Source organism: Cervus elaphus, chromosome 29, assembly GCF_910594005.1.
Source record: "Cervus elaphus chromosome 29, mCerEla1.1, whole genome shotgun sequence".
Lineage (NCBI taxonomy): Eukaryota > Metazoa > Chordata > Mammalia > Artiodactyla > Cervidae > Cervus > Cervus elaphus.
The window spans coordinates 60,441,873-61,015,662 of record NC_057843.1 but is presented as its reverse complement, the minus strand read 5'-3'; the positions used below and the strand labels follow the sequence as shown (position 1 = coordinate 61,015,662).

Here is a 573,790-nt window from a genome sequence, read left to right as displayed (position 1 = left end):
TCGGGCAGTTTATATGTTGAAGTTCTAAGCCCCAGTACCTTGGAACGTGACTGTATTTGGAGATAAGGTCTTTAGCAGATAGTTAATGTTGACTGAGTTCATGGGGGTGGGTCCTAATCCAATATAACTGGTGTCTTTATAAAAAGAGACGAGGACAACATTCTATCGTGTATATATATATGCCATACTTTCTTTATCCATTCAGCTGTCCATGGACACTTGACATTGTTTCTATGTCTTGGCTGTTGTAAATAATGATGCAATGAACATGATGGTAGAATTCTCTCTCCAAGATAGCGAATTAATTCCCTTTGGATAAATACCCAGAAGCAGAATTCTGGGAACATATGATAATTTTATCATTAAATTTCTGAGGAACTTCCATATTGCTTTTCATAATAGCTGCACCAATGGACATTCCCATCGTGTATAAGGATTCTTGTTGTTCACATCCTCATCAGCTTATATGTAAAATATCTCTCCATAAAATTGGGGGAAAAAGAGAGATGAGGCTGAGAAGCACAGAGAGAAGATCATATGAAACAGAAGACGACCACTTACAAGACAAGGAGAGAGGCATCGGAAGAAATCAACCCTACTGACAGATGGATCTCAGACTTTCAGCCTCCAGACCTGTGAGACCATTTCTGCTGTTTAAGCCACTCCGATTGGGATACTTTATACGGCAGCCCTAGAAACTAATAGACTCTGATTTTTCCAAGGTGATTTTTTAAAAAATTTCTGGAGGATAATTGCTTTATGATGTTGTGTTGGTTTCTGCCAAACGGCAACATGAATCAGCCACAGGTGTACACGTGTCCCCTCCCCCGCCGCCCACCCCCACCCCTCCCCCACCCCACCCCCTAGGTTGTCACAGAGCACCCTGTGTTACATAGCAACCTCCCACCAGCTGTCTGTTTTACATATGCTAATGTATATGTTTTATCCTACTCTCTGCTCCCCCTGCGGTGTCAACAAGTCTGTTCTCTGCGGCTGCTTCTCTATTCCCGCCCTGCGAATAGGTTCATCAGTACTGTCTTTCTATATTCTACATATATGCATTAGCATACGATGTTTGTTTTTCTCTTTCTGACTTACTTCACTCTGTGTAACAGGCTCTGGCTTCATCTGCCTCACTCAGAGCTCTGTCCTCCAAGTTTAATTCCAACAGAAACAAAGAGCTTGTGTCCTAGCATTTGCACGAATGTCCTGAGACTCGTAAGCTTAGGTCACAGGCTCACCTCCGAACCAGTTACGATTATGATCATTGACTTGGACCTGATCCGTGAGTTTTGCTGGAGTCATACAGACTGCAGAGAACTAAGAGGGGAAGGGGTGGATCCTGAAGACACACTGGGGCTCCTGCCAGAGCAGAGGGAAGTGGAGGTCAGGGAGATAAACCACATCTTTCCAGCTCTGTGAACGGCAAGGGCGGAGGAATAGCAGGTTAGGGAAAGAAAAGATGATGAGACCAGGCTGGAATGTGTTGGGTTTGCAGGGTGGATGGGACAGCCAGAGAAAGCAGGCAGCAGGTTGGGCGAGACCCAGGCTCGGGGGAGATCCGCGAGTCGCTGCTGTGTATGTGACGAGAGAGAAGCTTAGGAGGGCAAGTGACGCCTCGGGCTTTGGAAGCCATGTGGGGCTACCTGCCTCAGGAACCGCACATGAAGGCTAATCACCAGGGTCTCTGCCAGACAGAGTGGTCCCTCACTTCATTGGTTTTACCTGGTAGTTCCTGGATTGCAGCTACTGAAAGAAGTCCTGCCGAAGTGTGCCTACTGGATTTCTGCTCTTCCCTACTTCCTCATCATCGAAACCTCGAGTTTGTTGAAGATGGCGAAACACCAGCCAGAAAGACCACACTTGTCAGCCTCCTGTTCGGAGGAGGGATGCCGGGACACAAGACTGGGTGGAGACTGTCCGCACGTGGTGTTACTCCACAGACACGCCCTCTCCTCTCCCCTTGTGCATGGAGGTGGAGTGCTCACCCGCTGTTGATGGCGTTAGTTCCATGGCTTCCTCTGAAACATTAGCAGAAGGAATAAGCAGAGATCTTAACTCTACTTGCACGGTTTGGCTTGCTTTTTGTTCTGGTTACTCTCCATGAGAAGAGTTTGCCCTGGGTCATCTCTGCTTGTTCAGCCTAGGATCCAGAGCTAGTGCACTAGGGGCTAACCTAGATCAAGACTGGCTGGTGCAAGTCTGGAGTGCTCCCCAGCTGAGCCTGGCCAGAATCAACTTGTTCCACTGAGTTTGGGAGCGGTTGTTACAATTGTGGCCATAACTGACTAGTATAGAAATGGGAAAAGTCTTCTGGGAAAACTCTTTAATGGATAACAGACTTAGCAGGCTTTTTGCTCTTTACCCTTCTCCTTGAATGAAGACAAACTAGATGTTTGGCGAGAGCGGGGTCAGGGGCAGGCATGTTACAACCACAGGGGGATAGACACAAGCTAAGCATGGCTGAATGGGAAGACAATGAGCACCATCTCTAGCAGCACCATAAGCCAGCAGATCAGCCCTGAAATGTCTAACTCTGGACATCCTCTCATGTAAGGAAAAGGAAGCCTCGAAGTTAATTGTTTTTGTTGCTGAGTTGCCAAGTCATGTCTGACTCTTTGCAACCCCATGGACTGTAGGCTGCCAGACTCCTCTGTCTGTGGAATTCTCCAGGCAAGAATACTGGAATGGGTTGCCATTTCCTTCCCCAGGGGCTCTTTCCGGCCCAGGGATCAAACAGGCGTCTCCTGAATTGGTAGGCAGATACTTGATCACTGAGTCACTTAGGAATCCCCTTGAAGTTGATTTTGCCACTGCTTTTCAGGTTTCTGCTACTTGCAGCTGAATACAGTTCCTAACTGATGGTAATCATCGGCATTGAAGCCACACTTGTGTTAGAGATCTTGGGCAGAGAGAGAACATAGAGGGTCCCTTGGAATCCTGGGGAATGTGGCTCAAGGATGTTGTAGAGAAGCCCACAAAAGTCTGGGGTGAGTGGAGAACTGAACTGGCACCAGAGGAGAGAAGGCCAGGAGACAGGCGTGGGCCAGGCCAGACGCGGCAGTGAGATGCAGGAACACGAGGACGAAAACTCATCAGTGGGTTTAGCAAGCGAGAGGTCCTGGGCCTTGGCCGGGGAGGGTCATGCCGGGTTGTGGGGAGAAGCCAAACCACAGAGGGTGATAGAACCTGCAGCTCTTGGGAGGGACGCTCTCCACATCCAGGCAGCACCACCGCCCGCCATTCCTGGCTTGGCTGCCTTCCCCCTTGGACCATCAGCCCCCTGCCTAGCCCCTGCCTGCAGCCTTTCAAGATGGCCCAGCTGCCAGTGCTCTCAAAAGAAGACCAGGCCAGCTCTATCCCCGGGCTCTTCCCATCTCCCTGTGTCTACCTTGCATCATACTGCCTGGGTCCAGGTGGGGACTGGGTCTGTGCAGCCTGGCACTTGCAGGGGGCCACTCGCCTTAGTGAATGCCGTCAGGGGCGGGTGACAGGCGGTCTGCCCTCCATGAAGTCCCCAGGTCAGAGAGACCACTCCTGTCCCTTCTACTCCCCCAGAGGGGGCTTTCAAGAGCTCGGGAAGGAAGCTGAACAATCAGCAGGAGCGTGAGGACTTTCTTCCCTTCTCCTCTTTGGAGCATTTCCAGAGGGCAGCTGCTTCCTTTCTCTCTATTTAGAACAAGACGACATGATTGTGACCAAATTTAGAAAACAACCAAAAATTAAAATACAACCCATATTTTAAAATCCATTTTGACAGCTCCACCCCTCTGAAAGGAATGTCTCTGCAGAGGGACCAGAAGGAGGAGTAGCAGCAAGGCAGGCTGCCGTGTCTGGATGAGGGGGCTGGTGGCAGGGAGGGGGTCTTCCCACCAAGGATAGACCTACCGCACCAGCTGACGGGTGGGATGCTGAGACTCCAGGCGAAGGGTGGGGTCAGGTGTGGGGTGGAGGGGCCCACATTCAAGGGAGCATCTTCTGGGCTTCTTGTTTCTGCCAACAGCTGGAAAGGAAGGATGCTTCTGAAGCCTCCTCAGAGACAACCTTGGTGGATGGGCCCCTCCTTAGCACGATGCTACTTTTAGTACATTGTTCTGTGTTTTGTGGGCAAGAGAGAAACCCAGGGAACCGAACAAACAGTGTCCCCATCCTGTGTAATAATAATAGCAACAGGTACTGGGTGAATGCTCTGTGCTAGGCGGGCTTTCTTTTCTTTTGTTTTTTAAATTATTGCTAGGAATTTTACATGAGTCATGTTGCATCAGAGAAACTGTCACGAGGGGGGTAAAAAAAACGGTCTTTGCGGGCCAGAATGAAGGAGCTAAATTTATCAGAAACAAATGTAAAGGCTTGCTTTGCAGGTCTGGCATTCAAGATGGGCAGTTTTAGTAAGGTCATATTAATAAAGATAAAAAGACCAGATTAAAGGAGGTGGTAATCTCTCTGAACTTGATTCCCCTTAGTTCAGAGCGGACCCATTCTCTCTGAGTCTCAGTTTCTTCCCCTGTAAATTTGAGCTAGAAAATACCTCTTTTGTAATGTTGTTGTGAAGATTAAACAATGTATGAAAATCAGTCACTATAGTGCCTTTTAAGTAGTGCACTCTTAATAAATGGCAAGGATCATACTGTTAAAAACCTTGGCATTTAAAATGGAGTTGTAACAGACTTTTGGACTCTGTGGGAGAAGGCGAGGGTGGGATGTTTCGAGAGAACAGCATGTATATTATCTATGGTGAAACAGACCACCGGCCCAGGTGGGATGCATGAGACAGGTGCTCGGGCCAAGTGCACTGGGAAGACCCAGAGGAATCGGGTCGGGGGGGGGCGGGGGGAGGTGGGAGGGGGGATCGGGATGGGGAATACATGTAACTCCATGGCTGATTCATGTCAATGTATGACAAAACCCACTGCAATGCTGCGAAGTAATTAGCCTCCAACTAATAAAAATAATTGAAAAAATAAAAAATAAAATAAAATAAAATGGAGTTGTGGTTTTCTCCTAGAGGAGGGAAGAATCTGGGGATGTGTATTGTCATCACCTAGCTTACTCCTTGGAAGGAAAGTTATGACCAACCTAGACAGCATATTAAAAAGCAGAGACATTACTTTGCCAACAAAGGTCTGTCTAGTCAAGGCTATGGTTGTTCCAGTGGTCATGTATGGATGTGAGAGTTGGACTGTGAAGAAAGCTGAGCGCCGAAGAATTGATGCTTTTGAACTGTGGTGTTGGAGGAGACTCTTGAGAGTCGCTTGGACTGCAAGGAGATCCAACCAGTCCATCCTAAAGGAGATCAGTCCTGGGTGTTCATTGGAAGGACTGATGCTGAAGCTGAAACTCCAGTACTTTGGCCACCTCACGTGAAGAGTTGACTCATTGGAAAAGACCCTGATGCTGGGAGGGATTGGGGGCAGGAGGAGAAGGGGACGACAGAGGATGAGATGGCTGGATGGCATCACTGACTCGATGGACATGAGTTTGGGTAAACTCCGGGAGTTAGTGACAGACAGGGAGGCCTGGCGTGCTGCAATTCATGGGGTTGCAAAGAGTCGGACACGACTAAGCAGTTGAACTGAACTGACTGATCTGCCCTCTTGTTATAGGCAGAGGAAGGAGACTAGTTCTACATTTCCCCAAAGTACAGAACTGCATTCATCTGGCAAAAGCTGATACCAAGCCAATTTCAGCCAAATCAAAGGAATTGCAATAATGAAAAAGGGCTAGAAGGAAAAACTTCCAAATGGTGCTATCTTCAGGTTGTGAGGACTTAAATGATTTTATATTCTTGTGCAGTTTCCAAATTTTCAGCTGAGCATATATATTTTGATAAATAGGAAAAGGAGTACGTCAAAGCTGTATATTGTCACCCTGCTTATTTAACTTATATGCAGAGAACATCATGAGAAACGCTGGGCTGGAAGAAGCACAAGCTGGAATCAAGATTGCCAGGAGAAATATCAATAATCTCAGATATGCAGATGACACCACCCTTATGGCAGAAAGTGAAGAACTAAAGAGCCTCTTGATAAAAGTGAAAGAAAAGAGTGAAAAAGTTGGCTTAAAACAACATTCAGAAAACTAAGATCATGGCATCTGGTCCCATCACTTCACGGCAAATAGATGGGGAAACAATGGAAACAGTGGCTGACTTTATTTTTCTGGGCTCCAAAATCACTGCAGATGGTGATTGCAGCCATGAAATTAAAAGACACTTACTCCTTGGAAGAAAGCTATGACCACCCTAGACAGCACATTAAGAAGCAGAGACATTACTTTGACAACAAAAGTCCATCTAGTCAAGGCTATGGTTTTTCCAGTGGTCATGTATGGATATGAGAGTTGGACTGTGAAGAAAGTTGAGCGCCAAAGAATTGATACTTTTGAACTGTGTGTTGGAGAAGGCTCTTGAGAGTCCATTGGACTGCAAGGAGATCCAACCAGTCCATCCTAAAGATCAGTCCTGGGTGTTCACTGGAAGGACTGATGTTGAAGCTGAAACTCCAATACTTTAGCCACCTGATGTGGAGAGCTGACTCATTGGAAAAGACCCTGATGCTGGGAGGGATTGAGGGCAGGAGGAGAAGGGGACGTCAGAGGATGAGATGGTTGGATGGCATCACTGACTCAATGGACATGGGTTTGGGTGGGCTCCCGGAGTTGGTGATGGACAGGGAGGCCTGGAGTGCAACAGTTCATGGGGTCGCAAAGAGTCGGACACGACTGAGTGACTGAACTGAACTGAACTGATTCTGGAAAAAATAAAGTGTTTCATAAAAAAGAAGAGATATGTCAGGAATGCTGTAGGACAACAGGAGATCAGACTGACCTGAGATTCTGCAAATGTGAATCTCATTTCCAAGTTTCAAAAAACTGAAATCCATTCCCAATACAGACAATGCAGCAGGAAGGTGTCCCATCCTCACCCTGAGGGACCTGACATCTGACAGCGGAATGGGCACCTGACTACGCACCGCTGAGGCCCGCTCCAGGAGCGCAGGGACCAATTGCTCCAGCAGAAGGTGTTGCCGGGGTCTCAGCAGCCAGTGAGGTGGGGAGGGAGCTTCCTCCCCGCCAGCGTTAGTGTCAGCCTGGTCTCCTCTCGGGGCAACTCACCATCAGAGTGTGGCAGAACTAAGCTTTCCCTCAACTTTTGACTAAGAAAGCAACCTTGGGCTGGATTCTAAAAGGAAGGGGCGGGTGATGAGACGGATGTTGGAACCGGCAGCAGCAGATGTGGGGTCTGGTCCCAGCCTTGTCTCTCCTCACTGTGTGATGCTGGGTGAGCCCCTTCCCTCTCTGGGCCCCGGGGTCCCCATCTGTAGTTTCAAGAGGTTGGACAGAACGAGTTGTAAGCTGTTTTTCAGCTTGAAATCAGCAGCTGGAAGCCACAGGCCTTTGGCCATGCTTTCTTGAAGTCTCCATGGCCCAGTGGACCTCAGAAATCTTTCAACCCCATTGTTCCACCCTTGCCCTTAATGAAGCCACATCTGGAGTGTATCTCCTCCGATCCCTGTTTTGTTCAACTCCTCACAGCTGGATCCCCATAAATCAATTTGTTCTGCAGACCAGTTCCCAGAACAGTCCAGAATCCGACCCAGAAAAACCAGTTTTATTTCGCTTCAGTTTCTGGTTCCAAAAGGAGTGAGCTGAGCCCAGTCCATCTCGGGACAAGCTCTCGAGTCTTCTGAAGCCCGTGGCCTGCTAGGGTTTTGCAGAGCAGCCAAGGCTCATGCTTCTGTCCCCTACTCGCAGGCACAGAGGATGAACTGGCCTGGGGGCCCATTCCTGGCCCCTCCCTGACCCCTCTTGAGGACCACTGCCCCCACTCTATGGCAAAGAGATTGGACTAAAGTAATCCCCAACCCCCTGCTGCTTTGGATTCAATGTTATCCTGGAGATAAACTTGTTACAACAGAAGGGTTAAAAAGTTAAAATCCTTGAGGATGGAGAGGGAAGGAGGTCTGGGGACCACTAAGGGCTCCTGCTTATTCTGCCACAAGGCACTGAATCCAGGACTTTCATGAAGAACAAACATTCTGCCAGTGGGAGCTGAGATATGTGCTTTTCTGACAGCTTCTCTGGTCCTAGGGATATCTCTGGGCTTGAGCAACAAAAAATCTTTGGCCAGGAAATGGTCCCTGAGCCGCTGTTCTTCAGAGTGTCCTCAGCCTGCCTCATCTCACTTAATCCTCATGCCCCCCTGGAGTCAGGTCCTAGCCCTGCTTCTACTTATAGACGAGGAACTGTGGTTCAGAGAGGTTAAGTAACTTGTCACAAAGCTGGCAAGTTCACCAGACTGAATTTATATCCAGGTCTATGTTTCTACATATCCTGACCTCTTTTGTGGATAAGTGTCTACCGCTGAACACACACACACACACACACACACACACACACACACGCACACAAATGCTGCTAAATAAAGACAAACCTAGGTCCCTAATTGTTTCCCTACTAACAAAGACTTTGGGGTCAGACTCCATTTGGGAGAATTTTTAAAGATCATTTTCAATAAATGTACTTAGCTTAAGTACATGTACTTAGCTTAAAAAGCCTAATTGTACTCAAGGTTTATAATAAAATCAGCAGTCCCCAGTTCTGCTCCTCCCCAACCCCACCCAGATCTGGTTCTCAAGACAGTCCCTCCTCTCAACATTTCCAGCAATTTCTTCCAGTATTTGCCTCTGAATTTCAAATAACACGTTAGCTCTGCTTTCTCATGGTTTTCAGACCGTTATTACTGACTTCCTGTCATGGAAAATGGAGCTTCTCTTACTCCATTTCTCTCCCTCTTGCTGTCCCACTGATTTCATTTTCCTGTCCTCAAAGGGTCTGGGGGAGCCTGAGCTAGACTAGACCTCTCTGAAGGGATGGGGGATGGAGTCCTTTATTTTTTTTTGAATTTTTAGTAATTTATTTACTTGGCTATTCCAGGTCTGAGTTGCAGCATATCGGATCTTCACTGTGTCGTGTGGGACCTCTCACTGCGGGGCCCAGGCTCTCTGGTTGTATGTGGGCTTGGTTTCTCTGGACCACGTGGGATCTTAGTTACGCGACCGGGGTGGGACCCACGTCCCCTGCACCGCGAGGCAGATGCTTAACCACTGGACCACCAGGGAAGTCCAGGGAATGGAGCCTCGACCTCCAGTCAAATGCAGCAGGTTTAATGCAAACGTCTATCTTTACTCCCTCCCAGAACTCCAGTATAAACCACATCCCATAATGATGGTTTGGGGAAGGGAGGGCAGACAGCCTGGAGCAGAGAAGACTTAGACACATAACCTCTCTCCTTGAATCTCTGAGGGACAGGGAGAGCACACACTGGGTGGCCTCCGAGGGGGGTCCAGAGTCAGAAGGAAGCTACAGAGACAGATTCAGCTTCCTAAGGAGTCATCCAAGAACACAACGGATGGCCTGTGAAGGCGGGCACATGCCCCCACTGGCCGTGGACAAGCTAGGGCTGTCTGGGGAAGAAAAGGAAATCCTGCTTGGGAGGGAGTTGAATACATGACTTATAACGTCCCTGCAAGTTCTATAACCCAGTAACTTGCTTCCTTTTCTAACAGCTTGCGATCTGAGGCCAGTGGTGCTCTGCAATCACCCTTGAGTTAATAACCAGAGCTGCCCAATAGTCACGCCCATCTGCAATTTCCTTTTAGGACACTGAAATAACCATCCTGACAGTCTGATGAGCAATCAGTTCCACTGACTTTTGCCTTGTAAGAGAAGGTTCGAGCTGATTCACAGGGCAATCGTGACGTGGCAGATGGGACCCAACTCTCAGTCCGACGGGCGTTAAACCCTCCAAGACGGCGAAGTGCTGGAGGGGGCAGCCTGTGGATCTGGCCATGTACTTCGGGCCTCCTGGCTCTGCAGCAAGAATCTCAAAGGGGAAACTTGAAGAAATGCTCCCCCCCACCTCCACAAGTCCCGCCTTCCCATTCTTGCCTTGTTTTAAAGAGAAAGAGGGCAGAGTGTGAGTGTGGGCCAAACGGAGCTCCCCCTGGACAACGGCCCCTGGAGGAACTGGCCTGGGCCTGGGGCTCTGTCCCTGGTTCTGTGCCCGACTTGGTGCTTGCCCAGAGACATGGCTCTTCCGTGACCTCTGTACTTTCCAAGCAGGACAGACTTTCATTCATTCTCGGGCCATGACCGGCAGTAACAGGACTAAGAGTGAGGGGAGCGCTGTGGCCAGGGCCTACGAGCCGCCTGGCTTGGGCAAGTCGCCTCCCCTCCCTTTCAGGAGGCAGCAGGTCACAGCAGTTACAACTGAACTTTTGGAGTAAGACTCTCTGGGTTCAATTCTAGCACTGCCACTGATTAGCCGTGTGACCTTAGACAAGTTTCCCACACTCTCTGAGCCTGTGTCCTCACTTTTAAATTGGGGGCGAGGGTGGTGCTGGGAAGAGTGAAGGGGAGGACCAACACCTACCTCATTGGGTGTTTACAGCATTAAATTAGCTCATTTCATGAAGTGCTTAGAACACTGCCCAACTCATGGTATTATTATTTTCAGCAGCAGCTACTGATGATGAAAAGGAGACAGCAATGCTCATTCAGTTGACTTTACAGGATTGAACAAAATAAAACTCTTGAAAACGAAACTCTGAAGTTATATATAAGTGAGAAATTTGATGTGCAGTGCATTGACTCTCACAAACATTAGGAGACTGTAAGAGGCTTGGCATTTCCAACTCTACTTGCTAAACAAACATTGTGGCTATGATACAACAAACCACGCAGAAACGTCTTTAGAACTTTTTATCGAGATAGGAAACTAACTTTCCTTTATAATTTAATATAGCAAAGCCAATATTTGAAGATACGATCTTTAAGAGTATCAATTTAACACTTTAAGAAAACACACCCAGCCCAAATTTAGAACACTGATTGCTATATAGAATGAAAAGTACTGACAGAGAAAATGCTGTCCCTAACTTGCTGTGTGATCTCAGGCAAAGCCCTCCCCCTCATGGGCCTCGGTCCCCACTCCGTCAGCTACACGGGCGCAGAATGATCTCTGGGTGCCATCCAGGTCTGCACCCCAGGGACCCAAGATAGGAGGATTTTTTTAGACCAACAGACATGGCCACAGCTAAGGCACGGTAGTATCTCCTGAGCTGACACCCCCACCTAGTGTGAGCCCGACAGACACCAGTGACCAGCCAGCCAGGACCTTCCTATTCTCTCTTGAATAACCTGCTACTCAAAATGGGACCCATAGACCAACAGCGCTGACACCATCTGGGCGCTTGTGAGAAATGCAGACTCTCAAGGTCCATCCCAGACCTGCTGAATCTGAATCTACCTTTTGACAAGATGCCAAGTGATTCTCAGAAACATTAAATTTTGAAAAGCACTGCTTTAATAGGAGGAGAAAAGGGAAGCTAGTCAGGACAGAAAATTTAACTTTAATATACATTCAGAATTGACCCATATAAATAAAACAAATCCTTCCCAACTGACACTTAAGAAGACTATCATGCAATGAAGGGTTAGGTTCTTGGGAATTTTTACACGTTTTCAAAAACGAAGCTCCTGGAATGGTAAGTAGGCATCTGATACGGGCATCCCTGAACCAGAGTTTCAAATGCACTTGCACTGTCTACATCGTTACTAGTGGAATAATCATACTGATGAGTCTCTGCTTCCAGAATTCAAATTCAAAATGAACTTAACCATTCTGAGCTCCCAGAGGCCGTCTCAGGTCCTAACCACATGGCCCATCATGACATGACAGCTGATTTCTTCAAAGCCAGCAGGACAGTCTCTCAGCAGGTGACCTCTAGAGACTGAGGTTCTCAGTCCTAACCTCGAGGGCTTGAATTCTGCCAACAAACAGTGGGTTTGGAAGAAGAGCCCAAGTCCCAGCTGAGACAGCAGCCCTGGTCAACATCTTTATTTCACCCAGTGAGACCCAGAGCAGAGAACTCAGCTAAGCCATGCCCAGACTATAACCTACGGGAACCGGGAGACAATAGATAGTGCTGTTTTAAGCCACTCTGCTTGGGGCAGTCCATTACACAGCAATAGAAAACTAACACAGATTTTGGTACCTGTGAGTGAGATGTGCTATAACAAACACCTAAAATGTAGGAGCAGCTTTAGAACTGGGCAGGAAGAGGAAGCTGGAGGAATTCTGCAGGCCAGGATACAGAAAGCTTAAATTTCCTTGATCAGACTGTTAGTAGAAATATAAATGTTGAGGACATTGCTGCTGAAGGTTACGAAGGAAGTGAGAAGCATGTTATTAGAAAGCGGGGAAAGAGCCATATTATATAGTGGCAGAAAGTTTGGCAGATTGTCTCTGGCAGTTATGAAGAATGTTTAAGAGATGAACCTAATTAGATAGCTAAGGGAACCTAGTTCTACAGCGAAGGAGATCTCCAAGAAGTGCTGAAGATGCTGTCTGGTTTCTTCCTGCTGCTTATGGTAAAGTGCAAGAGAAGAGAGATTGACAGGAAGTCATAACACAAAAATTAAGCAGGACTTAATTTATTTAGGAAAATTTTCAGCCTCTCCAGTTGGCAAAAGATGCTAAAAGTCAGAATGACCGCTGAAAATGTGTCACAGAGAAAAGGCTGAGTATGTGACTGTTCAATCTTTCGTTAAGACCTCAGAAAGATCAAAAGGTCACAGTCACACAAAGGACCTTTCTAAGAGATTAAGAGCGTGTGCACGTCATGGATCTTCTCGACTAAACCGGGGGCACCCAGGAAGCCTAAGGTCATTATCGCCCAGCCATCTACATAGGAGGCCAAGAGAAAAAGGGGATTTATTTGAAACAATCTGTGGGTGTGGCTTCTGTCGAGTGGAGTGAAAAGCAGTGAATCCATGCAAGACTCACCAAGTTCTTGAGGATTATCTCAGCAGAAATACTGCCAGCTTGGACTAAATGGAGCAGAGAAAAAGAAGAATATAGGAAGAGATGGCTGGACACCCAAAATTCTACTGGCAAGAAACAGGCTCAGAAAACTACTCCACGGCAGATGTGTTACTTGTCATAAAATAGGAAGGATGACAAGAAGGTGGAACCACATCCCCAGAAGAGCGAGCCAAGAGCCCCTGAGGATTATTCCCAGGTCTTGAAACTGAATCAAGAAGTCAAACACTTACCTGATTTCAAAACCATTATGGACCTGTGTTTCCTTTTGACTTTCCTCTATTTTGAGCCAGGATATAAACATTACCCTATTCCTTCCCACCGCTGTATGTCGGGAGTGTTGGGTTGGATAAACGGCCTCTTCAGTGTAACGAGTCTCCAGAGCAATTGCGTCCCAGCAGCTGCGCCCGCTGAGATGATGCCCAGGAGCCACAGCAGGACCCGAACCTGATTTAGACTTTAGCCTTTTTCTGATGAGATTTAGATTTAGATGATAGAAATATGGACTTTGAACTCACACTGAAATAAGATGAGACTCCTGGAAACCCTGGGAGGGAATGAATGTACTTTGCATGTAGAAGGGATGTGAATTATTGGGGACAACATGAATTGCTAAAACTGTATGGTAACACATTTAATGTTTTAAGTTGCTAAGTGACAAAGGTATCAAAGCAACTATTAAAAGCATGTTCAAATAATTAAAAAAACTAAAATCAAAGAACTAAAGGAAAACATGCTAACAATAAGTCAATATTTAGGAAATCTCAACGCAGTAACAGACACTACCAAAAAGAACCACATGGATATTCAGATTTGAAAAATAATTGAAATAAAATAACTACATAAGCTCAAGAGCAGTTTCGAGTTGGGAGAAGAAATCAATGAATTTAAAGACAGAAATTACCCAATGTGAAGAATAGACAGGCAGAAAAAATGTTTGAAGAAATAATGGCTAAAAACTTCCCAAATTTATTTTTTAAAATGTTAAATTACATTCCAAGCTCAATGAACTCTAAGTACAATAAATACAAACCACATTTAGACATATCTTAAACTGTTGAAAGACAAACAGAAAATCTTAAAAGCAGCAAGAGAAAAACGACTCATCACATACAGATAGCAAAATGATTAATGGATGCGCTCTCATCCAAAACAATGGTGACATTAGAGTGGTGTAACCCCAAATTCATAGCGCTGAAAGAAAAAAACCTGTCGGCTAGCATTCTGTGTCCAGGTAAACTATCTTTCAAAATTGGAAATCAGAATAAAATCATTCCCAAATAAACAACAGAGAATTTATTGCTAACATACCTATCCTAGATGAAATTCCAAAGAGAGGCCTTATACTGAAAGAAAATCATCCCAGAAGGTTACTCAGATTTATAGGAAGAAATGAAGAGCATGGAGTACGGCACATCACGTGGGTAAACATAAAAGACTGTATTTTGTACATACATAGTTTTTCTTTTTTTGTCTTACTAAAACAATAGGCAAACCACTCTGTTACTGAGTTTATCACATATATGTCCATAATAGCACAAGGGAGGAGATAGGGGCTATACTGCTACAAATTTGCTAAATTTTATGGGAATTAACACAATATTAAGAGTGAAGAAGACTGCAATAAATCCAGGAAGCATAATGTAATCCCTTAGGGCAACCACTAAAAATGTAACTTAAAAATATAACTAAGAACATAACAGAGGACATGGTTATCCCTATTGTGCAAATGAGGAAACCAGTGCTGGCAGGTGAAACAACCGACCCCCCCTGGGGCTGGACCCAGGACCCGACTCCACACACCAGGACTGGAGGCCGGCCCACACTTGCAGCGGGGCGGGTGCAGACCCACCCAGGCCGAGACTCCTCATCCGCCAGACAAGGCAACCGCCCTAAAAATATTGAAAACTGTCTTCCGGTCTGTGAAAATAGTTTCCTTGACACCCTGAATATTTTTATTAGTTCTTCCACCCTAAAAATTACCAAGTAGAAGCCACTGGCAAGAGTAAGAGGGATGACTTTTCAAGCAAAGCTAATTACCATCAGTGCCCAGTGAACACACACAAAAATACTTGTGTAGCCTCCCAGCACTCACGATGCGTTTGACTGGCATTCATTTTCTGGCTGCCTGAACTGTCTTCCTATACCTTGGGAGGGGCCGGCTCCCCTTCAGTGGAGCTGGGACGGACACTGCAGGAAGCGGGGGAGAAGGTGCAAGCCAAGACATCTCACCTCCACTGCAGGCTGGGAGGGCATCTCCCATTTCATAAGTTACCCCAATGGAGGAGGGATGCTTTGGCCCCACAGCATATTACATTCACAGGAGAAGTAAGCTGTGTTGGAAGGAGTTCATACTGCATTCCTGCCTGCGGAGGAGCTACTTAATCCTGTAAAGATAAGACAACTAAATTATTTAATATTTTTGAATAAACTCCTATTGATATTTATTGTGCTTCACATTTTATAAAGTGCATTTATGAAAATGGAAATTTAATAAGCTCGTACTGCATGCCAGGGACTAAGCTAAGTCCCAGCCTGCTCTATGTTACTTAGTCCTTGCAACTACCCCACAAGCTTGCTTTCATTATTCTCATTTCACAGATGAAGTGAAGTTCAGAGTGGTTAAGATGCACCAGGTTGATCCAAGCCAGGTCAGCTGGATTTGTTCCTGGGTAACTGTTAAACTGGATCTCTCAGAGGGAAACATGTAAAAAAGAGCCTGAGACAAAAGTTGAAAGTTGATGCTTTTTCATCAGTTGAAGACATGTGTCTTCATCTCTCACATCTGACTGATTGCAAAAACAAAGTTTAGCAATGCTCTTGCTTTTTTTTTTTAATCACTCCTCTTGACTTCATCAAGATGACAAGATCTCAGAATATCAATAGATCTGGAATTGTTCACAAATCGTAATTATGAAGAGAAACTGTGGCAGTTGCTGCAGCACAAAGTCCAATATGGATTTCAGTGACCAATTATTATTAATGAACAAATTTGAAAACTGAATTTCACAAAGAGCATTAAATTTCTCCCTGACACTAACGTGTAATGAAAATTGAAAATGATATGAACATGTTTTAAAGTCATCCTGGTGGCTGCTAAAGTCGCCATCCATACCACGGTTAGGCACTGTCAGAAGCCCACTCTGTGTGGTGGAAGTTTATATTACCCCACTATGTCAAACTGTTCCCTTGAAATTTCAGCTTTGGTTAGTCCTCTTTGGCTAACATAAACTTTGACAGCAGTTTTGACCACGGCAGCAACACATAACCAAGGAGCATTCTTAATTAAGTAAATCTAGATTATCTCAAGGACCTGAAGGAATCAGTATCTTCCCAGTGTCCACACACCTATACTGAGAAAAATCTAACCCAATGTTTAAGGTATTGTCAGTTTATGCAAAGTACATTACATGAGTCGATTCTCCAAGCAGACGTCTTCATATCTGGGGATCCTTTCAAATACCAAAATAAAACATTTACCTTTTTGCTAAGGGGAATAAAAAGACATGACAGTAGAAAATACATCTTGATAGAAAAATAGGTAAAGTTTTTAATTCTCTAAGTACCAAGAGTTAACATTTTATGACTACCCTTTGAAAACAGGGTATTTGGGAACAATTTTAGTTTTCAAAATCAATACGAGTTGTTATTCACATTTTTACTAAAGCCAACATTCGTTTCATGAATCACAAAACGATTTCCTTATAAAACGAAGAGCAGCCAAGCGTGTGGTGGGTCTGTCTCTGTGCTTCTAAGTGTCTGTTAAACACAGTCCAGCGGCTTCCCCGTCTACCCTGATGGGCTCGGTCGTACGGTGACACTTCACACCATGTGTTCCTGGAAGAACCATCTCTGATGATCCGAGTTGGTGCAGTCTCGTAAGAGTGGTACAAAACTGTCACTCACGTCCTTCCTCTCGGCCTGAACACACTTCTTGGACTGTACATGAAATAAAGAACCATCCTACAAAAGATGATAGACATTGTGTGTTCAAGAGCATTACAAGCAATTCCTGAGAAAGTACCTTTTCCTTAAAATGTGTTAAGTGCTCAGGGTGATTTTTATCACTTCAGAAATACTTATTGAGCAGTAAGTGTCTGCCGGTACGAAGGCAGCCCACGACCGTCTGCGCACACAGAGGCGGCGCGCGGAGAGTGAGTCACGCCTGCCTGTCCCGGGCGCGCCTCGGGGGTCCTGGGCTCCGCCGTCAGGGCCGATGGTGCCACCTGCTGGCTCTCTGGGGTCGCTCAGACCCTGCACCTCCTCCCTCGTGTGTGTGCAGGCAGGGCAGATTCTTGGCAACCCTGTGGGCTGTAGCCCACCAGGCTTCTCTGCCTACGGGATTTCCCAGGCCAGAATACTGGAGCGGGTTGCCATCTCCCACTCCAGGGGATCTTCTCAGCCCAGAGACTGAGTCTGTGTCCCCTGCATCTCCTGCATTGACAGGTGATTCTTCATCGCGGCGCCACCTGATCAGGACCCTATCTCACCCCTACTGATGTTCTTTCCCTTCAGAGTAATCAGGTCCAAAGGTCCTTTATTAATCTCTTCCACGTCTCTTAGGTCTCTGGAGCCCTCTTTCTCCCGTATTTAAGTGGAGAACGAGGGGACTTGGCTTTAGTCCCAGCTCAGCCACAGACCAGCTGGGTGAGGAGACGGCACCAGAGAGGAAGCAGGGCCTGCAAACGATGCCAACCTCCAAACCCCAAAGGACAGGGGCCCGCTCTAGTCCTCTCCATCTCCTCTATCCCCAACTGTTGCTGAGCTAACTTACCAAGTCTCTCCCCAGTTTCTGGAGTTTATTTTTCCCTCCATCTCTCTCTGTTGTAAGCTCAATAATATTAATCTGGAAGCCCTTAAAAGTGTTCACAAGTTGCCTTCAGAATAATGTGAAAGTAAACAAATAAAGCATCCTTCCTCACACCCCTCTAAAGAAACTTGCTTAAACGTTCACTGAAATTTAAGATTTTTAAGATAAAATTTTAATGGCATTTCAAACCCATTTCGTGATTTCTACCTTGCATTACTCTTCTTTGAGGTCTTACAATGGCTTCCTGTTGGAAGAAAGAAGGGAAGGGCAAAACTTCTGGGGTTAACAGAAATATTTTCCCTATTACTTTTTGTATCACATAGCACTACAGTGCCTGGCTTTTCCAGGAAACCTGAGAATTTCATTGCTGATCATAACATTTTCTACAATAAAACATATTCTAATGTCTAATTAGAATTAATTCATTTATAAGTAGTACAGATGGATCTTTCCATCCCTGGGGCCAGGCTGGGAATGAAAGCTCTTCATGGAGATAAAAGTGAACTAACTCTTTCTTTTGAATTATTTTCTTCGGATTTACGTCCTCAAGTGCGTTTTAGTGAGTCACTAGATATGACTGATGTATGAGTCCCACCGTGAGCCTCTTACAAACGTGGAGGAGGTGGTGCCTCTCAGACCTGAAATAACTCCCAGCTCCAAACCAGCAGTGACTGATTTGGAGCAGTGACTGATGGAGCACCAACTCCATCAGAGAGGCCATCTTCATTACTGCATGGCAAGTTAACAGTGGAGAGCTTTACAGCTTCCAAAGACTCTTTCTGGCCGCACATCTACTCTTCACTAGAGGTAGATAAGGCTTCGATTACTATCCCCACTTTAGAGCTGGGAAAGATGAGCCTTAGACAACGGGAGTGGTAATCTTGGGTCTAATATCATGTCCTTACACTTGGAGGTTTGTTTCATTCATCTGAACCCCTGAACCCCAAGCGATCTCCAAATACACCGGGGACAGCGCCTCTTCCTATTCCAGGCAGCGACAGCTCAAGGCGTAAGGGGGACAGGAGAACTGAGAGGGGCGGACAGGGAGGAAAGAAGGGCAGGGCTTCTGGCGCCGGAGGCCACAGGACCCTCGGGCTCACTGTGAAGCGCCTGGTCTCCTCAGGGGCCGCATCCCTGAGACGCACTAGGGACTCACTCTACCTCTAGCACCCCTCTGCAGTCCTCGGGATGGGGAGCCACAGAAGGAAGGCGTGAGCAGGGCCACCTACCTCCCGAAGGATGAACTTCTGGTCCTCTGGGGTGGTGTTCTCACACAGATGCATGATGAGGACGTCTGTTCCTGCCTCCACCGCCACGCAGCCTTCTGGCTGGTGGGTGTTGTACCGTATTTCATTCTGGGATGTGTATTCGAAAAACTAGAAATGGAGTAGCCAACATGCACCAATTAGCCTCTGATGTGCAAAGAGGGCAATCTTTAGAAAGAGGAAGGAGAACCTGGGGTTACCAGGGCATGGGTGCTGGGGTCCTAACACCAGCCTGTGTCCCCGGAGCTGCCTGTACACCTCTGGAGGAGTGTGGAGCCAACGTGAACAGAGGAGCCCTTCTCGTTTCCAAGGGCATGAGGGTGGGGATGGCCTGGGTCACCCCGCACCTGCTGTGCCTAACCCCGGGCTGGTGCAGAACGGCAGGAAAGAGACTGGTCCCAGACCTTGAGGGGTATCTGGGGCCTTGACCAGCCACTTCCCCTCCTTTTCTGCAGTCCTTTCCTCCTCCTTCCCACGAAATAAAGGGGATGCAACCATGCCTTGGAGACCACAAAGCGCTGGACACAGCAGACAGAGGACGGCTAACGGGAGGACCTGCTCTTCGGAGCAACGGTTTCCTTACCCTCAGTGCCTCGGGAAAATGCTGACTCAGGGCCCTGGTCCCAGAGAGGAAATGAGGATTCCCTCCGTCTGAGATGGGGCCGAAGAAGCTGCACTTTCATACTTCTAACAAGACACGCAGCTGCCCATCTACCCCGCTCCACCCCTGCTTCCAGGAGGGTCTGACACAGGTGACAGGTTCCTGAGGCACGTGGAGCACTGCTTCTCAGACGAGTCTCCCCCGAAAACCAGTCAAGACTAGATGGGGTGGGTCTGGGAATTCAGGTGATGCTGATGGTACCAGCTTTGAGGAGAGCTATTCTAAAAGGGGTAGAAGAACCTGAAAAATTTAAGGCTGTAGAGGTCTGAATGATGAAAGTTTACTGTTGACCATAATGGGGCCTAATATTTAAACGAATTGGAGTGACTCCAGGGGAGAGGAGAATCTGAAGGCCCACCCTTCATCTCCAGTATCTGACACTTTACTCAGGACAGCAGGCTTTGAATGCCTAAAACCAACGCTTTGCTCTCTCCTGCATCCTCCCCGGCCCCCCCCGGCAGTGTGCCTGCTCCTCCGGCCAGGGTCCTGCTCCGGTTCTCAGACCTTCCAGGTCTTGCTCCCCTGCCCAGCTTGCAGTTGAGCACTTAACCCAGACATATCCACCTGGGCCCTGACTGAGGAAACCGCCCTAAAAACTGCTTTGCAGTGTGGCGCTACATATCAAATCCTATAATTCCATGTAAGATTTAATTCTGAATAAGTCATCTGAAATGCAAATCTGTTTGCTTTCCTTCATTTTTTCTTTCTGTTCAAAGATGTTAGCAGCAGGGTTATTTATAATCACAAAAACAGGGAGGAAGGAATTGGTTTCCTCAACAGTAATTAATACAGTCAAACAAAGGAATACCAAGAGGCTGTTATGGATGATGTTCTCAAAGGATGTCTAACAAGGCACGAAAAGTATGATTAAGTAATGGACATGATAGACTATAAACATGTAGATATTACAACAACTATTTAAAATACATAATCCCAAGGTCATGCATTAAAAAAGATGGGAAGTAAATATATCTTAATTATAATGGTGGTCATTCTGGGTCTTGTCACTTACTACTTGCTTCTACTTTTTATATTTCCTAAATGTTCTATGATGAGCATATATTACCTTTATAACAAGAAATCACATATTAACTGTTTCATTTTTTTAAAATTTTTCCCCCCAGAGCGGGGTACACCGTTCCTGGAAGTACTGCAATACCAGGTCGATGCGTGGAGTGGACAGAGCAAGCTCCTATTCCAACTCCTAATCCCAAAAATCCATTTAATATATTGTCCTCAGATAGAGGACGTATCAGATATTAAACTGATAAGAACAGATACTACACTTGATCTTAGCCAAAAGGCCGAGAAGCGATATAGTAACTGTTTTAAAAGCACACAGATTTCCCCTCATCTGCCTCTTTAAAGGCCCACACCGATGATCCCTTGAGCACAGGGCCTCCCGCCGTCCACTGCCCTTCAGCCTGAGAAGGTCAAGCTGTTAACGCAGCAGCCCCTACCTGGTTCTGACCCATCCCATGACAGCCGTACAGAATGACCTGGTGTCCTGTGATCTCGTGCTCGTTGGGAGGGTTATAGTCAAAGCAGTAACCTTTCAGTCCTTTGTTCCGGAGCTAAGCAAAACATAAAGGCGGCATTTGGTCCAGTTTACACACAGCAGATTCCACCCAGGGCCGTGACGACAGGTAAACAGAGGGACAGGAGCGGCGGCCTGAAGAACCAGGCTGAGCTGAGAGCCCCTCCCATTTCTAGTTTTAAACGTGCTTCCCGTTCTATACCGTAGGCAGGAATCACAACCCCCATTTCTTAAAGTTAATTTTTACTGGAGTGAAGTTAACGCACACCATTGTGTGAGTTTCTGCCGCACGGCCAAGTGAATCAGTTACACACACACGTCTATTCAGTCTTTCTCAGTTTCTGTTCCCGTCTAGGTCACTACAGAGCGCTGAGCAGAGTTCCCTGTGCTCTATGGCGGGTTCCTACTAGTTATCTGTTCTATACATACAATAGTAACTGCGCGACGATCCCAATCTCCCGGTTCATCCTTTCCCCTGCTCTCCCTACCTGTAACCCTAAGTTTGTTTTCTACATCTGTGACTCTATTTCTGTTTGGTAAATAGGTTCATTTATATCATTTTTTAAAGATTCCATATCTAAGTGATATCATATGATTCATAAACATTTCAGGAAGATAAATTTGAGGAGCAGAGAGATGAAATCTTTATGGTCTGAGAGCTCACACTGCTTCATGTCTCATTGCTGCTGCTGCTGCTAAGTCGCATCAGTCGTGTCCGACTCTGTGTGACCCCATAGACGGCAGCCCACCAGGCTCCCCCGTCCCTGGGATTCTCCAGGCAGAGCACTGGAGTGGGTTGCCATTTCCTTCTCCAATGCATGAAAGTGAGAAGTGAAAGTGAAGTCGCTCAGTCCTGTCCGACTCTTAGCAACCCCACAGACGGCAGCCCAACAGGCTCCCCCGTCCCTGGGATTCTCCAGGCAAGAACACTGGAGTGGGTTGCCATTTCCTTCTCCAATGCATGAAAGTGAAAAGAGAGTGAAGTCGCTCAGTCATGTCTGACTCTTAGTGAACCCATGGACCGCAGCCCACCAGGCTCCTCTGTCCATGGGATTCTCCAGGCAGAGCACTGGAGTGGGCTGCCACTGCCTTCTCCCATGTCTCGTCAGTGCAGCCTTATTTCTTTACTAGTCCAGCATAGCTGAGTTGTCCCCTCACATCTGTACCAAGTGTGTGCTCGGTCCTGTCCGACTCTTGTGACCCTAAGGACTGGGCCCACCAGTCTCCTCTGCCCATGGAATTTCACAGGCAAGAATACTCGCGTGGGTTGCCATTTCCCACTTCCTGACCCAGGGATCAGACTGCATTTCTTGCATCTCTTGCACTGGCAGGTGGGTTCCTCACCACTAAAACCACCTCGGAAAAAAATAAATAAAAAAAATAAATAAATAAAACCACCTCGGAAGCCCTGGGTACCAAAGAGCTCCTGATATTACGTTATCTTCAGAGGATACCCCAGTTAGGAGACCTGGCACTTCTCAGATCAGAAGTCCACCAGTGTGGAGCACAAGGACAGTATAATACAGAGCCAGTGGTTGCACACAGGTCAGACAACATGTAAGTGGAGACACCTGAGTCCTGAATCCAGGACCTCAGACTCCAAGTCCAGCGCTCTCTCCATCACGCAATATTCTCTCATCTAAGGTCATCTCTAAGGTACTTTTGGATCTAAATCCCTTTAATCATTCTAAGAGCAAAAAGACCCGAAAGGTTCCATGCTCCAACCTCCCTTCCAGGAGCCTCCAGAGAGAAACTCAGTTCAGCTCAGTTGCTCAGTCGTATCCGACTCTGCGACCCCATGGACTGCAGCATGTCAGGCCTCCCTGTCCATCACCAACTCCTGGAGTTTACTCAGACTCATGTCCATTGAGTCAGTGATACCATCCAACCATCTCATCCTCTGTCGTCCCCTTCTCCTCCCACCTTCGAGTTTTCCTAGCATCAAGTACCTTCCAAATCCCTTTCTGGAGAGTTTAAGGAACCTTCCCTGGTGGCTCAGTTGGTAAAGAATCTGCCTGCAATGCAGGAGACCCAGGTTCCATCCCGGGTCAGGAAGATCCTAAGGAGAAGGGAATGGCTACCCACTCCAGTATTCTTGCCTGGAGAATCCCATGGACAGAGGAGCCTAGCAGGCTACAGTCCATGGGGTCGCAAAGAATGGACATGATTGACTGACTAACACTTTCACTTTCAAAGAACCTTCACTGGCTTCTTCTGAACCCCACTCTGGCCCTGGCCCTTGTCCACCTTTGTCTAGCCTGGTTCTGGGAATAAGACTCAGCCACATAGAAAGAAGGAATCCATAATCCACTGGCTCATAAAACACAGACCTCCATGATCCTGAGGTCCCTCAACTTTGTGAAGGAGCCTGGGAACAGGAGAGGTGAATAATCAGGGCATCTTAGGTTTAAAAGAGCTCAAATGTTATGAAGCCAAGTTGGCACTCTTGACCACCAAAGGATCTCAACCTCAGATGAGGTCCCTGTGTTCAAAAGATTTGGTCTACTACAGAATCTGGAAAGAAAGAAAAAACAAAAAAACTAAAGAAGAAGAAAAGGGAGAAACCCCTAAAGATTAAAACTTTATTAGACTAATTAATTAATTAGTAGATTAATTAAGCTAAATCTATCAAGTTGGTGATAGACTTAAAGAATGATTTTAGAGCATAGTGTGTTTGACTATACCTCCTTAGTGAAATATATTCTATAAATAAATAGAGCTTCAAAGGAATCTTTAACTTTATTTAGGGTCACAATGTCAATGGGAGGGTGGAGCAGAGGAAAGGGAATGCAAAAGAGGCAACATCTTCTTGGTAATTGCAGAATCTCAGGGACAGAGTTCATTATACCACTCTCTGCATTTCTGCATGTTTGAACATTTTTATAATGAAAACTAAAAATACCCTGCTTTGCATTTATCAAAACTTGCAGAATGGAACACCAGCTCTTCTGATGAATACCACAGAGCCGAGGAGGCCTCCCTGAGTTGGTGGAGTTCCAAGCAAGAGCCAAAGGTGCTGGACACGTTAGTTGACCTCATCCCACCAATATTTCTTCTAGGTTTTTTGAAGTAACAGAAGTGACTCCTCTTCCTTACTATGGCTTTTGTGGATCCCTGAGTTGGGAATTAGTAACTGGTCCAGTTATTGAAGTTTGAAGTCATGTGATAAGGAGTTAGTTTAAAAAAAGACTTGGAAACACTAATTGATCCTCAGTTTCCATGTGTAAAACAGGAGGCTGTACTCACCAACACTTAGATGCTTCCAGTGCTGACATTCTGGACCTGAGGCCCAGACACTCAAGGGGAGAAAGAAGGACACCGGATGAGAAGGGGGAGGCATATGAGAGAGGTCAGCTGTCCCCACAAAGGGGCCTTTCTTTTGCAGGATTGGTCACTCAGGAGGCCCGGTCACTCCTGGAGGCCGGGAGCACACAGCCCAGCATAGGCCCAGCTCGCTCACCATCCCAAAGAAGCCAGGCCTGTCCTCGGGCACGTGCAGCTCTGGATACACGGTATTCAGGAACCACTTGAAGTCCTTACACCCAAGCTTCGCACGGAGCTGTCTCCTCTCTGTCACGTCTCCAAAGGGCTCCTGAGAAAAGGACAAAACGGTGAGCCCCTGCAAGGCACAGCACTTCCTATTAAAGACTTTCATTCACCCAGGAAGCCTTCATTGAGCACCGACTGTGTGCGGAGCCTGCATAGCACAGAGAGGACAAGAAACGGTCTCAGACAGCGTGGCAGCACCCCAGTGGGAGATCCTGCTGCCCGAACAATGACGTCCCCAGCTGCTCTCGCTGCAGGGCTGTGGCGAGGTGCCGGAGGAAGGACGCAAAGCCCCTGCTGATGGGTCAGGAGCTGAATCCAGGGGCTGCACGGGCATCCCCGGTCCTTGTGGTCACAGGTCAGCGGCAGGTCAGGCGCACACGTAGGTCACAGTGTTCTCATAGTTTAACCACTGATACCTGGGCACTCACTTCTAAACACAGGTAAGTATTTTAGAGGTAATTATGAATGAAAACTTTCTCATGTGCTCAATCTATTCAAGTCTAAATATATTCTTCCGATAGTAAGAGCAAAATGCTACAATGATAAATACTTGTTTTATGGACAAAACCAAGGATTACGAATTTTTGAATAATCAAATAAAGCAAGCATCTATTTAGCACAGCAAATGGACAACCATGAGAGCAATGCTGAGGCAGCGATAGGACGGTCCCTGTGTTATGATGTTAAATGATTAAAATTTGACAAGTTAAAATATTCAACAAAATGATAACAATAAGGAAAAAGTCTGAGTAAAATTTCGTTTCTGCTTGCTTTCCAGAAGTTCATTTTTCAATGAGAGTCACTGTGTCCTCATCTTCAACCAAATATCCATTTCAACACTCTGCCACGGGGCATTCAGACAAAAGGTGCATGAGTGCCCCTCTTCCTAACATATTACTCTTTGGGAACCCTCGGGAAGAGGGATCGATCTGCGGGTTTTAGACTGGGTGACAGGGAAGAGCAGATATTTCTACCCTGCAGCCTTGGGCGAGACAGAGGAAGTAGTGACCCTGTAGCCCAGAGGCAGAGAAAGGCCACAGTGGAGGTCAAGGTGGGTGTCCACGGGCTCCGCAGAGCAGAGAGCGTGCCGCTGGAGTGGACCCAGTTCTCCCACATCTGCAACGAGCCCTTGGGCAAGTTCCTCAAATCACTCTCTCTCTGAACTTCAGTTTTCTCATCCACAAAGTGAAAATCTCCAAGTTACTCTGAAGGACCGCTGTAAAGATTCACAAGAAGAGACTTACATCAAGTGGCCAGGAAAGAGGCCTTGGAGCCAACTTTCCTGTCTTGCCACATGGCCCCTTAGTTACATGGACACAGGTCAGTGGGAGCCCCGTCCTGGCGTGTGCGGAGGGTGGCCTGTGAGTGGCAGTGGGGCTCTCTGTTAAAATGTTATTTTTAACACTCAAATCAATACTTGCGGCGTCTTCACACTTTCACGGTCATTCTCAGACATGAGAGTCCCCCAGGGTGCACATTCCCAGCTGAGGTTATATCTCAGCTCTCGTCCTGAAAGCAAGTGTCCTGTTTACTATTCAGCACCATGGTTTTCAGACTGTTCTGTACTGTGTTGGTGACGCCACTGTTTAAAATGGCCCCCAAGAGTAGTTAGGGCTGTCTAGTGTTCCGAGGGCAAGGCCGTGATGTGTTGGAGGGAGAAAAGAGGTGTGTCAGATGAGATTCACCTGGGTGTGAGCTCAATGCAACCAATCAACAGTATACGTTAAATAGATTATTTAAGCAGAAGCACACAAAAAACCAAGTTATGTATAGATCCATTGATAAAAATGTCTATCTGCAAGAGGCCTGCAGGAACCTAATCCTGTATTTCCCCCATGATCAATGGCTAAGTAGTCAGTCCCAAATTCAGTGACTGTGGTTCGGTGACCGTATGGAGCATAATTATGGTGAGGAGTGAGAATCAACTGTCTGTTGTTTATTATAAGTGAAGGAATACAGTTTTCCTCTTGGGTTGTGAGCACCTGATTTCCTCTCTATTTCTCGAACCAGATCTACTGCAGGAGGAGGCCAGAATCAGCTGCTTTTGTTTGGATGCAGCCAGAAGGAGTGTGGGTGTGCAGGGGGACTCACCAGGCGGGCCTGGGGATTGCGATGGTAGTAGAGCTCTTTAAATTCATCCATCCACACTTCAGCTGCGCGGACACTGTTGGCCAGGGCCTTGTTGCGGGAGTAGGGAGCTTGCCTGGGGAAAACGTGGCCAACGTGCGAACACGGGTGTATCTCCAGGGTCCCCCCGCACTGCCAGATCTGCGCACAGAGCGGGGAGGAGGCGGGGTGACGGGGCTGAGCGGGGCGCGAGCTGCTGGCCCGCAATGCCTACAGCAAGGAGGCTCGGCACACAGAGGTCATGGCGAACACTGCCAAGACCTCACCCTCCATGAGGCAGGGGGCCACGTCCCCGGGATATTCAGGACACAGGATGCAGTCAAAGAGCAAGAAAACAGCCCCAAAGACAAATAAGCCATCGGAACCCAGACCCCAAAGTCCATGCACGAAAGCTAGGAGCACCCACAGTGGACTTCACTGGGAGCTCACTTACTTACTAGGTAAAGCACAGGCCGATTACCTGGTCTCCTAGCCACAGAAGATAGGAAAGCAGCAAGTAAGAAGAGAGGTTTGGAAGGGGGAAAGGAAGAGCTTCTAGAGGCAGGCAGAGCAGCCTGACACCTAGGGAAGAGGCAGAAAGAGTGTTAAAAGCACACCCTAAAACTCAGCACACAGTCATCTGGAGCCTTTTCATGGACATATGACCAAAGGTAGCTACTGCTGCTGCTAAGTCACGTCAGTCGTGTCCGACTCTGTGCAACCCCATAGACGGCAGCCCACCAGGCTCCCCCGTCCCTGGGATTCTCCAGGCAAGAACACTGGAGTGGGTTGCCATTTCCTTCTCCAGTGCATGAAAGTGAAAAGTGAAAGTGAAGTCGCTCAGTCGTGTCCGACTCTTAGCGACCCCATGGACCGCAGCCCACCAGGCTCCTCCGTCCATGGGATTTTCCAGGCAAGAGTTCTGGAGTGGGTTTGCCATCTGGTGCTTATAATGGGGAGGAGGCGTGAGTCCTCAGTGGAGGGCCAAAGTTTTATTTATTAATTCTTTTAAAGCAGCAAACCACATAAGATATTCCTCAATTTGAAAATTTTCCATTTAAAAGCACGAACATCGACTTAAGGCTTTGATACTTAAAAATGCAAGATTCAGTTAACTAGGAAATCCCCCAGAATGCTAACGCGTTCCCAAAGGGGCATCTGTGTGTCACACACAGCAGAAGCAATGTATGGGCTTGTTACAAAATGCAGACACCCACTCCCCACTGTAAGTGTATCAAATCTGACTTTCCAGAGACCATGCATAGGAATCTGCCTTTTTAACAAGTTTCCCTAACAAATCTCATATGTGTCAAAGTTTGAAAGTCACTGTGCCAAATAAATGGACAAGGAAATGGCAACCCACTCCAGTATTCTTGCTGGGAGAATCCCATGGGCAGAGGAGCCTGGTGGGCTATAGTTCATGGGGTCGCAAAGAGTCGGACACAACTGAAGTGACTTAGCACGCAAGTGCCAAATAAATAGGTGACTTTATCAAGCAGTCAAGCCCATCAAGGCTCCAAAGCATGGGATCAGGAGGCAGGCGCCTGTGCTTAAGTGCTGGATCTGTCACGCACTCTTTGAGTGACCTTGAGCCAGTCACTTCCCCCTCCACCCGCCATCCCTCCCTCAGTAGAGTAAGAGAACTAGGTAACTCCCAAGACCTTTAGCAGCCCCAAATCTACGAAATGTGTATTTTAAGAGTATTTACAGGATGCCTGTGCCATTGTATTCTTTCGGGATTGTTGGACAGACTGCCAATATAGAGGGACAGTCCACCAGGCTCTCCTACCAAAGCCACCGTTCCCAGAGAGAGACAAAAACAGGTTAAGAACAAGTGGGAACAGAAGACTATACTTACCCTAAAGGAGAATTCGAGGTTTTCTCCACCCCAAACTTCCATTCCTATATCATAAGACCCCAGGTATTCAAAGTATTTCTTACTCACAGCAAACAGCCCACCAGCCATCGTTGGAGATCTAGAAGCATGTGAATCATAATTCGAGGTAAGCAGCAGGAAATCATCACAGTTGGTTTCTACTAGAAACCTTGAGTCCATTCACTCACATAAGCACACCCCAAGTTCACGCTCTCTTAGCCTGGAGCTAAGCTGGGCCAGCAGCTGGATGTTCCCCACAGCCCCTACCCCATAGCCCCTGCCCTGGGGAAGCTCGTGGACACCTCACAAGGCAACACAGAACTCTGTGGGTGACTAAGGTCAACCTGGGACCCTGAGGAAATACAGAAGAAGCCACGAGATGGGGACGGAGGCAGGCAGGGCTGAGCCTCTCGGAGGAGGCACGGCCTGCAGCACAAAGGGGATTTAGCCCAGAAGAGGAATGAATGGTTCTCCGAGAAGACAGGAGCATGACCAAAGGCCTAAGGGTGAGTGAAACCCCTGAACTTCTAGGAGCACAGACAACAGACAGAGATGAGAGGCGAGAGCCCGAATTCTGAGAGGATGGCAGGAGCCAGGCTGGGCGGCACTGCTCAGAAAGATTCTTCTTAAGGAAAAGAAATAAGACATAAGAGGATAAATATTGTGTGATTCTACTTATATGAGGTACATAAAAGAGGGAAACCCATAGATGGGAAGTTAGGGGTTGGAGGAGGGGAGGAAGGTGAGGTATTGTTTCATGGGTACAGAGTTTCTATACAGGACTTCCCAGGTGATGCAGTGGTAGAGAATCCACCTGCCAAGCAGGAGACCCAGGTTCAATCCCTGGGTTGGGAAGATTCCCCTAGAGAAGGAAATGGTAATCCACTCCAGTATTCGTTCCTGGGAAATCCCATGGACAGAGGAGCCTGGCAGGCTACAGTCTATGGGTCACAAAGCGTCAGACATGACTTAGCGACTAAACAACAACAACCCAGGGTGATGGCAAAGTTATGGAAATATATAGAAGTGATGCTTGTACAATACTGTGAATGTGTATGACGCTAGTGAACTGTGCATTTAAAAACAGTTAAGAGGGTAAATTTTGTTATACATACTTACCAAAATTATTAAAATATATATAACAATATAAAATCCACATGTATAGCAAAGATTTTTATCAAAGATAAACAAATACTCTGGAAAATGAAAGGAGAGGCAACAGCTAACCACCCCTCCCGAGGGCCTTCACTGGCAAGCTGGCCAGACGCAGTGAGGCACCCAAAGAAGCAGCCCCCGACCTGATGACATCGATGGGGGACCGCATGCGGAGCCTCTCCTTTTCAGGGACCGTGTGCCACGTGAACACCAGCCTCCAGTCAAAACCGCCGATCTGGGGCTCCCCAGCATTGCCCAGGTACTCGAAAGTGTTCCAGTCAATCACATCAATCACAGGGCACACCACTGCAGATTCCTTCTCATGGATCCTGAAAAGAACCAGAACACCCTAATGTTCTGCCAGGTCTGGGCAGCAGGAGGACCGCCAGGGGACCTGAGGATTGAAGCTCCTCAGCCTTCCGCTAAGAGGGGGGACGCCTGTGTGAGAAAGGCCTGCTTCTCTTGCTCCAGGCGTCTATAGCCAGGTCAGCCCCGGCAGGTGAACACCATGGGGGTGCTGGGCGGAGGTGGGGCGGGCACAAGGATTCTAGCCCTGATGTGTAAAGTCCCATAGCTTTAATACTCTGATTCCGTCTAGAGATATTCTGGTTAAACTTGAGTCCTTCTGTGAGAGTCACAATGTCAAAATCCAAGCTAACTTTTAAAACAGAAAGCAGACTTTCAGTTTCTCAAGACTGTAAGAGATTTCTTCATGTAATCACAATGAAACATCTTCAAGTCAAGAAATAATTATCTTCTTATGAACAGAGATGCACCCAGACCAAAGGGTCTCCTTTGGAACTAGCAAATAAATTTTAATCCTGCCCCTTCTTTGCTGTGTGACATTAGTGTTGCCATTTAACCATGCAAGAGCCTGTTGCCTCTGAAACAATAATACACACTTGGAGGGCTAATGTCGACTCCCTAACAGAATGTTTGTAAGAGGCTGGCAGAGACCCTGGAACTATAGCTATACTTTTCATTTAATCTTCTTCATGATTAAACGTTACAAACAGTGGAAAATGTGACAGTTTCTCGTTGCAGCCATCAGCCTGTGCACAGGCTTCAGGGATTCTCTCCACAATGATTCTTACAAGCCCAGCCATCTTTCAGCAGGCTTCCAGACTGTGTTTCTTTGCCTCTGACAGCACAGCAGGAAGCGTGAACTGAGACTGGACCATATGTGAACATTAGATTTCTCTGGATTGTATTTTGGGGGCAGTTCTCTAGAATCTGAGACCTCTAAACCATAAACTTGTGACTTGCATCCAGCTGGTTGGAACCAGGGGTCATCTAATTTCTACAAGAAAGGGAAAACGGGTGGTAGCCAGTACTGGAGTAAAGGATTCTAAATCAGGGTTAGAGAATGTGCAGGCCCAGTTGCAGCGGTTACTGGCTAGAGCTTCCTGACATCTTGTGAGCCAGGGACCAGGGATACTAAACATCCCACAGTCCAGTCCTACACAGCAAAGAATGGTTCTGCCCCAGATATCAACAGCAGCTCATAAGATGCCAGGGGCACAACCTCGTTAATATGACAATTAAGAATACTTTCAAAAGCCCCTAAAGGGAAGGGATTACTGTGCCTGGCTGAGACCATACCTGAGCCACAGTCTACAGTCCAGTGTCTCAACTCTGAGGCATACCCAACTCCCTGGGGAGCTTTTGAAACATCCAGAAGGCCAGGAACCACCCCAGAAATTCCAATCCAAATAGTCTGCTAAGGACCAGGACTTTTTAAAATTCCCCAGCTATTTCTAATGGGTAACCAGGGGAGAATCCCTCTGACTCCAGGTATGGAACAAGGATGTGACTATGAGGAATGCCACCTCACTCTCTCCAAAGGGTGGCATGGAGTGAAATGGAATCCCAGATGGCATTCACGCATCGGCTGAAGGGAACAGTGCGCTGCCCTCCCATGATGTTAGACAGGACTGGAGGGGGCCCTCTGTAGGCACAGAGCAGGCAGGAGGCAGGGTGAGCCCACCAGGCCAGATTCCAGAGGGAGCACCCGGCTGTCACTACGTTTTAAGTGATCTCAGACTCTTGCACTAGCCCGAGGAACCGTGAGTCCCTGCCGCTGCTGAAGCCCATTAGAGCTGAGCGGGGAGAACGAGGCATCGAAGGACCAGGACGGGAGACGTGTCAGGGCAGAGTCTGGTCTCATGCAGGAAGGGAGGCGGGGGGGAGGGGGGTCCCCAGCTCTTCCAGACAGACCTTGGCAACCAAGCACTGGGGGCCAGCGGAAAGTAGTTCTCCAAATGCACAAACTCAGATCTTCCAGCCCTCTACCCACTCCATACAGTGGGGACCAAGCAGAGAACCTGCTCCTCCCTAGACTTCCTCTCGCACCTGGAGGAGCTCAGGGCTTGCCAGCCCAGCTCCTGATGCAGAATCAGTAGGACAGGGAGGGAAACAGGGAAAGGAAGAGAACAAAAGTCAGCCGAGGGTGAGCCCTGAGAGGCTGCGGGGCAGCAGGAGAAAAACGGCGTTGAAGACGTGGCTGTATTTATGCTTTCATGACTCCATAAAAATAGATATTAAAAATAATATTTTATGACTATGGTGGTGGTGGTTTAGTCGCTAAGTCGTGTCCGACTCTTGCGACCCCATGGACTGTAGCCTGCCAGGCCCCTCTGTCCGTGGGATTCTCCAGGCAAGAATACTGGAGTGAGTTGCCATTTCCTTCTCCAGGGGATCTTCCTGACCCAGGAATTGAATCCACGTCTCCTGCACTGCAGGTAGATTCTTTACCAACTGAGTTATAAGGGAAGCCCATATTTTATGACTATATTATAGGTATAAAGACAACCCAGGCTATATTCATTATTGTAATATTCATTTTCCATTCTGAGTTTAAAAGAAATTATCATAATTTGGGGGGAGGGTCCCTTAAAGTTTTACAGGTGGGCCCTAGGCATTGTTGGTATAACGGATAAGACAGCTGGCTTGAAGGAAATACATCAAAACATATTCTCTAGGAGTACAATTCTATGTGACTGACAATATTTTTTTCTTGGTTGATCATACTAAGTTTTCTACAATAAATGTGTAAAATAAGCGGTAATAAAATGAAACACTCATCTGGGGCCTCCTGTCTACGGGCATGTTCTAAGTGCTGGCTATATACTAACTAACTTAACAGCCTCCAGAGCCCCAGGACATCCCCTCCAGCCAGGGGACCCGAGGCTGTGGCCAAGGAGCGTCTGAGCCCAGCCCCCTCCCTCCCACGCGTTTGCCGGGGCCCCGCCCCCTGCCCCGCCCCACAGACGCATATGCCCCGCCCCTGCCCCGCCCCACAGACGCATATGCCCCGCCCCTGCCCCGCCCCCCGCCCCGCCCCCACAGACGCACCTCTGCAGCAGCGGCTCCAGCCAGCCCTCGTGGCACTCGCAGTGGCAGTCCAGGAAGGTCAGCACGTCGCCCTGGGCCACGGAGGCCCCGAGCAGCCGAGCTCGCACCAGGCCCTCCCTCTTGCTGGCGCGGACCAGGCGGACCTTGGGCAGCCCCGCCAGCTCCGTGGCCAGGCGCTCCTTCAGGTGCTCTGCAGAGGCAAGCAGGACAACGAGGGTCACCGCCCCACACCCCCAGCCGCGTCCTTCCCGGGCCTCCCTGTCCCACAAAGAAGCCTAAATAGACACGAGCCTCCTCTGTTCTGCACCAGGGATATCCTCACTGTGCCGGGAATCAAGCCTGGAAGCCCCCGGAAGGCGGGGAGGCAGGGGTGGAGGATTCTAGAACCACTGAAGGGCTCCCCCTCAACACACAGGTAGGTGGATCTCTACTCCTGCAAGGGGTGAATGTGGCATGTGGATCTATCTCAATAAAGCTATCCCCCCCACCAAAAGTACCTTGACTTGTGAACATTTAAATAAAAGCACAAGAACCACCCATCCACAATTTTTCCAGAAAATTCTTATATAAATGTTAATTTATGTTGATATGTAATACATCATAAAATTTTAATTTACATGGAACTATGTTAACACAGGTTTTATTTATAATTACATTAATGGAAATTTTCTCAGAAGCATGATTCAGTTGACACAGTAATTATAATAATGGCAGCCAACATTAGAAGGCTTAGTGCGCTGACTACTACTGTCCAAGTGATTCACATAACTCACCCTATGAAGTGAGTGCTACTGAATGTGTGTGTTCAGCCATGCAGTCGTGTCCCGCACTTTGCGACCCTAAGGACTGTAGCCCGCCAGGCTCCTCGGTCCATGGGATTTTCCAGGCAAGAAAGCTGGAGTGGGTTGCCATTTCCTCCTCCAGGGGATCTTCCTGACCCAGGGATCGAACCGGAGTCTTCTGTGTCTCCTGCATTGCAGGCAGATTCTTTACCACTCAGCCACCTGGGAAGCCCCCACTACTACAATACTACTACTGTACCCATTTTATGGATGAGAACATTGAGGCCAGAGAGGCTGAGTGACAAGCTGAGTTCCCAGACAAGAGAGCGGAGTGGCTGTGATTTGAACCCAAGGACTTAGGCTCGAGTCCACAGCCTTAACACTGCCTCCAGAGCTTTCTCCTACAGTTTCTCATCCTTATTAAACAAATCCAAAACTTGTCAGGGGGACATGCTTACCCCATTTTGCAGAAGAGGAAACGAGTCCTTATGAGCTGAAAGGACGGACACAGCTAGAACTGGCCCCTGGACTCCTGACTCCACACACAGGCCCTGGAACTAGAGGCCCCAGTTCACACCCCTCAGTGGGTCAGGCGGGAACCACTCAGGAAAATTAAAAGGACAGCATCTCCCCACATTTATTAATACATGGGCTTTGTCTCAAAGCCATCCTCAGCCATCAGTGAAGGGGAGAACTTTGTAAAATGCCCAGAGTTGCTTTGTTGGTGGTGAAATGTTTCTCTAAATATTCTTGATACTCAAACAAAAAAACAAAAACAAACATTCATTGACTGATTTTTTTCCAACCCTAAATATAATTGCGTACAAGTGGATAGCAGGAATAAGGGAGGTGACTTCCCAAGCAAAGCTAATTAGCAGCAGGGCCCAGTGAACACACAGGAAAATGCTGCTGCAGCTCTCCAGTCCTCATTATGGGTTTGGTCGGCATCAATCTTCTGTCTGCCTGAGCTGTCTTACCCCATCCTGGAAAGTGCTGACACCCTCGTCGGCTCAGGCTGACACTGCAGGAAGGGTGTGAGGACAGTGCAGGGCAGGGCTTCTTCCCCCCATACAGGCTGAGGGCAGAATCCTGCTGGTTCACGCATCACCACCACGGGGACCGAGAGCCTTGGCCCCACCGAACCTTGTATTTACAGGACTGAATTGCGCTGAAGGGGTCATACCATACTCTTGCCTGCTGAGCAGCGGCTTCGTCCCATAAAAAGAAAATCATCTGATGTCTACTTCTGAATGAATACATTTCCGAACGTTTCGGGCACTTTACAGTTTTTAAAATATTTCCTAAAAACTGAAGTTATCATTGAACAGGTGCCAGCAATGGGCCAGGTCCTAACAAGCTACCACCTCCTCATTTAATCCTCACCAATGACCCTGAAAGGTAAGAACTACTATTATACCATTTTACAGGACTGGAAGCCAAGGTTGAAACTGGTTAAGCTCCGTGCTCAAGGCTATATGGCTGCAAAGTGTTGGAGCTGGGATTCTAGGCTATGCGGTGTGATGCAGAACCAGAGTGCACACAGGCATATTTAAAACAACCCTGGGAGGAGAGAAAATGGAGACACACGCCTACTACATGCTGGCTGCTACATGAGGTTCCGTGCCACACGTGACCTCATTCATTCCTCACCACAAATCTCTGCTTTAAAGGTGCTGTTCTAAGTCACTGCAGTCGTGTCCAACTCTGTGCCTCTGTGGACTGTAGCCCACCAGGCTCCTCTGTCCATGGGATTCTCCAGGCAAGAGTACTGGAGTGGGTTGCCATGCCCTCCTCCAGGGCATCTTCCGGACTCAGGAATCAAACCTAAGTCTCTTATGTCTCCTGTACTGGCGGGCGGGTTTTTGACCACTAGTGCCATCTGGGAAGCCCTGATTTAAGTGTAGATAAACCCATTCACAGAGGAGAAACCAAGAATCAGAAGACAAGTGACGTGCCTGGGGTGCCGCGACAGGTTATGGTAGAGCTTCACGGGAAAGCTCAGTCCAGCCGCAGACCCCGTCCCTCCGCGCCTTAGACTACCGCAGGCCCCAGCCTCCAGCCTCGCTTGTGTGCTGCCAGGGGGATGCCAGCTGTCCCGACTCCCGCTCCCCATGCCTCTCAGCTGAGCACACGGCCACCCACCACAGAGATGTGCCCAGTCTCCCTCACAAGTAGGTGTTGCCAAGTGACCCTGTTCTACTCAAGGGGATGTAAGGGTGACTTCCGAGCGGACTGCCAGGAGTAAACAGGAGGGGAAGAGCCAGCCCGGGCCATGCCGTCCTCGAGAAAGGGGAAACTCAGGGCAGGAGGAGCCAGGCCCTGACACCAGGGAGCTGCCACACCTGTCCAAGCCTGTTACCCCAGATTGGCAATAGAGAGAGAAATCAGCTTTGATCTCCCGTAAATCACTGTTATTTTGTGTTTCTGTGAGAACAGCACACCTACCAGTCAGGACAGACACACGGGCTCTGAGGTCAGACAGACCAGCCTCAGGGCCTGAAGCGGCAGACGGGCAGCGGCTCTGCCCTGAAGGGGGGCCCAGCGGCCGGGGACTGGGTGGGAAGCAGGCTCAGCGCCACATCCAGAGCTCTCCCCGTGGGAAGGCCCGACACTTCCCCTCACTTAGGCTTATCTGACTACTGCCTCACTGACACCACTAACCGCAGCCAGGCAAGGCCACAGCAGCCCCTACACCTGTCCTCCTTCCATCCTCACCCCCCAAGCCCCAACATCAGTCAGCCTGTCTCAGCAGGGCAGCACGGAGTCCCCAAGACCTAGCAGCCCTACAACTCTCCCAACAGCCCTCAGACGGCTCCCGACAGGCTCCTATTTAAGCTAAATTCCTTCTATTGTCCTCCAAGGCCCCACCTGATCTGGCCCCATCCACCCCGCAATCCCACCCCCCAGGTCACCCCCCACTGGCTGGTGGTCTGACGCCGAGAATGGCTGCTTGTTTTAGCTTCTTCACCTGCTGCCCCCAGCCCGGCCCCCTGCCCAGACCTTCACCGGGCTGCCTCCTTCTTCTTACTGTTGTTTCCAGTCGTGTTCACTCTTTGCAACCCCATGAACTGCAGCACACCAGGCTTCCGGGTCCTTCACCGTCCCAGAGTTTGCAGCTTTTGGCTTTAAAGAGGCCTCCGTGATCTCCATCAGCCAGAGAGTCCTGGTCCCCAAGCTCTAGGCGTTCTCCTATTCCCATTATTCTTTCAGGGCACTTTCTACCCATGCTGTAGTATAGTATCATGTTCTATTATGGCATGCTGTGTACTGTATTATGTGATGTATGTGTGAGATATATATATATATAGAGAGAGAGAGAGAGAGCGTGTTGTATTATGTGATGCATGTGTTATGTTCTTCGTGTGTTTATTGACCATCTCAACCCACAGCTCTGGAATGTGAGTTTTTTGAGGGCAGGGACTTATCTTGTTTCCCATGGAATCCCCAGCACCCAGCACACACTCAAAAAAAGCTTCCTGAAAAATAAAGGGCCAGCCTCAGACTGCATGTGAATTGCTGGATCCCAGGTCACTGGTCAGGCCTGTAGGAACACCGACCATCCTTTCAATGGATGTCCTGCCCTGGCTTCAGTTCTTCTTCTGTCTGGACGGCCCCTTTTCTATTTCATCTCAAAGTCAGTATCTTCAAGGCCAAAGCCCTGTGGTTTTTCCAGTTCAAAGAGGGCGCCACCACTTCCCCGGAGACCCAGCCGGAAGCCCGAGGGTCCTCCTCACAGCTTAGCCAGTCTCCAGGCCTGCAGATGCTGCCTCCTGCGTATCCCTCCTCCCACCTGCCTGCCCTCCCCACCCCTCCAACCTGGGTCACCTCCACAGCCCCCTGGTCTCCCTGCAGAGCTTCCCAGTACCCCATTCTCCAGACTCCAGTCCAGAGGGATTCCCCAAAGAGCAGACGGGTCTCTTGCTTGAAATGCTGCCTTGGTTTCTCCCTCAGGACAAAGCCCCAGCTCCTCAGCCTTGAGTCTAAGTCCTGCGCCCTCCTCCCGCTCCTCCCCTGCTCCTCCCAAGACAGCCGGCTCCCCATCCTCCCTGAACCACTTGCAGATCCGGCACAGTCCACACAGCACTTCTACTCTAAGCCCTTCCATATCCTGTGCCCTCCATTGGAAACGCCCTCCCTCCTCATTTGCAGTCCACAAACGACCCAGCCTTCAAGACTGTGGGCAACCACCCGCTCCTGAGCACCCCGGCAGGTGAGTACCTCCCCTCTGCCTCCTATGGCGCTGAGCGGTAGAGTACTCTGCCATGGCGTCGGCATCCCCCTACCCAGCTCCAAGCTCCCCGAGGGCAGGGGCCAGGCGCAGGGAGATGCAGGAAGCCCATCCTTCCCTGCCGGTTCTATGCACCCGCGTCACACCCGCCTCGCAGGCACAGTCCAAAGAGTAGGCTCCTCCAAGAGCCCAAGTCAGGGGCTCACCTCGATCACTGTAGTCATCTACAAGGATGACTTCTTCCAGCAGGGTGTCTGGGGAGGTCTCGAGGACACTGTACACTGTCCGAAGGAGAGTGGACCAGGCTTCATTATAAAATGCTATGACGACAGACGTCGTGGGCAATTGATCATAATTGTACTTCTTCTCTTTGCACCTGCAAATACAACACAGTTTCAGGAATTAAGACCCCACTGGTGACTTGTATACTAGGCCCAGGCTGGTGCTGGGGATGGAGTGAATGGAACACAGGTCATGGTCTCAGGGCCTCCCTCTGGAGAATGGCAAATAACCTGCTGGGATCTTCCAGGGTCCCCCATGATCCAGTAGAATCCCAGCAGATTCTTTAAAAGGTTCTAAAATGATACCTAATGAGCTTGACCTGCAGGATGCTGGTTCTAAACTTTAAAGTGATTTTCAGATTTCTGCAACATTCAAACTCAGCAGACTCAGAAAGGAGGGGGTACTATCACTTCTCCCCGCCTGACACCTCTCCCATCTCTCCACGCCTTTCCAACCCCACTACTGGGCCTTCGCCAAGACTGCATCCTTTATTTCTTTTTTTAAAGACTTTTTTTTGATGTGGACCATTTTTAAAGTCTTTGTTGAATATGTTCACCCTTTCTTTAAATTGAATAAATTTCATTTTGAAAACCTCACTGTCATTATTTCCACCATTTCTCTTTGGATATGTGCACATGTGGAACTAAATGTTCGCTTTCCTTTGTTTTTTTGTTTTTTGTTTTTTTAGCTTTTCTTTGTTTTAAAGATTAAAAAAATCTTTAACTTTAGGTTTCAGAAAAATACATTTCTTTCATGTAGTACAAGCAATTAGTTCTTTCTGATGCTTCTAGTGGGCTATGGCAGCTTTTCTATGCAACCTGTCTAGTACTCAGAGGTATGCTAAATCCAGACATAATTAAGCACTGCTGCTGCTGCTAAGTCGCATCAGTCGTGTCCGACTCTGTGTGACCCCACAGACGTCAGCCTACCAGGCTCCTCCATCCCTGGGTTTCTCCAGGCAAGAATGCTGGAGTGGGTTGCCATTTCCTTCTCCCATGCATGAAAGTGAAATGTGAAAGTAAAGCTGCTCAGTCGTGTCCGACTCTTAGTGACCCCATGGACTGCAGTCTACCACGCTCCTCCGTCCATGGGAGTTTCCAGGCGAGAGTACTGGAATGGGATGCCATTGCCTTCTCTGAATTAAGCACTCCGTTCAGTTCAGTTCAGTCGCTCAGTCGTGTCCGACTCTTTTCGACCCCATGAATCGCAGCACGCCAGGCCTCCCTGTCCATCACCAACTCCCGGAGTTTACTCAAACCCATGTCTATCGAGTCGGTGATGCCATCCAGCCATCTCATCCTCTGTCGTCCCCTTCTCCTCCTGCCCCCAATCCCTCCCAGCATCAGGGTCTTTTCCAACGAGTCAACTCTTCACGTGAGGTGGCCAAAGTACTGGAGTTTCAGCTTCAGCATCAGTCCTTCCAATGAACACCCAGGACTGATCTCCCCTAGGATGAGATTAAGCACTAGCTGTGTATTAAGTCATCTAATGGCCTCCACAGTCTCAGGAGGTAGGTACTATTAGCAGAGAAACACAAATATCACTTATATGTGGAATCTAAAATATGACACAAATGAACTTATTTACAAAACAGAAGCAGACTCACGGACACAGAAAACCAACTTATGGCTACCAAAGGGGAATGCAGGAGACGGAGGAAGGAATTAGGAGCTTGGGATTGGCAGATACACACGACTATAAGTAAAGCAGGTAAATGACAAGGTCCTACTATATAGCACAGGGAACTGTATTCAATATCCTATAATAAACCAAAATGGAAAAGAATACACACACACATATACATATATAACTCCGCCTCCACCGGCCCATGGGCCCCCCAGGTCATGTTATGGATGTGAGAGTTGGACCATAAAGAAGGCTGAGCGCCAAAGAATTGATGCTTTCGAATTGTGGTGCTGAAGGGAGGCTCTTGAGAGTCCCTTGGACAGCAGGGAGATCAAACCAGTCAATCCTAAAGGAAATCAACCCTGAATATTCATTGGAAGGACTGATGCTGAAGCTCCAATACTTTGACCACTTGATACAAAGAGCCGACTCATTGAGAAAGACCCTGATGTGGGAAAGATTGAAGGCAAAAGGAGAAGGGGGCGGCAGAGGATGAGATGGTTAGATAGCATCAGAGACTCAATGAACATGAATTTGAGCAAACTCTGGGAGATGGTGGAGGACAGAGGAGCCTGGCATGCTACAATCCATGGGGTGGCAGAGTTGGACATGCTTAGTGACAGAACAACAAGGGTAACAGAAACTGCACCCCTCAGCTGTCCTTATTATATCTCCTTATTCTCCCCAGGACTTCCCTGGGGCTCAGGTGGTAAAGCGTCTGCCTACAGTACGGGAGACCTGGATTTGATCCCTGGGTCGGGAAGATCCCCTGGAGAAGGAAATGGCAACCCACTCCAGTACTCTTGCCTGGAAAATCCCATGGACGGAGGAGCCTGGTAGGCTACAGTCCAGGGGGTCACAAAGCGTCGGACATGACTGAGTGATTTTCACTTTCATTCTTTCTCTTTCTTAGGACTTCCACTCATGGCAGTATGAAAGATTAGGCTTTCTGGTGGCTCAGATGGTGGCTCTGCCCAGATTTGATCCCTGGGCCAAGAAAATCCCCTGGAGAAGGAAATGGCAACCCACTCCAGTATTCCTGCCTGGAGGATCCCATGGACAGAGGAGCCTGGGGGGCTACAGTCCATGGGGTCGAAAAACAGACATGACTAAGCGACTAACACTTTCACACTTTCACATGTGGTAAAGGACACTCAAAAAATTCTTGATAAAATACTTTAAAAAAACTTTTAAATGTATGGATCAAACCAAAAAAAAATGTATGGATCAGCTTAGAAAAAACAAAAGTCCGCAGAGTCCAGGAACAACAAGAAAATATATATACCTGGATATTAGAAGTAGCAGACATAGAGCATGAATAAGTGCTTATTACGATTAAATAAGAGAACCTCAAATGAAGGACAAAAAAACAAAAATAACAGGAAAATTTAACTCAGTGTAAACATCTCACAGTGATGGAGCAAGCCAGGGGACAGTGGAATACTATCTTCAAATGCAAAACTATCAACCTGGAATTAAATACCCAACCTAACTCTTTTTCAAGAACAAGAACAAAAAAAAGAAAACATTTTCATATAAGTCAAACTGAGTGTTTACAACAATAACTTTGTCTACAGCAAGAAATACATGATATATTTCAGAAAGAAGAAAAGAATTCCAGAAAGATCTCCAAGCTACAAAGACCACCATTCAGGAAAGAATGATGGGAAGAAAAGACAAATTTATGGATAAATGTAAACAAATATTGCATTTTAAAAAATGTTCAATGTGTTGATTTAAAAAGCAAGACAGAATTAAAATACTGGAATAAAATGACATACAAACTGGGAAAGTAAGTGATCAATGTTAAGGCATTCCAAGATTCACTGATTAATTTATACCTTTTTGAGTTGAATATATAAATATATACTTTCAAATTTACCACTAAAGATTGGAAATAGATAACTGCCAAATCAGTAGAGTGAGAAAAATGGAACCAGAAGGGCGGGGGGGTGGGGGGGTGGGGACCTCTATCAATTAAAAAAAGCAGTATTAAAAAAAAGAAAAAGAAACATAGAAAAAGCATAATAAACAGAAAGCATAAATAAGAGGGCATAATCAAACACTAAAGTTTCAGTAAGCACAGTAAATATAAATGGACATAAATATTTCGTTAAAGATTGTCAGTCTGGATTTTTCTTTTCAGTGACAACACAAAATCCAGCAATATGTTGATTAGAGACATGCCTAAAATCCAAGGTCACAGAAGAAGTGAAAGGATAGGAGAAAGCATCATGAAAATTTTAACTAAAAAGAGCCTGTTCTATAGGCTTAAAGTACTGATTCAAAGAATGGATGCCATACTGACAACCACAAGATGGGTCTAACAAGAACCAGTAAACCTCAGTTTACAACTTTATTGGGAAAGCAGAGAAACAACAGTTTAATAAACTCCACCCCGTGTGTGATGTTTTTCCAAAGGTAATGTTAAGAGAACAGACAAGCAGGCTACCTCTCTGCAAAAAGAGAAATCCCAACCAACTCCCTGCAAGACACAAACATTACTTTTTGCTGAATTATCTGCTTGGAGCTATGCTGAAACTCTTTGCCATCCTACCACCCAAGTCCTGGTCCTTAAACTCAGACACACACCTGCAACTATAGCACTAATGAGGCTAAAAACAGAGCAAAGCATTCAAGAAATGCAAAAACCTGTGTGTTTTATTTACACGCTTTTCTAACCAGTGGTTCACAACTCGTCAGCGATGGCACAGACAGCTGACATGCACATGCGTGGCATCCCCACATATGTGCGGTAGAAACACACAGCCCCAAGGGCGCCGTCACCCCGACTTTCTATCCTGCTGAAGTAACAGGTAAGGATGCAAATGGGAATGAAGAAGACGATTACCTCAAGAACTGATCCATGAAAACTTCCCCCAAGTGTTGGTACATTATTGGCCACCATCTACTTTGTAAATTGGATGTGATTTCACCACTAGTTTCAACTGCATTTAACTTGTTATCAAGCCCCATTTTATCTAATCCTGGCATTCTCCCACACCCTCAAAAACACCCATCCTTCCTCTTCGGAGTGAAAAATTCACAGGCTCTAGGCTTTCAACCCTAGTTGCACATCAGCCCCAGCCTCGGCCCGACCCAAAACTCTTCCTAATTGTTCTGCGGAAGGTCCCTTACAAAACTGTTCAAAGTTCCCCAAGGCCACAAGCCTAGCTACCTGACTCCCCACTTTGGCCTGCCACCATCTCAGAGTGAAAATCCCCTGTCTTTGCTAGGCTCACATAAGACAGTATTTGTGAAAGAGTTTTTCAAACCCGACACTTTCTAAACTACTACGCAAGGATGTGCTGTTATCCTCCTCCTCCTGGACTCAGTGCCGTAACTAAAAGAGAAATAAATAAAAGCTGTGAGCTAATCCACTGGCGTGCGAATAATGAGCCTTGCAGAAGGGCGGGGGTCCACGTCAAATCTCGAGGAATTAGAGTCAATACTTCAAAATGTCTCTAGCAGCTATTAAGGCTTGCAGACACCAGGAGAACCAAGCCAAATAGTCCCATGGTAGCTCCTAACTCCTTGCCTATGATAACAGGTTTATCCCCTGTTGGTTACAAATCTGTGCGGGCCTTGTATATACTCGTGTCTGAATATGTTCTCACTCACACACCCATGTGTATCTTTTTCAAAATCTATTTTGTATACCTGAAAGTCTAGAAGGATACACAGCAAAATGTTAACAGTGGTTCTCCCCAGGGTGGTATGTTTAATGAATAATTTTTTCATTTTTGCTTCCCTGTATATGAAAAATTTTCTAGAGTGAGCATGTATTGTTTTGGTAATTAAAATTAATAGATAAGTAATTGCTTCCATCTTGAAAGGGAGGAGGGAATAAAAGATCTTGGTTCTAGATTGACTCTGCTCCAGATCCGTGTGTTACTTTGGAGGCACAGATTATCCTCTCTAGCAAGACTGGATGCTCCCTCAGGGCCATTTCTGCTGTGACATTCAAGGATCCTAACCACACCTCTGCTTGTTACTGATTATAGTTCCAACCCTCTCCCTATCAAGATCCCGACTGAACTCCTAAGCTGCTACTGCAGTTTCTCAGGCTAAAATCTCAAGACCTTATCAGGTCCTCCCTTCCTGTATGGAGTAAACAAGTGAGTCTTCATGAAAGGCCCTGACTGGCTACACCTCAGTTATATCGGAAGGCCTGGCTGGGCTGAGACTAACACAGGTGGAGCTCACCTTTCTCTCCAGCTCAGCAAGAATGATCCAACAGGCCTTGCTGCAGGAATGAAAAGGCAAGAGGCCTTCACATTCCTTATCACGCTGGGTTTGGATTAACTTCCCAGGGTCAAAGCAACAGCAGGCTCTATAAGCAAATCCTGACAGGACACAGGGCGGCTGTGTCACCATGGAGACGGGATACCATAAACCCCACAATGTTTCAAAGAGATTTCACAACCTTGAATGATAAAGGAAGCCGGAACCCGGAAAAGAAAAACTTTATGACCGATCCCTGGATGACTCTTAAAAGCAACCTCCTGAGGGTACTGTTGGCAACTGGGAAGTAGTAAAAATAAGAACTGAGTACACAGTATGCTCCCAGGTATCAGGTGTTTCATCAACTCCTAGGTTGTGTTATTTCTACTCATCCCTTATTTTGTAGATTGGGAAGCAGAGGCTCAGAGAGGCCAGGTAACTTGCCCAACATCGCAGAGCTGATGAGCAAAAGAGCCAGGGTTTTATCTCCTAGGAACTGGGTCTGAGCCCTGAGTCTGACCTGAAAACTTCCCCTAGACTTTGCCTCAGTGAGCGCCTGTGGAGTTTCAAGGAGATAAACGTGTTCAACCATTTGGTTGAAGGGGAGGAACTACTACCAATCCTAACAAAGAAAGCTCTGCTCAAAAAGATAAACACTGAAAATGCCTAAGGTAAAAGCATAGGCTAGACACGAGCAGATCCTGAAAAGCAGCAGAGACAGTGAGGTGCCAATCCATCCGCACTTTGCCGATGGCTGCAGAGCTGGGTCTCTCCCTGCAGACATCCATGCTCTCTCTGGCCAAGAATCCACAGGGCAGTTCCCTAAAATCCTGAAATCAGCACAGTGCCCAAGGGGCCAGGAGGGCCATGTCCCCCAAGGCCAGTTAGTCACTTTCCAGCTCTGGGCCCTGAGTGAGTCAGCTGACCTAGGCCTGCTTCCACACCTGTGAGCAGGAAGGGCAAGCAGCAGGGAAGGGCGGTGTCGGTGTCGGGGCACAGGAAGCCGTCCCGCTGGCTTCTCCCAGGGTCTCCTCTCTGCGCCCTCTTTCCCGCCAAGTCTTTAAGGAGGGGACTCCAGCAGGGACCTGGAAGACCCCTGCCAAAAGAGGACAGGCGATAGGCCAGGCTCCACCCGCCAGCCTGTTCCCTTCCTAACTAAGCAGTGGGCACAACCCCTCCAGCCAACAGCTCCACCAGGAATGAGGCCTCTGACCACACAGGTCGCAGGGCTGTGTCACCCACAGGAGCAGGCTAGGCTGAACCGCTGCCAGAAGGAGCCCTTCCCACCAGCTGCTCCTCCCTGTCTTCCTTATAGTAAAGCTGAGGAATCCAGCTCCCAGAGAGGGGGAAGGAGGCTTGCTGGTTCTGACCTGCCCTTCTAGGCACCTCTCACCTCACCTGCTGGAGGCTCCCTTCACTCCTGGTTCACTGATGGGCCTGGTGCCGATGGGCCTGGTGCCCACGGGCACACACAGATGAGTGAATGAAGCCTGTCTGAAACCCATGGGTCCTTAGCGTAGCCAGCGCAGAAGCTTTCAGGAGGAATTAGACTAGGGGTCGGGGGTCCCTTACAACCCAAGAAGGGCGCCCTAACAGTCTCATATTAAACCTGTCTGCAGATTTGTAGTTTTTCGAGATTTTTTTTTTAATTGTCACTTTTTAAAACTTTCCTGGTAGCTCAGTCGGTAAAGAATCTGTCTGCAGTACGTAAGACCCAGGTTCGATCCCTGGGTCGGGAAGATCCCCTGGAAAAGGAAATGGCAGACCACTCCAGTATCCTTGCCTGGAAAATCCCATAGACAGAGGAGCCTGGTGGGCTGCGGTCCATGGGGTCGAAAAGAGTCGGGCACGACTGAGCGACTAACACTTTAAAAACTTTCTTCACTCCCACCCCCTATGAACACTTTCACTGCCCACTTGCGAGTGACTCAACAAGACGCGAGTTCCTCAGGTCTTTGGAGAGCGGGTCCCACCCCGCCGCGGAAACTGAGACGCGGAGGCTCCGCGGGCGCTGCGCCTCCCGCCACCTGCGGACTCACAGAGGGTTCCAGCGCTCGGGCAGGCGGCGGTGCAGCGAGATGCGGTCGCTGAGGTAGATGTTGATCTGGTGTAGCCGCACGCTCTCCTCCTGCAGCCGCAGCTCCTCGCCCTGCAACTGCAGCCGCACTGCCTCGCCGTGGGCGCCCAGAGCGTCCTCGGGCACCGGCGGCCGCGGCAGGACCGGGTCGCGCCGCCCGGAGCGCTGCAGTCTGGGCTCGGCCGCCCCGGCCCCGCGCCGCGCCCGCAGCACCGAGCCCAGCCCGGCCAGTGCTAGCAACGCCAACAGCGCCAGCAGCATCTCCCGGCCGCGCCGCAGCCCTCGCGGGCAGCGTCTCCGCGCCGCACGCCCCAACATGCGCCCGCCAGCTGCGGCCAGCGCCCGGCGCGCCCCAGGCGGCGGCGCAGCCCGCGACCCGGATCCCGGAACCGCCGCGCCGCGCCGCCCCCGCCCCGCCCCCTGCGCCCCCCCCCCTTCCCGCCCCGCCCGCCTGCAGAGGCGACGAGCGTTTGCAGGGTCCCCACGCCGGCTGGCTGAGACGCGGACTTTTCTCGCCGAACTGTGGGCTGTATTAAAAAGGGATAGGCTCAGTTCAGCTCCTGGCACGGCCTAAGGACTCCGTAAGTGTTGGCCGAATGCGCTGTGCAGGGCGCTACAGACTTCACTGCCATTATCTCCTCTGACCCTTGTGCTGTTGCGCGCTTAGCCGCCCATCGTGTCCGACTCTTTGCGACCCCATGGACTGTAGCCCACCAGGCCCCTCCATCCTTGGGGATTCTCCACGTAAGAATACTGGAATGGGTTGTCACGCCCTCCTCCAGCGGATCTTCCCAACCCAGAGATCGAATGCAGGTCCAGTAAGAGAGGATTGGACTACTCCATTTTACAGATGAGGAGACCCAGGCACAGTGAGGCTAATTGACTCCAGGCTATTTCATTGAGGCCTGCAGGTATACCGACCTAGGACATATTGCTTTGATATCTTGCATAACAAACCCTCCACTGGCTCCCTGTTAGTCAATACCTAGTCTGTTTCTTATTCCTCACTTTATAGATGCCTCCAAGAAATTGATCAAAGGAATGAACTATTCCTTGAGAAAAACATGCATAGGCACCCATCCCATGATTGCACACACCCCCAGGCCATCCCTTCATGTTAAGTACCCTGGGCTTTGGCTCCAGGGTTTCCCTAGGGAGGCTTGCTGGAAATATTTAATAGGGTCTAAAAGGTCCATCTAGTCAAGGCTATGGTTTTCCCAGTGGTCACGTATGGATGTGAGAGCTGGACTGTGAAGAAAGCTGAGCGCCAAAGAATTGATGCTTTTGAACTGTGGTGTTGGAGAAGACTCTTGAGAGTCGCTTGGACTGCAAGGAGATCCAACCAGTCCATCCTAAAGGAGATCAGTCCTGGGTGTTCATTGGAAGGACTGATGCTGAAGCTGAAACTCCAATACTTTGGCCACCTCATGTGAAGAGTTGACTCATTGGAAAAGACCCTGATGCTGGGAGGGGTTGGGGGCAGGAGGAGAAGGGGACGACAGAGGATGAGATGGCTGAATGGCATTACTGACTCGATGGACATGAGTTTGGGTAAGCTCCGGGAGTTGGTGATGGACATGGAGGCCTGTCGTGCTACGATTCATGGGGTCGCCAAGAGTCGGACACGACTGAGTGACTGAACTGACTGACTGAAACTATAGTGAGGCATGGGGCTCTCTCCAAGGTGGAAAATTCGAATGTGGGCCAAATAAACCTAAGTAATCAAAATAAACAATAGTTTTCAAAATCAAAACGAATGCCAAAAGTCCATGATGAACAAAATATCAAAATCTTAAAAGCAGAATCTGACCCTGGGCTTACACAGGTCACCTCACTCACCTCATCCTAATCCCAACCCAGATTCTATATCTTGATTGTAGTGGGGATTACATGGATATATACATATCTAAAAATTCACCAAGTTCTTCTTTAAAACCTATGCACTGGACCCATGAAAATTATATCTCGGTGTTTAAAAAGTAAAAAATAAAAGAGATACATAAAAAGAACAAAAAATAAAGGAGACTCCCTAGCCTCCAGGACAAGTGCTGACGTCCTCAGCTTGACTGGAGAGGCCCCCAGAATGTGACTCCAAATTCTGTAAGCCTATCACTGAGGGTAGAGGAGGCATGTTTTCCAGGCCTTTCCACAGGCTGTTCCCTCTGTTGGAAAAGCTTTTCCCCATCTAACAAACTCCTACCCATCCTTCAAGGCCCTGCCAAAAGCCACCTCCTCCATGAAGCCTTCAGCAATTCCATAGCTTTTGAGGTAAACGTATTTGAAGTTCACATCATCCTTTTGTATATTAGTCAGAGTTCCACACAAGAAACAAAGCAGTAAGAGATATACTGAGATTTATTGCAAGAAACTGGCTTATGCAGTTGTGGAGACTGGTCAAGCAAGTTCAAAATCTAGAGGGCAGGCCACCAGGAAGGACGGGCTGAAACTCTGTGACAGCCCACAGGCAGAATTTATTTTCTAGGGCAATCTCAGTTCTGCTCATCAGGGCTTGAACTGATGAAATCATGCTCACCTAAACAACCTCCTTCCTTAAAGTCAACTGACCATAAATGTTAATCACATCTACAAAATGCCTTCAAGACAACATCTAGGTTACTGTTTGATTGAATGACTGAGGATTAAAGCCTAGTCAACCAGGACACTCAAACCGGCCATGTCTATTAGTTTCCAAGAACTGCCGTATCAGAGCACCACAAACTAGGTGGCTAAAAACAACACAGACTTATTCCCTCAGTTCTGGAGGCTAGAGGTCTGTAATCAGTCTTATTAGCAGGGTCACACTCTCCCCGAAGACTCCAGGAGAGAGTCTCTTCCACTCTTGTCAGCCATCCTTGGCATTCCTTGACTGCCTTACTCCCATCTCTGCCTCCATACTCATATGACACTCTTCTGATTTTGCCTGTTTGTCCCTTCTACTTATCTTCTAAGGTCATTCGATGTGGGCCACTCTAATAAAGGCAGAATCTGACCTTGTGCTTACACAGCTCACCTCATTCATCTCACCCTAATCCAGCCCTGATTCTAGAGCTTGACTGTAGTGTAATCTTAACTTGATTACATCTGTAAAGATCTCTGGGTGGGGAGAGACACAATCCAACGCTCTTGCCACACTGTGTGCTAAGTCACTTCAGTCGTGTCTGACTTTTTACGACCCTGTGGATCTTTACGGCCCTACAGACTGTAGCCCGCCAGGACCCTCTGTCCATGTCATTCTCCAGGCAAGAATACTGGAATGGGTTGCCATGCCCTTCTCCAGGGGATCTTCCCAACCTGGGGATCGAATCTACATTTCTTCTGTCTCCTGCATTGGCAGGTGCGCTCTTTACCACTAGCGCTACCTGGGAATGAATTGTGTTTAATTCACAACCTGGCCTTGTAGCAAAAAGAACGTAAAGGACTCAGGCTGAGCCCTTCCTGGTGGCTCAGATGGTGAAGCGTCTGCCTACAACGCAGGAGACCCAGGTTTGATCCCTGGGTCGGGAAGATCCTTTGGAGAAGGCAGTGGTACCCCACTCCAGTGCTCTTGGCTGGAAAATCTCATGGAGGGAGGAGCGTGGTCGGCTACAGTCCATGGGGTCCCAAAGAGTCAGATACGACTGAGCGACTTCACTTTCAGTTTTCACTAAGGCTGAGGTAACTTTATGATCCCAGAACTTGGTTCAGGGTCAGACACAGAATAAGTGCCCAATTCATGGCTGACTTTGTGTCACACACTCACTTCTGCAGGCGCCTATTTGAGTTCAGTGGGAGAGTATTAATACTTGATGGAGGGCTTAGCCTGGTTAAGTGCAGAGAGAAGTTACTCCCAAAATGTAACAGACATGAATTCTTTAGGTCTTCTTGCTAGAAAGAACTTAGCAAATCTGTTTGGGAGTTTTCAAAATCTGCTCCCAGAAATCCCAGGGGAAAACCACCCAGAAAAGTAGAAAGGAGGCTGATTGGGTGGTGCTCCCAGTTCTCCTCCCTGAAATCAGAGCCTTGACACTTTATTTGCTTAATCATTTCAACTTCTTCATTAGATTGCAGCATCCTCATCCCTAATTACCAGAGAACTTGGTAACCAGGCCAGAGGAAGCATCTTGTTCAGGCCCACTGCTGATCAGTAGCAGAACAGAAAATAGAACAGGATAAAAAGGTGTGGCAGAGACTGCTAGATATCTGCCAACATCCAATCTTCTCATTTTCCTTAACAGTAGAATCCTTTAAAAAAAAAAAAATTGCTTGTTTTTCTGGACCCATGATCTTCCAAAATAAAGACTAGATTTCCCAGCCTTCCTTGCAGCTAGGCATGGCCAAGTGACTTAATTGTACCACTGATGGGCCATAAGTGGTGGTGTCAGATGGGGCTTCTGAGTCATGTCCTCAAAGGAAACTTCCTTACCTTTCTTCCTTGCTGGCTGGATTGTGGCTATGAAGACTGCAGCTCAACCAACCTCCTTGGGTCATGCACTGAAAATGGTGAAACACCAGGGCAGGAGTCCAGTTCCTTAACACTGTGGATACTGAACCAGTCCAAATGGTCTCCTTCCAGGCTTTGCTTATGTGAGAGAGAAATAAACTTCTATAGTATTGAGGCCACTGTTTCTATGGGTTTTCTGTTCTAGGCATTCAAGTCTAATCCTCACTGAGGATTAGTTGCAAGAGAATTCTTCCCAAATCTGACTCTGATACTACGGTGATTTTAAAACCAGGTTGCAGAACTTCCCTGGTGCTCCAGTGGTGGAGAATCCGCCTGTCATTGCAGGAGGCATGGGTTCGATCCCTAGTCTGGGAGGATTCCACATGCTGCAGGGCAACTAAGCCTGTGTGCCACAAGCCACTGAATCTGCACTCTGGAGCCCTTAAGCCACAGCCAAAGAAGTCCACGTGCTCTAGAGCCCATGCTCTGCAACAAGAGAAGCCACCACGATAAGAAGATCGCGTGCCACAACACAAGAGTAGCCCCCGGCCACCACACCTAGAGAAAAGTCCATATGCAGAAACAAGACCCAGTACAGCCAATCAATAAATACAAATAAATAAAGCAAGGCTGCAAATTATTTGAAACTCCCTCCCCTTGAATCAAGGCAGACTTATAAGTGCTTCAACCAATAGAATATGGTAGCAAAGAAGTTAGGTTTACACTAGAAAAGAAGTTAGCAAAGAAGTTAGGTTTAACTTCTTAGGTTAGGTATAAAAGGCCATGAAGTTTCCACCTTTGGAAACTTCATGGGCCCACTGTTCTTGGAGTCTTGAGCTGTCAGGAAAGAAATATGACTATCCTGATGCCATCATGCTAGAGAGGCCATAGGCAGACACCCAGTCAACAGTGTCGGCTGAACCCAACCTTCAGCCACCCCAGAGAGCCCAGGCATCAGACAGGTGAGTGAAGAAGCCATCTTGGAAGTGAAGAAGCCATCCTCCTCAGTCATTTCACATCATCTCAGCTGTGTCCCCAGACATCATAGACCAGAGAAGTGTGGTCTTCAAACCCCTGACCCACAGAATCCATGAACAGAATAAGATTGTCTTACACCATGAAGTTTTGGGATGGTTTGTAACACAACGATAGATAACTGGAACAAATGGGTGATGTTAATCAACATATTTCAGCAGGAAATATTATTGAGCATCTGGGATGTGCCAGGTACCATGCTAGGGGATAGGCACGCTATATAATGAGCGCATATCAGTGATAAACACAGCTGGACTTTAACAACTAGTTAAAGTGGGAAGAACAGATTTGAATCAGTAACACACTATTGCACTAGGAGAGAGGGTCCAGTATGGATTCATTCAACTTTGATTTGCACAGAGCTAACTGGGAGTTTTAAGTAGAGTCGAAGAAGTGAAAAATTACAAAGGATTGGTCAGTGTAAATGATTAGCCCAGACATGTCTGTTGGCTGGCAGTCATCAAAGTCAGATTCAATGCTCCTGCTGTGGCTGGGAAACAGAGGCCCTGTCTTTTCTGACAATTGCATTTTAAAAGAATGGCTTCCAGGTCTTTAAGACAGATACTCCTGAATTTTAGGAGATATATACACATCTTAAGGGACAGAGAAAGATTTACAACTCTAAGCCCCTTTTAGTAAATGCTGTAAGGAAAGGTGGTCAGGGGCCTCCGGTTAGGTGTTGGACAGAACAAACAGCAAATTCTTTGGATAGCCTTGAGCTTTCTCAGGCAGGCACTTAAGAGATCATAGTTTTTTTTTTGTTTTTTTTTTTTGCCTGATCTGCATGGCGTGCAGGATCTCAGTTTCCCTCTTAGGGATCAAACCTGCTCCCCCTGCAGTGGGAACCTGGAGTCTTAACCATTGGACTGCCAGGGAAGTCCCAGGGTCATAGTCTTTGAAACTATGTTAGTGTTTAAGTATTTTTAATGTGAGGGGAAGTGGGTGGATAAAATCATTTGTGTTGAGTCTATAGCTTTTACAGCCCATGGTTGAGCCCTAGTCAAGAAGAAGGTTTGGAGGAACCCGTCTAGAGTTTGGTCATGGAGAGAATCTTTGTTATAAGACAGACACTTTTGACATCATGGTGTTGACAGTGTGATGGAATGGATAGATAATAAAAAGACAACTTATTAGGGTTGTGATAAGTATTTTGAAGAAAAATTACAGGGTGCTAAAAGGACTTATACTAGTAGAGTCTGGTTTAGGGGTTTAGGAAGGCTTCTGTGAAGAAGTTATGTTTCTATGGATACCTGAATGTTAAAGTGATTTCAGAGATTTGAAATCCTATATTGGTTAATCCGGAACTCCTTCTGCTGGTGCCCAACTCAGGGAAATTGATAGTCTTGTATCTCCTATTGAAAGTTAGAGTGTGTAAACTAGTCCAAAGCTTTTCATCAGATATTCCCTATTTTCAAAGGGATCCAAAGTTAAAAAGTTAAGCCAAAAGTTAAGAGGCAGAAGCCTGGTCTGATTCTCTCATTTTACACACGGGGGGCCTGAGACACAGAGAGGGGAGATGGTCTCCAACAAGTCGATGGCTCAGGCCGAGTAGGATCTAACTTGCCATCTGCTTTGATTTACAGTCTCCAGGAACTGGGCTCCCTGGAGGATATGGGTCTTCCATGAGCATCTGCCCCAGGGCTCCAGGACAGGAATGGGGTTTGGAGTGAACCAGGAAACGCAGCTCCAACCCAGAAGTGCTGCTGCCATCGGACTGGTGGGAGGTGACTCCATCCACAACAGTCTGCTGGTTGGAAGCAGGTGTGAGGAAAGGCTTGGAGCTGTGTCTTTTGGCCTCTGTCCAAACACTCAACACATTTAAGATCTGTGGTCAGATTAGAAAACAGACAAGGATTACAACTTGGATTAGTTTACCAGATTGGAATACTTCCCAATAGAGGTTCAGTTGCAGAGAAGAGAGTGATGGAATTAGGCCTTATAAGACCGAGGTTCAAGTCCCAGCTAATGCATACAAGCTGTCACTTATTGAGGATTTATATATATATAATATTGAGCACCCATATAGATTATATATATATGTATGTATATATACATACATATATATATATATTCCCAGGTTGCGCTAGTGGTAAAGAACCTGTCTGCCGATGTAGGAGACATAAGAGATATGGGTTTGATCCATGGGTTGGGAAGATGCCCTGAAGGAGGGAATGCAACCCACTCCAGTATTCTTGCCTAGAGAATCCCATGGTAGACAAGCCTGGCGGACTACAGTCTACAGGGTCGAAAAGTGTTGGCCATGACAGAAGGTACTTAGGCAGGCATGTTTATATATATAAAGTCTAGCATTTTATCTATATATACATATATATGCATAGACTTTATAATATGCATATATATAAATAAACTGCTGCTTTTTATTTACATATATGCATATTATAAAGTCTATGCATATATATGTATATATAAATTGCTAGACTTTATATAAACTGCTAAACCTTAACTATATCTGCATATATATATATATATATATGTATATAAATGGACTGCTAGACTTTATTTTTCATGTATAATCTCACTTTACCCCCTGACAACCTTGCAAGGTAGTCAGATGAGAAAACTCGGGTTCAGAGAAGTGAGGCAGTTTGTCCATGGTCACACAACACACAAGTGGCGGAACGAGGATCTGAGTCCAGGTGTCAAGGACCTAGTTCAGGATTTCCCGCCCACACCTCAGCGGCAGGCTGCTGTGAGACCACCGGCAGCTTAGCCTCGTGGGCAGGACCAGCTCCTTGGAGCCCGCTTGCCTGAGCTCAAGCCCCAGCCCTATCACAGACTGCTGTGAGGCCTTAGGAAAGTTACTTAACCTCTTTCAACTCCAAGTGCTGATCTTTAAAGTGCTGGTGATAATAACAGTACCCGAGTAAGGTTTTTGGAAAGGGTGGAAAGAGCTTTTGCAAGAGCAAATGGAAAATGCCTGGTGCTTTGCTACTCGAAGTGTGGTCCTTAGATCAGCAGACTGGTACCACCTGGGAACTATTAGAACTAAAATAGTGTGTTAATAGAGGTAAAGTAACAAGCTACTCTGCTTACCCAGAGTATTATGTAAATATTACTAATGATGATAAGTTGGCATCCATAGAGGGCAATTTCAGTGGGGACCTTAATTCTTCTCATACCTCTTCCCAAATTGAGTAGCTTACCCTCTCCTTGGGTTTCTTGTTAGTTTGAGGAGCTTATTTGTTCTTTGACTGCACCATCTTTATTTGCTGCTCAACCAACAGATAGATTTCTGTAGAAGGCACTTTTGATTTGTCATATTAGTTCCCTTCAGAGAGGGTCATTACATTTCTTTTAGAGTCTAGTAAGACATATGGTAATGGTACTTGAAACATTAGTGGGGAAAAGACAGCTGATACAATCAGTGATCATGGCAACTTGATAAACATTTGGAAAAATAAAGTTAAATGCCAGCCTCACACCTTGCATGCAAGCTAAGTCTCTTTAGTCATGTCCAACTCTGTGTGACCCCATGGACTGTAGCCTGCCAGGCTTCTGTCCATGGGGATTCTCCAGGCAAGAATACTGGAGTGGACTGCTCTGCCCTCCTCCAGGGGATCTTCCTGACCCAGGGATCGAACCTGCGTCTCTTTTGTCTCCTGCATTGGTAGGTGGGTTTTTTAACACTAGCGCCACCTGGGAAGCCCCAACCTCACACTTTACACCAAAGCAAATTTCAGATGATTTAAGAATGTCAAAGTAAACAAAAAAATAAAATAAAATCCAATGATGAAAGGAGTGGATGAAAAATGCAGAGATTCATTATGGAAAAGATTTACAAATTTGACTACATAAAATTTTTAAATTTTGTAAGGTCCAAAATAATATAAGCTCAAAACAAAAGACAAGTCAGAAAGACATATTTGCAGATGACATTTACTCAATATATAAATTAACAGAGAAATAAAAAGAAAAAATAGAAATAAAAATGACCAAAGGATTTGAATAGACAGCTCCCACAAAAAAGAGATATAAAAAGGTCTATAAATGTATCAGAATATCTTCAACTTCTCTACTTAAAAAGCATGCAAACTAAACTTACTCCAAAATAGTTTTTCACCTATCAGATTGGAAAAGATAAAACAGGTTATTAATTCCAGTGTTGTCAAGGATGTGAATAAACAGACACTCTTATCCAGTTGGTTGGAATGCAAACTGGTATAACCTTTTGGAAAGCGATTAGGCAAGATTTATTTGCAATGTTAGTGTTTATATCTTGTTGATTCTGCAATTTCACATCTACCAGTTTATTCAACAGAAACAGATTTGCAAGTGCTCAAGAGATAAGCTTACATGAAGCTTATTGCAGTATCGTATGTAAAATCAAAAAGTTGGAAACAACCCAGATATCCACTAATAGGAGACTATAAAATAAAGTACTGCACATCCATACAGTGTCATTAATAAGAGTGACATTAATTCTAGGTTTTTAACATACAAATGAGCTTAAGATGCATTGTTAAGTAAAAAAAAGCAAGTTGTAGAGCCGAATGAATAATATGATCCTATTTGGGTAAAGTATGTTGATACGAACAAAGGAAAAACTCTAACGAAATATTCACCAAACCATTAATCATGTCATACTTATTTCTGATCAGTGAGATTCTTTGGCCGTTTCATTTTCATTCCATTTACTATTTTTTCAACAAATATTTATTGATCACCTACTACGACAGTCAATGTACTAGATTCAAGGGATATGATGGTAAATACCCAAAGTCATGGAGCTAAAGAAGCCAACATTCTATATTTCTACAACACTGGAATTCTTGCAACAAATATTATCATCTTATCAGGAAAAAAAAGATATTTTAAGGTAAATCAATATTCTTTAGAGGTTACTTACACTCTTCTTACCTCCCTTCTAATCCATCACGCCAATCTCTGGATCCCTGTTCTCTCTTTCCAGCATTGTTTCCTCTCTTTTTGCACAACTACCCAGATCACGTCCAGTCTTTCTGCCCAACTTGTGGTCAAGCTCTGCCATGAAGCTGTCAGTGACACTCTCAAACTCTGACCCTTTCCTCTGAATTGACGACAAAAGCTTACAGTCTGCCCTGTTCCACAATCGTGTGGGATTCCCTGGGGACCATCTCAACACACATAATGTCCGGCACACAGGAGGCAGTCAACGTTGGTTGAACAGGGATTGTGTCTGTGATGGAGGTGCACCACTCAGCTGGCCCTTCAAGAGAATCTGCTTCAGGGAGAACAGCGGACGGAGAACCTCTAGCTATGATGTTCTTCCTGAGGCTACGCTTCCTCTGGTTTCTCCCATGGTGGCGACACCAGAAGCCAGCCATTTCTGTCCGATGCAGGAAGCCTTAGCAGACTCCCTTGGCCTGGGTACTCCCCATCAGCCTGGCTGAGTCATCCCCCAAATCGCAGGGCAATCTGAAGCTCTTTCTACCCAAGCCTCCTTCCCTCCCACTCCCTTTTCCCACTTACACCTGCATCTTGGTCTGAGGGCGCTCCTTCTCTTTCCCAATTCCTTTCCACCTTTATCCTATACAAGCATTTCTCCCAGGCAAAAACCATTATGGCATTTGATTCTCAGAGGACCCAGATCAAAATAGGGATCAGTGAAAAAATCCTAGAAGAGAGTTCATAAAGAAGACTGTAGATACACTTGCAGAAGAGATTTATGTACCAAGATGTGCTGGATCCATTCTTCAAAATCTTTGTGCACACAAATCACCTGGGAATGGTGTTGAAATGGATTCTGGTCCAATAGGTGTCTGGTGGACCCAAGATTCTGTATTTCTAAGGAGCTCCTAGGAGGTACTGATGCTGTTGGTCCAGGGACCAGTTTGAGCAGCAAGTGACTGGATTCTTTTTTTGTCCCCTCAGTCTCTCCTCCCTGGGAGCGGTTGATGTCAGTAGGCTCTGAACCTCTGGCTAACAGGTTTGACCAATGAGAAGCACTGGCAAGAGATCAGGGGGCAGGAGGAGGATGAGGCCAGAGGTTTTTATTCTGGGGATTGTTTCTGCTGGGTTGCCATAGGCTGGCTGCACCCCTCTATTAGAGACCACGACTCCCATCAGGTACATTTCTCCAGTTTTCTCTCTTGCAGAACTCTGGTAACTGCTCTCTCCCTTCCCCCTTTAGGCCTGGATTGGTAATGGCTCCCTACTGCCATCAGCCTCTGAGTACTGCATCATCCCTTGTGGCTCTTAGTATCTGCCCACATATCTGTAATTAGTCCGTTAGTAAATGGTCGTCATTTCCCCAGCCAAATATACCATCTGTCACCTGCTGGGACCCTGACTGCTACAAGTGCCATTCAACGCAGATATTTTTTTAATAACAGCAGAAAACTGGAAACAACCTAATTGTGCATCATTAAAAAATGATTAAATAAATTATGGTACATCTGCTTAATGGTGTTATATGCAACCACTGAAAAGGATGCAATAGATCTACATTCACCTACATGGAAAGATGCCTAAGCCACTTGTTCAATGAAAAAAAGGGTGGGGGGGAGGTTCAAAATAGCATGCATAGTAGCAACCCATTGCTTTCAAAACTTTTTAAAAAATGCATTTGTTAAGGCCTGGATTGCACGTAACAACCACCCTGCTCAAGACAAACCTAACTGGAAAGCACTGGGAGATGGGCGGCGGCTCTGACTCCATCTTTCTCCACCACTTGTGTCTGCTTTCTGTAGAGTGGCTTCAGTCTCAGGCAGGCCATCTTTAAGTGGGGACAGAGCAAGCCCCAGCCTACTTATGACAGCTGAGGACCTCAGCAGAGAGGGTCTTCTTCCCATCTGCTTTAACAAGAAATCCTGGGCTGAAGAAACTGGAATGGGCTTGGACATACACTAATCACTGAACCACTCAGCCTGAGAGTGGGGGAAGGAGGCTCCCCCAGAAAACAGAGTGTCTCTTTCCCGAGTAGGAGAGGCAAGACAGGTATAAGCAACAGAGATCCACCCTAGAGGGAATATTTGTAGTAGACCTTTGTTATCCTTTGGCTGCCCAGCATCAAAACCCTTTCCTATCCAGGTACCCTACCTTCTGGGGCACCACAGTGGAGCCTACCTCCCATTATACATGCTGAAAATGCTAAAAATGCATTTTCCCAGCTCCCTTTCTGCAAGGCAAAACACACTAGCTGGCCAGGCCACTCAGATGCTCCCATCTCTGGCTCGGACTTTGAAACCAGTGACACCAAAAAGGGCCTGTGCAGACTCCATCCCGGTGTGAGGTGCAGCTTGGCATGATTCGGGGCATTGTTCTTGGTTGTGGAATCTTCGGGGCTGGTTCTCTGGCCCTGTGGGATCTGTGAGCTATGAACAAACCTCATATTAAATCCCCTTTCTTCTTAAATTATCCAGAGAGTTAATTTCTGCTACTTGCAATCAAGAAGCTTGATTAATGCCTATAAGTAGGTGTGCATGTTTGAATACATATGAAATATTTTTGTAAAGATAAAATAAATGTGAATATTGGTTACCTGTGGGAAGTAGGACTGGGAAAGTGGAAAAGGGAAAGGAGCTTTTGCTTGGAGAAAGAGGAGAGTGAAAAAGTTGGCTTAAAGCTTAACATTCAGAAAACTAAGATCATGGCATCTGGTCCCATCACCTCATGGGAAATAGACAGGGAGACAGTGGAAACAGTGTCAGACTTTATTTTTTGGGGCTCCAAAATCACTGCGGATGGTGACTGCAGCCATGAAATTAAAAGACGCTTACTCCTTGGAAGGAAAGTTATGACCAACCTAGATAGCATATTAAAAAGCAGAGACATTACTTTGCCAACAAAGGTCCGTCTGGTCAAGGCTATGGTTTTTCCAGTGGTCATGTATGGATGTGAGAGTTGGACTGTGAAGAAAGCTGAGCGCCGAAGAATTGATGCTTTTGAACTGTGGTGTTGGAGAAGACTCTTGAGAGTCCCTTGGACTGCAAGGAAATCCAGCCAGTCCATCCTAAAGGAGATCAGCCCTGGGTGTTCATTAGAAGGACTGATGCTGAAACTGAAACTCCAATACTTTGGCCACCTGATGCGAAGAGTTGACTCATTGGACAAGACCCTGGTGCTGGGAAGGATTGAGGGCAGGAGGAGAAAGGGATGACAGAGGATGAGATGGCTGGATGGCATCACTGATTTGATGGGCATGAGTTTGAGTAAACTCCGGGAGTTGGTGATGGACAGGGAGGCCTGGTGTGTTGCGATTCATGGGGTCGCCAAGAGTCGGACATGACTGAGCGACTGAACTGAACTGAACTGATCTTACTTTTACGATGAAATAAGTAGTTAGTAAAGTATAAGAAAAGACACCTTAATAAATAGAATAATACAAGGAAGCAGTTGCTCAGGATTTTCAAGGAACCAAGTTAGACATTGATAGGAAGTTGTTCTCATCTCTGTTGGTGAATGAGGCCAAATCTGGAAATGAGTGACTGTGTACACTCACGCCGTGTTTTATTGTGCTTTCCTTTATCATGCTTCCCAGATGTGGCATCTTTTATAGAGTGAAGGTTTGTGGCAACCCGGCATGGAACAAGTCTATGAGCACCGTTTTTCCACCAGCATTTGCCTACTTTGTATCGCTATCACATTTTGGTAATTCTGGCAGTATTTCCAACTTTTTCATTATGATTTCATCCGTTTTGGTGATCTGTGATCAGTGATTTTTGATGTTAACTATTGCAAAAAGATTACAACTCACAGGGCTTAGATGATGCTTAGCACTTCTGGCAAAAAAGTATTTTTAAATTAAGGTGTTTACAATGTGTTGTCAGACTATGGTGCACTCACTACAGTACAGTGTAAACATAACTTTGATATGAACTGGGAAACCAAAAGTCACTTGACCCGCCTTTTTGCAATGGCTTGGCACCGAACCCACGTTATCGCTGAGATATCACTGTACCACCTCCAGCACTGCCAGTGATTGGCTCTGTCCCCATTAACTCACCTGCTCAAACACGTTCCATGATTATCCATTACGCACAGAATAAATCCCTGGTACTGAAGCATTTTGCAATCTGAGCCCTGTGTACTTTCAAGACTTCCCGCATTTTACTCTTCACCTAAAAGACTTTCTCTTCCAGCCTGCCGGCCCAGACCCCAAGGGCATTACCACCTTCTTTTGATCTGCCAAAGCCATGACCCTTATTCCTTCCTCACACCCTCATCCAGTTTTGTTCTGTGTTATAATTCTACATACACGACATAGTCCTTTAAACAATAATGTACTAAACACCTACTCAACATCCAGCTTTTTGCTAGACTTTGGGGCCACAGCTCACAGTCTTCGGAAACCAATTACCCCAGATCAGAATGTTAACCTCTGTTATCGCGATGAATAGGAAGGCAGCAGTAAAGCAATTTGCTGGCCGGGCTGTTCTTATTAGAATCTTTGTCTTTCCCTCTGCCTGGATTGCACTCTCTCCAAATGTCAGTGTTACTTGATTGCTCAGTTCCTTCAGGTCTCTGTGAAAATGTCACCTTCTTAGTGATTCTTCTTTACCCAGCCTATTATAAAACGACATCCCATCCTTTAGCCCATTTGCTTCGATTTTGTTATGTTCTGTTTCTTGTTTAAAAACACATCACAACCTGACATACAAGTTACTTACTTGCTTCTGCCTGTCTTTTTCCACTGTCAGGCCCAGGATGGCAGGGGATTTTATTTTCCTTTCCCTGCAGTCTCTCCAGCGCCTAAAACAGTGCCTGGCACACATAGTGGGCACTCAATAAATACTTGTTGAGATAGAAAGAGAACTGGACTAGATGTCAGAAGACCTGGGTCCTAGTCACAGCTCTCCGCACGACAGTTGTGTGGTCTTTGGTAAGACATAACGTCTTCGAGCCTTAGTTGTACAGTTGCTAAGTCGTGTCCAACTCTTTGCAACCCCCAAGGACTGTACCAGGCCAGTCCTCCCTGTCCCTCACTATCTCCCGGAGTTTACCCAAGTTCATGTCCATGGAGTCCTTGACGCCTTCCAACCATCTCATCCTCTGTCGCCCTCTTCTCCTTCTGCCTTCAATCTTTCCCAGCATCAGGGTCTTTTCCAATGAGTGGGCTGTTCGTATCAGCCTTAGTTACTGCTGTAAATTGGACGTGGGCCCTTCCCAGTGACTGACAGTGGGCCTCAAACTTTAACCTGCTTCAGAATCGCCTAGAGGGCTTAAGATACAAGTGACTGGACTCCACGTTCGGTTTCCGATTCAGTAGGTCTGGGTAAGATGAGAAAAGTTGCATTTGTAAAATGTCGCAGATGGTGGTGCTTCAGGGACCACTGATGAGGAGGCATGGAGCTGTGGGAGGTGCTTGTAGCCCTGACGCCCGTCCCAGACAAGAACGGCACTGATGGCCGGGCAGGCCATTGCGGGAAGACAGAGTGGGCCCAATCGCACCTCAACTCAGCCAACGACCGTTGAGGAGGCGCCGGGTTAGTGCCGGGTGCTGGGGTCAGCGGCGCGCGCCACAGGTCTATGAGGCTGTGGGCTCAGACCCCGGGCCAGTGGTCGGGAGCTCGCGGCGTGAGGAGCGCTGGAGAGGTCGCTGCAACCTTCTCTGGCAGGAAGTCTCTGGAGCGGCGAGGAGGACCCCAAGCGGGCGCCGAAAACTCAAACTCGCCCTCGCGAGCTCGGCGGCGGACGCTGCCTGGAGCTTCCCGGAACCCGCGGCCCACCCCCGCCCGGTTCCCCGCCCCCGGTGCGGGCGACTGAGGCGCGCTCCCGCCCCGGGCGCGCGCCGGGCACCCAGTAGGCGCGCGCCCCGGCCCCCGCACACGGCCGGCACACAGTAGGCGCGCGGGCCGGCGGAAGTGGGCGCCGGCGTGCGGTATCCGGGGGCGGAGCCGGCGCGGCGGGCCCAGCTCACAGACCCGGGCTGCGGGCCGCGATGGGCGAGGGCGGGCTGCCCCCGGCCTTCCAGCTGCTGCTGCGCGCCTGCGATCAGGGCGACACGGAGACTGCGCGGCGGCTGCTGGAGCCGGGGGCTGCGGAACCCGCGGAGCGCGGCGCGGAGCCCGAGGCGGGCGCGGAGCCGGCGGGGCCCGAGGCGGCCGGGCCCGGGGCGGCGGCCGGAGCGCCAGTGCCCGTGGACTGTTCGGATGAGGCGGGCAACACGGCGCTGCAGTTCGCGGCGGCCGGGGGCCACGAGCCGCTGGTGCGCTTCCTGCTGCGACGCGGCGCCTCGGTCAACAGCCGCAACCACTACGGCTGGAGCGCGCTCATGCAGGCGGCCAGGTGAGGGGGTCGGGGGTGCCGGGGAGCCTGGGTGGTGTCTAGTGACCCCCTGGGCGCGGGTGGGCTAAGGCGGTCGAACCTGCCCGGCGGCCCGCCGCAGACGCTCCGGAAGGTTAAGAGTGAAGTACTGGTTCCAGAGAGTTGAAATCGTAAACTTTGAGCACCTAGGCATGCGAACTAGAAGTGGACGCGCTTTTTAATAACGTAAAATCAGAATCCTAAAGGCATCGGCCTTTCAAACACAGAATCTGGAGACAGCAAATAGAATCTTAGAGACTTAGAACCTTAGTGATGTTCATTGCAGCAAGGGTTTCCCACAGAACCTATCTATCCACCCCGGCTTGGTGTTGGGGATGCTGCGGTACCCAGATAAAGTCCCCGCGGAAGCAGAGCATATGCCAGTGGGCGGGCCAGGCAAAGGAACAGACTTAAGGGGACGATCTAAGGCTGGGTGATGAGGCTAGGATGAACTAGGCTGGGATGAACTAGGGAGCTCTTGGAGAGCCGACTCAGTTTCAGGAAGTGAGGGAAGGTTTCTGGTAAGGATGAGGTATATATTGTCGAGACCTAAGGATACCTAAGAGTTGACCTGGATAGAGAGAGTGAAAGATGGGTGATAGGTGCAAAAAGGTTTGGAAGCCAAAGTGAAATATGCATTCGTAGGACTGCTAGAACGATGTTGTGGCTGGAAGCGGTTGGGAGTAGTGGGAGATGAGTCCCCTCTGGAGAGAGAGAGGCGGATGCCGGCTGGTCAGGGTCCTGGCGAGTAACAGGAGTGTTCTAGGCAGAGCAAGTGACAGAATGAGATTTATGTTTGGAAAGGTCACTTTTACTGCAGTTTGAGGATGGATTGGAGGAGTGAGCTAGAATCAGAAAGTCTGGTTAGGAAGGGATTGCGGCAACCCAGAAAGAGGTGATGGTAGCCTGGACCAGAGCAGAGATGGCTGTGGGAGAGCAAAGAAATGAGTTGGAGATGTATTCAGGAAATAGGATGAACCAGACTTGAAATTCTGGTATAAAGAAACTCTGGGGGGACTTCCCTGGTGGTCCAGTGACTGAGACTTCACGCTCCCGATGCAGGAGGCCCGGGTTCAATCCCTGGTCAGGGAGCCAGTTCCCACATGCCACAACTAAAGATCCTGTGTGCGGCAACTAAGACCCCATGCGGCCAAATAAAAAAAATTTTTTTTAAAGAAGAAACTCGGGTATACTGTGAGGTCTCACTCCTGTCAGCCATCTACTTAGATCCCACTTAGTTTCTTGGAGAAATTTCCCAAGGAAGGAACAGAGGTCATTTGTAATTTTGGTGAAAGTGAATGTCAGTCCTGTCCGACTCTTCACGACCCCATGGACTATACAGTCTGTGGAATTCTCCAGACCAGAATACTGGAGTGGGTAGCCAGCCGTTCCTTTCTCCAGGGGATCCTCCCAACCTAGGGATCGAACCAGGTCTCCCTCATTGCAGGCAGATTCTTTACCAGCTGAGCCACCAGGAAAGCCCAGGAATACTGGAGTGGGGAGCCCATCCCTTCTCCAGAGGATCTTCCTGACCCAAGAATCGAACCGGGGTCCTCCTGCATTGTAGGTGGATTCTTTACCCGCTGAGCTACTAGGTAATTTTGATGGATATTGCCAAATTGCTCTCCATGCAGATGTATTACTTTCCAATGTGTGCTGTAACAACTTATTACAAAGCTAGCAGCAACCACATCACTCTGACCCCTGCTTTGTCATCACCTTTTCTGACTCCTCTACCTCCCTCTCCTACTTTTAAAGGTCCCTTGTGATTCCATTGAGCTCATCTGGATAATCTCCCCATCCCAAGGTCAGCTGATTAATTTCCCCTTTCCCACAGAACTTAACAGGTTCTGGGAATTAGGGTCTGGACATCTTTGGGGAGCCCCTTACTCTGCTGACACAGTAGTGGTGCAGTTTACCCTCCCCGAAACAGTGTCTATGAGTGCCTGTTTTTCTACAACCTCTCCAACAGAGTATATTATTAAACTTCTGGATTTTTGCGTCTGATGAATGAGAAATATTTCAGTGTTGCTGTGATTTGCACTTGTTAAACTGAGTGAAGTAAAACATCTTTGCATATGTATGAGCCATTTGATTTTCTCAAAGGCATTGAAATCACAACATTCTTAATCTTCATTCATAATCTTCTCATTATGACCCAGTTATATTTTATTTCTGAGTTCATTTCCAAGTGTCACACGGTTGTTCTAATCTAATTTGTATTGCAGGAAAATTTTTATTCTGCATTATTTTCAAATATGTCATTTTCAACTGCTTTGTGATGTATCATCCACGGGCAGCACTGTGCTTTGCTTAACCATACCTTAGCCCTCGGGCATTTATTTCCGTCTATAAACACACTTAGGGAGTGCATACCAGCTGTAACACTCGGCTGCCCATTCACGTGGGTAACGCAGTGTGTTATGCATCTATCCGTGTGTCAGGGACCCTTTGTCTTAAGACACCTGATTTCTTGCCCGCACTCTCTAGGGGTGCCCATAATGTCTTCTGGGCTATGGACCTCACTTCTGAGGTTCCCTGTCTCTTCATGGCCCCATCCACTCTCCAGGCTTTAAAACTCCAGGTGAGTGCTCATTCCAGGACCTGTCCGTGCTATCCTGTCTCTCCTTCCCCCTGTCTTAGTCCAGGGCACACATTTATAAGTGGCTTCCTACTGCTCTCTCTTCTTCCAAGTGTGCCTTCTGCATTCCCTCCTCTGTAGAGCTTCCAGATCTTTCTGAAATGACTGTTTGGTTGTGTGTGTCCCACAGTGGCTCGCTTAGATCAGGACGGCCAAGCGCAAGGCTGTGTGCTGACACGTTCCAGTGTCGTGCTTTTCCCCCGTGAAAGTAGACGTGCCTCAGAGATGGTGCTCCCGGCAGCCACCACTTTCAACGAAGTGAGCATCTTTTTATCGTCACAGCTCTCTGTGTTCCAGAGCTCATCACTGGATCAGGACCACCAGAGACGGTGTGCCTGGACTGCAGTTGGGTCTCTTGTGAATGTTTCGGCATCAGAGATGGTGTCATTAATGTTTGGTTTTTTTCCTATTCTTAAAATAACCTTTAGAGCGCTTATTTTGTGTTAAGCTCTGTGCTAAGTGCTGCAAATGAGTTAATTCATTCAGTCTATGCAAAATCTGAGGAAGCGCTACTGCTGTCTTCCCCATTTTACAGATAAAGAACTGAGGCTCAGAGACGTTAGTTCACTTGTCCAAGGCCACACAGCCACGAAGGCACAGAGTCAGACTCACACCTAGGCAGGTGCGCCAGAGCCTGTGCCCCTAGCTGTGAGTCCCGTAACTCACTGTTTTCCTCTTGGTATTGGCCACAAGGAAGCCACTCGCCAAGTTTGCTTAACACTAAAGGGACAGGCCGTGTGGTGTTTATTTTGGCTCCAGTTTTACCTTTGACTTCCTTACTTCCCTTCTCTTGCCCTTCACTTCTCTGCCTGCCAGCGTGGCGGGGCTGGCCTCTCTGCCCAGGGCTCTCTGAGAGTGGGGGTGTATGCCAGGTCTTTCAACACAGGTGTTAATTGCTGAGATTAATTGGTAATCGTAACAGCCGCTCAGAAAGCCCGGAGCTTCCCTGTCTTCAGTAATTACCAGTTAGAGAGTTAGCATCCCCCAAATTATCTCAGCCTTCGTTGAATCATTTTTTATATTTTCAGCCTAATTTTCAGGGGCCTCTTGGGCCACTCCTGAATTCAGAAAGCATTCCGAGTGTCAGCATCCCTGCTCAGATTTAGGCCTTTCCTTCCTCTGTGAGTTTGTTTTACCAGGAGAACTGGAGTTTCAGATCTTAGGGTCTAGGTTCAAGTTTTGACTCTATCACTTCCAAATTGAGAGATTCTGGATTATTGCTTTCCAGTGTAATCTTCGGATTCCTCATCTGTGAAATACATTCTTAGCAGTTTATCTCGGGGCTTACTGAGATCCAATTGATAAAAACAGGACAGTATCTTGTTATCTGCTGCTAGATTTTTATCTCATGCTTGATGACTAAATACTGTAATCTTTTATAGTTATCTAACCAGTTCTTCAGCGCTTTCTGTGGCCTGTTTTGACCATCCTCTTTGGTTATGCCAAGTGTTCATTCACTCATTCATTTGACAGAGTTGCCTGAGCTCTGCTGGAGTGCAGTCTAACAGGAAGACATAATTATAGGAGGAGGGCCCAGGCACATCAGTGAAGGTGAAGACAGGGGCTTGTGGGTTTTCAGGTGAGGTGCGCCTGAGCTGATGTGGGGGCATCATGTGGAAGCCGCTCAGAGGAGGCGGGATCTGAACTGAGTCCTGCAGCCGGATAAAGGATGTGCTCAGTCAGTAAGGACAGGAGGGTCAGAAAGGCAGGATGGCAGAGGCGTGGACAGAGAATAATTGCCGAGGGCAGGTGAGCACGGCCAGGAGGACAGCGTGGGAGTTGGGAAGAAATGAGGTTGACAAAGTCGGCAGTCCTTTCCGGGCAGTGGGACATGGGGCAGTAGCCATGAGATTTAGGTTTGGAGAATATCATTGTGAAGGACGGGCAGGGAGACAGGCTGGGGTTACAGCCCTCTGCCTCTTTGCGCAATTCTGTCCACTCTTGGAGAAGGGGCGGGACAGGCCTGGCCCCCCTGCCGCTGGGGAAGCCAGTCCACCGAGCACTCCCTCCGCACCCTGCAGGTGGGGTGACCCGGTGCTGTTAAGGTTCACGGCCCAGAAGGTATTTGTAAGTTCAGAACATTGTTCAGCCTTGGCTCTGCCTCCACCGGAGGAGGGAGGCCCTGGGTTTAGATGAGAGAGAAAACCGCTTCCGGAAAGGAGGGAGCGCCACAGGGGATTCGTTCGAAAGCCGCCTCACAGATGCAGGCCTCCCGCCGACGCTACGGTCTTCTAAAACCTGGCCCGGGGCTCCTCTCCTTGTTCTTTGCCTGTAGTCCAAGCCTCCTTCCAGCTCGGAGCCCAGGAGTGCACTAGCCTCAAATGCTGCAAAACAGCACTCTTCTGCCCTCTGGTGGCAGAAGGAGGAAGAGTTTCCTGGGAAGAGTCTGTTTCCCCCTTCCTGGTATCAGAGTTGGTGGGTACTTGTCTGTCTCCCCGGCAGGGGACGTCGCTCAGGTTTCCCTGGAGAGGGTCTGGCCCAGACCAGATTCTCAGCCGCCAGCAGGGGACATTCCAGCCAGCAGGGGGCAGCAGGCCTCTGGGGCGAGGAGCCCCGGCCCGCCTCTGCTGACCGCAGCTCTGCCCCGCTTCTTGGCGTGGGGTCTGTGGACTTGCTGTGTTTGGGGCTGCGGAGGGGAGATGTGAGTCAGACGTGGGCCCAGCCCCTGGGGAGTGAGGGCACAGGCGGAGAGGCAGCTTACCCAGCTCTGAAGCAGAATCGCGTGAACTCTGCCGCGCAGGCAGCAGCGAGGTGTGGGGCAGGAGGATTCAGGCAGACTGGGGTTGTGACCCTGTGGATGTCGCTCACCAGCGGGGTCACCTTGGCACGTTGTGTGATGTAAAAATGTTTAAACGACTACCATTCTAATAGCTGACATTTATTAGTGTTTCCTTTGGACAAGCACTGTTCTAGGTGCTTTATGTATATTATATATTTATATATATTAACTCATTTAATCCTCCACAGCTCTTTTAGTAGGTACAATCATATCCCCACTTTAGAGGTGAGGACGTGAAGGCACAGAGAAGCCGAAATTCTTTCTCCAGGAGATGCAGCGGATGGCAGAGCTGGGTTCAAAACTGACCAGGGCGGTGCCTTGCGGGGCCAGCACAGTGCCTGGCACCAGAGGAATGCCTTTTATTATAAGCAGCTATTACAACGTTAAAAATTAATGATTCAGTGATTAATAATTTAACAATTGATGTGCTTAGTCACTCAGTCATGTCCAGCCCTTTGCGACCCCATGTGCTGCATCCTGCCAGGCTCCTCTGTCCATGGGGATTCTCCAGGCAAGAATACTAGAGTGGGTTGCCATGCCCTCCTCCAGGGGATCTTTCCAATGCAGGGATAGAACCCAGGTCCCCTGCATTGCAGGAATATTCTTTATCGACTGAGCTACCAGGGAAGCCCTAACAATTTATAATTAGGTGATTACATCTTTCTCCTCATCAGGTGTCTTGTGTCACTAATTGTCCATCTCCCTGGCAGATTTGGGCAGGTGAGCGTGGCACATCTTCTTTTGGATCACGGGGCTGATGTCAATGCCCAGAACCGCCTGGGGGCCAGTGTGCTCACCGTGGCCTCTCGGGGTGGACACCTGGGCGTGGTGAAGCTGCTCCTGGAAGCTGGTGCCTTTGTGGACCATCACAAACCCTCAGGCGAGGGGGACGGCGGGGACGAGCTGCTGGGTATCACGGCCCTGATGGCCGCCATCCAGCATGGCCACGAGGCTGTGGTGCGTCTGCTGATGGAGTGGGGCGCCGACCCCAACCACGAGGCCCGGACTGTGGGCTGGAGCCCGTTGATGCTGTCAGCACTCGTCGGGAGGCTTGGCCTGGCCCAGCAGCTAGTGGAGAAGGGGGCCAACCCCGACCATCTCAGCGTGCTGGAGAAGACTGCCTTCGAGGTGGCACTTGACCGCAAGCACAGGGACCTCGCAGACTACCTGGACCCGCTGACCACCGTCAGGCCCAAGACAGGTCAGGCTGCGCCGCCACTAACCCACCCGCGGGCCCCGCCGCGGCTTCCCAGAGGACCCCGGCTTGTGTCTAAACAGCAAAAGCCAAGGGTTGCCCAGACACAAGGGCCTGCAGAAATCATAGTCCAGCCTGCAGGGCAGGGGAACTTAAGTCGTGGCCTGCAGGCGCCCGGCCCACCCTCCAGGGGGCGATCTGTAGCTCTCAGAAGGGCCTGGACTCCTGCACGGCCAGGCCTGTCCCTCCTAACCGGAAGATTCTGGTGTAGGAGGTTCTGGGACCCTTCTAGAAGGCGGTCAGCAAACTTCTGAGAAGGACCAGATAGCAAACATTTTAGGCTTTGTGGGTCATGCAGTCTGTTGTAACTCCTCAGCTTTGCTGGAGTAGCAGCAGCCTACGTGATATGTCAGGGGTGGGTGGGGCTGTGTGCCAGGAAACTCTAATTCTGAAAACAGGCGTCGGGCAGGTTTGGCAACCTCCGCTCTCGGGGCACTGTGCCTAACCTCAGCTGCCGATGACCAGTCCCCAAAGACTAATTCACAGAAAATTCAGCCTACTTTTGAGTTGTGTTTTTTCAACATCTATTAGTGTATCCTGTTTCTTTTTTCTTTTTGCCATCTTTCTGGCATATAAAGAGCTGTCTAAGCAGTCCTTAGCAAATCTGCCACAGAACATGCCATGTTTCAAGACCCCTAGTTCATCACGTGTAACAGAATCACGTAATGTAGAGTTCCACAGCCGCAGTGCCCTCAGCAATGGGTCTGACTTCTGCGTCATTCCTGAGATAGCCCAGGCTGTAAGGCCAGGCTGCAGCATGTGAGCATTTAAAGCTGAAAGGTAAAAATTGGAAGAAAAGGTCTTCAGACAAACTGGCTGAAAATACGTGAAAGTACTGCAAAGTTTGATACCATCCAGAGAATACACAAATAGTCCCGTCAATGAAATTGTAAATCAACTACACTTCAACTTAGAAAAAATTCAAGTGACCCATTAAAAAAAAAAAAAAGACCCATCAATCAAAAGATGTTGCAAATTTGAGAAATCCTTATTAGAAATACACTGTCTGGTCAGAAAGCTATGAAATAAACATGTTGTAAAACCATGTAACAACAGAGAGATGGCAGAAATGAAGAGAACACCAGAACAGAAGGGAAAAAGAAGGAAAGTCTAAGAAAACCTGCCTGAAGCCAGGAGACCTCTTTCCTTTGTGCGGATGGGGACAGTGAGGGCCAGAGAGGAGTAGAGGCTGGTCGCAGGTCCCACACCTGTTAGAAGCTGTGTGACCCTTGGAAGGTGGGGGTTCCGTGGGAAGGGCACGGGGATGTGACCCCCCCAGCTCTAGCCTTTGTGGGGCCTCTGGGATCTCTCTCAGCCTCCCTGTGTCTCTTGTGTAGAATGGATCAGTGACAGCTCCCAGGAGGCCATGAGCAGGAAGCACGCTGGCCTCTGGTGTGGGAGCCTCGGGCAGTTTAGCACGCGGCAGCAGCGTCAGGTCCCGGGCAGAGCTGCAGTTAGAAGTCAGGGCTCCGGTCTCACCCATGCTGTTCTTGACTCAAGGCCACTGCCCGCCCTTAAAGGCTTGGGTGGTGTGACTGTGGCCGAGATGGGAAAGGGAGCCGCCTCCCCCCGTCCCTGCTGAGCCTCCACGCCTGACGGACAGGCTCTCACCTCCCCCGTGGGGCCGTTCGTCCATGCTGCAGGTGGGGGAGGTCAGGCTCGGGGCGGGGGTCAAGCAACTTGCTCGAGGCCGCTGCCCTGGAAGTGGATGGTCGGGGACGTGTGCCCCACCTGTGGGTGCTGAGCTGGGCCTCTTGTGCAGCCGACTCCTCCTTCCTCAGATGCCTCCAGCCGGGTTTCTGGGGCCTTAGCTCCGCACAGGCCTCCTTACGGACTGCCCTGGCACTCTGGGAAAGCAGTGCCCGCCTCTCCTCAAAACGTGGAGCTGCAGACGCAGAGGTGGGCGTAGCCGAGGTCACCCTCTCCTGGCTCCGCCTGGCCTTGCCCGTGCTGGCTGAGGGGCCTTGGGCCAGCTGCCTTCATTCTCCAAGCTTGCGTTCTGTCTCCCGTAAGTGAGCGGCAGAAGTGCCCCTGCCTCACAGAACCACGGTGAGGATCAAGTGAGGGCCCCCAGCCCAGAGGGAGCACGTGAGAGATGCTGGCAGCTGCCCTCAGCCGCCACCGTCGCTGTTGTGATTGACAGGACCGGTCACGGTCACGAGCAGACACGGGTTGGAGGCTCAGCTCTCACTCTGGGGCTGGGAGGCCTCGCATGTTCATTGTCTCTCTGGGACCCCAATGTCCTCTTTCACGAAACAGCCGTAACGAATGCACTTGGCTTGTGAGGTCCTGTGAGCAGTAGGACGATAATGCCGGTTGTGCTCCGGAGTACCCCGGAGCCTGGCACGTAGGGAGCCGTGAGCGGAAGCTACCAGAATGGGTTTGTATTCCCCGTTCGCTCATCCCAGTATTCTGCACGTACTTGTTGACTGCCAGTGTACCAGGTGCCATTCTAGGCACCAGTCAGCAAGCCCGATCCAACCTCTGCCCCTGAGGACCTTGGCTTCTGGAGGAGAGGCAGGCAAGAAACAGGAAGTAAGCGTGTTAAATGAGTCACATAGGACGGTGGGTGGTGAGGAAGAAAACGGGCGGGGTGGGGGGTCTGGGAGCGGCAGAGAGCTGGGTGGGCCGGCCTCCATATGAGCCAGGGCCCTTGGGTGGCCCCCGAGGGGCTGAGAGTTCACCCGAGTTGCAGGAGCTGAGAAGGGGCGCCATTCAGGCCCTCAGAGCAGAGCCTTCAAAGGCCGTGGTGCCAGTGGGGACAGATTATTAAACAGATAGTAGTGGCCCCAGCCCTTTTTGTGAGGTGCCAGGGAACCCACCCCCGCCCCCGTCAGGGCCCTGGAGACTCCCAGCTCTCTCCCTCACACTAGCTGCAGGACAGGCTACCCTTGAGGCTATAATCGTCACTGTGACACCCTCCTCACCCCCACTGTGGTCATTGCCTGGGCTGTGGAGGGGTCCCTGGAGTTGCTCTGATGTTGATGCAGTAATTGGAGCCCAGAGTGAGGAAGGGACCAGCCCAGGGCCAGTGGGCATCAAGCAGAGCTGCTCCAGCCTCCTGAGGTCAGGCTAGACTGTCAGTGATTCGTTTGTGGCAGATGGCTGCTTAGCAACCAACGCTAGGCCCAGTTGACACATTCTTTTCCATCAGAGAGTCTTGGCATGAAGGAGGCTGTGGCCTATAGCAAATTAGACTCTTAAACACTTAAAGGAATGAGACATATTTTGTAAAGTGAAGTTTCGTAATCATTTCTTTATATAGTATCTCAAAGGCAGAATTAGGCGCTTGGTTCCATGGCCCTGTCTATACTTTCCTATAAGTGCCCTGGAGTTAACTAGTACCCTTTCTGGGCTGGGTGCTGGTCACTAGAAAAGATAACAAAAATTGCTGTTTGTGTGGTGGTGGTTTGGTCGCTCAGTCGTGTCTGACTCTTGCAGTCCGATGGACTGTAGCCTGTCAGGCTCCTCTGTCCATGGGATTCTCCAGGCAAGAATATTGGAGTGGGTTGCCATTTCCTTCTCCAGGGGATCTTCCCAATCCGGGAATTGAACCTGGGTCTCCTGCATTGGCTTCCCTGGTGGCTCAGAGGTTAAAGCGTCTGCCTCCAATGCGGGAGACCCGGGTTCGATCCCTGGGTCAGGAAGATCTCCTGGAGAAGGAAATGGCAACCCACTTCAGTATTCTTGCCTGGAGAATCCCATGGACGGAGGAGCCTAGTGGGCTACAGTCCACGGGGTCGCAAAGAATTGGATACAACCAAGTGACTTCACTTTCACTTTCTCTCCTGCATTGCAGGCAGATGATTTACCAACTGAGCTATGAGGGAAGCTGTTTGTGTAGGGCTTAAAAATTTCTGGAGCGTTTTCCCATCTGTATTATCCAGCCCTGCAACCACCACCTGGCCTCCATGTTAGCATGTTGTCTGCATTATCAGTGATGAGGAGACACATCTCTCTGGAAATACGTGGATCCGGATACCCTGGTCCAGACTCCTTGTGCCACTCTGCACCTTCTTCCGGCTGCTGGTGGAGGCTGATCGAGACCAGGGATGTGGCCCAGAGTCACAGGTTTTCTCCTGCGGCTGCTCTATCCTCTAGTATTAGTCAGAGGAAGTCCTGCATTCGCTCTCACCAGCGAGAAGACTAGTTGTGAGGATGGCTACTTTCTGATAGGAGGGAGCAGGTTACCCACTAGCTCTAGCTTCAAGGAAGGTGATGGCAGATGAGGAAGGGGCTAGCATTGGGTGGATGCAGTGAGGCCCAGCATGAAGACATCAGATGGGAGCATCTGCAGGTCTGGGTTGTGGGTGACCTTCAGAATCACTCAGATGGCTGCTTATTTGGGAAAGAAAGCAAATATTAGCATTGGCAACCATGACCTCCTCTGGGCTTAGCTGCTCAATGTCTTAGGTATTAGAATGAAAACCTGCTCTGGAATTACTTCATGGTTGTACATTTACTTTTTAGAATAAAAGAATCATTGTTTCATCTTAAAATCTTCATAGGAATACAGGTTTTTCCAAGACTATACTTTTCCGTTATATCTGAGAAAGGACATTCCAAAATTTGGAATGCCTAAAAAAAGACTGCTCTATGAGTCGTGGGATCCGGAAATGGTCTGCTCATTCATGTTTTCCTGGCCAGATGACCTCCCACGGTCTGTCTCTGAAGCGTTTTCAGACAGTCTGACGACAACCCTTCCAGAAGGGCTGCTGGAGTTAGTCCATTCCCTAGGTTTCTGATTAGATTGCTTATGAAAAGTAAATCATTTTTAAAGGTAGGCTGGGTCGTTACACCCTTGTGACTTTTCTGTTATTTTACACCTTTCCGTGGTTAACTTTTAAAAATCTTTGTTTACCCAGATGAGGAGAAAAGGCGACCTGATATTTTCCACGCATTAAAAATGGGTAAGCACTTAAGAAAACCTTCTGGGATATTTAAGAATACAGTACTGTTTCTCCCAAACTCACATTGATAGTCCTTTTCAAGGCCGCCCAGAGTATTTGAGAAAGAAGCAAGTGTTCTGTTGTTTCCTGACTCTGGTTTCACCCAGGGAGGTTCAGCCCCTGGAGGCTGGTAGTTACGGTGCTCTGCGCACAGCCCCCCTCTGCCTCTCCTGCTAGATCCTGTGGCTATGTCCTAACTTTTACTTCCCTCTGAAAGGCCTGGCTGCCCACCTACCTACTCCAGTCTCTGTAATGAAGAGCTATTTAGTCTAGTATTGCCTCTCCTGAAACAAACCTCCACTTCCAGGAAGCCCACCCTGATCCTTGCCTCTGAGGGAGACCTGGGCTGTCTTTCTGCATGTGCATTGCCCCTCATCATCACTGTTCTTTTAAGATATCAATAACACCTCTCCCTCTCAGTAAACCTATTTGCGTGCTTGCCTCCATCCCTCGTAGACTGAAGGATTAAAGAGTGGGGGCTACCTCTGGCTCATCTGTGTGGCCCCCGCGAGGCCCCGCCACCCGTACAGAGGCGGGCTCAGCACATTTGTTACGGGAAACCATTGGGTAAATCATCCTGCGTGGATCACCAGGACTTCTGATTCTGTTGGCAGGAAACTTCCAGCTGGTCAAAGAGATTGCTGATGAAGACCCCAACCACGTGAACCTGGTTAACGGGGATGGGGCCACCCCGCTGATGCTGGCGGCGGTCATGGGACAGCTGCCTCTGGTGCAGCTGCTGGTGGAGAGGCATGCCGACGTGGACAAGCAGGACAGTGCACACGGCTGGACGGCCCTCATGCAGGCCACCTACCACGGGTCAGCGCCAGCCCCAGCCCCAGCCCCAGCAGGGAGCCCGAGAGGGTGCCCTGGGCTGAAATAGGGTGCCTGATGGGGTGCTGGTCCTGAGATGCTACGGAGAAGCGCCCCGCCCATTGTGAAGATGCTGAGACACTCAAAACCATGCAGGCTTGGTCCGTCCTGCGTTCCTCCCCTTTGTGTCCAGATTTCCTGTTGCCTCGGCGGTGGTACCTGGTGCTTCCGCATCCCTTCTTATCCAGTCACCCCTCTACCTTCCTGGATCCCTCCTCCTTGGGGCAGGCTGACCAAGGGGCAGGGGTCTGCATATAGCCTTGCACCTGCTTGGTGGTGTTCTGATTCCAAATTAGGGGCTCCGTCCTTGCCCTACTTCAGGTGATCAGAGCACTCTCCTGTGTCCTCTGAAAGTGGTTTTCTTCCTCATTTGATCCTCAGACTTCCACATCAAAGACTCTGGCCTGCCAGAGGATTTCAGTCAGGTCCCAGTGAGGGGCAGGAGGGGTGGGGCCTGTGTGTGGTCCTGGGAGCCAGTGGCTTTGGGGCAGAGACTTGTGTTTTCGTTTTGTTCATGGAAGGAGCGCTCAGGCTTTGACTTCTGTCGTGCCTGCCCGCAGGGTAGGGAGCAGAGGCTGGGAGACAGCTTTCTGAGCCCTCTGTCAACAGACACAGATGCTGCTGGGGTTACAGCCACCGCTCTTGTGGCCCAGGAGCAAAGCCACACGTTCCCTTTCAGCGGGTCTCACTCTGGCTTTTTCTTTCTTCCACAGGAACAAAGAGATTGTCAAATATCTGCTAAACCAAGGAGCTGATGTTACTCTTCGTGCAAAAAATGGGTACACGGCCTTTGACCTAGTGATGCTGCTGAGTGATCCTGGTGGGTCGTTTTAGGAAAAGCGTTTTAAAGGTGCTGGGTTTTCTGGCTGGGAATCCAGATCATCCCCTGTGTGTAAGCACGTGCTTATTCAAGGCGGAAGCCGCTCTGAAGCCCCCAGAGCACCCCACACAGCCTCAGGCAAGTCTTCACTGCTCCCAAGTGAAGGCCGTGGGGGAGAATGGGCGCAGTTGGGACCAGCTAGTCCCTGAGGCCACTTCTGGCTCCAGCCTTCAGGAGTCTCCAGGCAGGAAGGCCTTGGCCGTCCACGCAGATCCTGGAATGGTGTCTGTGCCTCTCAGCTAGACCCTGCGTAACTCAGGAAGAAACAGGCCCCCGTGGACAGGGAGACGGAGCAGTGACCGCCTTGGCTTCTGGTGTCGGTGGAAGCTCCGGGTCAAGGGTCTTGGCAACACTGCTGACCCCCAGCTAGCACCTGCTAGGGCCTCGGACCCTCTGCCACTTTGACAGACCTTCCTCTGGAGCCTGTGGCTTCCCATTAGCTAACTCAAGGGATAAGGGGTCTCTCTACCTGTCATCTCTCTTGGGACCCTCAAGTTTTAGCCCAGAGAGGGAGAAGCTGGGAGGCTTCGCTGACCCACAGGCTCTGAGTCCTAAGCTGGCTCCTCCCCTGCTGACTCGGGCAAGGGGGGATTCTGCCTCCATGAGTGGAGGGGCTCCCGCTGCCTCTCTCAGTGTGGGGGCCTCAGGTCAAGTGCCCTTCCTCACCTCCAGCACCGCCACTCACCCCCACTCCTGTGAGACCCCCTTGTCACAGATCCATGCTGGTTCCATCTTACCCTCGCAGAGAGGATGTGCCCAGCAGTGACTGACCCTGGCTGGAGAGGTGGGGCTCTCCGCCCAGGTCCGATGGTCTCAGTCCTTGCGTGCAGTCTGCCGGGGACCCTGGGCTGCATCGCACACAGGCTTTTCTCCGCCAGCCTCATCTCTTCCACTGTGTCTCTTCCTTCCCCGCATTCTCCCTCACTGCCTTTCCCAATAAAACAACCTACCTCTGGATTTTTTTCCTAGTGGGTTTTCAAATGAAGTTTTTGCCCGAAATTTTCAGAGAGACACATGCTGGAGGAAAAACAAAAAAAAAGCAACAGTCAAGAGAAAAGCATATTCATAGTTTGTAGTATTTTCTTCTCAATCTTGCTTGTTGCTTTTTTAATAGCCTAGTTGAGTTAATAATAACTAATACCACTTAATCTTCTTAAGCACTTACCATATGTTAGGAACTCCCTCAGCTCCTTCAGACACCTTTATGTGGTAGGTACGGTCACCCCTTAATTGACCTGCAGTTACACAGCCTGGGAAGAACAGAGAATTCCAACTTCAGTCATCTGGCTGTAGAGCCTCTACTTTTTACACACTCCACCCGCTGCCCTCCCGGTAGGACAGGGCATCTGGTTTTTATTTCTGTTTAAGTGGATTAAACCCTGCTGTCACGTTTGCCCCTCCTGAAGAGCCGGTGGAGGGGCAGGGGCAGCTTGATCCTGGAGTAACACAGGCTCTGGCCCTGCGGGACTGAGTTCTCAGGCTGCTGGGGGTCGTCTTGAGACCCTCCCCCCCCCCCCACCACCATGGCCCAACAGACATATTTGCAGGTAAAAGGCTGCCTTTTGTGTCCATAGACACGGAACTTGTTCGACTGCTGGCATCTGTCTGCATGCAGGTGAATAAAGACAAAGGCCGGCCCAGCCACCCGCCGCCTCTGCCCCACTCGAAGGTCCGACAGCCCTGGAGTGTCCCGGTGCTGCCCGATGACAAAGGCGGACTCAAGGTTTGCCCTCTGCTGTCTTAAAAGGTGCCAGAGAGCCGTGCCCGAATAGTGAAGCACGAAGGTGCTGGCCACTTCCTCATTACCCAGAGCTGCTTTAGGACAGGGTAACAAGCGGGGTTAACAGCAGGGGCAGGAGGTAAACTGGAGGCGAGCAGTGGGGAATGGAGGTGACCAGGGAGAACGGAGGTGATGGTAGCCAGTTCGTGGCTGCTTGCAAGTGTGTAGGTCCATGTTGCTACCTCTTCCCGTCGTTTTCAGGAGAAACTAAAAACCCAAATGTTGATGCAGAGACGCAATTTCTAAATGTAGAGAATGGTTAACATTTTTTGCATGATGTACTGCTGAGCTGGCTAGCCTCGAACCTCTCCTCCCTGGCCATCTGTCTGGCCTGTGCTTCGTGTGGACAGTATTTGCTGACTGCACATTCTAGGGCCTCGCTGCGGTCCACAGGCCCCCATCAGCTGCTGCTGGAAGCACCAGAACCGAGCTCCAGCTGCTGATTTCTAAACTGCAAGTTGAATGTATCTCTTTGAATGTCTTATCCTCCCAGCCCTGCTCTGCTTGTTGAAAATCAGAATTATTTTTTCCCTTTTCCTGGCTGGGGTTCCAGCACTTTCTCAGATCTGCAGACTTGGCATTCTGCTCATGTCTGTTGCTCACCCGAGGCCCTGGATCCTTCCTCCAGCGCTGCTCGCATAGATCTCGTCATCCTTGCCTCACTGCCGTCTCTAGGCCAGGCCTTGCAGCCTCCCTTTGGTGCCGTGCCAGTCGCCTCTGAGCTCTCGTGGGCTTGTGTAGATGCCCTGGGGGTGGCACCTGTCCTCTCTCTAGGTGAAGAGGCGTCAGCTGCAGAAGCAGATGGCCCAGGCCTTGGACTGGACAGCCTGATAGCTCTCACGTTGTTACTGGAATGGGGGAAAGGGGGTTACGCAGTCTGAGATGTTAAGGTGTTTGGTGTTGCCTCTGTGTCCATCTGTCCGTCCCTGTTTGACTCGAAGACGTCCAGCAAGTTGACATCACTGGGTCTCGGTCTCAGACTGTGCAATGAGGAGATTGCTGCAGAGCCTTAGCACATTGGGTTCCCTGCCGCCTCCAGGCTATTGGGAAGGCCCCCTGCGGGCTGGGTCAGGAAGGGTTTAGAGAGAACTAAGGGTCCTGTGGTCGATGGTAACGCCCGCAGTGGGCCCAGGAGAGGGGAGGGGGCTCGTGCGGAGTGTGGTTGCTCTCCCTGGGCTCCGTACTGTGGGGCTCGACCGCTGCTCTGCATTCCCTTGGCAGTCCTGGTGGAACCGCATGTCCAATCGGTTCCGGAAGCTGAAACTGATGCAGACACTGCCGCGTGGGCTGTCCGGCAACCAGCCGTTGCCTTTCCGTGATGAGCCAGAGCCAGCGCTGGACTCCACAATGAGGGCGGCACCCCTGGACAAGACCAGCCGCTCTGGGCTCCCCGATGTGGCCCCCATGACCAAAGACAATGGTGAGAAAAAGTTGCACGTGCGGTAGAATTTCCAGAGTGGTCAAAGCCTGAACCTCTCTGCCCTCTTCCTCTGCCCTTCATCCTCCCTCCGGGGCTGATGGGATGTGACGCTGGTGCAGAGTGGCTAGTTTGGTGAGGACTTAAGGGACAGAAGTCCATCTGAGGGACCGGCTGCTGAGGGTAGAAAGGGGCGGCTGGCAGCAAGCCCCAGCTTCCTGCCCCGTGTGCCCTGCTGGGAAACCTTTGGCCAGTCCCTGTCTCTCCCTTGCCTATGACAGGCGATTTTCCCACTTGCCACATGTGATTGGTCTGCACCCACCAGCAGTGTTTTGAAGTAGAGTGAGTTTCTGGGGTTGGCGTGGGGGTGGTGAGCTCCCCACCACTGCAAGTATTCGACAGCTTGGATGAGTTTGCCAGGGCACTGAAGAAGATTCCCACACTGGAAAACTGATTAGGCCAGATCCGTTCTAACAATCTGACTGTCCACACCCAGACTAGTTCCTTGGGTACCACTGTTTGAGACAGACTATTGAGCTCAACATACCACTGTCTGACCCAGCATGACAATGGTGTATGGAAAAACACACTCTAAGATACCTTTTAAATGCTTCCCTTCTCTTCAAATATTGAATACCAATTATTATTAAATATTTAATCACTCAAGAGAGTCGATTTTCCAGGATGAAGGCTGACCTGGTCACTTGTCCTCATGTTGTGGATTCGTTATGGTTGGGGGAGGGGGTCATTTCAGGAAACTTCCATTTGTTTCTCAGGTACTGGGAGCACAAGAGGAGAAAAGGAAGATGTGTTATTGACAACCATGGTGAGTCTGGGGCTTTTCTAAAAGCATTTCAGGTCTCTTCCAATCGTTAGCGGATTGATTTATGAGGAGGGATGTGGGCACATTTGTCTTTCTTTGTGGTGGTTACAGATGGGGTCGATGTCAAAATGTGTAGCAATGGGTGTATCTCTGGCACCAAGGAATCAGAATGGATGCCAGCCCTAAATTCTGGGTAAGGCTGTGCTGGTGCTTAGCAGCCAGGGCTAAGCCCTGATCGCGTCATCAGGGACGTAGCGCTGAGTACAGGGGCCGTGTCGGGGTAGGAACTGATGGTGACCTTGGACTTACCGTTTTGGTTGTGGAGAGCCAAGGAGAGAGGAGTCAAAGAAGAAAGTCTGTTTCCAGCTTGAGAGAGGCCTCAGTGTCCTCATCCATAAATTAGAGATGTATTAATTTTAGGTTCGGCTATGAGTAACAAAATCCCCAAATGATTGGCATAAATTTGACAGGATCATATTTCTCTCAAGTAAGTGAAGTTCAAGACTGGTTCGTTGATCTGTAGAATTAGGGACCTAGGTTCCTTTTACTTGTTGGTCTCCCTGGCATGGCCTCTACTCCCAAGGTTACTTCTTGGTCTAAGGTGGCTGCCAGAGCTCCATCCGTTACTGCTTCATTCCAGCTGACCCCAAAGATGGCTGGAGAAGAGGTGGCCATGGGCACAGGCCAGGTGTCTGTAAAGAAGTTTCCTGGAAATTCATGCATCACTTTTTGCTTACATTAAATGGGCCAGAATTTAGTCACATGGCTCATTCACACTGCAGAGAAGTCTTTGTTCCAAGTTGGTCATGTGCTCATCTATCAGGCGTGTCTGCGAGGGATATACGGAGGATGGATATTAGGCGATAGCTAGCCTTCTCTTACGTAGGAGATGCTATCCCTCATGGTTGTAGTTTTCAAGTACCATCCCCAGGAATATCTTAACATAACCTCTGACCCAGAGTGAACTCTTACTTATCTGCTGTGTGACCTTGGATGTGTCACATCACTTCTCTGGGCTTCATTTCTCCGAAATGAGTCTCCTGGTTGGAGTTGGGCTCAAGTCCCTTTAACTCTGAGGCCCTAATCTGCAGGCTGGCCAGGAGAGGGCAGTGTTGGAGAGAAGACGGGAGCAGAGGTGCCCCCACAGAACTAAGCTGCCCCAGGGTGTTTGGGGCCCTGCTGGGGTCTGTCTGCTCTGCCCTGCTGTGAGATAGGTATAAACTGGTGTCTGCACACTGACCGTGGGACTTACAACGTTTGATAATGTTAATAAATAGCAATAATTGCTTTCAGTATGTAGACAGAAATGCTCTTACTGAATTTTTGGAAGATGCAGTAAGGTATAAAGAAAAAATTGCCCTTGGTCATACATCCAGATATAATCATAATTGACATTTTGTGGCATATATCTTTTGAGCATTTTTCCTAATCATTTTTTATATCTGTGAATATGATATCATGCTATATATATAATAAATACTTAGAAGCACTAAATATGTACCAGCCCAATGCTTATTAAGTGTTTGCTGTAGTTTACATATATTCACTCACTTTTATCCCAAAAAACCATGCCAGGCCAGGCACTGTTGTCGAGTCGCCAAGTCATGTCCGACTCTGTGACCCCATGGACTGCGACATGCCAGCCCTCCCTGTTCTCCACTATCTCGGAGTTTGCCCAAGTTCACGTCCACTGAGTCGGTGATGCACTGGGATCTTCCCCCATCGTGCTGAACCTGCCGTATTAACGGTTTGGCATGACCATCTTTTCTGTGTCAGAAACACCCTTTGGCCCCATCGTGTCCAATGACTGAGTGATGTAACATTCCATCATCTCTTTATCCAAGACTGACCTGCCGGACTTTGGGGTTCCTGGTTTTTGTTTTCACAGCTCTGAGGGATTATCCTTATGCAGATGAGGTTGTTGAGGTCCAGGGGGGTCGACCCTTGTTCACAGACTCTCAGAAAAGCAGGACAGTGCCTGGGTGGGAACCCGGGAGGCGCCACTTCCCGTCTTGTTCTCTCCTGTCCCGCCTCCCTATGCCCTGTAGGGGGCGGCGGTGTGCCCACCTGCCCCGCAGCAGATGGAGGATGGCCAGGGCGCTCTGCTGAGGAGGCGTTTGCAGCCATCCTCGCGGAGATGCCCGCCTGCCCGGCTCCCGAGGCAGGTTTAGCTGTGGGATGCCCTTCCCTGCAAAGCACCATCTGGCGCCAAGTTCACTGTCTTTTCTTAATTAAAGTTACTGTGGACCGTGTGAAAGCTTTTCCTTGACGATCCACCAGTCATCATGGTGTGGATTTTATACTGACCCCAAATCGCATTTTCAAAACTTAAAATTGCAGTTAAAAATGTCAGCAGTGGGAGGTGTGGCTCGAGCAGGAAGGAGGTGGTGGGTGGGGGATGGGAGTGTCTGCTGGGCTCGCAGAGCCAGCCTGGGCCTGCCGGTGCCCTCACCCCGTCCTCCTGGAGCCCCGGCCCTGGCCACACCCGCTCCTTGCAGTTCTGCACGCTGGTCTTGCCCCGCTTGTCTCCAGTCCTTCCTGCATTCCCTTCGCTTGGTCTGCAGGCCCTTTCCCGGCCCAGCACACCCAGCGCTTCTGGGCTCCCCGTGGCTCTCCGCAGTCCCTCCCCCGTGCCAGTCTCGCTGCTGTGCACAGACCCAGGAGAACCTGGGGGCGTGGAGCGGAGCAGACGTGGGTATCCCTCGGCTGCTGGGAGGAGAGCTGAGGACATCACGTGGGTTTCTGGCTTGGCTGTGGTGGGGGGTGGGGCTCGGGGGCGCTGCCGTTCTCTGAGAAGCAGGAGAGACCTGGAGTCTTCCTCCCAGAGCCAGGAGCCCTCCTGGGGCTGGCCTAACCCACAGCCTGTCTTTTTCAGCTTCGAAATGGAGCCCCCTTCACCAGACTCCCGAGCGACAAGCTGAAGGCAGTCATCCCCCCTTTCTTGCCCCCTTCCAGCTTTGAGCTGTGGAGCTCGGATCGGTCCCGGACGTGTCACAGCGGGAGGGCAGACCCCATGAAGACTGTGCTGCCTCCGAGAGCCGGCAGAGGCCCCCCCGCGGCTGGGGGGGGCACGGACAGCGTAAGTTGTCCAGTTCACACACTTCGACGCTTCATCTTCCACTCTGATGTCGTGATGGATTGCAGGCAGAGGGACCTCGGATCCCTTCTGATATAGGGGGGCTGTAGCTTTTTGTTTTCTTTTAAGTGAGTGATACTCCTTTGTCTAATGAAACCCTACAGAGGAATTTAATGTGTAAGTAGAGTAGCGTGAACGAAAGTGGAAGCCCCTCTCGCTGGAATCCTGGAGCTCTGAGGAACACAGGTTGAAGACCTGATCCAATCCCCCCTTCCCTTTAATAGATGAAGCAACAGCCCAGAGAACAGAGGCAGTTGCTGAGGGTCCCCGAGCCGAGTGGGGTTGAGGATGCTGGGGCCAAACATCAGGTTCTTGGCTCTAATCAGGCTCCACACGACATTATTGCACAGGTTCAGGACCAGACTCAAACACTGGAGCCCACTGTGTGTGCTCCTAGAGTTTTCCTGCAGCCAGAGTGTGACTTCTGCCCTTCTGGCCCCAGTGGTTTCTGATCTGGTGGCCCTCAGTGTGTTTCTGTGATACACCGAGGCAGTCCCTCTCAATGTGGGGGCTGAGACCCTCGCGAGTAGGCTGCAGACAATGGAGATTCAGGGACTTAGGCCCTGACCCTGCTGCTTGGAGACACTCAGAGCCCCCGTCTCTGTCTGACCCCCTTGCTGCTGCCTTCCTGGACTGTTGTAGCGCCAAATCACTAGCCGGAGACCAAAGCCCTGGTGCCTAGGAGTGTTTAAAACGGACGGAGTGGGTTTGTGTTAGTCCACACTCGGGAGGAGGCGGGTGAGCCGTGGGAAGTGTTGTCACAGGGACTGAGCCTGAGCTAGTGGCCGGTCGAGTTGTCAGCAGGTAGCGGTGAACTCCCATCCCTTGGGGGCCGCCTAGCAGGCGGAGCCAGGATCAGCCGGGATGGGCCAGCTGAACTCCAGGGCCCTCCCCGTCGTGACCTGTGTGTCGGAAGCAACGAACAGCACACCCTAACTGCCATATCCGCCTTATTCTTGCAGACTCTCGTCAGGCCGGTTAAATTTCCATCTCTCTCCAGAAGCCCAGCCTCCCCCGCCAATTCTGGAAACTTCAACCACTCACCTCATTCCTCTGGCGGCTCCAGTGGGGGAGGCGGCGTGAGCAGGCATGCCGGGGAGCTGCATAACCGCTCAGGTGTGCACCCGGGCCGCCCCCTCCAGCAAGGCAGGAGGAGCGCTAGGGGTCGAGGGTGTGAGCTGCAGGCCGTCCTTGAGACCACCGCATGCACGCCGTCTTTCTCACGGATGTGCCCGAAGGATTTTTCAGTGAATTCACAACTCTGCGTTTGTTTGATGCAGTTTCTTAGGGCGAGGGAGTGGGGAGTGGTAAGGGAAGAGATAGTCTGTAATGGTCTATTTTGTTAGAAAGTTTTGCAAGAAACTAATAGAAATGAATAGTGTTTTTGTAGTGTTTAAAATCCTTGAAGGTTAAACCTTAGGTATCCTCTCATCCTGATTCTTCAGTGAACAAATGAAGGAACTGAAGCTCAGAGTGGTTGATGGATTTGCCCAGGAGTACACAGCTAGGAGGTGACAATTAAAACTCAAAGCCGTTTGCCCTCCCGTTATTTTGGGCTTGTGGCATACTTTCCTTCTCTTTAAGTTTACTTGTTTTCAGTCATTACATTTATTTACCATATTCTTTCAGAAAATATAACTGGCCACTTATTAGATATAAGCCAAAGTCTAGGTGATAGAGCACGTAGCAATAAAAGGTTCAAAGTCAGTTTTGTAGGAAGTTGTATTCTGGTGCAAACAGATAATTAAAAAAAAAACAACAACTAAGAATAGGTTTTTAAGTGGGGACTTTGCAGGTGACGGTAGTGGTAAAGAACCCACCTGCCAATGCAGAGGATGCAAGAGACGTGGGTTCAATCCCTGATCTGGGAGGATCCCCTGAGAAAGGAAATGGCATCCTGCTCCGGTATTCTTGCCTGGCAACTTTTTTTTTTAAAAAATCCGAGAATAGTAAATACTGTAAAAAAAACAAACAGAACAGAGTATGGGAAAAGGTGATGAGGCTGGTTACAGGAAACTCCCTAGTCTTCTCCTAGGGCATCCAGGATTAACGAAAGCGAGCTTTGCAGGAAGGCACATGCTTTATGCCATTACGTAGGAATGTAATGCATGCTTCTTGTGGGAAAGCTTGAAAACCAGCTAAAGCAAAAGGCAAAAAAAAGTATAGTCTCACCCACTAGGAATCATTGTTAACATTTTGATGTATATCTTGCAAGGTGCATCTCGCTTATTTATGAAAGAAGAATAATTTTTTGAGCACTTAGTGTGTGCCAGGCACAGTGCCCTTTAAGTGGGTTATCTCCTTCAGTCCTCCAACAACCAGTGAGGTATCCTCCCCAGTTTCAGGCTCAGGGGAGTTCAATGAACTCAGCCAGAGTCCCACAGCGGGGAAACGGCGGAGCCAGACCCGCGTGCAGGCAGGCTGACTTCTGAGTGTACCCTGCTTTGCAGCCTTTTCCCTCTTTGTGCCTGTTCCCACGTCGTAACCACCTTTTTATGCCAATGCACGTGTATCTACAGCATCTTTCATTTTTTAAACTTTTTATTTTATATTGAAGTAGCACTGAAGGAGGGCATGACAACCCACTCCAGTAATCTTGCCTGGAGAATCCCGTGGACAGAAGAGCCTGGTGGGCTACAGTCCATAGGGTTGCAAAGGGTTGGACACGGCTGAAGTGACTTAGCACGTAGCCAGTTAACAATGTTGTGATATGTTCAGGTGGACAGCCTGAAAGAGACTCGGCCGTACGTATGTATGTATCCACTCCCACCCAGACTCCGTTCCCATCCAGGCTGCCGCATAACATTGAACAGGGTTCCCTGTGGATAGCATCTTTTAAATAACCAAGCAGCCTTCCACTCCTGTGAGGTGTCACAATTTTAATTAACCAGTTCCCTCTTGTTGAACACTGAGGCTGTTGCAGATTTTTGCTCCTGTATATCCCACTCTAAGTAATGGCTTCAAAGTGCTGGGCTTACACACTTGCTTAGTGATTTGCTTAATGTAAGTGCCTCTGAGTCAGGGTGGCGGGGTCAATGGGTTTGTCTGTTTTTGAAGCTTTCCATTTTGCCCTCCGGAACGGCCCTGTTTACACGTAAAATATTTACAGCAGTGCTGACACCCGGCCAGTGCCCTGTAAGTCGTAGCTATCGGCGTCCCCCTCTGATGCCCTCCCTAGCCCTGGATATTATCATTTATTGGCGTTCCCCCTCTGATGCCCTCCCTAGCCCTGGATATTATCACTTATCGGCGTTGTCCCTCTGATGCCCTCCCTAGCCCTGGATATTATCATCTTCCCCTTTCCCTTCATCACAAGTCAGGGTCGCTGTTTGGAGAAACAGGGAGAGGGACCATGGCCATCAGGATTCGATCAAGGAAGCCGAGCCCCTGAGTGTTACGGAGTCAGAAAGCTATTGACCCAACTGTGGGAGTGGCTGGGGGTGTGAAGGCTCAGAGTGGGGAGATGGGGATGGGGTGGACAGTGCCGGAGGAGCCCTGGCAGGGCAGCGCGTGCAGCTGTCTGTCAGACGGCGCTGGGTGGGGCTGCTCTGGTCACCCGGGGCCGGCCTGGTGTCTGGCCTGCTGAAGGCCGGCTGAGTTGGCCGTGGCACGGTGGAAAGCGGGGACACACTGGGGCCTTGGGGGCCTGTCCGCCTGCCAGTTGTCATCGCAGTCCTGTGGCCAGCCCTGACCCAGAGCCAGGGGCTGGTCTGGGCAGTGCGGTTTCAGCTCAGCTGGGTCAGCGCCTGACGTCCCCTGCCCACGCTGCCGTGCCCCGGACCTTGGCAGTCATTCCTATTCCTCTCTCTTCAGGTGGCAGCATAGACAGTGTCCTCTCCCAGATCGCTGCCCAGAGGAAAAAAGCAGCCGGATTATCTGAGCAGAAGCCCAGCCACCGGTCAAGTCCTGTTGGGCCAGCGCCCAGCTCCAGCCCGTCTGAACCCCCGGTCTCCCCAGCAGGCGGCAGTGTTCCTGGTGGCAAGGTGCTTGTTCTGTTTCCGCCTCCTCCTCTGATGCTCATCGGTCCTGTCCTAGCACCGCTGACCCCCTGGGGAGCGTGGACAGTGCCGCTGTCATGGGACGACTAAACCTTCCATGGGCTGCCCCTGGGCTTTCCGAGAAGGGTGGTTTCCGAGGTCACAGCCCATGGCCTGGTGTTGTGTGCACGTGTGTTCACCTCCCCCTGATCTCCAAGACACCTCCAGGTGGGACGGGTGCAGAGGCGCGGGGTGCTGCTGGGGTGAGCGCCAGGTTCTGCCGTCCTGCGCTGGTCGTCCAGTCTCACACAACACATGTTTTTGTTCGTTGATTTAGAGCAGAAGGGTTCCTAGTGGTTTCAGGAGCAACTGCCTGGGTTCTGATCTCAGCCTCACATTTTAGCATTTAGAGTGGGGCCGGTACCTGGTACACCTGTGTAAGTGTCCAGTGTTACTGTTGGCAGTCCTGACGGTAATATTCGCCCTCCGACCCTGTCCTCCCACCGTCCACGTCTTTGGGGCATCTGCTCTGTGCTCACTTCCAGCAGCGAGGCTCCAGCAGTGAGTGAAGGGCTTGGGGGCCGTTCTCTTGGTGTCACTACAGACAGCATTGTGTCTCCTGGAGAAGGGAGGATGCTATGGGGCATGCGTCCTTGCTGATTCTTGAGGGCATCAGTGACATCTCAGTGGAGATCTGAAGGGCGAGGTGAAAGGGGCAAGGGTGGGATGGAATGAGACTGTCCCAGGGTGAGGTGATGGCACGTGCAGGGCTCCAGAGGGAAGGAGCTATAGGAAGGGTGCTGAGCAGGACAGAGCGGAGGCCTCGTCTGCCTCCATGAATGAGCCCCAGAGCAGTTACCGGGCTTCTTAGGTGGCCCTAGGGGTAAAGAACCTGCCTGCCAGTGCAGAAGACATAAGAGACATAGGTTTGATCCCTGGGTTGGGAGGATCCCCTGGAGGAGGGCATGACAACCCACTCCAGTGTTCTTGAGAATCCCATGGACAGAGGAGCCTGGTGGGCTGCAGTCCATGGGGTCGCAGAGACTCGGACACGGTTGAAGCAGCTTAGTATGCAGGCACAGAGCAGTTACCACATTAGCACCTGTGGGGTCTGCAATGCGTGAGACCCCCCACACGCCTCAGGGAGTGGAGGTCTTCCAGTGTCTGCAGAATCCACCCCTCCACCCCCTTAGTCCCTCCACCTGGGTTGATGAATGGGGTAAGCCCCAGAGTGTGGGTCCTAGGCATGAACATGAACTGGCTCCTTTAACAGGTGGTTCCCTGGATTCTCCATAGGGGTGTCGTAGCCCATTCCCTCTTCTGAGAGGACCCCAAGTCCAGGCACAACCCCACTTTTCATTTCATTTTCTAGATGGCTTAAGCTTTCTCCCTGGGAAAAGTTAGATCATCTGAAGGCCTCAGCCCTGGACCTTTGCCCAGAAGTGCTTTCAGAGATTAATATCGTAATGGATGTACAAGAAATAGTCTTTGTTTTCTGTCCAACCACTGTTAGTTACACAGTTTTCTTCATTATTCAAAGTCCCGTATGCAACTGGTCCTATATAATTAGTTTCTTTACAGTGTAACTCCAGAAAAAAAAGTCTCTGTATATGTAAGCATATTTTCTATTATGTTCAAAATTACTTGTGTACTAGGATTTATGAAATTAAGTTCCTTTTAGAATTCAACTCTAGGTACAAAATGTCTACTGATAATTCAATATATTTTATTTCATCCAATAGTAAAAATTCTATAATTAGCATATTTCTCTTTTTGCCTTTGCTGCTAGGAAACTCGGCTTCTCATTACAGTAAATCTGCTACTCTAGAATTTTGATACAGTTTTCCTCTTCTCTGTTGTCTAAAATTTTCTGTTTCTATTTTGATGGTCTTATTAGATGTGTTATATATTGTTAGCTTCCTTTCATTGGTGTTGGGAATAGGGAGGCATCTAAGTTATAAATTATATTAACCATTGCATCACCTGGATGCACCTGTCATATTTAAGGTATGTACAGGCTGTGTTCTGATGAAAGAAAATTGTGTCAGAAGATGCATTCAGGAAACAGAAAACTGGAGAAACAATCCAGTTCAATGATCACCTGATATTCCTAGCATAAGAATATGCTGTAAACTTGGGGAGCTACTTAAAAACTCAGATTCTGGGTTCCACACAGCTTAACTACATGAGATTCTCAGGGTAGGGTCTGAGGAATCTGTTTTTCTCTTCCGGGAGTGTTGCAGCCAGCCCAGCCCAAGTTCTTAGAAATCACTGCCCTAAATCAAAGGACACAGGAGTGGGCCTTCTGTCAAAGGCTCTAGCAGCAAAATGGAGACATGAAGTGCTTTTCAAAGACTCCCTTAGGAAGAATTAGAAATTAGTATTCAAAATATGAGCCTGATGATTCTGGGTTTTGCACTTTGCTTAAACCAAGCACTCTGCAGGGGTAGAATATTTGTAAGGCATGACTTCTGATGTGAAGTGTGCCTTAGCAGATACAGAATGGAGATGGGGTGGGGCCGGAGTGTGCTTTACTTCCCAGATTTCAGAAAGCCCAAAGGCCCCCTGGGAATATCAGCTTTCTGTTCCCACCCAAAAGGACAATGGTTGAAAACAACGCATTTCTTAAGCTTGCACATCTGTGGCCGGGCGGCCTGGCTGGACTTAGCCAGGCAGTGCTTCTGGACTGAGGGGTCTCTTACATGTTTGACTGTTGGCTAGGGTGATCAGAACAATGGGTCCATGTCTGTCCACAACAAGTTTGGACATGTTCTCATGGCAACAGTCAAAGGCATTAGTTGAAAACCAGTGAAGTTTAAGCAAGTCATCACACCCACTGCAGGAGACCACAGTTATGTAGCAAAGAGTATGGGTACAGGAAGGGTGGAGATGATGCCGTGACATGATCAGCCTGCCACACTGGAGAGGAAAGGAATAGTTCAAATATTTCAGAGCATCCCAAATCTTATATTTACCTGCCTCCTCCCCAATAATGTTGCCTACAGGCCTAGAGTATTGTGTTTCTTTGCCCTTGACTGAAATAGAATCTGTTTTGTAGGGATATCCCAGTTGTCTCCTGCTTAATCAGAAGCTTTATTATGGACTGGCTGTCTTTACAGAAAAGCAGAAGGAAGAATCCATTAATAATATAGACAGCTTATTGACAAAGTTTTTTAAAGTCTAAGAAAGGGACTTCTGTTTCCACTCTGGGATGTAGTTAGCAAGAAGAAACATTAAAGGCTTAGCAGAAGGAAAGGTGTACCCATTTCTAGGCATGAAAACTATTTATCTTGGTCTTTACTATCCTATATGAGATGTTCAATTTTTAACATAAACTATAAGACATGTAAAAAGGCAAGAAACACCAGACTCCCAACAAACAAGGCAGTCATCAGAATCTGATGTAGATGTGAAACAGGTGTTGGGATTATGTAACAGAAAGTTTAAAAGAACTACAGTTAATATGCTGAAGGCTCTAGTGGACAATCTGAACAGCATGCAGACTCCTATGAGGAGCAATTTTAGCAGAGAAATGGAAACTATAAGAACCAAATGGAAATGCTAGAAATAAAAAACAGAGATGAGGAATGCCTCTGATGGGCTCCTCAGTAGAAAGATTCTTTCCTTGACACAGCCAAGGAAGGAATCAATGAACCTGAAGATAGGGCAATAGAAATTACCCAAACTGAAACATGAAGTCAAAGCAAAAACAAAAGCCGAGCACCCCAAAGTTGTGAGATGGTAACAAATGCTCTTACACAGGTAATTGGAACCCCTGAAGAGAGAGAGAATGGTGGGGCATAAGGAATATATATATTTTTAATGGCCAAGAATTTCTCCCCCAGTTAAATCCGGATGCCAGACCACAGGTCCAGGAAGCTCAGGGAACACGGCATAGGATAAATACTGAAAAAGAGCCCCTCATTAGCGCAATTCACCAGGTTAACAGACCGAAGAATAAAATGCAGAAGAAGCACCTGGCAAAACTCAAACTCCGTTCATGATCAGAACTTTTGGCAAACCAAGAATTGAAAAGAACTTCCTGGACCTCATATAAAACACCTGTGCTTAGAATTGTCCTTGATGATAATAGACTGAGTGCTTTTCACCAAAGATCAGGAACAAGGATGTTGCCTCTCTCAACTTTGTAGCAAAACCTGTCCTATAGCTAGTTGTGATAAGGTAAGGGACAGGTTAAAGGTACACAGATAGGAAAGGAAGAAATAAAACTATCTCTAGTTTTAGATGATACGTTTGTTTACTCAGAAAGTGCAAAAAAGTTACACAAACCCTCCTAGGACTAAAAGGTGAGTTCAGCAGGGTCTCAGGATGTGAAGTCAATATACAAAAGTCAATTGTATTTTTATGCAGTGGCAATGAACAATTAGAATAATCAGACTTTTTAAATTTGAAACTGAAAGTATCATTTACAGTACATTAGAAATGTATTATATAAAAAGGAAATTATATGAAAATGTATTATGAGAATGAAATCCTTAGGTATAAATCTAATAAAGTATCTGCAGAATCTATAGGTTTAAAACCACAAGACATTGATAAATAAGCTTAAATAAATGGAGAGATAGAAGGCTCAATATTGTTAAGGTATCGGTTTTTTTGCAGTTTGATCTATAGATTCAATATAATCCAAATTAAAATCCCAGCTAGCTCTTTTTGTAGAGATCTGGAAAGTGATTCTGAAATTTATTTTAAGATGCAAAGAAAGTATAAGCAAAAGAATTATAAAAAAGAATCATACTATCAATACCTAGTTTTAAGACTTACTGTAAAACAGTATGGTATTAGGGAAGGACAGGCACATAGGTCATTGAAACAGAATAGAGAGACTAAAAATAGACCTAACAAGAAGAGTCAACTAAATTTTTTTTCACAATGGTCCAAAGCCAGTTCAACAAAGAACAGGTAGTCTTTTCAACGAATAGTGCTGGAACTATTGAATATGCAAGAAAATGAACCTCCACATATATCTCACAGTGAATTCAGAGATTAACTCAAAATAGATCATAGACTGAAATATAAAATGAAACACTATAAAATTCCTAGGGGAAAATCTGTGTAACTTTGAATTTGGCATGGAGTTTCAGATATAGTACCAAAAGCATGATCCATAAAAGAAAAAATGTTAAATTGGACTTCATAAAAATTCAGATCTTTTGCCGTACAAGAGACGGCATTAAGAGAATGAAAAGACAAGCCACGCCCTAGGCAAAATATTTGCAAATCATGTATCTGATAATGGTTTTGTATCCAGAATAAAGAACTCTCAAAACTCAACAATACGTAAACAACCAACAAATTTAAAAATGGGCAAAATATCTGAACAGATTGTTCATCAGAGAAGATATATAGATGGCATGTAAACATCTGATAAAATGTTCAGCATCATTATTTAGGAAATGTTACTTATAGCCACAATGAAATAGCACTCTACACCTGTTATTAGACTGCCTAAAATTAAAAAAAAAAATTAAGTTACAAGAGCAGTGAGAATGTGGGACTACTGGAATTCTCATTCATTGCTGATGGGAATGCAGAAATGATACAGCCACCTTGAAAAAGTTTGACAGTTTCTTATAAAGCTAAACGTACATTGAGCATGTGACCTGACTGTCTGTCTCCTAGATACTTACCCAAATAGATTTTTTTAAAAATTATATTTATACAAAAGTCAGTTTGTGAATGTTTACAGCAGTTTTTCACAAATACCCTAAACAGGAAACATCTCGTAACAGGTCAATATGTACACTGACTGTGGTAATACCCACGCAGTGGGATATGTGCACTCACGCTAAGTTGGTTCAGTCATGTCCAACTCTGTGCGACGCCATAGACTGTAGCCTACCAGGCTCCTTTGTCCATGGGATTCTCCAGACAAGAATGCTGGAGTGGTCTGCCATACCTGCCTCCATGGAATCTTCCCCACCCAGGAACTGAACCCATGTCTCTTACGTCTCCTGCATTGGCAGGCAAGTTCTTTACCACTAGCACCACCTGGGAAGCCCATACAATGGAATACTACCCAGCAATGGAAAAGAATACAGTACGGACACGTTCAGTGACTTAAATGAATCTTAGAAGTGTTATGCTGAGCCAGACAAAAAAGTGTACATATGTGATTCCATGTGTATGACAGTTTCTTCAAAATGCAAAATTACAGGGATGGAAAACAGATTAGTTATTTCTGTGGATTGGAGTGGGGGGAAGAGTTAACTAGAAACGGACAGCACAAGGGAATTTGGGGGATGATGGAACTGTTCCATGTGGTTCTCTGTTGGCGGATACACAACTCTACTTATTTATCAATACCTGAAGAGTTGTACACAGAAGTGATTTTTACTGCATGTGGATTTTAAGTCAACCAGGAACTAAGGATGTGTGCAGACTGTGACAACAGGTCTAGCTGCGTTACAAGTTACTGACATACCTGCTCTGTAGGAGGTGGGCCAAGCATGTCAGTGGAGATCGTAAGAGGAGAGACAGAAAGAGCTGCACATAAGCATTGCATTCTGTTTGAGTTGTTTTTTTCCTTGTAGGTGTTATAGGCTAGCAGTTCTGAAGCTGCTTTACATGTGTGTGTATATATATATGTATGTATATATACACTTAACACATACTAAGGTTGAAAAAATAATGAGCTCAGTTTTTGGCTGTCAGAGATTGACTCATAGAGAAAATGGTGGAACTAACCCTGTGGATATTGGATTGGAGTCAGAGCTATCAGTATGAATCAGTATGAATGCATGCTTGTAAGTACACAGGTATGCACAGGTTTTTAGAGGACTAAGTATGGCTACATGTGTGTGCGTCGATGAGTAGACTTCATGTATTTCCTCGCTCTGTTCACTGAGAGGACCTAGGAGTGAGATCCCAGGAGCTGTGAACAGCCTACCGTCCAGATTTTATCATCTGAATACCACCCTCCAATAAAAGGGACCAGGGCTTAACAATAGTGTTGGTTTACAGCCCAGAGCATATATATCCACAAGCCCATACTGGTCTGAATAAATAAATGGGGGAGAAGGAACAACTGGACAGATTTCCAAGTAATAAATGTGGAAGGAATAAGGGAAATAACAAATCACCATTAGAACCTCACAGTAGTAATTGCTCCAGAGAAGATGCACCAGAGAATGTTAAAGTTAACAGACAAACAGGAAAAAAAAATATTTAGCTCAAAATTTCTCCCCAGATATTTACTGATTATAAAGGGAAAAATAGTAACTTCATAATGGAGCGACCTGACAGCCCCCACCTTAACTAAATCATCATCAGGGATGAGGTATTGGTGCTTTGTAGCTCCTGGTGTGATGCTCTGAGAAAGGCCCATCACCTCTGTGGTTGTCAACCTAAAGATGCATAAGGAAATCTAATTATGAGAAAACAGGACAAACTCACTACAAATACCTGACAAATGCCTGGCCAGGACTTTGTGAAAGTAACAAGGTCATAACAGACAAGGCAAGACCAGGGAGTTATCACAGGTTGGAGCAGTTATAGGAAGACAAAACGGGTCAGTGCAGCATGAATCCTGGACCAAAGGAAGAATCTGTGAAACAACTACAGATATTTGAATACCACCAGCAGTTTAGCTGATGGTGCCATCCCAGTGTTACTTTCTTAGTTCCCATAATTGTAAGTCTAAAAGTACTCACAAACACAGAAAACAAACTTGAGGTTACCAGAGGGGGTGGGCAGGGACAAATTAGTATGGGATAAACAGATATAAACTATTGCATATGAAATAGGTAAGTAACAAGGATTTACTGTAGAAGCAGTAAATCCCTGTGTATAAACACAGGGGATGATACCCAATATCTTGTAATAACCTATGATGGAATATAAGCTGCAAGAAAAACCCCACCTGAATCACTAACTCTGTACACCCAAAACTGGTGCAACATTGTGGATCAACTGTGCTTCTATAAAATAAACAAAAGTACTTCAAAATAAAAAGATTTTTTTGTGTGCAACACATACAGAGGAAAAATAGTAAGTGTTCTGTGGTGAGTGGTTGAAAGTGACTGGTTTAGATGAGAACGTCCAGAGCAGAATGGGCCTACGTGTGTTAATAAGCCACACTTTCATTTTCGAGCTGGTCAGTGAGCAGTCACCAGGCTTCCCAGGTGCCGCTAGTGGTAAAGAACCCGCCTGCCAGTGCAGGAGATGCCGGAGAGATGTGGGTTCAAGGACTTGCCCTGGTGGCTCAGACGGTAGAGAATCTGCCTGCAATGTGGGAGACCTGGGTTCGACCCCTGGGTCGTGTAGATCCCTTGGAGAAGGGAATGGCACCCACTCCAGTATTCTTGCCTGGAGAATCCCATGGATGGAGGAGCCTGGCGGGCTGCAGTTCCTCGGGTCGCACAGAGTCGGACACGACCTCATCAACTTAGCGTGGCACGGCAGTGAGGTCAGGGGACTCGGCCAAGGACGTGATGCTGGCCGCTCTCTGGACAGGGCCGGGACCGGGCTTTCCTGGTTCCTCTTGTGCCGCTTTTTCCATCCCCTTCCCCGTCTCTTCTCAGGGGAGGATTTTCCTGAACCTGGTTTGATATTGTGGTTTCTGCTTTGCATGTTTTCTATGAGGTGGATTTCATAGTCCTGGTTGGACATCTCATTGCGTCATATATCCCCCGTGCTCCCTGTTGTGGGTGTCTGTCTGAATCATGTCTGCCCTCCGGGTGATGGCTTGCATATTTGTCTTACTCTTTTCAGCAGAAACTGGAGACGAGCAAGAGGCCTCCGTCTGGAACCTCCACGACCTCCAAAAGCACCTCCCCGACCCTCACTCCTTCCCCTTCTCCCAAAGGGCACGCGGCCGAGTCCTCCGTGTCCTCCTCCTCGTCCCACCGGCAGTCCAGGAGCAGCGGGGGCTCCAGCAGCGGCACCATCACTGATGAGGGTGAGCCCCCGAAAGGCCCTGGAACCCCACCCTGCCCCCTTCACCACGGTGGCCGGGCAGGCGCCCTGCATTGCCAGAGCTGTCCTGGCTCAGGTGTTTTTTGTTTTTTTCAGTTGAAAACATCTTTCCCTTCCCTGATTGTACCTTGCACCTTCGTTTTCACTGAGCTTAGGTACCTCAGAGGTACACAGTAGTCCCCGAATGGAGGTTGGCTTTGTTTGTGCACATGGGTGTGCGCCTGTAAAACCGTTTTTCCGCCGCCCATTGTATACCTTTCCCTGACCCTCGTACAAATCAGAAGCCTGTCAGTTGCAAGGGATGAAATCTCCATTCAAACTGATTTAAGCAAAAACCAAAGCAAAACACTGATCATCCATGGGCTCATAATGGAAGTATCTAGGGTGTGCTTCAAGCACGTCTAAATCCATGTGCCTTGGAATGTTTCACTCCATCTTGCAGGTAGGCTCTCTTCAAGCGGTGGCAGGGACACCCCCTGCAGCTTCATGCTTCTTCCTAGTAACCTAGACACCCCAGTAGAAAGTGTGTTCCTTTCTTAGCAGCTCCGGCAAAACCCCACGGGTAAAGATCATTGTTCTGTCTTGGCTGTATTTGTAATGACTTGGGTTGTTTGCCCATCCTTGACGATCTCTGTGTCCCCAAGGGCAGAGTGTGTCTACCTTTGGAGCCAGAGCCGGTTAGGGTCAGATTGTGTGGATTGGCAGCAGGAGGGAAGTAGCTCCTTAAAGGAAAATGGAAGTGGATGGAGGGCAAGTAAAAGCAGGAGGTGTAACCAGGAGAACATTGGAACCTGCGTGAGTGGGGGCGATGAGGAAAGGGAGATGGATCAGACGGCAGGGAGGGAGTTGGAGGCCCTGTAGTGAGGTCCCAGATGTGAAGACGGAAATGATAAGGAGAGAAGAAGCTCATCCTTTTAACTGCCCTCTGGTGGCTCCTGGGAGCAGGGGTGGGAGAGGAGGGAGCAGAGCTTTGATGAGAGCTAGGGACCAGGCAGGTGCAATCAGAGTATGAGTCAGGCAGGTGAGGAGATTCTCACTGTGTGTGGTTTGCAGGCGTCTCACTGCAGCTGCTGGGAGGGAGTGAAGAGCAGGTTCTGCCCGGCAAGTGATAAGTTGAAATCAACTGCACAGGCTATGGTCTGTGCTGCATTGATAAATGTACACGACCACGGGCATCCTCTTTATTTGGGACTGCTTTTATTGTTTTGTGCTATCTAGTGTGATCATTTATGAGAGCTTCAGAGGTTGGCTAGCAACCCCATTCCTCTCTGTGTTTTCTTTATGTATATACATATAATGATCTTCTTTTTTTGCCACACCACGTGGCTTGTGGGATCTTAATTCCCCCACCAAGGATTGAATCCGGGTCCTCTGCAGTGAGAGCCTGGGGTCCTAACCACGAGACCACCAGAGAACTTCTGTGTGGCATCTGAAGTTCCCCGCCCATGAACTCTCCTGCCTCAGAAGGCCTCAGGAATCTAAACTCCTAGTGGCTCAGCTTGGGGTTTGTGCCCCACATTTTCCCCCCAAAAAGTTGAGACAGTGGATATCTGATTGCCCTGTCTGTGCCCACTCTTCTCCCCTTTCATTCATTATTGAAAAAAACGTTTGCAAAGCCTCATTGGGATAAAAAACAGGAGGACTTGAGAGCAGATTTTTTTAAGGTTACCTTCTCTGGCTTAGAAAGCCTGTTTTTGCTTCCTGGAGTTTCTGGGTCCCGAGGCAGCAAGACCCTTGTCCTGCAGGCATTAGATTATCACAGACCAGAGCCTGAAGTCCATCACTGAAGAGCCATTCTTGATGATATTTTTGTGGAAAACCTGTAGCCTCGGTGAAGGGTCACGTGCAAGCCTTTGCCCTGCTCACGCCGTGTCCCTGTGTTCACTCCTGCTGAAGGAAATGGTGAGGTGGTGACAACGTCGTGTAAGCTTCACATTCGTTCCATGAAGGTGACTGAGGCAGCCCAGGAGCTATAACTTGTGCTGGTGTCCTGATTGTTCATCGGGCTGGGCATTCAGATACATTCTGCATAACAACATTAAGTGATTATAACCCAAGGTGGGATTTAACCTGTGTTACTAGCAAGGCTTCCCTGAAGAGTGGCCCTTGGGCCGGGCTGCAGGGACTGAGCAGATAGTGTGCAGCTGGGCCAGAGCCGATTGTTATGTTTCCTATAAATTTATGCTGCTGCTGCTGCTAAGTCACTTCCGTTGTGTCCGACTCTATGTGACCCCGTAGACGGCAGCCCACCAGGCTCTTCCGACCCTGGGATTCTCCAGGCAAGAACACTGGAGTGGGTTGCCATTTCCTTCTCCAAGGAAACATATGAGCTGGCAATTAAACACAGCTGTTAAAAGTCAAGTTATAACAACAACAAAAATATGTGTTAAAAAAATAGATAAGTCAAATTACATGAACTTATATTTAAGCTGATTATGCCACATGTTAAGGTATGTGGCATTTAAATAAAAATATATTGTTTTCTAGTCTTTTACTGCATTCTAATATCTGTGCTCTTGAGGTTCTTTATGTCTCTTTTTTCTTCATGGTGGGAATACTGTGTACTGATGTATTACTTCTGTGCATCTTTCCCAGTTCCATTTCCAGGAACATGACATTGGCAGGTTGAAATCAGCCTTGATGTGTTTCCACCATGGAAATCAGCAGATACCCACCAGGACTTGAGTTAATGTTGTATTGATCATGTGGATGTCATCTAGACAAAGTTGATTTTGCAGGTTAAACTTTAAAGTGTCGTGTCTACAGCTGTTCTGGCACTGAAAATTGAGAAAATAGTCTAAATAGTTTTTCAGGATTTGAAAACCTTTATCTGATTGAGCAAAGTTGCTCACATGAAGTTCTAACATTTGTCTTCGTTGTTTCATTTCATCTCACGTTTTCACCTAAACAGAAGCATCAGCAAGCCTTCATGTAGGAACTATACTCATTGGCTCTGGCTACAAGAATGATGAAAAAATCAGTGAAGACATTCAGTGAAATGCCTGATATCCAATAAAGGCATTGGCTATATGGAGTTTATAATATAGAGTATCATGTAATTTATTATCATATATAAATTGTGCACATACATCCTTCCATCAGTAAAATCTGCCGTAAAGTTTTGTATCTACATACATGCATATATTCCCCCTCCCAGAAAGCCAGCACACAGATGTGACGAGAGACTTATGGAGGGAACAGCATTATAGGCATCCTGAATCTATAATGGATTATGTGTGGGCTGGGACTCATTTCATCTCATAACATCATAGCTCATTAGCAGCTCTTCCGTGAAGCTTCTCTGGTCCCTCGGGCAGGTCAGCTGTCCTCTCTGTCCCCTTAGTCATGCCCTTCACCATGGGCTCACCACCTGTGGCAGAGCGGTTTGTGGCAGAGGCCTGGTAGCTAAACCACCGGGTCTGCATCCCCACTGCTGTGGACTAGTGGTGTGGTCTCACCTGAGATACGGTACCAGCTTTCTGTCCTTCCCTGTCTGTAATGGGGGCAGTGATAGGGTCTGCCTCGTGGGGTTGTTAGGAGCAGATGGGTATCCTGTCCAGGGTGGCTGATGGTGAGCACGGGGCATCACCCGTCACCCTCTTCAGCATCTCCTCCCAGTCACGTCGAGTTCCTTTGCCACAGGGACCTGCCGGTACTTGCATCCCCAGCGTGCAGCGGGCACGGTAGCCTTTGCTGCGTGATGAGTGAGTGGGCCTCTGGCCACCTAACCTCCGGTCCACTGCTCTGTAAGCGGCACCTGCTGCCCCAGGACCTTTGCACTTGCTGTTCCCTCCACCTGGATCCTGCCGGTGCTCTTCGCCGTGGTGTCTGCACAGCTTGCTCCTTCGTTTACCGCTGAAACGTCGCCTCCTGGGAGACCGTCCCCGACCACCCTCTGTAAAACAGCATCCTCACGTCCCCCATCAGCCTCCCCGACACTGCTCTGTTTTTCCTCGCTGACCCGTCAGCTTGCTTGTGGTCTGTTTTGGCTCCTGTTGAGTCCCCAGTGCCTAGTCTGGTAAACCCCTTTTGAATGTGTGAGTCGATGATTCTCTAAGCCCCCCAGATGCTGGTCTGGTCTCCTTCCCTCTCCCTCCCTGTCTGATAACTTGATAGCCCAGATCTGTTTTCCCCTGGTCTGTGTCCATCTGGCTCTCCCGTTCCCCTCAGACCCGCCTTTTCTCCAGGAAGCCCACAGTCGCCAGATGCTCAAACCACACCTTGACCCTGAAGCCCAGCTGCCTGTTCTCCCCAGGTCTTTCTCCGTCTCGCTGAGGGGTGCTAGGCTGAGTGTTTATTCCAAGTGTAGCTAACCACAGTCGAGAAATCATAACTTAAAATTGTTCTTGGATAGAGCACAGGGCTAGAACTCTGAGAACTTGGTGGCTGCAGCCATCGCAGAGTCAGCCTGGCCATGCAGCTCCCCGTCTTCTGTCTTCACAGCCCGACCTGGGGTTTGGGGGATGCTGGGAGCCTGCCCTGGGGGAGGAGTATGACCAGCACGCAGCTCAAGACCCACCGGCAGCGCACCCCAGGGTGCAGTGCAGTCCTGTCTTTTGTGTCAGGGCTTCTTGTAGAATTTCATTTGAAAAAAGATTACCACGACCTTATGAAAGTTTGAAGACCACTCTTGAGGCAATTCTACCAAATTCTAAAATACCTTATTTTACATTCTTTCCCTCTTGAAGATGAACTGACTGGAATCCTTAAGAAATTATCACTTGAGAAATATCAGCCCATTTTTGAGGAGCAAGAGGTAAGCATATTCTTTTTGAGTGTCCACTTGAATCTTAGCGTAAAACAGTTGTCTAAATATGTAGATTGTCATTCTTTAAGCCTGGATTGATCTTTTTCATTGAGATGGCTGAAGAAATAGAATTTGTGTTCAGCACATTTGGTTCATTCATAACAGTGAAGTCCTAGGGACCTTATGGCTTGTTTTGTTGTAATAAAATTTTGTAATTTTGAGCTCTGCTCTCTGTAGTAAAGTTTGTGTCTGTTCTGTTCTCCTTTAGTTGAAGGGGATTGCCTAGCCAGTTTTTAGGTTTAAAGTAGATTAAAAGCAAACTGTAATGAATCTGTGTTAAGTATCTGGACATAAAGTGTCTATTAATCTAAGAGAATTCCTGTTTGCTCACACTCAGAATCCTAAAAGCACTCACAATCACGTTCTTAAAAATTACTGTTCTGCAGTTTGGCAGTTTCTCAAAATGTTGAAGAGAATTACCACATGACCCAGTAATCCCGCTCGTAGGTGGGTATATACCCACAGTAATTGAAAGCATGCATTCAAACAGTGTTCACAGCAGCGCTATTCATAATAGCCAAAAGGCAGAGATAGTCCAAATGCCCATCAATTGATGAATAAATAAATAAAATGTGTTATCACTCTACCCTGGAATGTAGCTTGGCCATTAAAAAGAAAGAAGTACTGATACACTCTGCAAAACAGATGAGCCTTGAAGACACTGTGCTAAGTGGAAGTAGTCACAAAAGGCCACATATGGTATGACTCCATTTATATGCGATGTCCAGAATAGGCAAATCTGCAGAGACAGAAAGTAGATTAGTGGTTGCCAGGGAATGTGGGGAGGAGAGAATGGGAGTGATTGCTAATGAGTATGGGTTTTCTTTTTTGGGGTGATGAAAATGCTCTAAAATTAAGTGTGGTGACGATTGCGCAACTCTGTACTAAAAAATCGTTGAGTTGTACACTTTAAATGGGTGAATTGTATGGTAAGTGAATTACATCTCAATAAGATGTTAAAATTTTTACTGTCAGTGAAATAAAACTCCTCAGTGGGCCTATTAGCTACCAGGGTACAGTCACGGGCTTAGAACATTCCAGTGCCCAGTTTAGTACACGACAACGGTCACAGTTAATGTGGCGTGAGAATCCCACCTTGTCTCTGGCAAGCTTGAGGCCCAGTTAAGGAGTTTGTGTTTCGGTTCAAGAAGAAGTCAGGGGTGCCACGACTTTCTTCCTTGTTTTGCTTTTCTGCACTATCCAGTCTGTCCTTCCTGCCTTCTCGATGCCGTAAGCTTCAGTGGCAGTTTTTCTCATTGTCAAAAAAAATCTTTCCTGTTTGCAGATGGCTGCCTGCTTTTATTTCATGTGTTCCATGCTTTCTGAGGAGCTGGCCACGGGGACCCACACGCGGGCTGGGTGTGGGGTCTCTGCCTCAGGTCTGGGATGGTGGGGGGAGGGGAGTGTCCAGCAGGGTCAGGGGGCAGGTGTTTTCCATCAAAACCACGTCACCTGTTCCTTCAGCCTGTCAGTGCCTGGTGGTCTGTAAAGCCCCAGAGAGATGCAGGGAGCTTATCGTTATCAGAGGGGCCCTCTCTGCATCTCAGAGAGAGCATGGTGTTTGGTATGGCAGCAGGCCCTTCCCCACTGACTCAAACTTGGTTCAAGATTTTTTTTTTTTAATCCAGGAAAGTAAAATGAAAACTGAAAGGAAGGGAAGAAATTTCTCCTGGAGCTGAGGCCCCAGCAGGGATGCCAGAAATGTTAGAATTTCTCTGGTAAAAACCAGGGATGGAACAGCTTTGAGATGCCCATTTTCTGAGCCCTTCTCTGCCTCGGTTCTCCACGGTCTTTCTTGCCCTTATTGCTTCTGCTTGTTCGTTTTCTCACTCTGTCTTCCCACAGTCGGCATCTCTCTTGGCCTTGGGGGGTGACCGCGGTGAGCACCGCCGTATACTCGCATTTTCTGTCGGCCTCCGGTGCTGTTCAAAGTGCAGCAATGTTGCGATGAACTTTCTATCAGCAGGACTTGGCTTTCTACCACCCTGGTCACCCAGATTACCGTCTCAGAGACTTCCCTTACTTATTTTGTTTTCAGAGTCTTTCCAGAATGCACTTCTAAACATTCCAGGGTGAGAGCTGGGGAGAGCTTATTTTTAATGATATTTTCAAATAAACATTCAGCATAAAGCCGGGAATTGAAATTAGTGAATCATCATTAATTCACTACTAGTAACCACTGATAGCTCATAATCACGATAGTCCAGTTGTGGTTGGGAGAAAAGAGGGGTGGCACCGAGCAGATGGCAGCAAATCCCCCTCTCTCTGCCCAGGTGGATATGGAAGCCTTCCTCACGCTCACGGACGGGGACCTGAAGGAGCTGGGTATTAAGACAGACGGCTCCAGGCAGCAGATCTTGGCAGCAATTTCTGAACTGAACGCAGGCAAGGTATTGTTCCCAATCTCTTTTTCTTTCTGCTTCAAACAGCCGAGAGCTTCACTCGGCTCCTTGGCCCTGGTGTTCCAGGGACCTTCATGGTCTGATTTTGTCTCCCCCGCATACCTGGTGGAGGCTGGCCCCGCTCACACACTTCTCATGGCCAGCGGGTCACTGCCTTCCAGTATGTCCGTTCCTTTCCCAGGCCTCTCTTCTCATAGGATGGTTTCTCTTTGGATCCGGCTTAAATATTCCCTCCAGTCATCTCAACCCACAGGGCTGGGTTTTGCCCTCTGGAGCACAGTGGAAGTTGATAAAGACAGGCCCCCAAGTCAGGCTGACCCAGCTCCTCCACTTACAGTGACCCTGGGCAAGTTGCACCCCTCTCTGAGCCTAGCTTTCTGGTCTGGAGGGTGGGGGTGGTGGGCAGACTGCCAGGACCGAGATGCTCGGAGATCTGCCAGTCGCTGTTGTTACTGTTGGCGCCCTGCACTTCAGTCATCAGCTTTAAAGCTCAAGATTGCAACGCCCCCACCCACCCAAAGGCACGTGTGCAAAAAGCAGACAAAACGCAGAAGCGAGGCGCCGGTCACTGCGGCCGTGCAGTTGCTCTTGGGCTGCTCACATTCCTCTGCCTTCTTCCTTTTCTTCTACTGGGGGCTGGAGTTTTTTGTCCGTATTCCATAGCAGCGTACTGAAAAACCCGAACAAAGTTTTTGGCCAAGCCAATATACTTGCTTACGTGATGCTCCTTCACACTTTGCCTACAGCTCCTCACTCGCTAGGCAGTAATGGGATGTTACCATTGTAAACAGTATCAGGATGGACCTCCCTGCCTTTATGCTTTTTCTCCTGCTGTTGTGTTCCTCAGGCTGTGTTCCACAACACGAGGTTATGTCAGAGACTGTGACCGTTTTATGGTTCTGTCTATATGTTGCTGGGTAGGCACAGAAATATTGATCGGACCTGTAGTGACGATGGCAAGTGAACATCCATGTAGCATCTTGTCATTCGCAAATCACTCCACGTACATGTCCTTGGTTAATTTGGGGGACCGGTACCCTCACAGTTCCCTTGTTCAGCCCAGGAGCAGAGCTGGGGATGGGGAGGGCGGATCTGTATGGAGGCAGCTCCCCCAGCCAACCCCACCGCTCTTCCCCAGCCCGCCCCTCGCCCGCTCAGGCTGGGGGCTGGTTTTACTGCCGTTGTTGTCATCGCTGTTTTGCTTGTCTGTAGGCTCTGGGGTGGGCTTCCCTGCCTGCTCAGTGGTAAAGAATCTGCCTACCAATGCAGGAGATGCAGAGTCAGTCCTTGGGTCAGGAAGATTCTCCTGGAGAAAGAAATGACCACCCACCAGTATTCTTGCCTGGGAAATCCCGTGGACAGAGCAGCCTGGCTGGTTACAGTCCATGGGGTCACAAAAGAGTCAGACACGCCTTAGAGACTAACCAACAACATCTAGGCTGCGAAGTGGGCCTTCCAAATGTTGTGGCTGGCATTGCTACCCACGTATGTGAGCCTGAGTATTTTCCCGCAGGTCTTTTCTGCTCTGTAAGTAGAGTCTTTTCCTTGATTCTGCTTACCTGTCCAAGACACTCACTGCCTCACTTTACAGAGAGGCTCCGAGACGGACTGTGAGCCCTGACCCCCAGACCCGCACCATTTCTGCTCTTGCCTTAGACATGAAGGGCAGGAGGTGGGCAGGTCTTGGCTGCTAGGAAGGGTTCATCCAGGGAACAGAAAGCTTAGGGTGGCTTACTGTGTGTGGATCACCCGAAGCCAGCACTGAAGTCTTTGGACCATTGATTTATTCATGAAAAACTTGTCCTTTGACTCTCTGCCGTGTCCCGGGTACTGTGTGAGTGCTGAGCACAGAGAATCACTCAGCCCAGCACTGCTCTGAGCACATCACGTCTCGTCACTCACGTCACCCTCGCGGAAGGCCTCTGCGGCTGGTTCCAGTCTACAGATGTGGGAACTGAGGCCCAGAGAAGTCAGGGAACTTGCCCGTAGTCACCCAGTCAGTGAGTGGCAGAGCCAGGGTTAGAATCCAGAGTCTGTGTCCTGCCTCGGTGCAGCCCACAAGCACAGGAGAGGCAAGCTGCCGTGAGAGCTGCCAGTGAGGGGGGGGCGCCTGGAAGACCTCCCCGGGGAAGGGCCGGAGGGCCGCATCTGAAGGAAGATGAGAACCCCCTGGCAAAGGGGTAGGAGAGGGGTACGGGCAGAGGGAAGCACGTGTGTGCACAGGCGCCGCATTGACATGTGTGGTGTGTTTAAAGAACTAAAGGGGACTTCCCCGGTGGTCCAGTGGTAAGACTCCAGGCTTTCACTGCAGGAGGCACGGGTTCAATCCCTAGTCAGGGAACTAAGATCCCACATGCTGTGCAGTGTGGCCAAATGTTTTTAAAAATTAATTAATGAAAAGAGCTAAAGAAGTGGCTGAATCATGGAGAGCAAGGAGCCTGGTGTGAGAGGAGGCCGGACGGGACAGATGAGGCTCCCAGCGTGGTCGCAGGGTAACCCAGTCAAGTACACAGAGGCTTGTGTGAGAGGACAAGGTGAGTGATGGTCAGGAGGCTCTAGCTCAGGAGTTAGGATCCTTCCTTCTTCAGGCCTGCAAGGGCCAGACGTGTGAGCCAAGGAGAGGATGGAGGTGAGGAAAGCCAAGCCTAGACCAGTCGAAAAGGAAGGACAAAAGAGGTTCTAGATGGAGGGCCGGTAAGGACCTTAGAGGGCGTGGGAAGACTGGAGCTGGGTGTCCAGGGTCTGAGTCTTGGTAGATGATAACTGCCAGCATTTCTGGAACCTCCCCTCTGCCATCTGTGGCCGTGGCCTCCTTGGTCCAGAACCACAAAAAGAATACACACTGGGTTGGTTTGCACATCTTAGGCAACTTAATAGTCATCGTCAGAGTGGATTGACGTCTTGAGCCCCACTCCACAGGAGGATATTTTTCTTAAAGTCTGTACAGACTAGGACTTTTTTTTTTAGTTTTCTCTCAAATCCATAGGCCTCCCCCTTCTTGTTCACTAAACAGGGCCCCGTCAAGAGAAGCAGAGTAACAGCTGTTGGTGATTGTCATAGTTCAGGCTGCAAAACAAAGCACCTCAGCTGGGGTGGCTTATCATTGGAGTTTAATTCCCACAGTGTGGAGACTGGGAGTCCAAGACCAGGCTGCCAGAGTGGTTGAGTTTGGTGAGGCTCCTCTTCCAAGTTGCACGTTGCCACCTTCTCATGTCCTCATGTGGCCCAAAGTAGACAGAAGCTAAATCTCTCTTTATCTCTTCTCAGAGGGACATGGATGGCATCACGGGAGCCCCCACCCTTACGACCTCAGCTAATCCTAATCACCTCCCAAAGGCCCCACCTCCTGACACCACCATCACTTGAGGGGTTAGGGTTTCAACACAGGACACAAACATTTAACCCATAACAGTGATCTTTCTTGGGGCCCTCCGCTGACCACCTCCCAGCTGAAAGATCCCAGGTGCTTCCAACATGCCAGGATGTCCATGTCCTCCCCACAGGCAGTATCCACCCTGCAAAGTCAAGCGATCCCCCATGAGATCGGTGCAAGGGGAAGGGGCTGATCTGAACAGATTGCCGTATAATAACCCTATTATTGGAGGGTCAGCAGTGCCAGAGTCCTGTGGAAATGAAGACCATGTGTATCAACCGTATCTGAGAGCAAAGATGCGATTGGGAGAAGCTGAATGTCACAAAAGCAAGTGTATCTTCCCTACTCTAGCTCACCATTGCAAGTCTGTGCTGCTTCTTAGAAAGAGCAAAGTATTTCCCAGACTGAGTGTGGCTTCTAAGAGCTCTTTGGATACCTGGGGCCGCTTCTCTTCTGGGCTGGACCCGCCTGACCCCGACTCCTGTCTTTTTGATTGCTCCAGGGCATGAGCTTCTCCTGACGTTCATCCTTTTACTTCTGAAACCCAACCTTGGCCAAGAGAGTACCCACTGTGGTTCAAATGCTCTGTACGTATCTGAGAACTCAGGACACGTGGGAGAGGATAAGCCCAGCTCTCCTTGCCCCCTCACCCCCATGTCTTTCTAGCTGCAGTCCACAGCACACTGGGGGCTTGTGGAATCAATTTTTTAGTAGTTCATGAGCAGCATTTTAACAAGGGAAGTAGAATAGAGTAGAAAGTATCAACATTCTCTGCAGGTGAGAAGACTAAAGCTTGTTTCAGTTGCATCAATTTACATGAGTTGTGATGTAAAATGTATTTCTTACATAATCAAAAACTTTTGAATATTTTAGCCAAAACAAATTTGTTTTAATGAATATTCACCCAAAACCTGGCTCAGCCATGTGAATGTTAGCAAAGCTGTGTGGCCCCTCCGCCTGCAAGCCATTTGACTTCCTGATGAACCCACCTCAGTATTCGAGTTACGAATAAGCAGAGTCTGCTTATTAGTTTGTTAGTTTCAAACAAGTGGTATATTGGAGAAGGTTAACCAGAAATGATAGCCTGAATTTCACCTTTAGTTGGTCCTAAGCCATTGCTTCTTTCCATTCCCATTTTTTGGTGATTATCAAAGCTGTGTATATTCATTGTACTACATTTATGCAGTAACAGAAAGGGAAAAAGAACTTACAAAGGAATCACAGTCTGGCCACCCAGAGGCCAGTGCTGTGGGTATTTGGGAAGATCACTCTGCAGTGTTTTGTGCTGAGTATTTTTCTTTATGTGGCTGAGATAAATTTAAATCTATAATTTTATATTCTACTTACTGTGTTTAATGTTAAATATATGCAGTTACCCGTGTCATTAAGAACTCTTTTTTAATATAATAAAATTTGCTAGGATGTACTAAAATTATTTTTCTTTAATCCCTACTTGTTGAATATGTAGATATTCAAACTTTATATAGATAGTGCTGCAGTGGGCAACTTCATGTATGAGCCTTTCTAATTATCTCCTCAGAATAGAGATCTAAAAAAAAAAAGTGGAATTATGGAGCCAAATAGTCTAAATCGTGGTATATGGTACTTCATCCTGAAATACCTTCCAGAAAGAGCTAGTAAACATCTGCACCAGCTGTGGATAGAAGTTCCAGGGGCACCCTTGTCAGCACTGGGTACTATCCATTTGCTTTTTAATTTTTATTAATTTGATAGGCCAAGAAGTATGCCTTGTGTTAATTTGCATTTCTTTAACTACTAGACAGACTGAACATTTTTTTTTTTCTACTTTTAATGGCCATTTGCTTTTTTTCTTTTGAGAATTATCTGGACGGTCCTTTGAAGCCTGGGGTTTTTAAAGGGCAGTTACCATTATCATCTTCAGTCAGCTGTGGATGCGGGGAGCGATTATGGTTTTCATCACCTACGGCTCACTCCTGAGGTTGGGCGCGCGCTGGAACCTATCTCACCCTGACCTCATTTCTCAGGCAATTAAGGCTAAGGTGGCCTAATAATGACGTGGCTGTCATCCCCTCTATTTATTTTTTAGCCCTCTGCAGTTTGCACAGTTTCACCCCGTTCATTATCTCAGGTTGAGCCGCATCACAGCACCAGCATGCAATGCCTTCCCCCATTACAGACACAGAAACGCAGCAGCGTGGGGTCACGCCTGACACAGAGTGAGTGGTGGAGCAGGGGTTCGGGGCCCTCTGGCCCCACCTCTGATGTTCTGACCTTTGCCCCATAGCCCTTAGTTGTGTGTTGATGGAGTCCTGAAGGCACTTTTCCAGGTGTCTGGGATGGATTCTGTGAAGGGAGACTCTTCCTGCCCTTCCGGGTATCCAGGAGCCTCATCAGCAGTAGAGGTCCCTGCTTGGGGGTCTGGAAAGGGCAGTCCATGAAATGAAAGAAGAGGAAGGTTAAAGTCTAGTCATGTTTGGTAGAGGTTTGTTTTTTTTTTTTTTCTCCCTACTCTTGGCAGGGAATAGTTTTCCAGAGATTATTCACTTTTAATTTGCTTTATTTTTTAAAAAATTTATTGAAGGATACTTGCTTTCCAACATTGTGCTGGCTTCTGCCACACATCATCATGAACCAGCCACAGGCATACACGTGTCCCCCCCGTCTCGGACCTCCCTCCCATCTCCCACCCCATCCCACCCCTCCAGGTCGTCACAGAACACTGGGCTGGGCTCCTGTGTCACACAGCCAACTCCCGCTGGCTGGCTGTTTCACTTTAGATTTTGACCACACTTATTTGTGGGTTTAAAAATATTTTTGTAATTTACACTACTGCCCTCTGAGGTCAGGACATGCCAGCCTCCTGCTACCCACCCACACAGCCCAATGTCAGCAGCATCCCTTGAGTTACAATTATCATCTTCATTTTATAGAAATTAAGTCACAGAGAGATGAAGTACCTAGCTCAAGGTAACCCAGCTTGTAAATGGGAGGGGTTGGAATTTGAACCCAGGCTGTTTGATTCCAGTGTCTGTTATTAATCTCTGTGTATCACTGCCTCTCAGTGATGTATTCAGTGAAGATGTTCTTTGGACTTAAAGAAATGTCCACATCCCCCCTCTTTTCCCATCTTAAAATGTGTGAGTAAAGGGTGGCAACTAGGAGGGGAGTTTGCAGGGATGGGGTGAGAAGTGAATCACTGTGGAGATGGACCTGTCATCTTTTGGACAAGGGGGAGTCAAGGCAGTTCAGACTCTGAGTCTGTATCAGGAAGTTCGGCTCCTGGAAAACTCCCTGGAAATATGCACAGCGCAGGGCCGGGTAGGAGGTGTCCGTTCTGGGCCAGATGACCCGAGATAAGTCATGTCTGCTCTCTGGGTTCTGCTGCCCATCCTCCTCTGGGAGGTTGGACCTCTGCATCTTGGGGGCTCTCCAGCCCCGGCATGCTGTGTTTGTGGGTGCTGACTCAGAATGTTTTTATTAAACCCAGTGCTCTTTCAATTAGGTAATTTGTTTTCCCCAAGACGCCCATGGGTTTTTCAAGTATGAGTTAAATGTTAACAGCACTGTGTCAACTGAATTAATGGTTAAAAGATTTAACAAGACTTTCTGTGTCTGTTTTCAATTTCCCCCACAGGGACGCGAGAGACAGATTTTACAGGAAACCATTCACAGTTTCCACTCTTCCTTCGAGAGCAGTGCCAGCAACACCAGGGCCCCTGGAAACAATCCTTGTACGTGACCCTCCTCCTCGTGGTCAGCAGCGTGAGCTTTCTGAACCTCAGTATCCTCTTCCCATGGCCGATGCTCCCGCCGTCATCAGACCTTCCCCATTCCTGAAACACACTACACCTTGACACACCACTGTGCCTTAGTCCCCGTGCCTGAAACACCCATATTCCCCGCCTGCTGCAGCAGCTGGTGATGCTTGTTGCCGTAACAAAAGGCCGACGCGGTGGAGACTTATTCTCCCATGAAGTCCAGTGTGGCTGCTTCTGCTTGGCAGAGGCACATGGTGATTCAGGGACCCTGCTCTTCTCATCTCTGGCTCTGCCGTTCATGGGAGCTTCCGAGTCTTTGTTTCTGGCTGGCAGAGGGGAAAGGGATGGTGAAGAAGGCATAAGCATTTCTTAGCTGTCTTGCTGTTAACTGCTCACATTCCATTGGTTCCTCCATCTTATGTCCCATCAGCCACTCCTAGTCACGCGGCCCCACCTGGATGCAGAGGAGACTGGGAAGTGTAGTCATGTTCAGGTGGTGGCCTCACAATACAGAACTCTGTACTTTGATGGGGGAACACGTATTTGGGGCAAGATTAGCCACTCTTCCATAGCTTCCCTTAGGCCTTCTAACTTATCCCTGATGGTCCCTAATGTCACCGATCAGATGAAGCCTTTCCCAGCTGCGTTATGCAGATCTCACTCCCCCAGCCGCCGGGGCCCTGACTGTTCTGTGTGGTGCCTCCGCTTTAGCGTGTCTCTGCACCTGCTGCAGACGGCATACAGCAGCTGTTGAGGATGTGTGTGCTGAATGCATTTTTCTTTCTCGCAGAGGCAGCCTTTTGTAGAGGGAAAAGGGGGAGGCCCAAGGTGTCACCTTGAGGAATCTCTTTTCCTTCCTGACCTTCAGTCTCCTTGTCTGTGGTCAGGCAAGACAATGCTCTGATATTCCACGCTGCTCACCCCATAACACTGTAGGGCTTTTCCACTTTGAGTGGGAGCAGAAAACTCATATATTACATTGTAGAAGGACTTAGGTGCTCACATTTTCTAGGCGAATTTGGAATTTTTCCTCAGGCCACATTCCTCAGGAGGGAATCAGCGTGTGTAGTGTTATACTGTGTCATATTCTGGGAAAGGGACTTTGACTTTTAGGTCCAACAGGTTTCTGAAATGTTTTCAAGCATGTAATTCATTCGACCATCACTTGCCGCATTTCTGCCATGTGCTGGGGATGCAGAGATGAGTCAGATCCAGTCCCCACCCTTGAGGACCTGGACAGCAAGAGAAGATGTGAATGGATGGTCCTGTCCTGAGGGGGTGCACGGACAAGTGGAGAGAGCATGTGCTCTGGACTCAGGCTCAGGGTTCTGGTCCAGCCCCGTGGCTGGCCAGCTGTGTGGCCAGGGTCAGGTAACTTGGCTTCTCTGTTGGTGCTTAGAGCCAGCGTGCATCAAGTGCCTGATCTGTGGGACATGCACAGTGGTTGGGAGCCTTTGCAGCGTCGTCACCTTTGCTGTGATCTCCACTTGGCTGCATACTGGTCTCCTTAGGAGGTACAGCTTCTCATCTCCCCCTCTCCTGGCCATGAGCGCCCCTTCCTCCTCTGCTGGCTGCTAGAGGCAGTCATGACCATGCTTCCCGGAGTCTCATCATGTTCTCCCTCCCATCAGTGGATCCAGCAGGTGCTATTCCTCCTTCGTCCTCTCATCCTCCCCCCTGTAGAAGCCAACTTCCTGCATGACTGGAGAAAGAGGTTTTATTTTAGACATCACTGACAGACGCCTTGACACATGTTCCTCGCATCCCAGCCTTCTCTAAGGAGACACACTCACTGAGCACCTATTTTGTGCGGCCGCTGACCCCAGCGTCATCTGTCCTCACCCCCAGCCTGGGGGCTGCCATGGTTTAACCTCATCCTGCATGCTGGGGACACAGACACAGAAGAGCGGAGCTGTAGGCCAGTTCCCCAGCCGGGAAGGAGCGGAGCTGGCTGAGACCTGGGTCTAGTGGGCTTCTGAGTCCATGCTTTTTCGGACTCTTACAGACTCCTGCGGCTCGAGGCACCAGCATTTCTCATGGTTTTAATGTATTCATATCTTCAGAGCCCATCAGTGTGTGTACGGTTGTTTGTCCCTAAAACACACACGGACCCCTGAGTTGGGTGCTGTGAGGTTTGGTGTCCGTTCTCTGCTCTTCTCCTGCCCTTTTCATCCTGTATCTGCAGATGTCACTTGGGTAAGTTTGATGGAATCTGTGTCACATGCAGGAGCTGTGCTGGGGGTCAGCTTTCCACAAACGTGCACCTCCGAGATCTCATCTAGTGACCTCAGATGGATAGTCTGCTCATTCTCATTTGGCAGATGGGAAAACAGGCTCACAGCAGCTGCTTCCTTCATCTTTTTCACTGGACCCAGTGGTTCTGAGTCTTTTTCTCCCAAGAAGTTTGTGGGCTGGTTGGTGAGAGATCCTTGGCACCCTTTCTGGACCGTGGTCACCCACTTCGTGGTGGCCCTATGAGGTGATCCATCAGCATTTCTCAGAGTATGTTCCTTGAAACCCTACTTCCATAGAATGTTAACAGGTTTTTTTATAAAAAATAAAGGAGGAGGGAATTTATATGTGACAGTGGGAGTGAGGCTCTGTGTTTAACAGGTTTGGCAGATACCAAAACCCGGTCATGTAATGTTTGCTGCATACACCTCAGAATCCTTAAAGCTCCACACGTGGGGGAATCTCTTCAAGGGGGCCATACTATCATTGTTGTTCAGTAGCTCAGTCATGTCCAACTCTTTGCCACCCAGGCTGCAGCACACCAGGCTTCCCTGTCCTTCACTATCTGCTGGAGTTTGCTCAAAGTCATGTCCATTGAGTTGATATGACTGGTAGCATTTCCCACATGTTTGATCACAGAATGCTGCTTCATAGCACTCTTGCAAGACGGGTTCCTTGAACACTGTCAGGGAAACCCTGCTGTGACCGGGCAGCTGCAGTCATGAGGCCTCACAGCAGCTGGGGGTGGGCCCAGGGGGCACTCAAGGCCTTTAGCTGGGTCAGGGTCTTTGGTAAACTGCCTCTTCCCAGCAGCTCTCTGCTTGGCAGTGGGACATCACGGTGAGGGCATCCTCTGATGGAGAGGATCTGAGCAGGATCCTGCCCAGAGGGCTCTGCATCCAGGGTGTCTCCTGCAGGGTCAGAGCATCATTTCCCAGTGCTGGTACGGTGTCCTGTCTGGCAAGTGCTGCGTGTCTGAGCCCTGTCCCCAGTGGCCAGGAGAAGGCTCCCACCTCCTTGCTTCAGCACTAGACCATTACATGGAGGCCACAAGTTTTGCAAGAAGACATTTGCTTTTTCATTCACCGTACATTTGCTGAGCATTTACCCTGTGCCCATCCTCTGCTTGTGCTTTGGATTCAGAGATGAAAAACACTCACCTCTGCTCTCAAAGAATCCACAGTATCTTAGAGGAGGCAAGCACGTACGTGCCGGTGAGGAACAATAAAGGTGTGTGTTCGACTGAGGACATCGTGGGTGACACCTCAGGTTGGCTTGGATGCGCCCTGTTGGAAAGACTGGGTCCAAAAGGGGGAGTCAGCACAGCTGGTATGTGGGGAAGAGAGAGTGCTCCCCAGTTGGGACAGTGTGTGTGAAGGCAGGCAGTGTATGACATTTGTGGGTTAAACATTGGGGGTATGTTAGATATCTGTTACTCCAATTTTTGGTTCTTTTCTTTGAAACGCATAGCACTGTATCTATAGCCAGTCCTAGCACTGGGTTCTGGCTCAGCTGCATCTTAATGGGTGCTGTGTTTCTTCCCTTCCTTGAGTCTCGGTTTCCCTTTTGGTTCCCAGGGGGGCAGTGTTCTGAGGGTCAGATGAAGGGGAAGACCCTTTTCACACTATATGGAGCTCGACAGATGTGAGAAATCTCCACGGTGGTTGCCGATTTGAAATCTTCTCTCTGCCTGTTTCTCCCTCTGCCTACTCCTGCTTGCCCTGATGCAGTCGGGCCAGGTGGGCGAGGCCAGAAGCAGCAGCCTCCAGCCCGAGATGGCTGCAGCTTGGGTGGCTCTGCTGGCGTTGGAGCCCTGAGGCAGTGAGGGTTGGTGGCGGATCCCACCCTCCAGCTGTGGCTGACTCTGGTGTTTATGTCACTGGGATTCTCACCAAGGTGGACAGAAAGCAGCAGGAAGGCCTTCCAGCCTGATCACAGCAGCTGATCCAGGGCAAAAAGGAAGCAGGAAACTCCTCCAGTTTGTTCTTGCCTCAGAGCTGCCTATGGACACTGCTGAGCAGGCCAGGCCTGGGCTAGACAGTTGTGGACATCTACACTGACCTTCCAAGAAAGCACGTCTTGAGGGCTTGGGACCCTTCCTAGGAAGATTCTGCGGCCCAGATTGAAGGTGTTGTAAAGCACCACCTGTACTTTTTTCAGGCAAGATAATCGTATCTCAACCGACAGATACTAGTCAGCATATAAAGAGACCTGATTCTTTCCCTGTTGAAGTTGATACCAAATTCTGCAGGACCAGCCAGGGACTGAATCTCCTCCCTAGGGGAGGTGGGTGGTGAGTCCCCTTTATGGCTTCCTTCCTAAGGCAGGGACCACCCAGGGCCCCTCCTCAGGGTCCTTCCTGCCCAGTGGGTTGAGCCAACTCCCTTCCGTGTAAGGTCCCTCCCAGGTCCCATTGGAACTGCCTCCCGGGGGCTCACAGACCCATGGCCATCCTCTTCTGGGAGACCTTGTTCCCACTGTCCAGGTGTCTGGGACAGGGCTTGACCTCAGCAGAGCCACTGGATCCTATGATAAGAGACCCAAGTGCTATTTTGTCTCGGCCCTTCTGTGTGTCCCCGTGTTCCTCACCGTCAAACACTTCTTTCTATCATTGTTTTTCCATACAGGGACTTGATTCTTTGAAGGATTTTTGTTTGCCGAATGTATGTTAAATAATGTCTTCTCACTTTGATTGTGCTCATAGAAGGTATAAAATGCTGCTCAGATTTCTTCCAGTGAGAATTGTTATGGAGCAAGTGCCTATGGTGTGCTGGGCACTTCTGTAGCCTCACCTTCATGATAATCTCATGAGTCTGCCTTAAAATCCCTTTTCCACCAATTTGGTGAGTGTGGCACACATATTAACCTCACCAGGGTCACCGTGTAATGGGGGAAGATTGATTTGAGTGCAGGCCTCAGCTCTGAATTCTCCGCATGCTATCTTGCTGACTTGCCACACAGAAATGTTGAACTGGGATAAGCCAAGCCAACCACAAAACAAAGCTTTGTTAGTCTTTATAGCTTGTTCACAACTTTGTGTGTGTGTGTGGGAGGAGAAGTGTTTATGAAATACTATATTATACACACACACACACCCACACACACACCCATATAGCTTGGAGATTCTCTTTGTTTCTGCTAAGAATCTTTACAAATTGGGGGACTCCCTCATCTCCACCTCTTCTGCTGTCAGTGTCTCATGCTGGCTGTGTTCAGCCATATAGAGCATTTGGGAAACAGAAAGTCACATAGGTCCCAGTCCCAAAACAAATGAAATGAGGCCAATGTCTGAGACCCCCAGTTCAGTTCTGTTCAGTCGCTCAGTCGTGTCCGACTCTTTGCGACCCTATGAACCACAGCACGCCAGGCCTCCCTGTCCATCACCAACTCCCAGAGTCCACCCAAACCCACATCCATTGAGTCGGTGATGCCATCCAACCATCTCATCCTCTGTTGTCCCCTTCTCTTCCTGCCCTCAGTCTTTCCCAGCATCAGGGTCTTTTCAGATGAGTCAGCTCTTCGCATCAGGTGGCCAAAGTATTGGAGTTTCAGCCTTAACATCAGTCCTTCCAATGAACACCCAGGACTGATCTCCTTTAGGATGGACTGGTTGGATCTCCTTGCAGTCCAAGAGTGGGGAGCAAAAACTGGGGAGACCTTGGGAGTAGGACAAACTGTCCATGAGAAAGAACATTCCAGGGACCAGAGCTACCTAGAAGGGAGAGCATCCCCCAGATGGGCCCCCAGAGGCTGCTCAAGCCCAGGGCAGCTGGAGAGGGAAACTCAGACTTTGGATGCAGATTGGACCAGGCAAATGTCTGCCAAATGACCCAATGGTGGAGGTAATAGGGAAAAAAGTACAAGGCAAAGAGTTTACCTGATTTGAAATATACTCCTTTTATGAGGTTGGCCTTATTCCTGACACAAGTCTGTATTACTTTGAAGGGTGGGGGTGGTGGTAATGGTAGTTTTAGTTTTACAGGTGTGTGAAATCCAAAATCTGAGAAACATTGTTCTAGATCACTTTTGAGTCCTTTCCAGCGTCCTGAGTCTGTGAAAATCTATAAAAAGAAGGGGAAGTGGTTCCTCAATAAATATCAACTTCCATATGACCCAGCAACTCGACTCCTACTCCAAAGAATTGAAAATAGATATTCAAGCAAAAACTGGTATGTAAATATTCATAGCAGCACAATTCACAACAGCTACAAGGTAGAAATAACCCAAATGGCCATCAATAGATGAATGGATAAACAAAAGTGGGATTAGCCATGCAATGTTCAGCCATAGAAGTAATGATCTACACTACAGTATGGATGAAATTTGAAAAAAGCCAAGAAAAGAAGAAGCCAGACACAAAAGACCACAGAGGATGTGATTTCCATTTATATGAAATGTATAGACTTGGTCAATCCATAGAAATGGAAAGCTGAGATTTGGGGGCTGAGGAAATGGGGAGCCACTGCTTCACGTGTAGGCAATTTCCTTTTGGGGTCAGGATAAAGCCCTGGAACTAGGTAATGGTGATGGGTATATCAATGTGCCACTGAACTGTACACTTTAAAAAATGGTTAGAATAGTAAAACTTTACGTAATTTTTGCTGTAATTTTTAAAAAAGGAAGCAAAGGGAGCTCATGACCTGGCTGGTCTTCCACCCCTCTGTTAGGGTTCATCTTCTCGTCCTTGCTCTTCAGTGTGAAGGACAGGTATCCACGGAGGGTCTTGCTCCCTCCCCTCCCCTCGTGTGTACACCCACATTTCTGTCCCCTTCATCAGAGGTGTCCAGACGGACTGACGGTCTCAAGCAGAGCCCGGCACGGAAAAACAGGCAGGAAGGAGCTGGGGCCAACTCGCCCGGGCTCCGGGGGCAGCGACCCCCTGGGAAGGCGGGACTGCTCCGTGCGGCACTTCATGCTCCCTTGCCCTCCAGCCTCTTCTCTTGGTCCCATTTCCTATCTGCACGCGCCTCGGGGCTTCTCTGCTTCACTTGTCCGTAGTTCCTTCCACAGAACAATTGTCTCCACTTTGCTCACAATAAGAAACACTCCCTTTGAGTCACAGCGCCGGCCTGGACACTCACGCAGCTGACAGGCCCCAGGTGCCCCGAGGCCCGCTTCCACCACCAGCCTCCGCGCGTCCAGTGACGAGGCCCGCGCCGCCGGCAGCCGTGTTCCGCGTTCCCCGCCCTGCCGCAGGGGTCCACCGCCAGACGGTTGCCTGAGCGAGGCGCCGCAGGCCAGCGTGCCCTCAGGGTCTGCGCCTGCGGAGGCGGGCCTGGGAGCTGGGCACGATGAGTGTGAGGCGGTGCGTGTGTGGAGAGACGCAACGCTGTAACGAAGAACCTGGAACCGGAGACGGTACTCCAGAGTTCCTGAAGCTCCTGGAGTTTCGCTTCACTGGTGAGGTGGTGTCAGGGGAAGAGGACTTTACTAACTCTTCAGAAGGGACAGTGGCCGAGAGTCTGAGTCACAGGGAGTCCTCTGCGGGAGTGTCTGTCAGGCCACCTGAGGCGGCAGACGTGCCGCCTGTCGTGTACATGATGGCGGCTTCCTCAGGTAAGCGACATCTGTGGGATTTTGTTGTTGTTGTTGTTTGCCGCACGATGCGGCAAGCGGGATCTTAGATTCCTCACCCCCCCCCAAACCCCACCCCCCCCCCCCACCCCCCACTCCCCCGCACCCCCACCCCCCACTCCCCCGCACCCCCACCCCCGCCCCTGCCCCCGCCCCTACCCCCCCACTCCCCCGCCCCTACCCACCCCACCCCACCCCACCCCACCCCACTCCCCCGCACCCCCACCCCATCCCCCCCCCCCCCCACCGCGGGGAAAGCTGGGAATCTTAACCCCTGGACACTCAGGCAAGTCCGCTGATGGGGCGCTGTCCTAGGCCCTGGGGATGTCCAGAGGGCAAATCACAGTTTCTGCCTCGGAGCTTATGATCCACTGGGGGGTGGCCGTCCTGGCTCGCAGGGCGGGGCAAGGTTAACTCCGAGTCCAGTGCTCAGTACTGTGCTGGGCACTGGATAAGTGCCTGTGGGCCACCAGCTCTTGTAATCGCTCCTTTCCTGTCCCTGTTCCTGGAGGGTCCGGACCACGCGAGCTCTCCTCACTAGCCGCAGCGCAGGGAATGTTTCTGCTCTGCTGGACCCGCCACTCAGCACAGCCACGTTCAGGGACCCTGAGCTGGTCGCAGTCAGAGGAACTAGATTATGGAGCTGCAGCAGGGCCACGGATGCACAGTCCAAATGAATGGAAAGAATGATTGGGAAACATTTGTTAATCGCGTAGCAAGGGGCTTCCCTGGTGGCTCAGTGGTAAAGAATCCCCCTGCAATGCAGGAGACATGGGATCAATCCCTGGGTCAGGGAGATTCCCTAGAGAAAACGGAAACCTACTCCAGTATTCTTAGCGCTTCCCAGGTGGGTTAGTGGTAAAGAATCCACTGGCCAATGCAGGAGACACAAGAGATGTGTGGGGAAGATCCCCTGGAGTAGGAAATGGCACCCCACTCCAATATTCTTGCCTGGAAAATTCCATGGGCAGAGGAGCCTGGCAGACCCTAGTCCATGGGGTTGCAAGAGTCAGACACAGCTTAGTAACTAAACCACCACCACCATTATTGAATAGCAGTGAATTTAACCCACATAATTCAGTTTGCAACCTACAATCGTAAAGAAAGAATTCGGAGCAAAGAAATAATTGGAGGAAAAAAGCACACGATACAGACTGTATTCTTTATTTTTTTAATAATTTTATTCATTCATATATATTGACTGTGCTTGGTCTTTGTTGCTGCATGGGCTTTTCGCTAGTTGCACAAAGCAGGGGCTACTCAATGTGGTGGCTTCTGCTGTCGCAGAGCACCGGGTCTACACCCCAGGTTCAATAGTTGGGGCGCACAGGTTTAGTTGCTCAATGGCAGGTGGGATCTTCCCAGACCATGGATCAAGCTCATGTCTCCTATATTCTTTAGATTCATGGAATATCTCTTTCCACTTTGATCCACTTCACTTAGCATTCTTGGATCACATTGATTTTTTTTAATTTATTTTTTAATTGAGGGTTAATTGCTTTACAGAATTTTGTTTTCTGTCAAACCACAACATGAATCATCCATAGGTGATTTTTTTTTTTACTTAAAAGTTTTAGTTTCATTTTTAAACAATTGCACAAGTCGTTAGCAGTGAGTATATTTTGAGGTACTTGATATAACACACTGACTTTTTACATCCTCTGTTGAGCCTCAAGATTAGATATATCTTTCACAAGAGCCCTGTGGGGGTTCTAGGATGCACAAAGCCTGGGGCTGTGACCCATAAGGAGCCCTTCTCTTGATAGAAACTTCCCACCTGGAAAAACCCTCCAAATGGGCTCCTGCTGACACTTCCAGTGGGCTTTCCAAATTTCTTGAATTTTCAACTAAGTTTATAACTGGAGGCCTATGGGCATGGCACTCTGCTTTATTTGTTTGTTTATTTGAAGTATAGTTGGTTTACAATGTTGTGTTAGTTTCTGGTATACAGCCAAATGATTCAGTTATTCTTTTTCATATTCTTTTATTGGATATAGTTCCCTGGGATATATAGTAGGACTTTGTTGTTTGTCTATTTTATGTATAATAGCTTATATCTGCTAATCCCAAACTCCTAATGTATCCCTCCTTCCCCCTTTCCTCTTTGATAACCATCAGTTTCTATGTCTGTGAGTCTGTTTCTGTTTTGTAGATAAATTCATTTGTTTCATATTTTAGATTCCACATGTCAGGGATATTGCATGGTGTTTGTCTGATTTACTTCACTGACTGTGATCATCTCTAGGCCCATCCATGTTGCTGCAAATGGCATGTTTCGTTCTTTTTTAATGACTGAGTAACATTCTACTGTATATGTATACACCACGTCTTCTTTAGCTATTCATCTGTTGGTGGACAGTCAGATTGCTTCCATGTCTTAGCTATTATAAATAGTGCTGCCATGAACATAGGGGTGCATGTATCATTTTGAATTTGAGTTTTCATCTTTTCTGGATATGTGCCCAGAATTGGGATTGCTCGATCATATAGTAGCTCTATTTTTAATTTTTAAAGGAACTTCCATGCTGTTTTCCATAGTGGCTGTACCAACTTACATTCCCACCAACAGTGTAGGAGGGTTCCCTTTTTTCCAAGCCTTCTCCATCATTTATTATTTGTAGGCTTTTAATGATGGCCATTCTCATCCGTGTGCAGTAATATGTCATTGTAGTTTTGATTTGCATAATTCTCAATGTTGAGCATCTTTTCATGTGCCTATTGCCTATCTGTATGTCTTCTTTGGAGAAATGTCTATTTATGTCTTCTGCTCATTTTTTGATTGGGTTGTTTTTTTGTTTATCAGTTGTATAAGCTATTTATGTATTTTGGAAATTGAGTCTTTGTTGATCACATCATTTTCAAATATTTTCTCCCAGTCTGTAAATTGTCTTTTCATTTTGTTTATGGTTTCCTTTGCTGTGCAAAAGCTTATAATTTGATTAGGTCCAGTCTGTTTAGTTTTGCTTTTATTTCTGTTGCCTTGGGTGACAAACCTAAGAAAACATTGCTATGATTTATGTCAAAGAATGTTTTGCCTATATTCTCTACTAGGAGTTTTATGGTGTCATACCTTATATTCAAGTCTTTAAGCCATTTTGAGTTTATTTTTATCTATGGTATGAGGGAGTATTCTGACTTCACTGGTTTATATGTGGCTGTCCAGCTTTCCCCCACCACTTGCTAAAGAGACTGTCTTTTTTCCATTGTATATTCTTACCTTCTTTGTCAAAGATTAATTGACTGTAGGTGTGTGGGTCTATTTTTGGGCTCTCTGTTCTGTTCCATTTATCCTTTTGTTTGCTTTCCTGCCAGTACCACACTGTTTTGATTACTGTAGCTCTGTAGTATTGTCTGAAATTTGGGAGTGTTGTATCTCCAACTGTGTTCTTTTTCCTCAAGATTGCTTTGGCAATTCTGGGTCTTTTATGGTTCCATATAAGTTTTAGGATTATCTGTTCCAGTTCTGTAAAAAATGTCATGGGTAGTTTGATAGAGATCACATTAAATCTGTAGATTGCTTTGGATAGTAACATAATAATGGAAATGACAAGAAAGCATGAGGTAGCAATACTCACATAACAAAGTAGACTTTAAAACAAAGGTCATAAAGAAAGAGAAATAAGGACTCTATATAATGATAAAAGGATCTCTACAAGAAGAGGATATTACAGTCATTAGCATATGTATACCCAATATAGGAGTTCCTAAATATACAAATACTAACAGACCTAAAGGGAGAAACTGATGGGAATACAATAATAGTGAGAGACTTAAACACATCACTGACATCAAAGGACAAATCTTCCCGACAGAAAATCAATAAGGCAACAGATTCTAAGTGATGCAATAGAATAGTTAGACGTAATTGATATTTTCAGGACATTGCATCCGTAAAAACCAGAGCACAGATTCTTTTCAAGGGCATATGGAACATTCTGTAGGATAAGCCACAATATAGGATACAAAGCAAGCTTCAGCAAATTTAGGGGGATAGGAATTATTTCAGGGATCTTTTCTGACCACAACAGCATGAAACTAGAAAGCAACCACAGAAAGAGAAAAAAAATAAATGGTTACATGGAAACTAAACAACATGCTACTAAAAATATCAGTGAAGTCAGAGTAGAAATTTAAAAATACCTTGAGACAAATAACAATGAAAACTTAGTCCTGCAAAATCTGTAGGATGCAACAAAAACAGTGCTAAGAGGGAAGTTCACAGTGATACAGGCCTTCCTCAAAAAACAAGAAAAATCTCAAATAAACAACCTAACCTACCACCTGAAAGAATTGGAAAAAGAAGAACAAAAGAAACCTAAAGTCAGTAGAAGGAAGGAAATAATAAAGATCAGAGAGGAAATAAATAAAATAGAGATTAAAAAAATTAATAAAACCAAGAGTTGTTTTTTTTTTAAACGGTAAACAAAATCAACAAACCTTTGGCCAGGCTCGCCAAGAAACTGAGAGAAGACCCAAATAAACAAAATAAGAAATGATAGAGGGGAAATCACAACCAATACTGCAGAAATAAAAAAATCCCTAAGAGAATACTATAAATAATTATATGCCAACAAATTGGGCAACCTAGAAGGAATGGACAAGTTTCTGAAAACATACAGCCCACCAAAACTTGATCAAGAAGGAATGGATAATTTGAACAGACCGATCACTAAAAGTAAAATTGAATCTGTAAACAAAAGTTCAGGACCAGACAGCTTCACTGAGCGCTATGCATTACTGATCGTTAATAATACTTGCATGGTGGTTTCCTCACTATGGCTTTGGTTCTCAAAGCGTGGTCCATGGACCAGGAGCTTTGGCATCCCCTGAGCGCTTGTGAGAAGTGCCTTCCTGAGCCAACATCTGCATCTTCACAAGGTCCCCAGAGGATCCATATACATGCTGCAGTTTGAGAGGGTGGTCCCCCAGGGCACCTTCTGTGCACTAATCTCATCACAGGTGATTTCCATATGAGCACTGTGATGCTGTCACCTCTTACAGAGGGGGAAGCAGGAACCAGCAAACAAAATGACCCACCCAAGGTCACAACATGGTTCAGATAGAACTGAGACTCACCCAGGTTTCTCAGCAAACATTTACTGTGGTTTTGTTGTTGCTGAATTCTGTCTGACTCTTTGCAACCCCAGCCAGACTTCTCTGTCCGTGAGACTTCCCAAGCAAGAATACTGGAGTGGGTTGCCATTTCCTTCTCCAGGGGATCTTCCTGACTCAGGGATCAAACCAGTGTCTCCTGCATTGATAGGCGGGTTCTTTACCACTGAGCCACCTGGGAAGCCCTACTGTGGTTTTGCTAATGCAATCCTCCCGTCCATCTAGAAGGACCACTATTACTACCCATTTTACAGATGAGGAAAGCGAGGTACAGAGAAGTTAAATAACTTTCCTAAGGATGTCACACCTTGATCTAGATCCCTATATATATGGAATTGACCACAGGAATCCTAAGTGAGTAGGTGGTCTGACGGGTACATGTGGTACATAGCCATAAAAGCTGGGTTTGAGTCCTGCTGACACCACTGCCGGCTGAGAGGGCAGATCGCCTCATCTCTGAGTCTTTGGTTTTCCCATCTGTGAAATGGAGGAAATAGCAAGTGTTATCTGGCAAGGCTGTGGTGAGGAGTAAATCAAGTAATAAATTCTGGGGTGCGTTGTAAGCTGTAAAGTCCCAAGCACAAGCTGCTAGTTAGTGGCTTTATTCTCCGGGGACCCTGGCACAATGGTGGAAGAGGAAGAAGCTCAGAGAATGGAGAAGTTGCAGTAGGTGGAACTTGGAGGTTGTCATGGGAACCAAAGCTCTGAGGCTGATCAAGGCAGGAAATACCATCTGGCTTTAAACACACCAAAAAGCCTCAACTCACACTGGACTTATTTCTATAAACAGCAGAATTAACATCATCTTATAGCAGCAGCGTCAGCCAGAGCAATCTGGAGATTGTCTTTTCCTTGATTTCCCTGGTTAGATCTGGACAAAGCACCTCAGGAACTCCTTGTGCATCGGCTGTCACTTCCTGAGAAAAGTCACTGAATAAATCCGATTTTAAATGGAGATACAACATAGCTGGGAGACACCCTCTCACCTCCGCCCAGGCTTTGCAAGTACAGAGGGAAGGCTGGAGGTGGTGTCCAGGGATAACGGGAAGAGACTTGGGACTCCAGTCAGAGCTCGTGCTGGAAGGGTGTTTAGAGAGCCTCCTGTTTTCATTCCTCCAAATTATTGGTAATGAATCAGGCCTGGAATGGGACGGTGTTTGCCCAAGGTCGCAAAGAACATCAATGACAAAACTGAAACTTGCACCTAAATCTCTCAATTCTTAAATCACTGTTTTTCCACTTTGCCAGTTGCATCTTCCTTTGATATTTGTTCCAGCATCATAGTGCTACTCCCTGGGAAACATTAGGCTTGGGATTTCTCTGGTTCCCCACAGACTCTCTGAGATGAGGAGCAGAATGTTTCTTGTGTCCTACACCTCCCAGAGATTTGACACAGGGAGCCATCATTTCTTTGTTATTTTTCTTGTAAGAAACAAGGTTTCTGTAAACCACATGACCCCAAATGAATCAAGATGAAATTTTAAAAACAAGAGGGCTATATGCCTTTGAGTTTTCAAAATCTATAGGAATATCTTGGTTTCATTGCAGCCCCCATCCAGCCAAAAAACAAAAGAAAAGAAAATCTCCTGTGGTTGAGGACTTCTTCGTGGGGGCTGCTGGGAATCATTTGAGCAGAGAACACTCCTGGGAATGCAGGCCCAGCATGGTTGCTGCCAGCTGGCTTGCCCTCTCTGAGCCTGTTTCCCCCATGTGTACCATAAGGCAGGTTTGATGTGACTTTTTATCTCTGACATTCTGTGACTTGATAGCTATTTTCTAAGAAAGGAAAGGAGATCCCATATTCCTAAAGCTCTTTCACCCTGATGCCTTGTTTATCAGCTGCCCGGCATCTGAGTTGAGAGACATCAGCCCTGGCACTTCAGCTCCTTTCTGGCTGGGTCCTGGGGATTTTCTGTGAATAAGCTTTGGAGGGAGACACTCTGTAGAGTCTAAAGGGAAAGAGGCTGCTGCTCTCGACCAAGGCTCTGGGACCTGTAGCCGCAGCTTGCAGCTAGCACCAAGGGTACCAGTGCCAGAGCAGATGCCCGTGCTTACGTTTACCGCCAACTCACCCCACCGCACCCTCAGCCACCCAGACTCTGCCCTCAGAGTTTCTGATCCTGTGTCCCACCATGGGGTTGTGGGCAGCTTCATCTCCTAGGAGTGGAGTTTGGGAAGCCTGGCTCCTGGGGGATGCTTCTGGCCATTTCTGGGTTCTGTTGTGTTCACTGGAAACTGCATCTCCTGGGGTTCATACTCGCTTTCTGCCCCTTGGGGTAGGTGAGTCCTCCCATCTTTTTTCCACTTAATTGGAGCCATAGGAACCACTTTATAACTACCTCAAGGGAGCCCCCAAGCCTTGGCAGCTGGGTTTGGGGATCCCTGGGGCTGCCAGGGCTGCTAGAGTGCCCAAGCTGCAGAGGATAGGTCTGGACAGCACCATCTGCAATTTGTTTCCATCCTGGTTCCCAAGACAGGAGAATGGGAACTATAGCTCCTTCACATTTCCCAGGAGTTAGTGGTTCAGTCTGAAAGAACTGGAGAAATATCTAATAGAAGAGCTAGTCTTCACACCAAATAGCTCAATGTTTCCAGTCCACCCAAGGACAGGAGCAGAAAAATCCTAGCTGCTTGATCCTTGAGAACTGAATCTTTCGGAAACTCTGAATCTCTCAATGTTTCCAGCTGTAAAATGGAAATAGTAAATTTCCTGTGGTGATTGTGAGAATTAAAGAGGAAAGAGTAACTCCAGTGTCTGGGTGCTTTTAAAAAACTATAAAAGTTGCAAAGCATTTCCACTTCTATTCTCTGATTGATGCGTCTTAGAAAGAGATACACAGCACATCTCGTTTTCCAGGTCAGGTAAAACCGCAGCTCAAAGAAGTATGGTACTTGTGAAAAATCACAAACTAGCTGCTTGTTAGACTGGGGTCTGTGGAACATCTAAGTCCAAAGCCCTTTTTGTCTTGCCACAACTGTGAAATATATCACTTTCTAAACCCTTTGAAGGAATTATGGAAATGAAAACATGGGACAGGTATATTTCATTGAGACATGACACCTGAGGAAAGTGAGAACTGAGAAATGCAAACTTACAACTTTTATTTACTCCCTTTTCTTTCCATTTCCTGAGAGGGACCTGATTTGGAAACCAGTTCTGTTCCATGCATCTTTCTTCATATTCTGCCTTGCTATTTCCGACTTTGGCATTGTTCATGAAGATGATGTCTATCTAGTATGTTCTCTGGAAAGTTAACACCCCAGAAAACAAAGCCTTCTTTACTGGGGAACACTCAGCCTGGGGAACAGAGTAGAGACTCTCCCTGAGGCAATAGCTCAAAATGGGGCCATGCAGGTAATCTGGAGAAAAGAGCAATTTTCTTCCTCTCTCTCTCTGCAGTTGTAGGTTTATAGAATTGCAGTATAGGAAACCAAGTGGACATCACCTGCCCAGGGTCAAAGACCTGGTGTGTGGGGAGAAATTTTTAATAAGATGCAAAAAGCAAAGAGCCCTAATTCAAAAAAATACATGTGCCCCAATGTTCATAGCATCATTATTTACAATAGCTAAGGCATGGAAGCAACATTAAAAAATGCTCATCAACAGATGAATTGATAAAGAAGATGTGGTACGTATATATAATGGAATACTACCCAGTCCTAGAAAGAATGAAATTTTGCCATTTGCAACAACATGGATGGACATGGAAGGTATTATGATAAGTGAAATAAGTCACACAGAGAAAGATAACACTGTATGATATCAATTATATATATCACTTATATGTGGAATCTAAAAAGTGAAAAACAAAAAGCTAGTGGATATAACAAAAATGAAACAGACTCACAGATGTAGAAAAGAAAGTAGTGGTTACCTGGGGAGAAGGAAGGGGAGGCAAGCTAGGGATAGAGGATTAAGATGTACAAACTTCTTTGCATAAAATAAATAAACTACAAGGACATGTTGTACAACACAGGTAATATAGCCAATGTTTATACTAACTATGAATGGAATATGACCTTTAAAATTGTGAATCACTATGTTCTACACCCGAAACGTACATATGATTGTGCATCAGCTATACCTCAATAAAAAGGGAGAATCAAAAAATAATAGATTTGACTACATGAAAAATTTCTTTTTAAATGAAGGTCGCAAAGTTAAGAGGGAGAAGATATTTGTCATATTTAAATCTGACGGGATTTACGAGAAATATTTGTAAACCAAGAAAAAGCAGTTTCAGAGAGGTAGAATCTTGAATGGTTGACAAATATATGAAGAGATGCTCTGCCTCACCAGAGACAGAGAGAAATGCAAATTACAGTAGCAAGATTCCATTTTATTCTCAGCAATTTAAAAAATTAGAAAGGTGAGTAGTGCTTAGTGTTGGCAAGCATGTGGGCTGTGTGAGACCGACACAGCCATCAAGAGAGTGTTCTGACAGGTTTTAGAGATGCTGGGTCTGTAGCTTATTTAACTTATACACAGATTACATCATGCGAAATGCCAGGCTGGAGGAAGCACAAGCTGGAATCAAGATTGTTCAGAGAAATATCAATAACCTCAGATACGCAGATGATACCACCGTCATGGCAGAAAGCAAAGAAGAACTAAAGAGCCTCTTGATGAAAGTGAAAGACGAGAGTGAAAAAGTTGGCCTAAAACTCAACATTCAGAAAACGAAGGTCATGGCATCCAATCCCATCCCTTCATGGCAAATAGATGGGGAAACAGTGGCAGACTTTATTTTGGGGGGCTCCAAAATCACTGCAGATGGTGATTGCAGCCATGAAATTAAAAGACGCTTGCTCCTTATAAAGCAGAGACATTACTTTACCAACAAAGGTCCATCTAGTCAAAGCTATGGTTTTTCCAGTGGTCATGTATGGATGTGAGAGTTGGACTATAAAAAAAGCTGAGCACCGAAGAATTGATGCTTTTGGACTGTGGTGCTGGAGAAAACTCTTGAGAGTCCCTTGGACTGCAAGGAGATCCAACCAGTCCAACCTAAAGGAGATCAGTCCTGAATATTCATTGGAAGGACAGATGCTGAAGCTGAAACTCCAATACTTTGGCCACCTGATGTGAAGAACCGAATCATTGGAAAAGACCCTGATGCTGGGAAAGATTGAAGGCAGGAGGAGAAGGGGACGACAGAGGATGAGATGGTTGGATGGCATCACTGATGTGATGGACATGAGTTTGAGTAGGCTCTGGGAGCTGGTGATGGACAGGGAGGCCTGGCGTGCTATAGTCCATGGGGTCACAAAGAGTCGGACAAGACTGAGTGACTGAACTGAACTGAACTGAAGGTGCCAGCCCCAGGTTTGTGTGCCCTGAGATCTGTTCCTGTCCTTCTGCTCGACTCTGTATCATGGGGGTCTGGTTCCTGCAGGTTGTGTTTCTGAGGCTCCTCATCAGCTGACTTCCACTGAGAGGCACTGGGAGGAAGCTGAGGGTGGGAAGAAGGGAGAAGACAGGGTATCTCTCTTCCCCTGTCTCTGCCTCAGGTCTCCTGGGGTCAGAACAGGTCAGGATGATTCCAGCTTTACCAGCTAACCCCTCCTCTCTCTGGCCCTCCAGCCGGGGAAGGCAGAAGTTTCCCGCTGTTGCTCATCCCTGACTGCCTCATTGTCCCCATGTAGCGTCTCAGCTCTTTCGTTCTCTCAGTAACCGATTCCCTGCATTGAGTACTTTTAAGTACTCAAGCAGTTCCTGTTTCTCTGGACAGACAGTTCACACCCCTGTGATCCAGTAGTCCCCGCCCCAGGTATATACTTTAGAGTGACTCTCCAGCAGGTGTCTAAGGAGGGACGTGCAGGGACATTTGCAGGGTGGCGTTTGGGAAAATGGAGAGGCGGAAGTAGCACGGACACCGGTTGCCAGAGGAGTAGTTCTGTGAGGATAGATAACATGTGATTATTGCTGGAGTGGCCACGTTGGTGTCGGGGGAGGAAGGGGGACTGGGGATAAAGGGAAAACAAAACGGGAGAAGAATATTGCATGGAATCCACAATGAGTGTCTCAAGGTGAGGAGACAGTCAACTCACCCTCTGCAAATGAAATTTTTAAAATGTACATTATGTCTTGAAAGAATGAGTGAGATAAGAATGTGATAGTCCAGGTGGCGAGAATAGCATATGAAACAGGGGAGAGGCCTAAAAATGACCCATCTGGGGAACAGCCAGAAGTAGGGGTGTGGCTGAGACCCGGGTCTGTAATCAGTACTGTGCTGGTGAAATCATGGAATGCCAGTTACACCCAAATGATGTTAGAGATCTGTCCAAACTCTCACAGTATAGATGGGGAAACTGAGGTCCAGAGAGGGGCAGGGACTGGCCCAAAGTCACACTGTAGTAAAACTGGCCCAGAGCCCAGGTTTCCGGACTCCTGTTTGGGGAACTCCCCCTTCTGTCTTCTCCACCAAGTCCTCTGCTCCGTGGAGGGCACTGTGCTGGTCTCGGGGAAACAGTCTCCGCCCACTTGTGGGAGGGGACAGACACAGAGCCACATATAATCCTCACGTGCGGTGTGCTGGTCTGTGACCTGTAGCCACAGTGAACCACGTCTCCTGGTACCCATGCTGTTTTATGGCACACCCGCCACCCGCCTCGAATCTGGGCTGGGTTTGTGACTTCCTTTCCAACAGAGTGTAATGGAAGAATGACATCGTGCCAGTTCTGGACCTAAGACTTAAGAAGTTTGGGGATTTTGCCCCCTGAGAATCCTGAGCTGCCATATAAAAAGTATAGCTACCCCGATGAAGACACCATATGCAGAGGCCTCATGGAAAGGGAGCAGCTCCAAGACTAACTGGAGGCTGCTGCTGCTGCTAAGTCGCTTCAGTCGTGTCCGACTCTGTGCGACCGCATAGACAGCAGCCCACCAGGCTCCCCCGTCCCTGGGATTCTCCAGGCAAGAACACTGGAGTGGGTTGCCATTTCCTTCTCCAATTCGTGAAAGTGAAAAGTGAAAGTGAAGTTGCTTAGTCCTGTCTGACTCTTAGGGATCCCATGGACCACAGCCTACCAGGCTCCTCCAGCAGACATTCCCAAATGCCTACCCTCCCTAGCTGACCTGCCAACTGCACATAGCCACATGAGTTACCACTGGCAGGACCAGAAGAACTGCCCAGCTGAGCCCAACCCAGAGGACAGTCATAAGCAAACAAACTGGCTGCTATTTTAAGCTGTAGAATTGTGGAGGAGTTTGTCATGCCAGAGACAGATTACCAGAACATGTGGCATCAAGTGTGAAATAAAATTGAGAAGGTTATCATAGGTTGAGGGTCAGAGAGAGTGAGAATCCGTCTGATCCAGAAGAGTCAGAGAGCTGAACAGGGGAATAGGAGAAATGATAGAAAATGAAGATGATGAGTTTGGGGTATCACCAGTGTGTCTCAGCAGATGTCTTGCTGAGGACCACTGTGTGCCAGGCCCTGGGTAGGGATTGAAGAGGAGTCAGAGAGGGACGGACACAGCCTTGTGAAGAGGTGCCTTGAGCACCAGCAGTGATGGTGCAAGGTCAGACAAGCTTACTGCCTGCAGGAGGTTAAGGGTCAAGGGCAAGTTCAGAAGATGGAGGGGTCGCCTCCTTGGAGGGAAAAACCAGGGATGGCTTCAACGGAGAAGATGGGATTTAATTTGGATCCTAAATTTGGATTTAATTTGGATGCCGTTTAGAGTTGGAGGGAAAAACTTTCCAGGTGGAGGGTTTTGTGTGCACAAGGCACAAAATTGGGCTGTTTGGGCTCTGAGGGCGATGGAATCGGCCGATTTGAAAGCAGGTCGGATCATCACAGTGAAGAGGTAGTCCTACCTTCTGTCTTGGGTAAATTTCTCAAATTTATGTGTATGCAGAAATATTTTAAAATTAAAGCAAACCCTAGTAACACTCTGGTTGTGTGAGTTAGGGAGAAAATGAAACCCAATGGGTGGAATTTCTCCCACATTAGTTCACATTATCATCATGGATTGGGAGACAAATAAATGCCTAAGAAAAGCCACAGACTGTTTAATTGATTATACTGTTATTTTCATGAGCACTTAAAGTGCAGACCTGTAGCAAGAAATGCTTTTCACAAAAAGAGAGGGAAGAGATATTTGGAAGAGTGTGGCATCTCTTTTACCGTCTAAGCCACCAGGGCCGAGTGTGAGTGTGGCATCTCTTTTCATGTCCCTTTGATCTTCTGCCCATCAGTTAGGAGCTGTGGTCCTGTTGGGGTATCATAGTACAGTGGGTAAGGTATAGTGTAGAAAGCCCTAGAGCAGCGGTCCCCAACCTTTTTGGCACCAGGGACAGATTTTTCAGAAGGCAGTTTTTCCACAAACCATGGGTGAGGGGAGTGCTTTCAGGATGACTCAAGCACATTACATTTATTGTGCACTTTATTTCTAATCCAGTGTCTGTGCTGATCTGACAGGAGGTACCAGCCCATAACCCAGAGGTTAGGGACCCCTGCCCTAGAGGCTGTCAGACCAAGATTAGATTCCCAGCTTTGCTCATTTCTAAAGTGCTGAGCACAGGGTGAGGCATGTGGTAAATGCCCAGGATGTTTCTTGTTAAAATTGCTCACAATCATCGTTTCCGCTGCTGTAAAAAGAGAAAGTTGAAGCCAAGGAGCTTCCCAAGTGCCAGCATACGGGGAACAGAATGCATGCCCCACGTCTCTGGCTCTCTCTTGTGACCCCCACTCCCCTCCCCTGCCTTCCCTGCTGCTATACGCCCGGGGTGCTGAAGCGAGAAAGGTCGAACTCTGTGACTTCTTCTGGGTTGTTCCTTGAGAACCTCCAGAGTGATACAAAGTCCAGTGACCACCCTAGAGACTCATATGCAGCAGAAAATGATGTCCAGAGAAGAACATTCAAGTCACAGGGGAACTTGCCAAAAGAAATGGCAAGGAAAGCAATATGAGAAGCTAGGAATTCAACAGTCCACTTGGGCTTGAAGCTGTGGTATGAGGGAGAAGACCAGTCTGGTCTTAAGTCCAGAATGGCAGCCCATAGTTTGTCACTTTCCCTGTGCTTGGGCAAATTACTCAACCTCGCTAAAATTCCAGTTTTTGCTTCTGTAAAATGGGCCAAAAAGTGCCTTATAAGAATTGTTAATGAGATAACTAAATGAGGTAATATATGCACCCTCTGTTACATTGAATAGATATTCAGGGGTGCACCCCAAAGCTGAATGTCTATTCCTTCCCTTGCAGAGTGGGTCTGTAGTTCCCCCAGATTTCCTAAAGGGTCACTTGTTATTGTTGTTAGTCATGTCCGACTCTTTGTGACCCCATGGACTGTAGCCTGGCAGGTTCCTCTGTCCATGGGATTCTCCAGGCAAGAATACTGGAGTGGTTGCCATTTCCTTCTCCAAAAGGGTCACTAACTCTCCCCAAATAAGTTTATTTTTGAGACATAAGGGTTTTATTTTGTTTCCATAATAAGATAAAATCTAATATTGGGTAAAAAATCAGAGCATAAATAAAAAGGAAATTGAAAAGGGAAGGCAATAGTAAGCAATAGAATCCAAATGTAGTTTTTTAAAAATCATTTTGTTGTTTGGGTGTATTTTTTTTAATGAAATGAGTCATCTGCAGGCTGCATTTCTCAAAATTAAAGTATAAGAGAAAAAAAAGTATAAGAGAAAAACAGAACTAAAAGTAATAAAACAGAGAGCAAAGTGATACAAGAAACTTTTTTTTTTTAATAAAAGGAATACATGCTCATGGTGAAAAAAAAAAATCAAACAGTACAGAGGATGTAAGGTGAGAAATAGGTTTCTTTTCACCTCTCCATTATTTCCCACTCCTGGTCCTATTTGGAGATGAAAATGGCAACCCACTCCAGTATTCTTGTCTGGAAAATCCTATAGACAGAAGAGCCTGGTGGGCTGAAGTCCATGGTGTTGTAAAGAGTGGGACATGACTGAGCAACTAAACAATTGGTCTTATTAGCCAGAGGTTGCCACTCTTGACTATAAGAAACTTTTTATTTGTTGTTTTCATATTACAAGTGATATGTCCATCTTTTGAAGGAGAAGATGAAATTTAGAAAATTCCCAGAGGCATCTAATTTGCCAAAAGAGAATGAACTTTGTGTAAAAGGATTAAGTGCTTTCCAAGATCCTGACAAAATAAAGATATCAATCAAACTCCCCAAAGGAAGTCCAGATGGCCATGCAATTGAACTTTATCATGCTCATCAGCCTGGCTGTGTCCATGCCCTTGAAATATCCATGAAAACCATCCAACGGAAAGCAGCGTCTCGTACATGTAGTGACTTCTTTATCATACTGACCTAAAACTGGAAAAAAATCCTATAAAACTGTTACCTGATGAACAAGGAAACAGACTATTCCAAACCCATCCTTTAAACATAGACACGGATCCATTTGAAGTCAAGGACTCTTTAGGCTTACACAGTTGTGCAAGGTGGTATAATATCAGAAATAGACAGTATCATTAATCACATAAAGTGGATCATCCCAAAGCATTTGACAATGTATGATGCATTTCCAAATTTTAGAAGCACTTGAAAAAGTATATGCTGGATTTTACTAAAATCATCTGTGAAGTTTGAGTGGCTGGAATATTAAGAAATAGGCGGAGAGTAACTAGAATATCATTTAAATTAGATGCCATCTTTTCTCTGTCCTTTTTTATTTGATATATTATAGAGGTGGGTTGGCGGAGCAGAGGGAATAACAGATTTCATTAGGAAAAAGCAAATTAAAAGACTCACTGTTGTTCTTCACAGGAGAGGCTTGGAACAAGGTGGCGGGGTAGGATGTGCTGCTTCTGGTTGTAGTGTGCTCCTGAAAACCAGGCTGTAAATCAGATCCTTGAAAAGCAAGGCACATTTACCCATTAGGAAGGGTGTTATTCTTTGCTCATCAAGGATTTGGCACTAAATGAGTCCTTTGTGACTTTTCCACTCCCAAGCTATGCCAACCACAGGAAACAAGACCTCTGTGGCTGACTCCAGCCCCCCCTGACCATCACCTGGCCCTCAGCACCCCTACAGAAAAGGATAATTCTCTCCTCTTTGTGAGGAAACTCAGGAAAAGACACAGAGAAAGGGCTTCCCCATGCCCCCTCCTCTCCTCAGTATAAAAATACATGCAGAAGTCATCCAGGTAGTAGTGAATAATGCACATGTTCTTTCAACAAAGACAGATGTGTGCTTATGGTCTCATCCAAGGAGAGGGATGCAGAGATGTAGAAAACCAACTGTACAATGTACAGTGATATCACGGAGTCTTTCTAGAATATGCTGAGATAAAAAGTGAAATACTGTATTTATCAAATCCAAGACAGCATCATTTTGGGTACCACCAAGAAAGAAAGAAAGAAAAAAATACTGCCGGTTATAAAATGCCATCAGTGGAAAGGTACATCCTTATTCCAGAGATGAATAAACATGTGTGTCTTGGAATGAGTGAAGTGTGGTAATTAACTTTTAAAGAAGTGATAAGTGATATCTCTCAGCATGAGCCAAACCTTGCTACAGAAACTGAGAGAAGGTGGCAGTGGTTTCTGCTGGGATGATTGGAGGAGGTGTGACAGGGAGGTGACGTCTGATCTGGGTCTTGAAGGACTTTGCCAGGGGGAGAAAGAGGGGGAAAACTTTCTGGGTTGAAAGAATAACATGGGCAAAGGTATCCAGGCAGAAAAGTGCAGGCGTTTTTACAGACCAACTAATTTATCCTGAGCAACAGAACACAGACGCTGTGGGGAGGGAGAGCTGGTTGCTGAAGCGGGAAACGCTGAAGCCAGATTGTAAATAGCCCGCGTCCCAGCTCTGGGGTCTGCACTCACAGATGACAGAGAACCATAGCTTATTGTGAGCTGGGATAGACGTGATTAGAGCCAAGCTCTGGAAAGATTAGTCTGGCAGGGTGGATGAAGGTTAGGTTGGAGAAGAGTAAGAATCAGGCAAGGCTACAAGAGAGACTATCGCAACCCACCAGGTTGGGTGGAGAGAAAACTGAGGTGCTGCATACAGGTCCATGAAGGAAATCAGACTGTAAAAGACTGAGGCAGCCAGACAGTGGTAAAAATAAAAAATCCACAGCCGCACACAACATTGTGGGAAAATGTCACAAACACGACAGTGAGTGAAAGAAGCCAGACACAAAGGAGGACAGTGATTCCATTTATATCAGGACAAAAAAGGGCAAATCCAGATATCAGTAACCTCAGATTTGCAGACGACACCACCCTTATGGCAGAGAGCAAAGAAGAACTAGAGAGCCTCTTGATGAAAGTGAAAGAGGAGAGTGAAAAAGTTGGCTTAAAGCTCAACATTCAGAAAACTAAGATCATGGCATCCGGTCCCATCATGTCATGGCAAATAGATGGGGAAACAGTGGAAACAGTGGCAGACTTCATTTTAGGGGGCTCCAAAATCACTGCAGATGGTGACTGCAGCCATGAAATAAAAAGATGCTTGCTCCTTGGAAGGAAAGTTATGACCAACCTAGACAGCATATTAAAAAGCAGAGACATTACTTTGCAAACAAAGGTCCATCTAGTCAAAGCTATGGTTTTTCCAGCAGTCGTGTATGGATGTGAACGTTGGACTATTAAGAAAGCTGAGTGCTGAAGAATTGATGCTTTTGAGCTGTGGTGTTGGAGAAGACTCTTGAGAGTCCCTTGAACTGCAAGGAGATCCAACCAGTCCATCCTAAAGGAGATCAGCCCTGGGTGTTCATTGGAAGGACTGATGCTGAAGCTGAAGCTCCAATACTTTGGCCACCTGATGCGAAGAGCTGACTCATTAGAAAAGACCCTGATTTTGGGAAAGATTGAAGGCAGGAGGAGAAGGGGACAACAGGATGAGATGGCTGGATGGCATCACCGACTTGGTGGACATGAGCTTGAGCAAGCCCTGAGAGATGGTGAAGGACAGGGAAGCCTGGTGTGCTGCAGTCCATGGGATCTCAAACAGTCAGATGTGACTGAGCGACTGAATAACAACAACAGGATCTATGAGTTAGGGGTCAGGACTGGCTGCCCCGAGGGAGGGCAGTAACCAGCAGGGGACCTAATGGGGCTTCTAAATGCTGGTAATGTTCTGGTTCTTGCTGCTGTTTATATGGGTGTGTTCACTTTATGAAAATTAATTGAGTTGTGCCATTAAGATTCATGCATTTTTCTATATGTGTGTTGTTCACTTCAGTCACTCAGTCGTGTCCAACTCTTTGTGACACCATGGACTGCAACACGCCAGGCCTGCCTGTCCATCACCAACTCCCGGAGTTTACTCAAACTCAAGTCCATTGAGTCTGTGATGACATCCAACCATCTCATCCTTTGTTGTCCCCTCCTCCTCCTGCCCTCAATCTTTCCCAGCATCAGGGTCTTTTCAGATGAGTCAGCTCTTCACATCAGGTGGCCAAAGTATTGGAGTTTCAGCTTCAACATCAGTCCTTCCAGTGAATATTCAGGACTGATTTCCTTTAGGATGGACTGGTTGGATGTCCTTGCAGTCCAAGAGACTCTCAAGAGTCTTCTCCAACACCACAGTTCAAAAGCATCAATTCTTCAGCGCTCAGCTTTCTTAATAGTCCAACGTTCACATCCACACATGACTGCTGGAAAAACCATAGCTTTGACTAGACGGATCTTTGTTGGTAAAGTGATGTCTCTGCTTTTTAATATGCTGTCTAGGTTGGTCATAACTTTCCTTCCAAAGAGCAAGCATCTTTTTATTTCATGGCTGCAGTCACCATCTGCAGTGATTTTGGAGCCCCCAAAAATAAAGTCTGCCACTGTTTCCCCATCTATCTGCCATGAAGTGATGGGACTGGATGCCATGATCTTAGTTTTCTGAATGTTAAGCTTTAAGCCAACTTTTTCACTCTCCTCTTTCACTTTCATCTAGAGGGTCTTTAGTTCTTCTTCACTTTCTGCCATAAGGGGGGTGTCACCAGCATATCTGAGGTTATTGATATTTCTCCCAGCAATCTTGATTCCAGCTTATGCTTCATCCAGCCCTGCATTTCTCATGATGTACTCTGCATATAAGTTAAATAAGCAGGGTGACAATATACAGCCTTGACGTACTCCTTTTCCTATTTGGAACCAGTCTGCTGTTCCATGTCTAGTTCTAGCTGTTGCTTCTTGACCTGCATACAGGTTTCTCAAGAGGCAGCTCAGGTGGTCTGGTATTCCCATCTCTTTCAGAATTTTCCACAGTTTATTGTGATCCACACAATTAAAGGCTTTGGCATAGTCAATAAAGCAGAAATAGATGCTTTTCTGGAACTCTCTTGCTTTTTCGATGATCCAGTGGATGTTGGCAATTTGATCTCTGGTTCCTCTGCCTTTTCTAAAACGAGCTTGAACATCTGGAAGTTCACGGTTCATGTGTTGCTGAAGCCTGGCTTGGAAAATTTTGAGCATTACTTTACTAGCATGTGAGATGAGTGCCATTGTGAGGTAGTTTGAGCATTCTTTGGCATTGCCTTCTTTTGGGATTGAAATGAAAACTGACTTTTTCCAGTCCTGTGGCCACTGCTGAGTTTTCCAAATTTGCTGGCATATTGAGTGCAGCACTTTCACAGCATCATCTTTCAGGATTTGAAATAGCTCAACTGGAATTCCATCCTCTCTACTAGCTTTGTTCGTAGTGATGCTTTCTAAGGCCCATTTGACTTCACATTCCAGGATGTCTGGCTCTAGGTGAGTGATCACACCATCATGATTATCTGGGTCGTGAAGATCTTTTTTGTACAGTTCTTCTGTGTGTTCTTGACACCTCTTCTTTACATCTTCTGCTTCTGTTAGGTCCATACCATTTCTGTCCTTTATTGCACCCATCTTTGCATGAAATGTTCCCTTGGTATCTCTAATTTTCTTGAAGAGATCTCTAGTCTTTCCCATTCTGTTGTTTTCCTCTATTTCTTTGCATTGATCACTGAGGGAGGCTTTCTTATCTCTCCTGGCTATTCTTTGGAACTCTGCATTCAAATGGGAATATCTTTCCTTTTCTCCTTTGCTTTTTGCTTCTTTTCACAGCTATTTGCAAGGCCTCCTCAGACAGCAGTTTTGCTTGTTTGCATTTCTTTTTCTTGGGGATGGTCTTGCTCCCTGTCTCCTGTACAATGTCATGAACCTCCATCCCTAGTTCATCAGGCACTCTATCAGATCTAGTCCCCTAAATCTATTTCTTACTTCCACTGTATAATTGTAAGGGATTCATTTTAGGTCATACCTGAATGGTCTAGTGGTTTTTCCCTACTTTCTTCAATTTAAGTCTGAATTTGGCAATAAGGAGTTCATGATCTGAGCCACAGTCAGCTCCCAGTCTTGTTTTTGCTGACTGTGTATGTAGGTTGTAGTTCAATACAATTAACTCTGCCTCCCCCGCCCCCCCCACCCCCGCCCCCTGCACACACACACAAATTAGGGCCATGGAGAAAAACTTGGAAGTAGAGATCCAGACAGGAAGAACCTGCTGGAACTCACAGGCACTCAATCTCAGAATGAGCTGAGGCTTTGGAAGAACATCACAGACCACGCTAGGGGCTTTGCAGGGTGCACTTGGAGCAAGCAAGGGAGAATGATGAAGGGAACACAGAATTTTCTCACTGCCAGGCTTCTGACAGAGGAACACTGGACGTTTTGGTGGAGAATGACCAGCAAACAGAAATATCAGAACAAGCATGGTTAAGAGCGGATAGATGACAAGACTCTTGGATGGCACCTAGATGCTTTCAATGAGCTCCGGTCCAGATGAGGACCTGAGGGCCAGGCATGAAACTGTAGATAGGAATCGGAGAGAGCATCTAAGGATCTTTGGGGGATGAAAGGAAGTTAGGGGTTAGGCAGTGGGGGACACAGCAGAGTTTTGATATTCTGAGAGACTAAAAGGGTGATCTCAGCAAAAGGGATTTGGCTGTTGACCTTCAGAAGTGTTTGAGATGGACTGATTATACAAATGGTGTGTGATCATGCAGAGGAGAGGGTGTGGTCCCTAGGAATGGACGTGGGCTCACCAAAAACAAGCCCATGAAGCCTAAATACATAATCACTTGTATTTGAAAAGTCACTAATCTGGCAAGTCAGAGAAATAAGGAGACCATATGCATCAGGATTTCAGCAAAAACTTTAACAAAGTTCTCACAATATTTTGGAGTGCAAGACGGTGAGACATGGGCTGCGGAATTTGGAAATTGGGGGAGTTTTCAGTGGGTTTGGTCACAAGGCTAGGTAGGGCAGATGGCCCCCAGTGTGGGTAGTCACAAAGCTCTATCCTTATCATTCTCCTTTTTACCATTTTGACCAATGTTTCAGGTTAAGGAAGAAAATCAGATTGTCCAACAGTAATGGCACTAACTGGGAAAGATGATGACTGTGAAAGAGAACAGTTCTTTTTTTTTTTTAACCTATGTTTTTGGCTGATCCTACATGCATGTGGGATCTTAGTGTCCCCCACCAGGGATTGAACTTGCAGTGGAAGTGAGGCATCTTAACCACAGGACCACCAGGGAAGTCCTGAAAGAGAACAGTTCTAAGATGCAGAATACCCTCAACAGGCTGGAACAGTGGGACATAATCATGCATGGAATGTTTCAAACCTGTTCATAAGTCCCTGAGTTAAACTGCTGATAAACAGGATCAGAGAGATCCAGTTCTCCATTCATTTGAAATAACATAACAACTCCACAGAAAACCAACCCAGGGCTCTTGCGAAGCCACAAGCTTCCTGGGATCCAAAGGGGTGATATGGCCTTAGCCAAGTGGAAGTCACTCTGGACTGTGAAGGCAGCAGGACAGCGGTCCAGAGTCCTGAGCACAGAGGGATGGCCCTGAAATATTTTTTTAAAAAATAATTTATTTGGCTTGGTTGTGGCATGTGTGATCTATTCCCTGACTAGCGATTGAACCTGGGCCTCCTGCATTGGGAGCCCAGGGTCTTAGACACTGGGCCACCAGGGAAGTCCCTCTGGATATCATTTTTGAAGACAGCCATGGACAGATTGCTGGCCAGGGAAGATTGAGGGATCTGGGGATATTTCTCTTGGAAGACTTAATTTGGAAGGGAATGAGGAGGTACCAAAGTGAGCTGTCTTTGGTCAGGGGCCACCATGGGTGAGGGGAAGCATCATGGACTTCAGCAGCAAGTTGGGACCCATAATGAATGCTGTGGGAAGGCTATAGGTGGAGTCTAAGAAATAATGTACAAAAATCCCATCAATGAAATAATGGAGTGGGAGCCTCAGGAGGCATTGCTCTTGCCATCTTTGATGGTATTATTATTACTATTAATATCATTATTAGTTGTTTGCCTAATAAGTGACTAGTACTGTGCATCATCTTACTTAATGAGGGAGGTAATTATATGTGAAGTTCCTGGAAGAGTCCCCTGCATATGTGAGTACTCAATACATATTAGCTGTTTTTATTATTTAATCCTTACAACAACCTTGATGTGAAAGATGAATAATTTATTCCCACTTTAGAGGTGAGGAAACTAAAGCTCAGGAAGGTGGGTGACTTTCCAGAATTGTACCACTAATAATTGGTCAGCCTGACTCCAAAACTCGCCATTACCACTAAGGTTTGGTGAGTGGTTGGACCAGACACTTGATAGGATGCTTCTCCATCTAAGGCTCTTCCTAAACTGTGCCTCTTGTCCATCTCTGATCCTCTTTGTAAAGGATCTTAATGTTTTTGAAACCTCTAAATGGGAGGAGGTGTCCTTCTGGAGACCTCTCAGTTATGAGCTAAATTTCCTGCCTGTCCACGCTTAGGACCTGTCCGGCCGACATGGAGCATGGTGACAGCCCCATCCTCCTCCTGTCCTCGGACTGTACGAAGAGCAGGCCCCCTGGTCCCCCCGCCCCAGTCCCTCCCCAGCCCCCACCCCAGGCTTGGCACTGACTCCTGAAAGGTTTAGCCAGACTGTCTCCAGGCCAGACGTTCTCCCCTGATAAAGGAGAACCACCTTCATCTCTCCAGTGGGGGATCCTGGCCAAATCATCTTACCTCTTTCTCATGTTGACCATCAGTAGCATTCTTTACTTTTGAAAGACTCTTTCCTCCTCTAAGTCCTATAAGGGCATCTCCAAGGAGAGGCATGTGGAGGAGAGGCAAACGTGGAGGAGAGTCTGGGGTCAGACAGATTGGGTCTGGGCCCTGTTGCTGCCTCTGCTGAGTATCATTGAAAGTGAAGTCGCTCAGTCGTGTCCGACTCTTTGCGACCCCATGGACTATAGCCAACCAGGCTCCTCTGTCCATGGGATTCTCCAGGCAAAAATACTGGAGGGGGTTGCCGTTTCCTTCTCCAGGGGATCTCCTGACCCAGGGATCAAACCTGGTCTCTTGCAGGCACGTCAGTTAATCCATCTGGACCACCGTCTCATGATTTGCAAAACTCGGATCCTAACACCTATTTTTCAGGCAGTCATGAAGGTTAAGATGATGCATACCAAGGTGTCTGGCACAGAATAGGTAGGCGTTTAATAAATGGTAGCTATTATTATTACTTGAACTGTGTCACCAGACCACATCTGATGCCTGAAACCCAATTTTATGGTTTAAAAAACATGCCTTGTGAAAAAAGAAAAGCAACTTAGATTCATTCAGCTAATATTTTTTTGGATCCTTCATTCATAACTTATCCATTAAAAAATGGAAATGAAAACAAACGATGTACTTAAAAACAGCTGAGCTACTTGATTGAAAGAAACATTTCAATGTAAAGTAAACATGAGTAAGAAATATACATGGGAGATATTTACAAAGATTTTTTTTTTTTTAAAGAAAGCTTAAAAGAAGACCTCCCTGTTGTTGGGAGTTAGGACAGAGGCAGGCGTGGCTGACAGGACGGGCTGAGAACAGGGTGTTGGAAACTAGACCCACTTCCCAGGAGAAGGCGGCCGTGGGAATGGAGATGTGAGCAACGGGCACCAGAGCTGTCCAGCCCAGTGTGGAAGGAGGACAGACAGCGGGGGAGGCCTGGTGAGCCTCCCGTTGTCAGGGTCCTGCTCAGAGGGATGCGGCGTCCTGCCGCCAGGCAGCCAGTGGACTAGGCATGGTCCCCTCACATCCCCAGAAAGGGGACAGGTATCCTCTTTCAACCCAGCCCCAACCTCGAAGCTCGAGTTTGGAGACTAGCTTCTGGTTCCTGCGTATAGGCAGAGGGCGTGGGAGAAAGGATTGCTTAAGGAGGCAGGTTTTGGGGAGGAAGATGGGTATTTAGCCACACAGACCTGGGCTGACATTCATGCTTCATCGCTTTCTAAGGGTGTGACCCTGAGCACGTTGCTCTCTAAAGTCTCTGCTGTGTTCCTTGTCAGTTCCTCACCACAGTCCTGGGACTTGGCATCTGACAATGCATTTTATTCCCATTAACCATATGAACGATTATTAACCTGCCACTTCTCACCAGCTCCTCCGCTTGTAGCCTGGTTCTTGCTACCATATGTGGCTTATCGCAGTAGACTCCTCACTGGTCTCCTGCCTCCTCTCGTGCCCCTGCCAGCGACTCTTCACTTGACAGATCAGATCACACTGCAGATCACCAGTTCCTCCGGGTTGTTCCCCACGTCATCGTGTGCAGACCAGAGTTCTCACAGTGCCCAGGTGCTACCCTATCTCGCTTGCCTTCGACCTTGGGAGCCACTGCTTTTCCCCTTGCTTACTCCACTCCAGCTCCACTGGCTTCCTGACAGTTCCTTGAACATGCCAGGCACACTTCTGTCTCAGAGCCTCTGCCCTTGCTGTTCCTCCACCTGGAACACTGTTGGCACGTCTGTCTTATTCACCTCCTCTACGTCTCTGCTGAAAAGTCACCTCAGCGTGCCCTTCCGTGACCTCCCTATTTTTCCCATCCAAGTACTAACCAGGCCCGACCCTGCTTAGCTTCCGAGATCAGACGTGATCGGGCGCTTTCAGGGTGGGATGGCTGTAGACGACCTCCCTATTTCTAATTGCAGCCCCACCCTGTCAGTTTCAATCCTCTTTCTCGATTTATTGTTCTCCATAGAACTTTTCATAAACTGACATACTAAAATACCTTCTTCTTTCTGTTTATTGTCTCTCTTTCTCCACTAGAGTGTCAATTTTATGAAGGCAGGGATTTTATTTTATTTTTACTGGAGAATAATTGCTTTACAGTGTTGTTAGCTTCTGCTCTACAATAGTGTGAATCAACTATAAACATACATATACCCACTCCCTCCTGAGCCTCCCTCCCACCCCCATCCCCTCGAGAACATCACAGAGCACCCAGCTGAGCCCCCGGTGTTATATAGCAGCTTCCCGCTAACTGTCTGTTTATGCATGGTGGGGTACATGTGCCCATTCTCCAGAGGCTCAGCAGTAAAGAACCTGACTACCAATGCAGAAGATGCAGGAGATGCAAATGCAGTCCCCGGGTTGGGAATATCCCCTGGAGGAGGACATGGTAATGAAATGCAATAATGTTGCCTAGAAAACCCTATGGACAGAGAAGCCTGGTGGGCTACAGTCCATGGGGTTGCAAAGAGTCAGACAGGACTTAGTGAGTAAACAACAAACGCAACAACAGTGTATATATGTCGGCGCTGCTCTGTCAGTTCATTCCACTTTCTTCCCCCGCTGTGTCCACAAGTCCATTCTCTATGTCTGTGAATCTATTCAAGTGCAGAGATTTTAGTCTGCTTGTTTATTTCTGTATCCTCAGCTTCTAGGACACTGTCCAGCACATAGTAGACACTACAAAACATTGATCGAAGGAATGAATGATTATTATAAAGCAAGAGGGCTGAACTCCAGCTCTAGAAGAACATGGAGTTGAAACTGGTGACCAAGGTTGGAACTCAGACCCAAGGAAGCATGCCCGTGATCCAGTTACCCATACTGGAACACAGACCAGGGTAGGATCTGGGAACCAGAGAGATGCCCTGACCTCAGAAGTGGGGTATGAGATCACAGTTTGGCCTGGAGCCAGACTGATGGAGAGTAAGACTGGAGTTCCTTGGGTCAGAGCTGATCCCTGGTGTCTAGAGGTCAGGTCACCTCATAAATGGAGACTGAGAGGCGGAAAGGTAGTTGCCAGGCAGGGCCTTCAATCACTTAGTAAATGTCAAGCAAAGTTGTTCCAGCTTTCAGCTTATTCCCAGATGTAGGTGTCAGCAGATACTCCATATTGGCATGGCTTACAAGGAAAACATAAATGACTAAGGGAAAAAAATGAAAATGCTCATTCAGAAACCTGAGCTTAGAAGTTGAGGAATGGTAGCTGCTGGAAGCCTATGACTAGGGGATATCTGTGATGTCAAGATCACATCACAGATATCTTGAGGATTACACTGTCCTCTGGACCACCTTTTTTGGTGGAGATGCCCAAGTGAGCTCTGCCCCTTTCAAGCCCTCCAGCTTGGAAAGGCTAAGTGGAGCTTGGGAGGTGGTGTCTGCAGAAGCCTAGAAAGAGGAGTTGGATAGGAAGAATTTGGCCCGGTTTCCCCAGAGCTGTCCAAGTTACTCTCCAGGAGTTGGGCTCAGCCTCTCCTCTCCATCTTCATGATTCCTGGTAATAACCTAGCCTGTGATTCAGGGCTGCCCCTGCCTCACTCCAGATCAAGTCTGTGGACAGCACGTGGTCCAGCTCCTTCACCACATGCCCAAGGGAAGCAAGGTCCAAAACAGTCCAGTCGGGGCAGTTCCCTTCCCACAGGGGACATGCTTCTGGTCCTGACCTCCCCCGCACTGTGTCCAGAGCTCCTGCTGGCTCTGGGTTCCAGTGCTCTGTCAATAGTTCTTTGTACTTCAACACGCTATGAAACCTCTCGATGTACTGGTCTGTAAAGTGAGGATGATATACAAGTTCTTGGTTTCCAGGGCTATTGTGAGGGTTTCATACATGTAGCAAGTGTTCAGTGAAGGTTAAATTCTCAACCTTGTTACAAGGTCGTCCTATTGCCCATAAATGGTTGGTCCAAGGTTTTCTGAAATGATGGCCTACTGTGTCCCCCTTATTGATCACCTCTTGGGATTTTCTATGTTAATGACCATGATTCCTATTGTTCAGGCTTAGAGAGGTACACGGCCTAGGGCCCAGGTCAGATTACAGGACTGCTAATTAAGGTGAGACATGCAGCTGGCCCGACCTGTCAGACAGAGGGCCAAGTCAAGGGGAGCCTGGATCTACTGCGGCCTGAGGACAGTACTCCGACCTGGAGAGGCAAGGGTGGGCGAATTCTAGGGCGGAGCCCCCTTTGGGAACGGGGACACGGGGGAGGTCAAACGCCTGGAGGGGGCGATAGCACACGCAAGGTGAAGACTCCAGGCTCCTGAGGTTGGCAACGGAAAACTCAGACTAGGGGGAAGAAGGGGGCTTTCAGCCACACCTTAAAGGCCAGAAACCTCAGCACCAAAGGGCGTTCAACCGCCGCTTCGGGCTCAGTCATGGCCCCCCAGATACCACAGTAGAGCAGGGGAGTGTAGGCTGCAGGTGCCTCTAGGACGCCTCCGTGGCGCGCTCGCAGACCAGACCTTCCCAGCCAGACCTCCGAGAGGCAGTCCCACATCATCGTGCAGGTGCTACAGGAAGCGCTCGGCGAGGCGACCGTGGCCGCTGCCTGTGCCAGCACGCCGTCCTCGTTCCTTCAGCCGCTGTCCCCCGGAGCTCAGGTCCAGGCGGTCGCGGGGCAGCCCGCGCGGCGGAGGGCCGGGGGCGCGGGTGTGCGTGTGCTGGGAAGGCGGCCTTCCCCGCGGCCGCCGCAGCGCCAGCGCCTCCCCTCCCCCGGCGCGCACGGCCCGTCCCTGTCCCCGGAGGCGGCCCGAGCCGCCGCGGAGCAGCCTCGCCTTCGCCTCCCGCGTTTCCTGCCGCTCGCCCTCCCCCGGCCGGGCTCCAGGGGCTGCTGCCGAACGGCTCGCGGCGGGAGAGCAGCTCAGAGCGCGCACGGGGGCGGGCGGAGGCGGCCGGGTTCGGGGCGGCCGCGCCGGAGAGGCGCGCGCGGAGACGCCGGCCCCCCTCTTCGCGTTTGCTCGCTGGCTCCCCGCCTCCCGCACTCTGCTCGCTCCCACCCCTTCCCGGCGTGATTGATCCGTCACGGGCGCCGCCGCTGCCGCTGTCGCTGCCGCCGCGGCCGCTCTGTGCCTAGCCCGAGCCTGAGCCCGAGCCGGAGCGGGGATCGGCGCCATTGCGCGGGCGCCGCGGGGAGATCTTGGCGCGGGGCGGCGGGCCGGGCCAGGCCATGCGGGCCGAGTGAGCCGGCGCCCGCAGCCCGCGGCGCGGCATGGCTTCCCCGCCTAGCTCCGGGCAGCCCGGGCCGCCGCCGCCGCCGCCGCCGCCCGCGCGCCTGCTGCTGCTCCTGCTGCTGCCGCTGCTGCCGCCGCTCGCGCCCGGGGCCTGGGGCTGGGCGCGCGGTGCCCCCCGGCCGCCGCCCAGCAGCCCGCCGCTCTCCATCATGGGCCTCATGCCGCTCACCAAGGAGGTGGCCAAGGGCAGCATCGGGCGCGGCGTGCTCCCCGCGGTGGAGCTGGCCATCGAGCAGATCCGCAACGAGTCGCTCCTGCGCCCCTACTTCCTCGACCTGCGACTCTACGACACCGAGGTGAGCGTCCGGCCGCCCGCGCCGTCGGGGCTGCGGGGGCAGTGGGCCAGGGCGTGTTGGGCAGACGCAAGCTTCGGCCCTTGGGCAGAGCCCTCGCTGAGCCTGCCGAGGGCACCTCGGGCTGGGGCTCAGGGCTTACCCTCCGGGTCCCGCCGGGCTCGGCTCGCAAAGCTGGTGCCCAGATTTGCTGAGCATCTTTCCCCTCTGGGATTGTGTATGTGTGCATGCTTGTGGGATGTGGGGTAGAAAACTAGGGTCTCCTTTGCCCAGAGGAAGAGTGGAGAAGGTGGTAACTGAACCTCCTGAAAGGCCTGCAGTGGTCACCCCTGCCCAAGTCCCGCTGGTGGGGCTGTGGAGTGCTAGGTGGGAAGAACAGGCGCATTGACTATAAACTGGGCCATCAGGGGCTGGAGAAGCCACGGGCCTGCTCGCGGGCCTCAGAAAAGCCTAATTGAGCTTTTGAGGTCCGGAGGACTCGGGGACCCAGGGGCTGGAGCGCGCATCAGGGCTGGGCGCCTGGTGCGCGCCAGCAGCTCGGAACCCGCACCGGTCCGGCCGGTGTGGGGCCGCCGGCTCTGCAGCGCTGCTTGCTGCCTGCAGGTGCCTGGCGCTGCCTGTGGCCGAGCGGCTTCCTGAGACCCCTTCCGGTTAGTTGCTCAGAGTGGCCCGAGCAGGTCTCGCCCCGGACGCGCGAGGGTGTGCGGCCGCGCCGCTGCTGGTGGCCGGGCGGCTGCCGGCGCAGTTTCCCGGGGAGCGGACTTGGAGCGCAAGCAGTCGGCTTGCCTTCCCGGCCTCTTTCTCTGAGGGGAGCAGAAGAGCCCAGAGATTTCCGTCCTAAGCGCCCTCCTTACACCCTCAGCTTGCGTTCCAGCTGTGGCAACAGCGCACATCTCCGCCGCCCGAGAACTAGGGTGCGCCGAGGGGGCTCAGAGGAGCAGTCGCTGGCCGCGTGAGGTCGGGTTTGCGAGTTTTTCCAGACTGAGGGAGCCCCTCCGCTCCGGCCACAGCGGCTGAGACGCGGCCTGAAGGGGGCAGTGGTTTCCTGTGCAGAACGCTCGGTTGGCGCCTCTTGCACCGCGCCAAGCCGGGCCAAGGCAACGGGCTTAATTGACCCGGCTTCCTGGGGCTCCCTGGGCACTTCTGCTCGAGCCCTGGTGCAGAAGCGGAGGGGAGGGTCGCCGTGCCACGCTGATCGGGCACCCTAGGCTCCACTTCCTTCTCTGTGTGACCCCCCCCACCCCCCCCCCCGCTTTTGGGTCCCCGGAAAAAGCAGAAATCTGGATTGCGTCTTATTTCCCGCCTCCCCCCTTCACTGATGAACCGGTCTTCTCTGCGATGCAAATAAAAGGTGAAGGAACGGGTGGCAGTGGGTGGCGGGCACGGAGGCGCAAGCGGAGAGGCCTCCTTTGCCCTGGGAGGGTGTAAGCTGGGGAGCTGTGCAGAGCCAGCCCCTGTGGAATCATCTCCGAATGACATTCCTGTCTTCCCCAGAACATTTCAAGTTCTCTGGGGGTACTTGTCCGACACACATAAGCAGAGAGGGCAGTGCAATTACACCGAGCCCGTCTTCTGGGTACTGTTTCTCTGTTGCTCCATCTTTTTTTTTTTGAAAAGGACACAGGAGAGCAGGTTCTTTGGAGACAAAACCATTTGTGGACAGGGCAGCCCTGTTTGCATCATCACCAAATATTGTCAGCTGCATAATGTTTTCACCAATTTATTCCATTCAGAAAGCTTCCCTGAAAGAGATTTCATATTAGCTTGTTAGTGGCAGCAAAGGGAAGGATGCTCAATTTCAGGATGTGGGTTGATGCTTTTATATTTTATTTTTCAAGTGTGTCTTGATGCCTTTCTGAGTGAGAGGGGGCCTAAAGTCAAGAGGATGAGGCAGTCAGAAGGCACTTGAGCTCAAGGGAAGGAGGGCAGAGGGCAATCTTAGCCTCACGCGAGCAGAGGCGTTTCTAGACGTTTGAAGGGGTACAGGGCACCGGCTTTGGGTGGCTCTGACCTGAGTCTGGTCAGAAACCTCGTATCTTCCCCGTGGGTGACCTTGAGCAAGGGATTTAATCTCTCTAAGCCTAGATTTCCATTTCTGAAAAACTGGGACTATTATATGTACTCCGCAGGGTGGTATTGTGACGCTTAAGGGAGATAACTGGCTGGAAGGAAAGATGCCTTGAGTGGACAGCACGGCAGCCAGTCCTCTGTCTGGCATGCTGGAAGCACTAAATAAGTGTTTGCTGCCTTCCTTTCCTTTCCTGCTTCCCCTTTCCTCTGCTGTAGATTCACAAGTAAGACATTGCAACTTTAGATGTGGTAAAATGGTCACAACTAAAATGTTGAGTTTGCTTATTTGTTTTTCCTCATCTCATGAAGAGTCAGTGAAGTTATCACCAGAAAAAAAGAATCTTGGCTTAGGATCAGATAAGTATGTTATCTCCTGCCATGAGGTGCCACAGTTGGGAGAACACCCAGGTGATAGAATACTTAAGTTTTTCAAGTGGCCCATCTTTATCGAGTAGAGGGGCTTTCTTTCTAAAGCCAAAGTAAAGGATCGGGCTGGGTAATTGCAATAAAACCTGAAGGGTGTTTGGGGCTCGTCTTAGAGCGCGCGGACCCTGTTTGATTCAGACAGGATGTCTTTAGGGATTGGGTGTACTGTCTAGGCACTCTTGGCAGCGTCACTTGATGTCTGTGGATGTGAACGCAGGATGGACGTGGTGGGCATGTTGTGGCAGCTTCGCTATCGTTTGCTCTCAGTCAATGGCCAGAAACTGTGGGCAGCCGGGATGGACCGCTGTCCACACAGCCTTCGGAGACGGAGATTAGCAAGACATGACTTAATCTGATCACTGGGACCAGCCTGTCTCCATCCAGGAGCCTCCCACACACTCTTACTCAGTTGCCCCTCTGCTGTAATTAGAATGGCAATAAAGGATTCAGAGCCCCACTCAGTGCCATGTGTTTGTGAAAATGAAACATCCCGGCAGAATGTCTGCTAGGCAGGACCTCTCTTCTTGGGTGCACCTCCAATCACTTCAGCAAGTACTTCTTCATGTATTCCAAGGAACATGTGAATATATGAAAAGACAAGCAAGACAACGGAAAATACAGATAAGAGGAAGCAGCAGAAACCACGTAGATAAATGGGCGTTACTGAACCCAGAACCTGGGCTAAGATGACTATTGCATTTTTGTGAATTAAATTTTAGCTCTGAGCTTCTTGGCAGTCAAGATTAAAAAGGAAACATGGTGGGTTAGATTACCTATATGTTTGTTTAAAAGACTCCGAGGGACAGTGTCTTTTTTAAATAAAAGTTTTACAGGCTCAGAAATATTCTTCCTGTGGTTGTTTCTCATTCTTTGGTAGTCATATTAATAAAATTAAATAATAACCAAGGGCTGAGTTACAGATATTATTGGCTTTCCTGATTTATTTAAAGTAATATTCATTTTGAAAAAAAATTGTAGAGAAACATGAGAAAACTGCATATAATCCACCTACGCAAAGATAATTGCATCTAATAATTAGCATTATTCCCTTCCAGTTGCTGGTGTTTACTATTTGGTGTGCTTGAGATCTTTATGCATCCTTTTATATTTTGTTTCATTCACTTAATGTTATAGCATGGTTATGTCTCCATGCCCTCAAATCCTCTTTGCAAAGATGAATTTTAGTGGCTGTTTACTATTCTATTCTATCCTATCCTATGGGTGTCCCATAAGTTTTAAGTCATTCCCCTATTGTTGGATTTGTATGTCTTCCACTTGTTACTATTTTCAATTATTCTGTAATAAACTTGGGAAAAGTCCAGGAAGCCAAAGGAGCACGCTCCAGGTGTGCACCTCTCAGAAAGTCTACCCCATCGCAGGGATCCAGCTTAGGAAACCTAGTGATTGGTGAGTATGTCCTTTCCTTGAGGGGGTTGCCAAATATCTGTTGTCTCATTCTTTGTGCTTTAGAGTGGACCCAAACACCTGTGGGATGGAGGCCAAGCTTTTCAAGGAGGTCTGAGTACAGCTTAGTAGGCATTAACTGAGCACCTGCTGCGTTTACTGGTATTGCAGAAAGCAGGGGCAAACCCAGTCCTGGGTTCAGGAGAGGAGCTGGTGGATAGGGCAGAACACAACAAGCGCACGTTCGTCGTTTTCAGCTCAAGATAGAAAGTAATCCGTCCTGATGTCCGCACATTTATGTGACTATACTGAAACCCATGGATCTACACACTTTAAAAGAATGAATGTTACGGCATATGAATTATATCTCAATATAGCTGTTTTTAGAAATAAAGAGAAAATGAGGTCTTCTAGGATCAGGCTCACATGTCTGTGGTTAAACCCCACTGCCTGGTGACAGAAACCCAACTTTAACTGGCTCATGTGGCTGAAAAATCCTGGAGTGAGCTGTATTCAGGTATGGCTGAATCCAAGAACTGAAATATCTTAAAAGTTGTCTCCCTCTTCGTCTCTTGGCTCTGACTTCCTTTGTGTTTGGCTTCACCCTCAGCCAGGCTCTCCCCATTTGGCTGTACAGATGGCCCCTAGCAGCTGCGAGTTTACACCCTCCCAGTTTAGAAACTCCAGTAAGAAGAGCGTTTCTTTCCTGACTATTCCAGCAAAAATCCTAAGCTCAGTTCTCATTGGCTTGAGTTGGGTCAAATGTCCGTCCTCGAACCAATAACATGATATTGGTGGGTCTGGGACATCCGTCAGCCTTTCATGGAGGAACAGGGTGGTGAGGTCAGCCCCATCCAACCACACTGAATACAGAGTGGAGAAGAGGTGATTCCTCAGAGTACATCAGAGGCTGTTAAAGTGGGGTGGATGCCAGGTGGATCTGATCACAGATATGTACTTGGGAAATGCTAAGTTCAAGAAAGAAGCAATAGATGCCAGGAACATTATGAGAAAAGGAAGACCACATCTAGATTTCCTGGGAGAGAGGAGGTCAAGATGAGTCTGGAAGGGTGAATATAATGTTGACCCAAAGAGGTGTGGGCTCAGGCAGATGGAGGTTGGATCCCAGAAACAATCACCAAGATCAAAGGATGGAGGACGCAGAGTGTGAGGTGTGTTTGGGGAGTGCTGACCTCCTCTGTTTCCACCTGAGTGCAGGGTTTGTAGAAGGAAAGGCAGTCTGGTGGTGGGTGTGGAGGGCCTTGAATGCCGTGTCAAGAAGGTTGGCCTTCATTTTGGAACGGTGAGGAGCCGTGGGAGATTTTTGAACATGAATGTGACAAGATAACGGACAATAGGGATGTAGAGGCAGGAAGGTGGAGAGAAGGAGGAGACAGAGAAGCCAGGAAGCTGTTGTAGCAACTGAAGGGGGAGATGCTGGGCCCTGAGCAGAGATGGAGAGGCAGTGGGAGGGGATGGAGGTGCTCTGAGGCCTGACTGCATGGGAGAGGCTGCAGAGGGGAGCTTAAGAGTGGGGGTGTCTGGCAGACCAAACAGTAACTGAAGTCAGTTGCACTGCAGGGGAAGGAGGAGAGAGAGTCCCCGAGGGGATGAGGCTGGGCGCACAGTCAGACCCTTCAGCTCCCATAGCTCCAAGCACCTGTTGGATGAGCATCTCATCATGTCAGGAGACCTGGGTCTATATCCCCATTGGGTACCATGTAGCTGCCTGGTGACCTTAGACAAGCCACTTTGCCTCTGTTTCTTCATCTGTAAAATGGGGCTAATACACTAACTGCTTGATAGGATATGGGGATCAAAGAAGACTCTCTCGGTAAAGTAATTCAATGCTTGATGTCCTATGAGTGCTCAGTAACTATTCATGCCAGTTTTGTCACCAGTCTTATTATTCCTGCACCCAGTGGATATGATGATGTTGACTCCGCAGAGCTGAATTAGGAATAAACGTAATGGATATGGAATCTCAAAACATGATGTAAAGCCATGTTTCTCTGTAATCACTTTCCGGTGCCATGTTGCTGAAAAGGGTGTTGGAGAAAGAGGATGTGAGCGCAAGATCTTTATTCATGTGTATCTCCCAGCATGTCTTCCATATTTGTCTCTCTCTCCCCTGCTGGACTGTAGCTCTGTGAGGGCAGAGCCAGTCTGACGCCCCCGGGTTTTACATGCAGTGGGCATCAGTGAATGTTTGCCGAACTGAACTATAAGTGAATAAATTAGAATCTGCCTTCTGAGTTAGCTTCCCATGGTATGAATGATTTCTCTGGATCACTTCCTCAGAGAAGCTCCACCTCCCCATCACCAACGGACTTAGAAGACCCCATGTATCAGGATTAAGATGAGCTGCCTCCTGCATGTTCCCACGAGCACCGACCCCCGAGCTTTCCTGGCGTGAGGGAAATGCCCTTGGTCATGCCATGCCTACTCCCAACCAATTTCTCAGACCTGGCTAGGCACCCAGGAGAAGGTGCGTGGAATAATATACCTTTAGAACTAGATATTGCGCTAAGACTTTTAGCTCGCTACCTGTATTTTTAAAGGACTCTTCTTCATGTGTTTGGCCTCCCCTCTAAGGAAGATCATCAACTTCTTTATGCAGAGATGTGAAATCTCAACAGGGAAATGAACAAGCTGAAAGTGTAAGACAGGGGTGAAAATAGAAGTGTTAAATAAATTCACTGAGTTTCCCAGGTGGCGCTAGTGGTAAAGAACCCGCCTGCCAATGCAGGAGACATAAGAGATGCAGGTTCAATCCCTGTGTCAGGAAGATCCCTTGGAGAAGGGCGTGGCAACCCACTCCAGTATTCTCGCCTGGAGAATCCCATGGACGGAGGAGCCTGGTGGGCTGGTCATAGGGTTGCAAAGAGTCGGACATGACTGAAGCGACTTATCACACACACACACAGAGGATGTATAACTTTTGTTAGTCGGGGTGGACTTGGCAGTGCTGCATCAACAAATCCTTAATCTGTTTTGCTTGACACAGTCAAATTTATATACTGCTCAGCCAAATCCAGTGTGGGTCCGAACCTCCTGGGAGGCCCTCCGCCAAGTGAGAACACAGGACTCCAGGCTGCTCTTGTGTTGTCACTCTCCCATCTTTTGGCCTCAAGAAGACAGGGGCAGGAAGAAATCCTCAGGGGAAGGCACACGAGATTTTCTTTACTTGGAAGTGGCATGTATTATTTCTACTCATATTTCATTGATCAGAAATAGTTGTTGACCAACCTAACTTAAAAGGAGGCTGGGTTATGTAAAGGAGTGTGTGGATGTCACGGATGCTCATCGTTTGGGGTCCATCAAGAGTTACAGGCCAAGATGGAAATACAAGTTCCAGAGATCTTAGGGGTAATACCCTTGAAAGGTAAAGAGGAGGTAGTGAAGCCCTCAGATCACAGTGCTGTTCTGACCCCTGTGAAAGTAAAGGGGAAGGAAGGTGGGCTGGGAGAAGAGTCTCAGAAAGTCTTGGCCAGCCCATTGGGGTGCTCCAGAGCAACGGCTGCCAGTTAGAGGGATCAGTGAAAGTAATGCTCAGTTATGTCTGACTCTTTGTGACCCCGTGGACTGTAGCCTGCCAGGCTCCTCTGTCCATGGGATTCTCCAGGCAAGAATACTGGAGTGACCAGTCTCTTCTCCTGGGGATCTTCCTGACCCAGGGATCAAAGCTAGGCCTCCTGCATTGCACCCAGATTCTTCAGGGAAGCCTGAGGGATCACATATCGGAGACCGAAAGAACTCAGGCTCTAGAATCCCTGCCCAGCTTGGTCACTGGCTGCAGGCTCCCTGGGAAGAATGTGTCCTTGTCTTAATTAAACACTGCAACAGATCTTGAAGCTACAGCTGGAGGCTTAGCTGAGGGCACTTGTCCTGTAGATTCTCTCTTTGAAGGGGATCTGAGAGGCCCACCTAGATGGCTGCCTCAGCTCCGCCTGTTTCTGCTCCATCATACTAATGCTACGTGTTGTGATGGAGAGAACTTTCTGCCAGGCCCTTTTCTAGGCTCTGGGGTACAGAGGTGGATGTGACATGGATCCCGCCCTTGAGGGTCTCACAGCCCAACTGGCGGTCACACAGTGTGACCTGACCATGGTCAGGAGGGGTCGGGGAGGAGGATGGGGAAGGCATACCCTTCCTGAGGCACCTGTTTGGTCATTCCCCATGTTGTTTGGGGATGAAATGTCAGTGGCTTCTTCTTGCTTACTTTTTTGGTTATTTATTTTGGTTCTAGGAAGGTGAGAAAATTAAATGGCATAATTTGCCCAGGGAGCGTCACATTCATCTGCTCCTTTTGCTCATTCTTATCCTCTCTGCTTATGTAACAGTTTGCAGTGAGGCCGGTGAGATGCCTTTGTCTCTGTACCTTCCCAGGAGCCAGCAGGTGTGCCTGGCTGACCACAGGAGCGTGAGCTTCAGCTGGGGTCAGTGGTCCGGGCTCTGGTGCTCGGTTGGTTGCTAAGACCGCGATGGCCTCGATGCTGGTGCTCGGTTAGTTAGTAAGTCTTTGCTCTTCTCTCTGAATTGCAGCACTGAGGATCTCTGCTCCACTGTGAGCACTGTAAGGGCGGGCACTGGGTGTGTCTGGCTCCCTTGTGCACACCCCACCCCTCTAGGCAGTATCTCAGGGCCAGGCACAGGGCAGGAGCTCAATAAATATTTATTGAACAAGCAAATAGACCTAAAAGCTTGGAACTCAGCTCTCTGATTCGAAGAGGATTAATGGGTATAGTTTTAACAAATTGAGGAAGTGCTTTTTATGCCAGGCCGTGTGGGGTGAGCTTTCTGCTTGCTCTTTATTCCTTCTTTGGTGCTTTGAGGGACCCAGTTGTTGTGCAGAGGGAAAAGGGTACTTGTTGGATGTTCCAACAGAAGATATTGTGCAGAGTCAGTGTCAGTCTCCCCTCCCCTGACAAACTCACACACCATCCTCCAAGGTCCTCCAACATCAAGCCTGGGGAAGAAATCCTTTCCAGCATCTGAGAAGTATTATGGTTTTAGGAGATTAGTTTGTTGGAGCAATACTCTAACTGGCAGTTGGTGGCTGGAGGAATAAGGTTCTGATACCCCATTCCCACCTCCGGGGAGTTATCAGGTCACAGAGACTGGGCTGAGTTCTGGTCCCAGTAGATGCTGTGGGAATGAAGCCAAGTTATCAGGCTTGGTGAGCCAGGTAGTCTAGTGCAAGTCTGAATATAATGAATAAAGGGGTGTTCTGGGGTCCCCTGAACAGCAAGACATGTCCCAGGTGCCTAGCTCCTGGGCTGGAAGTCTCTGCTCTTTATCCTTCTGTGGTCAGGGCTGATCCAGGAACTGGGTAAGCTCCATCTGGAGGTGACTATTTCTCTGATCTGGTTTTGCTCTGAACCCCAAATCAAATAGCCAAGTTTACAAGAATCATGTGCAAAGTACAAGTAAATTGGTTATGAGCTGATGTCTGAATATTTGAGAATTTTTCCTTGACTCCAGGGCATGAATGTTATGACATCTTTGGGGGCTGATTGGGGCGTTCTTTTCACCCAACTTTCTACTTTTTCCGTCTTTTTTGAACAGTCTACGTTGCTGGAAGGATAAAGTGTCATTGTCATCTAGAAAATTAGTGGTAGATCCAAAGTGCTGAGTAAATGGACTCATCTGTCTTCATCAGTGCCCATGTTCCACAGCTGCTGGCTGAAGCAGACCCCTTCTCCTGCCATTTGGCAAGGACATCATCAGTCCCCATTCGGATAAAATCTAGCCAAAGAAGGACTTTGTGGAGTGATGCATTATTGTTGTTCTCATGGTGCAGGGTTGGGAGGTGGCAGAGAGAAAATGATATTTTCACACTCTGCCCATGATCCACTTGACTTTGTTCAGAGGGAACTGATTTTGAAAGCAACAGCCATTCTAATAATAATCACTATATCCAAATCGATTATCCAAATCACTTTGTTTCTGAAACTACCCGTTCACTGAAGCTTGTCTGAGAATGCCCAGAATTGTTTCAGGGATTTAACTGGCAGCCGGGGGCCTGGAAGCCCACCCCAGGGCGTATGATCAGAGTCCATGCAAATGATTCCACCCAGTGTGTTGACGTTGATAGACTTTTGGCTCACCCATCACTCCACAGAGTGTCCTCTCAGGGCCCGACTGACCCTTCTGACCCTCCTTGCTGGACTCTGAATTCTAGAAACATTGGGAAGTCTTTAGAGAACTTCTAATCTATTGTCATTTAAAAAAGAAAAAGGAAAAGAAAACATGATTTGCAAGTAGGTGAGGAAAGAGACTACAACAACAGTGACTCACCTTCATCCCGCGCTCAGCGCGTGTCCGCCCTGTGTCAAGTACTTATTTAGTTCTCACGCCAATTTGATGCGGTAGGTGCTATTACTGTCTGCGTTTTACAGATGAGGCTTAGAGAGGTTAAGTGACTTATTTAACATCACAACCAACCACGTGGTGAGCTGGGGATTTCAGTCCGGATGGTCTGACTTTGATCTCTGCTGCTTAAACTCTAAAGTGAAACAGCATCTTCACATGGGAGCTCTCTGCCTCCCATGAAAGCAAGTGGCACGTTTTGTCAGCAGCTGCTGCTTCTCTCTTTTTTTTTTTGATGAATTTCACCCGGCCGCTTGCCTCTCCCTTTAACTCAGCCTCATCCTCACCCATTTCCCTGTCCGCCCACTCGTCACACACAGCCAGCGCTGTGCTCTCCACTCAGTTTACGCGCGTCTGTCTGCACAGCTGGCTCGCAGGTACCCGCTCTCTGCAGAGCCTCTCACCTCCGCGTGTTTCTCTGGGGCATCGGTGTTTGTGTCTCTGTGCGGGTCTCCTTTTAGACTTAGATCGTGTCGCGAGCCGCCGTGATGCTTCCTTTATGTGTAGCTCATACCTGCTAAGCACCTCCTTGGTGCCAGGCGCAGTGCTGGTTCCAGGGCATGTGGAGGTGAGTCTAAAACAGTGATGCTCTCAAAGGGAGGCCACCGGGGGTTTCCATGCAGCCTGGGGGCAGGTGCAGGGGCTGTCCTCAGATACAGAGGACCGCTGGGACCATGACCCAGCGCACTGGTCAGGTGGCCTCCCTGTCTAATACCCTGCAGGGACTCATCGTTGTTCTGGGAATGGGAGCAGAACTGCTCCCTGTGCCCTTGCAAGCCCTGCGGCCTGCCCTGTGCACCCCAGCTCCATTCCTGAGCCCTCTTCCCGCGCTCTCTGGGCCCAGACGTGGGCCCCTTGCAAGTCTCTCTGGTCATCGTGCTCAGAGAGTGTGTGCGGGCCCTTTTCACAGGCTGTCCCCACCGTCTGGAACGGGCTTTTGCCATCTTCCTTCATCTTTTAAATACCAGCTCAAGTGTGCTTCCTCTATCCTCCCTCCCTGGGAGAAACCTCTACTACAGTTTCTCCAAGAATCTCGAACCTTTGTAGTGCTTGTCACAGAGGCGGTTTTAAATTGCTGGAATATTCGATCCGTGTTGGTCTTCCCGCATTCTGGCAGGGGACTGGGAACGTGGTCTGCTTGGCTCACCGTCGTGCCCCACGCGGCTTCTAGCGCTTGACTGTACTTGTGTTGGTCGCTCAGTTGTCTCCGACTCTGTGCGACCCCGTGGACTGTAGCCCACCAGGCTCCCCTGTCCGGAATTCTCCAGGCAAGAGTACTGGAGTGGGTTGCCATTTCTTTCTCCAGGGAATCTTCCCCACCCAGGGATCGAACCTGGGTCTCCTGCGTTGCAGGCAGACTCTTTACTGCCTGGGCCACCAGGGAAGCCCTCTGGTGCGAACATTTATTGAGCACGTGGTAGATGCTCATTAAGCATTTGCGGAATGAATGGGTGAGCGCAGAAGGATTTATGAGGCCCCATCCGGTTGTCTATAATGGCATCCGTGTGTTTTCCACATCAGTGTGAATGTGGGGAGGACAGCTGGGCGCTGTGGAGAGACCCTCACACATGGCATCAGAAACCTGGGTGTGTGTGCTGGCGCTGCTCACTCCTTGAGCCTCGGTGACCTCATCTGTGAAATGAGGATGGGTTACTTTGAAGGCTGTCGTGGAACGTTCATATAAAGCATTAAGCACAGGGGGCCACGTTGATAGGCAGCCGCTGAATTTTATTATTGTCATTTTGTTATAACACATATGAAAATGTAAAATGCTGTATAGTCACATAAAAACCAGCTCTCGTTTCAGTGGAGGGCTGTGTTTGAGGCTAGCAAAGTAGTGTGTGAGATCTGTGTCCGAGCTTCGCTGAATGAGGTTCTAAGTGTGAAGTGGTTGTTCCCGAATCCCTGTCCACTTCCAGAAGGAGCTGAGGTGCCCTGAGAGCTCAGGGCTGAATCTCCTTGGGCCCAGGGTGAGCTCTTGACCCCTGGAGTCCTTAGAGCTGTGTGTTGTCGCTGCTGGCTGTTGTCCACGACCAAGCCTGGCCGTGAGCCGGGCCAGCATGTGAGGATAGGTGTGTCATCTGCATCGTATCTGCTGTGCCCCCACACCCAGGACGCAGCCTGCAGGCCCGCGGCCATGTCTGGGAGTGAACGACTGCCCATGCCGCTGAGCACCTGGCGCGGCCACTGGCTCGTTGTAAGCGCTTAGCAGGTGCTTTTTGCACGAGCGGCGTAAACGCAGTGTACAGCATGACCATTTTGGATGAAGTCACAGCCGAGCCTCCAAAGGGAGCAGAGGCAGGAGACGCGATCAGGCATCTGTGAGGAGTGGGCGGCTCCACCCGCATACTGGGGCTGCAGGCAAGGGAGCAGGATTCTGGGGTCACCGTGTCAGCAGAACGTGTTTCCCTCCAGATGCCAGAGAGAGATCTTTTAGCTCAAGGGACAGGTGATTCAGTGGAAAGGGCTCTGTGCTTGCCATGTGTGACCCATCTCTGGTTCTCACTAGGGTGACCTTGAAATAGTAGTTTAACTTCTCTACACCTTAGTTTTATCATCTGTTAAAATGGGGATAATAGCAATGCCCGCCCTGCTTGTCCGTGGAGTTATTGCAGAGATCATTGAGGAGGGAGGAGGGGAAAGAGAGAGAAATAGATTAATGTGAAAAGGCTTTACAAAGTCATAAAGAGTTACAGATATCAACTGTGTCTGAAACTAAGCACAAAGAGTAATTAATTCTGGGTTGTTCTCCCAGGGCTGTTGGCTATTTCCAATAACATCTTTATCAAAGACACAGAGATGTTGTTCACATAGGTGATTCATTCAACTTTCTATTAAGTGAGGAGAGCACAGTGTGAGATAACAATACTGTGGAAGCAGTTAGCCAGGGAGCTGAGGTTTCCTGACCTCTGCAGGCTGTCTTACAGAAAGAAGTGTCTAGAACAAGAAGTGATTAACATGTCTTCCTGTCATCTGTCAGGCGTCTTCAGAATTCAGCCATTCGGTGGCAGGTGTCAGATCTGACGCCATCTGCAAGCGAACTGTGGAACAGGGTCCCAGGCAGGAATTTGGTGGTGTGGGGGTTAGGGCTGTCTGCTGTAAGCAGCGACTTGCGATCCAGCCAGGAAGGCATGGGGGGCTGCTAGGTTTGGGGACTGGGACAAAGCCTGGCATATCTGATCGAAATGTGAAATGCCTAGACTGGGCCAGTTCACGCAGCCCAGGAATGGGAGGCTGGGATGAAAGTGAAAGTGTTAGTCGTTCAGTTCTCTCCAACTCTTTGTGATCCCATGGACTGAGGCCTGTGGGGATCCTATGTCCATGGAATTCTCCGGGCAAGAATACTGGAGTGGGTAGCCAATACTATTTGTTTTCTCCAAAAAGAGCTTTGATTCTTGCCAACAAATGTGCAAGCATTTTGTTGAGACCTCAAGATTTCTGGGCCAGGCAGTGTGGAGATGATGAGTTTGGTTTGAGAGATTTGGGGACCCCAGAAGCTCCCCAGCTATGACATCTGCAGCTAAGCCCATCCTACCTGCTGGACTCCTGTGGACGGTGGGTCTTGAGATGGTCTGATTGACTTTGTTTTGACCACTCTAGATCCTCAGCAGGCTGTGGCCCTGGTTCCAGCCTGGTGGCTCCACCGTGGACAAAACAAAGCGACAGGTCCTTCCCGAGCCCCTCCAATGCCCCAGACCTTTTGCCAGGGGTCTCATGCGCTCCCCAGAGAAGGCAAGTGCAGTACAGAGCTTGGACTTCCGAGCCCTAGAGGCCCCGGTCTGGCTCACAGCCCTGCTGGGCGGCCTTGGGGGTCACTTCGCTTGGGGCCTCCCTTCCGTGTTGTATAACATGGAAGTTTGATAACATGATCAGTGTTGTTTTGAAGACTAAATAAAAGCATAGGATCTGGTGCCCAGGGGGTTCGGCAGACGCCACAGGGTGGGGTATGCACTGGGGATATGACATACTTCTCTTTTGGTGTGAGGAGCAGGCAGGAAGTTGCAGAACTGGCCTCTGAGAATTGCCTTGGATTCCAGCTCCTGAGGATAGGGACTTCTGTGGGTTTTAGTTTGGTTCCCCTGGGCGACTTGCTCCTGCACACGCATAAAGCCAGGTGCTTCTAGTTTGGGAAACCAGGGAGGTGGATGTAACTGGAAGAAGGTCCTGTTCTGGTCTGGCTCTGTATTCAGGTGATTTAGAAGCCCCTCCCTTACGTCCGGAAGCTTCAGGGTTGCTGGAGTCGGTGGTTTCACTGTCTAAAGAACAATGTGGCCCCTGGGAGAGACAGGAATGAGACTCTGACCCCTCTCTCTGGGGCTGGAAATTGTTAGGACAGGTCTGAGCGCTGACACAACATTGAGAAGGGCATGCTGCCCGAAAGGGCAAGAAGAGCTCTGAGGTGAGCGTTACTTAGTGGGGGGGCCCAGGGCACAGGGCTGTCGAGGGCAGGCGACCTGGAGATGGGAACTGATGCTGAAATATCCCTCCTCCTCTAAGATACCCGGGGGAGGCCCTGGGGATGGGACCTGCGTATACAACATAAATTGAAGGTGCTCAGTGTTGAGGACTGCAACCCTCAGTTTTCATCTTGGCTCCGGCCAGCCTGGCCCAGGCTTGGCCCCCTCAGGGCCCTGGTTTGAGTGCAGATCACAAGCCTCGGTGGCCAGCGTGGCAGCTGAATGAAGGTGAGGCTGGCAGCTGGGCCTGGCCCCAGGTTTGGGGTCCGGGTGACCTCGAGGGGTGCAGATGAGGAAGACGCATCAACCTGTCAGCACGAACCACCTGTAGGGCCGGGGTGCGCTGAGCAAGGTGCTCCCAGGGCGCCTGAGCTGCCCCATCCCTCTCATCTTTGAACATTCAGAGAAATGTTACCTTATTTCTGCCCCAGTCTGGTATAGTGTGAAGTGCAGTTTGGTTTCTTATTTTGTTATGATAATGACCTTATTTAGTTGATATTTTTAACAATTAAATAAGAACTATGGATTGTGTGTAGTGCTAGAGTCTATTATTTCTCCCAAATGCATCATCTAATAACAACCTGGTAAGAGGAGTTCTTCCATTAGCCCCATTTATCGATGGGGAAACTGAGGCTCAGAGTGGTGAGCCCAGGGTGAGATGGTAAGCAGAGACTCACGAAGTCTGCCAGGCTCTAAGCCCACTGCCAAATGCTTGCTCACAGCTGCCGGGCACACGTTGGCCTGGGCAGATGGGCTATGTAGCTCTGTCCTATCCTCTGGGTTTACGGGGATCAAGTCAGATGCCAGGGAGCCATCCATCATGGGCGTTCCTGAAGTCCCTTTAAGAGAATTGTGTCTACAGATGCTGTTGGCTTCATGGATGATAAAGTGCTTCCGACTTCATCCTCCTAAGCGCCTCGGGAAGGACTGCCAGAGGTGGCCATCCACAGCAGGGAGGCAGACGCTCAGGGAGGCTGGAGGTTTGGACCAGAATCCACACGCAGGCCAGTGTCAGCTGATCACGGGGGAGAGGTGACCTTGCGTTGGACGTTGAGCTCCATTCAGGAGCAAGAATGACGCACCCGTGGCTGTGGGCATCTGAACACGCCTCGAATATAAGTGGCAGTGTGGGCGGCTCGCATGTGAGCAGGTTACGTTACTGGAGCGTGTGACTCGGGCGGACTCGTTCGCCGTCACTTACCAACCGCCTGAATTTTGGTCGGGCCACTCCCCCTCCTGTGCCCCAGCGTTCTCATCTGTACAATGGGTGATGATAACAGCGCCTATTTCAGAGAACAGCGGTAAAAACTAAATCGGCTGAAGACTTCAACCGCTGCACAATGCATCGTAAGGGCCATGAGCTTGTTGTCAAGTGAAACAAAAGATATGAGGCTGATTTGAATACACTCTTGCGGAGGCACAAGCAGAGGCTATAGGAGCGCGAAGGGAAGCGTGAATTCCCACTGGGTTTGGCCTGGGAGGGCTTCTCAGAGCGGGTGACTTTGGAGCTGGGCTTGCAGAGGTGGAGATGTGAGGAGAAACCTGTGGGAGGAGGGAACTGCCCCGGCCAGGGTAGAGAGGTGGGGCTCTGAGGGGTTAATGCTGAGGCTGTCTGTGGCTGACCCTGGAGGACACACCCCCACGTCACCGGGGAGCTGGACAAGGTCATCTCCAGGGACATTGCAAAGATTAGGGTGCAGGGGAAAGAAGGTTGATCAGGCAGATTTGGTTAATCTTGGCTTCATTACTTGCTGAGACGCATCTTTGGGCAAGCCCCTATCCCACTGAACCTGTTCTTCCTTCTGTACAGTTGGGATGTGTGTTCCTGCCTGATGGACTGGCTGGAAGTCAGGGATGAGAGGAAGTACCCTCTGGGAACGTTGAATGGGAGTAGGACCCAGCCATGTTTGACACCGATTAGATTCAGGAGCAAGTCTGCTATGAGCCCATTCTAATTTTAACAACCAAAAAAATGACTCAGGGTCTGAAGAGGGCCCCAGAGTGATTTCAGAGCTTACTCCAAGTTGGGTCTGTAGGTGGACATAATAGATGCAATCAGCTTTACGTTTCTCTTAATGGCTTTCTCGATGAAGGGAAGCAGAGAGTAGCAGGGATCCATGCTGAAATAGCTGTGGGAACTTCGGCAGCCAGAAGCCAGGTTGGCAGGCCCGGGCCTGTGGTATGAGGGCAGAAGGCTGGTGCTGTCATCCCCAAGGCTGTCTGTCAGCCTGATGGGTAGCCGGTCTGGCTGCAGAGGTTTCCCTTTTTGACATGGTCCTGGAGACCTGTCTTTGTTTGGATATTGGATGCAGGGCAAGGATTAGCACCCTGCCCCCCGCCCCTCACAGGACAGGCTCTGGGTTTGGAGACAGAAAGTCTCCTTGGTGGCGGGGGGGGGTGGCTGTCGTTTTGAGTCTAGTGATTGAGCAGATTGCCTTGAGAGGATGGAGTTCTTGGGTTGCTCAGTCACTCAGTCGTGTCTGACTCTCTGTGAACCCACAGACTGTCGCCCACCAGGCTCCTCTGCCCGTGGAATGTTCCGGGCAAGAATACTGGAGTGGGCTGTTGTTCCCTGCTGCCCGGGATCTTCCCAACCCAAGGGTCGAATCCACGTCGCCTACGTTTCCAGCATTGGCAGGCGGCTTCCTTACCACCAGGGCCACCTGGGGAACGGGATGGCTTGATCTGTAGGTTCCAGCCTTTTTCCCGCCTGCCACAGAACATGCTTCGCTGAGCAGCGACAGGCCATTCCTGAAACCCATGTGGATAGAAGAGGCTCTGAACAGAGCAATAGAGTGGTTTTCTCAAAACCATTGATAAAGAAGTTGATGTATAAAGACTCAACTGGATTTTTACCCAAATGACTCCCTTTGGATGTTTGGAGAAAGAGAGTTGTAATGCCTTAGGGGGAACTGAAGGGAGGAGGAGGGTCGTGTTCAGAATATAAGGATGGCCCTTGCAAGTCTTGACCTCGTGGTCTTTCATGAGAGCTGGGCTCTCTGAGCTTTGGTTTCTTTATCTGTAAAGTAGGTAGTGTACCCTTTTCAATTACCCTCCCAGGGTGATTTTTTTTTTTCCTTGCTTAAATCAGATTATGGCAGTGGAGAGCTCTTGAGAAAAGTGAAGATGGGACTATCTGGGATTGTTAAGCATTTCTGTGAGAGAGCCCTATAGTGGCATTTGCCTGGATGCACGAAGAAGGAAATCATGAAAGCTACAGAGAAAGGAGTATTGCGAAAATAATAGGAACTAAAGTAGGTCTCATTTAGGTTTAAGGAAGAAATAGGGCAGTGGATGTAAAGACTGAGCTATCTATTCTTGTTTTTAAGTCAGAATTTACTTTTTAGGGCAGAAAATGGGCAGTTGGAGTCTTTCATCCTGTATGAGTTAGACGTCAGAATGTCAGAGATGTAGGGCTCCCAGAACAAACAAAGAAATATATCCTGAAAAGCTTTTCTTATGTGGCTCGGATGTGTATAAGAATCTGGCTTAAAAGCTTTCAGATCTTCGTGTGATATAAATCATGATAATTGACCTAATAGTGTTAGGATCCTAGAGCATGACATTGCCACAACCCCCTCCCATTCTGACTCCTTTGGAGAAAAGTCAGGCTAGGAGACGTCTGCAATAGCACATTTTGGAGGATGACCCCAGCCTCTCTGCTCGCTGAAGCTGTTTGCTTTCTCCAGTCCAGCTCTTCTTGTCTAGAGCGCAACAAGATCCTCCAGACGCTGGAAATGTAGGAATTCTGGTTATTGTCTGGGTCCCCCGGGAGCAGGCATGAGCTTACCCAGATGAAACCCATCAGGACCACAGCATCGTCGGAGTAAACGCGTTCCATGGGCTTAGCCTCTGTTCTTTATGGGAGTAAATTGTCTACTTTTCATCAAGGTCCTTGCAGATAAGCATTCTTATTGCTCCTATTTTTCAGATGAGAAAACTGAGGCACAGAGAAATTTACTTATCTGCCTAAACTGGCATGGATAGTAACTGACTAATTTAAACCCAGGCACTGTGGTTCTGGGGCTTCCCAGGTAGCTCAGTGGTAAAGAATCTTCCTGCCAATGCAGGAGCCATGGATTCGATTTCTGGGCTGGGAAGATCCCCTGGAAGAGGACATGTCAACCCGCTCCAGTATTCTTGCCTGGAGAATCCCCTGGACAGAGGAGTCTGGTGGGCTACAGTCCATGGGGTCACAAAGAATCAGACCTGGCCGAGCGACTGAACATGCACACTGTGGTTCTAGGCCCACGTGTATAAACATTAAGCACTGGTCTTTGTTTCTGGCTTTCAAAAGCACTTCAAAAGATCAAGTGGTCGAATTGTCTGCCTTCCTGTCATTATCCCCATCTTAGAGATGAGAAAGCTGAGGCCCAGTGCTATGGCCTAAATGTCTGTATCCCCTACCCTCCCTACCTGCTGCTCTTGCAGTTAATATGTGAAATCTTGACTCCAAGTGTGGTAGTATTTGGAGCTGAAACCTTTGGGAAGTGATTAGGTGATTAGGATTTGTGTCTTTTTTAAAAGGAGACCCAGGAGAACTCATTTGCCTTTTCCACCATGTAATGTTATAGCAAAAGACGGTCGTCTGTGAAACCGGAATTGGACTCTCACAAGACACCGAATCTGCTGGTGCCTTGACCTTAGACTTCCCAGCCTCTAGAACTGTGAAGGATAAGTTTCTGTGGTGTATAAGCCACACAGCCCATGGTGTCTGTTCCAGAAGCTCCAACGGGCTAGACACCAAGAGAAGAAGCGGCCTGACTTGCTGAAGCCGCACAGTGAGATGGCAGGTGAACTGGACCTGGAACGTGCTCTTCTTTACGGAGAGGATCTTCCCCAGCAGTGTCTGCCTTTGGGGCATCTTTCCTCCTTCGGAGAGAGAGAGAGCCACATCAGCATGTGGCCCGGATGAGGCTCTTCGTCCTCATCCCTGGCAGGCTTTCCACTCTCGAACCCGCAGGTCCTCCTTCTGCTGCGGGGCTCACTCTGGCTGCCAGGACCGCTCCCTGCAGTGGCCCTCGTCTCTGCCCACAGAGGCTGCTTGAGGGGTACAGGTAGGCTGGCAGGAACCTTCACCAGCTGTGATTCCAAGGTGGGTGCTCAGCGCAAGCTCAGAGGGTAGCCTGAACAATTAGAAAAGGATGAGGAGACCCCTCTGAGTTCTTAAAAAACATGATGGATTGCATTGACCTTACTTACTTTGGTGAGGAAGTTACAAGCTGACGAGGTTAGGGAAACTGGGAAACTAGCAAATGTGAACTCCATGAAGGTATCTGACAGAATCTCTTGTGAATTTTCAACCAGGTAGAGAAGATGGTCCATTTAGAGGCATCTGTTAATTGTTTGCATCTCAAACCCAGGAGGTGTTAATCTAGGAGTAGTCTGGGGTGGGTGTCTACAGCAGGAGTCCCCAACCTTTGGGATCTAAAGCCTGATGATCTCATGTGATGATAATAGAAATAAAGTACACAGTAAATGTAATGCACTTGAATCATCCCCAAACCATTCCACCGCCCCCAGTCTGTGGAAAGCTTGTCTTCCCCCGAAGCAGCCCGTGGTACCAAAAAGACTGAGGACTGCTGATCTGCAGGACTCTGTTCTTTGCCTGGGCGTTTAAAAAAGTTATATATGGCCTACAGCTTATGGTGGTTTGTGCAAAAGTGGTATGCATCCTGAGAAAGCATGCTTCAGACTTTGAATTTTTATCTTCCATGGTCTAGCGCAGTGCAGCGCTCCGTCGTGAGGCTGGGCAGCGGCAGTGAGCAGCAGGCCTCCTGCTCAGCCCCACGATCACAGCGGTGAGAACCGACACCCTTAAAACTGGCCTCTGCCCAGACAACCATTGTGTTTGACACTTTCAGTGCGCTGTTCAATAAATTTCATGAGATATGCAACACTTTCTTAAGAAATAGGCTTTGTGTTAGATGATTTTGTCCAAATCTGTAGGATAAGTATTCTGAACATTCTTAAGGTAAGTTAGCCTATCATGTTCTTAGATTACATGTATTAAATGCATTTCTTACTTAACAGTATTTTTGGTTGGTGATGGGTTTATCAGGACTTAACCCATTGTAAATTGAGGAAGATCTATCATTGTCTATGTATCTACCTTTAAGAGAAGATATATATTCTTTCTTTAATCAATTACTTGAATAAAATCATAGAAGTCTTACAGGTCAAATTTTGCTAATGATGTCAAGCTAAGAGGATTAGTAAATATTTCAGATGACAGAGCCAGAAAACAAATTTCTTCTTGTTACATTCACGCCATTGCTGCAGGATTCCAAGAGTTCTTTTTCAGGGTTCACTACATCAACTGGCTCTTGGGTCCTGACAACCAGCTGCTTAAGGACAGGACAAAGTTGATGAGGCTTAAAGGGAGTAGGTGTGAAGAGAGACCGAGGCCCTAGCTGACCATGACTCATTATGCTCTCTGAAGGGAGGGAGCAGCTGGGAGCTCCGCGCCTGTGCCGATGCAAATGCAGGCCGCTTTCGTCCTGAGTCTGCTGAGAATGAGACCTCTTTCAGGGCGTGTGCTGGGAAAGGCTGTGCCCGTAGGACCGTGGAAGACATCTGAAGTAGAGAGGAGCTCCTGTTGGTGACCTTGGCTTCGACCTGGCTTTGTCTCAGGTCACCCTCCTCACACTCTCCCCCCCTTCTCCCGATGGTTGTCATGTGAGACCTCGGGGTGCCGGGCACTGCAGTGGGCACTGGTGGACGGCACCAAACAGGGCCCCTGTCCTCATGAGCTGATGACCCATGTCCTTCTGCAGCGTGTGAGTAGGGGGTGCCAGGGTCTCTGGGGAAAGTCCAGGCATCCTGAGGCAGGCAGAGGTGCGGTCAGGAGCTGAGGTACACACAGGTGAGCCCAGGGGGGCAGCCTGGGGTGGAATGCCTTCTGTCCTGCAGAATAGTTCATTCTGCCTCTGAGTCGGCTGGTGAAGAGTGGTGTGAGGCAGCAAGGCCTTGAGGAAAGGAGAGAATTGCATCCTTAGGGCAGGAGATTCAGGCAGAGGCCATCACATGGGCAAAATACAGATCTCTAAGGATGGAAGCTTTGGGCTGGGATGAGGTTTTATCTCTTATCACAGATATTGGTTTTACTCTGTGTTTTTGAAAAATGTTATTGTAGTGTATAGCAGAATGGATTTGGCTTTGATCTTTGGGGATAGGTACATTATCTTGGAATCATAGCCCCTATTCCCAGGATGAGGACAAAGGTACCGAGGGATAAACATATCTCTGAGAAGCTGAGCAATTTCTGTTTGAGCACTTCCGTCAGTATCGTGCGAGAGGAGTCCATCTCCACTGCTGGACCTACTCCAGCTGGGAAGAGAAAGGCCTGCTTTTAAGATCCTCTGCATCTTTTGAAAAGCCATCCTAATGACCCACTTTTGTACTTGGAGAGTTTACATTAAGATTAAAAAAACAAACTTGTAGTATCTTATTATAAAAGTGATTTATGTTTATTGAAGACAATTCAGAAAATGCAAGTTAAAAGAAGAAAATTAAAATCACTCATAACCTCACTATCTAATATAATCACTGTAGATATCTTGGCATGTATTCTCATATTTTTTTTTAAAACAAAATCAGATTATTTGCTCCTTGTTACCTGCTCTTATTTTCTCTAACTTTATATCATGAAGAGCTTTCTGGGCCATTTCAGAACCTCTACTCCTTATTTCTAAGTGGCTTACCGGTATTCTACCAGGCCATACATGGATAATCTTCTCTTGTTGAAATGTCGATTGGGTGCAGTTTCTTGGTTTGTGTGTGTGTGTGAATGTTGTGTGAGTCTTAACAACATTGCGGCATACAACCTTGAAACGTAATGTGGGTGCTTCTCTATGATTAGTTCTTTAGACTAGCACTGCCTGAGCCAAAGGGTATGCAAAATTTAAATATTTTTAAAACTTAGTTATCTATGCCATTTCTGGAAAGCTTACTGTGGACCAGAGTCAAGTGCTTTTATATGCATCATCTCATTTAGTTTTCATAACATGCCTAGGAACTATTATTATTCCTCTTTTAAGATGAGGCATCTGAGTCTTAGAGCGTTTCAGTAACTTACCCAAGACCTCGGAGCCAGGACGTGGAGGGAATCAAGCCCGCTCACTTGGCTGCAGGGCTCACAGTGGAACCCCGCGCTGCTTATTGCTAAGCTGTCTGTCCTCAGACGGCAGCGGGTGGGGGGTGCGGGAGGGAGGCCTTCCCTTGAGCATGTAGCTGGGAGATGTTACTAAATAAAAAGCAAAAACAAAACCTCTGCCAGTTGGGCAGTTGATAACTGATAAACTTCTTTGTTTATCAGAAAGGTTGAATGTATTTCAGTGTTTAATGAGCTCCGGTTTAGTGAATTGACTTGTCATACCTGTTGAGTATTTTTATTAATATACATAGCTCTTTCCTACTGAATTGTGAAACTGCTTTTTATATATTACAGTTCTTTACCCACCCCCAACGCTAATGTGTGTACTAAACATTTTTCCAGTTTTTTCTCTTGTCTTTTAACATTAAAAATCTCATGTAACTAGATTGATACCTTTATAATTTTTGCTTTTGATGTATACTTAGAACATCCTGCAAATAATCCATGGCTTTATAAATAACCCATTTAGATTTTCTTTTGGTTATACTAATGATTTAATTTTTTAAATATTTAACTCTTTAATACATTTAACATTTATTTTTTAATAAAGTGAACCTCTAATGATATATTTATTTTCCAAATGGTTAATCCAGTGTTCCAATACCATTTGTTGAAAAAATTATTTCCCTACTTACTTGAAATGACACCTTATATATAGTTGGTCTGTTCCTGAATTTCTAGGTTTCTAGGTTTTATAAGGTGTGTCTAGGTCAGTGCCCCACTATTTAAATCACCTTAGCTTTTTATTAGTCTTTAATATCTGATAAGGTAAGTCCTCTCCATAATGTTAATAGTACTTCTCTTTCCAAGGACTTTCCTAGCTATCCTCATCCATTTATCCTCATGCTAGAACTAAAAATTATTTTGTTGAATATTAAAAATAATAATCATTAATTGATATTTTGGTTGGAACTTGGCAAACTTAGAGATTGAAATGTTTGCAGATTCATTTTGCAGTTTCATCTCATTTAAGAAACAAGGTGCATCTTTTCTTTCATTCTTACCTTTTATATATCCCTCTCAAAGAATTGGTAGTTATTAATTCATCCCACAAATATTTCTTGAGTAGTTCCAGACGTTGTAGCCCTTTTCATAGGAATCTTACTCGTTTCACTCACTTCATTTCTCAGTGTTTTATATCTTTGTTACTATTGTGAGCGATATCCTTTTATTTTATAGTGGCTCCCCTTCATCATCATATTTTCTAATTATTGCTGGTATGTAGAAAGCTTTCATTTGTGAATATTGCATAACCAGCCACCTACTTGAGCATTCTCATCGGTCCAAATAGTTCCCCATGGATTTTCCAAGTAGACAGTCATCCTTTTTTGCAAGTGACAATACTTATACCTCTTCCTTTTTCAATATTTTTGTGTGGCTTCTTTGTCCACAGATTGAATTGTCATAAACTGTGAGAGCAGAACCAGGTAGATGTTGTGAGCACAAGCATTCCTGTTTGATGGTGCGTTTCTCTGTTGCTGGGCATGCTGGCTGTGGTTTGTGACAGGCTTTGGTGTGTCCTGGAGGTAGCTTCTTTCTCATTTACTAGGATGGTTGGGTTTTATTGTTTTAAATCAGAAATTTAAGTGAATTTTATTAAATGTGTTTTCAACATCTTCTGTATGAACTGTTTGCATTTCAAGGAGTTATTTCAGCAGGCCCAGTGGGCGACTGCATATCTGCAGCTAGACTGTAGACACTTTGTGAGTGGGCTTTGTCCTCAAAATCGTCTAAAATCATCCATCCCCAGCTGTTCTGAGACCCCGTGGAGAAACAGCAAGCTAAAACCATTCAATCCTCCACTCGCCCCCTTGCAGTCAATATTCAGTCAATGGTGTGAGAGTCAATGGACATACATTCTGTCCCTGTCATGAATTCTAGAAGGCTGTTGTCGGGAAGCACCCTCAGAACTCAGATGATCTGGCGCCATCAGTGGGAGGAGGCGTTTCATCCAGTTCTCCAGATGAGGTTGCTGTCATGTTTGCCTCATCAAGGAGCTGAATTACAATGGCATAGATGTTTAAATTGAGGGCCATAAAGTGCTTGTCAGGTACTAATTGTAGTCTTCCTGAGCCCTGGTATTACCGACCTCATGATTATGCCAGCTGCCGGGCTGGCAGGCAGCCTTCCCAGCAAGCAGCTGGCGATAAAGGTGTGGCTGTGATGGGCAAAGTTTGTCTAGGGAATTAGATGTGCTTTCTAAATAAATGAGGGATTCAGGAGTCAGGTGAGGAGCTGTATAACGGTTGGAAGTGCCCCCAGGACTGTGCCAGTCCATTTGGCCGAAAACAAGGTGTTCTAAAACTATTTGGTTGAAAACAGTATGATCAAGGTGAAAATCAGGTCCAAAATTATGAGTTGGCAAAAAATGCATCATTCCCTCTTTGCTGGATTTTCACATGTGGGTAGTTTGGGTGCTTTATTCATTTATTCAACAAATAGTAACTGTCTGCTGTGTGTCAGGTACTGTTGTCAGCAATGGGGGTACAGCAGTGGACACCACAAAGACTGTCCCAGAGAGCTTGGATCTGATGATGGAGATGGAGAAATGTTGCCTAAATGAACATACATCTTAGCTAGTGGACCATAAACCATGGCAGATGGTGATAGAGCTAGAAAAGACAAATAAAGCCCAATAAGGGGGTGAGTGGCGATGATTTAGTGGCTGGATGAGCTCTATTTGAAGTTGGTGTCCAGAGAAGGCCTCTGTGAGATAACGTTTCAACAGAGGTTGGATGGAGGGAGACAGGGAGCCTGTGGTGTCCTGTGATGTCCAGGCCAGTGCCAAAGCAGATGCAGCGGTCCTGACGCAGTTTCCCTGGGGAATTCATGACCAGCAAAGAGACTGTTGGGGCTGGAGCCAGGTGATGAAGTGCTTCAGGACCAAGCTGGTGAGGGGGACAGGCTCGACCTCATCGTGTTTGATGGCCATGGGACGTTCAAGGATTTTGCACAGAGGAATGACGTGATTTGACTTGTGTTTTAGGGCCGTTTTCCAAACTCCATCTTTAGGCATTTTGGGTTCATTTCTGAAATTTTTTTTGGCAGCACAGACATAGTTGGCTGAAAATGAAAGATATGCAGAAACAGTAGTCAACCACCACCACAGAAAGCAGAAAAAAATTCTGAAAAATTGACAACAATGCCCGAATACCTATAAGATACTGTGAACTTGTCTCAGATGCCCTCAGGCTATTAATATGGGAAAAGTCCATAAGTAGGACTCTTCCTTTTTTGACCAGATTGTTATCTGGATCAGGCCTTTATCTGTCTGGGACTGGTCAGTGTAGAGTTTGCCAGATCCCGCCTTTTGGTCAGGAGGCATACAGGTAGCTCAGAATCTTTGTCTTGAGCTGAAAATAACTGCCACAGATGGCAGGGCTCAGGCAACGGTCGTGCACTTAGGCTTTACGTGATACAGAGAGCCCTCTTGGTCTTGTTTCATCTTTAATACTATCCTTACTGTGTTTTATAAGGCCCATAAGTCAGGAAAGGTTGGACTGAGGGCTTATGTTGAGTGAATGACCATCTGAGATCCTGGATCCACCATAGAGGCCTCCTGTATGCCTGGACCTTGGCCGCCTCTATAATATAGCATCTTCTTACAACGGTGTAAAGATCTACTTCTGTGTTTGTTTGTCTGAGTAAATTGGGACCTTCTTTCAGCAGTGTACTAGGGTGATAGGTGAGCTGCCATGTAACAGAGGGACCCCAAAATATAGCATCTTAAATCAGTTAAAAATTTATTTTCCCATCAACCTGTAGTCCGGCTGGTCCAGGCTTAGGACATCTCTGCTCTACCAGATAATTCAGGGATTCAAGTTCCTTAACTTTTGCTGTCCCACCATGCCTATAGGATTTGCCCTTGTTGCTGTGACTGAACAGGGTCCCAGCCACATCTGTGTTACAGTGGGCGTAGCGGGGAGAGAAAGTGCAGTAATCTAGAGCAAGCATCCTGTCTTAAAGCTGAAGACAGTCCAGAAGCTGTAAATATCACTTCTGTTCTGTCTGTTAGAAATTAGTCACATAGTCATGCCCAGCTACAAGGGAGGATGGTTACATTTGATCTCTAGCTTGATGGTAAATGTCGAGCTTAAATTTAATGATGTGGTATATTAGTTTCCTATCGCTGCTATAAAACATTACCACAAACTTAGTGGTTTGAAACAACACAAATTTATTCTCTTACAGTTCTGAAGGTAAGGAACACAAGATGAGTCTTGTGAAAGTCAAGGTGCTGACAGGGCTGGTTCCTTTGGAGGCTCTGACAGGAGAATTCATTTCCTTTTTCAGGTCCTAAAGGTTGCCTGCGTTCCTTGGCTCACGGCCATTTCCTTCCTTGCATCACTCAAACTTCTTGAGTCTGTTGTCACATCTCCTATTACTCATTCTGGTCGCCTACGTTCTCTTTAAGGGCTTTTGTGATGACATCAGGATGATGTGCTTGGACATTGAGTGCCGCTGCTCACTACCCTGAAATTCACTGGTTTAACCAGTATCTCTTTATAGAAAAGCAAAGGGTGTCAGGTGTCCTGTGCTGGTCCTTAAGGATATATGCTCTAAGTTTGGACAAGAGAACTTAGAAGGAAGCCCATGGTCAGATCAGTTGCCCACCTCTGTTGTTGCCAAGTTCTAGGCCCTTGATGGACTCCATCACTTGCCCCCACCGTCAGAATGATGGACATTTTGGGGCCGGACGCCTCCTTCCACGGACACGTGGCTCTGCAGAGCTAACCCTGAGCCTCCCGCCCAGGGCCCCCAGTGTGGCTCCTTCTCCTGGTTTGCCTGTACTGTCCTCCTCCTGACCACACAGGCTGAAGGCCTTGGCTTCCTCTCTGGCCACTCCCTTCCCTTGATCAGCCCCTCTCCCCACTAGCCGCCACATTTCCAGATCTCAAGGTGTTCACTCCTACCCTTTCTTGGTAGCCTCGTTGCTCACAGAACTGGCCCCTGTCCTCTTCCCTGCGGTTGGCACACTCTCCACACTTCTCCTGGACCCTCACCCGTCTCTTCCTTCCTCCTTCAGGCCTCTACTGTCCGCAGGGGCTCCTGCTTTGGTCTCACTGCCTGGAGAACCCTTGCCCTCCCCCACCGTGCTCAGAAATCTCCACTGGGCTCCCTGTTTCCATCAGCTGAGAACTCATTTGCTCTCAGTCTTCATGTGTTTGACCAAGGCGAGAAGAGGAAAAGGGTCCTGGGGTCAGAGCCTCCAGCTCGGGGTCTTATCCTCAGCCGTAGACCTGTTGTGAGGCTGGGGTGAGACATGTCTCTCTTCTGAACCTCAGTTTCCTTCTTCACAAGATGGGTGGGTCTGGCCCGCTGAGCTCTCCTCCTAAGAAGTGGTGATTCCTTTCCAACCTGGTTACCTGGCCGGACTCCTGTCAGCCAGAGCTTGGGGAGCCGGAAAGACAAGAGGGTCTGGAGGGAGCCGAGGCTGGCTCCCTGCATAGTATGCCCACGAGTGCCTCCTTGTCTTCCTGGCAGGTGGACCCTCTGGCTCAGGGGCTCCTCAGGCGCCTGCGTGCACTCCTGAAGGCAGGCTGGACCGCTGGCTCAGTCTCCGAGAGCACGCTCAGGGAGGGCATCCCAGGGCCCCGTCAGCTGTGAGGGGCCGGCCGGCTGCACCGCTGCCCCTTGCCTCTCTTCCTGTCTCGTCTGTCATTGACTGTCCAGTGGAGCCGTCTCATCCCCTTCATCCGGCCTGAGCAGTGAATCTGTACCTGGGCGAGTAACGTGCCAGGGGCTGTTCCCCCAGTAGGCTGGTTTCCTTGGTGCAGGATCTTCTCTTGTTCATTTCTGCTTCCTGCCAAGCCCCCAATCCCACCCTACCCCACCAGCCCTCAGGGCCCCCGAATCAGGAGCGAACAGGAGAGTGAAGGATCCTAGGGTCCCCGGACATTCATGTGGCTTTCCCAGGCGAGGGTGCTCTTTCCTCTCAGGATCCCTGTAACTTCTGGGCTGTGTTGATGGTTTCACCATCTTGTCAGGCCTGATGAGGTCACTGAGTCTGGACCTGGGAATCTGGGGGAGGATTGGCTCTACCTTCCATTCAGCAGCAAATTCTTAGGCTCTTTTTATTTTTATTCCAGGCACCATCCTGGACACTGGAGGGAACTGCTAAGCAGGGTTCATAAAGCCTTTCTGTCCCCTCTCTAGACGATGACAGAGACCAAAATGATCAGCTGTCACGAACCTCACAAGGCCGCAGGGCGGACCCATGGTGCCCAAAGGATGGAGGGTCCGGCCGTTAAGCAAAGTTTATAAACCTTTGTTCCTTCCCGAGAGGATTGATGTGGGGTGTGTGGGTGGCATTTGCAGTGGCTTGTGGGCTCCACGCAGGCTTCCTTGCTGCAGAAGCCATTGCCATTTGTCTCCTCCACAGGCCTCTTGGTGACCTTCAGCGAGAGCAGCTGAAGAATTAGTGCTGGGGTCAGGCAGGGGCTTGTTGGCTGAGCACCGCTTTATAGCGAACCCGAGGTGGTGCTGGTGATTACACAAGGTCCCCTGTTCAGTTACGCCTCATTTGTTCAGGATCTTCAGGACATGAATTGAACTGAGGCACTTATTTTCGGGGAACTAAGGTTTCCATATTTAAACACCAGAAACTGTTTTCTTAGAAAGTATTGGACATTTTGTATTTCTTTCTAAAATACATATTTAAAGTTTGTTATTAACATATAGTTGATTTACAATATTTAATTTTTAAAAAAAAACATACAGTTTTTTCATGTACATGTTTATTGTAGCAAAAAACCAAGAAAATACTTATAAGGAATATAAACTTTACCTTACTCTTCTCAGAGGGAAGTACTATTAACATCCCACCTTCTAAGAAATGGCACTTTTCATTTAATCTTTTCTGGATGGTTCAGTATCTTCGTTTCAGTCTCCAGTTGTCTTCTGCTTTTTCTCTGGGAAGCTACACGAGGGATGTAGGGCTTTTTGTTGCTCCTACACGATGATTCTTGAGTATAGAGAGTGCTATGTGTGGCTGCCATCTATTTTGTGGTTTTCTCCCTCTCTCTGCGCCTGCTGGCACTATCCGCTGCTGTGTTAAACCTTCTTTGTATTCTGTTGCTTCTCCCCATGCACCACACCTTCCTGATTCTAAGATGCACAGTGTTCCCTTAGCATTTTTATATTGTTGAAACTGGGATGTGTCCTGCCAGCAGGCCAAGGAGTGAGTTCTGATGAAGATTCTTATCGTCTGTGTTTAGATGGAATTTCATCTATTTCCACCTTAGTTGCAACGGTCACTTATTTTGTTGGCGATCTTACCACTTACTTGAATTTCAACGTGCATTTGACTTCCTAAATGATTTCTCATTATGTGTTCCGAAAGATTATGCTATAATGAAGTAATAAAATTATTGTGAATGCAGAAGATTGCCTGTCACATGCCGGGTAAGATGATTAAGGGCAGCAGAAATTGCTGAATCTCTCAGAATAGATCTTAGAATTTTCAGAGTTAAGAGAGGTGCATGTGGCCAAATTTGTGTTATGGAGGGATGTCAAGTCCTCCAAATTATTAAAAGCTTGGGACTGTTTTCAAAAGAAACTATCTAGTTTCTTTTATCAGTAGATTGAATTTAATTAAGAAAAAAATGGACCTGCAAATAACCAAATAGGGAAATCAGATCAAAGCTTCCTATCCATCAGATTGCCTGAGGATTATTCTTTGAATTGAAAGATGCCGGTGGGTTCATGAAGAGGGGTTCATGAACAGCAGGGCGTCAGCACCATGCTATGCATATCTGGCCGAGTCAAGCACTGATTTGGAAGAACCTTGAAAATGAATCTGAAGAAGACTTAGATTAAAACTTAGTATATGTTGAATAAGAAAGTAGTTTTCGGTGGGAGGGGCAGGGAGGGGAGGGAAAAAAAAAGTAGTTTTGAAGAAACTGCTTTTTTTGGTCAATAAAGAACTGTTTCTGTGTTTTCACTTAAAAAAGGAAGGCAGCCTGACACATACTCCAATGTGGATCTTGAGGACATTGTGTTATGTGAAATAAGCCAGTCACAAAAAGATGAATACCGTATCATTTCACTTATATGAGGCATCTAGAGTATCAAATTCAGAGACGGAAAGTAGAATGGTGGTTGCCAGGGAATGGAGAGTTATTGTTTAATGGATATAGAGTTTCAGTTTTGCAATATGAAAAAGTTTTGGAGACTGATTGCATGACAGTGTGAATATACTTAACAGTACTGAACTATACGCGTAAAAATGGTTAAGACAGTAAATTTTATGTTATGTATATTTTATCACAAGTTATAAAATATTTCTGTGTTCTCTCAGTGGGAGTACCACCATCTACCCAGTTCTACGAACCGGAAACCTTTGCCCTCCTTCTGCGTGCTTCATCCAGTGATCTCTAGACCTTGTAGATTTTATCTCCTATTTCTCCAACTATCACCCCCTATTTACTGTCTCTTCCATCACAGTCTAAGCTACCATCATCTTTCCCAGACCGCTGCAGTGGCCTCTTTACATCATCTCATGGCCTTTTGTCTGTCCTCAAATCATTTCTCCAGAGTGAACTCTTCAAAAGTCTTGATTGTATCAGGCTCTGTTAAAAGCCTTTAGTGATTAGAGAAATACTAATGAAAACCACAGTGAGATGCCACTTTATGTCCACTAGGATGGCTAGAGTAATAAAGTCAGATAATAACAAATGTTAGTGAGGATGTGCAGAAATTGGAACTCTCATGCTTTGCTGATGGTAATGTAAAATGGTGCAGCTGCTTTGGAAAATGGTCTGGCAATGTCTTAAGTTATTAAAAGTAGAGTTACCATATGAGCCGGCAGTTACACTCCTAAATATGTACCCAAGAGAAATGAAAACGTACGTCTTCATTAAAACTTGTGCATGAATGTTCAGAGCAGCACTATTTATAATAGCCAGTAAGGTGGAAACCATCCATCAACTGATAAATGGATAAGCAAAATATGGTATATCCACAAAATAGAATATTATTTGGCCATCAAAAGAAGTGATAAACACAATAGCTCCTAGCCACAGGTAGTTATTTAATTTGAATTTAATTAAAGTAAAAAATGTAGCACTTCAGTAGCACTACCACATTTCAAGTATCCTAGCTATAAGCTATTTGTGGTCAGTAGTTGCCTGTTAGACTACACAGATATAGAACATTTCCATCGTGCAAAAAGCTCTGTAGACGGTACTATACTAAGACCTTGTCGTGACAGTGACTCAGTTTCAAGCGTTATGCTTCCAGGATATATAACCATCTTATCTAATTATAGCTCATTTCCTGAAAAAAAAGGGGAAAAAAGGATAAAAGTGATGTAGTGATACATGCTACAACATGAGTGAACCTTGTAAATATTATAAGTGAAATAAGGAACTAGTCATAAAAGACCACATAACATGTGATTCCATTTACAGGAAAAGTCCAGGATAGGCAGATCTATAGAAACTAGATTAGTGGTTGTTTAAAGCTGAACTTGGGTTCCCTGATAGATAGCTCAATTGGTAAAGAATCCGCCTGCAATGCAGGAGACCCTGATTTGATTCCTGGGTTGGGAGGATCCGCTGGAAAAGGGATAGGCTATCCACTCCAGTATTCTTGGGCTTTCCTTGTGACCCAGCTGGTAAAGGATCCGCCTGCAATGTGGGAGACCTGGGTTTGATCCCTGGGTTGGAAAGATCCCCTGGAGAAGGGAAAAGCTGCCCACTCTAGTATTCTGGCCTGGAGAATTCCATGGACTGTATAGTCCATGAGGTCGCATAGAGTTGCACACAACTGAGCGACTTTCACTTCACAAAGCTGAAGTTGGGAGTAGTGGTTTCTAAAGGGTTCAGAGTTTCTTTTTGAGTGTTTTAAAATTGACTATGAAAATGCTTGCACATATGTATGAGTGTAGTAAAAACCATTGAATTGTACACTTTGAGTAGGTGACCTGTATGGTATATGAGTTATGTCTCAATAAGGCTTGTTTTTTTTTTTTTTTTTTTCCCAAAGCCTTAAATGATGTCCTACTCCTTATAGGAAAAAAGTCCAAATCCTTCCGTTGGCCCTTGGGATCTTGCCCGTGGCCCTCCTTCCTGAGTCCTGTCTTAGCTAGAGAGATTGCATACATGGCATGCTGCCCTTTGCCCGAAGTACCTCCCCTCCCACCTCCACCCCATCACCTGCTTAGTTCTCCTGGACAAGTTCTCCTAATTCTACCTAGTTCGGATTCTGGCTCAAGCATCACCTCCTTGAGGAGGCCTTTCCTGACTCCTTGTAAAAGATTCCCCACAACAGGCACTTACTGTTTCCCGCACGTCTGTGGTTAACCGTGCGTGCCGGCCCCCTGGCCTCTCCCCACAGCCCCCGACAACTCCGTATGTCTTGGGTTCTCAGGTCCTAGCAATGATGCTTCATAAGTGTTTGTGACGTTATGGATCATTTACATTGTTGGTATAGGGGACTTCCTTGGTGGTCCAGTGGCTAAGACTTCGTGCTCTCAATGCAGGAGGCGTGGGTTTGATCCCCAGTCAGGGAACTAGATCCTGCATACTGCAGCTAAAAGATCATGTATGCCACCATGAAGGTCAAAGACCTTGCATGCCACAACTAAGACCTGGCATAGCCAAATAAAATAGTTAAAAAATTAGTTCCCTATTTCTAAAATGATTCAATGCAGCTTAAAACAAAATATCAGTTAATAGGTATGACTTACAAAGCTATACTGATTAAAAGGTATATTCCATAGAAAGAGCTGGACTGATCAGAGGAACAGGGTAGGACTCCCACGAGCATGTCTAAATAAGTACAATTATTTCATATATACAAAAGGTAGAATAATTGATAAAAGCTGAATTATTCTACAAAGTGTGTTGAGGATGACTGTTTAATCACAATTTAAAGTTAAAATATTAAGACAACCTAATTTAAAAATGGGCAGCCGTTTTTCGGAAAGACTGATAAGTTTGGATATAAAAATTTTAAATGTCTGAAAATCAAAACCACTCTATATTGAGTCAGCTCCCAGGAGACTCTGAGATGTGCATGCAAAAGGCTTACTTGGGAGAGTCTAGAGTTAAGAGCAAGGATGGCAGGAGGGGACCATTGTGGTTCAAGGCATGCCTCAGCTGACTTCATGGGGAGCCCTGGAGCTGGGAGGGCCCTTTAGGGATGTCCCGGACCGAGGCGTTGGGCCTGGGTCTTTGTTTCCCTGCATCAGACAGTCACTGGCTGTGGGATGAGGCGGTTCCTGAGGCTGAGGGCAGGTTCCAGTAAGGGACTCAGTTATAAGCCATTTCCAGAAGTCGGGGGATGGGCTTTGAAGACAACAAAGGGGACCTGGGTGGAGCCCCGCAGGATCCTAAAGAGTCAGGGTAAATATTTACCCAGCATGCAGAGGTCTGCACACGGGAGGTTTATACCACCGAGGGATGCTCTGGAGCAGCACCTGTCCGGGAGGGAGGGAGGCAGGATGGGGCTGGTGGAGAAGTTGAGCTTCCAGGCAGCTGCAGCAGAGACCTCAGCTGACCCTCCAGGGAGCTCTGAAGGTTGTCCCGAATCAGGGCAAGGGTTCCAGGCCTGTATAGCCCTGAATGGAACAGTTACTGGGTCAGGGTTGTCTCCGGGAAGGGGACGTAAACTTGGGTGAGGCACCTCACTTCGGCTGCTCTGCAGCGGGTTCCCTTGTGAGGTCAGCAGCCAGCACTCCCCACAGCTGGGGGACACGTGCCTGGGTCCTGAAGGGGAGGGCCGGGAGGTGCATCTCAGCGCCCACCTTTCCCAGAGCTTCTGCCACCTGCATTCCATTTGTTTGACTGTAAGTTCAACCATCTCGAGTGTCTTCTCCACAGTTCTGTGATCTCTTTCCTCAGAGACTTCTAAGAGGAAGTTAGTGGCACAGGCTGCAGCCCTCGCCACTACAGCTGGTCTTGGGGACACTGATACTTATCACCTCTCTCCTTTTCTGGATCCGCAGCATCTCTGCTCATCTCGGTGGCTTCCTGGATGGGGGTGACCCTGTGGGCTCTAGACCCCTGGCCACCGTGTTCTTTTGAAGCCGTGAGTGCTACACTGTCCACTGTCCATTTATTGTCAAAACTGAGCAAAGAACCACTGAGAGATACCTTGGTGAATCATCTGGGGACGTGACCACTGAGGAGGTCTATGGATCTGGTGGACTCATTATGATCTGGACCTGGGCCAGAACTCCTTTTATTGGCTATGTGTGTGTGTGTGTGTGTGCCTGTGGGTGCTCAGTTGTGTCCCGACCCTTTGTGACCCCACAGACTGTAGCCCGCCAGGCTCCTCTATGTGTGGAATTTTCCAGGCAAGAATACTGGAGTGAATTGTCATTTCCTACTCCAGGGAATCTTCCCGATTCAGGGATAGAACTCTCATCTCTTGCATCTCCTGCGTTGGCAAGCAGATTCTTAACCACTGCGTCACCTGAGATTTGGCTGTCCCCCATCAATTTCATTCTAACAGGGCACCGTGATAATCCATTGGTACCTCAGATACTCATATCAACTCAGATCCTGTGTTTAACTATCTTCGAAATGCCTGATTCTTTCTCTTCCCTAAGTTTGTGATTACAGGAAATGTAGGTTCCTCTAGGGAAAGACTGGGGAGGATCATTATTATATATCCTTGCTGTGGTGTTTTAGGATCCTTCCTCATGAGAATCCCTAGCTGCTCCTTCAGACAGAGGTTTTCAGGTCTGAAAAATGTCTCAGGTGCATTAACTGGGCAAGACATTGTGACTTGTTTAGTTGGATAGCTGCCTTCCGTCTCCTGACCGTCCATTCATTCGTTTATTTTTGGTTGTATAAATTAAGCAGTTTTCTCATTGGCTGCCCGTCTGTCTCTCCCGTTAGGTACACTGTGTTCTGTTAACCATCTTCCTAGATCTCGGCAGAGTAGGCCCCTCTGACTGCCACTCTGACCCCGCTGCTCGTTTTGATAATTGCACCCACCTTGCTTCTAACGGTTAAGTGCTGCCGTCTGACCTCTTGTTATCTGGGGCCCTGTTGCTCCCATTGCCATCAGGCAGTCCAGGCTGTAGCAGCGTTTCCTGCCATCAGCTCTGGCCCACAGGGAAGATCTGAGGGCCAGAGCATCTCCACCATGCTGATCCTCTCCACCAGGGTTCATCCCCTCAGCAGAACACGGTCTCCTGGTGGGTTTCTCAGCCTTGGTAGTATATTCACTCTAGTATTGCTTCCTTCTCTAGCTTTTTGATCCCTTCCTCCACTGTCTTCATAAGAGTTATGGCATTTCTGCTTCATTTAGTGTAGAGCAGGCTTCTAAAAGCCATTGTGTTAATACCTCTTAGGATACTTGCCAGGGTCTTATATCCTGTTTCATGGGAGGGTGCTCCCATATTGATAACACTTGCCTTTAACCAGCTTCATGTTCTATCCCCCTTGATGTGCCACCCTCAGAATCCAGGTCCATACATAATCTTCTTGTTCCTGCATCAGCTGGTCCTGTAACTCAAGCCTTCTCAGACTCGGGACATCCCTGATTGGGCTGTATTGTGATTTGACTCTAGTTTTTGGCCTGATGGTCAGGGAAGGAGATGGGGGATGAATCTCGAGGAATGAGCATATGTCATATTGTTTCTGCATTATCTTCAAGCAAGGGGACAGCTCTAGCCCATCACAGGGAGCAGTGGGTCATGATTGCAGGCCCAGAGGGCTTAGGAAAGGCTGAGGACTTAACTTTTTGAGTGCACTGACCAGATGTCTCCCAAGTCTGATGGTCTCATTCCCCAGTCAGAGTCTTGGGTCTGAACCTCAGCCTTTTCTGTGCTTTGCTTACAGGAGATATGTCTCTCTCTGTGATGCCAAGGAAGGTGTCTGATTTTCACAGTTCACTTAAATTGGTGATTAATCATTCTCAGCCTCTCTTCCTCAAGCCCATTGATTGTACCCAGAAACAGCCATCTGATTCCAAGTTCCTTGTAGTTACTGCTTCCCTCGTATCTCTCAAATGCCCATGATGTTGCTCCCACCAGTGTCCCGTTCCCATCCACCATGGAGGAAGGTTAGCAGTTTCACAGCTCCAGCGTGCCCTGGACTGTGAGTGCTTCACCTGCCACCAGTAACGGGGTTCTCTCCGCATCTCCAAAATCTCACAGTGGCTCTGCTTCCTAGAATGACTTCTGAAGCCAGCTCCTTAGATTGGGTTCCTTGGGAAATTAGGACTTTGAGATTTGCATCCAGGAACTTTTTTGGCAAGTGCTGTCAGGAACACTGCCTGCGAAGGAGTGAACGAAGCAGGACTGGGCAGAGGAGAAAGTGGAACTGCAATGCAGTTGCAAAGAAGCCTCCCTCAGTTCCCCAGGAAGCTCTGGAGATGTCCTAACATGTGGCAAGGGCCAGCCTTTGGTACTGCCATGCTGGATGCAGGCTGCTCCTGGGAGTCTAGGGCAGAATAGTAATTTCCAGCCCAGGGCAATTTGTAGAGAGAGACATCTGTGTGTCACCAGGAGCCAGCCTCCTAGCAGCTGGGCAAATGAGTGTTTTGGTCCTGAAGGGGAGATCTGGGCAGTGCACCGTAGCATCCATCATGATAATCAAAGTATCCTAATGTATAAAGGGAAAAATAGGAAAGAGATGAACACTCCAAGGAATGATGGTCAAAAGACCGTGTAGGCTTATTAATGGCCCCTGAAAGATGCCAGCATTCTAGTTCCTGCGACCTGTGAATGTTACCATATATGGCAAAGGGAACTTTGAAGATGTAGCTAGTTAAGAATCTTGATATGGGGAGATTACCCTGGATTATGCGGGTGGGCCTGTTGTAATCACAAAATTCCTTACAAGAAAAAGGCAGGGGACCAGAGTGAGTAATAGGAGATGTGACAGTGGGATCAAGAAGTCTTTAAGTGCTACAAGGAAGGGGCAGTGAGCCAGGGGATGCAGGCAGGCTCTCGAAGCTGAAAAAGACAAGGAAACTGATCCTCTCCTGGAGCCTCCAGAAGGGAACAGCCCTACTGACGTCTTATCTTTAGTCCCATAAGATTTTGCACGTCTGTCTCCGGAACTATAGAGAATAAATTGATGTTGCTTTGGCCACTGAGTTTGTGGTGATTTTTTATGGCTACAATAAGAAACTAATTCAGGCCTGTACAGGAAATTCACCAAAGAACAAATATAATACAAATGCAGTTAAAAATATATTCCCTAGTTACGTTTGTCTGTACTAGCTATCAATGAAATTTAAATTAAAGCCATAAGATACCACTTTTTATCATACTGGCAGAAATAAAACTTGTTCTTATTGAAGAGGATTAAAGAAATATTCTCAAATAGTGCTGATGGGAATGTTGTGTAAATAGGTACAACTTTTCTGGAGGGTTATATGAGAATATTTATCCAATGACTTTAATAAAATTTGTTATCTTCCTTGATCTAGAAATTCCATTTCTAAGACTTTATCCTAAGGTAATGGTTGGAGTAAAAATGAAAAACTAATTTAAAATAATCTAAAAGTGAAAAATGGGAACTTCCTAAATATTCAAGGAGAGGGGACTGTTTGAATAAATGTTGACATATCTGTTCAATACCTCTATATCCAGTTTTGACATTGAAAAATGTTGACTTATTGTCAAATGAAAGAGGTGGGTCACAAAATAGTATCTATCATATAATCCAGATTTTATTAAAACATGTATATGAAAATGTCTTAAAAGATATGTACCATATGCAATTTATACGGTGGTTATTTCTGGTAAGTTGTAGTTTAACACAGTAAGCTGTTGTGAAGGTCGTGGTCAGAGTCGTCGTTATCATTGAATTGGCTGAGTTGGCCTTTATCCTGAAGAAGCCTGTTTCTAAGAACTGGATGGTAGTCATTTCTGTGACCATGTCTTTCTCATAACCCTTTCCCCTTAAACAGGAACCCTTCCTTGTATCTGAATCCCAGGCTTGGGGCCTTAGTGCCTTGAGAAGTTGCAAATGCAAGAGCGCACACGGGTCGGCAGGTAATATAAACGAGTGAAGATTACGGGGGCAAGAGGAATTGATGCAGGCACACTTCACGCATTACATTTGTCAGACTAGTTTTTTAACTCTGTTAAGAAATACACTTTCTCCATTTTTCTTGGAAACATACTGTCTCTGTGGTTTGTTTTGTTTTCCCACTTTTAATCAAAACATAGGTACAGAAAAATATTTCTTCACCATAGGAAAGACAACATTGCAAGTGCAATGATAAATGTCAGCTGACGCTATTGGATAAAGATGGGAAGTCGTGGAGACACGGTGGAGAGGAAGGCCCTGCCCATCTGAACGGGCTGTGGCTACTCAGCGCCAGCTGATCACTACCAAATGGGGATGTGGCCAAATTGAACAAATCTACTGGTTTGTTTTTTTTTCAAGAGAAGCAAGAAATTTGGATTTTTTTAAAAAACGTATTGGCTCAGTTTTTAAAAATAGCACTATGGGAGCAAGTAAAACATTTTAAAGTTGAATATGGCCCAGGAACTACCAGTTTGCAACCTCTGATCCAGGATCAAAGACCTGGTTACTCTTGCCCATACTCCTTGCCCACCCATCCATTAACAGACCTCCGAACTGTTGACTGATTCTTGTCTGGATCTCCCCCTATTTCATGTTTCCATAATCATTTTCATAATCAGTGCTCTGCCCTCTTGTCAGGACACCCTCATTCCTAAGTATTCTTGGAAAATGTGTCTCTCCTCTGATAAGGTTTTCTTAAGAATAGATGAAATGAATTAAGGCATAACTGGTAATTGGCTCACTGTTCTGTGGCAATGGAAAAGTATTGCTTGCCAATAATTTCTCTCAACACATTTTCAGACAAAGCAACATATGGGGTAATTATTTTTAGATCAGAAATAATTTGGGTGTTATAATGTCAGTGTACGTAAACCTGGTAAGATTATAGGAAGGTTTTTAAATGAGTTTTGAAACTAGTGACATATAAATTAAATGTTGAAGTGCTTGCCCACTTATTACTCAAAATATCAGCTCTACTGTTTTTTTTTCTCCCTTCATAATAAGACAGCAATGCAAGCTGGGCTTAGCCCAGTGATGGAGCCTGTCGGATGTGAATGTAGCATCTTGGCCTCTGCGCCCTGGTCCTGCAGTTCACTTAGAGTTCCCCATCGTAGTATATGGCCCCACCATCCATCCGTTTCTGCAAGCTGGAGGCTAGGGGACGCGCTGTACACGCCTTCTGCCTCTCCGCCATATCCACCCTAAATATCCCCCCTCACCCCTGCTGCTGTCCTCCTCCCGGCCACCACCCTCCTGCTCTTTGGCAGATGCCCTGGCCTTCTAACTACCTCCCTGTGTCCACTGTCATCCCCTCTTAGTTCATTCCTGACGCTGCAGCCAGATAGGATTTTCAGAACTGATATTTTGTATATTACCACTTTGCTTGGGACCCACCCAGTGGGTTGCATTGCTCTTTGCATAAAGAGTAAAATCCTTAACATCATTTTAAGATTATGTATGGGACCACCTTCCATCTGTATTACTACTGTTATCTCTTGCTTTGGTCCCCTTGCTTTCTGGCTCCAGCATCTGCACCTATTTCGTATCTTCAAATGTGCCTGTAGTTCTCTTCTTATGGACCACTCCCTACATCCTACTTTACCCTATCTAGTGAACCCCACCACGTCTTCGGAGCTCAGCTCTGACCCCACTTCCTCAGGGAATCTCCCTTGAGCCGTCCTTCCTTGAGATCAGGTCCTCCTCTTGTTGCTGCGTATTCCCTAACCTCCTGTTTTTCTGTAGCACTTGTCAGCTTGTCATTATACACATATTTCTATAACTCTTAGACTAAATAACACCTGTTTTCACCGCTGGCATATGAGGTCCACGTCAGCTCCCTGCTGAGTCCCCACTGTCTGGCACACAGAAGGCACTCGATAAATATTTGTTGAGTGAATGAATGGTGTGGTGAGGAGAATACTTCTGCCCCATCATGGGCCCTCAGAGGAGCCTGCGCGTGAGACAGGTATTTAAATAGACGGTTATACTGGGGGGGAGATGGGCTGTGATGGAGCTGTGTGCCCCCTGCAGAGGGACCCAGAACGAGCCTCAGCTGCGTTTCTGTGGTGCCCACGTGAAGAGTGGGCACCAGGAATTGCTTGTCACGGCCATGAGCGTCCCTGCCAGGGCTTCACGGGTGACTGTAGTTCTGTGTCTGTGCACACTTTTTGTGGGCGTGTGGGAAGGATGGTTGTGGCGGTAAGGTGCAAAGACCACTGAAGCTGTCACTGAATCTCTCCAAGCCCAGTTTCCTCAGGAGTGAGGTGGGGCACCGGGGCGCATGTGAAGTGCTGAGTACCTGGCACACCGCATGCCTCTTGTAATGATAGAACTAGTTTCTCCATGAACTAAAGGACCCACCGTGTGCGGATCCCCGTCCCTCTGAAAGATTCTTTTAACTGCTTGTGATGCCAAAGACCAAGGTTTTGCATGGTCTTAGCCCAGAGGTTGAGACTAAAGGAGACTTGAGTGTGTGCGTGTGTGTGTGTGTGTGTTTGCACGCACACATGCCGCTACACAGAAAACCTCTGGGGAGGCCCTTTAGGCATGAAAGGGAGTAACCGCCACCGGGTGCAGAGGGATGATATCATATCCTGGTGGCTTTTGAATTCATATCCAGAAGAACTTAGATGTTTCTCCTTTCCAAGTACAAAGAGGAGACAGTTGAAGATCCCTGATTCTTCCTAGGAAACTCAGAGATTGCATTTCTTTAAATCTTATTCTAATTTAGTTCATCTTTTCAATCAGTGTTTACTGTACGTTCTATTTATATTCCAATGTTTATTCCAATATCAGTGTTTTTCAGCCATTAAAAAAAAAGAGAGTCCTGTTTTGTAGGTCAAGAAGGCTAACTAGTTAAAGAAAGGGATGCTGTTGTCTCTGAGCCTATATCAGAAACCCTGGCTGCAGTTTGGAACAGCTGAAGAGTTTAGAGAAACGCAATGCCTGGGGCCACCGACACCAATTAGGTCAGTATCTCTGGAAGTGGGCCCCTGGCGTTCATTGGTGTTTTTGAAATCTCCCCTGGTGATCTGAATGTGCAACCAGAGTTGAGAGCCACCGCTCCTGGGAGCCGGTACTGGGAAGCCTGGTTGTTCAGACCACAGAGCCTCCCGGTGAGGCCTCCTGGCGGCAGCTCTTCTGATTTGCAGGCCTGAGCGAGGACCAGGTCTCAGGGTGCATACTGGACAAGCAGATCGAGAATTCCCACTCACCTGGGAAGCCCTGGGAAGAGGCCCTAGTGTGACTGAGGAAAGTGGATAGGAATGGGTCCCAGACTGTCTCTGAAGGAGAGCAGAGAAGACATGGGTGTATGGAAAGGCAGGAGGAAGGTGGCTGCTCGGGCAGGGTAGAAGAGGCCAGGTTTACATCCTGACTCCGCAGCTTGTGGGCAAGAGTGAGTCACCAAACTCTTGGGTACTCACGTCCTCATCTCTCAAATGAGGTTAATTCTACTGAAAAGAGCTCTACAAGGCAAGTCTGAGGCTGTTCACTCCTTCAACATTTTAGGTGGATGAGCAGTGGTAGGAAGAGCCTGTCTTGCAACTGAGAGTGAGGTGCGAGGTCAGAGGGAAGGTCGATGGCTTTCCGTAGCCCTTAGTCTGGGGACTGAAATGACCTGGAATTAACCAGGCGAGTGATAGAGCAGCCGTGGTGCGCCAGGAGCCATTAGCCCGCTGAGAACGGGGATAACGCACGTGATATTACAGAGGTAATAACGTGACGGCCTTTGCCCTGCGCCCAGTCGCTCAGTCGTGCCCTGCTCCGTGTGACCCCAGGGACCGTAGCCCACCCGGCGCCCCTGTCCGTGCGGATTCTCCAGGCAAGAATACTGCAGTGAGTTGTGGGTCTTCCCAACTCAGGGATCAAATCCAGGTCTCCCACATTGCAGGTGGGTTCTTTCCCATCTGAACCCCCAGGGGGAGCCCAAGAATACTGGCGTGGGTAGCCTATCCCTTCTCCAGGAGATCTTCCTGATCCATGAATTGAACCGGGGTCTCCTGCATTGCAGGTGGATTTACCAGCTGAGCTACCAGGGAAGCCCATGATAATAAACTATTTGACCTTATTTGATGATAGAAACTCACATACCTCCAGTAGACAGAATAGTTTAAGGAATCCCCATGTGCTCATCACCCGGCTTCAACAGTTATCACCTCAGGGCCAGTCTTGTTTTATGATTATCCCCATTCACCTCTTCTCCTCCCTTATTATTTTGAAGCTAATCTCACATATCATATCATTTCATTAATAAATATCTTCATTTGTATCTCTAAAAGATAAGGATTCTCAATAATTATGATCACACATTTTAAAAAATCAACATTAATTCTTTTGTATCCTCAAATATCCAGTATGGTGCTCAAATTTCCAATTGCCTCATAAATGCCATACTTTTTTTGTTTAATTTGAATCAAGTCCACACATTGAGATTTGTTGGTATATCTCTTAAGCATCTTTTAAAAAAAAGATGTAGTAAAATATAAGAGTTCCCTGATGGCTCAGAGGGTAAAGTGTTTGCCTGCAATGCAGGAGACCTGGGTTTGATCCCTGGGCCAGGAAGATCCCCTGGAGAAGGAAATGGCAACCCACTCCAGTATTCTTGCCTGGAGAATTCCATGGATGGAGGAGCCTGGTAGGCTACAGTCCACTGGGTCACAAAGAGTCGGACACGACTGAGCGACTTCACTTAGTACTTAGTAAAATATACATAATGTGAGATTTACCATTTTAACCATTTTTAAATGTATGGTTCAGAGGCATTAAGTACATTCACATTGTTCTGCTACCATCACAGCCATCCATCTCTAGATGTTTATCATCTTCCCAAACTGAAGCCTTACACGCGTTAAACAGTAACTCCTCATTCGTCCCTTCCTCCAGCCTCTGGGAACCACATTCTGCTTTCTGTATTTATTAATTTGACTACTGCAGGTACCTCATATAAATGGAATCATACAGTATTGGTCTTTTTGTAGAATCATGCAGTATTTATCTGTTTGTGACTGGCTTATTTAACTTAGCATAATGTCTTTAAGGTTTATCCATGTTGCAGCGTGTGTGAGAATTTAATTTCTTTGTAAGGCTGAGTAATATTCTCTATTGTATTTATATGCCACATTTTGTTTATTCATTCACCTATTGATGGACGCTTGGGTTGCCCACATCTTTTGGCTATTTTGGCTATCGTGGAGAATCCTGCTATGAACAGGGGTGTGTAAATATCTCAAGTGGCTTTCAATCTGTGGGTACCCCCTTCAGCTCTCTCCTTCCTTTCTTTCCCTCGCTCTCCTTTTCTCTCCCTTTTTTCTCCTTGCAATTTACTTGTTGGTGAAACTGGGTCACTTGTCCTGTCGTGCTTCCCACTATCTGGGATCTTGTTGATGACCTCATTAACTCCTGGGCTGGTGAAGGTGTTTTACATTTTGTCATTTATACTGTACTCATTCTGTACCAGGCACAATTCTCAGCACTTAAAAATGTATGCGCTGAATTAACCCTATGCAGGAAGTACTGTTCTTTGAACCTCCGTTTTAAAGAGAGGGAAGCAGGTGAAGTAGAGATTAAACGACTCACCCTCGATCACCCAGTTAGCATGTGCAGAGCAGGATTCTGTGCCAGGCCATCAAGTTGAATTGTGCTATATACTGCTATTCAAGCTGAGGGGTTAATCACTCAAAAAGAGATCATGATTTAGATTCCTGGGGAGACAGGACTTAAACATGTGAAAAAAAAAACTAAAAACACACATGATAAAAAAAAAAGAGGTGGAAATTCAAGTTAACAGGAAATGTTACCAGACCACACCTAAATTACCTTCCAAATGAGTAAGGTATAGTGTGAGTATCAGTGGCTAGTAATGGAGGAGAAATCTCTTCATAGCTCTCAGAAGTCAATGTAAACACATGAACCATCTCAAGGTATTTTTTAAATATTTACTTTTATTTATTTATTTGGCTGTGCCAGGTCTTAGTTGCAGCACACAGGATCTTCAGCTGTAGCATGCAAACGCTTAGTTGCGGCACGTGGGACCTAGTTTCTTGACCAGGGATGGAAGGCGGGCCCCCCTGCATTGGAAGCGCTGAGTCTTAGTCACTGGACCACCAGGAAGTCCCCAACAGGGTGTTTTGTTAACAGAGTTGTGAATACTTGTTGCTAGAGAGCATATCCAGAATAGAGAGGCTTGCCACTCAGCAGAATAAAGCCAGGAGAGTGGCTGCCTGTCTTACCGAGAGCCCCATGCCCCATTTCCAAGAGCTGCATGTTTTTATGGTTGGAAAGTTTATAAGTACGTTTGCAACAACGCCACACCTTTTTGGAAAGTGGAGAAAATCATTAATCCCACCACTCCATCAGGTCAGTTTTTCTCAGTCTGTTCTGGTAGGCGTAAATGTGTACATATTTTTTGGTTGCTGCAGTGCTTTAGAAGTGTCTGAAACCTTAGTATCTGGGCTTGTGAACTGAAAGGAGAACATTTTCTTTCTTTTGCTGCTGTTTGTATCCCACTGCTCCAATTAGCTTTGGGTAAAAGTAAAACCCATGTGTTGTTGAGGGTTCTTTTGTGGCCTTGGGATTCCCGGAAGACTGGGAAGCGAGTTGGAGGCAGGGGGCTGTGATGGAAAAGGCTCCGGGTGCCCAAAGGTCCAGCGCGCTGTCCGCCTCCTTCGGCCCTGCCACAAACGCTCTGTGGGGCCTCACTGGGTCAAGCTGGGGTACCGCTGGGCCTTCACAGCTTTGACGCTTAAGGATGCTTGGATGCTAAGAAATCACAATTTTTTAAAACAAAAATGAAAGCTGCATTTGTCTCTGAGCTGTAAAGGAGGCTTTAAGGTTATATTTCTGAAAAAAAGAACACATCTTTTGTAGGAGAAAAATTGGTCAAATTGAGTCCTCCTGACTGGAGAGTTAAATCAGTTAGATTTAAATCAAATCTACCCAGCCTTGCCCTGTTGTCACTGAGAGATGAATCAGGAGAAATCTACCTTTGAAACTGACCTGGATTTTGAGACATCCATCACTTTTTAATGGATCTTTTTAATGGATGTGGACATTCTTTTGGGCTCTGTGATTTCTGGGGATGCCTGCGAATGAGGAAAAATGATGGCCAGCATGACCCATTTACAAAGAGTCATATTTAGGAAAATGGAAAGTAACTCAGACACCTAAAATGATGACCTAGAAACTGAGGAATGGTTAAGATTACCACCAGGTATTAGTTCTGTGGGGTCATCCAAAAGGTAGGGTATTGGCCTTGGTAGGACGTCGTCTAGTCCAGTGGGTCTGTGGCGGGATGCCAGACTGGCTGCATCTGAGTGCTCTGGGAGGTGGGTGGTGGGAAATCTTGTGGAAAATTCAGGTTCTTAGGCCCCACTCTCAACAAGTTCATTCTGTGGATCCAGGTGAGGTCTGGCAATCTGGGTATTTAAAGGCTCCTCCCTTGATTATGATGCTAACCCAGCTGGGTTTGGTGACCGCTGGTCTAGTCCAAGCTCATCCTTTCACAGGTAAGGAGATGGAGACACGGAGAAGGGGCGGGGTGGGGGTGTTACCTGGTGGGAGAGCTGGGTCTGAGAGGTGCTCTCAGACGCTTACCGTTCTACACCCTGAGAAAAGTGCACCTACGACGGTGCCGTCCAAACTTGGGAGTGCTTTTAAAAAATGCTCTTAAATGATAGTAGTGCCTCCTGGATTACTGCTGTTTAGTCGCTCAGTTGAGCTCAACTCTTTGTAACCCCATGGACTGCAGCACATGAGGCTCCTCTGTCCACAGGATTTCCCAGGCAAGAATACTGAAGCGGGTTGCCATTTCCTACTCCACATATAAATAAGGATAGAATGGAGGAAGGAGATTTAGAGAAATAGTTCTCTATTGGGTATATGACTGGTGGATACCTTCTTTCCTTTTGTTGTGAACTTGTTTGGAGGGAAAAAAATCTAAAAGATAAATAGCATTTCAAATAAATACCATTCTTATATATGGAAGTTGTACGTGAACAGTTGGAATCTTCTTCCCAATGACTAGCCCCCATACCATGGCCAGAATTCACGGTAATGAGGTCAAATATTTTACCATCATTTGGGTAAGAACGTTTACATTTATTTAACTTATGAGCAAAAGATGGGATTAGAGATCTTATTACCCTCTTGTATTTCTTCTCAGTGTAATTAACCTAATTCTTCCTCCTGTTGGTGGAGTGAAGAAGGGAAAGTAGGTGGCCTATTCATAAAACTGGCACGTCCAGCACTCCGGGCATCAAGGGGGGTAGGGCACAATTTTATTACGCTCCTGCTGGGAAACAGGCATGGAGCCAGGTACGGATTTCATGCAGCCTCCAGGGCCTCTGCTATGCACAGTTGAGGAAGCAGAGTCAGAGGGCTTACAGCTCTTGCCAGAATCCCAGAATTAGTGTGGGATAGATGGAGCCGAGACCAAATTTGGGGCCCTCTGTCTCCAGAGCCCACTACGTCTTCTGAGCTGGCGGCCCGCACGCTTCCTGGCCTGGGGAGAATGATGGAGCAGTGAGGAAGAGCTGGAGAAAGAGTATAGCAGGCCTCAGAGCTGCTCCTCTGGCATCATTGGGCAAAGTAACATAAAAATTACTCAATAACGTGGATTGCCAAATCCCAGTACCAGGTGCTAGAAGGCAGGGATTCCCAACAGGCAACCCCCAGCCTCTATTTGAGCATCCCTAGCAATGGGGAGCCCAGTCCCTTAAACAAAGCCTTCCCTGGATGTGAGCTCTGTAGGACAGGGACTGTGTCTTCTTGCCTCCCTAGCACATTTCCTGTGTTCAATGCATTGAGAGCATCCCCTGTTATAGGAGGGGTATTGTTCCTTATACTGCAACCAAATATTCTCCCTGCCCCATCTAATCATTGTGCCTGGGATGGATCATGAGTGATCCCTGGATGGAAAGTCAAGGGACAGAGGTTCTGGTCTTCAAGAACACTACACAATCATTCAGATTAAACAACATTGCTGGTATTACTGCTGGCTGAAGGCTTATCTCTGGTGCCCTATGAGGCCAGGATGGGTATGGGGGGCCCCTCTTAGAGATAGTACTCTGAGATCCCTGCCAGCCTTGGGACCTTGTGCCAGCCCAGTGCTGGACAACCCGCTTTAAGGCACCTTGTTATACCAGAGAGATAGTCTTATGTAATATGTAAGTAGACACCTGAGAAGAATATCATCCAAGAGCAACTGAGTCAGGACTTTCTACGATGTTCTCACAGGTGCTTAAATAGCTTTAAGGATTTTGAGGATGTGTCAGTTATCCAAAACTACCTCCAAGTTCGGTGATTCACTCGGGGACTCTCAAGACTCATCACACACACAGATATGACTTATTACAGTGAAGGAATGTAAAACGGAATCAGCAAAGGGAAAAGGCTCAGAGGCGAAGACCAGGGAGACCAGGTGTGAGCTTCCCAGAGCCTCTCCTAGTGGAGTCACACGGGATGCACTTAATTCCCCAGCAGTGGCCACGTGCGGGACACGCCGTCTACCGGCGAAGCTCCCCGGACACTTGTGCCCAGGGTCTTTACTGGGAGCCAGTTGCCTCGGCACCCTCTGCTGAGCACATCCCCCAAAGTCTCTAGACTCCCTGAAGATAAGTAGGTGTGGAGCGTAAACCATACCTGCACGAACAATTTTGGGATAGGAAGTTGCTCTTACCAGGAAATGGGGGAAACCCTCCTCAAATTCCAAGTTCCCAGGTACCAGCCAAGGACCGCCCTCATGAGCAGACCTTTCTGAGGATACAATCTCTGGCCTGTTCCACTAGCCTTTTGGCCACAGAGGCACTATTGCACGGTGGTCCTCCCTAGGGAACCTGGAGCCGGGCTGCCTGGGTTCCCATCCTGGCCCGCTGTCTGCTGTGGAGGTAATCTTGGGCCAGTTATTTAACGGTTCTGTGCCTCTCTTTCCTCATCTGTACAATGAGAATAATAGTACCCACCTCACAGAGTTGGATGAGGACTCAGTGAGTTAGTCTGTGTGAAGCACGCCAACAAGGCCTGGCATATAGAAAACACTAAATAATACAAGCTTAGCTGCTACCATTATTACTATTTTGGATATAATTTAAGGTTCTGAGGCACCAAATATACACGCTTGGTTGCAGTCAAGAAGCTTTCTGAGGAACCATACTAGAAATGGCCTCCCTAGGCCATGTCTGATTTGAGGCAGGGCTGGATCTGGGCATTTATACGCCCGGGGACCGTTAGAGCCTGAGGGGATTGGAGACTCGGTTACTGTTGGCCTCCTGAGCATAGAGGAATCTGCACTGGAGAAAATTCTCCGGAGGAGGTCGATGGCGACGGGAAAGGCTGAAGGCACAGGCCAGCCATCCAGCGGTCTGACGGCAGTGATGTGATGAGCTTGACCCCTTCGTCCACCTTCCTCCGTGTGTGGTGGAAAGAGCTTCCAGTTCCAGCCATGCCACCAGCTTGCCCAGAGACCTCGGGCTGGCCCCTGCCACTCCTTGGGGCTGGACAGGATGTTCCAGAGTCCCCCAGCTCTGACAAACTGTGCTTCTAGGGGCCTCGCTGGAGCTGAATCTGGGTTAATATGCCGGCAAGTTCTGAGGTCTCCGTGTTAGAACCCAGGAGTCCTTTTAGGCTGACCCAGGCAACCCAGACACACTTCAGCCCCCGGCCTCCTTTTCCTCATTCACAATATTGTCCCTTCTGCTGTTTGCTGCCTACGTCTGTGTCTGTAGCTGTCCAGTACGTCTGTGTTTGGAGGTCATGGGTTACGACTGGGCCAGTGACCGTGTGTCTATGGCCGCCAGCGGCCGGGAGCTGCGGTGCAGAGGAAAGCGTGTTCGGGCAGCACTTGCACGCTTGCTGTCTCTCCTGACCGAGTGCCGCGGGTCATGTGCTCTCTTCTCAAGGTGACGGTGCAGCGAGGGGTGGAAGGCAGGCTGCATCAGGTGGGATTTGGGGTCACAGGTGACAGGAACTCAGATCAAGCTGACTTCAGGGGAGAGACGGAAGCAGTTGGGTGGGAACGGAATCGTTCCAGGAACGGAATCACTCCCGGACTTGGTTCTTCTCTCCCGTCCCTTTCTGATTCTGTGTTGGCTGCGTTGTCTTGTAGCTTTTCTCCTCTTGGTGGGAAGACAGCAGCCAGCTGCTCTCAGCAACACCAGGAAAAAAAAAAAACAGATTCATTTTGCTAACAGAGGAGACAGAGGCCCCCAGATTGAGCCTCAGTGGACCTGTTGGGGTCAGCGCCCATCTCTGCCCCTGGCACTATGGCTGTGGGGATACGGTTGGCTCACGTGAGCTGAGAGCAGAGGAAGGGTGGAAAGCCCATGGAAAATACAGGCTGTGTTTCCAGGAAGAGGAAGGCATGGGCATTGAGCTCATTCTTTCCCTCTCCCTAAGGAGCTCACAGTCTTATTGGGGGAAGCAGACACAGAAACATCAAGAGGGGTCCCAACTAAAATAAAGGCAGAATGACATTTTTGCTCTATTAAAATCTTTATATCAGCAAATTTCAGGAACAGAGACAGAGGGAGGAAAGTCTGCTACACACGTGGAACTGTGATGCCTGTGTGTGTGTGTGTGTGTGTGTGTGTGTGTCTATGTGTGTGTGTCTATGTGTGTGTGATGGGCAGAGCCTAAGCGGGGATTTCCTGTTGGAAATGACCTTTCTCTGTCACTGTCGCTGCCCCACTGCTAGCCTCTGGGCACTCACCATGCCCCACCGCCATGCCGCCCTGACCGCCTGCCGGGATCTTGCACTAGTAGGTGGATGTTTATCCCAGCTCCCTTGACCCCAAAGTCCCCAGTGGACTGAGTCCAGTCACCCGCGGCAGGAACCTGCTCGACAGAGCGCTCTGGATTCCAACTCCCCTTCTGTTTCACTTCTGCTTTTCCTTACTGGTGTTTTTTTGGGTCATCTCTCAAATAAACATCCTCATTCCAGAGTCTGCTTCTGGAGAAAGCAGCTAAGACAGCCTGGAAGAATAAGTAAGACTTGGATGTTTATGCATGCTCAGTTGCCTCAGTCGTGTCTGACTCTTTGTGACCCCATGGACTGTAACCTGCCCGCTCCTCTGTCCATGGGATTCTCCAGGCAAGAATACTGGAGTGGGCTGCCATTTCCTTCTCCCAGGGGATCTTCCCAACCCAGGGGTCAAACCCGCCTCTCCTGTGTCTTCTTCATTGGCAGGTGGATTCTTTACCCACTGAGCCACCCGAGGGAGGGAGGTGATTAGGGTGGAGGGAAGGTAGAAACAACGCAGGAATCACGCGAGGGGAAGTTGGAGATGGAACAGAGTGCACAGAACATAGAAGAGAGACAGTGGATTCAGTTTGGCCCAAACAGCACTTCTCAAATCTTTTTGACTGTGATCCATAGTAAGATGTGCATTTTATAGCGTGATACAGTACACCTACACCTACACACGCACACACACTCATAGACATATCTAAAACAGAATTTTCATGAAACGAAAGCTTCCTGTGTGCGATGCAGTCTGGCATTTCTTATTCTGTTCTACTTTAAGAAAAATTCCTGGTCAGGACCTGCTAGATCAATTTGGTGTCTCACTTATAAAGTGGGATATGCAGTTTAAAAAACACTGGACTAGAGGCAGTGGGGTAAGAAGCAGAGTACGGGTGATAGGGGAGAACGTTAGGTTAGATGAGCCCTCAGAGGCGCTTGAATGTCAGGCTGAAACATCTGCGCTTGGTTGAGAGTGGTGGGAGCCACTGCGGGTTCTCAGTAAAGGTGAGCTTCAGCAAGCTTATGATGACGGTGTAGGGGAGGGGCTGAAGAAGCCAGGAGACCTGTGAGGAGCCTGCCTTGTGGTCCAGCTGAGATGCCCCAGGGTCTGCTTAGAGCTGGGGAGGGGGTGGAGAGGCGGGAGCCATTCCCTGGTGAAGGCACCTGGCCTTAGTGCCTAGTTGGGCCTGAAGACCAAGGAAAGGAAGAAAGAGACGCTGGGGGCTCCAGGAGGCTCAGTGGAGGAGGGCGGGGCCAGCGCCTGCCTTGGTTCCCGATGAACTATTTATCAGGGCATGAAAGTTTCATTAATGTTATTCCGGTCTGCGAGTCTGGAAACGTCATAAAGAACTTGTTGACTGGTCAAGCAGCTTGTGCTTAATGCATCCAGGGAGCAGAACTGTTCCCAGGGCTGTCGTAAGTGGGAAGGAATCGTGCTGCAGCCGCCTTGCTTCCTGATGAATTTCACTCTACGACTCTACACAGCACCCCTCTCTCCCCTTGGGTGAGGCCCTCTGGCTCCCCCCAGCCCCTCAACCTACTTACTGCAGGATTCAGATGGAGCAGCTTGGAGGGCGGGGGGCTGGTACTGCGTTCTAGCCGTTCATTCACAACGCTTACCTGGCCAGGGGCCCACTGGATGCTGAGGATGCTAATTTGGTCCCTCCCTCCTCATAGTCTTACTGGGGAACCAGACAGAGAAACGCAAAGATACTACGTATAAAAGTAGCTCAACTAAAGTGAAGGCAGAATGGAATGTCTGCCTTATTAAAACTGGTGCAAAAATCTTCAGGAACAAAGATAGAGGCAGGAAGGAGAAATAACTTTTTGAACACCAGTGATGTGGCAATTGCATGCTTGTGGCTTTATTTACACTGGACGGTTTGTCCTGCAGTAACTCGGTTGGTGTTGTATGAATCTGTAAGCAGTCCTCCAGTCAGAATTACCTGTGTGTGTAGGGGTATGGTGTGTGTGCGTGACATGTGGTGTGTGGGAGTGGGGGGCATGGCATGTGTGTGTGTGCACGCGTGCATGGTGTGTGGGGGTAGTAGGCATGGTGTTTGTGTGTGTGTTATGTGTATTGTATATGGTATGTGTATATGTCAGTTACAACACAGATCCTTGGGTCCCATCCCAGACCTACTGATTCAGATTCTCTGTCTGTGCAGAGGTGGAGGGGTGTGGAGGGAGCCCAGGAGCCTGCATTTTACAAGGCCGCCAGGCGATTCCTATGTGTGCTAAGGTATGAGACTCTCAGAGGGAGCAGCTGGCAGGGAGAGGCTGGCACTGAGTGGGCAGCTAAATCTCAGGAAGGGGCTCCTGGGTCCAGGGAGAGGGTGAGTGGGAATGTGGGAAACCAGGATTTTCTTGGCCCATCATAAGTGGGTCTTGTCTTTGAAACTTTTTCTTCTGCATATGCATGTGTGAGAGAGATGATGATTCGATATGAGGCTGAAATTTATGCCAGGTTAATTAAGTTGTGTTTGTAGGAAAAGTGTGTCACTACAAGGCATGCAGTTTCTCTTTTCCTGGAGGGGGGGCGGGACCCAGTGGTCCTGTCCATCCCAAGGCAATGCCAGGCTCCTGGCAGCTGTCACGTCCATGGGTGTGGCGGTCCAGGTTACCCCAGCCACGCAAGGCAGTGAGTGACAGGCATCCGCATGCTCAGTGGACACTTTGGGCAAATAGGACCTGTTTCTGTGGTGGTTGCTGGATGTCTCGGAGCAAGAGGCCCTGCTGGAGAGGACGCTCTCTTGAGATGTCTTAGGCACGGGGCTCCCAGCGTTCTCCATCACTGTGCTCCGGGCAGAGCCACACACTCACCTTCACTGCCTGTGGGTCAGCACACAGTCTTTTGGGAGGAAGAAAGGAAGTACAGGGCAAGGGGAGAGGAAGAACCAGCCCTGCGTGGAAATGGGGCCCTGGTTCCTGCCTATCCCCACCAGGCTCTCTGCTCCCCTGGACAAGTCGCTTCCTTCTCCAGGTCTTCTCCAGCTTTAACCTGGAGGATTTGAACTCGATTATCTCTAAGTGCACGCGACCTCAGGCATTTTGAGTCAGTGATTAGAATTTGACAGCAAACATTTCTCATTAATCTAGAACACTCCTTGGATAACTGTAGAGTTATGTATTTTGTTCTAGGTCTCTTTCCAGGTCTTTTCATCTCTTTGTTCCCATTTTGTACTCCTATTTTTACCTCCTCTTTTTTTCCTCACTTTCTTCAAAGGGATTTGGGAAGACAGACCTGGGTTTGAATCCAGACTGTACCACTTCTGTCTGTGTGACCCCTGGCAGATTATTTATAGGTTATATAAGCCTCGGTTTACTCATATGTCAAACAGGAATAGTAATAATATCTATCCTCTGATTGTTTTGTTATTAAATGAGATATTCAGGTATACGACCTAGTTCAGTTCTGTTCAGTCGCTCAGTCATGTCCAACTCTTTGTGACCCCCATGGACTGCAGCATGCCAGGTTTCCCTGTCCATCACCAACTCCCGGAGCTTGCTCAAAATCATGTCCATTGAGTCAGTGATGCCATCCAACCATTTCATCCTCTGTCATCCCCTTTTCCTCCTGCCTTCAATCTTTCCCAGCATCAGGGTCTTTTCTAGTGAGTCAGTTCTTCGCATCAGGTGGCCAAAGTATTGGAGTTTCAGCTTCAGCATCAGTACTTCCAGTGAACACCCAGGACTGATCTCCTTTAGGATGGACTGGTTGGATCTCCTTGCAGTCCAAGGGACTCTCAAGCGTCTTCTCCAACACCACAGTTCAAAAGCATCAATTCTTCAATGCTCAGATTTTTTTATAGTCCAACTCTCACATCTATACACGACTACTGGAGAAACCATAGCTTTGACTAGATGGGCCTTTGTCAGCAAAGTAATGTCTTTGCTTTTTAATATGCTGTCTGGGTTGGTCATAGCTTTTCTTCCAAGGAGCAAGTGTCTTTTAATTTCATGGCTGCAGTCACCGTCTGCAGTGATTTTGGAGCCCCCAAAAATAAAGTCTGCCACTGTTTCCATTGTTTCCCCATCTATTTGCCATGAAGTGATAGGACCGGATGCCATGATCTTAGTTTTCTGAATGTTGAGTTTTAAGCCAACTTTTTCACTTTCCTCTTTAACTTTCATCAAGAGGCTCTTTAGTTCTTTACTTTCTGCCAAAAGGGTGGTGTCATCTTCATATCTGAGGTTATTGATATTTCTCCTGGCAATCTTGATTCCAGCTTGTGCTTCATCCAGCCCAGAATTTCTCATGATGTGCTCTGCATAGAAGTTGAATAAGCAGAGTGATGATATACAGCCTTGACGTATTCCTTTCCCAATTTGGAACCAGTCTGTTGTTTCATGTCCAGTTCTAGCTGTTGCTTCTTGACCTGCATACAGTTTTGAAGGAGGCAGGTCAGGTGGTTTGGTATTCCCATCTCTTGAAGAATTTTCCACAGTTTGCTGTGATCCTCACAGTCAAAGGCTTTGGCACAGTCAATAAAGTAGAAATAGATGTTTTTCTGGAACTCTCTTGCTTTTTCGATGATCCAGTGGATGTTGGCAATTAGATCTCTGGTTCCTCTGCCTTTTCTAAAACCACTTTGAACATCTGGAATTTCACGGTTCACATATTGCTGAAGTCTGACTTGGAGAATTTTGAGCATTACTATACTAGTGTGTGAGATGAGTGCAATTGTGTGGTAGTTTGAACATTCTTTGGCATTGCCTTTCTTTGGGATTGGAATGAAAACTGACCTTTTCCAGTCCTGTGGCCACTGCTGAGTTTTCCAAATTTGCTGGCATATTGAGTGCAGCACTTTCACAGCATCATCTTTTAGGATTTGAAATAGCTCAACTGGAATTCCATCACCTCCACTAGCTTTGTTTGTAGTGATGCTTCCTATCTAGCATATAATAAGTGTATTGGATTTCTGTTATGTCTATTACAAGTCACCACTAATTTGGCTTTTAACAACACAGACTTATTATCTCACAGTTCTGGAGGTAGGAGATCCGACAGGGTCTTGGTGGGATAAAGTCCAGATGTTGTCAGCAGTGTTGCATTCGGGAAGATAAGAGGGGGAATCTCATGGAGACTGCAGGCTCTTGCTTGGCTCCTGGTCTGTCCTAAGGTCGTGACAGGCACTCACGTCTCAGGCTGCGTGGCTCTGATGTTCACTTCTCTGCCTTCCTCTCCCACAAAGTGTGAGTCGCCCAGTTGTGTCTGACTCTGTCCACTCCATCCTCTGTCCATGGGACTCTCCAGCACGAATCCTGGAGTGGGTTGCCATGCTTGCCTCCAGGGGATCTTCGTGACCCAGGGATCAAATCCAGGTCTTCTGCATTTGCAGGTGGATTCTTTACCATGTGAGTACCAGGGATGCCAGAATGCCCACTTTTAAGGACCCTTGTAATTACAGTGGGTCCACCCAGGTGACCCAGGATACTCTGCCTATTTCAGGGTCAGCTGATTGGCAACCTGAATGTCGTCTCTTGCTTGATTCTCCTTTGTCATGCAGCACCGTCACAGATTCCGGATATTAGGATGCATGCGTTCTTGGGGGACCGTTATTTCTGCTGACCACAAGCCTACAATTATTAGTCAAGTTCATGAAAGCCATTACTCCCACCTTTCCCTTTGGAAATAGGAGTGAGGGGGGGATGCGGAAAAATGGGGGAGGGGAAGGCTCTCCAAGCCGCTAGATGCACCTTCCTTTCCCACAGTTGGTGAGTGCAGAGCCGCTGGGTTAGGCCTTGTGTGTGGAGCTCATCTTTGTACCAGGCTGCCTGTGGCAGGGAGATTGAACTTACTCAGAGTCAGTGCAGAGACCCAAGCTTAGGGGACTTGGCGCTGGAGGAAAGTTTCAGCTCAGTAATGTCTGTTGGACGTTTTTAATGGTCACAGCTCTTCAAAATTGGGATGGGTCTCCCTCGAAGGGAAGGGACTCCCTGTCCTTGGAGGTGTGTAAGCGGAGGCCCAGCAAGCTAGATCAATGTTTCCACACGTCTCTCACCAGCAGCTTCCCGGAGCCTCACCCCAGACCCACTGTAACAGAGTCTCCAGTAGAGGGCCTGGGACTCTGACTTACAGGAGACACTGACCCAAAGGATATTTCACCCCTGAGATGCTTTGCTCCTGAAATTCTTTTTTGCTTTTCAAAAACCAAATGAATCTGTGTGCTTAAATCCCCATCGCTCCTCTGTGAGGGACTGACTGCTCTCCAAGAGTGTGCTTCAATTTCCTGAAAGCTCTTGGGGTTGAACCCTCTGCTCAGCGTGAAACAACCTGAGGGCCTGCCTTTGCAAGTTACAGGCGACCCTCAGAGTCCGGAGAAGGGTTGGGCAGCCCCACGATTCATTTCTCTGGCCACGGAGGTAATTTCTGATAAAGTCTTGGCCTTTTGTTTTCGCCAAGTACCTTGATGGAGAATTGAAATTGGTTTTCTCTCCCCAGTGCGTCTTTTCACATGAACTTAAATTGCCGGAATTTCTGGCGTAACCTAATATGTTGTCATGCCACCCACATCATTTGTCACGATGAAGAAAGGTGGGGAGCACAGGCCTGCTTCCTTGGTGAGGTTTGCCGCCTCCTTCTTGCAGTCATTGCTGGAGCATATCTATGATGCAGAAATGCAGGGTCTATAACACACAGAATCAAAATGAGGGGTATGGTGGGATGTGCAAGGGAGCTGGGGAGCTAGTGGTGGTGTGCTGGGCATGTGGTGGAGGCTGCAGTCTGCACGTTAAGCACACGCGTGATTTCTCATGCACGCTGGAGGCTAAGAACCACCATTAAATACTCAGCTTCATGGGCAAAAGGAGCTAAAGAGAGGCAACCTTTCCCCGGTCTAGAGAGACCATCTTTTACTTCCTGTTCTGCTTTCTTGTCTTCCTCCTGCAAACACTCCTGTACCTGCTCTGGCCACACTAAGGCGGTCTGCATTCCCCCAGCATGGCGTGAAGGTCCACATTGCCTTGCCTTTCCTTGGGCAGTTCCTTCTGCCTGGTCTGTTGCTTTAAATAAGAAATTATTTATTTTTGGCTGTGCTGGGACTTTGTTGCTCTCTGAGGGCTTTCTCTAGTTGCGGTGCACAGCTTCTCATTGCATCGGCTTCTCTCAGCTCACAGGCTCCGGGGCAGGCTCAGTAATGTGGTACCCCGGGCTCACTTGCCCCATGGCATGTGGAATCATCCCAGACCAGGGGTCGAACCCACGTCCCCTGCATTGGCAGGCGGATTCTTAACCCCTGGACCATCAGAGATGTCTCGTCACATTTGACTTAAAGGCTCAACCTACAGATGCCTCCTTCTGGAAGCCTTCCCTGATTCCACCTCGGGAGGCAGTCACACCTCCCGCCTTTTGCTTTGTCTGAGCTAGAGTAGGACAGTTCACTGAGTTGTGTCATGAGTCCCAGATAGTATTCCTGGCTCTGTCTCCCACACTGTTGTTCTGGGAATTAACTGGGTGGCGGTCTCTCTCATTCTCTCCCTCGGCGGGGTCACTCTCTAGACATGTGTGGAATGCAGGGACCACCCCGCCACTTCTTACCTCCGATACTTTCCCTGGTGTGGCCTCCCAGCCTCAGTGGCTGTCCCAAAATGCCCCGTGGTTGCTCTAAGCTCTGAACGTGCCATTTCTGTGAATCTTTGATGAAAATAGAGACAGAGCAGTATGCTAATCAGGGAAAGATTGTCTTTATAGAGTACAGCTGATAAGATAATTTGCATATTCCGGTTCATTGTTGTATTTCGAGTAAGTTACGTTATTCCTTAAAGGAGCTGGGGCCCAGTGGCTTCCAGGAAGATTTAGCAGGAGATGTACTCTCAGAAACAGGCTGGGTGTCATAGACCAAGGTTAGATCGAAAGTTAGGGGATCACAGGGAGGCAGATATTTTAGGTCAGTAATAGGAAGGGCTTTGACGGTCAAAGTTGCCAGCAACCAAGAGGCTTCCCATCACTTGAGGGGGATGTTCGAGCAGAATTTGACTGAACTCTGCTCAGAGGTTTGATAGAGGCTGAGAGGCTTGGCTGTCATACATTCCAGTGTCAGGAATCACCGGATGTCTACACTTTTGATGGGCATAAATTATTAGTTTATTATCATTTTATATTTACTAACAATACTTTGTTAGTCTCTTAGTATTCCAAGGTTGCCATAACAAAGGCCACCGCCTGGGTGGCCTGAAACAACACAAATTTGCTTTTTTCACGTTTCTGGGGGCCGGAAGTCCAGAGTTAAGGCGGCAGCAGCGCCTTGCTCTCCCCGAAGGCTCTCAGGCAGAATCCTTCCTCGCCTTCTCTGATGGCTCCTCACGTTCTTGGGCTTGCGGCAGCACCCCTCCCATTTCTGCCTTCACCTTCACATGGCCTTCTTCCTTGTGTATCTCTCCCTGTCTTCTCTCAGACATAGAGAAGGACACCAGACCCTGGACTTAGGGCCCGCTCCAAACCCAGGGTGGTCTCACCTCAAGATCCTTCACTGATTACATCTGCAGAGACCCTATTTCCCAATAAGGCCAGATGCTGAGTGTCCAGGTAGATGTGAATTTGGGGGAACACTACTTCACCCACAAAAAATGTGTGTAAAACATTCCACCAGGAATGTGCTCACCTTCTAATGCCCTGCCCCAGGAAGAACCATATTCTTGTTGGTTAGGCCTTCACATGGATAGACTGGAATAATGGGAATGATGTTTCTATCAAGGGGCCATATCAGGGGAACCCAGATGGGAGGTACGCTGAGGCTCTTTGCCCATCTCCCGATCACCCCTGAGGTCATCTGTGTCTCCTGCATGCTGATGGGGTCCCCCCTAAAGGCCCCACTGACCTTCTCTGGGTCCCTGTCTCTAGGCCACTCGGCCACATATGGCAGCTCTGAAAAGGCACCTCAGCCATACCCATGGGTGGCAGACAGATTCACCACAACTTCAGCTGCTGCCTTCTGAAATCTGTCACCACTTGTGTGTGGGGACTAGGCTTCCCAGGGACTGCTCTCAGCCAGCACTGAGCTGAGCAGGGACTCTAGATCAGACCCAGTCACGGGAGACACAGGTCTCCTCTGATGACACCGTGGGTTCAAAGGCTCCCCATCGGCCTTGCTGGGCACCCCTCGGACTGCATTGCCACTGTCCGCCCTTCCCGAGTGTTCTCTGTCCTGCTCCTGGGGTCAGACAGACACTGTGGCCTCCTGCTCTCCCAGCCCCATTCTCTCTCTGAATCCTTCCCCCTGTGACAATCTTTCTCATCTAATCCTGCCCTGGCGTCTGCTTCTCCGAGGAATTAGACCAACACAGGCTGGATGCCTTGGCCTCCTCCTCCTGAGGGCTGGTTTGGAGAGGCATTCCTGCCAGTCCCTCAGTTACCCACAGCAATGACTGGCTCAACAGCTTGCCCTGCATCCACGTTTTCTTCTTGTCTGTCTTGCCTCTTGGCTCCCTTGCAGGATGGCTGGCTTCTCTACTGTCAGGCAAGCTCTGCTCTTGGGGAAACTAACACAAATGCAGATTGGGAGGAAGCCTCGATTTCCTATAAGGATATTTAAGACATGGACTCATACACGTTTAGATTGGGACCCAGCTTCCTTTTACAGATGCGACAGTGTTGGCCCTGGGAAGACTCAGTCACCATCTCTGACGTCTTTTTTCTTTTGAGGAAGAGGCGAGGGGGGGATTGCACGTTCTTTGATTTTCTTTGCCTTGCCAGGTTCTAGACTCTCCCCTTGTTTCTGTTCCTCTTTGTTGAGACTTCCATGGCACCTCTGTTTTCCTTGATCCTCTTCTCCCCCTCCCCGAGGCATCACCTGGGAAAGACCATCTCCTTACCTCTCCTCCTTACAGAGCCATTCCCTGTAGTTGGTGATTAGACCCACTGATGTTTATTTCCAGGGTCTTTCTTGTTCTAGGATGGTTTTAGATGAGCTTTAAAACCATCTGCCTGCTACCGGCTCCTCTCCCCTCTACAGTTTTCCCCAAACTGCAGTTCTCGGCACTTGCTCTCACTGAGATTTTGACTTTGCTTTTCCACTTCTAGGTAATTTGAGGTTTGGGGAATCTGCATCTTCTATCTTGTTAAAGGTGTGCTTATTATGTGTTCTTCTTGTTCCTTACTGTTCCTTGGAGACTGTATTGGGAGTTCGGGACTTAGATGGCTTGCATCACCTCATCCCCAAAATCTCTCCTTTGCCCCTGGCATTTTTGCTGCCCTTTTGTGGTGAGGAGGAGGACCCCACACTGAGGTCTTCTTCTTCTTTTTTTTTTTTTTTTAATATTTTGTTGTTTTCTTTTTCTTTTTTCTCCCATTTATTTTTATTAGTTGGAGGCTAATTACAATATTGTAGTGGTTTTTGCCATACATTGACATTAATCAGCCATGGATTTACATGTGTTCCCCATCCCGATTCCCCCTCCCACCTCCCTCCCCATCCCATCCCTCTGGGTCTTCCCAGGGCACCAGCCCTGAGCACTTGTCTCATGCATCCAACCTGGGCTGGTGATCTGTTTCACCCTTGATAGTATACTTGTTTCGGTGCTGTTCTCTCAGAACATTCCACCCTCACCTTCTCCCACGGAGTCCAAAGTCTGTTCTGTACATCTGTGTCTCTTTTTCTGTTTTGCATATTCGGTTATCGTTACCATCTTTTTAAATTCCATATATATGCGTTAGTATACTGTATTGGTGTTTATCCTTCTGGCTTACTTCACTCTGCATAATGGGCTCCAGTTTCATCCATCTCATTAGAACTGATTCAAATGAATTCTTTTTAATGGCTGAGTAATATTCCATGGTGTATATGTACCACAGCTTCCTTATCCATTCGTCTGCTGATGGGCATCTAGGTTGCTTCCATGTCCTGGCAATTATAAACAGTGCTGCGATGAACACTGGGGTGCATGTGTCTCTTTCAGATCTAGTTTCCCACACTGAGGTCTTCTGACAAGTGGCATCTGGAACTGACTTGCACTGGCTCAAAAGAGCTCAAGGTAACTTGTTGGGAATGTTTGAAGCTGGCTGACTCCAAGTTGGTAGCTTGATATGGGCAATGATGGAAGTATTCACAAGGCGGAAACCGTCCACTGCCTCTAACCAGGCTGTCCCCTACACTCAGGTGTTTATGAGACCTTGACCAGCACACCCCCAGCTGCGTACAGTTGTGTTTCTCCACTAGCACGTGCACTTTCTGAGACTGCGGAGTGCGCCGCGTTGCTTCACACACAGAGGCCACGGGGGGTGCTGAGTGAGTGAGCGACACCGACTGGGTGTTCCAATTGCTTACCAGTCAGCGCAGAACGTCCCGAACCTGGGGGTGGGACAGCCGTCCTTCCATCACTTTATGATGCTCAGGGGCCTCGTGGGGCAGGAAGTCGCAGGGATGGCTTGTCCTGCCCTGTGGTTTGGGAAGACTTGACGTCTGAGCTTAGCTGAGACTGTCAGAGGCCCAGCACACGGTGTCTCCGTGTGGTTTGGTTTCTCCCAGCAAGTGGCCGGGCTTTGAGATGGAGCCTCCCGAGAGCCCAGGAAGAAACCCTGAGTGCATGTCTCAGGAGCAGCAGATCACAGCTGCATGGCCTTTATGACCCCATCTTACAGGTCATGTAGCCTCACTCTTACCATACTTTGTGACCAGAACACTCACAAGTCTTCTCAAATTTGAGAGGCGGGGACGGAGACACACAGTCTTCCTCTAAAGGGAGATATGTCTACGAGTTTTGGTGCCGTGTTTTCAAATGGCCACAAAGTTACACAGCAGTAAATTTATCACTATGACCCTTCTACTAAGACTTACTTATTAATTCATTAATATGAATTAATTCGTTCATACTTATTAATTAATTCATTAATTCATGGAGTGTGTGGTGACTTTTGTCAGGCTGGGGCGACAAGGATAAATAAGACCCAGCCTTGCTTCTGAGAGCACAGACACAAGGTCCGTGTGGCACGTGCACATCCAGCTGACGGTGGTTGGATGTGAGCAGTCACTTCATTCTGCCTAAAAGTCAGTCAAGGCCACGTGCACAGAAAGTGCTGAGTAATTGCTCTTGTCCAGGCTAATTCAGCTTTGTAACCTCAAGTCTGAAGTCAGTAGTGTGGAGTACTTTAAATTAGCTGTAAAATTTCAATCCAATTGCTAAACTGCTTAAATTATCAAGTTTGCTCATTGCTAGTTGAATGCATGCATAATTAATTTTTTTCTAAAGTCTGGACTAAAAGCTGCTGAAGTCAGGTTTTTTTTCTTGAATTGGATTCAGATGTCACAGGGAAGTCTTTGGTTTTATGATGTAACCCATGGCAGCGCACAAGTTTAAAGGATTTTTAGTTGAGCTCTGTGTTGGGGAGCAAGATAAGTTAGAGGGCCCAATATTTTAAAATTGAAATTACATTCTTACTGCTTGAGAGATGAGTCTCCGTCAGTGATGATGACACTGACAATAACAATGACAATATGAATCAGAGTTCTGCTGTGTGATTATCAGGATTGACAGCTCGCATTTGCTGAAATCTAATGTTAGAATGTCAGCTTCCTGGGGGCAGGGATGTCTGTCTGTTCCATTACCTGTTTATCTCCAGTGTGTAGGATAGTTATTGGCACATAGCAGACACAATAAATATTCGTTGAATTCATGTATTAGCTATTGTGATCAGAGCAGTGCCCCTACAAGATAGAAACTATTGCTTTTCTCATTTCACACACGAGGAAGCTGAGGCTTAGAAAGGTAAGGTGTCTCTTCCGGGGTCGCACAGCCCGGAAGTGGGAGTCAAGCCTTGAACCCAGATTCCTGGACTCCTTGCCCGGTGTTTCTTTTTCCTTACGTGTGTAAGCACCAGGGAAGTTCATGAGGTATTTGTGAATCCCCTCAACTATCACCGATAGTTTTTATATTATTTATTTATTAAAAATTAAGTGTGCTCAGTCGTGCGGCTCTTTGTGGCCGCATGGACTGTAACCCGCTGGTCTCCTCTCCCCGTGGGATTTTCCAGGCAAGAGTGCTGGAGTGCGTTGTCATTTCCTTCCCCAAGGGAATCCTCCTGACCCAGGGATTGAACCCGTGTCTCTCGTGTCTCCTGCATTAACAGGCCGGTTCTTTACCAGTACTGCCACCTGGGAAGCCCAGTTTTTATATTAACATAGTATCTAACAATGGTTTATGTACTTTACGGCAGTGCTGTACGAAGGAAATTTTTGTGATGATGCAATTGTTGTATATCTGCAGTTTCTAGAATGGTAGCCACTAACCAAATAGGGCTAGTGAGCACTTGAGAAAGGCGTTCTTCTCTTTTTCTTTTCTTTAACAAAGGGAGACTTGAGGCCCAGGAGACAAAAGGACTTCCCAGGGGCTTGCTGTGAGTTAACAGTAGACATGGGCCAGGACCCCAAGGTCCTACTTCCTTCACTGACTCTTTGCCTTTATTGTGTGGTTCTTGCTGACTTTAGTTTCTCAATTTAGTTTCCCAATTCCCAATAGTCTCTTGACTTCCCAAATAAATTCCCTTTGTTTCTCTTTCCTCCTTTTGCTGTTTTTCTTTGGATCATTTCTCTGAACCTGTTGCTACTGAGTTAAAGAAACAAAACACAAGAGGAAGTGGAAATTGAGTCTTTCCTACACCAGCCAGTCACTGAGGCGCTACTCAAACTCCTGAAGCACCTGATAATTCTGCCTGTTCAGTTCAGTTCAGTCGCTCCATCGTGTCCGACTCTTTGTGACCCTGTGAACCGCAGCACGCCAGGCCTCCCTGTCCATCACCAACTCCCAGAGTCTACCCAAACCCATGTCCATTGAGTTGGTGATGCCATCCAGCCATCTCATCCTCTGTCGTCCCCTTCTCCTCCTGCCCCCAGTCCCTCCCAGCATCATGGTCTTTTCCAGTGAGCCAGCTCTTCGCATCAGGTGGCCAAAGTATTGGAGTTTCCGCTTCAACGTCGGTCCTTCCAATGAACACCCAGGACTGATCTCCTTTAGGATGGACTGGTTGGATTTCCTTGCAGTCCAAGGGACTCTCAAGCGTCTTCTCCAACACCACAGTTCAAAAGCATCAATTCTTCGGCACTCAGCTTTCTTTATAGTCCAACTCTCACATTCATACATGACTACTGAAAAAACCATAGCCTTGACTAGATGGAAAATAATGTCTCTGCTTTTTAATATGTTATCTAGGTTGGTCATAACTTTCCTTCCAAGGAGTAAGCATCTTTTAATTTCATGACTGCAGTCACCATCTGCAGTGATTTTGGAGCCCAAAAAATAAAGTCTGCCACTGTTTCCACTGTTTCCCCATCTATTTGCCATGAAGTGATGGGACTGGATGCCATGATCTTAGTTTTCTGAATGTTGAGTTTTAAGCCAGTTTTTTCACTTTACTCTTTCACTTTCATCAAGAGACTCTTTAGTTCTTCTTCACTTTCTGCCATAAGGGTGGTGTCATCTGCATATCTGAGGTTATTGATATTTCTCCCCAGCAATCTTGATTCCAGCTTGTGCTTCTGCCAGCCCAGCGTTTTTCATGATGTACTCTGCATATAAGTTAAATAAGCAGGGTGACAATATACAGTCTTGACGTACTCCTTTTCCTATTTGGACCTAGTCTGTTGTTCCATGTCCAGTTCTAACTGTTGCTTCTTGACCTGCATACAGGTTTCTCAAGAGGCAGCTCAGGTGGTCTGGTATTCCCATCTCGAAGAATTTTCCACAGTTTATTGTGATCCACACAGTCAAAGGCTTTGGCATAGTCAATAAAGCAGAAATAGATGTTTTTTTGGAACTCTCTTGCTTTTTCGATGATCCAGCGAATGTTGGCAATTTGATCTCTGGTTCCTCTGCCTTTTCTAAAACCAGCTTGAACATCTGGAAGTTCACGGTTCACGTGTTGCTGAAGACTGACTTGGAGAATTTTAAGCATTACTTTACTAGCATGTGAGATGAGTGCAATTGTGCGGTAGTTTGAGCATTCCTTGGCATTGCCTTTCTTAGGGATTGGAATGAAAACGGACCTTTTCCAGTCCTGTGGCCACTGCTGAGTTTTCCAAATTTGCTGGCATATTGAGTGCAGCACTTTCACAGCATCATCTTTTAGGATTTGAAATAGCTCAACTGGGATTCCATCACCTCCACTAGCTTTGTTTGGAGTGATGCTTTCTAAGGCCCACTTGACTTCACATTCCAGGATGTCTGGCTCTAGGTGAGTGATCACACCACTGTGATTATCTGGGTCGTGAAGATCTTTTTTGTACAGTTCTTCTGTGTATTCTTGCCACCTCTTCTTAATATCTTCTGCTTCTGTTAGGTCCATACCATTTCTGTCCTTTATTGAGTCCATCTTTGCATGAAATATCCCCTTCGTATCTCTGATTTTCTTGAAGACATCTCTAGTCTTTCCCATTCTATTGTTTTCCTCTATTTCTTTGCATTGATCACTGAGGAAGGCTTTCTTATCTCTCCTTGCTATTCTTTGGAACTCTGCATTCAAATGGGAATATCTTTCCTTTTCTCCTTTGCTTTTTGCTTCTCTTCTTTTCACAGCTATTTGTAAGGCCTCCTCAGACAACCATTTTGCTTTTTTGCATTTCTTTTTCTTGGGGATGGTCTTGATTCCTGTCTCCTGTACAATGTCACAAATCTCTGTCCATAGTTCATCAGTTCATAGTTCATAGTTCATCATTGTGCCCATTACCTGTTGCCCAATTTCTGCAGGTCTGCCTGACATAATGTCATAATTTTACAGATGCAAAAATTGAGACCCAGAAAGATTAGTGTTATGGGGATTTAAGCCAACGTCTGATTTCCGACTTGGGCTCATCTACCACCTTTCAATGCTTCTCATCTGGCCATCCTTCATGTATTTTGTTCCAGGATGTCTGGATGCTCTCATCTGTCAGTAACAGAAAAGCCAGTCAGAGTGGCATAAACCATAAGGAGGTCCATAGGCTCACAATGAGAAGTCCAGAGTAAGGGGGATATTTGGGGTCAACTTAGCCTGTAACAGAGTCATCTTATCTGTAAGATACAGTAGGCACAACATCTAGGGCCCATGGTACTTTCAAAAGGCCACAAAAATGCTTTTTTCTTTTTTTTTTTAATAAGAAGAAAGAACTTTGAAGTTAGAGAAAATGCACTGATATGTGATATTAGTAATTCATCTTTATACTAGTACACAGGCTTCCCTGCTGTCTCAGTGGTAAAGAATCTGCCTGCCAATACAGGAGATAGACACGCGTTCGGTCCCTGAGTCGGGAAGATCCCCTGGTGAAGGAAATGGCAACCTACTCCAGTATTCTTGCCTGGGAAATCCCGTGGACAGAGGAGCCTGGTGGGCTACAATCTATGGAGTCGCAAAAGAGTCCGACACAACTTAGTGACTAAACAACAAATACCAGTACAGTCATAAAATGTAATTTTTAGTACACACACATTCACATTTGTTTGTTTATTGAAGAAGGGGCCTAGGAAAGCAAAAATACCTAGGCCCACCCTAGTCATAATGGAGTCTAGTTCTGTAACTACAGGAAACTTTTCTTCATAGTCCACTGGCCCAAATTTTCCAACCACATTCCTTCAGGCATTGTGTGTTCTAACTGGCTACAGTTGCACCAATCATGATCAAGGAAAAGGGGCTAAGCCACAATTTGTTTCCACTCATGGCCCAGGATCTCACAGGCACAGAGCAGGCTGTTGCATGTCGGGGAGGAGGGAGCCCAAATGAAGATCAGGGTCTATCAGGGGAGAGAAAGATGGATACTTAGATAGGAAACCACCATTGTCTACTGCTGCTGCTGCTGCTAAGTCACTTCAGTTGTGTCTGACTCTGTGCGACCCCATAGACGGCAGCCCATCAGGCTCTGCCATCTCTGGGACTCTCCAGGCAAGAACACTGGAGTGGGCTGCCATTTCCTTCTCCAATGCATGAAAGTGAAAAGTGAAAGTGAAGTCGCTCAGTCGTGTCCGACTCTTCTCGACCCCATGGACTGCAGCCCACCAGGCTCCTCCGTCCATGGGATTTTCCAGGCAAGAGTACATTGTCTACTATATCCACTTAAAAAGTTGGAATACAGAGGATGTTAAAGCCGTTAGGGGTATAAGGAAAATAATGGCCATTGCTTTCAGGTTTGGTTTATATGATCTAGTCTTGAGGAAAAGAAAATTGCCTGTGATTTACAGAGCTTCTCTCAGTAAATGTGCTTGCTCAGCTTAATGATTAGAATCAGCTTGGGTGTGAATAAGAGCAAGCAGAAATCCTAGGCTCATCATCTGATCACTTCTAGACTTTCCTGTGAAAATTATGATTCTTTATTAAAATAATAGCATAAACTTGAATACTCTCTGTTTTCTCTAAGTTAAAGTGCAGATAATTTTGGAACACATTTGGAAAAGTGTAAATATCAAGCACAGATGAATTGCCTCACTCATCAACCTCAACTTCGTCTTTGCTTAGAGGAACTCTTGGTGTTTAGGACCAGGTGTATATAGCAATGATCTCTTTCTTTACCCAGAATTTGGGATTAACTCTTGATTTTGTCTTAGGCTTAGTTTCAGATTTGGCAAACAAGTCCTCTCCCCATGCTCGAGGGGAGAGGAGCTCAGCCCTGTTCTTACAAGGTGTGTGTTATCTTAAGCTGCATGGAGAAGGCTGGGAGAGCTGCAGGGAAGAGAAGTTGGCTGGTGGGGGACCCACACTCTGTCATGCAGCAAATCCTTGCCCTTTTGTCTCAGGGAAAATATCTTGAGTAGTGGTTGGCAGGAAGCGTTGGAGGCAGGGCTGTGTGTGCAAAGGCAACTTCCATTTTCAGGGCAGTTTGGGTCACATAGAGCAGAGAGTGAGGTGTGATTGCTCAGAGGAAAAGTCAAGTACAGTGGTGTAGCTAATAGAAACACTTTGAAATAGCATTACATGCACTTCTTATATAAAAGAGAAAGAAAGAGAGGTGTTACTACCGAAAGTGGGCAATTTCACAGCAAGCTCAAGTGTTCTGCAGCCCAGAGGTGCCCTGGAGCTGGCCAAACTCCAGCAAATGCTCAGAGAAGGCTCTGGCCTCAGCAAGTGCGATTCAGGGGGAGATTATAGCCAGCAGGCAGCCCAGATAATTAGCTCCCCTTCCTTTGAAAATTTGTGTATCTCTTTATAACATGTCACTTTAGGACACCTGGGTGGTAGCAAAAGTCCTAAGTTTGAAGTCAGCTTATGCTTCTAGTTCTTTCTTCTCTCAAGCTTTCCTGGTCTTCAACCTCCTCATCTGTAAAATCGGGCTAAAATTAAAAGTTTATTCTTGGATTCAAGTGGGATCATTTTAAACACATGTAAGCCATTATTCTTGTATCTCACATCTTACAACTTTTCAAAGCATTTATTCTGATTGCTGTTTGTTAATGGTACTGAGGGAAAGCTACATTTTTCGAAAATTCTCTGTGTTTGAGAAGCATCCTCATCTGATGAAAAGCTATTTGGCTATGATTCATGGAAACAAAAAGTCTTGAAACAGTTTTTTAGCAGAAAAGTTGGGCTGCCAATGCCCAACTTCAGGCCCAATTGAAGAGGCCAATTTTAAGACTTCAGGCTCTGCCCAAAGAGCTTGAGTGACCTTGGGCAAGTTAACTTCTCAGCTGCAAAGTCAATTTTTTCCTTGGTGAAATAGAGGGACTGAACCAGATGGTCTCTGAGGTCCCTTCCAGCTCATTCTGTTTGTGATTTTCGTAGCTGGCTGAGCCTCGGTTTGCAGTACTGCTGAGAGTCTCAGAAACCAAGGAGGATGGGCATTGGAATTCACAGATGGTCAGCCAGCATCTGCATCCCCTTCAAAACATCCTTGATGGGTGTTTACCTGTCATCTGTGCCATGTGGATGTCATCTCCCTGTGACAGGGAAGACTCTACTTCATGAAACAGCTTTCCCCTCCTGCTGCTCCAGTTCTTAGTAAGGCATTCACAATGAGACTAACAGACCCATGGTCAGGCACGACTTAGGGAGGCCTCTGAATGCAATATTCCATGTGATCATTCTAGATGCTTGCAGCAGTAGCCAGAACAGAGGATAAGAGATTGGGGAATAATTTATTCCAACTCTGTCTCATTCATAGCACCTAAACCCTTGACATGGCCGCCTGTTTCTTGGGTGCCTTGTGACTATTCTTCCCAGCACCTCTGTCTGGGTCCCAGAAGCTGGCTTCATTCCTGTGGTCCAGGTACCCTTCCCAGGGAGGAGTGAGGTTGCCAAGGAAGATGCTGAGGCCAGTTTCAGCTTGTTGGCTGCTTGACCTCCGGTGTCCAACAGCTTATTCAAAGAGGAAGCCTGCAGTCAGCGTGGGCCCGAAGCATCGCGGGCACATCTGAAATCGGGGCCCCTCTGACAAACTGGCCAAAGAGGGCCTGAGCTAACCCGCCTGAAGCCAGACCCCACATCTGTCTCATCTCATTTGAGAAAGGGGATTTCAGACTGGGGCGTGTTCACGTTTCAAGTCCTCCTTGTTCCCAAGGCAAGATGATCTCAGTTGTAGCTTACAACTCGCTTCCTTGTAACTTCTCTGCTGGCTCAGCTCTCCAGGGGAAACCAGAAAAGTTCCAGTCCGAAGCAAAAGTGAATGTTTGTTGACTGAATGCTTGTTTCTCTTCCTTCAGAGAGAAAGCATTTTAAGTCACTTCAGGATAGCTAGAACAGAGTAGACAGCTTTGTACAAACAATATGCAAATTGGACTAAAGGCCCTCATGCTTGGTATTTCTTCAGGTAATAAAAATAGCAACAAGTAATTGTCTAGAAATTATAATGAGTGAGGCCTTTCTAAGAACAGGTATTTACATTATTTAACTTAAATCTCATAATCCTCAGAGGTATTATTGCCTCGGTTGTATGCCTAGGGAAATGCAGATGCAGAAAGCTTAAGTAACTGGTTCAAGATTACTCAGGTAGCAAGTAGAGCAGGATTTGAAGCCAGGCTCTTAACTGCCTCACGAAGACTTCACCAGAGGCGAAGCTAAACCAGAGGTCAGACCCATTTCCATATCCTTTTTAAAAATAATAACTTTATTGAGAGAGAATTCACACACTATATAATTCACCCATTTAAAGCATATAATTCAGTGATTATTAGCACATTCACATTGTTGAACAGCCGTTCTCATAATCAATTTAAGAATATTTTCATCATCCTAAAAAGAAACCCTGTACTCATTGGCAGTCACTCCCTATTTCCCTCCCCCACACCCCAGTTCCCTGAGCCCCTGTCAGTTACTAGTCTGCTTGCCTTCTGCATGGATTTTCCTATTCTGGATGGTCCCTGTAAATGGAATTACCTTGTATGTGGTCTGTTGTAAGTGGGCTCTTTTTCTTTAGCATCATTTTCCAGGTTCATTTCCAGGGCTTGGCTGGGCTGCTCCCACCGCCTGCAGTGGCCCTGCCCTGGTTGGCGGGGATGTTCCCTCCACTGTCCTCTCTCAGCCCTGGCTTCCCTGGGTATGGCACGTCCCTGCTCAGGCATGGGAGGAAGGTGGACTCGGTGTGAATGCCAAGCATCACGTATCGTGTACTCTTTGGCAAGCCGCTGAAACCTCTCTGAGCCGTGGTTTCTTCATCTATGAAATGGGTGTAAACCAGTCTTTGCTGTGAGGATTGAAGGAGATGGTTGCATATATGCATTCCTCCAGACTGATGGGCCGTGGGGCCAGTGGAGTATGGACTTGATTGGTCTTGGGCCTGTCTGAGACATTCAGAGGCTCTGAGCCCGTAACTGCGTGAGTCGTTGACGAGGAATGATCCTCACCATCTCTGCCTCTGTGTGGAGCCTTCCAATGCACGGGACAGTCGTTCTGCCTTCTCTTTTGACTTTCTTGGCAGCCTGGTGAAGGGGGCATCATGGTTCCCTGAAGAGAAAGCCCAGGATCTTCCCCAGGACCCCAGGAGGAAGTGGCAGAGGTGGTTCCTTACTGAGCCTGCCTTCTCTCTGCCTCATGGTCTCTCAGCACGGCGCCTCGGGGCCTGGGCCACTTGGGGTCTGAGGACACATGGGGTCTGAGGACAGGGAGCCATTGGCAGGAGGCAGAGGAACCACAGGAGGTGGTGTAGGCATCGGTGGGGTGGTATCTCCCAGACAATCTGGAGTCCTGAGCTGGTGTTGACCGTCTGGGGTTTCTCTCCTGAGTTAGGTGAGTGGAGTGGAATGCCAGGAGAGGTAGTGCGTGCAGAGCACACGGGTGTACTTTTGGAAGTGGGCATGCACCATGGCAACTAGGATGCAGGCTAGGCTTCAGCGCCTTCTGCAGGGACCTCAGCTGAGGCCTTTGCAGGTTACCCGGCAGTGCGTGCTCGCCCAGGTTCAGGCTCCCAACAGCGTCCTGGTTCCAGCAAGGGTATTCTTCCTGGGTGGGGAGGCAACCAGCACAGCCTCAGGAGGCTGGAGGAGGGCTTCTGGGGGCTCTGCCAGCTGGACAGCAGGAGAAAGTTTGGGTGTTGCAGAAAACCCCGGAAAACATCAGGCTGACCCCGTGTCTCTCATAGCCGCTGATACACATTAGCAAACGGAGGCCCGGAGGGAGAGCGGTTCTTGTCCAGGCCCTGCAGTAAGTCAGCTCAAGCTGCCAGCCTGTCTGCCCTTGACTCGGGCTCCTGGTCTGGTGGGCTCTTCACTATCTGAGCATTTGCTCAGGCCCACCCGCCCCCAGCCCGGGCACTCCTGCCACCTGCCCAGCAGCTCCTCTCCCTCCCGTCCCTCCCCCACCAGAGACTCTCTTTCCACACTCTCTGCCTCCCGCCCTAATTCTCGTCTTTGTTGCAGCCACCCACCCACTTTTTGTTTAACATTTCATTTCTTTTCTCCTAGAAGACAGTGTTTGAACAATTAGGATAATTGAAGTTTTTCTCTTTCACAATTCTGACCACAACATATCTACCTTTCATGGAACGGGGGCAGGACACCCATGTCCCAGTGGGGATAAAGTTTGAGTTCCCTCTGGACCATCGCAGGCTGAGACAATCAAGGTGAAGGTATCTTTTACTTCCTCTGCTCTGCCTGCACCCTTGTGGTGAGTGCATTTCTGCTGAGACCTGTAGGCACCTGCCTTGCTGCTGCCAGCCTGTCCTTCACACACACCCATGCTGTTTGCAAGTGAGGCCACACCCTGCTGGGGCTCCCCACTTCCTGAGGGAGGAAGTCCAGCTCCTTCTTAGTTCACAGGTCTGCCATCTCACCTGCCCTGCTGTGACCGCGTTAGCTCTTGCTGTTCCTCCGTCATCCCTAGCTCTCCAGCCATGGGGAGTTACTTGTAGATCTGTGTGCCAGCTGAGCTGTCTCATGGAGTCCGGAGGTGGGCATGGCCTCTGCAAGTCAGACTATGCTTTGAATCCTGGCTCAGCCACCACCTTCCCCAAGAAGCCTGGGAAGTTATAGAACCACTCAGAGCCTTAGGGTCCCCATCTGAAAACTGCATGAGGACTGTGGTAGGCAGAGTCGTGGCCCCGTAATATGTCTCTGTTCTAATCTCAGACCTGTGAATATGTTACCTTATAAGGCAGAAGAGACTTGGCAGATGTGAGTAAATTGAGGATCTGGAGATGGAGATATTCAGTTCAGTTCAGTTGCTCAGTCGTGTCTGACTCTTTGCGACCCCATAATTGCAGCACACGAGGCCCCCCTGTCCATCACCAACTCCCGGAGTTTACTCAAGCACATGTCCATTGAGTCGGTGATGCCATCCAGCCATCTCATCCTCTGTTGTCCCCTTCTCCTCCTGCCCCCAATCCCTCCCAGCATCAGGGTCTTTTCCAATGAATCAACTCTTTGCATGAGGTGGCCAAAGTATTGGAGTTTCAGCTTCAGCATCGGTCATTCCAAGGAGTAAGCGTCTTTTAATTTCATGGCTGCAATCACCATCTGCAGTGATTTTGGAGCCCAGAAAAAAACAGTCTGACACTGTTTCCACTGTCTCCCCATCTATATTCCATGAAGTGATGGGACCAGATGCCATGGTCTTAGTTTTCTGAATGTTGAGCTTTAAGCCAACTTTTTCACTCTCCTCTTTTACTTTCATCAAGAGGCTTTTTAGTTCCTCTTCACTTTCTGCCATAAGGGTAGTGTCATCTGCATATCTGAGGTTATTGATATTTCTCCTGGCAATCTTGATTCCAGCTTGTGCTTCCTCCAGCCCAGCATTTCTCATGATGTACTCTGTATATAAGTTGAATAAGCAGGGTGACAATATACAGCCTTGACGTACTCCTTTTCCTATTTGGAACCAGTCTGTTGTTCCATGTCCAGTTATAACCGTTGCTTCCTGACCTGCATACAGGTTTCTCAAGAGGCAGGTCAGCTGGTCTGGTATTCCCATCTCCTTCAGAATTTTCCACAGTTTATTGTGATCCACACAGTCAAAGGCTTTGGCATAGTCAATAAAGCAGAAATAGATGTTTTTCTGGAACTTGATGGAGAGATTATCTTGAATTATTTGGGTGGGTTGAGTGTCATCACAAGGGTTCTTATAAGGGAGACTAGAAAGTTCAAATAGAGAAGGAGAGGTGACAAGGAGAGTGGAAGCCAGAGAGAGATGCAAAGATGCCGCGCCGCTAGCTTTGAAGGTGGAGGAAGGGGCCGTGAACAAAGGAGAGCAGGCAGCCTCTAGGAGCAGAGAGGCGAGGGACGGATTCTCTCCTTGGAGCCTCCAGAAGGGAAGTAGCCCTGCCAATGCCTTGCTTTTAGCCCAGGGAGACTTATTTTGGATTTCTGACCTCCAGAACAGTGAGAGAATTCTTGTGTTATTTTGAGTTACTGAATTTGTGGTAATTTGTTACACCAGCAATAGGAAACCAGTAGAAGTACCTACCTCCTAGGTTATTAAGGTTTGGGGAGTTAAGACAGATGCTTAGAAGAATGTCTGGCCCATCAGTGCCCAGGAGACATCAGTAGTTGTTGCCGCTGTTGTTGTCATTGTTCCAGTCTCTGTTAGGATACTGCTGATCCACCTGGCGTAGCCCCGTCTGCTCTCCCCATCTCACCCAGCCTTAGCTCTTGATTATTTCATTCGCTCTTCCTGACTCTGCTCAGATAACACCTCCTCCAGGAAGCCACCCCTGACGCTTCTCTCAGCAGCTCGGAGCCCGACCACAGCCTCCTGTGCTATGCGCTACAGACCCCGTCACCTTGCGTTATGATTTTAAGTTCTCGCTACGGGGGAAACATTTCACAAAATGCATGAAAAATCTCTGTCCACCTTGAGTTTACATTCTGCTCTAGAAAGGAGAGAGAGAGAAGCGAATCAGTAAATTGTACAGTCAGAAGGTAAGTAAGACGGAAGAAAAGAAGGCAGAGAGTGTTGTGATGGGGGTCGCAGTTTTACACAGTGTAACCAGGAAAAGTCTCACTGAGAAGGCTGTATTTCAGCCAAGACTTGGAGTAGATGAAGGACTGAACCCTGTTGCTACCTGGGGTAAGAGCTTTCAACATGGAGAGAATAGCAAGTGCAAAGGCCCTGGGGCTTGGCATGCGTTGTGGGTTGAATTATGTCCCCTCAAAAGATAAGTTGACGTCCTCGTCCCCAGGATCTGTGAATGTGACCTTGTTTGGAAGTGTGGTTGTTGCAGATATAATTAGTTAAGATGGCACCGCACAAGACTGTGCTCGTGATCCAATGTGACTGGTGTCCTTGTAAGAAGAGGAAAGAAGACCCAGAGAGCAGAGGCATACGGAGAGAGAGGGGCGCCATGTGACGGCAGAGGCAGAAATTGAAATGAAATGTCTATAAGCCAAGGCGTGCCAAGAATCGCCAGCTGTCACCAGCAGCTAAGAGAGTGGCATAGAACAGATTCTCCCCAGAGCCTTGGAAGAACACGGCCCTGATAATGGTTTGATTTTGGACTTCTGTCTTCTAGTCCTGTGAGGGAATATGTTTATCTTGTCTTAACCCCCTCAACTGTGGCAGTTTGTTAGAGCAACCCTGGGAAGCACACAGGAGCAGTGAAGAGGCCAGCCTGGCTGAATAGTAAAGCAGGTGTCACGAGTGTGGACGTCGCTACAAGCAGGTCACGTGAGGTGGGGGGCACCATAGGGGCCTTGACTCCGAGTGAAATGGGGTGCCACGAGAAGATTTGGGGCTCGAGAGGGCTACGGTCTGATGCATGATCCAGCTTGAGCATCCCTGTTTCTCCAGCAGCTTGCACAGACCATGGCATGTAGCCAGCACCTAACAAGCATTTGTTCCTTCCTTCCTGTCATAGCCATAGGATCTGGTTTTAGTGGTTATAAAATATATGTGCTGTGGGTGGGGTGAAGGTGGAGTGACTAGGTTCTTGGAATATGGAGGATACTTGGATAATGATAATATTTAGGTTGATAGAAGAATACATTAAAAGAAAAAAAACTTGGGATGCTTGCAGGCATTTTTTTCAATGGCAAGACATAGTTTTTGTCTTAAAACCTTATAGTCTGTTGTTTTGTATTTTGATTAAAAGTTGTGCATTTTTAACGTAAGTCCATAAGGTATTGATCTTCAGATTCTTGTTGTGGCTGACGTGTCCTATAGATAAGCCTCCAGCCCATCTCTGTGCGGCTTTCTGCCCCGGATCTCTTGTAAGCACGTTATTATGGGGAAGCATTGATTTTTGCCTAGTACAGTGTGCCTTCTCTTGGAGGAAATGAAAAAATCATGACAAATGAAAAGCCATTTTTCAAATTGACTTTGTTTCCTGTAGTTTATGATTCAAAACCTGGGCTACTTATTTGGCTCCACATGTAAAGGAGTGCATTTCTAGGGAAGGAGCCCTTAGTAGGCCCACAGAGTCTGATGAGAACAGTGGTCTCTTTCGTTCTCTAAAATGCTCAGCAGTTCACAGCATGATTCTCTGCTTTGCATTTCAGACCCCTCGCAGCTTGTGGGGCAACGGGTTCGTATTCTGCCCCACAGACGGGAGGACTGAGGCTCAGAGAAGCAGCGCCTCTTTCCTGTGGTCACACAGTCGGATGCAAGTGGTGTCCACATCTGACTGGACGGTGAAAGGACTGAAATTAAATAAGATGAGTGCTCTCAAGGCAGAAAGGGCTGGAGAAACACATGATGCTGATGCCATGGTAACAGAATAAGAGCTCAGAAGTAGAGGCAGGATGAGGGTGGGGCCCCTCTGAGTCCTGGTTCCCTCTGTAACCAGCTGGGTAACCTCAGCCAGCCCACTCAGCCTCTCTGAGCCTCCAGGTTTCCTCTCTGAAGTGGGGAAAATTGTCCCCATGCTGCCCTCTCTCCAGACTGCATTCCAGGAGATAATAGGGAAAGTGCTTTATAAATGGTGAAGGGCTCTTCATAAGCTAGAGGTAATTGCTGTGCAGATAAGCACTTTGATTGAAGTGTCCGTAATATCCGAATATTAATAACAATAATAGCTTTCTTTCCTTTTACTGCCATTACTTTGTGCCCACCACGGTGCTAAGTGCTTCACATGAATTGTGATATTTAATTCTAATTACAGTCCTATAAAGTGGGCAGTAATATTAGCACACCTATTCTGCAGGTCAGGAGACTGAGGCTCAGAGCCATAAGATAATTTGGAGCTAATGCTGAGAGTCACACTGCTAGTGAAGTAGAATTTAAGCTGGGCTCTGGAGGACTTCAAAAGCTTGTGAACCTCAGCTCCCTCTTTTTGAGGGAAAATGGGTCCTGAGAGGAAGTGGTGCAAACCGTCAATTACAGATGATGAAAGCATCTGTAAGAAGGAAGCCTTCGGCCCAAGGTCACCCAGAGCCAGTGGCTCAGACAGGATTTGAACTCAATTCTTGCCTCTTCTGCTATTAAGTTAACATCTGCACTTTTGCCCCTGCTTGCCCAGGAGAATATCTCTTTTCTCATATCATTTAAAAATTAAGGGCAGAGTGGTAAAGAGAAATCGACAACCAAGTATATAATGTATGATTTTTTTTTTTTTATTAACCACATGACTTGCAGGATCCTAGTTTCCTGACCAGGGATAGAACCTGTGTCCCTGCAGTGGAAGTGCATAGTCAACCACTAGACCACCAGGGAAGTCCCATGTGTGATTTAAAAAATTTTTAAATTTCATTTAATTTTATATTGGAGTATAGTTGATTGTCAGTGTTGGGTTAGTTTCAGGTATATAGCAAAGTGATTCAGTTATACATATACTTATATCTATTCTTTTTCAAATTCATTTCCCATTTAGGTTATTACAGAATGTAGAGCAGAATTTGGAATTAAAGAAAATCACAAAAATGCAAATTTTATTTTAAACAATATTATTTTACGAATATTACTTTTTAAGGTGTACAGTAGGAATGCTGTTATTTGGGAGAGGGTCTTCATTTTTCTGAGATACATCACAAAGTGTTAGAGGTAAAGTGGTCTTTTGTTTGTGTCTACACTCAAATAATTCAGGGAGGGAAAAGCAGAAAAAGAGAGAAGCAAATGTGCAAGGATGTTAACAGTTGGTGAATAGATGAAAGGCGTATTAGTGTGTTAGTTGTATTATTCTTACAGGTTTTCTGTAATTTGAAAGTTTTTCAATAAAATATAGCAGTGGACGGAAAATAATTCAAGGGGTGGAGGGAGCATCATCATTTGCTGAATGCCTTTTGTGGGCCTGGCACTGGCGTGAGCTATCTCACCTCTTTCTCACAGCCTGTCTGTGAAATAGATATTCTTATCCCCATTTTGCAAACAACCCAACAAAGCTCAGAGAAGTTGAATGACCTTCCCAAGGTCAAGCAGGTGAATGGTGAGCCACAGGTCTGCATGGGCCTTTGAAGCATTTAGCTAGACCTGAAATGAGCCCTCCACCTTCTCTGGCTTTTACATGATGGGCATTCACAGGGAAGTTACCTTTCATATCCCAACAGGAACCTAGGGCTCAGTAAAACACCCTACACTAGTCAGCAGGGTCCTCAATCAGGAGCAAGAAAAATAGGAACTCCAAGTATCGAAAGCTTCATTCACTGACCAAAGTCCCCACAGGATGGAGAGTTCTGGAAAAATAAATGTTGACATTTGACACCACAGAGCACCAATTTAAAAAGGCACTTTAAACCAAAATTGACTTCAGAAAAATCAATATTGAAAAATCAGACTTGGATTCCGATGAAATATCAGTCTCTTGATGTTTATTGACTTGGGTAAATGTTGGCGTTCTATAGCTCAGAATTAAAATAATGGAATTTTAGAGCTAGACAAGAGTTCAGGGATCATCCTGTTATCTGCTAATATCTCTTTCTAGACTCTGCTTAGCTGGACAATATTTTTATTATGTTTAATTACCCCATTTTAAACTGTATTTACTGTTATAAATCTTCCCCAAATCTTGGTTTCACAGACACACGTTCTAATAAATATTTTATTTTCCAAAAGAAGAGCCAGGATAGGCTTAAACTGAAGACGTCACTTCACAGAGGAGGAGTCTGGCCTGGGAGTGAGTGGCATGAGGTCAGAACTGGGACTGGAGCTGGGCTTGGAAGGCCGGGCACTCACCTCTGCACCACACTTCCTGCCCGGTCCCTTTGTCTTCTGAATCCCATCAGGCAGGCCACACATATGCACGTGAAGAACGGTTAGCAATGGTTTATTCACCAGAACATCGTGGGCAGGTGGGAACCATGTTAGCTGGATTTCAGCTGGGGGAAGAAAGAGAGGGAGGGAGGAGAAGGAGGGAGAGAGAGAGGGAGAGAGGAGTTCTTTTCTTTGAATGGAAGCGTCTTTTGTCATGGTTCTAGGATAAGATGCAAAACAGGCCATTAAATTAGAGACACTATTGTTTCATTCTAACATGCTTTCATCTGCTTAATTAAATACTGCACACAAACCCCAACTATTGTGATCAAACAATCCCCACAAAGTCAAGATTACAAAGAGGGCACAAGAGCAGTAATTATGTTGAGTCTGGCTCCCCTTCTGAGGGCCCCTATTATTAAGCCACTTAGAGGGATCTTGTGGCGCAAAGGTGGTTGCCTTTCTACAGGATCAGTTCGCCCCAAGGCCTGACTGCAGTGGGGACAAGGTCTCTGACATGAGTAAAAAACACATTTCTGAATGATGGCAAGAACTTTTCAGGAACACTTTGTATATCCCAGGCATGGGGCTGATTAAGACTTTTATGTACCTTTTTTTCCTTTTAGCCCTCATAGACAACCCACTGGGACGGATATCATCCCATTTTATAGGTGAGGAAACCAAGGCTCAAACCGCCCAAGGTCGTAGAGTCTGTAGCTAGTGGAGCCAAACTGGACCCACATCTCTCTGGCTGTAAGTGCAGGTCTCACCGGGAGATCAAGACCTCACGGAGGCAGTCCAACACCTCTGAGCCTCTCCGCTTCCATCGCGGCGCTTGGCCTGCAGGCTCACGGTCTGCTAAGTGTGTTCAGCCCTTAAATGCCTTCTCTCCCTTGTGAGGCTGGCCCCTCAGCCTGGTCTCCCAACCAAGCCCTCAACCAGGAGCCTCCACAGGGACCCCCATGAATGGCGCTGCTTCCCCGCCAAGCCTACCCCATTATGATGTGGGTGCCCACTTTCCTGAAACTTCTCTGGATAGCAGATGATCTGGGTCTTCCATATGCACCAGAAGTAGGGATATCAAAGCGATCTGATCAGAGAATGAAGGCCAAAGAAATCCATTTGGGAACCCGGGTTATCTGATGGTGCATGTAAGCCAAAGAATCGGTCTCCCTTGTCTCTCCTCCCGCCGAATCTTGGTATTTCGCGTAAACCACAGCAGTGTGTGATGAACATGCTTTCAGCAAACACGGGGATGTAACTACGAAATCAGAGAACTCAGTGGGCCTTGGGGCCGCAAAGCAAGCCGTGTCCCCAGCTCTCCCCAAGCTTTATTTGCACCCCCTCCTCCAGGCATCCCTAGCCTCTCAATAGAACTCACACCGCCTTTTACTTCCCTGTGACCCGCCCCACCTCACCCTCTGGACTCTCACCTTCTTCAGGGTGCGACCTGGGTCTTGCTTACCTTGGTTCCCCTGTTAACACGCACACACGCGCACATGCGTGACAGAAATGTGTGGCCAATCATCATAAAGAGAGTCACGGTGCTGACCTGGGAAGATGTTTAAATGCCACACAGCACCGCCTAATGCGTCTAGGTTTTGGTGGTACCTGGGGGAGCCTGAAATGCTTGTGTGTGAAGTGAAATGCCCTGTCAGAGTGACTGTGATTCGTACTCCGCCTTGTGAGAGCAGAGAAATTGAAAAATGCCTAACACAGAAACTATTTTTTTTTAATATGTGAATATGCTTGATCATTTGTTTATTCTTTCAGCCACTATGTCAAGGATCAATTTTTAAAATTTTAGTTGTGTGGTAAAGGTCAACATACACATTATCATGTAGTAATTTTTCGTAAAATTTTAGAAAGTACACTTTTTTCACAATTTTCAGTGATTTCTCAGGATTATTGTCTAACAATATTGTTACTTCCTGAATAAAAGGCTTGGAAGAATTAGAATTGTTCTATAAAAGACTAAGTGACCAAATACTTAAGCAGCATCTTCCATAAATGTAATCTGTAGCTAAGTTGGCTAAGAAGACATCTATAATGTGACCCTTGGTATTTATCACTTCCTTTCCAAAACTTAAAATCATATAGAGTAGCAGAAAAAAACAGAAGAGACAAATCAGAAACTTTAGTTTTAAAATATGGGAACATGAGATGGTTAGATAGCATCACTGACTCAATGGACATGAATTTGAGCAAACTCTGGGAGATAGTGGAGGACAGAAGAGCCTGGCGCGCTGCAGTCGATGGGGTCGCAGAGTCGGACGTAACATAGCAACTGAACCACACCATTCATGTGTCAGTAACTCACTCATCCATAGGACATGAGCCTAGCACCTCAGTTCTCCAGAACCCAGCCTGGAATCTATTAATATCTGCAGGACTCTTAAAAGCTAGGAAATAAGACTTTTGTTAGACTCACTCAGTTTATGAGCAGGAACTCTGCTTAGGGCTTTGCTCCATGCCTGCGTATATTTGCTTCATGCACTGTTCTCTCCAGCAAGTTATATTTGGTTTCCAGTCTACAGCAAATCAACCTGTTGAGAGTGGATGATAGGTTGATGGAGGTGGGGAACTGGCAGCAAAAAGTGACAGCTTCCCTCCTGACTCAGAGGGTGAGAGAGGGAAGCGTGTCAGAGAAGGACGAATGGGCTAAAAAAACATCGGGGGAGATGAAGTTGTAGGGCAGAATTACACTCGCCTCCTGTGTCTTCCGGGAGGAGGGCAGCTTCCTGCTCTCCTGGAAGGTTCATGTGTGATTTCACAGTCACATGTTGGACTTGGTAAGTGACATAGCCTTTCTGAGCCTCCGTTACCTTAGCTGTAAAGTGGAAATCGTCACTTACTGGGTTCCTGTGTGTTCTTCGCTCTTTACCTGTGTCCGTTTATTCAGTTCTCACAGCTGATCATGAAGTGCGCACTGTATTAACGCTGAGAAATGAAAGCACAGATGTAAAGCCCAAGCCCACAGAGCCTGTAAATGGCAGAACCAGATTCCAAGCCTGGCAGCCAGGCTCCGTGTCACATCTGGGCCCAGGCTGGTTTCCTTGGAGCAATAATCATGCGTCCCTCACAGAGCTGTTTACAGGGTTAGCTTAAACCTGCGTGATGGTGCCTAGTTTTCACACACATGCCGAGTGGTCTGAATAAGGGATTCAGGCTGTGTACCACACCAGTTGTTTAGGAGAGCAGGGGGTAAACAGTGATCACACCTGGAGGGTGAGGCTGGAGGCAAGGGGAGAGGGTCAGTTCAGTCGCTCAGTCGTGTCTGACTCTGTGACCCCATGAACCGCAGCATGCTAGGCTTCCCTGTCCATCACAAACTCCCGAAGCTTGCTCAAACTCATGCCCACAGAGTCGGTGATGCCATCCAACCATCTCATCCTCTGTCGTCCCCTTCTCCTCCTGCCTTCAGTCTTTCTCAGCATCAGGATCTTTTCTAGTGAGTCAGTTCTTCTCATCAGGTGGCCAAAGTATTGGAGTTTCAGCTTTAGCATCAGTCCTTCCAATGAATATTCAGGATTGATTTCCTTTAGGATTGACTGGTTGGATCTCCTTGCAGTCCAAGGGACTCTCAAGAGTCTTCTCCAACACCACAGCTTAAAAGCATCACTTCTGCAGTGCTCAGCTTTCTTTGTGGTCCAACTCTCACATCCATACATGACTACTGGAAAAACCATAGCTTTGTCTAGACGGACCTTTTAACAAAGGTTAAAACAAAGGTTTTAACAAAGGTAAAGTAGTGTCTTTGCTTTTTAATATGCTGTCTAGGGGAGAGGGTAGGAGCTCGTATCAAGTAATTTCTACTTGATACATTACTATATTGCTGGAATTGTCTACACGCATGTGTTACCTTAGCAATTTAAGACATGCTTATGGGGGGAAAGAGGATGAGTTGTAAGTAATAAGAACATGTTTAAAACCTGCAGGTGAGTCTAATAGTGTGTACATTTTAAAAATCAATCCATCAAAAAGTACCTTGGAAGTTTGGACATGTAAAGATACACACTCCCGGAAAGAGTCAGTGCGGCCTCACAGCCCCACTGGGATGCTGCCTGCTGCTGGGCTGAGGGCTTGCAGGCTCCTGGTTTCTCAGACGCTCACTCCCCGGGCAGCCCCGCATGCCTCCGAGGGCTGCCACTGCCTCCGGTTCATCTGCAGGACAGGTGGGGTGCGCGCCGCTCTGCCCATGCGTGCTGGGGGCTGGCGACCCAGAGGGGACTGGAGCAGCATCTCAGCCTCAGGAGCCCGTCAGCGGAGGGTGACAGGGCTGGGCCAGCCGGGCTTGGGCTGAAGTGAAGGACGAGCCTGGGGGCAAAGTTCCTTCTGTGGAGAGATTGGGAAGGAATCCACCGAGCCCAGAAGGAGAAGGTTTTGACAGAAGAGGCTGCAGGGCAGAGAAGCTCCTCAGGGCTGAGACGACCACAGCGACAGAGAAGCAGTTTTATTTACCCTGAAAGCCTATTTCTGGGCCATAAAATAACTGAGAACTGGGTTAAAAAGGGCCAGTCCCTGGATGAACTGAGTTTACAGTTCTCAATTTCTGGTCAAGTGCTAGGACTGATCTTTCCTCTCTCCCACCCATCTTTTTTTTTTTCCTTTTCCTGTTTTTAGGGTACTGGGGATTTGTTTTAACCAGGTATAGTGGGACATGCCAACGTGGAAATGACTGTCGTGAAGTTAATGCTTGCGGCCCCCTAGAAACAGGAAGCACAGCGCTTCCCACATAGGGAAGCACCGTGGTTGGTGAGGAGGCAAAGGAGTGAGGGGAAGACACAGGCCGGAGCCTTTCTTGTGGTTTGCGCTGGAAGGAATAGGCCAGGCAGGATAAGCGGTTTGGGACTGAATAACTGCAGGGGCTCTGGGGCCCAGGGCTGTCCCTAACCGTCTAGTACCTGTCCCGGGGGTGCTGAAGGCAGGGGCACAGTGCCCAGAGCCCAGGAAAGTGGTTGGGGGTATGGGCTCTGAACTTCTTGTGCGTTAAAGGTTCCCAGTCTAGTTACTGACTATCTCTAGGAATTTGCACGTGTTGGGAGGGGCAGGCCCTCCAGGGTCATCAAGGCCCCAGATGTCAAAGTATCAGAGAACAGAACATAAAAGAGATGGTTAATCCTCCTTCCTGTTTCCTTCCTTAGTTCTTTCCTCCTCCCTTCCAACTTTAAAACATATCACAAAATATCTCAAACATACAGAAAAAAATATAGCTACTGTATAGCTTACTCCTATAATTCAGATTTGAAAATGTGAATATTTTCCCTCCAGATCTCACTTTCAAAGAACTAAAGCATTGCAAGCATAGCCCGAGTCACCTCTTTTACCCTCCCCCATTCCCACTTCCCTCCCTTCTTCCTTCCACAGAAAAAACAACTGTCTGGAAGTTGGTTGTATTTTTTCCATCTCTATTTTTATATTTTACTACAGATTTACATGTCCATAAACAATATATAGTATTTTTAAATCTTTATATAAACACCATACTGTAAATAACATTTTGTTATCTCATTTTGTTATACTCATTTTAGTCTGTCTTTTAATAGGTGATCTTAATTGGTTTATATTTATTGTGATTGCTGCCTTATTTCTACTGTCTTATTTTGGGTGTTCCTTCTGCCATCCCTTTTTCCCTCTGCTGATTATGGTTATACCCTTAACATTTTCGCATACATTCTGAATTGTATATCTTCTTTCTCCTGAAATGTAAAGCTGCTCAGTATCTTTCTCTTCTACTGAATCAGACAAGAATTGTAACAGTGTCAAACAAACCCACTAATACCTGCTCTATATTTCTTATCGTTTCAAAGAATGTTGGGTCAACTAATTAAAAAACTTTAGTTATTATTTTTGTTTTTTAGTTAATAATTTAACTTGCCAACACATTTTGCCAACATCCTTGCTTACCATTGTTTTTTATGTTTTGCATCCCATTCCTTTTTCTGGGTCTATTTTTCTTCTTGCCAAGTTCATTCTTAAAAGTTGTAGTCAAGTACGTATGTTGGGTGTCAAGGGTGGTCAACTCTCTTAACATTTGGATGTCTTAAAATGTTTGTTTTCTTTTCACTCTTGAGTCGTAGTTTAGCAGAGCACAGAATCCTTGGTAAACCATTATTTACCTTCAGAACTTTGTCTTTTAGGTCTATTGTTGTTGGTGAGAAGTCTGCTGTCTATCTGGTTATTGATTATAAACTCTCATTGAGTTTAGTAGCTGGTAGCTCTTGAGGCCTATGCCTAGAAGCAGCTTCCTGTCACTTACATTGTATTCTACTAGCCAAATCAAATCACAAGCCCAGCCCAAATTCAAGAGGTGGGAAGGTAATTTCCATCTTTTGATGGGAGGAACTGCAGAGTCGTTTTCCAGAGGCCACAGGTATGGGAAAGACTGAATAATTATGGCCGTTTCTGCATTCAGCCCATCACTTGTTTCTGCTTCTTTGTCCCACCACCCCGAGCACCCAGATCCATGCTGCGTGTGGGGCCAGGCAGCAGCAGAGCTGTGCTTCTGTTTTTCTCGTGAGGAGAGGAGGCCATCCTCTGCCTGCTTTGCTTCAAATAGTGAGCTTGACTCTGGCCCCGCTTCACACTGAATGTGGCTCTGCCCCTGCCTTTCCTGGGGACGCTATGAGCCTCTGTTGTCCTGGGGAATTCACACTGCCACGTTCGTTTGGCTGTTTCACATTCAGAGACCATCAAGCTTGCATCTTCATCTCCACCTACCGCACTGTGGTCTTCTTTTTTTCTAGTTGAGAAATTTATCTTATTTTTGAGTAATGTTACATTTCTAAATTTTCTGTTTTTGCATTTCAGTGATCACTGCTCTGTGCTTGGTGTGGTGGGGAGGAGGGAACCTCAGGATACGAATTTAATTTGTGATACACCTTGGCTGGGATTCCTATGTTTACTTTCTTCATAAAATTGTGCTTGTCACTTTCTGCAGGAAACAGATGAGGATGTGACAGCCACATTAGAATGTACACAGTTGTGATAGTAAGAACAAAATCTCAGACTCTCAAGGTTAGAAGGAACATTCTTTGCTTTAACCCCTCTGATACCTGTGCCAGAGGTGGGCCTCTAGTGCCTGGATGACTGGTCTGTCACCTCTTCACCCTGTCTCTGAATAGCTTTGGTTTTTTAAACAGCTGTTCTTTTTTAGCTGATATTTGCCTCGTATAACTTCTCTGCCCAAGCCCCCTCCTCTAACTGTGGTTCTGTTTTCTCCTCTGGAGTCAAACCACATCTGTGTGCTCTCTGTTTGAGAACGCGGCAGAATGTGGAGGCCGTAACTGGGCCTCTTCTTGTCCAGGCTGAGCAGCCCCAGGACTTGCAGCCTGAACTCGTAGGGTGTGATGGCCCATCCTCTCCCCACGCGGCTGTCTCCACAGACACTCCACCCATTTCCCCCGTCTCTCATAGGCAGGGTCTGGATTGAGCCTCAAAGGTGGGTTTAGATGGGTCAATCAGAAACCGAGAAATTCTGTTCCTCCGTCTCCATGATCTGGGACCTTTTCTCTTCACATGCATCCGTGAGCTACCTCATGAGGTGGACTCCCACGAACCCTTGGTCAGCCGTCACTCATCCATTCCCTGGGTGCAGCAGGGGTGCAGCGGTGATCCAGACTGCCGTGACACTTGGAGTCTGGTACGGGAGACAGATGTTGTGTGATCAGGCTGCAGGGGCTAGGTACATGGTGTGCAGGACCCAACCAGGCTTGAAGAGACTTCCCTTAAGGAAGTGATGTCTTTGTTTTCTCAACATTTCCAAATCTAGATTCTCACGGGAGGAAATCTCTGCCTGGCCAGCTCATTGCTCCGTCACCTCCCAGATTATAGGTCAGTGGGAGCTTATAGGTTGGGATTGTATACCTTGTCCAATCAGCTATGCCTGGGTTGTTGAGAATCTTTGTAGACCATTCATTCATTCATTCATTCATCTATCCCTCCGTCCATTGATCCATTCCTTGAGTGCAGTCAGGATGTAGTCTGCACAGTCTTAAATACAGATTACATTGGTCAGGGATGAGATAGGGTTGACAGTAGATGAGGTGGCCTTGTGGCTGGAGGGAACATGGCACGTAGGAGGGACTGTGACCGGGTCCTTGGGCAGGAAGGATGGGGCAGGGTGGCAGAGGCGGTGGCAGTGGCCAGCGCGTACAGGATCTTGCAGGCTGTGGGCGGGATTTTGATCTTGGCTGCAATATTTAACCTGGATTGGTATGGGAGGGGCATGAGAAAGATCCCTGCGGCTGCTGAGTAGAGAGTAGATGGGAGGAATTCACTGGCAACCCAGGGGTTAGGACTCCTTTCTCTCACTGCTGAGGGCCCAGGTTCAGTCCCTGGTTGGAGAACTAAGATTCTGCAAGCCTCTCGGTGCAGCAAAAAATAAAAATGAAAGAAAATAGATGGGGCTGGGAATAACCTCACAGGGAGCAGCGGGGACTGTGTTGATACTGGAGAAGGTGGAATGACTCATTTCAGGGAGACTTGAGAACAGCGGGAAGGTGTGAGAGAGGCTGATGTCAAGGATGTGCCTGCATTAGCTTCCTGGGGCTGCTGTACCGGTCAGTGGCTTGCGACCACAGAATGTATTCTGTCACAGTTTCAGACGACCGACATCAAGGGCCATGGGAAAGTTCTAGGGAAAGAGTCATTTCTTTCTTGCCTTCCTTGCTCTTCTGGCTCTGGGGACTGTTTGCATTCCTTGACCCCACATCTGCATTGCTCTACTCTCTGCCTATGCAGTCACATCGCTGCCTCCTCTTCTGTGTCATCTCCCTCTGCCTCATTCATGAGACGTAGGGCCCACCCAGATACTCCAGGATAAGCATCTCCTTGCAAATCCATAACTTTTCACACCTCTTGCCACATGAGGTCATATTCGCTCCTTTACCTTGTAAGGTAAAGGTCACAGGTTCTGTGACTTAGGACATCTTTTTGCGGCCACCATGCCGCTCATCATATGGTCCTGAGAGGTAATGACTAAGCGGGCGCTTCGGTGGTGCTGACTGTGGACCAGGCACGGTGGCCTCATTACTTCGGATGTGCCGGCTCCTTTAGGCCACGCCGCAGCCCTGTAATAAATACTGTTGTCGTCCCCTCTTTCTGGATGAAGACGCTGAGGCTCAGAGGTTTTGCAGGAAGTGATTCTGTCTCAGTCACAGAGATTCTCTGCTGGTGCCTGTGCCGCTTACCCCGGGCCCTGGGCTCCCGCTTTCTGGACTGTGCCCCGTTTGTGCCGAGAGCGCTGCTTTCCCTGGCCTTCCTGTTCTGGGGCTCACAGCAGTGCGGTTAGATGTGACTTAGGAACTGGTCCATCCCCAGCACCAGTGTGAGGAATGGCATGTTGCCCGTACTCAATGTTATCTATTGGATCAGGAAAGAATGGTTGACTCTTGAGAGTCAGGAGGTCCGGATTGAGCACCATTCCTGTAACCAACTAGCTGTAGGTCCTCGGGAAAGTCACTCACGCTTTCTCAGCCTTGGTTTCCCATTTGTAAAGTGGGTGTGGTCATGTTTGTCCCGGCAGTGTTGAGGTGACTGAGAGTCAGAGGGAAAGTGTGACCTGTCTCTGGTGAGGTGGAAAGGACTTCGTATCAGGAATATCACTAGCATCTTTATTACTGTTGTTGTTGTCAGTACTAATATTTAGTTCAATAATGCGTGCATATTCGAGGAATGGCCTTCCACTGAGGGGTTCCAGTCCATGGAGGAGGTGTTTCCAACTGATGGGCAGTCGACAGGCAATTTCTCAGGACCTATCCCATGCCCAGCCTTCTGCACATTGCCATTGGAGGAATGAAGCTGTGAAAACACAGTCTTCTGTGACAAAAGTAAACAGTAGGAGCTTAAAGTGGACTGGTGACCATCGCAGAAAGGGTAAGGAGAATGTTCGACTACAGACCAAAGCCCTGAGAACTTTGGAGTCTGCGGTCTCTGAATCTCGTAGAGCCCCAGCCCCAGATGTCCTGTCCTACGGAAATAGTTGCTCAGTAAAATACGAAGAATAAATGTATACGGGGTGGGGAGGAGCTGAGGTGGGGGCGAAAGGTGGGGGGAGCAGAAAAATTAGTTGGCATTTCAGGCTTTAGTGTACATCTCCATTATCAGGGATGTTAATTAAAAACAGACCAGCCCTAGTGGTCTGGAATAGGTGGTCCGGAATAGAACTTGACCAGTGGCGTTTTAACGAGCCCCTTGCCTGGTTCTGACACAGTCGTCCTGAAGTGGACCTCTGTGCCCCAGCTTCCAGTTGTCAAAACCCAGCCAAACAGAACTCCTTAGAAATGCACAGAACACAATGGGACAGCACACATCTGAACATGAGGTGGTATTTTCAAACAGAACAGGATGTTATTTTTGTGCCTGTCGGTAGGAAGCTTCTTGGGGTTTAGTGAATTCAAGTTGAGTCTGTTGCTCCATACTGCTCTGATTATGGTCCCGGCAGCTCTCAGTGGGAAGTAAAAACCAGAATATTTTTTTCTGAAGATCTTGCATGCTATCCTGGAAGGTCTGTTTTGCAAAATTAATCATCTCTGGGCCAGTTTCTTAACCTGAACCATTTGGGATTTCTGAGCTGCAGCTAGAGAAAACATGGGTAGGGGAAATAATTTCTTCTTCTGGTCTTTGTTCCCAGTGCATTGGCTTGTTTAGCTCCTTTGTGTGCTGAGGGCAGGGCTGGAATCCACAACCTGCAGACGTGATCTTTGCCCTTCAGGGAGGACCAAAAAAGCAAAGACACAGCTAGAATATGAAGAGGAAAAGAAGTGCAGTCGGGAGGCTTAGTAAGGGTCATGAGAGAATAATACCAACCAAGGGGAAACCGGATGAAAAATCAATTACAAAATTTCCAGTAATAAACTACTCCCTACAAAGTAATTAGAAATATTAAATTCCTTCTCTCTCCTGCATGAATGAATGCTGACTATTGAGGAAACACAGTGGAAAAGTTGTTCCAGACCAAATTCTTTGCTTGAGAAGGTCCACTTGGGTCTTGGTTGCAGCAGGCAAGGAGGAAGTTGCTGCAAGAATTATTTATAGCCTTCAGGGATCTTGGTTATCTCCCCGAAGCAGGGAATGCCTTGGCCAATGAAATGAGGTGCGCCGTCCGAGACAGGCCAGAGAGAGCAGGCTATTTGTGTACACACGACCCATTTCTTTCTTAGCCTACACTTGTTAGCAGTCTTATTAGCAACAACAATAACGATAATTCTGGCAGCAGTCCCGTGCACTTGCTCAGTCCTGGAGTCTCCTGTGTTTCGGCTTAGTCCCTCCCTACAGCTTCAGGAGGCAAGTCGAAAAGGAGTCACTACACTACATCAGTGAGGATGCTCGGTCCCAGAGAGGCCACCCACCTGTACCCAGGACCGGGGGGATTCAATGGCTCTTTGTGGTGTTTAAGAAAAGTAGAGATGGCAGCAGGTACAAGGTAGTTTGCTAAAAAAGAAAAGAAAGCGTGCCTTTCTATGAAAGATTCAGTTCCCTTCCTCCATGTTCTCCCTCGCCCATTGAATTAATTAACAGTTGAGAATTGTTCCCAAGTGCCTGGACAGGTTTGTTTGTATTTTATTATTACTGCAAGAAGTGTTTCCTAAATGATATTAGCAAGAGCAGCTGATCAGTAAAATCTTTCTAAAACCAACTCGGCAGCCCAGCTGGTGGATGGATGAGCTTGTGGTTGGATAGGCTTGTGAAGTGTGTTATGGGAAAACACTTTGCAGGTAGTGGGGGAGGGGGAGAGCCTGACACTCACTGCCCTGGGCAGCCGTGCCTGGGTGTTTGTCCATCCATGAACACACTGGGCATCTCCCAGCTCAGCCTTGGGCCTTGGGGCTCACAGTCCCCCAGGGAGAAGTGGACCATCCAGGAAATGCTCACAATGACCAGCCCTTGACCCATCCTGGCCTTGACAGAGCTTTCACTGACGTATCATCATGAGAAAAGTAAAGATGAGCTCATGCTGTTATTTTAAAGCCATCCTTTACTTTGAGATGGTGCTCTTCTTTTTCTCCTCCTCCTTCCTTGTTATCACATCCTTTAAAAAATTAAACCATGGTGGTAGATGTTAGGATTTGCTTGCTCATTTTGTTTTGTTCTTTTATTCCTCACTTGAGAAAATAAAATTTGACAAGCTTCATTGGCACTCTGATTTGGGGGATGGTGAACAGAGGAATTGTGTGTTTTATGATAACCAGGAGTCTGGGCACCGCCAGTGTGTGAGGTTGGTGGGACACAAGGAGGAAGTGGTGTGTCTGGTTGCTGGGATCGGGAATGTGTGGGGGCAGAAAGGGACATCTGAGCTGCACCTTGGAAAGCAAGGTGAGAAGGTGCGCATCAGGGAAGGGGCGTTGCAGGAGGATGGGGGAGGCAGGTGAAGAGCGTGGACTAAGTGCTCTTGGCCGTTGAGGGCCGTGAAATCCTTTGAGCAGAGAGTGAAACGAGCAGCGTGTCATATAGGGAGATCACTCCAGAGGGAAGGTGAGCAGCAGAGGGGAGGGAGCAGGCCTGAAAGCAGAGGGGCGTGCCTGCGGTCAGGGGATGATGATGAGGCTGGACCGGAGCACATGGTGTGGGGGGCAGGGAGGCTGGTGCGTTGCTGCAGCCAGTAAACCCTTCAGGACTCGCCGCTGGCTGGGTGCAAGGGGTCATGAGAAGCTGGTGGGCAGGGGACCTGCAGAGGGGAGAATTCATGTTAATTCTGACGCAGATCTCAACAGTAATAGTTACTGAGCTCTTCTGTGGTCTGGGCACCTGCGGAGCGCTTTACCTGTAAGGAAGGCTTCCAGGGAGAAAGCAGTTTTCTCAGGGTCTGAGTCTCTAGCCTGTCTCTTACCTGTCACATCTGCATTCTGCCTCCTGGGATATTGGCCGGGTTTGAGGGGAAGGTGGTGAATGCAGGTTTGGACCTGTGGGTCACGCATGTGAAGACAGGGTCAGTCTGGGGCTGAGGGCAGGCAGCAAGGGTGGGGGTCGGGGTTTAGGGTCATCAGTTTCAGGAGATGGTTGACGCAGTGGGACGGTGGGGGAGATCACCTGGCAGATAGAGGTGGGGCCTATCCTGCCACCCAGCCCTCCATGCTTCTCTTCTGAGCTGACTTGGGCATTTGATTATTTCCGTAGGAGTTCCTGGAATCACTGAAATGAGGAAAGGGACGATTTTGGGGTCTGCATGGCGCTGTCTTTTTCTTTTGTTTTTTTCTTGAACTTTTTATCATGGATGATTTCAGGAAAATAGTGGTAGAAAGAATAGGGCGAACAGCCTCTGTGATGCCATCATCCAGTTTCAGCAGCTAGCAAGCACGTGCCTGCTCCCTTCCCGGTCCCTCTCCTAGCGTCCAGGCGCCCGCGTTCACGTCCATCTCCCTTGTGGTCTGCATGAGCCACATTGCATTGTCAGATGTTCACCATGCCTCTGCCCACTCCCGTCTCTGCCTATTATTGTCCTGCCTCATCTTCTACTCCAGAACACGCTCCTGTTCCCCTTTTTCCTCCCTTCAGAAAATCTTCCTGGTGCCGACCTGGGGTGGAGTCGCCCAGATTGGTTTGTACCCTGCATTTACATCTGAGCCTCCCTGGGCTGGTCATAGCATGTCTGTGTAGCCTGCACGGATCCCATCAGCCCCCGGGATGTACTGTGTGTTAGGGGTCTGGGCCCACAGGCTCCACAGGACAGAGGTGTGCCCATCAGCCTGGCATTCAAGGTGCGACGACTGAATATTTGTGTACCCCCCCAGCCCCGACCAAGATCTGTATGCGAAACCTAATCCCTGATGTGATGGTGTTTGGGGGTGGACCTTCAGGAGCTGATTACGTCATGAGGATGGAGCCCTCACGATGGGACTAGTGCCCTTATAAACGAGACTCCATAGCTCCCTCGCCTCTTTGGCCATAGGAAGACACAGTGAGAAGCCTGCAGTCTATAAGCCAGGAAGCAGGTTCTCACCAGATACTGAAACTGCTGGTGCCTTGATCTTGGACATTCCAGCCTCCAGAACTGTGAGAGATAAATAGAAATAAATATGTGTTTTCTAAGCCACTCAGTCAGTGGTATTTGTTATCGTACCGTGGATGGACTATGATACAGGTCATTTGTAATTCAACCCCAGTCAGGTCAAGAGAAAGCCCTGGCAATAGGCGGAAGGGAACTTTCCTGGTTAAATGGCAAAGGTGGGAACCCAGAGCCTTCCCAGTGGGGTCCCATCAGGTTAGTGCTTTGAGGGGGCTCCTGAGGAACTGCGTGTGGAATCCCTAGGTGGGAGTCCTCACCCTCAAGGCCACCAAAGACCCCGGGCAGGAGCAGCAGCCCCCAGATCTCTCGCCACTGGTCTGACAGCGGAGGTGCCCGTCTTGTCTCATGCCCAGCCTGGCAGGGCAGCACAGAGCTCCAGTTCAGTGCCAGCCTCAGGAGACGTGGCCTGGACACGGTGCTAGCCTTCAGGTACGCCCAGTTCCAGGGGCGGCAGAGCCTGCTATGGCAACAGCAGACTTTTAATAAAAGAGCGAAACCCGCGGAGGACACGGCGGGTGTGCTGTGACCCAACAGAAAACCCTGCGCATCCCCCATGGCCTGGGGCGGGCGCTGAGGCTGAGGAGGTGTGTGTGCATCCGTGAGCGCGGGATGAGGTTTAGGTCCGTGCCTCCCCCAGCCACGTGGAAAAACGCTCAGGGCGCCTGGTGAACATCTGCTGTGCCACGCCCCCGGCTGGCCCTGCCGACCGCTGAAAGCCACAGTCCGCCCCACCTACCCCAAGATAGATTCATTCCACAGAGACCAGTGGTGCTCAGGTCTTGGGGACCTTTTTTCCTTCTTGCACATGTGAAGTCTTAGTTTTTCAGCAAACACTGATTAAAACTAACGTACACAAAGGGGGCAACAATACCCTGTTTTAATGTATTTATTTCAGCTGACTGCATCAGCCAGCCTCCTAGTGAAATTCCGCTGCTGCCTTCTGTTATGCGCTGTGTTAACAATACATCTCCCCGTGGAATTTTACATTCATTCTGTTTCTAGAGACTGTAGAGAGTCGAGTGTAGGTGTGGTGTTAAGATGGAATACTTGGTACCGCAAAGCAGGTGATGCGTTTCCTGAGCTGTGGAGAATTCAGACAGGCCTGTCTTCCTTCCAGGTTGAAGGCCTCCTCCTCCAAGAAGCCTCTCCCGGGCTCTTTACTCCTGGTCAACTGACCTTCCCCCATCCCCACCTAAGAAACCATTAAGCAAGGTGGACAGATGGTATAATCAAAAGTACTAGTTCAGTGCCTGGTTCTTGGAGCTGTTTACAAATGAACATTCCTCTCCACTCTCCCCCAGTCATTCTTCATTTCTCTGAGCACTTTTCTGGAGGTCTCCTTGCCTGTGCCCTCACCCGAGGTGGCTCAAGGTTACTTGCTGCCCTTCTTCCTGAGAACTCCCTTCCCTCTCCCCCGACCCCTGGCCTCGTGGGGTCATGGGAAACTGCATAGACCAGCTCCTCTTATGCCTTATGTCCTTGAATTGTTGTTTAAACTCTGAGCTTCTGTTCCCAAACCTGTAAAATGGGCTTGCTACGAACACTTGGTTTCTTGAGACGTTTGTGAAGACGTTAGGATTTTACCTGGCGTGTAGTGAGCCTCAGGGGTGGAGAGTTGTTATTATTATTTCTTTTGCTGTTATTGCCACCCTGTGGGGCGCTCAGCCTGTGTGTCCTGTCCTTCGTGTATTATGGTCTCAAGGTTCCCCATTTAGAATTAACATTTACTATGCTCTGTAGTTAAGCAGAAGAATCCTGCACGTTCTTTTGTCTATTTTAGAGCAGCGTGAATAGACTCTCGACGGGGAACAGGGAATCCGGGGCCAGCAGGGTGGGGGGCGCTTTGTGATCTCAGACAAGCCATGCTCCTTGGGTTCCCCAACAGTAGAAGGCGGAGCTCGACTCGGAGGACCTCCTGACGTTCTTCCTGACCTGCCGTTCCCTAGCGTGTGAGCACCTGCAGGGCGAGGCATGGGGCGGCTCCCTCTCCGCTCCTGGTTGAGGATTTCCTGGAAAGCTTGAGCGGGGGGCGCTTCTCCCTCTGTGCCTCCTTCAGCCCTCTTTGGGACTCTGGGGAGCAGAGCGGCCAGTTTCATTTCCATTATGAGAGGGGGTGCCTGGTATGGTGTCCCAAACCTGCTGCTTTGTGGGGAAAAGGTCTTGATGGAATCTGTGAAAACCTCGCTCCAACGGACAGGGCAGCCAGTGAAGGATGTTTTTGGCAGAACCCAAGGATGGAGACTGGGCATCAGGGTCAGGAAGCCTGGTTGTCATGTCAACAGATTGGCTCAGAGTAGAGAGGGGCGGGTCCCCATATGGTGCCTGTCGTGACCATAGCACCCGCTCCTTCCATGGCAGGACTGGGGCTAGATCAGGCTGGGAGAGGAATTAGATGGTGGGTTGAGGGGCTTGTGAGGGACCGGAAGGGGTGGGCACTTCTGGGGTCTCCGTTGCTATTTAATGTGAAGCTTGAGAAGGAGACTCACCAGCCAGGGCCCACCTCCAAGGCTGCATGAGTCCTTTCATTGCCCAGCGTGGCTCAGCAAATGTTCCCAGAACTCCTGTGTGTGCCATGCATGCCAGGGCTGGCCGACTCCTGAGGAGAGTACAGAGAACAGCTAACACCTATCAGGCAGTCAGTCGGTAGCGGGCACCCTTCCAAGGGCTTTGAATTAACCAGTTTAACCCTCACAGCATCTGTATGCAGTAGACATGCTATCCTCTGTTACGGAGGAGGAAATGGATGCCCAGAAAGACTAAAGAATTGGTTCAAGGTCAGTAGGCTATTAAATGGGAGATTTGAACCTGGGTACCTCGTTCCAGGGCTGGATGCTTGACCATTATGCTGCAGAGGTGTGGGAGTAGCCCCACCCTTAGAAAGCCACACTTCAGGGGCTGCCCTGGGCTGTTCCACCCCAGAGGATGCCAGGTCAACCCATGGGAAGGGTGTCTCGCCCAGTGAGGGATTCTGGGAGGAGGCAAGATGGCTGGGCTTGGCCAGGCACCTGCCACACAGCAGTCTGAGGAGGTGGGGCCAGCTGCTGGCCGAGGAGAGCGTGGGGTCTGGAAGGAGGATCTGGCCCATTGCGCTAGGCGGCTCGCTGTGAGCCCGGGGCAACTTCCTTACCCCGCTCTGCTTCTCTCTCGGAGAGAAGGCAGAGGGGAGCCGGGCGTGGAGGCCTCCAGGCTCCGAGAGCTTGTGAGTCTGCCCTCTAGGCACGAGGCCGTTTGGTGCTTCTTGGTGGTCATTATTTAGGCGCCTTTTGGCTTCTCTTTAGGTTCTCTGTGGGGGGTGGTGGCTTCTCTCTACCCTGAGGCTCAGAGAGTAGGGAGGAGTGGATTTCTCTTCCGTTTTACAGATGAGGAAATTGAGGCCCAGGGAGGCCATGAGACCTGTCCTAGAGAAGATATCACCTTCCTGCTTATTATTTTTTTTAATCGTGGTAAAATACACATAACATCAAATTTACCGTTTTCACTGTTTTCCAGCTGTTCTGTTTAGTAGCATTAAGCACATTCCCTTGTGCAGCCATCGCCACCATCATCTTCAGAACTTCTCCATCTTGCCAAACGGAAACTCCGTATACATTTAACAATAATTCCATGTTCCCCCCTCCCCGAGCCCCAGGAAACCACTATTCTACTTCCCCTTGCTGTGAGGCTGACTGCTCTGTACTGCTGGTCGGGCGCTTCAGTTGTGTCCGACTCGTTGTGACCCCATGGACCGCAGCCCACCAGGCTCCTTGTCCATGGGATTCTCCAGGCAAGAAAGCTGGAGTGGGTGCCTCGCCCTTCTCCAGAGGATCTTCCCGACCCAGGGCTTGAACCTGGGTCTCTTATGTCTCCTCTAGTGTCAAGCGGGTTTTTTTTTTACCACTAGCGCCACTGCTATGCTGACGGCTCTAGGTACCTCCTCTAAGTGAATCACGTAATGTTTGTCCTTTTTTTGTCTGGTTTATTTCTCATCCTGCTTGTTTTTTAAAAATTTTTGAGGAAACCCATTCAAATCATTTTTTCAAGGCTCAGGAAGGATCTGTTACAGAAAACAAAGTAAGAATTTCACAGCAAAGCTGCTACTCTGGGAAAAAATAATCGTAATTTTTTTCTGCATGAGGATGAATAAGCCCTGAGAAGTCCTCCTATTCTGTTTGCAGGATTTATGAAAGTAATTTTTCTCTGCCTTCAACCTGGGAAGGGGCCCGGGAGGCTGTGACAGGCGTGCGTGGAGCAGTCCTGAGGAGGGGGTGGCGTGCAGGCCACAGGCAGCTTGGCCTTACTCTGTACCTGGGTGGGAGTCCCACCCAGATAGAACTTGGTTAGAACTTGGCCCAGTTTTGGGGGTGGTTCTGGCAGGACTCACTCTAAAGATAACAAACTACTGTATGTAAGACACCTCACAGAACCTTGGAGCTCAGAGAGGCTGGAGGCTGTCCTGGGACAAGGATCTTGAAGCCAAGAGACGGGGGGGACCCAACCCAAGGTCACCCCGCAAATGGCAGAAAAACAAGAGCTCAGTCTCCAGTCTGGGGCAGGCTCTGCCCCCGGGTCTGGGTATGAGTAGCCACAAGGGCCCTTCAACGTGCGTCTGCTTCCCGGGCCCACAGGTGCTGTCCAGCCTGACCGGGCCTCTGCCGTGTGAAGGCGGGAGGCTCACTAGACCTGTTTTATAAGAAGCCTAGGAGGGTTGAGACTTGCTGCAGTGGTCCCCACCTACAAGTTGGACTGGAGGGTAGGGGCTGGGCCGTGACTGCTGGTCCCACCAGAGGCATTGCTCCCAGGGCCCTGCGTCCTGCAGCTCAGCGCGTCTCCCCCCGTGTTCCCGTCGTCTCCCCCCTGTGTCCCTGTCGTCTCCCCCCGTGTTCCCATCGTCTCCCCCCCGTGTTCCCGTCGCCTCTGTGCTGCTCTCTACCTGGCAGGTCACGCCAGGTTGGGGTGTGGCCATGTAGGGAATTCTCAGCCCCTCCGATTCTGAGATTCTGAGTAGTTGTGTTCATTGGCAAAGATTCTTCTGGAGTTTGGAGGGGCTTTTTCCCCAAATCATTACAGTTCTTAGTTGCTTTGGACCTTCAGATACACGTTAGGGAATACTAGCCAATGGCTGTGGTTTGATGAGAATCAGGATTTCTCTTGCTGAGTCCCCGTGGCGCTCTCCGGGGCCAGCGCTCTGCGGTCTCCTCCCCGGCGTCCCTCCCCGGCGACCCCCGCGCCCCTTCATGGCCTCTCCACTCTCTGCCTCCCCGCGCCCTGTTCTGGGTGTCAGTCACTGCCGACAGCTCCTAGTGCACCCCCTTCCCACCACCACCCCGGACAGTCTTCTCCCCGCTGTGTTTTTCCTTTTAACACTCGTGGTAGACAACGCATTTTGCTTATCACTTTACTCTATAACTTTCATCAGCATTTTACTTACCCTACTCATTACTCCCTCCTTCCCACACTGGAATGGAAGCTCTCCATGGGTGGGGCTTCTGCTGCCTGCTGTGTCTTTGCCACCTATCACAGGGCCTGACACATAGTGAGTGCTCAAATAATTAGGATCCTCTATGACCCCCCTCCCAGAGTAATGGAAATAAAAGCAAAAATAAATGGGACCTAATTAAAGTTAAAAGCTTTTGCACAATGAAGGAAACTATAAACAAGGTGAAAAGACAGCCTTTGGAATGGGAGAAAATAATAGCAAATGAAGCAACTGGCAAAGAATTAATCTTAAAAATATACAAACAGCTCATGCAACTCAATACCAGAAATATAAACGACCCAATCAAAAAATGGGCCAAAGAACTAAATAGACATTTCTCCAAAGAAGACATACAGTTGGCTAACAAACACATGAAAAGATGCTCAATGTCACTCATTATCAGAGAAATGCAAATCAAAACCACAATGCGGTACCATCTCACACCAGTCAGAATGGCTGCTATCCAAAAGTCTACAAGCAATAAATGCTGGAGAGGGTGTGGAGAAAAGGGAACCCTCTTACACTGTTGGTGGGAATGCAAACTAGTACAGCCACTATGGAGAACAGTGTGAAGATTCCTTAAAAAACTGGAAACAGAACTGCCATATGACCCAGCAATCCCACTCCTGGGCATACACACCGAGGAAACCAGATCTGAAAGAGACACGTGCATCCCAATGTTCATCGCAGCACTGTTTATAATAGCCAGGACATGGAAGCAACCTAGATGCCCATCAGCAGACGAATGGATAAGGAAGCTATGGTACATATACACCATGGAATATTACTCAGCCATTAAAAAGAATTCATTTGAATCAGTTCTAATGAGATGGATAAAACTGGAGCCCACTATACAGAGTGAAGTAAGCCAGAAGGATAAACACCAATACAGTATACTAACGCATATATATGGAATTTAGAAAGATGGTAACGATGACCCTATATGTAAGACAGAAAAAGAGACATAGATGTAAAGAACAGACTTTTGGACTCTGTGGGAGAAGGCGAGGGTGGGATGATTTGAGAGAATAGCAATGAAACATGTGTATTACCGTATATGAAATAGATCACCAGTCCAGGTTCGATGCATGAAACAGGGCACTCAGAGCCGGTGCACTGGGACAACCCTGAGGGATGGGATGGGGAGGGAGGTGGGAGGGGGGTTCGGGATGGGGGACACATGTACACCTGGGCTGATCATATCAGTGTGTGGCAAAAACCACTACAATGTTGTAAAGTAATTAGGCTCCAATTAAAATAAATAAAAAATTTTTTTAAAAAAGGTAAAAAAAATTCTTGTAGAACGAGTGAATGAATGTTCCTGTCACTGTAGGCCACTCTCTTCTACCCTCTCTGTCTAGCTAATTTCTTCTTAGGTACAGAGGCTCAGCATACGTGCCTCCTCCTGCGGGAAGCCTACCTTGATTGCTGGTGCAGGATCAGTGGCCTCCGGGCCCCACACTGTCCGCTGTCCCTTCCATGGTGTGCGCTTCCAGCCCGCACCCCCTGGCGCCTCTCTCGTCTCCCCTAACTGGTGAACTCACTGAGGATGCGCTCTAACTGGCTTCCTCTGTTCGCCCAGCGCCTGGCACAGAGCTTGGTTCCTGGAAGGTGCTCAGCAAATGCCTCCTGCGTCAGACTGTGTCAGCGCAGCGCTGACGGCCATGCAAGGGCTCTCAGGCTTTTGCCCTGCTTAGCCCTGGAAGGGCCCTAGGGTTAGGCCTTCCCAGCATCGCTTCCCTGTTTTACAAAGAAGAGAGGTGCAGGGAGGTGAGGATTGGGCCAGGTTGCCCTCTGAGAGTCTGCACCTCCGCTTGGCCTTCCCAAGGTTGCTGCTCTTGGAGCTTTGCCAGCCCCCCAGGCAAGGGGTCCTGTGAAGGGGCTCCCTCAGCGTGGGTCGTCCTCTGACGTGCACTGCACTCGGCTGCCCCCCGAGCCGCAGGAGCCCCCGGCCCTCGCCAGGCGGCCTCCTCCTGGACCCCCCCTGCTGCCCTCCCAGCACTCAGAGGCATCCGTTTTGGGGTCTGTCTCTCTAACTAGACTTCAAGTGACGCCACTCTGCCGCTCTCTAAGCAGGTGGCGCTTCCTGTCCCTCGGAGTCCGGGGCAGCCCCGGGCAGCGCCGCCTGGGTGGGCAGTGCTGTGATGGGCTTGGGGACCATTTAGCAGAAGCCCAGCCCTGGGGGCGGGGAGCAGCACTGCGTTCTGGGGATGGAGACCTGGACAGGTGCTTCAGGACTTTAGGCTTGGAGGAGGTGGGGCCTGAGAACAGGGTGTTGGGATGGCCGAGGGCCATGGTTGCTCGGCGGCACGGCCCCCCGGAGTCAGCTTCCAAGTGAGGGCAGCCTGTGCCAGCGGTCAGGCGGAGGTGGGGCTGGGGGTTGGGGGAGCAGGCCCGAGTGGTGGGCTGTCGGGAAAGTTGCTTCTCAGAAAGGTTTCTGAAGTCAGGTGCTCACAGGAGCCCACGAGGCAGAGAGGGGGAAGAATTTGTGGCCGGGCTGAGGGATTGGAAGCTCCCTTGAGTAGGGTCCCCGGGCTGTGACGATATGTGACAGAAACCATCCCTCATCCATCAGGCGGGGGAGTGACCTCCGTGTCCCCAGCTGGAGGACGAGAGAGGCAGGTAATTAACTCCAGCTGAGCTGCTGCTGACATGGGTGGGCTGCTTTGAGGAATGAGTGCGGCCACCCGCGACGGGGGGCCAACATGCCCACCCTTCCTGCCGTCACCCTTCATTTCCTTTCAGGCACCTGGTGAGTGTCTGAGTGTAATCAGGGTCCGTGTCAGGCTGCAGACCTCTGCGGAGCCCCAGGGACAGCGCTGGCTCTTGTCCCAGGAAGGACTGTCCAGTCTGGGGATGTGCCTCCCCTGGGAAAGATGGTGGAGCCCGCAGCCAGCCATTGGTTCCCCTGGGTCCAGTCCAGTGCAAGACTCAGTGCTGACCCCTTCCTCGCTCCTCTACCCCAGTGTTTGGTGGCCTAGGACTCTCAGGGTCCCTGGGGGAAACTAGGACTCCCCTCTTCCTCTGCGGTTTCCCTTCCGGTAATTCCAAATCTGACCACCTGCCTCTCTGCCCCTCTGGCTGCATTGTCTTTGGTTCCTGCCTTTTCCACCTGGACCCCTGTGCTGGCTTCATCACCACCCCCTTGTCCAGCCTCTCTTCCCTCCAATAATGGCCTTCAAATGGCAGCCAGGGTTGTCCTGTCCCCCTGAGGGTGTCATCACCATCTCAGCTCTGAAGATGTCATTATCAAGTTTTAGGCCCTTTTAAGAATTCCCTGGGGTTTCATAAGTGCAGTTTTTCTGTTTGGGAGGATGAAGAAGTTCTGGAGATAGATAGTGGTTCTGGTTATACAACAGAGAGAGTGCACTTAATGCCACTGAGTTGTCACTTGAAAAACGTTAAAATCATTAAACAACCAAACCAAAACAAAAACTCCCCAGAATCTGGCTCAAGGCCCATCATGGCTACCCCAACCTCCCTCTCCAATTCCATCTCTCCGTTTTTTCTTCATCTACAGAGTGCTCCGACTCTGAATGCCACTTGTTGTTCCCAAGACTTATCCCCACTTTTCCTGTGTCCTCGCCTCTCCTCTTAAAAATTCAGGACTGGATCTATTCCTTTACTCAGTGAAATTAGCTTTTCTTCAATGTCCTTCTGCAGGCCTCTGTCAGCACGTCCACAGTGACAGGCAGCCCAGTTGCTTCATGAGACATTTTACCCCATCTCTGGACAGCTCAGGTTGTAAGAGATGAGAGTTAGGGTTTGGAGTGTGATTCTCTGGATTTGAGTTTTGGCTTCATGATTTACTAGTAGTTGTTATGCCCGATGTCCGAATCCCCGAGCGGGAAAAGAGAAGGCCTCCAAGACAACGCAACTCGCAAAAAGGGAAGTTTATTGCTGACTTGAGTCAGGGCTCCTGCCGCATCCAACGCAGTGGTGCGGGTCAGAGAGCCCCGAGCCCAAGCTGTTACACAAATTTATAGGGTGAGCACACGCCGTTGGTAGTTGGTTTAAGCGGATTGGTTACAAGTTTGCAAAGCAATTTCATTGGTCAAAACTTTTGCGCGCGCGGGACTTTCCCGGGGGTTTCCGCCCCGTTCCTAATTTCCTTATTGGCAAACAGCGGTCAGTGTTAAGCGAAAGCTGATTGGTTGTATCCAGGTGGCCTGATAATCTTACCACCCAGAAGTAGGAAGGCCTACTCCTAATCTAAGCTGCCTGCCATGGCGTTACTTCTGCTCACCTCACATAGTGTGACCTTGAGCTTGTCAGTTAAGCTCCCAGAACCTCTTTTTTCACCTCTGTTAACTGGGGACAATACAGGCAAACCTCGGAGATATTGTATATTTGGTTTGAGGACACCACAATAAAGCAAATGTCACAATAAAGCAAATCACACAAATTTTTTTGTTTCCCAGTGTGTATAAAAGTCATCTTTACACTATACCAGAGTCTATTAAGTGTGTAGTAGCCTTGTGTCTAAAAAATCAGGTACATATCTTAATTTAAATATACTTTGTTGCTAAAAAATGCTAACCCTCATCTGAGCTTTCAGTGGGTCAAATCTTTTTGCTGGTAGAGGGTTTGAAATATCATTAGAATTATCAGAATGTGGTGCAGAAAAATGATGTGAGCAAATGTTGTTGGAAAAATGGCACTGATAGACTTTCTCAACACAGAGTTGCCACAAACTTTCAATTTGTTTAAAAAAAAAAAACACAACATCTGCAAAGCACAATAAATCAAAACTCAATAAAGCAGGGTATGTCTGAAATGGTATCCAGCTCACAGAGGCATTGCAAATATTCAACGAGATATGTTATAAAAAGAAAAGGAGATAATGGATGTGCAGAATCTAGCATAGTGCCCAACACGTAGGTCAGTGCTAAAGAAATGTTAGCTTGATATATATACATTGAATGAAGATCTGTTGCATAAACCAAAGCACAGACAGTTAGGGCAGGGAGGAATCTGCGAGATCGCCTGTGGCGGCCGCTTGTAGTTCCCTAACAGCTAGTTCCCCTCCTCTGCTGGCCAAGCTGTGCCTCATGTTCCTTGTACTTGGATGGGGCCAAGTCTGGCCAGTGAGTTCCATTTAATTATTGATTGACTCTCTCCAAAGTTTTCTTTTTCCTTCTCTCTTGGCAGCAAGCAGCACTGACGATGGCCGTTGTTCCATAAACTTGGGCCCCTGAGTGACTAGGGTGTGTCAAGCTCCCCCTTGCTAAGAGAGAAACCAACTTTTTCCTGGGATGCTCCATTGAGATTTGTGGGTATTTGTTGCTACAGCAGAGCCTAGCCTCTCCTGACTGGTAAACCTGTTCACTCAACCTTCTTGTTTTATAAGTGATGCCCAGGTGAAGAGGTGGTCACAGGGGCCCTCATCAAGCCCACATCCTGTGCCTGACATAGCTGGCTGTATTCTCTCTTTGGTGTCTTTCCTCATTGGTCTTCCCCGTTACTGACCTCCCATTAAGGAGGCGATTGAGGTGGCCCATTTGACCGAGTCCCATTGACATCGTGTACTGGTCAAACCCAAACCTCCAATCCCCTTAGTTAACGGGCCTCTGGGAGGTGAACCCCACTGTGGACCCATGTCCTGTCCAGAGCTTGGGGCCAGGTTGCTCATCAAGGCTCACACCTGGACCATTGCTCCCACCCGCCAGCTGGTCACCTTCTTCCCCGCCAGTCCTCCTCCTCTACCCCAGCTGCCAGAGTCATCTGCCGGCAGCAGAGCCTCCATCCTGGCATTCCCCTGTTTAAAGCTCCACAGTGACTCCGCTGCCTGGAGAAGAGAGCGCTCCCTGCCGGATGTTCACGGTTCCCCAGGGACCAGCCGGACGACCCCCGCCCCCCACCATGCGTCTGACCCACATGCCCCCGGCCACCTCCCCTCTCCACCCTGCGCTCCCGCCCCAGAAGGGAGCACTCACTTCTGTGCGCATTCCCGACTCTGAGACTTCGCTCACGCTGGCATCTAGGCCCCGGGTGCCCTTCCACCACCTCACTCTCTTCCTCATCGTCCAAGGCTCAGCTCAAATGCCACCTCCTCCACGAAGTCCGGGTGGCTATCTCAGTGTGATTCGACCATCCCCACCTTTTTGCATGACTTGTGTCTCTACCGTAGTTTCCGCTCCCATCCTGCCTTGTGGTGGCCTTTTGTCTCAGCCTTCTCTCCCCACGGAAGTGAGAGCTCCGTCACGGCCAAGACTGCATGTAACGTTTCCTTGTGTCCCCATCACCTGTCACAGGGGCCGGCTCTAAATCATCATCCCGTGAGTGTGGATGGAACGAGTGAGGGTTCTGAACCTCCACTGCACCTCCTCCCACGTTCTGTGAAGTTGTTCCGGTACCTCCTCTAGGTGATCAGTCCCCTGAGGACAGGGGCCATGTCTTACCTGTACCTAGCCCAGGCCCTCAGCAAATACCGGAGCAGTTGGCAGGCTGCAGAGGCGCACGTGGGCTGGAAAGGAGTGGAGAAGGCTTGGCGGCACAGAGCTGGAGTGTGGGCCCTCCTCAGCAGGTGGCCAGGTCCCCACCCCCAGGGCACAGGCTGACAACGCGTGATGTTTGTGCACGCCTGCATCGGGAGCACCCCAACCCTCCCGACAAGCAGCCCGTGTGCGCCTTGTGTTCTTGACCCTGACTTTTTAAAATGTCACACCTGCGTTTGCGGGTGTGTGTGGGGGTACTTATTGACAGCTAATTAGAAAACAGAACTGGTATCTACCAGTCTTTGAAAAATGTTTTGTAAATTGGGTAATTGGCTTTCCCAGTGCAGAGGAGAGATGTGTGCTGCGACTCCATCATTCTCAAATAACACAGTCTGCAGCCAGCCAGGAATTTTGAGTGACAGCTTCAGGGAGAATACAGAAATGCCAGTTTTTCTCAGTATCCAAGATGGACAGTCTGGCTCTCTGGAGACTTATAGAAGCAGATGGTCTGTCCATCACCCTGGGGAAGGAGTGTGAAAAACTCAAGATGGCTGGAGTTAATAAGCTCTCTGGGACAGAGCTACAGCTATGGTTACTTATATTTCAGGCTGTATCCACCAGCAGGTCTTGTATCCGCCATGCAACAGTAATTTTGTCCAGCCAAGTACATACTAAACACCTGTCTGCAGCCAGGCCCTTTGTGGGCACAGGAGGGGCAGAGGGGATGAAGACCGCCCAGCACAGCAAATCTGAGTCATATCTGGTCACGTCCCTGGAATTTTGGTTTGACGTCAGTGTCCTGAATGATAGTGCACAGATTTTAACTGCACAGCGTAATTTCTTTCTACCTTTTCCCCTAATCTTTTTCTGGTCTCCAAATTCTTTTCACCTTGCTGTAATAATTTCCCAGGTGTGTTGATTTCCTTGCATTTCATCCTTCTTCTAGCAGGTGGTTAAGAATGTTACTGGTCAATGCAGTCTAGCTGCAGTAACAAACACCCCTGGATTCCATCGGTTAATGTAGTAAGGTGATTTCTTGCCCATGTCATAGTCAAGTGCAGGTCAGAGGGCGTGTTGGTTGGGTCCTCTGGGAAGCAGATGCCCAGAGTTAGAGGTGCTTTGGGAGAAACGCTTGTGAAAGAAAGAGGGGGAGAGCAGGGGCAGGCCAAGCAAGCCTTCAGAGCGTGGGCAGGTCTGCGCCTCTGAAAGGAGAAGGGGAAGGAAGGAGAGGTGGGTAGAAGGAGACTCGGGCAGCGGTGCAGCTCTGAGGAAGTCTCAGCCAGACCAGAGGGGCTCACGGTTGCCCAGAGCTGAGTCTTGTGCCGACCAGAAACGATGGTGAGCGTCTGTTGGGCTGCTGGGGGCTGGGGTCGCCGGCGAAGAGTGAGTCGCGTGCTGCAGCGCTGCCCCCGGAGCCCGTCCCCTTGGGAGGCTGCCCGCCCTGTGACCGCTCTTGGCAGCTGAGGTGGCCCTCCACGGCGGGCGTGAGGGTTTGGGGTTCGGGAGGTCTGGGTCCTTGGTGGCTTCCCCACTCACGCTGTGGGTGGGAGGAGAGCACAGTGCACCCGTGGGAAGGCGCTCTAGGCCGATCCCGGGCACAGTACCCATCACCCTTGCTCGCCTCCCACTGCCCAGAACTCAGCGGTCACGCCCAGTTGCAAGGGGGACTGGGGAGTGCACTGTGGCTGAGCGTCCGGGCGGGCCAGAATCCCAGCTCTGCTTCCTGCTCAGTGTCAAGCTTTGGACAAATTACTCACCCCTCTGCCCCTCCGTTTCTCCACCTATTAAAATACGGATATTAACAGGACATGCTTCACAGTGTTGCTGGGGAGGATTGAGTTAATAAATATTAAAAAATGGTAGTCGTGTCTGGAACAAAAATGCTTTATAGAGATTGCTGTTCTATTATTGCCATTCTTATTTCCAGATTTAATGCGTCAGTAAATGCTTCTTGAGTAACTACTCTATTCAAGGAACTAAGTGTCGCGGGGACTTACTTGCTTCTCTTGGCACTCAGTGGGTGCTCAGGAAATGTTTGAATGAATTAATTTCAATGAAAAAAATAATACAGGGTTTTGGATTCCAGTTGGCCATGGTGCTGGACTAATTTTTAAACATGGTTTAACAATGATAAATGTTAAGACCTGTGCTTTGCCTCAGAAAGTCAATCACAGAAGAACAGGAAGAGATGAACTCAAATGATTGAGAAAGCATCTTGGAGTGTGAAAAGCCTACCAATTTAAAAATGAGTTTCTGTCTATAAAAATAATATGTGCTTTAAAAATTCAAAACAAGTGAGTACAAAGAGGAAAATTTTTAAAGTCACTCAAAATCTCACCATCTTTAACTTGAGATGACTTCTAGTCCAGACATCTCTCTAGGCAGATGTTATGAGCAGAAAGATGGGCAGGAACACTTTTATAAAAAGATCGTTATTACATGTTATGTGAAGTTACTGTTAAATTTTATTCATATGAATGTAACAGAAGAAAATAAGGAAGCGTAAAGCAGAAGGAATTACTCAACATTAAACAATTTTTCTTCACTATAGAAATTATTTGTTTTTAAAATATATGAGGGTAATAAAAAAGATGATGAGGAGCAGTGAGGTCAGAGTCCTGGCTTTTAAACGGGAGTTTTCCGCCTTAGGTGGTACCCGTAAAGTCCTTACATGGAAGGAGAGGAGCTTCGCAGTCTCAGCACTCTGTTTCCCTCCTCCACATTCTGAATTTGATGTTACATTATTATCTTCACATCGTTTCATGTTAAACCGTCCATCTCTCACAGTCACGCCTTTTTATCACAAGCCCTCCTTTCCTGAGATCTATACTTTGATTCTTTTTGTGGGTGGCTGGATTTTTAACATCAAGTAGTTCCTTCCTTCCTTCCTTCCTTTTTTTTTTTCTTTCTAAGAACAGTTCATAGGTGTTTTCTTACCAAGATTACGCATGCTGATTTAGTGATTTTCACTGATAGGAAACGCTGTGTGAAATAGGGACTGTGGCCTGAGGCTGCATTAATAGAAATCTGTGCCCAGAATGTGGGAGGTCACCATTTCATTTGTTTTAGCAGTTGTGGCTAGGTATCCTCTAATCAAATCAGTCAGGAAAAGACAAACATCCAACGGAAACGCAGGCAAAGCCACCGGTCCGAAAGAGGAAGTAGAAACACAAACGTACGAAAAAGTGACTTATCCTCTTCAATGATCAGGAGCATACACATTGAAATGACATGTCAAATACCCGCAGGACTGGCAAAAACTAAAGTCAGTGAGGATGTGGAGTAATGAGATATCTCAAATACTGCCGGTGGAAGTGTAAATGGATAAAATCACATTGACAAAATGTGGGAAATACTGTGAACAAGTGGGCTCAAACAAGTCCATTTCTGGGTTTATACCCGAGAGAAGCTCTACATATGTGTGGCAGGAGACACATACAGAAATGTTTAGCTGTCTTGTTTACAACAGCAACTAAATAAAGCACTGGAAACCACCCAAGTATCCATCAACAAGGGAATTAACAAATAAACCATGGCACGTTCACACAACGGAATACCTGTCAAAATGAATGAACTGCAGCTTCATTCAACAGTAGAAATCTCACAAACGTGATGTGAAGCTATAAAAGCATGTTTCAGGCATGATTCCATTTACATATAGACTTAAAACAAAGTGAAATTAAATAATACAGTGTCTGGGAAACATGCATGTGGTAACAAAGAAAAGCACGGAAGGATAAACACAAAATTCAGCTACGGGTTCTTCTTGTGAGGACGAACACAGGCGGGGTAGGCGCCAGGGGCCTCAGCATAAGCTGGGTGTTGGGCATACTGTGTGTTCACGTCGCTATTTTCCATCCTATGTATAAGTTATATGTGTATATATGTTCTTTCCTATGAGTGAAATATTTCATAATAAATTATTATTTAAAATAAAACGGTGCTCTGAAATGACACTGCCTAGAGATGGAATTCTTACCATTTAGGACCTGGGGCAAATTTTTAAATCCTCTGAACCTCCATTTCCTTCTCCGTGAGATGGAAATAATAACAGTACCTACCTTACATAATACTGTGAGGAACAAGTAGGATGATTTATGTGACGTTCTTATCACCATGCTTGACACAGAGCGAGTACACGATACACATTAGCTCATGTTGCTTTCCTCTGCAGGGCAGATGGAGGTCTTTTGGGTGCTTCCCTAGAAATATCTGTCCTCTGAAGGCATTCCTGAGGGTGTCCATAGATGACAAGGATGTGAAACCATATCATTCAGAGATGTTTAGAAGAGCTAAGGGGTCTACAGCCATACTGCCCTGAACATACCTGATCTCGTCTGATCTTGGAAGCCAAGCAGGGTCAGACCTGGCTATTACTTGGATGGGAGAAGAGCTTACAGTCATTTGGCCTGAAAGCATCTCCTGGAGGCAAGCTGGCTGAGTTTACATATCTGTAGGGCTCTCGTGGGGGTGGAGGACTGCACATGTTCTGTGAGATTCTAGAGCAGGGGTAGGCAAACTGCAGTCAGTGGTCCAAATCCACCTGCTCCCTGTTTTGTAAATAAAAATTTATGGGATTGCACCTGTGTTCATTCATTTATATTATTGTCTGCGGCTGCTTTCCTGCTCCAAAGGGTTGAGAAGTTGCAACGGAGGCCGTGTAGCCAAGAGAGCCTAAAAATTACCTGGCCACTTACAGGAAAATTTGCGGACCTTTGCTCTAGAATGGGGGATGCAAAAGCAGGGTGATCTCAAGACTAGCATAGGAACTTCTAAGAAGAGGAGCTGCCCTAAGGCAAAGTAGCTCCCTGGTGAGGCAGTGAGCCCCTGGTCCTGGGGGGATGTAAGCAGATGCTGACCACTCCAGGAGCAGGATGCCCAGAGGACGACTTTGTACCAGGGGCACGAGCTGGACACATTAGCTTTTACATTCTCCTTCAACTCTGAAATTCTGTGCAGAGTAATCCCCCGTCTCAAATTGGTCGTTATTAACTCTGACATTTTCTTGGCATTTCTACATTTTAACTCTCAGCTACATTTTCTTTGAAATTTTTCAGTCAAAAAAGTATTTTTAATTCTCTAAAAATGAGATTTAAATGAAAATGGATTTTATTCTAGAGTTCTACTTTTTCATTAAAAAAAAATTGATTTTTATGGCTTTTGGATCTATTCCCATTTATAGGTGCTGAATTTTAAGAGCTTGTATGTGTCCATTATGATTTTTCTGTGACAAGTCCATCTTGGCAGGGGAGGAGAACCCTTTGAAAGTGAAACGGGAAGGGAGTTTGGAGGGAGTGACCATGAGCTACTGGAGATGTGAAGTCAATGGAAGGCAAGGGGGTGGAAATACTGATGAAGAGAAGGGAGGGAGGGAGCGGGGTGAGCGTGAGGACCTCCCGTGTGCCGGAGCCCACGTCCAGGTGGCAGGACTGCAGATCAGAGGCTGTAGCTGGCCATTTAGCCTTAAACTCTTGCAGGAGAACGTGAAGTCTGGTGGATTTAGCTCCCTGCCTACGGGTCAGGTGTGGCTGTGCTGACTGTCAGAATACCCTGCAAAGGGGAGTGATGGGGAAGGGGGGGGAGGGAAGGGCGAGGGGAGAGCTTCCTAGTGGGGGAGGAGGGGAAAGTAAGAGAACATGATAAAGTCTGTAGCTTTCTTAGAGGACACAAGAACCCCCTTACAGGGGCTCTGAGAGCAATTCTTCAAAAGCCAGATCGCTCAAAGACAACATGTCATAAATAATTTCTCAGAATGATGGTTTTGCCCAGTGACCAGCTCACTAAAAGCCATCTGACAGACACCTTAAGTGGGGAATAGAAAAGCTTCAGCGTCTTCCTAGCTCTCGGAGGGGGAGGTCTGGACCCCACAAGAAGAGGATAGTAATAAACAGGCATTAGGGGAACGTCTCCAAATACAGCATTTAGGAAGAACTGAAATGTGAAATACAGTTGAAACTGACTTTCACTTGCGCCTCAAGGACAATCCTTGTGAAATAGCCATGTGAAGTATCTGCAAGGAATCCCTTGAGAAACTCAAGTTTAGAGAAATCCCCCCGTGGTTTGGCGAATTGATCGTCGGGCAAACTGATGTGCAGTGGGTGAACTTTCAGTGAGAGGTTTGTCGTGTGTGCTCAAGTACAGGCTCATCCAGGCTCGCCTGCAGGGCGCCCGCCGCGCTTCCCTGAGCCAGAGACAAAAGTCATACGCGGGCAGGGACATCTGGGGGCATCTCCTTTGGGGTTTTCAACCCTCTTTTTGCAGCCCTCCATGAAATCCTCTTTTCCATTGTAAGTATTATGTAGCCCCTTGATGCTGTATATAGAACAGATAACGGAGAACTGCTGGTTGAAGTGAGAGCGAGGCGCCCAGAGCCCCTCTCACTGGCCCCCAAACATCTCAGCTGGGTCATAGGCCCCTGATGGACTGAATGTGAAAACCTCCAAGCTGGTCCAGCCACAGAGACTCAGCTTTGGTCAACTGGAGAGCCCATCTACTGGGGACACTGACCATGTCAGCTCGGAAGAGACAATATTAGAAGTGAGGGGGAGGGACGTTAGCATCTCAAATGGGACAGGTAGACGCATGTGACTTTTACGTTGTTCCTCACTGTGGACGTGCTCTCTCGGGGAGCCGGAGAAGCACCTTTCTTCCTTCCTTCCCATCTTTCTCTCCTTTTCTTTCTTCCTTGGTGCCCGGTAGATTATTTCTCCTGCCTCAGGTCAAGTGTGCTGATCTGGAAGAGGCCTGGGCTCCCGGCACTGCCCTGAGGGGAATGGTCCTTTCCAGAACGCTGCTGACTCCCCTTCCCTTTACCCCTTGAGCTGAGTTCTCTAGTCGATTGAGAAAGCTCTGAACTGGGGGTCCCGAAATAGCTCCCCTAATCCTGAAAGGACAGTGGACAAGTCTCTTCACCTCTCTAGTCCTCATTGTCTGTATCTGAAAATGAGGGTGCTGGGTTCGCAATGCCCCCATATTTGGATCTTACACTCCAGGAAAGGCTAAAGAGACTGGGTCCCAGGGGAGCATGGAACAGAAGTGTACATAGGTTAGAAAGTGTGTTATTTTGCCACGTTAGGAAATTAAAAACAAAAGCCTGCTACTATCTGCAATTTTATAACAGAAAAACGTTTCAACACCATACAAACCACAAAGGATCTTTAAACTAAGGATAGCTGTCTAAATGGAGTACATTTAACATTAAGGGAAATCTTGCTATATTATTCTTATTTTTCTCATTTTACCTCACTACGTTAGTTTTCTATTGATGTTGCAACAAATGTCCACAAATTAAAACACCACAACCACACATTGTCTCACAGTCCATGGTCATAAATCCAGGCCTGCATGACTCTGCTGAACCCTCTGCTCAGAGCTTCCCAAGGCCAAAATCAAGGTGTTAGCTGGGCTGGGTTCTGGAGGCCCGACTATTCAGGTTATTGGCAGAATTCAACTTCAAGCCAACAATGGCACGTCAAGTACATCTCATGCTTTGAATCTCTGATTACCCCTCTGCTGTCAGCCAAAAAACATCTCTGCTTTTCAGGGCTTGTGTGAATACACTGGGCCGCCTGGGTAACACTTTAGGGTCAGCTGATCAGCAACCTTAATCACATCTTCAAAGTCCCGTTGGCCACAAAACATAACATATTCCTGAGAGTAAGACCATGGATGTCATGGGAGCCAGAATTCTGCCCTCCACACAGTCTGGTGAAAACTGACTCAGGTAAACTTCTGCAGCTCGAATACCCGTGTCCAAATATGCTCAGATTTTTTAGTTGACATATTCAGAAGATATCTGTTTGTGAGAAGCCAGGAAATCATTATTAATGAAGAGTCTTGCAGGGACTGGTACTGGGGAAATGTTCGCTGAACAAACAGGTATTAATAAGTTCATTGTTGCTAATATTATTTTAATGCAGCTTTGATTATAAATCTTATGGTACTGTATCATCATGGTCATTAGTACAGATTAGAAAGCAAGCTAAAGTCATTACAGGGATGTATTAAAATGGAAAATGATTCAGTAAATCATGTTAGAAACAATTAAAACATGAACTGCTCTGTTATATCTGCTTGCTCCACCCACGAAGGAAGTTTTGCTTTCAATCAAGGAACAGGAACAATTAATAGAGGGCCCCAAGAAACAACAAGAATTTCATCTGTCTTCCTTCTGACCTCCCTCCTTCCTTCCCATCTTTCTCTCCTTCTCTCTTTCTTGGCAAAAAGAAAAATTAGCTTGGCTAATTTTTATGCCTGCTAAGTCACTTCAGTCGTGGCCAACTCTTTGCGACCCTATGGCCTGTAGCCCGTCAGGCTCCTATGTCCACGGGACTCTCCAGGCAAGAATACTGGAGTGGGTTGTTATGCCCTCCTCCAGGGGATCTTCCTGCCCAGGGATCGAACCCGCATCTCTTAAGTCTTCTGCATTGGCAGGCAGGTTCTTTCCCCCTAGTGCCACCTAGGAAGCCAGGTAGCTACAAAATTTTAAGTTAAATTAAAATTTTCAAATTTAATCATTTCCTGAACCTTTGCAGAGTACCGACCACACTCTCTAGGCCGTCGTTCAGAGCGCCCTTTAGCCTTAGCCCAGGCACTGTGTCCTCATCCTAGGTCTTAAGCACCCGCCCCCGGAGCCCGCCCTGGCCCTCCCCCGCGGCGCCTCTGCCCCGCCCTGAGCCCTGACCCCCTCCTGGGGCCACCTGTACCCTTGCCTCACTGGCCAGTGCGATCTCTGGGGCCAGGAACCACGTTAGACTCATGTTTCCATCGCTGTTGACGCCCGCCGTGGCTTTCAGCCCGGAGTCTCTCAAACAGACGAGGAGAGAGGGGCAGATACCACCCCGCGCTGGTCCCCCTTGGCGCCACCTGAGGGGAAGGGAGGAGGCAGCGAAGGGAAGGAGGAAGACAGAGTGGAGAGGAAGACGACACTCGGGCGGGATATGAGGAAGTAGGAAGCGGGGGAACAGACGCAGGGAGGAAGTCACTGCGCCCCTCGGGCATCCCGCAGACCCTTCCTGGGTCCTTGGGGAGGCCCCTGTGTAGATCCTGGGGAGCCGGCAGCAGAGACGGTGACCGAAAGCCTTGTCCTCGAGGCGGCTTCTTTTTAATTAAAGGACAGCGAATACACAGAAAAACAAGAGCAGAAAAGATGACTTCAGATGATTTTAGGAACTCCAGCATAGCATTAAATAGGGTGGCGTGTTAGAGAGTGACGGGGGTGGGGACCATCTCGGGGAAGGCAGCGGCGGAGACTTCCTTGAGGAGGTGAGGCTCAGCTGAGACTTGAATGACAGGAGTGAGCCGTGCTGAGAAGCAAGCAAACAGTATTCTCGTCACAGTAAAAAGCAAGTGCCAAGGCCCGGAGGCAGGAGGGAAATTGCTTTTCCTTTCCAGGATCAAGAAGGAGGCTGGTGAGGCTGTACTTGGTGAGCAAGGGAGAGGGTGAAGGGAAATCAGGTCAGAGTGGGAGGCAGGGCTAGATCTTGTGGCTTCTTGCATCCATTATGATAAGGAGGGTGAAGCATATCATACCAAACTATAGTCAGTAATACAAAACAGTTATTATATAACCCAGGTAGAGCATTTTCTAACAGCCCTGCTTTAGGGTTATCTGATGGGGAAGAGGGTGAAATTTAAGGCCCAGACATCTTACAGTTCTCTAAAACTGGTAAGATGTGCTGGTTTTCAATAATTTCTTTTTCTGTCCCTAAAGGTGGTCGCTTTATTGCCCCATGGGACATTAACCAGTTTTGTACCTAATTTAGCAGCCTTATTTCTTGTTTTTCCATTCCCTATAAAAAAAAATCCCTATCTCAAATTTTCTTTTGAATCCACCTTGTTGTCCAGCAAATTCCCTTTATTAATGAGTTAAATAAAAGGTTGATGTGTACCCACTATTGATTTTCACGAGAATTATGTTTTTAACCTTTTGAAAATTATATTCTGATAGAAGTTTGGGTTTTAGGTGCACAGAAAGCAGCAGAGTAAAAAGGACTAATTTATGTTTTACAAAGAAACCTCAGACTGTGATGTGATGAACAGGCTTAACTGGGCCTCAGGGGAGCAAGACACCCCGTTCACAGCCAATCCCTCTGTCCAGGGAGAGAAGGCCCCTCGACTGGATGAGGGAGGAGGAGGTGGACAGGAGGGAGGTGAGCTGTGGCTGACTCCCAACATCCGAGGACATTTGTCCTTGTTCATCTCCATAGCGGGTCACCAGGATCTGCTTTCCTCTCTTGCATGCGAGCTCCTTGGCAGGGTCTGCGTCCAAGTTTCTCTGTTCAGCCTCCAGCCCTGGGCTGAACACGGAGTGATGCTTGCCAAGTGTCTACTGAGTGAATTCTTCCACTTAGATTCACCTCACGCTCCTCCTCCTTTTTTGTTGTGATAAAATATATATAACATTAAAAAATGCCACTTTATGTTTAGGTGTACAGTTCAGTGACATCAAGTATATTCACCCTGTTGTGCAACTATCACCGCCCCCCCCATCCATTTCTAGAATGTTTCCATCATCCCAAACTGAAACAAAACTCATTAAACACTAATCTCCCCATTACCCCTCCTCCAGCCCCTGGTAACTTTCTATCTTTGTGAATTTGACTATTATAGCTTCCTCATCTAAGAGAAATTTTATATTTGTCCATTTGTGTCTGGCTTATTTCACTTAGCATAATGCCTTCAAGTTTCATCCACGTTTTAGCATGTGTCAGAATTCCCTTCCTTTTTTAAGGCGGAAAAATACTCCATTGTTTGTGTAAATCACCATTTGTTCATCCATTCATCTCTTGATGAATATTTGGGTTGTTTACACTTTTCGGCTGCTGTGAACGTGCGTATACAAACATCTTTCTGAGTCCCTGCTTTCAGTTCTTTGGGGTATAAACCCAGAAGCAGAATGCTGGATCCTGTAATAATTCTGTTGAATTCTGTTATGGAGAACTGCAGTATTGTTTTCTGTAGGAGCTGCACTGTTTTATATCCCTACTAGCAATGCACCAAGATTTCAATTTCTCCACATCCTTGCCAATACTTCGTTTTTTGCTTTTTTGATCATAGCCATCCTAATGGGTGTGGATTTAATCTTTTTTAAAATACAGATGACCGTGATGGGAGAGGCCCAGGTTGAGGAGTTTGGGGGCCTCTTCCTCAGTGTGGTCTGAAGGAAGATAGCTAGGAGCCTAAGGTCCTAGATTCGGAGGGCGCTCAGAGGGAGGAGAAGCGGGAAGAGGGGTCCTGAGACCACACCTGATTGTGCTCACAGTATGGGCTCAAGACTGGCTTGAAGCAAGGCCTCGGGATAGGAGACCGATGCCCAGGTTCCCTTGAGGGAGCTCTGTTTGTGTGAGTGTCCCTGGGCAAAGCTCTTTCTCATTCTGGCTTCTCTTTCTGTATTGTTCCCCAGTGTGATAATGCAAAAGGCTTGAAAGCCTTCTACGATGCAATAAAATACGGGCCGAACCACTTGATGGTGTTTGGAGGAGTCTGTCCGTCTGTTACGTCCATCATCGCAGAGTCCCTCCAAGGCTGGAATCTGGTACAGGTAAGGTCTGGGCCCCCTTTGGTGGGGGAGCTGTCTTTGATTGGCCACTAGTCTTTTTCAGGGATGGTTCCTTGCCCAACATGGTTCCTAAATTGCCAGGTTCAGGCCTCCCCTGCTCTTTTCTGGATGGTTGCACAGCCTCCCACTGTCCTCACCTCCTGACCTGATTCTCTGTCCTGTCCTGGCCAACACAGTGGGTCTCTAAAGGGTGGCCCTGACACCATCCCTGTGTGTCTGAGACATATCAGTGACTCCCTAGCACGACTTTCAGGGCCATTGACATCAAACTAGTCCTTCTGTCCAGTCTCATCTTCTATCCCTGCCACTCACTCCATGCACAACCCGCCTTTCCTTAAGTACACCCAAGACCTTCAGCCTTAGAGTCCTCCTCTAGCCATTTCCTTAACCTGGTGATCCAGACCTCCTCCCTCACTGAAATTATTTGGTCTGCTAAGACTGCCTGTCTCCTTGGTTAAGCCTTTCCTGGCGCTTTTGGCTGTTACTCACTCTTTACACTGGCAAATGTTACACACTGTCAAATGTTCCACCAATGAGTATATGGTCTGTTGCGGGTGAAAATCACCAGTGCTAACTCTTATTTGGAATGTGAGAGAGAAATATAAAAAATGAGAACCTAGGATGAGTGGTGGCCCAGGCACATGTTTTATTTCTTTGCTTCATCCATCCATCCACCATCCATTCATCCATGCAACAAATATAATACAACTTACTGTGTGCCTGGAATTTGGGTAGACACTGGGGATATAGTGTTGGACAGGATAGGCATAGTTCCTACCCTTTCAGAGCTTACATTCTAGGAGGGAGGCAGGCAGGAAGCAAATAAACAAGTAAGTTGTAATAATACTGAAAGCGATACTTGTGTAGTATGTATGTCGGGCTTGCAACATATCAGACACCGTTCGGAGCCTGTATTTCCATTAACCCATTTACTCACTGTAGCTGCTCTATGCTGTGGGTGCTATTAGTAACCCATTTTATGATAAGAAGACCAAGGCACACAGAAGCTAAATAACTTGCCCAAGGACCCACAACTGATAGGTAATACAGCCAAGATCTAAACTCAGGCAGTTTCACCCTTGAAATAAGATTGGGGTGAGGGAACGGCTGGTACAGAGGTAAACAGGCTGAGGGGTAAATAGTGGCTGTCCCCTCGGCAGGAGAGCCCCTCGGAGGAGCTCAGACCTGAAGGGCGAGACGGGCTTGGTCGGATGAGGAGTATTCTACGTCAGGATGTAATAGCACAATAGCCTGTGATGGGAACGAACCTGGCTTGCTGGGGGAACAGCAGAGATGACCCTGGGGCTGCAGTGTGGGAGTGGAGGGCGGGGCGTCAGGGTGGGGAGGGTGAGGATGAAGGGGTCGGCAGGAGCCAGTCCCCAGCGCTGGCTAAGTGGGTGGCTCTCCCCGGGGACCCCGCCCTTCCCTTCTGTTCACGGTGACTGAAGTCCCCTCTGAGTCCAGCCCTGGGTATATGGGGTGCTGAGGGTGGAACCCCAAGCTGGGGGCCCAGAGGGGAGGGAGGCCTCAGTGGCAGAGCTGTGGCAAGGGAAGGGCAGGGTCCCCGGGGAGAGCCACCCACTCAGCCAGTGCTGGGTTCAGGAGGGCTTCTCAGGGGAGGTGACGTGGAGCTGGCTGCGAGGGAGGAGAGGGCGTTGGACAGCTGGAGACGTGGAGGAGCACGCTGCTGGCAGAGGAAACTGGGCGGGCAAAAGCAGGAGGTGGGAAGGAACGTGGGCTCGGGGAGCAGTGAGTCACTCACTGTGGCCGGAGCAGGCCACGCGGAGTGTGGGTGGATGCAACCGCGGCTGAGGCCGGGAAAGCAGCTCAGCGTGCTTTGGTGCAAACCTAGCCACGTGATGGGACCCAGCGCAGCTCAAGTGTGCCGAGGGCCCCTGGCTTCCCAGGGGCACCTGTCTGGGGTGCCGCCGACAGCCTTGAGACCTTAGTGGAGTCAGGAACCTTCTCTGTCCTTGAGCAGCCTCTCCCCAGCTCCCGGGAGCACGCCAGCCTCCTGCTGGTCTCGCCAGGCGCTGCCTCTCTGAACCTCAGCCTTCCCTGTGGGCCGCAGGGCAGTAAGGGGGTGGACCTCAAAGGACCGCTGTGTGGGCTAAGCTAGTCAACAGGGGTTAGAACTGTGCCCTGGTGCGTCCTCAGCAGTAAGGGTTTCTTGTTTCATTGCTGTTGACACCCCGCCCCGCCTTCTGCCGCTCCCAGAGTTGGTTACCCACTTGCATACCCACACTACTTCCTTGTCTTTCCTGAAGCACCGTTCCCACCACCTGAAATATCCCCTTCTCCCCGTGACCTGTATGCCAAGGCCAATCCCATCTCAGAGATACAGATTAAATGCTGCCTCTTCTAGGAAGCCTTTACCTATTGCACTATCTAGAGTAGCCGTTCTGGAAATTCTTTCCCCTGTTTATTTCTAGCAGAGCGTGTACACAGGCCACCCCACCCCAAGCCCCTCAGCCTTTACCCCTCTTGGGACTTTGCAGCTCTGGGATCATATTTAGTTGGGCTGTGAATTCCTTGAGGACAGAAAACGGGCCTGCGTTATTCCTGTGTTTTTCTGGTGCCTCTCACTTCACAGACCTTATTAGGTGTCTGTTGAATAGTCAGAGGGAGGGAGACTGGGAGGGATGGAAGGATCTGCAGGTGGATGTTTTGCCCTGACGTGAGTTCCCTGGAAAATCCCCATCCAGAGAGGAATCCAGGAGCTTCCAGGCCTTCTCACAGCCTCTCTGGGAACCGCCTGCCCCTCAGAGTCCTCTAGGAGCTGCAGGAGCAAGCACAGCGCTGCACACGCCTGGCTCGGCAGCTAGTGGGTCTGCAGCCTTGGTATATGCACACAAGGGCCTCTGGCCTAGAGAAGCTGACAGGACAAGAAATGGGTGACGAGGTGGGGGCTGTATTATTTATTGCTTCCCTGATGGCTCAGTGGGTCAAGAATCTGCCTGCAATGCAGGAGACACGGGAAACACAGGTTCGATCCCTGGGTCAGGAAGATTCTCTAGAGGAGGAAATGGCAGCCCACTCCAGTGTTCTCGCCTGAAAAATCCCGTGGACAGAGGAGCCTGGCGGGTCTGTGGTGTTGCAAAGAGTCGGACAAGACTGAAACGACTTAGCACTCACACATACAGTGCAGAAACAGTATATCTGTGGTATTACAGTTTCATGAGTGTGGTGGGATTAGGAAAAATACAGGCTTCTTAGGAGAATGATAATGAAAAAGAGATTGAAGAACGTGGTTCTACATCACTTCCATATCACTTACCGTGTTCCATTAATGGATTACACTGTGTGGAGAATAGTCTATCCTGTATCCAGATGTTTCCTGCTAGACTGTAAGCTTCTTGGGGGCAGAGGACTCTCGTTTTCTTCATCTCCTAGTTACCAGTGCCCAGCACAAGGCCTGCTGGGTACCAAGGAGGTCCTCACAGAGCGCTACACTGAACTAGCTGCAGGGAATCAGCGTGGGGTCTGAAACCCTCCATGGCAGGGTTTCTCACGACGTGGACCAGACCATGAGCAGGCCAAGGACTGGGGAGAACAATGCAGACCCTCGGCCTGCAGCTCAGCAGGGTCCCTCTGCATTGTCGACAGGGTGATTCTCCATCCCCCGCTGCCCTAGGCATCTGCTACCAGATGCTGGGGCGGATCCAGGGCTCCAGCTGTGCATGGGTGAGGGACACCGAGGGGCTCGAACTGGGCGGTGCCCAGCAATTTGGAGAGTTCCGGGGGCCTGAGTCACAGCGGGAGCTCGGCCTGAGAAGCCAGGCAAGGAGGAGGTAGGAACAGAGATGTGGGTCCCGATGGAGAGTAGCTCTGGAGAGTTTCTGGCCTCCCTGCTCTTGGAGATCACAGCCCCATTTGCTGTGGATTGGATTCTGGGGGCCCCCCACCCCCGAGACTGAGTTTGAAGAGACGGTGGAGGACTGGGTGGGTGAGTCTGCCGTAGCTCAAGGGATTTGATCAGTCCCTTAACTTATTCAAAACTGGGCTCTGAAACCGAGTTTCACAAATGGGAAAATGCATGTAATTTGTGTAATTGAAAAGGAGCTCTGACTGCCCTTTGGGGGAACAATGCTTGCTGGACAGAGGCAGCCTGGAATGTGCAATCAGTTGTTTCTGTTTCCTGCTGCTACAAAAATAGAGATTTGCGCCACAAAGGGGTGAAAATTCACCCTGGTGCTAAAATCAGTTAAATTTAACTTTTGCCTTTTGCCGGGCTTCTTGATTCATGGTTGCTGCATCGAGAGGCTAATATTGTTTAAGTCGTGATGTGAGTCACTGGGAGCGTCAGCTCCTCCAACTAGAGCGGAGGATCTTCATGGAGTCCAGGGCGGCGTTGAGGGCTCTGTCCCTGTCCTCCTGGTCAGGTCCCACTCAGGGTGCGGGCTCAGATCTGGGCCTCACCCCGCGGGAGCCCCACCAGGGCATAGCCTTGGGGGGCATTTGGGGAGGGGAGGGTTCTGGCTGTTGGAGGGCTGAGCGTGTTTAGACTGGAGAGCCTGCGGGGCCGCTGGGGAGGACAGAGGAGTCCTAGCCGCCCGAGCTGCATGGCTCTTTGAGAGACCTGGCCGGGTTTCTGAGATGTGGGTGGGGAGATGCAGGAGCAAGGTGGAAGTGAGAGGGAAGCAGGGCTTCCCTGCCGTCATGCTCTTGCTGCTGAAGGCATCGGGCATGGAGCAGGCTTCCTGGCTGCAAAGTAGTGAGTTCCCTGCTGCCCAGTTTCCCCTAACATTCTGGTCTCACCGGTCCTACTGTTAGGGAGATTTAATACCCAGAGTAGGCATACACCAGGTTGCTGGCTGTCACACTATATGGTGAGCGTCATTTATGAGGGCCAAGGACATGCTCCTGTTAACACAAACGTCCGGCTCCACCCTGAGCAGGTCCAGGTCAAGGGACTCATCACATCCTTCAGGGACTGTGGACCCCGCTCCTCATGCCTGCGGTCGTTTCAGGTGACACAGAGGCCGCCGGTTTCTGGGAACTTGCTCGGCCAAGTGATCTCTAAGTCCTGCTCAGTTCCCAGACCTCAGGACGCTGACGAGTGCTCCTGGTTCACACAGGTTTAATTTCCGCGGCCCCTGTTGGAAAGAGGACATGGAGGAGGCAGCGGGGGCTGCTGCTGGGGCCAGCAGCCCAGGACCGAGGCCGCAGCCCACGCGTGGCAGGAAGTTCTCCTTCATCTCGCCCCGTCTCTGTCACCCACCGGCTCCTTCTTCCCTCGGCCACTTACAGGCTGTTTGCTCGGTCTGTGGCCCCTCCCCCTGGCGGAGCTTGCTCCTTCTTCCAGATGTGGTTTGGCCGCTTCTTCCTCTGTGCAGCTCCCGTTCCTCCCCTCAGTTCCCTTCCCCGCGTAGTCTTCCCACGCCTCCCTCCACCCCCGCCCTCAAGTGGCCGGAGGGCAGGGCCTGGTGTGGTCCCAGCTCAGATCTTGAGTGGTCCCTGGAGCTGGACGCCTGACTTCTGCATCTTAGGCTCGTCCCTAATGATGATGGCAGACTCAGACTCAGACTCAGGGGTACCCGAGGGCTTCTCAGCTGCAGCCCCTTGGTAAAAGAACGTGGAGTGGCGTCTGAAATGATCTCTGGCTTGGCTTTGGCCCACATCTCCCACCTCTGGCCCTGATGCTCTGTAACTGACATGCTTCCTTTGAAAATGTTTTCAGACCTGCTCAGCATCCTTTCCTTGGAGATCTGAAGGTGGCTAGCTTCTGACTCTGCCTTGCACAGTTTTGGAGACGTTCCATAAACCTACCCCCAATGTAGTCTGTCCCCCTGAAAGCACGGAGCCTGGGGGTGAGTGGGAGGATTTGGAGCTGGGTGGGGAAGATGGAGGCAGGGTAGCTTGAACAAGAGTTGGAAGCAAAGCCAGCAAAAATGCAAGAGATGTGGCCAGAGAGGGTTCAAACCCTGAGACCAGGACAAAATTCTTCCTAGGGAGTGAGATGATAGTTGCCTCAGCTTGCAGACAGAAATAGTCTCGCTGATGAAAATAAAGTCAGGTTCCTAAAGGGATAAAGGGCTGCTCGCTGGAAAACGCAAACACTCTTTCATCAAGAACCGTATCCCGCAGAGCCTGTCCTTTAAGAGGCAGCTGGAGCAGATTATTAAATTGTAGATGCGTTTCTCCTGGCACCGTCCCAAGCCTCCCCTCAGCGGGCAGCCCACCCTGCCTCCTGGACGGCCCCGACACTCCCTCGAGGACCTTCCTGGGCAGGACCATTTCAGTTTGTGTGATGGGGCGGTCTCCTTGGCAGAGCTCTCGTGAGGGAGTGGAGGTGAGGAGGGCATGTGGACGGGAGAACCCTGACTGTGTAAATGTTGGCACATTTAGAACTTGATTTCTGAAAAATCTGAATCATGCTTGGTTTTGACATTAAAAAAACCAAATCTGTGAAAAACCTTAAATCAGGCCTTTTGCTATTTACTGAATTCCAGCATAGCCCTAAACTGTTGGTCAATGCCATTTCCATTATAGGAACAGAAAATTTGTCATCTGACTTGATTTGTTCATGTGGTTATCTTATGAAAGCTGTTGGTTGCCTGAGAAATCAAAAGACTGTTTCTTACTTAGCTGCAGTTTGTGGACTTTGACAAGTATTCATAGAAAGACATCAGGTCTTAGCAATCACTGGGTCCAGCGTCCCCACTGTATAGACTGGGAGCAGAGGCCCAAAGTGGGTAGGATCTTAACCAAGTTCTCAAGCAAAGCTGGATCCCGTGGCTCACTCCCAGAGCTTTGTAATTACCCCCTGGCCTTATTTTCTCTTTCTCAGCCTCCCTTTTTTCTCTCATGTAAAATGGAAATAGCAAAGTAGCCTCATATGTTCTGTACAGCTGTGAGAATTGATGAAGGTGTTTCCTTTTTTAGCTGAAAGCACCTTTAGAGACTGCTGTTATGATGCCGTGATATGACAATGTCACAGTGACAGGGACTCCTCCCAGAAGCAGACCTCTGATGATTGCCCCCATTTTGCGTCAATAGCAAAGGTTACTTACTCTGGCCCTGCAGACCAGAACAAAGACACAGCGGGCAGGCTGGGAGTTCTTCAGCAAGACACTCAAAGTGCACATGACCTCTGCTTCTCAGCCCCCTGGGGTCAAAGTCCAACAGGCCGGAACCCTGCCACCGCCCAGCCCACAGGACTGCCACGCCCTTGCCATGGGGTGGGCGATGGGGACGGTGGGCCTGGTTGGAAACCACGCAGGAGCCGCGGCGGGCTCAGGCCTGGCTAGGAACTCTGCTGCCACCGCGCAGCTCTCTAAGAAAGAGAACGGAGGCCAATGATCCAGGGCGGGCTGGAGCCATTTCTCGGTGCTGGTCTCCAGAGGGGCCACTTAGCACATTAATAATCTATGAGATGCTTCCACCTTCTGGAGTCATTAGAAAAAGAAAGAAAAAGAAAGAAAGCAAGGTGGGGGAGGAGAAAGAGAAGAAATGTGAAAAGCGTGCACGATGGGCTGTGTGGAGAGGGGCGGGAGAAGCCCTGAGGACTGGAGATTACAGAGGGCCCTTCATGGCGGTGACGTTGGAGGCCGGGCGCAGCAAGGAAGGTTCTGAGAGCACGTGGAGGGCGTTCACGAGGGGAGCGAAGGTTTCCAGCCGTTGGTTTGCACGCAGATGCGGGGGAGGAAGTATGAGCCCTCAGCCAGGATGCTGGCAGAACCCAGCGAGAGTCTGTGGGGAAAGGGAAGCACCCTGTCCCCGCTCATTCATGCTCATGTTTACGTGTTCATTCCTTTTTTAACAAAGGAGTGCCTGTGTGCACTCTCCCAGACCGGCGCAAATCCCACTGCTCAGAGCTGCTACCCCAGGACGGGTGGGTGTTGGCAGAAGAGCAGTTAGGCCTAGTAGCCGGAACAGAGACTGGGAATCTAGAAGCTCTGGGTCTTTGTCGCTCCTAGGTCTCTCACTGACAGTAGGCTTGGGCAAATCGGCCAGCTCCTGGAGCCTCACGGAACTCATCTGTGAAATGGGCTAACTAAACCTGCCCTCCTGGGGCCGCTGAGAGCATCAGGTAGGCCAGGGAAGGTGGAGCAGGTGCGGGCCCTTTTCAGACTGCAGCCCCAATAGATTAAGGTTCATATTACCATTACTGACGCTTTTGGCATCTGAAATGCCAGCCAGGCCCCAGGCAGGGGGAAACTCCTTGAAAAACTGTCTTCATTTGTCTCTAGATTAAAAGTTTTGTGGGTGAAATGAACTATCACAAACCGGGAAGGTGATTCAGAACAGTGATATTAAAACAGAGACCCTGCAGGAGAGGCCAAACAAGCCCAAGGCATCTGTAAGCAATGTGCACGCCCTGTTTCCTGGTTGAGTTTTCAGAGAAGCAGAAGCAAAGAAGGGCATGATGCTATCAAGTGCATGGCGGTTTCCAGTCTATTCCTGCCAACGACCCAACCCATATCTTTCTTGTCCATCTGGTAAAAGATTCAATTCAAGGTTCTGACCCCCATTTTTAATTCAAGACCACGGTATCTAAAGTAATATCAGTTCCCAGCATGTAACTCCAATGGCCTCATTGTTGATGCGTCTCTCACCGCCTGGAAATATGCTGGGTGTAAATAATTCATTCTAAATAAATAAATTACTCGCACTGCTTACGGTACGGCTGATGCTGCTAGGAAGCAGCTCAACTGCACATTATGTTGAGTCGAGTCTGGAATTACAAGTTGAATCTGGAAAGAACTGGAAAGGGAATCAGAAAAGGAAGTTCCTCCAGGAGGGACAGTGTGTAAAACAGGGTGACAGGACAAAGTACGTGTGTGCTCGGTCGTGTCCGACTGTTTGTGACCCCATGGGCTGTAGCCCACAGGTTCCTCTGTCCCTGGGATTCTCCAGGCAAGAACGCTGGAGTGGGCTGCCATTTCCTTCTCCAGTGCATGAAAGTGAAAAGTGAAAGTGAAGTCACTCAGTTGTGTCCGACTCTTCACGACCGCACGGACTGCAGCCCACCAGGCTCCTCCGTCCCTGGGATTGTCCAGGCAGGGGTCCTGGGGTGGGGTGCCATCGCCTTCTCCGGATTCAGGCTGAGGATCCGCTTTTGGAATGTCAGGGCGGAGTTGCGGTTCAGTAGTGTTCTCAGCTCCTCTCAGCATCAGGGGCCACAGGGCTCTTGTCAAACTGTGCCGCGCGAGCCTCAGTGTGACGGCTGACCCGGGAGGCGCTTTCAGCCGTGGTGGCCAGGAGCACAGAGGGGCCTGGAGCTCCTCACGGGGAGCAGGAGAGGGCACTGGGTCAGCACGGCCACCCCCGGCCGGCCATCCTGGGCCTGCCGTCTTCAGCTGCGTGGCATTACGCAGAGCACCTCCTCTTGCTGGAGCCTGAGTGTCCTGTCTGTGATTGCCTGCTTCCCCCTGGACCGTGGTGACGCTCGCCTGGGGCACAGCCTGGGCTGCTTGGTTGCTCTGGGGCAAAAATAACAGGCTTTGTGCTACAGTGAGGCGCCGCCGGCCCCGTCCTTGTCCTGTTGGATAAGGTGGGCTTTGCCCATTTGTACAGAGGAGGAGATGGAGGCCCAGAGGGGCTAATGTGTCCGGTCAACTCCTAATACTAATAATAGCAATGTTTTCCTTGGGCTTCGGTCACACGGGCTGGGATTCCCATCCAGGCTCTGGCACTTGTTAGCAGGTGGTCATGGACAGAGAACCCTGCGTGCTGCAGCCCATGGGGTTGTAAAGAGTCAGACACGACCGAGCGACTGAACGGAACTGTTGGGAGATTACTTAGCCTTTCCCATGCTCAGCTCAGCTCCTCGTTCGTGACCTCGGCGGCACTGTACTGACCTGGCTGATTGTAAGATGATCTGACATGATCCATGCTTACACTCCTTCAAGGACCAGGGCACCCACACGGCCTCCTGCTCTGCCTCCCAGGTACGAGCAGGCTCGTGCGGTCTGGGCCGGCTCCCTGAGGCTGGCTGTGTAGCCTCGGTGCATCCCTTTCTGGGCCTCCTGGGACGGCCGATGGGCCAGATGACCTTGATAATGTCGTGTCCTGATTCCCAGTATCTCCTGTGGCTCAGAGCCGTCAGCACCTGCCTTCACCCTGGTAGCTTCCCTGGGGCCTGCATGCGATTCCCTGCCCTCGGGGCTCACAGCCCAGGGCCTGGTTCCCCTTGCATTTCTAAGCTGCTTACCACTTAGGCACGGCAGTCTGCCCCAGGGCTCTCCAGGCAGAGAACCCTGCCTTCCAAGGGGAAGGAAGTGACCCCAGAGGGGTGAGACGGCCTGCAGGAGGTCACACCACAAACGGTGACAGATCTGCGGGGCCAGCGTTCCGCTGGGTGCCCCCCTCTTCCTTCCCCACGTGCTGAGGGATAGACCTGCTCTCTGCAGCTCCCAGGCCCTTGCCTGTGCTGTCCACGCTCACGCCCTCTCCATCCGCTCTGCACCTGGCAGAGTCCTCTGCGTTTTCTGATATTTGGTCCAAGCGCCGCATCCTTGCAGGTCTCCGATCTTCCCCAGCCCGCTCCAGCGGCAGGAGCTCCCTGCCAGCTCCCTTTGCCTTTTCTTCCCTCATTTCATCTGTGCCGCTTCTTCGGTGGACGGCAGTTCTCGCATGAGGCTTGTGAGTTGCCCACCACACCATGAACTCCTTCTGTGGGCTCCTTGAGCCCCGGCTGTACCCAGAGGACCTTGCGTAGGACCTGCCGCTTAGTCAGCACTCAGAAAGCGTGAGTGAGCCCATCTGTTTGCAGGACCACTGGCCTTGGCCGTGGGGCAGGCACAGTTCTCAACACTGTGCATAAATGAGCTCGTTTTCGCCACCCACCAACCCCGTGAGCTGGACACTCTCCTCATTTCACAGATGAAGAGACAGAGGCACGGGGAGGCTGAGTGTCTTGCCAAGGGATCGCCGGGATGAAGCAGCTCTGGAGCCTGCGCTGGCATCCCTCGGCGCACTGCCTCTCACGACTTCATCCGGTCCTCAGGGCAGCACCGCGGGGAGGGAAGAGCGGGTGTCATCCTAGAGAGGCGGAGAGAGGAAAGGGAGATGCCGAGAGCAAGACTCTCCCTGCTTCCCGCTGCGAGCAGGCCTCAGGGTGTAGCCTGTCGCTGGGGTTCCTCCCCAGCCCAACTTGCCTGTCAGCAGATGACGACCCAGGCTGGTGTGAGTCTGTCTCTGCAGACAGAGTTCTCGCTGTAAATCATTCATGATGTGCACGCGCACACACACACTTTTAGACTTATTACTCATCCAGTAACTTGTTGTATATAAAAAATGAATGGTTCCTTTGAACTCAGAAAATAGATGGACTGGTTGTCATAAAAATCAATAACATGCTAAGTATTTCAAGCATATAGTACTTAGAGTTCTACTCTAGGTGGTTTTGTAATGAATGGCTTGATTTTTTTAAAAAAATAGAGCATAGCCTACTTTCGTTTTGAATTATATAGAAGGCTTTTGCCTTGAATCTGTTTACTAAGAAGATTAAATAATTGATTATTTCCCTGATGCCGAGATTGAGCCTTATTCAGTAGGAAGCACTCAACTTGAGAAAAATAATCCGAGGTCAGATGACTATTGAGACCTTATGCCCAAATGCAGATGTAGGCATCATTTTCTCACGCTTCCCCAGCTTCCCACACAAACTGTTACATGGCTTTGCAGGACCAGGAAACGGCTCCCTTCTTGTCCTGGGTTTCTTCAAAAACCCCAGGCCCCTTGCTAAAGTAATGGATGCCTAGACCCTCAGCCCAGCAGAGCAGTCCCAGACCAACCCAGCGCCCACACTAGCAAGAAGGGGTCTTTGCTCAGTTCTCGGTTTCAACGCCACTTCTCTGGAAAGCCTTTCTAGCCAGATCACAGCCCCCAGTAGACATGTGCATGGCCCCCACCTCTCCCAGCCCTGCAGCATCATCGCAGGTTCAATCCTGGTTCAGTGTTGAGCCTGCCTGAGTGCTGTCAGCTCCCTTCATGAGGGTGAGACCACACATCTCCTTTGCCGGCACTGCTGGAATCCCAGAGCCAGCATGTGGCCTGGAATACAGGAGAACCTCCAAGGACTCCTTGTTTTGTTTTTGTTTGGGAGCTCCTTCTTTCTTAATCTCTCACTTTTAGGAAAGTAACATTGTGAATTCGTGGATTTTTAAAAATATATTAAATGGACTGTATTCCGCTGCAGGCATTTTTTTTAATATAGACATTAAAGCCGTTTTTCTGCTCTACTTATATTTCTGACTTTCCTCCAAATTTTCTTTCCAGCTTTTTATTTTGAAAAATCTCAAAACCATCAAAAAAGTTAAAAGACAGTACAGTGAACCTCATGCACCCTTTAGGTAGATTCTCCAGTTGTTTGCATTTTGCCCTATGAGTTTCCCTATCCCTCTGTCTCCCTCTGCCTGACCCTGCCACTACACTCTTATCTTTTATTAAAGCACTTGATGATACTTTGAAGAGGCAATATTTCATCCCTAAATATGTCAGTGTGAATTTCCTAACAGCAGTTATATTCTCTTATTTAATAATAGTATAATTATCACATCTAAAAAACTAACGGTGATACAATAATGCTACCTAATATATGGTCCATATTCAAATTTTCCCACTTGTCCCCAAAATGTCCCTTTTGCCATTTATTTGCAAAGGTAGGTGGGAAGGGATCAAGGGTCCAGCTGGGAGGATGTGTTATGTTTGTTATCATGTGCTCAGTCTCTTTAACCTAGAACATTCCTCCTACTTCGGTGGGAGTTGGGGTGGGGTACTTTTGGGATATTGTCCTTCTTGAAAATCCCAAGCTAGTTGTTTTATAAAATGTCCCACAAGACCAGAATCTGAATTTGTTTCTTCACAATTAGATTCAGGTTAAACAGTTTGGGCAAGGTGGAGCTACGTTTTTTATATCAGTGCAGCGTGTCAGGAGGCCCACGTGTGAGCTCTTATCAGCAATGCTAGGTTTGATCACTAGGTTACAGTGGTATCTGCTAGATTTATTGTGACAATTCCTTTTCCCCTCAGTAATTCTGATGTAATCTGTGGGGTGAAACTCTGAGACCCTGTGAATATCCTGTCCCCCATGATCTTTGGTTTTAGCATCTGTTGATGGTCCTTATCTGAATCATTGTTAATTATATTGGGGTTGCAAAAATGGTCATTTTCTAGTTCTATTTTTCCTTCCACATTTAAGCTGATATTCTTATCTACAGAAAAGTGTTCCCTTTTGACCATTCCTTTCCTTCCTCCTGCCTGCTTCTTTCCCTCCCTCCTTTCTCTGCCTTAGACTTGGAGTCAGCTACTTCTCCCAAGAGTCCTGATTCTTCCTGATGGGGAATCATGTTTAGAAATCACGACCTGCTTGCTAGGCATGCTCATTGCTACTGGGGTTCACTGCTTCTAGGTTTTTTTCAGTGAACTCTGGATGAAACTATAATTTTTAATGTTTTAAACAAACAAAAAAAAGGTTTAATTTGAATCTGACCATCAGGAGATAATCATGCAAATATAAAACATCCTACAATTCACCTGGCCTGGATTCTTCCAAAAAGTTAATGTTGCAGAAAACAAGAACAGTGGCAGAAGGGCAGAGCACTAGTTTAGATGAAAAGAGATTGAAAAAGAAATATAACAATCAAAGGCAAGGCTCATGTGTCGATGGGATCCTGAATGTTTAAAATGTAAAGGGCATATTTGGGAAATTGAAGAAATCCGAATGTGGACTATACATTAGGCAATACTGAATTACTGTTCATTTAGTGTGATACTAACACTGTAAGGATACAGGAGAATGTCATTATGAGGAGATGCATTCTGAGCTAGTTAGGAGTAAACTGTCAAAATGTCTATAAGTTAACTTCAAATGTATTGAAAACAGAAATGCATCTGTATGTATATGTGTGTCTGTGTGCATATATATTCATATATATATGTATGTATTTATAGGGAAAGAAAGCAGACATGGAAATGGTGAATGGTGAAGGACATATATGGTATTCATTGTACTGTTTCTTCAACTTTTTTGTAGGTTTGCATATTCTCACAATAAAAAGCTATGAATCTGTGTGGGGTTTGGGGTGGGGAGAGACTATAGCCTTCCTTATTTGGTCAATAAAGATGTGTCCAAAAGTCCCTTTACAGATTTTTCTCCATGTGATTACATTAGCAGCTTTATATACTTAAAAAAAAATTTATATACTTTAAAGTGCCTTTGTTTTCAGTTTTCAGGGTTTGATGTTTTTCCTACTGTTATATTTTTTAAATATAAACAAATTTTTAAATTAAAATTTTTAAGTTAATTTACATTTAATTAAATTAATTTAACTTTCTTGTGATTGATGTTTCCTATTAGGTACATTTCAAACTAACCTATCTAGAGTTACTGTTTCTCAGATCCTCTCTTAGGCTAAGTGATTGCAAAATGTGGTTTAAGGCATTTTAAAATATTTATTTCTCCCCTTCATCTGAATAATTGTACCATTTCAGCTTATCCTGCAGTGTTTTCTTGGAGAATTCCAGCTAACTCACAATCTTTGTACATATCCAGTCAGATGAGTTCAGTGTCGTTAATTTCAGTTGAATTCGATTACAATTTATTGAATTGCTTCAGAACAAATAGATCTGTGTTTAAGTGCCTTATTTTTGGTGTTGTGTTTTAAATTGATTGTATGACCTCTGGGAAAGCATGTAAAATGTTTACAACTTTTATATGACTCTATAGTCAAGACTATTCAACAAGCAGAGAATTCTTGGCTCCAATCTAACATCCCTCTTATTCCATGCCACCTCTGTAGATAACAATTTTTATTAGTTTCAGACTTATTCTTCTCGTGTTTCTTGTTGCAGATAAGCACAAACGTGTGCGTGTGTGTGTTTATTTTTCTTTCTCCTTATGTAAAAGTGAACATACTATATATATGCTATTGGCAAGTTGCTTTTTCACTTAATTTTCCTGGAGCTTACTGTTTTATCACTACTTAAAGACATTGCTGATTCTTTTTACAGCTGCGTAGCACTTCTTTGTGTGAATATACTGTAATCTGTGGGCTTCTCCAGTGGCTCAGCGGTAAAGATTCAGCCAACAGTGCAGGAGCCGCAGGAGACTTGGATTCAACCCCTGGGTCAGGAAGATCCCCTGGAGGAGGGCATAGCAACCCACTCTAGTATTCTCACCTGGAGAATTCCATGGACAGAGGAGCCTGATGGGCTACAGTCCATCGGGCTACAAAGAGTTGGACACGACTGAAGCGACTTAGCACGCGTGCCCTGTAATTTGTATGGCAGGTCCCCGATTGATGGACGTTTAGGTTGTGTTCAACCTGTTGGAATAACCTTGGTCACATGTTGTATTTCTGTGAGTGTAAGCTGGGGATGAATTCCTAGAAGTGGAATTTCTAGGTCAAAGTGAAAGTGCATCTCTAATTTTTCTAGAAAATACAGCTTTATTGAATGAATGAGAATACTAATGAACGAACTTGATTAAGAAGAGCAGAAAGTAAAAGGCTGGTATCTAAATGGAGACATAAAGCAATTAGACTAAATAATTCTCTTTGTGAAAGAGGCTGGCTTAAAACCCTTCTGGCGACGTCTCTAGTCCAGTGATTTTTATTTTCTCGCCTAAAGAGAGAATTTTGCCTTGGTTTGTAAATTAAGCATAGAATTACAAAATCATGAAATTTTAGAGCTGAACTAAAAATCCACCTGGTGCAGTCTCCTTATTTTAGCAGTAAGGAACCTCAGGCCCAGAAATATAAGAGAACAGAAAGATAAAGAAGACACAAATTTAGTTTGATTCCATCCAATTCAATGAACAGTAGGTGAAATATCTGCTTTGTAATAAGGCAGACTGTCAAATGTAAAACTGTACTGCCGGGTGCCCCCAAGATCGCATGTGAAAGGCATGGTTGTTCAGACCCCCGAGTGCTTTCTGTCTCAACCACCTCTCGTTAAACAGAGCTCTCTAAGTTTAAATGGATTTTGTTTCGCATCTTTTATGTTATTCTGGGGCATTCAAATGTGGTCATGACGGTAAGCTGGATCAGGTGGAGGGATTGGCTGGCTGTGCGCATTCTGGCTGATGATGTGGGTGGGCATGGTTACTGAGTGTAGTCGGAAATTACATAATCATGGCGTTGGTAGCATTCTGTTTTGATTCCAAGCAGGCAGCATGGAGCAGCAAATGAGTTTAGCTCAGCCCAGCTGTGGACTTGCTCTGTGAGCCTGGTCAAGTCCCTTGTCTTCCCTGGTCCTCACTGTGTAAAAGGAGGAGTTGGACAAGTCCAGGATGGCAGATAAATGAATGAATTGGTGCCATTATTTCCCCCATCCTGTGCTAATTGCAGACGTAACGAACTGATTGCCACACGCTCTTCACTGGTTTAACCCATCTCTCTCCCCAGCCACTGTCAGCCTGTCAATGATGTCACATAGGCTCAAGCCTATTTATTTATCATCTCTGGCTTAGATGGTTACTTAGGATTACCAGATAGATTACAGGACACTCAGTTAAATTTGAATTTCAGGTAAATAAAGAATAAGTTTTTAGTACATGTGTGTTGTCCCCGATATTTCTAAATATGGCAACACTCTTAGGTCACTTCTACTTCTACAGATATTTCTCTTCTTTTCTATGTAATTAATTTCATCTGAGAGATCCACCCTCTTTTTGGTACTTCTGATAGTGCCCATTCTCCAGTCTCAAGGTAAGAATCTAACTCATTCTATATTGTTTAAATTCATATTATGGTTTAATGTAGTGGAAAGTGATGAAGATTTGAAGTTTTTATTTCCAAGGGCCATATATTCTTGTACACCTGCAACACCGTATTTCCCAGACACCATTTGGCTGCGACTTTCTTGATTTTGCCAAATCTCCATACCACTTGTGTTATTAATTTATTTAGTATTTTCCTTTAAATTAACTCAAACTTTTATTTAAATACCATGGATGGAAAATCAGGATCACTTACTAAGAAGAAGAAGTATAAAAGTAAATAAAGAGAAAAACATACCTATTAAGATATAAAATATTAGATTGGGGCTCACCTAAAACCATTGGATGTGCCACCAGTTCACATAAAACATAGCACCGTCGCATGCAGACTCCTTGCTGGTTTGGGAGTCCCATCCTTGACCCTGGTGGACGATCCTCAAGATTTCCTTGAATACCTGCAGTGATGGTGAACTCATTACTTGGCAAGATTTTGATTCATTCTTGAATACCTTATTACTAAGTATTTCTTCTTTATTGGTTCATATTAGCCTCCCTGAAACAGTCGCATTTTGATCAGAGCTTTCTTATTTTTTAACAAATATTAATATTTGTGTGCTTCTTACGTAACAACTTGAGTGCTTGTTATCTTACTGTCTTGGAGGGAAGCAGGGATGCAGTCACAGTTCAGTGTGACAGATGTGATGGGGGCGGGGAGGTGCGCTTGGCTCAGACTGGAGGTGTAGGGAGGTGTTTAGGAAGGCTTCTTCGTGGGGGAATGAGAGACAGCCTGGTATGCCTTGGGAAGTGAAAGGCTGGAGAGTGAGGGTGAGAAAGGAGGCTAGAGTGGCAGAGAAAGGTGACGGACGCGCCGACGCGGCGGTGATGGACGCGCTGACCAGGCGGTGACGGACGCGCCGACGCGGCGGTGATGGACGCGCTGACGCGGCGGTGACGGACGCGCTGACCAGGCGGTGACGGACGCGCCGACGCGGCGGTGACGGAACCCTCGTGTTCCGTTAGCACAAGGACCTACTTCCTGTGGGACATTTTCACACTTAAGTTCTCCTTTCACAAAAAAGAGCCCCGGAGAGTTGACAGGACTTACGCTCTGCATTTCATAGGTAGGGAGGCTGAGGTTTAATGGACTGCTGGTGGGCATGCAGCTTACCCTGGAAGACCTGGGTCTTGATTGTTCCACAGTCACGCTCCTTTCCTTGTGGCCCTAGCCCCAGCCTCACTGGTCCAGGATGACCTTCTCTGTCCCCCTGAAGAAGACTTCACATTCTTGGAAAGCACCTTTGAATCTTTTATCTTGATTTAACTTACTCAGTTTCCCCAGGACTGATCATGAAGCAAATCTGAGAGGTCTGGAGTCCAACATTCTGCTTCTCCTTCTTCAGTTCTGGGAGGTGTTGGCTCACAGTTGTAAATAGAACCTACAGTGACCCCTTCTTTTAGAGCCCAATTGCCTGGCCTTTGAGATGCCGGTGACCTCCGCCCTCTGACCTCTGTGTGGGCTCTCTGTCTTTGCGTTGGAGGGGCAGGCGTTGCAGGGTCCCCTCAGGAGTCCTGGCCTGTCCTGGTCAAGTGATTCCTGAGTCGAGTCCTACAGCCCAGAGCTTTGCCTGGACTCCCTTTAGATACGCCAAGGTCACAGGCCCTGCTAAAACCATGATTTCCTCAGCCACAGAAACCATTTCCTCCTCAGCCCCATTCTGTGTGAAAACCATGGTGAGTTCTTGTCTGGAAGGCAGGCATGGAGGCCTCTTGTGATCCTATTGCCTCCTCTGTCCACTTCTTTTTTCTTTTCTCTCATAGCTACAGAGAGGATTGGCGGCAGCCCACAAAATGCCCCCAGACCAGTCAGTGAAACGGGCCTAGCCATCAATCACTTCTCAGCACTCCACAGGAAGGGAAGGAGACAGTGCTGGAAGAACTGAGGGATGGCAGGGAAGCCTGCTTGGAGGAGGTGGCTGTGAGCGGTCCTGGACAGATGAGTAGGAGCTGGTTCTAAAGAGACGGGAGGACTCAGCAGATGGGAATGCTGTATCTTCTCCCACTGCAAGCATCGAGCTGGGCCCCAGCATGCCTTTCCCCCTCCATAGATGTGATGTCAACTTATCGACTAATTAGAGGCGCTAAATTGACATGAGGAGACATGATTTTTTCAGTGTGGTAATTAAAAGGCAGTTGGCTTCACAGCTGTGATCACACACAAGGGCTTCTTACCCTTAAAGACATCAGCTGAAGGCAAAGTGCAAAGGAGTTGAGGAAACCGGAGTCTTCTGTTGTAATTTGTTAATTTCCTGCATTTGTCACCTACGAAGCTGTAAGGGAGAAGTGAATGAGGCATCTAACCAGAAGTTTAATAAAAATTAAAGACATATGTTATAATTGTGCACAGTTAGACAAGCAAAACAATCGTTACTTTTTTAAAATTAATGAGACATTTTTAAAGTGATTTTATTTATTTATTTATTGGCCATGCTGCCCAGCATGTGGGAGCTTAGTTCCCTGTCCAAGGATGGAGGCTGTGCCCCTTTCGTTGGAAGCATGGAGTCTTAACCACTGGATCACCAAGGAAATCCTCCAATTAACAAGACATTTTTAAGTTGCTAGGTTAGGATTTAGAATTAGATCCTAATTATGAGTTAGAATTATGTCTCAGCCTGGTGGTAGCCACGTCACTGTGAGCAGACCCTTCCATTCTCTGAGGTTTCTCCTGTTCAAATGGGTAAACTCTCCTCCATTCTGCCCTCACGGGGTTGAGGTATTATTGAAGGAAAGTATTTTGTCAGTAAAAAAGGCTTTTCTTAATTGTAAGAAATACCATCCAGTTCTCATAACTTCTCAGTCTAGAAACTGTGATCTAACATTAACAATCATTAACTGGATGCCTGTGCATTCAGATCCTCAGAATAGCCCTAAGATTGGGGAGGGGGCTTGTCACCCTGGTTTGGAGGGGACCGATCCCCAAAGGTGAAGTGATTTTCCGGGAACGTATTGGGAGCAGTGTAGCCCGCACTCAGCCCCAGCCTGTCCAAGCTGGAACCGTACCGCTTTCTCAGCACTGGCGTGGTTGTGGTTTCTCTACTTAACTCCAGCTTTTCACTCTAAAGGAGGAAAAAAAGGATTTGAGGAAGCAATATTTGTTTTGCAAACTTCTTTACGTAAAACAATGATAGAAATTCTGTAGAGGGGAGTAAAGAAAGAAATAAAAGTCACAGGATGCCACATGGGAAAAAAAAGTATCTTAAAGACCAAAAAATTAAGTTACTTTACAATTTAATATTTACACATAAATAAAAGCTTTTCTCTTAAACTGGGTGATCGACAGTTGAATATTGATTTTATTATTACTCCTTGAACTGAACATATATATTTTATATACTTATACATGTAGTGTATAATCCTAATAAAAGTTTAAGAAGAAAAATGTGAAGAATTTGGTCTTCAATAAAATGTCAAATATACATATGAGTTTTGCTTCATATAATTGAATTGTAGCATCTCAGGCAATTGAAGCATAATAAGCCATGGATTTAGTATTGTTTTTTTCTTCTTTTAAGCAAATCTTTTTTTTTCTTCTGCTTTCTCTTAAATGGTTCCACTTGCTTTCCCGTATTGTACCTGGATGCCTTCCTAAGAAACAGCCTTTTTGATGGAGAGATGAACCAGATTTCAAGAACAAAAGTCCCAAGTTTGAGCCCTAACCTTGCCACTTGCTCACATGTGACTCTGAGCAAGTCACTTATCTCTCTGAGCTTCAGTTTCCTCATCTATAAAATTAGGGCAATAAAGTCTACTCTGTATCGTGGGGTTTTGTGAAGATCAAAGTTAGGCTAAAGCAGGAAATGAATTTTGGAAGTTGTTCATCACACAGGAGAAGCGTAAAGGTCTGTGGAGTGGAAGCTGGTGACATTAGTCTCCCTGCTTGCCAGTCACTTGGCGTGTGATCACGTGCAAGTGGCTTAACCTCTCTGAGCCTCCGTTGCTTCATCAGAAAATGCAGATCAAAATAATGTCTGTCCCATAGGTGGTTTTGCACATTCAGTGACAAAGTGAGCCCTTCACGTCAAGCCCTGCACACAGTGCTGGCCCCTAGGTAGGTGCTCACTAGGCAATACCTTGAAGGAGGCAAAATTTCTGAGTTCAAATCCCAGCTTTGCCCCTTGCTGCTCATGGGGCCTTGGGCACGGCGCTGTGGCTTTCTGAGCTCCAGTCTCTCCATGAGGAGCAAACACTACTATGCCCTCCCTGCCTCCATCAGCAGTCGTTGCGAGTCCCCAGTTTTCAAGGACACGACAATGGACATGGGTGGTAACAACTCAACTGCTGTGCATCTCTGAGTGATTAGCACTAAATTTCATCAATAGGAAGGAGGTTGATTGTCCCCACGGGGTTCCAGAAGAAGTTTCAAGCCCCAGAGCCAGTCTGCATGTGCTGCTCAGCAAGCCTTATTGGAGTGGGGCCGCAGAAACTCGCCCCAATGCCAGGCTTTCATTTTCCCTCCTTAACTTGGGAGATGTTTTGTGGCCACCCCACGTCACATTAGTCTCACAGGCATCTGTGTTGAGGCACTTTGTGTCCAAACAGTTTTTCTCCAGGGCTTGAGCGCAGCAGTGACCTGGCGTAGATCTGAAGTGGACCCCAGTTCCCAACACACACAGCCTGGCGCCTTTGTATACGTCCTGGCACTGGCCACAAACAGGGTTTTGTCAGAAGCTTCCTGAGAAAGTTGCATTCCATTCATCTTGGCTGAAAGGAACCCTAGATGACAAATACCTCCCTCATTTAATTACAGAAACAGTCAGCAAGCCCATGGAAGGAGATTAAACCAAGTGGAGAAAAGAGCAAGCCTCAATCATCTTCTCCCCCCCGGCATCTGGCCTGCACTTCTCACCTAGGATTTAGCAACCCGGGCTGCTCTTGGTTAGATTTTCCACTTGAAAAATGGTTTATTTCTGCAGACAAGTTAAACCTAGAGGCCCCAAACCAGGTAAAGAAGGAATTACATTTAGAGAAGAATTCATCAGTGGCTGAGAGTTTAATAAAGACCCTGAAATTGGGAGGTGTATTTACATTTTTCACCTAGGCTTGAATCTACAAAGAGAAGTGAAACACAATGGCAATTATCAGAATAAATCAGATCAAATGACACACATACCCACACAAAACTAACCAATTCTTTAATCATTCTCCTCAGTTGTGGGAGAGAGAAGTATAGAGTTGTGTGGTATACAGATGAAGGAAGCTTTCAAGTCTTTGGTTCAACCCATCATTTTTAGAGATGAGAAAAACAGACAGCACAGAGGGGAAATGCTCTGCTTTGCTGTCAAAGCCATAGAGACAAGGGTAACTTTTCCAAGTTTTCCAGCTCCCTGAGTGCCTGTATAGTTGTCTTCACTCTCCTGTTCTCTCTACCTGTGGGCCCTTAGTGTGAATGAGACTCACAGTTCCATACGCTCACCCTAAACTTTTACAGAATATTCCACGGCAAGCCAGAACTCAGAGAGAGACGCTGATGGCTGCCTCCTCTTCTACTTTTCTGGTTAAGGGTGTGTCCCCCAGAATTTCCCAGGACCAACCATGCCCACCATAGACACCAGCTATGTTTGAGACACCCTGAAAGCCTTGAAATGAGCAGTTTCTTCTCTTGCTAGTGGGTCTCAGAAGAGAGAGCAAGCCTTGGATCATTGCCCCACTTCATCTTGGACTGATGGGTCAGAGCTGGTTGAAGAAAGAGAACCAGGACTTGTCTGGTTAAGTGGTTAAGAATCTTCATGCCAGCGCAGAGGACACAGGTTTGATCCCCGGTCTGAAAAGACCCCACGCGGAGCAGCTGAGCCCATGTACACAACTGCTGAGCCTGTGCTCTAGAAGCTGTGGGCCCAGCTGCTGAATGCCGAGCACCTGGAGCCTGTGCGCTGCAACAGGGGAGTCACCGGGATGAGAAGCCCGCGCCCGGTGACACAGGGGAGCCCCCTCGCACACAGCAGATGTGAGAGCTGGGCCGTAAGGAAGGCCGAGCACCAAAGAGTCGATGTTTTCTATTTGTGGCGCTGGAGAAGACTCTTGAGAGTCCCTTGAACAGCAAGGAGATCAAACCAGTCCATCCTAAAGGAAATTAACCCTGGATATTCATTGGAAGGACTGATGCTGAAGCTTCAATACTTGAGCCACCTGATGCAAAGATCCGACTCATTAGAAAAGACCCCGATGCTGAGAAAGATTGAGGCCAGGAGGAGAAGGGGGTGACAGAGGACGAGATGATTGGATGGTATCACTGACTCAGTGGACATGAGTTTGAGCAAACTTCTGGAGACAGTGAAGGACAGGGAAGACTGGTGTGCTGGAGTCCATGGGGTCGCAGCGATGTAACAACTACAACTAAAAAAGGCCCATGTGCTGCAATGAAGAGCCAGTACAGTTATAAATAAATAAATTAATTAAAATTTATTTTAAAAAAAAGACAACCAGATATGAAGTCAAAAGACCAATTACATTTTCCTGCTCTGAACTTGCACGGATTGTGTCACTTTTCTGGGCCATGGTTTATTTAGCTGTGAAATGGGTAGGAAATCCCACCTCAAAAGCACTAAGGGACTCAGACTCACTGACGGTCTAGATGTTTGGAAGCTTCACTGATTATAAAGTAGCTGGGACATGATTGAGAAAATCCTACCAGATGTTGTCTCTTGGCACTCGGAACCTTGCCACATGAAATTACAGCTGCCCTGTAAAATAAAAGACTTTTCTCTCCCCCCACCCCACCCCCAGAATCTATTAGGGACCCAGGTCCTTCCTTCCTTGGGTAACACTTAGTCATGTCCAACTTTTTGTGACCCCATGAACCCTAGCCCACCAGGCTCCTCTGTCCATAGGATTTCCCAGTCAAGAATACTGGAGTGGGTTGCCATTTCCTTCTTCAGGGAATCTTCCTGACCCAGGGATCGAACCTGGGTCTCCTGCATTGCAGGTAGATTCATTACCACCCAATCAGAAAATTGGACAACTATGCCTCTAGTCACAGTTGCTGATCTTTGAGGCAATCAAGATGCTTTTTTTCTCTTCATTTTCATTTATCTTTCTAAATTCAAACAGAGCCAAAAATTCCTAGAAAAAGCTAGATAGAGGGTAGACAGGAGAGCACAAGAAGTTTTAAACAGAAATCTCCAAAGTAAAGTTTTATAGGCGGAAAAGAAAATTCCTGGCAGTAATGCATGACAGAAATTTAGTGTACTGTGTTGATCCAGAGAATCAGAAAATAAGGCACTCATTAATAGAGAACTATGTAAGGTGGGAGTGTACTAGACACCAAAATCTGTGCTCAAATACTTGTTCCTCAGTTTTCTGAGAAAAAATACTCAATTATAATGTAAACAGAAAATAGGTCCATGGGCAATCCATGTATCGTCTCTTAATAGGCCACCTCTCAAAACACCTGCCTTGCTTTTGAGGATGAGTACATTGAAAATACCTAACATTCAACCTTTGAAAAAATACTGCAAAAATAACCAAAGACTCTCAATACCCAGAAGTAGAGGAAGAATTCAGCTCTGAAGATGAGCTATTGTAGGATAAAGAAAAAACTTTGGACTTCCGGCAGCTTCAATCATATGCAGAGAAGACATGGTCTCCATGAAACATGAGATAGGATGGAGCAAAAAGGGTTCTGATCATTACAAAATTACTAGAAAATGGAAGAAGTCAATAGCAATAAAAAATATGGCAAGGACAGTAACACTAAGAGTGACTTGAAAAGCAAGCCCACTGAATAGAGAACGTGAACGGCACGTCTGTAAAGCTTCTCGACCACACTATGTTCAGCGGGCTGCAGAAGCAACTATTAATAAAGAGCTGCCTTATCCTTGAGAGATGAGCAAAAAGGGAGAAAGCCAGGTAATGCGGAATGTTGGTTAGTATGTGAAGAAATGAGAACCGTGGTGCTCTGTCGCTGGGACTGTGGATGATACGGCCCTTTTACCAGAAATTAGTGAGACTGAATTTTCAGGTACCCTCTAATAAGAGATAAAATGAGATGGTCTTTCAGAATGTAGAGGAGAAGGACCAAGATGTTAAATCTTAGAAAAAATATGACAGATATGGATTTGGGGAATGAAAGACAACACGTAGATAGTCAAGTAGTCTAGAGGCAAGAATATATATGAATATTAATGTAATATAAATATAATGAATATATAGCATTATATATTATATATAAATGCCACATTTATATAATGTATTTATACTTATGTATATATATGTGTATGTACATACACACACACATATATATGTTTTTTAGTTAAAAGACTTGAGCATATAGATTGAAGGCTTCCCTGTGTTCCAGATAAAATCAAGAGTGCCGCATCCACATCTATTTAGGCAAATTTTTTTAATTCTAAGAATAAAGGAAAAAACTCTTCAGGTGTCCAAACAAAGGAAATCAGTTACCTGGAAATGAATAACAGTCAAACTATCCTCGGGTTTCTCCTCTGCACCACTTTGTAGTTTCAAAGCAGAAAAATGGTAGCCCAAGAATTTTATATCCAGATAGAAAATATGTATAGATATAGATAGATCCATACAGATATAGATCCATATCTGCCATGTGTCAGAGCAACATAGGGTCATCCTCAGAAAATTTTCAACCCCTCACCCTTCTTCAGAATATGAAAAGATAGTCTAACAGGTTAAGACAAAAAGCAAGATTAATATATCCAGAATGGAGAAGTCTAATACCGAAGGGAACAAAAGGAAACATTTTTTAAAAAAACGACTGCCAGCAAGATGATGAATGCAACGTCAAGTATTTATTGCAACAATAAGCATGTATTTTAAGATCCATTCATGTCCTCATTTCAAGAAATATTCTTAAAAACAATCTTAATGGAATACAAATAAAAGGAGAATCAGAGCTATGACAGGTAAATGCAAGAAAAAAATAAAGGGTTTCAACATTAATATCAAGATATTAATTCAGTATTAATATTGAGCAAGATATTATATGAAACAAACAGCAATAAACGACAAACAGGGTTATTTTATCTTGATAAATATTTTAATTCTCAAATCATTCAGTGATTCTCTGGTAAGCACCTGCAGTTTGCACCAGAGAAGGGTATATATACATTGCTGAAAAATAACGATGTAATGAGCACTTATCTTCAAAACAACATAAAATCAAAATGTAAAAAGCAAAAAATTTGAGTAACATGGAGAAATTGTCAGAGACAATAGAAAAAAGCTCAACATACCTCTCGGTCTTTGATTGTCAAGTAGACAAAAATACAAAGCACGTGTTAGTAATATAATTGGTTAGTTGGGTTATACCTCTTATGCATCAAAAGTTTGATAAAGAATTTTATAGCTTACAACTAGAGACTGCATCTGTTTTACTGGCTACCATGGAACTTTCACAAAAATTGATTGTATAATAAGCCACCCCCCAAAAAAAAACTCAATAAATTCCAAAAGCAGACACTGTATACACCAAATTCTCAAAACAATACAATAAAACTAGAAATGATAACAAAACTGTAAAATAAATTTAAAAGTACTCTCTCCTTGGTAGGGATTAACTTGAAACCTCAACCATAGTCTGTCTAGAAATGGACTTGGTTATGTGAAACGAGGCAAGAGATTGGATCTTTGAATGGGGTTCCTGATGCTGACAGGCCACGTGTTGCAAATACTGGGTGACTGTTCTGGAGGGGGAAAGCCTGGCCCACAGGCCGCAGAGGATGGCCATCAGAGGAAGAAAGGGCACAGATGTTAGAGTGCTTTAGCTCTGGGTTCGAATTCTGTTTCTACCTCTTACTCACTTTGGTGGGTATCTCGATGTCTTTCCATTTCAGGACCTTAGTCTTCTTATTCAAAACTAGGGCTGTTGAGCTATATCAATGATTCTCAACCTTCACTGGGCTCCATAATCACCTTGGGAAGTTTTTAAATAATACTGATACCTGGGCTCTATGCCCAGAGATTCTGATTCACTTGGTTTGGAATGGGACGAAGTCATCAGTATTTTAAACAGTCTCCTCATGTGACTCCAGTGTGTAGCCAGAGTGGAGAGAGAACCCCAGAACTAGATGACTTCTCAGGTTCCTTCGGTTCTCAAGTCCAGCAGTGCTCCCCAGCGCCTGCAGCCTTTGCCGGTAGAAGAAAGTTTTAGGAGGCTAAAGCTAGAAGAACAGTGATGCAAAGCAATCTAATCAAAGTGTGCATTATCTCAAATGGTGCAGAAAATGTCAGTGCCAGTTAATATTTTGCACCCAACATGATTTAGACCCGGGGCATATATTGTACTCCAAGCCCATTGTAAACACAATGGGCCATTTATTCACTGAACAGTAACCACTGTAATTACCTACAGGGCAAACATATGAGGTTGTTCAAGCAACAATTAATTGTGGACCTGGAACTAATGGGACAATAACAGCAAAGTATCAACCAGAGTGTGATTCAGAAATCACATCAGAAAACCAATATTTTCCAAATTGTATTAGATAAGCATTTTTGGGGATGCAATTGCACATATACCATCCCAGGTCCTGAAATAGTGTCTCCCTGACTTTTTAATAGCTCCTTCTTACACTGACCATAGGAAACTGGAAGTGTTGTTTTAATCTTGAGAGAAGAGTCACAGATACTGGGTCTGAGCAGACTGTAGAGAGCTTCTGTTTTCTTACATCACTATGGGACCTAAGTATCACCTTCAGGCAGGTGTGCTCACTTTGTTTGGTTGTAAGATCCTTGTTATAAATCTGATGGCAGCCGTGGATCCCCTTTTCAGAAAAACGTGTGTGTCTGAATGCATATGCATGCCCACAGGTGTTTTCATAGAGCTTTTCCAGAGCTCTCAGACACTTTGAGGCCCCTCTGTGTGCTTTCTGGGCCACGGGCTAGCCTCCGTTTGCACGGCTCCAGACACGGGGATCTTACTACTTCCGTCAGCAGGCCTTCCCTTGCTGGACCGCTCTGGATATGAGTGTCCTCATTGTGTCCAACTGGGATTTCCTCTCTCTGGGTACTCCCTATTGGGGCTTACTCTACCCCCCAGTTTTTTTAACAGCTGATCTATCCTTGACCTCTGCCAAACTTGGGATGGTGTCCTATGTCTGTGGGGATCTTAGAAATTGCTTTCTATAGGTGCTCTCTAGCTCTGGTGACAGCTGATGGGTTGTTGTATGTTCAGCTCCAACAAATGGGACCTGTTGAGGCTGCCAAGTGAACCAAGGAGATCCGGGGATGCTAGGAAGTGGCAACCTACTGCCCGAGCCAGGTCACCAAAGGGACAAGATTGCCATTGCCCTGCTCTGCTGAAGTCTTGGGGGGGAAGGAGTACTTCCTCAGGTCACAGGAAGAGCAGCAAAGCAACTTCAGCTGGGGGCTGGGGGTGCCAGGATGTTTCTTCCCAAGATGCTGAAGCTGGACTCTGAGCTATACTGAATCTCGAGCTGCCGGAGTAGCAAACGTTGGGGGAGAAAGCTGGTAGCAGCAAAGGGAGATCTTGCTTCAGCCTTGCCCTCTCCGGATCAAAGATTTAAACGAAACAAAAGAAGGAAGGAAATACTACTTTTTAAAAATAGTATTGGGAATTCCCTGGTGGTCCAGTGGTTAGGACTCCCCACTTTCACTTCTGAGGGCATGAGTTCAACCCTGGTCAGGGAACTAAGATCCTGAAAGTTGCGCAGCATGGCCAAAAATAAAACAACACTTAGGCATTCTGAGCACGAAGTTTGGTTAATGAAGCATACTGAAGGTTAGCCTAAACCAAGTAGCGTTAACAAGTGATGCACAGACATAACCATGGCAGTGGTCACAAAATTCTGGAGCTACCAGTTCTCATCAACAACAAAAAACTATACAAGAGTTTATTAAATACTTGATGCCGCTGCTGCTGCTGCTAAGTCACCTCAGTCGTGTCCGACTCTGTGCGACCCCATAGACGGCAGCCCACCAGGCTCCCCCGTCCCTGGGATTCTCCAGGCAAGAACACTGGAGTGGGCTGCCATTTCCTTCTCCAATGTGTGAAAGTGAAAGTGAAGTCGCTCAGTCGTGTCCAACTCTTAGCGACCCCATGGACCGCAGCCTACCAGGCTCCTCCATCCATGGGATTTTCCAGGCAAGAATACTGGAGTGGGGTGCCATTGCCTTCTCCAAAATACTTGCTAGACACATGAAAAACAAAATAATCTGTCAGGGGCCACAGGATCACGTTAAGCCTAACCGTCAGTTGGGTCAGCGCTCGTCACATGTGGGTACAGAATCTTCCTCCTCCCTCACCAGGCGCCACCTTGGAGAATAGATGGGAGGACGACAGACAGGCTAGACGGCACCATGGAGGGGTTCTTTTACACTCTCAGGCTGGGGAAGGTTTTTCTAAATATGACATAAAGCCTGAAAACAGAAAGGAAAGAAATTAATAAATTCAGCCACACACACACACACACGCAAACACCTCTGTATGGCAAAGGGCATCATGAGAAACATCAAAAGCAAAGGTACAGACTGAAGGTGAATTAGCGACTTACATCACAAAGGGCGAGTCTCCTCGCTTCTGCTCACCAGTAAGGGAAAGACTCAAAGTCCAATTGGAAAGCAAGCAAAGGATGTGAATACTTTCCAGAAAGATACTGCAAATTGTTCTTCAACATCAGAGAGATCCTCAACCTCACTCTTAATAGGGTAAATGCAAATCAGAACTACAAGAAGGTGCCATTTTTCCACCATCACACTGCAAAGATCAAAAAATTTGATAACCACCTTCTGTGGATGAGGCTGAGGGGAAGAGAAAGCAGAGATCAGAAGAAATGTTATAGAAGAGGTGACATTTATGCTGGGCCCTGTAGGACAGATAATTAAAATCCAATTTAGCAACTCATAGGCACTTAAAAGAAAAAGAAAGACTAATAAAGGGAAAGATGGACAGATTTGACTACTGACTGTAAATTAGAATATACACACATGAAATGTAAAAGCAAAGAAGCTGGGGTGTTTGCAGCACCTGTAATAGCTTGAGTTTGAATGCTGTACGTATAACAGTCTTCATTAAATTTGATAAGAAAAGCATTAGAATACCACTCAAAAAATAAACAAGAGACATGAAAAAGCAATTCCTAAAATAGGACCTATGACTAGTAATCAGCCACATAGAAAAAGGTTCAACATAATGTATAACCAATAAATGTAATATGATTCCAGTTTTTCAGTGATAAATCATTAATAAATTAGATAGAAAGATGTTTTATTTCTGTCTGTTGACAAGAATGTGGTAAGATTGATCCTCTATAGTTATACCTGGCTAGTGGGTGTGCAGATTGATGAAGTCTTTTTTGGAAGTAAGTGTGAAGTCTTTATTTTTTTAATTAATTTCTTTATTTTAATTGAAGGATAATTGCTTTACAATATTGTGCTGGTTTTTGCCTTACATCGACTTGAATCAGCCACAGGTGTACATGTGTCCCCCGCATCCTGAAACCCCCTCCCACTTCCCTCCCTACCCTATCCCTCTGGTTGTCCCAGAGCACTGGCTTTGGGTGGCCTGCTTCATGTATCGAACTTGGACTGGTTGTATATTTTACATATGTTAATGTACATGTTTCAGTGCTATTCTCTCAAATCATCCCATGTCTTTAAAAGCTCACATTCTTTCTCTGGGAAATTTCACATCTTAGACTATCCTATGGAAAAAACCTGAAATATAGGGGGGAAATGCTAAGCACAAAGGTGCTTGTAGAATAATATGATAATAATGACAAATTAGAAATAGTCTAAATGTCCCCAAATTAAACACAATTTAGTAAATTGCAGTATGTTCAGATGCTAGAATGTTATGGAACTATTAAAAGGTTTACATGCTAAAATGTTTGCAAGAAGTTTTAACAGAATGGTTAAATGCTTTTAAGACAGTGTTTAATGAGGGAATAAACAAACAGTTCAAATGTGTATATAGAATGATCTCAAGAATCTTTTTTTAGTTGGTCGTCATGCACAGAGAAAGGATCTGAAGGAGGCAGACGACAACATTAACGAAGGTTCTTTCTCCTTATTTTGCATTTTTAAAAGCCTCTTCAGTTGTAACCTGTTACTTTTGCAGTAAGAAGGTTAAAAGTATTTTGCCGGTGTGCTTGTACCTGAAGTGAGAACTAAAGACCTCTGCTCCCTTAGGAAAGATCCTGGGCCCACAGCTATGAGGTCCCCGCAGTAAAATGCTGTCTCTTTTGTGTTTTCCAGCTCTCCTTTGCCGCCACCACCCCTGTGCTAGCAGATAAGAAGAAATACCCTTACTTCTTCCGGACGGTCCCATCGGATAACGCGGTGAATCCAGCCATCCTGAAGTTGCTGAAGCACTACCAGTGGAGACGGGTGGGCACGCTGACCCAGGATGTGCAGCGCTTCTCAGAGGTACAGGCTTCTGGGAGGCGCCCCTCACCACCTCCAGGCCAGGGGCGAGACCGTCCGTCAGGGTGGGCGCTGTTCCGGGCCTTGGAGCTGCTGAGGCATTGGGCTGTGCGTGGGGCCGGTGGAGACCTCCAACTCGCATAGCTCAGGAGCGGAACCTTCCCTTCCACTGTGCCTTTTGGCTAAATCATGTGGTTTATTCCCTCACCACCCCTGTAGATGTGTTGTTCTTGCTGCCGAACCTAGTGATGATCTAAAATCATGAGGTGCCACCAAGAGTGTTTCTCCTGTGAGGAGAATTTGGGGAGAAGCCGGCTTGGAATGAAGATTCCAAAGTCACTGTGGACTGGGTGGGTTTTTTTTTAGTTTTTGTTTGTTTGCATGATTTACAAATATACATCAATACTTGGTGTTCTGAGGCTTGCTGTTGTTGTTGCAAGGAAAAGAAGAGTTAAATTACATATAGTTAAAAAAAAAAAAAAGAAAGAAAGACAAGGGCTGCTTTACCCAATCCACTCTCTCTTCCAAGTCAAGGCCGGCTTTCTGTGAATTGTTCATCTGCCCAGACCTTTTTCAGTACTTTTAAACCTAATGTCCTCATACTAGGTAGATATTTTGCATTTTTCACTTTGCAACAGGTCTTCGAGATCTTGATTGACTTCGTTCTTATTAATGGGCTATGATGTTCTTTTCGGGTGAATAGATGGTAAATTACTGAATGTTTACAGCTTTTTGATATCACAGCCAGCACCTTTCCACCTAGGCGTGCGTCTTCACAGTACATTTCTAGAAGTAGAATTACTGGGACATTTAAAACGTTCAGACAAACTGACCTCCAGAAAGCCTGTTCTAATTTCTAGTTCCTCCAACCGCTTTGAAAATTTCCACACATTTTTACAAACAGCGGATATTAGCAAATCTTAAAAAGCTTTCTCCATTCAGCGGAGTGCAGAATGGTTTCTTTTTTTTTTTTTTCTTCCTCATCTCTTTAGAGTCCCTACTTTCCTGTCTTCTTCTAGTGTGCTCTTGGTCCTTGGAGCTTCCCCACAAGATGATTCAGTCCAGGTTTGCTTAGGAGCCCAAGAGAAAAAAAGAGAAACCACTGTGAGCAGATCCTCAGGGAAATGTGTGAGGTGGGTGTGTAGGCAGACCTCTGTCAGAGGAGCTGGGGAGGACTCACCCCTTCTGTCAGTGGGGGGATGAGTTGGGGGAGGTGGAGCAGAGCAGGGCCGGGGACCCCCAGACCCGGTTTCCACGCCAGCTCTGCACTTACCTCTCCGAGGCTCTGCCGCATCCTTCCCTGGGAAGGAGAGGCCACTCCATGTGTTAGCTGTGAGACCTTGGCGAAGTCACCTCACTTCTCTGAGCTGCAGTTTCCGCCCCTATAAAATGGGGACAATAACCCTTCCCAAGCCCATCCTGCAGACCTCCTGCCAAAATCAGATGAGTCATGAATTTCAAAGAGTTTTGCAAGCTATACAGTTTATGCACCGAGAGGGATATTTTCAGAGGCGCTTGAAAAGCAGAAGTGGTCTGCAGTCATCCAAACCAGGCCAGCTTTTCCCTGACAAGAATGGCCCTCCGCTTCCCACCTCTGTTTCCCAGTCCCCAGGCAGAGGTGCAGAGAGAACTTGACCTCCAGTGGGAGCGACTCACTGCCAAACCCTGAAGAGGCTGTTGCTGGAAGCCTGCCCTTTATACGGCAGCCTCGAAAGTTCTGGAATGAGTGTGAAGCAGATTAATGATGAGGGTGGGTGGGGCCAGTCCTGTGGCCCCATCCACGTGAGACTCTGCCGAGACTTGGAGGGACCTGCTTTTTTGCAATGGAGTCTGTGGCTGACCCAGCCTGAAGGGCTCTTAGAGACATCTCCCCCAACCTCCTCATTGTACAGAAGGGGAGACTGAGGCCCAGAGAGAGGAAGGAACAAAGTTCAGGGCTTCCAAGCACCTCTGAAGTCATGAAAGATTGTTGACAGAGAAGTCAAGACTGAATCCAAGAATCTAGACTCCAGATCCAGACAGCCCATTGACTCCTTCTTTCCATCCCTAACTGACTACCTGATGTCACATGAGAACTACCTTTGTGTAGAGAGGTTTGAAAAACCCCAATCTTTGGTTTAAAGAGGATATGTGATCAGCCCCAAGCTTTGTAGATTTGCAAACAGCTAGCTGCCCTTTAGGGAGAGGTTATGGTTCCCATTTTACAGATGAGGAAACTGAGACTCACAGGGGACAGGTGCCTTCTTGCCCCGGGGCACTTGCTGGTAAAGAGCCTAGCTGAGGCTGGAAGCCTGCCAGACTGTTGGTCAGTGTTTTCTCCTTTCCTCTGACCTCACGGGGGTCAGGAGATGCCAGTTTGGTGCCACCTGTCTGTCCCCGCACGGCTGTGTGAGAGCCTTCAGCCAGGTTTCAGGACATCTCAGTGGGAAGCCTCTTTTCTAAGGACAGGATGTTGCTTGGTGGTATTGCTGGCAAGGACCCCTCTCGATTTTAATCTCTCAGCCCAGCTGACTCCTCTCTGTGCCCAAGGGCTTTGGCATCCCTCTCCCGATGTCTGGCTGCATCACTGGAGTGCAGACCCTGGAAACTCGCCAGGGGCTAACAGCTTTTCATGAGTGCAGAGGAAACTGGATTCCTTTTATGAAACTGGTCGATCAGCAGCATCAAGCACTTCTGTTCCGGAATTCTGGAAGGAATGTCAAATGAAAGCAATCCTCAAGTTAGAGGGGAATGGGGGGAAGCCTTAATTAAAACCTTAACCTACTGAAAGGGGTAGAGGGCTGAGGGTTATCCCACCTTGGAACCAGCTGCTCCTTGGAGCCCCCGTCCATGAGATTCAAAGCTAGTGTGCAGTGACCCAGAGCTGCTTCGGCCTTGGATCAGATAAGCCGATCTCTGAGCCCCACTTTGCCAAGCGGTGGCTTGGACCCCAGGCAGTTCACTTCACCTTGTTGGCTTGGGTGTACCAGATCTAAAGCTGCTGCCAGGACAGTCAGGGGTCCATGGGGAACTAGTGACCAGAAAGATGGCACTTGCTTCAGCTCTACCCTCTCTGGGTCAAAGACTTATATCAGAGGAGAGAAAGAAAGACTTGGTACCAGAAGATCTCTAAGCCCAGATCTGCCAAGCAAGAGCTTTGTGGCTCCAGGCAATTCACTACACCTCAGTGAGATCCAGTTTCCCTTGTATAAAGTAGAGATATTTATCCCCACCTCACAGGCACTGGGAGATGAGAGGGTTAGATGAAAAAACATAAATGAAAAACTTGTGCATAGTTGGAGTTCATTAAATGGACATTCTCACCTCCCCTGGTACTTGGGACAAGCCCTAGGAATGCATATCCTTTCACTCAAAAAATACGGATATGGCCTACGATGTGCCAACATCTGTGAAGGCACAGAGCCTGCGGCATGGAAGGCCAGGGAGGAGTGGACCTGGCTTCAAGGTCAGTAAGTGTCAGGCCTCCTCCTTTGAGTTCTCAACTCTGGTTGCTCATCAAAATCACCAGGTGGAAGAAAAGGTAAAAGTGGTTTTAAAGAGAGTGCTGCTGAGTGGGTGGTCCATGGGACCCGGGGTGGGGAGCAGTGGACAGGCGGTGGCCTGTGGGCTTGAGGAAAGTGTAGCTCTGGAAGTCTCTGAAAAGCTTGAGAGTGTAGGGATGAAGGAGCTTGAAGAATGGGAAGCTGTGGCTGAGCTGGGGACGGATGTAGGGACTGGGGGGCAAGCCCTGGTGATGAATGAATAGCCAGAGCTGAGTGGAGGCAGAGGTCACTAGGATTAGGGTTAGGGCTGCTGAGTGGTGTCTGTGTGTGCACCGAAGGCATAGGATAAGGCGGGGATGCGGTGGAGATGAAGTTAGTGAGCCGGGGTGGCTGAGGACCAGCAGACAGCCAGAGGCTTATTTGAGCCTATTCTCCCAGCCCCTGGTTCTGTGGTCTACCAAACCATCTGCACTAAGTTATTCTTTGGATTCCTGATCCCAGGATGCTAAACTAACCAGCTTAGTACCATTGAACAGACCTCTCAGTCTCTCTTGGCCTCAGTTTCCCCTCTGTAAGATAAGAGAGTTGGGTCGATTGACCTCTGAGAGCCTCCTAGCTCAAGGAATTTGTGGTGAAGGTTCCGGGTCATTGCCCCTGATCCTGCCGCTCCCAGGGGTGTGACCGTGAGAATTACTGAGTTTCTTCCTCTTAAAAATGGGGATAATAACGATAACTAACCCTTAGGGTGCGTGTGAGGATTGCATGTGTTCTGAAAGTGCTAAGAGGAGTGCCTGACTCATAGTAAGCACCGTGCAAGGGGTGGCAGTTATTTTTATTGTCATCTAGAATCTGGTTCCTTAACCCATGGCTGGCCGCCGTTCGGCAACCCAGGCATACGGTGGGGTTTAGTGCCTGCCCCCAGCACCAGTCCTGTCTCCTCTGCTCCCTGCAGGTGGGCTCGGAGACGCCTTGCCCAGTCGCTGGTCCTTAGTGATCTCTGCGCTGCTGGGGCTGAGCTTTCCGTAACAGAGCCTCCCTCAAGAGCTGGGACCCACTGAAGCCCTTGATCTGTCTAAGACCAAAAGGGCACCATCTGCAGAGCTTCCTCTTCAAAGCACCTGCCCTTTCAGCCCTCCATGGCCCTTGGAGCCCTTCCTTGCTTGCCAGGTCACCATCTGCCCCAACCAAAGTCTGGTCGCCTCTGGTCACCTTCTCTAAAGTTGCCACTGATATGGCTTGGAGGACATGCCCACAGCGGAGGGTGGGGGGACCCTGTGGACGAGAGCCTTTCTGTCCCCTAACCCTGTGTGCTGCCTGGCGCATATTGTTCAGTAAGGATTTCAGTAGATCAATCTCTGTCTCCTAGGCCAGATTCTTAGAGGCCAAGGCAGTGGTTTCTTTTTTTGGGGTCACTAGGATGGTGAGATGGGGGTGAGGGGGCTGCAGGAAAGTGTCAGCCCCTGTTGTGAGTCACAGGGGCCGTCGGGGAGGGGGGGGCACCCACAAAGTTGGGAAGTCACGTTCCCACAGAGCGCAGCTCGGGTCATTCTGACATCTGTTAACTGAGTTTTGTTTGGATGTGGCATTGTTTGTTGGTGGAGGATTCTACTAGAGATCTCAGTGGAAGGTTCTGGGCCAGCCACTGGAAGCAGCAGTGACCTGGGACCTGCTCGGTGGTTCTTCTGGGTGGTGTCAGGGTTGGGCACTGGGAATGAGCTCACTGTAGTTTGTGTCTGAGCTGTGTTTTTGGCTCTCTGGGATGTTCATTCTGAGTTGTCATCATTTCAGTATCCGCTTGTACCAGGATCAGGTCATCGCGTCCCCTAAAGCAGTTCTTGCGGTGCGGCCCTTGACCAGCAGCACTGGCAGTGGGAACTTGTTCCCAGCAAATCTGAGCACTCCACCCCAGGCCCCCTGAATCAGACCCTTGAGGGTGGGGCTCAGCACGCTGGCGTTGGAGAATCCCGGTGTTAGAGGAATGGGAAGCCTTCAACTGAGGCCCCTGTGCTTGCTTATCAGAAAGGAGGGCCAGAGCCAGCTCTGGTCCTTGTCCTTGGCGTTCCTCTAGGCTGCAGGGTCACCCATAGACCTGCAGATCTTTTCTTATTAGGAGGCCAGAGGGGACTCCTGACAGATCAGATTCTGACCCTGATGGTTCTACTCTACAGCCCAACTTCTATTTGAAGACCTTGCTCATGCTTTTAGGATATTTTCCTAAAATATTTTCCTATCCAGAGGTGGCTGCAGAGGCTGAGCCTAAAAGGCAGGCCTCTGAGGGGAATGCCCTGTTTGGGCTTGGAGCTCCACCCTTTGGAAGGATGGCCCACACCCTCCCTTCTCCTCTTCAGACTGGGGAGGAGATGGCAGATGCTTCCTCCTGACACTCCCCAGCAGGTCTTCAAAGCCAAGCACCCTCCCACCTCACACACACCCAGGAGCTGCCCTGGACCCTGCTCCGAGAGGATGGGGTGCTTGCCGGGGGGCCAGGGTGAGAGCCACACTCACTGCTCACCAGGGCTGTGATATTAGATAACTGTATCTCCACCCAGGCAGCGTGGACCCTGGAACACACGAGTGAGTGAGGGCCCAGAGGAGTTCCTGGAGGTCTCCAGAGGGGCAGGGAGGACGAGTCCCGGCCGTCCACCTCACAGCCCTGAACAGGGGTACTTCCCGGGGGACCCTGCACAGTCCCTGGGCCAGGTTCCCGGAGCGTGGCTGCAGCCCCATGAAGCATCCGCTGCTCCAGAACCTGGGTAGGAAAATGTATTTAATAGTTATGACATCATCTCCTGCCATTTGCGGGGTACCTACCATACGCAGGTGATGACGTTTAGTCGCCCAGCATGGTCTGTCTCCATTTGGTAGAACAGACTCAGGAGGGTGAAGTCACTTTGCCAAGGCTTCACCAAGCAGGGGCAGGTGTAGGTGTGAACCCAGGTTTTTGCCTCTCCTTGTGAAGAGAGTGGGGCATGGGCCTGGGCCTGTATCTCCCATCCATCCCACCCAACACCCACCTCGGGAGCAAGGACGTAGGTATCCAGAACAAGCAATCCAGGTCTCAAGCAGGGCTCCTCACAGTCCCTGAGATTCTGCATTCATGTCTTACGACCTTCCCAGATCCCAAATCTCAGGGCCGTCCCCCCGCATCTGCTCCTGCGAAGTGTCCCAGGGGACCCTGTCGCAGCCTTGGCTGAGCTAGGCTAACAAGGCGCTGCGTCTTGTCACGTGTGGGTCCCCAGAGCTCTTCTGGTAATTCTGGCTGTGGTTCCCCCACCCCCAGGGCCCCTCTGCCTGGCTTTGGTCGTGCCAAGGTATGTGAGCAAAGGAGTGGAGTTGGAAGGTGTAGGGAACCTTCGGGAAATGGAAGGTAGCTAGGGCAAGAAGGGAAGAATGGACCGGCGAAAGGATAGTGAAGCCCCACGTGATGGTGATGCCTCCACGTTTGGACTCCACCTGTCAGCAGGAGGAGCAGGGAGCCGTGGAAGGTTTCAGATCAGGGGTGAGAGATGGTTAGCAATCTTGAGGAATGACTGAGACGAGCAGACTAGAGTCTGGGAAACCAGCCAGAAGGTTATTGCAGGGATTCAAAAGAAAAATAATAAGACTGTAGTCACTTTCTTACATAAAAACTTCAAGTTCTGTTTATTAGTTTTTGCTTGTTTTAAAATACTCATATGATGTTTTCTAACCATGATATTGATATGGACTCAATGCAGAAAACTTGGAAAACACAGAACAAAAAAAAGAAAAGTAAAAATTGGCCATAACTACCCACTGAAAGGTCAGTGTTAACATCTATAGGCATATGTCTTTACCATTTTTTTCCCTACACATGAGTGAACTTGCCTTAACAAATACATGCTCTGACTATAGCAACGGCTTCCATAATCTTGGAACCCAGTGGGAACATTTTCCCCAGCTGGCAGATATTCTCCACCACAGTGACTTGTAATGTCCTGGCAGCTCTGGGCCTGGCGACCCCATGAAATGTCCCCACCTTTGCCACAGCCTGATATGTTTGGGTTTGCTCTTCTCCAGTCTTCTTTATCCTTTGATCTGTTCCCTTCGTGTCTTCCAATATAGTTCTGCAAATAGTCTATCCATCGGTGGTCTTCTTAATCATTTTCCAGAACGTTTAGAGATTTTTAAAAAATCTTTGACATTTTGAGGAATCTGGGATGGTACAGGAAGTGTTCTCTGTTGCTGATTATTTTTTTTTCCTAATAGCTGGTGAAAAAAAATTCTACCTTATGGATATACCATAATTACTCAAGGAAGCTCCCATTACTAAACGTGGAGATAGATACTTGCCAATTTTTCCTGATTACAAACAGCAATGCAGTAAATCCATGCTTGTATTTTTGTGTGAACATCTCTGATTACTTTTCAAGGATAAATTCCTAGAAATAACGTGTGCACATTTTACAACCTTTGTACATGTTGCCAAATTGTCCTCCAGAAAGATCACACCAATTTAGTTTCAGAGCAGTATATGAGACTACTCATTGCCAACACTGTATATTATTCTTTTTTGATCCTTGGCAATTGCTATTTTAATTTGCATTTCTTTGATTACTACTAAGACTGAATTTCTTTTTTACTAGGAATCGTTCTCATTTCTGTTTCTCCTTTTGTAAATTGGCTGTTAATGTTATTGGCACATATTCCTGTTGGAGTCTTTCTTACTGATTTATAAGTGTTCTTTATAAAGTAAGGATATCAACTCTTTGTCACAGTTGTTACAAGTATCCCCTCATGTTTCAAGTGACATTCAATTTTGTTTTTTTATGTTATTTGATAATATTAAAAATTTTAATATTTAATATAGTCAAGTTTAAGAAGACTGTTTTTCCTCACTTTTAAGTTTAGTTTGCCTTATTCTTCCCACCCCCCAAATTTCCATAAATTCACCTTCATTTTCTTCTTTACTTCTAATTGGCCCAGAATTTCAGCATGTGGCCTGAGATCAAACCTTTCTTTTTTCTGCCCCCATAGTCATTCAGTAATTCTCCAGCATTTAATGAAGCTATCTTTTTCTGACCCATTTAAAATGCCTATGCTAAATATTATCTTTAGAAAATAACATACTGCTTTTTGCATTTAATTTCCAGTTCTATATAATATAAATATAATATAAGACATGTATGTGATTTTAAATTTTCTAGTTGTTGTTCATGTTGTAAGTCATGTCCGACTCTTTGCGACCCCATGGACTACAGCACACCAGGCTCCTTTGTCCTCCACTGTCTCCTGGAGCTTGCTCAAATTCACGTCCATTGAGCCGGTGATGCTATTAATATCCAACCATCTCATCCTCTGTCGCCCCCTTCTCCTTTTGCCTTCGGTCTTTCCTAGCATCAGGATCTTTTCCAGTGAGTCAGCTCTTCACATCGGGTGGCTGAAGTATTGGAGCTTCAGCTTCAGCATCAGTCCTTCGAGTGGATACTCAGGGTTGACTTACTGTGGGTTTGACTGGTTTGATCTCCTTGCAGTCCAAGGGACTCTCAAGAGTCTTCTCCAACACCACAATTTAAAAGCATCATTTCTTTGGTGCTCAACCTTCTTTAAGGACCAACTCTCACATTCTTACATGATTACTGGAAGAACCATAGCTTTGACTATACACGGCATTTTTGGCAAAATAATGTGTCAGCTTTTTAATATGCTGTCTTGGTTTGCATTGTTTTCCTTCCGGGAAGCATGTGTCTTAATTTCATGGCTTCAGTCACTGTCTACAATGATTTTGGAGCCCAAGAAAATAAAATTTTCTAGTAGCCACATTTTAAAAAGAAAAAAGAAATCAGAAAAACTAATTCTAATAATACATTTTATTTAATGCTGTGGACCCCAAACATTATCATTTGAACATGTGGCACTAGCCATTTCAAATGCAGAGGAACCACATGTGGCTAATGGCCACCTATTAAACAGTGCACCTTTAGACTGTTTATGCATTTTTAAAATTTTGTTCCCTTGATCTAACTATTGTGGAATTGGCATCCCAGTGTTTTGAATATTCTTTCTTTGATATACTTTTATATGCAGTCTTGCTTTCTTTTTCACAGTTGTCTCTATTTTTACCCGTTATCTCCTCCTCCTTCGTAAGATTCTAAAAATGCCATTGGTGTGTTTATTTGAATTTCAGTAAATCCAGAATTAATTTAGGAGACATTTGACATCTTTATAGTACTGAGTCTATCTATTCATGAATAACTATCTCTCCGTTCAAAGCGTTTTAGGTCCTCAATACAGCTTTGGCATTTTCTTCATATAGATGTTTTTCATTTTATGTTAGGTTTATTTTCAAGTATTCTATATTTATTATTGCTTTTGGGAATGAGATCTAATTTTCTTGACGTTTTAAAAAATGGTTCTTGCTAGAATATAGGAAAGCTGTTGATCATGTTTTTACGGCTTTGACTGCCTATATCGAATTCTTATTACTTCTGGTAGTTTTTCCTCTCTTAATTTGTGTGAGTTTTTTAGATAGACAACAATGCTATCTGGAGTGAGAGAAAATTTGCTTTCTGTTTTCCACAGTTACGCTATTTTTATCTTCATAATTTTTCGTTGAGGAGGTAGTGTATAATGGTTAGAACGGAGAAACTTCCTGGATTCCAATTCTGACTCAGCCACTTACTAACTTTGTGACCTGGGGCAAATCATGTAACTTTTCCATGTTCCTGATAATGGGAATGTACTCATATTACCTCAGATATTGTGAATATTAAAATAAATGAATGCATATAGAGCACTTAGTTCTTAGAACAGTGCTCAAAAGAGTGCCCAATATATTATGGCTATTATTATTGTTACTATCTTTGCTTTATTCACTAAATATTCTAGTATTACATTTAAAATGATGATAATAGTGAATATTCTTGTCTTGTTCTTGACTTCAGTGAGAATGCTGTTTGTAAGGTATGATGTCTGTTAGAAGAACAGATATTCATCATCATTTTAAGGGATGCTTTATTTTATTTATTCAGTGTTTAAGCCAAGATAAGCACGCTGAAAAAATCCGATGTCTTTTTAGAATCTATATAAAAACTTGCACGGCTTTTTTCTTTGCTCTATTAGTGTGGCAGATTACAGGCGTAAGTTTCCTTGTGTTCATTCTGTAATGTGTCATTCATTTAACACCTGTTTATTGAGTACCTACCGCACATCAAGCACTGTTTTAGGCCCTGTGGACACATCTGTGGATGAAGCTATATCCCTGCCCTCAAGGAGCTTGCATTCTAGTTGGGGAGACACATGATTTTTAAAAAAACAGTTAAGCAAATAGACATATGGTATATCAGATAATGGTAAATATCAGGTAGAAAACTGATCTAGGGTAAGAGGAATAGAATTTGCCATGGGAGGTGGGGTGAGGTCAAGGACAGCTTCAAAGATGAGGTGGCATTTGAGTAAATGCATGCAGGCAGTAAGGGGCAAGTCGTAGGATGTCTGGGAGAACTGGTTTCCAGACTGAGAGAGCAGCGTGTGCAAAGGTCCTGATACGGGAGTGAATCTGACGGTGCTGGAACCGCGTCATGGAGGCCATTATGGCTGGAACAGAATGAGTGAGGGGAAGGTGGAGCAGTGTTTAGAGGGAAGGGGAGCTGGGGGCTTCTGGCCCTTAGAAGACATTGATGAGGACTCTGGCTTTTATCTTGAGTCAGTTGAGAAGCTACTAGAGAGTATTTGGGGTTTTATTTTTATTGAGAAGCAGTTCACATTAACATGCTGCTGCTAAGTTGCTTCAGTGATGTCCAACATGTAGCCCTACGGACTACAGCCCACCAGGCCCCTCTGTCTGTGGAATCCTTCAGGCAAGAATGCTGGAGTGGGTTGCCATTTCCTTCCCCAGGGGAGCTTCCTGACCGAGGGATCGAACCCAGATCTCTTATGTCTTACCTGCATTGTCAGGCGGGTTCTTTACCACTGGTGCTGCCTGGGGAGCCCCTCACAGAACAGGTGAGGAGGAGACGGAGCAGTTTTTAGGGGGAGGAGAGTTGGGGGGGTCTCTGGCCCTCCCAAGACGTTAGTGAGGATATATCATGTAAGATAAAATCCACCATTTTAACCATTTTATATTATACCAGCAAATAGTTTTGGTATATACACAGGACATTTTCCTCCCTTCAAAAAGGAATTTTATTTCCATTAGCAGTAACTCATTTACTGTAGCAGTAACTCCCTCCCTCTAGCCCCTGACAACCACAAATCTACTTTCTGTATCCATGAAAAGTGAAAGTGAAAATGTTAGTCACTCAGTCGTGTCCGACTCTTCGTGACCTCATGGACTGTAGCCCACCAAGCTCCTCTGTCCATGGAATTCTTCAGGCAAGAATACTGGAGTGGGTTGCTATTTCGCTATTTCCTTCTCCAAGGAATCTTCCTGACCAAGGGATTGAACCCAGGTCTCATTGCAGGCACTCTTAACCGAGTGAACCATCAGGGAAGCCAGAATACTGGTCTGTTTTTATGGATTTGCCTATAATAGATTTTTCATAGAAATGGAACCATGGAGATGTGAGGCAGGGGAAATACGTGAAAGTGACAAAAGGTATAAACTTCCAATTATAAGATAAATGAGTTCTGAGGATGTAATATACAGGATGGTAGTTGTAGTTAATAATAATGTTTTGTATATTTGAAAGTTACTAAAGAGAATAGGGCTTCCCTGGTGGCTCAGTGGTAAAAAAAAAAAACTGTCCGCCAATGCAGGAGACATGGGTTCAATTCCTGGGTTGGGAAGATCCACTGGAGAAGGAAATGGCAACCCACTCCAGTATTCTTGCCTGGGAAATCCCAAGGACAGAGGAGCCTGGTGGGCTACAGTCCCTGGGGTCACAGAAGAGTCAGACATGACTTAGTGATTCAACAACAACAAAGAAAATTCAGTTCAGTTCAGTCACTCAGTCGTGTCCAACTCTTTGCTACCCTATGAACCGCAGCACGCCAGGCCTCCCTGTCCATCACCAACTCCCGGAGTCCACCCAAACCCATGTCCATTGAGTCAGTGATGCCATCCAACCATCTCATCCTCTGGTGTCCCATTCTCCTCCCACCTTCAATCTTTCCCAGCATCAGGGTTTTTTCCAATGAGTCAGCTCTTCACATCAGGTGGCCAAAATATTGGAGTTTCAGCTTCAACATCAGTCCTTCCAATGAACACCCAAGACTGACCTCCTTTAGGATGGACTGGTTGGATCTCCTTGCAGTCGAAGGGACTCTCAAGAGTCTTCTCCAACACCACAGTTCAAAAGCATCAATTCTTTGGTGCTCAGCTTTCTTTATAGTCCAACTCTCAACAAAGAGAATAGACCTTAAAAATTCTCATCACAAGAAAAAAAAAATTAACTTTGTGACATGCTGGATATTAAGAAGAGTGGCAAGAATAAACAAAAGAACTATACAAAAAAGATCTTCATGACCCAGATAACCACGATGGTGTGATCACTCACCTAGAGCCAGACATCTTGGAGTGAGAAGTTAAGTGGGCCTTAGGAAGCATCACTACGGACAAAGCTAGTGGAGGTGATGGAATTCCAGCTGAGCTATTTCAAATCCTAAAAGATGATGCTGTGAAAGTGCTGCACTCAATATGCCAGCAAATTTGGAAAACTCAGCAGTGGCCACAGGACTGGAAAAGGTCAATTTTCATTCCAGTCCCATAGAAGGACAATGCCAAAGAATGTTCAAACTACCACACAATTGCACTCATCTCACACACTAGTAAAGTAATGCTCAAAATTCTCTGAGCCAGGCTTCAGCAATACATGAACTGTGAACTTCCAAATGTTCAAGCTGGTTTTAGAAAAGGCAGAGGTCCAGAGATCTAATTGCCAACATCCGTTGGATCATTGAAAAAGCAAGAGAGTTCCAGAAAAACATCTATTTCTGCTTTATTGACTATGCCAAAGCCTTTGATTGTGTGGATCACAATAAACTGTGGAAAATTCTGAAAGATGGGCATACCAGACCACCTGACCTGCCTCTTGAGAAACGTATATTCAGGTCAGGAAGCAACAGTTAGAACTGGACAAGGAACAACAGACTGGTTCCAAATAGGAAAAGGAGTACACTAAGGCTGTATATTGTCACCCTGCTTATTTAACTTATATGCAGACTACATCATGAGAAACGCTGGGCTGGAGGAAGCACAAGCTGGAATCAAGGTTTCGGGAAGAAATATCAATAACCTCAGATATGAGGATGACACCACCCTTATGGCAGAACGCAAAGAGGAACTGAACTACCTTCTCTTGATGAAGGTAAAAGAGGAATGAAAAAGCTGGCTTAAAACTCAGCATTAAAAAAAAAATGAAGCTCATGGCATCCAGTCCCATCACTTCATGGCAAATAGATGGAGATACAATGGAAACAGTGACAAACTTTAGTTTCTTGGGCTCTAAAATCACTGCAGATGGTGACTGCAGCCATGAAATTAAAAGACGCTTGCTCCTTGGAAGAAAAGCTATGACCAAACTAGACAGCATATTAAAAAAGCAGAGACATTAAGTGCCCACAAAGGTCCATCTAGTCAAAGCTATGGTTTTTCCAGTAGTCATGTATGGATGTGAGAGTTGGATCATAAAGAAAGCTGAGCACTGAAGAATTGTTGCTTTTAAACTGTGGTGTTGGAGAAGACTCTTGAGAGTCCCTTGAACTGCAAGGAGATCCAACCAGTCCATCCTAAAGGAAATCAACCCTGAATATTCATTGGCAGAACTGATGCTAAAGTTGAAGCTCCAATACTTTGGCTACCTGATGCCAAGAGCCAACTCATTCGAAAAGACCCTGATGCTGGGAAAGATTGAAGGCAGTAGGTGAAGGGGACGACAGAGGATGAGATGGTTGGATGACATCACCGACTCGATGAACATGAGTTTGAGCAAGCTCCAGGAGAACAGGTGAGGAGCAGGGAAGCCTGGCATGCTGCAGTCCATGGGGTTGCAAAGATTTGGACATGACAGAGCAACAGAACAACAACAGCAATGAAGGATACTAGCTTACTTTGGTATTCAGGCTTCCCAGGTTGTGGAGTGTTAAAGAATCCACCTGCCAATATAGGTGATCCAAGAGTTGAGGGTTTGATCCCTGGATTGGGAAGACCCCCTAGATTAGGAAATGGCAAGCCACTTCAGTATTCTGGCCTGAGAAGTTCCATGGACATAGGAGCCTAGTGGGCTACAGTCTATGTATGGGTTGCAAAGAGTTGGACATAACTGAGCACACACAGTGTGATAGTCATCATGCAATATATACATATATGAAGTTATTATATTATATGCCTCAAATTTATATGATATGATATGTCAAGTATGTCCCAATAAAACTAAGAAAAAAGGGGGCCATAAAATACATGGCATTTTGTGTCTGGCTTGTTTGTATATCTTCTTTGAAGAAATGCCTATTCAAATCCTTTGTCTAGTTTTTAACTGGGTTATTGTCTTTTTGCTATTGAGTTTTAGTTCTTTATATATTCTGGATACCAGACCTTTATCAGATGTTTAGTTTGCAAATATTTTCTCCTATTCTGTGGGTTGTCATTGTACTTTCTTAATGGCGTCCTTTGCACAAAAACCTTTAATTTGGTGAAGTCTAGTTTATCTGTTTGGTTTTTTTGGTTGCTATTATTTGTGCTTTTGGTGTCGTATTTAAGAAGCCATTCTTTAATCCAAGGTCGTGAAGACTTAAATCTATGCTTCCTGTTAAGAGTTTTATAGTTTTAGCTCTTACATTTAGATCTTTTTACATTTTGAGTTCATGTTTATATACGGTGTGAGGTAAGGGTCTTCTGTATGAAGCTGTCTAGTTGTCCAAGCACCATCTGTTGAAAAGACTTATTTCTCCATTAAATGGTCTTGGCATCCTTGTTGAAAATTAGTTGACCATAGAGGTATGGTTTTATATCTGGACCACTTGAAAACTTTTTAAACAAAAGAAGGGGATGATCTGATTTACATTTTAAAAGGATCACCCTGGCTGCTGAGTAGAAGGTGGTCACTTGGAACTAGATAATGAAAACCAACTGGATCCTGAATATTTCTTTTACAGTAGAGCTGGCAAAGTAGATTTCTTGATGGAATGTATGCGCAATGTGAAAAAGAATGAGTCATTAAGGACAGCACCCAAATTTTTTATCTGAGCAACTGGAAGGAATTAGTTACTACTTATTAATTTGAAGAAGGATGCAGTGGAGAAAATTTTAGAGAAGGAAATCAACAGGTAGTTTAGATATGCTTATTGGATATTCAGATGGAGATGTTGACTAAGCAGCAACATAAATGGATCTGGAATTCACATTTACATTAAACCCTATTGATATTCCTAAAATAGACTTTTCTTTGTTATGCTGAATTATTCTTTAATCAATTTAATTATCTCATTTTTTTCTGTAAACACATGATAATAGTTATATTTTACTCCGATTATGTCATCTTCAATCAGGTTTAGTTGTCGGAGTTATTCTGGTGTTACAGCATGAATCAGAAAGCTTTCCATCTTTTTTTAGGTGCTGTGGAACAGTTTAGAGAATATACAGATTAGCTGCTCTTTGAAAATCAAACAGTGAGTCTGTGAAACCATTCAGGATTTTTTTTGTCCCCCATCCCACCCTTGTTGCAAGTTATCTTTTTGGTTTAAATGCACCCCACTCCAGCATTCCTGCCTGGAGAACCCCATGGACAGAGGAGCCTGGCGGGCTGCAGTCCACGGGGCCGCAAGAGTCGGACACGACTGGGCGACTTCACTACTGCTGCTACTACCTGCTTCTTGGTCACTTTAGATTTACGATTCTTGTGTGGATTTTGGAACTTACATTTTCCAGAGAATAGTAAATTTGCTTGAGACTTTCTAACTTATTAGTATGTATTTCAGTGCAGTTTAATATTTTTTTTCTTTCGTCATATGCTTTCTCATTGCAGATGTTTCCCCACTTTTATCTTGATTAAGCCAGCTGGTTTGCTTCTTTACTGATGCAACTGGTATTAACATCTTAAATTCAGGGTGCAAAAAATGGTCCCATTTGTAGTTTTTCCAAATTAAATGAAACCTGCACCAGGCAGCCCACCAGCCGGGTTTACTGGGGTCGGCCTCTCTCTCTCGTTGTCACACCCTCCTCCAAAGTAGCCTGTTGGCCCAGCTGGGAGAGGCTGTCCTTTGCAGCCACGTAGTGGTGCTGTTGATACTGGTTGAACTGGCCACCTCCACTGCCGGAGGTCCCTGGACACACTTCCGGGCATCTGCAGGCCCCGCTCTAGGCTCCTTTTGGAGCCGCTCCCAGGAGGCAGGATCACTTTGTCAGAGGTGACTTGGTCATTTTCCTCCTGTGGGTCCAGAACCTTTGTTGGAGTCTTCTACTGTGATACCATACTCCTCAAGAATCAGAAAGATTTCTTTTACAGCCTTACCCCTAAACAGTCCTGTTCCATTTTGCTCATCCTCTTTAAAACAGACACTTTGGCTTCTGCTGGGGGCCCACTTGCTTCCCCTTTAAAGATTTATCCCCCTCCCCAGAGATAAACAAGTTTTCCAGACATTTCCTTTGCTAAAGAACATAAAGCAAAAGCACAAGGAAAATTTTCAGTTTAAAAACATCCTGTTATCTTGGTTTTTTTTTTTAGCCCAAAGATCCAGCACTTGGGTTTTTATTGGCTTAAAGATCCAGCACTTGGGTTTTTATTGGCTTTGATTCTATTTGCCTGCTTTCTAATTTATTTTCTTCTGTTTTTATCTTTATTAACACCATCCTTCTTCATTTATGTTTGTTTTGCCATTCTTTTTCTAACTATTTGATTTGCATATTTATTTTTTACTCTTTTTTAGTTGCTGTCAAATGTATTTAAGCCAACACATTTGCCTTTGATTACAACTTTAGCCAAATCCTATATTTTTAGCTAAATAATATGGCATCCTCATTGTAATAAGACTATTCTATAAGTGCATTTTCAGTTTAAAACGTTAGGCATCTACTCCTGTAAGTACTAATATGAAAATACAATATCTATCGTTAGCTACAGAAATCAGCATGTTTATTTACTGTGCATCCCTCACCATCTCTAATTTTGAATTGCTATACTTTGAGTTTTTATTTGACTTTATTTTTTTATTAAAGTATAGTTGATTTACAGTGTTGTGTTAGTTCCTGGTATACGGCAAAGTGATTCAGTTATATATTTTTTCTCTTTTTCATACATTATGGTGTATTACAGGATGTTAATATAGGTCCCTGTGCTATACAGTAGAACCTTGCTGTTTATCCATTCTGTGTGTAACAGTTGGCATCTGCTGATCCCCACATCCCAGTCTACCCTCCCCCTCCGCCCTCCCCTCCCCCTTGTCAGCCACAAGTCTTGTTGTCTGTTTTGACGTTATTCTTTTTGTTGTTGTTCAATTGCTAAGTTGTGTCCAGCCCTTTGTGACCCCATGGACTATAACACGCCAGGCTCTCTGTCCTCCACTATCCCCAGAGTTTGCTCAAATTCATGTCCATTGAGTCAGTGACGCCACCTATCTCATCCCCTGACGCCCCTTTCTCCTTTCACCTTCAAACACTCCCAGTAGCAGGGTCTTTTCCAATGAGTCAAGTCTTCACATCGGGTGGGCAAAGTATTGGAGCTTATGGATATTCCTTTGCAATAATTATTTAGAATACTGATTTTATTTGAAAACTGTGTTACAATAACTATAATTTTAAGATTTAGATCCGTGTTTATATGGCTTCAATTTTTATTGACATATCTTTCATGAGTTGTATCTTGATTTATCTCTCTGTGGCATGAATACATCTTTGAATAATATTTTTCAGGAAGCATATGGTTTTTCTATCTGCTGTGCCATTGCATAGACCACAGTCTGTCTCTGTTGCTTCTCCTATGAAGTGTAGATTTTTATGATTGTAATACTTTTCCTCAAACCTCTGTAGACTTACATCAATGTTGTAATGAAGTCTGATGTAATCTGATTTGATCTCTTTGTCAATAAGTTTTTTTTTCCCCCTGTGCTAGATGTTTATTGGGCTCTTTCTTAATCTTTGGAATTAAAAAAGAAAGTAAGGCTCATGTCAGATGTTTGTCTATTTTGTTTAAAATATGATTACCATTTTTTGATTTGAAGAATGAGTGTTCAGATTGCAGAAGTTTTCTTCTAGTATATCTTTCATTATATCAGACTCTTTTGTTCTGGTATCTTTTTTAGAAATAGCAATAATTTATGAGTGTGTCTCTGTTGTTTATTCTCCATGTTATTATTTTCTCTCTGGCCATTTTTGTCTCAGTCCTTGTTCTGTGTACTCTGAGAAAATATCTCATTATCGTACTCCACAACATTGATTGGTTTCCTGCAGCTAAATTCTGTTCTTTACTGCTTCTAATGCCTCTCAAAATTCTCGTAAAGTTATTCATTTCCTGTCATTATCGTCTTAGTTCTACCAGCTTTCTTTTAGTTTCAATCTCTTCTATTGCATATGCTATTTCTTACACTTCAGAGGCCAGGTTTTCTTTACTTCCTTGAAGTACAAAACAGACCATACAGTTTACTTCTGGCTCCTGTGGCGAATCTTTTTAGGGGTGATGCTCCTCCTCCGTGTGCATTCCTTGCTTGTCTCCTTTATGTTCTAGAAGATCTCATAGGTTCCATGTGCACTTTAGGTCACCCCTGACCCGGTATTTGTTCACATCTCCTGGGACCCCCTCATTACTCTGTCTGGATGCTTTCCCTCCGACATTAATCTGGAAGAGCGGGTGATGAATGTTCACATGACCAACTAGGGACACGCAGCCTCAGGGGTCGGGGGTCACTTCGTGCTGTGCACATTTCTTCTCTGCTTTTCTGGCAGAGCTGTGTCCAGCATGTCCTATCTCATCCCTCTGGTCTCTTCCTTGTCCTTCCATTCTCTGTGCCTGGGAGAACCGGGCTTGAGAAGGCTTTGTTTGTCCTGGATCAGATGGCCCAGCCACTCCTAGAGACTGTTGGCTGTGAGAGGCGGGCCCCCTGCGTGGCCTCTGCACCGCTCCCGCGGCCCGGCCTCCTCCCCAGCACTCAGTCACTGGCCACCGAGGGCTGTGAGATGGGCGCCGTGGGCACGTCCGCCCTCCTTGCAGCCCCGTCCTGCTTTCTCAGGAGGGAGAGCTGTGAGTCAGCCTTCAATCTGTCTCCACTGGCACTCTCCCCAGCAGAAATTCCTCAAAGTTGGTGGCATACCGATGGCATGCTTTCCTATTTTCCAATGCCGAAGCAGATCTCCCCTATTTTTACACTCCCTTGGTCCTTTCTGTCACTTGCAGAAGGAGGTAGCTTAGGTGGGAGTTGGACATCTGTGCTCAGCTTTACCATCTTTCTCAAAAGTTTCACAGTTAACAGTTACCCATACTTTGTACTTTGGAATACAGATATATGACAGATCCTGGGCATTTCCTTTTCTGTGGCCCCCTTTGAAAATTCCTTATGTATGCTGGCCCGCATCATATCTGGTTTTATATTTTTTCTGAACACTTTTCCTCTCCCTCTCAAATTTCAATTTAGCATCCTCTTGATCAGATGGATAAATGCTCCCAGCAAACATGGTGTTCCAGCCTTATGGTGGTGAGTGCCAGCCCTTGCCAGGGGCTCATCTTCTGGCTTCACAGGCCATAGCCAGGGTTCCAGCAGTATTGATGGCGTTTCCCACATCCTCCTTTCTGTGCCGGAGCTATGACCTTCAGATGGAAACAGAGAAGGAACCCTCCTCCTGCCCCCAAGCCCTTAGTCTCCTTTCTAAGCCTTTTGTTGCACTAGAGCCATTTCGGGTTCCTTCTGGCACGCAGGCCCTCCCGCGTGAATCAGCAGACGTGGGCAGCAGGTGGTGGGGGAGAGGGTGGCAGAGGCCCCCCTCGCTGCTTGGCCAGCAGCCCCAGGAAGACAGCACATCACATCATTTGCCATCTCAAGTCTGGGAACAGCTGCCTGCGTACCCTTGTCAGGGAGCCACCGCGCACCACACATCTGCTCCTTCCGGGGACAGCGCAGAGATTCCTGCCACCATGGGTGCCTGTGAATTCCCCTGGGGGCTTTGTGGGGTGTGGAATAACACCCTCCTGAAGAAAGCCCAAAGTGCCCACCCTTCATGAGAAGATGCTCCCAGCAGGCTTTGGTTCCAGCGGCACCAGTAGCTCTTTCCTCCCTTCTCCTGGCCCAGTATCACGGCTGATACTAAACACCGCCATTGCCTGGACCTCAGCCGTGGTGGATGCAGCATGCCATCAGTGTATTTTAGTCTGTGTAACAATCTCAAGGTCAGCTGTGCTTATGGCCCTTTCACAGGTGAGGAAAGTGCTTTAAGAATTCCCGAGGTGGCCCAGTACGAGGCATAGCCAAGGACTTCCAGCCTGCAGCCAGCCAACTCCAGTGTGTACTCTTTCCTCTCTCCCGCTGCCTTCCCCGAGGGGAAAGTAGACCCACAGGCCCTTGTCATGGGTTCAGAGCCGGGGACTCCTGCCGTGGGCCAGTGGCCCACATCCAGCCCCTGCCTTGTCAATAAAGTTTTATTGGAGCATAGCCATGAGCATTCATCTTGTTGTCTGTGGTTGCTTGCGCAGTGTAAAGGCAGAGTTGAGTCCTTGTGACAGAGACCGTATGGCCTTTAAAACCTAAAATATGTATTATCTGGCCCTTTCTAGAAAACATTTGCTGACCATGGTTTACATCAGGTCTGTGGAAAGAGAGAGACTGGAAGTTAAATCAGATGCTCATTACTTCCCTTGTGTGACCTTGGGCAACTGACTTCACATCTCTGAACCTCATTTTACTTACCCATAAACTAGTCACAACAATACCTTCGGGCTTATTCCAACGGTCAAGAGAGGTGAGATGACATGTGTGAGGGACTCTGCGTGTGACAGGCACTCAGGAGACATGAGCTGTCATCATTACCTCTCTCACCTAGCACAGATGTGCGGCCTTCTCCACTTTCTCTGCAGCTTCCTTTCAGGAGCATTCTGACATTGCTGCTTGAGAACCCTTCATCTTCTCTAAAATCCCACAGCACAGACGAAGCACAGATGCTTCCCGAGCCTTCTCCTTAGACTCCTGGGCAGCAGGCATAAGTGATGCTCACCTCAGGCGGATGAATGGGGTGTTCTGTTGGTCTCATTCATTCAGTCAGTCAGTGGTGACTGAGCCGGACCCACATGCTGAAGTCTGACGGGGGCCTCAGCAGGGCTGCACGTCCTATGGGAGCTCTCAGCCCGGGGGCAGTGTGTGTTAGTGGTCACTCAGTCATGTCTGACTCTTTGTGACCCCATGGACTATAGACCACTGGGCTCCTCTGTCCATGGGGGTCTCCAGGCAAGAATACTGGAGTGGATTGCCATTTCCCACTCCAGGGGATCTTCCTGACCCAATATTCGAACCCAGGTTTTCTGCACGGGTTAATAGCCACAATAATAGCCATAACCATGGTACATCCAGACTCTGGTCCCCTTTGGAAAATTCCCCTTGCAGTCTGCAGAGTAGATACCTGTTCCCCAGCATCTGCATGCTGCTCCCAGGAAGATACATTATAGAAACTGCTTAGCTTAGCACACCTTCAAGCCCCACTCTAGGCTCTTGGCATGCTCAGCTCTTTGATGCAGGGTCCACCCCAGGACGTGGTTGGCTCACCTGACCCGCCACCTCCCTCCCAGGACACATACTCAGCACCTCTCTGGGCTGGGGCTGTCTCCTTGGGCTCTGGGCCAGGGCAAGGGCAAGGGCAGACCATCTTTCCCGACCTTGGAGGAGCTGTTGACAGCCTTAGCTCCTCTCCATCAGTCCATGAGGCCTTGGCATTCTCCCCTAGCCACCTCACTAAAGCCAAGGACATATTGTGATATGTGCTGTTATGGGGGTGTGGGTGACCTGAGGAGCTTCCCAGTTCCTCCAGAACTGGGCCAAGAAAATGTAGGCCTCGGAGGAAGGGGCTGAGAATGTAGGCATTCAGGAGGGTGAGCACAGCTCATTGGAAAATCCAGAAGGACTTCACGGGGGAGAGGCTATGCCTGCTGCCCAGGATTCTAAGGAGAAGGCTAGGGAAGCATCTGTGCTTCGTCTGTGCTGTGGGTTAGAGAAGATGAAGGGTTCTCAAGCAGCAGTGTCAGAATACTCCTGAAAGGAAAATGCAGAGCAAAAGTGGAGAAGGCCGCACATCTGTGCTAGGTGAGAGAGGTAATGATGACAGCTCATGTCTCCTGAGTGCCTGTCACACGCAGAGTCCCTCACACATGTCATCTCCCTTCTCTTGACCATTGGAATAAGCCCAACGGGGCAGTGGGCTCAAATAGTGAAGAAGTACTTTGAACAGGACCAGGGAGTCAACCACGGACTAGCAACAGTGGGAGGCAGACCACCCATGTGCCCTGGAGAATGAGGGGAAGGAGCAGCTTACTGGGGCTGGGAGGAGGAGCTGCTTGACAAGGGCTGGAACTGAGCCAGGGAGCAGGTGGGGAGAGAGGCTGTGAGCTCTTTCTCCTCCCACCCTCTGACCCCTGCCACGGCCTCCCATTGGCACTTTGACCCCTGCCACGACCTCCCATTAGCCCTCTGACTCCTGCCAGAGCCTCCTATTGACCAAGCCTACCTAGAAGTCACAGGACGAGGAAGCCCAAGTCCTGCCATACGTAAAAGTCCAATTCCAGAAATACAGTAGCAGAGAGCCGGCAGGAAAGTGTGGGTGAGGGCAACGAACACAAAATATTATACTAGTTGGCTTATTGTATTGGAAATATGGATAATTGTATCACTGTTCCCCTTTTCTCAGACTTTCAGTGAAGTTTAGAAATTACTTGGACAAGCTTAAAGTCTTTGAGTCAAAAGGTTGCAACTTGTCTGAGCTGGTAGGAGGCCTTTTTTTGCACAGAAGTACCCTGAAGCAAGCAGCTGTCCCTGAGTTCTCAGCATAAGAGTTATCATTGTTTAAAAACAGAGAACAAACCACTGGCTTAAGCTGAGCCAAGGTGAACATGGGTGAACCTGCCTCAGTCAGGTTCCCTTAGGAACCTGAGACTTGTGGAAGGTTTATTGGGGAATGCTCAGAGGAGGAAATGAGGTGGAAGAAAAAGTTGACACAAAATAAAGTTGTCATAGAGTCCTGAGCCAAGCCCGTGGGGAGGGAGCGCTCTGGAGCTGGGCTGGCCCTTCAGACTGTCCCAAATCGAGGCAAGAGGCTGGACTGCCCATTTTGTACACGCTGCCCTGGGGAAAGGGGTGTGGCCTTAGACAAGGCTACCCCCTTTACTCAAGGGCAAATCCCAGGGAGACACACAGATGTGAATTGTCAGTAGCCAACAATATGTGAGTTGTCAGAAGCTGGGAAAATGGAAGTTTCCAGGAGTGCACTGTAGTATCCATCACAGGGCCCTGGGAAAAGGGGAGTTTAGGTTCAGTTCAGTTCAGTTCAGTCTCTAAGCCGTGTCTGACTCTTTGTGACCCCATGGACTGCAGCACACTAGGCCTCCCTGTCCATCACCAACTCCCAGAGTTTACCCAAACTCATGTCCATTGAGTCGGTGATGCCATCCAGCCATCTCATCCTCTGTCGTCCCCTTCTCCTCCTGCCCCCAATCCCTCCCAGCATCAGGGTCTTTTCCAATGAGTCAACTCTTCGCATGAGGTGGCCAAAGTACTGGAGTTTCAGCTCCAGCATCAGTCCTTCCAATGAACACCCAGGACTGATCTCCTTTAGGATGGACTGGTTGGATCTCCTTGCAGTCCAAGGGACTCTCAAGAGTCTTCTCCAACACCACAGTTCAAAAGCATCAATTCTTCAGTGCTCAGCTTTCTTCACAGTCCAACTCTCACAGCCATACATGACCACTGGAAAAATCATAGCCTTGACTAGACGGACCTTTGTTGACAAAGTAATGTCTCTGCTTTTTAATGTGCTGTCTAGATTGGTCATAACTTTCCTGCCAAGGAGTAAGCGTCTTTTAATTTCATGGCTGCAGTCACCATCTGCAGTGATTTTGGAGCCCCCCAAAAATAAACTCCACCACTGTTTCCACTGTTTCCCCATCTATTTGCCGTGAAGTGATGGGACCAGATGCCATGATCTTAGTTTTCTGAATGTTGAGCTTTAAGCCAACTTTTTTACTTTCCTCTTTCACTTTCATCAAGAGGCTCTTTAGTTCTTCTTCGCTTTCTGCCAAAAGGGTGGTGTCATCTGCATATCTGAGGTTATCGATATTCCTCCTGGCAATCTTGATTCCAGCTTGTGCTTCCTCCAGCCCAGCGTTTCTCATGATGTACTCTGCATATAAGTTAAATAAGCAGGGTGACAATATACAGCCTTGATGTACTCCTTTCCCTACTTGGAACCAGTCTGTTGTTCTGTGTCCAGTTCTAACTGTCACTTCCTGACCTGCATACAGGTTTCTCAAGAGGCAAGTCAGGTGGTCTGGTATGCCCATCTCTTTCAGAATTTTCCACAGTTTATTGTGATCCACACAGTCCAAGGCTTTGGCATAGTCAATAAAGCAGAAATAGATGTTCTTTTGGAACTCTCTTGCTTTTTTGATGATCCAGTGGATGTTGGCAATTTGATCTCTGGTTCCTCTGCCTTTTCTAAAACCAGCTTGAACATCTGGAAGTTCACGGTTCACATATTCCTGAAGCCTGGCTTGGAGAATTTTGAGCATTACTTTGCTAGCGTGTGAGATGAGTGCGGTTGTGTGGTAGTTTGAACATTCTTTGGCATTGCCTTTCTTAGGCATTGGAATGAAAACTGACCTTTTCCAGTCCTGTGGCCACTGCTGAGTTTTCCAAATTTGCTGGCATATTGAGTGCAGCACTTCACGCATCATCTTTTAGGATTTGAAATAGCTCAAGTTGAATTCTATCACCTCTACTAGCTTTGTTCGTAGTGATGCTTCCTAAGGCCCACTTGGCTCCATATTCCAGGATGTCTGGCTGTAGGTGAGTGATCACACCATCGTGATTATCTGGATCGTGAAGATCTTTTTTGTACAGTTCTTCTGTGTATTCTTGCCACCTCTTCTTAATATCTTCTGCTTCTCTTTAGGCTAACGGACCAGTCAACCCAGGGCAGCTGAAATGGCATAATTCAGCCAGTGGCCCCCAATCTGGCTGTGTAACCAAGACCCCAGGGCACTCTATACAAATAGGATCCCGGCCTCCCTCTTTCCCCTCTCATACCGCTCTCTTGGGTGGGCCCCAGGAGTCTGTATTTCTGCAGAGCTCCCAGGGAACATGATACACTGCAGGCTTGGGAGCCACTGCTCATGAATCTCTGAACCCAAGGGCAGTTGATGTCAGGGAGATTTCCGGTTTTGTGCCGTCTCTTCGCAGGGCCCTGTGTTGGGTGCTGGACACCAAGGAACAGGGCCCAGCAGTGCCCTCGAGCAACTTTTGTATTACAGGGGTTTGGGAAAGAGTCCTGAAGGCCACGGCTGGGGGCTTTTTGCAGAGTTACCGATGTTGCTGCTGTCAGCAACAGGGCTACAGGCAGCATTTGGGAGGCAGGAAGCTGTTTGAGTCCATTTCTGCCCCAGGAGAGCTGTGTGACTTGGGGCGTGTCCCAGCCCCTCTCGGAACCTGTTTCTTCCCCTGTCCAGTGAGGGCTGGTGGATTGGTGGGACAGCCAGGCCCATTCTGAGCTCGGCCCCTCCCTCAGGGGGGTGGGCAGTGGCCTGAGGGTGGCAGCACCGCCCGAAGGCCTCCTTTGCGGTGACCTTGGGGCCAGGAGCGACAGTGCTCCTGGGGCATCTGCCCATCTCCTCATCATTTTCACCTTCTGGTCAAAATGATCGCTCCCTGGACGTGCCCAGCTCTGCCGTCTCCTCTCTCCCGAATGTTCTGGTCATGATGTGTGTCCCACATGGGCACGTGAAGAGGTTCCAACACAGTCCCAGCCCTCCAGGCCTCCCAGTCTTGGGGAAGACACTCAAGTGACCAAGCCCTACGTGGGTGCTGTCCCTGGGGACCACAGCACCGTGGTCAGTGGTGCCTCCTAGGCTGCTCTCTCCTCCCTCCACCCAGCCCTCCTGGAAACACGAGTGTGAGCCTCAGCCCTCTGGCTCACTCATCGTAAGGCCTTGGGTGAGTCATGCAACCTTTCGGGTCCATCATCTGTGAAATGAGCACAGTGATGACCTCTGCTTCCTAAGGTTGCTGAGAGGATGAAATTCACTCCAGGAGTATCCTGCTGTGCCCTCTGCAGCCTGCTTGCTCCCTGGGGGCTTACAGTGAGGGGTGGGAGAAGGGGGCTGAGAAAGCGTCGGGGGAAGAGAGGCAGGCTCTGGGGAGCCATTGGCCCCTGTACCGTCACTTCCTTCCCCGACCTGCCCCCTAGATCTGAAGTCCTGGAGGAAGAAGAGAGTCCAGGTAGGCTGAGGAGGGCTTCAAATATTAGGCTGTAGGATGTCCTGGCAGAACACTGGAGTGGAGGTCAAAGAACCCACCTTGGAATATAGAGCTGGAGAGAAAGCTGTGCATTAAAAGGGCAGTGAGGCCCCAGGGCCTGAGAGGAGTCCTTTAAGCTCCAGCATGAAGTGAGCGGCTGGGCCTCGGATCCGGCTGCTTCTCCAGCTTGTGGAGCTGCATTAGGTGGTCTTGTTCCTGCAGGGGTGAACATGTGCCTCCCGGGCTGCCCTCGGCAAGGGTCCCGCTCAACTAGGGCACAGACTCGAGAATCCCAGACATTCCTTGGGGATCCAGCCGTCTTTTCTGCCTCTCCATCTGATGCCTGAATCCCTTCTCTAGCAACCCCACCTCTGCCTGCACCACTGCAGTGGTGGGGAGCTCACTCCGGTGTCGGGGAGGCCCTTCCATCCCTAGCTTGCTCTTTTGTTAGAAAATCCCGCCTCTGCGGGAGCTGAAATCTGTTTCCTGGCGGCTCCCCCGCTGATGCTGACCCTTCCCCTGGCTCCCAGATGCCCTGCTGCCCCCCGAGTGTTGGAGACAGCTCCTTGGGACGGGCAGGGGGGTCTCACGGGCCCGGGCTTCCTGTCCACCTGGCTCCCTCCTGTCCCTTCAGCTGCTCCTCCAGTGACAGGGAGCCGGCCTGGGGCTCAAGAAACCAGAGGAGGACTCTGTGCTCTGCGTTCCTTAGTGCTCACAGGTGTGAGTTCTCTAATATTGCTGCTCTGTTTTGGCGTCAGAGGTGCACTTTGCATCTTGTTGATTTCCTATAGAGGTTTGCGCTCATCATCTTGACTGGATAATATTCCTGTTTTATTAATATCCAAATGTTTCTGTAAATATTGGTTTGGTCCCAGGAGACCGCTGCAATTGAAGCCATAGGCACTTTGTCACAGGAAAGCAACGCGGTTCCGAAGGCTAATTTCATTCCCAACAACTCGGTGTGGCCTGACTTCAGGGACCGCCAGCAGAGTGGTGAGTTCCTTGGGGCTGCTGGCAGGGAAGGCTGCTGGCTGGGGAGTCCAGAATAGGAGGTTATGCCTTATCCGAGAAGCGGGCCTGGGCCTGGTCCCCCTTCCTCAGGCAGCCCTGGTCTGGGCCCTGGGGATCTCAAGATGGAGGGTGTGTAGACTTTCAGAACAGCCTCTGTTTAGCCAGGGAGAGTGGCCTTAATTAAGCACAGGACCCTGGAGTTTAGTGGGGGTGGCAGCAGGGGGTGTGGTCACCGCTATCTGAGAAATGAGGGAAAGTCTCCTGTACTCAGGGGCGATTGAGGATGTGTAGGATTTCAGATTTCCTATTCAAATCATCACAAACTTTGTGGCTTAAAATAGCACATATACTATCTTACGGTACTAGAGCTCAGAAGTTTAAAATCTCTCTCTCAGCCAAAATCAAGGTGTCAGCAGCACTGGTTCCTCCTGGCAACTCCAGGACAATCTGTTTCCTTGCCTTTTCCAGCTTCTAGACACCGCCTTTCTTTGGCTCTCGGCCCCATCCTTCACCTTCAAAGCCAGCAGGTGCACTCGTTGGACAAACCCCAGCGGGTGGGCGCTGTCAGAAGGGCTGATGTGTCTGGGCAGAGCTCAGGTCACAGGTCTCCTCAGCTCTGTGCCTAACTAATGGGAGGACAGGAGCTGTCCCAGGGGACACTCTTTGCCCTCAGATCCCATGCATCCCCACAGGGGTGCCCACAGAGACCCCAGTCCCATCCCCAGGCCTGGTCCTCACATCAGCAGGCTGTGTCTTCAGGCAGAGGCATGCAGCCCAGCCCCTGGGCATTTGTCTCGGCCCTGCATGACCATCTCAAGATGTAGCATAAACCCTCCTGGGCTCAGAATATCTACACAATAGACTAGATGGACAGTGTTCATTCATTCATCTCACAGCTTTGAGCACCAACTGCATGCAAAGCGTGATGCTGGACCCTGGAAATGAAACAAAGCGCCCCCCTCCCCAGTTTGCAGCACTGCCGGGTTAGTTGGGGAAGGGATGTGACAGCCTTGGCGCTTGTGGTCAGCTCTGCAAACCAGCACAAAGCCAGTGACCCGAACTCCTGAGCCCTCCAGGGAGGCCCATGAGGCCGGTGGCCCCCCACAGAGACCCCCACGTCTCAACACAGCCGCTCATGGTCTGCTGCCTGCTTTCCGGCTCTTGGTAACTCTGGGCAAGTGAGAAAAACCATATTTGGGGGGAACAGATCAGTGGCCATTGAATAGAGGGAAACTGGGGTTCCTTCAGGAAAAACTTCAGCCTGTGATGGGAGGGTGTAAGCAGGATGAGAAACCTGGGCTTAATCATGGCAGCGTGGTTTGAACCAGCGAGTCACGAGGTCTCAGGAGGCCCCAGGTGTGTTAGTTTCCTGGGGCTTCCGTCATGAGTTACCACAAACGGAAGGCTGAAAGCAAGAGACATTCGTTCTCTTACAGTCCTGGAGGCCAGAGTTCTGAAATCAAGGGATCAGTGAGGCCACGCTCTCCCTGAAGGCTCTTGGAGAGAACCCCTGCTTACCTCTGCCAGCTTCTGGTGGGCCCAGGCGCTCCTCGGCTTGTCCTTGCATCGCTCCTGTCCCTCCCTTTTTCTTTGCGTCACCTTCTCCCTTAGGCCTCTGCCCAAGTCTCCCTCTGCCTTTCTCATATAAGGACACTTATCATTGGAGTTGGGGCCCACTCCAGGTAATCCAAGATGATCCTTGAATTCATTATATCTACAGAGACCCTTTTTCTAAGTAAGGTCACTTGCATAGGTTCTGAGGATTAGGATGGGACACACCTTTTTGGCCGTCCAACCCACTGGCTCTGCAGTGTGAACACGCAGATGTCATGGGGCATGTGCAAGTATCACATATGTGCAGTAGATCCCGTTCGTGTTCACTTATGTACTGACTCTTTTTAACAAGTTTCAGTTATACTTAACCCCAGCTATAGGTTATTAAGAGCTAATAGAAATCTGAAAATTAGATGGCTCCACTTTTCAAAAGGAACAGCTTCTTCAGTAAGTAAGTGCTCATCAGCATTAGAAAGGTAGAAATACAGTCACATGGATAACTTCTCTGGGACTGTAAGTCCATGCCTCAAATCTTTGAAAAACTTCAGAGCTGCAGAGGGCTGCTTTAGCAACTGTAAAATTCAGAAAGTCAAAGAGTGGGGGGATGGCGCAGGTAAGGTTTTGAAACTTACTCTTCTAGAATCACAAACATTGGTGGTGAAAGAAAAATCCCCTCTTCAGCATCCTGATGAGCTTCTCCTTGCACACCTCTGATGACAGGGTGCTCACTATATACCAAGGTTGCCTACTCCACCGTTCGAAACTTCATTTGGCTTTAAAACAAAATCTGCTTTCCTGACTCATCCATCTCTTGGTCCCATCTCCAACACAGGGGTGCCCTCCGTCCCAGGAGACAGTCCTTCAGTGTTTGAAGTCGTCCAGCACTTCCTGCCTTGGTTTACTCTTCTCCAGGCTAATCTTTTAATTAGCTTAAATTAATGGTGGTTCTTGGGGAGCTCCAGCCTCAGTAAAAGTGACCTGAATATTCAAAGATCTGAGTGTTTCAAATGCCTGTTTATCCTAATTAGCATCTTAACTACAGCAGTGCCCTCTGCCTCTAACGAACCACATTTTCACATGTTCCATATTTTAATGGATTTTACTTGAATGAACTGTTTAATCAAGTGAAGACACATTTCATGAATGAATAGAAGTAAATCTATAATTATACACTTTAGTCAGGTAAGAGGAGTGACATTTCGGCACAATCTAGGGCTATATATAGCGAGTGTATTTGAATGACAAAGTAGGTTACCTCAGCTTCCATAGGAGATCTGGGAATTCGCTTTGCTCTCAAGTTCATTTCGTAACCTAATTAGAATTTTCAAAGAGTTGTAAGGTGCAAGTGGTGCAGGCCTGGCTCTCCCCATCTTCACCTGGATCTCTGCCTTTCTAGATGGTTCCACAGCTGGCGCAGTGGCCTCCTCAGGGAAGGTGTCTGGGGGCACTGCTGACCCCCAGTGTCCTGGGGTCTTGATAGACCTCCACTTGGTGCTTCCCCGTTTCCGTCAGAGCCCTGCTGGCCTGTTACGCGTGGCCCGAGGGTGAGAGCCTGCAGCTCTGACAGGCCTTTGCTTCTCTCTTCCTGTCTCCCTCTCTCATCCCCTCTTCCCCCCTTCTCACCATTCTGCCTTCTGACATGGCCAGATCTGCTTGTGCTGCTGGGGGCCAGGAGTGGAAAGATCTAGGGATTAAAGAAGAGACATAATATTGATGGGGGCAGGAGAGAAGGCCCAGGTATAAAGGAAGATGGTGCCTCGGTGCTCGGTAGCAGTCCAGAAAAGGATGAAGCCCAGAGGCTAGGGAGTGATGGAATTCCAGCCCCAGAAATGAAGCAGGAGCCCTGACTGAAAAGCTGAGGTGTAAGAAGGCCCCTCGCCACGCTGGCTCCCTGGCCTCAGGCTCCTAACATTCCCGTGCTGGAGGAAGAGGGTTCCAGGGCTGCAGCGGGGCCTCTCTAGGGGAAGGGAGCTCGCGGGCAGAAGGTTGCAGGTGGACAGGAACCTGGCGGGACATGCAGATGTGGTCCCAGGACCCGAAGCAGGGACAACAGCCTGACCCACAGGGCTGTTGTTTAGGGTGGAGCACATGACGCCATTATTTCACAAGCCCAATCTCTAGGTGATTTCCAGAGAGGGAGAATCATCTGGGCATCTGGGGTGTGTTAGTGGAGAGGTGCTGCCTCGGAGCAGGGAGGAGGCCTGCAGGTGGCCCAGCACTGTGGTCTGCTCAGAGGCAGTGACGAGCCTCCCTCCTCGAAAAGGTGGACCCATTTACGCTTAAAATGGGTCACATGAACGCAGCCACGCTAAGCCAAGAAATTCTCCCCAAGAGTCTGTTCACCTCTAACTCTTCTCCTGATTCTGTTAGCTTTTCCCCTTCTCCTCTGATCCCCTCTTCCCCCTCCAGCCTGCCCTCGCAGGACCAGCTGTGTGTCCCCGGTCCCAAGCCTGTGGATAGAGACTGTGTGAGCAGTTGAGGAGTGAGGCCATTTTAGATGGCTTCATCGAAGTGACAAGTCCCTGTCACCCCTTCTCCCACAGTCCGTGAACCAAGCTGGGAGGGAAGTTGTGGATCAGCCCCCGGGACTCGAGGTTCAGACAGCTGATCTGACCTGATGGCATCTTCTCCTGCTGGCCTGAGCAGAACGGCGCTTCGAGCTCTGAGCTTTCCCCTAAAGCCACTGACTCTGCCTGGCTCTTGACTTCTTTCAAGATGTTGGATTTCCCTAGGCTTGAAATATGAGTTTAAGTGTTACAATTCTTGGATTTGGATCTGTGATTCCCAAGGCTGTACTGGAATCCCTGAGGAGTCATTGATATCACCCATTGTGACCTTTATCCTCCCAACCCCTCTGCCCCCATGTCCACGGTCTTTCTTAGAAGATTCTTGGTCCCTATTGCAGCCACACCTCCCTCCTCTGGGCCTGAGCCACGCTGTCATGGTCCCTGATAAATGCAACTAGAATTGAGCCCAGCACGCCAGGTGCAGTCTGCGGCGGGCAGACTGGAGGGTGACTGTCCCCTCCATCGTCCTAGACGTGATGTCTTTTTAAATGTGGGTCCCAGTCCTACTCACCCTTTTGGCAACTGCCTCACTCACAGCAACACATCCTGGTCTCCTAATCAAGGGGACAATATCCAAGCCATAGGAAGCACTTTTTTCATATCATTTAATGGGTCACTTAAAAGTTATCCTGCCTCATTTAGGACAGTGGTCCTCACACTTGAACATATGTCAGAATCACCTGGAGGGCCGATTAAAACACACATTGCTAGACCCCACCCCGGAGGGTCTGACCCAGTGGGTCTCAGGTGGGCCCAGGAATTTGCCTTTCTAGCAGGTTCTCCCAGGTGATGCTGGTGTTACTAGTCCAGGGCTGCACTTTAAGAACCACTGCTTTAGGGACAGGCTTTCTGGTGTGACTTTGCATCCACAGTCCATACCAGTTCTTAAAGGGAAAAAAATCAACAGCTGTTGCCTCTAAGCCTATTTTCTATCATGTATTCCTAGAGTTCTGGCCCCTGGTTCTCCCTGATGCCACGTGAGTTGGGTTCCTTCCAGATCTGCTCCAGTGGCCCGGGCCGGGACTCATGGCTCCAGAAGCAGGGGGAGCTCTTCCCTCAGGCAGCCTCAGCCCTATGAGCTGGCCCTGAGGACCCAGGCTTCGAGGACTCCCAGCCCTTCCTCGTCCCCCTTGTAGCAGCGCTCGGGGCCTGACTCACTGTCTTCGTCATTCCATTGGCAGCCTGACCCTCCCTTCCAAGCGACCAGCAGCCTTCTCCATCCCCTCCCGGCCCATCAGCACCCATCTCTCTCCCTTCCTCCCAGGATGGCCGGGGCCTTTAGCAAATCAGACTCCTGATGGCTGCCTCCCGAGGCCCAGTATGCAGATGAGGGCCCAGTTGGACTCTGGCTGTACTTGAGCATGTGTGTATGTGTGAATGTATTTTATTTTCTTGAAAATTAAGTGTTACTCCTTTCCAGGAAGAACATATTTCTGCTTTTATAGTGGAGATGAATAAAAAATAGGATTCACTTCGCTGAAATGCAATTTATAGCAAGCTGATAAAAGACATTGGCCCTGTAAAACAAGAGATATTTGCAGTACCAGAATGGAAAAAAAAAGGAAGGTGTTTTTTCTGACTTAGTAATCTTTGACCAGTGCATTGAATGATCTTTCCTTCTACATGTGAGAGTATGAATTTATTTCCTTGTGAGGTAGATCAATTGCATTAGTTCTTTATCATGCTTTGGTTATTTTAAAATACCATTTATTACTAGTTTTTTGCATTTGTTTTCCCTAAAAATGTCCATTAGAGTAAATACTCCAGCTGAGTAGACTTCTTGGTGCTGAAATTATGGTCAGTGAGTGGCTGACGGCCCCAGCCGTCTGTTCTGACCTGTTCTGGCGCATAAGCCTCAGGAGCTGTCCACATCTGGCAGGATCCGAAAGAGCCAGCTTGGGACCATTCAGAGAGCACTGGCCTGGGAGTCATCAGCTTCCTTATTTGTGAAATTAGGAGAAAAATGAGATGACCTCTAGGGTGTTTGGGGTTGGTTTGTTTCGAGTTCTGAGCGCCTATATTTGCCATAATTATATACAGCTCTCATGCCCATACTTATTTACAGATAGATGCTCCAAGCCACTGACAGCCTTGATGCTGGGTCTTATACCTGGAAATGACCATTCCAGCTTTTAGGCAGCGTAAAGAACTTTAGAATTTACAAAGCCATTTCCCATCCTCAGTGTTTTTGCTGGGCCCTGTAAGTTACATGCTGTTTAACTCCCATTTTATAGGTGAAAAGACTGAGATTCAAGAGAGTTCAAGAAGTTTCCTTCACTTTGGGTGGCGAGGACACGGAGAGCCAGGGCTTGCCTGTGCATGCCTTAGTAGTATGTGCATTGGCTGCTTTGCCTTCTGGCAGGGCCAAGCTTGCACATTTTAATATTTCACATCAATAATTGTTGGTCCACAGCACCCCCATGACACACAAACCTAATAATGGAACCCACGTGCATCCAAAAAGGATTTGACATAGCAGAAATAAGCCATAATGGCAAAGTCAACTTTTTTTCAGCCAACTAGTTCCCAATCTTCCATCAAAATACAGGTAAAAACTAAAGATGGACAAGGTTCACCCTGACTGAGACAGTTTCATTCTTCTTACAAACGTGCATATCACGAAGTATTTCAAGTGTTCAGCAGAGCATAGAACACTCAATACCCATGGTCTTGCTGCCCAGAGTTAATGTGTTCATGGTTTCCTCTATTGGCATCACATTTCTTTTTAAAAAATGAAATATGGCAGTTCCCACCACAACCCTTTTTGTTCCCCTTCTGTAGTGGGGGCTTCCCAGTGACCATCCTGCAACATTCAGGGCCAAATTATTCAAAACATTTCGATATATACATTGGGAGGATCTATCAGTTGTTGAAACAAGAAGTACTTTTTTATCATGGTAAAATGTACGTAGCATCAAATTTACCATTTTACCACTGTAAAGCTTACAGTTTACGTGCAGGGATGCTAAGTACCTTCGTATTGTTGTGCAGGAAGCAGCACCCGTTAGCCCCAGAACTTTTCATTATCCCAGACAGAAACTCTGTACCCACAACTCCACCGGCCCACCCCCCGACTCTAGAAACCACTGTTCTCCTTTGTGTTTCTATGCACTCGACTACTCTAAGTACCTCACCTAAGTGGAATCATGCTTTCGTCCTTTTGCATCTGGCTTATTTCACTTAGCATAATGTCTTCATTCATATTGTAGCACGTGTCAAAATTTCATTCCTTTTTAGGCTGGATAATATTCCACTGTATGTATAAACCCCAGTTTGTTTATCCGCTCATCTGTTGATGGACATTGCTTCCTAAAGATGGTTGCTTCCACCTTTTCGCATAATGCTGCTATGCACACGAGTGTGCAAATACCTCTTTGAGTCCCCGTTTTCACTTCTTTTGGGTATATACCCAGAAGTAGAGTTGCTGGATCATATTACCATATTGTGGGAAATTTTTAGAGTGCTCAAGGTTCCAGTTTCCAGTTTATCCACATCCTCACCAACACTTGCAGGGTTTTGGTTTTTGATAATAACTATCTTAATAGGTATAGACAAGAAGTGCTTTCAGAGCTCATCTTCAGTTAAAGAGGAAGAGACTGAAATGCTAAGAGGGAAAGCGTCCCTCAGAGAGGCTGAGGTCACAAGCCAGTCAGTGACAGAGCAAGACTTGGAACCTGGGTCCCCAGACTCCCACCTGGTTATTTCTACTAAAACACAGGCTAGTTCCATGGCTTTCTGTCCAAGGGTGTGCAGTCATAGACACGGGCCGCATACAGATTTCAGATTTATTTGTTTTGATCCTAACTTTATTTTTTTTTAAATTTGAAAATAGTGTCAACATTTTAAAATGTGCTCATGCTGAGATGCTCTGTATGACTGTAACCCGCCAGGCTCCTCTGTCCATGGGTTCTCCAGGCAAGAATACTGGAGTGGCTTGTATTTCCTTCTCTAGGGGATCTTCCTGTTACCGCTAGCGCCTCCTGGGAAGCCCTTTAAGACATGAGGGATCCTACTTTAGTTTAAAAATCTAGGAACTTCCCTGTAGTCCAGTGGTTAAGACTCCATGCTCCCACTGCAGGGGGCACGGGTTCAATCCCTTGTTGGGGAACTAAGATCCTGCATGCTGTGCAGTGTGGCCCAAAAATAAATAAAAATGTAGATTTCTTATTTCTCCCTTCCAAATCAGAAGGTCTGGTGATTCTGGAGCCACACTCTGGCATAGCTTGTTTGGAGTTGAGCAGCAAGTGCTGTCTTTAGGTGAAGCTTTAGTTTGCCACACCCCTCCCTAGTATCCCTCCACACAGACCGCGTCGCACACTGGTTAGTGCGTGTGAACACTGGGGTTTGCAGCTCTCTGCTTTAAGCACATAGATGTTAGTCATTCTGTGCCGGCAGATACATCGTTGTGTTTAACATCACAGGCTGGTTCCGCGCCCCCTCACCCTCTCCTCTGTTTTTGTTTTATCTATCTGAATATCTCAGCTATTTCCTCACCCTAGAAATGAGGTAATATTGCAAATAAATAATGAAAAATATAGAGAAGTATTTGAATAGTCTAATTTGGAGACAGTGTGATGTATTTGCCTAATCTGATTTGAAGATGATATGAAACACCAGCATGAAAGTCCAGCGACTTGGATGCTTGTCTTAATTCTTCCAGGAAATTCCTGGGCAACTTCAGTCCCTTCCCTGTCTGGCCTCCTTCTGCTTGTGTGTCCTCAGGGGAGGGGAATCTCCAAAGTCCCAGGGGGCAATCTAGTTTTTAATGAAGATAAAACCCACTCCTTTTTCACATCGGTGGAGAAAATCACCTCACCTGTTCTAGCCGCTTCCCAGACCCCTGTGAAGTGGCCCGTCCTGTGACTGCCGGCACCCACCCTCTCTCCTCTCTTTGCTGGCAGGTGAGAAACGACCTGACCGGGGTTCTCTACGGTGAGGACATCGAGATTTCGGACACCGAGAGCTTCTCCAATGATCCCTGCACCAGTGTCAAAAAGCTTAAGGTAGGTGCAGCTGGCCAGGGCCTGGAGGCCAGACTGATGGCATGCTCCTGGGGTTCTCCAAATCCCTGACTTCGAAGGAGTCTTGAATTCAGGCTGTTCCATTTTGTCCTTGGCATTTGAGATGTGAGGAAAAGCCCCCAGGAGCTGGCTGTCCCTTGCTTATTGTCCAGCACTGGCCAGAGGTCTGCTTGCCGGGTGTGTGACCATGTGGAATTGCTGGGTGATTTCGTATCTCTCAGCACAGCCTGAGAGGCAAGCAGGGCACGGCAGACATCCCTGGCGCCCACTCAAGGACAGGCTAGTGGGGAACACTGATGACTCAGACCTGGCCCCTGCCTTCAGGGAACTTCCTTCCTGTTGCGAAGAGGCTCACAGTGAGAACCTCTCTTGCCCAGACCCACAGCAAGGAAGTAATGTGGTTGGAACTGAAAGCTCAGGCTCCTGACCCCCTCCGGCGACGCTCACTCCAGGAACAGAAGGGTCAACTAGATGTTTGCGGCTCTAAGTAGTCGCCCGCTGTCTTCTGCACATTCATTTCCCAAACTCTCTCAAACGTCAGGTTTGTGCCAGACCCGCTCCTGGGTTCGCCGCCATCATCAGGCCTGCCTGTGTCCTCAGGCGTCTGAAGGCAGATACCTCCCAGGGAAACCAGGAGCAGAGAGGCCGGGGAACACAGGGAGAGAGTGACTCATCCCACCCGGGAGAGGGCTCAGACACGGCTGCAGAGAAGGGACAGCCATGGAGGATGTCAGGGTGGAGACCCACAGGGTGAAAATCAGAGGGCAGGGCGGCCATGCTCACCGTGCACTGGGGATCAGAGGAATTCCAGGAAGCTGGAGTGCGGGATGGGGGCACGGAAAAGATGCCAAGGGTGGAAATAGAATTTGGAGCCAGTTTCCACGAGCCTTGAATGTTGAGCTAAGAAGTTTGGTCTTTTATGCCAGGCAGCGGGGAGCTGCTGGGGGTTGTACGTAGGTACAGACACAGTTAGAGCTGTCACCTACTCTTCCAGGCCCCATGCCCACATTGAAAGTAGCCTGGGGCCTCAGATGCCAGCTGCTGACATGTCCCTTCTCTCTTGGCCTGATCCCAGATTCTACTGATCAGAGCAGGTGGCAGTTTAGAGCTTATGAAGCCCCCTGTTCACACGTGGGGAGGCGGAGACCCAGGGATGGGGACGGGGAGCAGGCAGCAGTGTTTGTCACCTGCTCGGGCGCAGACACCGCATGAGCCCGTGGAGTTTCAGCCCCGGAAGCCTCTGCCGATGAGGAAGCGGTAGTGAGGAAGGGCCTGCAGGCAGCCCAGGTGTGTGCCCAGCTCTGGCCCCACAGGCCATGTGGTCTGAGGGTGGCCTTGGGTTGTGTGGGGCCCAGTGCATCCGGAGGGGAGGAGTGCTCGCTCTGCAGGGACCGCCTGGGGTGATCAGCACCCCGGTGCTGCGCGGACAGGCTCCTGCCCCACGCAGCATCTCCCCAGGCCGGGCGCTGGAAAGAGCTTCCTCCACCTGAGGGGCCCGGCGGAATTCTGCGGGCTTTAAAATGTGAAGAGCCTTTGTGTGTGGAGCGGACGCACGAGTTGAAAGTCTGCAAGAAACTGGGGATAGAACTTGGTGCTCTGCTAACCAGCCAGCCAGCGCCACCAGAAGCGGGAGTGATCTGAATGCTGATGGAAATAGCAGCCGGCCTTTCCAGTGCCCTGAGCAAGGGCTGGAGCTCTCGGCTTCACCTGCCCATTCAGCCCTCCCCAGAGCCCCAGGACAGAGGGGATTTTTGTATCCTCATTTCACAAATGGGGAACCTGAGGCGCAGCAAGGTTAAGGACCCCACCCCTAGCCACCCAGCTGGAAAGTGGTGCGTTGGAATTCAAACTCGGATCTGGGCAACACCACGGCCCAGCTCCCCCACCGCCCCGCACAGCTGCGGTTCTGAGAGAGGGTTCCAGCATCCCAGAAGCCCGGGAGAGCGGAGCCAAGGACAGCGCGCTCCGTCTCTTGGCAAAGGCGCCCCTCAGCATGGAGCTCTTCCCTCACCACCTGCATCGCTGCTTCTCGAACCTGCCTCTAGTCTTTTCTCAGTGGTCCGCCTTTCCCAGAGGCTTTATTTCACATTTAAATCCCGGCTCCTCACACTCCCACTCCCCCTTTCTGTTAATTTCCTCCATTTCACTGATGGAGATCCGTATCAGTTTCCTGGGGCTGCCATAACAAAGCACCATAAACCAGGGGGCTTAAAACAACAGAAGTTTGTCCTCTCACATCTCAAGGACAGAAGGCCAGGGTCAAGATGTTGGTGAGCCCGTGCTCTGTAGCAGGCTCGGGGACTCTTCCGTACCTTTCTCTAAGCTTCTAGTGTCAACTGGCAATCCTTGGCATTCCTTGACTTGCAGCTGTGTAACTCCTTTGCCCAGCTGACATTTCCCCTCTTTCCCTTCACATCATTTTCTTCTTAGGAAACTAGTCTTGGAGGATTAAGAGCCTGCCCTGCTCCAGTGTGAACTTACCTCAACTGATTTCATCTATTAATACAATGATGCTGTTTTCAAATGAGGTCGCGTTCTGAGGTATCAGGGGTTAAGACTTCAACATCTCTTTGGGAGATGCAGATCAACCCATAACAATATCTGACCTCCTATTCGTTTTTCCCGGTTTTTTTGTCATCTGTCTCTTCCCACTAGGATGAAAGCTGTAGGAAGCAGCAGTGTCTGTATGTCTGGATCACTGTTTTATTCCCCACCACCTGGAACCAAACCTAATTTGCCTGACAAATTTGCTGAGTGGGCATAAACCAAATACCAAATCTGGACAGACAAAGCCAACAGAACACAAGGATAAAGCATTCAGAGAAAAGTAACTTCTGGAGAGCTCAGAGAAGAAGCAGATGTCTGGTGGGGTAAGATAGAGAAGGAGGTACAGCGGACAAGGAAGGAAACTAAATAGTGACTAGCAGAATTAAAACCTGCTTTGGAGGCAGTAGAGAGCAGAGTTAATGCCACGAAAAATAAAAATCAATAATATGCAGGACAAACTTGAAATGCTTTCCCAAAATTCAGAGGAAATGGTCAAAGAGATCAATCTAATGAGAGGAAAGAGAAGTTATGGACACGGGAGAAGGGAGATGCTAACTGAACACTGGGACACATGAAACAGAACCAAAATCTAAAACAAAGTAGGCACCCGAGTATCAGTAAGCTCAGCTCCCACCCAGATCTTGGTTTCTAATGCCATTCTCCATGGAAAGGACCTGGGGATCCTTGGAGAAATGGCTGACCTGGGACTGGGACAAGAAACATACAAAATGATCCTGGAGCGTCCTGCAGTGCCAGAAAGTTGAGGACGTGCTCAAACCACGTCAACAACACACCCTGATTTGGTGGGGGGAGCGGTGTCAGAATTGTCCACCAGCCAACCAAAGTAGCCACTGAAAGAACTCCCAGAGGCCAGAACTGCAACATTTGAGCAATAAAATAAAAGTAGTATTGGATTATAACCCAAAGTATAAAACAGATGCCCATGACCGAGTAGGTAAATGGGAGAGAATATACAAATCTTCTGTGCCAAAGAATTCCAAATGATTTGTGTAGATATTTCAGGCCCAAGGAAGTGGAGCAGTGGACACTTAACTCACTTATTAAGTGTCTTCCTTCCAAAGAGCACAGGATGAAAAGGGGGAAAAGAAGAGTAACTTTAGAGTGGAGGAACCTGACAAACGCTACTTTGGCCAAGAGACCAAGGTCAGCATTTACAGGATAAGTCTTGTTGATAGTCTGTGCCTTTGATATGATCCCCCAAACCTATAAACCCAGTCTAACAATGAGAAAAACATCAGGTGAATTCTGGTTGAAGGCCATCCTGCAAAATACCTTACCAGGACTCCTCAAAACTTTTTAGGTCTTCAAAACTAAGGAATGCCTAAGCCAAAATGAGCCTGCAGAGACATGACAGCAATATATAATGTGGTATCCTGAATGGGATCCAGGAGGAGAAAAAGGACACTAGAGGAAGAAAAAAAAACAAAACTAAGAGTATCTGAATAAAGTATGAGCTGTAGTTAATTATGAATGGATATTGATTTATTAATTATAACAAATGTACTATATTAAAGTAAGATGTTACTAATAGGGGAAACTGGGTGAGAGACATATAAAAATTCTCTATACTTCCTTTGTGATTTTTCCGTAAATCTAAAACTATTCTCATGAAATTTATTTTAAAAAATAAGCAACAAACTTAAGAGGATTCAAGAGAGAACTCCTAGACTGGACCATACAAAACTGCCAATACTGAACCATTTTGAAACTACAAAGTCAACAGTTTCATAAGGAAATGCATAGACTATATGTGCAGACCAGCTGGCCTTTCTACATTCTAGCAGAATTGGTGAAAAGAGAGTCATACCCAGACACATTTTGTTAAAAGTTTTGAAATAAAACATAAAAGGGAAAATCTACAAGTACCTAGGCCAGAAAAAAATGAAACAAATTGCCCACAAAGGTGCAAAACCAGTCCTCCCCGACGCCCCTGCAACGTTCAATCCCGGAAACAATGGAGCAGCTAGGAGACATTTTCCCCCATGTGAGGCTCACTAGCCAGGTGCCCTTGAAGTTAACCCTTGAGGTCCTATGTCAGCCCGCCTTGAACAACAGCTAACGTTATAGCTGAGGTCGTGACAGAAGCAGGTGAGCAGGGATCATGGACGCCGTAGAGAGAGCTGAGCAGTTATAAAAGTGCGTGCAGATGCAGAAGTTCGTTTTGAAGCAAACATGAATATGCATATAATGCAAATAAATACTGTAATAATAGCAATGGAGATATAAAAACCCAAATTCCATTAACAGAGGTAAAAATGTGAGTTAAAAAAGTCCTGATCTTAATTAGAAGTGGGGCTCAAAAGAGACTATTTTGCTTATGACTTTCATAATTAGAAAAATATAAGTTTAAAAGGCTTTGAATAACTTAATAGCAAACACGTTAATACTATAATATAAGCAGAACCCGAAGCTCCTGAAACACAGAAGATAAAAGCAAAGAAAATCTAGTCCACATATCAAAAAACAAAGCAAACGTGAAAACCGGAAAACATAAAGTAAGACTGAAAATCAAATATAGTCATTCTGACCAGAAATTCAAATAGGTCAAACTCCCTACGAAGAGGCAAAGACTTGCAGGTTGTGTTTTAAAGAATTAGCTATAGTTATAGTTATATTTACAACACGGTGACACAGAAAGGTCAAAGGTAAAAGGTCAAGCAAAGGTATATCAAGGTATATGAAGCAAGGATCCAGGGTTCATATTAGAATACAGGGAATTCAAGGTATAGGCATTGACCAGGATAAATGGCTTTCTATAGATAAAGGTACATTTCACCCTGAGAAGAGCATAATCATGGACCATTATTGCTCTAAATTACATCACACTGAAATATATAAAGAATGGCCTGCTATAGAAGAATTGACACAAACACAGTAGTATTGGGAGCCACAACATTTTTCTCTTAGTCTTGGACAGATCAGCCATTCAAAAATAAGCAAGAACATAGAGGAACTGAATAATCGGATTGATCAGGCTGATTTAGCAGATACGTATATCAAAGTTTGTCTAAAAGAAAGTCAGGAAATAAAACCATCTCTGTGAGATGAAGACCCCAGGCCTTTAAGCTCACTCTGGATGGATCTGTTTTGATCGGGAATGTTTAATGTAAGTGGTCACCAGGCTGGGCTAGGAGGCCACCCCTTTCAGGACCTTGAATATTTCCATGGTGCTCACACTGAAGCCCGGGGCTGTGTTGGGAAGAACACCAGGCTCCATATGTACCCCTCTGTTCATTTTGAAGCCACAGAACGCATTCCAGAACATAGTACAGCGTAGGGTTCTTCTGTCTTGGTGCAGAAAGAATTCAATCAGAGGCAGAGTGACGGGTAAGGGAAGAGTTTATAGTATACGGTGCTGTGAGAGACGCACCTCGGCAGGCCAGGGAGTGCTGTGCTGAGAACTTACCGGGCTCCGGTTTTACAACCAAAGGGACAGTGAGGAGGCGGAGAAGGCCACCTTCTTCCTCATGCTTGAGTAGACGTCAGGCTTCCACCATCAGTTCTTCCTCCATGCTGGGTAGGGGAGTTTTCTTGTCCCTGCATAGTCAAACTAGGACTGTCGTGGAGCTATGAAAATGAGCAGGAAGGTGGTAAAATATACTAAAATATGGCAGATCATCTCAGGTTTCAGTTTAAGGCCATCTTTTCCCTATGTTTTTGTTTTTAATGTGCACAGAGGAGCATGTCCTAGGAGTCACTAACTCACCTCACTGGGCAGGATGTGGGTCTTATTCCACCACTGTTTTATTGTCTGGGGGCACGTCTCACGCTTATGTTGCACTCGTTGCTAAGCAAGACTGCTCTCTTGATGGATCAGTCACTTACAAGATCTCCCATACTTTTTTCTTTATTTATGATCCCTTAGTGGGATTAACTATTTAGTTGCCTGCTTTGTCTCTTTACACTGTCCCTATCAATTTCAGTTGCCTTATTGGCTTTCATTGGAGCAGCCACCAACCCGTCATTCGGGATTCGAACTCCAGGGAAATCTCCCTGTTTTGTGAATCAGATGACTGGCAACCTTAACTCATCTGCAAGGTTAACTCCCCCTTGCTGTGTCATAGCTTGTCCCCAGCTTTCAGGGATTTGACCATGGACATCTTTGGGAAGCCATTACAGGAAGGCCACAAAGACAGGTCCTGAGGAGGACTGTTCCCCACTTTGCTGCATGGGAAAGTCCTAGTGGGAATTACTCTCTACCCCACGGGCCAGGAGCCCAGCCTGACTGCCTGCACTTGAGGCTCATACAAGTACCCCAAAGGGACTCAAAGCTACAGAATAAATGTGGTGTACCTTCCCATCAGGCCAGCTTTTCTCAGAGACGTGGGAAGGAAAGCATAACTTTTATCCTCAGATAAACATACATATGTTATCAGAATGCTAAATATACATGAATTTTCAAGATGCGATGATAAACTCTAAAGGAGCGCCACGCCTCGCCAGGGCTGCTGGGGCTCTTCCTCTTTCACTCCTGTCCTTGAGAGTAGACGGCTCCTGATTCTCCGCTTTTAGGGACACTTCTGGGGAAGGAAAAATAGTCTAGGAAAGACTAATTTTAGCTAAATGAAAGAGAATACTCATTCCGGGTGTGGAATCAGCCTGTCAGAGCCAGGGGGAACTTTGGAAAGCATCTAGGCAAATCCCCTCAGGCTTACCCCAGGTCTCATGACCAAAGTGAGGGAGCAGGAGCGGGCCCGGGCTTCTGACCCTTTCCCCAGCGCTCACTGCCCAGGCCAGGCCTCCTCCCGGCCCACATCGGGCTGGCCTCTAATGGCGCAGCCGTCTTGTGCTCATTGCACTGCACCCTGTTCTACAACATGGAAGATGATGCCTTCTGATTTTTCAGCTCCCTAGTGGGTAGAGCAAGCTGCAGAAAGCCAGGAAGCTGTTAAACGTGGGCTTAGACAGATGCACAGGTGTCAGGAGACGTCAGATGACTCACAGGTCAGTGTCAGGGTCCACCTTGACCTCCTAGCAGAACCCCCACTCTGCTGTCACAGGGAAGCAAGATGGACGGTGTTCTGCTTTCCTGCCCCTTTAAATGCACATCAGCTGTTTTAATGTCTCAGGATTGCATTTGCCCCTCAAGTCCTTCCACTTCAAAATCCAAGGTACATTTTGTCATTGCAGCAGACTGGGTGTTGAGCCCCAGCAGCCCAGGCCCTGGGGCGTTGGCCATCTCGGCTTGGGAGGGAATATATAGGGATGAGTGGTCAAATGCTTGGGCTCTGGGGCCAAACTCACCTTGGGTCAAGGCCAAAGCCACCACTTCTTATCTCTGTGACCTGGTGTCTTAGGTTGAACGCCCTGGAGACAGAGTCTGAGGCCCTTGAGAAAGAGATTCACTGGGAGTGTGCTCAGGAGAAGGGGACAGAAGCGGGGTGGGGCGAGAGGGGGGCTCGGTCAGAACGCCTCTGGCTGGTGGCGGGTTACCCTGGCTCTGCGGGCTCTCTGCCCTGCAGAGCTGGTTCCACCTTTCAACAGGGGGCTGGAGTTTCCTACCGTGTGAGTCAGCCACTGCCCGCTATGGAGGGTGAGGTGCAGCATGACCTTCCAGGGCCTGGAATCTCCCCTTGGCTGAGGGAAGTTCTCCAGGAAAGGGAGGGAGCTGGTGGCAGCCCACCCTCCCTGGAACTGGGTTGGTGCTCCAGCCCCGAGGAGGGGGTCCCATAGGACCACCGGCATATGCTGTGACTAGGAAAGTCACTTAAGGCATTGGGGCTCAGTTTGCACATGAGACTGTCCAGAGTGGGCATAATAATAGCACCTACCTCCTAAGGCAATAGCTAGAAAGAGTTCAGGAGCTGTCATTTGTGAGGGTTGTACACTGGTGCTTTGAATTGAGTCATGCTTCTTAAGTGTTATTTTTGTGTGAGATTTTAGCTCCCTTTAAGGGCCCCAGAGACAAAGGGCTTCTTTATAGACAACAGAGGAGAGGAGCCAGGAGAAAGGAAAGGAAATCCACCCAAGGTTTGGACTGAGCGCACCTTCGGGGCCTCCACCCCATGGCTGTTCCCTTCCATCTTTGCACTCGCCTGTGAGTGTGGCCTGTTGAGGGTGTAAACATAGGTCTCCGATACCCTCCGTGACTTTAGATCTAGCCCTCTAAGAAGAAGCTGTCATTTGTCTGATCTCAGGACATCTACGTTCACTCCAGACAGCCCCCTGCAGAGCCAAGCAAGAGTCCATTGCGGGGACTTCTGAGACCCTGCCCTCTGCCACGTTCCAGGGTCTCTAACGTCACAGCACTGTTCTGCACGCTCATCCTCAGAGATGGTCATGGCTCTCCTCCCCTCCCCTCTGGCCATCCTTCAGCTGTCCCCTAAGTCCTTTCACCTATAGAGAAGAGTGCCTTTATACCCCTGGCAGGGAGGTGGGTGGCCGTGGCCAGAAGCAGGTCCTCTGCCAACAAAGCTCTTTCCTTTCTCAGGATTTTAAGGAAACCATACAAGTTATGCAACATTGAAAACGGTGATTCTGGAACTTTTGTGATAATGTGGGTGTGTTAAAACTTTTAAGATTCATCCAATCCAAAATTTTCCCTTCACCCCTGAATCTTCCAACAAACTGCTAACCCAGAAAGAACCAGGTATACCTGCAGTTTTTGTACTCTCAGAACTCCTCTGTCCTGGGAGCACACATATTCCATTTTGAGAACACCGTCAACTCTTTATGCTTCTCAAGGCACCCCACCAAGTATCACTCCAGTCACATTTCCCATTGTCCTCTCCCAACCCTTGGATCCAGGCTCCACTTGCACCAGTTGCTGGCTTGTCCTCTTTTCTCCTAGATTTGCAGCACCTTGCCCCTTTTCTCACCATCTAGAATCAGAGTGGGTGTGAATATCTTCCTGCATCAAGTGCCACCTAGCCCTGGATAGGCTCTTTCTCCAGGGCCCTCTAATGGTCAGGGGACACCAAGGTGAGCGTGCTGGTTTTGGGGTGCTGTGCTGGATTTGGGAGAGCCTTTTGCATCTCTAGAAAGGAGTTAAGTAGATCCATGATCCCTTGGGTCCCAGGAGAGAACTTCACAGAGGAGAAAGTGGCCCAAGCCTGGGGACAGGGATGATTTTTCCAAGTAGGAGCTCCTGAGCTAAGGCGGGAAGGGAGAGCAGCAGCCCTCCAGGCAGAACGAGTGGGGTGGAGGGAATGGCATTCTGGAGAGGTGAACTTGTGTAAAGAAAGAGAGGACGAGTGAGAAAGGGGATGAATGAGTGAGTGAGCGAGTGAATGAGTGTGTGGCAGACCATCTAAGAGAACTTCAGGTAGCTCATTCTCTGGGATGTGGAGGAGCAAGAACTGTGGTTATTGAAATGAGCAGGAGTGAGTTGGTAAAGAATCTGCGATGTTCTAAGGAGCTCAGAGTTTGATCTGTCAGGGTCTAAGCCATGGAAAGATTTTACACAATCAGATTTGAATTTTGAAATGATTCCCTTGTCTGCTCTGCGGAGACTGGATGGATGGGGCAGGACTGAAGGCAGAGAGATCCAGCTGGGAGGCTGTAGTGGTTCATCAGGTAGGGAGTGATGATGGCTCAACCCAGAGCAATGGGGCTGGAGAGACCAGAGGGATTCAGGAGCTGGTGAGCAGACAGAACCAACAGGCCCTGGTTATGGCTGGGATGAGGAGAGGACCTCAGGTGGCTCCCAGGTTTCTTATCTTAGGGAGTGGGAGGTTGGCAACACCATTCTAGAGATAGGCAGTACAGGAGGAGGAAAGAGGCATTTTGGGAATGATGGTGAGTCCACTTGGGACACGTTGAGCTTCAGGTGCCTAGGAAGATCCACATGGAGGTATCCAAGGGACAGCTAGAGAAAAGGCAGCTCGGGAGAGGGGTTTGGGAGTCCCCAGCTTTCAGAGGGGAGCTGTGGCTGGGGTCGTGAATGAGGTTGCCCAGGGAGAGTGATGAGGGCAGACCTGTACGGAACACCAGCATTCGGGGCGGGCAGAAGGGTGAGGGGCTGAGTGAGAATCTGAGCGGGAACGACCAGGAAGCAGGGGGGCGCATCATGGAAGCCAGCACCAGGGGGCGGAGGGGGGCTCATTGATCATGAATCCTCCAGCCACCGGGTCAGGTAAGGAGTGTTATGCCTGTTTCAGAGATGAGAAAATCGAGGCTGCAGGAGATTAAGACCCAGGGTCATGCACCTAGTAGGTGCTGGAGCTGGGATGTGAGCCAAGGTCTCTCTGACTCCAAAATCCAATAAGCTGATTCTACTGTACCATGTTTAGCAACACAGCGCTTGGCACAAAGCAGATGCTCCATAGATGTTTGTTGGATGGATATGGATAGGTGAATAGTGTTAGCAGCAAGAGATGTTATAAAAAATTCAACAAATAAGCAGAAAGACCCTGAAGTGTCCCAGGAGCAAGGCCACAGAACGGAAGCAGCTTAGAACTTTTTATAGCATTGCAGACGTGGTGATGACAAAGGCTTGCCTTCCTTCGACTGGGCTCTGTTAAAGATCTTTTAAAGTCCTTTCAGAGCAAGGCTTTTTTTTTTTTTTTTTTCGTCTTTCCATTCTTGCTTGCAAACGAAGGATGATTTTAGAATCCAAGCCTTTTTTATTTTGCTAAAGTACATGATGAGTAAAATGGCCTCCCAGTCAGCACTTTCCAATTTTGAAAGATGCTAAAAACTGATCTTTAAAGGGATGTTTCTCTTCTTTATGCATCAAAGAGCCTTGCGACCTGCTGGGAAGGACGGGATAAATGTCAGGAAGGTAGCATCACCTGCAGGGCTAAATCTCAGTGCAGAGGGCAGGACTGTGATGGGGAGCAAGCATGTGGGCTGAGGCCTGGCTGTCTCCTGGGGGCTGCCTGTACATCCTCCTTCTGCCTGTTCATCTTCCTTCTGCCTGTTCTCCATGGGGCACAGCCCAGCCTGGATCCCGTCCCCTAGAAAGCAACCAAGAACCCCTTACCCTGACTCGGGAGAGAACTTCAGGCAGACACTCAGTAAGTCTTTGTTGAATGAATAAACGAGTCACAGGACCTGTGGTGGGGCTCCCCGGGTGTCACCAGTGGTAAAGAAACCACCTGCCAATGCAGGAGACATAAGAGATGCAGGTTCGATCCCTGGGTTGGGAAGATCCCCTAGAAAATGAAATGACAGTCCACTCCGGTATTCTTGCCTGGAGAATCCCACGGACAGAGGAACCTGGTGGGCTATAGTCAATGGGGTCGCAAAGAGTCTGGCATGACTGAAATGACTTAGCATGCAGCATAGAACCTACAGTAGAGTATGTACCTATTAACCCCACTGCGGTAATAAGATGATAACTGTTTATAGAACGTTTGAATATAGATTTTCCTTTGAAATAAAAGGAGAAGAATGGGTTGGGAGAAGGTTATAAAAAAATCATTCTAGCTGGGTGTTTCCTCTTTGCCAGGAACTGTGTTAAGCACTTCATAAGGATAATGTCATCTAGTCCTCTAAGTAAGCACTATAAGTAAGTACTGCCGTTATTCCCATCTTGCAGATGAGGAAACTGAGGCCAAGTTGGGGGAAAGAGCCACTTGAGGCCACCTGAGTGGAGCTGAGATTTGAACAAAGCTCAGAACGTGAAGAGACTCTGCAATGCCTTAACTGGGAAGCTCTGTGGACTCCTGGAAGGGGGAAAAGCCTCGCATACTGAGGGGCGGGGTGTGGAGCTTGTTTCTGCTGCCAACTCCCCTGGGGATACTAGAAGGTCCTTTCTCTCGTCTGGCCTCAGTTTCCCTAAGCGTAGAGTGAGGATGGAAAGCAGACGCTGTGTCGGCGTCCCCCAGCGCTTGCCTGCTCTTGCTGGAGGAGAGCGGGGAGGGCGCGGCCCTTCCGAGCCGCTGGCTTCGGCCTGCAGCCTGCGGCCTCCGGGCTGTGCCGATCACACGCTCACCTCCACATCCGTGTCTTCTGTCCACAGGGCAATGACGTGCGGATCATCCTCGGCCAATTTGACCAGAATATGGCAGCAAAAGTGTTCTGTTGTGTAAGTAACACTTCGGTTGCGTCCTTCGTGTCTTTGGGGAGGTTCATGAAGCTTCTTCTTGGATTCATGCTTACTGCCTGATCCTTAAATAGCATCACAGTGTTACGGAAAGATGTGGGGTGTGGCTGCTCGCTGCTCAAAAGCCAATATACAGACCAGGTTGGTGGAAGGGAAAGTTTGCTTTGTTTCAGATGGCAGCAACTCGGCAGGAGGGTGGATGTCAGTCCAAAGGCCAGCTCCCCACCACTGACACTCTTTTATAGACAGACAGAGGGGGCTACATTCAGAAACAGCATAGTCAGCTCTGCCAGTCATCGTCAAATTGGTCATCAGAGGTCTGACCTGTGTCATCTTGGTTGATGGGGTACAGTTAATCTTCAGTTCCCAGGTCTGTTTGTTTCCATTTCTTTGAGGCCATTTCTCAGAATTGTGGCGGCTTCTGTCGTGGGTATAGTCTGGCCATCATGCACTTAACTTCTCCACCTGGAGTTTCAGTCTCTATAAGACAACTCGCAGGATATGGCTCAGAGTATTATCTACAGCCCCTGAGAAGAAACTAAAGGTCCTTGACTGTGCTTCATAACTACGTTATTATTATATGGTCTTCTTTGACTGTTTTCCTTTGTTTCCGCGTGGTCTCATTTCTCTGATTAAACTTATTCTTTGACCAAAGTTTTCCACAGACAAAAGGCAGGCAGGGGGCATGGAGCGGGCAAGGACCATTGGGTCCTGATCCATTTCAGTAGGACCAGAGTCCAGGGTGTTGGAAGCAGACGCGTTATTCTCACTGCTCTTTTCGGGGAGCTAAAACCCCAGGGCTCAGAACAGTTCGGTTGTGGAGAAACCAGGAACCTCAGTTTACCAACCCACTAACCCACTAACCACTGCCTTTGCGCTGCCGGCTAGTTCTAAGTCTCCCTTAATGGAGCAGCGCTGCATGCACCCCACAGCAGGGACACAGGACTCCACGGTGGGACAGGGGCGCCTCCAACCCCTTCCTGCCCTGAAAGCAGGGCTCGGAGTGTCAGGCCTAGCACAGACCGTCAACCGTTCAGCATTTACCACCAAATCCTTTTCATGGTCTGGTATGTGATAGATGACAAAGTATACGTTTAAACCTTTTCTCCTTTAAAAGCTTTTCAGTGAAACTTCTATTGTTACCCTTGTTTTATAGATGAGGAACTAGAGGTCCAGAGAGGTGGAGGGGCTTGTCCAAGGACAGAGCCGAGACTCCGTCCCCATTCACCTGATTCCCAATCAGATCCTCTCTTCTCCACACGATAATCTAACCTGAGCACACGTTAGAGTTCTAACACGGGACTATGCCTTTTTATTCTGATGCCCTGGCTCCCCCTCCTGCACCTCAGGGTCAAGAGAGAGAGCCTAGTCACGTGAGTCATTGTCAACCCAACAAGGTCCTCCTCTCAGAGTGAGGTTCTTCTAGGTCTCATCTCTAGTGATGGGCCACAGGCCTCTGTTTTCTTTGACCTTTTTTCAGTAACTCGGATGTGATTATAAAAATATGCTTATAGGAATTTTAGAAGTTGTGAACTATGTTGGACGATAGATCCAGGGTGCAAAGAACCTTACCAAGCTGGAATGTTTGGTTAAATCTAGGAAGGCTAAATCTAACACAGGAGACCCGGGTTCAATCCCTGGTTCGAGAAGATCCCCTGGAGGAGGAAATGGCAACCCACTCCAGTATTCTTACCTGGAGAATCCCATGGACAGAGGAAGCTAGTGGGCTACAGTCAGTGGGGTCACAAAGAGTTGGATGCGACTGTGTGACTAACATACAATATAAGGTTATATTAGAACAAACTGGGCTGCCTGTGTCTGAGGTGGTAGAGGCACAGCTGAGTACTGTGTTTAGAGCAGAAGAGACTTGGCGTCTCCGGCGACCTCAAGGTTCCCGTGAGTAACGAGCGTGAGCACAGCCACCAGGGGGCCGAGGTGACCGTCTGGCTACACCCACCCCAGGGCGGGTGGTCTCTGCTGTCTGCTGGAGACACCCACCCCAGGGCGGGTGGTCTCTGCTGTCTGCTGGAGACACCCACCCCAGGGCGGGTGGTCTCTGCTGTCTGCTGGAGACACCCACCCCAGGGCGGGTGGTCTCTGCTGTCTGCTGGAGACACCCACCCCAGGGCGGGTGGTCTCTGCTGTCTGCTGGAGACACCCACCCCAGGGCGGGTGGTCTCTGCTGTCTGCTGGAGACACCCACCCCAGGGCGGGTGGTCTCTGCTGTCTGCTGGAGACACCCACCCCAGGGCGTCCTGCTCCACTCCTGGTGACCTGTTTCAGAAGAGGTGGAGGAACGGAGGAGAGGCCAGGAGTGAGGAGAGGGCAGTGGTTGGAAAACACAGTCACACAGGGATGTTTCCTTGTGAAGGCTTAGGAGCAAAGTGGGAGCCGCCTGATTTCTCAAAATAGAAGAGAGGAGGCAGAAGCTACCGGCTGCCGTTTCAGGGACGTCTCTTGAGTTTGGCACTTAGCGCTCAAAAGTCAGTCTGCTTGGGCTTGGACCCCTGGTCTGCAGCTTAGTAACTGAATGTGGGCTTGTTGACACTTTCTGAATCTCAGTTTCCTCATCTGTAACATGGGGATAATAATAACACCTGTCTCATAGGGTTGTTGCAGAGATTAAATGAGCAAAAACACTTTGCATAATGCCTGACTTGCAGTGAACTCTCCACAGATGTCAGCAATCTTTTTTTGTTTATGTAGGTTTCTGAGGATGGAATGAACCCTAACCACCGTTGGGCTGGCAAGGTTACTAACTGGTGAACTTTACAAGATTGTGTTAAGCATCCTATGTCTCAGTTAAGGATAACAGGGAGTCTTTCATATGAAAATCTAAGGAGGAGCATGAGAAAAATTGAAAAAACAGAGCAAATTGATTTGATACGTTTTACTTCAAACTCATAATACCTTGCATGTTACCATCTAAGGTTCAGAAATGGCCCATTTGAAAAAGGAAAATAATGCTCCAAATTAGAAGACATAAATATTTAGAGAAGATGAATTTTATCCCCACATATCCCCGAAGCCTTGTAAACAACTGGCACAAGGTGAGTGATTATTGATCCAATAGGAAAAATAAATCAATAAAAATGACCCGGAAAGACTTCACACTGGGCCCTGGCCATCTCCTGTTTGCACAAGATGTAGACAGACCTCCTGTTCTGATTTGAGCCAAACCCTAAGCCAGGGTGTGGCTGTGATTTCCCTCCATGCCGGGATTGTTTTCCGAGTGGCATTTGCAGCAGTGTGGTTTCCATTTCTGAACAGGCAGCGTGGCTGTCTCCCTCTTAACCAAAAGCCCCAGGCTGCTTGCCTTCCACAACACAGGACATCGTCTTACCTCCTCATCCCACTTTCCTCTTTCTCTTAGACTTTGGGTATTTTGAAGCAGCCTTTCTCTTAGAGTCTTTGCTGGCAGCTTCATTCGTTGAAGTGTTTCTCAGAAGTTTTGTGTTCGATGTTTATTCCGTGTGTCAGATCCTCAGATGGACCTCCCTGTCAGGACTTTCTGTCTTATGTGCTTCGGAAGGAGCTCTTCTGGCAGGCATGGAAGATCCCAAGGAGAGTCTGCTCTTCACACTGGATCAAGACTCTGGCGTATGGTGGAGGGAGAGGCTGCTTAGAGCAGAGATGCAGGGCCTTGCCGCCTGTGTCAGGGTCAGGGTCTAGGCGCAACCAGATGGAGACAGCTGCGTCTTTGCCATCCAAGTGCCACACACAGTGCAAACTTTGCAGCATGTTGCTGCATGTTCATGCCACCAATGGGAGAGCAGATTCCAGCAAATGCAAAGCCTCTGTATAGCTTTCTGGCAAAATGTTCACTCTGTCTCCAGCAAAGGATGAGCGTGACCTGTCACTTTTGTCTCCTCTCTGCTGGGTGGTCTGTTCTAAATTCTCAAGCACTCTGACCTGGGTTCTGGTTTTAGTTCTGCCAGCTGTGTGACCTCAGACCGGCCACTGTGCACCTCCAGTCCCCAGCCGCCTCACCCCTAAAGTGGAAGCGATGACCTCTGCCTTATGTGCCTCACTGGATGCTTGAGAGGCTTAAACACGGTCGCCAAACGATGACCATCATCCCACCTGTGAACTGCTTTACTGATGTGAGGACTTACTGCTCCTGTGGTGTGAAATGCCTGTAAAAGGGAAATGTCCTTCTTGCATGGGGAGGTGAGAAGGCAAAAGGAAACTTAATAAAAAGAGGAAATTGGATTTTTGAATTACCTCATGGCCACCTGTCTGCAGCTAATGAGGACAGAGGGTTCATGGGGCTGGAGAACATGGGCTCAGGACCGCCCATCGTCACCTGGCGGGGCTGTTTGGTGGCCACAGGGCCTGAGACCACATTGCTACTAGAGGCAAAAAAAAAGTGAAAACCAAGGTGACCAAGTCAACTGAAAATGTGTTCAGTCAGTCACTCTACAGCCAGTTACTGGATGCCCTTTATACATCAGGCACTGGGGGTCCTGGGAAGAGCAGAGACCCCCACCCCCACCCCACCCCAAAACTCCCTATTTGGCAGAGGAGACAAACAAAGATACCAGCAGCTTCATAAAGGTCAGTGTCCCACAGTCTCAGCTCTCCTGGATGTGGGAATGCTGAAATGGAGGCCTGGAGGCTTCTCTGCAGTTGCCGTAGAAGCCCGGTCTACCTCCCTCGCAGGAGAGCCTTTTAGACCCTCACTCAAAGCCGGTGTACTTTTTTTCTACACATACGTTTAACAATCCCCGCTTTCCATAGCAATTTAAAAGCAGCAGATTCAGAGTGGGGAGAGGGATTTAATGACAGTGAAAGTGACAGCCTAGACCTGGCAGCTAGGAAGGAGACAGAGCCATCGAAAACAGATCAAAAACTCCAAGAGCAACAGTCTGGGGCCATTTGGTATTTGGACCAATCTTCCCTACATTCAAAAGTATCACTGCCCATAGCCCAAACAATGGCTGATGTTCAGAATAAAGCCTTGAGTTACTAAAAGGAGAATGGGATGAGAAGGAGCAGCTGACTGTCCCTGCACGCAGCGCTGGCCAAGCAGGTACACATGTTACCTCATTTGTTATTATTATTTTATTGAAGTGTAGTTGGCGTACAATGTTGTATTCGTTTCTGGTATACAGCAAAGGTATTCAGTTATATATACATTTTTCATATTCTTTTCCATTATGGTTTATTATAGGATATTGAATATAGTTCCCTGTGCTAGACAGTAGGAGCCTGTCATTTATCTGTTTTATATATACTACTTTGTATTTGCTAATCCCAAACTCCTAATTTATCCCTTCCCCCTTTTCCTTTGGGTGACCGTAAGTTTATTTTCTATGTCTGTGAGTCTGCTTCTGTTTTGTCAGTAAGTTCATTTGTATCATACTTCAGATTCCATATATAAGTGATATCATATGGTATTTTTCTTTGTCTGACATTTCACTTCAGTATGAAATCTCTAGGTCCATCCATTTGCTGCAAATGGCATTATTTCATTCATTTTTAGGGCTGAGTAATGTTCCATGTACCACATATGGGATATGTGGGATCCCACACATGGGATATATGTACCCCATCTCTGTTATCCGTTTATCTGTCAGTGGACATTTAGGTTACTTCCATGTCTTGCCTATTGTAAATAAGTAGTACTGCTATGAACACAGGGGTTCTGTGTATCTTTTATTTTATTGATTTGTTTTAAGCTTTAAGTTTTTATTTTATACAAAGAGTATAGTTGCTTTACAATGTCGTGTTAGTTTATGCTGTGTAGCAAAGTATTCTCAGCTCTATATGTGCACACATATAGGGGTGCATGTGTCTTTTCAAATTAGATTTTTCTCCAGATATATGCCCAGGACTGGATCATACCTGACCTGCCTCCTGGGAAATCTGTATGCAGGTCAAGAAGCAACAGTTAGAGCCGGACATGGAACAACAGACTGCTTCCAAATTGGGAAAAGAGTACGTCAAGGCTGTATATTGTCACTCTGCTTATTTAACTTCTATGCAGAGTACATCATGCGAAATGCCAGGCTGGATGAAGTACAAGCTGGAATCAAGATTGCTGGGAGAAATATCAATAACCTCAGATGTGCAGATGACACCACTCATGACAGAAAGTGAAGAGGAACTAAAGAGCCTCTTGACGAAAGTGAAAGAGGAAAGTGAAAAAATTGGCTTAAAACTCAACATTCAGAAAACTAAGATCATGGCATCCGATCCCATCACTTCAAGGCAAGATTGAGAAACAATGGAAACAGTGACAGACTTTATTTTGGGGGGCTCCAAAATCACTGCAGATGGTGACCGCAGCCATGAAATTAAAAGACGCTTGCTCCTTGGAAGAAAAGCTATGACCAACCTAGACAGTATATTAAAAAGCAGAGATGTTACTTTGCTGACAAAGGTCCGTCTAGTCAAGGCTATGATTTTTCCAGTAGTCATGTATGGATGTGAGAGTTGGACTATAAAGAAAGTTGTGCACTGAAGAATTGATGCTTTTGAACTGTGGTGTTGGAGAAGACTCTTGAGAGTCCTGTGGACGGCAAGGAGATCCAACCAGTCCATCCTAAAGGAAATCAGTCCTGAATACTCATTGGAAGGACTGATGCTGAAGCTGAAACTCCAATACTTTGGCCACCTGATGTGAAGAACCGACTCAGATGAAAAGACCCTGATGCTGGGAAAGATTGAAGGCAGGAGGAGAAGGGGATGACAGAGGGTGAGATGGTTGGATGGCATCACCGACTCAATGGACATGAGTTTGAGCAAGCTCTGGGAGTTGATGATGGACAGGGAGGCCTGGCGTGCTGCAGTCCATGGGGTCGCAAAGAGTTAGACACGACTGAGCAACTGAACTGAACTGATGACGATTCTATTTGTGGTTTTTTAAGGAACCTCCATACTATTTTCCATAGTGGCTGTGCCAATTTACATTCGTACCAACAGTGTTAGAAAGTTCCGTTTTCTCCACATTCTCTCCAGCAGTTATTATTTGTAGATATTGTAAATACAGTGTTGTTTATATTTTACTGATGACCATTCTGATCATGTGATGTGAAATCTAATTGTTTTGATTCCCATTTCTCTAATAACTAGTGATGTTTAGCATCTTTTCATTTGCCTGTTGGCCATTTGTATGTCTTCTTTGGAGAAATGTCTGTTTAGATCTTCTGCCCATTTTTGATTAGGTTGCATTTTTGTTCACATATAACTTCATTTAATTCCGACACCAACCTAATGAGATGGGCTTTGCTTTTCACAGGATATCGGTGAGAAAAGCAAGATCCAGGGAGTTATGGGCCAGATTACCCAGATGCTATGTGGCACAGAATCGGCTTGACTATAGCCTTCTTTTCCCCAGGAGATCAGTGGAAAATATTTTACCTTCATCGAAATTGACTAATGTTCTAAACAAAATATGTTGTCATTCAAATAGACTGAGCTTCTGTTTTCTGGAAAATTCACTCACAAGGAACACCTAATAGAACAGAGGCAAGTCAAACAGCTATCACAGCAGATTCCTGGGAGTTTCCTGGATTCCCACGCCATGCTGCTTCCAAATAATCACATGGTCTTTGATCTCAGAGAGGAATGGAAATCTGCCTTTGTGTCTGATGAGAAGACCTCCTCATGTTGCCTCTCTGTCTATTGACTCTTACTTACCATATATTCTTAATAGGTGGGGCGATCTGGCCTCACCTTTTAAGATTGAGGAAACTTAGTTCCCTGGTGGCCCGGTGGTTAGGATCCTGGGCTTTCACTGCTATGGCCCAGGTTCAATCCTTGGTTGGGGAACTGAGATCTCACAAGCTGATATGGCCAAAATAAAAAAAGATTGAGAAAGCTTCAGAGAAGTTTTACTTTGTTTTGCTAAGAATGGAAGGAAATTAAAACAAAAAAAAATAGACTTTGGGTCTTGTCCTCTTGACTTAACTGAATGTGTTTGGGCAAATTCCTCAATCTGTGAGGCTCAATTTCTTCATCTATAAAATAGAGATGATAGCATACACGTCATAGGGTTGTTGTGAGAATAAAATAAGATACTGTATATAAATGGCCAAGCACATAATAGGGGTTCAATATAGGTGAGTTCCTCCCTGCCAGTGAAAGATGAGAGTTGTGAAGTCTCACATGTTTTGAGTGAGTGAGTGCTAAGTCGCTTCAGTCATGTCTGACTCTTTGTGACCCTATGAACTGTAGCCCGCCAGGCTCCTCTGTCCATGGGATTTCTCAGGCAAGAATACTGGAGTGGGTTGCCATTTACCGCTCCAGGGGATCTTCTTGACCCAGGGGTTGAACCCGCATCTCCTGTTTCTCTTCAAATGCAGGATTCTTTACTACTGAGCACCAGGGAATCCCCTCACAGGTTTGACCACTGATTAAATAACCTGGGATCGTTGGAATGACCTTTTTGTTCAGAAGTCTAGCCCACAGGTAGAATCCGGGATTTTCTTTAGAAAACAAACAAAAAAAAAGTTTCTATGGGCTAAATCCCATTTATTAGAGGGGAGCCCAGGTGGCTGCCTTCTTTTGTTGAACTGTGGTTTTGTTATGTAATTGTAATATAAGGGCTGTGTTTTTCTACAATAGCTTTGATTGGGGCAACAGTATAATGTAGTTGCTGGGGAAATGACTAGGATCTGAGGCTGCATCATGAAAAGTTCAGTGTCTAGAATGAGGGAGGTGAAAGTTCCGTATCACTGGAGGATTCTAGAGAACAGGCAGTGTGATCATTGACTTGAGATAGTTGAAGAGCTGCTTTATGAAACAATCTGTTTACTGCCTGGAGTCTTCACTGAATCAGTGAATAGAGGCCATGGAGATGGAATCTGAGCTTAAGTTAAGGAACAAATATTCTAACTCACCTCTACCCCCCAAGCAGATGCTTCACACTGTAGGCTGGGCTTTTTCAGGTGTTGAGAGAATTTTAGAATTGCCTCCCCAGATGTAGAAATGAAAGGAACACTCCTTCATTCATGGACTTGATAATAACTATTCTGTACCAGACACAAATAATAGGGGCTCTGGCCCACCTTTCTGAGCAGACCCTGGCCTAGCATGCTAGAGCCTAAGTGGAGGGCAACCAAAACCTCCCAGGCATCCAGAACCATCCTACAGGCTCCTCCCTCCACACCCTCTTGGCCTCTATGCTGTCTTTCTTGTAAGTCAAGGAACATAAAGGGTGTGACATGAATTGTTTTCCCCCTGTGTGCTCCTAACACAGGTAACTCCCCAGGAACAAATTGCTGGATTGTTTCAGGCTCACATTTTAAATGCATGGAGTTCATTACAGCACACCTAGAGCATTTGCATAACCATCACTCTCTGTAGTCACTTCCGGGCGTTTTGATTCCTGAGAGGGCTGTGAGCTCTACTCAGAAACCCCCTTCTGGACCCAGCTTTGATGGAATGTGACATTCCTACACTTTGGGACTTTCTGGGTGCATATAAGCTATCAAGAAGCATGTTTTTCCTGATGCAAAATCATCACAGTAAGAATTAAAGCCAAGTGGGGGTGTATGAGAACAGTCTGACAATTTTTTGCTTAAATGGGAGTTAGGCAGTGTGGCTTTGCAGCATAAGAGGAGGTGACCTAGGTTCCAGACTCTATGACCTTGCAGAAGTGACTTTCCCTCTCTGGTTCTCAATTTCTTCATCTCTAAAATGAGGTTAATAAACTCTGCCCAGACCATCTCAAATGGTGAACATGAAGGACCAATAAGATGGGCGTAAAGCATATAAATAAAAAGGACTTTTTTTAGGATCTGGATTTATGCCCACCATGCTTTGGGTAAAGATTCAGAGGGATGTTCAGTTTGCCAAGTGGCATCTTATATAAGTTGCATGCTTACATTAAATTTTCTTGGCCCCCTTGCAAAATTGTTCCCCCCTGAGTTATATTTTAAGATTATGATCCCAGCTTTTTGTAAAAATCTATACAAAAATAGCCTTATGAAATCTGTTTGTTGTGGGGACACTGTTGATACCATGCTAGCTAATTTGACAGTATCCTCCATATGAGGCTTTTTTGTTTTCTTTTTTTTTTTTTTTTAGGGATTAAAGCCTAGAAAACATTTTGTGTCCTTGAGGGACTGGTATTTTTTCTCCTTAGTGAAAGTGAGAGCTCTGCAATTAACATCATTGCCCTTTTCTCTCGGGCTGCCAGGAAGTTCATCGCCTATAGCGTTGGGATCTTCGGTGGGCTCATCTGTCTTCTGTCCCCTTTCCCTCCAGTAGTGTTGGTCGCTCAGTCGTGTCCGACTGTTTGCGACTTTATGGACTGTAGCCCGCCAGGCTCCTTTTCCCTTGGGGATCCTCCAGGCAAGAATACTGGAGTGGGTTGCCATGCCCTCCTCCAGGGATCTTCCTGACCCAGGGATTGAACTGGGATCTCCTGCACTGCCGGCGGATTCTTATTTGTTGTTGTTCAGTCGCCAAGTCATGTCCGACCCCATGGACTGCAGCACACCAGGCTCCTCTGTCCATGGAATTCTCCAGGCACAAATACTGGAGTGGGTAGCCATTCCCTTCTCCAGGGGATCTTCCTGACCCAGGAAGACACTGCCAATAAGCAGATTACCTCCAGTAAGCATATTGTAATTTACATTTTCCCAGGCACTTATGTTTTCATTTTTATTCAGTGTTTTATTATTTTAGTATACATTTCCTATAAACTAACTACCTTGGATACCTTGAGAGATGATGATGAGGAGACCAAGCAAGTAATGGAAAAATTAACAAATCCTCTGGTATGAGGAAGTCCAAGTCCCCCCCGCCGCCAACCTTTCCCACAGGTTTCAAAGCTTTGGAAAAAATGTTTGTCTCTTGGTGCCTTCATGATCAACCCATCTCTTGCAGGCATATGAGGAGAATATGTATGGTAGCAAATACCAGTGGATCATCCCGGGCTGGTATGAGCCTTCCTGGTGGGAGCAGGTGCACACAGAAGCCAACTCATCGCGTTGTCTCCGGAAGCATCTGCTCGCTGCCATGGAGGGCTACATCGGCGTGGACTTCGAGCCCCTGAGCTCCAAGCAGATCAAGACCATCTCCGGGAAGGTCAGTGCCATGTTGTCCAGTGATGTCGGCAGAAAGCGCCCAGATCTTGTTCTGGCCTTTGCTCTGTGATTTTGAGCAAATCATTTGACCTCTCTGAGCCTCACTTATTTGTTAAAGGAGTATATCTGGCTGTCTCCCTCTTCTAGGGAATCGTGGGAATCAGATGAGGTAAGGGTACTTTCTAGGCACATAACACAGTGTAAGTGTAAGGGACGGAGTCGTGACTGTTACAGCACCAGCTGCAGGCACTGACTTTCAGACGAGACCACCGTCTCATCCCCTGCACCCTCTGACCTGGGATGTCATTTCTCAGTCTCACTGATGCTCCGGTCAGCCTGGAGGAGAAGAATAACCCCTCAAGTAGACTTGGGGAAACAGGTACTGAAGACCAGAAAGACTGGTCCAAACCCCAGTTTTGCCATCTACCAGATGTGTGACCTTGAGCTTGCGTTTTCTGAGCTGCTGTTTTTTTCATCTGTATCCTGGCAGTGCAGATATCCTCCTCTGGGGTCAAAGGGATGACTGGTTGGCAGGTTGTGCAAGGTGGCTGGCACGGCGCCTGTGCTGTCCTAACTGGGAGGAGGACCTTGGCAGGGTGCTTATGTCCTCAGGCCTCCACTAGCGATGTTCCCACTAGGGACGACTAACCCCTGGCCTGCTTTTATCATAGGGCGGTGAGAGAACAGGTAGCATGGTGTATGTAAAAGTATTTCCAAAGTATACTATTCTCTGTCATTGAAAGCATTATCAACAGTCGGATGGTGACAGTCCCAGTGAAGATGGCAACATCCATCTCTCAGTTCTAACCACCAGCCAAAGTTTAGTACAGCAGGGCACGTGATTCTTTTCTGTCTCCTCCGATCTCAGATTTTTAAATCCTTCACCCACCTTCAATTTCACTTAAAGAGTCAGTTTCATAGTAAAGTAAATATATAATATATATTTAGTTTTATCCATTATTTATTCTCAGAGCCAACACTACAAGAATGATTTATTGATTTGTCCAAAAATGGCAAATCATTAGGACACATTTTATAAGCAGCTCTTTAAATCATGTGGCACCTGAGAGGTCCTGGAAAGACATTCTGGGTAGAAAATGTTGAAAGAAATATTTTCATGCCTGAGTCAGTGACCATATAAAGTTTTGGGACATGCTGAATAATGAGTAGAGACAACTCATTTTTATTTCACTAAATGTTATTTTTAAAGGTGTTGACGTTTGCAGTTTATTAGAAGATACTTGGGTCCAGGGATACCCTATACTTTAATCTAAACATAGTATAAAATTTGAGGAAAGTACAAAAACTAAGAAGAAATTTCCATGCAGGCAGACAGTATAATAATTAAAATGAGAAACTTAAGGAAGACCAAAGATGAAAATGATTACACATGAGATCTGTGAAGCTAAGTATGGGTAAGAGCCATGAGATGCCCCAGGGGCCGCAAATGTCATTCCAAGGAGCATGAATGCTACCTAGGCATGGATGTAGAAATGCACAGGAATGCATTTTGGGAAGATCATTTTTTGGCAGTGTTTTTTGCATTAAACATTTTGACTTTATAACATCTCCCAAAAAGCATTAGTTGCTCAGTCTCGTGTCCAACTCTTTGCGACCCCATGGACTGTAGTCTGCCACGCTCCTCTGTTCATGGAATTCTCCAGGCAAGAATACTGGAGTGGGTTGCCATACCCTTCTCCAAGGGATCTTTCCAACCCAGGAATTGAACTCAGATCTCCAGCATTGCAGGCAGATTCTTTACCATTTGAGCTATCTGGGAATCTTAACATCGCCCAAGTCACTGACTTTCCTTTTCAATTTTGAATTTTTAAATTTGGGGTCCAGTGAGGAGTCTGAGGCTTTGCAGGTGGCACTAGTGGTAAAGAACCCGCCTGCCAGTGCAGGAGATGCAAGAGACGAGGGTTCCATCCCTGGGTCGGGAAGGTCCCCTGGAGGAGGGCATGGCAACCCACTCCAGTGTTCTTGGCTGGAGAGTCCCGTGGACAGAGGAGCCTGGCGGGCTCTAGTCCACAGGCTGGCAGAGAGGCGGACGTGACTGCAGCCACTGAGCATGCACGCACGAAGAGCTGACCTCATCCATGTGTCACTGAACACACGAGTGGGCAGCTTGGAGCTGCTCCTGGGGCTCTTCACTTCACCGCACGGTCTGGGTTACCCACCCCTGGGTTTCCCCAGATGGAGCAATGCCATCAGGAGCAGAGCCAGGCAGCCTTCCTGCTTGGGGCAGCTCTGACATTCAAGGTGACCCAGTCCCTGTCCCACAGTCACTGAGGCAAGAGGCAGCATTTCTTACACTCTCAAGGTCAAAAGATTGAAGTTACACAGGGAACTTTTCAGCCTCTTTGCCTCTGGGATTCGGGGTTTAGGGCTCTCCTAGCAGGCTTCCCTGATAGCTCAGTGGTAAATAATCTGCCTGCCAGTGCAGGAGACTCCAGTTCAATCGCTGGATCCGGAAGCTCCCCTGGAGAAAGAAATGGCAACCCACTCCAGTATTCTTGCCTGGTTTAAGTCCCATGGACAGAGGAGCCTGGTGGGTTACAGTCCATGGGGTCACAAAGACGTGACTTAGCAACTAAACAACAACAACAATGGGTCACGTAGACCAGCCTCCCATCAGACTCTCAGATCCTTCCAGTAGCACAGGTCTTACTACTTATCCCCTAATTTTCCCCTCTGGCCCCTCTGGGCCCCCACAGGTCCTGTTGGCAAACACCACATCCCTGTAGGCATTCCTTGTCCCTCATGGGCCCACCCCTCCGGTTGTAACTCATAGTTCTAGGGCCAGGTCTAAGGGCAGAATTTAAGGGGGTGCAAAGCACCTCAGTGGGAAAATCCATGATGAGCAAAATATCAAAACGTTAAATAAAGACAGGATCCACAAGGCCACCATTAAGGTGAACTGATTTGAGTCACATAATTACAGAAACACATCTTGTCTTTATTTAAATTTCTGCTCAGTGGATTTTTTTTTTTTTTTTTTTGGCATTAGTTTGGATTTTTTTTTTTTTTTTACTGAGGTTTTAGGCGGCTTCTTCCTTTTGCTTCTGAAGGGAAGGCCTCGCTCACCTCCCCTTGGCCTTTGCCCTGAACAGTTTGTGTTTGTCAGGCCCCTGCCCGTGCTCAGCCCATTCTCTGTACTTGATCGTGTTGAATGCTCTCTCAGCAGGGTGTGGGGCCCAGAGTTGAGGCATTCCTATTTGTGGTCTGACCACAAGCCAACTTCCCCAACCAACCCTCAAGAATATATGGCTCAAGAAAGTTCTAGAAAGTCATGAAATAGTTATTGAATTTGGTTTTGTGGTATATGTGACTGCTGGGGACCTTGGTCAGCATGGCACAGGCTGTTGGGTAAGTACCTGTATTCTTGGGTCCATCAGCATTCATAAAACAAGCAAACACTTACAGAACCGCGTCAGTGGACTCGTCCACCCTCACTGTTCACACGTAGGAAAGCTGAGGAGCAGAGAGGGGAATAGCACACCCAGGATCCTTGTAGTGCGTTAAACAGGAATGGTGGCCCCTAAAAGGATATGTCCAGTTCCTAACACTTAGAACTTGTGAACGCGACCTTATTTGGAAAAAGAGTCTTTATGGATGTAATTAATTTAAGGATCTTGAGATGAGATCATCCTAGACTACCTGCATACGTGCCTGCTAAATCGCTTCCGTCGTGTCCAACTCTGTGCAACTGCGTGGATTGTAGCCCTCGGGCTCCTCTGTCCATGGGCTTCTCCAGGCAAGAGTACTAGAGTGGGTTGCCATTTCCTCCTCCAGGGGATCTTCCCAGCCCAGGGATAGAACCTGCATCTCTTACATCTTCTGCACTGGCAGGAAGGTTCTTTACCACTAGCGCCACTACCTGAGTAAACCCTAAATCCAATGACAAATATTCTTATAAAGAAAAGGCAGAGGGAGGTTTGCCGTTTGGAGAAGATCGTGTGAAGATGGAGCCAGAGATTGGAATTATAAGACAAGGAACTCCGAGGATTTCTGGCAGCCTCCAGAATCTGGAAGAAAGGCCTGGAATGGATTCCCCTTGGAGCTTCCAGAGGGGAGCAACGCTGCCAGCACCTTAGTTTCAGTCTTCTGGCCTCTGTAACTGTGAGCCAGTAAGTTTCCGTTTAAACCACCGAGTTTGCGGGAATTTGTTATGGCTACCCCAGGACACTGATAATGCCACCAGCAGGTCAGGGACAGATCCGGGGACTGGAAACCAGGACGGCTAAGTTCCCACTCACTGCCCCTTCCCCTCTACCACGCTCTTCCTCTCAGCATATGACATGCCTAGGAGCCGAGCACATCCAAGTCGGCCCCTTTTGTGATGTCTTAGTGGACCTGTTAGTAAGTGGCAGAACAGGACAGCATAAGTCTAGTAATCAGGAGATTTAGTGCCAATCCTGGCATAGCCACCAACTCATCTGCCACCTCAGCTAGACCCTCACCATCCCTGGGCCTCAGTTTCCTCCACTGAAAACGAGAGGTTTGGACCATATAACTCCCGGTATCCTTTCACAGTAAAATTCTCTGACTCTGTGTAGGTATGATATTGAGTTATTACAGTGAGCTGTGTGATGTGGTTATAACGTTAAACTGGAACCCCCAGGAGAGAGGTGACCCGTGATAAAGTCACAGACTCGGGTGGAATGGTGGGCTCTCCCGGAATGCATTCTCTGCAGTTCCCTCTTCCATATGCCTGCCTCCAGGCCGCGGCGCCCCAGCTTGTTCACTGGCGTCCAGGAGATCTCTGGAAGGAGGAGTAACAGGGTCTCCCTCCCGGCACACTCATCATTCCCTGCTGCCTGGAATTCCCAGCGACGGGACAAGTGCAGGCCTTGGGGCTTGCCTGGCCACGTTCAGAGTTCAGTTTTCCGGAACCTCCCCTAAACAGCCTCCGGATACTGGCTTTGGCTCTCATGTCTGTTTCTCCTTGTTAAAGTTCCCCATCACCACTCTATTCCCCTAAAGTGACTCTGTTGACATTGGTGATTTCCAGTGTCAGCTTTCACTTTTCAGTGTCCCATTGGGATTGTTTCCACTGTGAGTATTTATAATTTTGGTATAAAATTCCAGTGATGGCTTAGTCTCTCCAATAAGGACATATTCTTCCCTGCTACCATTCTCTTGCTGAGATACACACAGTTGGGCCAAGGCACCAGACGGAAGTGTTCACAGAACCCCGGAATCCGTGGGAACCTCAGAAGTGGCCCCAGCCTTCCACCAAAGGCTCGGGCTCTTTCTTTGGAAGACTTCTGTAGTGTTTTCCAGCAAGAAACTTCTGTGGCCACCCACGACTGTTTATCCAACACAGCAGAACAAAAGGAAACAGAAATCTGGCCAGTCCTCACGTTAGAGCAATGACCTGGGAAAAGCTGCACGCATCTCGTTGTCGCTGGCATGGGAGCTCCATAACAAAGAACCTGGGGCTTTTAGGAAGCTCTGGGCTCCAGAGAGGAGGATGAGAAGGTGCTATGGAAAAGTAGAGATGCTCCCCAGGGAGTCAAGCTTTCCGATGCTGCTGCCTCTGCCCCCACCTTCCCCACAAAGCTCCTGTTACCGGCTGCTTCCCCAGATATTCACGTCCCTGGGAGACGGGCGGTGTGGCAGAGGAACATGGGCTCAGGAGGAAGGGTGTGGTGTGGCAGGTAGTTGTCCATGCAACATCCACAGCCCTTCTTCCTCTTCAGTAGCATAACTCTGATTTTTAACTGGGTATGTTGCCACTCATCTGAAAATATACATTTCCCAGCCTCCCATGTAGCTAGATAGAGCCAGGATTCTAAGTCTAACCAGTGATATTTTAGTAGAAGTATTATACAAGACTTCTAAAAGCCTACTTTAAGAGGAGAGCTTACCCTTCTTCTTTCTTCTCCTCTGTATTGGTTGAAATATGGATGAGATGGCTGGAGTTATAGCAGCCGTTTTGTATCAAGAGGTGACCTTGAGAGGGAAACTAGGATAGCGGGGCGTAAAGATAAGAGCCTCAGTCTCTGGTTACACTGTGGAGTTGCCCTAGAAGCCCTGCACCACCTACCCATGGACAACTTTTACTTGAGAAAGAAATAAACTGTTTCCTTTAAGTCACCAATAATTTTTTGTCTGTTATATTATACAGCTGAACCTAATCAACAGTGATGCAGTGACATTGGGCAAGTCATTTGGCCTTTCTCAAGTTGTTTCTGATTATGCTGGAGTAATATGTCTTTTACAGATTTAGAAGGATTACATGAAGTAATACAGAGGAAAATACCTTGCTAAGTGCCAAGCACACAATAGGTGCTCAACAAATTGTAGTTCTCTTCCTTCTTCAGTGCAGCAGCCTTGAGGTCAGGAGAAAGGAGTAATGAGTCAATTTATATGCACAAACCTTCTCTGGCTTGTGGTTGGAATTTTACTGATTCTGTAGACTGATTTAGGAAAAACTGATATCTTTGTAATATAGAATCTTTCCATCCAGTTTCTCTCAGAAATCTTTTGTGTGGAACTTTTGCGTGTTTTTTATTTGATTTATTTATAGGTATTTGATGTATTTTAGTGAATATATGTGCACAGTACTATTGGGCGCATACTTAGGGGTGGGATTTCTGAGTCATAGAGAATGCATATGCTCAGCTATAATAGACGCTGCCAGGCAGATTTCTAAAGTGGTTGTTACCAATTTACACACCCCCTGGCAGAGATTGCGAGTTTCATTTGGTTCACACACTCACCAACTTCTGGCATTGTTAGCCTTTAAATTTTAGCCAATCTAGTGGGTGAGTAGTGGTATCTCATTTTTATATTAATTTACATTTCTTTGATAAGTAATGAAGTTGTTGATCTTTTCTTATCATTATTGGCCATTTTGATATTCTCTTTTATAAACTGACTATTCAAGTCTTTTGCCCATTTTTCCACTTGGATTCTCTGCATGTTTCTCACTGATTTGTAAAAGTTCTTTTTGTATTCTGGGTATGAATTCTTAGACAGTTATATTTATTACTTACATCATGTGTGTCTTATTTAAGCAACTTTGCCCACCCAAGCTCATGAAGATATTTTTCTATCTTGTCTTTGGGAAGTTTGTTTTACCTTTCACTTTTAGATACAGAAATCATGTGAAACTGATTTTATGTAACATCTGAGGTGGGCATCCCTGGCGGCTCAAAGGGTAAAGAATCTGCCTGCAATGTGGGAGACCCGGGTTCGACCCCTGGTTTGGGAAGATCCCCTGGAGAAGGGAATGGCTGTCCACTCCAGGGTTCTTGGGGCTGCCCTGTGGCTCAGACGGTAAAGAATCTGTCTGCAATGCAGGAGAACCAGGTTCCATCCCTGGGTCAGGAAGATCCCGTGAAGAAGGGAATGGCTGCCCGATCCAGTGTTCTTGCCTGGAGAATTCCATGGACAGAGGCGCCTGGCAGGCTACAGTGGATGGTGTCGCAAAGAGTCAGACACGACTGAAGCAACTTAGTCTCAGTGTGTTTAGATCTACATGTGTGTGTAGATCTATTTCTGGACTTTCTGTTCTCTTCCACTGGCCTATTTGCCTATCCTTTAAGCAGTACCACACTACCTCAATAACTGAAGTTTTTTAAGACCTGATGACTGGTAATGTTAAGTCCCTCATCTTTGTTCTTCTTCTAGAAGATTTTCTTGGGTGTCCTTGAACCTGATGTCATGTTTCATTTAGATCTACTCATATATTTCACTTTACTTCTCATTCCTCCCTTCATTTCGGTTCTGTTTGTGATCATTTTCTTTCTGCCTGTAGAACTTCTCTTGGTCTTTCTTTTAAAGAAAGAAAAGACTTTTTTTGGTTTTGCTGGAAACACATTCTCTCAGTTTCTGATTGTCTAAAATTTTCTTTCGCCTTTAATATTGAGAGATATATTAATTAGGTGTAGAATTCTAGGTGGTCTGTTATTTTCTTTTAGCACTTTCAGAGGTCATTTCATCGTCTTTTAGCATCCCTTGTTTCTGTTAAATCAGCCATCAGACTAATTGTTGCTCTTTTGAAGATAATACATCCCTTTTTTTTCTCTCTCTCTAACTGCTTTTAAGAGTTTATCTTTGCTTGACTCTTCAGCAGTTTTATATGCTGTGTGAAGTACGGTTTTGCTTGGTTTTATCTTGGTTGGAGTCTAAGCATTGTGGAACTTCATGAATCAGTGGATTGATATGTATTGGGGGAAATTCTAGGAAAATATCCCTTAAATACTGCTTCTACCTTTTTAACCTTTTCTCACATCTTAGGACACCGGTCACACATGCGCTGTACATTTTCAACGCATTCCATGTGTCTCTTATGTTTATTTTCTCTCCTTTTTCCCTCCCTGTGCCTCAGGCTGAATATTCACGACTCACATTTCTTCAGTTCACTAACCTACTTTCTTTTTTTTTTATTATTTTTTTTTTCCAGTGGGTTTTGTCATACATTGATATGAATCAGCCATGGATTTACATGTATTCCCAATCCCGATCCCCCCTCCCACCTCCCTCTCCACCCAATTCCTCTGGGTCTTCCCAGTGCACCAGGCCGGAGCACTTGTCTCATGCATCCCACCTGGGCTGGTGATCTGTTTCACCATAGATAGTATACATGCTGTTCTTTTGAAATATCCCACCCTCACATTCTCCCACAAAGTTCAAAAGTCTGTTCTGTATTTCTGTGTCTCTTTTTCTGTTTTGCATATAGGGTTATCGTTATCACCTTTCTAAATTCCATATATATGTGTTAGTATGCTGTAATGTTCTTTATCTTTCTGGCTTACTTCACTCTGTATAATGGGCTCCAGCTTCATCCATCTCATTAGGACTGGTTCAAATGAATTCTTTTTAATGGCTGAGTAATATTCCATGGTGTATATGTACCACAGCTTCCTTATCCATTCATCTGCTGATGGGCATCTAGGTTGCTTCCATGTCCTGGCTATTATAAACAGTGCTGCGATGAACATTGGGGTGCACGTGTCTCTTTCAGATCTGGTTTCCTCAGTGTGTATGCCCAGAAGTGGGATTGCTGGGTCATATGGCAGTTCTATTTCCAGTTTTTTAAGAAATCTCCACACTGTTTTCCATAGCGGCTGTACTAGTTTGCATTCCCACCAACAGTGTAAGAGGGTTCCCTTTTCTCCACACCCTCTCCAGCATTTATTGCTTGTAGACTTTTGGATAGCAGCCATCCTGACTGGCGTGTAATGGTACCTCATTGTGGTTTTGATTTGCATTTCTCTAATAATGAGTGATGTTGAGCATCTTTTCATGTGTTTGTTAGCCATCTGTATGTCTTCTTTGGAGAAATGTCTGTTTAGTTCTTTGGCCCATTTTTTGATTGGGTCATTTATTTTTCTGGAATTGAGCTGCAGGAGTTGCTTGTATATTTTTGAGATTAATCCTTTTTCCGTTTCTTCATTTGCTATTATTTTCTCCCAATCTGAGGGCTGTCTTTTCACCTTACTTATAGTTTCCTTTGTAGTGCAAAAGCTTTTAAGTTTCATTAGGTCCCATTTGTTTAGTTTTGCTTTTATTTCCAATATTCTGGGAGGTGGGTCATAGAGGATCTTGCTGTGATTTATGTCGGAGAGTGTTTTGCCTATGTTCTCCTCTAGGAGTTTTATAGTTTCTGGTCTTACATTTAGATCTTTAATCCATTTTGAGTTTATTTTTGTGTATGGTGTTAGAAAGTGTTCTAGTTTCATTCTTTTACAAGTGGTTGACCAGTTTTCCCAGCACCACTTGTTAAAGAGGTTGTCTTTTTTCCATTGTATATCCTTGCCTCCTTTGTCAAAGATAAGGTGTCCATAGGTCCGTGGATTTATCTCTGGGCTTTCTATTCTGTTCCATTGATCTATATTTCTGTCTTTGTGCCAGTACCATACTGTCTTGATGACTGTGGCTTTGTAGTAGAGTCTGAAGTCAGGCAGGTTGATTCCTCCAGTTCCATTCTTCTTTCTCAAGATTATTTTGGCTATTCGAGGTTTTTTGTATTTCCATACAAATTGTGAAATTCTTTGGTCTAGTTCTGTGAAAAATACCGTTGGTAGCTTGATAGGGATTGCATTGAATCTATAGACTGCTTTGGGTAGAATAGCCATTTTGACAATATTGATTCTTCCAATCCATGAACACGGTATGTTTCTCCATCTGTTTGTGTCCTCTTTGATTTCTTTCATCAGTGTTTTATAGTTTTCTATGTATAGGTCCTTTGTTTCTTTAGGTAGATATACTCCTAAGTATTTTATTCTTTTTGTTGCAATGGTGAATGGTATTGTTTCTTTAATTTCTCTTTCTGTTTTTTCATTGTTAGTATATAGGAATGCAAGGGATTTCTGTGTGTTAATTTTATATCCTGTAACTTTACTATATTCATTGATTAGCTCTAGTAATTTTCTGGTAGAGTCTTTAGGGTTTTCTATATAGAGGATCATGTCATCTGCAAACAGTGAGAGTTTTACTTCTTCTTTTCCTATCTGGATTCCTTTTACTTCTTTTTCTGCTCTGATTGCTGTGGCCAGAACTTCCAACACTATGTTGAATAGTAGTGGTGAGAGTGGGCACCCTTGTCTTGTTCCTGATTTCAGGGGAAATGCCTTCAATTTTTCACCATTGAGGGTGATGCTTGCTGTGGGTTTGTCATATATAGCTTTTATTATGTTGAGGTATGTTCCTTCTATTCCTGCTTTTTGGAGAGTTTTAATCATAAATGAGTGTTGAATTTTGTCAAAGGCTTTCTCTGCATCTATTGAGATAATCATATGGTTTTTATCTTTCAATTTGTTAATGTGGTGTATTACATTGATTGATTTGCGGATATTAAAGAATCCTGGCATTCCTGGGATAAAGCCCACTTGGTCATGGTGTATGATTTTTTTAATATGTTGTTGGATTCTGTTTGCTAGAATTTTGTTAAGGATTTTTGCATCTATGTTCATCAGTAATATTGGCCTGTAGTTTTCTTTTTTTGTGGCATCTTTGTCTGGTTTTGGAATTAGGGTGATGGTGGCCTCATAGAATGAGTTTGGAAGCTTACCTTCATCTGCAATTTTCTGGAAGAGTTTGAGTAAGATAGGTGTTAGCTCTTCTCTAAATTTTTGGTAGAATTCAGCTGTGAAGCCATCTGGTCCTGGGCTTTTGTTTGCTGGAAGATTTTTGATGACAGTTTCGATTTCCTTGCTTGTGATGGGTCTGTTAAGATCTTCTATTTCTTCCTGGTGCAGTTTTGGAAAGTTATACTTTTCTAAGAATTTGTCCATTTCATCCAAGTTGTCCATTTTATTGGCATAGAGCTGCTGGTAGTAGTCTCTTATGATCCTTTGTATTTCAGTGTTGTCTGTTGTGATCTCTCCATTTTCATTTCTAATTTTGTTAATTTGGTTTTTCTCTCTTTGTTTCTTAATGAGTCTTACTAATGGTTTGTCAATTTTGTTTATTTTTTCAAAAAAACCAGCTTTTAGCTTTGTTGATTTTTGCTATGGTCTCTTTAGTTTCTTTTGCATTTATTTCCGCCCTGATTTTTAAGATTTCTTTCCTTCTGCTAACTCTGGGGTTCTTCATTTCTTCCTTCTCTAATTGCTTTAGGTGTAGAGTTAGGTTATTTATTTGGTTTTTTTCTTGTTTCTTGATGTAAGCCTGTAATGCTATGAACCTTCCCCTTAGCACTGCTTTTACAGTGTCCCATAGGTTTTGGGTTGTTGTGTTTTCATTTTCATTCATTTCTATACATATTTTGATTTCTTTTTTGATTTCTTCTATGATTTGTTGGTTATTCAGAAGCGTGTTATTTAGCCTCCATATGTTTGAAGTTTAAACAATTTTTTTCCTGTAATTGAGATCTAATCTTACTGCACTGTGGTCAGAAAAGACTAACCTACTTTCTGCTGTGTCTAATATGCTGTTTCATCCATCTGTTGAGTTCTTAATTTCATTTGCTGTATTAATATTTTAAAATTTTTAGGATTTTGATTTTATTTATTTTTTTTCTTTCTTTGCTCCCTGTTTTCCAGTGATATTCTGTATCTTTTGTCTATTTTCTTGAACACAGAAACCTGCTACAATAAAGTCCAGGCCTAATAAATTCAAGATATGAACCACCTGTAGATCTTGCCTATTTTTCTTCTTTCCTTTCTTTCTTCCTTCTTTCCTTCTTTTGTTTTTTTTTTTAAGATTTGATCCTATTACCTGGTATACCTAGTAAGTGTAATTAATTGAATTCAATATGAAAAATTAAAGAAGCTGCAGGTGGCATTATCTTTCTTCAGAGAAGACTTTTCTCTTTGAGCAAGCGGAATAGGGGCAGTTCACTTTATCCAGCCAAGAACTGAGATGGTTCCAGGCTTGGCTTTAGTTTCCATAATACCTGGTCTGTTTTGGTTTGACTTTATTCCTGTCTGTCCTTCAACATTCTAAACTAAAATCCTGGGATGTTTACTGGCCCTGGACTCCAACTTCTGTTCCTGATGTCCTGAGCCTTTGAACATGCCTGCCTGTGTTCTTATCCCCTTGGCCAGCACTTCTCACCTGGCCTCTCATCCCCGTTTCATGCGGCGTGTGCGTGCCTAGTCACTCAGTCACGTCCGACTCTTCGCGAGCCCGTGGACTGTAGCCCGCCAGACTCCTCCGTCCATGGGTATTCTCCGGGCAAGAATTCTGGAGTGGTTTGCCATGCCATCCTCCTTATGCAGTTTCAGTTCAGTTCATTTCAGTCGCTCAGTCGCGTCTGACTCTTTGCGACCCCATGAATGGGAGCACGCCAGGCCTCCCTGTCCATCACCAAATGCAGCTTAGGTATCAGCAAATATCGCAAGTGCAGATGTCAGTGTCCACACTGGTACCCTGTGGTTCCTCTTCCTCTGAGACCTTGGCCTTATGAGCCTTGCCACCCTGATGACCCTGAACTATGGTTTTTTGTCTTCCCATCTCTGAGGCACTGATGAAAACACGGATCCACTGTTTTCTGTTCCTACAACTGGCCTTCCCACTTGCAGATCAACAAATACTGCTGCCTCCAGGGGAAGCAGCAAAGAGTGTTGGACTCTTCTCAAAACATCTCTCTTTCCTCCAGGATCTTGGTTCTTCAAGTCATAGATGTCCTGGTCTCTTTCTGATGCCTTTGGATAGCTATATTTATATTTTATTCTGCTTTCCTTAATGTTCTTCATGGGAGCTTTAGTCTCATATAACCTATTTCGTCATAGAGTGGATGTCTGACTTGAGACTGTTTTGCTTAAAAGGTGAAGAATATAGCACATTGAGGACAGGGTAAGCGTGTCACTGACTTCGGCTCTTTGAGATATGTTATGGATAAGAGGATGCAGACGTGTTCTTTGCAGCTCCACAGAAAGACATAGCAAGCTGCAGGGAGATAGGTGTAATCTCTGTATCTGGAAGACTGATCTCATAGACGTCAGGCATTCCTCAAGTGGAAGGCTCTCCCTGAAGACGTAGTGACTTTCCCAGCACTGAAAGAGTCTGAGAAAGAGCTCAGAAAACACCTGGAGGTTGCTATTGAGAAAATCCAATAATCAGATTGTAAGAGGGACTTAATCAATGTTAACCAATTTATGTATTCTTAAAGTCTTAAAACAGCTTTTAAAATACAGTTGTCCGAGTTATCCCACAGACACAACAAAACAAAATGTAGGGCCCTGCATTCTCAACAGGCTCCTTGGGTGACCTACAAACTAGACTAGAAGAGCCCATAGACTGTCCCCTAGTGGACCTTCCAAAGGAGACTGTGGTCGCAGCATCCCACAAAGGGTGCTAGAGAGAAACTCTGCTGGCTTTGCCACTCTGCGGGGTTGGGGGTGGCAGTTGGAGATGTGGAGGGAGATGTTTCCCTCTTCTCCTCTCTTCTGTCCGTGAGACTTCCCCTCCCCCAAGAAGCAGGACTCAGCCTGGTTCTGTTGGAATGACAGACCCATAACGTTTAGTCACGGTGTGGGGTAGCTAACTTGTGTGGGCTAGCCTGGGAACCTAACCACTATTTATAACATAATTTCTGTATGAAAATATGTTCCACGTTCCAGCAACTGCCTCTCAAAAATATGTGGGGCACAACCTGTCAGTAATTGGGACTCTTCATGTAAAACTTGTTTTCTCAGAAACTTTTAGCCTCTCAAGATAAACTTGACCTCAGAGCGTGAGTAATCAATCAGTTTTCAGTGTCTGCTTTACAGCGGAAGGAATTCTTCTGCCCTGAATAATTGGAGACCTGCTTTAAGAACAACTATTAGCTTTTCTCAGACAATTGTGAGTGTCTCTTCCTGCTGTCATTGTTTTGCCTGAGGGAGATCGGCGCCAGCTTCACCGGGGAACAGTGATGAATGGTCCCGGACATAGTGTGATAGCAATGACTTCAGCCTGGTGCTTGCAAAGACAGTGAGGATGAGGTCACCTTTCAGGGCTAAGCTACCCGGGTGTCCCACTCCAAGGACTTTACCCACAGAAGTGAGGCACGTTGCCAGTGTTCTCCAAACCCCTTTCCCCTGGCTGATGAACAGTTTTATGAGATAGAAAAATATAGGGATTTATAAGAGGTACACCTAAAAAATATATAGGGGCTTGTGTTGGCCCCAGTATCAAATGAATAAACAGTCTGATCCTGATCCACTCTATTATCTACACACATGAAAATATCGCCAATAAACTATATCAAAGAAGTTTAAAAACTACACTCATTTACCTCCTGGTGAGGCAATACTCTGTTTACCGAAGGTCTGACTTCCCCCACCCACAACACCTTTAAGAATGTCACAGAAACCTTCAAGGATGCCCCAGTGGCATGTCCTGGATAGAGAAGAAGTCTCAAAACATCATCTGAATGTACTCATTAGGTTGAACAAACAGGACTCAGAGAGACACCACCAACCCTTGGATGCCTTTGCCTGCATCAGAAAAAGCCTCGCAGCAGCAGTCTTGGAGAGAAGAGTTCAAGAGGCCTCGTTCCTTTGATGCTTAAGCAATTAATTAGATAAATAGACATTCAGGTAAATTTTTAATACTTTAAAAATAGCCAATAGCTGAATTAACAGCCTGAAATAGACCCAAATTTCTTTTTTTCTTCTTCTCTTTCTTTTGGCCACAGCGCGCATCTTGTAGGATTTCAGTTCCCCAAGCAGGGATTGAATCCAGGCCCTCTGCAGTGAAAACATGGAATCCTAACCCCTGGACTGCCAAGGAATTCCCCCAAATTACATTTTAAAGTTAAGAAAAATATAGCCAAATAGAAAAATAACAAGGATATGTTGAAACAAAGCTTTAAAAGTTGTGACTCTCAATATAGCAATATGGTATAAAGAGGAAACACGTCTCTGAAGTGAAAGTTGCGCATCAATGTGTGAAAGGAGATCACTCTTAATAGTTAACCAGAGAAATGCAAATTAAAATGAAAAGAGATGTACATTTTTTTGTTAACTTGAGAAACTGACAATGATTTTAAAAATTGAGGGACTTCCCTGGTGGCCCAGTGGTTAGACTCTGCACCTCCACTGCAGGGGCACAGGTTTGATCCCTGGTTGGAGAACCAAGATCCTGCATGCTCAGCAGCTTAAAAGAAAGAAAGAAAAAAAGAAATGCCTACTGTGGTCCAGGATGCAAGGAAATGGGCACTTTCATATGGAGTGGAATTTTAGCTTTTCATGGTTGGGGAGGATAATTTGGCCCTTTAGATGTGTGAATAGCATTGAAGGTTTTTATACCTTTTGCCTCAGCAATTATATATCTGGGAATTTCTTCCGAAAAAATAATTAGCAGTGTGCGTTCAGAAAATTTAGATACAAGGATGCTTTTTTTGCAATCCTGTAATTGGGAAAAATTAGAAAAAGCCTCAATGTCCAATAATTGGAAATTAGCTAAGGAAGTAAAAGTAGGCCATTCACACACGGGAGGGCTGCTACCCGCTATCGGCACAGGCGAAGTCCGGGGTCTCCAGGGCATCGTGGGCGAGCAGCGGTTCCAGGTGGCCAGGTGAGCAAGCACCTGTGCTGTCACTAGCGGTGACTGGAGTTCTTGGGGCAGCAACACGTCCTGGACACACTTCATCTCACCAAGCTGTCACAGCCACCTAGACGGGAGGCTGCAGAGACCTGCAGGAGATGGGACCCCAGCCCCAGGTCACGTTACCAAACCACTGAGCTAACTGGAGGGCAGGTAAGCCTGCTTCCAAATCCTGTGTTCTTACCACTGTGCCAGGCTCCTGCCTGGATCACTCACCAGGAGGAAGCTTCTAGATCACCTGGTCCAACCTCCTCACTTTTCAGATGGAGAAACTGATGCTTAGAAAGGGTATCTGCTGATATTGTTTTGGGTTCTGTGATCAAGATAACACCCCTGACCCATTGGAGCTTAATTCTTTGGGTAGATGCATTGGAGGAAGTAAAAATTGCAATAGAGAAGATAAAACTAGTGGATAGAGATTGCCTGGCAGGAGGAAGTTGTGGAAAGGGTAGGTCAGGGAAGCATCCCTGAGAGATGACACGTGTTGACGTTTGTGTGCCGAGAATATCAGGCAAGAGCTGGGGTAGAAGCTTCCTGGCAGAGGAGGCATCTAATGCAACAGCCTCGAGTGCAAACAAATTTGGTGTGAGTGAGGGAGACCCAGCAGGTTCAGGGAAGAGAGAAAGCCTCATAATACACTATCTCATGCTCCCTGATAAGAAGTGAGCAGGCAAAGGATGCCTGTGGAGAGAGCCAGCCTCCAGGTGGAGGGGTGCAGTTCCCTATGAGAAGGGGCTTGAGGAGCTGGGCTGGGCTAGAGACGGTGCTGTCTCCTTGAAGAACCCTTGGAATTGAAGAACTTCTGCTGGGTGTTTTGACTGATGAACAAAACAGTGATGGCTGGACATGATGCATTTCCAAAGGAAATCATAAATAGATAAAACCTGAGCTATCCAATAGGAGCCAAAATGTTTTTTTGTGTTTTTTTTTTAAAGGTGGTGGATTTGTTGCTGAGATACCATTCGTATTTGGTCAGGCAGATTCCACATTTGGAGGGGCTTGGTTGTACCCAGGCTCTGCTAACAGCTCGAGCCAAGGGTGAGAGACTTGAGATCCAGCCACAGAGTGACCCAGCCTTCAATGGCTCAGCTTCACCACTCTACTCGGATACCAAAACTGGCCTCGAACAACTTGGAGTGGTTTTCAAAAGGCAGTTATGACCTCAAAATTCAAACATATGAGAAGCAGCAAAGATAAAATGAGACAGTCTAGCTATACTCACAGAGACACACATGCTAACGCTGTGTGACCTTGGCCAAGTCGCTAGACCTCTCTGTGTCCCCTGCTGCAGATTGAGACGGCGTGTGTGACCGTCTCCAAGGGGCCTTTTCTGGTATAAACTGACAGTGAGTTCTGGTTTCTGTGTTTGATTTGTCCCCAAGGAGGGTTTATCCAAAGACTAAGCCATGGGCTCTGATGACATTTCTGGCAGAGGAGTCCAGAAGTGATTTGAGAAAAGGCCCATGAAGAGCTGAGGGTAATGGGTTCCCCTGGAGCGGCATTCATTTGGATCTATAAGCCTCAGGGACTAGAGTAAAAAGGCAGTTTCATTACTTTGTGGCCTCAATCAGAATGTTAATATTACCAATGAAATTCTTTTATGAAATCCAGCTCAATGGGAGAAAAAAAAATTTTAATGCGAAGTTATTCGCAGACCCTGCTACATTATGGAAGATGAAAGGGACGAGCACAATGTAGAGATCAGAAGGGACCTTACCTCTGGACAACTAGGACCGGCCCTGGACCCCATGCTCTAAGAGGACCTCACTCAAGCCCCACGGGGTTCAAACTCCACAAGGCCACAGGGACCTGCCCCCCTGCACTGCGCCCCTCCCAAGCCTGGGCCATACCCTGAATTCCCTGCCCAAGAGCCTGGAGCCACATCCAGGGTCCAAGGAGCCTCTTCAGGGAGGTCTGAGCGTCTGGGTGGTCATGGGACTACTGATGCTAGAAGAAGGTGGACCGAGCTTGACTGGCCTGTGGGGTGGAGTCCAGTGGGAAGAGAAGGGGGTGGGTCCCGGAGCAAAGTTAGCTTCCCCGGTGCTTCTGTGTCCAGACTGAAGCTCTGAGGAGTCAGACTTCTGAATTCAAACCTGGCCTTCCAGCTTGTTAGGAAGGTTTATTTACCCTCCTTTAACCCATTATGACAAAAAGATAGAAAATATTTTATTGAACAGTCTGTTTGTCGTCTATAACTTACTATTTAGACATATGGTATACGGGCCTCCACTGTTACTGTAGCTCCAGGCCCAGCTAATGTCAGGAGGAGGCCTGCTCAGGATGCATTTTTCCTCCCACTGGTCTTGGCGGACAGCCAGGGTTCAGATACCAGCTGCCACTCACTTGGTCCTAGGCAAGTTAGCTTTCCTGAGTCAATTTTCTCATCTGCAAATGGGGACAGTAACAGTCCCGGCGTACAAGGTCGTTGTGGGGGTTAGATGCGGTGATGCCCGTTAAGAGCCTGGCACCGTGCCTGGCTGACGATAAGCACTGGGGAGGGTCAGCTCTCAGCACGGCGTGCTTCATGTCCCGGCTGCCTGTAACTTGGTGTTCCCCGGCCTCCTTATTTTCCAGACGCCACAGCAGTATGAGAGAGAATATAACAACAAGCGGTCAGGGGTAGGACCCAGCAAGTTCCACGGGTACGCTTACGACGGCATCTGGGTCATCGCCAAGACGCTTCAGAGGGCCATGGAGACGCTGCACGCCAGCAGCCGGCACCAGCGGATCCAGGACTTCAACTACACAGACCACACACTGGGCAAGATCATCCTCAATGCCATGAACGAGACCAACTTCTTCGGGGTCACGGTCAGTCCCAGGCCCCCGGGCTCTGCTTTCCTTAGCGCCTCTTGGAGACGTCCTGGGCAAGAGGCACTGTGTTACAGGCCCTCTGATATATGGTTCATTTTCTCGCTTGTTGAAATAACTTCCTGTGGGCTCTGGGATTGCAAGGCTGCTGAAACGGGCATGGCCAGTAACGCTCCTCGATGTGTTGGGAAACTGCCTCTCTATGTAACTCGAGGATTGGAAAGGCCATAGTGAGGTGACACAGAGCAGGTGGAACCCACCAGCTGGCGGGGTGGGGGTGAGCCAACAGAAGCTCTAGATCCAGAGTCAGATTCAAATCCTGGGCATTCACTTTCACGTTATGGTCTTCAGACTACAGGGTTTTTTCAGCCCCCAAATGGGAATAATACCTACCTGGCAAGGCAGTCATAAACATTAGCTGTTACAGATTAAAAACTGCCCTAGCAGTTGCTTGAGCAAGCTACTTGTTCTGAGTTTCAAGATTCTTGAAATAGCTGGCAAATGGGAATAATAATGACTGGCTTGCAGAGAAGTCAGGAAAATTGGCAATGATGAGAATCACTATTTATTGAATGCTTATGATGTGCTAGGTATGTGCTAAGCATTTATGTAGATTAGCTTGATGGTGTATGCCCAGTGCTAGGCACATGTAGACACGGAGGAAATGCTAGTGGTCATTGTAGTTAATAATTGTCTCACTGCATCTGTGTGCCATCCCTAGGAAGTGGGTGCTGTTACCACCCCTGATAAAGCTGAGGAGCCTGGAGCTTGGAACATTTAAGTACCATAGCAGCTAATCGGAGGTAGAGTTAGGATTTGAACCTGGGTCTAGCTCTTAATAGCTGCATCACACTACCTTCTGGTCATGAACATAAATGGTCGTCATTTATGTCTCATGATGATGTATTTGTCACTGACTGTGCTCCCAGAAAATTAGGGAAATTTGCCTAAAGAATAGTTTGAAATGGCTAAAGTGCTGCCCATTGTTCTAATTTAAAAAGGCATTTGGAGAATCAGTCTTTCTTGGGAGTATATGAGATGAGCTGACTGGGGTATTTCTTACATGTCCATGTTCCTCTCTGCGTGTGCTCAGGCTTGGGCGGTTGGTCTGACAGGCCAGAACTTGTGCAGGTGTTGGGGGTAGACTATGGTGTGGACTGCAAGGTAAGGTGGACTCCTTGTCCTGGAGTCTGTGGTCCAGATGCAGGGGTGAGACCTGGACTCAAATGACATTAAGAGGTTGAAAGTGCTCCGCACCATGGGAGAGACTGTGTGAGCCTAGGCGCATTTCTGTGACCTTTAACAAAGAGTCCTGGAAGACTTTGGAAGTGGAATCTTTTGGGTTGTGCCTTAGACCTGCAGACAGGGGGCTGGCAGTCCCTCCAGATGGAGTGTGGTGGGGTGCATGTACTTTGTTGGGAATATTGAAAGGGAGGGTGGTGAGGCTGGGAGGGTGAGCTGGGGCACAGCTCTGTAGGGAAAGCTAAGGAGGCTGGCCTTGTCTTACAGGCCAACAATTTTCCAAGTGTGCCTTGACCAGCAGCACCAGCATCTCCTAGGAGCTGGTTAGAAATGCAAATTCTTGAGCCTAACCCCAGACCCACTGGATCAGAATCTCAGGGTTGGGGCACAGCCATCACAGACCCCCTAATGCACAGTAGAGTTTAGAACCACTGCTCTGGGCATTGGGGAACATTGAGGTTTGCTGAAAAGAAAGAGAGTTCCAAGTTCCTAAATGGAGCCCCTCTCGACCTGAGACCTGGACATCTGCTCCCACGACTTGGAAGTGAAGGCTCTTGTTAATTATCGGTAAAGGTCATGTCTGCAGGGCAGCCTGGACGCAGACTGAAAACTTTAACAACTTTCCTCAGCCCGGTGGTTTCAAAAAGTTCTTTTTTTTCATCCTTAGAACTTGTTATCAGATTGTATGTGGTCCCTGGTGTGTAATATAAATTAAAGAGGAGATTCTCAGGTGAATGGAAGAAGAGCCCAGAGCCCTTCCAGATCAGCCCCCTCCACGTCCCACCTCTCCTCTCCTGAAACCTCTCTCTCAGAAAGTCTCCACAGAGCACCAAAGGCCTCAGAAGTCCTTTCTATCCATGGAACAAATTCACAGACAGGGTCTTAGAGAAGGGTGGAATTCACCAGGGGTCCCACTAGTAGCATTGTGGCGAAGCTGTCTCAAAATACAGGTCCACTTTTTCAGGCCATCTTGTCATGCTTTATTTCCCATTTAATAGAATGAATTTGTGGTATCCCAAGTTGAAGCGGCTGGATAGAGAGCTACAGAATCTAGGAAACCTCTCCTAATCCTGGAATGCAGCATTTTGTCTAGATGCCTGATGTAGCTTAGGTGGAGATCATTTATAACTACTCCTAAATGCTGCCAAATAATACACGATCCCTGCTTGAGGCTGCCTGAAAGGCTTTACACGGCTTGAAGATGAGTTTCTTTTTGATGGGACATTCCTTGATGCATATTTATGCCTGGTCTCATTTGTGACTCACGATTCGGCGAATGTCAGAACTGAAAGCGATCTTAGAGATCCTCAAATTCAACCCCCTCGGGTCATGGGTGAGTATGTGAGGTACGGCCGGGGAGTTTCAAAGTCACACAGAAAGAAGGTTCGATTGAGGCAGGACAGTAGCTCAGATGGGCCTGCCATCACCACCCTGGTGCTGTCTCTCTCCTCTTTATACAAATCTTCCATTAGTTGAGGGAAAGAGTGCAGTAGTGAAACAGGTCTTCAGGTGTTTTTTCCCCTTCCTCATTCCCTTCGTCACATATTAATGTGTGCTTGTCACTGGGCTCGAGACAGATTTCATTAAAATTGTCTTCTGATCAGAGAAAAAAGACCGACTTCTGACAAAATAAAAAGTGTCCCTGTGGTCCAAGGAGACCGCAGAAGGCCAAGTTCAGACATAAATAAAGAGTTGGAAAGGAAAGGAACAGGAGGTAGGAATAAATTGAAGCGTTTTCTATTTGCTGAAGGGTTTTTATTATACAGCACACACGGTCTCCATTTTTCCGTTCTCAGACAGTCACTTTATTCTGGGTCACCCTCATTCAGCGTGTTTACTATACGGAAAATCGTTTAAACACATTAAATTAATTGTATCCGTGACTCGATTTCAATTGATTCAGTATGCATTCTCGCCTGGGAGCCAGGCCTGTGGCTGCCAGCTGGTGTGTTACAGAGATTTCTTCGGGCACCCCAGGTCGGGACTCTGGCTTGGTCTGGGGCCCTCGTCTCTTTAATTTTCTTAAGCGCTCTCCTCCCAGCCGCCTTCCTCTGAGAACACTGGCGAACAGGACCCGTGTCCCCAGCCGCCCCCGATGGTCCGGGCGCCTGCTCCTCTGAGTCCCTGAGCCCACAGGGCTGCTGGCCCTGTCATTACCTCTCTCTGGGCTGCGAATCTCAGAATGCTTTCTCACCTGGAAACCCTTCTTCTAACAAACACCGGATAAAACTCAGGCTTCAATTGGCTGTTAGGTCTCAAAAGCCCAGAGTATTCTGAGAATCCCAGTCAGCAGAGTTCCTCTAGGGCAGCAATTCATAAACTTCTATACACAGGTGGGAATCTCCCAGGGAACTTCGTTAAAAATGCACATTTCCTAGCCCTGCCTCAGAACTTCTGATCCAGTGGCTTTGCAGCAGCGCCAAAAAATTCCCATTATTAACAGGTAGTCCTGGTGAGTCTCAAATAGCGACGTTGAGAATTGCTTGGGGCTCTGTCAGATGTATTTGTTCCTCCATTCATTCACTCCTTAGCAGATCCTGTGCTGGGTGCTAGGAGCTGGGAGCACAAAGAAGAATGATGTGGTCGGTGGGTTCCCTACCCCGTGGTAGAGAGATGGTAGATAACAATTGCCAGTCACTGTCCAAGGTCAGCCCAGACCCTTGGAGCAGGGACTCCATTCTGCTTATGAGAGTGAAAACCAGGAAGCTGTCCTGGATTTTCCCGCAGTTCAGTGAGCAAAACTCCATGTGTGGGTAACCGCAGGTGCCTGGGCTGTGAGTTCTCCTTCTGCCACGCCCTGGGGAGTGAGGGTGCAATGCCAAGTTCCCTCCTCCCTAGCACTCAGGCCATACACTGTGGCTTAGTAGACTCCTCCAAGAAGGCTTTTCTACCAAAGAGGTGCTGAATTCATCAACAAGCTGATATCCATAGCCCTTCAAAGGCTACTTGGGAATGTGTGCTGAGTTTACAGGTGAAAAAACCAAAGCTTAAATTTTTGGGGGGTGATCATGTTTTAATTCCTCCCAGTTTCCAGTCTCTTTCCCCAAAAAGGATGATGTTCCAGCCCTCAAAATGGACACATCCTTTGGGTGTGTCAGACCAAGATAGGAGGGCTCTAACCAGCAGTGTCTGTCCTTTAGTGAATGTTTCTTCTGGTTTGTCTTTTGAAACGACACCATATTTATTTTGTGGTGCCTTTGACAAAGGTTAAATTCATAGAATCTCATTATATCCTATTGTGTGCACCAGATTCTCTAGGAGGTCACTGAGAGCCTTTACCCCAGGCTTGGGTCAGGGCTGTGAGGCTTACCAGAGCACTTGGGCACAGAGAAATTGAAAGGGGCTCTTGGGAATATTTTTGACCGTGAGAAGGGGGCCCATTCTTTCTAAACTATTTCCTGTGATCACCTCCTCACTCCCTGTGGGTGGATCTCATGTAGAAGCGATCACAGCTGCAAAGAGGGTGACCCATGAGTTCCTCCAGATATAATAATAGACCAAATCTTCATCCTTCGCCCAGACTCTCTCAAACAGCTGCGGGCCTAGACATCTCAATTTAACATCTTGGGAGAGGCCTGCAGCCTTAAGTTCATGCAGTCATCTCTGATGGCTGTTATCACTAATTGATCTCACCAAGAAGGTTATGAAGACAGCAGGTGGCAGTTTGCAGAGTTCATTGATCTGTTTGTGTTTGTTGCTGAAGAATGGGAATCCAGCCTTCACCGGTGTGCCCCTTAAACTTCAAGTTTTTAATTGAGATTTAAAAAAAATTATCTCTGCTGCTGCTGCTAAGTCGCTTCAGTCGTGTCCGACTCTGTGCGACCCCATAGAAGGCAGCCAACCAGGCTCCTCTGTCCATGGGATTCTTATCTCTACTAAGACTCAAATACTGCCCCCATCCCCAATCAATATTTTGCCTGAAAAGAGGACATCCTAGAGGAAGCTGTTTGTCTGGGATCCCAATCACTAACTAAGTTCTTGGAATCAGGTCATTAGAGGAAGCTAACCAGCTCCTCGTCCCAGGAAAATGACGCACTGTTGACTGAAGCCTCATTTATTTCATTCCCACTGTTGCCTGGCCACGCTGTGACCCTGAAGCTGATTTTTTTATCAAACAGGAAACTTTACGCTACACACACACACACACACACACACACACGGATGAATTAAATGCCATGTTGTTCAAGTCTGCCTATCTCTCCTGCCTCTCTGATCTTTGGGGTCCTGGTTTTATTCTCCAATACAGAAGCTTCCCACCAGTGACCCATTTGTGCCTTATATTTGATATCATCATTTTGCCTATAGTTTTTTTTTTTTAGGTTGAATTTGAGTGAGACAAGAACTGGAATACTATAGGAACTCCACCCAGAAGTAGAGAAAACCCTACCAACTTAGGATTTGACCCCTTTGGGGGCTGGTCATTCAACCAGTCATGACTCCATCCCCTGGACTCTCCTGATCCCACCTGTTTGGATTTTATCCTCGAAGCAGTCCCTCGAGAGCTTGTCAGAAACTCTGCCGTGGTCCAAGTGTGATGTGCCAACTGCGCGTCCCAGAAAACGGGGCTTGTCCCAGTGACCTCGTACTAGTTCCCGACGTCACTCTCTGCTTTCTGTTCTAAGGTCTCCCTTCATGAGTGTTTCTGGCTGTTGCCCAGGATCAACAGCAAACCCTTGCAGAACCTCCCCTGCACCCTACTTGTCTCCACCCTGTCCCAGACCCAAGCAGTTCCACTGAAACTGCATTATCCACAAACTTAACATGGGCGCTGGTTTGGGAACCTAATCTCTCTCCCTTTATTCCCTGGCTAAGCAGCCTACCCTCAAACTCACATAAAATGCACCATTTCCCAGGGCATGGCAGTGATGAACTGTAACAGGAAATGAAGATTTGAAAAGTCAGGCAAAAGGAGGCCACAGTTCAGTCCAGCTCTTAGGGCTGTGTGACCTCAGGAAAATTGCTTACCTATCTGTGCCTCGGTTCCCTCATCTATGTAGGGAAATATAACCTACTTCATAGGGTTGATGTGAGAAGTAACAATGGTGTTCAGTACCCAGTAGTATCATCATCATGACTATTATTATTATCCCCAAGTTATTATGATGATTTTTCAAAGCCCAGTTTATGCAGGTCTAAATCAAGGAATATTCAGAATCAAGTCTCACAATCATTCTCTCTGAAGTGCCAGTCTGTTTCACGTATTTAATTCTCATTTAATTCTCTCAACACACCTGTGAACTCGTATAAGGCTGTCGGGGCACGTTCGCGTTCTCTACCTGCTGCCTCCATGCAGGCTGGGGATTTGATTGTCACCGTGCAGGTGGAAGGCATCTGCCCAGTCCCCGTCCCTCCCTGTAGCCGAGCCCCATGGCACTGAGGGTCCCGCAGCCCTAAGAATCTTCACTCCGTCTCGTTCCCAGAAGCGCTGCTGGGGCCCCCGCCAGAGCCCCGCCCTTTCAGGAGTTAGCTGAGGGTTGCCCGTCCCGCGGCTGTGCGGGTGCCCCGCCAGGTCCCACGCGGATGGAGCCTCCCAGCCTGGAGGTGCCTGGGCCTCACCCCCCGGCCCCCCGCAGCCCGCAGCCGTGGCTGGCTGGTGTGACGCCGGCGCCTTTCACCTCCAGGGGCTCCCGGGAGGATCGGGCGGAGAGTTGCCTCACTCGGAAACACGTCCCACAGAGCTTGGCCTCCCAACTCTTCCTCTCCCCCTACAGGTTTCTCCCAAGAACACGCATTTAATCTATGCCTTGCACATGATTCCCTGTCCTAGGCTCTACTTCCAGGGGACCCCATCTGAGACATATAGGTGTCTGTGTGGGAATCTTAAGCATTTTAAAGAGGGAATGTTTACTGTAAGCTAATTATTAACTGTGCATTAAGTTTAGCATGAAGTCTCTCCCATCTCCTCCCCTACACCAGGTAGCCAGTTCCAGACTCCTCTCCCTTATAGTCCATTGCACCCGGCTCCTATCCCTGCCTCTTGCAGTCTGCCTGTGGGAAAGCTGTATTCATATTCTCCAGTGAATTGGCAGCTCCCAGACTTGTGGCAGCCACAGTTTTCACCCCTCCGGTCCCCACAGTACTTTGCCTAGCACTTACACCTGGAGGAAGCTCAGTAAACACTGGTAACCTTGAGTTAACTTCTTGGGATTGAATCCACACACGATGGAGAAATTCGGTCACACTCCCCTACTCTGCTGCCTTCCAGGCTGCTATAAACGAAAGACTTTTGCTATCCAGTAAATAATCAGAACTGACAACAGAAGTTTTAACAGGGTCTATCGTTCTTGAATCTGCTGATGGCGATTCCCAAATTACTGCCGTGACAGCTGGTGTCACTGTCTCACGCAGGTTGTGGAAATCTCCCTGACCCAGGTATGTGTGGGGGTGGGCGTGAGGGGCTCTCACTCCTTCCTCTGTGAGGCAGGAGAGAAACCCAGCCTTTACCCCGCCCCGAGTCTTCCCCATCAGCATCTCGCTAGGACTCAAGTCCCAGAGCCTGAGGAGGGAGGGGCTGGCTCTTGGGCCCCCTGTAACTTCAGACTGTCAGGAGCATTTCCTGGAGGTAATTAATTGCTAGTAATAAACAGCAACTGTAACAATAACCCTCAATGTGACTGCCGTGTGCAGAGGGTACATTTATAGTCTCTGTCTTCTTCTTTCCTCAATACAATTACATTTATTAATGTCACGCTAATAATAGCTCTCCATTAATGAGATCCTGCTGCATCCCAGGCAGCATCTTGAGCACCGTACACATGTTGTTGAACGTGATGTTTAAGACGGCCACCCGGCAGGGGGTGTGCAATTTCCAGTGCCGGGAATGCTCCTCCCAGTGAGCTGCCTCTGCCTCTTTGACCGATGTCGCGTCTTTGTCCACACATCCACACGTGCTTCCCTGGCACCCTATTCAAAATTGCAGTCCCATCCCTTTCGTTCTTCTTCACAATAGTTACCTGACTTGATGTGCGCTCTTTTTTTCTTCTTCATTGTCTGCTTCATTTTCTGCCATATCGCTGAGACTTAGAACTGGGTACCTAGGACGTAGTAGATGCCTACTAAATATCTATTAAATGAGTGAATGATTTAGCTAATTAGCAACCATATCATTATTAAAAAAAAAAAAAAAGGCTGAGCAGGCTGAGCAAAGATAAATGATTTACTGAGCATCCGACAAATAGCCAGTGTCACTGCATTCAAAGCTGACCAGTCTGGCTGACTCAGAAGCCCATGTTCTTAACCATTTAGGTGTTCTATTAACTCAACTAGCATTTCCAGCACACCCTATCAGCCAGGCCTGGGCCAGGCAGGAAGAGTAAGATAAAAGGCTTGCCCGGCAAGGAACTCACTGTCCAAACAGCCACATTAGATGCTCGGGAAGGAGAGCAGGAACCGCTCTCCCCGTGTTAGTAGGAGAGGATGTTGAGGTCCCCCCTCTGCACTGGGTCATTTGTGTGTCCACCTGGCCCTCCCCGTTGGACAGTGAGTCTCTGAGCCCCTCCCGGCCCCGGGGCCTGTAATCCTCTCTATCCCTGTGTAACACTGGCTCTTACTCCATGAAACACGTTTGCTGACTGAATGAATTAGGAAATTGTGTCTCAGCAAGGCAAAGTAGCTGTGCTTGGGTCCCACGGTGCATTGCTAGGGAGCCTGTCTCAGATCCACATCCCAAGGCTTCTGATTCTAAATGCAAGTGTCTCCAGATCTGTTCTTGGGTACTGCCTGGCTGCTCTCCCCCCATTTATTTAAACACAATTACAAATGACTGCAGATAATGTACAGCGCAGGGAAGAAGCCTACTCCTTCTGCCGTCAGATAAATTTGAAAGATCAAAATAATGTGGTTTAGCAATTTGTTTGAATTGATGCCTAGCCTTCCAGAGCTTGAAGGTTTGACTTCCTCAAGTCAGGGCAAAAATAGCTGTTTCCTTGTGAAAAGCAGTGTGGGGGAGTGCCCCGTCTTATGAGAACTTCGGCAGAAGCCCTGTGTGTGAATTCGGTTCAGGTCCCTGCAAGAAGCAGAGGTTCAGTGATGTGGTGGCTGTGCTGACCTTGCTGTGATAACTGATGTCATGATGATGGGAACGGCTAACAGTGCTGCCTGCTCACTGTGTGCTGGGTAACCTGCTGGGCCCTTAAATGTCGTGTCTCATTTCGTTCTCATAATAACCCCTGTTAGGAGCTTGGAAGAAGAGCTATGACACACCTAGACAGTGTATTAAAAAGCAGAAACATCACTTTGCTGACAAAGGTGTATAGTCAAAGCTATGGGCTTCCCAGTAGTCATGTATGGATGTGAGAGTTGGACCACTTTCACAAACAAGGCTGAGAGTAAAGAATTGATGCTTTCAAACTGTGGTGCTGGAGAAGACTCTTGAGAGTCCCTTGGACAGCAAGGAGATCAAACCAATCAATCCTAAAGGAAATCAACCCTGAATATTCATTGGAAGAACTGATCCTGAAGCTGAATCTCCAATATTTTGGCCACCTGATGCAAAGAGCTGGCTCTTTGGAAAAGACCCTGATGCTGGGAAAGATTGAGGGCAAGAGGAGAAGGGGGTGACAGAAAATGAGATGGTTGGATGGCATCCCTGACTCAATGGACCTCAGTTTGAGTAAACTCTGGGAGATAGTGAAGGACAGGGAAGCATCATGTACTGCAGTCCATGGGGGTCATAAAGGGTTGGACACAACTTAGCGACTGAAGAACAACAAAAATCCATGTGTTGAACTCTAAATGAAAAGTACCTCAGAATGTGACCTCTTTGGGAAATCAGGTCCTTACAGATGTAATTAGTCAAGATGAGGTCATAGTGCAGTAGGATAATCCAGTGCAAATAGTGTCCTTATAGAAAGAGGAAATTTGGAGACAGACATACCCACGGGGAAGAACCCCACGAGAAGATGGAGTCCGTAAGCTAAGAAATGCCAACGACTGCCAGCAAGCTACCAGTAGCTGGGGAGCTGATTCTCCCTCACGGCCCTCAAAAGGAACCAGCCCTGCTGACACCCTTGTCTTGGGCCTCTGGAACTGTGAGACAAGAAATTTCTTTTAAATCACCCAGTCTGGGTATTTTGTTAAGGCAGGCCTACCAAACTAATATTCGGTACAACCCCACACAGTGGAGATGTTATAGACTGTTATTATCAGCATTTTTCAGGCAAGAAAACAGAGAGGTTAGTTTACCCAGCATCACAAAGCTCATGAGAGAGGAGCTGAGTGGCCGTAATATTGGAGTTTCAGCTTCAGCATCAGTCCTTCCAATGAACATTCAGGACTGATTTCCTTTAGGATGGACTGGTTGGATCTCCTTGCTGTCCAAGAGACTCTCAAGAGTCTTCTCCAACACCACAGTTCAAAAGCATCAATTCTTTGGTGCTCAGCTTTCTGTATAAATAAGAGGCAAGGCTGAAGCCAAGACTCTGGTCCTTCATTTCTAGGTGGGCGATCCTCCTTGATACCCAGCTGCTGCTATCTGGGGGTATGTTCTACAGGTCTCAGTTTGGCCAGATCATCCTAGAAGCAGCAGCTTGCCTTTTACTCACTGCGTCCCTGATTGGGGAGAGGGAGGGAATTTTACTACCCTCTTATTCATATATATTTACATTTATACACACATACATGTTTATTTCTTTTTCTGGTTACTGAAATATCACATTTCCATTACAGAAAATGTAAACAGCACAAGACAAGCACCAAAAAGAAAGCTGAAGTCACCATAACTTCCATTCAGACAGACCTGCGGGGTCCTGGAAGCACTTACACTTCACACTCAGATATCTTTCCTTTTTAATTCTTCCCAACCGTTTGTTCTGATCCCTCACATTATAAAGCTTCTTCTATGGCAGTAGTTCTCAATCTTTTTACCTCATCTCTCCTTTTTTAAAAATTATAACCAAATGTATGTAACATAAAATTTACCATTTTAACCATTTGTAAGTATACAATTCAGTGACCCTGAACATATTCACACTGTTGTGAAACCATCACCACATCCATCTCCAAAATGCTTTCCTCTTTACAAACAGAAATTCTGTGCTCATTGAGCAATAGCTCCCCATTAGGTGTGATCATTTTAAAGCTATGATTTGTTATGGGGATATTTATTAGTTATTTTCAAGTGTTTGTCAAGATATCATAAGTTATTTGCTAAGTCATTTTAAAGGGAAATTATAGTATTTGCAAGCTGTGTCCAACCAAACAGTTATTAACCCAGCAAAAGTTTGCTTGCCTTTCCAATACAGAAACCTAAGAACGTACATTTTAAAATGTTGAGACTATAAATAGTGAGCAAACATTTTAAAGTAAGTAATATAGTTAGACATTAATGGTATCCCCACTATTAAGGGAAATCTTTAGATAAAGATACACCCAGATCCTGTACGGGAAACAAATCTGGAGAGGTCTGTAATACTAACACCCCCCGTGCGTTTCTCTCTGCATCGGATCAGCATGCCCCTCAGTGTGTGTCAAGGGCTGTTAGCCTGTGAGCTTGCTGAGCAGGAGGGACGTCGTCTATGGTCAGGGCAGGACAGCTGACGCAAATTTCAGCTGACAAGCTTTGAACGCTAATGGACGCCCGCTCAGCCTGTGTGTACTTGAGCGGGGGTTACTCACACACACTTGGATGTAACCCCCTGTGCCTGCCAAGCTAATGGCCAGCCCTGTGGGACAGGGGTGAAAGAAGCTGGAAAGATTCCTTTTCTCATGGAATTGCAATACCGTTTCACCCCCTTTCTTCTTTTTCAGTGGAATTCAAGCTTTCTAAAATTCTTGCTTAAACCAGTGTTTGGTAATGTTATCCTAAAACAATCAAGAAGCCCGTTACCAGCAAAAGGGGTTTATATAGGAGCAGCAAAGAACTGCAGTTGAGGACATGCAGCCATGGCAAACCACATGTAAGTCCAGCTCAGCATGGGAGAGGGAACTCTTATAGAGAAGGGGAAGTCGGAAGTGGCCACTATAAACAAAAGTCCATTGAAGGAAACGGGGAGTTCGGATCATAGTGGCTTTTCATTGGCTGAGTTGTGGCAGTCTCTCGTTGGCAGACCTGTTGCCAGGCAAGGAGAAATCTTCTTTCCTGCTGGTGATAGTAAGCTAGGGTGGCTTCCTGCCAGAGATACAAGGTATGTCTCTTCCTGTTGGGATGTTGAGAGAGTGAATAATATGAGTGATTTGTGTGTGAGAGCTCCCCCTTCTGGCCTCCTGACGACAATTTTTAGTGAAATTTTATTAATTTTCAGTGAGTAGAGACCCGGGGGCTTCCCAGGTGGCTCAGTGGTAAAGAATCTACCTGCCAATGCAGGAGACACAGGTTCGACCCCTGGGTCGGGAAGACCGCCTGCAGAAGGAAGTGGCAACCTACTCCAGTATTCTTGCCTGGGAAATCCCATGGACAGAGGAGCCTGGCCGGCTGCAGTCCATGGGGTCACAAAAGAGTCAGACATGAGGTAGTGACTAAAGGACAATAAAAGAGACCTGGAGTCTAAACAGAGCAATGTAGACTGTGGAGCAGGGAGTGGAGGTGGGGGTAAGTCCAGAAGGGACTGGATGCAGGGAGGTGCCCACTTTTGTCTTCCTTAAGAGGCAATAGTGTGAAATGCTTAAGGGCATGGTCTCTGGAGACAGACTTCCTAGGTTCACATCTCTGAAATGGGATGACACCTTAGTTTGGACGTCCTATAAACAGACTCGGGGACAGAGTCTTAGATGTAGAAGGTTTGTGGAAGAATGAGCTTAGGAAATATACTGTAAGGAAGTGAGGGTGGCAGGATTGGGCAGAGCAAGAAGTTGATCTGAAGTTTGCAGCTGAGGCTACCCCCAATCCTAGAGGAGTTCTGGAGCCGGGATGGCCCTCACCACTGTCCAGAGTGAGGCACGGGGCCTGAGCCTTTGGGTCTTCTTGTCAGTCAGCCACTGGCCATGGCTGGGCCCAGGAGAGATGTGTCCCTAGGTAAGGCAGTTCCCCATGGCAGTGGCCTCTCTGAGACCCTCAATAGGGCCCACCTTAAAGGGTTGTGGGGATTTTTTTTTTTAATTTGATGTGGACGATTTTTAAAGTCTTTATTGAATTTCTGGGTTTTGGGGTTTTTTTTATGTTTTGGTTTTTTGGCCATGAGGCATGTGGGATCTTAGCTCTCCGACTAGGGATCAAACCTGCACCCCCTACATTGGAAGGCGAAGTCTCAACCCCTGGACCACAAGGGAAGTCCTGGGTTTGGGGTATTAAAGAGATTTAGACAGGCAGAATGCCTGGGCCATAGTAAGCCCTAAATTAGCACAAGGATAATGAGCAAGGATCCATTTGGATACCAACGACACACAGTCCTCTAGACCCTCAAGCACCTATAATTAATTTTCCAGGAGATATCGGGGTTAGTGAATCGCCACATCACTGCTTCGGTTGCATTCTTGCAGCTCTTGCTATCTTTGGTAATTCACATTCTCATATTCATAGACACAGCGGCACACACACACACACACACACTCCTAAAGGTGATTTATGGGTATTCATGTTCATTGCATGTAGAGCGATTTATCAGTCTATTCCACTAGTTTTCAAACTTGTTTTTCAAAGGAGATTTTACATATAAGCCCAATATCATTGTTCCTCATTTAACATCTACATTAACATTAAAATTATACTTAATGTTACTTTATCTTTTTCAAATTTGCTCTTTGGAAGACTTCGTGAACCGTTCTTTTCTGTTTAAAACTCAGCAAACACATTTCTTCAGGAGTAAAGATGAAGCAAAGGCTTAAGGGGGAATCTGGCCCAGACCATCGTTTCAGCCCAGCCTGGTCAGGCCCCTGAGAAGGACTCAAGGCTGCCTGCCTTGGTGGCAGGTCCCTTGACGGTGCCTCGGAGGTGGCGGAGGGGATGGTCTTAGCTGCTACCCAAGCCTCCACTCTTTTAAAAAAAAACATTTGGTATAATTGATTGACAATATTAGTTTCAAGTGTACAATATAGTGATTCAATATTTTTACAGATCATGCTCATTTAAAATTATTATATATAAAATAATGGCTGTATTTCCCTGTATTATACAATGTATCCTAATATCTCAATTACTTTGTATATATTAGTTTCTACCTCTTAATCCCCTGCCTTTTTCTTGCTTCTCCCTGCTTCCTTTTTCCCACTTCTAACCACTTGCTTATTCTCTGTATCTGTGAGTCTGCTTCTGTTTTGTTATATTCATTCGTTTTATTTTCTAGATTCCACATATAAGTAACAACACAGTGTATTTGTCTTACTTATTTCACTGAGCATAATGCCCTCTGGATACCTCCATGTTGTTGCAGATGGTAGAATTTCTTTTTTTAATGGATGAGTAATAATATTCCTTTGTGTGTGTATGTATATATGTGCATGTATATATATATATGCATATATGTTTGTATATATATGTATATATCACACTTTCTTTATCCATTTGTCTGTTGATGATCACTTAGGTTGCTTCCATATCTATCTTGGCTATTGCAAATAATGCTGCTATGAACACTGGGGTGCATGTATATTTTTGGATCACTGTTTTCATTTTCTTATGGTATGTACCCAGCCATGGAATTGCTCAATCATATGGTAATTTTTCTATTTTTAGTTTTCTGAGGACCTATACTCTATTTTAATAGCTCTGTTTGATTTTAATGTGTACTGTAAAAGCGTAGCTGGTATTTAAGGTAGTGAGATATGTTTTCTTTTTCTCTTTGGTTTTTTTTTTAAAAGGCAGGTAGTTAATAAAAGCACAGATGGCTGATAATTGTGAAGGTGGAACATGTATGATGCTTTATCCTCACTTTGTCTTGAAAAGCACTATGGTCATCCTTTTAAAAGGTTAAGAAATGAACCTTGAAAGAGTAGGAAAGAATGAGAGACAGAACAACTGAGAGATGGGCCAGCAGCTTAGCTTTGTTTCCCTCAGCCAGCGTGTGCAGTTATCCAAGCAGCAAATGGTGCTGTCCTTGTACACACGAGTTTTTGGTGGTAGGGTTCATAGCCTCTTTTGTTTGATCCCCTTTCACCACATCTGTGTGGTATTAGTAGTAAAATGGGTTTGTTCAGGGGGTGGGTGTCCACTCAACAGGCACGAGCCAAGCTCTTCAGGTGGAGCTGCCTGTGGTGGCCGTGGAAACACGGCCCTTGAACCCACGCAGCGCGGAGTGGAAATCCTCACGTCACTCCTTGCTGCGCCATTGTTCTGACTCCCAGGCAGTTGGCTAGCTTTCCAGCAGAGGCTTCTGCTACCCGCTCCTAGAGGGCGCGGTCTGTCTGAGGTTCACCTCTCTGTTCTCAGGTCCACAGCTTGGCCTGTATCTGAGTTCCAGCTGACAGTAAAGGAACAAATACATCGGAGATATTTTTTTTTTCCCATCGGAGATATTTTTATGACCACTCCTGTCTCCAGCCTCTTTCAGCATCTCCTCAGGGCTTAGTGCATAGTAGGTATACAGGAAAGACTGGCTAGCCAGTTGGACGGGCGAGAGGACTGGGCAGATGAGCAGGTAGTTGGATGGCCAAGTGAATAAGTGAGTGGATGGATGGATATGTGGGTAGGTGAATGGGTGTAGATGAATGGGTGCGGGAGAAAGAGGGAGCAAGATCAGTAGATGGATTAATGGACGAATGTGTAGGTGACTGAATGAATAGACATGTGGGTAGGTGGACAGATGGATTGATAAATGGGTAGGTGATAGGTAGGTAGATGAGCAGGTGGGTGGATAGACACAGATGAATGAGTGGATAAGTTGGTGGGTGGATAGGTGGGTGAGAAGGAGTGAATGAGTGAATATCAGACTTAGAAGAGGCATTGGCAGTTCATATGTGTCTGCTTCATTCTAATCAAAGCACATTTTTTTCCGGGAGGATCTTCAGAGGTGATAACCCTGACGTCTTGACTCCTTTCCTGTACAAGTCCTGACCTCTCTAGAAAGTGTTTGCCACGTTTTCTGATGTGAGGTCCCACTTGTCATGGGACTCACACAGAAATCCATGTTTCATCTCAGGCCTTTATTCTTCCCTCACACTTCACCCTTTCGGGGACTGGGCCTCATTAAAATCTGTCCTCTACCCAGTTACTCTTTGAGGAAGCTCCTTGTTAGGGCATTTCTGCTGTGAAATGTATCACACCAAACCCATGTGAGCGCCAGCCTGAATGCTAAAGACTGTTATTAGCAGACTTAGCCTAGAGATGTTTCAGAGTTGTCAGTTCTGATGTTCATAGGATTATATTTTCAAACATCATCACACATCCTCTATGACAGACTTGATTACTGTGATGAACTAGTTTTCTTCCTTTGAGAGATGTTTCAGTTGCAAAAATGATTCTGAAAGCATTTGAGAGAAATGCCAGGCAAAACTGAAGTGACACTCCTTTGGGTATGTGTTTAGCTGGCTGGGAGAGGAAGCTAGCAGTGGCAGAACAAGCGCTAGACATCCAGTCCCTGGACCTAGGTTTGCATGCTGTCCCCTCCACCTTACCAGTGGTAACCTCAAAAAAGTCTCAGATATTTACATAAAGGTTGGAGGGCTATTCCTGGAAAAAGGAAAAAATCAATGCAAAGGCCTTGAGGTGGGGGCACCTTTGAGAAAGCAACAGAAAGCCCATGTAACTGGAGCTGAGGGTGGGATGGGACGAGCCTGGGTGTGGGGGAGATGAGTAGGTGGAGGACAGGTCATGTCGTGCCTGTTATCCCAAGATCAGCAGGAACCTGGTTGCTCTTCTCAAGAAGCTTCCCCTGGCTGCAGTGGGGAGGAACAGTGGAGAAGGAGGCAAGAGCAACTGCAGGGATGAGGTGCCAACCACGGCAGTGGAGGGCACAGAGAGGCGGTGGGTGCGAGGCACGCGTCAGGAGAAGAACCGCGGGGTGAGGTTATAGACCAGCTATGGTAGGAAAGGGGGTGATCCAGTACGTGCTCCTCATGCAGTTGCTTCCTATTGTGAACCGAATGGTTCTCAAATTATATACACTGTGAAGATTATTGCACTAAATTAAAAAAATTCGTGTATAGACTCTATGATATCCTGTACATTTTAACACCAGATAAGCTGAAAATTTGCACGGTGGCCCAGGGAAAACTGGATGGGGCCATCGTCCCTCCTGATGCTGCAGAAACAACACTTGATTCCTGTGATGAACTAGTTTTGGTTCCTGAAGTCTTTTAAGTGACATTCGTGACTCATATCGTATTGGTTTAAATACTGAAGGAGCCCCTGGGCCAGTGGCCTAGACTTTTAGTCTAGACAGTTGGGCTTGACTTCAAAGAACAGGTTGGGTTTGGAAAATCAGAGATAATTAGAGCAGGGAAGAAAATGTTTTCTAGAAAGAAGCACCCAGACTTGTCCATCCCTGTGTGAGGAGGACTACATCCTCTTAGACCTGAAATACTGTACTTCTAGCAAAGGGAGTTTTTGCTCAGGAAGCAGTCATGACGTGAGCAAGGACACGGCCAGTTGGAGTGCTCGTGACGGCGTGGTTTGTCACAGTAGGGGCAGAGGAAACCCTGGAAATAACCCTAAAGGCCCTGTGGTTGGGCTTAGCTAAATAAACTGCGATGCATCTCTCCAGTAGAATTGTTGGCAGCCACTAAAAATAGTTGTTATGGGGAAATATCTAATGGAATAGGTTGTTTATAATATATTGCTTGGTGATTCAATTTCAAAAAGAGCAGGGCAGATAGGGGAGAAAGGGTGGGAGCGAATGTCAGAGAGGCCTTCAGTATGTTCTGCCTTGGTGTGGGCCTCAATCTCCTGGGCCTGGAGGAACTGACTCCGTCTCCTTTCTCCTCCATGCCAGCCTCTGCTGAGTTGATCCCCGCTAGTTGGAGTCTAGTTAACTGAGGGCATGTTATGCAATTTCATCTTGAATGTGTATAATAAAAATTACACAGGGTGTTACACACCCTAACACAGGGTATAGGCTGGCTTGAAAACGTCTTTTGGAGGGCTGTTGAGGTTTGGAGGGCTCAGGGTGTGTACAGTTAATTACTGTGTGTGACTGATCAGCTCTTGTAGCCTCTTAGTGTACATGGATGAAGAGTGCAGGATTTTCTATGCGTGTGTATGTATCTTATACATGCACGTACTCCTGTGTATATTAGAACAGGCCCACAGTATGTGATAAAACAGTGACCTAGATTCTCTCTGCAGCACACAGGATCTTTGGGAAGCCATATGTAGTGATCGCTAATCCCCCTAACCACTGTCAATCCCCTGCAGTAGTTTGGCCGGGTCCCTGCAGTATGTGCAGGCTCTCCAGTGCTCTTCTGAGATGCACAAAAAAATTCCGTTTGTCCTCAAATCTAGTCATCCTATCAACTGGCTTATAAAGAGCTGCCTCAGTAATCCACGTTTAATGGCCTTAGCCACTAGACAGCTGTCCTGGGAATTAAAGTCTCTTGTGAACAGGGTATCCTGAGGTTCTAAACTCCAGTGTAATGGAAGGGAGTCCGGTTTCCCCCACCGCAGCCCCACAGAAACGAGATTCGGAGCAGATGTCCAGCTTGGCATCTCCTCCCTGGCCTCTTGCTTCCTACCCGTTTTTATGAGTAGCAGCAACCATAATAGGCAGCGGGATTCATCAGACGTCCCCTCCATTGGACAGCTGTGGACCTCAGCTCATCTGTGGGGTGGGGGGACGTTGTCTGACAAGTGATCAGAGAAGGGCCTCTCAGATCTCTCAGGCTTCTTGTGATGCTGAAATAGTGTAAGAGAAAAGGTTTTCAAAACAGGAACCAAAATTGACTAAATCCCCGAGGTACTGAATGTCCAGGGAGCAAGCCCTGCCCGGGAGGGAGATGTGATCAGTACTGTTTCGTAGAGGAGGGAACCAGCGTTCAGGAGCCTGTGTGGCCTGCCCACGTTCACACGGTGGGAAGGGCGAATGGTGCCCAGGCTTCAGGCGCGCTGTCTGCCGCCTCCAGTGCCCAGGAGCCTTGCACGGCCCTGCCCACCTCCCTCCGTGGGATCCTTGGCACCCGAGTCTGCTCTAGTGCACCAGCCGTGTTCCCAGAGAGCCGTCTCCAGGCGTCAGCCCCACTCCTGCCTCCCTGCCAGTCTCTGCTGCCTCTGACATCCAGTCCTGCCTCTCTCCTCTCTCCCCTTTGCCGCTCATTTATTCTGGCTCTCACTGGGCACTCACCACATTATTCTTCCTGAATAACCTATGAGCGTGTTATTACTTATTAAGAGCTTCCATGGCCCCCCGCCACTGCCCACAGGATACAGCCTGGCATTTGAGGGGTCCCACCCCCCACCCCAGGCTCTGAGCTGCGTTCCCAGCTGCTTCTCCTCAGCCTGATCTTCACTCGGAAGGGGTGCTAGCAGCTCTCCCCCATGCGCATCATAATGTTTCACCTTAATGACAGTGCTCATGGGTTTTTTTTTTCTGTCATCTTTTCAATCATTTATTCATTTAATGAATCATTCGTGAGAACTTACGCTGGGCCAGCTACTGTGTTGGGAGCTAGAGATACAGCCGTGAAGCAGGTGAACAGAGATCCTTCAGAGAGCTTACAGTCTAGTGCAAGGAGGCAGTCCATAATGGACACAGTAAATAGGTAAACTATATAGTGGGTTAGAAGGCATGCTTGCTATTCAAACAGAAAAAAAAGAAAAACATTCAGGAGGAAGGAGGATTGGAAATGCCACCAGTGGAGGGGAGGGGAGCAGGATGGTGAGAGGAGGCCTCACTGGGAAGGTAACATACGGGAAAAGACTTGAAGGAAGTAAGAGACCGAAACGTGCAATGACTGGGGTAAGAGTGATCCAGGCAATGGGCGGCCAGTGCAAGAGTCTAGGGGCAGCGTGTCTGGAGCACTTGGATCGGCGGGAGGAGGTCTTCTACTTCTGGTCAGGATAGAGAAATAATATCCAAGGGCTAGATAGACCCTCCTGCATTAAGCAATTGGGCTTCCCGGATGGTGCTAGTGGTAAAGAACCCTCCTGCCAGTGCAGGTAGACATAAGAGACACAGGTTTGATCCCTGGGTTGAGAAGACCCCCTGGAGGAGGGCATAGCAACCCACTCCAGTATTCTTGCCTAGAATCCCATGGACAGAGGAGTCCATAGTGTCGCAAAGAGTTGGACACAATTGAAGCAACCTAGCATGCATGCATGCATGCTTAAGCAACTAAAATAACATTCAAATGGTGTGAAACAATAGTTTTCTGACATTGGACTACAGATCACAGAGGACAGTGACCTCTGCAAGAAGGGACGCAAAGATCATGAGTTTTATGGTTGCCCAGCCTACTGCCTGGAGAGTTTCCAGGCCACAACACGGGGAGAGGGGGCAGGCAAACAGAGCCTGGCTGACGCTTCTCCACATTGAGGGGAGTTGAATATTTGAATTTAGAGCGTCCAAGGAGGCTGGGATTTGCAGGCAGAGCAGTAGAGAGGAGAGAGCTGCACGGAGAAGGAGAGCCATGGAGATCTCCATGCTTTGCTTGCTTGTTTGATCAAAATCACTACTGAGTGCCATCCACTTACAAAGAGTTTGCAGCGGCTTTCAATAATAGGCATACATACATCGAGGCCACTGAAACAGAAGTCAGGAATCTAAAACCGTACAATGTAAAGACAAAATATACAGCAAAGACCTAGGCTAGCGTAGTGAACTTAATTATGAATTTAAATGAACTGGATGCCAAGTGATAAAGAGAACTGAACCTCATTTTCTTCATCTATAAAATGGAATTAATGATCTCTGCCCAGCCTACCCCAGGGAGGGGCCACGAAGATCATCAAAGCTATGGGTGAGACTGTTTCATTCAGGACTCTTCTGGTACAAGTAATTGAAAGCCGTGCTTAGCCAAAGACCACTGTGAGGTTCAGGATGAGGCATCTTCGTTTCTCCATCTCTGGCTCTGCTTTCTCCGCTCCGCCCTCAGCCTCTGCCCTGTTGCTGCTTCTTCCCATTATCGCAGCACCAAGCCTGGGGTGGTGGGGGTGGAGAAGCCATTTCCCCAAAGGTGCCAACAAAAGCCCTGGAGACCCCTCTTAGCCTTGACTGGCGGTCTTGGGTGGTGTGTGCATCCCTGAACCAGTCACTGCAGCCGGAGGCCAGGCTGTGGGCTTGGCTCGGGCCGAGTCCTGGGGGCCAACTCCGGCAGCTTGTGCGCTGCCGTTCACGGGGCTGCAAAGAGCCGGACGCGACTGAGCGACTGAACTGAAGTCATGCAATCCAGCCCTGCATAGACTCAGCCTCACAAAACTTCAAGACTGAGAGTAGAGTCTAGAAGATCCCTCTGTTGGTTTTTTTCTCTTTTTCTTCCCTCCCACGGACCCATTTTCCACCATTCTCTGTGCCCTGAGAGGCTGATTTCGTAGGTCACCCAGGGTCTCTTGTCCTTGGGCTTCCGGTTGAATTTGGTCGTGGAGAACATGGGCAGAAGATTGAGGGCGGGAGGGGGCGGGAGGGGGCGGGAGGGGCCCCTCTGCCACCACCACTTGGGGGCTGCGCCTCCTGAAACAGCGGTGCCCTTCCCTCCAGGGCTGAGTCTTCTCTGTGTCTCCCGATCTCATGAAGCTCCACCGACGCGCCTTCTTTGCCTTCAAATAACAGCTCACGCCTTTGCTAGTGTACAGGCACATAACCTTCCCTTGCCTGCTCCTTTAATCTGCCCCTCGCTCCGTAAGTGATCCTTAATAAAGTCCCTTTTGAACCATTCAGGGTGAATTGTTTCCTCCTGTGACCTTGTGTTTATTATCTATTACTTCATACCATATTATCCCAAAATGTAGTTGCCTAAAGCAACAATAAACTTTTATTATCTCACACAGTTTCTGTGAGTCAGGAATTCAGGAGTGACTTAGCTGGAAGGTTCCAGCCTGGGTCTTTTATGCCTCCTCCTTGAAGCCTTCACAGGCCTTCCTTGAGTGAGTAAGCTACAGCAGCTGAGTCTGGGACCACAGCCCATCTAGGGCAGAGCTGTAGTCGGGCAGGAGGGAAAGTAGGAGGTTTCAGAGTCTGCAGACCGGAGCTCACAGCCCAGGTCTGCATCTCACAGCAGTGACCCAGGGCGTGTGACTCACCGGACTGAGCCTCGTTTTCCTCTTCCAAGAAATGGGAGATGGCGATATCCCCAGGCCTGCGGGCCACCTGGTTCACCCAAACTTGGATCCATTTACTACCTAGCCTGGCAAGTGGGACCAGAGCCCAGGAATATGTTTGTTCACTACATTGTCCCTAGAGCCCAGCAAGCCTGGCCCAAGGGAGAAAGGTCCCCAATACCTGATGAATGAATGAGTGTACGAATGACTGAATGAACAACATACACTGGATCTTAGCCAAAAGGCTGAGAAGCGATGAATGAACAACATACAAATGAACATACCACAGGCCTCTTTGACTCCAGCCGGTTTTTAATGCCCTTAAGACAAAGTCTAGGTTCTGTTTTATTTTGTTTAACCTCCTTCGGTTGCAGAGAACTGGCCCAACTCTTTCATTTCTTCATTCACTTATTCATTCCTTTTTATCCCCATTCTCCTCTGCCACCCCCCTTTCTCCACAACAGGCATTCTAATAAATCTAAACATACCTTTTTTCTTGTATGTAGTTTTGCAAAATGTGTATTGTTGTGTGTGTTTTTAATTTATGTAAGTGGTATTGTGTTATAGGTTATCTTTTCTTCTTACTTTTTTATTAAGTCATATGCATCCATTCATTTTGCTCGTTGTATACCTAATTTGTTGCTGATGACTCTCCCCAGGTCACCTCCATCTCTCTCACACACAGACACATACACACACACACACACACACACCCACACACACTGTAATGTGTATAATTAGCACTCTTCTGAGTCCCCCATGAGAACTTCTTGAGGCTGTATCCCAAGCGTGGAATGCCAGGTCAGAGGGTGTGTGGACACTTAATTGGACCAAGCAGTGACAGATGCTGCTCAGAACATCTGCTCCTATGACATCCTACCAGTGACCCACTAGGTCATTATCAAGTCCTCACCAGTACTTGCATGATCTGTATTTCTCATTTTTGCCATTTCATTTGTATAAAATGACATCAATTTAAGTTTGACTTCTAATGATATTGAGCATCCTTTCATGTGCCTCTTTGCTCTGGGTTTCGCCTTTTGTAAATTGCTTGTTTGTGCTTTGCCCATTTTTCTGATGGATTTGCTGCTTGTATACAGTGTTAATTTTCAGGAGCTGTGTCCAATCTGGATGTTAATATCATCTTGATTGTAGACCTTACAAAATCTTCCATTATGTCATCTGCCTATTGACTTTGTTCAGTGGCCTTTGTCTAACAGAAACGCTCAATTCTGATATAATCAAATTAATCAAATTTTTTACCTTATAGCTTGTCCTTTTGAAGTTTTGTTTGAGAAGTTTTTCCTTGCCCTTAGGCTTTGAAGATATTCTCCTACATTTTCTTCTAATCAAGATTCCTCTCTACCTCAAGCTTGTTCCCTCTGTAAGGGGAATTCTTAGCCCAGCTTTCAGATAATATAAATTTTCTCTCTTTATATAATAGGAGACATCACAACCAAATCGAGTGGAGGATCCCAGGCTAGAACCTCAGCAGCCTACCTCCCAGCCCCACACCCTTTCTGAAACACTGGTCCTTGAGTCACCAAGTCCTGACCATTTTTTCTCTATTATTTCTCCAGTCTGTGCCCTTATTTCTGCTTGGTTGCCTCCTGCAGCCCGAGCCCCCTGGCGGTCTGCCTGGACTGCTGCGGTACCAGCTGCCTCATTTGAACTCTGTCTCTGGCCCCCAGGCCAGTCTGCAGCCCACCTGGCTTAAAGTGAAGATTCCAACAGATTGCAAACTGCATGTCTCAGACTTTCAGGTCGACTGGTCAGCAGTTTGGTTTTCCTTGTGGAGACTAATCTATTTAACAAAAATAGAACATACAGTAAAGCAAAATTAAATATTTCTAATCGTGGGGATGCTTGCATCTGCAAAAGACCAGGGTGGGGGCAAAAAGCTTAGAGGAGGCTCCGTGATGCTTGGCCTTAGAGCTACGTGGCCACTCACCCAGGAACCCGGACAAGGACCCCACGCACTGGCCCCGCCAGATCCCCGCTCCAGCTGTGCTGGTGAGAAGTGGCACCACCGCATCAAAAAGCCTTTCCTCACGCCTCACATCCCAGCCGCCTCTAGACCCCGAGGAGTCCATCTCCTTCCCAGCTCTTCTCTGCCTGTGTCTCCCTCATCTCTCACTTGGATTCCACATCAGCTGCTAACTGGCTTCTTTGTCTCAAGTCTTGCCCTCGTAACCATCCATTTTCCGCATAGCAGCCAAAGTAGCTTTTCTTTTTTTTTCCCTTTATAGAGATATAACTGACAAATAGGAATGATATATATTTAAGGGGTACAGTCTGATGATTGGATGTATGAGTACATTGTAAAATGATCACCACTTAACATAGCCATCACGTCACAGATTTACCTTTTCTTTATCTTTAGTTTTTCTTTTCTTTTTCAGTCTTGGGGACACTTAAGATCTGCCCCTTTAGCAAGTGTCAAGGATCCAGTAGAGTAGCGTCTGTGTCTCCTCCCAGTTTCCGCTCGCTCTAGGGTTGGCCGTTGGCAGAGCTGGCAAGGCGGCTGGGAGACATGGCTCGGAGTCCCAGGCCCAGCCACCCAGAGCCCTGGACCAGGGCAGCGTGAAGGCCCCCCCCCCGCCCCTGCTGTAAGAAGAGATTCTCATCCATCCCTTGAGCCAGTAAAAAGTAGGCATTTGAATTTCTCTTCAGCTTCATATTCCTGAGAAGACTGACCAGGCCACTGTGCTGGAACCAGCTCCTGCAGGCCGCCCGGAGCCAGCTGTTAATGGTCGATCGCTCGAAATCTGCCTTGGTGGGAATATTTATACTATCAGCCCCCAACCCAAAAAGCCAGTTTCACAGTTACCAACACATTCTTGACTCCTTCTTCTACCTACCTCCTATTCCACCCCTCCTCCTTCCCCTAAGCCCACTCACTCTCACCCCCACAAAGGGCTAATCTTCTGATCAGTGACTCGTTTTTGAAAGGAAGGCCGGGTAGTATGTGGTTAGAAGATTGAGCTTGAAATTAGACATGAGTAGGGTGGGTCTCAGTTCTCCTGCCTCTGGATGTGACCCTAGGCAACTTTCTTCTCTGGCCCTCAGTTTTCTTATCCTTAAAATGGAGATAATAATAATAATACGTAGTGCATTTCATTGAGGTGGTTGTTGAGAATTAATTAATAAAGGAGAGCCCCAGGAAAAAAAATCTTAGATAACATACACAAGTGTTTTAGCAGAGCTAAAAATAAGTTAAAGATTGTTATCACTGCTTGTTCTGCAGAGAAAAACCTGAGAACAGAGATGAAAAGGGGCTTGCCCCAGCTTCCCTTTCTGGAAAAAGGCGGCGCACAGCCCAAATCTGCCTCCCAGACCCCTTGTTCATTGCTCTTTCCATTCTCCTAAGTTGAGGGGGAAATGTGCTTATGCTTGCACAGATCCTTGGCTCTTATTCAGGAAAACTCTAAGCTGTCAGTAAAACTTAATCTATTCCAAGAGGGAGTATTATTTTGTCGGTGATGATGTTGCTATTTTTATCTGTAAAAAATGTGCCTCCTTATAATAGCCTTTCAATAAAATTTTCCTGTTATTAAAATAATGCATGCTCATTAGAGGATATTGGAAAATATTGAAAAGTAAAAAGACAAAAAAGCCATAATCCCACAACCCAGGAACAACCAATCAACCCTGAATATTCATTGGAAGGATTGATGCTGAAGCTCCAATACTTTGGCCACCTGATGTGAAGAGCTGACTCATTGGAAAAGACCCTGATGCTGGGAAAGATTGAGGGCAAAAGGAGAGGAGGGTGGCAGAGAATGAATCTGAGCAAACTCTGGGAGATAGTGAAGGTCAGGGAAGCCTGAGTGCTGCAGTCCATAGGGTCACAAAGAGCTGGACACAGCTTAGCGACTGAACAACAACCGCCTGGCCCACTCCACTCCATGCTCTTCTTCCCCTCAGCTCCTCTGGCTCTGGCTCAGCTCCTCCCACTTCCCCGTCTCTTTCCTGCCTCAGGACCTTTGTACCCGCAGTTCCTCTTCCCGGGAAACTCTCCCCTCACTCTTAGCTAACTCCTTCAGGTCTCAATGCAAATGCCATCTCTCCAGAAGTGCTCCTTGCTCCCCTGTCTAATCGGGGTCTTGCAGTTCTCTCTTCTACTACCCTGTTCTTCTCCTCTGTATCACTTATTGCAGTTTGTAATTATATATTTATCAGTGTATTTATTGCTTAATGTCTGTAGCTCCCACCAGACTGCAAGCTCCGTGTACTCTCGGACCACATGACCTTTGCTCACTCTTTATCCAGTGCCTGCCTGGCCCAGCTTTGACATATAGGTATTCAGCAGTGCTGATTGATTGAATGCGTGTATCATAATATTTCATCAGGCGTCTGTCTCACTTTACTTCAGTGTTTCCTTATTTCTTGGATATCTTGGTCATATCTGATAGTTTGCTATTCTAAATAAGCTTGACTCTTGTGTCATTACAAAGAGAGAGTTGGCCCCACCTGTCTTGGGCCAGCCAGCCAGCCACCTTCTCTTGGTCTCCACTGTTCTCCACTTCACTAAACCCTGCCTTAGACCACCACTCCCTCTGTGGCTGGACACCACTTTAGCCCTATGGGCCGTCTGATCACGATCCCGCAGAAGGATGCCCCTGCATTTAATGGCACCAGCAGAAGGATGGCGGTGGACAGGGCACCCTTCCCATCCTGCCCCTCCTTTTAGTTCCCCGAAAACCAGCTGCTGAAGACTCAATGGATACATCACATTTTCCTCAAGACTTAGGTCTATCAAAAGTGTTTTTCTGTAAGAAATCTTAAATAGTATGCAAAATATGCCTTGTCTTATAGCCCAAGGGACATGTAGGGGAAAAAGGAGTATTTTTCACCTTTGCGGAACATGTGGGTAGATATACCCAGTTTCTCGGTATTTCTCTTTTGTGCCCTGTCATCCCCTGGGAAACAGAAAACACCTTCGTCTTCAAGCCTACATGATGAGGAGCTCTGCTCTTTATGGAAAATCTGACCAGCAATGTAACCCCCAAATTTTCTCAAAGTCCTCGTTATTCATTTGAGAACAGTGTTGTCCCAGGTGAAGGGCTGGCAGCCGTGCAGCCTACAGTGGTCTTGAATCATCCACACAGACAGTGATGGGCTGGGTCCCCCAGGGCCCCCAGCACCCTCCAGCTTCCATCTCCTTAGAGGTTTTGCTGTCTGTGTGGCACGTCAGGGCAGATCTTGTTTCCCCACAGCGTAAATCAAACACTCAGCTGATCGTGTTTGCTCACACCTCCCAAAGACAAACACAACTGCCCGGAGACAAGAGTGCAGTCAGAGCCGTATTAAAGACAGAACGCCTTCCCTGAATGCAGTGTGTCTGGCTGAGACTGTGTCCCTCAGTGGGCCTAGAGTTCCATGAGATTAGGCTGAGCCAAGCAAGTCTTCCCTCTCTGGAGCCTCTGGCTCCAGCCCGACGTCAGATAATTTTCCAGGCAGGGCGTCCCTGCCCTTTAATGTAAAATTGAAAGAGATTAAAAAAAATTTCCAATGTAGGGCTTGGCCTGTGCAATTCATAAACTGTTGTTGGAATAAATTTCTTTCATGCTTAGTGGTGAAACATTAAAGATGAACAGTGAAAGCAGAATTGATTTTTCTAAGAGGGCGCCACTGAGTCCTACTGACTGCTGGGATCCTTAGTGTACGTTTTACTCCCCTGATTTTTCTGGGGATTCTCAACTGACATCATGGTGGAATTTTGCAGACTCAGATTATCTGGAGGATTATAAGAGTTAATCTTTGTGTGCAGCAATTCTGGGTTTTGCTTTTTTCATAATTGTCTTCTTTAGTTCTCACAGACAATCCCGAGAAGTATTTTCCTTCCTGTTTTTCAAGTAGGAGAATTCATGTTCAGAAACATTCAATGACTGTTCAAGGTCACACTGGTGGCTAATTTACTCTTGTCTGGTGAATGCAGAAACTAAAGTCTTTTTTCCATATGTTATCCTGTGTGTTCTGAAGATTCCTCTGAAAAAGAAAATTCAGCTTTACTGGTCCCAATTCAACCTGGACTGTTTGGATCAGCTTTTATGAAACAGATTGCTGTCTTTGACATGAGCAACATCTCTTTCAGGAAGAAGAAAATTCCTTATAAACTATCCACTTGGGGTTTTACCTCCATTATTTTATTTGCATTCCAAATCAGCTCTGTGGTCATTCTGACAAGCTCCTTTGGAAGTTAGAATCCGTTATCAATCAGCACGCAGTCAAGAAAGCAGAAAGCACTTCAGGCATTTCAAAGGGAGATTTAATACAGGGAACTGGTTCCAACTTTGTTGGAAGGGATGGAGGAGCAAATCAGGTAGGCGCTGTCACCAGAAAGAAGTATTTACAGAAAATGACCAGGCCCCTTGGGCTGCAGGAGCAGTAAGTGGGCTGGTGTTGCCACTGCCTCTGACATGCCCGAGGTACGTTCTGTTTTCTTGGCTGCGTGCTGACTGGTAATGGATTCCAACTTCCACGGAGTCTTTAAGTGGCCACAGAGCAGACTGGAAATGCAGATAAAATCATGGAGACCCCAGCACTCTGGCCTCTGAGGCTCCTGCCGCTGCAATTTCTGCTGCCGCTGGGACCCCAGCAGTTAGCCGGAGCCCCGCTACAGACACTCACGGTGCGGAGCTGCTGGGGCCTTGGACACCTGCAGTCACTCAGCTCCTGCTGCTGCGACCAGAGAAGCAACAGAAATAAAAAAGCTTTTCCCTACTGCACACTTTCTAACCCCCTGTGAATGCTTCTCATTAGCAGAACCTAAATAGAAACCACCTGGCAGGGGCTTCTGGGGAGTGTGGTTTCTGGGCTGTGGGCCCTTGTGACACAGAGGGGCACATGGTAGAGTGAGCGTGGACTGGGAGCCAACAGATCCCAGCCCCCACCCCAGCCAAAGTTATCGAACACCACTGCTTCGAAATGTCAGGCGTCACGTGGCTTGGTCTCAGGTTGATGGGATGATCCTCTGTTAGAGCCTGGACCGCATGCAACAAGAGCTTAAGGAGAGTCTCAGCATTTCTCTGTACGTAAAGAATATGCGTGTGGGGAGAAGAGCAGAGAATAATCCCTGATCAAGCTGGGGTTTTAGAAACCAAAGTCAGCCCGGCTTCCCTGGCTAAGGTGCCAGGCCACCGTGAAACCAAAGGGTCTAGTTGCCATGCAGACTTTAACCCATTACTGGTTATCACTCAGGCTCCTTTGGTTTGTGAAAAAGAGATTGTTCCAGTGACCTGATGGCAGATGTCTTAGGCCAGGTTACCCATGAAACAGACTCTGAGGCAGAGATCCACATACAGTAGATTTATCAGGGAGGCTCTCGGGACAAAGCCAAAGGAAGGGAAGCAGAATCAGGGAAGCAACGAGCTGAGTTGGGTGCAGTGGCCGTCCCGGCCTCAGCCACCCCAGGGGACCTCTGGAAAGCCCACGGTCCTTCACAGCTGCCCTGAGCAAGGGGACTCAAGCCGCTGTGTGCCTTCACTTTGACCAGTGAATGTAGGCTGCCCCCAGGGAGGGACTTAACCTTAATCATCACCCTTTGAGCAACCCAGCAGCAGCCAAGATGCTAGGGAAATATGTCTGTATCCTGGGGACATCTGGTCACACACCATGGTGCTCACCACATCCCCTCCCAGAGGACAGAAGTAGAAGGGAAGTGTCTGCTGCCCAGCCACAGTGCTCAGGCACCTTGGCGACGCGCTCTGAACTGGTCAGAGGGAGAGTGTGACCACTGCCGTAGTCTCAGTCACTGGAGCTTCACACCTGGATGACCAGATGCCTGAGCCTCCCTCCCGTGTCTCTTCTCCCACTTTCTGTCCGAGACCCAGAGCAATCTTCTCAAATCTTAAATCAGATCACATTACTTCTTTGTTTAGGCTCCCCACCCCCATGGCTGTTCATTGCACTTAGCATCCCCTCCAGAGCCCAGTCGGGGCCCCCAGACTCTACCTATACCTTGCCTCGCCCCCCCGCTGGCCCTTTCTGATCCTTCCCACCCGAGGGCCTCTGTCTCGGCCCTTCCCTTCACCTGGAGTAGCTGCTTCTTGCCGTGCAGGCCTCAGCTCTTGTGTCCCCTCTTCAATCAGGCCTTCCCTGAAAGTGTGTTAGTCGCTTAGTCGTGTCTGACTCTTTGCAACCCCATGGACTGTAGCTCGCCAGGCTCCTCTGTCCATGGCATTCTCCGGCAAGAATACTGGGGTAGGTAACCATTTCCTTCTCCAGGGGATCTTCTTGACCCAGGGATCAAACCCAGGTCTCCTGCATTGCAGGCAGATTCTTTGACCGTGTGTGCCTCCAGACTCTCTCCATCACCCTGGCATGCCTTTTGATTTTCTTCCCAGCACTCTTCCATGACTGACGTGACCTCATTCATTTATTGGTGAACATGTTTTGCCTGTCTGTCCTAATCATATTTAAAGGTCTCTGGGAGCAGAAATCAGTGCCTAAAAGAGGACTCGGCCCGGAGCAGGTAAACATTTGTGGGATGTCGTGAGTTGGGCACCTGCTCACATTGAGGACATCCATCAGGCAGAATGTCATGAACATCACCTGATTGGCTTGCGGCCCTCCTCACTCGCGTCGTCTTACCCAGCTGGGCCTGGCTGGGACGCTGGTTCCCCATCCAGTCGGCCATGGTCAAGTTTGCAGAGTCGGCATCAACTGTCAAACCCAGCAGATGCCACGGTCACGTGCAGAATCCCTGAGAAGGGGGCTTGGCGAGCTTCGCCGCCCTCCTCTGGCGCAGACTGGCGTCATAGCCAGTCGCCCTCCCACACGGCCACGTGACTGCCGGTGACCACAGTCACAGAGCTCTCCGCGTTCCGCCTTTGACTGCGCACAGTGGCCCGTGTGGTTGGGAACTCAGTCACTTAGGGGCTGGCGTTTCTGAGCTGTGACGTCACCTTGGCTTAGGGCCCAACAGTTTACCCCTCTGCCAGCTGAAATCATGTGATGTTGAGAATGTCTTCCCAAAGGATGTAAAGCTTCCTGGTGCTTGAAATCTTTTTTTATTTCAGCTCTCTGCTGTTAAGTGTGTTTAGATAAAAATTACTGGTACCCTTTACTGAGTGCCTCTTGAAGACCAGGAGCTGTGCTAGGTCCATAACTCAGGTGCTCAGGCACTTGCCCGAGGGGGCCCTGAATCCAGCTTTGAGATGCTCAGACGCTGCATTACCTGAAAAATTGAGATAGGAGGAGCTCCTGTTTACAAACATAGTTACTGTGAGAAAAATAAAATATGACAGACCTCACTTCCAAGATGAACTAATTAGTTTTTTCTAAAAAGTAAAGGAGAAAGGAAAAAAAAGAAGAAAACCCAAAAGTGAAAGGAGATTCTCACTCCCATCCTGTATTCCACTCCAGTATTATTCCATCCACACATGGAATACCTTTCGACATACTTTTTTCATTTCATAAAGATTCTTCGGAATTTGTCCACATTTTATATCCAGAGCTCTCTGGAGCTCCTCAAAGCTTGGCAGAAGATGGGTGAATTAGTTAGATGTCCACCTTTGTCAAAGAAATGTCTTGTGAACAGTATCTGCATCCTTTCTACCCTTGCAAAGTGGTCCATTTGCATAAAAGTGATCCTCTGGAAGATGTTCTGTGTTTTTCAATCATCCCTAGAAATAAAATCACAGCTCCTGTCTCACCTTACGCTGAAGTGTTTTCACACTCCAGGGAATTGCTTACCGTCACCTGAATATAGAATTCGGTGGGCGTTAGTTTCAAACTGATACTACTCACAGCTGTCTTCAGGATTTCAAAAAGGTGTCAAAGTAGCCTTAGAAGGTGTCTCTCATTCCGACAACAGGTTGAGTGATTCTCTTTGTTCCAAAAGCTTCAGGGCCTCAGACTTTGGATTTCCACCATGGGAAGACGTGTACTTTCTGTCACTTTCTCTTGAGAATTGCACAGAATCCGTGGTATCGTCTGTGCTGTTCCCTGACAATGCAAGCTCATAACTGTGCTCGTAAAGCTGTGTACCTTTAAGACAGTTCATTTTCTTAATTTCACATTAATGGAAAGAATGGAAGAGTTTTATTTCTGGATCAGAAACAACATGCTGTGGTACAGTTGTCCAGGCCTTAAAATCAAACTCGGGTTTGAATCCAGCAGCCTCACTCGCAATGACCTTGGCATAACCTCCTTCAATCTCAGTTTCTTGATCTGTAAAATTAGAATCGTCCCCTCTTTCCACTCAAGTGTGTCATAAAGATTCATTGATATAACCTGTGTCAGTTTCCTTGCTCGGTTGCAGAATTTTAGGGGGACTGTAAATAGACAAAGAGAGCCCACACCCCCTCTTTATGCTCCTGGCTTATTTAGCCCAGCATATGGAAGCCGGGTATTAGCCAGCAAAGCAGATGCAGCAGATGACTCTTGTCTTTAGCTCCTGGGGTCCCTAATGAGGGGTGCTCAGCTGCCTGTGATACTAGTCAGGTCTCACTGGCTCCAGAAGCTTAATTTTGTGCTGCCCCATAGCCCAGTTATAATTGGGGCTGACATCACCACTCACGAAGAACTCACAGAAACATTCTCTGTCCTTAATAAGATATATAGGCCTCGACCCTGCATTCCTGTATCCCTCTGACCCTTCAGATAAAGAGCCTCAGCAAAGACCCGCATCTTTATGGGCATGGGAGCAGAGCCAGGGCCAGGCTCCATGGGCTTCATCTCTTCCTCCATCTTTCCAACCACCCTGGAAGACCTTGTCCTGGGATAACACAGGGCATATGGGTGTTTAATAAATAGTCATGATGATAATGATGGTGCATATCTTGGCCTTAATATACATGTGTTGGTTTCATTATTTTGTGCTCCTCAAATTATCCAGATAAAGTCACAACCATTCTAAAACCAATTAGTTTAATTTTGCATCTGTGGTTCTTCAGGAGTCTGCTCTTTCTCCAGTAATAATTGCATTCTACAATTAATGAATTTCAGTTGAGATCACCAGTGTTTGGGCTAATATGGCATTTCTTCTTTGTTCTTGTTTGTTTTGTTTTTAGGGTCAAGTTGTATTCCGGAATGGGGAGAGAATGGGGACCATTAAATTTACTCAATTTCAAGGTAGGCTTTTTTGATGCTTATTCTTTCTAGCTGATGGATTGTATATTCAGAGGTGTTATGTTTATGCAATAAAATATGTCAGAAGAAATGAAAGTACAATGTTCCAGATAAGAGAAGGCAAAGTCAATAGAAAATACTCTGTGAAAACATTAGTTTCAACTTATTCAGAATATTTTTTCTCGACTGCATTATTTCTCAGGGCTAGTCAGTCTTTCCACGTGACTCAGGCACATGAATGTATCGGGACTGGCGGTTAGGTCGGTGCCAGGATCCTGAGGAATCTGGCATTGTTTTCGCTTTTGATTACAGAGATTTTCAAACAGACTCTAAAGTTGAGATCATAGCACAGTGAGCCTCACGTGCCCGTCACCCAGCTTCACTGTTTCCTCCCTTTAGCCAGTCTCGCTTTATCTTGACTCGCCCCATCCCCCCCCATTTTTTGCTATAATGTTTTAAAACAGCTCCCAGACATTATCTCATTTCAATCTATAAATATCACAGTATGCATTTCTACTAGATAAGGACTTTTTAAAACATCACCCCAATACTATTATTGTACCTTCAGCATTGAACAGGTTTTAATATGCTTATTCCAAGTCTGTTGCTCCTCTAATTATCTTGAAAACGACTCTCTAATTGGTTTGTCAGGGAGTCCACTCAGGTCCACTCATTGTATTTGGTTGATGTGTCTCTTTAGTCCCTTTTAATCTGTAATCTTCCCCCACACACTATTTGCAGGCCATTGTTGTTTTGTTTTGTTTTGTTTAAGAAAATGAATCATTTGTTGGATTTTCCTACTATCAGAATCAGAAGGGACCTCAGCAGCCATTCAGACAACTCTCCCCAGGTGACCAGGAGGAAATGGAGGCCCAGAGGGCATCTGTGAGGAACGGGGCCAGGTGTTCTGCCTGGAGGAACCTCGATTCAGCCTGTTATGGTCATTAGTAGGGTTGTTAGGCAGAACCGTGAGACAGACCATTCATTAATGTGATGTTTTTCAATATCTGAATGTTTCTGGAAAATCCAGAAATGAGCAGTGCCTCCTGCGTCCACTCATTTTGAGCAGATCCCAGAATCATCCGGGAAAAGCAAGAAATGAAATCGAGTCATTCAGAGCCATTCAGGCAAATCTCAACCAGATTCGGATCAATCAGGTGTTCTCTGGTACCACCGTTCCATGGTGCGACCTTGTAGATTTGCCCATCTGTCTTCCTGTGGCGGATAATTGAAACGCATGTCAGCTCTCTGCTGTGCACAAAAGATGTAATTTTAGGCAAACGTAATTATTTTTCCATTTGTTAAGTCTTACTTCTTCATTGGCTGAACAATGTAAGCATCTTGGCAAAGATATACTTACTTTTTTTTTTTTTTTTTGAGTGATTGCAACTAAATTCTCTTGTCACATTTCCAGTTCTCAAATTGTATCGTTCTGGGAGAATATTTTGTAAAATATTGATTGGCCAATCACAGCTACAAGTGAATGCCAGTTTTATTGCCTTTTTTCCCCCTGAATGTTAGGATTAGACGCCAACTCCAGTGACTGGTCTTAGGCATTTGTAAAGAAAGCATTGTAGCAAACAGCAGTTCAGAGGTGAGTTGAAAACCTCCTGAGCACAAGTCCGGTGTATAGGCACGCGAGTCACCGCTCTGAGTCACATGCCAGGGTCCTCATCTGTAAGACAGGGATATGGTTCTATCTACCGTCTTGGGATGTGGGAAGAGCTACACGAGACAGCACAGAGAAACGTGTGCATGTCTTTCTTGCTCAGCAAGTAGTAGCTATCATGATTAGCTTTTACTCAAAAATTATGATACTTACCTGGGGCAAATCCACATTTCCTTGGCGTCTTGAAACCCTCTGGGCGCCACGTACTCTGCCTGCCCCTTATGATTCCTGCATGCACGTCGCTTCAGTCATGTCTGACTCTTTGTGACCCCGTGGACTGTAGCCCACCAGGCCCCTCTGTCCACGGGATTCTTCAGGCGAGAATACTGGAGTGGACTGTTGTGCCCTCCTCCAGGGGGACTCTTCGGGATCCAGCGATCAAACCCATGTCTCTCCATGTCTCCTGCGTTGGCAGGCAGGTTCTTTACCGCTAGCACCACGTGGGAAGCCCGCCTGCCTCCTAGAGATGTTCCCAACACTTAATGTCGTGTACGGTGTCACATGTGCAGGGCCTTAGGAATGATTTCGCCCCACTACTTCTTGGTATAAATGGAGAAACTGAGAGAAGGGAGGTGTTCCACCCAGGGACACCCAACTGGCAGGTGTCATAGCAGGGACTCGACCTCAGCTTTCCCCGAGTGCCAGCCTCTGGGTGAGCAGATGCCCACCTGTGCCCAAGTGCCCTCCCCTCGCCACTCTTGTGTCCAGCTATTATAGACTGTCAGAGCCAGGCCTTGCAGATACCCCCGTTTACATGTTTTTAAAACAGACACTGATTTTGTTGGCAGAGGATACTGTGCTGGGAGCATGTTCACATCAGCACAACAGTTTTCCAAATTCATAGGATCTCAGATGTGCCTTACTGCCAGGATGGAAAGGCATTGATTTACTGAGTAGGCTGCCCAAGTTGGAAGGGCTCCTGGTTATCATCAGACTTCAGAGGGGAAGCTGAGGCTCAGACGTGGGAAGGAACTGGCTTTGGGACAGTGAGTTCGTTCCTTCACTTCTCTGGGCTCACTGTTCACCTCCAAGAGAGGCTGGCCTAGACTGTTTCTGGGACCTTTCTGGAATTTACCCAGAGGGTGGGCCTGACCTCTACCTTGGGGTTGCTAGATCCTAAATTGCCTCATGCCGTTGACCTCAAAAAAGGCTTCTAAATGAGGTCGCTGTGCTGTTTTCTGCTGTGCCCTTCGTCCTCCCTCTCCCTGTCTGTTTCTCTCCGCCTCCCCTCCTGCTCTCTTTAAGCGGGGACAGTAGAGCTGACTTACAAACAGCCAGCCCCGCAGTGACACCTTTGCAGAGACACCCAGGCTGTCTCAGTGCTCGCTGGCAGGATCTTGGAAGTTGGCCCGTCCCACCCTCCCTCCGAAGACCTTGAAAGATGCTGTTTTTGGCTTCTTGTTTATAAAGTTCCTGGTGCCTTCTAAACCCTTTTATCTGTTGTAGAGGAAACATTTAGTAGGAGGCTCTGTTACCGTCTTTGTAAAACTAAAACACAAAGTAGCTGGAAATGGGAGGCAGTTTTTAGGGAAAAAGATGAAAAGGAGAGCCAGGAATCCATGGTCCTGCTCGATTTTTTGATTCCAGAACTGTAGGGTTGGTATCGCAAGAGCATGGCACACAGTAGACCCTGGTACAAGTTTATTGAATTAATCTGCAGGCAAAAGACCTAAATTCAAGCCTGTGCTCTGAAGTTTACCAGCAATGTGACCCTGGGCAAGTCTCTTCATCTCCCTAAGCCCCAGTTTCCTTCTCTGGAAAATGGATGACCCTAATGCCAACCCCACCTGTCCCCTGGGCCTGGGCTATATGAGATCTTGCTCTATAAATTCTGGGTGATAGAAAACTAGTCACATTACTAGCATGCTGCCTCGCTCCTGACTGGCAGTTGGTAAATGTTTACTGAATTGGAGAGTGATTCAGCTCATGGAAATTTGAAAGCATGTTCATTTATTCGTGGTCTCCAGTGGCTTGAGTCTAGGCAGAATGTCTGACAAACAGCGGTTGGTCTTGACAACAGAAACATAAAGCAAAGCTGCTTCACAATGGTGGCCACTGCTGTCCCAGGCTAGAGAAATGAACTCTTTTTGCAAACTTAGGAGTGCCGGATAGACAGAACTACCTCTAAAATAATGTGTCAGGGACCTCCTGGTCCCTCTTGAGGGTGAAACATTTTGAATCCAGAGAGGGATTCAAAGCCCAAGCATGACTTTCCTCACTCCTGGCTTCCCTCCATTCACTCCATTCTCAAGACTTCCCAGGGACCTTACCTCCCAACAGGACAATCCTAGAGGGCAGGTGTGGCGGATGCCATCATTGTCCCACCCACCATAGTCCCTGAGCACTCCTGGTCTTATTAAGAGCACCTGTACTTTTCACCCTGTGCAAGGAGCAGGGCCAATATCCAGGGAGAGAATGCTTCCAGGGCAGCCCTGAGCTGGGGATGGGTGAGGAGTAGAGGATTAATCCCCCAGAGTCCTTCCTCCCTTGGCTGGAAACTCCCAAGGACTCCAAGGTGTGTCTGCTCTGTCTACAGAGATCCCCGTGGAATTGAGCCTCAGCTGGGCTCTCAGGAACCTGCTCATTAATGCACCTTGCCCTGGCTCCCTTCCATTCCCTCTCTCACCTCCCCAGCTCCTATTAGAGTATTCAAGGATCACCTCCCAAATAAATTACATGCACTCTCTCTCTTGCCTCAGGCACCCTTCTGAGGGATCCACCCACGGCAGTAGGTAAGGCAGGTATTAGGATCCCCTCACCACACACCTGGGGTGCAGTGGGCCTAACCCCCTTTCAGCTCCAAGTTCAGAACCCCTCCCTCCACGCCTTTGCTGACTTGCACCAAATCACGTGTAGATAAGGATGAATACTAGGGAATTGGTGCTTTTTTCCCCCATAAGAGAGGAAAGAATCCACGTTACTAACGAAGTCTAAACATGGCTCAGAATCTGCAGCAGGGGAAGGAAGTTGAGCGAAGCCATGATTAGCGCCTTGTTTATGCTGTTCTTGGTGAAACCCCAGCATCTGCCACTGTAGCTCACCACCCCTGCCTTCATTAGGCCGTTTGTAAGAATTCGGTGAATGACAATCTGCTTGAATTCTGCACTGCTTCTCTGCAGCATAAAGGACTCGACTTTGGAGTTTTATACTTCAGCACCTGATCTGAAAGAATGGGGTCTTCCACCATCTAACGACGTAATTGTCATTCAGAAGGTGCCTATGAAATGCAGGCTTGTCCTCCCCATTTGCGAACATTAATTACCGTTTGGCCTTCGGGGTAACAGATAAGGTTCTATTCAGTGTTCACTTCCTGAGCATCTGCCAGGTGCTCTAGCAGCCCCTCTGGGAAAGCCAAGTTGAATAAGATACAGCCCCTCCCCGCAGGGGCTTCATCATCTCCCTGGGCCGGTGCCAGTGCCTGTAAAGGAGGGAAGATCATCTCCAAGAACCTACTAGAAAACTTTCGGAGCTAGTTTGACTCCAGTTTGAAACGCAAGGCTGATTTTTAACATCCTTTTCCTTCCGTGAAGGCATGTATCGCAGCCCTCTTCACTAAGCCGTGGGTTTGGAAAGCTCAGTCTGTTGGACCGCAGCTCAGCTTGACGTGGTTGAGTGGAGACATAGTCCACTCAACTGCAGGTTACACCTGATGGGTTCTGGGTCAGCGGAAATGGCTGGAAGTCTGACCCTGAGCTTGATGCCTCCCAGGCCTCATGATCCAGGGCTTGTTTTTTCTTGGAGCTCAAGGAAGATGGCTTGGAAAGACAGAATTATTTAGCAGACCTTGTCTTTCATTGAGCCACAAACTCTCCGTGTTGAGGGGAACCCTGACTTTTCTTTACAGCATTGCCTCTGCTTGAATGCCTCCAGTGACAGGGAACTCACCTCCTCTTATGCGGAAAGTTTATGAGCTTCGAAGTAGGCATACCTAATCATTGCTAGCCATGCACTGTGGCTTATCTGAGCCATCATTTGAGCACTTATTTTAACACATTATTGACCAGGCGATTTTTGCAGAAACTAACACCTGTGACTGGCGATTTGTTATGCAAGTGAGTATTGAGATACCTCCTGTGAATAACAGTTGGCTGAGAAAGGGTGTGTTAATACCTCTCTGGTCAATAATGAGTTAAAGTAGTGACGTGAAAGGTTTTCCTTGCTTAAAAGTAACGGGGAGCATCCACTGACCGGAGTTTGTGAACGAGCCTGGCTCAGTGACTAGCACAGATAAGAGCCGTGACAGCTACTGGCTTCCTGCTCCTCACGGAGGCTCCTCACGATGATCCCAGGTTTCCCACGTCCAGAACTGCCTGAGCAGGGTGCTGGCTTGCTTCCTCAGGACACACTTCCCACTCCTCATCCCGTGGAATGTTGTTCTCACTGGCCCGTGGAAGCCCCTCTGCTTGCTTGGTTATCCCTTTATTTCCCGTGTTTGTTCTCATCGGCCACTCCTGCCTACCCCAGAAAAGGCAAGCATTCTCAACGTTTAATGCATCTACTGTGTTTGTGTGTGTCCTTGCAAAATGTGGTTTGCTGTTTTGTGTGCATATTTTGACTTTGCATCGAGGCAACTGGATGTTTCTTTCTTTTCCCACTCAGCACTTTGCTTTTAAGCTACTCCACATGGCCGGGTGTACATCTAGGCCGTGGCCCTCACAGGACATAGCCCTCCAACTCCCCTGATGACACCACCTAGATCACCTTCAACTCCCTGCCTCCACACGTAATGAGTGTCCTCGTACATGCTCCCTGTGAACCCAACTGGGCGTTTCTTGAGGACAAATGCCCGTGAGCTGAATTGTTGGGTCAGAAGATGTGTCAACACTAAACATGCCTAAGATTTGCCAGACGGCTCTCAGAAATGTCCCTGGCCCTGCAGCTCCTCCCAGCATGCGGAGTTCATGTCCCTGCCTCCCACCTTCAGCTGGTGTTTCCCAGCTCTCTCATTGTTTGCCAGTCTAAAGATATGAAGTAATATTTTGCTGTGGTTTTAGGTATCATTTGTCTCTGATTGCTGATGAGTTTGGGCATTTCTTTCTGTGCTTGTCAGCCATTTGTTGTTCATTGTCGGTTCTGATCCTTGGACCACTGTTATTTTGAGGTATTGTCTTTTTCTTGTTGATTTGCAAGAGTTCCTCACATAATTTCGATTTCAGCTTCTTATTGGGGCTTTAGAAGATGTAAACATCTCCCGTTCGGTCATTTGTCTTTAAACTTAAAGTCCCTGTTGAATGGAAGTTCTTAATTTTGATGTGCTAATTTTCATTCCTTTTTATTTTTTTTCATCCTACACTTTGGGCTTTTGAAGTTTCTCAGTGGTCATTTCCTGGCATCAGCACAGCACGGGGTACTGAGATGAACAACACATAGCCCTCGCCATCAGGGAACGCTGGTCTAGTAGGGGGCAGACACAGGACCCCCACCTGAGTGATACAGGTGATAAGGGCATTCAGAGGAAAGTCTGAATCTGCTCCACTTGGCAAATTCCAGGAAAGCTACCTGGGAGAGGCAGCATTCAAGATAAACTCTAAAGGACCAGCGGGAGTTAGCCAAGAAGAAGTGAGGAAAGGTGTTTTAGACGCAAATAGCCCATTTTGTCTGTCCACGTTCTGTGTCTCCCCAGGTATTCAGCTTTTGTCTCTGGGACAGTTTGCATGAATCAGTGGACAAGTCTACCCATGGCAAAATTATTATACTCCTGGGGCATTTGGCCAGTGTCCACTTAGCCTGTTAAAAATCTCAAAACAAATGTCGATGAAGTTAACTTATTAAAAATGTGGCAATGGCGTCTGTTTGTGATAGAGACAAGTTGTGGGGGAGGGCCCCAGGCCAAGGGAGCCCTCTCTGCCTGGTGCTGCTGAGAGGCAATGCTGAGACCTGCTTGCGCCCCGTGGGAGGACAGTGACCGTCTAGGTCCTGTCCACAGGCAGTGACCAGACTTCGCGGGATGGGGTGTGTGCATGCCTGCTCAATCCCTCTATTGTGTCCGAGTCTTTGTGACCCCACAGACTGTAGCCCGCCAGGCTCCTCTGTCCATGGGGTGGGTGGGTCAAGGGAGTAAAAAATCACTTCCCGAGGGATGGCTGGCCAACCTGGAGAAAAGCAGAATCAAGACTCAAAATCGCCATATCCCTGTCTGTGAAGCCTGGTCAGGAGTGGGAGTGGTTATGAGGTGTGGCCCCAGGCAGAGCCAGGACTGGGAGGGGAAGTCTCAGGTGCACACTTCAGTTTGGAGTGAGGAAGACCCTTCAGAGCAGTTGCAGAATCGTGGAACAAGAGCAGGAGGGTGCAGAGATTTCCCCATCTAGCCCACGTGTTTTATCAACACCCAGGCAGAGGAGGGCACTTCTCCAGGACTCGTTACTGAGAAGACGGCAAAACCAAGACCCCTTCCGGGGGCCCTATCCTCCAGCCAGAGCTCTTTCCTTTCCCTGAGTCCTAGAATGGAGTAATTTTATAGAATCTTTGATTCTCGCTGAGCCAAGATTGTCTTTTGTTTTACATCTCAGAGTTTTACGTTTCTAGATGTTTGCAACAACAATGAAACCTTAAAGAACACATATATTTCCCTCAGGCTTCCCAGGTAGCTCAGTGGGTTAAGAATCTGCAGGAGACGCAGGAGATGGGGGTTCAATTTCTGAGTCGGGAAGATCCCCTGGAGGAAGGCCTGGCAACCCACTCCACTCTTCTTGCCTGGAGAATCCCATGGACAGAGGAGTCTGGCAGGCTACAAACCATGGTCTCATGAAAAGTCAGACATGACTAAACCGGTTGAGCACACATGCATACTTCCACAGTGCAGACCTTGAGTCCATTGAAGAAGAATGAACCCTTTGGTGGGGAGGGGAATAGAGGCCAGGAAGCAGGAAGTGGGGTCCCAGCTGCAGCAGGAGGTGGGTGACCGTACGTCTGGCCCTCACACCTGCGGCTGCAGGCAGGAGGGAGGCAGGGTCACTCTGTGACTTAAGCGGTCCCCAGCTGTCTTGTGAATGCTCTCGGGCCCACAGCCAGAGAGTATTTTCAGACTGGACTTTTTCCGGCAGCCTAATTTTCACCAATAGGACTTATTTTGTTTATGTATCATCCAAATCCAAAGTTTGAAATAAAGAAAAATTAAAAATGCACTTTTCTAGGAAAACACTTTTTTTTTTTTGCACCACAACAAGGAGCCGGTATTATCCTACCTACAGGAAAAGGGACTCTTGTGTTTGACAGTATTTTGAGCCTCTGAGAACAGAAAGTGTCAGTGCTGCAGGGTTCTTGGTTTTATCCAGCAGTTTTCAACTCTAGTTATGCATTAGTCAACTTAGGGAACTTTTAAAAGTACTGCCACCCAGGGTTCACCCTTCAACCCCACCCGACCCCACCCCGCAACTGGAAATTTTAATATAATGGATCCATGTTGGGACCCAGGCATCTGAATTTTCTAGGAATTCCCCAGGTGACTCTAGTGCCTGGCCAGGACTGAGAACTACTGGAACCCCTGCTTGTGGGTGGAGAGACTGAGGTCCCAAAACAGAGAATGATCTGTCCAGGGTCACACGATAAGTCCGCAGCAACCTCCAGCAGGGCAGGCGGGGAGGGAAGCGAGCCAGTGGCAGATGCAATCCCACGGCCCCTTCCCCACCACCCTGCTCTGTTCTCTCTGCCCCTGTGAGTCCTCTTTCTAGCCTGTCCATAGTCCCCTGTGCTGCCGTCTGCAGGTCGGCATGAGTGGTTGATGTTCTTTGCACAACACAGTTACCGAGGAGCCCCAGAGTTAAAAGTTGCAAGTGCCCACCTCTCGTGGTCACCACCTGGCTGGGCTGTGGGTGAAGGGAGAAACACCGGGGATACCATCCTCCCCCTGGGAGCCAGGCGGGGTGGGGTTGGCTGGGCCGAGTGCCGGGGAGGGGACCCGGTGCTGCCCAGGACCGCCGAAGCGAGACTTCAGGTTGCAAGGCCTGGGCACACCAAGGGCACGGCTCCAGCACAGCTCACATGTCACCCAGCGCCCTGAGCCCACAGCATCTGGAGAGGAGCAGCTCTCGGGGAAGCCTTCCTGGAAGAGGTGAATAGGATTCGGACGTGTTGGTGTGCTAGCGGGAGGGGAAAGCCACCTTCCAAGCGGAGAGACCCTTGTGGGAAACAACGGCAGTAAGGAAGCGCCGTAGTGTAGTAACAGCGTGTTCAGGAACCCCACAGATAGCTCACGGTTACTGTTGTCGTGACTCAATAGCTGCAGCTTATTGAGCACTTGCTGTGAGTGAGGCCCCGGGCCAGAAGCTGCCTGGAGTCTCCTCTGCGGTCCTCACGGCCTGAGAGCCCAGCCGCTCGCAGGGCGCAGCGGGAAGGGACGTAGGACCTGCACTTGGGAAGATTTTCCCACCCAGTAGAGCTGGGTGAGGTCACAGTCACAAAACCACAAGGTCAGAAATTATGAATTATTTTTTAATCTTTGTAACTTTAGCGCAGAGCTAGCACCCCAACGTTTATTGAATGAATGAAGTGATTAAGGGATTTAATATAAACAGCCTTCAGCACCCAGATGTCCAAGGTCAGCTCGGTCAGGGGAGAGAACATAGCTAACCTTCTACCACCTGCTCTTTTGAGGGATTCTTCATTATGAAATAGCTTAGGCGGGGCCTGGCATGCAGTAGGCACTCAATAAGTACAGGCCGAATAACCAGCAGCCCGAGTTGCTCAGTACGCGTAGCGAAGATGCTCTGAATTCAGAACTGAGACTCAAGTTCAGGCAACTCCTTAGTCGCTGCCCAGCATGTGGCACTCACTATTCACTTACCAACTTGAGGCTCCTCCCTCACCTGCAGACTGGGGTGAGTTTTGCCTGATTCAGGGTTTGCTGGGAAACTCTGGATGCAGGAATGTGTGACGCTCCCCTCCCCCAGCCCCCAAGCAGTGCCCCCAGGGAGAGATTACGGTGATTGTGGCCGTCGCAGGAAGCTGAGTATTATTTTGGTACCACAGGATGGGTGGTACAGCGGGGTGTGTGAGTCAGGGGGGCGGTCTGTGGGGCTGGGGGCGCGGTGAGGTGCCAGCCACACCGCTTTCCGGCTCCTGGTGATTTATTCCAATCAGCCTGCATATTTCATGTGCTGCCTCCCCACACCAAATAAATAAATCAGAGCCTCCTCTGAGCAGTGGGAGCTGATTAGGGCTGAGACTTCAAAAGGCCAGAGCAGGGATGCTGGAGCTCCCAGCAGAGTCTGCTAATGTGACATTTAGGAGCTGGGTGACCCCGGCAAGTGACAGCCGCCTACACAGTATGTGGCCCCCCCACGAGTGGCGGGGAGACCTTTGCAGGGAGAAGGAAGTGACTTTCACAGCCCTGTGTTCCACCCCACAGTCAAAGGAAGGCAGGCGGAAATGTGGCCGGTGGGATTCCGTTTCGTTTCCTGAATTTTTATAAGGAACCGGCAGCACACCTGCATCTCTGCAGAGAAATCCGCTGAGAGCCAGAGCCAGAGCCCCCGGGGGCGGCTCCCCCGGCCACGGTCTTGGAGTTCCTGCTGCCGTGTCTCCTTATGACCCTTGGGCATTCTGAGCACCAGGGTCTGCCCTGCTGTTGGGTAGGTGGGCACTCCTCTCTGTAGGTATTACACTCAGAATGCCCAGGTGGTCCAGGGAGTGGGCAGCTCAGGCCCACTGTCACCTCTCAGAGATCCCATTGAGGTAGCCACATGTCGAAACAGTCCTGGGTCTGAGCCTCAACTCTGCTCTGAGGATCAGTGGGGCCCTAGGCAAGGCTGTAACCTGCCTGAGCCTCAGTTTTCTCATCTATAAAGTGGGACTGAAACCACTTAACTCCACACAACTGTGAGAACTAAACGAGGACAGGCACATAACGTTGAATCCCCTTGGCCCTTCCCCGCCGACCCGCCACCCTGTCCCAGCCTGCTCAGCTCCGGGGCCCACTCTCTACTCCTTGCCTTTATCTCTCTGCCTCTCACCCCACCTTGAATGAACCTTCTGTTCAAGGGGATCCTTGTTCCTGTCTTGGTGGCATGTGGCATGGCTGGCCAGCTCCCTCGTGAAGCTGTGCCTTTCCTTGCGCCCACTGTATCCTGGCGTCCCGGGCCCTCTTCCCCAGTCTCTTTGCCTCGTCTTTGCTCTGCCCACCCCAGAGATCAGAGCTCCCCTGGGTCTGCCCTTGGTCCTCTTCTCCTCTCCCTTGGCACCGTCCCTGGAGGTCTCCTTCCTGCCCCCTGCTCCAACTCCCAGTTTACATTCTAATGACCCCAGCTCTCTCCACCCCCCACCTCTGCTCCCCCAGCTCCAGACCCAGGGATGTCTCTGTCCCAATGATCCTCAAGCTCAGCATGTCCAAACTGGATCCTCAAGCTCAGCATGGATACCTCAAGCTCAGCATGTCCAAACTGGAACTTGTCATCTTTCCACCTTCTTTGACCCCTCCTGGGCTTCCCATTGGGAATGGCCCTGAGCCCCCTCATTTGCTTCATTCCCCTGTTCCCCATCTTCTCCACCCACTGATCACCCAGTGGTCCACATTTTACCTGGAGAAAAAAAACTTGTCAAATCTCATCCCCACCTCTCCACTCCTCCTCCCACCACCCTGGGCAAGTCTTCGTCATGATCTGAGCCTGCCAACAGAATGGTGTCAAAGATAAAGGCAAACTCACATGGATCACTTGGATCTGAAAAGATACCTGAACAAGTGCATATATATGGAGGAACCGAGAACAGGAAAGTATAAAAGAGGCTTGGTGCTGGGTGTAACATAGAGCAGTGCGGCCTCTGAAGAATGTGAATTTTGCCTCAGGATGAATTAATAGGAATATAAAGTGCAGAATGAAGGAGGGGGTTGTCCTGTCTACTTGTTTCTGACTACTTCCATGACTTTAGATCATGCCTGAAGGGTATTGGTCAGTCCTTGGGTCTACACCCTATCAGACAGTGATATTGTGAGGTGTGGTCTAAGTTGGGGCCTGGATATGGTGGGAAGTAGAAATGATGTTCAGTGATGATGTTCAGTGCTAGTGACCCCAGCTCTCTCCACCCCCCACCCCTGCTCCCCCAGCTCCAGACCCGAGGATGTCTCCATCCCGGTGATCCGTAGGCACTGAGGTTGGAGGGCGGGGGCTTCCCTGGTGGCTCAGTGATAAACAATCTGCCTGCAATGCAGGGTATGTGGGTTCAGTCCCTGGGTCGGGAAGATCCCCCAAAGAAGGAAATGGCCACCTACTCCAGTATTCTTGCCTGGAGAATGCCATGGACAGAGGAGCCTGGTGGGCCCCAGTCCACGGGGTCACAAAAGAGTCGGACTCGACTTAGCAGCTAAACTACAACAAAAGGTGGGGTTTGGGGCTACAGCCAGGGGGGTGATGCGTTTTTGTCTCCAAGTCTCTAGAGCTCTCCCGGGGCAGAGGGAGCGGGGGTGGTCTGTGTGGTCCTGGAGGGCAGAGCCAGATGGCAGAGTAAAGTTACAGAGAAAGCATTCAGCTCGATAATGCACAGAAGACTTGGTAACAGGCGGAGAGTCCGGTTCTTGGTGGGGGATAGACTCCCTATCCATAGATGTACGGCAGAGAATGAATGACCGGCTGATGAGACCATGTGAGAGAGTGTCTGTCCCAGCCCAGAACAGGTTGGACGTCTCGTGAGTCCACCTGGAAAAAGCCCTGGGGGAAAGGAAAAGCCTGCAAGAATATAGCTGGGGCCTGTGGGCAAGCAAGCGCTGAGACAGGAGCACCCAGACCACAAACGCAGGACTCGGATCTAACCAGCCACGACCGCTTGTTTCCCGCAGACAGCCGGGAGGTGAAGGTGGGAGAATATAATGCTGTGGCTGACACGCTGGAGATCATCAACGACACCATTAGGTTCCAAGGTAAGGCAGGCGGACTTCTCAGAGGAGGGGCCTGCTCAGGTCCTCCCAGGCCTGGGCATTGTCTGAGAGCTGGGGACAAGCGCAGAGTCACTGGTTTCAGGGGAAAGAGGGAACATCCTCAGTCCACTCACTCCCTGAGGATGGGCCACCCTCGCTCACATGGGAACTGGGCCCCAGCCCCTGGGATGGGCCCCTTGTATCTGCGTGGAGTGCTAGCTCTCACCAAGGCATCTGTGTTTCAACCACCGAGTCACCAGGAGTGATTCTTTTCACGGGTGGCCCAGTTAAATGTTGCTGTGTCTCCCCCTCGGAGAAGATGTGGATGGGCTGGTTATCAGGCCTCTCCACCTGCTGCTCTTCTGGGAAATCTGTTCCCTCTCTTCTGCCGGAGAAGTCCTCCTCAGCACCGAGAACGAGATAGGTGACTCCTCCTCTGTTCAGCCTGCCCTGGTGGCCCCCACCTGAGTTCACGGCGCTCTTCTCTTTGCTTCCACAGTCCTTCGTCTCTGTCCCTCCCATGGCCACCGTCCCTTTGCATTGAAATCACTAGGCTATTCGACCTTGAGCTCCCTGACTGGATCCTATTTGACTTTAAATTCCCAGCACCAGCCGGGGTCTGGCACATGTTGGGGGCTCAGTGATGTGTGATAAAAAAGTAATTCATGATTGATCAAGTCAGTGGATGGGTGGGTGGGTGAATAAATGAGTGAATGGGTGAACGTATTAGTCAGTGAGGAAGTGGGTGGATGGATGGGTGGAAGGACAGGTGGGTGGATGGATGGATAGATGGGGGAATGGTAGATGGCCAGCCTCGTCATGGAGTGTCTGGGAAGGAAGCTTGCATCCCCACAGCACCAGGATGTTGTTACTTTGATTCCACTGGGAATGCAAAGAATAGACATCTGGCTTTCTGTACCTGGAGTTCCTTCCTAAATCCAAAACCACCAGAAAAGGCGATCCCATGAATCGTTTGGTTCGCTTTTGGATCTGTGGGATGCCTCCAAGCTCCAGGTGGTCTCAGAGAGGAGGCGTGGTCTTCCTGTTCCCACCTGAGGGAGCTGTCACCAAGCCCGTAGTCACGTATTACTTCGTGGAGCCACAGAAAAATTCCGAAAGGTGGTTGGGTGAGTCCCGTCATCCCTGTTGTACAGATGAGAAAAAGGCTCAGAAAACCCCAAATTCACACAGCCTGTGAGAGACAAAGCCAGTTCTAACCACGAGAGTCTGATCCCCAAGACGGGGCTATTTGCTCCTGGATGCGGGAGATCTGGGTTTGCTGAATAAGGATTCTGGGTTTACAAACTGAAAGAAAAAGTCAAACAAAAAATAAACTAAAAAACACAAAACATAACTGAGAGGGAAAATGTGAGTGAAAAACGCTAACAGCCCCGCCGGGAGAGTAGCTGGTTCTCGTTAGGAAGCATGAGGCCAAGGTGACCCTGAGGCAGCCGCTGTTCCTGTCTCACCTCCTGCTTCTCAGAGCTTCCCCGCGCCGCCCCGAGGGTGGCTGACCAGCCTTGGAGCCCAGAGCCGAGTCAGGACGCCTCTGGACGCAGGGCAGAGCCCTGCTCTCCTGTCCGCTCCCCGCCTGGGCTCAGCTCTCATCCAGCCGCCGGGTCTTACCCACCCACCCCCAGTCCAGCCCCCTCAAGCCTGTTGTGCCCTTGACCGTCACATTGCCGTGAAAGACGGCCCACTCCGAGGCTCACGCGGCCCCCGTTGCTCACAGGGAGGGCGGGTCCGGACCCCCAGGATGGCACCCTGCCCCCACTTCTGTGTCTCCCCTCTCCAGCCTCCGCGACAGGGCTGCTGACAGTTCTGCCAGCGTGCCTTCGCCTGCACCGGCCCGCTGCCAGCACGCCCCTTCGTCCGTGTCTGCCTCACAAACAGCCAACCGCCCACCTTCCCCCGAGACTCGGCTCCCACCCGTCTCCTCTCTGCAGCCTGTCCTGGGCCCGCGGGACGAGTCTGCGCCCCGCTCCCTGCCCCCCGCTCCGGCCTCCCTGCGCCTGGTGCTCACACCCCCCGCACCCAGCGCCACGGGCAGCGTGCGGCGTGCTTAGGGCACAGGCTTCTGGCGAGGCCGAGCCGGGCTCCAGTCCGGCCAGCTCTGCCGCTCACTATAAAAACCACTTAGCCCCTGGAAAACTGCTCCCTCAGCCCGTCAAAGGGGAAGAATCCTCTCTACCCAGAAGGCTCTTGGACAGTGCAGCCCACGCTGCGTGTGGGGGCGGGGGATGGGGAGAGGGGGGGGAGGTAGCAGGAAAGTTTTCCAGGGGTTACCTGTCACCCTGAGTGTGCTTTTGCCTTGGCTTTTGGCCCTCGAAGTCACTCGTGTATTACCTTGCATAGATGTGCTTAATGCTTTACATTAATCAAGCCGGAGGCCTCTTAGCTGCTTTTGAACCTGACAGCTCCCCTCTACTGTTTAGATGGTTCATCCTCTTTTTATCCACGGAATGTTTCCAAACACATTTGAACTTGCTAGCAGAGTTTCTAAACACAGGTGTTCAGGGGAGTTCTCAGTTCCTGCAACCCCATCTGCCCATCCTCTGCTTGTCTCCTGGGAGTGGAGGCATAACCAAGGCTGGCACAGCCCTGGTGGGGTCACCGTGAACCCTGGTGGTTCCCCCAGGTTTGACCGCTTTTGAGCGGTCCACACATCCCCATTGGGAGACACACTCCAAAGTTTCACCGTCCCACAGCAGAAACCTGGCCTGAAATAGCAACTGCGAAAGGGGGGATTTGTAAGAAACGAGAGGTGGGAAGGTGAGGAGGGGGTGTCCCTGCAGTCTGTTCCTGGTAGAACAGGACGATTTTGCCACCACCCATAAAGGTGAGTTTACTCTGAGGCCCTCGCGGCTCCCCCCAGGTGCCTGGTGTCCCTGAAAAATAAGCAGGGCCATCGCCGCAGTCACATGGCAGGATGAATCCTACAGATTCTGTCCGGTCCTGGCACCGCAGGGAGGGGAAGGACTGCCCATCGCTTCTGCCTCCCGCGGTTAGTGAGTCTTATGAGAGTGGAGAACCTGAAAGAGCTTTTGTAACATAGTGACCTTGAGGCAGAAAAATCCACAGCCAGAGCACCTGTATGTCTCATGGAGTTGACAGGCAAGGTGTCCAGCCCTTGACACCTTGATCATGTGTTGGAACAGAATCCCTGAGAGCTCAAGCCGAGTTCCTCATCCTCAGAGGCACCCAGGGGTACCCACTCCCAGCACCCAGCCCTGCCCCTTCCAAACCACTAGTACCTTTTGGGGAATAAACGGTGATGGTTTTTCAACATGGTGGTAGACCAAATCAAATTCTAGTCTTCTAATGGCTAATGGCTATTAAATGCATCACAAATCCCTTACTGATTCTGTTTTGAGAAAGAAAGAAGTCCTGACATAGGCTCCCTGCTGGGCACACCGGCCAGCCGCTGGGGTCCGCTCGCCCGGGGACGCGTGCTGTGCAGACTGTGTGCAGGGGGCCAGTGCCAAGGACAGCCAGGCAGGGGTGTTTTCGGGGTCTGATGTGGGCACTGGACTCATCTCACGCCTTTTCCTCGATCTTCTAGGGTCTGAGCCGCCAAAGGACAAAACCATCATCCTGGAGCAGCTTCGTAAAATCTCCCTGCCTCTCTACAGCATCCTCTCCGCCCTTACCATCCTGGGAATGATCATGGCCAGCGCTTTTCTCTTCTTCAACATCAAGAATCGGAATCAGAAGTAAGTCACTCAGGCCCTTCTCCTGGATAGCGCTTTCTGGATTGACTAGCCTCGTAGACAAAGTGTAGAATCCCGCACACGTCTTTGCCCCACTGCCCGAGGCCTTCAGGAAGCGCTGCCACAAGGGGACCACTGAGGTCAGTCAGGGCATCCCCATCCGTACAGCACATCACGGGCAGGAAGTGACCTCCTTCATCGTCTCAACTGACCCTGGAATAATGATCCCAGTTCCGCAAGACCTTGCTGGCTCAGTGGTGGAGGCTGGAGCGCCATCACCCGAGACTGCACTGCTGCGTGGGGCAGAGCCCATCCCCTGGGTTTCCAGCACACTTGCCCTTCCGTCTCCGGAGGAGAGCAGCTCACTTTCTGAGTTATTCTGGTCAGCCGGGGGTAGAACGGGCCGCCGCCCCAGGCGGTGGTTTCACGGAGCATGGCCATCTTCTCTGGTTTCCACGGCAGATCCCCGCACCCTGCTCCCCGCCTTGCTGCAGGAGTGCTGAGCAGGGGCTCAGCGTGTGGGCCATCAAGCTCACAGGCCCATGCCTACCCCCGGCGGGGCGGCTCTGCCGACGTCGGGCCCAGAAGCCACACAGTGTAGCCTCCCGGGCCGCAGGACCTTAAATGATGACCATGCCTGTTAGCACTTGGTGCAAGGTCTGAGCACATAGTCAGCTCTCAGTGTTAGATTTCCTTCCTACAAGTTGCAAGAGTTCTCACCAGAGCAGCACGCGGTCCCTGTGGTATGACTATGCTCCTCTAATTCCTTAACTGCCCCCTCTTGGCCTCCTGGGGATTACTCTTTCCAGTAGGCTGGCTTCTGTATAAATTTTTTGCAGATTAAAGAGTCTGCAAAGAGATAGGAAATAAATGTCCCTGTAGTTTCAGATCCCCCCCTCTTCTCTCTTCCTAATGCCTTTGTGACCCCGTGGACTGCAGCACGCTAGGCTTCCCTGTGCCTCACCATCTCCCACAGTTGGCTCAAACTCTTGTCCATTGAGTAGGTGATGCCATCCAACCATCTCATCCTCCGCCGCTCTCGTCTCATTTTGCCTTAATGCTACTCATCCTTAGGGTCTGCCCCACCCAGGAAGCCTGCCTGGACTCCTGGCCTCTCCCCTCCCCAGCTTCCTGTGGTAATAAGAATGAAGGAGCCTTAGGGGTTCATGGTGTGCAAAAGGACCTTCAGGGACGCAGCCCCCTCTCAGCTTTGCATGTGCCCTAGTCAAGGACGTCTGTGCTTTTATAGGAGAGGAAACTCAGTGCGCTAATTGGACTGCTGGGGGTGTGCCTTGAGGGGTTACACAGGCGCTTGCTGGACTTAGGGCTCCTAATTCAAAAGCCCATGGGGGGTCCACAATTGATAGTCGGTCTTTTATCTCTCGACTATTAGTACTTTGACGCTGCATTTAAGTGTGGAAGGATAAACAGAACTGCAGAATGCAAAAGAAATGCTCAGGGAACAACTGATTATAATTGCAGCCTGCAAAAGATCACCTGGACCATGGGGGCACCTGAAAGTCCAGGACATTCTGAACAGGCGTTGGGGGAGCCAGGCACCTCTGAGGGTAAATGGCAGCCGTCTGATGGTTTAACAGCCTGCTGAAGACGGGGAGAGCTGGGCTGGGGACTCCATCATCCGTCTCATCACCTGGTGCTGAGAGGCGCTGTGCGGTGGCCCTGTCTGTGCTCTGGACGGTGTGAGCTTCAGGCAGCCCCAGTAATGCTGGCTCACCGCCCGATGACCACAGCTCTGAGCAGCCCTGGATTCTCACCTGTATGCCTCCTAGATCTGGTCCACTCAGCACGGGAGAGTGTGGTACAGCCCAACATCGTGACAGGTTGCTGAACTCAGAATTCTCTAGATTTGGCTGTCTTCCCAGACCCAGCGCCCTGCTCCCCCAAAAAAATTTTGACTTAATGTCTTTGTGTAAACTAAAAATTAATGGTTGAAGAAGCCAACACTACAAGCTATCCCCAGAGAACTGATAGGTGAACTTGACCGAGAAGACAGGAAAATCAACACCCAGAAATCGATAGCATTGGGTCCTGTAGTGAGGGGCAGACGAGCCCCTTGGAGGTGGCAGCGCCTTGGGGAGGGGGCGGTGGACGAAACCAGGGCTTCCATTTTTCTCTCCCCCTCTAGTCTTGGTGACAAGATGCACATTCAGAAAATATTTGCTGAAGGAATAGCTACATTAGCAGTTCTGTTAACTGTAGTTATCTCTTTCTCTCGTCAGGCTGATAAAGATGTCGAGTCCGTATATGAACAACCTTATCATCCTGGGAGGAATGCTTTCCTATGCATCCATCTTTCTCTTTGGCCTTGATGGGTCCTTTGTCTCTGAAAAGACTTTCGAAACCCTTTGCACCGTAAGTCATTCCGCATGTTCTAGTGGTTTGTGATATAAGCTTTTCTTTGGTGGCCACGATCACCAGAAACACAGATACAACCCAGAACTGCATGAAAATGCATGAACAGGTGGCAGACAACTTGTTCAGCCGTTCAGGTAGTTCAACAGGGCAAGCATGGTGTAGCTTTCGGACCAGAACAGAATATTGCTTATAAAATTAAGTAGTGCTTGTAAAATTAAGATCATGGATTTAACAGGCCATTGCTAGAAGACAGCCCACTAAGATTGACTGGGTAATCTTGAAAAGCAAGGGAGAAAAATCACCCCCTCCCCAGAAAAGCATTGTGCCTGGAGTCAGGGTCAGAGCCACGTAAGAAGGAACACTTCTGCCCATCAACCTCAACAGCCATCACAGACTGTAAGGAGAGATGTCTGCATGGATGACTTCGAGTTGTGCAGAAAAGATCATGATCCTTATCCTCTTTTTAATAGCACTGTTTCTCAACCCCCCCCTTTTTTTTTTGCTAACTGCCCCTCTAAGAAACCTCTTTAGACTTTTTTCTGATTTTCCATTCTTGAAATTTAAATTCCAAAGATATGCTGTATGTCTGTTTGTGTGCTGTACATATATACATTTATGCTTGCGTCGTGCCCTACTCTTTGCAACCGTATACTTTCTACATAAAAGAGTAATATTTATTCACATTCAAGAACCAGTGTTGTCCCCCTTGGGAACTACCATCACTCCCATTGAGAATGCATAAATTTAAGGAAGCCCAAAACAGTGTAATTTATTTACTGTATTTTAGCAATGTTGTTTTGAAAATTAACCTGTTTTAAAAATGTTGATGCCTAGTCGTTGTTGTTGTTAGTTTTGTTTTTAAATTAATTTTTTTAGCAATTGTGTAGAACTCTCAGTTGAAAGTATCTTTGGTGACCTTTTAAGATGAGGATGACCAGCTGGGATTTATTTCTGGACTTTACGGTGATATTTCAAAACTGGGTTAGACGTTTGGGTCTCTCTATTGTCCCTAATGCAGTAGTTCATCTAATACTCTGCCGGTATTAGCTGGAAGGGACGGGCAAAGGATCAGGGTTGACCAGATTAACCCAAAAGCAACTCTTGTATTAAGGTTATTTTCCTTTAAGGTGTTGAGAGCAATCTAGGTCCATTTTGGGAGACGCAGTCCCTTTCATTAAGAGATTATGATCGCTGTTCTGTGGTCCCAGTGTGGCCCACTACCAGATGATTATGAAGTATAGGTTGCCATCGAGGGATAAACAAAAGGAGGACCCCCCCAAATGTGCGGCAGGTCACCAGCCACACCTTGGACTTTCAGGACCGCAGTGGGTCCCGAGACTCTGGGACAGCCCGTGGACCGGAGGGAGGGCCCCGGAGCCCGTGATGATGTTCCCCTGATTCCTGCAGATGATGACACTGGACTGACTCTGTTGACCACCAGTAACTTCAGCATGAATTGTCTGGCTAGTGAGATGTCCCTGCAACACGTACTTTGAAAGGTTCCCCTTGACAAGTCCACAGTCAAGTCCCCAGTACCCTGGGGCTCCCTGGGCGGCTCAGGCAGCCTTCCTCTCTGGGGTGGACCTGGAGGGCCCTCAGACCCCGCGTGCTCCAGAGCTCACCTGGTTCGGGCCTCCCGCTCAGAGTTTTTTATTCTGCCTCCGTTTCACTCTGCCCTTCTGGGGGCTAAGGAGGTGAAGTCCGGAGTCACCGCACCCCCACATGCCTGGCGTCAGCCTGCTGGAAGGCCTCGTGGCTGTGGGTTGTGGTTTGCCCCCTCGGACGTGTGACCCCTGACACGAGGATGGTGACTGCAGGTTGTGTCTTGCTCTCTGGGGATGCTGTGAAGCGCATGAGGTCCCCCTTCATTTCTGCCTCCGCGTGCCTCTGCAGCCTTGTGGGCTCATGGGCACCGCGTGTGTCTGTGGCCGCTTTTCCTGGGCAGCAGGGAGGCCTGAGGAAGGGGCTGTTCCCCAGGCACCCTGAAAAAGCTGAACGAGGAGAGTATTTCGCTCCCCTCTGTCCCTGTGGACGCCCGGCCCTCGCTTGAGGAGACCGTGACGACGGCAATAATGAAAATGGTGCTGGGGCCAGCCTGGTGTCTTCTCGTTCACGCTTCTTGCAGTGACTCCCTGAGCGCCGCGGGGCCCGCCTCCATCTCCTAGCTGAGAATCGGGGGGCAGAGCTCCGCTTGGTCCCTCCCGCCTCCTTGTCCCTGGCACCTGCCCCCCGGGAACACAGCTGCTGGCCTGAGGTCCAGTCTTTGGTGCCGAGCTCTGAGTCCCAGCCCTCGGGGAGCCAATCCCTCCCAGAGCGGAGCTCCTGCAGCCTCACGAGCCAAAGGCTGTCAGGGCACGCCTGCTCCCTGCCGTGTGCCCCAAATTTCAGACACCGGGTGACGCAGACGAGGGAGCCTGGCTGAGGACATCCTGCACACCCGGGTGCCTTCTTTTAATGAAGCCTGACGTCCGTCCTGGGAGTCACGCTCACTTGTGTGAGGGGAAGGCTATCCTGGGAAGCCTGGCAAGGCGGCATGAATAAAGCATAAAGCGCTTTACAAATAAGCATTAGCTGGCGCATGAGGGCTCTGAAGATGTTAGGGCCTGTCCTCCCCACCCCAAGGATTCCTACTTTTTTTTTTTTTTTTTTTAATTTATTTATTTGGCTGTGTAGGGTCTTGCTTGCAACACATGGGCTCTTTTTTTTGTTGCTCCTCATAGTACATGGACTTCCTTGCCCTGGGGCATGTAGGATCTTACTTCCCCAACCAGGGGTTGAACCCACATCCTCTGCATTGCAAGGCAGATTCTTAACCACTGGGCCACCAGGGAAGTCCATTTTTTTTTTTTTTTTTTTTTCTTCTTTTTTGGCTGTTCCCAGCCTTAGCTGCAGCATGTGGGATCAAGTTCCCTGACCAGGGATTGAACCCTGGCCCCCTGCATTGGGAGCACAGAGTCTTAGCCTCTAGACCACCAGGGAAGTCCCCCAAGGATTCCTTTGTTTGCAGTCAGGGCTGCTTCAGAGGCTCTGCAAGGGGGCGCCCACATTCGTGACTGTGGGGGAAAGGCATAACTACTGTGGGTTGAACTGGGTCAGCACCAGTGTGTACGTGGTTAGCACCAGGGTCACTTATCTAATAATCCGCAATGTTGCTCTTGAATTTAAAGCCTAAGTGCCCGTCTCAGTGGGTATGATTTGAGTGGTCCTCCACTTGCTGTTCCAGGGGGGTTGGCTCTTTATTTCATGTGGTGCCTTGGATTGCGTTCCTTCTGAACCTGGCAGACAGCCCCAGTAAACTCCCACCAAGTGGGGAGACGGAGGTGGAGCAGGGCCCCCTAGTGCGGAGAGCACAGGTCTTCAACAGCCTGAGCTTCACCCCTATCTCATACACATGCTGCCTCCAGACTGTGGGAGTGACTTAGCCCCTCTGAGCCTCAGCTTTGTCGTCTGTAAAATGAGCACAATAAACCCCCATGCACGACTGTGTCACCCCTATGCATGCTGAGTCACTTCACTCGTGTCCGACTCTTTATGACGCCACGGACTGTAGCCCACCAGGCGCCTCTGTCCATGGGATTCTCCAGGCAGGAATACTGGAGTGGGTTGCCGTGCCCTCCTCCAGGGTATCGTCCTGACCCAAGGATCGAACCCGCGCCTCTTCTGTCTTCTGCATTGGCAGACAGGTTCTTTACCACTAGTGCCACCTGCGAAGCCCCAGGCAAGACTGTGGTGTGGCCTTCATGGGACGATTCAGAGAAGCCACCTGGGGCACAAGGCAAGCAGGAAGAAGGGGGCGTCATGCTCCCCGTCAGGCACAGCCTCCTGGCGTCCGCTCTGTGTTCTGCAGGGAATCTTGGAGGACAAGAGACAGGGTGGCCCAGGAAGCAGCCTCAGACGTGGGGCTGCAGAGGTCTCCCTTCACTCTGTTCTGCTGCCATACGACTGCCACGCGATCCCCTTTGAGTTTTCAGCATAGGAGCTAAACACGGAGATAGACAGTGAACACCAGCTCAGGAGGCGACCTGTGACGGTCACGGGGCGGTGCCTCTGCTCAGAAGGGCCGTGGGCTGAGTGCACGTGTGAGCACGCGTCCACACACGTGCGCGCGTGCATACAGACACACACACGCAGAGCTAGGGAAGCAGTTACACTCAGATCCACCCCCCGTTCCCTCTGACCCTTCCTGGCCTCTTCCCAGCCTAGTTTCAGCAAGTCTTGCTAACAGCTCCAGCTACACCGGGCTGTCTCCCTGGACACTGTGTGGGTAGTGGAGTCGCCATAGCAACGTGGCCCCGGTGGGCACAGGGCTACCTGTGAGGACAGCGCTGGGTGTGGGCCAGGGCCCCGGCGCCAGGGGGATGGTGAGCCCTCACGCTCGCTTACGCAGCTCCGAAACCCAGCCCCTGGCAGCCCAGAGCCTGAGCAGGGCAGGTGGGGCAGAGACAAGGTGCTGCCTCCCTCGTGGGGTCCCGGGCAGAAAGCCCAGCACAGTGTGGGGGGTGAGGAAGGACTCTGCAGGCCAGGGCAAGACCACCCAGGCAGCCTCGGTCACGGGCGGGTCTCCACAGCCACAGGGGCGCCCAGAGTGTTCCCGGGCGTGGAGGCGCTCAGCGGTGCCCTGCGCCCCCCAAGCTCGTGCCCTCATAAACGAGCTCTCTCCGCTGTGATTCACCTCGGGCCGGCCGCCAGGTGCAGCCCCTCCTTCAGGTCCCACGGCCACCTGCATGGAAGGCTCCCTGTCCCTGCTTCGTAAGGGAGAAAACCGAAGCTCTAATGCGTGGCTGGGTGGCAGGGCTGAGATATGGAACCAGCCCTCTCAGAATACAGAGATGTCTGGGACATTTCCTTCATTTTTTTAAAGAAATATTTTGATTTTTTCGTTAGCTGGTTCATGCCAGGAGAAACAGGTCAAGTAAATTCTTAGAGATGTGAGCAACATGTATCCCAACCAAAATATTTGTCCATTCAGATTTTTTAAACTTGGGGTACACAGTCATCCCTCAGTATTCACTGGGGACTGGTTCCAGGAACCCCCACAGATACCAAAATGTGAGGTTGTCCAAGTCTCTTATGTAAAATGGTGTAATATTTGAATATAACCCATGCAGTCCTCCCATGTACTTTAAATCGTTTCTAGGTTACTTATAATACCTAATACAATGCAAATGCTATGTAAATAGTTGTAAATCCAATGTAAATGCTATGTAAAGAGTTGCCGATGTGGCAAATTCAAGTTTTGCTTTTTGGAACTTTCTAGAACTTTTTTTAAAAAATGTTTTCAGTTTGTTCCCTGTTGTTTGAATCCATAGATATGGTATTCCACATAGATACAGAGACTGACAATCATTCACATACTGTAAAATTCACCCCGTTAAGGTGTATAATTCAGTTGTTTTAGTGTATTTATTCATTTATTTTTTTATACATCCCCAAAGTAATATCATAGTGCCTGGTGTATAAGAGAATTTCCGTTAGACTGCTTGCATTCAAATCCTAACTCTGCTACCTCCCTGCTCTGTGACTTGAAGTTACTTAACATCCCTGAGCTTTAGTTGACTCCTCTGTGAAATGGGCGTTCTCATAGGATTGTGAGGGTTAAACGAGATAGTTTAACCTAGATAGTTTAAACCTAGTTTAAAGAGACAGGACTTCGTGCCTGTCACATGAGACTGAGTAAGTGCTAGTCACCATCATTGTGAATGAGTGATGAGACTGTGTCTGGACCACTGTGTTTACCTCTGGACGCCTCTAAGAGAGTTACCAATAGAACAGAGCAAACTTGGGATGAAGAAGAGGCTGGAAAACCGAGGCTGATGCCGATCGATTTGGTGTCGGTGCGTCCATGGCAAAACCTCCATCTTTCCATCTTGCTCTGCTCAATCTGGGTCAGGGACAGACTCGGGGCTGCCTAAGTCAAAGCCCAGCTGCTGTGCGTCTGCCACCTTGAGTGCAGAGAGAGGCCTCGAGGCAGGCTGTTGGGAGGGGAGAATGATGCTCGTGAGACCTCCAAGGGCACGTTCTTGGACGTGAGTCCCCAGTCATTGCAGGAGCCAGTTCAGCCGCGCGGAGGAGTGCAGCGCTGCTTTACCTCCCAGCTACCTCCACTTGCTGAGAATCCCGACTCCTTTATTGTTTAACCTTTTATTAAAGTAAATACACACATGCACATTTCATAAGTGTATAGCTCAGTGAGTTTTCACAAACTGGATTCAACTGTGAATCTACATCAACAAACAGGCCCTTATTCCCAGAAGCCCTTCCTACCCCATTCCAGCTACTGTCTGCACCCTTCTCCCCAGAGTAACCACCATCCTAACTTCTGTCTGCACAGACAGCGCTGCTCAAAGGGCATGTAAATCACCTGCAGATCTTGGGGAATTCAGGTGACTGTTAGGTCTGTGGTGGACGGAGACGCTGCAGCTCAAATGAGCTCTGGGGTGCTGCTGCTGCATCCACAGACCACAGTGGGAGTAGCGCGGTCAAGATTAGAAACCATGCTTTATTATTGAGTTTGTCTGTTGGAAACCAGTGATGCAAGACAATGGAAGCACCAGAAACCTTGTCCCGTGAGGATCAGTGGGAGGAGGAAAGGGGATCATAGACCTCCACCTCGGAATCTCAGAAGCAGGGCCATCCATCCCGTCACAGGACAGAACGCTGGGTTCTGGGTCCTGGAGCACGCTTTCAGCCGTCCACCCTCTCACAGGTGTATGGACGAGCTCTACATAGGCAGCAGCTGGGAAGGGTTGAAATCGTGAGGGGTACAGATACTGGATTCAGAAGCACAGTGTCCTCTTCCAGCCCCCTAGAGATGCTGTGCGAAGTCACTTCAGGCATGTCCAACTCTGTGCGACCCTATGGACTGTAACCCTGCCAGGCTCCTCTGTTCATGGGATTCTCCAGGCAAGAATACCTGAATAGGTTGCCATGCCCTCCTCCAAAGGATCTTCCTGACCCCACGTCTCCTGCATTGGCAGGCAGTTTCATTACCACTTAGCGCCACCTGGGAAGCCTCCCAGAGATACTAGGATTTTGTAACTGATTCACAAGGCTACCTGGGAACACCCAACTGACCTCCCATTAAACTGAAGAGGGATAGGAATTAGTGATGTTTTCAAGTGAAAGACCATAAATATCTGTGATTATTTTTTTGCTTGGAGAATTTTTTTTTTTTCTTTGAGACAGTTGAGAGAGAATCTGATGTAAGAATGTGGTTTGGGGACTGTTTCAGCATGTGATCCCATGATTTTGTGGCTGGCCACAGTAAAGCGCTTTGTGATTTCAGAAGGTGGCTGGAAAGCTAGCCCAGGGGATGCCCGCAAGGTTTGATGGTGGCCTTTCCTGGCTGGTTTAGAGCGACTTAGGGCTGTGGTTACAGGGACTGGTGCTAACAAAGTCTGTTTCGACCAATTAGGACCCTGGGCAGGCCGCAGCCTTCCCACCCCCATCTGCTCTGGGCCTTTAGTTGTGAAAAGTTCCCTGGACCTCTGGCTTCCAGAGGAGGGGGCTGAGGAGAGTGCCAGGGGCTCCCCAAACCTTCCAGCAAATGTACAGATGATGTCCCCTCATCCCACACACCCTCACATGGGTTACTGCAAGCCCCAATCCTTGTCTTACAGTTCATTCATTGATGTGATGGTATTTCCCAGGCACCTACTGTGTGCCAGGCTCTGCAGGCCCCGAGCTGGACACTCAGGTGACTGCCCGCAGGGAGTCCCCAGTGCAGATGGGAGGCTGTAGTCGAATAACTCCCATTCAGCGTGTTTTACACCCTGATGCAGACAGGCTGGCGTGCGGGAGTGAGGGCCAGATGCAGAGGGAGCAACCAGGGGAGACTTAAAATAGGAGACCCCTTCAGAATGGGCTGCAGTTATTTCTGGAAGTCCCGAAAGATGCCTCCTGTCTGCTCACAAGTTCCCTGGCAGCTGCAGTCCTGATGGCATATCCACCTCCCCTTCTCATTCCAGCGGTGGAATGGCTGGAAGACGGACCTCAGTCTGTCTTCTTTGAAGAAAGAATTCAGCAGAGACCACGACTGTGGACAGATAAAAGTGTTTATTGGAAGCCCAGTGTGTGTGGCAGAGCACGTGGGTGAACTGTGTTTTGTGTGCAACAGGGCGGCTTCGGTTGCTTATATGGGGGGGCGGGGGGCGGGGAGGGGGCAGTTTTCCTGTTGTTTCTGGCCGGTCATCACGCTTGTGCTCATGCTTGGTCTGACTCAGGGTCCTTACCTGGTGGCAGGCACATCTCTCAGCCAAGATGGCTTCCAGCACAAAGGTTTCTGGGAGGTTGGCAGGATGTATTAGGAGCTGGTGCCTCCTCCTGCTTTTGTCCCTCCCCTCGAGTGAGGGCCTCTTCTGGGCCCTCCCCTTGGCCATGAGAATGAAGATGTTGTGTTCACTGTCCTTCCCCTGATCAGGATCCTATGCTCCCGCTGGTGTCTTATCTTGACGTGTCAGCAGGAGACCAGGTGCAGCTGCTCAGCCCGGGGCCTGCCTCCCTTCCGCTCTTGCCCCCGCACCCACTCAGCCACGTCTTCAGTCCGCAGAGCTGCGTGGAGCCGCACGTCGGCCCCTTCCCCAGCACCCCCCGACACCCCCTGTCTCCCCTGCCCGGCTCGAGGACGCTGTGCTTCCAGGAAGCTCCCCAGCCTCCAGTCACCGCCAGGGCTGTGCGGGGAGGGGAGAAGGGCCTCCTCCCTGTCTCAGAGCCTGAGCCGTGGCCTCCAAGTACAGTTGTGTGTTCGTGCACTGCGTCAGGCTGTTGGTGTCAGGAGTGGGCAGGCGCTGAGTTCAGCCTGTGATCTGCTCTCTGGATCGAGTTCTTCAGCCGGTAGGTCTTATGGAGGTGGGGCTCTTTCAAAAAGGGTCTTGAGGGGTTCCTGTTGGAAACTCTTCCTTTCAGAGAGAGGGGCAGCTTTCTCTGATTTGCACCCGGGCTCCTAAGATACCCCATTGGCCCTAACTTGAGTCCCAGAACACCCTTGTTTGTGCCATGAGCCCTTGGATTGCTCCCCCAGAAAGTCTGTGTGGTTGTCTAGTCACTAAGTAGTATGCGACCCTTCAGGGACCCTGTGCCCTGAAGCTCCGGAGAAGGCCATGCAGCCCGCTCCAGTGCTCTGCCTGGACAATCCCACGGACCGGGGAGCCTGGTGGGCTGCAGTCCCTGGGGTCGCTGAGAGTCGGACACGACTGAGCGACTTCACGTTCCCTTTTCACTTTCATGCATTGGAGAAGGAAATGGCAACCCACTCCAGTGTTCTTGCCTGGAGAATCCCAGGGACGGGGGAGCCTGGTGGCTGCCGTCTATGGGGTCACACAGAGTCGGACACGACTGAAGCGACTTAACAGCAGCAGCAGCACCGTAGCGCGCCAGGCTCCTCCGTCCGTGGGATTTCCCAGGCAAGAACACTGGAATGGGTTGCCATTTCCTTCTCCAGGGGACCTTCCCGACCCAGGGGTTGAATCCGTATCTCCTGCAGGCGGATTCTTTACCACGAGCCGCCGGGGAAGCCCAGAAAGTCTTTGCTGTACTCTAAACTCTGGAAGGATTTTCAATGCAGATCTTACTTAAAGGACCCTGGGTAAGACAGAGTCTTCTGGAGCTGTTTCCGGAGCATCTCTCCAGAGGCACCCCGCCTTTGGAAGCACTGCGAACCTCTCCTGCACCCACACTCTCCCCGGGAAGACAAGGCAGGCCCTGGAGATCCCAGGCGGAACCCTAGCCTTTCAGCTCCAGGCTACAGCACCTCATGATAACGGAGGTCTGGGGCTGGCTTTTGAATGGTCTGGGTCTCGCTTGCCTGCCTTCTCACTATTGATCATCTGGGGTGGATGGCCAGAATGAAACAAAAGGCCCTTTTTTCTAACCTTTCTGGACAGCAGGCAAACAGCTAACCACCCCGCCTGCCCCCCAGCATCCACCCAGCCGACACGGCTTCCTCCACCCCCAGACATCAGCAGGACAGAACTGGGGGAGGGGCTGTGTGTCTCTTTTCCTACTAGTCCCCAGAGAGCACTGAAAGCCCTTCACTCTGCCAGGCAGGCCTTTCCCCAAATCAGTTGAGTGAGCGTCTAAACAGAATTGTTTCAGGTGTGGACTTTTCTTTCCATCTGGAGATGTGCACTGCTTTTTCCTTCTTCATAGTTGAGACTGAGATGAGCATTTTGCCTCATCCTCTCCCCCATGGTTGTCATCACACTGTGTTCAGAGGGGCCAGGAAACTTTATGGCTCAGGAGAGAAAAAGGCAGACTTTAACATCAGAATAATTATGTTTAATTAGAATAAATATGTTTAAGACTTGGGGAGAGAGTGGAGTAGCTATTTGTCTTATGTCGACACATCAGTTTAGACTTGTATTAGAAACAGGGGCTTCCCAGGGGGCTCAGTGGTAAAGGATCCTCCTGCCAGTGTAGGAGATGCAGGTTTGATCCTTGGGTCAGGGGGATCCCCTGGAGGAGGAAATGGCAGCCCACTCCAGTGCTCTTGCTGAGAAATCCCACGGACGGAGGAGCCCGGCGGGCTGCAGTCTGTGCCCTGCTGTCTAGAGTCGTGTCTGACTCTCTGCGACCTGATGGACTGTAGCCCGCCAGGCTCCTCTGTCCACGAGACTCTTCTCGGCAAGGATACTGGAGTGGGTTGCCATGCCCTCCTCCAGGGGTTGGTGTCACGAAAGAGTCAGACACGACTTAGCAACTAACAACAACAATGAGAAACAGAATCATTACAGCCCTGCAGAACCTTCTAGTTTATTTGGCATCATAGAACCACCCAGAAGGGAGACACATGGGATGAAATCAAATAAAACTTCCCCAGTGCAGGAAATGCCCCGTAACACCCTTATACACGGGGTCCTTCAAGGCATGCTTGAATCCATGGAGTGATGGGGAGCTCACTACCTCACAGATACTTCATTGCAAGGAAGGGACCCCTGAGGCCGTAAGCTCAGCCTCCTTTGCCATGCAATGCTCCAGTTCCCTCTGTGGTCCTCCTTTCATGTGCTGGCTCAGTTTTGGTGACAGATCTCATTACCTCCTAAGCAAGCCCACCCAGCCCAGTCACCCCCTCAGTGCTGAATCCAGAGATTTAAAGGTGGGCAGTGTAGGCCCTGCACCATACCATAGGAGAGGCAGGCAGGTCATCAGATGGACATGATCTCAGTGTGACCACAGCAGAGACATGCATGAGGACAGAAGTCGTGGGGAGGAGGCAGCTGTGACCTCCTTGCAAGACCTGGGAGGGCTTCTCAGAGGGGGTGGCCTGTGAATCTGGATTTTGGAGGACTCATGAGAATTTACAAAGGAACTTGGAGAGAGGGGATGGCATTCTGAGTGGAGGAAACAGCCAGTGCCAGGCCCGCAGCATGAGCCGTGTGGTGTATGGGATGTTGAAGCGGATGGGGATGATGATGAATTGCTTGGGTGTGAAATGCCATGTGGGGAGTGGCAGGAGGGGTGTGGGTGATGGAGGGCACACCCTGCTAAGAATCTGGAGTTTAACCCGTGGGCTCAATGGGGCAGTAAAGGGCTTAAACTCAAGGAGACTTGCTGAGATTTGCTGTGGAGGATTGCTCCTCTTGGGGGGTGTTTGATGGACAGGCAGCGGTTGAGCCGAGGAGCAGGAGGCTCGTGCCGTGGTCCTGTCAGCAGTGATAAGGAATACATGGACGGAAGCCAAGTCTTGATTAAGAACCTCAGTCCTTTACACACCTTCCTTCATCTCATCCACACAACCACCCCACGAAATCAGATACGTTAGTTGCCCCCACTTCACAGATGAGGAAACTGAGGCTCACAGAGGTCATGTGACCTGCGCAGGTTCACATAGTAAGTGAGAAAGCAAGGACTGGAACTTCTGTCAGTCTCTCTCCAGAGCCCCTGCTCATGACGGCTCATCTGGAGGGCACACGGGAGCAGAGAGGAGGGGTTACTAACAGGAGATGTGGGAGTAAGACTGTCGTCAGAGTCCTGGAAGCAGGCGGAGGCCACCTGGGTGCTTCCTTAGAGAGGGGCAGTGAGGGGACCGCCTACAGAGGTGTGGGTGGCATTAAGGAAGCAGGCATAGAGGCCGTTGCAGGAAGCCCTCACCACTCCTGGGCCTGAAGGGGTAAAGAGGCAGGGTTTTGCTTTACCCAGAGAGGCCAGGCCACACGTGGAGCCCAGCTGCAGCCAGAGCGGGCACGGCGGCTGTGGCCACAGGGAGTGCACACCCCGTCTTCTCTCTCCTGCCCTCTGCAGTCTCCTGATGGTGCCCTCCATCAAGACGAAAGCAGAGGGCAAAGGAGCTGGGAGGTGCCGGAGCGGGGCCCCAGCTCTCAGGCATGGGACGGGCAGCAGAAGGAGAAGCATTGGGGACTGAATGGGAAAGTGTTGGGGGGAGAGGGGAGGGTTCCTGGGGGACTTCCAGTCCCTATTTCCAGTGACAGGTGGGTACAGGCGCCATCCCTGAATCAGCTGGCAGTGGGGCTGCTCAGCAGAAGGGCTGATGGGCTCAGCTCTGGCTCCAGACTGTGAAGGTTTGCTGAGCACCTGCGTGTCCCCTTGGTCTCCAGTGAAGGTGGCACACGCAGGCCTGGAGTCAGAAAGGGAGGAGCTGGGACGGGACTAAGGGAATCGTCAGCACAAGGACAGTGGTTGACACCTGAGGACGGGAGTGATAACCTAGGGAGGGCCCTTTCAGGACACGTCGGGTTCGGGACTGAGCCCCAGTGTCCGTTCCCATCTAAAATGATGGTGGCGGAGTGGAGAGAGAAATTCTACCTCCTTTTGCAAAGGCCAAGCCCAGGGGTGACCCTAAGCAGGGGCAGCCCGAGGCGGGCGGCTTTGCTGGTAGGGGTCCCACAGGTCCCATTCTGTCCCGCTTTCAGAATATTTCTTCTATTGTTGTTTCATTATGCTCTAAAGAGCTCCAGATCGTCTCCAAAGGGAGGTGAATCCCCTGGGATCATCTTGTGGAAGACTGTATTACAGCCTTTACTTACTTTATATGTAGAAAAAATGAAAGAAATTGAAGGTGACAGTTGTTCAGTCATGTCTGACTCTTTGCGACCCCAATGGACAGTAGCCTGCCAGGCTCCTCTGTCCATGGGAGTCTCCAGGCAAGAATACTGGAGTGGGTTGCCATGCCCTTCTCCAGAGGATCTTCCTGACCCAGGGATCACACCCTGGTCTCCTGCATTGCAGGCGGATTCTTTACTGTCTGAGCCACCAGGGAGGCTGTGGAAGAATATATTACAGCCTTGACTTACGTTATATGTAGAAAAAGTGAAAGAAATGAAGCTTTACTAAAATCTAATGGTGGGTGTGTCTGGGGTCTCATGCAGGAATTCTCCTGAGGACGCAGTGGCTGGTCAGCTGTGACACCAGCCAGCCCCAGGGCATGGTGTCCAGGGTCCCAGGATGAGCCCCAGCTCCGTGATTCTCTAGGAGGACTCAGCATAGACGTGTACTCACAGCAATGATTAATTACAGGGACAGAACATAAAGCAAAGTCAGCAAAGCGAAAAGGCACGTGGGAGGCAGTCACGGGAACCAGGTCCCAGCGTCCCAGAGCCTCTCCCAGCGGTCTCGCGGAATGCCCTTAACTCCCCGGCACCGACCTGTGACAACAGGTGGAATGCCGACCAGGGAGCTCAGCGCGCTCGGCGCCCGCGGTTTTCACTGGGGGCCAGGCACCTGGGTCCCCATCCTGAACACTTACCCAAACTCCAGGCTCTCAGGAGGAAGGCAGATTTGCGGCATAAACACGCTGTCTGCACAAACCGTTCAGGCACAGGGTCACTCTTATCGCTGGGCAAGTGGTGGGAGCCTCCCCAAACCCAGCTCCTCAGACACCGGCTTAAGCGAACCTTGGCAGCAGGTTTTGGGCCCTGTAGGCTCCCTCTTTTCTGCCCAGGCATCCTCACCCATTCTTTGCTTTCAGTTTATGGCACCACATTGCAGTTTCCAGATGCCCAGTTAAATGTATATTGTCGAGTTTTAACTAACTTAACTCATTTGTACTATTATGTCTTAATGAGTGTGGCCCTGCAGAGTAGACAAGTGGCCGGAAAATAATGGCTCCAGAGAAAGCATAAGTCAAAGCAAATATAATAATGCCAAGCATATTGGAGTAATACTTGTACCCAGAGTATGAGGTCTTTGTCTGCCACTTTATGAAGAAAAATATTCCATCTCTGACTGTCCTTTTTAATATCTGCTTGTTCTGTATGTGTTCATGTTTTAAATGGTTTTTGCTGATAGAGGAACGTGGTCAAAAACACTTGGAGACCACTGGTCTTCACACAACCACTAGCTCTCAAAGTGTGCTGGAGTCAGCCGGGGAAGTGTTCCCAGGCTGGTCAGCGGCTTCCCTAGGTGTGCTGTGCTGGCGGCTACCTCCTGGGCAGGGTGGACCTGGCTGGGGTCGGGAGACTCTCTGAGGAACAGGCAGCAGGATGCAGAGGAGAAAGGGCTGGACTAGGTCACGGCCTTGAGTTCCAGGCTTAGCTCTGGAGCCAGGCTGCATGGTTGAGAGAAATACCTCAATGCCCTGAGTCTCTGCAAAGGGCTTTTCTCACTCAACTGATGACTCCAAAAAAATCACCCTGGTTTTGGTGGTGGTTGTTTTATTCATTTGTTTTTATCATTATATATTTAGCTTCTGACCTAGTAATCCTTGTTGAATGAACAGATGAACAAATGAATGAATGAATGAAATGATCTGTAAGGTCCTATGTAACTCCAACAGTCTAGGAATATGAAATCTTATCATTGAATAAGCTCAGATCTAAGTTCCCAATAATTGACTCCTTCCCTGTCTCTGCTCTGCTTACTTTTTTGCATCCTTGTTTTATAATATGGCCATCCTACACCTTCTGTAGAGTACTGTGATTCATTCTTGCCTGTCTGAAATTTTCAAAATTTAAAAAAAAAAGATTGAGTCCTCACCTGTACCATTACCAGCGTTCACGCCTCACGTGTCTGTGTTTCTGACCAGTTGCGGTAATACTGTTGTCTTTGCTTAGGGGGTTGGTCTTTCCATCTCCCTAGCCAGTTCCTATTTTTGCAGATAAAATGGAAAGAGGAAATGTTCTGTCTCTAAGAAGCTGGGGAGCCAAGTTGCTAAAAGGCAGAGTGAAGGGACTGCATGAAGGGAGCGTATCTGGGAACCTCCTACACGACCGCCCGCAGCCCTGGGCTGGATGGGCCGCTGAGGCCTGGCAAACCTGCTGGGCTCGACACGGAGAGCTGACCTGTCCACCCTAGCCATCTCTCTCTTCCCTTCCATACCCACCTTCCTGCTGAGTCCAGGTGGGGGCCTTTCAGAGGTTAACTCAGCCCAGCAGGGCTGAGGGAGAGCAGAGGAAAGACCATAGCCTAGAACCGGGGCTCACAGCCTTTCCGTCCCCATGAGTGGGAGGCCCCAGAAAGTAGTGGCACACAGCCCAGGTCTGGGCTGTGTCTGGGGGCCCGCGAGATGCGTCTCCTGGGTCTTGGAGGCTGTCCAGACCAGCCAGTGAGGGTGGACTCAGGAGAGGCTGGGGCCTGGCCACGATGGCCGTGCAGGGGGAGAGTGGGCACCCAGGATGCCCCCACGACCTAACAGATGGTTACCAGCCACCCCCGCCTGCAGGAATCAGGCTCTCTGCTCTTATCAGGGCTGGTGGTTTCCGGCAGCCACCAGCCTGGGGCCAGGGATCAGGGCACACTTTAGCCCTGGGGTCAGGTGAGAGCCAGATAAAGCCCTAGTCCTAAGCGAGGACCTCAGGTCCAAATGTGGGCTCGGGGACCAAGGCTAGACCCAGGCAGCGTCGCTCCTGTCTTTCTCTAAAGGCCTGAGGAGACAGGCCCACGGTGGGAGTGGGGAGGTCACAGCCCCTCTCCTCTGGCCTTCCACCCCCTCACTGAGCAGCCCCGCATGATGGCCGGGAGCTGGGCTGGTGCAGCTGCCAGTCAGGGGTCCCCGGGGCCAGTTCTGGCTGAGTCCTGCCCTCAGAGTGGGCAGTACTCCTGCCTCGCGGAGTGGCCGGGTCACTAATGCCCGAGGAGGGCCATGCAAGCTTGCTGTCCTGCCCCATCTCAGCCCCCGGGGCTCAGCGCCCCCCTCCCCGCTGTCTATACCCCAGGAGCAAGGAGGACTGTAGCAGAGCTTCCTGGGGCCACCTGGTCTCCTAGAGACTTGGGTGAGGAGGCGGAGAAGTCAGCAATTACGGTCCCCTCGCAGGCATGCAAAAGGCCATCAAGGAAGGAAGGGAGGAAGGGAGGACCGGAAGGCTGGTCTGTGGCCCCTCAGTGTTCCCGGGGACCCTCTGTGCCTCGCTGAGTGACTGGGCTGTGGGCCCATGGAAGGCAGAGTTTGAATCTCACATGCCTCTGCACCTAAGGCCCTGGGTCTGGTGAGTGGTTGATAGAACCAAAGGTCTATCAGATTGACACGCGATGGAAGGACTGCTGAGGCCAGTGAAACTCCACCGTATGTAAAGTAGAGCATCTGCCCCTACCATCCAGGGTCCCACTGCTGGGACACTGTCATAAAAGACCAGGTCCGTCCACCTGGGCGATGCTGACCCTCTGTTTTCTCACGGCCTCTAGGTCAGGACCTGGATTCTCACCGTGGGCTACACCACCGCCTTCGGGGCAATGTTTGCAAAGACATGGAGAGTCCACGCCATCTTCAAAAACGTGAAAATGAAGAAGAAGGTAATGGCTCCTTCTGTCGCAGAGCGTTTGCAGTGTTCACCCGTATTTATTTTTAAAAGACTTCTGAAGCGCCTACTCTACGGCCAGGCACTGGGCTGCTTGCTGGGGATTCAAGCTAAACACAACCCGCTCCCCCCTTCCCAACCCAAACCCCCAACTCCTTCAGCCTCCTGGGGAGATCAGACACGTGACAAATTGTTTACAAGGCAGGGTAATAAGGGCTGGTTGGGTGCGTGTGGGGGTCCTGGGGTACAGCACTCAGGGGTTGGGGTAATGACACCCGTGCTAAGACCTGGAGGCTGAGCGGGAGGCAGAGGCTGAGGGCTTAGCCATCCCCCAGGGGGAGCGACGTGCAGGCAGGCCTGGGGAAGGGAGGGGAGAGCTCAGCTGCTGAGGGGCCCCTGGGGCCAGGGTACAGAGGAGGCCACAGGGGAGGGCAGGAGCCACAGTCAGGAATTTGAACTGTAACCTGTGGGCAGTGAGAAGGCTTGAAAGGGGAAAGTGAAACAGGGAAGGGGCCTGATGCAGTGCTTCCATTTTCAGAGAGGACCTTAGAGGACAGGAGCCCTGCCTTCGTGTGGATGGAAAGCGTTTGCCACCCGTGTCATTGGCCGTAAACACCAGTGTTGGTGAAGCTCAGCCCTTAGGATGCATTCAGAGAGCTTTCCCCACACTGGCCTTTTTTAACTCCGCCGACAGCTGGCACTTATTTTCCCTTACTCCTAGAGAAAAATTCAGGCAAGTCTCCTGACTTAGAAGGTTGTCTGGTCAACAACTTATACATGGAGTCCAGCGTTACATTCAAAACCCCAAACTGCACTCAGCGGCAGCGCCTCTCCCTCCCCCAGCTGCCCTGGGAGAGGAGGGGCTGTGGATGAGCTGCCGTTCTGTCTTGCCAGGCTGAGTTTCTTCCCCACCATCCCATCTCCAAGGTTTCTGAACCCTCCAGAGTTGGGGCTTCAAGTGGAGGAAGGGGCAGGAAAGACCTCACTTCTCAGGAGCACCACTGACCTTGCTGCTCCTGAGAGGATAAGCGGGCCCTTTAGGCGCTCATGGGCTCCCCTCATAGCTCAGTTGGTAAAGAATCCGCCGGCAATGCAAGAGACCCTGGTTCAATTCCTGGGTTGGGAAGATCCGCTGGAGAAGGGATTGGCTACCCACTCCAGTATTCTTGGGCTTCCCTTGTGGCTCAGCTGGTAAAGAATCCGCCTGCAATGTGGGCGACCTGGGTTCGGTCCCTGGATTGGGAAGATCCCCTGGAGAAGGGAAAGACTACCCACTCCAGTACTCTGGCCTGGAGAATTCCGTATAGTCCATGGGGTCGCAAAGCGTCGAACACGACTAAGCGACTTTCACTTTGGGCGCTCATGGAGTCCTTCTGTGTGATTGTCAAAGCCCCATTACCGGGACTTACTCTCCTGCAGTGCCCCCAGCATGGGGGAAATACCCCCCGGTGGGCCACTTGTGGCTCCTTCCGCAGGCACAGAGCAGTGCCCCAGTCCTGGGCTCGCCCCTCCAGCTCGCCCTGGGCACAGCCCTCCCTACCTGGCGCCCGCACTGCTGCTCCCGAGGCACTCACTCACCCTTCACTCCTACACACTCGGAGGTGGAGTCTGACCCGGCTGTAGCCACGTCCCCTCTTCTGCTGACCCGTCATCCTCCCGGGGGTTTCTCAGGCGGGAGTCAGACATAGGCTCACCAGGTCCCCAGGCTGCAGGGAGCCTAGCATTCAAGCCGTCTGAGTGCTCTCCTGAAGCCTCCCTCTTGATCTGAGGTCATAGAGGAAGCATATCCCCCATCCTCTCACCTGGAGATGAGGTGAGATAACATCATGACACCACTTTCCAAAAGTCCTCTTCTTGATTCAACTCCCCCTCTACCGCCCACGTCCCCCCTCACACACTTTTTAAACCCCTGATGTGTGTAAAACCCATTCACAGACGTCTCCTTCCAAGATCCTGCCCCATGACCTCACCCTGCTCTGGAACATGGTGCCTCTTTTCCGTTCTGCATCCCAGACTTGCATCTGCCATCCCGTTACCTGGGTCATGAGCCCCCACGCCCGTGGCAGACAGCAGCGAGCCCAAGGCGGTGGGCCAGCAGGAGAGCAGGCTTCTCCTCCCCGCCTCACCGCTGACCTGTGGGTCCTTTGGGCAAACCTCTCCGTCTCCTCCCTGCTGAGATGAGGGGCTTCCCTGCTGACTCCGATGGTAGAGAGCCTGCCTGCAATGCGGGAGACCCGGCTTTGATCCCTGGGTCAGGAAGATCCCCTGGAGAAGGAAATGGCAACACACTCCAGTATTCTTGCCTGGAAAACCCCATGGGCGGAGGGGCCCGGTGGGCTACAGTCCACAGGGCTGCAAAGAGTCGGACACGACTGAGCAACGAGGACACACACGTCATCGCTCGGGGCCTCTGATTCCTCGTCTGTGGAACGGGGGCGCCCTGAAATGGTGGTGTCTCCTGAGCTGTGCCTCTGTCTCTGCCCTCTGGTCCCTCTCAGGCGGCGGCCCCACCACCTGCCCCTTCACCACCAGGGCTATTCTAGGAGCTGCTCTCCAGCTGGGCGAGGGGACTGTAGCCTCGGTCTCTGTCCCCCCACCCCCCACGGGACCATCTTGGGAAACTACAGGCTGCATTTGGAGGGAGAAAAGAGCTCAGGTTTGCCACCCACTGCCTGTGCTCACCTGGAAGGCCTTGCTCTCACCGGGCCTCAGGGGCATTTGTGACACACCCTTCTGTCTGTCAGATAAGGAGCCTGGCCACCTGGTCCTTCTCAGAGCTGACTGCACATTACAATCAAAGGGGAGCTTTTGGAAACTACAACAAGTAACCCGGCCCGCACCTCCTGGGCTGGAGCTGACCAGTAGGAGTTACTAGACTTCCCCGAGTTGTACTAATATACAGCCTGGGTTTCTGTCTAGACCAGGGTTACCCAGAGTATAAGTCGTAAAGCAGCATCACTGGCATCACCTGGGAGCTTGTTAGAAATGCAGTTTCTTGGGCTCCACCCCTACGAGTCAGGTTCCTGCAGCCCGGGAACATGTGTTTCCACCTGCCCTCTCAGTGAAGCTGATGCAAGCCGAAGTTTGACAGGCACTCGTGACTTCTGGGGCCCCTCCCGCTCTGTGGCTCTGCCATTTATGAAAAGTCCATCGAGGTTTTGAAGAATCAGTATTGGTTCCTTTGTGTCAATATGTGATTCATGCATATTGTTATTGGTAATAAAGAACTAGCCTTTGTTTTCCAATACTCATGTGATCACTAAGCAAGAACACTCAGATTGTCTGGCAACAATTGACAGAACATGCCAGGGAAGACGTCAGGAGTTGAGCTGTCTGAAAACTCCACGGAGGCTGGAGCTGTGATGTGGCCCCAGCCGGCTATGCTGCCTGGGACAAGGGGACTTGCTGCACCCCCGGGGGTTGGGCCAAGGGAGAGCCAGGCAGGTGTCCAGGGAGGGGGTCTGTCCGAGACACTGTCAGAGGCTTTGAGTACAAGATTCAGTCACCAGTTGAGTCTGTTGTGAAAATGATTTAAGCCAGATGAACACACCTTTCCAATGTGAGACATGTTTTGCTCTAGGCTTTCTGGTTATTCCAGTAACAGCCTTGTGGCCCTAAAGCTGAGTATCATTTGTCAGCCAAATTAGAGGAGGTTAGGAGTATAGAAGAGAAATGTTTACCTTTCACAGATCAAAATCTCAGGTCAGGAACTAGATTGCTTTGAAAGGGTTGTGGCAGTCACAGGGCAAAAGTAGGATTGAATTCTCCATGATTCCAACCTTTATGGAGCCATAAGGTCGGTTTTTATTGTCATTGTTTTGTATTTTCTTGGTTTTTTTTTTTAAGTTTAGACTTTTTAAAAGTGAGCCCCTTAATTTTTTTTACTGACACATATACAAGATTTAACTGAATTTGTGAATGCAGTCTGACACTCTTTTTCAGTCTCTCTATCCTTTTCTTCCTTCCCTGGCTCCCACTTCATCTGTCCTCCCTCCACCCACCCTGTCATGCCTTCCCCAAACACACACAAATACAAACTTTACCCCATTCGGCTACATCCTTAAAGGCATTAAGCGAAACAAAGCCTGGTAAAGGAAGTATTGAAGTGTAGTGACTTAATGCTTCTAAATTCAGTATCGTTATAGTATGTAACCATTTTCTTCCTAAAGATCAATCCTAAAATCTTGAATTGAGAAGCCTCACTACCACCATCTTTATTCTGCCTCTAATTCTTACTAAGGACCAAGTTGAAACGTTGAGAGGAGAGCAGTAACTCAGAGATGAGATCTTCTGTTTTGCAGCCAGATGTTTTTTGGAAGACAAAGTTTACTACATATATAGCTTGATGCTGTTGTAAATAATACCATCAGGCTCAGAATTTCATACAGGCTCAGCTTTAGGAAAATGCCAGGAGCGCATCTGTCATCTGAGTGACGGCAGGAAGGCAGCGCCGCTGGTTGTACAACCCAGGGGCACCATCCATGCTCTGTTCCCTCTGGAATGGCATCCCTGGAAGCAGGCAATGAGCTGAGCGTCGTGGAAGACCAGGCTCAATCAAGTCAAAATATCTTAAGTCTTTTGAAGAAATAAAGAGATGCCGTTTTCTCAAAAGAAGATGTCGGGCAACCTTTCCTGTTAAAAGTCAGCGAATGTGTGCGGCTTTGCAGGCCCCACAGTCTCTGTCACAGCCTCTTAGCTGCTCGTGTGGAACAGGGGCAGCCAGAGACAAACTCATAAATGCCTGGGTGTGACTGTGTTCCAATAAAACTACTTACAAAGGCAAACGGGGGGCCAAATTCAGTTTGCTGATCTGTGCCCTGAAAAACCACGGGGAGTAACATTTAATAATAATAGTTGACATCTATTGATCAGGAACTGTAAACCAGACCATGCTGCTGCTGCTAAGTCGCTTCAGTCATGTCCGACCCTGTGCGACCCCGTAGACGGCAGCCCACCAGGCTCCCCCGTCCCTGGGATTCTCCAGGCAAGAACACTGGAGTGGGCTGCCATTGCCTTCTCCAGTGCATGAAAGTGAAAAGTGAAAGTGAAGTCGACCAGACTATGGTAATCTATCCATCTGTGTGGTCATCATCCCCTATGATGTAGATGAGGAGACTAGCTCGGACGGATTAGGAACCTTACCAAGGACACACAGCTAGTTAGTAAGACTTAAACTCAACTCTGATTCCGGAACTTGATGTTTAATTGCTCCTGGGCGTCTTCACTCCCAACCTCTCCTTCAGTGAGGGCGGAGCACTGGTAACCTCCTAGCCTCAGAGAGAGAACTGAGTTTCACGGCATCAATGTGCAGACTTAACGGAGGAGAGTTTGTGCAGCTTTTGAAGAGAAAGCTGAAAAATCAGGAAGGACGTCAGGGAAGCTGGGTGAGCATCAAGTAGGGAGTCCCCTTCTAGCCTGTCCTGAGTTCCTCAGGCACTTCTTCCTTTTGCCCCGATTTCTCAAGGCTAATGGGGTATGGCCTGGTTCCCCTGAGGGCAAGGGTCAAGCCAGGTTTCTAAAGCTATCATGGGCTCCCTGAATGTTTCTGTAAAATCTCAGGTGATGGGACTTGGTCAGCGCCCCGCCCCCAGGTCAAGTGGTTTGGTGGATTTGATCTCTTTGGCCTTAACTCGGCAATGCCCTCTTGTTCTTTTCACAGTTTAGCCACAGAGAGGCCTCTTGAGTTTTTATTTCTCCTTTAAGGATGGCTTTAATCATTAAAAGCCAGACCTGGTGATATTTCTTAAGCTTCTACCTCAGTTTTGTTGTTTATTTTTCTACAGTCTTTTCCAGAACTGCTTCATCACATTAGCTTTTATTTGGCATTGGGGCAGGGCTAGGGGAGGGGGGTGAGGACACATAAAGACCCACTGAGGGAAATACAGGTTAGCTTTGCCCCTGACAACATTTGTCGCCAGGTCAGTCCCCATCAAATGCACATAAAGTGGGCTGGGAATCTCACAGTGTAATAAAGATATCCCCAGCTGCAAAGTGGGACAGGAGTTATATTTCTTCTTTATATATTCCTTCATCTCAATTCAATCCATCAAACTTTTAAGTACCAACTGCATGCCAGGCCCTGCTCGGTGCTGAAGGTAAACAAATAAATAAAACAGGCTTCCCTTCTGTCTGGGGCTCCCCACTTTACTGAGGAGGGTAGACCGTATACAGCTTAATACGGCACCTGGTCACTGTAGCATCTGGCAGGTGCTATAAGTGTTTGAGGGTGTGCTCTCTAGCGACGGGAGGAGCTTGCAAGCTTTACCTGTTAGTGGCTCTATTCCCCTGAGCAAGTGACTTAGCCCCCAGTGTTAGCCTCAGTTTCTCCAGCTGAAAAATGGGAATAATAACAGTGTCTGCCTTTATATGAGATGATATATATGAAACAATCAACCTCGAGGCAGGCACAGTGCTCACTAAATGGTAGCATTTGTATTTATTCCCCTTCTTGGAGTCACTACTATTACTAGTCATAATAGTAAGTGTTGAACTTGTTAAGTATAATGAAGCATGGGAACAAAGGTAATTAGTTCTGCAGTGGGAGTTAGGGAAGCTTCCTGGAGGAGGCGACAGTGCATCTGGGTCTCCAAGGATTGTAGCAGCCTGTCACATAGAGCAGAGTGTTTCAGACAAAAGAACCAGCACCCATGAAGGCCTGGGGTGAAAAATCACGGCAGGGCCAGAGCCTGAGAGTCATCAAACTTAACTCAGCACATGTGTGTGTGGGGGGCGTGGATAAGCCAAGCTCATGAAAGGCCTGGAATGCTAAGCAAGGGAGCATGTCTGGAGTCACCCGGTGGGTGATGAGGAGCCCGGGGGCCATTCGCTCAGCCACCCTTGGCTGCTGCTTGGGAAGCCCTCTTACGTCCCTTCTGCCCCGGCCCTCCCTGCAGATCATCAAGGACCAGAAACTGCTCGTGATCGTCGGGGGCATGCTGCTGATCGACCTCTGCATCCTGATCTGCTGGCAGGCTGTGGACCCCCTGAGGAGGACGGTGGAGAGGTACAACATGGAGGTAAGTGCCCGGCAGCAGCCGGAGGGCAGCAATACGTCTCCCTGAGAAGGACGGTGGAGAGGTACCGCGTGGAGGTAAGCGCCCGGCACCAGGTGGAGAGGGGCAGTCTCCCCGGCTGCCCCAGAGGTGCTTCTTGAGAAGAAATCAAGGTGATTACGAGGAAATCATCATAGCTCTGTGTGGACCCACAATCCCTATCAGGAACATCTCCTTATTTCTGTTCCTTTCCCTTGAGATCTGTATTACTCAGGAAGGCCAAGTATAAGGTTGTCACTCCTGGGAAAAGATGGTGAGTTTGCCTAGATGTATTACTATATGCAGAATTAAGGAGAAAGTTTGGTTCGTTTAAACCAGCGTATTCTTTACACATTGTGGAAGCCCCCATTTATATGATGCTTCAGTCAAGAAATTACGTTGCTTTTTTAATCTCTCCTTTAAAGTGAGTTCCCTCAGGAGTGCTGTTAGGGAATAAATACTCTGAAAGCTCCTTCTAGTTACTAGAGAATCTTCAAAGTGATGTCTTGTCAAAAAGGAGAACCTTACGTAAAAGAACCGTTAAATATATATTTTAGTAGTCTTGCATTTGGCCTTGCTCTTAACTCACATTGGTCTTCCTAGGATGCTCCAGTTAGGGAAGTTCACAATTAAGGAAGTTGTAGTGATGACTTTCTCTTAGAAGAGTTAAGGACGCCTTTGTTGGAAAGAGCCAGCTTGAAGGCAGTGGCTTTACTATCTGATTTCCCTGTAGGTTAGCGGGTTCTATCGAGAAAACTGGAGTTTTCTCTAGGGCTCTTACTGCATTATCAGGGAAATCTTTTTGTGGGATTTAGTGTGAATTTCAAAACTAGACTGGAAACAGTCATTTTTATGCTTTGGGGACATAGATGTTTATCCTTCTGGACAAGAAGGTTTTCTAGCAAGTAAGTCGCCCAGCCTCGTTTGTCTGGAGACAGGCAGAGGGTTCGCTGAGCCTGGTTAAGAAGTTACACAGTCGGAGCAGTGGCAGAGAATGCCGTCTCCTGACAACATGGATTTAGGGGAAGGATTTAGCGCTGTGAGCCTTCATCTCACTGCCTTAAGTGTCCATCCTGGGAGGAAGCAGGACTCCAGACAGGCAGAGCCAGACTCGGCAGAGGACAGACCTGCGCTGGCTGTGCTCGTGGGCCAAGGGGGCAGGCGCTCAGCTGAGGTCCCTCGGGCAGACAGGCTGTGGCTGGAGGGGAGGTGATGTCTGGTCGTCACTTGTCTGCGCAGCTGACAGAGGAGTGGCCCCGCCCCCAGCTCCATCCCAGGGGAACTCACCACCCGCCACCAGGGTTTGGAAATCCAGACAGGCTGTGAACAGGAGGAAGAGCTGTCATTGGCTCACTGGGCCCCCTGGCTCGGGAGATGATAATCATAAGCAGTAATGCTAATAATAAGAGCAATGATAATGATGATGCTAGTAGCTAGAGGTGTGTGTTAATTTCACTGAATTGTCACAGTGACTCTGTGGAATAGGTGCTATCCTGAATTCCCATTTTAATGATGAGGAAACAGAGAGAGATTATGTAAGGCACCTAAGGTGGCTCAGACGGTAAAAGAATCTGCCTGCAATGCGGGAGACCCGGTTTCTATCCCTGGATTGGGAAGATCCCCTAGAAAAGAAAATGGCAACCCACTCTAGCATTCTTGCCTGGAGAATTCCATGGACAGAGGAGCCTGGCGGGCTACAGTCCATGGGGTTGCAAAGAGTCGGACAGGACTGAGCGACTGACACACGAAGGTCACCTTGCGGTTTAGAGGCAGCACCACCAGCTACTGCCTCACCCACGTCCCCATCCCGTCTTTCGATACATGACAGTGCTTCGTAGTTTTCAGTTGTTGTCATAGACTGTTGACTGGTCTGTGAAGTGGGTTGGGCAAAGAAGTGCTTTCACATTCTGCAGATAAAGCCTAAAGTTAGCTAACAGAAATAGGCAGGCAGAGCCCGGGGCAGACCTGGAGCTGGGGCGGGTGAGCAGGAAGCAGACCTCGACGGCTTGGTGTTGAGCCCCACAGCCGCCGGCAAGGCCGGGCGCTGCCACCTTCACTCAGGGTTAAGGTGGGGCTGAGAGGCAACAGGGTCCCCGGGATCCGGCTGTGGCGGGAGAGGCTGCAGGGTTAGAGTCCGCCTGAATAAGCTGACTCCGGAAATAAATGCAGGAAGCCTGTCCCTTGGACCACTTGCAGGAGATGGACCTTGTGTGGGCCATCAGTGTAAGTGACAGGTCACCATCGCTCACATAGCCTTCCTCCCTCGTTTTCTGTGAAGCTCTGCTGCTGCCCATGGCTCTGTGCCTAGAGGCCGAGCCCTTTCCAGACCTTCCAGGGATGGCTCTCAAACTGAGGAGGTGCCGGCTGCCACGGAAGTGCTTCTCTGTATAGAAGAGCCCGGGAAGGAGGGGTCCTGCCGGTGGCCTCTAGACTCCGAAGGGGGTCTGGCCACAGCCCTGGATCAAGGCCCCGGGCCCCTGTCTCTGTGTTTCTCTCTAAGCATCTGCTGAGACTTCTCCCCGAGCCTTCCCTGGCGGGATCCTCTTTTCTCTACTTTCAGGGCGCCCTGTCACTCTGTCGCCATGGCAGCAGAACCTTTGATTTGTGGACCCACAGTCCTGTCGGCCTATTGTCATTTTTCCACCAAACATCGCCAAGCTGTCGGTTGATTTCCCTCAGACCCTCCTCTGTCAGACTCAGCAGGATGGCTGAGCAGTGTGCCCGGGGACTGAGGGTGCTAACTTCTCCTCGAGGGGCTGTTTTCTCCGGAACCCCCAGCGAGAGGGAACGTTTATGCTTGGGGGTGAGGTGATGAAAGGTCTCTGTGGTCTGTTCTCTCCCATCCTCAGACCACACCGACCTCGGATGCCTGTGGTCTCCCTGGATGCTCTGAACACCTCAGGAGTCCACCTGCAGGCCTGGCTCTGTTTGTACTTTCAAGCCTTTGTCCGTGCTGTCCCCTTCTTCCAGAACCTTCTCTGACAATTAAAAGAACTTCAGTTCCAGGCCCCTGTATTAGCTGATGGGTTCCTGAGCTCCACCAGATTTAAGCCCCTGCTCTGCCCCACTCCTGTCCCCAGCACCTAGGTGCTCCTCTGAGGACAGGCAGCCTGTCTGGCTCACCCCTGCTGTGTGCGGGGCCGCCCTCATCTGCAGGACAGCGCTTTGTAGACCAGCCTCCTGAACCGAGACCTCAGCTGCCTGGGAGACGGGGGTGAACAGCGTAGTGTGACCTTGAGCTCATGGGCCACAGGCTAGTGGGGGGCGGACAGTACACCCGCAGATAAGCACAGTCACGTGAGACCGCACAGATTCTGGGAGCAGCTGGAGGTCAGTAAACAGGGTGACAGGCTCGAGGATAACAGAAGAGACCTGGAGCAACTTGTGGAAGTGTCGGGGGAATGAAACTGATTCTGGAGTCTGACTGGGGGCTTCCCAGCTCCATTTATTCATTTGTATGTGACAAATATTTGTATAATACTTGTTGTGTGCTAGATATTATTCTAAATACAAGATGTTCAGCAGTTCTTAAAAGTTTTTATACTTGTCAGGTTTATAGAAAAATTTAATGGAAAGTGTAGAGAGTTCCACGTATGTCCTCCCCCAAACACCGTAGTCTCCCCCACTATTAACATATTCATTAGGTGGTATGTTTGTTACAACTGATGAACCACTACTGATACATTATTACTGGCTAGAGTGCATAGTTCACATAGAATCCACTCTTCCTGTTGTACATTCTATGCACTGTGCTTAGTCGCTCAGTCATGTCTGACTCTTTGGGACCCCGTGGACTGAGCCCGCCAGGCTCCTCTGTCCATGGGGTTTCTCCAGGCAAGCATACTGGAGTGGGTTGCCATGCCCACCTCCAAGGGATCTTCCCAACCCAAGGATTGAACCCAGGTCTCCCACATTGCAGGCGGATTCTTTACCCTCTGAGCCGCCAGGGAAGCCCAGGAATACTGGAGTGGGCAGCCTATCCCTTCTGCAGGGGAACTTCCTGACCCAGGAATCAAACCGGGGTCTCCTGCAATTACAGGTGGATTCTTTACCAGCTGAGCCGCCAGGGAAGCCCCGTACATGCTGCAGGCTTTGCCAAAGGCATAAAGTTGTGAATCCACCATTACAGTGTTACACAGAACAGTATCGCCGTCTGAAATACCTTCTATGCGTTACCAACCCCTGGCGACCACTGACCTCTCACTGTCTGCCTGACTTTGCCTTCTCCAGAATGTCATGTAGCTGAAATCGCACATGATGTAACATTTTTAAACTGGCTTCTTTCACTTAACAACATGCATTTAAGAGTCCTCCATGTCCTTTCGTGATTTGATAGCTCATTTCTTATCACTGAGTCGTATTCTGTCGTATGGATATACCAGTTTATTTGCCCACTGAAGGACATCTTGGTTGCGTCCAAGTTTGGGATAAAGCTGCTGTAAGTATTTTTGTGTAGAGTTTTATGTGGACATAAGTTTTGAACTAATTTGGGTAAACACCTAGAAGCAAGACTGCTAGATCATATTCTAAGATGATGTTTAGTTTGGCCAGACCATCTTGTGGCAGTGACATCTGCATTCACATCAGAAACGAGTGGGCATGTCTGTGGCTCCGTCCCTGCCAGGGTTTGGTGGTGTCAGTGTTTTGGGTTTTAGCCGTTGTAATGCATGTAGTGGTCCCACATCGCTGTTTTAATGCACAATTCCCTGATGATGTATGATGTGGAACATCTTTTTCTATGCTTATCTGCCACTTATATTTTTTCTTTGGTGAGGTATATATTTATATCTCTTATGCACTTTTTAATTAGAGTTTTAAGAATTCTTTGTATATTTCAGTTTTTTGTTTGTTGTTATTGTTTTTTGGCCATGTCTCACAGCTTGCAGGATCTTAGTTCCCCAACCAGAGATTGAACCCTGGGTTGTAGCAGTGAAACCACCAAGTCCTAATAAGTCGAATAAGTTGAGTAATATCGGTTCTCTGACTTTCACTCTTCAGTATAGTGTTGGCTATTCTGGGTCTTTGTGTTTCCGTGTAAATTTTAGAATTAGTTTGTTAACATCCACAAAGTAACTTGCTGGGATTTTGTTTGGGACTGTGTTGACTTTATTGATCAAGTTGGAAAAAAACTGGTATCTTGGCAATATTGTGTCTCTGTTCATGAACATGGAATAGCTTTTTATTTTGATCTACATCAATTTCTTTTGTCAGAATTTTATAGATTTCCTCATAAATTTATACATATTCTGTTAGATTTATACCTAAGTATTATACTTTGTTTTCAGTGCTAATATAAATGGTGTGTCTTTAAATTTCAAATCAATTGCTCATTGTATAGGAAAGCAACTGACTGTTGCATCTTACAAAGTCTTTTGAGTCGTACACCCTTGCTATAATTGCTTGTTAGTCCCAGGAGTGTTTCTGTTGATTCTTTAAGAATTTCTACATAATCATGTCGTCAGCAAAAGGGACAGTTTTGTTTCTTCCTTCCCGATCTGTGGGCCTCTGTTTCCTTTCTTGTCTTATTTCTGTGTCAGCCAGCATTCCCAGTGCAGTGCTGATCAGGAAGGTGAAAAAGGACAGCCTTGCCTGCCTTCTGATCTTAGAGGGAAAGCACCTAGCTTCTCAACATTAAACTTGACGTTAGTTTATCATTTTTCTCTAAATGGTTTAAAAATATATATAGTGTGGTTCTGCTGTCCAAAGTTGAGGGTGCCTTTGGGGAGCTGACAGGAAGGACAAACGATGACAGAGGTGGAGCCTGGGTCATTAGGGACCTTGTTTGCTAAGCAGAGGAGTTTAAAATTCAGAATTAAAGACATTTAATCAGGGAGTGGCATGGTCAGATTTCCGGGCTGCAGGAGGAGAACAGGTGAAGGGGTGAGGCCAAAGGGCCGAAATTGCCCAGAGACAGTTTGTGCAGTAACCCAAGCAGGCGCTGACGGAGATCTATGGTGGGGCAGTTGCAGCGGGCACAGAGAGAAGAGGGTGGGTTTGAGAGACATTACAGAAGCGGATGTGACAGGCGTTGGCGGTTGATCAGCTCCAAGGGGGAAGGACAGGCAGGCAGCAAGGGCGGTGCCCGGACCTCTGACTGGGTGATGGACACTGGACCTCATCACGGAGGTCAGGTGCAGGATGAGGAGCAGTTTCTGGAGGAAATGTGAGGGGTTCCTTTCTGGGCAGAGGGCCTCAGAAGATGATGCAGGGTCTGAGAGCCCAGGGAGCAGTTCTTCCAAGGGGCAGGGATTTGGGAGAGGGGTGGTCAGCACGCTGAGCGTAGGAGATGTGGGGCTGAGTGTGGTCACCCAGGGAGTGGGGCCGGTCAGAATGAAGACGTCCTGACTGGAGCCCAAGGAATCACTAAGCAATGATGGAAACAGGATGCGGTTAGGCCAGGGGACTCTGACCTGGGGATCAGTAAGCACGGGGGTAGCCAGGAGAGAGAGCTCCCCGGAGATGGGGGCAAGGGAGAGCAAGCTGTCCCTGCCTGGGAGGTGTTTGAAGAAGGAGGCAGAGGTCCAGAGACGAAGGCTTCCAACCAAGACCAGGACTCACAGGCCCCCTCCACCCTGACGGCCTGTCCCGGGCCTCGGTGCTCCTGCGTGGCACCTCAGCCCTGCATCCTCTGCTTTATGGAGTCTGATGGGAAGATTGGCTGTCTCTGTATTTCAGATGTAGCAGGTGTGGACAAGTCTGCCAAATATGCTAAAAAGATTTTTAAAATACAATTTGTATTCTTGGAAAAAAGGGGGAAACTCTCCTTTTTTGTCTACCTACTCTACTGGTGGTGATGGTGAGTAGGTGTTGGACATATGGGTGTGGTGTTCAGGGTGAATGTGAGCTGGAGAGGGGAGCTTGGGTGCAGTCAGCATATAGATGACCCACATCATGGCTGAGAGCCCCGGGGCCAGCGGGGGGCACATAGGTGGGGACGCCAAGGGGCCAAGGACGGACCCTCAGTTACCCCAGTGCTTGGAGGTCTGGGAAGTAGGAGGTAGACAGCGAAGGAGACCTAGAAGGAGAAACCATAGAGACAGGAAGAAAATCAGATGAGTCTGGTGTCTAGGAAACCAAATGAAGAAAATGTTTCGAGAAGGAAGTTTTGATGAAGCGTGTCAAATGCTGCTTTTAGATCAAGTAAGATGAAAACCAAGAACTGACACTGTGGATGTGTGTGCATACACACACACACCCATGTGGAATTTTTTTTAAGGAAAATAATTTGAGATCATTTCCCCCATAGTGAAAGCAGTGTGTAAGGATGGTGTGAGGGCAGCCTGGGAATCTAGATGGAAGGGTTGTCTGCTTTCTTCCAAGCCTGCCTTCCCGGGCCACTGACCATGCCTCCACCTGGCTGTTCTGAAGGGCTTTGGAAAGGGAGGGGAGATGACCTCTAAAGACCAACAGCACTAAAGACCACCAGCATTGACGCCCCAGCAGCCCCTCAGACAGCATCCCCGGGCTGCCTTGTGTTCCCTGAGTGCCTCCCATCTGCTTCCCAGATAGGTGGCGGCAGAGATGGAATCACGTGTCACCCCCGGGAGCCACGTGTGACGTTCACTCACAGAAATGGCAGCAGGCCGGCGGCACGGGCTGCCAGGCAGTCCACCCCAGGAACCACCTAGGTGCTGGGCCCTGTGGCTTTCTGGCCATCCAGACAGCAACTGAGTAAAGGGCACGCTGGGCCAGAGGAGTGTTTCAAACTTCCCTCCAAATTCTCTGCTTTGGCCGTGTTTTTTGGTGGAAGCAGATGGGGGCTTTGGAAGTCACGGGCTGCACTTGGCGCTGGAACTGGTGTCTTATTCCAGTTACGTTTCTATGGAAACAGATATTGGAAGAGGCAAATACATAAGAGTTTTAAATAATTTTAACTCTTATCTTCTGCCTCCCTCTATAGTTGCACTGAAAAAAAAAAAGAAAATCCAATCCTAAAGCAGACTCTTCCAGAAACATCTGGTATCTTCATAAAGCTTGTCCAAGCTCCATCTCCCACTGTTCATTTTGAAATAAGAAAGATGAGAACGGCGGGGTGAGGGGTGTGCTCTGTGGGCTGCTCCTGGGCATCCTGGCGGCCCAAGGTTTCAATGCCAAGGTCACAGTCCAACCAGTGGGTCATCGCTGCCAGCCCTGAGCGGCAGGACAGGGCTCTCATCACGAGCCACCCGTGGGTTCTGGATGGCCCGGCTCAGGCCCTACCTGAGGCAAACCGCATCCCAGCCAGGGTCGTGGGACTCCGCTGGACCTTGGGTGGGTCTACTCGCTGAGAGCACCCCAGCACCCTAAGCCCTCCCAGGAGAGGGGTCACACCATCTGACGTCCTGATCTGATATCATTCTGCTGTTTAAATCCTCCCGCCACCATCGACCGGAGGGTGAGCTCACTCCTCCGCAGTTCAGGAGGCCCTCAAATCTGGCCTCACTTCCGCCCCTGCCCCACCTCATCTCTCAGACCCTCCCTCAGCCCGTGCTCAGCTCCCCTTAATACTGACACTTCTCCACAGTGTCCCACTCTCTCCCTCCACGCCCATGTACCTGCTGTCCTCTGCCCGGGACACCCTCCTTCCCACCCCAGTGTGCCTTCTCCGTGCTAAAAACTCCTAGTCGACCTTCAAGAGGCGGTCAGAAGCATCTTCTCTGGGAGCCTTTGGAGCAGCAGGCTGCCCTGGACGCCACCGTCTGGGCCCTGCCTCACCCTGCTGGCCCCTCATCTGGTCAAACACTGGTCATTATCTGTCTGCGCACCTGGCCCCGCCTAGTCTGGGACCTCCTCAGAGGCCAAGGCCATCTGCGTGTCCCCAACACCCACTGGCAGGGCCTAGCTCGCAGTAAGTACTCAGTAAATATTTACTGAATAAATTGTTCCCTCCACCTGGAACTCTCTCCCTGTGCCTCCATATGTCCGAATTCACCCCATCTGTCTGGGCCCATTAAGCCGACTTCTCTAAGAAATGTCTCTGCCAAGTTGCAATTTAATTTAATATTACACCCTTACCTTTTATCAAGGGCCCACTTACAAAGCTAAAGCTGTCAATTGAAGAATGATTCAGCATTTTCTATAAAAGACTGTTGTTCAGTGTGTGACTTAATGCCCCCGACATAAAGATCCACAGGATAGATCCTCACAAAAGTGCCAGGAAATGGGCTGTGCTCACCCCCGAACCACCCCCCAACCCTGCCCCAGCATGAACTTGCATCTACTTCCTTCCTTTGATCAAGCAATCCTAACTGAATAAGTCACTCTGTTTTCTGTTTAACCTTGGCTGCCAGAAAGCTGGAGCCAAACTCAACACTCAGCCGTCATAACCATCGTTTCTCAAGTTCCTGAAGGATTATCTCGCCTTCTGATCGTTCGTCCTTATTTTTAACTGTCCTGTTGTGTTTGGGCTTTTATTGTGTGCTACCTCAGGTCCTCTGGGAGAAGAGACAAGGTGTAAGTTCCAGATTAAGTTATTAAAATGAGAAAACTAGGTGAGATTTAATTGGAATGATATGCCAGAGAGACATTGTAAGGATGCCCGCACACATTTTCCTTCTGGCAGGAATCCCGGCTCAGCTCCAGCTGCCCACGGCACTGTGCGCCCCGGGGATGGACAGGCCACTCTGCCGGAAACCCACAGCTGGGTTTCTGGAACATCTCTCCTCAGAAGGCATCTTGGGCCCATGGGAGACTGCAGTTTGTTTCAGCCTCCTTATTGCCTTCCCTAGTGTCTTCGGGAGGTACCTGGGCTGCTGAGGCCCCTCAGGACACAAAGCTAAAGAGGCAGAACCCACGGCGCCAGGGGACGGCCCTGTGGTGAGACGGCCTCTGGTCTCTCCCTGTCCAGGTACTCCGCAGGCCAGTGGGCTGTGTGCTAGGAATTTCCAAGTGCCGTGGGGCAAAACAGCTGGAAAATTATCTGCCATACTGGCATCTTCTGACCACTTAGTAAAGACATTCCAGCTCTTGAGCAAAGACAGCCTTTAAATACGATTCCCGCCACGTCCGTGTTGGCAGAAACACGGGCTGTGGCAACACGGAGACATCGCCTGTTTTTGGGGGGATTCCGACCAGCCCACCTCTCTGTGAACGGTGTCAGCCAGCCGCGCCTTCTCGCTGCTGGGAGTCCTGTTGCGCGCTGCGCTCGGCTCCCGGGCGGCCTGCACAGTCTGATGGGCGGGATGAGAGGCACACGGGACGCGGGACGGGCTTTCGTCTTCTCCGTGATACGTGTCTCCAGATTCCTGGGTTTATGCTGGCCTTATGTGCTGAGATACTGGCTTGCTTTTCTAGAATACGAGCCAGGATTGGGTTTGGATGCAATGTCCCTCAGAGGGTGAAAAGTGGAAGAGAACCGGATGTGCAAGGTTTTGCTCATCATAGCACTTGTTCACAGAGAATCAGCTGTAGCCTCCGCCCGCAGCAGCGTCACCGCAGGACACCCCTGGCGGGCCACCTTCTAGGATGGTTATTGTGGCAAACGGAACGAACGCGAGGCAAGAGTTTCCGTTCCAAACCGTCACATGTCACTTCCACTCGTGTTTCATTCTCCCTAACATTTTAATTCTCATGCCTGGGTTCAGCAGGGCAAGAAAGAGCAGTCCTACTATGCACCCAGGAGAGAAGGAAATAGGTGTTGATGTCAGCCGTAATGCCTACTGTGTTGCCTCCCATCCACTTCCCATCACTGTCACAGCTGCCTGCCCTCCACGAGGGTGAACTCCATGAGAAGAGGGAGGAGGCAGAACTGTGTGTTATTCACTGCTGTATCCCCAGCACCGGCAGACATGCCTGGCACACGGAACACACTCGGTAAATACTAGTGGAACAACTGAATGAAGCCAGTCTCAGGGCAATCTTATTATGAGATCGGTGGGATACTCTCTGAGAAGTTCTGTGCTAAGTCCTGCATACTCTACTACCAAATCCTATCCCAGTCCACCACTCCACTCCCTCCACGCAGGTCCAAAGGACCATCGTCTCCCATCCCAGGGGGGTGCTACAGTTGACACGCACCGCACAACCGGGACAGTGAGTCAAGAACCTTCATTGCGTAGGTCTCACTCAGTTGTTTACTGTTGTTACCACGACTTTCTAAGCAGGCCTGCTCCCACTTGTAGCCCATTCCAAGCCATTCTGCATGGCAGATATCTTTTCTTAGATATAATTCACGTACCATAAAGTTCAGTTTTAAAAATATATACGGCAGTGGTCTTCAGTCCATTCATAAAGTTGTACAACCATCCTCACTATCTACTTCCAGAAAATTTTCATCACTCCTAAAAGAAACCCTATTCTTTTTACCCGTCACCCTGTATTTCTCCTCCTCTCCAGCCCCGGGCAACCACTAATCTACTTCATGGCTCTGTGGATTTGCTGACGCTGGTGGTTTCATACCAATAGAATCACACAATAATATGTGACTTTTTGTGTGTGGCTTCTTTGGCTTAGCATAATGTTTTTAAGGTTCTTCTATGTCGTAGCATGTATGAGTGCTTCATTCCTTTTTATGGCTCAGTCCTACTCCCCTATGTGGGTACATTCCACATTTCATTTGTCCATTTCTCAGCTGATGGATATTCGGGTACTTTGCACTTTTGACTGTTTTGTGTAGTGCTGCCATGAGCATTTATGTACAAGTTTTTATGTGAACATGTATTTTTACTTCTCTTGCATATGTACTTGTGTGTGTATGTGTATCAGTTCAGTTCGGTCGCTCAATCGTGTCCAACTCTGCAACCCCATGGACTGCAGGACACCAGGCCTCCCTGTCCATCACCAACTCCCAGACCTTGCTCAAACTCAGATGCATCGAGTCGGCGATGCCATCCAACCATCTCATCCTCTGTCATCTCCTTCTCCTCCTGCCCTCAATCTTTCCCAGCATCAGGGCCTTTTCAAATGAGTCAGTTCTTCTCATCAGGTGGCCAAAGTATTGGAGTTTCAGCTTCAACATCAGTCCTTCCAATGAATATTCAGGACTGATTTCCTTTAGGATGGACGAGTTGGATCTCCTTGCAGTCCAAGGGACTCTCAAGAGTCTTCTCCAACACCACCACATCAATTCCTTGGCGCTCAGCTTTCTTTATGGTTGAACTCTCACATGCATATACGACTACTGGAAAAACCATAGCTTTGAGTAGATGGACCTCTGTTGGCAAAGTAATGTCTCTGCTTTTTAATATGCTGTCTAGTTTTTTCATAGCTTTTCTTTCAAGGAGCAAGCATCTTTTAATTTCATGGCTGCAGTCATCATCTGCAGTGATTTTGGAGTCCAAGAAAAGAAAGTCTGTAACTATTTCCACTGTCTCCCCATCTATTTGCCATGAAGTGATGGGACCTGATGGCATGGTCTTAGTTTTTTGAATGTTGAGCTTTAAGCCGACTTCTTCACGCTCCTCTTTCACTTTCATCAAGAGGCTCTTTAGTTCCTCTTCACTTTCTGCCATAAGGGTGATATCATCTGCATATCTGAGGTTATTAAGATTTCTCCTGGCAATCTTGATTCTACCTTGTGCTTCATCCAGCCCAGCATTTCGCATGATGTACCCTACATATAAGTTAAATAAGCAGGGTGACAGTATACAGCCTTGACATACTCCTTTCTCAATTTGGAACCAGTCCATTTTTCCACGTCTGGTTCTAACTGTTGCTTCTTGACCTGCATACAAATTTCTCAGGAGGCAGGTCAGGTGGTCCGATATTCCCATCTCTTTCAGAATTTTCCACAGTTTATTGTGATCCATACAGTCAAAGGCTTTGGCACAGTCAATAAAGCAGAAATAGTTGTTTTTCTGGAACTCTCTTGTTTTTTCGATGATCCAGCAGATGTTGGCAATTTGATCTCTGGTTCCTCTGCCTTTTCTAAATCCAGCTTGAACATCTGGAAGTTCTTGGTTCATGTACTGTTGAAGCCTGGTTTGGAGAATTTTGAGCATTACTTTGCTAGCATGTGAGATGAGTGCAATTGTGCGGTAGTTTGAACATTCATTGGCATTGCCTTTCTTTGGGATTGGAATGAAAACTGACCTTTTCCAGTCCTGTGGCCACTGCTGAGTTTTCCAAATTTGTTGGCATATTGAGTGCAGCACTTTCATAGCATCATCTTTCAGGATTTGAAATAGCTCAACTGGAATTCCATTACCTCCACTAGCTTTGTTCATAGTGATGCTTCCTAAGGCCCACTTGACTTCACATTTCAGGATGTCTGCAATATCAGTAATCCAAGTCTATGCCCCAAACCACTAATGCCAAAGAAGTTGAAGTTGAACAGTTTTATGATGACCTACAATACCTTCTAGGAGTAACACCAAAAAAAGATGCCCTTTTCATCATAAAGGACTGCAATGCCAAAGTAGGAAGTCAAGAGATAACCTGGAGTAACAGGCAAGTTTGGCCTTGGAGTACAAAATGAAGCAGGGCAAAGGCTAACAGAGTTTTGCCAAGAGAACGCACTGGTCATAGCAAACACCCTCTTCCAACAACACAAGAGATGACTGGTGGACATCACCAGATGGTCAATACAGAAATCAGATTGATTATATTGTTTGCAGCCAAAGATGGAGAAGCTCTATATAGTCAGCAAAAATAAGACTGGGAGCTGACTGGCTCAGATCATGAACTCCTTATTGCCAAATTCAGACTTAAATTGAAGAAAGTAGGGGAAACCACTAGACCATTTAGATATGACCTAAATCAAATCCCTTATGATTATACAATAGAAGTGACAAATAGATTCAAGGGATTAGATCTGATAGACAGAGGGCCTGATGAACTATGCACAGAGGTTCATGACATTGTACAGGAGGCAGTGATCAAGACCATCCCCAAGAAAAAGAAATGCAAAAAAGCAAAATGTCTGTCTGAGGAGGCCTTACAAATAGCTGAGAAAAGAAGAGAAGCAAAAAGCAAAGGAGAGAAGGAAAGATATACCCATTTTAATGCAGAGTTCCAAAGAATAGCAAGGAGAGATAAGAAAGCCTTCGTCAGTGACCAATCAAAGAAACAGAGGAAAACAATAGAGTGGGAACGACTAGAGATCTTGTCAAGAAAATTAGAGATACGAAGAGGACATTTCATGTAAAGATCAGCACAATAAAGGACAGAAATGGTATGGACCTAACAGAAGCAGAAAGTATTAAGAAGAGGTGGCAAGAAAACATAGAAGAACTGTACAAAAAAGATATTCATGACCCAGATAACCACGATGGTGTGTGTGTGTATACATATGTGTTTACGTGTATATATTCACACACATATATATAGAAGTAGTATTGTTATGTCATATGGTAGCTCTTTTTAACATTTTTAGGAATTGCTAGACCATGCCACAGTGGCTGCACCGTTTTACATTCCCACCAGCAATGCATGAGGGTTCCAGGGCCTCCATATTGTCACCAACACTTGTTAATGACCTGCACGTTTGATTACAGTCATCCGACCAGGTATGAAGCGGTATCTCATTGTGGTTTTGATAAGACTCACTATTGAATGACTAATGACGTTAAGCAACTTTTCATGTGCTTATTGGCCATTTGTATTATCTTCTTAGGAGAAGTGTCTACCTAAGTCCTTTGCCCATTCCTTGTAATTGAATTATTTATCCTTTAATTGTTGAGCTGTAAGAGTTATTTACATAAAGGTAGGCTAGATTTGTGGTTTTCAATCCTGGCCACATCACCCCAGAAAAAATCTTTTTCACAGTACTGGTACTTATGCCACACACTCCATTAATTCTGATTTAATTGGTTTAGAAAGAGGCCTGGACATTGGGATCTTTTAGAAATTGCCATGGGTTTTAGTGTGCAGCCAGGGTTGTTAACTTTCTGAACCCAGACCCTCACCAACCTCTAGGAAGGGCCAGGACTGCACTTTGGATACCAGAGTTAGAAACAGACCCAGGACAGTACATTTAAGGATAAAAGAGGAGGGAACAAAAACCTGAATCGAAGAGCCCTGAAATCCAGGCACCCAGGCCCCCTACCAACCCCCCCTCCAACCCCCAGCTAGAGACCATGATGGGGACAAAGAAAATGAAGACTGAGTTGGGGGGGCGCCACTTGGGGACGTTCACATGTGCAGACCCCACAGACCTGAATGAGTCCCTCCACGCTCACGTTTTCCTGAAAGTCCTGAATCATCATTTGAACATTTGTTTCCCTCGTGGAAGACAGAGAGCGAGGGACAGGAAAGAAGGAAAAACTACGAGATTTCTGTCTTCTGTAGCATTTTTCACTGCAGTTGAGAGTCAGAGGGTGAGCAAGTTGCAGACCGGAACTTTAGGCAGGTTAAAAAACCTGGCCTGCAGCTGCAGGAAGCCGTCGGCCACAGAAACTGCCAGGGAAGCAAGGGACGAGGGAACCAGCGTGTCCGGGCACCACAGCACCCACAGCTCTGAGACAGAACCGCCAGCCACTTGGTGGGATGTTCATTCTTTCTGCAACTGTTTGGCCAAGAGTGTCTCCCTAAAGTGACAGTGGATTAAGCCTCAAACACTGGGTCACTTTGACCTTGACATAGGATGGAACACTTAACACGACCCGAAGACGCTCAGTTCAGTTCGGAAGACACGGACACAACGCGTGGGTCCCTCCTAAGGGCTCAGGGGACCACGGCACTGTCATCCCAATTATCAGTGCCCAGCGCCCCACCCTCTGCCCTCTTCTGGGCTGGGGCCCCACCCCCAGGGCCCAGTCTGTCCCACATTGGCAAATACATGCTGTAATAATAAGAATGCCCCACACTTCTACGGCAGGCACAGTTTACAAAGCGCCTTGCCATTGCCATTTTGGGGGAGGAAACTGAGGCTGGAGAGATGAACTGACTGACCTGAGAAGACCTGTATGTTGGAAACACACCCAGCCTGGGCCAGGTGGCATTAGATGACTCAGGTCCATTCTGCTGGGATTGGTCTGCTGGTCCATTCATACTTCCTGCTTCTTTTTGCATTGGTTCTATGTTTTACTTGGTTTTGTTTTAAAGAAACATTCCCTTCATTGATGCTTTGAAAATTATCATAATCCATTGCGCAGAGGGCTGTCTTATAGATATTTAAGTCTCTCACCTGTGACTGTCTGGTTGATGTTTCATTAAGAGTGAAGCAAACCCAGCAAATCCAGATCTGAGAGCATTTCTTCCAGGTCCAGCCTCATCCTCAGTAGCAGGTCTGCTCAGCCTCCATCCAAGATGCCAGCAAAGCTGCATTGTCTTCATAGTAACCATAGCAAACGTCATAATAGCAGCAGCTTTGGTTGAGTTCATACTTTGTGCCAGACATTGTCCCAAGTGCTTTCTTTTATCAACTCATTTATCCTCCCAACAACCTCATGAAGTATCACCATTCTTGTCTGTTACCCCAGTCTGCAGGAGAGGAAAATGAGGCCCAGAGGGGTTGAATAGCGTGGCCACAGCCACATAGCAGGCAAGTACACGGTTTTAGCCCACAGTGGTCAAGCAGATGAACTGTGGAGTTAGGCTAAGCTTCAGATCCCAGCTCAGCCACTTACTGTGTGAGGTTAGGTAAGTGTTGTGGGTTGAACTGTGACCCACGAAAGACATATCAACATCCTTACCCAGGAATGCAGCCTTATTTAGAAGGGGGGTCTTTGCAGATACGATTATACTAAAAATCTTAAAATGGTATCATCCTGGATTACCCAGGTTGGTCCTAAATCCAGTTACAGTGTCATTCAAACAAGCAGGAGAGGACACAGGGGAGAAGGTCACACGAAGATGGAAGCAGAGATAGGAGAGACGCGGCCATAAGCCAAGGGATGCGGGAGCACCAGAAGTGAGGAGAGGCCCTGGATTCTCCCCAAGAGCCTGCAGAGGGCATGGAGCTTTGCCAACGCCTTTAGGCTTCTCGCTTCCAGAACTGTGCAAGAATAAATTTCTGTTCCTTTTAAGCCACCCAGTTTATGGAGATTTCTGTGGCAACCCTAGGAAACTAGTAGAATCAGTGGCAACTTCTGAGGGCCGCAGTTTCTTCATGCATAATATGGGTCCCACCTCATAAGGCTTTGGGGTTAGGATTAAAGGGGCAGTGTGCCTATGAAGCCCATGCATGTGGCCAGCATATTGAAACCAATCAATGAAGGTGAGATACTAGATGAAGCGTTATCACCTGCTTCTAGCAGCCCTGCCCTGAGCCCCCTCAGAGTTCGTCCCTCATCTGACCACTTTCCCGTGTCCGACTCCTTGTCACTGGGCCCCCTGAGCCCAGCCCAGCATATTCCTGGCTTAGGAATCTCAGAGGGCTCGAGTCTGATCCCCCAGATGCAGGCTGCAGAGCCCGCTTCTCCCTCTGAGCCATGATCGCCAGAGCTGTGAGAGGAAGACTGTGAACATCCACTGTGGCCTTTTAATGTTTCACCCAAGAAGTCATTTTCCTACATCATTCAGACATAGAAGTCTTGGGGAATTAAATCAAGAAGGTAACTCTGGGCCAGAGTGAAATCTGCCAACAAGTGTGCGGGATTTTCCTGTGTCCACCCTGCTCGCTCTTTCTTATCCACGTCCTGCAGCAGAAAGGAAGCTGGCGGACAAGACATTATATGGTCATACCAATTATTAAACATATATGGCAGCCTTCTGAAAATGCATTCACATACCAAGGAAATTGAATGCATTCACCAACCCAGGCTCCCGCACCGTGGGCTCTGGAGGAATAACAAGGTAGCTTTAACCACTATGATCCAAGGTTGGATCCATACTCCGCCACCTCCCAGCTGTGTGACCTTGTGTGAGTGACTCGCCATCTCTGAGCCTCAGTGGCCATCAGGAAATATATGCGCCTCCCTTACAGGTCTACCATTAGCACTGACTGGAGTGATGTGTTCAAGTGCCTGGCGCTAAGCCTGACACCCAGGAGACCCATCACTGTGACTTTTGTCCCCCCACCCCCACCCCGACTCAGAACTTCCTGCCTTTACAGGGAAAGTGACATGATGGCTCGGCCTGCCTCCCGGGAGGCCTTGAGCAGTGCCGCTGCCTGTGGGGTAGATTCACACCTTTGGATGCATGATTCTGCTTTGAATGCTTTTCTGGAGACATTACCGACAAAGGTCTGTCTCGTCAAAGCTATGGTTTTATGGATGTGAGAGTTGGACCATAAAGAAGGCTGAGTGCTGAAGAATTGATGCTTTTGAACTGTGGTGTTGGAGAAGATTCTTGGACTGCAAGGAGATCCAACCAGTCCATCCTAAAGGAAATCAGTCCTGAATATTCATTGGAAGAACTGATGTGGAAGCTGAAACTCCAGTACTTTGACCACCTGATGCAAAAAACTGACTCATTTGAAAAGACCCTGATGCTGGGAACGGCTGAAGGCAGGAGGAGAAGGAGATGACAGAGGATGAGATGGTTGGATGGCATCACCAACTCGATGGACCTGAGTTTGAGCAAGCTCCGTGAGTTGGTGATGGACAGGGAGGCCTGGTGTCCTGCAGTCCATGGGGTTGCAAAAAGTCGGACATGACTGAGCGACTGAACTGAACTGATGGGCTCTGGACCACACAGGCGGCAAGTGAGGTTCAGAAGCACTCAGCCAGGCCGGCTCTCCCCACAGGCAGGCTCCTTCCATACCCCATGCTGACTCTTCAGTGAGATGATGGATGGGAAGCTGCCTCCTGGGGAGCAGAGCTCTGCCCCAGCTTGAGGTCCGTCACTGTGATTATCTCAAGCACCTCCTTGATCATCAGGCGTCCTAACGGCCTTTCCCCACCTGTGTTGTCCTCCGTCTTCCAGGATAAGCCAGGGGGATCAGTCTCATTCAGCTGGCTCCACGGCAGTCTCTGAACTCAGGCAAGCGTTGTAGAACTGCATCCACACACGCATACTCCCACCCCCCCTCCACGTGCCTTTTCACGCGTCCGCACCCCCTGCCCCACCCTCACGATCTCATTCCCGCATCCAGGAGGCTCTCAGCACAGCCCACCCTCTGTGATGAAGAAGCCCTTGTAAGCTAGGCTGGGTACCACAGGGACACTCGAGAGACATATGCTGTTCATTCAGTGGCCAAACTCATATACTGGGCATTCACTGTGTGCCACATGCTGGGGTCACAGCGACGGCTAAGGTATAATCCCTGCTCTTAGGACCCCCCCAGTCCAGGGAGGACAGGTGTATAAACGAAGAATGTCACTGCAGGTGGTAAGTGCTGGGATAGCTTAGCCTCCAGCCCTGGGGGAGCACAGAGGACGTGGTTAGTCATCCTGCCTTGAGAAATGTTTTGTGAAAGAGGAGGTACTTTTTCTTCTAATTCTTGAAAGAACAGTAGGATTTAGACAGAAAACAGGAGCTGTGTGAACAGTCTGGCAGTTTCTCAAAAAATTAAAGTTACTATATGACCCAGTAATTCCATTCCTAGGTATACACTCCAGAGAAATGAAAATGTACACTCAAATACAGCATCATAATGTATAAAAGCCAGAAAAGTGGAAACAATCCAAATGTCTATATCGACTGATGAATGGATAAATAAAATGTGGTATATCCATACAATAGAATATTATTCGGCCATAAATAAGAATGCATGCTACAGCACAGATGAACTTTGAAAATATAATGTTCAGTGAAAGAAACCAGATGCCGAAAGGCCAAATATTGTACAATTCCATCTATATGAAATATCCAGAACAGGCGAATCCATAGAGATAGAACCTAGATTAGAGGGATGGGGAATATGGGGGAGTGACTGCTCATGGATATGAGATTTCTTTCTGAAGTGGTGAGAATTATCTGAAATTAGATAGTAGATATGGTTAAACCACGTTGTAAACTTTAAAATGTACACTTTAAAATGGCTAAGTAGTGAATTTTTCTGAATTTTGCCTGTTTTTTTTTCTTTTTTAAAGCCAGGACAAGGTCAGTGAGGGCATCCCAGAGCAAGGGTGGGAGGAAGGGGAGTGGTCTTGGGGAACAGGAAGCATCCAGTGTACCTCGGGTCTAATGCACTGTATTTTTCTACCGTTGCTTCACAGCTTTAGAAGGCTGAAGGACTGTCAGCCCTGATCCCTGCAGTATTCATTAGGGTGCTTTTGGCTCCAGTTAATTCAAACTGGAGTACACAGTGGTGATGGTTCCGTTGCTAAGCCGTGTCTGACTCTTTGCGACCCCGTGGACTGTAGCCCACCAGTCCCATCCTACAGAGGACTGTAGCCCATCCTCTGTCCGTGGGATTCTCCAGGCAAGAATACTGGAGTGGGTTGCCACTTCCTTCTCCAGGGATCTTCCCGACCCAGGCCTCAAACCCATAGACCCGCATCTCCTGCATTTCAGGTGGATTCTTTTACCACTGAGCCTAGAGGAAACGTTATCAGTACCCTGGAAAATTCCAGAGGTAATGTAGAGTTCAGGCACAGTTTGATCCGAGATTAAGTCCATTTCTCTCTTTTGTCTCTGCCTTCCTCCATATTTGAACTCTGTCATCATACTAGCTTCCCATGTGTTACGGAGATATGAAAAGAAAGATACGTTTCAACTAGAAAAACCTTATAAGATTCCTTGGACAATGTGGAATTTTAGCTGAGCTTTACATAATGGACAAAACCTTGAGGAGAAAATATTGGAGGCAGTGGCGTTCCAGGGTGAAAATCCATGAGCAGGAAGGTGGAGGGTATGTCTGGGGAAATGAAAACCCAGGAGCAGGAAGGTGGAGGGTGTGTCTGGGGAAAGTTCAGGAATCTGTTGGATCTGGCTGCTTGTGGACAGAAAGTAAGTGCAGAGCTGAAGGGAGCTTGAACCATAACCTGAAGGCCGTGGGGAGCCAGGAAAGGAGTTTCAGCAGCATAGCAGCGTGAGGGACTCCTGAAAAAGCTCCTTCTGGCTCTCAGATAATATTATGGAGATATTGCTACTTTCTGTAGGTATAATAATATTGTGGTCACATAGGACTACATGCTGAAGTGTATGGAGCCTGAAATTTACCTTCAAATGGTTTGGGGGACAGTGTATATATAGAGAGGGAGCCAGCAGATATGGCAAAATGTTAGCAATTTTTGAATCCCGAAGGAGAGTACACAAGTGTTCATTGTACTATTTAGCTTTTCATAACAATTTGAGAAAAGAAGAAAAGTGGCAGTGGGAGAGACAGACCATTCTGAGGGAAGGACAGGCTGGGGAACTGGTGCGCTGAGGGCATGACAGCCCAAACCCCATGGTCTGGGGCCAAAGGTGGCCCGATGCTGAGATGGGCAGAGACCCGAGACACAGGGCTTGGGGCAGGTGGGCATGTAGATGAGGGAGGCACAGTCGTCTCATGACTGCAGTTTCCAGCCTGAGGTCCCAGGAGGACCCCAGAGCCAAGAATAGAGCTGCAAGACGGCCAAGCAGGAAGAGGAGCCTCCACGGAGGGTCATTTTTGCTCTCTTGGTAATGGATGCTCGCTAATGTGACTAACATAACACGTGACTCATAGAATTTCAGAGCGTGAAATGACCTAAGAAATCACCTAAACCAACCCCTCATCTCCCTGATGGAGAAACCGAGGTGTAGACTCACCCAAAGTCCCAAAGCCAGAGAAGTGACTGGGACGAGCTACCAGTTCACACACATCCTCATGTGCCTGTTTTCTTTCCTGCCCATCCCCTGAGTGCTCTGGGAACCAGACAGGAGAAATGAGGAGGGAACGTGAGTTTGCTCTGATCTTCTTAGTGAATCCTTTGAGACATTTTCTGAATTTATATGTTAACTGAGAACTTTCCATTGTATAGATTTCTGCAGGGTGGTGGAGATGGGGTGATTAATAGCAACCGCTGACTCTGAGTCATTCACTTGGGCCAGGTGCTGGTCAGGGGGCTTTACTCCTATCCGTGTATTTAATCCCCAACTGTATGAGGAGATCCTGTGTTTAGACCCATTTTACAGATGGCAACAGTGAGGCTGCATAGCTGCTGCAGGGTTTCAGCATTTCTAAGTGGCAGGGTTGGGACTAGAGGTCAGACACTCTGGCCTCTGATCTGACATCTTTAACGACCTTGCTCGCAACTACAGCACTGGATCCAGGTTCCCCCATACTCTCAGAGACTGGCTGACTGAGTGATTGATCGGTCAGTTTATTTTGCCAGGGAGAGGGTCAACAGCAAATTCTGGCCCCAGCCTATGGGTATTTTTGTAGTAAATCAAGGCCTATTTATTACTCATAGAGTATTTGGGGGGGGGTCTGTAATAAAAAAGGAAATGCACAACCTAATTTCTCTTCCCTGCTACATTGCTCATTCTTCTTTAATAACCCTCCCTTATCAGCCTCCTGGCAGCTTTTGCATTCCTTTGCATGTTAATTACTTTGTTAATTACGTTAATATCTTTGGTTCTGCCCAGCACATCTTGGCGCTTTTTGTTTCTAGCATGCACCCATTCTGCCTTGTTCATTGGCATATGCGGGCCCAGTTCCCGCTTCTAAAAGGGACTCTTTGAGCCTCGGTAAACACGTGGCTTTCAATTAGTCTCACAGTCATCATTCCTGTTTTCTTCTCAGCCATGTCACTGGTCGGGTGTTTTTAACATTGTCCCAAACGGAAGCTATGTTGTGCTGTTTCTGACTTTGTTCCTCAATCCTCATTTCCTGTCCGGTCACAGCTCAGAGGGTCCCACAACCTAGCACTGAGTGATGAGTAGTGACATTTCCAGGAGGAGGATGAGAGGGGTTGAACCCTGGGGTAGATGGAGGAACAGGTTTGTGAGATGACTCTGGAAAGTGACCTGGAACAGGTCTCAGGAAGCCTTGAATGTTAGCTGAGAAGTCCAGACTTTACCCAAGAGCCAGCATCCTTGCTGAGTGTACATCATGGAATACTAATTCCATTAGGTATCCCCACATGAAAGGGATTGGCGAGATTTCATGGTCCAAAAGTCTAAGAAATGGCAAAAATGATGAATCTGCCTCTTGGAAAAGTACAGTGGGCTTTAGCATGTTAAAGGCTCTGTGAAGCCCTACAGTTTACAATTTTTAACCAGAAGTTTTTAACGTTAATTCTTAATGATAAATATTTAATTAATTTACATTCATATTGGCTGTACTAGGTCTTCACTGGGGCTCTTGGGCTCAGTAGTTGCAGCATGTGGGACCTTGGTTTCCTGACCAGGGATTGAACCTGGGGCCCCTGTCTTGAGAGCACAGTTTTATCCACTGGAGAGTCCCAGCGATAAATAATTTGCTTATTTATTTCTGGCTGTGCTGGCTCTTCGTTGCCGTGGGCGGGCTTTCTCCAGCGGCAGCAGACAGGGGCTCCTCTCCAGTCGAGGTATTGGATTTCCCGCTACGAAGGCGTCTCTCGCTGTGGAGGACAGGCCGTAGGCGGCACGGGCTTCAGGATTACAGTCGTGGTGGGCAGGTTCAGTTGCTCTGCGGAGTGTGGTCTCTTCCCAGACCAGGGATCGAACCCATGTCCCTGTATTGGCCGGCAGATTCTTAGCCAGTGGACCACCAGGGAAGTCAATAGTAAATATTTTAAATCAGGATTTCCAAAGCTCCTTTGGCCATGGAACTCCTTTTTCACTTGCATGATGTAGCGTATTTACATCACTTATATGAGGAATGTAATTTAGGGAGTACCGGTGGAGGGGACCAGGAACCTTTCTGTGGGTTCTGAATCAGAGAGGGCGTGCTTAGATTTGGCTTTACAGAGGTGGCTCTGGCAGTCAGTTGGAATGAGGGGAGACTAGAGAAAGGAGGAGAAAATGATACAGGCCTGGAACAGTTCAAGCAAGACAGAATAAGGATCTAAAGTGAAGGTTTCAAATGTTTCAGTGTTTTCTTTCCATTTTATTTCAAGCTGCATTGTTGTCTTGAAATTGGAAAATCAGTGTTGCTATAATAAATCACAGTACAAGGGTTTTACTCAGGCTTAAAATCTGAATGAGAAAAGCAGTCTGTGCAGTCTTCCATCTTCCAAGGAAGCAGTTAGCCCTACGGGGTGCTGGGACACAATAGCATCTGTTTCTGCAACTCATCAGAGCTCATCCAGGTCTTCGCGTAGGACAGACCCAGACGCAGGTCCCGAGCCCGCACTTCCATGGCGCTGTGACCCTGGGAAGATGGCTCTGCCCCTCTGTGTCTCCGTTCCCCCTAGAGCAGAGAGGAACAACAACCCTTCCCTCACGGGACAGCTTCAGGGACGTGTGAGGGGACGTGTGCAAAGTCCTTATCAGCACAGTGCCTGACACACGACAACGTAAGAACAAATAATTGCCTTTCCATATAAGTCACGACAGGCTGGGAGAGGCTGCAGTAATAAAGAACCCCTAAATCTTCACAGGCGGGCGCAACAAAGCTCTACTCCTCACTCCTACAAAGTCCACCTGTGGAGCTGGGTGGTCTCCATAGCAACCATCTCCCATAAGACAGCTCCAGGATCTGAACCCCAACACAAGGAAGCACACGGGTCTTGCAAACAGCTCTTCTGTGCTTCAGCCCATCAGGGCCAAATGTCACGTCCGCCCACTGCCCACCAGCCAGAATCAGTCGCATGACTCCCACAACGTACAGGGGCTGAGAACCGTGGGCCTGCAGGTGGGGTGTCTGGGGAGCTGTAGCCTCTGCCAGCCCTTCATCCCACGGCCCGTCCTGCCTTACATCGCGGTGTTAGAGGGGCACACGGAATTATGTGTGTGAAAGATGCTAAGTCAAAGTTAGAAGTGCGCATACGCTTACTTTGTGCTCTGCCAAAGCCACATCACACTCGTCAGTTCATAGGAAAAACTTATGACATCAACCTTCTTTAAATCGACATTGCTGTTCTTATTCCCCCAAGTCCACCTCACCTCTGGACTGCCCACTCCTCCTCTTGTTTGAGTCTTTTAAACTATTTTTCAGTGAGATCATTGGGGCCACTTATGAGTAGCCTTTGGTGGCCTCTTTTTTGGAACGGTGCACCGGGAAGCACACCCCGCGTGGAAAAGGTGACCCTGGAGCGCCCTGAGGAGTGAGGAGGCCACCGGCACGTTCCTGCCGGACGGCCGGGAACACTCCCGGGGTGCCGCTCCATGTACTCCAGGGTTCCGCAGGTCTCTAAGGAGCACCGGGGCAGGGGCAGGGTGCGCGTGGCTGCTCCAAGCACCAGCAGGCCCCCAAACGCGGACACTGACAGTGTGGGCCGTCAGCTTCACGGTGACGCCTGGCTGCAGAATAACCAGCGCCAGCTCAAAGGCAGCCCCTGGTGCGTCGGGCCCTGGGCATGGGGAGGGGGCAGCAGGCTCGCCCTCTAAGACCCTCCTGGAGTCTTGTGTCTTATCTGGGCCCTGGACCCTGTGGAGACGGTGACAAGATGAAGAGTGGCCAGAACAGGCAAAGAACAAAAAACTGTTCCGCCGCACAGAAAAGGCTGATATCAGCCTGGCCAAGAGGAGGCTCAGAGGGGCACCGTCGCCGCCACTGCACTTCAGAGGGCTGTCCCGGGTCCCAGACAGGAGGCAGGACCTGCAGGGCCCCGGAGGGAAGAGCCAAGGTCAGCGGGGCCACTTCTGAGGACACAGACCTCAGCTCAGGATGAGGAAGAACACCCACCTTTCCGTCTGCCTCATCCAGAAATTCACCGGGCTTCTGGAGAGGGTAGTGAATGTCTCATCACCCGAGTTGTGCAAAGAAAGGTTGGACGAGTTTTTGGCAGGGACGGCACACTACCGGGAGGAGGCAAAAGAAGACACTTGAGTGCATCTGAGCCCAGAAGTTGTGTGATTACAAACCAGAATGGCGTGACCTCAGAAGACTTCCGTTTGTTGCTTTGGGGTGTGAAAGACACACAACAGCTTTATGGTTGCAGTGAACTGGAGCATCCTGCTCCCCTCGGAAACCCCACACTGCTGCGGAGGAGGAAGCACTGACCGGGAAGAGGAGCCTGCCCCGGGAAAGGAGCCCCTGCAGAGGGAAGAGGGTCGTGCACACACCCCTGGCCTGCTGCTGCCCAGGGATCCCCTCCTCTAATGAAGCAATCTCTGCCACCTTGTCGGGCTCCCGGTACGCTTGCCTCCTTGAACGGCGACAGGCAGATGAAACAGACGTGTCATTCCCGCGTGTGTTACCGAGGGGGTGCATCTCTGCTTCGTGGCCCTTGGTCTCAACGCTCTTGCTCAATGCTCAGAACCACTCACAAAGCAGGTGACTCCAGCATGTCCCAAAGGAGGATCTGGGGCGTGGAATGAGCATGTGACCGCCCCGGGCCAGACCCTCGCTCAGAGGCAAGGCAGGTGGCTGCCTTTAGCTACTGGCGAACTGTAAACCCTGAGATGCAGGAGAGCACGGGAGAGGGGACCCCGGAGGCTTGTCCAGGCAGCCACCTTCCTTTGGGAGCTGGGACTCCCACAATTAGCCAGTTCCCAGGGAGGCTTACAGACAACAGAGGACCCTGGGGTCAAGCGCCAGCTCCTCAGGTTTCTTGCTGTGTGACCTTGGGTGAGTAAGTCTGTTCCTGGGCTCAAAATCTATGCAAAATAGCAATGAAGCTAAACTCCTAGCGCGGTTAGGCAGACCTAAAGACACTTGAAAAGCATAAACTTGAGTGGTATGCCCAGCAGCGGTGGAGAGAGGAGGTCTGTCCAGGATCCCAGTGCTCCAGCCTTCTGGTTTAGAGCACCTTTGCACCCTAGTTCTGTCACCTCCCTGCTCACACCAAGCTGGCCTTGACTTGATAGCAGGGTCTCCATGAAGCACCAGCCAGGTCGTGCCCTGAGCTCACAGCAGACCCCCGTGAGAGGGTGGCAAGGCATGGGCGTGGCCAGGCCAGGGCTGAGCAGGGCCACTCAGCTGCCTTGAGGCCTGAGCTTGAGAGGTCTGAAGGCTGGGCAGGCGAGAGGCCTCTCTGGCCAAGGACTGAGCTGGGCAGTGCCCCCTGGAAGCTCCATTCACATCTGGGGCCACCGATCCTATCCCAGGCCAGGGACAGTTATGCATACATGGAGATCCTTTGGCCTGGGGGGTGCTGGCCAAGAGGTAGGATGTCGGAGGGAAGCAGGTATTCCCAGGCCAGGCTGACATCACAGGTGAGCAAACTGCCTTGGGCCAGCTAAGGGCCAAGACCAAGTCCAGTTTAGGGCAGGGTTTTCCACCCTTTTTCACACTGTGATACATGATCCTCATGGGACCTAGGTGGCCCCGTCTGCTGTGGCTGGAGATGCCTGGCCCCAGGCCTGCACCCCGAGACAAGAGGACACCGTCCTGGGATGTCTGTAATCCGTTACCGGCACACCAGTAACAGGCATCACTACAGGGAGCTCTGGGTTGGCATCTAAAGCGAAGGTTTGGGAAGTCAGGCAGACCCAGGCTCACGGATGCCCGTGTAATCCTGAGCCCATGGTTCAGCCTCTCCGAGCCTATCCAGCACCCCCTAACATGGGGGGTGTGCTGGGGTTCACTCTCGTGGTGACAGTTTAGAGGAAGTGGGACTTAGCCCCGAATCTCGCACGCCGCGAGTAGCTAGCACGAGTCAGCGGACAGGAAGTATGAGTGGTGGCGGGGATGGGGGGCAGGGAGGGAGGAGGAAGTCCAGTCTACCACGAGGCCGCAGCCCGCCCCGCAGAGAGGCCGGAAGCACAGGGGCCTTGGAGGGGCAGGCCTGGGGTGAGAAGGCTGGGAAGATTTCAGAGACGGAGGAATGGGGTGAAGGAAGGGCAGCGAAGGGCCGGGAGGGAGATCAGGGGACTGGGCCGTGGATGAGGCTGGGTGACGGGTCAGGGCTGGACAGATATGCCGGGTCTGATCACAGAGGGTCACCGTGCCGGTTCAGGCTCTGGGTGACTCTGCTGAGGTCTGAGGAGCCGCTGAAGCTCTCTGAACGTGGCATTAACTTTGTGTGGAAGACCACTCTGGAAGCAGCAGAGAGGAGGAGCTGGGGCGGGGGAGGCGGAGACGGGGGAAGGCAAACGGCACAGGAGCGTCGGGAGGTCCTGGGAATCGGCCCAGGTCCTGGTCTGACCTGAGCGGACGCGGGGACGGCTCTCAGAGCCAGCGAACCTGGGAGGAACGGGAATGAAGGCGTAGGGAGCAAGTGGTGAGTTCCGGCTGGGAAAGGCTCGGGAGATGGGGTGGGGGCTGATCAGCAGGTGGAGGGCGTGAAAGCAGGGAGCTGAGCTAAGGAGGGCAAAGGACCACAGAACCCTGAGAGGACCCGGCCTCAAATGAGAGTCAGGGCTAACCCGTGTCCCTGCCTCTGGCCACGAGGAGGTCTGGGTCCACGGGGAGTCCTGCTCGGGGCAGGAGGTAGGGAATGTGGATGGGGTACAGGGAGCCTTTCGGAAAACTCCACTGGAGGCCAGAGAAAGGGGCCAGATGGCCTGAGAAGCAGAAAGCAGGAAGGAGCTTTGGACCCGGCTGGGGCAGAGCAGCAGAATGACCCACAGGAGAGAGGCCATCAGGGAGCAGGAAGTGTGTGTGGGGCAGGGGAGGCGGGGGAGGGTGTCCCGCCCTCATCACCCATCAGTCGGTGCCTCAGAGGAGCTGGTGGCTGCTGCCTCCCAGAGTTCTTGTTCATTCTCGGGGCCTAGGTTACAGCATCGCAGAGCCTCACTGTCCCGCATCAGCGTCTGAGGGACACGGGGCTCCCTTCTGCTGTCTGCTCTCCTTTCATTGTCCTGCTCACCCCCGCCCCTGGCCGAGGCCCAGACGCCCAGCTGTGGTGGGTCAGGCAGGTCCCAGGACCACAGGAAGCAGGCTGTGCTCTCATGGTGGAGGGCGTGAGGGCACACATGGTCCTCATGCGCCCCCTGGGAAACACGGGGGCCCCCACAGGCTAGAGCATGATGGTCTCGGCGTCCCGGTCCTGCTGAACATGGGCGCACGCCAGAATCCAGGCCGCCAAGCCGGGCACTGTGCTTCCTCTCTGGCATTGCCACTGCAGAACCACAAGTATCGGCACTCGGAGGGGAAGGGCTCGCCTGCCCACAGTGGGCCTGCAGACCTTTCTGCTCAACACCGACCCCACACACACCAGGAGGTCATGGGAACGGCTCCCCCACGTTCCGCGTATTCCAGGGCAGGCCGGAAAGAGCTGCCTCCACCTCCCAGGTGGGGACGCCTCGGGACACCCCAGGCCCACCAGAGACGGTGGCTCTCTCCCTCCTTTCTGGTAGGCCCGGTCCAGCTCCGAGGTCATGGATGCCATCCCTCTTCCATCCCACAGAACCCGGGACAAGTCTCAGGCCTTTCTGCCAGGTTCCTCAGCATTCCTCTCTCACCAACCAAACATGTCCTGCATTTTAGTAGAACTCCCTAAAGCTGCACAAGCCTGCGGGGGAGGAACACGGCGGATCAGCCGCCTGCCTCCTCGGTCCTCTCTCCCAGAAACAAGCCAGTCTCTTTCTTGGCTCCCGCGGTTCATCTGGCCTCCTCTGAACACGTGGTGCCCGTGGTGCTCACCTTCCCAGAGCCAGCGTTTTCCACCAAAGTCGCTGCTCCCCCAAAGGGAATCCTCCTCCAGCTGCTAAGACAGCGGTGATTTCTCCAACGGCGAAGTCCGCCTGTCCTCACCCACATCCATTGCTTTCAGCCACCTCTCTCTCTCCAGTTCTTTTACCAACTTAAGAAAGAACAGCTGTCACACTTGCTTCAAATATGCTCTTAGAATCATAAGCCCTTCCAAGCATTTATTTGATTCTGTACCGAACACTGGAGCCGCGCTGGCCAGGATACGGGAGGGCGGAGACGGGCCCAGCTCAGGAGCAGTGACGCGTGCGCGGCCCTGTGCCGCTGAGCCCTCATTTCCAAAAGAGGCCAGAAATCTGGGTGCTGGGTGACATCACCTGAGGTTTAAACACTGACTATGAAATCTGACAACGCTAAATGCTGTCGAGGTGAAGTTCCACACACCCGCCGCCCTGCACACGCCCGAGGGGCACGAGTGGCCCTCTGCTCCCGGGCGGAGGAGGGCTGCCCAGCCAGGGCCCCGCCGTGGCCTGCTGATCTCTCCTGGGCAGTGCGGGACCTCCCCGTCCCCAGCACTGGGTCATCGTTTCCTCTGCGGAAGTGCCGGTGTGGGCCCTGGTCTCTCACTGCCCAGCACAGCCGGGCCCGCTGAACAGCGTTTGACGCCCTGCCCCTGTGCCGGGAGGGCGCCGCGGACCGTGAAGTCAGGCGGAGCAGCGGCACCATTACCCGTTGGCAGAGTGCCTTGGGGGAGCCCCCAACCCTGTCAAGCACCGCTTGGCTTTGCGTTCAGCAGCAACACTTGGGAGTTCTGCTCTGAGCTTGCCCCAGAGGCCTGAGACAAAGGCCTACAGCGAGCAGGGCACCCCCGCTGGCCTGTATCCACGGGAAGGGGACCAGAGGCCAGCCACAGACGCTGAGCTGCCCCCACTTGCTCTGTAGGACAGACGTCTGGCTTGGCTTTGCCTCTGACTTGCTCTGTCACCATAAGCAAGTCTCTCGTCTTCTTTGAGCCTCCGTGTCCTCACCTGTAACATGGGTATAAAATTCCTGGCTCCTGAGGTCAAAATCAAAGAGAGACCTTAATATGAATGCGTGTATGAGCCGTGACAGGCTAGAAATGTTAGGACCTATTATCACACTTGTCAGCCCTTAACTTCCCCCAAGATCATTCTCACCTCTGCTATGACCCTGACACAACCACAGAATTTCCTGTCAGATCCCAAGGTCAAACTCAGGATGCCTCTCTGAACAGGACCAGGCAGGGATTCGAATGCTGAGCCCAGGCCCCTTGCCCTCCCCAGCCAGGCCCCAGCCACCTCCCCCACTTCATCTCCCCTCCACACAGCAGGGCTGCAGGCGGTGGGGCCAGGGAGGACAGGGCGAGCCGCCCTGGGCCCCGGCACGCCTGAGCGAGGGTGCCTGGTACCAGCAGGCTGGGTAAGTCCACAAGCCAGAGGCCGGCCCTCAGGCCAGCTCCGGGGGCTGACCTGGCCACGACTGGCGCCTGGGAACGGTACATTCCAGCGAACGCTAGGGCAGCCCCGAGGCTGCACAGCAAAGGGCACGGGATCAGGGTCAGGACACCTGCGCCTGTGTCTCCAGTCAGTCACCCCCCTGCCAGGAGTCCTTTTCTGGGCCTGTTTCCCCATCTGTAAAAAGAAGAATCAGACTAGAACATAATCCCTTAAGTGTTTTAAAAGTGAAGAAGCCTGGGGAGGGAGATTCTGCTGCCATGGTGACCAGAGGACGTTCCTGGCGTTCAGTGCCGAGAGACCAGAGCTTCTGAGTGCCCTGCACTGGACAGGACAGTCCCTCCCGACAAAGAATCACATGGAAATAATTGCCGGAAGTGCCCCCAGAGAGAAACCCTTGAGGGTGATCTCACAGGTCCCTTCTGGGTCTGGGATTCTGAAAAAATCCACCTAAACTCATGATCAAACAGTCTAAAAAGAAAATCTTACCTTGAAGTGACAGCTTAGAGCTTTGCTGCCTCGGAGATGTGGGGCTGCTGCTGCTGAGATAAGCAGCCGGCCCCGGAGAAGTCTGGAAGTTTCCTCCTGGCTCCAGCGCTCTGCGGCTCTCTGCAGTGGGAGATAATGATGATGGTTTACACATAAGGAGCAGGCTTTCCAGTTTCAAAAGCCTGCTAAACATGCTAGTTACCACTTTTGATCACTGTGCCAAACCTGGGAGGTCGCAGATGAGGAAATCACGGCTCAGAAAGGCTTAGGGACGTGTTCACAGTCACACAGCTGGCGAGGGATGGACTTGGGATCTGAGCCCAGTGGCCCCTGTCTCCCTGCCTTGGCTTCCTTGGTGGGACCCCCGCCCCACCCCACACTCTTCCCCTAAAAGAGGCAGTGCTGACTCACATGCCTTCCCAGGACAAGAGAAGCATCTCGAGACAGAAATGCAGCCCAGAAACATCAGACATGCTCCCACCTCTCCCTGCCACACACTCTCAAACTCACATTTATACACACACGTCCAGGGGAGAAACCTACCAATTTTACCATCTATTTCAAAAATCAGCTTTGAAATTAAAATTTAAAAAAGAGACCAAAAGCCAGCTTCTGGGAGCTGGTCAAAAGGTGGAAGGAACCCCCTCCTTTATAGAAGCTCTGGCCAGGTGGGGCTTGGGAAGCTGAGCCACCTACAGCAGAGGCAGCCTGAAAGGTCTGAGATTGTAGCCAAGGGCCCCACAATCACAGGGGACGCACGTGGCGCCCTCCATGCCCCCACCAGGCTCCTCACCCCCCACGCAGGGTCTGAACACGCAGATGTGTGATGACAAGTCTGCCCCTGTGCTTACCTGTCACTCTGTCTCAGAGGCGTGTGAGTGACAGGAGGAGTCTGCACTTTCCAACTCAACTATATTTGATTTATAATGTTGTGTTAATTACTGCTGACAGCAAAGTGATTCGGTCACATGTATATATACATTTTTATATATTCTTTTCCATTGTGGTTTATCACAGGATATTGAGTATAGTTCCCTGTGCTATATAGTAGGGCCTTGTTGTTCATCCATCCGATATATTAAAGCTTCTATCTGCTAACCCCGACCATCCGCTCTGTCCTTCCATCGATCCCCTCCCACCCCGTGGCAACCACCTGTCTGTCCTCTCCGTCCGTCTGTCTCTCTGTTTCATGGATGGGTTCCTTTGTGCGGTACTTTAGATTCCACATGTAAGTGATATCAGGTGTCATTTGTCTTTCTGACTCACTTCACTTGGTATGATAATCTCTAGTTGCATCCACGTTGCTGCAAATGACATTGTTTCCTTTTTTACGGCTGAGTGGTACTCACTGTATATATGCGTACCACATTCTTCTCTATCCGTTCATTACTCACTGTATATATATGTCCCACATCCTTCTCCATTCATCTGTCAGCGGACATTTGGGTAGCTCCGTGTCTTGGCTATTGTGAAGAGTGCTGCTTTGATCATAGGGGTGCACGTATCTTTTTGAATTGTACTTTTGTCCGGGTATCAGGACAGGAGAGGGATTGCTGGATCATGTGGTAATTCTGTTTTTAGTTTTCTGAGGAGCCTCCATACTGTTCTCCACAGCGGCTGCACCCACTCACATTCCCACCAACAGTGTAGGAGGGTTCCCTTTTCAAAGAGTCTGCATTCTTAACCACAGGCCTGCTAAGCTGAGGACCAGAAGTCATCCTGTTGCTTAAGATCCTTCGAGGCCTTGCTGCCCAAAGGCCAGTCCTGGACCAGCAGCATCAGGCATCCCTGGGAGCTACTGAGATTCACGCCGCCCAGACCTACTGAGCCGTCTGCACTTTAACAAGCCCCGGGGGTGGTTTGTATGCACATTATATAAGGAGTGAGGAGCAATGCTGGCCCCTCACTTACTACACTCCAGCCACACCGGCCTCCTTTTGGTTCCTAAAACGTGCCAAAGTCTCTGCCATTTCAGGTCCTGCCACCTTGCTGTTCCCTTTCCCAGGGATGCGCTCCCCCAAGGGCTTCACTTGACTGGTCTTTCCACCATTAAGGTCTCAGACTAAATATCGCCATAAATAACCTAACCACTAAACAACCTGATCTGAAGCAGGTCCTCTGGCTGGTAGCACCAGAGCCTTGTGTTGCCTTTAGGAACACTTCTCACCCCTCTACTTGTACCTGTGGCCTGCGGTTCATCACACTGCTGCACCCTCCCCGGGGTGCATGCTCCAAGAAGACAAGCATCCTTATATATATCAGGACATCCTTATGTCCTGATCTCACTAGAGTGGAAGCCCCCTGAGGACACGGCTCTCATCAGTCCTGCCTTCCCCATCCTTATGCAGCCAGGCCCTGGCATCCAGGGCAGCACGCGGTACGCAGCAGGCACGGAACCACTGGCCAAATCGATTCTGAGTGAGTGGATGCAGGACAAACACACTTGTGAGATGTGATACAAACAGCGTCATCTCTCAGTTACCCAGGCTTACATTAACTGTACTCAAATTAACCCCTGGGCTCATTCGCAGATGGAAAGCTGAGGTCAAGAAAAAGGCGAGGACTTGCCCAAGGTCACCCGGTGAGTCTAGAGCAGGATGCAGCCCTTTGACCTTTCAGGCCTCCAGGTTGCAAGCCATGCTCAGACCCTTGCTGCTCCACTTGTGCGGCCTGACAGAGCCGGATGTTTGCAGGGGCCACTGACCTACATTGTGAACAATTGCATCATGCAGAGGGACTCTCAGGCCAGCTGCTCTCCTTTCACTGCAGATGGGGGAGGCTTTCCCGGGCCGCGTCTGCCTGCCTCCTGCTGAGCAGCGGCCGGACCAAGAGTCAGGTGTGAGCGCGTGCAGCCTCCGGCCATCACAGACAGGCGTGGCCGCTCTGCTGGGCACTGCGCCCCGTCAGGCAGAAAGAGCACTTTATCAGCTTGATTTCTCGCAGCACCAGAGCACAGCCTTCCCAGGGCTCCGGGGGCTTCAGGGAGGCCCCTGTTGAAAGGTGAGCAATTAAGCCATCTCTCCCTGAGCAGCTTTAGACCCACTGTCTCCTTGGAATCTGAGGCGGGGCCGGTCAGGGGGCGCACACAGAGAGGAAAGCACAAACACTGGTTTGGGAGTCAGACAAACCTGGGTTTGAATCTCAGCTCTGACACTTAACAGCTGGAGATTTAGGGCAAGTTTCGTAACCTCCTGGTGCCCGTTTCCTCGTGTAAAACGATTAACACCTTGTGAGGTTCTTGTGCACCTTCAGCAACACGTATAGAGCTCACAGGTTCACAACTGGCACACCTGTCACTCATGACAAGGCAGCTCCTGGTGGCAGGGCGGCTATTACTGGCTGAGGCCAGCCCATTCCACTCTGAGGTCATCTCTCATGAAACTGTCCTGGTCTTACTAGAGTGGAAGCCCCCTGAGGACACGGCTCTCATCAGTCCTGCCTTCCCCATGCCCAGAAAGCTACCTGGAAGATGGCAGTGCAGTACTTAACAGTTATGCAACAAATGAATAAATGATTACTTAGGAAATTGCCCAGGTGAACAACAAGGAAGGAAGGAAAATGAAATGAGAGGAAAAAGCTAGCTGAAAGTTCCTGTAGGCCAGTCATCTGGGGAAAGGGAAACAGTCTTAGGCCAGTGGAAATAATACATCCACAACTGTACAGAGAAGTGGGCCTGAAATCCTGGCTCAGGCCCTGACATCAGCTCCCAGGGGTCAATGCCCTGTGCTCCCTGACGCTGGCCTGCATGGCCAGCCCACTAGAAGCAGGGGGAGTGCCCTCTGACCCCTCCTTCCCCAGTATCCCCCCATATCCCCCCAACTCTGCTTCACCCACTGCGGGGTAGAGGGGGAGCTCCTCCAATGTGCCTGAAGTCTGGCCTCATTTAAGGCCAGGTGAGTGCCTTCTCGAATAGCACAGGAAGCTGCTGACAGCTCACCACTTGTGGCCCCGCGGAGCCTCACCAGTAGCTCTGTCCGCCCAGCAGAGGGTGGGCCTCAGCTGCAGGGCGGAACCCCCCCACGCGGGTCTCTGGTGCCCTCTAGTGGCGCTTTGGTGCACGCCAAGGACCCCAACTAAGCACTGGGGCAGCGGCCCAGGTCCCCTGCTCTCCCGTCCCTGGTCAGGAATGTGTGTGACTGCTCAGAGCGCTCTGAACTCCAGCCCCAGGCACTGTCGGGATGGATCGTAACAGAGAAGGCACGGCTCTTATAGTTTGCTTCGAGACTCAATGCAGGGCTCATCTGACTTTGTATTCAGACTCCCTGCCCTCCAGCCCCGTGAGTACATAAACTTCATCACTCATGAAACCCCCCAGATCACTGATCTGTGACCAGTGTGCAGACATGGGGCTGTTGTGAGAGACACTGGTGACCAGCAGATACATTACTTCTGCATCAGTGCCTGCATGCTGGGAGATGGAGTAGAACCATGTCTACCAACCATGACCCTCGGACTCTAGGCAGACCCTTGTTTCTTCGCTTCCTTCACACCTCTGCAGGTAAGGCTGTGCCTGAGGTTAATGGGGTGGATGGGGGACTAAAAGACCAGATACAAGAATTTGGATTTCAGGATTCGAAGAGGGCAGAGCAGGCCAAGATGGAGGGCATGAGGAGAAGGTTACTAACAAGGCAAAGGGTAATGAGGCTGGAATGTCAGCTGCCAAAGGGGAAAGAGCTAGCTGCAGTTCCATGAAAACAACCTATGGGCTCTTTTTAAAAGACATTTATTTGGCTGGACTGGGTCTCAGTTGGCGGCAGGCAAGATCTTTGATCTTCACTGTGGCATGTGAACTCTTAGTTGTGGCAGGTGGGATCTAGTTCCCTGACCAGGGGTCGAACCCAGGTGCCCTGCATTGGGAGCATGGAGCCTTCACCACTAGGGAAGTCTCCACCTAGGGGGTCCTAACCATAAGGAACATGTGAATCACCAGTGGAAGGCAGCTACTTAGAAAACCACGGGGATCTGGAGCAAGGTACTTAGTACCACCTGAAGTGCCGAGCTCAGCTCTAGGTTTGCCGATCAAAAGTAAACTCAAGCAGTTTAGGAGAACCGGGCCAAGTCGTGGGGAGAGGCGACATATGCTTCACTTTAGATCTTGCCCTTCTGAGGAAGAGCATGCAGACACAGGAGAGAGTTTGATATCAGTGGTGGGAGGTATAGGAGAAGGTTCTGGTTCAATTAAAACAGAAAAGAAAAAAAACCTGTGCAGCCGTCTCACCAAGAGTGGGAGGAAGGGGCTCTGTCCATGGCGGTATATAAGCCAAGCAGTCTTTGTCAGCTTCCCATGAATGGACTGTTCATTACATTGAACAATGGAGTATGACAGAATCAGTCCTTTCTACCCAGAACCTAAGAGTTCATCATAAATGATCACCTTTCACTGTAGAACAACAGACACAACCATCATTAACGGGCTTGCTGTTCACGCAAGGCTGTGATGGGCCTGTGCCACTCACTGCATTCTGAGGTCTGCTTACTTGTCAGACACTGGAGAAACCAACTTGTGCCACTAGGTCACTCTGACCTTGGGGCCAAGTCCTTTCCCAGTCTCCTCAATTAAACACTGAAAGGACACCAAGAAGCCTCTGCCACTCTTGGAATCTGGGTCGGTAGCAGTGGAGAGGAAATCTCTAGACCTAGCCTCTCTGACTGTGATCCTGGGACCACCTCACCCTGGGGTGTCTCCCCACGGCCACCACTGCAGAGGCTAAGCTGAGGCTTTCTGTGGCTTGGGACAATGAAAGGGGAATCATCCTGAGAGCATGCCACTGGATGATCTAGTTACAAAATGGCCTGAGGCCACTGGCCCCATGCCTCCCAGCTCTTCCTGCATCCATGTGAGAGCATCATCTTTCCCTGGGTACCCAATGGCATGCCTTGAAGGTCAAACCTAGTGAGCAGGGCTAAGAGAAATAGGGTTTCCAGCCTCCACCTGACCAAGACCTTTCCCATCCCTGGATCCCACCAACATGCCCCTTCTTCCTTGTGACTGACCCTGGGGGTTGCCTACTTTTCACCCTCAGAAGTGGGGCTTTATTATGGGCCTTAAAAGGCAACATCCAGAACACAGTTCTTTGATGAGATACCCTCAGTGGGATCTGTGCTACAGACAAACAAATTTACAAGGAAATCTTCAGCATAGTAAATTTGTTATTGGTAGTGTATAGATGTACCAATTTTGAACTATTTTGTGTCTGTTATAGAATTGAGGAAATGGGTGACTATCTTGATGTTGCTAGAAACCAGGGATCTCACTGTGGGAGAATAAAAATGCAAATATGGAATGGGGGAGAGTAAGCAAGAAGCAGTGGTATTTGGTTTTATTTATACCTATAGATAGATGATGAAGAGATAGCTAGAGTGATGGTGGGTGGATGGATGGATAGACAGATAGAAAGACAGATAAAAGGGTGTAGAAGTAATGATAGCCCAGGAACGGTGAGCACATCAAGTACCCAGATATGTTTCTAAATACTATTCTCTGCTAAAAAGAACCAGAACTCCACAGGAAAATGGCTGATTCCAAGACTAGAGCAAGGAGAATATAAGGAGAGCCTGGAACATCTTGTGCCTAGAAGTAGGAAAGTGCGCCCAAAAAACTATGAGGACATGTTGAAAAACCACAGGAGGCAGCATGAAGGGATTTCCTACTGGCCAAATCTGGAAAATTTCAAACAAAATGAATAATAGTAATGGATTATAAGACACTGAATCTAAAAGGATCCCGTAAGTCTACACAGATATACATGAATGAGTGGCAGGAAAGGAAATATCTTATTAACAGTATATTGCCAAGTACTTAAATGGAATGATAGTTAGAAAATTACCATTTTGCAGCCACCAAAGTAATATGACTCAAAATAGGAATTATCAATGCAAGCTGCAACCACTGAGTTAATGTTTGTGGGGGAACAGGATACTCACACAGTCTCAAAGTATCTCCCACAGATTATTTATTAATTACAAGAGGGAAATAGGTACCTCTGAAGTGTAGAGATCTGGTAGACATCATCTCAACCAAATGATCACAAACATCACCAATAATGGGACAAAGTGTCATAAAGTGACCGTGATCTGAAACACTGAGGAGATGAGAACATCACTTACCCAGAATTCCTCCCAAGTATGTATAACTAGAATTTGGTCATGAAAGCCCATTCAGACAAATCCAAATGGGAGGACATTCTACAAAATAACCTGGAATCTTCAGAAATGCCAATGACATGAAAGACTGACATGGGCTGAGGTCTTTTTTTTTTTTTTTTTTTTTTGAGGCCTTTTTTATATTGAAGTTTATTTACAGTGCTGGGCCAGTCTCTGTTGTAGAGTGAAGTGACTCAGTTATATGCATACTTTTTTTATATTCCGTTATGGTTTATCCTAGGAGATTGGAATATAGTTCTCTGTGCTATACAATAGGACCTTGTTGTTTATCCATTCTAAACTTAATAGTTTGCACCTCCCAGCCCTAAACCCCCTGTCCATCCCTCTCCCCCTCACCCTCCTCCTTGGCAACCGTAAGGCTGGTCTCTGTCTGTTTTGTAGATACATTCATTTGTGCCATATTTTAAGATCCCACATGTAAGTGCTATCACTTGGTATTTGTCTCTCTCTGACTTCTTTCACCAAGAATGACATCTCTCGTTGCACCCGTGTTGCTACAGATGGCATTATTTCCTTCTTTTTTATGAGTACTGTCCCACTGTATACGTGTATCTTCGTTATCCGGTCACCCAGCACTGGACATGTCTTGGCTATTGTCAATAGTGCTGCTGTGAATATGAGTACATGTATCTTTTTTAATTATAGTTTTGTCCAGGTGCATGCTCAGGGGTGGGGTTGCTGGATCAGAGAGTAATTCTATTTTTAATTTTCTCAGGAACCACCATACCGTTCTCCATAGTGGCTGCACCAACTCACATTGCCACCAACAGTGTAGGAGGGTTCCCATTTCTCTGCACTCTCTCCAGCATTTGTTATTGGTAGACTTTTTAATGATGGTCATACTGATCAGTATAAGGTGGCACCACATTGTAGTTCTGATTTGCATTTCTCTAATAAGTGGTGTTGAGCATCTTTTCATATGCCTGTTGGCCCTCTCTATGCCTTCTTTGGAGAGATGTCTCTTAAAGTCTTCCACCCATTTTTTGATTCAGTTTGGAGGTTTTTCATTGTTGTTTTTGAGTTGTATGTGTGAGCTGTTTATATATTTTGGATATTAAGCCCTTGTTGGTAGCCTCATTTGCAGATATTTTTGTCCATTCCACAGACTGTTTGGGGGTTTTTGTTGTTGCTTCTTTGGGTTTTGGCCTGCACCACATAGCATGCAGGATCTTAACCAAGGATCAGACCTTTGCACCCTGCAGTGGGACTGGAGTCTTAACCACTGGATCTCCACAGAAGTTCCTGGCTTTTTTTTTTAAAAAATAGCTTCTTTGGCTGTGCAAGTTTTTAAGCTTAACTAGGTCCTATTTGTTTATTTTTGTTTTCATTTCTACTGCCTTGAGAGACTAAGAAAACATTGATGTGATTTATGTCAGAGAATGATTTGCCTATGCTCTCTTCAAGGAGTTTTACGGTGTCATATCTTATGTTTAAATCTTAAGCCATTTCGGTTTTTTTGTGTGCATGGTGTGAGGGTGTGTTCTAACTTGATCATTTTACATACAGCTAACCTTCCCAGCACCACTGCTGAATAGACTGTCTTTCCCTATTTTATATTTTTGCCTCCTTTGTCAAAGATTAATTGATTGTAGTTGTATGTGGGCTTATTTTTAGGCTTCCTGAGGTCTTGAGGTTGAAGGAGAAAGGGCTGGTTCCAAGGCTGACTACAGACACAATAAGTAAAGGTAACACATGGTCCTTGACTGGGTCCTTAAAGGACATTACTGGACCAATCAGCAAAATTTAAAAATAGGTAGTGTATTAGATAATATACTGTATCAATATTAGATTTCCTGAATTTGGTAGGCATCTGTGGTTATATAAGAGAATCTTTTTGTTCTTAGGAAATACATGCTATTTAGGGATGAAGAAGGGCCATGATGTCTGAAGCTTAACTCTCAAATGGCTCACTAAAAATATATGCAGAGTTTATATTTTTTCATTCTCTGGTTGTATTTTTCTCCTCTTACCACCATCTGGCTGATTCTCCCTGGAGTTTCTCGGTTCACTTTCCTCAGAGAAGGACGCCTGGGTTGAATCCTCTCTACCACCCTCTGAGGCAGAGCACTTTGCACTAGAAAGTGCACAGGTCTCTGACAAGCCTCTGGATTGGCTGCCTGAGTTCAGGGGCCCACTCCCTATAAAATCAGCCCTGGCCCACAGCGCGCCGTGTGGTACATAACGTGGCTGCTACCACCGCTTCCTCCGTGGAGGTGGTGGGCAAGAGGATCTCCTTAACAGGGCTTGGCAGGCCCCATGCTTGGTCTAGCCACTTTTTACTCTATTTCCAATGACCCAAGTTAATTCCAGAGAAACCTGAAGCCTCCTGACCTGACTCTGTGCCTCATTCTTGCTTTCACTCTTTTAACAAACGTTACGGACGGATGCCTGCTCTGGGCCAGGTCTTGTGTTATGTACTATGGACACAGGCATGACCCAGTCCCTACTCTCTTTGCTCTGATTCAAGCTGGACAGGCATTGAAAACTCAGATAATTGAGGTGTAGAGCGAATCACAACCAACAAACAGAAAGCAGTCGATGCGGGTTGAGGGCTGAGCCCCATGATGACAAGAGATGGGGTTCCGAAGGCCTCCTGGATGGTAGCCCTGGCTGTGGCTCCCGGGATGGAGTGGGCCATGAAACAGGGACCTGGCTGTCAGGAGGGTGTGCAGTGCCATCCCTGGGCTTCTGTTTTCTCTTTGCACAGCCGGACCCAGCAGGACGGGACATCTCCATCCGGCCTCTCCTGGAGCACTGTGAGAACACCCACATGACCATCTGGCTTGGCATCGTCTACGCCTACAAGGGGCTTCTCATGGTAGGTGCAGAGCTGCAGGCACAGTGGGGGAGACACGTCGCTGGCTAAGCTCCCTCTCCTCGGGGCCTCCGTCACCGTAAAAGTGAACGGAAGCCCCAGGACCAGGCACGTGCTCTTTGCCACTCTCAGTGCCCGGCACGGACCGGTTCAGTCCCACGGCAACCATACGAGAGAGGTACAAACAGCTTCCCCACTTCACTGGTGAGGACGCTGAGGCTTGGTTTGCCCCAGCTCACCGAGCTGGTGGTAGGTGGCAGAATAAGCCCCAGACCTACGGGTGTGCCTCCCGGCTGCCACCATCCTGCTCCGACAGCAGTCTGTTGACATCCAACGCACGTTCACATCCTGTGGGAGGCGAGTAGAACCATCTCCATTTGCAGACGCAGAAAGTCAGGCTCAGACAAGTTCAAGGGTTTGCTGGCGGCCACCTGGTAACCTCCAAGCCCAATACTCTTTCCACTCCACTCATCTGTTATACAAAGATCACATACCAAGCCCACCTCACACGACTTGGTGAATTTCAAGGTTGGGAAGGACTTGAAGGGGCAGTTCCACCCGACCATATCCTGGGTTGACCCTTGAATCTTCTCTCCACATCTTGTGCAAAACACACCTGCACCTAAATACCTTCAGGGTCAGGACACGGGCCACTGCACCCTCAGACCCTTCCACAGGAAAGTTAAGCCACCGTCTGCCTCTGTGGCAGAAGTACCCAGACACCCTGTCAGAGAGCAGGCGTCCCAGCACCCACCCCCAGCCCTGCTGCACATTGCCGACAGAACCCAGGCAGGGCTGTGGACTTGCCCGGTCTCTGCTTCCTCCCCTCTGGGATGCAGACGGCCATACCCGGCTGTAGGACTGAAGGAGCCAGAGTGAAGCCGGCTTTCAGCAGTGTGGTTTCCTTCCCTCTCTCAGTATCTGCTTCCTGGGCTTCTGGTTCCCATTCTGATTGGAATTAAAAATAACAATTAAACAGTCTGTGAGATAACACACCTAGAGGAGAGGAAAACAACTATGGTTGTAAAAATATACAAATTACAAAGTAATTATTAACTTATAACGGATATACCAGTTTATGAAATGCTTTCACATCCATCCTCTCATTTCATCTGGATAGAAGCCCTGTGAGATAGTGTAGGCCCTTGGGATGATGTTAACTGGCTCACGCAGCTGTTGGACGCCCAAACGTCTTCAGTGATAGAGCTAGGGGGAAAGGAACGCTTTGTAGGATGGCCTCCTGGAGGGGCTGGACCCCAGCTGAGGCCCCTGCACCAGTCAAGAGCTGTGGACAGCTCTCCCACCTACACCGCTGTTCGGCCCAGCACCCCATCTGCACCCCATCTGCACTTTCTCTGCACCTTGCCCTCCCCTCAGACAACCCTCAGAGGGGAGGCTACACCCTCGACCATCTCTCGTTTCTGTTCACTGTTCTAGTTGTTCCGTTGTTTCTTAGCTTGGGAGACCTGAAACCTCAGCATCCCATGCTCAATGAAAGCAAGTACACTGGGATGAGCATACTTCAGAGCACATCCTACTTCAGATCACATTTGACTTCTATCCTGTTCATTTCTGCTGGAAATGTATTGATCAGGAATAGAGCTGCAAGTGAGGGCTTCCCTGGTGGCTCAAATGGTAAAGAATCTGCCTGCAATGCAGGAGACCCGGGTTTGATCCCTGGATTGGGACGATCCCCTGGAGAAGGGAATGGCAGCCCACCCCAGTATTCTTGCCTGGAAAACCCCATGGACAAAGAAGGCTGGAAGGCTACAGCCCACGGGGTCACAGAGAGTCAGACACAACTCAGTGACTAACTCTTTCACTTTTCAGAACTGCAAGTGACAGAGAACTCACAATAATAGGGGTTTAGGAATAATTTCCCTCTCAGGTAAGCAGAAGGGCTAGTGTGGAGGCTCCTAGAATCTGAGCCCTTTGCATCTTGTCTCCCTCACCTTTATCATATAGCTTCCACACAATGGTCTAAGATGACTTCATGGTCTAAGATGACTGCTCAAGCTCCTGCCATCACATTCCACTCCATCTACTAAGAAGGTGGAAGAGGAACAGCCTTCTCCTCTGAAGACACTTCCCAGAGCTTATGCACACCTCCATGGCATTGTCCTGAACCCAGTCATATGCCACATCTAGCTTCAAGGACAGCTAGGAAATGGAGTCTCACTATTCTGGGTGGCTAGGTGCATTGGAGGATAATAGAAGTCCTAGACACATGAGTTCTGCCTGGTTTAACAGAAAAAAAGACTAGCCTAAATGTCTAGAGACACAGTCCACTTTTGTCACCATATTGCTCTGTGGCCTTGGGCAAGTCCCATCGGCCTTTCTGGGCCTTCCAGCTCTCTGTAAAGGGGGGGATGTGGCTGAGACTGTCTGAAACTCCTTCCCACTGTGGCCTCCTGGGAATCTGTGTGTAAACCAGTGTAACACCCCACTCTGCCTTTCCTTGGCAGGACTCAACCCAGGGCCACAAGTGGGGACAGACTGTGATACCCAGAAGACCTGGCCAGCAGCGATCCCCCAGCCTCCCCCCCTGCTGGTCCTCACTTCAGCATAGGCAGGAGTAACAGAAAAACCCTCGGCTCAGCAGCTTCTCAGAGCAGGCGTGTATGCCACCACTTGCTAACAACCACCCCCTTCTCTGTTCGCCGTTCCAGTTGTTCGGCTGCTTCTTGGCTTGGGAGACCCGAAATGTCAGCATCCCCGCGCTCAACGACAGCAAGTACATCGGGATGAGCGTCTACAACGTGGGCATCATGTGCATCATCGGGGCGGCCGTCTCCTTCCTGACCCGGGACCAGCCGAACGTGCAGTTCTGCATCGTGGCCCTAGTCATCATCTTCTGCAGCACCATCACCCTCTGCCTGGTGTTTGTGCCAAAGGTACGGGGTGGCCACCGACAACCCCCACCCTCCCCACCCTGGCGTCTGGCCTCTGGCTCTGTCACAGGGGATTGCTATGTTTCTTCCACGTTCTGAAAGTTTTATACACTTAAAAAAAAAAAAATAATGACCACAATTCACATCTCAGAAAGTATGGAAAATGCAGAAAAGCAAAACCAGATTTTTCAGAAATCTTACATAGTCCTGCTGCCCAAAAATCATCACTGGTAATATTATGGTTTGGTTTTTTTACTGTTAGTATTTCTGATTAAGTCTTTTTTTTTTTTTTTAAATGATTTAGGCAGTGACGCTTTCTCAGATATAGCTACAATTACCATACGCTTTGTGGTTTGCCTTTTTAACTTCTGCCCTTTGTACTGGCCCACATTTTATGATCATCATGGAGGGCAAGTTCCATAATTGACTCATCCACAAGTGAGTAAATAATACTCCCTTATTGGTGAGTATTACAGTTCCTTCCAGATTTTTATATTATAAATGAACTTTTTTTCCTCCATAATATATTTTCCTTATTTCTAATTATAACCTTAAGGTGGAGTCACAGAAGTAGTACTTCTGTGGGTCAAAAGTAGTCAGTGGGTCAAAAGGAGTAAGCATTTTTAATAACCACTTATATTTTTCATTCATCTGAAGGGCTGACCTCAGAGAAATTTCCCCAACATTATCCTATCCAGCAGTGGGCAGGTGTCCCCGAGGCCTTGACCCCTGCAGGAGGCTGATCTGTGTAGAGGGAAACCTGACCTTCAAGAGTGAGAGGAGGAGCAGGACACAGAAACAGTTGAGAAGCCACTGACCCGAGTTAGGGAGTATCTGCCTTAGAAAAGGGGGAGGGAGACCACTGGGGGTCCCCCAGCTCCTCAGCCTCGAGCGTAGGCAGCGTCGGCTCTGTTCCAGAAGGCCTCTGGCACACACTCCTTCCTTTAGCTGGCAACACCTTCCCAGGCTCCAGGTTAATGCCACAGCTTCTTCACCTGCACGCTGACTTCCTCTCCACCCTGTGGAAGATGCCAGATGAGTCTAAGCCCAGCTCTTATCGGGTCACTCTGCTTTTTCACCCTCTCTAGCTCTTCACTGCGCTCCTGGCTCCAGGACTGGGTCCCCACCACGGGCCTGCCTTCCAGGACCATCGATCTCCTTGTCTCTGCCAGAGAGCCCTGTCCCCACACAGCCGCCCTTCTCTATAAGCGCCTGAGCCCCAGGCCTCCGGTGCTCACACATGCCATCCCTTCTCCCCAGACTTCCTTCATCCTCACCATCCTTGCACAGACCCTCCCTGGATCTGAGCCCAGGCCCAGAGCAGCATGGCGAGCACTCTGGCCTGGGGAAGATCCCTTCTCCATCCCTGCTCCTTGCCTCTGAACCGTGAGGTCCTGGCGAACAGAGGCTGTGGCCCTGGTTCTGACAAGCACAAGCCTGCGCACTGTCTTCACAGCTGTCGCCTACAGCTGTTTTTATTTTCTGTGTGGAGTAAGGCCTAAGGTGGAATGAGGCTCAGTTGGAGTGAGGCTAAGGGGCATTGGGTGGGCTCTGCAGGATGGCTGGGATTCTCATGGAATCAGGGTCAGGAGACCAGACATCTAGGAGCAAGGAAAAAACCCAAGACTTAGCAAGAGGAAGGCCCTGCCCAAGGGCACACACCAGACAAAAGGACAGAGAAAGGCTGAGCCTGGGCTCCCGACGCCCAGGCTGCGTGGTCCCCAGGGTCCCCTGCTGCCTCTGGACAGGGCCCCTGGAAGCAGCTGGAGGGACAGGGGGGAGTGTAGACCCCAGAGTCCTGTTTTCAGCCCTCCTCTGTCCTTGCAGCTCATCACTCTGAGAACAAACCCAGACGCAGCCACTCAGAACAGACGATTCCAATTCACTCAGAATCAGAAGAAAGAAGATTCTAAAACCTCCACCTCAGTCACCAGCGTGAACCAAGCAAGCACATCCCGCCTGGAGGGCCTGCAGTCAGAAAACCATCGCCTGCGCATGAAGATCACAGAGGTACCTCCCACAGGGCGGGTCTCAGGGCCCCGTCCTCCCACCCGGGCCCTTCTGCCTCGGGCAGGGACTCCCCGGGCTGCCGCTTCCCCCCACATCCCCCAGAGCATCACCACGTCGTGATGCCGCAGCCCCATCTCCTGTCACTGTGGCTGCAGCAAGAACTGGGGGAACAGAAACTACACAGAATCTGACAGGAGTTTATTGCCCACCTGGCCCAGGCTATGCGGTCCAGTGATGCCCGACTCAAGACATTCTTTAACAGGAGTTCTTAAGAGATTTGTGAGCCCCCAGATTAGAGCAATGAGTTGGGAAAACTGAGTTTCCTACTTGGGGCCAGGGCAGGAGCTCTCACTCAGCTGGAGCCTGTGTCTTCTAGCTGGACAAAGACTTGGAGGAGGTCACCATGCAGCTGCAGGACACGCCAGAAAAGACCACCTACATTAAACAGAACCACTACCAAGAGCTCAACGACATCCTCAGCCTGGGGAACTTCACCGAGAGCACAGGTAGGAGGCGGCGGGACCCTGGGTACGAGGTGTTTTACAGCTGAGGACGCTGAGGCGCAGAGGGGCGGTGCAGGGCAGGCCTGAAGCCCCACAAGTGGGTCTGAAACCCATGACTTCTGAGCACAGTTCATTGTCTGGAGCCCCACCTGGGGACCCACCTACACACAGCACTTCTGTTCCTCAGTCCCCCAGGCTTCAGCTCCACGTGTCCACAGCACTGCCGGTATTCCCGGTGTTCTGACTAGGGGCACACTGTTCTTAGTGAGTAAGGTACTCAGACTTCTCCCAGCATTACAGTTTCAAACACACCTCATCTATGTACAGGAAAGGGATAGTCTGTAAGATGACATGATGCTCAATCCCACCAACCACTTGAAGAACAACAGTCCATTTTTTGCCTACATTTAGGCAAAATTTTTTAAAAGGGCACCAGTGTTGCTAAGAGCATACAGAAATGGACATTTTCCTGCAATGTTCTGGAAGTTGGTCTGGCGCTGTCTAAATGTCAGGTGTTAAGCTCATTCACTAGCAACTCCCCTAGCAAGAGGCTGCCACTTGGAAACAGTCGCACATGGTCAAAGGTGTAGACACACAGTGCTTATTGTAACACTACCTGCTAGGTGAGAAAAGCTGGAATTAACTTCCCTGCCTGTCATTTGGGGTGGTCTTACTATGATACAGCCCCAACAAGGCCCATGGTACAGCTGTTACGGAGTGAGGTGTATCTATTTGTGCAGGGCTTCCCAGGTGGCTCAGTGGTAAAGAATCAGCCTGCCAATGCAGAAGATATAAGTTTGATTCCTGGGTCAGGAAGATCCCCTGAAAAGGAAATGGCAACCCACTCTAGTATTCTTGCCTGGAGAATCCCATGGTCAGAGGAGCCTGGCGGCCTACAGTCCCTGGTGTTGCAGAGTCAGATATGACTCAGCAACCAAACAACAAAAATCTATTTGTGCAGATATGGAAAGATCTCTAAGAAAAGTCCAATGAAGACCAGAATTAAGATATACACAAATGTACACACATGTATGTGTATGTGTTTGTATGGGTGCATTTTTTAAACAAGATTTGGTAGAATAAACACCAGGTTGTTAACAGTATCCACCTGTGTGAAAGGGACAGTATGTGAGGAGAGTGGGTGAGAAAATTAACTTAATTTTATATAAATTCTCTATTATTGCATACTACTCATTAATACTTCTCTACTTTTTGCATCCTGTCATTAGCATATAGTCATTAATTTTATAAAATCAGTTTGTTTAAATCAGTGAAAAATCTTTAGTCTCTTTTTTATTATATAAGAAGTATTTTATTTTATAAACAATATAATTCTTATATATTGAGGGTTGATTGTTAAAAAGTTTAGACTGAGATAAGTAACAAGGAAATTGGGCACTTCAAATTAGCGGAGAAATATGAATTATTCAGTACATTTCATTGGGATAAATGGGTAGCCACCTGGAAAAGAATAAAGTTAGATCCTTACCTCACAACTTACCCAAAAATAAATTCCAGATGGATAGAAGATTTAAATATAAGAAAGTGACACCATGGATGTACCAGAAGAAACCATAGGAGAGTTTCTTTTGTGATCGCAGCAGGGGAAGGGGAATCTTTTCAGTTTGATGTAAAACAGAGAAACCACAAAAGAAGAGGCTGACCAGAACACTGGACAGTACTTCAGCCTTTGGCAAGGGAGCCATTCTAAACCGTGAAATCATCACCAACCCAACCTAGAACTGCGCACAGTGTGGTACTTCAGAGACCACAATAGGCATACTTGTAACATGAGAGCGAAAACAAGAAGGCAGAGCCTTGTTCAACCTCAGCTGGGAGAGGGACTCAGGTTTTTGATGCTGTGTGTGCTATCAAATGTCAGTGAAAGCATCATGGGTATGCAACTCTGGGGTTACCAACAGATGTCAGCAGGTTCACAAATTCGGAATCCGCGAATGGAGAGAACTGACTGTGCTCACGTGGATGCAAAATGGCATATATACTATAAGGTTGCCCCGCAGCAGAAAAAGAAGCACCCAAGCCCTTTCCAAACCAAATGAATCCGGATCTCTCAGGTCGAGGTCATGTTTTTATATTTCTTTAGTTCTCTCCAGGTGGGTCTGAAGCACAAAGAAGGTTGAAAGCATCATGTTTTGTGGCTACACAGTATTTCTTTGGAGGCCCCATTTGAACATATTAGAAAATAACAAATCCATTATTACTGCACAAATTTGGGTTAGTTGTAACTTTCTGATATGGTAAAGGATAGTGATTTAAACATCTTGTATATATCATCACAGGGATTGTTAACTATTTCTTTGGGATAGTTTCTCAAAGTGAAAATTCTGAGTAAAAGAAACATACTTTTTAAAGTGTTTGATACTTATTGACAGTACCTCCCAGAAAGATTGTGACAGTTTATACTCCCACCAGCAGTTTATGATTATTCTTCTTTTCAATCTGTGGCATTCTTGGAGTTCTTTTTTCTTTGTCATTACATTCCTAACACACCCTTGAAAAGAACCTTCATATTAGAACCTCTCATTACTAAGTTATGTTACCTACATTGGTCAACTTGATTCCCTTTTTTCTTACAGAAAGGGAGGTCCCACGGTACACCATCCACATCTCGAGCACGCCGTGTCCATCCCTGGATGGGAGCTTCTAGGCTCCCTGCCTTGGGCTCAAGAGAGCAACTCAGGGACAAGGGCTTAGAGAACTCAGGGGAGATGGGCTCTTCTGCATTCTGTCTTCTTGGGCAGTATCCTAAAAATAGATACAATGTTGATTTTTTTAAAATTAATAGAATTATTGCAATATTGTTGTTCTGCATTCAGATGGGGGAAAGGCCATTTTAAAAAATCACCTCGATCAAAATCCCCAGCTACAGTGGAACACAACAGAGCCCTCTCGAACGTGCAAAGACCCTATAGAAGATATAAACTCCCCAGAACAGTAAGTACCTTCTCCTTTGGAATTACTGCCAAAGGGTACTGCACAAGATTTACAATGGGCACCATGTTTTCACATGCATTACTTTATTTGAACTCTACCGTAATTTCATGATACAGATCAAATTACAATGCTTATTTTACAGATAAGAAGACTAATACTCAAAGAAGTGAGGTGACTTGCCAAAGCTTACCAGTTGCCAAATGCAAGAGATAGGGTTTGAACTTGGGTCTGTTCAACATCAAATCCCATGTTCTCTTCCTTTGTTGGGCTTCCCAGATGGCTCAGCAGGAGACTCCACCTGCAGTGCAGAAGACACGGGTTTGATCCCTGGGTCAGGAAGATCCCCTGGAGAAGGAAATGGCAACCCACTCCAGTATACTTGCCTGGAGAATCCCATGGACAGAAGAGCCTGGCAGGCTACAGTCCATGGGGTCACGAAGAGTGGGACATGACTGAACCAACTGAGGAGGCACACAGCCTTTGTTACATGTAAAATGAATACATTTACTTAACACTAATTTACTGAGACCTATATGTATCGAGCACAGAAGTGAAGAAAACAAATAAAACTCCTTCCCTTAATGGAGTTTACCTTTTATCTGGCAAGACAATAACGTAACAAAAAAGCAAACCCCTGTATGTAAATGGTAGGTGCTTTGGAGAAAAATTAAGAGAGTATAATTTTACACAGGAAAGTCAGAGCAGGCTCAGTGAGAACGTGACATCTAAGCAAAGCCCTGGACATCTCTGGTAGCTTTGTTCCCATGGGTAATTTTTAGTTCTTCCCAGTTTACGGCAGATTAGAAGCAGCAGTTAGAAGTGTCAACCCTGAAACTTGTTCCCTAGGAAGTGACAGCACAGGGAGGAGCCAGCAAAAGGAGCCTGTTCACCAACCGCAGTGTCCTTTGGGGCCAGGTGGTCACAGAGTTGAGAGCCTCTCGACCCACTTAGCTCCAAGGCCTTGAAGCCGATGGGTCCAGTATAATCACTGATGGTTACATGGCACTCATCAGTGATCCACCTATGAGCTCCGTGCACTAGAGTGCAAGCACCTTGAAGGTAAGGTGTAAGTCCTTCCTGGGTCCCTTGGATTGAACACAGCTTCCAGCACTGAATTCAGGGAAAAGCAAACAGGATCCTAGCAGACAGCAGAACGCGAGGCTCTGACAGCAACACACAGATCCCACCCTGCTCAGGATGCTCAGGCACAACACCCTTTCCCAGGTCAGGTTCATCCTTCAGCTCCCCATTTTCCTGGACTCTTTGCCAATACCGATGACATCATACAAGTTCAACCTGAATTTCAAAATGAGGTCTGCAACACACTCATCTCTCATGAGCACCTGGGTACACCTTTCTGGCCAGCAGGGCCACAGGGAACGGGGGCAGCACTGCCTCTGGCTCTGTGCATCTCAGAGCCCCACCAACACCTGCCTGCACACCAGGGGCACCTGTGAGTTGATTTACTGCCCCATGAAGCACTGTCTTTCAACAGAAGTCGTCCCACCTTCCCAGTCCTGGTTGTTTCTGTACCCAGAAGAGCAGGTTCTCTGTACCCTTTCCTCATCTTTCTAATGCAAACAGCAGTACTTCGTTTGCCTAGCGGCTTCTGTGAAGCCCTAGGGATTTTCCCCCGAGTGGCCTCTGGGACACAAGGTGGCCTGAGAGTCCAGGGAAGGCAACTTCCCAGATGCAGCAGCGCACTGTGCAAGGTGCAGCAGGGCAGGGGAGCAGTGGCCCGTGCGCACCCCCAAGGCAGTCTTCACGACAGCTGAGGTGGCCCTGCTGCCTGCTGCTCACGGGGACTAATGAGAAGGCAGGCAGAAGGGCAGGCAGTGCGCAGGGACTCTCCGCTCCTCCTCTGTCATCCTGCTTGCCCAGCCCCAGGTTTGGTTTTTTGTTTTTTACTGCATTTCTTGGAATTTACCAAGACTTGTGGGGGCTCAGAGGAGGAAAGAGCTCATTCCGGGGGGGCGTGGGGGGGTGGGGGTGGGTAGTACAAAACAGATGACATTTAAACTGGACCTTAAAGGGAAAGCAGAGGAAGAGCTTTCTAGGCTGGGGAAACAGCGTGTGCAGAGGCTTGGAAGACTGCCCATGAGCAGGGTTTTAGGGGAAACTAGCCACAAGAGGGTAAAATGTCTGGTGGGAGCGGGTAGAAGATTCACCTGGAGAACCTGGCAAGAAGCAGATCTTGGGGAGCCCTGAATGCCCCACTCCAGTGTTGGAAAGAGTACACTAGTCACCAAAGAAGCCAAAGACCAGGAGGGAACCTTTTGGAACTGGCCAGCATCAGGGACACCAATGAGGTAGGACAGAGCAGCTGAGAAGCCTTTCAGGGATGGAACCCAAAGCCAAGTCCATTTGGAGACTTGCAAGAGCAGAGAACTGTCTGTGTTTGCAGCAAAGCCCTGCTCAAAGGGCAAAGTCTTGTTCTTAGGAAGCACTGGAAGCTCAAGAAGCCGGCCTCCTCCCTGCTTACTGTCACCGTGGTTATTGCCGGGCAGCAGCTGGCACAGGTAGGCCTGCACTAGACACCTGCCAGATAGGTAAGTGACTGGATGACAGGATGGTCAGACCCTGGACTGAGCGAGAACTGCAAGCCTACCATCAGCTTCTTGGCCCAGGCGAGTCCAGGGGCCTTCCTGGTGAGCGCAGCCAGCTAGCATTCACTAACGCTCCTCTCTTCTCTCCTGCTGCAGCATCCAGCGCCGGCTGTCCCTCCAGCTCCCCATCCTCCACCACGCCTACCTCCCGTCCATTGGAGGCGTGGACGCCAGCTGCGTCAGCCCCTGCGTCAGCCCCACCGCCAGCCCCCGTCACAGACACGTGCCACCCTCTTTCCGAGTTATGGTCTCAGGCCTGTGAGGGTGGGAGGCCTGGGGCCGGGGCCTCCCCACGACAGAACCACACGGAGCAGAGGCCGCTGCTGCGGGAACACTGTCGGCTCTGGCTGTGGAGCAGCTGGCGCCACGGCTGGCCTTGTGGGGCTGCTCAGATGGCACGCGGTCCACAGGATGGGGGGCACTTGGCACCGACCTCGCGCCTTATTTGTGAAGTTTTTATTCTTTCACAAAGAAGAGGAATGAAAATGACCTCTTCCTTCATGTCTGCCAAGGAAGAGCAGCTAGGATATTTGAAACTTTGCAAAAAAAAAAAAATCCTAGACAAGGAGAAAGTCGCTACAACTCCAGCTAGAAGTCACTGAGTGGCCCTGAGCAGCCTTGAGAAGAGGCGGAGGCTTCCGGAGAAACCGCCTCTGCCGCTCCACACGCGCCACTGGCAGTGGCCCCCGGGCCAGCCTGTCTCCCCCCTGGGGAAGGAGGCAGGCAGGGCAGCCAAGCCTCCAGCGGCCAGCCCAGCCAACCCCAGCCTTCCTGGAACAGGGAGTCTTGCGGGAAGGGGGGCCAGGCACAGCTCTGCGGGCCAAGGGCTGGGGTACCCGTAGGCCGACTCACACATTAACACAATAACACCCATTCCGGGACCGTGGGGATTTAGGGCACGTCACTGCAGACACGCGCTGCAGCATTCACCCACAGTCGGCCATGCACCTTCCATGCCGCCCATGTCTTTGTGTTCCTATCAGGTGCTCCCCATAATAAGGGGAACACCCGGGCTAATCACAGAATGTCTGTTCCCAGCAAACACGATAAAGAAAGATTGTGCACTTTAACCTCTCTCATCAGGGCCCAAGGGCTGGCTGGGGTTTTGTTTTGTTTTTTTCCACTGACTTTGTTTCTGACCAAAGTGAATCGGGGGCATCCGCTAGAGAACATCCCGCAGTCATGGGGAGAATGTTGTTAGCTGAGAGCTTCCCTTACCTTCCAGAAGGCGGCCTTCATCCAGACAAGCTGCAGGCTCTGCCCTTGGTGGGGACCGGGGCGGGGTGGGGGTGATCAATCAGCATACTTACTCTCATTCATAAGATCGCTCTTCCCTTTTAAAGGAAGCCCAGAGAGCACTGGCCTGGGAGTGAGACAGACCTGGGTTGGGGCCCTTGCTCCACTGCTAAGTCCTTCCATGACCCTGGGCAGGTCATGTCTCTCTGAGCCTGTCTCCCCTCACTAACAAACTGGGGTTGAAATAACACCCGTCCTGCCTACCTCACAGGGTCGCTCTGAGGATCAAAACTTGATCTTGTCCAGAAAAGCTTCCTACAGATCAGTGAAGCGGCCCTGACCCGTGAGGTATCAGGATGACCATGACCTTCAGGACAGTCAGGGCTGCGGCCCAGAGAAGCACCCAGCACAGCCCTCTGCCAGGATCCACCCAGCGGGAGAGGGGCTCCCGATGACGTCTGTGACATTCCTAGACAGGTTCATTCTCTGCTAAAGAAAGGCCTGAGTGACAACGTCCGGGACGTCTCCACAACCGAGCACTCGCTCAGCTCCCTACAGAAACCTAACGGCAGCTTCAGCAGGCAGGCAATAATCTCTTCCCAGACCACTGAAGTCAGGAATACAGCGCTGTCACCACCAGGTTTCCACAAAAGGGCCCACGGGAATCTCAACCATCACCAACATTTCCAAACACCCTATTTCACGTAGCACAGCATTCCCCTCCCCTCCCCCAAAGAGAGGTTATGGAGGAACGTGGCTTTTAGGGGGGAAAAGAATGCTAACACATCACAGGTCAAGTTGAAGTCACTGTCTGTCTAGGCACTAAAAATCGGTGTTGTCACTCACTGTGTATTACAGTATTTACTTGCTTTCTTGATTTAACCAAACCAGATTTAATTTAAAGGATCACATTTAATTTTTCAAGGGGAAAGAGACAATTCATTGTACATAATGTATACACACACACACAAAAACAATACCTGTAGAAATATTAATCCAACATAGCAGGAAAAAAACACAAAAGTATCAGACAGTCGGAGGTGAGTGTGTGCGTCTGTGACCCGTTGTGACTCCTGAGCGTGCACAGTCTTCTAGATTAACCCACACAGTACATTCTCTGTCTTAATGATACTGTAGGTTCACCCGATTTTTTTTCAATTTCCCCACAAATAACAAGACCCACAGAAGTGACTCTAGCTATTTAACAGTTCTGTTCTTTTATATGCAGCAAACACACCATACATTTCCTAAGAGGCTTCAGCCTGAAGGTGTTTTCCAATGAACGTTAGTGCACAAATGCTTTAAATTAGACTGGAACTGCCAGAATCAAATGTAAATGAGGAGTTTCTCGTACCCCTATTGCATGGTATCAATTTTTAATAAATTGTTGCAAATTTGTTTTTATGAATAAAAGGAAAAAAACTGTCTTTAATGCCTACTCTTCCCCAAATGCAGGTCAGATCAGGCCATATCCTTCTGCTCAGAAACTCGGGGGTAGCTCTGGGAGAGTCTGCCCAGCATGCCCCTTCCTCCAGACGCTGCCTTTGCAGACAGGAGCAGAGCAGCCCTGCTGCCTTCTGGTGACAGTCCTGGGGAGGGAAGCTGACCTCACCTGGGCCAGTCAGTCTCTTTCCAAGGCAGAGAAGTCGCCAACACAGAAGAGGAAAACGAAGCCAGCACAGAGAGAAACGGGATCAAACGATGTGCCCTGCTGGTGGTGTCCGAGCACCGGGCCAGCTGTTTCTGAAGGACAGCAGACCCCTGGTCCACAGATGGTCAGTTCTCTCAATGAGCCACTCTTTCTGCCTAGGTTAGTTCAAGTTCAGTTCCCAGCAGTTGCAACCAGAAGGTTCCTGACCAGTTCAGAAGCCTCACTGCCTCCCTAGCCCTGACTCCCACTCCAGGCCATGACAGCCTGTGGAGATTCGGTCCCAAGCTCCTTCCAGACACATGGCCCACCTCCCCCGGACCCTGCAGACTGTCTGCACTTCCTTCACCACCCTGGCCCCGAGTCTGCAGCTCCATCTCAAGCCCACCCCACCCTTCAAGGTCTCATCCCAATGCCCTCTCAGTTCCCTCAACTTGCGATGTTCTCTTCTGCTGTGCCTCTCCCACCACACTGGGTACAGGCTCGTGCTGGCCCTTCCTCTCCACCCCAGACCGTGAGTTCCCCACGGATGGGAGGTACGTCTACCTCCTCCATGTCCCCACCTCCCCTAGCATCAAGCTCTCTCACTGGCTCGGAACAGTCCCTGACGAGGCTCCTGCAGAGTTGAATGTGTGGCTGAGGCGTGTCTGTGTTGGTTTCCAGGTCTGGAAGACTAAGCAGAGCCAACGTGGCCAAAGCCGGCCAGGGAGGCCTGAGGCCATGGGACTGGGTGGGGGGCCCCAGAACGGGGGCTGGACCCACAGACTTCACGAGAAGGCAGGTCCAGGCTGGGGTTTCCCAGTGCACAGGATCCTCAGTGGTGAGCCTGTAGGGAGCAGGTCTCCTGAACCCTGGCCACCTTCTACACAGCCCTCCTCTGCGACACAGGAGGGTCAAGAGTGGGGAACAGGTCCAACAAGGTTATCTCAGGTCACCGAATGAGCCATGGTGAAGGCAGGGACAGAACCAGAATCCTGATTAGTCCGCCTTCTCTACCTGATCTAGACTCACAGAAATTAGGAGCTAAGAAGAACCTCAGGGGTCAGCTTGTCCAGCGCCTCACTTCACACTCGGGCTAAGCTGAGGACCAAAGACAGGAGCCAAGGTCAAGCAGACAGTCCTGAGAGGGAAGCATGGAACCTGGATTTTCTCACTTTGAGATCCAGCTCGTTCCTCACACTTGACCCAGAACAACCACAGCAGGGAGACACTGCTCCACCACCTCAGGTTACTGAGAAGTCTTCCTATTTCCCCACTAAATACGGAATCAACTGGAGAAAATTTTGGCCTTTCCTCCTAACACTTCTGAAAATTCTCTCGGGACTCAAGAAAATGCTCATCACCATCATGAGTAGAGTTCTTCATGCCTTGCTTGGCCTCGGGGAGCAGCTCTGTGGTAACTGAAGTCTAAAGGAAAGGACGCAAGGATGGTGGGCACCTCATTCTTTCATTTAGGGGTCTCTTTGACTTTCTTTGGTTATGATTAGCTTGTTTTTGAGGTGAAACTAAAGACTATTTCCGAGCCTCAACGAGAAGTGTTCCGGAGTTGAAGAACTTTGAGAAAACACTGGTTGGCAGTCTCCTTGCCCTGTGCTGCGGAGACGACCCTGGGATGATATGCTCTGAAGCAAGGTGGGAAAGGCTTCTAGAAAACACTGAACCTGGGGCACCAGCCACAGCCCTGACCTTCCAGACTGTTCTCCATGCTCAGCAGTCTCCTCTCTATAAGAATCCTCACGGGATCGGACTCCAGAGGCTCAGAAGCCAAGGTCAGGGAGAGGACGTGGTGCTGGGTTTAAAAAGAAAACAGAAAACGCACCAGTAGTCACTGGCTGCTCCGCCTGTCCAGCCCATTCCTGCCCCTCCCCCGGCAGCAGGGCTCTGTTTGTTGGGGGACGAGAGGGACCTATGGGAGGGACCCTGGAGGAACCATCCTTGCTCCCTTCCCTGGACACAGAAAGAAAGTTAAAGTCACTCAGTTGTGTCCCAACTCGTTGTGACCCCAAGGACTGTACAGTCCATGGAATTCTCCAGGCCAGAATACTGAGTGGGTAGCTTTTCCCTTCTCCAGAGGATCTTCCCAACCCAGGGATCAAACCCAGGTCTCCCACATTGCAGCTGAGCCACAAGGGCTGTCCAATTCCCTGGACACAGAGATTGGCTTAAAGATGTGCTCATTACCTAAGCCCAGCCAATCAGAGCCCTTTCGGGGTTTCAGCCAGATCTTAGTCTCAAATCTTGCCTTACAACCCGAGAGAAATGAAAAGAGAAACTGAGCTCTGACATCACCCGGGCTCAAGGATCAGCAATCCCTAAGGACATACTTGCCTTTGAGGCTCTCTGCTGTCTGAAACTTTGAGAATTCTGCCCCCTCTTTTCCCTTGGCTATGAGGAGACATTAGGAAAATACATCTGTTCCCACACCCACCACTGAGCAAGGAGGGCAGCTAAGGGGAGAGGGGGCCTGAGAAGCCTAAGGAGGCTAGGGAAGGCCCAGTGTGGGTCAGGCTGTCCCTTCCATGCTCTCTGAGCCGGTCCTCTGCCGGTGCCCCATCTCCCGGCTGCTCACACCCTGCGTGGTCCTGAGCAGTAGGGCCTCTGAGGCTCTGGGCGGTAAATGATTGACAGTCTCCTGAAGAGAAAATCAGTCCCTATCCAACCTGCACCCCATGCCCTAAATCCTTGCCAGTCCCACAGCCTCAGTCATGACTGGTCTAAACTCTTACGGGCCTCGTGGGTCCTGCCTGGACATGACTATTCACCACCTGGTTCCTCCAGGTCCCACTTCCAGGGGCCCCAATCCCCCAGAGGGCATCTACTAAGCCCCTGCTTTTTGTCAGGGCCTGTGTTGGGAACATGGGAACAGCAGTGAACAGGACACAGGTCTCGCAGGGTAATAGGGGAACAGGTGCATAAAGAAGAAACAAAGACAGCGTGTAATAAGCTCAAAGTGGGGAGCTCAGAATGGGGAGCCAGAGGATGCTTCCTGGGGGGTGTAACCTCCCTACAGGTCTGCCTTCCTGGGCATGTGATGGTATAGTTGCTTCCAAGAGTCCAATAGTTAGCTTCATGTTCTGCTGCCATTTTGAAATTCTTAATAACTTTTGAACAAGAGGCCCAACATTTTCATTTTGTACTGAGTCCCACACATTATGTAGCCAGTTCTACACCTAGACCTGAAGATGAGAAAGAGCTAGCCAGCAAAAGAGGAAAGGGAGAGTAGGGATGGGGTGGGAACCGGCAGTCCTACTCCCGCAGAATGCACACACCGACTGCGGCTGCCGGGGCTGCCCCGACACACCCCGTTCAGGCCGACTGGCTTAGCCCATGTTAATCATCTACAGTGGAATCCGTGTGGCCCCTGACGCCAGAAGGTTCAGACAGCATTCATCCTGTGTACATCGTATCTGTGTACGATGACACAGGTCACAGATGAAAATCTTCAGATCTGGGTGCAGATTTCTACTCCCCAACTCATCTGGCTATGTAGCTTTGGATAATTCACTCAACCTCTCTGAGCTTCTGTTCCACATCTGTAAAATGGGCATATCTCACCCAAGGGCTCATGTAGGTGAAAGCGCTTTGTAAGCACTCAGATGATATTTGTTTCATTCCCAGACAAGAGGAATGTAAAGTGAAGAGCTTCAATCAGCGCAAGGTGCAGCCCACAATCTAGCTCCCCAACAACGGAATGCATCTTGGGAAGGACACTGTTAGGGAGACTCTCTTGACAAGAGGTGGGGGAGAAAAGTGAGATTCTGAAGACAAGGCTGAAATAGAGACAGGAGAACAGTTAGGTTTGAAAGGACTAGAAATTTAGGAGTAGAAGGAAAGAGAAAGGTGAGAGGGGAAGAGGGCAGAGTGGCCAAAAGATCTGGAAGAACAGAAGCATTAAACATTTGATATCCAGTCATTTTGTTCAGTCACTGAGTCATACCCGACTCTTTGGTCACCCCATGGACTGCAGAATGCCAGGCTCCCCTGTCCTTCATTTGCTATAAAATAAAATCTCCTCTACCCTTCCCTACACTCTCTCCCACCAAATACCCCTAAACCTTCAGTTTAGTTTACTATACAAGCAGAAGTCTTGGGGGTTTTAGTGGAAATGAAAGAAAGGGACAAATTCTACGTCTGGATGGAAATCAAAGTGGGGATAAAAGAAGATGCAGAGGGGAAAATAATCTCCCTGCACAAGCAGAAACAGGGAGCCAGACGTTAGCATGAGCACAAGGTCTGTGGAAATCCACACGTGTGCCAGAAAGGCACTGGCCTTTTCCAGAGTCAGGTATGGCAGGGATGGGAAGTTTGGATTAATCCCCTCTAGATCTCACTAGGCAGTGGAACCCCTGCTGACATCCAGGTTACATAAGTAACAGGAGACATTTTATCCCTTAGAGCCGTCTCAAAGATCCTGACTGCAAAGGCAGAAATACCAGAAAGTAGCTCAGTCGGTAAAGAATCTGCCTGCAGTGCAGGAGACCCGGGTTCGATCCCTTCTCCCCTGGAGAAGGAAATGGCAACCCACTCCAGTATCCTTGCCTGGAAAACCTCATGGACAGAGGAGCCTGGTGGGCTGCAGTCCATGGGGTCACGAAGAGTCGGCCACGGTGCAGCGACTAACACAACACTAACACAACCAGTAACACTGTGGCCGACGGGTCACAGAGTCAAGTCCACACAGAGAGCTCTGGGGTTAGAGCTGGAGAAGCCGCCAGCCCGCGCTCAGACTGCCGGTGCTGAAGAGTGGTCAGTTCGGCAGGCTTTGCTTCTGAGGTCACGCTCAAGGTCTCTGCTCTGGTCCACCACACCCTAACTGGGAGTTAGAGCCCTCCACCAAGAGGAAAAACATTTGCTCATTCCCTCCATCTGAATTCCAATGCAAAAGACCTAGGGTAGTACTTGAAACCACAGGGATACCTTTTCAAATGCATTAGGTAACTGGCTTTATTATACAGTGAGTTACCTGAATATGTTCAAACTAGATGTAAACTCATGCTTATATCTTCCATATAAAAGCCAAATAGACTTATGACTTAAATGCACAGAAAATGACAAGACCAATAAAAACATCTTAACAACACAGATATTTAAAGGAATAAATGAGGTTTTGCTGAAAAATAAGTTGCAGCTCTTAACACAAGCACAGTACCAATTGTTCCCAGGCATGTCTCTTTGAGTTCAGCCTGCCTGGTGTGATGACTCAATTATCACACTGCCTTTCTTTATTTAAAGTACTGTGAAAACTTCATATATTCAGCACACTGTAATATCACTTGGCCTTCACTCAACTCTAACACATCACTTCTCTATTAAATCCACCTTTGTTTTTTTCTCATGAGCTACTGACAATCGTGGGGCCATCCAGATAATACACGCAAATCGAACGATGATTGAGTGCTGATGCTCATAAAGCACTAGGCAACGGGCTTTGCAAACATAATCTCACCTAGAGCTCACGGGGACCCCAGAGCAGGAACAATTACTGCCGCGCTTTCGCAGCTAAAGGCACTCAGGGTGTGAGTGCCGGCCTGTATCACACAGCTGGGACGGAGAGAGGAAATTTGAACACAGCAGTCCAGTGCAGGAATATACCCTCTTTATACTTTTTAAATAGCCTCAGGGCTTCCCTGGGGGCTCGGATAGTAAAGAATCCTCCTGCAATGCAGGAGACCTGGGTTCGACCCCTGGGTTGGGAAGATCCCCTGGAAGAGGGCATGGCAACCCACTCGTCTTCCTGCCTGAAGAATCCCCACGGACAGAAGAGCCCGGCGGGCTGCAGTGCACAGAGTCACAGAGCCAGGACGTGACTGAAGCCACTGAGCGCAGCTCAACGGAGAGCCTCAGCAGAAGCAGCTGGGTTCAGGTGACCCAGAACATACCTACTAATTTGTTTTAGAGGACCTTAAAATGAAAACACAGGTAAACCTATTCGTGGTTACCTCCCACAAGAAGCCTGCACAAGCCCCTGGCCTAGTCTCACCCACCAGGGGGCAGACAGCAGAAGGAAGAAGACGTACAACCCTTCACTTTGCAGAAAGAAGTCCACAAATACAGAAAGTTGAACAAAATTAGCTAACAGAGAAATATGTTCCAAACAAAGAACTAAAGAAAACCCCAGAAGAATAACTAAGTGAAGTGAAGATAGGCAATCTGCCTGAAAAAGAATTCAGAACAATTATGATCCAAGATCTCAGAAAAAGAATGAAGGTACAGACCAAGAAGATACAAAAAGTGTTTAGCAAAGGGCTAGAAGATTTAAAGAACAAACAGACATGAACAATAACTGAAATGAAAAATACACTAGAAGGAATCAATAGCAGAATAAATGGGGCAGAACAAATAAGTGACCTGGGAAACAGACTGATGGAAATCACCGCTGTGGAACAGAATAGAGAAAACAGAATGACAAGAAAGGAGGTTAGTCTAAGAAACCTTTGGGACAACTTTAAATGCATCAACATTCACATTATAGGGGTCTCGGAAGGAGAAGAAAGAAAGGACCTGAGAAAATATTTGGAGAGATTTTAAAAATGTGAAAAACTCCCTGACATGTGAAAAATTCCCTGACATGGCAAAAGAAACAGTCACCCAAGTCCAGGAAGTGCAGAGAGTCCCAGGCAGGATAAACCAAAAAGGAACACAGCAAGACACATCATAATCAACCTGACAAAAATGAAAGACAAAGAAAAAAAATATTAAAGACAACAGTGGAAAAGCAACAAATAACATACAAAGGAATTACCATAAGGTTATCCGCCTGTTTCTCAGCAGAAATCATGCAGGCCAGTAGGAAGTGGCACAATATATATTTCAAGTGATGAAAGAACCTACAACCAAGAATACTCTACACCCAGCAAAGCCCTCATTCAGAGTCAACAGAGAAATCAAAAGGTTTACAGACAAGCAAAAGCTAACAGAATTCAGCACCGCCAAACCAGTTCTGCAACAAATGCTAAAGGGACTTCTCTAACAACTTTTCTAGAAACAAGAGAATTACAAATGGAAAAGCCCACGGGTAAAAGCAAACATACAGTAACGACAGGAAATCATGTGCGTACAAATATGGTATCAAAACCAGCAAGGTTTTGTACTCTCTCATGAGGAGAGTACAAACGCAGAACATTGGAAATGCAGTTGAAATTAAGAGATAACCAATTTAAAACAATCTTGTATATATACAGACTGCTATATCAAAATCTCATTGTTAACTGCAAACCAAAAATCTACAACAGATACACACACACAAAAGAAAAAGCAATCCAAACACTCCTTGATGGTCATCAAGGAGTTCCCTGGCAGTCCAGTAGTTAGCACTTGGCGCTTTCACTGTGGGAGCCTGGGTTCAATCTCTGGTTAGGGAACTAAGATCCCGCAAGGCACAGCGGCACAACCGGAAAAAAAAAAGAGAGAGAGAGAGACAGAGAGAGAGTCATCAGATTACAAGAGAACAAAAGGAAAAGGGAATTAAAAAAAAAAAAAAAACACAGCTACAAAAACAAATCCAAAGCAATTAACAAAATGGCAATCAGAACAAACATATCAATAATTACCTTAAATGTAAATGGAGTAAATGCTCCAACCAGAAGACAGAGACTGGCTGAATGGATACAGAAGCAAGACTCATATACATGCTGTCTACAGGAGACTCACTTCAGATCTAAGGATACAAACAAAGTGAGGGGATACAGAAAGGTATGCATGTAAATGGAAATGAAAATCGGAGTAGCAATACTCATGTCAGACAAAATAGACTTTAAATAAAGACTGCTATATGAAGGACTTCCCTGGTGGTACAGTGGTTAAGAATCCGCGTTCCAATGCAGGGGACGTGGGTTCAATCCCTGGTTGGGGAACTAAGGTCCCATTAGCCACAATGGGAGAAACCCACGTGCCGCAACAAAGACCCAGTGCAGCCAGGGAAGAAAAACAACAAGATACCGCCTCACCCCAGTCAGAATGGCCATCATTAAAAAGTCTACAAATAATAAATGCTGGAGAGGGTGTGGAGAAAAGGGAAGCCTCTTACACTGTTGGGAGGAATGTAAACTGGTGCAGTCATTATAGAAAACAATCTGGAGATTCCTCAAAAAACTAAAAGTTGCCATATGATGCAGCAATCCTATTCCTGGGCATATAACCAGACAAAACTTTAATTCGAAAAGATACACGCACCCTGTGCTCACAGCAACACTATTTACAATAGCCAAGACACGGAAGCAACCTAAATGCCCATCAACAGATCAACGGATAAAGAAGACGTGTTACATATATAAGCAATGTAATATGACTCAGAAATAAAAAAGAATGAAATAATTTCATTTGCAGCAACATGAATGGACCTAGAAATTATCATGTTATGCCAAGTCAGTCAGAAAGACAAATACCATTTGGTATCACTTCTATGTGGAATCTAAACTACCACACAAATGAACATATCTATGAAACAGAGACAGAAATTCAGAGAGAACAGACTTGTGATTCCCAAGGGAAGGGAGGTGGAGGAGGGAAGGAGTTTGAGATTATTAACAGCAGATGCAAACTAGTAGTACATATAGGATGGATAAACAAGGTCCTACTGTACAGCATAAGGAAGTATATTCAATATCTTGTGATAAACCAGAATGAAAAAGAATATGAAAAAGAACATATATACATATATATGTATAAAACTGAGTCACTCTGTACAGCAGAAGTTAATTCAACACTGTAAATCAACTATACTTCAATAAAATTTTTTAAAAAAGAAGAAACCCATGCATTGAACCCCTTCCCTCTCACAACTTCATGCTACAAAGGCTCACCCAATAGGGGGAAATCCATATAACAATTCTACCTAGACCATTTCTTGAAACTAGAGAAAGTGTCTCATGCACATTTATCAAAGCTAAAGCAGTCTGCACTGTATGGGAAGAATCTGGGGAAGGGAGAAAATCCAGGCCACCCTCTTCCCACTGTTTGTAGAGGTTACTTGGAAGTAAATTCTAACTTAGCACTGGGAAAGCACGGTGGAATGCTACCAGCATTTCTGGATTTGATTTTAGAGCTTCCATTCTGAGTTCAAAGGGCCACCAGATGTGAGGCTGTTATCTTAAGGCAGGGCCTATACGGAGTTGTGATTTCATGTGATTTCTGCAGAGCAGGCCCAACATGCACGTTCACTCACTAATCACTTCTGACCCCATACATACAGCCTGAAGGGTGGCAGAGGTGGGGACTGTTGGTCAAAAGCAGAGGAGGTAAGAAAGTGTAGAGTTCATGGAGCAACACCCATTGCTTTCCCATGCCCTAGGGAGCAGGGTGGGCATTAGACAAGTTCTCCTACCCCTGTAAGACTAAGGGCACCCAAAGTATTTGTACATACCTTCTCCCCTTCACCAATAAAGGACTGGCAACACCTTTTATCTGAAAATCTCAGAACCGCTGGGCTGCCCAATGCCTAGAGCTGGTGCTGCTGGAGTGTGGAGAAAAGGGGCTGGAAAAGATGGCCCAGCCTGAGGGGAGGAGGAGGCCAAGGTGGTCAGTAGCATTCCCATAAAGTGGATTAAAATGGGATACAGGTTTCCTGTGGGTTGAATGAACACTGAGGAAGGCTGTGGAGGTTGCAACTATCTTGAGAGAGGCTGAGGAGAGAGGAGAAGGCTGAGTTTCCAGAGTAGGCTTCTGTATCACCTTCTGTTCTCAGAGCAGCTCAGGGTCCCAGGGCAAACACCTATCATCTTCAAAGAAATTCCTTTCTCAGGAAAATCCTTCCACTTTTCCACATGGCTTTGCAAAAGTGAGATCTTTCCTTCCCCATTCTCTGATGGACCCAAAATATGTCAGAGGAGGAAGACAGGACTTGGCAGGACAGATGTCCCTATTTGCTTGGCCTCTTGGAAATCAAAGTTACAAGGTGTGTGCAAGTGCCGCCTTACCCTCAGACCTGCAGTTCCCATCATGAGGCTTCTGAACAAGCAGCTCTGGAGGACAGGAACCAGACAGTGAGGCCTAGAAACCATGTCATGTCACAGCTGAAGAAGGACGGGGGCAGTGGGGAAGCGCAGCATGACAACTCTTACCTCCTATGGGAAGTTATCATCTATCAAAGACGTGTCTTACTCCACATCTCTACAGAGGGACAAAGGAGGACAACTTGCAGCCAGCTCAAAGAGACAGTTTCGGTTCAGCAGAGAGCCTCGTGAGGAAGTGGCCACTCTCCAAAAGTGTTCAAATAGGGAGGTGAGAAAGGGAATCCCTATAGCAGGTGAGAAGTTGGAATGCGGCCCAAAGACCTTTGTTTGGAGGTTGCAAACTGATGACATGCATGTCATATGGGGCAAACAGATGCACTTGCTCTTATTAGTACACGGTGTGCCTTCGGAGTGTTCTGTTGTTGTTACTGGGGACAGAGCTGAGCGGATGTGCCCCTTTCCACGGGTCTTATGTTCTTTAGCTCACCATGGCCAGCACCACTCCCCACTCTACCCAATATCACAGCCACGTGTTCACTGACATTTATTACTCTGCCTGCACTGCAGGGTTTTCCCCTTGTACTCAACCCACTTAACCCATGTATGTTATTACCTGCCTTTTCTCTGCAGGTGAGTGATCAAGTGACTTCAGCTGTACTCTATTAACTCTCAACCTTCATTTGAAACAGGAGCATAGAGCTATGTCATCTCAATTATCCCTCTCTCCCTGTGCTCCCAAACATCTGCAATGCATGTCAACAGCACGGAAAATCACCAAATGGCTGTCTGCACTCAGCCCTGGAGCAAGCTTCCCAATAACCCAATGGAAAGGAGAAAGGCAGCTCCTGAAATGTGCAGGGACGAATGGGTCATGCACCCATTACCAGGAACACCACCTCCAGGAGAGTGGCCATTTTATGCTTTTCAGTTCAGTTCAGTCACTCATTTGTGTCCGACTCTTTGCAACCCCATGGACTGCAGCATGGCAGGCTTCCCTGTCCATCACCAACTCCCGGAGCTTGCTCCAATTCAGGTCCATCAAGTTGGTGATGCCATCCAACCATCTCATCCTCTGTGTCCCCTTCTCCTCCTGCCTTCAATCTTGCCCAGCATCAATCAGGGTCTTTTCCAATGAGTCAGTTCTTCACATCAAGTGGCCAAAATATTGGAGCTTCAGCTTCAGCACCAGCCCTTCCAATGAATATTCAGGACCAATTTCCTTTAGGATTGACTGGTTTGATCTCGTGCAGTCCAAAGGACTGTCAAGAGTTTTCTCCAACACCACCGTTCAAAAGCATTTGGATTTTCAAAGAAACATTATTCCTCCTTGAAGGAAGACTGCCATCTAGTTGACTACCTTTTAGAAGAGTTTGGAGCATCCTGTTAATGAAACCATTTTATTATTATTTATTTACTATTATTCTAATAAATAGAAAAACTATCTTATCTGCTAGACTGGAATAAAAATAAGAGATTTTGGACAATGACCTGAATCAAATGAATGTTGAGAGTCCTACTAGCTTAAAAAAACCTATGATTCCTAAAACTCATACTAATAATAGTAGCCAACACTTACTAAATGCTTTCTATAGGCCAGACACTGTGTAAGCACTTTAGGTGGTTTATCTCACATGTAATAACACTACAGAATAGGTATTAAGATTATCCTTAGTTATAACTGAATCACTTTGCTGTATACTTGAAACTAACTCAACATTGTAAATTAACTGTACTTCAAAAAAAAAAAAAAACTTTTTAATTTCTTAAAAAAGATTATCCTCAGATATACAGAAGAAACTCGGGCACAGAGAGGTTAAGTAACTTGCCCAAAGTCATGCATCCAGTGATGACAGGGCCAGAATTTAAACCCAGACGGTCTACTCCAGAGACGCTAGAGAAGAAATGACGGCAGTGCCACCGCGATTGACAGTCCACTTCCCACAGGATCTCTTCCTGCCCATTAACTGAGTGGCTACATTCCTGGCCAAGCCCACCAAGAACACAGAACACAGAGGTTCAGACTTTCCTTTCTCTGGTTTACAAATCTGTGAAAATTAAACTAAAAGTGTTCTCCCACACTATGTGAGTCTTTAAAATATAAAACAATTAAAAAGGAACGTTTCCTTGGAACTGAAGTTCCTTTTCCAGAATCTGGTTTACATTCAGAATTCGAGAGGGAATATAAAATAAAACTGTTCAATGTCAGGTCATTTCTTTCAAGAGTCTACAACTAAACGCTGTGAAATGTGTGCTGGACACGTGGAACTGAGTTTCCATTATGTTCAATCATGCAATATTTGATCAATGTAGTGAACATTCGTTATGTTACAGTGACCCTGCCAGGTAGCTGGGAAGCCTATCTTAACTTCTGAGATCATGCGACATTATGAAGTATACATGCAAAACTAAACATTGTTTCTCTGTCTGCCTACTTCAATATTTTAATATGAAAACTGTCAGTGAGAATCCTATTTGCAAGTGACTTGTGTGTCTAAATAAAACTAAATAAATAAAGTTAAATAAAATTCCCTTGAAATTATGTATTTGAGAAAACTAGACAGCTACATGCAGAAAGAACCAAACTGGAATACTTTCTCACACCACGCACAAGAATTAATTAAAAATGGATTAAAGACTTAAAAACATAGGCAGTATGCTCTTTGACATCAATCTTGGCAGCATTTCTTTTTTTTTTTTTTTTTTGGATGTCTCCTTAGGCAAGGGAAACAAAACCAAAGTAAACAAATGAGACTACCTCAAACTAAGAGACTTCTGCACAGTGAAGGACACTATCAACAAAACAAAAAGGGTGCCAACTGAATGAAAGAATCTATTTACAAGCAATTTATATGATAAGGGGTTAAGATTCCAAATACACAAAGAACTCATACAACTCTACATTTAAGAAACAAGCAATCCTATTAATAAACAGGCAGAGATCTGAACAGACATTTTTCCAAATAAGACATACAGCTGGCCAACAAGCATATGAAAAGATGCCCAATATCATAATCATCAGGGAAATGCAAATTAAAATCACCCACAGGAAAGGCTATTATCAAAGAGATAACAAATAGCAAGTGCTGGTGAGGTTGTGAAGAAGAGAACCCTCATGCACTGTTGGTGAGAATGTCAACTGGTGCAGCCATCATGGCAAACAGTAAGGAGATTCCTCAAAAAATTAAAAATAGAACCACCATACAATCCAGCAAACATGAATCTGAAAAAAACAAGTGCACCCCTATGTTCACTGCAGTGTTATTTACAATAGCTATGAAAGCAAGCTAAGTGCCCATCAACAGATGAATGGATAAAGAAGATCTGGCATATATACACAATGGAGTATTACAAAGCCACAAAAAAGAATGAAATGTTGCCATTGGTGACAATACAGATAAAGTTAGGCCATTATGCTAAGTAAAAAAAAGTCAGATAGAGAAAAGTAAACACTGTATGATTTCACTTATATGCAGAATCTAAAAAAAGAAAAGTGGGACTTCCCTGACAATCCAGTGGTTAAGTCTCCTAGCTCCCACTACAGGGGGCACAGGTTTGATCCATGGTTGAAGAACTAAGATCCTTCATGCCAAGTGGTGTGGCCAAAAAGATAAACTAAATAAAACAAATTAACAAATATAACAAAACAGAACAGGGTTTTTTAAACAGATGCCGAGAACAAACAGGTGGTTGTGAGAGAAGAGGGGGTTGAGGGAGGAAAGAAATAGGTGAGAGAGATTAAGAGGTACAAACTTCCAGTTGCAAAATAAATGAGTCACAAGAATGAAGTGTACAGTCTGGGGGATATAATCAATAATTATTTAATCTTTGTATGGGGACAGAGTATAAGTAGATTTACCGCAGTAATCATTTTGAAATGTACCGAAATATCAAATCACTATGTTGTGTACAAGGAACTAACACAGTGTCTTAAGTCAATTATACTTCAAAAACAAACTCATAAAAAGAGATTAGATTTATGGTTGTCAGAGGTAGGGTATGGCGGGAATGGATGAAGGAAGTCAAAGGTACAAACTTCCAGTTATAAGATAAATAGGTACTAGGGATAAAATGTCCATGATAAAGATAATTAATACTGCTGTATGTATGTTATATATGAAAGTTGAGAGTAAATCCTGAATTCTCTTTACAAGGAAAAAATAGTCTTCCATTAAATTTTTTATTTAATTTTGTAACTACATGAGATAATGGATGTTCCTAAACTTATTGTGATAATCACTTCATGATGTATGTAACTCAAATTATTATGCTATGCACCTTAAATTTATTCAGTGCTATAAGTCAATTATACCTCAGTAACATTGGAAGAACAAAATCATAAATGTATTTAAAAATAAAAATTGTCAAATAAACATGAATTCTTTGGGCTTATTATCAACTGAAAATATTACTCAAAAATAAATGTTAGACATTATATGATGACGTTTTCCTGACCAGAAAGCCTAAAATTTTAAAATCATATTTTAAATAAGACTGTACTCCTTCCTTGGAGAAAGAAATGGCAACCCACTCCAGTGTTCTTGCCTGGAGAATCCCAGGGACAGGGGAGCCTGGTGGGCTGCCATCTATGGGGTCGCACAGAGTCGGACACAACTGAGGCAACTTAGCAGCTGCAGCAGGAGTACTCCTTCCTTAATAAGAGAACTGAAATTGTCCCAAAGTATTAATAAGTAAAAAATCTCAACATTGAAGGCAACTCCAAATTACTTAAGAAAAAATGTTCATTAGTGCATGTAATAAACCCTTATATTGAATACAAAGAAATACATGTGTTTTGTTAATAGAAAATCTGTTTCTCTACCCTTCACTAAAAAACAGGCTGCAGGAATATGTAAAATATATATGTTTTAAAGATGTCAAATTATTAACCTGCCTGTTTAGGATATATTGTGGGGAAAAGGGAACATTATTTGGTACCTCTTTTAAGCTTTTTGGGGCTTCCCTTGTGGCTCAGCTGCTAAAGAATCCGTCTGCAATGCGGGAGACCTGGGTTGGATCCCTGGGTTGGGAAGATCCTCTGGAGAAGGGAAAGTCTACCCACTCCAGTATTCTGGCCTGGAGAATTCCATGGACTGTGTAGTCCATGGGGTCACAAAGAGTTGGACACCACTGAGCAACTCTTATTTAACTTTAAGCCCTTTAGCATAAGAGCCTGTTCAGTTCAGTTGCTCAGTCGTGTCCGACTCTTTGCAACCCCATGGACTGCAGCACACCAGGCCTCCCTGTCCATCACCAATTCCCAGAGTTTACTCAAACTCATGTCCATTGAGCTGGTGATGCCATCCAACCATTCCATCTTCTGTCATCCCCTTCTCCTCCGGCCTTCAATCTTGCCCAGAATCAGGGTCTTTTCAAATGAGTCGGTTCTTCGCATCAGGTGGCCAAAGTACTGGAGCTTCAGCATCAGTCCTTCCAATGAATATTCAGGACTGATTTCCTTTAGCATGGACTGGTTGGATCTCCTTGCAGTCCAAGAGACTCTCAAGAATCTTCTCCAACACCACAGTTCAAAAGCATCAATTCTTCGGCACTCAGCTTTCTTTTACAGTCCAACTCTCACATCCATTCGTGACTACTGGAAAAACCATAGTTTTGACTAAACGGACCTTTGTTGGCAAAGTAATGTCTCCGCTTTTTAATATGCTGTCTAGGTTGGTCATAACTTTTCTTCCAAGGAGCAAGCGTCTTTTAATTTCATGGGTGTAGTCACCATCTACAGTGATTTTGGAGCGCAAAAAGATAAAGTCTGTCACTGTTTCCATTGTTTCCCCATCTATTTGCCATGAAGTGATGGGACCGGATGCCATGATCTTAGTTTTCTGAATGTTGAGTTCTAAGCCAACTTTTTCAGAGAGCCTGAGAACGCCCAATATACCCAAGGGCAGTACACCACAAAGGCCACAAGGTGTCGCTTTCTGACCACCTCTAGCTGTGCAGAGGACACTTTTCTTCAAGGGGAAGGATGTTACCAAATTTTGAAGGGGAAGAAGAAGGATGTTACTATATTTTGATGCAATAACCAGAAGTGCATCCACTAGAACACACAGCAATTAATGCATCCAGATTAACAGAAGTTTCCCTCTAATATCCCTAAACCTAAAACTTAAATCTATTTTTACCATTTTCATCTTCTTTTCCCCTGGAGCAACCCAGGGCATGTTTTTCTGGTTTTTTTTGCAGCTGGAGGGATCCAAGTTCCTTGACTGGGGATGGAAGTCGTGCCCACTGCAGTGGAAGCACAGAGGCCCAACCACTGGCCCACCATGGAATTCCCACCATGAGCATGTTAACATTACAGCAGATTAGGGATACCAACCCCCAAATTTGCCATAATTACTTCTTAGTCTTCACAAACACTCGATGGGATGCCCTGAGGAGGAATTGTTATCCTTATTTTACTGATGAGGAAACCAAAACCCAGAGAGGTTATAATGGGCCAATGAAAATTCCAGTGACCAGCTTTCCCAACACACACCACCCCAGCTGGAGCCTGTACACTCTTCCTTTCCTCCATCCCTCGGCGTGGAAGTGGTTGGGAGTAGGGTCCCACTGTTCAGCTTTTTAGAAATTAACGTAAAATATTTTATACTAAACTGGCATGAATTTGCATCTATTTATGTTTATAAAATAAAGTTTCAGAGGGTTTTCATGGCGCTCTAATTCATTATGAACTGTGCCTGTGACGGGTTTCCAAGGAAGCTCTCTGTTGTTCAGGGAATGTATTAGTTTGCTAGGGTTGCCCTAAAGAAACACTGGGCTTTAAACAACAGAAATTAATTTTCTCACAACTGTGAAGGCTAGAAATCCAACATCAAGGTGTTGACAGAGCTGGTTTCTTTTGAGGTCACTCTTCTTGGTTGGTAGATGGCTGTCTTCCCCAGATCTTAGTAAGCGTGCGTGTGTGGGTGTGTATGTGTGTGCCAATCTTTTCTTATAAAGACATGAGTCAAACTGGAGTAGGGCCCACCTTACTGACTTCATTTTACCTTAGTTACCTCTTTAAAGGCCTAATCTCCAAATACTGTCACATTCTGAGATACTGGGGTTGGAACTTCAACACACGAATTTAAGGGTGACAATTCAACCTATAACAGGATAAAAAAGTTGAGAAACGTGCAATGCCCCTTCCAACTCTTTACCCACAAGAATGGCAGTGTTCTAGTCTATGTCCCAAGATCACACAATAATCGTTGGCGCTAGAATTCAAATACTGGAGGTCCATATGACACCAGTGACTAAGCATTCAAGCTGAATATTGATAAGCACAGCTTTTATTGTCTTTACCTTCCTCCACCAAATAGTTCATAATGGCAGCTATTTTCCTTTTTACCCAATAGCTATTTAGAAAATTTGTTTTTACTTCTAAGAGATAAATTGTTTGGTTAACTTTTTTTGTTATTATTTTCAAATTTTCATGACAAGGTACTTGCTGGCACAAAATCTTTCTAGATAAAAAAAATGTCTTTTTGGCATGGAGCATAACATAAAAAAATCCCTATTTAATTGATTCAACCTTATCATTGCATTCTGATCTCTGTATCTTTGTTTTTTGTGGCTGTTTTCCAGCAAATCTCACAAAGGCTAAAAGTGGTGTGCTACAATCTCCAATTGTAATTGTAGTATTTCCAAGTTTTAAATGGTATGAATTCTACTATATAATCTACCATCCTGTCTGTGGTTTACTGCCTTTTGCCTCGAGGTCTTCTTTACTGAGTTTTAATTATGGTTAACATTTACTGTGTCCCACCCTCTGTGCTTGTAGTTTCACACAAATTACTTTAAAAGCAAAGTAACTCTCGCAATATTGATCATGTGGATCCAGATTTATGGAAACTGGAATTTATACAGTATTGAAGAATAATACACAGGACTTCCCTGGTGGTTCATGCTGCCAATGCAGTGGGGGGCCTGAGTTCCATCCCTAGTCAGGGAACTAGATCCCACATGCCACAACTAAGAGTTCGCATGCCACAACCAAAAATTCTGCTTGCCGCAACTCAAGATCCCGCATGTCGCAATTAAGACCCGACACAGCCAAATAAATAAGTAAATATTTTTTTAAAAACAAGAAAATGAGCCTATCAAATCTGCACAACTTGAGGGGAAAAAAAAACATTTATGAACACAAAGCTAGATACAAAGATGGATGCTTTTTCAGAATAAAAAAATAAATATAGCAAATTGAGTAGTCCCTGAAGGTGAGCTTAAGTTTCATTTAACTTTACCTAAATCTGTCTCCCATGTTTACAGATGAGAAGTCTGAGACCTTGCATGAGCAAATCGCTCAAGACTGCAGAGCTGGAAAGGGACCACAGAACCCTCACCTTCATCCACTGCCTCTCGTCACCATCACTGAGAGTGCATCAGTGTCTGATATTGACTGATGATGATTTCAAATCCATCTTTGGAAAACTAGCTGTTGGGGACAAAGTTGTTTGTGGTTTGAATTTGCTTTTGAAAAAACTGTTTTGAAGTAGGATATTAGGACTTTCTTACAGAACTTTCACACCCAGAGTGGAGAGGACCATTACATCATTATACTAGAGTAAAGACAGTAGTGTCCATCAGATGATGGACTGTTAGAGGATAAAAACCAAGAGGTCTGATGAGCAAGTCTAGGGTGTTCCGTCTGGGCAAGGCTACTCTTTGCTGATTCAAATATTTCGGTGAAGCTCTGCAGACACTTGCTCCGGCCCCAGCCAGGCTACTCCTGGTCAACAGCGGCGTTAAACTGTGCAGCAGTCTCAGAAGAGAAGGGAGACCTGGTCCTAACCTGGCAGTGCCAGTCCTTGTAGACAGTGGCACAAGCCGTTAAGGGTCCCTGGAGGAATAACCTCTGGAGGAATAATCTCTGGAGCAACCTCTACCAACATCGGTAATGGGACCCAACTGGAAGGAATGACTGGCTATACCAGGAACCGACTCATAGAAAGGTACACCCGAACTAAAGTTGGATTTTATTGCTTTCATTCCCCCCTTTGGCTGGAACAACAGTAATAATTAACATATCACTGATTTTGTAATTGAAAATTCGGTCCTCCTTCCCAATGCAGACTGAGGATAATGAGAAGGTTCTGAGAATAAAGGAAGGCGAAATTTATTGATTTGCCAGCAAATGAAGACAGTAGCAGACTAACTTCCTGACAATTACCAGCCTGCCTTCTGGGGAGAAACCAGGAGTATTTAAGGAAAGTCTTAAGACTGGGGTTGAGGGACAAGCAAAACTAGCAAGAAGGCCCGCCAGCATTAATCAGTAACAAAGAATGCAAATTTAGTTCCCAGCAACGCAAGGGGAAGACAGGAAAAACAGTTTTAGAAATCATCTATCAAAACAGTTTTAACCTTGTGGCCCTCTTACGGTTCGGAGGATGTTACGTCTTCAATAGCTTATTAAGAGACATTATCCCGTATACTAGTGACTTGGGAAATACTGTTACTATAAATTATAATTTCTGCAATAAACCTATATTTAAAAAAAAATTACTGTACTGGCAAAGACAATCTCAGTCTCTGGGCATAATTTACCCGGAAAAATGAGAATTCTGTTAAGGGCTGCAGACAAAGAGCAGCTAAACGGAGGGGAGCTAAGAAAGGGCCAGGGCGCCATGAAGCCGCGGAAGAGGTGAACAGACGTGGAGGGATGCACCTAAGACCGGAGGGAAGGGGCAAAACTTAAGGTCAAGTGGTAGGAGGAGACATGAAGTTGAGCGAGTCAGTCAGGGCCTAGGTACACATCTAGGCAAACTGTCTGTCTGCAATTTGCGGAGTCCGACCCCCGTCAGGGCAGCAGCCGGACCAGGCGCCCCACGTAGCGCTGGCAGCCAGAAAACGAGGCTGGGACGGAGGGCGGAGAGGCCGCCGCGGTCAGGGGTGAGCCACGAATAAACAGCCGCGGGTAATGAGACCCTGGCAGAGCCCACGAGCCCCACACGCCGTGAGCGGGGCCGGAAGTGGCGACACTGAGAAGGCCGTCCCTTTCAGCCAATGGCCGCGCTGTCCGCCGTCCGACGGTGACCGGAGCGGCACCTGAGGAGAAAAGGCGGGAGGCCCACAAGGCGCGAGAAAGGGCCACCCTTCCACGTCATGACGCGAGTTACCAGAGCAGTGTCCCCGAGGACCGATGTCTCTTTCCGTTTCCCTGCCGCGGGTGAACTAATCCGGAAACACCACGCCTTCAACCTGCGGACCGCCTCACGCCGGAAGCTGCCCCCAGTAAAGATGGCGGACAGGCAACGAGGAAAAGCCTGAAGTAGGCGGGATGGGAGGGGCCGGAAGGGGGCGTGTCGGGGCGTGTCCCGGCGGGCGAGGCCCGAATGGGCGTGGCCACCCGCCCCTACTGGGCTTTCGATCTGTGAGGCTGACAAATGCGGCCAACCGAGTCCCTCCGTCGTCTCCTGGAGGCGGGTCACCACTGGCCGCGCCCCCGTCGGATCACTCCCTCTTGGAAGGTTATCACCTGAGTTTTGAAGATTTGACTGGGGTTGGGCCACTCACCTCCACTCCCTCTGCGATGGAGGGCGCTCAGGAAAACCCCGCGGAGTCTGGTTCCTCCGTCCCGTGGTCCGAAGAGCTTGCTGACTCGGCCAGGGTCCCCGAGGTGTCGCTTTCGGAGGAGTCGGAGGGCTGCACCCGACCCCTGGAGGCGGCCCCCAAAAAACTCTGTGGATATTTAAGTAAGTTTGGTGGCAAGGGGCCCATCCGGGGCTGGAAATCCCGCTGGTTCTTCTTCGACGAGAGGAAATGTCACCTGTATTATTCGCGGACCGCGCAGGATGCGAATCCGTTGGACAGCATCGACCTCTCCAGTGCGGTCTTTGACTGCAAGGCGGACGCCGAGGAGGGGACTTTTGAAATCAAGACTCCCAACCGGATAATTACCTTGAAGGTAAATGGAGCACTTTTTTCGCCTTTTTGGCCGGGATGGGATCCCAGGGCACCGCCAAGCACAGATAGGTAGTCACAATAAACGTACCCCAATCACCGACCCCGATCACCTCAGTGAACCCTGAGTGCCCAGGGTTTTGTGCTTTTCAAAGCGCAGTCACACCCATTTCCTCATTACGTTCCTGCAGTAAAGGCCGGGATGATGGACGTATATTACGGATCAAAAAAACTGAGTCATAAAGGGGTAAAGGGCCTGGTTTGAGTCACACCACTAGAAAGTAGTGTAGCCCACACTTGGAATCTCATAGCTTTCCAACTCTCAGTACCCTATCAAAACTTTAAGGGTACAGTCCATTGGGTTGCAAAAGAGTCAGACAAGACTTACCAGCTTAACAACAAAAAACTAGGCAGTTACCGTAACTTTCTTACTTAGGGCTGAAGTATAGTCAAGATATGAGCTTTGCAATCATCTTTCAAGGCCTGGATTCTGAATTACTTTTCCTGATGTTGTAGCCAAGGGGAGTGAATGCTGAGAAAACGCTGGCAGAGATTGGGAGATAAATACTTAGGTTTCACTGATCAACCTACATTGTTCATTGAAGCATATCCAAACCTGTTTTCTCATCAGTAAGTTCTGTTTTATTATCATATTTAACTGGAAAAGCCTGAAGCATTGCAAAGGCCACGTGCTTTGAAATCAGACAGGCTTGGATTCAAAGTCTGCATCAGCTACTCACTGTGTGACTCAAGGCAAGTTAACCTCTTAGTACCTAGATAGTTTGTGAGACTAAAACAAGTTATGTAAGCACCTGGCACATGACAGGCAGCTACAAGTTGCGGAATTAATCTCAGCCTAGACTCCTGCTGGCGCGTAGTGGGTGCTTGATACGTATTTTCTGAATGAACACACATAGTGACAGAACCAAGGTCAGAAAGTACTTGTCGAGTGAAAGTGCCTAGAACTTAGCTGGAGAGAAAGACTGGTGTGGGCTCGGAGTCCTGGAATCTACACTCAGAGAGGAGTGTGCCCGGAGACTGCATCCCTCCCACCCCTACCCTGTCTTCCTGCACCTCCACCCCCACTTCCCGCCAGTGGGGAATCTATTGAGCCCCTTGAATATAGCTCAGAGCTTTTAGTTGCACTTTAATGGCCAGGCCAGTCTTGTGACCAGGTTGCAGTGGGGGGGTGGGGAAGAGTCTGTCAGGAGAGAATGATGGCTGAGCTGTGGCACTGGGGAAGGAGACACATGCAGGTGGCTATGGATATGAGAGAGGAGGCCCGGTTGGGCCAGTCACTGACGGGAGGGAACCCCAGAGGAGGGAACAACAGGACATACAGTCATGTGTGCCCTTGGTAGATTCTTAAGTTTCCAGAGGAGAGGGGCCGTGTGGGCTCACCAGTGTCTCCATTGCCTACCACAGTCCCTGACACATACCATAGATGCTCAACACACACGTGTCCAAAGAATTAATAAAATGGGATGTTTGGGTATGAGTGGGAGTTTGTGAGCACAAGGTCATGGTGAAGCCCTGGGAGAAGCTGAGGTCTCTCAGGGAAAGCATTGATATATAGAAAGAGAATGGTGGCAGCATTTTACCTGATTTGATCCCTCCATGGCAGGCTGAGGGCCCCTTTCATGGAGCCCCCACCTTCTGCACACCTCACCAGTGGTCCTCTTGAGAAGAGGGCTTGCGCTGGTTGCTTGCTCATGTTCTCACGTGGCCTTGACTGTGGTCATCTCTGTGAGGCTCACCTTCCAATCCTAGCGAGCTGCCCAGCTTCTGCAGCCCATCTGATCCCCGGCCTTCTCTCCATAAGTCACAATCTCCTGGCCGTAAATTATAACAGGTCTCTGGCTTGGAAGTGGGAGACCCGGGTTCTGGGACCAGCTCTATCACCACCTGCCTGGGCCACCTCAGAGCCTTAGTTTCTCCATCTATAGAAGGGGCCAAGCACTCCTGCCCGGCTTCCCCAGTGGAGGGTCAGGCCACGTAATGGATGTGAGAGTAGGTGTGCGGACCGTCCAGTACTGGGGGACCGATGACCAGCATCAGGCACACCTCGTGGGGGCGGCCTGGAGGTGCCACTCTGTTGTTGTGTGTGTGTGACTTTCCAGGTCCCAGTCGTATCATTCTCAAAAAGGAGGGATTCTCCTCATTCCACAAAGTTGACTAGGACACTGCGATGTCCCACAAGAAGGTAGTGAGGCTACCTGGGCCCCAGCCAAGTCAGAATGTCAAAGCTTTCTCCCTCGCTGTCAATGTCTCCAGACTCTTTTATCCACTGAGCACTTTTTGAGCACCTGCTGCATGTCGGGAACTCTGCTGGACACTTTCCTCCCCTCATTTCACTCTCATAGCCACCTTATGGAGAAAGTGTTATCATCACTGTAGTATGGATGAAAAAACTGAGGCCCAAAAAGGTTAAGATACCTCTGAGTAGAAGCTCAGAGCCTGGTTATCTCCTGTGACCGAGGAACATGTGGTGTTGCAAAGATGGGCACCCATCCACAGTGGCAGTGTTTTGTTTGGTTTTTGTTTTCTCAGGAAGGAGAGAGTTGCCAAACTTCCCCTAACCTCACATCCCACCCCAGTGCCCCCGTGTGGGCGCAGGGCCTTGCCAACTAACCCTTGTGCTTCCCAGGCTGCCACCAAGCAAGTGATGCTGTACTGGCTGCAGCAACTGCAGATGAAGCGCTGGGAGTTCCACAACAGCCTGCCTGCACCTCCTGCTGCCCCCGACGCTGCTCTGGCTGGGAATGGGCCTGCCCTGCGCCCTGAGCTAGGTACCCAACGGGCTTGCCTTCTGCCCACACACCCAGGGCTTTTGGTGACCAAGCCTCTACCCACCTGTTGGGAGTGAATGGGAGGAGTCCTCTGCTAAAGAAGCAGAGAGCCAGGGATGTGGCTCAGGATCAGCTAGGGCGACAGTATAGCATCCATGGCAAGAACGCAGGCTCTGAGGCCACGCTGGCTGACTTTAGATCCTCGTCCTGTGCAGTCTTAGGCAAGTTGCTTAATGCTTCTGAGCTTCCATTTCTTTCCCTGTAAAATGAGGTTAATAAACTATACCTACTTCTTAGGGTTGTTATAAAGATTAAATAAATCCACGCGGCTTAAGTGGTTAGAATGATGCCTGATCATTGTCAGAGCTCAGTAGAGTCAGCTAATACTATGATGATGGCAATTATGTGAAGATCTCAAGAAATTTCACAACCTGTGAGGAAGGTTAATGAGAAAATGCAGTTATTGTTGTTGCTTCTGACATAAATGCTTTTGTGCTGGAGTCAAGTAGATCCGTGATCAAATCCCATGTTTCTGTAGGGCGGAACCTTCACCCCCAGGTGACCCATAAGAACCCAAATCCTGAAACGTCTCAGCACGGAGGAGTCCTGGGGCTCATACCCTCCCACCCCGGTATTGCAGCCAGGACTGTGACTGGCAGGCTTTAGAACTGAGACAAAAAACCACCCACAGGGCTGGAGCGTGTCTGTCGCGCTTCACCAGCAGTTGACAGGGACCCCCGTGGGCAAGGGCGGGACCTGTGGCCAGCTGCCTCCTAGACCCTGGTACCCAGATGCATTACAGACCGAGCTCATCTGCCTTTATCCTTCTCCCCACTTTTCCTTCCCTCAGCAAATGGCCTTCATTTACCATTTGCCCCTTCATTTACTTCATTTACAGTTGCCCCTTCCTGAATCTCAGGTCAGTCCAGTCCGTCCCCTGGGCCAGCAATGTCTGCTCTCTGGCCCTCACGGCTCTTGCCTTGGGTCAGGGCTCCACTCTTAGCTGGGCAACCACAGCAGCCTCCTCTGGCATCCGCACACCCCAGCCTGCCACCGCAGACCCGACCCCTTCACTGCAGCCCGGGCGAGCTTTCTCAGATGAGAGTCTGAGCCCCGCCCCTTCCGCGGCCGCCCTCCGTGTCCCAGCCCAGCAGTTTAGCACAGATTCGGGCCTTGTCCTCCCCGGCCTCGCCTCTGCCTGTGCGCCCGACGCCCACCTTGGGCTGTGCCCTTCAGCAGCACCGGCGGCGTCCCCGCCTGCTGCTGTCCCCCTGACGCATCCCCGCTGATGCTCTCCGGCCACGCTACACTGTCACCTCCTGCTTCTGCACTTCTCACCCTCCACTCCCATCTCCGGGAGAGCCAATAACCCTGACTAGGCCAGAACCTGTGGCTGAATGACACAGTTGCCAGATCACCCTCAGACTAGAAGTACCAAGGAAGCCTTCTGTTGACAGGACTCCCAAGTGTCCAAAGAACCAGGTTAGCAGAAGAATGCCTTTGGATCAGCACACTCGGTGGGCCTCTTTGGGCCTGCCCCTGCATTGGGTATGGGGGGAGGGGAGTGGCTGCCTTAATGACCAGGTGCCAGTCTCCTGCGGGGGACCGGGGTGAGGGGATGGGGTGGGGGTAAGGCTTCTCCTCGGAAGCCTTTCTTATCCCATAGCAGCATCCCATCCCCAGAAAGACATTTCCGGAGTCTTGAGTGACTTGGCCAACCCCAGATCAGCCTCTAGAGCAGACTGCCCCACCTCTCCAGCCTCCGCCCTTCCTGGGAGGAAGCAGAGGCATGCTCCTAGGGGAGCAAAAACCAACAGACTCGCATCTGACTTTGAGTCATGGACACCTCATCTTCTACAGAAGTGTCTAGTCATGTCCTTGAGCAATCTGCAAGGCATGCTCTCTGCAGCGTTTAAGTGTTTACACCTTTATTTTATAGTTGCCCTAAACCCTGGTCTCTATAAGAGCCATGGAAGATCAAGGGGGAGTCAGCAGATCTATAATAATAATAACACTTTGCCAAAGTAGGACACAGTTTACGAAGGATGTTTATGTATATCATCATAGAAATATGCATACCACTTACTGACTGTGTTCTCACACTTCACGTGCCTCAAGTTCCCTAATCCTCACAGAGATCTTAGGTAGGTACTTATTCCCATTGTGCAGAAGAGGAAATTGAGGCTCGAAGGGGTTAAGAGACCTGTCCAAGGTCAGACAGCAAGAAAATGTCAGCACTGAAATTTGAACCCTAGTCTTCGGACTCACACACACACCCCAGACACCCCTCAGACTGTGGGGACAGCTGGTCATGTGTTCAGGGCCCTTTGGGGAAGCAGCGACCTTCTGGGTAGGCAATTTCATTGTGGTGATTTCTTCAGACTGGTGATGTGGCAGGCCTTAGAGTTCAGGCAAAAGGAGTATTATAAGTAAATGCTGCTGAAAGCTGTTTGTGTGGGCACCTCTCTGAGGGCAGGTACACCTCCCTCTCTAGGCTGGAGAGGGGCCCAGAGACCCTAGACCAGAGCCTTGGGTCACATCAGTTCTGTTTTCTATGGGGGCATCTGTCTGGAACTGAACCCGTAAAACAGTCCATGCCAAGCCCTCAGCCCTTCAGAGGTGAGCCTGTGTTTTATATGTTTTTGCACCCGTGCCCTCTGTGTAGATGTAGTGCAAAAATAAATTTCCTCTACCCCTGCAATCTTTTACTCTCCAGTGAGAGGACTCAAACGAAGAGTGTCTGCTGTCCCGTCACCCTCAGGGGCTGCCTGGTCAGGGTCATGCCACCCCTCAAGTGGCCTTCGTTCTTCCCACTTTTTGTAACACTCAAAAGTGACCTCAAAATATTTTGCCTCCCTCTCTCTTATACTTCAAATAATGCTTCCTTAGCCTTGAAACCTTCCTTACTATTAAACATTTTGGAGGAAACAGACATATTGGAAACACAGAAAACTAGAAGAAAAAGTAACCATAAGCCTATCACCCAGAGACAGCCAGTGTTAATGTTATGTCATGGACTCCTGCCTGCCTTTTATTTAAACATACCTCTGATCATGTAATAATACAAAAGGCACTTGGCTTTTTTGGCACTCAGTATTGGCACCCTAAAATTTCCCTGTTACAAAATCTCACTATTAATATCTGCTTTTGATGAATATATATTTTCTGTTTATAAAAAGAATCCATGTTTACTATAGAAACTTTGGTGAGGTGGCGGGAGAGGTAAACTATGATGAGCATAACCTGCCCACTTCTGACCCCATCATGCAGTTCTGACCTCTGTTAAGATTGCAGAGTGTATATCTTTGAGACTTTTTCTGGACAGTTGAGATCATACTAGAATCCCAACTTTTTCCATTTTATATCCCGTGGATGTTCCCCGTATTCCTAAGCATTCTTCATTAGCATTGTTCTCAATGGTGGAGTGATAGTCCATTGCCTGAAGGCATCATGATGTGTCTAACCTATCCCCAGATCCTTAACATTATTTCCAGTGTGAGGCCAAACAGTGCCAGGATGAGCCTCCTAGCTCATAAAGCTTAGTCTGCATTTCCGACAACTTCTTTGGGATGGATTCTCAGATGTAGAAATATCTGCAGTTCTGCATATTTTTAAGGGGGTTTCCAGGAAGGTTGTCCCAGCAAAACCTTTGGCAAAAAGCCTGCCTCTGGTTGCTGTTAACCTAGTGAGAAGCCTTGCTCTGCAGCTCACAGACTCTCACTTGCTGCCAATCATGACACTGCCCGGCTTGTCTTCCTAAGTGCAGTGACTTAGAGCATGGATGATTTCCCTTTTCTTTGTTCCCCAGAGCAAGAGGAGGAGGAGCAGGAGGCGTTCCTGTGTCCCGTGAAAACACCCACTGAGCTTGTGGGCGTGGCGGCTGCCTGGCAGCCAGTCCATGCCAAGCCCTCGGCCCTTCAGAATATTTCCCTCAAGCACCTGGGAACTGAAATACAGTAAGTGCTATGCAGCTGAGGGGCCTGCCAAGCTGCAGGCAGCTCCCCGTCCAGAGCTTACAGCGATCTGGTGTTACTCCCCTGAGGGCAGGTGGAGCTGGGTTGGGGGTTAGGCCCTTTATTTTCAATTCATGACATCATTACTTTAAAATACTACATTTGTTCTGATTTTTAAAATAGTACACATTCTCTGTAAGAAATTAGAAACACCCAGAAAAGTATAAATTTTAAAATTACCCATAGTCCTTTTACCCAGGCAAGCATTCTTAGCATCTCCTCCCTCACATTTTCCATATACATATGTGCATTGTTGTTTAGTTGCTCAGTCGTGTCCAACTCGCTTGTGACCCCTATATACTGTAGCCCACCAGGCTCCTCTGTCCATGGGATTTTTTCAGGCAAGAATCCTGGAGTGGGTTGTCATTTCCTTCCCCAGGGGTTCTTCCCAACCCAGGGAGAGAACTCTTATCTCCTATATTGGCAGGCAGATTCTTTACCACTGAGCTCCAGGGAAACCCATAGATATGTGCATAATTGAGATCTATTCAGTGTAAGGAGTGATGGCTTCACAGTTTTCTACAAATGTCAAATGCATCATTATTCACTTTTCCCCTGTGTAATTTACTGTATGTCGATTATGTCTCAGCTTCTTTTTCATTTACTCATGTGTGATATATATAATTTATATTTCCTACTGGCAGGCTTTGTTTTAAACAGCTTATAACAAGACAGCAGTATAGCCTGGTTCTCAGACCACACTGCCTACGTTTGTATCCTGGCCCCACCAGTCATAGGCTGTTCCACCCTTGGCAAGATGTTTGATTTCTCTGTGCTTCACTCAGATTGTTAGTAAATGTAAATGCAGTAATGTTTGCCTCGTGTGCGTGTTTGGGGCAAGAAGTTTAAAGGTAAAATGCTTTAGAACTGTGCTTGGGTATCAGTGAGCACTTAAATATTGAATGTTATCATTGTTTGAATGTTTTTATTGTTGCTATAATCGAAGGGATGGAAGCTTTGGGGAATTCAGACAATACCCAGTACTGATCCTGTTTGGGTGCTTGTTTTCTCTGTGGACGTCAGATGAGCTGGGGTCTTTTAGAAAGCAGAATAGATTGTTTGCTGGACTTGAATTAGAGACCCTGGTTCTGTGTGACTCAAATGTAGCATTCCTCTCTCTGTCGGCTTCAGTGTTTGAATTTGCTTGGGTAACTAGTAGGGGAGTGGTGCTGTTCCCAGGAGAGAAACAGATTTTAGGGAAAATAACGATGAGTGTCCTTTAGGGCCTACTGGCTAGAGATGGAACTACCCCCCCCCCCCCCCCCCCAGGCATTGGGATGGAAAGGCCTAGAACTCAGGAGAGAGGTCTGATCTGGAGAGAGAGACTTGGGGGTATGCAGCATGATTGAGCCCCCCAGGATGAGTGGCCGAGGAGGGCGCCCTGCAGAGAGTCTTCCCTGGGATGAAGCAGGAGGGAACTGGGTACGGGGGGTGAGCCTGCTGCAGGGAGAGGGGCCCTGAGGAGCCCAACCACCCAGCCAGCGTGTGTCCAGAGTGGTCTCACCGAAGATCAAGCCAGGGTCATGCCTACTGACGGCCACCAAACAACAGAAGTGGAACCAAGAACATGCAAAAAAGGAAGTTTCCGAGGATCACTCAGTCACGTGAAATAACCCGCAGAAAATGTGAGATGGTGTTGCAAGTGCCCTGTCTGCCCACAGCCCTGGAAAGACCCTTGTCTCCTGCACGCCCTTGCCTGACTGGATTTGGTGTTTGCTCTTGGTAACGCCATGAGCCCTGGTCATACTCGAAGAAGGACACTGCGCTAGGTGCTTTACGCTCTCACTGAGACGTCTGGACAAACCCGTAAGGTGGCATCTAATGGTTGAGTTCTCAGACATGGGTTAGACATCCACATCTGTGGCTCAGTTCCACCACTTGCTCGCTCTGTGGCTTTGATTCCTTAACCTTTCCAAGTCTCAATTCTCCCCGTCTAGTGGAGGGTATAATAGGACTAACCTCATTGGGCTCCTGTGAGGAGTAAATGAGTTGAATGTGTGTAGGTGAGGATGAGATGAGTGAGTTCCTAGTGTTTATCTGGAACCTGGCCCATGCAAGGGCCAGGTCATTGTTGGTTGTGGATATATCCCGCATCTCATTGCACATGAGAAAACCCAGGCTCAGAGAAGATAAATGACCTGCCCAAGGTTATCTGTCCTTCCAGAACAAGGCTTTATGACCACTGCCCCCATGCTCAACCAGGCCTTTCAGATCTACTTAAACCTACACAGAAAATGATCCACGAACTGCTCTAAGCAAAGTCAATAGAGTGGAGATGCCTCTTCTAAGCATGGTGGTTTGGCTGGGTTGTGGCCACCGGGCCTGTGACAGTGGTTAGTGAGCTGCCTGTCCCCAGCGGAGACATATGCTAGGGCTTAGAACGATCTTAGTTGGGGTTTCTATGCCTTCCCATACCCCAGGAGTGACTACTTGTGAGGCCCTGGACATGCTGGGGAGGCTGCAGTCCCTGGGCGAGGCAAAGTGCACTCATCCCATCAGACCGTGCCTCCGGCTACAGGGATGTTCCCCAGGGTCTTCACCAAATCATGTGTGAGATTCATGTGATGGGGCTCAGTACAAGACCCGGCACAGAGTGCTAATCAGTAATAGTGCTCCTCTAGGATCGATCCCTGGGTTGTGATCTCCCTTAAAGAAGGGAATGGCTACCCACTCCAGTATTCTTGCCTGGAGAACTCCATGGACAGAAGAGCCTGGCAGGCTGTATAATCCATGGGGTTGCAAAAAGTCAGACACAACTGAGCAACTAATACTTTCAAAGTAAGAACTAGGAAGAGGAAATGTCTAGTCCAAGGAGTCAAGGGTACCTTATTCAAGTTCAGGTGTTAGGAGTGCTGAGTTCTAATTTCTTCTCTGTTCTTAATTTAATTGATTAATTTTACCTTCCATCAGTCAGCTGTACTCGCCATAAGAGAACAATCTCATTCTTTTCCTATTCTGGACCCAACTGTACTAAAAAACTGGATTTTGTTTTAAAAACAAGTTTAAGATCAAATGATAATCCTTTGAAAAGGTTAACAAAATTGACAAACATTTAGCTAGAAAGACCAAGGGAAAAAAAAAAGACTCAGATGACTAAAGTCAGAAACAAGAGAGGGGTACATTACTACCAACCTCACAAAAATAAAAAGGTTTATTAGGGAATAGTATGAACAATTCTATGCTGGCAAATTAGATAACTCAGATGAAATGGACAAATTACAAGTAAAACAAATTACTGAAACTGACTCACAAGTAGAAAATCTAAGTAGACCTATAACAAAGAGACTGAATTAATTATCAAAAAACTTACACACACACAGAGGACCATCTTATTTTATAGCTCAGTATGCATATATGTAATACACAAAAGAAAACCCTTTCTAAGTGGGTGCATTCTGATATTTTCTATTCCGTTTTTTAGATGTTTATCATGATAGCAAGCTGATTTTTCAGTCTACCAAGGGCTTCCCTGGTGCTCAAATGGTAAAGACTCTGCCGGCAATGCAGGAAACCCGGGTTCAATCCCTGGGTGGGAAAGATCCCCTGGAGAACGGAATGGCAATCCCACTCCAGTATTCCAGTGTTCTCGTCCCATGGACAGAGGAGCCTGGAGGGCTACAGTCCATGGGATCGCAAAGAGTCAGACACAACTGAGCTTGCACAATGGTTCATATCCTGCTTAAAAAACATGGACGTAGTGAACTCTTCAGTCATTTTTTTCTTCCTTGTTTATGTTTTGGAATATATCTGCTTTTATCGCTTTGCAAAGGGAAAATAAATGCAGTTAAACTGCCTTTTCATCCATTTCAACTCACTGAATTTCTCTGTGGTCTGCACTGCCCGGTCAGCTGTCTGTGATACCGAGTTCCTTCCTGCAAAGCAAACAGCTGATGAGGGAACTTTTCTCATCAGGGACTCCGCCTTCCAATGCAGGGAGTGCAGGTTTGATCCCTGGGGGGGGGGGGGGGGGGGGTAGGATCCCACATGCCTCCTGGCCAAAAAACCAAAACAGAAAGCAGAAGCAATATTGTAACAAATTGAATAAAGACTTAAAAAAAAAAATGGTCCACATTAAAAAAAAAAAAAGTCTGTTGAGTCTGCACTCTGGGCGCATGTGACCCAGTGCCAGGTACCCACAGGCATGCAGGTAGGTTAGTGCCCAGTTCTTGAAGAAAAGACACCATTACTTAGCCTAGGCAAGTGCTTGGTCAAAGGGTGGCCCACCCCTGAAGTGCAATAAGCTCCTTGGAGGCTGTGAGGTGATCAGTGAAGGCTGCCGAGGAACAGGTCTGAGCAGGGAAAGAAAGCAAGGGGAGCAGGAGGCCGGGAGTTGTTTGGAACTTTTCTCAGCAGAAGTCAGGAGCCACTAGTGCTTTTTAAGCCAAATCATTATAAGACCAGGTGAAGGTTTCAGGAAAGTTAATCTGGCAAGTCCATCTCAGTGAACAAAGAAGACAGACACCCCTGCCCTCATGGAGCTTACACTCCAGCAGTGGGGCTGGAGGCAGAGGAGCCAAGCTTGCATTGCTTACGAGGAACGTTACCTACGGAAGGTGATGTGGGGGTGAAAAAGCGGAAAGGGGAAGGATGCAGGTATTGGGAGAGGCTCAGAGGGGCCGAATCCTGCAGGGAGCCTGGAGTCTGGCAGGCTGATCAGGCTGTGATCGGGGCTGGGGATGCAGCCTGAGCACCAGCCGCGGCAGCGGGGAGGGCAGCGGGCAGCGGGCCGCAGAGCAGGGCCAGCAGCCTCCTGACCCTCTGTTTTCCTTTCAGAAACACAGTGTGCAACATCCGGGGCAGCAAGCAGACCCCCGGAGCAGGCCACAGACCCCCCGGCGCAGACTCCCCACTGAGCGAGGAGGCGCAAAGAGAGGAGCAGGCCTCTCCCCCCGGCCCTGGTGCCCCAGGTGAGCCCTGCCCGGGTCCCAGCTGCCTCCAGAGGCTACGTGGGTGTCCTCTGTTTTTCCCTAAACCAGCGTCCCTGCTTTTGTGTCAAAGATGGACTGCTCCAGATCAGTCCTGGGCTTCCGTGGGTCTAGCAGCAGTAACGATTCTTTTTTTTTTTCTTAATTGAATTTACTCAGCTGTGCTGAAATTCCTTTGCGGCAGGCAGGATCTTTAGGTGCGGCATGCAAACCGTTAGTTGCGACACGTGGGGTCTAATTCCACAACCAGCGATTGAACTTGGGCCGCCTGTATTAGGAATGCAGGGCCTTAGCCACTGGACCACCAGGGATGTCCCCCCACTTTCATTTTTAAATTGTGGTAAAAATGCATAACAAACGCTACCGCTTTAACCAGGTTTAAGGGTAGGGCTCTTGCACATTTCTCGTGCTACCATCACTGCCATCTATTTCCAGAACACCTTTCATTTTCCCAAACTGAAACACCAAGCAATGATTCTTGAAGTAATAAAGGAAAATGTCTCTCACTTTTTCTCTCTTCCTTTTTTTTTAAATTTATAAGGAAAGGATTTGAAAATGCTTTTCTAGGATGATTAAAATCAGATCAGCCTGAAGAAGCAGAACAAGCGACTTCAAAGTATTCTTTCCTACCATGATATGGCACTTTATTATTTGTTTTTCAAAATATGAGTGACCCATCAGGGTGGGTTGGCATCTTTGAAATGGGCATTCATACCCTTAGAACATATTTTAACTTGGAAACAATTGGGAAAAAACTAGCTAAGCCTTATAGTAAAGAGAACCCCTGGGCTGGACAGAAGTGACTTTAGAAAAAGCACCGCTATGGAGCAGTGTCTGGTGAGGCCCCGAAGATCACAACCAACAGCCCAAGAGAAGATTAGCACCATATCGAATCAACAGCAGGTTCTTTGTGCCAGGGCTACCCTAAACGTTTTTCTTTCTTTTTGGAGGGGGTGGGTCACAGTTTCATTAAGATATCCAAGAACTTTCAGGTATACCAGCTGAATTGAGAAAAGACAGAAGAACCAGAGATCAAATTGCCAGTAATTCACATACCATGCAAATCACCCCTTTGAAGTATACAATTCAGTGGCTTTCTGTCTGTTCACAGAGTTGTGCAACCCATCACCGTAATCTACTTAAAAACTTTTCTTTTTTCTTATTTTATTTACTCAGCTATGCCAGGTTTTAGTTGCAGCATACAGAATCTTTCAGTTGCAGCTTATGAATTCTTGAGTTGTGGCATGTGGGATATGGTTCCCCAACCAGGGACTGAACCCAGGGCCCCTGAACTGAGAAGTCCTGAAAACATTTTTATTACCCTCAGCAGGAACCCTGTACTACTCAGCCATCAGCCTCAGTCTCCGTCTTCCTCCAGCTCTAGGCAAATGTTAATCTACTTTCTGCCTCTATAGATTTACCTTTTCTGGACATTGCATAGAAACAGAATCTACCACATGTAGTCCTCTGTGACGGGTGCCTTTTACTGACGCAGAATCTTTTCAAGTTTCATCCACATGCACGAAAGGCTGTACACTCCGTTAATCCGTTTAGTCTTTACAACGACCTGAGCAGTAAGTACTGTTGTTCTCCTCATTTAACAACTGAGTGGACTGGGGACGGATGTGTGGAGTGACTGGCTCACAGCTGCACAGTGCGTCCAGAATAAGATTCAGGCCCAACAATCTGGCCCCATACTGCTGCCTGAAGCCTCATTTCTAAGTCTTGCCTTTGCAACCTACCTCTTTATTGCCACGAAACCTTGTCCCCACAAGCAAAATATGATACACAAAGCAGATAAAAGCAGAACCGGGAGTCTAGGCTCTCCCAGAGCCTCTCCCTAGTCAGCCTTTGAGGCTCTCCTGTGAAATCCTAGGGTACTGATTGAAAACCACTGCCTTAGGCCTAGTTTTCCTCAACTGTAAGATAGGCACAGTGATGCTACACTGCCTGCCCTCAGGGCTGGTGGACAGCAGTGTTATCAGAGGGCAGCAGGGCTCCAGGGAGCCTCCCTGCTCTCTTAGACCCCATGGCGAGAGAGAGAAGCATTGCATTCATCTGCGCACTGCAACCTGCTTTGAACCTGGCCCAACCAGATTTCTTTTGGGCTTCCATGACCTCCCTGGCTTCCCTGGTGGCTCAGTGGTAAAGAATCTGCCTACAAAGCAGGAGATGAGGGTTCGATCCCTAGGTTGGGAAGATCCCCTGGAGAAAGAAGTGGCAGCCCATTCTAGTATTCTTGCCTGGGAAATCCCTGGACAGAGGAGCCTGGCGGGCTACAGTCCATGGGTTCACAAAGAGTCGGACACGACCAAGCAACTCAACAACAGCAATCAGGTTTCTTTTAAGTCTGGAATAAGACCATTTGGTTCCTACCTTCAACAAGGCCAAGGAGTTGTTTTTCATCTGTTCCAGACTATCTGGTTGTCCCTTGGCCTGGCCCCTGAAGAAAGTTGCTAAAGTCATCCAGCTCATTTTGCAAGTCCAATCTGTCCTTTCCCCTGGGATCTCATACCTCATCCTTAGTTTTAACATCTTAGTCCTAAAATGACTAGGTATGTCTCACTAAGATATATTATTGGGGGAATATAAATGAGTAAATTGAGTTAGAAAATTTAGATGGCTCAAGAAAAAAATCCTACACTGTTCAAAGTGGGCAGCAAATGTGGCTCTGAGCTTCTCAGCAGCCAAGGCAAAGCGGGAAATGTAAGCAGTTAGATTATTTTCAGTGTCCATAAGACTAAACACATTTTCTTGAAAGAATCAAAGCTTTTTCTGGCACTGAGAGCTGAGAAGAATTTCAGTTGGGGCCTCATAACAGACATGATGTATGCCATGCAGTCAAAATCCTCAAGATCTCTTGACCTTGAGACCATTACACGGCCCTGCATGCAGGCTCATGGCAGAGCCCTAAAGCACAGGCTGGGAGTAGGGTGGGACAAGAAGGTCTGGGCAAGTGATTTTTCAAACACTAGATTTGATTTAAGAATAAAATTTAGCACGGTTCAGCAAACATTTTCTGCAAAGAGCCAGAATAGCAAATATCTGAGTCATTGTGGGCCATGCAGTCTCTATGGCAAGTACTCAACTCTGCCTTTATGGTGCCAGAGCAGTGCAGACAGTGCACACATAAATGAGCAGGGCTGGGTTCTAATAAAACTTTATTTACAAAAGCAGGCCAGGGCCTGATTTGGCCTATGGGCCATTGGCTGCTGACCCAGGCTCTAGAGGAAATAAAAGGATATAGCCTCGAGACATTCAGCTATGGAAAGTATGTCTCTCCTAATTTAGCTTGTAATTAGAATCAAAAGAAGGTCTCCATTACTCACTGGGGCAAGAAGGCAGAGTATGGATATTCTGTGCTGTTATCAGTGGACAGATCTGTGTTTTGAAAATCGCCCGGAGTGTAGAGGAGGAATCCTGAAATAAGAAAAAGTATCCAGCCTGGGCCTGTGGCTGAGGAGATGGCCACCTGGCAGACACCAGCAGGGTCATAGGAGGTAGCACCTGCAGGCTGAGACTGGAGAGTGGGGAACAGGCATGGTTTGGAGGATGGGCTGGAGGAGCCAGCCAGCACAGTGTAAACAACGTGGATTTAGTCCCTTGATTCTCCGAATGTGATGCCTGCACAAGTTGTATCAGTATCCCCTCAGTTCAGTTCAGTTCAGTCACTCAGTCGTGCCCGACTCTTTGCGACCCGATGAATCACAGTTCGCCAAGCCTCCCTGTCCATCACCAACTCCCAGAGTTTACTCAAACTCATGTCCATCGAGTCAGTGATGCCATCCAACCATCTCATCCTCTGTCGTCCCCTTCTCCTCCTGCCCCCAATCCCTCCCAGCATCAGGGTCTTTTCAAATGAGTCAACTCTTCGCATGAGTGACCAAAGTATTGGAGTTTCAGCTTCAGCATCAGTCCTTCCAATGAAGACCCAGGACTGATCTCCTTGAGGATGGACTGGTTGGATCTCCTTGCTGTCCAAGGGGCTCTCAAGAGTCTTCTCCAACACCACAGTTCAAAAGCATCAATTCTTCAGCACTCAGCTTTCTCTGTAGTCCAGCTCTCACATCCAAACATGACTACTGGAAAAACCATAGCCTTGACTAGATGGACCTTTGTTGGCAAAGTAATATCTCTGCTTTTTAATATGCTGTCTAGGTTGGTCATAACTTCTCCTTCCAAGAAATAAGCATCTTTTAATTTCATGGCTGCAATCACCATCTGCAGTGATTTTGGAGCCCCCAAAATAAAGTCTGACACTGTTTCCACTGTTTCCCCATCTATTTGCCATGAAGTGATGGGACCAGATGCCATGATCTTAGTTTTCTGAACGTTGATTTTTTTTTTTTTTTTTTGGAACCGAATGTAGCGTATCTTTATTTGGAAGCATGATAGGGCCTCAGGAGACAGAATCTGGAGATGTACTAAGAAATTTCAAGGGGCTGTGGACATTGTAAAGGAACATGTGTCCATGCCAAGGTTGTGAGAAGTCTCCAAGTGTGGTCCTTGGCAAGAAGTCCCTGGAGAGCCCACAAATGTGCCCACAGAGTAGTCAGCTCTATACACCTGCCAGGTCTAGTGAATCCAAAGCCATCCTGCAGCGGTGGTCTTAGTCTTCCTTCTCTTGCTCCAGCTCAGGGGTCCAAGGTAGACAGTTGACAGAGGACAAGCAACACTGCTTGCTGCTTGCTTAATGAATCCTGCCTGCTTGAGTGGCTCTTGGGTGGTGGTTGGTTTCAGTGTAGGTATGGAGGCTTTTGGACGGTCTCTTATTACTTAACGTTCCGTGTAGTCAGGAGTTTTCTGGTTTTCTCAGGTTTTGGGCTTAAGTCTCCTGCCTCTGGATTTCAGTTTTATTCTTCCAGTAGTCTCAAGGCTTCTCCAACTATACAGCACTGATAATAAAACTTCTAAGTTAATGGTGAAAAGATTCTCCCCTGTGAGGGACACCCAGAGAGGTTCACAGAGTTACATGAAGAAGAGGAGAGGGAGGAGGGAGATAGAGATGAGCAGGAGGAGAAAAGGGGGACTCAAGAGGAGAGAGACAGATCTACGCAGTTGTCTGTTCCCAGAGTGTTCTCCGTAGCCCAGACACCCACAGAGATTCACAGAATTGGATTGGGAAGAGAAGGGGAAAGGAGGAAATAGAGGTGTTCTGAGGTAGAAAATGGAGAGTCAAGATTGGGAGAGAGTAATCAACACACTCCTGAATAAAAATGGGAACTGAATATTGGATTCTTAAATGTCCAAAATTTATATCACATACTGAAAAACAAAGATTAAAAATCTAGAGTAGAGGTTAGACTCTTAAAAATACAGTATTAAAAACAAAAACAAAAAATTTTAGAAATATATATGAAGTTCGGCTTAAAAATAGGACTTCTCTTTTTTTTTTACAAGGGTATAGTGAAATGAAAATGAAAATTAAGGAGTAATAGAGGACTTTAAAAGGAAAAAAGAGAAAAAGAAAAAAAAAGATGAAAGAAAAAAAAAACAAGAGAAAAAAATTTTTTTTCCTAATTAAAAAAATTGTAAAAATCTATGAAAATGAAAGTTAAGGAGTAATGGGGGAGTAATAGGGAATTTTAAAAGAAAATAAAAGAGAAAAAATAAAAAATAAAAAATTTTTTTTTAATTTAAAAAAAAAAGTAAAAATATATCTAGGAATTTCTATGGCGCTGTTGCGGTCAGTGTGGGTTCGGTTCAGTTTCAGATAGCTCCTCGTTCCAGCTTACACTTCTCGGTATCTACAGGCCCCTTCCGGTGTAGTGGGTGTTATCTACAGGGATTTTAATCTGTTGCACCAGTCCCTTCTGAAGCGGTTCCCTTTGTTTATTTGGCTTCTGTTTGCCGGGCTCTTCAGAGCCTAATTTCCGCCCTGACACAGGTGGGCGGAGGTGGACTCTTATTCAGGTTGCTAGTTCCGTCGCGCTGCGGGGAGGGACGGGCGCTGCTTTCCCGTCTGCGCTGCTCAGGCTCCCGGCTGCTCTATATGGAGCGCGCCCCGCGCTGCGCGCGGCTCCAGCCCCCGGGTGTTCCACAAAAGCGCGGAACACAAAGCTGCGCCTGCGTTTTGTGCCTTCCCCGTCCGAGCGGCTCAGGCAGCCAGGGGCTTGACGGGCGCGCTCTCCCCGGGTGCGGCGCGCCTTCTGCCCTGCGCGTCCCCAGCCCCAGTCCCCGCCCGCGCTGGTTGGGTGCTGTGCCCCCTGTGTCTCCCCGCGACCCTCCTGGCGGATGTCGACCATCCAGAATCTCAGGAGGTCTTTGGTTAGAAACTGGAGGCCTGCTTGCAGTGCGGTAGGGGATGCGGTCCTTGGGGCCGAGCCTGCCCCGTTCCCCTCCCCCCTGCCTCCTGCCTCCAGCGGGGCTGGGCTGGTCCGCAGCTGTCTAGCTCCTCCGGACTTGCTCAGTCCGTTTGTTCTGCGAACGGCCGGCAGTGTGTTCGGGCAGGTTAATTTTCTCTCTCTCTTTTGCTGTCCAACAGTTTAAGTTGGTAACTCACAAAAGCTCCCTCCGATTGCCCTCAGGGCACTCAGGCCGGGTCCTTACCCTAAGCAATGCCGCTGCCTCCTCTCCTTCAGCCCCCACTTGCTGGTGGCGGATGCCAGCATATGGGGTACTTTTCCGCTGGGAGTTGCTTTTAGGCACCTAATCTGTGGGTTTTATTTATTCTTCCCCTCCCAGTCAGGTTGCCCTCCGAGATTCAAACACTTCCCCCAGACCCGCCAGTGCGAGGGTTTCCTGGTGTTTGGAAACTTCCTCTATTAAGACTCCCTTCCCGGGACGGATCTCCGTCCTAGCTCTTTTGTCTCTCTTTTTATCTTTTATATTTTGTCCTACCTCCTTTCGAGGACAATGGGCTGCTTTTCTGGGCGGCTGATGACCTCAGCTAGCGATCAGAAGTTGTTTTGTGAAGTTTGCTCTGCCGTTCAATTGCTCTTTCGATGAATTTGTAGGGGAGAAAGTGGTCTCCCCATCCTATTCCTCCGCCATCTTGGCTCCTCCCCTGAATGTTGATTTTTAACCCAACTTTTTCACTCTCCTCTTTCCCTTTCATCAAGAGGCTTTTTAGTTCCTCTTCACTTTCTGCCATAAGGGTGGTGTCATCTGCATATCTGAGGTTATTGATATTTCTCCCAGCAATCTTGATTCCAGCTTGTGCTTCATCCAGCCCAGCGTTTCTCATTATGTACTCTGCATGTAAGTTAAATAAGCAGGGTGACAGTATACAACCTTGACGTACTCCTTTTCCTATTTGGAACCAGTCTGTTGTTCCATGTCCAGTTCTAACTGTTGCTTCCTGACCTGCATACAGGTTTCTCAAGAGGCAAGTCAGGTGGTCTGGTATTCCCATCTCTTTCAGAATTTTCTACAGTTTATTGTGATCCACACAATCAAAGGCTTTGGCATAGTCAATAAAGCAGAAATAGATGTTTTTCTGGAACTCTCTTGCTGTTTTGATGATCCAGCAAATGTTGGCAATTTGATCTCTGGTTCCTCTGCCTTTCCTAAAGCCAGCTTGAACATCTGGAAGTTCACAGTTCACATATTGCTGAAGCCTGGCTTGAAGAATTTTGAGCATTACTTTACTAGCATGTGAGATGAGTGCAATCATTCGGTAGTTTGAGCATTCTTTGGCATTGCCTTTCTTTGGGATTGGAATGAAAACTGACCTTTTCCAGTCCTGTTACCACTGCTGAGTTTTCCAAATTTGCTGGCATATTGAGTGCAGCACTTTCACAGCATCATCTTTTAGGATTTGAAATAGCTCAACTGGAATTCCATCACCTCCACTAGCTTTGTTCGTAGTGATGCTTCCTAAGGCCCACTTGACTTCACATTACAGGATGTCTGGCTCTAGGTGAGTGATCACACCATCGTGATTATCTAGGTCGTGAAGATCTTTTTTATACAGTTCTTCTGTGCATTCTTGCCGCCTCTTAATATCTTCTGCTTCTGTTAGGTCCATACCATTTCTGCCCTTTATCGAGCCCATCTTTGCATGAAATGTTCCCTTGGTATCTCTAATTTTCTTGAAGAGATCTCTAGTCTTTCCCGTTCTGTTGTTTTCCTCTGTTTCTTTACATTGATCACTGAGGAAGGCTTTCTTATCTCTCCTTGCTATTGTTTGGAACTCTGCATTCAAATGGGAATATCTTTCCTTTTCTCCTTTGCTTTTCACTTTTCTTCTTTTCACAGCTATTTATAAGGCCTCCTCAGACAGCCATTTTGCTTTTTTGCATTTCTTTTCCATGGAGATGTGGAGATGGTCTTGATCCCTGTCTCCTGTACAATGTCACGAACCTAGGAACAGTTAAAAATGCAAATTCTCAAGCCCCAACCCAGACCTATTGATGGAAAAACTCTGGGAGTCGGGTCCCCAATCTACATTTTACCAGGCCTTTCAGGGCTTCTGCAGCAACCCCAAGGTTGAGAACTACTGAGGCTGCTGATCACAACCTCTGTGTTTCTCCTTTTGAGCAGGGAAAGATCCAGCAAATTCTCCGAAGCCTACACCCAAGTCCTCTCTGACCACCAATCTCATTCAGAAAGCCAAGAGCCAGAGCAACACCTTCCCGCTCTTCAGCGAAGGGCTCGTGCGGAACCGAACTGCCCAGGAGAAAGTACTGGCCTTGGAGCAGCAGGTTCTGATGCTCACCAAGGAGCTAAAGGCTCAGAAGGTGAGCTCCGGCCCCAGGGAGGCCCCAGGCTCTGGTGCTCTGGTGCCCCTGGACAAGTCAGATAAGATGCGTTCGCTAGTCGAGGTCCTTAAACGGCCAAACTGCAGGTGGCTGGGAATGCTGTGCTGTTGATCAGTCAGGAACATGCTGTCCCTCAGACCAGGTGACCGAAGCCACCAAGGACAGGGCCTCTCAGACCTCCCCTGGGAGACTGTGATGACCTCACCTGAAGGGGGACTGTTTGGAGGGGAGAGATCTGCATGCAGGGTCCTGGGAGGGGCCACTGAAGGAACTGGGGGATCTTTGAGCTGGCAGCTGGTAACTGGATACAGATTTCTGAAGGACTGTCACGGGACAGAAAAAGCAGACAGGCTGAGCACAGAGGACAGGGAGGAAGATTCAGGCGTTGTAGAGAGGGAAGTTAATGCTAGCAGTTAAAGAGCTACGTGGTCATTGTAGTAAACAGGTCACACGCATACACAGACGTGCAAATCCTTCAAAACTCCTACCACCCAGAGAGTAAATCAGGTTCACATCTGGCAGCGACCTCACGAAGTGGTCAGGGTCACGTGGCAGAGCGGCGACGGGGACGCAGCAGGGGCAGTAGGCTCTCTCAGCACAGTAAGGGCGACGACACCAGCACAGCTGTTACCTAAAATCCTGCGCTCGGGGCCTGAGGTGCTCTGGAGATGGGCCCCACTGGGGCCCCAGCCTCCTTTCCCTCTGAGAGGAAGGCCTACACTCCCATGCTTGAGCCTTGGCTAAGACCCAACATGAAAGTTACCATGAAACCCTGAGTCTCTTTTTGCTTTATTTCTGCTCTTGCTCCTGGGGGGTAAAGAGTATACTGTATTTACTTATAAATATTCTCGTCTTTGTTCGTTTCTTCTTTTCCTTTCTGTTCTGTTTTTGGAGAACACAGTCCAGAAAAGCACTCCCCCTACCTCATTTTTGCCCCATCTCTGCCTTTCACACCCCTAAACAGTTATTTTGGGAACCAGGAGTGCCTTTATACCTGGCAGGTCAGGGGTTACAGTTAATGAAGCAGCAGGTGATTAGAGTCCTCAAAGGAGGAAGCTCATCCATTCCTGTGTTCTCTACTCATTTGTTTATTTACCCAGCCTTCTCTGAGGCCCTGTTACGGGCACACGGTGTTCTAGGCACTGGAGAACAGTGAGAAAAGACACCCAAATATATCCTTACAGCACATGAAGTCTCCTCTGACGCCACCTAGCAGCCTAGCCATCACTCTTGCCTCCCGTCACCTTTGTGTTCCCGTCATGGGTGTCGTGAGCCCGCTCCTGAGAACCAAGGGCATTACGCTGAGCTGCAGCAGTTTCCTGATTCCTGGACCAGGACAGCTGAAGGCCTAAACCTGACCTGGAGAGGAAGAGAAATGTAGAACGCAGACACTTCCTCTCCTTTCTGTGCATCTTCTCCCATCTTTCTAGGAAGTGTGGGTGGCCCTTCCTCTTGGGCATTAGTTATTGTCAAGTGAAGTGAAGACCTAGTGGTTGCCCCTAGTGGTTTTGCAACCCCGGAGGATTCTTCGCTCTTCAGTAAATGAGGCAAGCTCTTGGACATTAGTAAGGGCCGCCCAGGCTGTTGACAGCTCGCCTACAGTCAACCTGAAAACCTCAGGGAGAAGTTCGAGCATTAGAGAATCTGGACTTTGTTACCGTGCACTTTCCTGGGACAGAGAGCGGGAGGGGACTAAGTCCTGGGGCTGAGCTTTTGCCTCAGAGAGTGAGTGACCTGCGTGCTCTCCGACCCATCTCCCACATGCACTTCAGTCTAGCGGGCGATTCAGCGCACAGGCCTTCAAACAGGACGGCCTGGCCCTGAGCGAGTTCCCTGACCTCTCTCAGCCTCCACTTCCTCCTCTGTAAATGGAGCTAGCATCATGTTTTACTGAAAAGGCCTGTGTCAAGACTCACAAAACCCAGTACCTGGCACCCAGCAGCTGCCCCACACATGCAGGTGTGGTCATTTTGGCTGTGACTTGGGCATTCCCTGCCCTCCCTGCTGATTCCTTCCCGCACACACCCCGAGGGTCTCTGGGAATTCTACTTGTGGGACAGAGGCTGTCCTTACCTTTATTCCACATTTGGAGCGGGGACCCCAGTTTTACCAACTCTGGGGTTTTGCCTTCAACCCAAATATCAACACCAAAAAGAGGAAGGAGAGGAGGTGGACTCTTGACCCGGAGATGAGACAGAGGAGGCTGGCACCATCCTGGGGTGCCCAGTGGTATCCCAGGCACTCAGAAATGCTGCTCAGAGAGCAACTCTCCATCTGAAACCACCTAAGTCTAATTCTTCAGCTGCAGAAAGAGTCCACTGGACTTCCTGGGCCTGGAGCTATAAGATACCTGCCTGTGTCTCTTCAGTGGGAAGGTACCACCTTCCTGCCTCAGGCTGTAAAAGGACCCAGGACCCGGGGGTCTTATCCTGGCTCAGCCAGCCAGGCAGACACTGCCAATAGCTTTGGTGATTGTTGGAGAGTTTGCATCTCAGGCTCTGCTGGCTGCTCTAGAGGGCACAGAGTTCCTTGGCTGTCCGGTACACGGAGGAGCTGTGAGCACAGGTCACATGGAGGAGCTGTGAGCACAGGTCACACGGAGGAGCTGTGAGCACAGGTCGCCGCTGGCGTGCAGTGCGGCTCCGGCGCTGTCCCCTTAACTGACAGCAGTTATCCTCGCGTTTCCTGACAGACACCAGAGTCCTGGGAGGCTCTGCATGCCCATGACCTCCTGGGCACCAAACCAGGGATCAGGCTCTGGAGTCTGCCTCCAGAGCTTCTGCCCTTTCCACTGCACCCTGTTCAAGGGGCTCAGAGGAGGTGGGTGACTTGCTAACGGTCACACAGCTGGAAGAGCCAGGCCTTGAGCACTGGTATCCTTCCCCAAGTCCAGGACTCCTCACAGCCCAGCTGCCTCCTCTATAGTCTCACAGGATAGCCCCATGTCAGTCACAAGCACCGCAACTGCTCTTCAGGAGAAATGAACACACTTCCTCTGATTCCAATACCCATGAGGCCATTACCCATCCTAGGCCCCTGCAATGCTGGCCCCAGGGGAGATCTGGACTCTGGGAGGTGTCCAGAGTTCACCAGGCCGCTTTGGCCCAGTGAATCAGGCTTTTAAAGTCGAGAGCCTTGCACCTAGTCTGAAGGCTGTCTGCTCCAGCAGACGGAAGGCTGGCCACTCTTGGTGGTAATGTTGGCCATCTCTTGGCTCCTAGGCAGGGCGAACTCCTCCTGGGCCCTGCCTGGGGCCAGCTTAGCACACTCAGGATTACTTGGTGAAGGTGTGTAACTCGCTTAGGAAACTTGGGTGGAGCAAAGTGCAACCTCTCACTTCCCAGAACTGTAGCCAGAGACTTAGGAACACTGGTCCTGGGGTCACAGAGGGAGGGTTGAGAGGGCCCCTCCAGCACTGAGAGATTGAGAGGGGTGTTTCAGCATGGGGAAGGACGCTTGCCACGCTTTCTCTCATCCTTTTGGTGCCTGTTGGTGGCGTAGGACCATTATCTCTGTTTTACACATGAGAAAGCTGAGGTTCAGTTTTCTGAAACACCCACATTAGGTCCACCTTCATGGATCTGGAATGGGAACCGAGGCCTCTGTAACTCTGAAGCCAGTGCTCCTTCACCTGCTCACAGCTGGCCCTGAGCCCCTTAGGGGTAAGAGGATGCCCAGTCCAGTGGTCTTCCCGCAAGCACTGTTGGACCCACCCACCTTGATTTTAGTGAGTGATGAAGGTATCAACTCATTCATAAGATAAACGATTTATTGACTTTTATAATACTTAGTAAAACAACAACTTATTACCCATTGTTAAAATCTAAGGTGGACCAAACAATGATTCAATTAAGAAATATGAAAAGTATCACTCAGCCAGCTCTTCTAAGCCTCGGTCCTAAGGCCTTGCTGGGGATTGTGGGAACTGGAAACAGGCCAGGCGTCCATCCTCGGGGTTGAGATGAAGGGCTTTGTGTGATCCATACAAGGAGTACTCTTGAACTGTTGCAGATGAGTGTTGTTCGATAATGACTGACCTGGAGAGCTGCTTTCATGTGTTGTAAGGACAAAAGCAGCTTCAAAATGGGATGTTCTAGCTTTTCTTTTTGTTTTTAGTATTTCTATTTGATGTATATATGCGTTTTGGTGACTGCCTTATTTCACCTAGCATGAAGTCCTCAAGGGTCATCCATGTTGTAACATGTAATAGGATTTCCTTCCTTTTTAAGACCGAACAGTATTCCATTGTATGCCACATTTCATTTATCCATGCACCATCAGTAGACAGTTGGGTTGTTGGCACCTCTTGGGTTTTGTGAATAATGCTGCTATGAATATGGGTTATTTCTATTTTTAAAGAAATCAAAAGAAGCATTTCTATGCAAAACCCATTAACTACACATCATAGAAGTCAAAGGTCTTAGGACTGGAACTGGGAGCCCTCTGCTGTAGCTGCAGTTTCCCCACTCGTGGGGATCCACCAGGTCCCTTTAGTTCTCTGCTTTCTTGCGCGTCAGTCTCCCCATGTGACAGTGTGATAACGGGACCAGGTGGCCTCCCAGGGCCACCCAGCCTGCAGGTTTCCCAAATCCATGACCCACTCTGCTTCTCCCCTCACTTGCTGCTCTGGCTCCACTATCTCCGAGTCCCTTTCTTCCTGTCTCATTCTGGTGCCCGGATCCTGGCATGAGAGGACAGACTCCTGGCCTGGTGTTTTGGTCTTGGATTTTGAGAGCCAGATGTGGGAAGCGGGAGACAGCTGATGCAATGAAATGGGCCTCAGAGTTGACTCTGCCAAACCTGGGCGACATACCCACCCGATTCCGAGACTAGGGCAAGTCCAGGCGGTGGCCTGTGTGGGGTTAACTCACCAGGAAGTTACCCAGGGTAGCCTCCAAATCTCAGCTGAAGCAGAAAATGGTCTGGGCTTCTCAGTTACCCGCAGCCACAGGAATGCTAATCTCTTTGCACAGCCCTGGGAAGCTGAGTTCTAAAAATTCCTAACATTCCGGTTTGGTTTGCCCTCCCACCCCACCTTCCCGCCACACCCAGGACCTGCAGCTCCATACCTGTTCTTTCATTCAACTGAGGCTTTGCCTAAGCAGTTGGCTCAGCCCCATCTGCGAAATCCTCTCAATCCTCAGCTCCCTCCATCTGCCCCGGGTCTCCCACCTGCTGCTTGACCTTCTCTGGGCCTCCTCTTTCTTCAGGATCAGTTTAAGCGGCTCCGCCTTTCTATGAAGTGTACTGGTCGCCCCGCCCCCTGGCAGCCCTGCCTCCACCCCAGAGGAAAGTCATTGCCCACTGCCCTGTACCCCGGGAGACACCCCTGCTTCCGTCTCTCGCAGTAAATCACTCCACAGCAGTGGTTCGCCTTTGCTCCCACCAGCCCCTGTGGCCCTTGAGGGTGGGAACGGTGACTGGTCCCTCTCTGGGCCCCAGGGCCTGGCATGGGGCCCGGCACTGAGTGAGCACCTGATACAGGTTAGATGGCCGGATAGAAGAGAGAGAACCAGAGAAGGGACCGTCAGTAACACCAAGGTTTCAGAAGTTGTGTGCTAACTTGGTCTTATCACTAGCTTCTCAAATGAAGTTATGCTTCGGGGCAGTTCTCCTCCAAAATGGAATTGTTCTTAGCAAACCACCCTGTCCAGCCAGTCATCTATTTTAATGCTTTGGCACACATACAGTTAATGTGTCTCCGGGGAACCACGTTTTCCCAGGAGAGACTGGCACGGAGCATGGCAGTGTGACCTTGAGACCCCAGCTGCAGCCTGAGGTTCACAGGAGGCTGCCCGCTGAGCTGCCTGGTTTCTGACATCCTGGTCCTGGCCCTGGATGAATTCATATCCCGGCCTTGGGGCAGAACAGGTCTCCAGTGCTGGGAAGGTTGGAAGCTCAAAGGCACAGGGAACCAAACCTTGAATGCTCACTTCACTTGAATGAATCGGGTGGCCCTGCCAAGAACTAAATCAAGGTCTGTTGCTTCTGAACTCCCTGCTGCTTCCTTGCACCAGCCTCACAGGCATCGTTTGGCGGGCAGAGGCGTGCACACAGGTGGATTGAATGAAGCCCCAGGCGTTCTGGCTTGGTGTGAGGATTGCCAGCATGTTTTCTCTCGAATGCCGCCTCAACTCGATTGGTAGTGACTGCGTGGATGCCATGTTCAGAAGGATTCTGAGGCCCCGGCTAGGGTTAGCAGGAAGGAGCACTGAGACTGAGTGCTAACGTCTGCCTCAGGAGTGAGAGGGAGGAGCCGTGCCCAAGTGCCCACCGCTGCCTCTCCACCTTCAATGCCGACCAAGCACAGGGCTCAGTGGCGGAAAGCCTTGGGATTAAATTCCCCACTGCTGGGCCTCCGTCTGTTCATTTCTGAAACAGACATGTGTTAGGGTACGGGTAGAAGCCTTAAAGTATAGTGGCCTATAACATATTGGAAGTTAATTTCTCCCTGACACTGAAGAATCCAGAGTGACGTGCGCAGTTCTGAGCTGGCAGGACAACTGTGTCGTCTTCAACATGCACGTTCTGCTTGTGAGCCCAACGTGGCCACTTCAGTTCTTGCGACTTCCCAGGCAGAAGGAAAGGGAACCAGGCCAGGGCAGTGTGCATGCAGTGGTTTGGAAGGTGTGACCCAGACGCTGCCCCCAGCATTTCTCATATCCCATTTAGGCAGAATAATCACTTGGCCACATCTAGCTATGAGCTTGGCTGGGCAATGTAATCCTTTGCTGGGGATCCATGTGTCTAACTAAAACTCTCTTTTTTCAAATATTTATTAATTTTTTTGATGGCTTCCCCGGTGACTCAGACGGTCAAGAATATGCCTTCAGTGTGGGAGACTCAGGTTTGATCCCTGGGTTGGGAAGATCTCCTGGAGAAGGGAATGGCAACCCACTCCAGTAGTCCTGCCTGGGGTCGCAAAGAGTCGGACGCGACTGAGCACATTGCTGCTGCTGCTAAGTCGCTGCAGTCGTGTCCGACTCTGTGCGACCCCATAGACGGCAGCCCACCAGGCTCTGCTGCCCCTGGGATTCTCCAGGCAAGAACACTGGAGTGGGTTGCCATTTCCTTCTCCAGAATGAGCGCACACACACACACGTACACTAATTTTTTTCACTTGGCTACACCAGATCTTAGTTGCAGCTTGCAGGATCTTGGATCTTTGCTGTGGCTTGCTGGATCTTTAGCTGCAGCTTGCAGGATCTAGTTCCCTGACCAGGGATTGAACCTGCACTGGGAGCTCAGAGTCTTAGCCACTGCACCAGCAGGGAAGTCCCTAAAACTCTTTTAAATAGAAAGAGAGAATGTAGTTGCTAGAATGAGATATCCCAGGAGATGATGGTCTTCCCAGGTGGTTCTAGTGGTAAAGAACCCGCCTGCCAGTGCGGAGACATAAAAGACACGGGTTTGATCCCTGTGTCGGGATGATCCCCTGGAGGAGGGCACAGTAACCCACTCCAGTACTCTTGCCTGGAGAATCCCATGGACCGAGGAGCCTGGCGGGCTACAGTCCAGAGGGTCACACGGAGTCGGACACGACGGAAGCACTCAGCGTGCAGGAGATGACGCCCACCACCTCCCAGGGCGTTTAGAGCTGGTGACGGTGTACGCCTTGCCTCCAGCACCTCACAGGCTGTCCCCGAGTTCACGGGGCGCGTCTCCTTTCCCACGCAGGAGCTGGTGAAGATCCTGCACAAGGCGCTGGAGGCAGCCCAGCAGGAGAAGAGGGTGTCCAGCGCATACCTGGCAGCGGCCCAGGACAAGGACCGGCTGGAGCTGGTGCGCCACAAAGTGCGGCAGATTGCGGAGCTGGGCCGGCGGGTGGAGGCCCTGGAGCGGGAGCGGGAGAGCCTGGCGCAGACGGCAAGCCTGCGGGAGCAGGAGATTCAGGAGCTGCAGCGGCACGTGCAGCTGCTCCTGGACAAGAATCAGGCCAAGCAGCAGGTCATCTGCAAGCTCTCCGAGAAGGTCACGCAGGACTTCATGAAGGCCCCGGAGGAGGCCGACAGGGACTTCCCGAGCCAACAGGAGAAGATGGAGCACCTGAAGGTAGGCAGGGCCCTGGGCCCTGGGGAGGACGCCGATCTTGACCCCAGGGGTTTTCTAGGTGGAACTGGGATGATCCTTAACCCTGGAGGATTCATATTTGAGACAGAGGTTGGTGAAAGTGTCGCTGCACGCCCCCTTACTTTCTTAACCAGAGGACCCAATGCAGCTTAACGTTTTCATGATACCCTAAGCTGAAAAGTGAACATATCTCTAAATTATCAGAGTAAAGATGGAAGAGCCCACGATGGAGTCAGAACTCCTAAGCACTCTGGGGCCGGCCTGGTCGGCTTCCATCGGTGCCACATCGATGTCCTTGGAAGCCACCGAGGCGCCCAGTGGCCCTCGTCAGCAGTCCTGCATACAAGCGGCGACCTGTGCTGCTGTGACTTGGTCACGATGATGATAACCGTCGGCACCCCACACACAGATTGTTTTTGGTGAGGCGTCCACCATCCCAAGTGCTTTTTCTACATCACTCCATTTAATCCTCGCACCAGCCCTGGAAGGCAGCCACTTACGTGCTCCCCACGTACAGATGAGGATGCCAGGGCTGTGAAAGGGGAAGTAGCTTGCCCAGGGCTGTGTGGAGGAAGGGAGGGGACTGACCCGGGTTCCAGCCCCCTTCTCTGACCTCTGTCCGCTTTGCTGCCTTCCCCGTGCTTCTAGCCGCCACTGTCATCCCTCTCTCGCCCTCGTGCAGGCCGTGGCTCTCACCCATCTCCCAGGGACCACTTGGAGCCCAGGAGGTGAGGACTTTATGATAGGTGTGATGCCTGCCACAGGCCGCAACCTCCTCCCCGGAGGGTGGTGACAGGGGCTGGGGACACGTGCTCCCAGCCCCCACCATCCCTACAGGCAGCCACATAGCCCCGGTCAGTCCTGCCCCAGCGTGGCACTCACAGCCACATAAATATACTTCGGATTACCATGGGAATCCCAAACCGCTATCTCAAAGAGCTGCTATTGGTGGGGATCGGAGGGGGTGGCGGGTGGCAGGTGTAGGAAGGGGAAAGGGAAAAAGAAATAAAGAAACGCAGGAGCTTTTGAGAAACCAGTGGGCATGTGGTGCAGTAGCCACTGCCCAAGCTCTGAAGTCAGGCAGACTGCCTCTTCCTAGCTGTGTGGCCTTGGGCAAGTCACCTTGCCTTTATGACATGGCCTAGCCTGTCTATAGTTGCTAGAAGGATAAAAGATGACATGAAACCCAAATTTCTCTGCCTTTCTTTTTCATCAGGAAAAAGCACATAACCAGTCTCTGAACCTTTTCCCTTATTTGGTCTAAAATCAGAGATTCTTTTGAGTTTAAAAGGAAAACAAAATCTCTCAAATGCAGATGTAGCTAGGTTGTTAGAAAGCTCTGAAGTGAAGGTCGCTCAGTCGTGTCCAACTGTATTCGACCCCATGGACTATATGGTCCATGGAATCCTCCAGGCCAGAACACTGGAGTGGGTAGCCTTTCCCTTCTCCAGGGGATCTTCCCAACCCAGGGATCGAACCCAGGTCTCCTGAATTGCAGGTGGATTCTTTACCAGCTGAGCTGTAAGGGGAGCCCTGAGTCCCTCACAAAGTGGTAAAAATTGCTTCCATCAGATCGCTTTCCTGCTCTGCTCCGCCTGCCAAGTGTCTTCCTCCTTTCTGTGCCCATTCTGCGGGAACCCACTGTTGAGGCCCCAGTGGAGCAGCATAGGGGTGAGAGAGATGGACTCGCGCAAGCTTGGACTCACCTAGGAGCCAGAATGCGGCCCTGAATTTGCATGTCCAGGAGTGTGTCAGTGAGCTCAGAGATGAAGAGACTTGGTGCGATTCACATCGCCCATGCTCACATTGACGGCTGCTCCTCCAAGGTCGTTAGAAGGCCATCAGTCCTTCAGCTGACACCCTGCTGGTGTTCTCTGCTAGAAAGACTTGTCCGTACTAGACTCCCTTAATTTTAGCCTTTGGGTCTCTGATCCAGGAAAAAATAGAAGATCCATCAAAACTCCACTGTCTGTAGTTTTGGGGACAGAACGTGCTCACATTTCCTGCTTGCCCTTGTGGTTGAGGACACTCAACTTTGAGGAAATCCCCCCTTGTTGTCAAAACTGTCAGCGCGAGAACAGTCACTGACCTCCTGACTATCAGAGCTTGGCCAGCAAGGTCAGCCACGTCCTGGAGAGGAGGAAGGACTGATCCAGGGTCACACTGCAGAAGTGACAGGGCTACAGCCAGACCCTGGGTCTCCCCACGTCCAATCTACTCGCTCCCACAGTAGCACCAGGGCTGGTCTACACACGGCTTTCCAAAGAGGAGTCCTAGCCCCTCGGCCCCGTGAGCACAGGTGGGCAGACTCTTCCTCCCTGTCCCTCTCCAGTCGTGCTCTGCTCATGTGCTCCCCTGGTGACGGTCGCGTGGCTTTTCTCTTCTCTGAGGTCTGTCTCTCCTTCCTACAGTTCTGAGCCGAGAAGAACACTCAGGCTCGGGCAGCGAGTAGACGGGAAGGCACTGCCCGGACGCCGCCCCCGGACACCACCAGGCCCGCAGCTGATCCACGGGGCACTCGTCCCCGCCCTCCTTGTCTGGGACTGCAAGCAGGGCACCCTGCGCAACACGTCCCAAGCCTGGGAGAGCCCCTGGACGTGAACCAGAGCTCCTGGGCTGGGAGGGATCGGGGTCAGGATGGCCTGTCAGCCGTGAGCACGTGACTCATCCCCGTGGTTGAAGTGCCACAGGCAAGGTGTGCTGTTCTTAACCAGGGCCTGAAAGAGACGGGTGGCGTTTCAGGGGGTTCCGAGGCGCTCCAGTACCGTAGTCTTTTATGTCTCAGCACAGAAAGAATTCAACGAGACGCAGAGTGATAGATAAGGAGTGATCTATTGAAATAGGACGTTTGTGAGGCTTACAAGAGGCCAGGTGAGAGAGTGCCATGCTCGAGAGCTTACTGGGCTACAGTTTTATAATCAAAAATATGGTGAGGGAGAAGACCTTCTTTGTCTTTCTTGAGAAGACATCATGCTTCCATCATCAGCTTCTCCGGGTTGAGCTTGGGAGTTTTCTTGTCCTTCCATGGTCAAGCTAGGTCCACAGATTATTGTTTTCTATGTGTGCAGAAAACATGTCCTAACTTATTGAGCTCACTGGGCAAGCTGTGGTCTCAGGCCACCATTGTTTTACTACCTGGGGGCATGTCTCATGCTTCTATTGCATGGATTGGTTGCTAAGCAAGCCTGCTTGGTTTTGTGGTTAAGCAAACCTTCTTTTCCAAGTAATCACTAACTCATAAGGGTTTGCTATGATTTTTCTATTTATAATCCCCTAGTGGGATTTGCTGTTTTTTTAATTTATTTATTTTTAATTGAAGGATGATTGTTTTACAATATTGGTTTGATTTCTGCCATACATCAATATGAATCAGCCATAAGTGTACATATGTCCCTTCACTGTTAAAGCTCCCTTGCACCTCCCACCCTTTCCCGCCCCTCTAGGTTGTTACAGAGCCCCGGTGTGAGTTTCCTGAGTTATGAATTATTTAATCACCTACTTTGTCCCTTCACTCTGCCCCTATCGGTCCTATCCAGTCACACCTGCAGCAGTCTCTCACACTCACCTACAGCCAGCCCAGTACAGTTTTTTGAATGTAAGAGAGAGGGATTGAGTTTCAGCTAGTCAATGCCCTGGAATCACGTGAGCATGTGGTCCACTGCTTCTGCAGAGTCCTTCCAAGCAGAGTGAAGATGGAGCCACGTCTGTGGTGGCCGGGGTCGCTCTTACAGGCTCCTGCTGGACCCTCTCAGTGGCGGCCAGCTTCTCCTTGCCCCAGGCGGGAGGGCTCATGCTGCCTCCAACGGACAGCGGCAACAAGGAGAACTCTCGGCTTAGAGATAAGCCTCACAGATCTACTCATGAGAGAGGCAAACCAAAAACATCTAGGGCTCAGATGAAAAAACAGCAACAGGAGAAGGATTATATCTAAGTTATGGTAAATTCACTTAATAGTATAGCCATTGGACATCAAAAATCATCTTTAGGAAGCTTCTGTAGAAAGAAAAATATTGACAAAGTGACACTAAGTAAAAAATTTTCACCCAAAATTGCTCAATATGATCACCAGTATGTGACAGAATATGTTTATTTAAAAACAAACACTACCGGAAGGGTTGCTGTTTTGCTCTTGTAGCAGGGTACACATCACCTCACTGAGCTTGTTGAAACTTGCCCCTTTTACAGAAGAGGGACAGAGTCAGAGTGACTCAGTGGGCCTCCCACCCAGGAACTCAGAGCCAGGATTTGGACTCTAGGCTTAATGCTCTCCCTCCCATACCACACTGGTATCAAGATTAGAGAAGGGGACTATCGATATTTTTTTTTTCCTTTCAGAGTTCCTTTTCTGTTTGCCAGTACTGGGAATTATTGGAAATTTCTGAAGGAGGTGTTGGCAGCACGTCTGAGAGTGAAGACCAGGGAGATGTTCTGGTGCAGCCCGTTCAGTGCTCTGCTCTCTTCTTTAGGATGACATGGAAGCATACCGGACCCAGAACCGCTTTCTCAACTCTGAGATCCACCAGGTCACAAAGATCTGGAGGAAGGTGGCTGAGAAGGAGAAGGCCCTCCTGATGAAGGTGAGGGCTGGGGGCCCAGGTCTGGCCAGCTCTGTCTCCGGCCACCCTTCCCGTCCACTCACCCCCTCACCACTGTCTCACTCTCTCCTCTTGACCCGACTGCTCACCCTCCAGACTGTGGCCTTGGTGAGCTTTATCCACATGGCAGAGATCTGTGCTCTGCTGACTGCCGCTTCTGATCACGGGGTGAGAGGAAGGGGCAGGCAGCCACCGTTGTCCTACCTCCCCACTTTGTAGCAAGCCCTGGCCCCCGTCTAAAGTAACTGCCCCGGGATTTAAAGGGCCAGCAGCCTTCCCCCCCACCTCCTGCCAACTTCATACTTCTCTTTTTCCCCTTTTGGGAGCCAGGTATTACCTATATATTCCAAAACAACCGCAAATGTGGGGGAAATTAGAAAGTGACCACACGTGTCCCGGGAAAGGCGCAGAAAAGACCTAAGAACTTAAGTTTGTACCTCAGGCTGCCCTTGAGGCGTAAACAATCAAAACAAAAACAGCAAACCCTAGAGTAACGGAGGGAATCTGATTTCCAGAGTTAGCACTGTCAGCTTTAATGATATAGTGGCTAATAGTTATTTTACAAGCAAAGGCGCGTTTATTCAGGACTAACCAGAGGAGTTGCAACTTGGGATCCATGAACTGTGGTGAACCGCAGGCAAATTCAAGGAACAGGGAAGGGAAACTTGCTTTTTATAGGGAAACGGGAAGGGTTAGGAGGGACTGTGATAACCAGAAAGTCCACTAGAGGAAACCGGGAGCCCCAGGTATGGAGGCTGCCCGTTGGTTGGACTGCTGAAGTCTCTGCTTTTCCTGCTGGAGAATGAAGCGGAGGCGCCTGCCGGTCAGAGATGTAGGTGTGCGCTTCTTCCTGCTTGGAGGGATCAGCGCTGCAGGTGACAGGGCCTGAGAGGTCCCCGTACAGGCCTGACCCGACTCTTCTCTTTGCTGAGCTTTCTTTAATTCATCCCACCCCACCTTATTAGGTTCAGATGTTCCATTTGCAACAAAATATCACGAGGCATCCTAAGAAACAGGAAGATATGGGGGCAGGCAGATGGGGAATGTGCAGTGTGTGCCCCAGGAGGTGGGGGAGAGGTGGTGTGCTGGAGGACTAGAACAAGCCCCCCAGGTGACATTAGAAGGCACGAGGGCAGTGTCCAGAGCTCCACGTCCATCCCCGGGGCACTGCTCGGGTGTACCCCCTACCGGGAGCCTGCTCTGGGCCAAGTGCCCTGCAAGGGCTTCAGATGCCTTGGCTCATCCGAGTCACACAGGAATTCTGAGGCAGAGTCTGTTGTCCGCAGTGTTCGGATGAAGACACTAAAGCGCACAGAGGCTAATAATTCCGCTCTGGTCACCCCGCCTAGGGCTGAACTAGGACGGGACTGCAGGCCATGCGAGGGCCGGTGCTGCCCCTGCCCACCTCTCCCCTCGTGTTTCTGAGTCCAGCTGCAGCCCCGGGCCTGCTTCTCTCGCCTGGAGCCCTTTCCGCCTTCCTGTAAACTCCTGCATTCAGGGCTCCTCTCCTGTTCATATGAGTGGCTGGGGTGGCGGGGGGCGGTGGGAGGTGAGAGCTGGAAGAAGGGCTGGACCGCCTAAAGCGGTTCGGGGCTCTGGCCCGAGCCCAGCCAGGCGGCCTGACCACCGCCACCCCTCCCTCCCGCAGTGCGCCTACCTCCAAGCCCAGAACTGTCGGGTGGAGAGCAAGTACCTGGCGGGCCTACGGAGGCTGCAGGAGGCTTTGGGGGCGGAGGCCGGCGAGTGCTCCGAGCTCCTGAGGCAGCTCATCCAGGAGGCGCTGCAGTGGGAAGCCAGCGAGGCCTCGGCCGAAAGCGCCGTGCTCGGCCCCAGTGCCGTCAGGTGAGCCGAGAGCAGGGCTGGGTCTGCGGGCCCCGGGTGCCGCCGGCCACCCTGCTGCCCGTCCTGCTGCCCGTGTGTGAGCGCTGCCCCCCCCACCTCCTTGCACCGTCAGACAGATGAGCGTGTGGATGGCATGAACCCCATTTTATAGCCGAGAGGCGCTGCAGGCACAGAGGCGCAGGCCCCGCCCGAGGCCACACAGCGCGTTAGTGTGGCTGACATGGGCCTGGCTCCCGAGTTCTGTTTTCTTCCCGCTGCCCCAGACTGTCTCCCAGAGGTCTTTGTCAGAGAGGGGAGGAGGGGACACAAGCCACCTGCCTCCTCTGAGCCAAGCCTTTGCTGAGGACAGTGGACCTGGGCAGTTAAATAAAACAGAAGGGGCTGTGGCTGGGGTCAAAGGTCCCTAGAGGCTGGGTGGTCCAGTGGCCGGCACCCAGGCTTTGGAGCGGATTTGGCTTTCTCACTGTGTAACCGTGGAAAGTCACTTTACCTTTCTGAGCCTCCTACTCAGCCTCCCTAAGGCGTAGGCTAAGATCACCAGCTTCGCAGGATCATGAGGATTAAATGAGACGGCACAGGCAGAGGACGTAATGGGGCAAACGAATGCTGACTGGTGAGAGGCTGTGTGGGGTGGGTCTCTGCTGCCCGGTCCTGCTGCTGCTTGTGCTGCCTGCTCCCTGTCTGGCCTTGGGCTTCCTGGCTGCGGAAGTGTGGCTGTCCAAGGGTAGTACAGGCCTCCTCGGACCTACGGCTTCATGGAGTAATAACAGGGTTCTTTTTTTTTTAATACTTATTTCTTTGGCTGCATCAGGTCTTAGTTGCAGCATGCAGGATCTTTGTTGCATTCTGCGGGATCTCCCATTGTGTCGCACAGACTCTAGTTGTAGCGCACACGCCCCAGAGCGCACAGGCTTCATTAGCCGCAGCACATGGGCTTAGCTGTTCCACAGCCTGTGGGATCTTAGTTTCCCAAGCAGGGATTGAACCCACGTCCCCTGCATTGCAAGGCAAGTTCTTAACCACTGGATCACCAGGGAAGTCCCGAGGGCCCTTTATATTTGCACAGAATGAATGAGCATATCTCGTTTAGCACTTGCTATGTACCAGGCACTGTCTAGCCCCTAGCAGTTTACATCCAAGGATCTCACTGGGTCTCCATGAGGCAGTGCAGAGGCCCTGTACCCACTGTGCAGAGCAAACAGGTCCGGAGCACTGAAGTGGCCTGCCCTGAGTCACATGGCCAGCCTACAGTAAAGCCCCGCAGGCTCCCTGCCCGGGCCCCCGCTCTCCTCGCTGCCCTTTATCTGGGGAAGGGCCTTGCAAAGCGTCGCTGACCTGGGCTTTTGCTGGCAGTGAGTATGACGAGTACGGCTTCCTGACGGTGCCCAGCTATGAGGTGGAGGACCTGAGGCTGCTGGCCAAGATCCAGGCACTGGAAGTGCACTCCCACCAGCTGCTGGCCCACGAGGCCGTGCAGCGGCCACTGCGGGAGCGCTGGGCCGCCCTGGGCGAGCTGGCCCCCTCAGCAGAGCTCAAGCAGCTGCTGCGGGCGGGCGTGCCCCACGAGCACCGGCCACGTGTCTGGAGGTGGCTGATCCGCCGCCGCGTCCAGCACCTGCAGGCCCCCGGCTGCTACCAGGAGCTGCTGAGCCGGGGCCAGGCCTGCAAGCACCCTGCTGCCCGCCAGATCGAGCTGGACCTGAACCGGACCTTCCCCAACAACAAGCACTTCACCTGTCCCACCTCCGGCTTCCCTGACAAGCTCCGCCGGGTGCTGCTGGCTTTCTCCTGGCAGAACCCCACCATTGGCTACTGCCAGGGCCTAAACAGGTAAGCTACGCGGCCGCGACCTTCCAGGGCACCTCTCTGTCCCGCTGGAGCCACCCAAGGAGCCAGGGAGGTCGAGCAGACGGGCACAAGCAGGGGCAAGAACAAGTTGAAGACAGAGTTGGGCCAGAGCCCCAGGCTCCTCGCCCCGTGCCCGCCCCGTGACGCGCCCTCGGGGTGCTGCCGCTCCCACGGAGAGCACGCGAGAGGGCCGCTGGGGTCGTGTGGCCCGCTGCTGGCTCCCATCCTGCTCGCTGCCTGGGTCAGGGGTCATGGCTTTGAACAAAACCCACTCGGAGGAGCCCAAGGAAAAGAGATTTGTAAATGTTCCAGAGGGAGCTCCCGGGAGTCGGGAGAGGAAGCAGAGCCGGGGGCAGACGGTCGTTGCAAGCCACGGCGACCGCTGTCTCTAGTGGGGCCACAGCACAACCCAGGGCTGCCGTTCGTGCCGTCCCCGAGACTGTGCAGCCCTCCCTGGAGGTCTCTGACCCCTCGTAATGCACGGCCGCTTCCTTCTCTCAGCAGACCAGCCTCACTCATTCTGTGGATACCTCCGGCCCATCAGGACTGTCAGAACAGAGACCTTAGCCCCTGAGTCAAGGCTTTCAGCAGCCCACTTGTTGACACCCTCATGTCGCAGGCCTAAATTCCCAAAGGAAGGAGTCTGGCCCAGCCTGGATTAATTCTGGTTCAACAGCAGGAGACAAGGGATGGTAGGGCGGGGCTGGGACGGGGTGACTTGGTAGGGCCGGGGCTCCGGCCCAACTCTGTCTTCAACATGTCCTTTCGCCTGCTTGTCCCCATCCGTTTGACCTCTCTGACTTCTTGGGAGGCTCCAAAGAGACAGAGAGGTGCCTTTCCAGTACTGTGGGGAGCTCTCAAGGCTGTCCCCATAGAGGTGGCCTAATCTCAAATATTTCCTAAAGCAAGTTTTGGTTCAACTTAATTTAAACACATATATACTCAGACAAAATTTACATAAGCCATTCATATATAAGCTCTTTTTTCAGAATAATAAGTGTATGCATTTACTTAACACCAAATAAATATTCAGAGTGTCCCTACTCAAATTGGAATGGTTCCCAAAGGTAGCTGTTTTTAATACCTTTTTCCCAGCTCAGATTGGCTGAAACTGAGGATTCGTTGTTTAGTTGCTAAGTCATGTCCCACTCTTTGTGACCCAATGGACTGTAGCCCGCCAGGCTCCTCTGTCCATGGGATTTCCCAGGCAAGAATACTGGAATGGGTTGCCATTTCCTTTTCCATGGGATCTTCCCGACCCAGGAATCCAACCTGCGTTTCCTGCACTGGCAGGCGAATTCTTTACCACTGAGCCATCAGGGAAGCCCTGCACATGCACAATTTCTGGGAATTCAGAGTTACACCTGAACAATAATGCCCTTGGAAACTTGTTCAGATTTCACACCACTCTAAACATCTGCTATAGGGGATGTCCGTAGAAATTTATACATTTATTCATTCAGCAGCTGAGCAGAAACATGCTCACTTATCTGTTTGAACACGTTAAAATTCAGAAAGGACAAACTTTTGAATCCTCTTTAAGATGAGATTTGAAGGGAGCGGAAAGCTGTGAGATTAGTATGTATGATTTGTACATTTCATGCAAAGGTCGGGTAGGAGCTAAGACTTAATGAGAGCCTGCTGGATGCCAGGAACATACCTGATGTCATCTAATCCTCAGGAAAGCCCTGAGAGGTAGGCGTTGGTGCCCACATTGCCCCACTGACACAGAGAGTGTCTGAGAAGCTAAGGAACTTGACCTGGGTCTCACTATGCATAGGGGCTGAGCCAGCTGCTAACCCTGGTCTCCAGCCCCCAGACCTGGTCCTTCCTACCGTCTGCCCATACAAAGGGAGCTGTGGCAGAGTGTGCTGAGAGCACGCAGAAACTTTTCTTCCTGATCAGATTTAACTTTTTTGAGAGCAAGAATGGGGTTAGCCACATATGAGTTTTGGAGTCTAATCTATGCTGAAGGAGCAGGGGGAAATTCCCATAGCAGGAAGGAAAGAAGCTTCTCCCGGGGTGGAAAGAGGCTGCACAAAGGCTGCTGAGGGCTGCAGAGGAACAGCTGAGACCAAGGCCTGAGGAATTTCTTTCCTTTCTTTGAACGCTGTATTTATTGGCTTTTAGGCAGATATTCATACTATTGCTTTAAACAGAAGGTTATTTGTACAGTCCATGGGATCCCAAAGGAGTCGGGCATGACGGAGCGCACACACACACACATGTGTGCGTGCACACGCATGCACACACACGTGCACACACATTTGTAATAGAGCCTGTTGAAATGTGGAGAGTGTGCTGTATTCTCTCAGAGGCCCTTCACATCCGGCCCCTTTCACTTGTCTGAGCGCTACTATCCATTAGAACTGCATGTGTGGCATCTCAGGAGGACAGAACCTGCTTATATGCAACAAACCCAGCCTGTTTAGAGCAAGACAGATACCATAGTAATGATTTAATGCTAGTTCAGAGCAAACTTTTAAAATTCATTTCTCTCTAATATCTAAGTAGAGTTATTTAAAGTATTAGTAGTTTTTTCTTTCCCACATCACCCTCCTTTGCAGACCTTCTCAGGCCTGAATGTATTCAGCTGGAGTCTGGCTGTAGCCCCAAGGGGTTGCTAGGCCCCTAGTGAACGCCAGCAGCCTCTCATCACTGACCATTTTCTCCCCACCAGTTTTAAGTGTACAACTCAACAATCTGGAGTAATTCACAGCGTTGTGTCGCTATCACCACAGTTCAACTTTAGAGCATTCCCATCACCCCTGAAAGACACCTTGCACCAATTCTCAGTCACCCTCCACTCCCACCTGCAGCCCTGGACAACGACAAATCTCCCTTCTGTTTCTGTGAGTGCTCTTGTTGTGGACATTTCATATGCCCGTCATATGATGTGTGGTCATTTGCATCAAGCTTCTTCCCCTTAGCATGTTCTTGAGGTTCATCCTTGTCATACCATATGTTTTGTTCTTTTTTTACCGACCTACTTTCCACTGCATGACGTGCCACACTTTGAGTATCCACTAACCAGCTGATGGGCGTCTGGATTGTTCCTACCTTTTGACTGTTATGAATAACGCCATGAACATTCCTGGGCAATGTATTCTCAGAGTCTCCCTGGGGACTTCCCTGGCGATCCAGTGGTTAAGACCTGTGCTTCCACTGCAGGGGACACAGGTTCGATCCCTGGTCGGGAACTAAGATCCTGAATGCTGTTTGGCACAACCAAAAAGACAAAAAAAAAAAAAAAAGGATTCACCCTGGGTGAAAAATCTGCCAGAGAAGGAGAGAAAATAGTGCTTCTTCCAGGCAGAGCACTGGGGAGTTTTCTCCTTTTTTACCCACGGCCTCTAGAGCCTCGTGGTAACTCTGGGGCAGAGGGGAAGCAAAGGAGATAGAGAACCCTGAGCCCAGAGCACCCGGTAGGTGCCAGACAGTGAGCAAGATGCTGGTGTCTGTCTCCTTCACGCCTCACAGGCCTGGGAGGGGGAGACTGTTAGCCCCACTTGACAGGTAAGGAGACAGGCTGGGAGAGATTAACACGCTTGCCGAGGTCTCAAAGCCCGTGAATGTTAAGATGAGGGTGGCTAAACCTTATAAAGCGATCTCACTGCACGTTAGGCACCATGCATGCCTGCTAAGTCACTTCGGTCGTGTCCGACTCTTTGCGACCCCATGGACTGTAGCCTGCCAGGCTCCTCTGTCCATGGAATTCTCCAGGCAAGAATACTGGGGTGGGTTGCCATGCCCTCTTCCAGAGGGTCTTCCCAACCCAAGGATCGAGCCTGCGTCTCACGTCTTCCACGTCGGCAGGTGGGTTCTTTACCACTCTCGCCACTTGGGAAGCCCATTAGGACTGCGCTAGGCAGTTCGTGTGCATTTAATCTGTTCATCCTTGTATCAGTCCTGTGATTATTACGAGGCTGAGGCTCAGAGAGGGTAAGTACCTTGCTCGCCATCACGCAGCAAGGAAGCTACAGGACGGGCATTCACACCCAGGCAACAGGACTCCAGAGGCCCTGCTCTAAGATGATCCCCATTGCTCCGTAAATCCGCTAAGTTGTCCTCTTAAAAAGCATGTTCATCTCGCCCCAGTTTCTGGCAACAGCAGCCTGGTTAGGGAGTGTGGTGGGGAGGACATGCCCCAGGGAGCTGCACCTGCCCCAGTGTGACAGCCGCAAGTCACTCCAGGCCTCCTTTCCTCCCACTCCAGACTGGCGGCCATCGCTCTGCTGGTCCTGGATGAGGAGGAGAGTGCCTTCTGGTGTCTGGTGGCCATTGTGGAGACCATCATGCCAGCCGACTACTACAGCAAGACGCTCTTGGCATCCCAGGTGAGCGGGCAGGGAGAGGATTGGGGGCCACGCAGTCTGGTGCCGCTGAATTGTTCCTAGGAGCCAGTGAATCTCTGAATCAATGAATAAACCCTGCTCTGGGACTGCTGTGATATTCCAGTGAGCTGATGGCCTTGAGAACTGTCAGGGCCCTGCCCACACCATAGGGTGCTGTTACTCCAGTGAGGACATTATGTTATGAGAGACAGCAGATATCCTAGGGAAGGGAGGAGGAGAAAATCTAGTGTAACTTGGTGTTTGCCAGCTAAGAGTTTCAGAAGAGAGGTCAGGTAACAAGGAAGCTGGGACTTGGGAGGGCGGGACGACCGGGATGCTTCACACACTCACATAATCACCTACTGAGAAGCACAGCTGCCTCTGTCCCCTCACAACCCCTCCACCGCCCTCTGGGCGCAGGCCAGCCCTGGGGTCAGGCAGAGCTAGGGTCAGAACCCGCCCCTCGGCAAACAGTCTTGTGCCCTTGGCAAGTGGCGTCCCCTCTCCGAACCTCGGGCCTGCCTGCTTCTGAACGGGAGTAGCCTTGCTTCCTGGGATTGTTGAGAGGTGTAAAAGCGAGACCATCTCCCACCTCCTCCCTTCAGCCTCTCCCTCCTCACCGCTTGTCCTATTCTTGCTGTATCGGTGCATCTGCTTGATGAAGAGACAGATGCTACTCAGAGGGAACCTTCTCACTCCCCATCAAACCTGCCAAGCCACTACCTGCACAACCCCCACCCCGACCCCCATCCTGTTCCCCCTTCCTACTTCAAGCACCCGACACTGTTTTCTCCTTCTGGGTGGAGAGGTGAGGAGAGAGATCGGGGTGGAGATGAAGACTTAGGAGTCATCAGGAAACAGGTGGTGAACCAGGTGAGGCTTGTGTTTTGCTCTGTGGCAGGGAGGCCCAACTTAAAAATGCCTGTTTGGGGAGGTTCCAGCGATTTTTTTGTTGATGGCTGTTAAGCAGTTGTTTGTGATTTTGGTGTTTTCATAAGAAGGGGTGAGTTCACTACCTTCTGCTCCTCCAACTTGAGCTAATCTCTCCTAATAGTGGCTTATATGGAGGATTATTTTTCACAGATAATGAGAAAGCTAAAGGCTCCTTCTGGCTGTCTGTTCTGATCACAGGATGGCCACACCATCTCTGGTCATGTATTTTCTGAAATGCAGAAAATTTCAAATGTACAAAAACAGAGAAAGTGTAGTGGACCGTCACATATCCATTACCTAGCCTCAATAATTATCAACGCAGGGAGCCCAGTACTGTTCTCATCTATGCTCACACCACTCCCCCTACTTTGATGGCCTGAAGTAAATCTCAGACATCATCAGTCCATCCATGCATCCTTCAGTGGGTTCAGAGGCGTCTTAAAGATTTAGTCAGTTACCCTAGGCTTTGAGCTCCACAGCGGACCTGGAGTTCAGGGTGAGGAAGGAAGGAAGAGGGTGTTCACCACAGCCGAGAGCTAAGCCTGGAAGAAGACTTACACAGGGGGAGAGGGCTGAGAAACCAGCAGTTCCAAGAAAGAGCAAGAGGACCCTAAAATGAGCTCATCACTGAGATAGGAGGCAACCACAGAACAACCATATCCTAGGCAGGGAAGGAGCCAGTGCTGGGAGTGATCAGCCAGGTCCAGTGAAACAAGGACGGAGGCACGACAGTGACCACGCTCCGCAGCATCAGCTCCGGGCCCCACGACCTTGCCCTGAGCTTCTCGTGCATCAGACCCCAAAACAGGTGCCGAGTCGTGGCTGTGGCGTCAACCGATCCCAGCCTCAGCTCCTGCTTGGCTTGGGGTTCAGGACAAAGGGGCCCAAACCCCACGGGCTCAGAACTTCTGATCTACGGAGACCTCTGCATCAGAGCTCCAACCTGGAAGGCTACTCGCCTGTGGAGTAACGTGTCTCCCTGTCAGGCTGCACCAGCTCCTCCGGACACGCTGTGCCCGCAGACGGGGCAGCCCCCGCTGGGAGCGGCCCCAGGGCAGTGTGTGGGCCGGCTGGGTGTGAGGGGCAGAGGGGAAGCAAGCAGGGTAGCAGCCGACAGGCCCTCTCCTGGCTGCAGGTGGACCAGCGGGTGCTCCAGGACCTCCTCTTGGAGAAGCTGCCCCGGCTGACGGCCCACCTGGGACAGCGCCGCGTGGACCTGTCCTTCATCACCTTCAACTGGTTCCTTGTGGTCTTTGCGGACAGTCTCATCAGCAACATCCTCCTCCAGGTCTGGGACGCCTTCCTTTACGAGGGCATCAAGGTAGGGCGCTGCAGAGGGTGAGCGGGAGGGTCCTGGACAAGTCCCTGCCTCCTCTGGGTCTTGACTCTGCCCCTGGATGATGGGAGGATGGAGCCCACCCAGCGGGGCTCTGGAGGACCTCTCTAGGGAGCCTGGCTTCATCAGCTCAAGTGCTCTGCACCCCTGAGAGGAAGTGGCGCTTCTGCCTCTGAAGACCGTCCTAGAGCTGGGAGGATTCCCCTCCCCTGGACAGGGGGCTGCAGCCACCCTGGAAGGCCCATCACTACTGCCTCCTCCTCCTCCTGTTCAGACTGAGCCCTGGATGGGGGGCTGCTCCCAGCTCTGCCCTTTTCCTTGTGAGGAGACCCTGGGCAGGCCCTCTGCTGGCCTCCGCCACGTTTCCCCATGGCAGTGGACCTCACAGTTCACCAGGCGCCCTTGGATCCATCTCTCCATGCAACTCCTGCTGGCACCCCATGTAAAGACAGGGTTACCCTCATTAGCTCCAACAGGGCAACAGCTTGCCCAGGCTCTCTGCATAGACAGACAGGCTCCCAATCCCCAGATTGCCAGCTGAGCTCCCCCGTGGGGTTTCCAGCCACCCCCCACCTTGGCTTTGCCCCACATGTTTCTTCCAAGCCTCCAATCTCTGCAGCCTGTCCAGGGCTGTCCACACTGCCTGGGGGTGTGGGTTCTGGGGCTTCCCTGCCCTGGCTCCCCATTCCCCACCCTGAACCCCACTCTGCCCCCCAGGTGGTGTTCCGCTATGCCCTGGCCATCTTCAAGTACAACGAGGAGGCACTCCTGAGGCTACAGGACAGCCTGGAGATCTACCAGTACCTGCATTTCTTCACCAAGACCATCTGTGACAGCCGGTGAGACCCGCTCCTGACCCCGCCCCTCCACCACCCCAGGACATAGAGCAGAGAGGAGGCTGGTGTTCCCAGTGTAGATTCATTAGCAACACTGATCCTTCACAGCTTAGAAATCTTTAGGGACGTTCCTCAGAATCTCTCTGTCCCCTTAACATGGCCTTCAAGGACCCCACGCAGTTTCGTTTCTAGCCCACCTTCTCCTGCCCCCAACACCCACGCCCTAGGATCCTGCCAAACAGAGCTAGGTGAGTTCCCAGGACAGCCTTCATCTCTGAGCTTCTGGCCTTACAGGTTCTTCTGCTTAGAACGCCTTCCTGCACTCCCACCAGCCCTGTCTTTGTCTGGCCCACCAGTGCTTTTTCCTCAAAACTCAGCTCACAGTCCCCTCCTCCAGGAAGCCTTCCCTGACCAACTTGCTCTTCCAGGGTTAGAGGTCACTCAGCCCTAAGCTTCCTCCGGCCTCAGTACTTACCCTTTGGGTGGAAACTGTCTTCTCGGTCAGTTTCCTCTCAGGAAGGGGCCTCAGCCGCCTGAGCGGAGTGAGCGCGGGGCGCCCAGGACGCCCGCTGACCCTGACTCTGCTCTCCCCGCAGGAAGCTGATGCACATCGCCTTCAACAACATGAACCCCTTTCCCATGAAACAGCTGCGCCAGCTTCGGGCGGCCCACCGGGAGCGGCTGCAGGCGGAGCTGAATGAGCTGGAGCAGCTCAAGGCCGAATACCTGGAGACCCGGGCGGCCCAGGGCCCCTCGGCGCCCGAGGGCTGCCCCAGCGAGGACGAGGGGGACACAGAGCCCTGACGTGGCCGCCCGCGCTCCCCAAGCGCCTTCTCGCCTGGGCCGGCAGGCCCAGAGCAGGACAGCCGTGGAGCGCTGCATGACCCTGGGCAGGTCCCTTCTGCTCTCCGGGGCCCGGTCTCCCCACTGCAACGCTGGCTTCTGAAGCCGCTGGTTGGGTTTTCTCCTCGTGAGCACACCCGGGATGCACGCCTTCTCACTGCCTCCGCAGAGCACTTTAGCACCCGGACAAGCAAGAGTGCTGTCTTTATAGGGTAGCCTTGAACATTCTCTAAGTTTTATCTGTGTACAACAGTGTAAATACTGGAAATAGTTCACAAGCTCTGGAACCTAAACAGTTCGCAGTAACTGGTTGTCCCTGGGTGGGCCTGGGGCTCCGGGATGTCACACCACCAGGGCCTTCTCAGCCCAGGACGTCCCGGCTGCTGTTTCTCAGGCTGCCTCTGCAGGGCCAGTCCTGGTTCCCGGAGGAGCTGGGTCCGTATGCCTTTACCGCTCCTGTCCTTATGGGTGACAGCGTCTCTCAAATACTGGTTGGGCTTTAGATCCAGGCCCAGCTCCCACCAACCCGTTTTCCTGAGCCTTGCACCTGCCCTCTCCTCTTTCCTCACAGCCCATCTGGGGTGTTGGGGGGTTTCCAGGGAAACCCCTGTCCACCATCAAGAGAAACTTGGTGTGGGGATTGAGCAGAGAGCCCTGGTTAGCTGCCCAAAGCCTGATCTCCCACCACCAACTTCATAGTCAGGGGCAAGAAGAGTCACCTCTTTGAAAACTGGGTGGTTGGGAGAGAGTGAGAAAAGGTGGTGAGACAGACAGCCTGCAGCCAAGTCAGGGCCGGCTTGTGCAGAACTCAGCTCCAGCTCTTTGGGCTCTTCCAGGCCCTTCCTCAGCAGACAGGCTTCCCCCATCCCACTCCGTGCAGGGGTCGAGGCTGCGCAAGTGATGTGGGCAGCTCATTCCTCAGCAAAGCCTGTGACTGCCTGCCAGGCTAGCCTTGGGCTCAGCAGTCTTTGCTATGAGGGACTAGGGTGGGGGTTCTCACAGAAAAGCCTCCTGCTCTGATCCAAGGTTCTTTTCGAGGCTTGGGAAGGAGGCCACACCCATTGCTGGGGACAAGGGACAGGCCCTTCTCTCACCCACAGTGGGAACTTGGGGGGGTTGGCGCAGCAGACCCCTTGTTCCCTCCCATCACCACCCCCACCAGCTCCAGGGAGGGGACCCTCAGGGTTCCCTTCCTCCCACATCCATCAGGGCGGCTGGCCAGCTCCGTTTCCTGTGAACACTCTACACCAAGGCTTGATGGCCCTTTCATATTTGCTAAACTTTTTTTGTCTGCTGAGGTCCTTTCATCACCAAACAGTAACTGAAGCATGATGGTGGTCTTAGGGCAGCCTGGGGGAGTGGGGGGGCCCTGGCTGCACCCCCAACAGTTGCAGGCTGTATCCCTCAGGGCCATCACCAGGAAGACCGGGGGTCCGGCCTCCCGGAACGCCAGGAGGGTTAAAGGAGATGACGCTGGTGCTGAGTGGTTGCCCGGCAGAGTGAAGCAACAGCCTGGGCAGTGAACGGCCTCCATAAAGACGGCATCACCAGGAGGGCCCGGAGGGCCAGGAAAGGCCCGCGGTTCCAGGGGAGACTGGGTCCAGCTGGTCCCCCTGACTCCAGCCTGTAAAACCAGATTCCCTCCTCGGCAAAAGCACAGCACGTGACCCCAGCTCAGAGTGGGGCTGCTGGATAAAGCATCCCCACCCCTGCCGGCCCGTCTGCCACCCGCCTCTGCCCC

The 573,790-nt window shown here is 48.4% G+C and overlaps 5 protein-coding genes and 1 non-coding gene across 28 annotated transcripts; 3 read left to right on the top strand and 3 right to left on the bottom strand.

Annotated features, from left to right (window-relative positions):
* Positions 1–13,829: 13,829 nt before the first annotated feature.
* Positions 13,830–46,805, bottom strand: GALNT12 (polypeptide N-acetylgalactosaminyltransferase 12). Of its 2 annotated transcripts, XM_043891103.1 has the most exons (10): positions 46,378–46,805; positions 38,413–38,582; positions 33,197–33,386; positions 29,986–30,171; positions 28,670–28,787; positions 26,797–26,973; positions 24,617–24,748; positions 21,080–21,193; positions 18,923–19,069; positions 13,830–16,846 (listed from the first exon to the last, which is right to left on the bottom strand). In XM_043891103.1, the coding sequence occupies exons 1-10, from the start codon at positions 46,731–46,733 to the stop codon at positions 16,706–16,708; spliced, it is 1,731 nt and encodes a 576-aa protein (XP_043747038.1). In that variant the 5' UTR covers positions 46,734–46,805; the 3' UTR covers positions 13,830–16,705. The 2 variants fall into 2 exon arrangements, with proteins under 2 accessions (XP_043747038.1, XP_043747039.1); XM_043891104.1 differs by lacking the exon at positions 29,986–30,171.
* LOC122686375 lies at positions 20,745–20,935 on the bottom strand. The gene has a single exon (XR_006338743.1). It is a non-coding gene; the product is annotated as a U2 spliceosomal RNA (small nuclear RNA).
* Positions 46,806–62,224: 15,419 nt separating the features above from the next.
* On the top strand, positions 62,225–113,467 carry ANKS6 (ankyrin repeat and sterile alpha motif domain containing 6). Of its 6 annotated transcripts, none has more exons than XM_043890924.1 (17): positions 62,225–62,294; positions 69,245–69,735; positions 74,655–74,699; positions 75,353–75,557; positions 76,325–76,431; positions 78,066–78,214; positions 79,493–79,691; positions 80,465–80,514; positions 83,387–83,590; positions 84,610–84,763; positions 87,461–87,630; positions 96,358–96,544; positions 101,250–101,317; positions 103,642–103,758; positions 109,212–109,341; positions 110,760–110,906; positions 112,653–113,467. In XM_043890924.1, the coding sequence occupies exons 2-17, from the start codon at positions 69,459–69,461 to the stop codon at positions 112,751–112,753; spliced, it is 2,310 nt and encodes a 769-aa protein (XP_043746859.1). In that variant the 5' UTR covers positions 62,225–62,294; positions 69,245–69,458; the 3' UTR covers positions 112,754–113,467. The 6 variants fall into 6 exon arrangements, with proteins under 6 accessions (XP_043746859.1, XP_043746854.1, XP_043746853.1 ...); XM_043890919.1 differs by lacking the exon at positions 62,225–62,294 and adding an exon at positions 62,380–63,096 and having other exon boundaries at positions 96,361–96,544; XM_043890918.1 differs by lacking the exon at positions 62,225–62,294 and adding an exon at positions 62,380–63,096.
* A 33,413-nt stretch (positions 113,468–146,880) lies between these two features.
* GABBR2 (gamma-aminobutyric acid type B receptor subunit 2) lies at positions 146,881–505,913 on the top strand. The gene is made up of 19 exons (XM_043890615.1): positions 146,881–147,343; positions 263,699–263,836; positions 294,759–294,929; positions 331,809–331,910; positions 344,401–344,466; positions 355,324–355,524; positions 374,088–374,324; positions 407,640–407,700; positions 421,134–421,214; positions 424,774–424,924; positions 427,162–427,294; positions 443,870–443,977; positions 450,876–450,998; positions 492,178–492,288; positions 494,955–495,179; positions 497,004–497,186; positions 497,563–497,692; positions 500,527–500,644; positions 503,347–505,913. Exons 1-19 carry the CDS (start codon positions 147,026–147,028, stop codon positions 503,510–503,512), a joined length of 2,823 nt encoding a protein of 940 aa, XP_043746550.1. The 5' UTR covers positions 146,881–147,025; the 3' UTR covers positions 503,513–505,913.
* Positions 475,973–526,724, bottom strand: LOC122685742. 14 transcript variants are annotated; one of them, XR_006338538.1, is made up of 8 exons: positions 526,200–526,341; positions 500,835–500,942; positions 495,995–500,455; positions 493,358–493,491; positions 493,135–493,233; positions 482,307–482,426; positions 481,833–481,994; positions 480,525–481,399 (listed from the first exon to the last, which is right to left on the bottom strand). XR_006338538.1 is itself a non-coding variant. In XM_043890626.1 (7 exons), the coding sequence occupies exons 2-7, from the start codon at positions 500,881–500,883 to the stop codon at positions 476,554–476,556; spliced, it is 765 nt and encodes a 254-aa protein (XP_043746561.1). In that variant the 5' UTR covers positions 500,884–500,942; positions 526,200–526,339; the 3' UTR covers positions 475,973–476,553. The 14 variants fall into 14 exon arrangements, 8 of the variants coding, with proteins under 8 accessions (XP_043746561.1, XP_043746558.1, XP_043746557.1 ...); XR_006338536.1 differs by having other exon boundaries at positions 480,525–481,370; XM_043890626.1 differs by lacking the exons at positions 480,525–481,399; positions 481,833–481,994; positions 493,358–493,491 and adding an exon at positions 475,973–476,606 and having other exon boundaries at positions 493,093–493,233; positions 495,995–496,195; positions 500,255–500,455; positions 526,200–526,339.
* Positions 526,455–572,342, top strand: TBC1D2 (TBC1 domain family member 2). 4 transcript variants are annotated; one of them, XM_043890617.1, is made up of 13 exons: positions 526,455–526,987; positions 529,631–529,772; positions 533,581–533,728; positions 538,559–538,692; positions 547,195–547,391; positions 555,090–555,464; positions 559,949–560,059; positions 561,726–561,919; positions 563,273–563,749; positions 567,984–568,104; positions 570,170–570,322; positions 571,088–571,209; positions 571,803–572,342. In XM_043890617.1, the coding sequence occupies exons 1-13, from the start codon at positions 526,613–526,615 to the stop codon at positions 572,008–572,010; spliced, it is 2,757 nt and encodes a 918-aa protein (XP_043746552.1). In that variant the 5' UTR covers positions 526,455–526,612; the 3' UTR covers positions 572,011–572,342. The 4 variants fall into 4 exon arrangements, with proteins under 4 accessions (XP_043746552.1, XP_043746553.1, XP_043746551.1 ...); XM_043890616.1 differs by having other exon boundaries at positions 526,456–526,987; positions 570,170–570,355; XM_043890618.1 differs by lacking the exons at positions 529,631–529,772; positions 533,581–533,728 and adding an exon at positions 556,131–556,210 and having other exon boundaries at positions 570,170–570,355.
* Positions 572,343–573,790: the final 1,448 nt, after the last annotated feature.

Excerpts from the sequence above, each read along its gene's own strand:
- GALNT12 (XM_043891103.1), bottom strand. The coding sequence starts at position 46,733 with ATGTTGGGGCGTGCGGCGCGGAGACGCTGCCCGCGAGGGCTGCGGCGC. Across the intron at positions 21,194-24,616 it reads GGCCTGGCTTCTTTGGGATG|CTCCGGAACAAAGGACTGAA; the intron begins GTGAGCGAGCTG and ends TGTTTTGCTTAG. Across the intron at positions 16,847-18,922 it reads AGAAGTTCATCCTTCGGGAG|GATGGTTCTTTATTTCATGT; the intron begins GTAGGTGGCCCT and ends CATCTTTTGTAG.
- TBC1D2 (XM_043890616.1), top strand. The coding sequence starts at position 526,613 with ATGGAGGGCGCTCAGGAAAACCCCGCGGAGTCTGGTTCCTCCGTCCCG. Across the intron at positions 526,988-529,630 it reads ACCGGATAATTACCTTGAAG|GCTGCCACCAAGCAAGTGAT; the intron begins GTAAATGGAGCA and ends TGTGCTTCCCAG. Across the intron at positions 568,105-570,169 it reads AGACGCTCTTGGCATCCCAG|GTGGACCAGCGGGTGCTCCA; the intron begins GTGAGCGGGCAG and ends TCCTGGCTGCAG.
- GABBR2 (XM_043890615.1), top strand. The coding sequence starts at position 147,026 with ATGGCTTCCCCGCCTAGCTCCGGGCAGCCCGGGCCGCCGCCGCCGCCG. Across the intron at positions 424,925-427,161 it reads ATCAAGAATCGGAATCAGAA|GCTGATAAAGATGTCGAGTC; the intron begins GTAAGTCACTCA and ends TTCTCTCGTCAG. Across the intron at positions 427,295-443,869 it reads CTTTCGAAACCCTTTGCACC|GTCAGGACCTGGATTCTCAC; the intron begins GTAAGTCATTCC and ends CACGGCCTCTAG.
- ANKS6 (XM_043890918.1), top strand. The coding sequence starts at position 62,750 with ATGGGCGAGGGCGGGCTGCCCCCGGCCTTCCAGCTGCTGCTGCGCGCC. Across the intron at positions 75,558-76,324 it reads ATGCAGGCCACCTACCACGG|GAACAAAGAGATTGTCAAAT; the intron begins GTCAGCGCCAGC and ends TTTCTTCCACAG. Across the intron at positions 96,545-101,249 it reads CGGCACCATCACTGATGAGG|ATGAACTGACTGGAATCCTT; the intron begins GTGAGCCCCCGA and ends TCCCTCTTGAAG.
- LOC122685742 (XM_043890623.1), bottom strand. The coding sequence starts at position 500,883 with ATGTTGAACAGACCCAAGTTCAAACCCTATCTCTTGCATTTGGCAACT. Across the intron at positions 496,196-500,254 it reads AGGGAATCAAGTTGACCAAT|GGTGGAGAGGAAGTCAGCGT; the intron begins GTAGGTAACATA and ends CATCTTCCACAG. Across the intron at positions 482,427-493,092 it reads GGGGAGGAAGCAGAGACCGG|AGAGCCGCAGAGCGCTGGAG; the intron begins GCAAGTCCACAG and ends CTCCCACTGCAG.